Source organism: Mesoplodon bidens (genome assembly GCF_964165515.1).
Source record: "Mesoplodon bidens genome assembly, chromosome: 5".
NCBI lineage: Eukaryota > Metazoa > Chordata > Mammalia > Artiodactyla > Ziphiidae > Mesoplodon > Mesoplodon bidens.
This window is the reverse complement of record NC_138161.1, coordinates 8912506-9415021: the sequence shown is the minus strand read 5'-3', so window position 1 is coordinate 9415021 and position 502516 is coordinate 8912506. Positions and strand designations below refer to the sequence as shown.

The 502516-nt window shown below is 46.1% G+C and overlaps 3 protein-coding genes and 2 long non-coding RNA genes across 6 annotated transcripts; 2 read left to right on the top strand and 3 right to left on the bottom strand.

The window, feature by feature from the left end:
• Window positions 1-150695: 150695 nt before the first annotated feature.
• On the bottom strand, window positions 150696-169412 carry LOC308617779. The gene is made up of 3 exons (XR_014015932.1): window positions 169268-169412; window positions 152161-152264; window positions 150696-151126 (listed from the first exon to the last, which is right to left on the bottom strand). It is a non-coding gene; the product is annotated as an uncharacterized lncRNA (long non-coding RNA).
• Window positions 169413-169496: 84 nt separating this feature from the next.
• SIM2 (SIM bHLH transcription factor 2) lies at window positions 169497-215370 on the top strand (the record flags this gene model as incomplete). The annotated part of the gene is made up of 11 exons (XM_081235160.1): window positions 169497-170275; window positions 178586-178668; window positions 181918-182007; window positions 189424-189532; window positions 192640-192725; window positions 194518-194717; window positions 199223-199329; window positions 209861-210008; window positions 211562-211730; window positions 212291-212699; window positions 214727-215370. Exons 1-11 carry the CDS (start codon window positions 170101-170103, stop codon window positions 215368-215370), a joined length of 2220 nt encoding a protein of 739 aa, XP_081091286.1. The 5' UTR covers window positions 169497-170100.
• A 6176-nt stretch (window positions 215371-221546) lies between these two features.
• On the bottom strand, window positions 221547-412962 carry HLCS (holocarboxylase synthetase). Of its 2 annotated transcripts, XM_081234649.1 has the most exons (11): window positions 412706-412962; window positions 407938-408075; window positions 393047-393209; window positions 390530-391458; window positions 385675-385857; window positions 356461-356732; window positions 233904-233971; window positions 232262-232422; window positions 226851-226965; window positions 224243-224456; window positions 221547-221911 (listed from the first exon to the last, which is right to left on the bottom strand). In XM_081234649.1, the coding sequence occupies exons 1-11, from the start codon at window positions 412898-412900 to the stop codon at window positions 221740-221742; spliced, it is 2610 nt and encodes an 869-aa protein (XP_081090775.1). In that variant the 5' UTR covers window positions 412901-412962; the 3' UTR covers window positions 221547-221739. The 2 variants fall into 2 exon arrangements, with proteins under 2 accessions (XP_081090775.1, XP_081090776.1); XM_081234650.1 differs by lacking the exon at window positions 407938-408075.
• Window positions 412963-460774: 47812 nt separating this feature from the next.
• LOC308617777 lies at window positions 460775-461664 on the bottom strand. Its single transcript, XR_014015931.1, has 2 exons — window positions 461534-461664; window positions 460775-461161 (listed from the first exon to the last, which is right to left on the bottom strand). It is a non-coding gene; the product is annotated as an uncharacterized lncRNA (long non-coding RNA).
• Window positions 461665-462256: 592 nt separating this feature from the next.
• Window positions 462257-471836, top strand: RIPPLY3 (ripply transcriptional repressor 3). Its single transcript, XM_081234859.1, has 4 exons — window positions 462257-462397; window positions 463227-463293; window positions 467669-467736; window positions 470977-471836. Exons 1-4 carry the CDS (start codon window positions 462294-462296, stop codon window positions 471284-471286), a joined length of 549 nt encoding a protein of 182 aa, XP_081090985.1. The 5' UTR covers window positions 462257-462293; the 3' UTR covers window positions 471287-471836.
• The last annotated feature ends 30680 nt before the right edge of the window (window positions 471837-502516 follow it).

The window sequence follows — 502516 nt, the reverse complement described above, 5'->3', positions numbered from 1 at the left end:
AGACAGAGACAGAGACAGACAGAGACAGAGACTCTTGGCTTATCGTGCTTGCCTGGGGGAGCGAAGGGGAGAGCGAGAGACAGAGACAGACAGACAGAGGAAGAGACAGAGACAGACAGACAGAGACAGAGACTGATAGAGACTGTAACTTATCGTGGTTGCCTGGGGGAGCGAGGGGGAGAGCGAGAGACAGAGACACAGACAGACAGAGACAGATAGAGAGAGACTGTGACTTATCATGATTGCCTGTGGGAGCGAAGGGGACAGCGAGAGACAGAGACAGACAAACAGGAAGAGACAGAGATAGAGACAGAGAGAGATAGAGACTCTGATTTATCGTGGTTGCCTAGGGGAGCGAGGGGGAGAGCGAGAAACAGAGACAGAGACAGAGACAGACAGAGACAGAGAAAGAGAGACTCTGAGTTATCGCAGTTGCCTGCGGGAGGGAGGAGGGGAATGAGAGACTGAGACAGAGAGAGACAGAGACAGAGACAGACAGACAGAGACAAACAGAGACAGAGACAGACAGACAGAGACAGCGACAGATAGAGACTCTGACTTATCGTGGTTGCCTAGTGCAGCGAGGGGGAGAGCGAGAGACAGAGACAGAGACAGACAGAGACAGACAGACAGAGACAGAGAGAGAGAGACTGTGAATTATCGTGGTTGCCTGGGGGAGTTGGGGTGGGAGCGGAAACAGAGACAGACAGACACAGAGACAGAGACAGAGACTGACAGAGAGAGACAGAGACAGAGACAGATAAAGAGAGACTCTGACTTATCGTTGTTTCCTGGGGGAGCAAGGGGGGAGTGAGAGACAGAGACAGACAGAGACTGAGAGAGACAGAGACAAACAGAGACAGACAGAGACAGAGACAGAGACTCTGACTTATCGTGGTTGCCTAGTGCAGCGAGGGGGAGAGCGAGAGACAGAGACAGAGAGACAGAGACAGAGACAGACAGAGACAGACAGACAGAGACAGGGACAGATAGAGACTGTGAATTATCGTGGTTGCCTGGGGGAGTTGGGGTGGGAGCGGAAACAGAGACAGACAGACACAGAGACAGAGACAGAGACTGACAGAGACAGACAGACAGAGACAGGGACAGATAGAGACTGTGAATTATCGTGGTTGCCTGGGGGAGTTGGGGTGGGAGCGGAAACAGAGACAGACAGACACAGAGACAGAGACAGAGACTGACAGAGACAGACAGAGACAGAAACAGAGACAGAGACAGATAAAGAGAGATTCTGACTTATCGTGGCTGCCTGGGGGAGCGAGGGGGAGAGCGAGAGACAGAGACAGAGACAGACTGACTTATCGTGGTTTCCCGGGAGAGCGAGGGGGAGAGCGAGAGACAGAGACAGACAGAGACAGAGACAGACAGACAGAGACAGAGACTGACAGAGACAGAGACAGAGACAGATAAAGACAGACTGTGACTTATCGTGGTTGCCTCGGGGAGCGACGGGGAGAAAGAGAGACAGAGACAGACAGACACAGACAGAGACCGAGACAGACAGAGACAGAGACAGATAAATAGAGACTGTGACTTATGGTGGTTGCCTGGGGGAGCGAGAGGGAGAGCGAGAGACAGACCGAGACAGACAGAGACAGATATAGAGAGACTGTGACGTATCATGATTGCCTGGGAGAGCGAGGGGGAGAGCGAGAGACAGAGACAGACAGAGACTGAGACAGACAGACAGAGACAGACAGAGACAGTCAGACAGAGACAGAGACAGATAAAGACAGACTCTGACTTATCGTGGTTGCCTCGGGGAGCGACGGGGAGAAAGAGAGACAGAGACAGACAGAGACAAGACAGACAAACAGAGATAGAGACAGATAGAGACTCTGATTTATCGTGGTTGCCTGGGGGAGGGGGGGAGTGAGAGACAGAGACAGAGACAGAGATAGACAGAGACTGACAGAGACACAGACTGACAGAGACAGACAGAGACAGAGAGACAGACAGAAAGAGACAGAGACAGAGACAGAGACAGACACAAACAGACAGAGACAGAGACAGATAGAGAGAGACTCTGACTTATCATGGTTGCCTGGGGGAGCGAAGGGGAGAGGGAGAGACACAGACAGAGAGACAGAGGAAGAGACAGAGATAGACAGACAGAGACAGAGACAGATAGAGACTCTGACTTATCGTGGTTGCCTAGGGGAGTGAGGGGGAGAGTGAGAGATAGAGACAGAGAGACAGAGACAGAGACAGTCAGACAGAGACAGAGACAGACAAAGACAGACAGAGACAGATATAGAGAGACTGTGACTTATCATGATTGCCTGGGAGAGCGAGGGGGAGAGTGAGAGACAGAGACAGACAGAGACAGAGACAGACAGAGACAGTCAGACAGAGACAGAGACAGATAAAGACAGACTCTGACTTATTGTGGTTGCCTCGGGGAGCGACGGGGAGAAAGAGAGACAGAGACAGACAGAGACAAGACAGACAAACAGAGACAGAGACAGATAGAGACTCTGACTTATCGTGGTTGCCTGGTGGAGAGAGGGGGGGAGTGAGAGACAGAGACAGACACAGACACAGACACAGACAGAGACTGACAGAGACATAGACTGACAGAGACAGAGACAGAGAGACAGACAGAAAGAGACAGAGACAGAGACAAACAGAGACAGAGACAGATAGAGAGAGACTCTGACTTATCATGGTTGCCTGGGGGAGCGAAGGGGAGAGCGAGAGACACAGACAGAGAGACAGAGGAAGAGACAGAGATAGACAGAGACAGAGACAGATAGAGACTCTGACTTATCGTGGTTGCCTAGGGGAGTGAGGGGGAGAGTGAGAGACAGAGACAGAGACAGACAGAGACAGAGACAGTCAGACAGAGACAGAGACAAAGACAGAGACACAGACAGATATAGAGAGACTGTGACTTATGATTGCCTGGGAGAGCGAGGGGGAGAGACAGAGACAGAGACAGAGACAGAGACCGACAGACAGAGACAGAGACTGACAGAGACAGAGACAGAGACCGACAGAGACAGAGACTGACAGAGACAGACAGAGACAGAAACAGAGACAGAGACAGATAAAGAGAGATTCTGACTTATCGTGGCTGCCTGGGGGAGTGAGGGGGAGAGCGAGAGACAGAGACAGACAGAGACAGAGACTGACAGAGACAGAGACAGAGACAGATATAGAGGGACTGTGACTTATCATGATTGCCTGGGAGAGTGAGGGGGAGAGCGAGAGACAGAGACAGAGACAGAGACAGACAGACACAGTCAGAGACTGACAGAGACAGAGACAGAGACCGACAGAGACAGAGACTGAGACAGAGAAAGAGAGACTGAGTTGTCGCGGTTGCCTGCGGGAGCGAGGAGGGAAGCGAGGGACAGAGACACACAGACAGAGACAGAGACAGACAGAGACAGAAACAGATAGAGACACTCACTTATTGTGGTTGCCTGGGGGAGTGAGGGGTAGAGCGAGAGACAGAGACAGAGACAGAAAGACAGAGACAGAGACAGAAAGACAGAGACAGAGACAGAGACTGTGACTTATCGTGGTTGCCTGGGGGAGTAAGGGGAAGAGCGAGAGACAGAGACAGAGACGGAGACAGAGACAGAGACTGATAGAGAGACTGTGACTTATCATGATTGCCTGTGGGAGCGAAGGGGAGAGCGAGAGACAGAGACAGACAAACAGGAAGAGACAGAGACAGAGACAGAGACAGATAGAGACTCTGATTTATCGTGGTTGCCTAGGGGAGCGAGGGGGAGAGCGAGAAACAGAGTCAGATACAGAGACAGAGACAGACAGAGACAGAGACAGAGAAAGAGAGACTCTGAGTTATCGCAGTTGCCTGCGGGAGGGAGGGGGGGAATGAGAGACTGAGACAGAGACAGAGACAGACAGAGACAAACAGAGACAGACACAGACAGACACAGACAGACACAGAGACAGATAGAGACTCTGACTTATCGTGGTTGCCTAGTGCAGCGAGGGGGAGAGCGAGAGACAGAGACAGACAGACAGAGACAGAGACAGACAGAGAGAGAGACAGATAGAGAGAGACTGTGAATTATCGTGGTTGCCTGGGGGAGTTGGGGTGGGAGCGGAAAGAGAGACAGACACAGAGACAGAGACAGAGACTGACAGAGAGACACAGAGACAGACACAGATAAAGAGAGACTCTGACTTATCGTTGTTTCCTGGGGGAGCGAGGGGTGAGTGAGAGACAGAGACAGACAGAGACTGAGAGAGACAGAGACAAACAGAGACAGAGACAGACAGAGACAGAGACAGATAGAGACTCTGACTTATCGTGGTTGCCTAGTGCAGCGAGGGGGAGAGCGAGAGACAGAGACAGACAGAGACAGACAGAGACAGACAGAGACAGGGACAGATAGAGAGAGACTGTGTCTTATCATGATTGCCTGTGGGAGCGAAGGGGAGAGCGAGAGACAGAGACAAACAGGAAGAGACAGAGACAGAGACAGAGACCGATAGAGACTCTGATTTATCGTGGTTGCCTAGGGGAGCGAGGGGGTGAGCGAGAAACAGAGACAGAGACAGAGACAGAGAAAGAGAGACTCTGAGTTATCGCAGTTGCCTGCGGGAGGGAGGAGGGGAATGAGAGACTGAGACAGAGAGAGACAGAGACAGACAGAGACAAACAGAGACAGAGACAGACAGACACAGAGACAGATAGAGACTCTGACTTATCGTGGTTGCCTAGTGCAGCGAGGGGGAGAGCGAGAGACAGAGACAGACAGAGACAGAGACAGAGACAGACAGAGAGAGAGACAGAGAGAGACTGTGAATTATCGTGGTTGCCTGGGGGAGTTGGGGTGGGAGCGGAAACAGAGACAGACACAGAGACAGAGACAGAGACTGACAGAGACAGACAGAGACAGAAACAGAGACAGAGACAGATAAAGAGAGATTCTGACTTATCGTGGCTGCCTGGGGGAGCGAGGGGGAGAGCGAGAGACAGAGACAGAGACAGACTGACTTATCGTGGTTTCCCGGGAGAGCGAGGGGGAGAGCGAGAGACAGAGACAGACAGAGACAGAGACAGACAGACAGAGACAGAGACTGACAGAGACAGAGACAGAGACAGATAAAGACAGACTGTGACTTATCGTGGTTGCCTCGGGGAGCGACGGGGAGAAAGAGAGACAGAGACAGACAGACACAGACAGAGACCGAGACAGACAGAGACAGAGACAGATAAATAGAGACTGTGACTTATGGTGGTTGCCTGGGGGAGCGAGAGGGAGAGCGAGAGACAGACCGAGACAGACAGAGACAGATATAGAGAGACTGTGACGTATCATGATTGCCTGGGAGAGCGAGGGGGAGAGCGAGAGACAGAGACAGACAGAGACTGAGACAGACAGACAGAGACAGACAGAGACAGTCAGACAGAGACAGAGACAGATAAAGACAGACTCTGACTTATCGTGGTTGCCTCGGGGAGCGACGGGGAGAAAGAGAGACAGAGACAGACAGAGACAAGACAGACAAACAGAGATAGAGACAGATAGAGACTCTGATTTATCGTGGTTGCCTGGGGGAGGGGGGGAGTGAGAGACAGAGACAGAGACAGAGATAGACAGAGACTGACAGAGACACAGACTGACAGAGACAGACAGAGACAGAGAGACAGACAGAAAGAGACAGAGACAGAGACAGAGACAGACACAAACAGACAGAGACAGAGACAGAGAGAGACTCTGACTTATCATGGTTGCCTGGGGGAGCGAAGGGGAGAGGGAGAGACACAGACAGAGAGACAGAGGAAGAGACAGAGATAGACAGACAGAGACAGAGACAGATAGAGACTCTGACTTATCGTGGTTGCCTAGGGGAGTGAGGGGGAGAGTGAGAGATAGAGACAGAGAGACAGAGACAGAGACAGTCAGACAGAGACAGAGACAGACAAAGACAGACAGAGACAGATATAGAGAGACTGTGACTTATCATGATTGCCTGGGAGAGCGAGGGGGAGAGTGAGAGACAGAGACAGACAGAGACAGAGACAGACAGAGACAGTCAGACAGAGACAGAGACAGATAAAGACAGACTCTGACTTATTGTGGTTGCCTCGGGGAGCGACGGGGAGAAAGAGAGACAGAGACAGACAGAGACAAGACAGACAAACAGAGACAGAGACAGATAGAGACTCTGACTTATCGTGGTTGCCTGGTGGAGAGAGGGGGGGAGTGAGAGACAGAGACAGACACAGACACAGACACAGACAGAGACTGACAGAGACATAGACTGACAGAGACAGAGACAGAGAGACAGACAGAAAGAGACAGAGACAGAGACAAACAGAGACAGAGACAGATAGAGAGAGACTCTGACTTATCATGGTTGCCTGGGGGAGCGAAGGGGAGAGCGAGAGACACAGACAGAGAGACAGAGGAAGAGACAGAGATAGACAGAGACAGAGACAGATAGAGACTCTGACTTATCGTGGTTGCCTAGGGGAGTGAGGGGGAGAGTGAGAGACAGAGACAGAGACAGACAGAGACAGAGACAGTCAGACAGAGACAGAGACAAAGACAGAGACACAGACAGATATAGAGAGACTGTGACTTATGATTGCCTGGGAGAGCGAGGGGGAGAGACAGAGACAGAGACAGAGACAGAGACCGACAGACAGAGACAGAGACTGACAGAGACAGAGACAGAGACCGACAGAGACAGAGACTGACAGAGACAGACAGAGACAGAAACAGAGACAGAGACAGATAAAGAGAGATTCTGACTTATCGTGGCTGCCTGGGGGAGTGAGGGGGAGAGCGAGAGACAGAGACAGACAGAGACAGAGACTGACAGAGACAGAGACAGAGACAGATATAGAGGGACTGTGACTTATCATGATTGCCTGGGAGAGTGAGGGGGAGAGCGAGAGACAGAGACAGAGACAGAGACAGACAGACACAGTCAGAGACTGACAGAGACAGAGACAGAGACCGACAGAGACAGAGACTGACAGAGACAGAGACAGACAGAGACTGAGACAGAGAAAGAGAGACTGAGTTGTCGCGGTTGCCTGCGGGAGCGAGGAGGGAAGCGAGGGACAGAGACACACAGACAGAGACAGAGACAGACAGAGACAGAAACAGATAGAGACACTCACTTATTGTGGTTGCCTGGGGGAGTGAGGGGTAGAGCGAGAGACAGAGACAGAGACAGAAAGACAGAGACAGAGACAGAAAGACAGAGACAGAGACAGAGACTGTGACTTATCGTGGTTGCCTGGGGGAGTAAGGGGAAGAGCGAGAGACAGAGACAGAGACGGAGACAGAGACAGAGACTGATAGAGAGACTGTGACTTATCATGATTGCCTGTGGGAGCGAAGGGGAGAGCGAGAGACAGAGACAGACAAACAGGAAGAGACAGAGACAGAGACAGAGACAGATAGAGACTCTGATTTATCGTGGTTGCCTAGGGGAGCGAGGGGGAGAGCGAGAAACAGAGTCAGATACAGAGACAGAGACAGACAGAGACAGAGACAGAGAAAGAGAGACTCTGAGTTATCGCAGTTGCCTGCGGGAGGGAGGGGGGGAATGAGAGACTGAGACAGAGACAGAGACAGACAGAGACAAACAGAGACAGACACAGACAGACACAGACAGACACAGAGACAGATAGAGACTCTGACTTATCGTGGTTGCCTAGTGCAGCGAGGGGGAGAGCGAGAGACAGAGACAGACAGACAGAGACAGAGACAGACAGAGAGAGAGACAGATAGAGAGAGACTGTGAATTATCGTGGTTGCCTGGGGGAGTTGGGGTGGGAGCGGAAAGAGAGACAGACACAGAGACAGAGACAGAGACTGACAGAGAGACACAGAGACAGACACAGATAAAGAGAGACTCTGACTTATCGTTGTTTCCTGGGGGAGCGAGGGGTGAGTGAGAGACAGAGACAGACAGAGACTGAGAGAGACAGAGACAAACAGAGACAGAGACAGACAGAGACAGAGACAGATAGAGACTCTGACTTATCGTGGTTGCCTAGTGCAGCGAGGGGGAGAGCGAGAGACAGAGACAGACAGAGACAGACAGAGACAGACAGAGACAGGGACAGATAGAGAGAGACTGTGTCTTATCATGATTGCCTGTGGGAGCGAAGGGGAGAGCGAGAGACAGAGACAAACAGGAAGAGACAGAGACAGAGACAGAGACCGATAGAGACTCTGATTTATCGTGGTTGCCTAGGGGAGCGAGGGGGTGAGCGAGAAACAGAGACAGAGACAGAGACAGAGAAAGAGAGACTCTGAGTTATCGCAGTTGCCTGCGGGAGGGAGGAGGGGAATGAGAGACTGAGACAGAGAGAGACAGAGACAGACAGAGACAAACAGAGACAGAGACAGACAGACACAGAGACAGATAGAGACTCTGACTTATCGTGGTTGCCTAGTGCAGCGAGGGGGAGAGCGAGAGACAGAGACAGACAGAGACAGAGACAGACAGAGAGAGAGACAGAGAGAGACTGTGAATTATCGTGGTTGCCTGGGGGAGTTGGGGTGGGAGCGGAAACAGAGACAGACACAGAGACAGAGACAGAGACTGACAGAGACAGACAGAGACAGAAACAGAGACAGAGACAGATAAAGAGAGATTCTGACTTATCGTGGCTGCCTGGGGGAGTGAGGGGGAGAGCGAGAGACAGAGACAGACAGAGACAGAGACTGACAGAGACAGAGACAGAGACAGATATAGAGAGACTGTGACTTATCATGATTGCCTGGGAGAGCGAGGGGGAGAGCGAGAGACAGAGACAGAGACAGACAGACACAGTCAGAGACTGACAGAGACAGAGACAGAGACCGACAGAGACAGAGACTGACAGAGACAGAGACAGAGACTGAGACAGAGAAAGAGAGACTGAGTTGTCGCGGTTGCCTGCGGGAGCGAGGAGGGATGCGAGGGACAGAGACACACAGACAGAGACAGAGACAGACAGAGACAGAAACAGATAGAGACACTTATTGTGGTTGCCTGGGGGAGTGAGGGGTAGAGCGAGAGACAGAGACAGAGACAGAAAGACAGAGACAGAGACAGAAAGACAGAGACAGAGACAGAGACTGTGACTTATCGTGGTTGCCTGGGGGAGTAAGGGGAAGAGCGAGAGACAGAGACAGAGACGGAGACAGAGACAGAGACTGATAGAGAGACTGTGACTTATCATGATTGCCTGTGGGAGCGAAGGGGAGAGCGAGAGACAGAGACAGACAAACAGGAAGAGACAGAGACAGAGACAGAGACAGATAGAGGCTCTGATTTATCGTGGTTGCCTAGGGGAGCGAGGGGGAGAGCGAGAAACAGAGTCAGAGACAGAGACAGAGACAGACAGAGACAGAGACAGAGAAAGAGAGACTCTGAGTTATCGCAGTTGCCTGCGGGAGGGAGGGGGGGAATGAGAGACTGAGACAGAGAGAGACAGAGACAGAGACAGACAGACAGAGACAAACAGAGACAGAGACAGACAGACACAGACAGAGACAGAGACAGATAGAGACTCTGACTTATCGTGGTTGCCTAGTGCAGCGAGGGAGAGAGCGAGAGACAGAGACAGACAGACAGAGACAGAGACAGACAGAGAGAGAGACAGATAGAGAGAGACTGAATTATCGTGGTTGCCTGGGGGAGTTGGGGTGGGAGCGGAAAGAGAGACAGACACAGAGACAGAGACAGAGACTGACAGAGAGACACAGAGACAGAGACAGATAAAGAGAGACCCTGACTTATCGTTGTTTCCTGGGGGAGCGAGGGGGGAGTGAGAGACAGAGACAGACAGAGACTGAGAGAGACAGAGACAAACAGAGACAGAGACAAACAGAGACAGAGACAGATAGAGACTCTGACTTATCGTGGTTGCCTAGTGCAGCGAGGGGGAGAGCGAGAGACAGAGACAGACAGAGACAGACAGACAGAGACAGACAGAGACAGACAGAGACAGACAGACAGAGACAGGGACAGATAGAGAGAGACTGTGAATTATCATGGTTGCCTGGGGGAGTTGGGGTGGGAGCGGAAACAGAGACTGACAGACACAGAGACAGAGACAGAGACTGACAGAGACAGACAGAGACAGAAACAGAGACAGAGACAGATAAAGAGAGATTCTGACTTATCGTGGCTGCCTGGGGGAGCGAGGGGGAGATCGAGAGACAGAGACAGACAGACAGAGACAGAGACAGACAGACAGAGACAGAGACTGACAGAGACAGAGACAGAGACAGATAAAGACAGACTCTGACTTATCGTGGTTGCCTCGGGGAGAGACGGGGAGAAAGAGAGACAGAGACAGACAGACACAGACAGACAGAGACCGAGACAGACAGAGACAGAGACAGATAAATAGAGACTGTGACTTATGGTGGTTGCCTGTGGGAGCGAGAGGGAGAACGAGTGACAGAGACAGACAGAGACAGAGACAGATATAGAGAGACTGTGACGTATCATGATTGCCTGGGAGAGCGAGGGGGAGAGCGAGAGACAGAGACAGACAGAGACTGAGACAGACAGACAGACAGAGACAGACAGAGACAGTCAGACAGAGACAGAGACAGATAAAGACAGACTCTGACTTATCGTGGTTGCCTCGGGGAGCGACGGGGAGAAAGAGAGACAGAGACAGACAGAGACAAGACAGACAAACAGAGATAGAGACAGATAGAGACTCTGACTTATCGGGGTTGCCTGGGGGAGAGAGGGGGGGAGTGAGAGACAGAGACAGAGACAGAGACAGACAAAGACACAGACTGACAGAGACACAGACTGACAGAGACAGACAGAGACAGAGAGACAGACAGAAAGAGACAGACAGAGACAGAGACAGAGACAGATAGAGAGAGACTCTGACTTATCATGGTTGCCTGGGGGAGCGAAGGGGAGAGCGAGAGACACAGACAGAGAGACAGAGGAAGAGACAGAGATAGACAGAGACAGAGACAGATAGAGACTCTGACTTATCGTGGTTGCCTAGGGGAGTGAGGGGGAGAGTGAGAGACAGAGACAGAGACAGACAGAGACAGAGACAGACAGAGACAGAGACAGACAAAGACAGAGACAGAGACAGATATAGAGAGACTGTGACTTATGATTGCCTGGGAGAGCGAGGCGGAGAGAGAGAGACAGAGACAGAGACAGAGACAGACAGACAGAGACAGAGACTGACAGAGACAGAGACAGAGACCGACAGAGACAGAGACTGACAGAGACAGAGACAGACAGAGACTGAGACAGAGAAAGAGAGACTGAGTTGTCACGGTTGCCTGCGGGAGCGAGGAGGGAAGTGAGGGACAGAGACACACAGACAGAGACAGAGACAGACAGAGACAGAAACAGATAAATAGAGACACTCACTTATTGTGGTTGCCTGGGGGAGTGAGGGGAAGAGCGAGAGACAGAGACAGACAGAGATGGAGACAGAGACAGAGACTGATAGAGACTGTGACTTATCGTGGTTGCCTGGGGGAGCGAGGGGGAGAGCGAGAGACAGAGACAGAGACACAGACAGACAGAGACAGAGACAGAGAGAGACTGTGACTTATCATGATTGCCTGTGGGAGCGAAGGGGAGAGCGAGAGACAGAGACAGACAAACAGGAAGAGACAGAGACAGAGACAGAGACAGATAGAGACTCTGATTTATCGTGGTTGCCTAGGGGAGCGAGGGGGAGAGCGAGAAACAGAGACAGAGACAGAGAAAGAGAGACTGAGTTATCGCAGTTGCCTGTGGGAGGGAGGAGGGGAATGAGAGACTGAGACAGAGGGAAACAAAGACAGACAGACAGAGGCAAACAGAGACAGACAGACACAGAGACAGAGTCAGAGACTCTGACTTATCGTGGTTGCCTAGTGCAGCGAGGGGAAAGCGAGAGACAGAGACAGACAGAGTCAGAGACAGAGACAGACAGAGAGAGAGACAGATAGAGAGAGACTGTGAATTATCGTGGTTGCCTGGGGGAGTTGGGGTGGGAGCGGAAACAGAGACAGACACAGAGACAGAGACAGAGACTGACAGAGACAGACAGAGACAGAGACAGAGACAGATAAAGAGAGATTCTGACTTATCGTGGCTGCCTGGGGGAGCGAGGGGGAGAGCGAGAGACAGAGACAGACAGAGACAGAGACAGACAGACAGAGACAGAGACTGACAGAGACAGAGACAGAGACAGAGACAGATAAAGACAGACTCTGACTTATCGTGGTTGCCTCGGGGAGCGACGGGGAGAAAGAGAGACAGAGACAGACAGACACAGAGACCGAGACAGACAGAGACAGAGACAGATAAATAGAGACTGTGACTTATGGTGGTTGCCTGTGGGAGCGAGAGGGAGAACGAGAGACAGACCGAGACAGACAGAGACAGAGACAGATATAGAGAGACTGTGACGTATCATGATTGCCTGGGAGAGCGAGGGGGAGAGCGAGAGACAGAGACAGACAGAGACAAGACAGACAAAAAGAGACACAGACAGATAGAGACTGTGACTTATCGTGGTTGCCTGGGGGAGAGAGGGGGGGAGTGAGAGACAGAGACAGAGACAGAGATAGACAGACAGAGACTGACAGAGACACAGACTGACAGAGACAGACAGAGACAGAGAGACAGACAGAAAGAGACTGACAGAGACAGAGACAGAGACAGACAGAGACAGAGACAGATAGAGAGAGACTCTGACTTATCATGGTTGCCTGGGGGAGCGAAGGGGAGAGCGAGAGACACAGACAGAGAGACAGAGGAAGAGACAGAGATAGAGAGAGACAGAGACAGATAGAGACTCTGACTTATCGTGGTTGCCTAGGTGAGTGAGGGGGAGAGTGAGAGACAGAGACAGAGACAGAGACAGACAGACAGAGACAGAGACTGACAGAGACAGAGACAGACACAGAGACAGTCAGACAGAGACAGAGACAAAGACAGAGAGAGACAGAGACAGATATAGAGAGACTGTGACTTATCATGATTGCCTGGGAGAGCGAGGGGGAGAGCGAGAGACAGAGACAGAGACAGAGACAGACAGACAGAGACAGAGACTGACAGAGACAGAGACAGACAGAGACTGAGACAGAGAAAGAGAGACTGAGTTGTCGCGGTTGCCTGCGGGAGCGAGGAGGGAAGCGAGGGACAGAGACACACAGACAGAGACAGAGACAGACAGAGACAGAAACAGATAAATAGAGACACTCACTTATCGTGGTTGCCTGGGGGAGTGAGGGGTATAGCGAGAGACAGAGACAGACAGAGACAGAAAGACAGAGACAGAGACAGAAAGACAGAGACAGAGACAGAGACTGTGAGTTATCGTGGTTGCCTGGGGGAGTAAGGGGAAGAGCGAGAGACAGAGACAGACAGACAGAGACAGAGACAGAGAGAAACTGTGACTTATCATGATTGCCTGTGGGAGCGAAGGGGAGAGCTAGAGACAGAGACAGACAAACAGGAAGAGACAGAGACAGAGACAGAGACAGATAAATACAGACTGAGTTATCGTTGTTGCCTGGGGGAGCGAGAGGGAGAACGACAGACAGAGACAGACCGAGACAGACAAAGACAGAGACCGACAGAGACAGAGACAGATATAGAGAGACTGTGACTTATCATGATTGCCTGGGAGAGCGAGGGGGAGAGCGAGAGACAGACAGAGACAGAGACAGACAGACAGAGACAGACAGACAGAGATAGAGACACAGAGACAGACAGACAGAGACAGACAGAGACAGATAGAGACTGTGACTTATTGTGTTTGCCTGGGGGAGTGAGGGGGGAGCGACACATAGAGAGAGACTCTGACTATTCGTGGTTGCTTGGGGGAGCGAGGGGGAGAGCGAGAGACAGAGAGAGACAGACAAACAGAGGCAGAGACAGATAAAGAGAGACTCTGACTTATCGTGGTTGCCTGGGGGAGCGAGAGACAGAGTCAGACAGAGACAGAGACAGATAAAGAGAGACAGAGACTGACAGAAACAGAGGCAGATACAAAGAGAGAGACCCGGGGAGATAGAGGGAGAAGGACCGAGTGGTTTCTCATTTAACCTGATGCCAAAGCGGTGGGTGGCTGCTCTCCACATGGGCTCTGAACACCATCCCTCACATGCAGATATCTGTTTTCTTTCCCAGTCTCACCTCCAGCTTGAAATCAATCATCCCACTCACTTCTTAGAGTGAAGCCAAGCAGGCTTACTCTTAAATCACAAACTCTGAGAGGGGGTAAAAATAACAAACCAGCACTAGGTTTTGAACTAATCTGTAGAACTTTAAAGTGACATGAAAGTGCTTTAGCGGCTGCAAACACACAACTCAAATCTCATTTAAAAACTTTCCTGATTCACACGGGAAACAAGACAAAATCAAAAAAGAGGAAACAAATAGGGATGTGGAGAAACTGGAACCCTTGGACATTGCCGGTGGCAATATAAAATGGTACAGCTTCTGTGGAGAACAGTATGAAGATTCCTCCCAAAAATTAAACAGAAGATTTAGCAATTCCACCCCTAGATATATATCGCAAAGAATTGAAAGCAAGGACTCAAATAGGTACAAACAATCATGCTCATAGCAGCATTATTCACAAAAGCCAAAAGGTGAAAACAACCCAAGTGTCCATTGATAGACGAATGGATAAACAAAGTGTGTTCTATCCATACAATGGAATATTTTTCAGGCTTAAAAAGGAATAAAGCTCTGATACATACAACAACACGGATGAACCTTGAAACCATTATGCTAAGTGAAGTAAGCCAGTCACAAAATGACAAATACTGTATGATTCCACATGTATGTGGTAGCTAGAATCTCCGAATTCTTAGAGACAGAAAGTAGGGTCGTGGTTGCCAGGGGCTGGGGGAGGGAGGAATATGCCAGTGCTTCATGCCTACAAAGTTTCTGTTTGGGATGGTGAAAAGTCTGGAAAATGGATAGTGGTGATGGTTACACCATATGAATGTACTTCATGTCACTGAATTCCACATTTAAAAATGATTAAAATGATACGTTTTATGTTACATATATTTTACCACAATTTAAAAAATATTAACAAAATTCTAATTACTAAAAAACTGTCATAAAAACATCATAAACTTTCAGATATTCAAATACACCTGAATGGTTCAGACATGGGAGACCCCCTGTGTGTTAAATTGGGCTTCCTTTTGCTTTCTCTTTTTGCCCTCCTGGGAATCAAGCTTCTGCCAGCATTTCTCTGAGGGATCTGCATTTATTGCTAATGTGCCAGGGGCCCGAAGTTTCTATCTCCTGCATTGATCTTTTAAACGTTCAGACTTGCCTTTATCCAGTTATGTAAAATTGTGGGAGCGGAGCTAAAACCTTCTCACAGTCATAGGAGCCCATTGCGTAAAAACACCTTGTGACATGCCCAACCACGAGATTGCATTTGTCACCTATTCAAAGTTTATTTATTTATTTATTTATTTATTTATTTTGCGGTACGCGGGCCTCTCACCGCTGCGGCCTCTCCCGCCGCGGAGCACAGGCTCCGGACGCACAGGCTCAGCGGCCATGGCCCACGGGCCCAACCGCTCTGCGGCATGTGGGATCCTCCTGGACCGGGGCACAAACCCGCGTCCCCCGCATCGGCAGACAGACCCCCAACCACTGCGCCACCAGGGAAGCCCTATTCAAAGTTTTTGGTGCTTCTTGTCTGAATTCTATATGTATGAGTAAGAATATAAACCACCATTAGATATCGTCGGTGGCTCTGCTTTGGAAGAGAAACTTCCCTCTCTCTCTTTTTTCAATCATCTGGACAGTTTAATCAAAGAGCAGCTTGACACAGCCATCTAGAGCTTCCCCTTGATTTTTTTATTTTTTTATTTTTGGTTGTGTTGGGTCTTCGTTGCTGCGTGGGCTTTCTCTAGTTATGGTGAGCGGGGGCTACTCTTCCTTGTGGTGCATGGGCTTCTCACTGAGGTGGCTTCTCTTGTTGAGGAGCACGGGCTCTAGGCGTGCGGGCTTCAGTAGCTGTGGCACACGGGCTCAGGAGTTGTGGTGAGTGGGCTTAGTTGCTCCACGGCATGTGGGATCTTCCCGAACCAGGACTTGAACCCGTGTCCCCTGCATTGGCAAGCGGATTCTTAACCACTGTGCCACCAGGAAAGTTCTCCCCTTGATTTTTTTTTTTTTTTTTTTTTTTTGCAGTATGCGGGCCTCTCATTGTTGTGGCCTCTCCCCTTGCGGAGCACAGGCTCCGGACGCACAGGCCCAGCGGCCATGGCTCACGGGCCAGCCGCTCCGCGGCATGTGGGATCTTCCCAGACCGGGGTACGAACCGGTGTTCCCTGCATCAGCAGGCGGATTCTTAACCACTGCACCACCAGGGAAGCCCTCCCCTTGATTTTTGTATCCATCAAAATATACAAATGTTATCCATTTGAACTCATAAAATAAAACTTTACTAATGAAATACTGTGTTTGTTTCAAACATTGCGGTTTCTCTAAGATTCAAATTCCAACTTTCTGCTGATAAAAATAAAGTTTGAAAAGCACTGTATTTGATCAATTCCCATTTCATTCAATTCAATGAACATTTATTGAAGCCTTCATTCAATTATTAACTGAACACACAGTTCATGGGGCATAAAAGTAAAAGTTAAATTCAGATTGCCTGCAAGCTAAGAATGGTTCTCACATTTTAAGTGGTTGGGGAAAAGTCAAGAATAATATTTCATGGCACATGAAAAATTATATTCCAATTTCAGTGTCTGTAAATAAAGTTTTATTGGAACACAGCCACATTCATTCATTTATATATGTTGTCCATGGCTGGTTTTGCCGTACCAGTGCAGAGTTGAGTAGTTCTGATGAAGACCATGTAGTCCCAAAGCCTAGAATATTTGCTATCTGGCCCTTCACAGAAAAAGTTTGGATTAGACAACGGCTGTATCCATGTGAAGTGTGAACATCAAGACCTGAGAAACCTACCATTCATCTTGATGTTGCTAACATTTCTGCAATGTTACCACTTAGTCCACCTCAATCAGTGGTCCTCCGGCCTGGGCAGGAGATGCCCTGAGGGGACGTTCAGAAATGTGCAGGCACAACTTTTATTGTTACAATCATGGGGACATCATGGGTGTTGAGTGGACAGGGACTAAAGATGTTAAACATCCCACAATGGATGGGACATCCCTGCACAGTGGAGAGTTGTTCTGCCTCAAACATCAATGGCACATCCATTGAGAAACAGTAACTAGACAATTACTGTGATGATTAATTTTATGTATTGACTTGATTGGGCCATGGAGCCCAGATATTTGGTCAAATGTTATTCTGGATGTGTCTGTGCAGGTGTGTGTTGGATGAGATTAACATTTAAATCAGTGGACTTTGAGTAAAGCAGATTGCTCTGCATCATGGGGGTGGGCCTCACCCAATCAGTTGAAGGCCTTAATAGTACAAAGACTGACCTCCCTGAGCAAGAAGGACTTTTGCCAGCAGACGGCCTTTGGACTTGAACTGCAACTCCTCCCTGAGCCTCCAGCCTGATGGCCTATCCTGGAGATTTGGGACTTGCCAAGCCTCTGCAGTCATGTGAGCCAATCAATTCCTTAAAATAAATATCTCTGTGTGTGTGTGTGTGTGTGTGTGTGTGTGTATACACACATCCTGTGGGTTCTGTTTCTGACTAATACAGTTACCCCAATTTTTCCATTTCTGGTCTGAAAGTGGTTTTCAGTCTACTTAGTCCTGTGCTTTGCAAATTTCACCTCTTTTTCGAAATTCAAAATTTCAAAAAATGATATGACATTGCAAATTTCATCGTATCAAATGATAAAAAAATCTCTCATACGCCTGCTCCCAGGACTTTAATTCAACAGTGAAGGGTTTAATTGAATACCAGTGCCACATTTGGTAGATGCATTTAGGGAGTAAGGCAAAGATAAAATATAGTCTCTGTCCACATTTACCCAAAATTTGGGGAAGACTGACAGGCACACAGTTAATACCAGACCAGCACCGAGAAGCCTCTTCACAGGGGTACAAATTGGGGCTTGAGGAAGTGCTTCTCGTAGGAAAAGATCATAACTCCAACCAATGCAACTTTGACATTGACAAAACCGATTTTTATTTTTTATTTTCCTTTTCCCTTCTGGGCTATTTCTCTCCCAGTCATTATAAGGAAAAGCCACGAGCTTCTCTGGTTTCCCACCAAGTCCAGTAAGAGACAAGCCCTGGGTCCAAATTCTGACCTTTGAACTCTACCAGCTTTATACCACGAGGATCTCTCCCCAATTCAACTGCTGGAAAGGAAGATACTAACCACACTGGTTACACATCCCATTTTTACCCGGGTGTGGCAGCTTCTCCCTTACTTCCAACCACTCGGTTCAGTACTTATACCAGAGTTCACTGGGTACAGGGTCGTAGGAGGAGGTGATTCAGCTGTAAGAACCACAGACATCAGAGATGGTGTTGCAGTCTCCTAGGGCTGCCGTCACCAATGACCACAAACTGGGGGGCTTAAAACAACCGTTTACAGTAAATCCCCTACATACGAACGAGTTCCATTCTGAGAGCACGTTTGTAAGTCCAATTTGTTCGTAAGTCCAACAAAGTTCTCCTAGGTACCCAACTAACACAATAGGCTACGTAGTACTGCACTGTAATAGGTTTATAATATTTTCCACATAAAAAACAAACATAAAAAATAAAACATTTTTAACCTTACAGTATAGTACCTTGAAAAGTACAGTAGTACCGTACAACAGCTGGCATCCAGGGGCTGGCATCGAGTGAACAGGCAAGAAGAGTTACTGACTGGAGGAGGGAGAGGAGGTGGGAGATGGTAGAGCTGAAGGGTCATCAGCAACAGGAGACGGAGGGCAAGCTGCAATGTCACTCTCGCCTGACGTTGATGGAACGCGTGTCCGCATCTTTGAAAGTTTGCAACTTGAAGGTTGGTTCGTATGTAGGGGACTTACTGTATTTGCTCACAGTTCTGGAGGCTGGAAGTCTGCGGTCAAGGTGGCAGCATGGCCACACTCCTCTGAAGCCTCTAGGGGAGGATTCTTCCTCGCCTCCTCCAGCTTCCGGGGGTCATCTGTCATCCTTGGCACGCCTTGGCTGGTGGACACATCACTCCAATGTCTGCTTCCGTCTTCATGAGGCCGTCTTCCCTCCGTGTGTCTGTGAGTCCAAATTTCCCTCTTCTTTTAAGGACACCAGTCAATGGATTAGGACCCACCTGACTCCAGCATGACCTCCTCTTAATTATATCTGCAAAGACCCTGTTACCAAACAAGGTCGCAATCCCAGGTTGTGACTGGGAAGACACCAGTCAACTCACAGGAGCTGCAGACCCCACACATCCTAACAATCCACCAGAAGCCACGATGACCCCAAGTATAACATCTCTTTCCAAGGCCTGTTCAGCCCACATGGTGCCATCACAGGAGCCTCCCGTGGCACTCGGGCAGGGAATGGAAAACAAGTTGTGCTATTTTTTTTTTTTTTTTTGCGGTACGCGGGCCTCTCACTGTTGTGGCCTCTCCCGTTGCGGAGCACAGGCTCCGGACGCGCAGGCTCAGCGGCCATGGCTCACAGGCCCAGCCGCTTTGCGGCATGTGGGATCCTCCCGGACCGGGGCACGAACCCGTGTCCCCTGCATCGGCAGGCGGACTCTCAACCACTGCGCCACCAGGGAAGCCCCAAGTTGTGCATTCTTCTTAGACGTTTGGCGCCACCAGGGAAGCCCCAAGTTGTGCATTTTTCTTAGATGTTTGGCCGGAGGGAGCTGGTACGTCTCTTTCAACACTACCCTCTTCTCCGTTCTCCCCATGGATGAGCTATGCAGAGCGACTCTCGCGGGATCGTGGAAGGCCAGACGCTGTGGTCTGAGCAGCAGTTCCCTTCAGTTTTCGAGCTGCGCACAGCAGAAGGCCCAGCGTGGCAGTGGCCAGACTTGGGGGAAGGCCAGACTTTCTTGAAAAGCTGCCATTTCAGAAGGGAAGAGAAAAGTCCACCTTTTGCGGGAATAGGCACTGAATAGCAAAGATTTAAAAACTTGGCTATGACCACAAAATGTCTGAAAGCAGAGGCTGTTTTGTAAAGACCAGCTTCTTCTTAAACCACCAGGCCATGCTACAGGCTCTTGGCAGCATCTGAGCTGCGCCGTGGAAGTGGCTGGCGGCTGGCTCTGGGAGCTGCAGGGGGTATCACATGGCCCCTTCTGGTACCCGCTTGGAGAAGGATGGAGAGGTAGTGGGTGGGTGGGACCCTTTTCTAAAGGTGGTTTCCCTCCTTTCGCAGCCCACTGACACACAGGAGAGGAGAGCTCGGTGGCCTGCCGAGGATCTATTTAGGACAGACATACCATGCTGTAACCAGAGCCACACAGACCTCCACTTCTGAATGTTCTCATGGCCAAGACACAGATTTTCACAACATTCCAAGAAAATCCTGAAATCGAGTCCTGTAAATGGGTTGGAATTTTTTTGGCCAAGGAAATCATCTTCCACGCATCAGAGGTGCATCTGTGTGGGCAGATGTCTTGGGAGCAACGCAGTGAGGCCCAAAGCTGGTGGTCACTGTTGGGGGTGGCAGTGGGGGGCTGGAATGCTGACTGGAGAGAACTGTTCAGCCCTGATGCCGAGACAGTGCTGGGCTGGGGCCCCAGGCTGGCTGATGGGGGAGCATCAGGGTAAGGACTCAGGAATGCATCTGTCATCCCAGTTCCCCGTCCCTTACTTCTCAAGGGAACTGGCAACATTGTCGTGATTTCCCAACTAAAAAATCATGTTGGAGAATATTTAGTGTTTTATTAAAGCTCTTAGGCTTCAGAATGTTCTATCAATGGTGAAATGTCAGCTAAAAAATCCCTATCAAGTTATTATAGGAAATTTATTCGTGCCTTAAACTTTAAAAATAAAGGCCTGAACCTCCCAGCAAAATCTCTGCATTCCTCCTGTGGATAAATTATCTTAGAGTCCCAAACTAAGATAATGACGGGCTCACTGGCACCTACGCTTATTAGAGAATTCATCTTCTTTTCACGTCCAATATAATCAAGCCAGCCACACCCCACACTCAGCCAGCCTGGCCTTTCTTTCCCAATTCCAGACCCCACTCTACACGAGAACATGTGTAATTACCCTGGTGGGCTCAGAGCCTGTCTTGAAATAAAGCGCATCAGGACCACAGGGGAGTGACTCAAACCCGAACTGTGCATCCTGGCTTGGCACACGTGCGTCCTTCCTGTCCTCACTTATTAACTCTGGGAGACACTGAGAGCTCCCCAGGATGGGGTGAGGGCCTTGCAAACATTCCTGCCCCAAGGCCAGCAAAGGCAAAGGCGGGAGAAGCCGGGCCCTGCACTCCCCCTTCCCCAGCCCAGCCCCTTGGGAGACAGAATTGCAGCCCTGACCATTCCGGCTGCCCTGGATTTCACCAACTCCATGCGATGGCATCTGGAGGACGCTGTGATATATGGTCCCTTCCAGAGAACAGGATACAGATGCGCGGGGGAAGGTAACCCGAGAACAGTGCAAGAAGATGCCCTGTCCCCCGGAGTTCCACACATAAATTACAAACCACAATTTCCAATTTGAAGGGAAGTATTGTCATTTCTCTCTTTTGCAAACTTTGGCCTTTTGGACTCAAGGTAAGTTTGAGAGGAGTGTAGCTTTTACCCTGAGATAACTTTTTCCCATTCCATTTCAATCATCTGCTGGGTCCCCGACAAACAGGGAGTATGTCGGTCTCAGTGACTAGGTCATGGGCAGCGAGGACCTTGCCTCTAGCGTCCCAGCACCGCCAGCCACATATCCCTGGTGTCCGTGTGTGATCTTCCTGGGAGAAGAGGCGTTTGCTAAGGAAAAGGGGAAGATGAGATGGTACGCACGTACGAGATGGTGTGGGCAGACACCATGTCATTGCAGAGACCAAGCCTGAGACCAACCAGGGCACTCGGCGTGGACCGTCCCCCTGCCCACCCTGTTCCGTCAAGTGTCACTCACTGTCCTGAATGTACCCTCTCCCTACTCGATGCTTCCACCCTCCCAGCTCCAGGGAGCAAGGCACGAGCCTGAGCACACCCAGTATACCCCACACGTGAGGGCAAAGTCTCTATCACCCTCTGTGTGTATTTCTTTTCATTGCCTTTGTACAGAGCAAACAGATGGCTTCAAATACTAGGTTGGTTTCCTGCACATCTTGCAGGAAATCAAGTTTTGGAAAGCACAGATCCATCTCTTGAAACTTCATCTGGACACAGATAAATGGTGTGTGTGTGCGCGTTTGTGTGTGTGTGTGTGTGTGTGCCAAAAGGAACGTTCTTAAGCTAAATTGTTTAGATATCTGTGTTCACCCAAACTTTTGCAAATGAGGGACTGAACTCAGGACTTAAACTTTAATGATTTAGAAAATAATCTAGGAAGTTTCCCAGTTTAGGTGGAAAATGGGTTAGGCGCCCTCCCAAATGACAAATGGGAAGGGACGTCCCCATCACTCGATTGCCTGCTCTGAGATGCTCCAATCCTGCTGCCCCTGGAGCATTACGTCCAGGACAGTAGAGCGGTAACATGACAGAATGGGGAGGCACGTGACCTCAACACCGGGGCCTGACTGCCCTCCACGAGCACAAGAAATCCTCCTGTAGCTCCATCCCACACCCCACTTCCTCAGCAGTGCAAGCTGCTGGCAGTATTCATCTGCCTTGAATTTTACCCTGCACGACGGAAATAGGAGAGCCAGTTACAGTGAGAACTAGGCTCGCCTCCCTTCAGGTGAGGCTTCACATGACCGTGGTGGAGGCGCAGCAGCCAGGGGAATGGTCTACCTGATGCCATGCAATAGCCAGGATCATATACCCAGAACCTGCTGGACCTGGGCCCACTAGGACGAATGCAGCCACTTGGCGTTCAAATGTCACATTCAGGTGCAGCCACTGGCCACTTTCAGGCGGGACCAGTAGGCACTTGGTAGGACGGGAAACAGGACCCGTGTGGAGACGTCCTGTCCCAGGTCGTCTGCACCAGGCTGTGACACACAGCGGGACTGGACCTGGGACCCGGTGTGAGTGAGGGTCCAGGACGCCCATCTTTTCTCAGGTCATTCTGGTGCGCGCTGGGGACGCAAGGCACAGATGCAAGGTGCCCTCGCTTTGGCCCTCCCTGGGCTGCTGGGCCACCTTGACTCACACCCTTGGAGTTCTGGGCCCTTTGAGAGCCTTCTTCATCTCCTGCTGCCCTCGGAAGCTGCTCTGTGGACCTTATACAGCTGAGCAGAACCCTCCACCTACACGCAGGAGCTCTGTGAAATATGCTCGTCAGTTACCTCCCTCCCAAGGAGAGTAAACGCCAGGCCCTCCTTGGCAGGGCTGCCCAGACCACTCGAGAATCAATTAAGCGCTGACTCCTAGTCAAGGCCCGATCCTGTGACCTCAAGAGAAATATGAGACAGAGACCCCGATGTCAAGGGCATGTGGTTGTGCACAGAGACGGAACTGAAGTGCACAGAATGAGTAGCTGCTGGTCTGTTGAAATATGCTAGGGGAGTTGGGGGGACAGGAGAGACTGGTGGGCTTCCTGGAGGAGGTGAACACTGAGCTGAGCCTTGAGGGATGAAGACATTGAACCTAAGGGTGGGGAGAAAGAGGAGGATTTGGGGCTGGAGGGGCAGCACAGTGGTCAGGGGGTTGCTGCAGGCCGTCAGAGGATGGAGAGGAGCCCCCAGGCCAAGGCAGGGAAGGCAGGGAAGAGCAGGGAAGCTGGCATGAGACCAGACTGAGGGGGAAACTTGGCAGAAGCTTTGAACGGTGACTTCCTGAGCAGACCAGTGACAGGCTGGGGAGGGTCGGGCCAGGTCTGGCAGCCACACGTGGGGTGCCCAGAGCAAAGCAGACAAGAGCAGATGCCCTCAGGGTGGAATCAGGCCCTGCTGAGGAGGGGCCACCCACAAGATCCCCAGTATGACTCCCAGCTGCACACTGTCCTGCACATGGAGGGTCAGGCCCTTGGAAGGTGTGGGGAGCCCCTGGCATCATCAATTTCCTTATTGGGAATTGTCTGCTGCTAAAGGGTTGTCGTATCTTGAAAATGTGAGCTGGGGCCGCTCTCTGTGCCCCGCCCCACTTCCACTGTGGGCCCCCAAAGCATGGCCTGTGGGCCAGAGGGAAGCAACATCACGAGCGAAAAGCAATGTTTATTTTGGCCCATGCGGCCTCCGCTTCTGACCTTTCCTCTCCTCAGTGCTCTCCCTTCCACTCAGGTACCCAAAGGCCTCCTATTCTGTCCTTCTCAGAATCACAGATTTCAGGGCTGGAAGGAACCTCTGTGGGAATCACCTGGCCCAGGGGCCAGCAAACTCTTACTGTAACGGGCCAGACAGTACATATGTTAGGCTTTGCTGGCCACACAGTCTCTGTTACAACTGCTTAACTCTGCCCTTATAGTGTGAAAGCAGCCATGATGACACAGAAGCAAAGGGCATAGCTGTGTTCCAATAAAACTTTATTTACAAAAACAGGTGGAGGGCTGGGTCTGGCCCACCGTCCTAGCCTGCCGCCCCTGATCTAGCGTTCACTCTCATTTTACAGGTGATGAAGCTGAGCCCTAGAGGAATGGACTGACTTGGCCAAAGACTCAGAGATCTGAAAATCCAGAGGGACCCGTTGGGATGTTTATGTTTTCACTGAGGTAGAAAAAATAAAAACAGATGAAGGACTTTATTACTATTTTTTAGGTGTGTTCATTCAAATCAACTTTAAGTTGATGAACACACCACACTCATGAGGCTGGCCTGAGCAGTCATACCTGAGACAGACTTCACTCCAGTTTGATTTTAACTAATCTCTTCTCTGGGTCTGATCATCACCTACTGAGTAGTACACAGGCTCCTTCTGTGCAGGACGGGGCCAATCCGCTGACCTCCGGAGACATGGGACATTGATGGACAGAACCTTGGCTCCGAGGACCACCAGAGAGGCACTGGGGTTTCCCCATGCTCCAAGTAAGAGCTCCTTATTATTGTCCCTGTCACCTACAGGGACCGTGCACCCCAAATAAGAGGAAGGCAAACACTTTAAAAGGGAAAACTTGGGGATCCGTATTCAACAGGCAATGCATAGATGGTCCAACACACAAAGCTGAGCTGTCCTTCCTTTTGGATGTGATAATTTCATCTATTCGGACCACCCTGTCAGCATGTCAGACATAAAATATTACACGTGGAATAATGAAAAATTGCCAACATCTCACCACCATCTTTTGATTAATGGGTAGCTCCTCAGAGATTGATCAGTTTGTTTGATTTTGTTACTTGGACTGACTGATGGCTATTTTAAAAAATACTTAGCTTTAGAGTTACCCAGCATGAGATAATTTTCATAGGCCTTGTGTAGCCCCATCCAGAATAATTGGACTTTATTGCCTTCCCTCCATGCATGAACTGAAGTTCCCTGGAGAAGCAAAACAGATTCGGACTTTGTTGCTTTAATATTTCCATGTAGATCAGCTGCCGTATTCATAGAGAGGCTTTGACCAGATGGCCAGCCAGCCTTGTAGTGACATTTCCCATTTCCCGTCTATTACTCACCGATGGAAAATAATGTGACGTGAATTCCCCATTTTGGGTAATATGTGGTTATATCCTGTTGTACCTGCACTGAAGATAAATGACTTATCATGCAATAATTTCTTCACTCTCTAGGGAGAAAATAGGAGAAAAAGCAGCTCACCATGCTTGGCAGGAAAAAGTAATCGTCACTGCTCAGGCATTTACCAAGACATCTCAATTTAATTTCCTAATTTCTTTTCTTTCCCTCATTGCTTATTTTTCTGTTACTTGGAGGGGGGCACTTATTTTTGCTGCTTAAAACATTTAAGCTCAGGTTTTAGAAGGGATCCTCAGAAACACCTGGTTTTTGTCGCATTGCTGGGACATCTCTTTTCCAGACACTGGTCTGACGCAGAGCTGAGATAGCAAAAATCAGTGGGAAAAAGTCCAATTTTACCATTGAAACTGACTCGAACGGGCCAGTAAACATTTTTGCTTTTTAAAATATTAGTTATAGGGGCCTCCCTGGTGGCGCAGTGGTTGAGAGTCCGCCTGCCGATGCAGGGGATACGGGTTCGTGCCCCGGTCTGGGAGGATCCCATATGCCGCGGAGCGGCTGGGCCCGTGAGCCATGGCCGCTGGGCCTGCGCATCCGGAGCCTGTGCTCCGCAACGGGAGAGGCCACAACAGTGAGAGGCCCGCATACCGCAAAAAGAAAAAAAAAAAAATATTAGTTATTACTCTTCACTGTTTGACACAATGTTGTCAATAGCGTAAGATCAGCCTTGTTTTCAACTTCTCTAGCCTCAACCTCAGGAGGTAAATTTTTTTAGTTATCACTCCCTTTAACTATTGCTAAAGATGAGTAACTAATAATGATAAACTTACTCATAAAGAATATATAATTAAAACTAACAACATTCCTTCCATCTTTAACATGTGCCAGGCAATGTGGTAAGAGTATTCCACACTTTAGTCATGTAATTGTCACCACTGTCCTTTGGGGCAAGTACTATTGATATTATTTACCATCCTTTTCCAGGTAAGGCAAGGGAAGCTGGAGAGGAACCTAACTGCCCAGGTCCCACAGCTTGAGTGGGATTTGAACCCACAAATCTGATTTCAAGCTTTTAACCTCTGTGCACTGGGAAGCCAAGTGCTAGGCAGCTCTTCTTCCTGGAACATGTTAACCTTTCCCAACTCAGAAAGAAGGCAACTTAGTTACTTCCTGGTTTCTGCTCTTCCCACTGGGCTGCAGGTCTCCTCCTGGCTGCTTCTCGCTGGAGAGCTGAGCTGGGATTCCTTCCCCATCAGCTGATCCTGAAGACTGTGGGGCCCCCGAGCTGTCCATCCCTGTCCTGTCCTGGAGATGAGTGATTCACCCTGGGACCCAGGTTGGCTGCTGGCAAATCGATTTTGCTCAGTGAAATAACCTGCATGTTGGAGACGGCAGAAGGTTCTGGAAGCAGTGGAAGGTTCTGGAAACGGCTTCCGCTCTCCTTCTCTCCCCCATCTCTGCCACAGGCAGAATGTGCTCCAGAGTGAGCCTCAGCATTGCCATGGCCCTCCATCCATCTAGCCCAAAGAGAACGCAAGCCAGGCTGTGGCTGAGAGCAGCCTTCAACCACAGAACTCAAACAAAGAAGGTCACCTGCCGGAGTTTACCCCGTTAGTAACACAAGCCTTTTACAAACTCATTTGTATTCATCCAGACGGCTGTTTTGGCTAGAAAGAAATGCTTCCTCCTCACTAGAATTACAAATAATTTGAGTAGAAAGCTCCAGGCAAGACATATTAATCATGTTTGAAAGGATGTATCATCTTTTCATACAAAGGGTTTTCTTAAATAGAAAAGAACTCCCTGATATGTATTTATGTCTAATAGTGGTTGCTAACTCAGAATGCACAGCCTGCTTTGTTTCCTCATCTCATTCCCACCTCCCCTGCAGGCGAAAAATTCAAATCCTTATCCCGTATATGCACGCCTGTAATCACAGTCTTCCTTGGTAACTTGCGCGAGGTTCTGAGGAATCAACAACTACGGAGATTTTTCCATAATATTTCCCCTTATCTCTTTTTTAAATAAATTTTTATTGGAGTATAGTTGATTTACAATGTTGTGCTAGTTTCAGGTGTACAACAAAGTGAAGCAGTTATACGTATACATATATCCACTTTTTTTTTTTTTAGATTCTTTTCCCATATAGGCCATAACAGAGTATTGAGTAAAGTTCCCTGTGCTATACAGCAGGTTCGTATTAGCTATCTATTTTATATATAGTAGTGTGTATATGTCAATCCCAATCTCCCAGTTTATCCCTTCTCCCTTATCCCCTGGTGACCATTAGTTTTGTTTTCTACATTCGTGACCCTACTTCTGTTTTGTAAATAAGTTCATTTGTACCCTTCTTTTAAGATTCTACATGTAAGTGATATCGTATGATATTTGTCTTTCTGTGTCTGACTTACTTTAATATTTCCCCATCTCTTATTTGTATTTGTTAATCTAAAAAATTAGCATCACCTGATATGTGAAATATGAGATCTAGAAATTTTCCCATAATATTTTTCTTATTTATATTTGTTACCCTAAAAAATTAGCATTGCCTGACATCTGAAATAAATATAAAGACATGCTCTATGCAGAGCAAAATACTGCTGTACAGTTTCGATATTATGTTAGTGTCTGAGCAATGCCAGCTAACTGTTCCCTTCCCGTGGACCCAGCATAATAAGTACCTGAATGGGCGACTCCCAGGGAGGTGGGTTTCGATAGGAAGATTTAAAAGGTTAGCACTGCCTTTATTAGTTTATGCTGCACCCTGCATTTCAGTTAAAGATTAAGTCTTTGCATCGGGCTTTTGCTCAAAGGCCTGTATGGGAGGGATGTGGAATTTTTTTTTTTTTTTAAACAAACCCTCCTAGATAGAGTCGGGTTTATTTTTAACAGGAGCAGAAGCACCGTGGGAACTGGTTTGCAGATTCCATTTCAGCCACAGACTGTTCTGCAAATGAAGAAGCAGCCTTCAATCTCCCTAATGAAAAAGTGTATCGGGGGCTCAGAGGGGACTATCCCCCCTGCATGGTGATCCTGGCCACGGGAGGGTCTGTGGCAACCCTGCCTTCTCCCTCCCTCACCTGATGGGGCAGTTGCCTCCCACATGCCCCGCCTCGGGCAGGCCAGCCCACCTTTACGAGCACCTACTGTGTGCCAGACCTTGCACATGGCTGCAGGGATCAATAAACGTAAACTGTCATACAGAGTGAAGTAAGTCCGAAAGAGAAAGACAAATACCGTATGCTAACACATATATATGGAATATAAGAAGAAAAAAAAAGGTCATGAAGAACCTAGGGGTAAGACGGGAATAAAGACACAGACCTACTAGAGAATGGACTTGAGGATATGGGGAGGGGGAAGGGTAAGCTGGGACAAAGCGAAAGAGAGGCATGGACATATATACACTACCAAACGTAAGGTAGATAGCTAGTGGGAAGCAGCCGCATAGCACAGGGAGATCAGCTGGGGGCTTTGTGACCGCCTGGAGGGGTGGGATAGGGAGGGTGGGAGGGAGACGCAAGAGGGAGGGTATATGGGAACATATGTATATGTATAACTGATTCATTTTGTTATAAACCAGAAACGAACACACCATTGTTAAGCAATTATACTCCAATAAAGATGTTAAAAAAAAACAAAAAACTTTTAACCGAGCTTCTGTTGGCAGAATGCTCCGAACCAGTTTTGGTTTGTTACCACCCAATTGGAATTGACGTTTACTCAAATAAACTCTTAAAAATTAAAAAAAAACCAAAAAACCCCCAAAAAACGTAAACGTCCTCTTAGTCTTCACAGAGGTAATTTGGTGAGGAGACAGTATAGAAACAAATATTGATTAGGTTAGGGTTAGGGTTAGGTTAATTACAATTAAGGGAAGTCCATGTGACAATACAAACATAAGTAAAATCCAGGTGATACCACATACAAATGTAGGTGACAGAGTGTGAGGGAATGAGGAATTCTGAGAGGTGGAGGGGCAGGGCGAGCCCCCAGCGCCGCTGGTGGCTGACAGAGCTTTGAAGGGGGCGCTCTTTCAAACAGTGGGAGGAGATTATGTTTTAGATGCACCTGGTGAAGTCAAGGAAGACAGCCTGGGTGAGGGGAGATGGGAGACCAGAGCAAACCTTCCAACAGCCCAACTAAAGAAATAAGGGCTAAATCTATACACATGAACATGGAAAGATCTCCAAGACAGACTGTTGACTGAAAAGTCAAGATGTGAAACAATTTACATTAAAAAAAACACAAAACACTAAAAACAATACTGTATGTATTTTAGGGGTATATATGAGAGCCCCTGGCTGTAAATGCATTTTTAAAAGGTCTCTATTATGTATGTATCCCAAACCAATAACAGTCTCTAGGAGAAGCAGGAGGGAATTAGGGTTGGGGGGTGGCGTGTCTGAGTGGACGGTAGTTTTTCCCTGTAATGTTTGTTTTTCTTTGCAATTAAGGAGAATATATTCTGTAATACCTACACAATTAGAATATACTTTTAAAAAATTAAATCAATAATCTGTTTACTTTTCATTATAACACATGGCACTTACGGATATTACATTATGTCCATCTACGTCTAGGTTTGGTATTCCTAAGTCAAATGGATTCTGGAAAAACAGAATTACTGATCATTAAAACCTAGAGTTCACAGAGTCTAATTCCCTTCTTTTACAAATGAGGAAACGTGGGTTTCTTGGGGTCTTTTTATTTATAAGCCTAGGAAGAAGTAGGTAAAATAATTCATGGAAAAGTCATTGTTGCCTTTAAGTCCTCCAGGCAGCCATGAAAACTACATTAAAATGCTTTTTTTCCACCACAATTCATTTGCCCAGCCACAAAAGCCATTTTCTCTGAAAAGCATTGCTCGAGTACAAGGCTTGAGTGTTAACATACTAGCAATTGGGTTAGGAGTCAACAGGTTAAGTTCTGCCCAGAAGCCACCATGTGACCTTGACATAAGCCAACCTCAGTGTCTCCATCCCAGCCCCGGGGATTTTCTGAGCCCTCCGGGGATACTATTACTCCATTCACAGCAAGGATGGGTGGGGAGGACTTTTATCTGTGAGGATAAAACGCCAGCCTTAAAAAAAATGTGCTTCAGACTTATTTCAAAAGTGAGCTTCTAATCTAACCTTGCATGTGGTGGAGCTAAAAAACACAAGGGCTTCTCTGGAGAATTTGGTGAGAAAGAGAAATCAGTATTTTGACTAAAGAAAATATTTAAGTTATGATCAGAACTATATTTGCCTAGAAATAAAAAAGGGTTTTCCCCCCTTAAATAGTCACAGCTGGCTCTCTGACCATATAAAGTTACCATGCTGCCCGATGACTCAACCCCCCACATCTGTATTGGTGATTGACATAATGTATTCAGGGCTATCGAACTGTCTGAGTCACAACACCCCTGTTTGATTAAGGTTTATTTTACTAGCACCGAGAGACTCACACGTTTAACATCTGTGGTGCTGCTCCTGAAATTCCGAGCCATAAAACAAGTAAATTCAGCATGGTCTGAAATTCCAGAGCATAGCAACCAACTGTCCAGAAAACGCATTCGGAGAGGCTGGTCGGTAATGGAGCGGGGCTTATCTCAGGCGGGACCGCACATCTGGCTGCACCTTCCCCAAGCAAGTGTGGGAAGAAGGAAGCTGGGGCGCCGGAGTCCAGCTGGGCACAGAGGGACGGGGAGGGCTCTGCTCTTTGCCCTGCAGTGGGGTGCTCCCAGTCACCTCTCAGGTACTGGAGTATTGAGATGGGGCACGACCACTCATACGCCGTGTACTGAGGCTGTGTTCGAAGATGCTCACAGCTTACAGTCGTGGACTCAGCTCTGTGTCCAGCACGGGGGAGAGTTCAGTGAGGCCCACCTGTCTCTGGAGTATCACGGAGTCTTTAGAAATGATGGTTCCATAGACACTGAGCCATCGTGGGAAAATACTGACGGTCAGACTAAGCCAGACAAAGAGCAGAAGAAATCAGGGCAGCAGCAATACTATGGTAATAAATTGATAAAACCTGACATGCACATGTAACCCAGGGCCAGAGGTGAACACGGAAAAAGAGTAGTAGCTCAACTTACTAGGGTGAGTGTTTCTTTCAAAAAATTTTTTCATTCTATTAATGGAAATGCATACTTTTATATTATATTATTGGAAGTTATACTGATGAAAATTAATCCTCTAAAGACACAATCCCTGCTTTTTAGCAATCCCAAAGTCCTGGGGGAGGCGTGGGAGTGACGTAGGAATACAACACCAGGTCAACCGTGAAAAAGGTTATGATAGAAACACAGGACAACCCCCCGGGGGGAGCTAGAGCAAGATCATGAACTTCAAAGCGCTTTGACAAACACAGGATGATATAAACATATGGCTTCCCAGCAACTCACAGGACCACATCTTCCAGTGCGGCTGACACCCGGAGGTCCCTCTTCTAACTGAATATACATTGTGCGTTAGGTGCAAATGCATTAGAGAGAGACCGATCATGAGAGCGCTATCCCACCAAGACAACCCACAGACTCCTTCCCGGCCAAGTGCAGGTATGGCCATGCCCGCCCAACGTCCTACACCAGGAACGAGCAGCCTCTAATTTATCTGCCATCGTCAGCCCCAGTGTCCCGTCTTCATGATGCCACCCAGCTCTGGGTTCCTTCATGCTACGGCCCGTGTCCTCGTCCCTCTCCCAACACTTATATTTCAATAACATGATACAACTTTCCATGTGCTGGCTGCACCTCAGCCAGTCACAGCAAGAGGAAATGCCATCACTTTCCCCCGCCGATGACGGCAGAATCGAACCATCCCAAGCCAGGAAGTGTAGCAGGAAGCCATGCTCTTATTGTATACATAATTATAGCCATAGAAGTGTGATTTATGTAGGATGAGAAGGAGGGGGCGAAACGATAGACTGTCCAAAAATAAGGCAGCAGTTAATTAAATGGCAGTACATCCATTCAATGGAAAATCACTTATCTATTTTTTAATAATGACTTTGTAAAGACGATGCAGTCATAGAAAAAAAGCACATGATACAAAATTAAGTGAGAAAAGATACCGTACAAAATTATATACAAATTATGATAATAAATTTAAAAAATATCTTTAAAGGCTGGAGAGGAATACAAATATAAATGTGTTTACACATATACATCTGAGTAGAAATACATGTATAATCACAAGTTGTATTGTAGAAGGGAATTAACGCATGCACTGACAGAGAATGGACCGTCTCCCTGAGCAAGTGCCTTAGTTGATTTTCAGAAGTGGTGTGATGATGGGAGATTTTTTTTCTCTACTGCCAAAAATTTATATGATGTCATATATAATATATAATTGCAAAATTATCACGTGAGAGAGCATGCACTTTGTTTTCTGGCAGACACTTTCCAAAGTTCCAATGGACAAACTAAACCGCACAGGTTTTGAGGGTCACATTTGGCAGCTAACTCACCCTGGTGGCCTGGTGGGAGGTGGAGGCAGGATGGCCTCAAGGGGGTCAGACTGAGGCCCTCCCTCCTCACGAAGACTGGAGAACGGGAACCCAGCCTCACTGTTACAGCTTCTCTAAACATCTTCCCGGGGAGGGAGGAAAGCAGCGTGGCTGTGCTGTTCACAGCTCTGGTTGGGCGCTCAAGCAGAAGGAAAAACATTTATCAGAAAATCTTGGCGGAGCTTGTAAATTAAGCTGTGGCTACCTCTGCGCACAGGTTGTCAGATGCTGGGGGGCTGTCCATCTTGGGGAACCCACAGCTAGGCCTTCAGCTTCATCCCAGAGGGCCAGCCTTACACTTGCTATGTTTCTGCCCCCAGAGTCCAGCTGGGATGGAGGGTCCAGCTGAGACCCGTCTGCTACTGAGGACCTGTCGCGGGTTGGCCAGCAGAGACAGTAGGGGACTGAGAACAAGAGCCAGGGCTGGGCAGCTCACCCATCCTCAGGGCGTGCCAGCTCTCTCCTTGTATTAGGTTAGATGCAGACATTAATGTACCTAGACGGGACTCACTTTTAAAAATGACTACAGGGCTTCCCTGGTGGCGCGGTGGTTGAGAGTCCGCCTGCCGATGCAGGGGACACGGGTTCGTGCCCCGGTCCAGGAAGATCCCACATGCTGCGGAGCCTCCGGCTGGGCCCGTGAGCCATGGCCGCTGAGCCTGCGCGTCCGGAGCCTGTGCTCCGCAACGGGAGAGGCCACAACAGAGAGAGGCCCGCGTACCGCCAAAAAAAAAAAAAAAAAAAAAAAAATCACTACAGGGAGTTACATTTTAATGCTGTGTCCCCGGCCTTGACTGTCTGTATTACAGAAGCAGCTCAATGAAGAATATTCCTGAATCGTTTTATGGAGCTATTAAAGGAGCTGCTCATTACTTTGATGTCATTTGTCTAAGGATCTATGGGACAAATTATTTTTATAAATCTAGGGTGAGTAAAGCTCATATTTCCTGAAGATGATTTTTTTAACTTTTTTTTTTTCATTTGTGCTTTGGCAGCCAGAAACTCAGAGTTAAATCTCACGTCTCGTCACACTAACAACACTAATATATGTTTATGGCATATCGGCCCCCTCTTTCCCCTCCACCATCCTTCTACATACTAAAAACATTTTCTTTTATTCAACAGACTTTCTATTTCACTGTAAATGGCCTTCAATTCTTTCTAGGAGGAGACAGTTTATAAATAAACCTGCATAGCACCATATGTTGAGGAAATTGACCATTGGCAGAGACCCAGCTATGTACATTAAACAAGGTTGTTAACCTTGTTTAACCAAAACAAATCCACAGCCAGGACAAATCCAGAATGTGGCTTTCTATACAACAACTGGACCAGGCAGTTCAAAAGTCAAAGCCATAATAAAAAAAGACTGAGAGACTGTGCTAGATTGAGAGAGACACAACAACCAACAGGCTGACCTTTGATTGGATCCTGGTTCAAGGAAAAAAAAAGAAAACAGCTATAAAAGATATTTTTGATGAAATTGGGAAATTTTGAATACGAACTGGATAGTAGATGATGTTAAAGTGAATTTTAATAGGTGTGTTAATGGTATTGTGGATAGATAGGAAAACGTTTTTCGGAGAGTGAACTATTTATTGTGAAGTGCCATGATTGTTTACAATATACTTTTAAATGGATAAGAAAAATGAAACAAAACATGTGTGTGTGTGTGTGAGTGTGTATTATGCAGAGAGAGAACAAATATGGCAAAATGTAAACAACTGCTAGCTACAGGCAGACGGTTCATTGTACTAATTCTTTGATCTTTGCTGTGTGTTGGAAAATTTTCACAGTACGTTGGGCAGAGATATACAAAACTCCAACACTTATAGATCAACCAAAGATGTTTTCAACCTGGTGGCAAATCCTTTTCTGGAATCCCAGCTGTCCCAAACTTAAACAATTGGGGCAAACATTAAGGGGGGTTCAAGGAACACTCATAAATTTAGCAAGAAAAAGGGAAAATAACCACCACCACAGTTTCACCATTGTCACAGTGTGGAGGACAGGTCGTGGGTCTCTCGGGTGGTCCAATAAGACACATGCATCAGAATCAGGATGCTACAGTTCCAAAGAAGCTAGTTCTATTAAGACCTATTTATTTCCATAGTCTGCATGGACAGGTTTATTTCACATGTGCAACCCAGCCAGAACCAAGACATTCATGGATCGAGAACTGTGGCCATCACCCAAACCCAAATATGGGCAGAAATAGAAGCAGGAGGAAGCCCCTGGCACCTGACCACCAGCACCACTTTAAAGGCTGCAAAAGTCCCAGTTGTGTCCCTCCCAGTTCCACCCCACACACGGAGGGTGGCTGACCTGTGAAACTCTCCGACCTGAGCTTTTAACCATGGATTTGGAGCCAGACATCTTAACGTTGATCTCACTGCAAACTGATATGAGTCTCTGTTGCTACTCATATGAATCTAAGGGATGCCGAGAATGAGCTTTGAATCATTTATTCATCTGTTCAAGAACATCTGTTGAGGGGACTTCCCTGGTGGCACTGGGGTTAAGAATCCGCCTGCCAATGCAGGGGAAAAGGGTTCGATCCCTTGTCCGGGAAGATCCCACATGCCGCGGAGCAACCAAGCCCGTGCGCCACAACTACTGAGCCCGTGTGCCACAGCTACTGAAGCCCGCGCTCCTAGAGCCCATGCTCCGCAACAAGAGAAGCCACTGCCATGAGAAGCCCGCTTGCTGCAATGAAGAGTAGCCCCCGCTCGCTGCAACTAGAAGAAGCCCATGCACAGCAATGAAGACCCAACGCAGCCAAAAATAAACTACAAATAAAATAAATTAATTTTTAAAAAAAGAACATCTGCTGAGCACCTACTATGTGCCAGGCACTGTGGCAGATAAGAACACACACTGTGAATAAATCAGATAAGGTTCTTGTACTCATGGTGTCTAAGGTCTAGTGGGAAATATAAGTAATGAAATAAGCAAACAAATGTGTGTGTTTATATGTATTTTATCAATATATCTAGATACAATTGATCTGTTCTCAAAAGAAAATACATGGGGTCCAGTTGAATGATGGCCTTTATCTCTCCCACTGATGTTGGACATTGGGTAGCACCACCCCTTGAAATCCCATCCCTTTCGCATGAACGAGAGCAGGGTGGGCAGCGAGGTTCAAGAGGGTGTCTCTGTGGAAGGGACTTGAGGTCGAGTCCTAGAGGAGGGGAAGGAGGGAGTCAGCGCAGGTGAGAGCTGGGGGAGGAGGGGGCCAGGTGCAGAAGCCACGTGAGGTGGGCCAGGTTGGGTGGAGGAGAATGACCCAAAATGCACCTGGAGAGATGACATCAGGTCAGACTTTGTAGGTGGCACTAAGCAGCTTTGCATTTATTCTAAGTGGATGGAGGGCCACTGAATCATTTTAAGCAGTGGCTGGACATGACGTGACTTAGGTTTTATTTATTTTTAAAATTTTATTTATCTTTACCTACTTATTTTTGGTTGAATTGGGTCTTAGTTGCTGCGCACGGCCTTTCTCTAGCTGTGGCTACTCTTTGTTGCGGTGCGCAGGCTTCTCATTGCGGTGGCTTCTCTTGTTGCTGAGCATGGGCTCTAGGCTTCAGTAGTTGTGGCATGCAGCCTTAGTAGTTGTGTCTCGCGGGCTCTAGAGCGTAGGTTCAGTAGTTGTGGTGCAGGGGTTAGTTGCTCCGCGGCATGTGGAATCTTCCCGGACAAGGGTTCGAACCCGTGTCCCCTGCACTGGCAGGTGGATTCTTAACCACTGTGCCACCAAGGAAGCCTGTGACACGTTTTAAAACACTCTCCTGCGGCAAGTTGATTACAAGTGGGCAAGAGGGTAAGCTGTTGCTGTAGTTCTGGTGAGACATATATTCCTTTAACGAGGATGGTGGGGTAAGAGAGAAGTGGATAGAATTGTCAAGCTTTGCTAATGGGTCAGGAAGGGAAACGGGGTGGCTTCTAGATTTTTGGCTTAAGCAAATGCTGGTACCAGTTAGGGAGAGAGGGACAACTAGAAGTGAAGAGACTGGTGTAGAGAATATTGAAGTGAACAGTTTAGACAGAGCTTTTCATCTTCTAAAGAATACCTCCTCCCTTGTGGTCAATTAATCAGGCTGGTACTTGTTGAGGGTTCACCATGCACTGAGCTCTTCACGTTTACCTTGACCTTATATTTTTCCAAAGATTATTTGAAAGGACTTGCATTAAAAGTCACAAGTACAGGGGCTTCCCTTGTGGCGCAGTGGTTGAGAGTCCGCCGGCCGATGCAGGGGACACGAGTTCATGCCCCGGTCTGGGAAGATCCCACGTGCCGCGGAGCAGCTGGGCCCGTGAGCCATGGCCGCTGAGCCTGCGCGTCCGGAGCCTGTGCTCCGCAATGGGAGAGGCCACAACAGTGAGAAGCCCACGTACCGCAAAAAAAAAAAAAAAAAAGTCACAAGTACAAAAAAACTATTGAAAAGGTATGTGTGTGTGTGAAAGTACAAGAGCCAAGTAACAAAAGGATGGAAATAATCATATCTGAGCCTTAATTCTAAAAGAATCTGCTTTGATTGCAAACACAAAACTTAGCTCTCAGCTTCCCAGCAGCCAAAGAAAAAAGGGAAATGTGAATTTTGTAGAGGTCATTGTCTAATAACAGGAAGCTTTCTGGCTTATGTGGAGATATAAAACTATGTTTATTCTCTAAAGCGTTTTTATCACTACATAGCTTCTCTAAGGGCCAATGATCAATATGGCAAAAAGTTTTGTCAATAACAATTTTTTTTTTTTGGCTGTGCCACACAGCATGCAGGATATTAGTTCTCCGACCAGGGATCGAACCTGTGCCCCTGCAGTGGCAGTGCAGAGTCTTACCCATTGGACCACCAGGAAAGTCCTCAAAAACAAATTAACACAAAATACAAAGACTTTCTATATAAAAGCTAAAAGACAGCCCAAATGCCCAGTAGAATGTGCCACAGGGGGCATTGGCCAAGGACACAGGTCCTTTGGTCTTGTTTTTGATGGTGTCACTGTGATGGTTATTTTGGTATCCTCTGATTTAAGTAGTTTCTTTTGTCTTAGGATGTACATCTTTCGTGAGTCTCTCTCTCTGAAGATGTGTGTGTGTGTGTGTGTGTGTACCTTTTGAGAGTTAGTTGCAGACTTTCTAAGACGTTTTAATAAACCTCACACACTCCCCCTCCTCTCCCCCATCAGGAAAATTCCAACATCACTTGCTTTGGGAGAGCAAGCCTCACACAAGTTTCCAGACCTTTTCCGTATCGTAAGGGAAATAAAGACGCATGAACTCCTTGTTTCTGTCCTTTGCTCAATTGACCGCCCTGTGACAGCCAGGGAGCCCCCTCTTACATCACAGCCTACTTCCTGGGGCACCCCGGGGACTGTGAGCTCCTTGGGGCCAGCCTGAACCAGATTCCATTCTAAATGACCCGAGGCTGGGAGAGAGAAAAGCCCCCCCCCCCGGCTGAGTTGGATGCACACAGGAGGTGCCTGGGATGGCCAAGCCCCTGGCACCCGAACTCACCCCTCCTGGGCGGCTTCACCCCGGGTCATGGCCGTTCATGGGTCTGCAGCGGGGTACAGTGGCGCCCCGTTCCCTCCTCTTCCCTGCTCGGAAGCGGTCGTGAGCCCCGGGGCAGTCCCGGAGCGCTGGGGCCTCAATGGCCCGCAGGTGGCCCTGAAGGCGCACAGCGCGGGATGAATAATTGACTAATTGAGGCGGCGGAGTGGAATTACCGCTGCGGTTGGGTCCCGCGCAGGCCACACCTGTCCTGCGGCTGCCGCGGCCGCCACCCTGGAGAACTCTCTTCCGAAAACGCCCTTGACCGCCCGGCAAAGGGCACTGTCTTCTGGCTGGGAACACATTTGCATACTGCATTTCAGGTTCACAGGTGTGCGCATAACAGAGAGGATTAATGAGCGCAGCCTGGCGGGAGGGGTGTGAAAACGCCCCCACCCACCCCAAGGGAGGGCCGAGGGACCCATCTGCTGGGGCTGGAGTTGCCCTCTGGGGTGGAGGGAGGCGCCTTCCAAACTGAGGCGCTCAGAGAGCGACTGGCTGCTCCTCTATTCTCTGCCTTTTTTCCTTCGTTTAAAAAAGGTTTTTTAGGTGTGGACCATTTTCAAAGTCTTTATTGAATATGTTACAATACTGCTTCTGTTTTATGTGTTGGTTTTTTGGCCCTGAGCCATGTGGGATCTTAGCTCCCCCAGGGGTAGAACCCTCACCCCCTGCATTGGAAGGGGAAGTCTCAACCACTGGACCGCCAGGGAAGTACATTTCATTCATTTTTTTCCCCCAACAGGTATTCATTGAGCATCTACTATGCACCAGGGCTGTGTTGGTAGTGGGGGAGGATACAGCCGAGAACAAAACAAGTCCCTGCTTTCATGGAGCCTCCATGTGGTGGGGAGGGGAGACAGACAATAAAGAAATAACATAGTGGGGGTGGGATGATAAGAGCAATTACCCAGAAAGGGCAAGGAGAGTGATGGGAAGTTAGTCAAGATGCTGAAGAGATGCTCCTCTCAAGCTCTTCTTAGGTTCTTACTGTCATTTAATAACTATGTTATTATTTGCTGATAAGACTTATCAAGCATGATGATAAGTGCTTTAATATATATATTTAATATATATAATATATATTAACATATATAATATATATTAATATATACTTTAATATATATTTAATATATATATATATTTACACTCCTTTCCAAATATGTGATGAGGCCAAAAATAACCTAATAAAAGCGCTTTGAAAAGTAAAGGAACACCCCCATTACACGGTGTGACTCCTTGTTCTTGTCTAAATTTCTAGTTGATTCCTAAGGAGGGCAAGAAAATGCATGATCATTGGGACCGTTTACTAGGTGAGAAAACTAAATCACCCAAGGGTCCCCAAGCTGCCAGCAGACAGGTGGCCTGTGTCACCAATCCCGCCTGCTATGCTGAGCTGCACCTGCTCTGGCTGTGATGCTAGTGGCCAGGGGACCCAGTGGGTGACACTCGAGAAGACAATGGTCACACCAGCTCCTGACTCCTGCCAACCAGGTTTCCATTACAGGGGTGCTGCCTACCAGCCGGGTGGGCAGTGGGTGCCCTCCAGGAACCAGTGGGAGACGGGCAGGATCCCACTATGCCCTGGCCAGGTCTTGCAGTGGGTCCCCCTCTGCTTCCATCCACGTCTGTTCATGAGACGGGCAGCGATAGGGACAATGGCCTTTTCTCAGAGTCAGGGGAGCCCGGGAATCAAGCCCCTTAGCGCAGAACCAGGGATCAGCCAAGACTCCTGAGCACCTCGACCCCAACCACAGGGCAGGTAAGGCTGGATTCTGGGCGTCCTAGAAATCTTAGCGCCCCCGACATGAGAACAAAGTTCTCCCAGGACCCAGGAAGTCATCCCTGCCCCACCACCTGACTGTTTCCACAGGAGGATTAAAGGGGTTGGAGTTGGGATTTGGAAAAAGCAGCACATTTGAAGCTTGGGAGCATTTGAACTTTCCCGTGCATAACCACAGGCAGCCATTCCCTCCCCCTGGAGCGCACTCTCAGACGCCCCATAAGCCGAAACAAAATTTCTCCGTGTTTTACCCAAATATGCCGTGGACTTTGGAATGAACTCTTACTCCTTCCTGCTGACCTGACTGCAAATTAGCTTTTGATGGGGTTGGACAGTTTGGGGAGATGGGCAGTGATCATGCTGAAATATGATGACAGGGGCACGACTGTAAGGACATGCTCGAGGTTAAGACATGTGCATGGAGCGGCCATGTGAAAACAATTAGGACAATAAATTTACTAATTGCCAAAAGTAACTTAATAACAAAACCACAGTGCTCTCCGCTATTAATCCTGGCTACCGAGGCGGGTGCCAACTGCATTTTGCTTGCTGGAGGGATTGTAAATATCAGGCCAGTGCGGCAGTGTTTGCAGATATCAAGCGAAAAAGCTTGCCTGGCTTTTGGTAATTGAAAAGTAAATGACTCTCCGACCTGAAGCCAATTCAGGGGGCCTTAGGGGTTTGAGGTATTTCTTAAACCTATGCAGAGAGAGAAAGGAAGGAGGCGGGGCCCTCTCGCCTGCTATAACTCTTCCTATTCAGCTTCTTTTACACTTTCTCCATTTAAACTAGAGTGATGGGAGTTGCTTAGGTTTTGGAGGCTTGGGAATTGATTTTTAACAAGTGGAGATTCAAATGCCATGTTTTAAAGGGGCTATTGGAGTCAAGTTTGAATGGGTAGGGATGAGGTAACAGGTAGATTCAGGGATCCATTCTTGACTTGGGTAAAGAGTCTTTGGTCTCTGGGTGCCCAAGTCTTCTGGGTGCTGCTTGGACCGATGATTCCTCATCAGACATTAGGTACTGTGCCCTGGTACCAGGAGTAAATGCAGTATGTTTGGAGAAGAACCTTTATCCCCACAGAAGATCAAAGACAACTATCAAATATATCACCTTCAATAACTCACCAAAACACAAAGGACTGCAAGTTCCCTAAGTAGATGGGCTCTTTGAGCCTACACTTCTCTTAAGGTTGCCCAGGTCTTCAAGGATTTTGGATCATTCAAGCTTCATTTTTGTTCTCTCTGAAATGTTCAGAAAAGAGAGGCCAGAGTAATTTTTTTCTTTTTTCTTTTTTGGCGGTACGCGGGCCTCTCACTGTTGTGGCCTCTCCCATTGCGGAGCACAGGATCCAGATGCACAGGCTCAGTGGCCATGGCTCACGGGCCCAGCCGCTCTGCGGCATGTGGGATCTTCCCGGACCGGGGCAAGAACCCACGTCCCCTGCCTTGCCAGGTGGACTCCCAACCACTGCACCACCAGGGAAGCCCGTAATTCTTTTTAAAATGTGTTTGTATCTACCTCCACTCTGACCATATCTCAAGGGGAAGCTGCATTTACAAAGTTGGGAATTCTGTTGGTACTTTATTGTGATGTTTTTAGCATTGCAATGAGCAGGTTAACTATTTTTTCCAATTAAAATGATAATAGCCTGAAATTTCAGAGTTTTAAAGACCAGGTATGCTTTTGCTGGACCATCCCCAAAGATGTCTGGATAGCTGATGGGAGGCTGAGTGGAGGAGGGGTGAGTGGGAGCACCTTGAACTCTTCTTACAGTCCCACCTCACTGACGATGGTCAATTCTTCCAAAAGGCCTTAAGCCCTGCCTCCAGCTGCTAGAGGGAGGGCCAGTGGGGCCGGCCTAAACGGGATCCCCTGAACAGCTGCCTTCCAGGAAAGTTAGAGGTTATAACCTTGGACTTACTAAAAGTTTGGAGAAAAATATTGTTTCTGAGGCCATCCAACCTCTAGCTCCTCTGAAGTGTGCTCTTGGTTTAATTCAGATCTTCAGAGACCTGCTGATGGGAGTGCCTTGTTTTAATTCCTTGTAGAATTATTTTTACTAAATCCCACATTAGTCTTATCTCATTGGCCCACTTCTAAAGAAGTAAGAAAACAAATTCTCAGGTCCCATCCTATGGTCCGATGGAGCATTTCCAGGGGAGCTCGAGAAAAGCTGTGTCTCTGCTGATTCTTTGAGTCAGTGCCATTGTCCTGTTACATTTCCTTCAGGTTTCATTGTTAGGAAGAGCTGTGCTTATTCTGAGCAACCGGTTTATTTTTGATCACTAGACTCTGGTGCTTCTAACTGATCATGTTATATCTTTGGGTCGACTGCAAGAATTCCAGATTCAAATGGAGAAGATCTTACTTAGCACCTGTGCTTTACGTTCATCTTCTCTTTTCTGCCTTTGTCTCCCCTCTGTCACACTTTCCTTAAAATATGCACTTACGGGCTTCCCTGGTGGCGCAGTGGTTGAGAGTCCGCCTGCCGATGCAGGGGACGCGGGTTCGTGCCCTGGTCCGGGAGGATCCCACATGCCGCGGAGCGGCTGGGCCCGTGAGCCATGGTCGCTGAGCCTGCGCATCTGGAGCCTGTGCTCCGCAACGGGAGAGGCCACGGCACTGAGAGGCCCGCGTACCGCAAAAAAAAAAAAAAAATGCACTTACCTTTTTTATTATGAAAAATTTCAAACATACACAAGAATAGCCAGTGTACTGTAATGAACCCTCATATAGCCATCACCAGGCTTCAATAATTTTCAACTTAGAGTCAATCTTTAATGTTTGTTTTGTTTTGTTTTGTTTTTTGCGGTACGCGGGCCTTTCACTGCTGTGGCCTCTCCCGTTGCGGAGCACAGGCTCCGGACGCGCAGGCTCAGCGGCCATGGCCCACGGGCCCAGCTGCTCCGCAGCATGTGGGACCTTCCCGGACCGGGGCACGAACCCACGTCCCCTGCATCGGTAGGCGGACTCTCAACCACTGCGCCACCAGGGAAGCCCAATATTTGTTTTTACTCTTATTGGAGTTTTGAATCTTTGTAAGTCCCTCAAATCTTTATTCTAATGAGATGGAAACTACATTCTAAATCACCACAGTAAGTCAATTGGTCTCGCATGGAGGTGATTTTGTGCCTTCCCTTCCACTTCAGGTCCCCCTTCGAGGACCTTGGAAATATCAGGGCATTTTTGGTTGTCACAGCTGGGTGGAAGGCGGTGCTGCATTGACATCTAGCATGTAGAGTTGGGGATGATCAGGACGGCCCCCTCGGCAGAGTGATCCGGCCCCAAACGCCAGTCGTACCGAGGTGGAGAAATTTTGTGCTAAATGAAAAGTATTTTTCAAGCTAGAATAGTCCTAGGAAGTTGAGTTTGAGTAAAGCAAAAACTGCGTTTTCAAGTTGAAAACTGTTTGAAATACCATAGGTTTGATGGTTTATCACCCATTCCTGCTACATATGCTAGAACACCAGTGAGAAACTGGTTCGCGGTGGTTGTGTCCGGGGAGGGGAGATGGGTGGCTGGAGGATGGGGCAGGATAAAGACTTGCTTTTTATTTCACTTTACTAATAGATCTGTAAGGTTTTCTAAAAATTGAAGTATAGTTGATACACAATGTCTCAGGCGTACAACAAAGTGATTCAGTTATATATACGTAATATATTCTTTATATATATAATATATATATTCTTTTTCAGATTCTTTTCCATTATAGGTTATTACAAGATACTGAATATAGTTCCCTGTGCTATACAGTAGGTCCTTGTTGTTTATCTATGTTATTTATAGTAGTGTGTATCTGTTGATCCCAACTTCCCAATTTATCTGTCCCCCCTCCCCCCTTTCCCCTTTGGTGACCGTAAGGTTATTTTCTGTAAGATTTGCTTTTTACTATGTATTTGTTCACGTCTTTTCTATTTTGTAATGTATATGTGTCTTACCTATTTGAAGTAGTACATTTGCATAATATGGACTACATGACTGTTTTCAAAGGATCAGAAAACACAAAATTCTTATTTAAAAAAAACTTTTTAAATGGTCGTATAAGGAGACTAGAAAGAACCTTCCGAAAGGGCTTTCCAGAGTACCTTGAGCCTGTCAGACACCGAGGGCCGCTCAGCAGAGCCCAGGGCCATTAAGTGAATCAGAAACACGTGGAGGGGCGGCCATCTGGTCCCCGCATGATGGATCAATTTTGGGAGAACGAAGTTAAACGAGATGGTCCCCATGCCAAGCCTCTGACACTAATGAGCCCTCAGCTCAGGGAGTGGGTCTCTGGGCAGGCGGGGAGGGGTGGGGACGCCCAGTAGCCTTGCCCGCCAGCAGTATAGGCAGGGAATGGCCTCAAGCCCGGAGGCTGAGCCCTGCTCCTGCTGGCTTGTGGCCACATGCCCCAGGGGAGTCACTCTCCCTCGGCCTGATCTTCTGGAGGACATGACTGTGATGAGTTCTAAGTGGTGATGGAAGTGAGGTGAACTCCTGGCTTCTTTCAAAGAGAGAAGGTCTCCAGCAGTTCCAGCAAAGAGCTGTCCTCTGGATGGGTTTGCAGACCCTCCCACCTCTCCATTCTCCTCTTCCTCCAGGCTCCCCTGCCCTCTCAGCTCCAGCTCCCAAGGCTTTGTGTGAATCCCTCGTATTCACCAAGCTCCCCTCTACCACAGGGTCTTTGCACATGCTGTTCCTTCTACCAGGCACACTATTCCTTCTCCTCTCTCCTGGTTAATGTCTACTCATGCTCCACCCCTTGACTCCCGTCGTAGGTCAGATCCCCTTCTTATAGGATGTCCAGTCTGGGAGCTCTCTCTCCCAGCCCTTGGAGAGATACGTCTTCAGACTCTGTAATTATGTGACGAATGTCTGTCTCCTCTCTGGTCTCTGACCTCCGTGGAGGCAGAGTCTGAGTCTAGACCCTGGCACAGGGCCTGGTACATACTTGGGACTCAAGTGCCTGTTGACCAAGTGACCCAATGAGTAATAGAAATGACGTTGTCCCAGGTGTGTGACTGCCAAGAACTTGTCACGCCTTTCCTGGAAGAGCAGGAGAGCTGGGAGGAATGGAGGAGCCTCCAAGCTGTGGGAGAAGGGGACACTCACATCCTGGAATCTTCTATGACTTCGCCAGGGGTGAGGGCCTGGGTGTGGCCAGGTCAGGTCTCTAAATTGTTACCTCGAACACAACTCAGCATCTTCTGTTTCTCTTCTTTCCCACCTGCTGTCGATGGAGTGAGGCAGAACTCACTGACGCTCAAATGATGAATTAGTGACCCTCTGAGTTTGGTCAGTAGATGTAGGAGCCCAGTACTGGAAGAGCTAAGAGGTTCTCCAGGATGACCTGGGGAAAATGAGGAACCCCCTTTCAGCTGACCTCGGAGAGGAGTGAGGGATTCTCACCTTCCTGGCTACGGTGACCCCAGACTGTGTTGGATGCCCGTCTCTGGGCTCCCATGATGTCCTGGGCATATTCCAGTTGCTTAGTGATGGTGATGGTCACCTTGTTTATGTCTGGTGCCCAACGAGGTGTGAGCCCTCAAGAGCCAGACTGCAGGGTTTTTTCCCTCCTTCCTTTTAATTCCCAAACCATGTGCAATGCCTCAGTGATCAAGGTACTGAGTAAATGTCTACAGAATGGGCTTCCCACTTTATCACGTGTCATCATGCCTAGAGGGTTAATTTCTGGTGATTTAAAAAATAAAAATAAAAAACTTGTTCATCTTGCCACAGTTTCTGTCAGCACGAGAAGTGGAGACTGAAAGAAAGGGGTTTGCTTCAAGCAAGACTTTTCTGTTCCTTCAGGTGTTCATTAAACACACACACACACACACACACACACCCCTCTCTCAGCTACCAAGAATTCTTGTTGAAGCCAACAGTGGTAGAAGTATAAGAAAATGCTGTAAAGTGAGAAAGATGTATTTGGTGTTGAAAAGTGAATTGATGAGGAGAGGTAACGTGTGGGCTCCTGGGTAAGATGAGCTGCCCAGGAGACACGGCCGGAGTGAAGACCCACTGACAGGTGTGCAGGCCTCCCCTGGAGACCCCTGCAGAGGCCGTGGAGGACATTCTTCCTTCACTCACTTCCTACAGAGACCAAACCTCCTCTAGACCGCTTCCCAGAGGAAGGGCAGGCCGGGTGGGAATCCCTTCTGGGGGTTGCACCATCCACGCGCTGAGTGGGGAATACAGAGGCTGCTCTCAGGAACTCCGGTCAACCACGCAGTTGCTTTTCAGTGCGGGCTCTAGGCTCTTGTGGCAGCTAGAGGAAGTCACCTGTGCCAGGTAAGGATGCTGAAGCCAAGGATGAACTCGAGTCAGAGAGCTTCCTCTCCTCCTTCAGGTCATCACTCAAGTGTCACCTTCTTGGGGAACCCTCCAATGGCCGGCTCCGCACAGCTTCCCAAAGCCTTGCCACGCACACAGTCCCTCCCCGCTGTATTTAATTGTTCCCCTGAACACAGATGACCCCCAACGTCCCTCCTGAACTGTAAGCTATAATGAGACCCTCACCTGCGCTGCCCGTGTCTCTGTCCCCAGCATCCAGAATAATGCCAGGCAGGTGTGAACTAGGTATCTATTGAATGGCTGAGAGAATGAATGAAGGCTGCCTTTTGGTATGATGACGATCCTGTATTCTGATTCATTTAAAAATACTGCCTTCCTAAATGCCCCAAAGCACTAGGTGGTCCCACCTATATTTAAATTTCATGAATTAAAAGTACTTTTCTGGGCTTCCCTCATGGCGTAGTGGTTAAGAATTTGCCTGCCAATGCAGGGGACACAGCTTCAGTCCCTGGTCTGGGAAGATCCCACATGCCACAGAGCAACTAAGCCCGTGCACCATAACTACTGAGCCCGTGCTCTAGAGCCCGCGAGCCACAACTACTGAGCCCACATGCCACAACTACTGAAGCCCACATACCTAGAGCCTGTGCTCCGCAACAAGAGAAGTCACCGCAATGAGAAGCCTGTGCACTACAACCAAGAGTAGCCCCCGCTCACCAAAAAAAAAAAAAAAAAAAAGCCTGTGTGCAGCAACGGAGACCCAATGCCACCAAAAATAAACAAATAAATTAAATTTTAAAATTAAATAAAAGTACTTTCCTTCTGAGAATATACTGTTTTACAAGTGACCCTGAGAGAGGATTCGGGAGACTTGGCCATTGTTACAGCAACGACTACAGCTTAACGCCTGTTACTGGGACCCAAAAGCTTGAATAAACACTTCCTCTTCATTGGTGTGGAAGTAGATATTCTATAAACTTCATTTTCTAGCTAGACAACACCCAAGCACCTCAGGGCAGAGTTTTGGTAATTACACGTGGAGGGAGAATTTGAGATGCCCTAAAGTAAGTCGTTTGCTGAGAGTCATCCTGTCAAGAGAGATCTAGGGGGGTGACCAGACCGCCCCCTTTGCTGGGGTTTCTCATGTGGTATCTGGGAAGTTGGGTCCATGGCATCTGAGTGCCCAGAGCTCATCCATTTCTGCCCTTTACACACAGCTGGCCCCATTTCCCATCTCATCTCCAAAGGGGGCCTTGGGCCACGTGCTCTCACTTGCCTCGTCCTTCCCGGCTCCATCCTGCAGGCCTTGGTCCTCACCACTGGCCTCCTCCAGTCCTTGTGACCTATCTACTCTCTCTCTGCTTCTTCCTTAAGCCAGCGATGGCCCCCGTGCTAAGTGAGATGCACGTGCCCTCAGCCACGTGCCCTATGGAGACCATGGTGGGCTGGGCAGTGAGCTCTGTGATGGGCATTCCCTGGGCATCTCACAGAGTGACAGCCCTGCTCACACCGCGTCTGGACATTTAGATCAGGACCTGAGGTTAGAATTCTCACCCCAAGTTCCCTCCCGCTTTGTTTTTCCCGGGGAACCTTTTAAAATAACCACTTAGGGTTGAGCCTGAGAAAAGTGGGTGACCTCTGTCCCAACCACCTTAAAAGTCATAGGTGCCTTGCGTCCTGCTCGCCGTGACCTGGGAAGCACGATGGCCCTTCCTGGGGCTCACTGTGCCTCTCCTCTGTTGGGATCTGTAAGTAATAAATCTTGTAACGTTACTTCCTTTGTGTGAATGTACTGAAAGGCACCTGGAATCTAAATGACCCGGGGTTTTCACTCCCCCAAAGTGGGAGCTCGGATGCTGAGAGAGGGACCTGCCAACCCATGTGGGTGGCTTGTGCATCCTCGGTCAGCATGGTCTGGCTGATCTCCCTTGGGCCTCCCCATTGGGAGGAGGGTGTGGACCCCACGGAGACGTCCAGGCAGATATGCTGTTTACCCAGAGACAGGCTTTATACCCTGAGCCTCATCCTCGCGTGAGCTGACGAGTAGAACTCTGTCTGCAGCCCACCATGCACTTAGTGTTCTTTCTAAGTGTCCGGTTTTCTCATCTGATTTCTCCCTTCAGCCCACAGACTGGCTCCCAGCTTTGGGCAGGGTGCCTGGCTCAGAGTGGAGCACCGCAAATCGCTTTTGGACCGTAGCCACACGTTATAGGGGGAGGAGGTGGGTCATAGCCATCAGGGAAGCTATTGATACTTTTCTGATCTGGGTCTGAGACACAACCTAGGTGCGGGGGCACCTCTGAACCAGCTCTGTCATAACGGCCCCTCCTGGAGACCCCCGATGTGCCAGACTCGATCCCTCACGGGACCACACACTAGGGGGACACAGTTTTACATGAAAAGAGAAAATTCCCCCTTGCTGTTGGAGGACACTGAAAGCCACAGCAGCTCCGTTCAACCAGTTCTGTCCTGTTGGCCCAGATGAGAGTTCGGCCTGACCCTGTCAGTCCTGCCTTCTCGGCCGCAGACAAGCCATCCTTCTCGGCTGCTGTTTTCATCATTTTTAAAGGACGGTTGGGGGTGGGAGATGGGGGAGTAGGGAAGGAGGTTGTCTCGTGTGAGATTTCTACAGTTTGCTAAGAGTAAAAAATGGGAGAAGTGATAAAGTTACTACATTCATCAGTCATCCACCCCGAAACATTTGCAACCCATTATGTTCCTCAGAGCTGGCACTGAGTCATGAGGTATTCTGGGAAGCAGCCTGCTGGCATGAACCAAATGCAGGAAAAGGAGAAGGTACCTCGGAAAGACATTCAGAAAAAAAATTCTCCCAAGTAATAAAAAAGATCTGGAGACTGGTAGTTGCTTTTCTCAGCAGCAAAACATCCAGTGTTGCTTTAAAAAATAATAATAATAAAATTGAAATGGTCTTGGCAACTGTAAGGATGCATGTGTTTTTGCTTCCTCAAATGCACTTTCTGAACCCCTGTCACCGTTAACAGATGTCCCTTGGGGAGAAGGGAGCTGAAAGTTGTGTCGACCAGGTGGACTTGTGGGCATGTGGGGCTCTGGGTTACGCTCATGGCCAAGCCCAGTTGACCTGCTGCAGAATTCATTCCCCTAAAAGGGTCACTAAGGACATCTGCTGGAAATCAATGCCCCAGATGCTCTCGCTCTGGCCTTCTAGAAATGGCCATGATGCAACTGGATGAAGACTCGTGCCTGAGCCAAAAAAATCAACCCTACTTTGGCCAAATTAGTTTTTATCGACTTAGGAAGTACACTCAATTCGAATCCCTATCACAGAATGAGACAGAAACAAAGCACCCTACTGAACCGGAAAGGACCTGTGCATTTCCTGACACGCCTGTATTGGGATGCCTGGCATCCTCAGAAGAGTCCCTCCTTTGCAGCCTTGGTCTCCCCGCTGGAAGGAAGCCATGTTCCCCCCGCCTCCCTGCTCTGAGCGGGACCGCCTGCTGCTGTGGACGTTCTGACTGATTCTGGGACTGATGCTGTTCCCTGGGTGTGTCCTTGTACCTGCCTGGGCTTTGGGGTGCAGAGACCTCCCCATCCTGTCCCTAAGCAGAATAACTCAGCTGTCCTGCTGCCCTAGGGCCGGCCGAGATGAGACACGCCAAGCCCCGGGCCAGGGCCTGTAGCACAGTGGTTAGCACAACGGGAGCTATTCCAGCACGGGCTGGACGTGCACCCTCTCTGCTGCGCTGAGACCGAGGTATTGCATCATCACAAGGTTACTGTGACAGAGGACCCCATCGGTGGGAGGACCCCCTTCCAGCTGACCTGGGGGGACTGGCAGAGCCTGCTGTGGTCTTCCTTCTTCCTTCTATGGCCTCCTGCTTTCCTGAAGTAAAAGACGCAGGGGCGAGAGGAAGGTGAGCGTAAAAATGCCAATGGGGGCGGGTTTCCACCCAGTGGAGGCTGGCAGCTCCCGCAAGACAGCAGCCCCTCCAGTGGGACAGATGCCCAGGGGTCACCGGCCCAGCTGCCGCTCCTGGGCACATGCAGGATGCACCTTCCAGCACTCTTCTGCTTGGTGCCCCCTCCTGGGCCAATACTCGGGGGAACCCTGACAGCCCAGCCCAGCACCCCAGAGCCTCTTCTCCCCACTTCCTGCCCCACCTTCCCCAGCGCCCTGGCGATGTGTCTTTTTTTTTTTTTTAAATAAATTTATTTATTTATTTTTGGCAGCACTGGGTCTTCGTTGCTGCGCGCGGGCTTTCTCTAGTTGCAGTGAGCGGGGGCTACTCTTCATTGCGGTGCGCGGGCTTCTCATTGTGGGTGGCTTCTCTTGTCGCTGAGCACGGGCTCTAGGCGCGTGGGCGTCAGTAGTTGTGGCTCATGGGTTCAGTAGTTGTGGCACGTGGGCTCAGTAGTTGTGGCGCATGGGCTTAGTTGCTCCGTAGCATGTGGGATCTTCCCGGACCAGGGCTCGAACCTGTGTCTCCTACATTGCCAGGTGGATTCTTAACCACTGTGCTACCAGGCAAGCCCCCTGGTGATGTTTTAGGAAGGGCCAGGCTTGGGACACCTGTGAGTGGGGACATCCCTCCCCTTGTGGTCAGTCAACCTCCCCCCACCATGGGCAGGACGCTGGTCTCACTGGTCAGCCCCTGGAGGGACCCTGCTATAGCCATTAGCACCTGGAGGAAGGTATTCTCACTCCCCTCCTGGTTAAGGCTATTGTGTCCAGAGGAGTGAGGAAACATGGCCAGACACACCTTTCCATGCAAAGCCCTCCTGGCTGCGAAGTCAAGACCACCTGTCACGTCATGTCCTGCAGTACTGACCATCCTCCCTTCCAGGAACATGGCTTCTGGGGCAGGCCTGGTCCCTGCACCCCTGCCACACAGACCCTGCCTCCAAACGTGGACGTGTGCGCATAGAACTGCAGGTCAGGGTTAGAGGTGCCCCTGGGTCGGAGAGGGGAGTGGGTAAATGGCCAGGGTGATCATGTAAGTGGCTGCATATAGGAAGTGCTTGGTGTGAAGCGGGCCTGCCTTGTTCTGAGCGTTCCATTCACTTATTCCTGACAACATTCATGGAAGAGAGATGCTATCCTTATTGTCATTTCACAAATGGGGAAAGTGAGGCACAGAGAAGTTAAGAAACTTGCCCAAAGTCACACAGCTGAGACCTGAAATGAGGACTGGTATTCCGGGGTTTTACCCACTACGTTCCAGTATTTCCAGCAGGACAGGCCTACGATGTCAGACCTCCCCAACTACAGTTTAAGATCCTGGAGGACAGGGGAGCCATATTTTTCCCGCACAGGACGTGTTATCATCGAGGAAGCACTTCATAAATCCTGACTAGGCTCTACCCCTATCTCCTCAGGACTGAGGGGCCTGAGGCAGCCTGGGAAGGATATGCCACATCTGACGTGGCCCCCGTAACCTTCTCTGACGCCTCCCCCAAATCACAGACACAAATGCCTTTTGCCCAACTCCTCGATGTTTATACAATCGTTTCCTCATTTGCTGGGCATCCCAGCTCACCGTGGGCCCCTTGAGAGCAAATGTCAGCCTCTCTTATATCCCCCTGGGGTCCACTGGGCCAGCCAGAGGCCAGGCAGGCCATTAGCCGTCGGCGATGTTTGTCAAATGAATGAATGAACCCATGTAGCTCTGCCCGACTCTGAGGTCCTAACAGGGCTGCTTTTCTTGAATGCCTATAACAACTCTGCCTAATGGAGAGAGGGCTGCTTTCCTAGTATTTGGAATAAATTGCCAAGATACAACAGGCTAAGACCGCCGTGGCTTTGCCAGAAATCACTGGAGAATACGAGCCAGAGGAGGGGGCTGCAGGTGATGACCCTCACGCGCACTGATGAGCGCAGGACTCCGTCGAAGAGAGAAGGATTTGTCTCGCTGCGCCCTGCCCAGGGGTGCACTCTTAGGCTTCAGAACAGAACGTATCAACGATTTAGCCTCATTAAGTTGTAAGAAAACAGGCAACGTGTTCCAAGGTGGTAAGTTTTCTCCAACGTTCAAATGTTTCCAGTGTTTTGTAAAACCGGAGAGGGGCAGGAGCCCACTGGGCCTTGCTGGGGTGATGGATATTTGTGGAGTCCGTGAGGAAGTTTTCCTGCCGTCTTCAAAGCCCGCTCATTACTGCTCCACGGGCTCCAGTCAGTTTCTCTTAGTCCCGAGCAAAGGCTGTGCAGCTATAGCTGGTGTGAGTGACAACCTCCAAAGATCTCTAGGGCCCACCTGGCATTTTCAGCCTTAACAGAAGCTTCCAAGACTGCAGATGTGGACACACGCAGCCAGGCTTCACTTGCTTTTCTGTAGGTCGGGGTGTGTGTGTGTGTGTGTGTGTGTGTGCGCGCGCGCGTGCATACATACACACTCACAGGTCACTTTGCGCAGCAGATCTGATGTTGGTGGCCCTGCCCTAGGACAAGGAATTTGAAGAAATTTCACTGTGATCATTTCCCATGCCTCATCTCCAGTGTTATCCCCAGAAGAGTCACTCTGCAAACATCAGCCTCAAATCGCAGTGTTCCTCCCGGGGCACTTTGCAGGGGACCGAGCTGTCTGGTCAATGGTGAGTAATTTCGTTAGTTCACTTCCTGATGCTGAGGGTGGCTGCCTTGTTTCTCAGTTGGCAGATGAGGGCGGCAGTCGCAGCTCACCTCCGGGGACCCTTTCATCTTCCACTTTGCAGTTCTCAGAGCAAAAGGACCTGGTGTTTGCTTCTCTGGAGTCCTCAATGGATGAGGTGTGTTCTCCAGTATTTTTTAGTCAAAACAGCCTACATTCCAGGTAGGAAAATCTTCCCTTTGGATCAGACTCCCCTCCTAGGTCATCGGAGGCAAAGTCTACACAGCAACAGAGAAGCAGCGAGGGTGCTGCCCGCGGCGGCTGCGGACCCTGCAGTCTACTCAACCCGATCCCTTTGCTTGAGGTCTCACAGTCATCAGACTGTGGGGTGATCAGAAGCCCGAAGCTTTTGAGTCCAACAGCCTGGGTTGGAAGTTAAGCTCTGCCCCTCCTGTGTGTGTGATCTTTGGCAAATTCCCCACTTCAGCTCTCTGGGGGCTCCTCCCTCTGTGGAGAGAGATGTTGGCCCAGCTGATGGCTGTTACCATGAAACCAGATGACCAATAGAAAAGCACTTAGAATCGCATCGCACGAATGAGAGGTGCCAGTTACTAAGAATTCTCTTTATCCACAGCTGTCCTCCTGAAAAAACATTTGCAGTAAATGAAATTGCATTCCCATTAGCTTATGCAGATTTTTGCCAAATATCTTGTTTCCAGTTGAGTTGCAGTCGAAGAGGCTCTTCCTCTGTGTTTATGTGCAATCTTTTCCTCACCTCTGGGAGAATTAAGTTAATTATCCCCAACACACCACTTGTATGTGTTTGCGTAGGTCACACTTTAAGGGAAACTGAGGTCAGTAGATCTATCTGAAAAGTGAAGCATCCTCAGAATATTCCTCCGGGACGGAGAGGTCTGGTAAAGTGTGGATTTTCCTTCATGGGCTCTACGTGCAGACATTTGTCTTTAAAATGATCCCAATGACAAGGCCAAGATCATGACCATGGTGCTCTGGAATGTAAGCTTCCTGAACCCAGAACTTGGTCCTTCTTTTTTTTTTTTTTGCGGTACGCAGGCCCTTCACTGCCGTGGCCTCTCCCGTTTTGGAGCACAGGCTCCGGACGTGCAGGCTCAGTGGCCATGGCTCACGGGCCCAGCCGCTCCGCGGCATGTGGGATCTTACCGGACCAGGGCACAAACCCGTGTCCCCTGCATCTGCAGGCGGACTCTCAACCACTGCGCCACCAGGGAAGCCCAAGGCTAGTCCTTCTTGACCAGTCAGGACCAAGTAGCCAGTCCCACGGCTTGGAAGAGGGCAGGGAACCCTCTGGGATTCTGCCATGGCCTCCGTCTGCCTCTGGACACCCTACGATGCAGGTCACTTGGCTCCCACCACAGTGGGCCACGTGGGACACCCTCTGCCTGGTGCCACTAGACTCTGCTAGATGAGGCCCTTCCATCCTCTTGGTTCCTCAAGGGCCCTCTGTGTTTGTGAGGAACCACCCAGCAGAGTGACGTCCCCCAAGTAAAGAGCATAGCACAAACCCCTCCTCTGCCTTCTGTGTTCCCTTCGACTCAGCAAATGCATTTCCCTCTCTGGGTCTCTGCCAGGAGAGGCGGGTTGGGACCCACACATCTCACCACTAACTCTTCCTTCTGCTGGCAGCCTGCGTCCCACACTCGTCCAGGGCTGGAAGGAGCAGACACCACTCTCTCCTTCCTCCTGAATATAAAACTCTATGGTTTAGTCTTCCATGCCTGGCTTTTGGTATGCCAGTGGATAAAAGAGAATCAAGGAGATCCTTTCTCTCAAAAATGCCTGACTTTCAAGTTTACGGTTTTGCTGCAAAATCCTGTTTTGAATGGCAGAAGCTAAATATTATTTTTTCATTTTCTTTGCGATCCTTCCATGATACTCTCAAATCTCCTGATGAATGAAAATGCAGTGAAGAATGACATTATGTCATCATCATGTATGAGAGGTGACATACCATCTAGCTAATGTATTCATAAGGATCATTTCTCTGATTAATCTACCTCCATCCATTTTCCTGTAGGGAAACAAAGTCTGAAGGAGTAGGACTAGGATGGATAATATTTGACAGTGGTGGGGATGTACATCTGAGACAATGGCCTGCATCTTGGGGCCTTTTTAACCCACATGAATCACCAGGAGGACCCCAAGGACAGGAATAGGCTACAGCAAGGAGGGGGGACCCCAGGGGAAATGGGAAAAGCACAGAGATACACTTCACCCACTTCATAATGATCCTCTGGTTCATCCTTCAGCTAAATTCTAAACTTATTCCCACTTCCCGGTTCTGAAAACATAAAACGTCTTCTGAAGCATTCCTGTGGAAAAGGGCCCATTTTCCTCCCTATCATAAACCCCACCAATTGTCCATAGTGGACAGCTTCCAACCCACGTGTCACCTTGTGTTTATAATTTATTCATCAGTTTTGCTTTAAAAAAAGTAACTTTCAGTAACCTCTAAAGAAATGCTTTCTCTCTTATCTCTAAAATATTCAAATGACCACTGCCCATTCCTTCTGCATGAACAAATTACACCTGGCTTCTTTCCTGCCTGGTGAGTAAACAGGGATCACGTAGGATGGAGACTTAGCTTGCCCTCCCCACGATGTCTATCTGTCAAGCAGTGTAGTTTTGTGGTGAGCCCACTGGCCTGGGAATGCTAATAACCCTGGCTTCATGGGTAATTTGGGATAAGTTATTCATCCTGTTCTTCATTTAGCTGCTCTGCAAAATGGGACAAATAATAACACAGAGTGATTTAGAAGCCATAACAAGATGATGGGAATGAAAGTGGTCACCTTCATCTAACCATGAACTTGGGGGCTGCACAAATGCAGAATGAAATGTTATCATTCTTCAGGGGAGTTGGATTTCATGAAGAGCTCTGTGTTTTACTCACTTTAAAAAAAATAGAAAAAAGAAGTAAAGAAAAAAATAAACGATTGCAGCCTGGGATACATGGGTTACATTCCCTGTCGCTTGTTAGAGGGAACAAAGTGCCACACTGCTTTGAAAAGTTAATCACGGGGCACGTTTGGTTTCATCAGGCCCGGTTGCAGGTACAATAGGAAAAATATTGTGTATCTCCAGGCATAATTTGGATTTTAACTTTTTAATTAATTTTTAAAATTTATTTTTAGGGCTTCCCTGGTGGTGCAGTGGTTGAGAGTCTGCCTGCCAATGCAGGGGACGCGGGTTCGTGCCCCGGTCCAGAAGGATCCCACGTGCTGTGGAGCAGCTGGGCCTGTGAGCCATGGCCACTGGGCCTGCGCGTCCGGAGCCTGTGCCCCGCAGCGGGAGAGGCCACAACAGTGAGAGGCCCGCGTACTGCAAAAAAAAAAAAAAAAAAAAAAAAATTTATTTTTAAACTGAAGTTGATTTACAATGTTTCAGGTGTACAGCAAAGTTTATATATAAATATATATTTTTTCAGATTCTTTTCCATTATAGGTTATTATAAGATATTGAATATAGTTCCCTGTGCTATACAGTAGGTCCTTGTTGTTTATCTACTTAATAAATAGTAGTGTATATCTGTTAATCCCAAATTCCTAATTTATCCCTCCCCCCACCTTTCCCCTTTGGTAACCATAAGTTTGTTTTCTATGTCTGTGTGGATTTTAAATTCTAAATCACCACATAAAATATATGGTCTCATTTAGGCTCCCCAGCCAGACATCTTGGCCTGGTTTCCTTGCTCTAGAGCCCTGTCCTAATAAGCAAACAGAAAAAAAAAGCCGGGATTTTTTCAAAGTTGCAAGTCAATGTGCTGTAAACATGGGTCTGAGGTTAGAATATTGAATTCCATGAATATCAACAATCTGTCTTACCCCATTAATCAGAGGTTTACAATGTCTACAGTCTCAGGAGCCATGGGGCCGTCACTGATAATTCTCTGTCAAAGAGAAATCTAATCATCTAGACATGTGCCTGAAGAGGAATTTTTCCCCTTGTTGATTTTATGTAGGAAATGATTATTAGAAAATGCTGGCTCACAGGGTGGCTTGGGGGTTTGGGGAGGAGGCCTCATCGTGGGTGACAGGGCTCTGCAAACCCAAATAGGTTCAGCAATTTGTTGGGCTGGGTCTCCTTGGGGACCTATCCCGGAGCAGTGACACTAATCATCCTGAAATCCACGCCCTCTCCTCGGTGCTAATACACAGCCCTTGAATTATGTAATTGAGAGACAGGCGTTGGCTCAATTCCGATTCTCCAGACTCCAAGGAAATATTCCTCTTCCCTGGCGAGAGAGCACTTTTTTTTTTAATCTTTTGTCCAGGCCACACGCGGCCCGTGGAATCTTAGCTCCCTGACCAGGGGATCAAACCCGCGACCCCTACAGTGGAAGCGCAGAGTCTTAAGTACTGGACCGCCAGGCAAGTCCTGGGAAAGCACATCTGATGAACTGAAAGCTGTGTTTCTTAAGTCTGACGTCCCTCCTCTCCAGCCAGCGCCACCCTGTTTTGGGGGTCCTTGGAAATGCCAAAGACGATGCAAGTTGGAAACTGCCTCCTTGAGAAGGAAGTCTGACTCCAAAGGAGGAGTCCAGGTCCACCTCCAAGTCCCCCGAGGTCAGCACAGTTCTTTCCTGCATTCATATATGAACCTTCCGTTACACAGTCCGTGTTATGTGTCAGGAAGAATGCCTGATTCTCCAAGTTAGGTATACTTGCTCTGTGTGGGGCTTTAACACATGACCAAGGGTGGCAGGTGTCCGAGAACTTCCAGCTGTACCCAAGCCAAGAAGAGCTAGGAACTAAGGGCACAATTTAAAGGAGTTTGGATACAATAATCATTTGGGGAAGGAGAACACCAGCACCTCTGATTTTGGTCCTTCAGACTACAGAACTAACAGAAAAATCTATTCCCAGTATCTAGTACAGATGTGGTTTCACCCTGCATTTCCTTGGTCATCACTGAGGAGAGAGGCTGGGTTGTAGTGACTTTGGTTACGTCCTCCCCAAAAAAAGATAGATGTAATTCTAGAGTCATTTCCAGCCTGTTTCACTGAAGACTTTGGTGGCATGTGTTGCTATGACAGGCAAGATAATTTCCCACCAAAGATGTCCACGTCCTAACCTCCAGACCCTGTGAATATGTCATGTCACGTGGCAAGTGTTAGTTAAGGTTGCTAACAAGCTGACCTTATAATATAACAAGACTAGTGTGGATTGCCTTGTACACACTGCCATATTTTAAATGGATAACCAACAGGGACCTACTGTACAGCACAGGGAACTCTGTTCAATATTATGTCACAACCTAATTGGGAAAAGATTTGGAAAAAGAAAAGATACATGTGTATGTATAACTGAATCACTTTGCTGTACACCTGAAACTAACACAACATTGTTAATCAACTATACTCCAGTATAAAATAAAAAGTTAAAAAAATAGTAAAATACACTTTTCCTAATTAAAAAAAAAAGATTAGTGTGGATTATCTGGGTGGGCGCAATGTAATCACAAGGGTCCTTAAATGTAGAAGACAGAGGCAGATGGTCAGTGTCAGGGGGACGTGATGTGACCGACTTTACTGTCCATTGCCAGTGTGGGTGATAAAAGAAGGGACCATGAGCTAAGGATGCAGGCGGAAAGAAAGCTAGAGGCTGGAAAAGGGAAAGAAATGGATTCCACCCTATAGCCTCCAAAAAGGAATGCAACCCTGCCAGCACCTGGATTTTAGCCCAACCTGACCCATCTCTGACCTCCAGAACTGTAAAATAATAAATTGGTCTTCTTTTAAGGCAGTTTCTGGTAATTTATTACCGCAGCAATAGGAAAGGAACACAGTTGCCTCAATATTTTCCTCTAATTGAAACAAGTTACAAAAGAGCTTATTTTGCTTTTCTCAGCATCATGGCAAGTCAAGTGGGAACAGAGGTTTAGAGCAGCAGCTGCTGATGCCCAGCATCTGCATAAAAGCGGGCAAGGATGGCTTTGAGGTAGCAGGTGGGTAAGCGGTTTGTCTCTCTATCTGCCTCTCCCTGCAGCTTGTGGGGACAGGCACAAGGTCACCAGATTCTCTGCCTGGTTCTTTGGAAGGGTGGCCGTTTGGAACACCAGGATCCATTGGTTCTTCAGAAGCAACCCTGCAATCTTCTTAGAGTACCATGGTTTCCATTTTTCCCAGGGCCTCTTTCTTTAAAAAAAAGTCTTTTCATATGTAACCCTGCTTTGTTGGAAGGATCCATAAGTTTCAGACCTCCTTCCCCAGTGCTGTGCTGGTCAGCCAGTTCTGGGAGTGGCAAAGCAGCTCTGCTATAGCGTTTGCCAATTTCCATGGTGTAAATGTTTCCACCAGGGCTGATGTCAAGCTACCAGCTTAAAGTCCCTGAATGCAGAGGAGGGAAGAGATGTTCACAGACTGGACTGGGCAGGTTCCAGTGTACCCCAAAGCATGTCCAAACCACACCGCTCCCCTGCCCAGGGGGCTATTGAAGTGCAGGGGCCCTGAGTTTTCAGAAAGCACAGCACACTTAACAACAGTTTGACCCTTCCTGTAAACAGCACTGTGGACTCTTTCAAAGCAGTTGTTCTTTGTTTTACAGCTGATCCTGTAACTAAATGCCCTCATCTCCCTGCTGCAGCTGCTCAGGACCAAGGGGAATTCTGAAGAGCCAAAGAGCAGAGTCACAAGCAGCCGGGAGCTGATTAAAGACCCTGGTCACCATGGTCAATCCCAGTTTCAACTCTGGAGTGGGCTTTCTAGGATTCTTTTTTCCTTTTTACAGTTATTCTTCAGTCTAGTCTGATTTTATAAGGTATTTGAAAACCACTGAAACCTGAAACCGTCAGTCTCAGGGAAATTATTAGGAGACCTTTGATCAAATTAGTATGTCTCATTTTATAGCCATCATACCTGAGAGGACTAGTCAGTCTCCTTTCTATCACTGACTGTACCAGGTCTATTAGTTAGTACTTTGGTACGAAATACTTAAACCAGTTTGTCGGAGGAATTTTAACACACATACAGGAGATACCATATGTACTTAATAATATGACCATTACTTTCAATCAGGTATACAAGAAAGGGAATAAGAGGACCTACCTCACCAGATTGTTAGAAAGAAGATGCCAGTTAATATTTGTTAAGCACTTAGACTCACAGTGGGTGCTTTCGAAGTATTTGCTCTTTGTTAAGCAAATAAACATGACTTTAAAAACTTGAGAACTTAGACTTCCCTGGTGGTCCAGTGGTTAAGACTCCCGCGCTTCCACCGCAGGGGGCACGGATTCAATCCCTGGTCAGGGAGCTAATATCCCACATGCTGTGCAGCGTGGCCAAAATAAATAAATAAATAAATAGAAATTGAGAACTTGAGGTCTTTGACTTGGAACTTAGTTAAATATCATTCAACGCTATAAACACAAATCATGGCATAACCAAACAATTTCTCCTTTGCAGCTTTTTACTGAAGCTTTTTTTTTCCCATTTCATTGAAACTGGACATTCGCAGTGACTCTGCCCTCCGAGTTGGGCTCCTGGGGCCGCAAGGTCCCAGCAGCACATATGCATAAGCTCTGGCGGTTACAGTTTATGAGACACCCCGTGCAGCTGCTCTCTGCATGATTTAGATGGCCTTGGTGCCTTCCCTTCCAAATGTGGGCACCAGCAGGCTGCCACATGCCCAAGCACTTTCTTATTTGCACAACCACACAGCACAGACTTAAATGAGGTAGCCCCTTCCCTACAGGCTCCGCGTTCCTCTCCACATTCATTCCAAAGACCAGGTGATGGTCTGGCCTCAGCAGGCCCTGTTCGCTTGGTTCAGGATTATAAATCAGGGCGCTCCCGTTGAAGGGCGGAGGCCGGAAGACATCTGTCTGCCAGTGGGGAGAAGGAGGTGCTTGCAACCACCCGGCTGACTACAAACTCTAAAGCTCCCAGGAGTGGGAAGGTTGGGATGAAAGGAAAGGCGGACATTAAAGATGCTGGAGCTACATTTTCCAGAGCACATCTTCATCCCATTGTGAATTGATCTGCAGCCCTGGATTTCATCAACTGCACAATACCTCAAAGTCAGCCTGGAGAGACAGCCTGACATCTTGTATTCACCAACAATTAGGAGACCTGATCGGAGAGGCCTGCCCTGCCTTAAGTTGGAACTTGGAGGGCGTGCGCGTCCATACAGACACACGCAGAAAAACTTCTTGCCTAGAAATTGAATCCAGTTCTTTCTTCCTGTGTTTGTTTTGCAATCCACCCTTGGAAGGGAAAGTTGGTGTAGGAAGGCAATAATTCTCCAAGGCACACCGCTTCAATTAAGAGATAGAGAAGCCCAGAGGGGCCCAGGGGTTTCAAGAGGAGCCAGCCGCAGATTAATGGATGTTGAAGAATGTTGCATTCGAAGCCGGGAACTGCTGATTTATGTCTATTCGCGTATTCCGAAGCATTTAACTCATAGGCATTTCTTAATCATAGCAGGATCACATGAGCACTCTCATTTGGGGGGGGTGGAGGTGAGAGGGTCTGTTTATTTGTCTGAGCTTTAATAACTTAGCTCTTTATTACAATGCTCTTGGTGAAAGCATTTTTGTTAACTGAGAACAGTTTCCAGCCAGTCCCCTCTGGGTCTCCCTTCTCTAGTTCCACAACCTTGGCTATTCTTTTTTTTTTTTTGGCCTCACCGTGTGGCATGCAGGATCTTAGTTCCCCAACCAGGGACTGAACCTGTGCCCCCTGCAATGGAAGTGCAGAGTCTTAACCACTGGACCACCCAGGAAGTCCCTTCTTGGCTCTTCTTAGTACGCAAGCTATTTTCTTCCTCTGAGCCTGAAATTGCCCAGGCCTCATGCACCCCAATCCCAGGTGTATTGTACTCAGGATGGTTTGAGCAAAATCCACTCAGCCATTTCATTTATGGAGGAGGGAGGAGGGAAATCAGTGCACTCCCTAGGATAAGCCTAAGTCACTCATTTTTGTTTTCCATTCATTTGTTTCACTCAGGGGACATTTACTTAGCACCTACGATGTGGCAGGTCCATGCTAGGCAGGAGGGATTCGGAAAGAAATAAGATTTCCCGCTTTTCACATGAGCTCACAGTCCAGTAGGGGAGGCAAGTGAGAAAACCTGTAATTACGGTAGAGCGAGAGGCCTTGGCTTAAGGCAACTAGGAAATGCTTCTAGGACTAGAGGACCCTGGAGCTCTAATGAGGGGCAATAGAATATCGAATATTGAGGGGCAGGTGGGAGTTGGCCAGGTGGAGAGGTGAGCCCACTTGGACCCAAGAGGGAACTCGGCCACTCCAAGGAACCGCAGGCAGCCTGGGCTGGATGGAGCACGGGATGGTGGGAACAGGGCTGGTGAGATAGATGAAGGGGCCTCTGTGCGTGTGTGTGACATGGGATGCGCTGCTCTGAACCCCTGCAAGAAAGACCTCACTGCCCGGCCTTGCAAGCCGAGGTCACACTGTTCTTGGTGTTCGTCCAGCCAATGGCTGATAAGAAGGAGGCACAAAGTCTCAGGCCTTGCCACCCACCGTGGGACTCCTCTAATGGGCGGTCTGTGCTCTGGACTCCCTTTGGGGCTCCCCTGGGTCCCCTGGCATGGGTGGGGGGATTTGAACACAGTGGCCACGCAGATGCTTTTGACTGATGACAACGCAAAAACTTCAAAATCCCAATACATGAAACTATGGGCGAGAATCCATCTTTCTACACCCCTTTCCTCTTCTCACAAACATCCTCCCCTATTATTCCTTTAGGGACACTGAGACTATGTCACTATGATGCTACCGGACGAGCCATTTTATGGAACTCACTGCCATTTGAATCCAGTAACCAATCAACTTATTCAATTAATCCATTTGACTTTTTTTTATTGCTGAATTAAGTGATTTCGAATTTACCAGCGCTCTGTTGTCATGTAGACCTGAAATTAAAGACTTGAAATTATATCAACATGCTGAAGTCATTTATGTCAGTAAACTACAAAATAACATGGCATTTACAATATAAGGACCATGAAATATTTTATTTCAAAATTTCCGGATATTAAGCTGACTTATTCTAAAAATTGGTAACTAAAGGGAAAGTGTTGGGCCCTACATCAGGGTTATAAAATAGCCCTAATTTTGAGGAAGACTCTTCATTATGACATGATGCTAGCTAATAAATATCAAATAAGTGATCAAATTAGAAAACCACCATTTTATAACCTTGAATGAAATAATTGATTCAGTCAAGGGTCGTTGATGGATGATAGAAGTATTCAGGGAAGAGTTGACAGGGAAACTAATACTCCACAGATGACTTATTAGTCGCAAGAGTGAACAGATAACTTTATAATGGAGAGAGAGATCCGTGGGCACCCTCTTAACCCAGGAATCGAACTCCACATCACTAAGAGTGGGGTGACCTAGCCTGATGTGATACCATATGAAGTACACAGCACCAACAGTGAAGGTTTCTTGGCAAAAAATGTTTAACCTAAAATTAACCAATCCTTAAGCTCTGACAGCCAGTGTACAGGAAGTAACAGGGGCTAACGGTCTGCCAGGGAAGACAGCAAATGCAATACAGGCCATGGTGGGATATATTCTTATTTTGTAGAGGTGTTCACTAACATACATAGGAATGTAGTGTCATTACTGTTATTGTAGTAATGTCTGTAATTTCTTTTGAATTACAAAAACAACACAACAGATTGCCACACCGTGGTATAATATTAACAACTGTTAAATCTGGATGGTGAATACATGGTCGTTCATTACACTACATTCTCTTCTTTTTCTGTATGTTTGAAATATTTAACAATATAAAGTAGAAAAGGGAGATGCTGAAAGACAAAACGTTTAAGATGAAAGCTTCTAGAGAATACACCTGCTGTTCACCATGGTTTTTTTTTTTTTTTTTTGCGGTACGCGGGCCTCTCACTGTTGGGGCCTCTCCCGTTGCGGAGCACAGGCTCCGGACGCGCAGGCCCAGAGGCCATGGCTCACGGGCCCAGCCGCTCCGCGGCATGTGGGATCTTCCCGGACCAGGGCACGAACCCGTGTTCCCTGCATCGGCAGGCGGACTCTCAACCACTGCGCCACCAGGGAAGCCCCACCATGTATTTTAATGGCTCTGTGTAGAAAGCTGCATATTCTCAAGGGTTTTGTGAAAACGATGATATTACTGACCCAGTTCAGAAACAATTCAAGTTGGAAAAATAAGCCATTCAGAGAACAGAAATGCACAGCATAGTCGCTATAGCTCCCGTACTGCCGTATATTAAAGAAAGTAATTATGTCAAGTGTGGTTAATATTATGCAAGGTAGTATAATTAAAGTGCTTTTAAAACCTCCTCCCATATCTCTTATCATGGAGGGCTTATTCAGTGTAATATGAAGGTTTGCTAACTGTTGTTTCTGTTCTGTTCTTTGTCCACAACATGCTCACTGGTGTTCAGAGTGGCATAAAAGATCCCAAGAGCATGGTGCATCAGTGTTGGGTTTTTTTTAACATCTTTATTGGAGTATAACTGCTTTACAATGGTGTGTTAGTTTCTGCTGTGTAACAAAGTGAATCGGCTATACATATACACATATCCCCATATCCCCTCCCTCTTGCGTCTCCCTCCCTCCCTCCCTATCCCACCCCTCTAGGTGGTCACAAAGCACCGAGCTGATCTCCCTGTGCTATGCGCCGACTACCCACTAGTGATATCACCTCACTCCACTTTGAAGGTTATGGACCCCAGGGTTCAGAGCAAGCCTTTGGGTTGGAAGGCTTCCAACCGTGAAGGAGTGAACTTCAAGCCCGACCACAGACTGAAAAGCTGGAGATTCTTGGAATGGAACGTCTTTTGGAGCTGAAGAACATACCATTACGTCCAGGTGCCCTGACTGATGTGGAAGGACCCTGCCAAATTCCATTCTGCAGATTGGAAATTCCAGGATAGTGCTGGTACTGGCGAGTGACACTTTCTTGGAATGTCACCAGGAGTTATAAAGTACTCTCCCCACCTCTACGTGTCTAAGGTCTGAAGGGTAAAGGTCATCATATAGGACATTTAAATAATCATAAAAACATCGCGATGGATTGCAATGGGAAGAATGTGCAGGGCATGGATGGAGTCCGACTGAATCATCTCAAGCATTTCTCAAGGACTCCCTCCTCCCTCCGTGAAATCAGATACAGCAGCAGGATTGCCAAGTTGAGTCTGCGCTGAAGCACAACAGTCTTTGTTTTACAAGCACCTCTTTATGATTCTGTAATCAGCTGCGTACAGGGGAACCCTGTGCCGTCCTGGAGCCATGCTCTCTGGGATTGTTGCCTCAGGCTTTTACTGCCTGTGGTTGGGTTTCTTTTGTTTTGTTTTGTTTGGGGGTCACTATGTAATTCCAGCCGTGGCGTCATCTGTGTCTGTGTAGGGGGCTTGTGTAGTTTGTGTGCTTGTGAACTGGATGTGCTCCCCAAATAGCAGGGAGCACCTCAGGGGTGCACCACGCAGCCTTCTAACTCAGCTTGTGGCCCATGTCATAGGGCACCGTGGGCAACCTGCCCTCTGCAGAGGCTGGGCTCGTGTTTTTGCACCAGCCATGGCGCTCCACACCCCTCACACAGCTCCCCATGGTGACCAGGGATCGAAGAGGCGATATTGTGAAAAAAGAATATATGTATGTATAACTGAATCACTTTGCTGTACAGCAGAAATTAACACAAACTTGTAAATCAACTACACTTCAACAAAATACATTTTTAAAAAAATCAGTACCATTTATAATGTCATTCCAAAGTTCAAATACCAAGACATAAATCTACTGAAAGATGTAAAAAACCTATATGTAAAAACTACAAAGCATTCCTAAGAAAAATGAAAGAGACCTAACTAAATGAAATATTTTCATGTTCACTGACTGGAAGACTCAATATTGTTAAGATGTCTGTTTTCCCTAAAATTATGTATTTGTTCAACACAATCACTGTAAAAATTTCCAGGAGGCTTTTTTTGAAGAAATAAATGAGCTGATTCCAAAAGGATCTAGAATATCCAAAATGATTTGGAAAAAGAAATACAAACTCGGGGGACTTACACTATGTGATTTCAAGGTATATTATAAACCTACAGAGTCAAGGCAGTAGAGTATTGACATGAAGATATACATATAAATCAATTGAATGAAACAGAGAGTTGATTGGTAGACTGACACATAGACAGTCCACTGATTTTCCGCAAAGATGCCAAAGTAAATCAATGAAGAAAGAAAAGTTTTTCTAATAAATATTGCTAGAACTAAATATGTCACATTTATACAATGAAATACTATTCAACAATAAAAAAGAATGAACTATTGATATACGCAACAACATGGATGATTCCCAAATACAATATGTCAAACAAAAGAAGCTAAAATCAAGGGAGTACATACACTTTGACTCCGTTCACAGGAAATCCAAGTAAAGATAAAACTAATCCCTATATGTAATCTATAAAAAGGTCAGAACTGGAGAAAGCTTGAGGGAAGTTCCTGGTATGATTAAAAATGTTCTATACCTTGTTTTGAGTGGTGATTACCAAAGTGTATACAATTCTCAAATCTTGTTGACTCAAACACCTAATATCTGTACATTTAATTTACATGAATTATACCTAAATAAAAAGTTCTAAAGAAATGAAAAATTATTAGGGCAGGAAATGTTTTCATATCTGTTCCACATTTCTCTACGTGCTATTGCAAAAAAACACATGTATATGATGGTATGGATCATATGATATGACTTCTTAGATTGTAGCCCTATTTGAATTTTTAGAATTCTTTTCACATGAAGCTGTTTCAAGTAATGAAAACACAATAGAATACTTTATATTGTTTGTGGTGCAATAGTTTCTAACCCAAAGAAACTCACTTTTCTACTTAAGTTAAATGACAAGGCTTTGATTCAATTTTGTTTACATTCCCGTTAAACTTCCAGAGGACACAGGGAATGAAAGTCTCTAAAGCCAGTTCCCAATGCTTTGCTTCCTTCCCCTCTATCCCTGGCCCCACCATCTTTATTTACTGGTAGAGACAGTTTTAAGAAATAAAATCAAATTTAGCAAGAAAAATCAAACTGGAAAACAGACATCCCTGTCTCTCCCTAAGAATAAAACTGGGTAGAACATGTCATCATATTATCTTCTTATAGCATTCTCTATACCATATTCTCTTTCTATAGAATTGAAGTTATTTATTTATTTGGTTGCGCCAGGTCTTAAGTCGCAGCAGGCAGGCTCCTTAGCTGTGGCGCCAGTGCTCCTTAGTTGCAGCTCACCAGCTCCTTTGTTGTGGCATGTGGGGCCCTTAGTTGTGGCACGAGGGCTCCTTAGTTGTGGTATGCAAACTTTTAGTTGCGGCATGCATGTGGGATCCAGTTCCCTGACCAGGGATCGAACCTGAACTCCCTGCCCTGGGAGCGTGGAGTCTTATCCACTGTGCCAGCAGGGAAGTCACAGAATTGAAGTTTCTATTTTTGCAAAGAAATTGAGATTACTAATGCCGGCCGTGCTGTTTCGTTGTTGTCTCATTCGCCATCAGGCAATGTGCAGGGTCCGCCTTGGGTTTACTCCCGGCTGCTCTCTTGGGTCAATCAGCTTTAACTGACCCTGACACTTAGTGATGTCAAACTGTGATAATCAGCCAAGAATAACTTATCCATGAATTGAGCCCTTACTAAATGCCAGGCACTGACATATTAATATTTGTCTCCACATACTGTCCTGAGGTAGGACTATCATGAATCCCCATTTTACAGATGAGGAGCCTGAGGCACAGAAAGGTTACATAACTTACATCTAGTAAGTACATGAGCTGGGGTCTGAATCCAGGTGGTTTGCCCCAGAATCCATATTCTTAGCCACCATCTCATGCAACCTCACTAATGCTTTAGCAAAAGGGGACAAATAAAACCAGAAGCAGGTGATACTGCTGTGCGTGGTGTTTGATAATGGAGACAGTCTTGGGAGTGGGCATCTTATTCCCAAGAAGCACAAACAAGATTTATTGGCATAGATGGACGTTCCCAAACACAATTCTCATGATTTCAAAGATGTTAATGGTCTTGAATCTTATCATTTTGCAGCTGTTGATGAAGTGCCTCTGGATTTATACCTGGTTTCACTTACTCCCTAGAAGGAGCCATCTTGCTTTTAGAGCATAAAGAACATCACCACCTCTCTGGTGAAATGAGCTCGTAGACCCTGAGAACAAGCCTCTCTAGAATTCCGTAATGGAGAATGCAATGACATTTCTGCAGTCGCTCTCCTGGAGACCCCTACACGGTCCAGAAATGCACTGGAGTTTCTTTCCTTTGGAAACTGATCTTGCTATTAATCAACATGAACACAAAATCTGTGTATCCCAAAATTTCTATCCCATTTGCATGTACTCAGTGATTAAAGGCAAACAAACCAAACCATCCCTTCTTACCAAAGGAAGGTAAAAACAGGACTATGTTTTTCTGACATCCTCAGAGTCCAGATATATATATATATCTAGAATCTAGACAGATATATAGAATACAGAATCTGTCTAGATTATATATATATATATCTGTCTAGATTCCATGAAGTCAGAGCCACTTAATAAAACAAGCTACTGAATTACTCACCAATCGTCTAATCTACTCATTAAGAAAGAGAGATTTCTCATTCTTGTCTTCCTTCCATCTTTCTTTCCTTTTTTAACCTCCTTGCCCGTCCTACTCCCAGATCTCCTGTCTGCTCTTATTATTTTAACCTTCCATGGCTGGCAGAGACTCCAACCTCAAGATAAAATTAGGCAGAGATGTAATTGACAAACCATAGTGCAACTCACCGCGTTGGCGTGTTCCCAGCCTGGTCCGGCTCTACATCTGAATGCTCTTCCAGGTTCCTCTGAAACATCTTACTCAGCCTCTTTCCCAGGTGCCCCTCGACTCCGGACTTTCATCTGGCCAGGTCGCTGCTCTCGGTAGCTTCCCCCAGCTTGACCTCACCACCAACCAGATCCACCTGGCCTCCGGTCGGGCCGCACTTTGCTTGTCCTTCCTAGGGCCGCTGAACTCTCAGCTGGTGCCTGGCCCACTCCTGCATGGATGTCTCTCAGACCTCCCGGTAATCCGCGCCTGTGGCACACCCAGTTTCAGCTCTCAACGCTGCCCTTTGGGTGCCTGCCATTCCAACTCTGTCCACTCTAAAAAGGGACCAGTGTCTCTAGGGCCCAGCTTAAATTTAGAGTCACTATTCTCTTAACAAAAGGCCAATCAAGTACTAAAGTGGTTTCACTGACGTCTCTCCCGGCTCAAATGACCTGTTTTCTTAGGCCTCATTGTTGCCGGTCACCGCTGATGCCTCTTGGTGTTCAAATTCAGAAGAAAGCCCAGGCTGAGAGTGGCACTAGGAAACAGGAAGAGATCTGGAGGAAAAGCGAGGGGGTGAAGAGGGGCCATGGAAGAAATACTGCAGAAAGGCAGCACGGAGGCCCAGAGAGGAGGGAAGAAGTAGCCAGTGGGTGAAGTCCACCCAGAGAGGAGGAGAAATACATGTGGAAAGTGATTCCCTAAGGAAAGGGAAGGCCAGGAAAGAACAAAAAGACCATTTATAAATAAAAAAAAGAAAAGAAAAGAAAGAAAGAGTGGAACTTAAAGATCAGGGTTCAAGCTGTTTTGTTGTCTGGGAAAGAAAGGGAAAGGAACTTCCCTCCAGTGTGTTTTTCTGGCCAGGTAACTTTCCAAAGCCTGTCTACTTCCATTTTCCCATAAGGACCTCATCCTAATGACAAAGTCAGTCAGGCATTGCTGCTTCCCACAGCTTGATGGGTGGAGCTGAAATTTCCAACCCTCTAATCACTAGGTATTTCTGGTGACCAGCCCCCTCCTGGGGCCCCACCCTAAGTCATCACTAGCACAAGTTCAAGAGAAACTTCTCATGAATGACAAAGCCATCTCGTATGACTCAAGAGTTCCAAGGGTATGAGGAGCTCTGTGACAGGAACTGGGACAAAGACCAAATACATTTCTTATTACACTTACCACCCCCTTGCCACATGACATAGCATATCTTCCCATCAGAACTCAGAGTTGATTTCTCCATCCTTTGATCGGGGCTTTGTGAAGTGACTTGCTTTGGCCAATGGGACATTAGAAAATGTGACACCATCAGAGATCTGAAGGGTGGGTGTACTGGGGCTTGCCTTCTCCTGCTGCTGGGAATCCATTAGCCACCACATAACAAGGGCAGACTGGCATCCTGGGGGATGACAGACCATGTGGGGAGAGACCCCAGCCATCTCAGCCTTCCACCTGAAAAACCAGACATGGAAAAAAGGCCAAACCAGACCATTCAGCCATAACTGAGCTGGCTCAGACCAGAAGAACAGCTCACTCAACCCACAGAATCATGAGATACAATAAGTGTTTGCTATTTTAAGCCATTAAATTTGGGAGTTGTTTGTTACATAGCAAAAGCTAACAGCAGCTCGTACCTGACAATAATAGCCAGTATTTTTTAAGATCTTATTAACAACAGTCACACTGCTAGGTGCATCCCAGTCTGCCATTATGGATCTCCCTGGTACCCAGGACAGAGTCTTAAACACCAGAGATGGCCAGTAGGTATCATTTGAATAATTTTTAAAAGTTATTTTTACTGTACCTGCATCCAGAAAGCTTAAAAGGAAACTAAAACACAATCAAACAGCATTAGTTAAAAATAGGTAAAAGGAGAAAATACAAGTGTGGGAGACATAAAATGAAACTAACGGACAGATCATCCAAAATGAAAATAAATAAGGAAACACAAGCTTTAAATGATACATTAAATAAGATGAACTTAATTGATATTTTTAGGACATTCCATCCAAAAACAACAGAGTACACTTTCTTCTCAAGGGCTCATGGCACATTCTCCAGGATAGATCATATCTTGGGTCACAAATCAAGCCTTGGTAAATTTAAGAAAATTGAAATTGTATCAAGTATCTTTTCTGACCACAATGCTATGAGACTAGATATCAATTACAGGAAAAAATCTGTAAAAAATACAAACACATGGAGGCTAAACAATACACTACTTAATAACCAAGAGATCACTGAAGAAATCAAACAGGAAATCAAACAATACCTAAAACAAATGACAATGAAAACATGACGACCAAAAACCTATGGGATGCAGAAAAAGCAGTTCTAAGAGGGAAGTTTATAGCAATACAATCCTACCTCAAGAAACAAGAAAAATCTCAAATAAACAACCTAACCTTACACCTAAAGCAATTAGAGAGAGAAGAACGAAAAAACCTCAAAGTTAGCAGAAGGAAAGAAATCATAAAGATCAGACCAGAAATAAATGAAAAAGAAATGAAGGAAACTATAACAAAGATCAATAAAACTAAAACCTGGTTCTTTGAGAAGATAAACAAAATTGATAAACCATTAGCCAGACTCAGCAAGAAAAAAAGGGAGATGACTCAAATCAATAGAATTAGAAATGAAAAAGGAGAAGTAACAACTGACCCTGCAGAAATACAAAGGATCATGAGAGATTACTACAAGCAACTATATGCCAAAAAAATGGACAACCTAGAAGAAATGGACAAATTCTTAGAAATGCACAACCTTTTGAGACTGAACCAGGAAGAAATAGAAAATATGAACAGAACAATCACAAGCACTGAAATTGAAACTGTGATAAAAAATCTTCCAACAAACAAAAGCCCAGGACCAAATGGCTTCACAGGCGAATTCTATCAAACATTTGAAGAAGAACTAACACCTATCCTTCTCAAACTCTTCCAAAATATAGCAAAGAGAGGAACACTCGCAAACTCATTCTACGAGGCCACCATCATCCTAATGCCAAAACCAGACAAAGATGTCACAAACAAAGAAAACTATAGGCCAATATCACTGATGAACATAGATGCAAAAATCCTCAACAAAATACTAGCAAACAGAATCCAACAGCACATTAAAAAGATCATACACCATGATCAAGTGGGGTTTATCCCAGGAATGCAAGGATTCTTCAATATATGCAAATCAATCAATGTGATACACCATATTAACAAATTGAAGACTAAAATCCATATGATCATCTCAATAGATGCAGAAAAAGCTTTCAACAAAATTCAACACCGGGCTTCCCTGGTGGCGCAGTGGTTGAGAGTCTGCCTGCTAATGCAGGGGACACGGGTTCGAGCCCTGGTCTGGGAGGATCCCACATGCCGCAGAGCAACTGGGCCCGTGAGCCACAACTACTGAGCCTGCGTGTCTGGAGCCTGTGCTCCGCAACGGGAGAGGCCACGATAGTGAGAGGCCCGCGCACCGCGATGAAGAGTGGCCCCTGCTTGCCGCAACTGGAGAAAGCCCTCGCACAGAAATGAAGACCCAACACGGCAAAAATAAATAAATTAATTAAACTCCTACCCCCAACATTAAAATAAATAAATGAATAAATAAATATAAAATAAAATAAAATGCAAGTACCCAGCGGGGGGATAACACTTCAAAAAAAAAAAAAATTCAACACCTATTTATGATAAAAACTCTCCAGAAAGTAGGCATAGAGGGAACTTACCGCAACATAATTTTAAAAAAGGCCATGTATGACAAACCCACAACCAACATCGTTCTCAGTGGTGAAAAACTGAAACCATTTCCACTAAGATCAGGAACAAAACAAGGTTGCCCACTCTCACCACTCTTATTCAACATAGTTTTGGAAGTTTTAGCCACAGCAATCAGAGAAGAAAAAAAAATAAAAGGAATCCAAATCAGAAAAAAAGTAAAGCTGTCACTGTTTGCAGATGACATGATACTATACATAGAGAATACCAAAGATGCTACCAGAAAACTACTAGAGCTAATGAATGAATTTGGTAAAGTAGCAGGATACAAAATTAATGCACAGAAATCTCTTGCATTCCTATACACTAATGATGAAAAATCTGAAAGAGAAATTAAGAAAACACTCCCACTTACCCCTGCAACAAAAAGAATAAAATATCTAGGAATAAACCTACCTAAGGAGACAAAAGACCTGTATGCAGAAAATTATAAGACACTGATGAAAGAAATTAAAGATGATACAAATAGATGGAGAGATATATCATGTTCTTGGATTGGAAGAATCAACATTGTGAAAATGACTCTACTACCCAAAGCAATCTACAGATTCAATGCAATCCCTATCAAACTACCACTTTTCACATTTTTCACAGAACTAGAAAAAAAAATCTCACAGTTTGTATGGAAACACAAAAGACTCTGGAAAGCCAAAGCAATCTTGAGAAAGAAAAATGGAGCTGGAGGAATCAGGCTCCCTGACTTCAGACTATACCACAAAGCTACAGTAATCAAGACAGTATGGTACTGGCACAAAAACAGAAATATAGATAAATGGAACAGGATAGAAAGCCCAGAGATAAACCCACGCACATATGGTCACCGTATCTTTGATAAAGGAGGCAAGAATATACAGTGGAGAAAAGACAGCCTCTTCAATAAGTCATGCTGGGAAAACTGGACAGCTACGTGTAAAAGGATCAAATTAGAACACTCCCTAACACCATACACAAAAATAAACTCAAAATGGATTAAAGACCTAAATGTAAGGCCAGACACTATTAAACTCTTAGAGGAAAACATAGACAGAACATTCCATGACATAAATCACAGCAAGATCTTTTTTGACCCACCTCCTAGAGAAATGGAAATAAAAACAAAAATAAACACATGGGACCTAATGAAACTTCAAAGCTTTTGCACAGCAAAGGAAACCATAAACAAGACCAAAAGACAACTCTCAGCATGGGAGAAAATATTGGCAAATGAAGCAACTGACAAAGGATTAATCTCCAAAATTTACAAGCAGCCAGAAAAACAAACAACCCAATCCAAAAATGGGCAGAAGACCTACATAGACATTTTTCCAAAGAAGATATAGAGACTGCCAACAAACACATGAAAGAATGCTCAACATCATTAATCATTAGAGAAATGCAAATCAAAACTACAATGAGATATATCATCTCACACCGGTCAGAATGGCCATCATCAAAATATCTACAAACAATAAGTGCTGGAGAGGGTGTGGAGAAAAGCGAACCCTGTTGCACTGTTGGTGGGAATGTAAATTGATACAGCCACTATGGAGAACAGTATGGACGTTCCTCAAAAAATTAAAAATAGAACTACCATACGACCCAGGAATCCCACTACTGGGCATATACCCTGAGAAAACCATCATTCAAAAAGAGTCATGTACCACAATGTTCATTGCAGCTCTATTTACAATACCAGGAGATGGAAGCAATCTAAGTGTCCATCAACAGATGAATGGATAAAGAAGATGTGGAACATATATACAATGGAATGTTACTCAGCCATAAAAAGAAACAAAATTGAGTTATTTGTAGTGAGGTGGATGGACCTAGAGTCTGTCATACAGAGTGAAGTAAGTCAGAAAGAGAAAAACAAATACCGTATGCTAACACAAATATATATGGAATCTAAAAAGAAAAAATGGTTCGGAAGAACCTAGGGGCAGGACAGGAATAAAGACACAGATGTAGAGAATAGTCTTGAGGACGGGGGAGGCGGAAGGGTAAGCTGGGACAAAGTGAGAGAGAGGCATTTACATATATACACTACCAAATGTAAAGTAGCTAGTGGGAAGCAGCTGCATAGCACAAGGAGATCAGCTCGGTGCATTGTGACCACCTAGAGGGGTGGGATAGGGAGGGTGGGAGGGAGGGAGATGCAAGAGGGAAGAGATAAGGGGATATATGTATAACTGATTCACTTTGTTATAAAGCAGAAACTCACACACCATTGTAAAGCAATTATACTCCAATAAAGATGCAAAAAAAAAAAAGAAAGAAAGAAAGAAAGAAAAGAAACTAAGCGCAGAGCGAAAAAACCAAAAGCAAACATAAATATCTGAACGATGATTTTGGGTAGGTATATTAGTCTGCAAGGGTTGTCATAACGAAGTACACTGACTGGGTGGTTTAAACAACAGAAATTTATTTTCTGACAGTCCTAGAGGCTAGAAGTACAAGATCAATGTGTTGACAGTGTTGGTTCCATCTAAGGCCTCTTTCCTTAGCTTCTAGATGTCTATCTTCTCCTCGTATCTTGTACCTTTACATGGTCTTTCCTCTGTGCATCCATATCCAAATTTTCTCTTATTATAAGGACACCAGTCGTATGGGATTAGGACCCAACCTAATGACCTCATTTTAGCTTCATTACCTTTCTAAAGACTTTGTCTCCAAATACAGTCACATTCTGAGGTCCTGGGAGTTAGGGATTCAACACGTGAATTTGACGGGACAATGGGGGCAGGGGGCACCACAGTTCAGCCCGTGGTATGTGTGATTGCTACAGTCAATCACAAGTTGAAAGTAGGATCATTGTTATGCTTTTTCCTGAATAAAATTGCACTTTGACTAATAGAAAAAAACCCCAAAGTTAGAAATGATTAAGCATAGTGAAGAAGGCATGTCAAAAGCTGAGATGGGCCAATAGCTAGACCTCTTATATCAGCTAGCCAAGTTGTGATGGCAAAGGAAAAGTTCTTGAAGGAAATTGAAAGTGCTGCTCCAGTGAACACACAAATGATAAAAAAAAAAGCAGAGCAGCCTTATTGCTGATCTGGAGAAAGTTTTAGTGATCTGGTTAGAAGATCAAACCAGCCACAGCATTCCCTTAAGCCAAAGCCTAATCCAGAGCAAGACCCTAACTCTCTTCAATTCTGTGAAGACTGAGAGAGGTGAGGAAGCTGCAGGAGGAAAGTTTGAAGCCAGCAGAAGTTGGTTCATGAGGTATGAGGTATAAGGTATAAGCTGTCTCCATAGCACAAAAACACAAGGCAAAGCAACGAGCGCTGATGTTGAAGCTGCAGCAAATTACCCAGAAGATCTAGCTAAGATCATTAATGAAGGTGGCTACACCAAGCAACAGATTTTCAGTATAGATGAAGCAGCCTTATATTGGAAGAAGATGCCACCTAAGACTTTCATAGCTAGAGAGGAGAAGTCAACACCTGGCTTCAAAGCTTCAAAGGATAGGCTGACTCTCTTGCTGGCAGCTAGTGCAGCTGGTGCCTTTAAGTTGAAGCCAATGCTCATTTATCATTCCCCAAATCCTAAGGCCCTTAAGAATTATGCTCCATCTACTCTGCCTGTGCTCTCTAAATGGAACAACAAAGCCTGGATGACAGCACATCTATTTACAACATGGCTTCCTGAATGTCTTAAACCCACTGTTGAGACCTACTGCTCAGAAAAAAAAATATTACTACTCATTGACAGTGCACCTGGTCACCCAAGAGCTCTGATGGAGATGGACAAGGAGGTTAATGGTGTTTTCATGCCTGCTAACACGGCCTCCAACCTGCAGTCCACGGATCAAGGAGTCATTTTGAATTTCAAGTTTTATTATTCAAGAAATACACTTTGTAAGGCTATAGCTGCCATACACAGTGATTCCTCTGATGGATCTAGGCCAAGTCAGTTGGAAACCTCTGGAAGGGATTCACCATTCTAGAAGCCATTAAACACATTTGTGGCTCATGGGAAGAGGTTAACAGGGGTGTGGAAGAAGCTGATTCCAACCCTCATGGGTGACTTTGATGGGTTTAAGACTTCAGCAGAGGAAGTAACTGCAGGTGTGGTGGAAACTAGAAGTGGAGCCTGAAGATGTGGCTGCATTGTTATAATCTCATGATAAAACTTTAACAAATGGGGAGTTGCTTCTTATAGATGAGCAAAGAAAGCAGTTTCCTGAGACGGAAACTACTCATGGTGAAGGTGCTGTGGAGACTGTGAAGGATTTAGAAGGATCACATAAATTTAGTTGATAAAGCAGCATCAGGGTTTGAGAGGATTGACTCCAATTTTGAAAGAAGTCCTACTGTAGGTAAAATACTATCAAACAGCATTACATGCTACAGAGAAATCATTCTTGAAAGGAAGAGTTAATTAATGCGGCAAACTTCATGGTTGTCTTATTTCAAGAAACTGCCATACCCAGCCCAGCTCTCAGCAAACACCACCCTGATCAGTCAGCAGCCATCAACATCAAGGCAAGGGACTTCCCTGGTGGCACAGCAGTTAAGAATCTGCCTGCCAATGCAGAGGACACGGGTTTGAGACCTGGTCCGGGAAGATCCCACATGCCGCGGAGCAGCTAAGCCCATGTGCCGCAACTACTGAGCCTGCACTCTAGAGCCCGCGAGCCACAACTACTGAAGCCCGTGCACCACAACTCCTGAGCCTGTGCTCCAGAGCCCACGAGCCACAACTACGGAGCCCACGTGCTGCAACTACTGAAGCCCATGCACCTAGAGCCCGTGCTCCGCAACAAAAGAAGCCACCGCAATGAGAAGCCCGTGCACCGCAACAAAGAGTAGCCCCTGCTCCGCAACAAAGAGTAGCCCCTGCTCTCTGCAACTGGAGAAAAGCCCACGCTCAACAACGAAGACCCAACACCGCCAAAAATAAATAAATATATAAATTTAAAATAAAATAAAAACCCACATAACATAAAATTAAAAAAAAACAACATCGAGGTAAGACCTTCCATCAGCAAAAGTATTATGATTTGCTGAAGACTCATGATGGTTAGCATTTATTAGCAATAAAGTATTTTTTAATTAGGTACGTACGTTGTTTTTTTTTGACATAATGCTACTGCACACTTAATATAGTAGAGTGTAAACATACCTTTTATATGCACCAGGAAACCAAACAATAAACGTGATGCTTTATTGCTATATTAGCTTTATTTCATTGGCCTGGAAGTGAACAGGCAGTATGTCCAATATATTCCTGTCTATGAACATATAGAAAGAGCTTTTTTTTTTTTTTTTTTTTTTGTGGTACGCAGGCCTGTCACTGTTGTGGCCTCTCCCGTTGCGGAGCACAGGCTCCGGATGTGCAGGCTCAGTGGCCATGGCTCATGGGCCTAGCCACTCCGTGGCATGTGGGATCTTCCCAGACTGGGGCACAAACCCATGTCCCCTGCATCGGCAGGCGGACTCTCAACCACTGTGCCACCAGGGAAGCCCTAGAAAGAGCTTTATTATAGGAATTGACTCATGAGATTATGAAGGCTAAATCCCATGACCTGCTATCTGCAATCTGGAGGCCCAAGTGGTGTAATTCCAGTCCAAGTCCAAAGGCCTGAGAACCAGGAGTGCTGTTGTTGAAGGCCAGGAGAAGATGGGTGTCCCAGCTCAAGCAGAGAGCCAATCTGTCCTTCCTCTGCATGTTTGTTCTGTTTGGATGCTCAGTGGATTGGGTGATGCCCACCTGCTCTGGTGATTACAGTCTGCTTTACTCAGTCTACCAATTCAAATGCTGATCTCTTCCAGAAACCCCCTTACAGACACACCCAGAATAATGTTTCACCAGCTAGTCTGGGCATCCACTCGTCCAGTCAAGTGTGACACATAAAATTAACTATCACCATATATAAATACACATCCTATTGGTTCTGCTTCTCTGGAGAACACTGACTGATACACTCTGGACCAGTGTCCACAGAACAGTTGGGGAACATCAATGCAACATCTGTTGTCTCAGCCTGATGAAGGATCCTGTCACTGATGCAGTGCTAGCCTCCAAAAGCCCCTCTAGGCAGGCTGTCATGGAACAGAAAGGCTCACAGACCAAGTCAAGATGCTCCAACCACACAGTTTATTAAATCAACTCAAAACACGCAGCAAAAAACAAAGGGAGAGGTATGGGGCTGGTTGACTGACTCAGGATCAGATGCTGGTGGGGTGGAAAGACCACACACCTGAATCCTAGACTATGCAGCGTTCACACAACCTCTCTATCTACCACATCAGCCTTCCCTGCTGATGGTGTGGTTATGGGACCAGCCTCTAGTTGAACCAGGGGGCTCAGCAGATGGCAGGTGACCTCGTTCTTTGAAGAATCACAGGAGCAAGTTCACTGGGCCAATAGCTGCAGCTCATCAATTAGCCTGTTGAACGGCTGCAGGATTTACCTGCATTTCTGGGGGGCAAAGCACACGTAGAACCAGAAAAGTTGTCCCTAATGGGTGGCTGAGTTAAGACCTCTTGAATACTGAGTTCCTCATGTATATTTGCTTTCATCCCTTCTAACTCCATTCTCCGCACAAATGCTTTACCTTACCTATGGCTAACAGGTATCACAAGCTACTTGCTTCTACGCACGGTTTCATCTATCCTCCTTATTTACTTCTCTTATTTTCTCTAGCAAAATAGAAGAGTCTTAAACACAAGAACAAACACACATTGCAGATTCAATAAGAGAAATGATGGCGAAACTGCTGATTTTCCTAGTACTTTTAAAAAAGGCTCTAGCAAAGATCATTCATATTTTATATATCTGTTGTTTCAAGTATAAATGCCCTTGATTAGAGATGAAGGAAAAGAAGGTGGTTTTGATTTCAGGACGGTTAGAATCTGCTTTGTTTTCAAAACGTACCAGAAGTAGTGAATTTTTTTTAAAAAATGAACATCATTTCTGAGTAGAGGGAAGACCTTTTAGAAGGTGACATTTTGGGAATTCCCTGGTTGTCCAGCAGTTAGGCCTCCACGTTTTCACTGCTGGGGGTGTGGGTTCGATCCCTGGTTAGGGAACTAAGATCCTGTAACCTGCAAGGTGTGGCCAAAAAAACAAACCAAAACAAACCTCATATGTCAATAGAAGGTGATGTTTTAACTAGAAAAATGGAATGCGCTGGGCAAAGGAAGGGAAACGGCAGCAGAGTGTGCGCTGCGTGCATGGGCTCCACCAAGGATTCCTAATGGGCACACAGGATTGGTTGCAGAGGCGTGATGGGAAGGAGAATGATGCAATGCAATAAATTTAAAGAAAGGGACAGGCGCATACGTAAGTTATAAATCTCAAAAAAGATAAATAAAAGATTAGGAGTGAGAAATGCGAAGCCTGAGAGGTGTTATCTGAATGAACACATTGTATGCAGAAAAATTTTCACAGCAGGATTAGGTAGAAAAATGCATCTTTCCCCCCTTTAACCAAGAGGCAAGCACTCTCCGAGGAAATATATTCCGCTTGAGAATGGCCATGGTAATTTTTTAGCAATAGAATCAGACCATTTGCGGGGGAAAACCTAATAAATGTCCTCTCTCTCAGTGGTCAGAATTTAGTATGGAAAACAGACTCCAAAGGCAGGCATTGATTCCCCAGAGGAGAAAGGATAAAGCTGAGATGAGAATCAGGCCAGCGCTGAGGGCTGAGAATTTGAATGTCCAAGGTCAAATTCAGTCTCCGAATCCCTGCCTCGCCTCCACAGAGGGACTGGTTCCAAGAGGCAGCTCGTCAGCCCGCCAGCGTGGACCAGTTTTTGTCTCCACCCATTGTTGAGGAACACACTCCGCTTGGCCTCAGACCAGGAATTCGACACATGTTCTACCTACAACAAACAAGCTGTAAGGAAAGGGTTTTAGGTCTCTAGCAATGGAAGCTTCTCTTTGTAGTACCTTCCATGATCTTGAAAATTAAACTTGGTAATGACATAGCAAGATCTGTAGCTCAGGTCCCCTGTCCCCAGCCCCCCATGATGTCAAGGGTGACAGCCCAGCACCTGGCCAAGGCCTTGGGTGAGCAGTCAGCTCCTCCGTAGCATCTGGAAGGGTATGAGGGCATCCTTTAATGACTGTTCAGTGATCCCCAAACCAGCTTGGTCCATAAAGGGCAGTCCCTCACAGTCCCTTCCCAGCCCTCCAATGGTTTTGGGGGTTAATGAATTGGGAGATTAGGTTTGACATAAATACACTACCATGTGTAAACTAGATAGCTAGTGGGAACCTGCTGTATAGCACAGGGAGCTTAGCTCGGTGCTCTGTGATGACCTAGATGGGTGGGATGGGGGATGGGAGGGAGGTCCAAGAAGGAGGGGATGTGTGGACACGTCTGGCTGATTCACTTCGCTGTGCAGCAGAAACGAACACAACATTGGAAAGCAATTATACTCCAATTAAAAAAACAAAAACAAAAAAACCGCCGAACAGAAAGTTACAAAAACAAAAACAAAAGTCTCAGCCAGGTTCCCCCTCCTGCCAAGGCTAAGCTTGGGAAGAGAGTCAGGATGCTGGGCTGGAGGGAAGATGGAAGGAAACCCCTCCTATTACGTGTGACACGCAGGGAAAGCGCCCTCAAGGGTCCTGAGCAGCCTTTGGAGGCCTGTGTGGCCACTCTTCACAGCAACCCAGGAGGAAGCTAGGTATTTCCACAGACAAATCCCTCCCATCAGGGATGTGATTGACAGACTGGGGAGGGCTGCAAGTATCTAGGCGATGCAGGGCTTCACTAGACGTGAAGCCGTAGGGCATCCCACCCCCTGCCATCACCTTGTACGGGTCCAGTGACACCTGATTCTTGCCATTCCTTCATCTTCTCTCCACGAAAGGAAACCTACCTCCTGCTGCTTCGAGGACCTCCATGCTGGCCTTGCCATTCTGAAAGCTCCAGGGAACGATCCTTGCTGGCTTCCTCTAGCTCAGCCGTTCGCAGGCATCCTTGGTGCTGTTTGGCTTGTGGTAGCGTAACTCCAGTCTCTGCCTTCGTCATCACGTGGCCGTCTCCCTGTGTCTGTGTCTCTGTGTCCACATTTCCCTCTTCTAAGGACACTGGTCATCTTGGCTTTAGGGCCCACCTTAATGCAGGATGTTCTTACCTTATCTTGATCACATCTGCAAAGACACTATTTCCAAATCAGGCCACATTCTGAGGCTCCTTTTGAGACAGGAGTTTTGAGAGGATGCTACTCAACCCAGTCAAAGAAGCCAGAACGTTTAACTTTGTAGGTATAGCCCACTTTTAGTACAGTATCCCCTTTGCCTCCCAAAGCACTCTGAAATGACCAGGGGTCTCCCCTTTCCATTCGGTAAATCTGGTCTCGCACAGGCAGAGCAGAGCTTTCACGTAAAGGAGTTTTCCAGAGTGACTACAAGGCAAGGATGTGTGTCAGCTGTAGTTGCTGGCCAGGCCAGGCTGGGGGTGCCTGTGGGAAGCCCCTCAGGCTTCCTTCCAGGTGAGGGGGCGCGTTGGCCTAACTCCCGGCTCTCTCTGCCCGTCGCTCACTTTCCTTCCCGGTTGGTGCGTTTAGAAGGAGAAACTGGTCATGAGCAGTGAGAGATCCCCTCTTTGGAGTAAGCTGTACCTCCGTGGGGTGCCCAGATCCACCACACACATCCTTGCTCAATTTGGTCTTCATATTAGGGAACTTATTTGCCCACAGATACAAGCCATATCTTCAACCTGGCCTTTATCAGCTATAAAGGTGGTCTTTGGAACCCCTTACCCCTTCATTTCATCTCTCAATTGGTTCAGAATCAGGGCAGGGAAGAGTGGGCCGTTTGGGGGGCACCCCAGACAGGGCTCACTTTGAACACCAAGTAACTTAGCACTTTACACACAATCCACTCACATCAGCCCTTAATGTGCCAAAAAATATACCTGAGGCTGAAAAGCAGCGGGCCCAACCCCAGGCAAGGTTGAACTCTCCATAGAAGGCCAAGGAGGGAATTGATTTCTCCTCCGGTATTATTACTCCACAATGGCTGGTATGCATTCCAAATAAGGCAACAAAGGAGCCAGGCCAAGTTGGGGAAAGGAGTTTCAGTGAAAATCTTCCAAACACTAAAATCTCAAAGGAGAGGAAGTAGCTGACCACCCCCTCGGCTACAGTTCATCATAACAGGGCCCATTTCTATACACCAGGCTTCCACGATTATCTCTTTGCTGAAATGTACAAACACAGCCAGCATACTCTGTGCCCTTGGAAAGACCTGGATCGATATGAGTAACAGAAGAATGAAGGAAAGAGAAAAGAAAAGATTTTATCAAGCCTATTTGCTTTAAAGATGCCTTAAAGACCTGCACAAACACACCTGCTTCTTCAGCGCCCGACAAGAGCCGAGCAAACATCTGTCTCTAAAAGAAAAGTGCAGAGAAAGAGACACTGCAGCCTCGGAGCCAGTCTCCCCCAGAGGCACTCCCATCTCAGCAAGAGAAAACGAGAAACCTAATCTTCAGGTCAAGAGTTTTAAAAAATGAGCCAGTGATCACTGTAAAAACCCTGATTATTAACAGTGTTCTGAATTAACCCTGCATCACACTGGGGACGGTGGGGTGCTGGGGAGTGTTTAACAACTGGATTGCCAAGGGGGAGAAGAACCCTGATCTGTAGCATCTGCCAATTTCTGTGGTGTAAAAACTCCCACAGTAGCTGATTTCAAGCCACCAGTGTGGCTCACGGAAGGGGGAGTTGGAGCTGCTGCCAGTGCCGCGTGCAGACGCAACAGACACAAATGACGTCTCAGCACAGGGAATAGTAAAATGTACTAAAATAGGTAGGAAATTGTGAGTTGTGAGGATTTATGACCTTTTTTTTTTAAAAGATTTTTTTTGATGTGGACCATTTTTAAAGTCTCTATTGAATTTGTTACAATAATCCTTCTGTGTTATATTTTGGCTTTTTGGCCCCAAGGCACGTGGGATCTTAGCTCCCAGACCAGGGATTGCACCCGCACCCACTGCATTGAAAGGTGAAGTCTCAACCACTGGACTGCCAGAGAAGTCCCGCGACCTTTGTTTTAAATGTCATTTATTTAGTTGTAAGCTTATATATTTTAATTTTTGGAAATACCAAGACCCCCTCTCTCTCCTACTCCACAATTGCCCAAAGCCCACCCACTGAGCCAGAATCCCCCGAGTAGGGACTGCACATGCGTATATTTTTTGTTTTTGTTTTTGTTTTTTGCGGGGTACACAGGCCTCTCACTGTTGTGGCCTCTCCGGCTGCAGAGCACAGGCTCCGGACGCGTAGGCCCAGCGGCCACGGCTCACGGGCCCAGCCGCTCCGCGGCACGCGGGATCCTCCCGGGCCGGGGCACGAACCCGCGCCCCCTGCATCGGCAGGCGGCCCCCAACCACCGCGCCACCAGGGAAGCCCCGCATGCGTATTTTTAAAAGCTCACCAGTGTGGTTCTGATGGGCATCCTCCACTGGGCGATTCTGATGTATCTCTACAGAAAAGGAAACTGAGGTTTAAATGTCCTGGCTGGTGGTTAATGCTTGACCAAGCTGGAGAATGACCATGAGTGAGGTTTCATTGCTTCCCCCAGGCCTCCCATCCCGGTTATGTGCAATTTTTAAAAATTATTTATTTATTTTGGAAGTGTAAGTTGATTTACAATGTTGTGTTAGTTTCTGCTGTACAGCCAAGTGATTCAGTTATGTATATATATACATATATCTGTATATATATATTCTTTTTCAGATTCTTTTCCACTGTAGGTTATTACAAGGTATTGAGTATAGCTCCCTGTGCTCTACAGCAGGTCCTTGCTGTTTACCTATTTTATATATATAACAGTGAGAATCTGTTAATCCCAAACTCCTAATTATCCCTTCCCCCTCCTTTCCCCTTAGGTAACCACAGATTTGTTTCCCATGTCTGTCGGTCTATTTCTGTTTTGTAAATAAGTTCATTTGTATCACTTTTTTAGATTCCACATGTAGGTGATATCATATGATATTTGTCTTTCTCTGACTTATTTCGCTTAGTATGATAATCTCTAGGTCCATGCTGTAAATGGCATTATTTCATTCTTTTTTATGGCTGAGTAGATCAATTTTTTATCTATTTTTGAAATATGGAGCCTCACGTTAGGAGCCATATAGCAAAACTTCATTGCTCTTTAATTATTTTAACAAGAGCTGCACTAAAGTTTACCTTTAGAACACCTATGAAAAAAAAAGGGCTTAAGAAAATTCATAGGTAAGGAGACTAAAAGGAGATATCAATGTCTTCAAGAATCTTTTAAAACCAGCTTTGTATCTATTTTTATACAAACCATTTGTTGATAACAAATGATTGTCATCTATCACCCACAGGGAGCTGACTGAGGTGGCAATGTTTTGTTAGCAGTTAGCTTAAGTTCTTCTTTTTACTTAGAAAATGAACATACTCTGGGGGACTTACCTGGTGGCACAGTCGTTAAGAACCCGCCTGCCAATGCAAGGGACAGGGGTTCGAGCCCTGGTCCAAGAATACTGAAGCCCATGCTCCGCAACAAGAGAAGCCACCGCAATGAGAAGCCCGCGCACCACAACGAAGAGTAGCCCCCGCTCACCGCAACTAGAAAAAGCCCGTGCACAGCAACGAAAACCCAGAGCAGCCAAAAACAAATAAATAAATAAATTTATTTTTTTAAAAAAGAAGAAAATGAACTTACTCTGTCTAGCAAGATTACAGGTGATTTTTATTTACTGTGATTTACATTACTATATTTTTCCTAAATTTTCTTCAGCAAGCAGAATGTTGTAATGCCGGCATTTCTAGAAGGCTTTTATAATTGGGGGAAAGTTGACATTATTTTTTCATAAAGAAACAAAATCTATTCTAGTTCTTTCTGCACTCAGACTTTTCACCAATCCAGTCTGGTTTTTCCCCAGAATATCCTGAAGAGAGAAATGAGAGGCTTTAACTGAGCCTGCAGCTCCTTTAAACTTTGCCCTGCTCTTCCTGGGGAGTCGAGGATATCCTCCACTGAATTCCCGCCCCGCTCTGGGGCTGCTGGGTCCCCACGGGACAGGACACGGTTACTCGCAACAGGTCCCAGGCCAGTTTCTCCCTCTCCTGCTGTTAGTTGAGAGAACATGGCACTAACTGTGAACTCATCCCCCAAAGATACGAAATCTGAGTTTCATTGGAAGCCAGTCCAGTTAAGCCTGCTAAGCACGAAGGCTGCTGATTCCAGCATCTTCCCTGTCCATCTCGAGGGGACATCCTTGCCTCGTCCTGCCTCTGCAGAGGAAGGGGCTGCTAAGTGGGGGTGACAGGGCCGGGGAGCTGAGTGTGCAGGGCGCTGGGTGCTGCATTGTGCTGTAGGCACCTGCGCTTTTTCCTGAGAACAAGTACACACCTTTTATCCTTCCTCTTCCAGGTGGGCCAGACTCCTTGAAAGCAACTGACTTCTCACACCCCAGGCAGCTCAGGTCTCTATAGCCACGCAAGACCGTCACCCCCTTCTAAGCCACACTCGCTAAACCCCAATTCTAAGCCAGGATCTCTGACACTGGATCTCCCTGTGGACACCACGTCCAGCAGCAAGTTTCTCTGACACACCTCACCCAACCCTGGGGTGCAAGGGCTCCCGCAAATGGTTGTGGGGAGAGTCGCATCAGCGACCCATCTCCTGCCCCTACTGGATGTGTGTCTGGAGGAAGTCACGTGACCTCTTAGCACCTCAGTGGCCTCACTGGCCAGCTGGGGATAATGATGTCCACCCACAGATCAATGTGAGCATCCGAGGAGCTACCACGTATGGCGAACTGTGCAAATGGCAGAGGCCACGACAATGCCTGAAACGGTCGCCAAGTCTCCTTCCCTGCAGACCCCTCCTCTGGGTCCCCTCGGTCCTTAAGCAGGCACCACCTATCATGTCCCCCTGATCTTGATATTATCAGTAGGGTTGCCAGGTAAAAAAACAGGACATCCAGTTAACTTTGAATTTCAAATAAACAACAAATAGTTTTTAGCATAAGTGTATCCCATGCAATATTTTTCTTTGCTCAATCTGGCACCCCTAACTTAAGGAGAGTACCTGCTTCATGGGGTAGGACACCAAGGCTCATTCATTTATGCTCCCAGCCCTCCTCCCCCTCCCCTCCCCTCCCCCTCCCCAGCCTGGCACACACACAGAGTAGATACGTGATAGATAGTCCAATAGGTACCTGATCGCAACAGGGGCGGTACTGCCCCCTAGGGGCTGTTTTGGAGATTGGAGGAGGCATTTTTGATTGACACCTTCAGGGAGGGGGGAGGGAGGAGGAGGGAGGGGAGGTGGAGGGGGAAGGGGGAGGGGGAAGGGGCCTTCCAAGCAACTAGGGGACCCGCCAGGCACAGAAGACTAGCTCTCAACAAAAAGTTGTCCCCTGTCCCACACGCCATCATGTAAATGGAAACCTGCTTGCGAGTCGGCCTAGAAATTATCTCCATATGAACGTAAAGTGAATCTTGTTCTGTGTTTTCCAGGAATGTGAGCACCGTGTAAATCGAGGGAAGACTGTCTTTCATTTTGTTCAGAACCAAGAGATCATCATCATGTCAGGAATCATCACATCTGTGGGCTTGAGAGTGTCACAGCGTCTACAGTTGGGGTCTCAGGGCTTCATTCGTGAAAAGTACAACTTTCCCCTTCACTCCCTTCCCGGCTCTGTGTTTCTTCCTCTCCTTCCTCTTCATTCTCTCCTTTACTTCTCACCTTCCAGTTCTCCCCCTCCGTGTCTTTTTTTTTTTTTTTTTTTGGTTGATTGATTGACTGATTTTTGGCTGCATTGGGTCTCCGTTGCTATGAGCGGGCTTTCTCTAGTTGTAGCGAGCAGGGGCTACACTTCGTTGCGGTGCGCGGGCTTCTCATTGAGGTGGCTTCTCTTGTTGCGGAGCACAGGGTCTAGGAGCACGGGCTTCAGTAGTTGTGGCACGCAGGCTCAGTAGTTGTGGCTCACGGGCTCAGTAGTTGTGGCTCGCAGGCTCTAGAGTGCAGGCTCAGTAGTTGTGGCGCACGGGCTTAGTTGCTCCATGGCATGTGGGATCTTCTGGGACCAGGGCTCAAACCTGTGTTCCCTACATTGGCAGGTGGATTCTTAACCACTGTGCCACCAGGGAAGTCCTGCCGTGTCTTCTTTTGCCTCCCTCTTCCTCCTGCGTCCCTCGGCAGCACCAATGCCATCTCTTCACCCTGATGGGTAGGAGGTTAATTTAGATATTTTTGGGTTAAACACTCAGAACAGTTCATGACACATAGTAATACCGGTATGTATAGACATAATTAAATAAATATGTAGTTAAGTTTTTAGAAGACAAAGAAATAAAAGAGGGTCTGTACTTACCCAAACGGGAGAAGCATGAGATGGAGGTGTGAGGCCAGCACGCGATGCTCTTCACGTGGAGGGATCCAGCCCTGGAGGGTCACCAGCTCAGCAGTGGGTCCCCCCCTCCCAAGGAGAGCTGAGCTGTCCTGCAATCCTCTCTTGGCCTAAGGGGTCGCCTCCTCCTTACTCAGGCAGAGGGTAAAACCCTCAGAGACCCCGGTCAGCTGTGGGTGGGGGCCGTCCCCTTGGCCACGGAAGCTCCTGGAAGAATGGGGAAGAGTGTGTTTGAGGGATGGTCTATGGCTGAACTTGCCTGAGACACTGGCAACCAGAGCCCATCTTCTGAGGACCCCCAGGTGGCTGGGGTTAAAGCACTGCACGTCTGTCGTCTCCCCTGGAGACATGACAGCTCTGAGGGGTCTCTGGTGCCAGGTGCCCCTGAGGCAGCCCTGGTGACCCTCTTGCAATTCCCAGCTCCACCCGCATGTCCAGGCCAAGTCCATGGCCACAGGCTGGCCTCTCTGGGCTGGGGCCTCCTTCAAACAGTCCAGCTGTGGAGCCTGTGGGGCTCTGTTCTTGGCTTCTTCCGTCTCTATTTCTCTGGGAAACAACCTGCCATATTTCTTTCTGTCCGCGCTCCTCAGGTAACCTTGCAGCCCAGGAAAATGCCTCACAGCTTTCCTTACAGGCAAGGCCCCTCTTTACTGCCTACAACAAGTAGCAAATTTTCTGTAAAGAGCCTGACAGTGACTATTTGGGGTTTTGTAGGCTATACAGGGGTCTCTGTCACAATTGTGGATGGGTGTGGCTGTGTTCCAATAAAACTTTATTGATAAAAACATGTAGTGGGCCAGATTTGACCTATAGGTCATAGTTTGCCAGCTGCTGGCCTTTTTTTTTTTTTTTTTTTAATTAAGGGCTTTATCGACTCTATTATTTCTTTTTTTTCTCTCTTTTTTTTTTTAGAAGATGTTGGGGGTAGGAGTTTATTAATTAATTTATTTATTTTTGCTGTGTTGGGTCTTCCTTTCTGTGCCAGGGCTTTCTCTAGTTGTGGCAAGTGGGGGCCACTCTTCATCGCGGTGTGCGGGCCTCTCACCATCACGGCCTCTCTTGCTGCGGAGCACAAGCTCCAGACGCACAGGCTCAGTAGTTGTAGCTCACGGGCCTAGCCTCTCCGCGGCATGTGGGATCCTCCCAGACCAGGGCTCGAACCCGTGTCCCCTGCATTAACAGGCAGATTTTCAACCACTGCGCCACCAGGGAAGCCCCAGCTCCTGGCCTTTGAGGTTAAGGAATCTAAAAAGGCAGACGCTTTTCTGTTGGAATCGCTGAAGGACCACACAGGCTCCCTTTCCATTTTCCCAGCCGAGTCACTTGGGCTCTTCTTAATTTCTACACCCCAAGGAAGGCAGCTGGGCCTCATCCTGCTCTGCCGGTCACATTGGCCTCCAAGTCTTAAATGCTGGCAAGACAGTTCCTCTTTCCCTGCAAACTCCTCAGAGCTCACTGCTGCTTGTTAAAAATCCAGAACCTCCCTTAGCGAGTGTGCTCCTTTCTGTGTCTTTTATGAACTCTCAGGAACTGGCCCCATTTTGAAAATGTTTTATTACTACCACTTGCTGAGCAAATGCCAAGCCTGTCAAGATGCAGAGAGAGGAGATTTGGTTCCTTTTGTTTCATAGAAAAGAATAATCTCCTGCACTCATGGGCATTCTGGTGCCTTCTTCAGTAGCCCAATGGGACCAGCTCCAGTGGCTAACACCAATGACAAAAGGACAGAGACGGGCCATCTGGAGATCTTGTTATTACAGAGGCAATTCCAAACACAAAGGATTCCTCGGGCTTTATGAATCTATTTTCTGACTGTTAGACAAAACAGCAGTGTTTTGAAGCCAAAGAAACAGGGGGTGTCTTCCTAGGTGATAGATTACATTTCCAAGGAGACTTTAGGTCTTGATTTAATTTATCCGATGAACAAAGGTTTGAGCCTAATGCTTTTCCCTCAGCAAAGATTCTTCAGACCAGGATTTTAAAACTCCTTCAAATGGCTTAGAGAGAGATTTTTCTCTGATTTGAAGAGTGTATTTGACATGTACTCAACATGCTGGGTTTCCTGAGTAGGTGATGTACAGCCTAGAAGGCGAATGAGAAAAGTCTGGAAATGATGCTTTCTAAAGGAACTCTGGAAAGGTACAGAAGAAAAGGAGGGGCGGGAGGGGGAAGGGGGGAGGACGGTTTTCACTTCCTATTTTCTGTGTTCTTTTGGTTTTTCAACCATGTAGCTCTGGTACCCAGACCCGCCACCCCCACAAAAAAAGTTAATTTAAAAATAGAATAAGAAGGATGCTGTTTATTGCATCTCCAGTCCAGTTGGGTTCCTTGGCCACCTCCTCTACCCTGGCCATGGGGCCACTGTTCCCGCAGGCCTTGCCAGGTGTGGTGGTAAAGAGCAGCGCCCCCTGGCTCGTAAGGTGTGTCCTAGCTCTGGTTTTAAGACACTGCCTGGGACCCATCACAGTTCCCGTAAAAAGGGTATTGTAAAAATTTTGGAAACATTTGAGTTTACCGCTGTATTGCTAAATGAGTTACATAGCCCATCTAGAAGAGCAGCCAATAGTTTCAGCAGGGATGTGTAGGTGTCAAGGGGATCTCAGAGCCATGAGGACTGAGGGAAGGAACTTGGAGACTCCAGGCCTGGGCTCCATCATAAAATGAGGCAGGATCTCTGGCCTCGTGGAATTGTGAAGAGTCACCAGGCAGTGCATTAAAGCCCCTTAGTAAATCGGCTTGTTCTCAGTAAAAGAAGCTAACACCAGCACGTCCTGGGAGGGAAGACCCCAGGGGAAGAGCCAGCCCATGCCTCTGCCTCCACCCCACCACTATCTATCTCCTGCCTCCTTGGTACCCGGGCTCTCCTGCTGGCGTGGCCAACGGGCTGCACACTCTTCACGTCCCGTCACTCCCCAGGCCTGGGGGACAAACGCCCCGCCCCTCTGTTCCCCCCTAACCAACACTCCACCCTCCACCCGCACCCCTTGCCAATAGCACCCAAGATTGTTTCTCTTGGGGAATCACCCTCACCTTTGCAGTGACCCTGGCTGCTGACCAACGTGCCCTCCCTAGACCGAGAGCTGGGCACGGGATGGGTGGGAGCCGGCCCGTGGGAGTCTCTCTCTGGAAATCTGAACTGTGAGCAGCGGGGCTCCAAGGTGGAAATGGTTCCCTTCCTCTGGCCCTCCCCTTCCACCCCACAAGCTTCCGGGCCCTTTCCTACCTACGCGCATCCGACCTTTCCTCCGACGATGCCCCCTTCCTAGTGAGGAAGGCTCCCGTAGCTGTCCTGATGTAGCCGGCAGGTTGCCTTCTTGGGGGGCCCGCTCTGACTCTGCAGGTGGATGCACCGCTGCCCGCGAAGCCCTCGCCAACCTGCACTGCATCCTGTTCGAGTGCACGTCTGCTTCCCACCTGGTTCCCTGCGCTGGGAGGCCTGAGGCTGCGTTTCAGTGACCTTCACACCCAGCCTCTAGGACATCGTCTGGCCTGTGGGCCCTAAAAACTGCTTTGAATGTGGAGCATTTACTGAGGTGGCCCATCCTCTCTGCTCAATATTTTGTAACAACCTAATTGGGAAAAGAATTTGAAAAAGAATAGATACACATATATGCATAATTGAATCACTTTGTCGTACACCGGAAACTAACACAACAATGTTAATCAACTCCACTCCAATATAAAATAGAAAGTGAAAAGAAATTTAAAAGAAGAAAAAGAAAAGAAGCAATAATGAAGTGGTGTATCCGCCCACAGGAGGGTTACAGAGAAACCCCACCAAGACCCCAAAGCCGGGCAAGCGTGGCGTCCACAGCCAGGAGGAAACCCTCTCTGTGTGGTTAGGACAGAGTCAGCTGACCCCAGGGAGTGGACACCCTGCTCTGGCTGCATCTGGAAGCTGGTTGGGATGAGCCCTAGGGACCCAACATCTTCCCTGGAAAGCATCATCTCCTGGGGGTATGCAGGGACCAGCTGCTCGCAGCACAGAGCCAGGCATTAGAGGAAGCGGTGATCCTGGGTGTCTGTCCCACAGACGTGTGCCATCACCCTAGCACCATGGGGTCCAGGGACTCGGAGGCAGGACAGAGGAGGCACTTTGCAAACACACCCCCAGGACTTGACCCCTAGACGCAGAGCTGCCTCCCAGCCCACTGCCCTGCAGAATGCCTGGCTTTGGGGTCCCACCTTGGCCTCCCCAGAGGTGGGAGGAGCCGCAGGGGTCTGTGTGGGCTGCCAGGCCCTCCCACACCCCACATCCAGGGGCCTGCAGAGCCCAGGCCGATCTCCAGATGATTTCGGCAGAAACAGCCACAGCCAAGTGGTGCTTAAGAAACAGAGGGGCTTTTTACCGAATTATTCCCGACCCCTCGTCTCTGCATCGGTCACATTGTCCTGATAAATGCCCGACTCCCCACTTCTCTCATGGGATAAATGTGGAGGACGGGCGGCCCTAACTTTCCACACACTGGGCCTTTGTGGAGGAGTGTTTTGTTCACGGCCATTAAAGTGAAAAGAACACAAGCAGGAGGTACGAGGGCGGCCGGTGAACAGCAGGAGGCTCCTGGCGGGGGTGGGAGCCAGCGGGTGTAAGCTGAGCGCGCCTGGCCCCCTGCGGGACCCCTGCCGTCTGGCCCAAACCCCACTCGCTTGGTCACTGGTGTTTGCAAACCTTGATGCTGTGCAGAAGCCCTTCGGAGATCCCCTGCCTGATACCACATCAGGACCCCAGCCTCCTCCACGCTCCCTCCCCCTACCTCTCCATTTCGTCTCCCACCAGCCCCCCAAATGGACGGGGTGCCCCGTCCCAGCTCAGTCACTATTTCTGGAAAGGACACTGAACTACCACCTCAGCCTCTCTGCCTAGGCCAGTGTGTCCCCATCCCCGCCCTGCCCCCTCTTGTCCTAGGGTCCTCACACGCCCTCGCCAGCTCCGTGCGGGCCCCTCTGGGGATGCTTGCCCGGCCCCCTCCAGACCCCCATAGCATCACCTCCAGGCCACTGGGCTGCCCTTGTGCTGCCCTCTTTTCTGTCTCCTGGCCCCAGCCAGCCTGGGAGCCCCAGGACTTCCCAGTCCCAGCACCCAGAGAGCTCATAATTGGGCAACAGACAACTTCCCATGCTGTTTACCCCACTGATGGGCTCCCTTTAAAGTGCAGGCCCAGGCCTTCCACACTCCCCTCTCTAAGCTGCGATACTGCTGAGCCTCTGATGTGTGCGGGGCTCCCAAAGCCAGCCTAGCAGAGGCTTCAGCCGTGAACTTGAGCCTCAGCCTGACCATGTCTGATTCCTCTGTGCCCACAATCCCATGGACGCTTACCTCAGAAGATCGTTCCAAAAATCAAACGCAAACAAAATGGGTTGGGACTTACGGGGAAGTTTTTCATCAAACATGATGGAGGACTTGCAAAATGACCTCTCCTTTTCCCCCCAGTCACCCAAAACTGAGCTGATTGGGCATCCTGACCAATCACTTACCTTAACCTCTCCCAAATGTGCATCCCCAGCCCTAGTATGGGAGTAGTGAGCTTCGATGAACCTTGTAACTTCTGGGTTATAACATCTATGTTCCGCTAAATCTGTGGTTCTCAACCAAGCATGGGTGATCTCTCCCATCAGGGGACCATATCTGGAAATATTTGTGGTTTTGTCACAATCCGGGGAGAGGAACGCTACTGGCTTTTAGTGGGTGGAGGCCAGGGGTGCTGCTAAGCATCCTACAGTGCACAGGACGGCCTCCCACTAAGAATGATCCAGGCCCAAATGTCAATAGCGCCGAGGGTGGACGCCCCGCATGGGCTCCGTAACACATGTAGGCGTGGATCACGGCGTGCATCTTCGAGCTGATCCATCTGTTTGATTTGAACTCCAGGGTGACATCTTCTGCTGTTCCTCTTTGTCCAGGGAAGCTGCCAAGATCATCCGAGGCATGAGGCGTGGAGAACGGGAGGAAAGTTCTAACTTGGAGAGGAGACGAAAGGTGCGCAACACCATAATTGCAAACGAATTGGGATGCAGGAGGCCCAGAGCGTCTCTGGGCGCCTCCCTTTGAAATTCAGAGCACTCATTCAATCCAGCTCATGGGAAGGCTCTGGATGAGAGGTCGATGAGAGAGATGTAAAGAGAACACTTTTGTTTCGAAGCTTACAGGGAAGGGTGGGGAATGTTTTTAACGGAGCCAAACCACACACACCTCCACTGGGCCGTGAAAATGTGCACATCAACAAGACAAAATAATGCACGTGATTCCGGTTTTCATGTGCACGGCACACATGGCTTACCAAACGGAACGTGAAGGCTTATTTGTTTAGTGGAAATTCTCAAAGAATGGCTCTGCCTGTTGCAGCAAGTAAAACGCAAAGTTTAATTGTGCTGGAGTTTTTCAACACAGGATTTCTCTGTTTGACAATATTTGAACAGAGGGCATGTAGGGCGGCACCTATGACAGCAAGAGGCCTGAGCGGTTTCCAGCCTGAGAGCCGGATCCCAAGGTCTCCCACTGTTGGCCGATGCGTTTGTACGACTTGGAGAACTCAGAGGTCCTTCCTGCCTTCTGCATCACTGAGACTCCACTGGCCTTATTTTTGCTGATACTTTCCCCTGCACGTCACTGATTGTATCAGTTAGGATTGTTTTAGCTGCAAGTAATGGCCAACCCACCCAAGAGTAGCCCAAGCAACAAAGACAATTGATTATGTCACATCGCAAGAAGTGAGAAGTAGAAAATGCCACGATTGTTCTCATGTGGCTCAGGCATGTCATTGAGGACTCTTTCTGCTTAGTTGTTCTCAGTAAGTTAGTTTTTCATCCTTAAATGCAACACCTCATGGTTCTAAGATGCCTCTGCAGCTGCAGACACAACACTTCAAACAGGGAAGAAAAGGTGGTCGACTGCCGGGCTGACCAGCCATCCCCCTTTGCCCAGGACTAAAGGGGAGTTTCTCTGGTAGTTCTCAAGCAGACTGGGACAAGTTGGTCACCACCTGGACCTCTTTCATCAGGGAAGGACATCTCCTCCAGAAGCCCCAACACACTGCCCTTGTGTCTTAGGTCACACACTCACCACTAAGTCAATGACTGGAAAGAGGCCTGGGATCCCTGTCATGATTCACCCCCTTCCTCTGGGCTTGGCCATCACTTGGACAGAGTTGGTATTCTGTTGGCCAGGAAGAAAGCAAGGACCAAACATCTGCCAGAGTGCTCCTGAAAAAAATGAAAATTTCTAATTAACTGTATCTTACCATCTGAGCAAATTCTGACAGACTACTTATTCATTCATTGATTCATTCATTGAACAAGTGTGGGTTGGACCCTAGGACCTGCAAGCCCAAGCTGGGGTGGGGTCGGGTGGGGAGGAGGGGGCCTACATCTATCTGATAGGATTGTTGTTTGCTTTTTTTAAAATAAATTTATTTATTTTATTTATTTATTTTTGGCTGTGTTGGGTCTTCGTTGCTGCCTGCAGGCTTTCTTTAGTTGTGGCGAGCGGGGGCTACTCTTCGTTGTGGTGCACGGGCTTCTCATTGCGGTGGCTTTTCTTGTTGCAGAGCATGGGCTCTAGGCAGGTGAGCTTCAATAGCTTTGGCACACGGGCTCAGTAGTTGTGGCTAGCAGGCTTAGTTGCTCCACAGCATGTGGGATCTTCCCGGACCAGGGATCGAACTCGTGTCCCCTGCATTGGCAGGCGGATTCTTAACCACTGAGCCACCAGGGAAGCCCCAGGATTGTTGTCAGGATTAAATTACTTAACACAAATAAAGTTCATAGAGATTGGTTGGCACATAAGAAGTACTCAATAAATGTTAGCTATTACTGCTTGCGGTAGTTGTAAAACAGGGCTGCAAAATTTTTTCACTCCTCCCTTTGCAGGGGCAGGGCGGGCAGAGGAGAGAAAGTCCGCATCCCCCGTGCCCGAATCTGGGCAGACTCTCTGACTGCCTTGACCACTAGGAGACAGGAAAAGTGTGACTTCCAAGGCTGAGTCATGAAAGGCCATGCCCGTTCCTTGGTCACCGGGAACACTCACTCTTGGAACCCTGAGCCACCATATAAAATGGACCACCCTGAGACAGGCCTTGTGGAGGCATGCTGGTCCACAGTGCAGCTGAGTCCAGCCTTCCAGTTCTCCCTGCCAAGGTGCCAGATATCACAGTCCCTCCAGACCAGCCCATCTGCCAGCTGAGTGCCACTAAGCACCTCCCTCCCTCAACACCACGTGCAACAGAAGAATCGCCCAGCCAAGCCCTGCCTGAATTCATGACTAACAAAATTGGGCACTAAAATACAACAGTGATCTTTTTTTTTTTTTTTTTTTTTGCGGTACGCGGGCCTCTCACTGTTGCGGCCTCTCCCGTTGTGGAGCATAGGCTCCAGATGCGCAGGCTCAGCAGCCACAGCTCACGGGCCCAGCCGCTCCGTGGCATGTGGGATCTTCCTGGACCGGGGCACGAACCCACGTCCCCTGCATCAGCAGGCGGACTCTCAACCACTGCGCCACCAGGGAAAACCAACAGTGATCATTTTAAGCCTCCTGGGGTTGGGGTAGTTTGTTACACAGCAGTAGACACTGGAATGTGACTAGAATAATTACTTCTATTATTAGTTACTATTGCTACTGTTATCAGTGTCAATATTAAAAGACTGATAAGGCAGGTACAACTGTGCTTTCCTAACAGAGCAGGAAATTAAAGGACAGAGAGTTAAGAGGGTTTGACCAGGTGAGCTGTGAACACAACTAGTCTTCTGGGTTGGTCATCCCTCCCAGTGTCCGGCCTGGGACTCTCTGACGAGCCTTACACTAACTGTTTCCGGCTGGTAAACTGCCCTGTAGGAAGCTACAGAAACATTCCTATTACCTGGTTCTTCAGGACTCAACCCCCAGGAAAATTACTCATCCTGTGTGATCTGACCCCGAAGAATTAATTAAACTCTGTACTGAATACACCCATGGTCATCATCAAATGACCATTTGCTTTTGCTGCAAAATGCAAGACAAACGAATGAGCACAAGTCCCCCCCACACACTTTTTGAATGAAAATACTATAAAATCTAAACTCCTATTTCCCCTGAGTATAGCAGAGGAGCCTTGGTGAATCCAACGTCTGTAGTATACCAGCCAAGGAGGAAAATCTCTCTGATGACCTGATAAGTCTTTCTATCTGTCAAAGTGAAGGAAATGACGCAGAGCTTTTAATCAATATTTATGTAACACTCACCAAAAGCTGTACTTGCTGAAGTAAAATATAACCTTTCTCTCTTTAAACACCTTTTACTTGTTATTTGACTAGGAAGTTATTCTTTCAGAATTAGCTACATCTGTCAACCCAGCATTCCTGGCTGCCACATATAAAGTCCTTGCCATATTCCACCTTCTCAATAACTTTCTCTTTAGCTAAGATTTTATTTATTTTTGACAACTCCCTGGGGTTTCCTGACAGGAGAAATCTTTAAGACTGGAGGAATATGGTTTTTACATTCAGAGCTACATTATTTTTTTATTAATGTTTTCAAGTCAGAATAAGAGAGTGGGACAAATCCACCCCAAATGCAGTGAGTTTTTTATTAATGGTCCCATCGACCAACATTTCTTTTAAACCTTAATGTTTCAACTTTCTTGTCTTCTTTGTCAGTTTAAGAGGTGCCCGGCATGTTCTCAAATGTGTTTTTGTTCGATCGGCATAGGTTACAGCTCTTTGGCAGAAAAGCTGGGTTAAGTAGATGAAAATTCATCAGAGTCTGTCTGTGCATAGCTCCGTGCCCTTACCTCCACTGTTTCGTTATGTTGCCGTCAACTGACCAGAATGAACTGTCCTCTTCCTGCTACTGATCATGGTTTATAATCCCTTATCAAAGATGGGTTTTTGACCTTTAGTCCTTGGCTGAAAAACACAAAGATTATTTCCTTCTGCCTTTTGTCTTGTGTCTAATCCAGTCCCTGTGGCTCTCCCATCTGCCACGGATGCCCCTGCCTGTTATATATATATATATATATGTATATATATGTATATATATATATATATATATATATACATATATATGTATATATGTATATATATATATATATATACACATATATATGTATATATGTATATATATATATATATATATATTTTTTTTTTTTTTTACGGTACGCGGGCCTCTCACTATTGCGGCCTCTCCCATTGCGGAGCACAGGCTCCGGATGCGCAGGCTCAGCAGCTATGGCTCACGGGCCCAGCCACAGGCTCAGCAGCTATGGCTCACGGGCCCAGCCGCTCCGCAGCACGTGGGATCTTCCCAGACCGGGGCGTGAACCCGTGTCCCCTGCATCGGCAGGCGGATTCCCAACCACTGCGCCCCCAGGAAAGCCCCCTGCCTGTTATATATTAACCCCATCATTCAAGTGACACAGAATTAGTTAGGTTAGCCTTGGAGACTCTCCAACATAGTTTTTCCCCCAAAGCAATGGCAGGGTCGACATTTTCCTTCCTCTGCTGGGGCAAACCTTACAGAGAGGGTCACAGTCTTTCTCTGGGGGAAGGTGGTCCTAAAAGAGGAGAATGCTTTGTTTACAAGAGAAAGGGTTTACCAAATCTGGCCTCCGAAGCTCTGATGTCTACATACGTCTGGCATTCCCTTTGGGGTTTTCTGAATGTCAGCTGATCTAAGTGGAAACCAGAGAGGCAGAAGCAGAGCTCTTGAAAGACTGAAAACAAATGGATTGGGTGAGGTCTTAAACCTGCTTTATTATTATTTTTTTTGGCTGCACTGTGCCACATGCAGGATCTTAGTTCCCCAACCAGGATCGAACCCATGCCCCCTGCATTGGGAGCGCTGAGTCTTAACCACTGGACCACCAGGGAAGTCCCTGCTTTTTCTTTAAAAAAAAAAACAAAAAACTGCAAACCACTCTTTGCCTGACAAAAGCTGCAACCATTTCTAGGTCCTCGGTTGAACACCTATGGCAGCCCAGGTCCTAACTAGCAGGCTCACTGTGATATATTCCAGACTTAACTTTAAAATATATATTATTTATTGTACCCTGCCTTGTTCCAGAAAGGGTTTAAGGCAGCTAACTGAAATATATAATCATGAAAAGCTGATTCAACTTCTTATTTGGCTAAAGACATTCTGATGTAAACGGAAAAAAGTTTTGAAATCCTCTTTTTCATTTTAAAGAGTTATTCAAGATGATTACCTTATTTTACAACAAACAGACATTTCTAGTAATTGAATACAGTTAAGTATCTGTCCAAAAATTTCCTTTGGACCTTGTAAATTACAGCTAATATATAGTGTTTTCATTTCTTGTGAACCACCAGGAAATCCGATGTCACCGTATAGATTATGCAGAAGAAATGTTTTGCACAGGCAAAGCTGGACAATCACCAAATTTGGATCACCTCTGAGGTCAGTGCCTTTGCCTGTAGCATGGAGGGCCTTCTGCTCTGACCCCTCCCAGGGTCCTTCCACTTGTTATTGAAATAGGAGGGAAGGGGGCAGGGCACAACCTCTGAAAGAATGACACAGCCCGAGGACATGACATAAACTGATTAAAACCAAATGGGTCCAAGATGGTGGACAAGTCGACTTCCCCTAGACCTTGAGCCTCAGTATATGCTCACTATAACACATCAGTGAGCTAAATGACACACCCACAGTCACCACGACAGTTCCAAGGATCCATAAGGATCAAAAAGTGGGCGGTGGCCCAATTCCTGGAAATCCCCACCCCTTCAGGAAATAGCTGGAATACTCCTCCCCTCATTAGCCTATGAAATTACCCACTCCTATAAAAACTGACAACCCCCAAAACGCTGGTGCCTACCTCACTTTCTGCGATGGCCTACACTCTGTGGAGTGTGTTTCTCTCTAAATAAATCCACTTCTTACCTATCACTTTGTCTCTCACTGAATTCTTTCTGCGATGAGATATCAAGAACCTGAGCTTCATTAAGTCCTGAGACCAGCTGTGTGATCTCAGTTGGAAGACTGTGGGTTTTGGCCGGGTTCGAGTCCCAGCCTTGTGCGTTCAAGTCCCAATCTGGGTTTTGGCTGGGTTCGAGTTCTGGCAGTTGGGGTCAAGTCCCAATCTGAGGTGCCCGGTTTCATTATTTCACTTCCTTCAACATTGAGGCACATCGCTTTCAATTTTTTTCCCTCCACAAGCCATTTAAAAATGATGTTCCTGTGATTTACTAAATATTCAAGTGTCATTCTTTTATATCAGTTTTATAACTAAACTCTTGCCTGTATCCATAGGACAGAGCTGAGTTTGCATATTCTCTGGACAGGCTTTGGTGGGGCTCCATGGCAATCTGTGGCCATGAGGTCAATTCCCCTCTCCTGGCCATTGCCGCCATTTCCTGAATGGATGGACAGATTCTGGAGAAAGAAGGAGAGGAGAAATGCTATGGCATCGGGGTGGAAACAGGCACCTGCATGGCCCCTCCATCCTGCCTGTGTTCAGGTGTGGGCGGGGACAACATCTGGATTACATGGTCCCCTTTAGCTGCCTCATGGTTGAGAAGATACACTGCCCACCAGCCCTCTGGCTGACTAATTCCTGAACTGGCAACACCAGGTAGACCAGGTTTAGGGAAGTGGCGACTCGGGGGAGAGGAAGCTCATTCCCTGGGCGGGTGTCAGGCCCATTGGTGCTAAGGGTGGAAGGGGGCCTTAGAAATTAGTTTCCACTGGGAGATGAGGGGTGGAGCTGAGGCTGAGGAGGAGGTGGGTGTGTCCACATGAAACTACACCTGGGCCACCCCGATGCTGCTGGAGCCTGGACTCTGGCGCCTATAGCATCTGAGGTTGAGGGGCTTTTATTATTATTTTTGTTTGTTTAATAACAGGGACTTCCCTGGCGGTCGAGTGGTTAAGACTCTGCGCTTCCACTGCAGGGGGCACAGGTTCAATCCCTGGTCAGGAAACTAAGGTCCCACACGTTGCACGGTGTGGCCAAAAAATTAAAAAAAAAAAAAAAAAAGACATAACAGTAAAACAAGGAACCAAACAGAAAGAGGGAATGAAATCACAGGGGGCACCTTCTTTTTAAAAGTCCCTCCCCGTGTTTTGAGCTCTGTGGGGCAGGGCAGGTGCTGAGGGACTTTCACACACAGGATCTCCCTGCGGAGGGGACTCTGTCACCCACGGTTTACAGATGAGGAAGTCGAGACCCAGAGAAGCCGGGATGTTCCAAAGATGTGTTTGTTTTAATCAGGTGACACGAAAACGCAGAAATGATTATCCCAGAGGAAGGAGTTTATATTCACAGCTTCCGAGAAACAGGAGGCACGGAATGCCTTGCAGGGTCACCCGGGGAAGCAGCGGGGCCGGTCAGGGGCAGAGGGTAGGGGAAGGAGAGCTTGGTCCACAGCCTTTACTGGTGTTTTCGTGCGGAGGAAAGGCAGGCCAGAGGAAACAGTTTAGGACGGTAAGTTTGAATAACTACTGCAGGCTCTGGGCCGTAGGGTTGTCTGGTTGTCTGTCCCTGGTTGTCTGGCTCCTGGCCCTGGGGTGATTTAGGGCAGGGAGAATATTGACGTGACACGTGACAGTTAAACATAGTAGATTGCTGAGATGTGGGCTCTGGATTGGTTGGTTCGTATATCAAAGGCACTCTTGCAGGGGAGCTTTGCTATCTGTAAGAATTAGCTAGCCCTGGGAAGGGCAATCTCTCCAGGTTCAAGAGCCCAAATGCCAGAGCATCAAGAAGACAGAAAATAAGAAAATATAGTCAATATACAGGATTTAAGTTAAAACACAGGTGCAGCTAATTAGGGACAGAGGCAGGGTTCAGACCCAGGCTGCCCAAGTCCAAGTCCAAGTCCTTCATACGATGCAACCCTGTGAGATGTTTCTCACCTCCTCCCACACTCAGCCCATCAATGGGAGTCATTTAATGCACATGTCCTGCTCTTAGGAGCTTGTTTTTGTTAGGGAGTCGAAGACAGAGAGAAAACTCAAATATAAGATTAGATAACCTCCCCCCTTCCCCGGCCCCCCTGTGCCGGAAAAGTCACCACAGCGGATCAAATGGTATTTTAAATGCTTTAGGACATTTACGTTTTTAAGGAGGCTTATGATTCTTTTTTTTCTATAAATTAACACTTTTCCTGCTTTCCTTCCTTCTTGAGACCCTCTTTCTTCATGCATCTTTGGGCTGCGGAGTCAAGTTTACTAAGAAGAACATGTCTATGTAGCCAATATTTATGTGCGTACCTGGGAAGTTTCTGCGGCAGGAGTGGCTGTCGGAGCTTGAGTTTCCAGAGGGTTCTCCTGCTCATTGGAAAACCACCACTCTGGGTGTCCTCTGTGCCACTGTCCACGTGCAGGCCCACTGTCCCCACGACTGACACACAGGTGCACAGAGGTCTGTGGAACAAGCAGGGAACAAATGAGAGGTGAATTGAGAGAAAAAAAATTAATGTGGTAGATTTAGAACAGCCCCGCCCAATAAAAGTGTCAGTCACACCACAGATGTAATTTAAAATTTTCCAGGAGCCACATTAAAAAGATAAAAGGAAACAGGTGGAAAAATTTTAGAAATCTGTTCTATTTAAACCTGATATATCTGAAGCATTATCATTTCAACTTGTAATCATATTCATATTATACAAAAATTATTGAGATATTTGACATTACTCTTTTTCTTTTTAAGTCTCTAGATCGGTGTGTATTTTATACTTAGAGCATCTCTCAGTTCACACTAGCCACATTTCACATGCTAAGATTTCACATCTCATGTGGCTGATGGCTGCTACCCTGGACATAGAACAACAAATACCAGGACATTTGGTCTCTTGGTTACTATGAGCAGGAAAGGGAAGGGTTGTCATCCATCTGGATACAAAGAACTTATGGGAGAAAGTTGGCCTGAGTCTGAGTGGTTGAACAAAAATGAGACACAGGAGCAAAATGTCTCAAAAAGGAAAAAAGAACAGGATGAGAAGCACAGAAGAAGACATAAGATGCAGAAGCACTTCGATCATTACATTTGTCCGCTGCGTGAGCACATGCCAAGCTCCTAGGATGATCACACATGAAGTTCTCACAGCCACGTTGGGGGAACTGTGACGGTCTCTTTGTCATCCAAGGAAACTGAGGCCCACAGCCCAGGTACTGCTCACAGCCTGGAAGTTGTGATCCCAGAAATCAAACCCATATTTTTGTGACTGCGATACTGTCCCCAAAGTTTCAGTAACATGCCCTGGGGATCCATTCTGTTTGCACCAAGGTGGAAAATTTTCTACTGAAAAGATTTATGAGTAAGTTACCATGGATCCAAAAGTAACCCCCCCTGTAGGGTTTTCACCCCAATATCGACTGGAAAAATGAGGCAGGATAACCTCATAGTAACAAGAGGCCAGGAAGCCAAGATGTCACTCCTAGGTAACTGTGGCCAATTCTTTAGGAAAAACGCTTTTTTTTTTTTTTTCAGAATGGAAGGATCCTTATTGTTTTATTTTTAAGGAAGTGCATGTTCATTATAAAATGACCAAAGAGCCTCAATAAATCTTCTCCCTGCTCTGCAAGAATCACTGTAGGTAGTTGTGCACCGCTGGAACCGAGAATCCACACAACGTGCACTGTTGTGTACCTGCCCTTTCACTTGGCTTTGGCCCTCAGGTGTCTTTCCATGGCGACACCTTCCCAGGTAGCTCATCCTTTTTTAGGGCTGTAGCGTGCTCCATCAACACATGGATCCTGATTCAACACTTCCTTCGACAAGTTTGCAGGTTGTTTCCAATGTCGTGATATGCAAACAACCCCGAGTTTGGGAAATGTTCATATATCTTCCCGTGTCTTGAAGTATTTCCTCAGGATGGATTTACAGGGCAGGTTTTAAAAGAAGGGTGTTGGGCTTCCCTGGTGGCGCAGTGGTTGAGAGTCTGCCTGCCGATGCAAGGGACACGGGTTCGTGCCCCGGTCCGGGAAGATCCCACATGCCGTGGAGCGGCTGGGCCCGTGAGCCATGGCCTCTGAGCCTGCGCGTCTGGAGCCTGTGCTCCGCAAGAGGAGAGGCCACAACAGTGAGAGGCCCATGTACCGCAAAAAAAAGAAAAAAAAGAAGGCTCTCGTTACGCATGTTATTCTGGGCCACGCCTTTTGCAGGTAAAACGTCCACATCACAGTAACAATACAACCTGCATTCTTGGCTTGTCCAGGCCCACCATGTGGGACCTCCAAACCTCCTTGAAGTGTCCCCCCCTAAATTCTAAGGAGCAGGACATGGGCCTCTAGGCCACCCTACAGCTTTCTTCTGCCCACTTTCCCTGCACCCACATCTCACATCTTGTGAGATGTCAGCAACCCAGTTCTCCATGCTGAGGGCCCGACTCCCACCTCTGGGGCTGCAGGTCTCCAAGCTGATGGGGGAAGGGCAAAGTCCTTGCCCAGTTCTGCCACCTACAGGCCAAGCTCGGCACTGCCTTGGCTCCTGCTGGTCTCTGTCCACAGACCCCAGAGCTAGGCAGGCCTGGAAGATTCCAGAACCCACATGCAGGGACAGTATTAGTATGCTCAGCCAGACTGAGAAGATCTGCTGGCTCTTACCTGTGGATGGGTTCTTTCCAAGGGAGCGCTCAGGCCTCCAGACCACTAGACTCCTGACTCCAGCACCCACAGTCTTCAGAAATGCCCAAACCCAGCAACATCCTAGAGTGAGCAGGCTCGGGTTCTTGCTGCGTCCCCAACCACAGACTGTTGACCCTCTGTCTCTTGGGAGTGACCAAGGGCCACATGGAGATTTTGTGGGGAGGAGTAACATGGGCATCTCCATGTGTCCGAGGCTGACAAGGATGGGGAGACTTGAGAGGACAACTCAGGGCTGGGGTCAGATGCATTTAAGAACGTTGGAGTGTCAGGGCTGGAGGGGACCTGAGCTGGTGTATCGGTCAGCATTACTGCAGTAACAAACATCTCTAAATTCTCTGTGGCTACAACAGCAAAGATGTCTTTCTCACTACATTACCGGGTCCACTGCTGTGGCCCTGCTCTGCCCGTCTTCTCATCCCAGGATACAGGCTCAAGAAACAGCCTCTTTTGGCTCTCAAGGCAGAGGAAGAGAGAAGGAGAGTGGGCAGACCCTCCCACAGTGCCTCCGAGAAAGAGGGTGTGCTCACACGTGGCTTAAGTCCATGGATTCATGTCCCATTGGCCAAAAGATAAGCCCAAAGTCAACGGGGCAGGGATGTCTAATCCCTTAACAGGGGAGGGGAGAGTGATTCACTGTGAACGCCAACTCCAAGTATGGCAGACAGCACATGCCTGACTCTGTTACACACCTGAGGAAACTGAGGCACAGGGAGGGAAAGTGGCTTGCCCAAGTCCACACACCAGGTAGCAGCAGAACCAGAGCTAGCACTGAATCTCTGGCAATCACCCAATGCTCTTAATCCTACCCTCAGAGTTTCCCAAAATATGTTCCAAGAGATATTAACGAGGGTCTTTATTGTAAGACATCTCAGAGCCTTTAATATGCCCTTGAGATTTATGACTCTGCCAGTTAGGGAAGTGGATTCTAGCTTTTTCTGACTTTTTTGACCCCAGAACCCACAGAACCAGCTGAGGAGCAGTTTGGAGAGGTGGCCCTACTGGGAACACATTGCGAAACACAGCAGCACCACGCCAGCTAATCAAATGGACTCTAAGTCACCATCAGGACCTTGAAACTTAAAGTTTTGCATTGCTATAAGGAATGTTTTAAAAACACATAACCTTCCTATAAATTCTTCACAGCTTAGAAACAGACACAGCTTTCACTTTTAGAAAGTTCACATAACTTTGTGAGGCCATCATTAATTTTGATTATTTTTTTCCACTTTCCTTCTTTTTTCAGTTGTAGCCAAAAATGTAATAAATGTAATGAAACTGATCTTCATAAAGTCTTTGGTGGATGAATCATAGGTCTCTGGAAAATGTGTTTGTCTATCTACTACAAGTCTTCTTTATTTTTTCTTTGATAAAGACAACAAATGTTGCGTATCATTTCTCAACCATAAAAATATGTTTTAACAAAATGAAAACGTGTGCTTTGGTGTGATAATGGCAACACATGTCATTCTCAAGACATCCCAAGTGGTCATAAAGGGCCTCCAGTTGGGACCATGGAACTATTCTGAAAAAGGCACAGGAATTAGATCATCTCAAATCATTAGGGTATTTTTTTTCCGTGATGAATCTTTTGATCAGCAACATATGTGAAATTAAAATCAGCTTCATACGGTTTTGTCAAAGGCTTCACAAAGTAAAATCCTATTCAAATAGCTCAAAAATAAAATTGTGAAATACACTGCAGTCACCCTTTAAAAGAATTCTCTGACATACTCGAATAGATGGTAACCCAGGCCGGGAGGGTCAGCTCCTTTTTCCAAGGCTCTCAGGCAGGCAGCCCCACAGATCACAAACTCCTGGGTTCGAAGAGCCCTGAAAGCCACCAACCAGCTCACCCAGGGCCTGGGTCCTCTCTGATACGTCCCTCCAGGTCACAGCACAGGACCCAGGACAGGCTCCTTCCTTGGGATAGGTTGGGAGGTATAGAACTGTTCTTTATGTGCAGCCAAGATACACTTCCCTACAATTTCCATCCCTTGGGGAAGAAGAAAATGAGTCTCATTCCTCTGTTCCATGACCATCCCTTCAAATATGTCAAGACGATCATCTTCCTCTCAATCTTCTCTTCTCCATATCAAAAACCTGCAGTTCCCTGGCTGCTGCTGGTGCAAATATCTCTAAGGGCCTTCAGCTGCTGGAGACAGACATTGGCCTAAAGGAGCCCCATGCATCCAGGACACCAGACAGGGCAGAGACAACCTGGGCTGCTATACCCCAGGAAGTGGGGATAAGGGGGGACAGGTGGCATCAGAGCCACGTGGGACTGGAGGGCCGCGTGGGACTGGAGGACCTCGTTGTCTTCATCTCACTGTGTCACTGTGACTGTGACCCCACACTGCCACGATGTGGCCTTTCTACCCAGGACCAAACATTGACTATGTAGGGATGTTTGTTCCTGCAGCAACACTGACTAATACACCCCAGCATATGTATGGATGTATGTGTGTGTGTATATCTATATATACACACACATACACATATATACCACTTAGATGACATTCATAAATTTGCAGAATATTTCTATTACCATTCCAGGATGAAGTCATTTGTCATTTTTATTAGTGGCCTGCACCAAATCTAAGATTTCAGGTTGTTTTCCGATAGTACCGAAAATATATTTTAAATAAGCTAAATCTGTTAGGTGTGGTTTCAAAAGAAAAGTCCAGCCAAATTTTTGTTTTATCAGATCACAGTCTTCTTCAAATAATACAGGGGTTTCTTTTCTCCTCAGTGCTCCCTTCACGTCCCAGACCACCTGCTTCTATGACAGTTATGAGAAGGAGTAAAAATCGGTTGGAGAAGAGAGTTCGGTCAGGTCTCCGTCTCTGTCTGGGCCTGCTTGGGGAACCTGTGGGTTTCATTCTGTGAGCCCAGAGGCCTGGCATCCCCATGTCCACACCTGAGTGAGCTGGAGGCCTCCGCTAACTGCTGGGGTCCATCCACCTTCTGGCCTCGCTGCAGACAGTGAGCCATTGTTTTTCTGAAGGAGAAAATGACATTTAATGAGGGCACACAGCCCCTCAGCCTTCTGTGCCAGCAGTCCCATCCTGGAGAACACAGGGCGACAAAATGCAGTTGTGCCAGGCAGGCTCCTGGAGCCCACACACCTCAGGCCACAGCTCCCCCACTGTCCCCACTCCTGCAGACGTCACCTCGGGTCCCTGAGTGCACTGTCCTCCTGAAACTGGACTCCACGGGACAGGACTGCAGGGTGTATTGCAGCAACAAGTGTAAGCCACTTGCTTTTCCTCCCTGCTGGAGGGGAAGCAGCCAGAATCAATTAGCTACTTAACTGACATGCTGGAAGTCACAAAACGCTGAAATGCCTTATGGATGATTATCAGGGTCTCAGCATCTGCTTTGCCAGGAGAACCCTGAACTCGCCAAGGTGATGCCCAGGGTGCCATCCTCACCGCCCCTGCTCAGCACATCCATTACACAGTAAGTGTAATAAGGAAAAACCCTTTGTATTCTATTACAAGTTAATCACGATGGGAATGTTGCCTATAAGCTTAAATTATACATCATGGCCCGTCTCTGGGAACCCTGCCTCCCAGGTAATGAGCATTAAGCTAAAATACCTTTGTTTAGCTCACAGGAAACACCCTGACCAGGCCCACCTGTGAATGACTGCAGGGAGGAAGAAATGAACACCTCCCCTCCGGAGGCTGATGGGAACCAGGAAGTATTTGACTTTACTCCCCCACTTTTAGTATAAAAGGAGCCTGAATTCTAACTCAGGCAAGAGGGTTCTTTGGGGCATGAGTCCACCATCTTCTCGGTTTGCTGGCTTTCCCAATAGAGTCACTATGCCTTGCCCCAGCAAGTCATCTCTCGATTATTGGCCTGTTGTGCGGTGAGCAGAAGCTTAGACTCAGTAACACAAGGGGTGTGTAAACCACCAACCTGGGCTCAGTGCTGACCTTTCTGAAGGGCAGTAAGAGAATACTTGCTACCTGAGATCTTTCTGCAGGTCAGTGAAGGCAGCAGTTTCGCATGTGGGTTGCATCATCCTCGGAGGTGAGCCTGGCTTTCTGACACAGGCGTATGCAGAAGGGTGAGTTTCATCACAACTACAACTCTCACCGGTGCTTATAGGCAATGAAGGCTCAGCACCTCCAGCGCATAAGAACAGGCTAGTTGCTGTGTTCCTATGTCCCTAAGTGAAGGTTGCCCCAAAGACAACGCGGGGAGGTGATCACCCTGCCAGCATCCACTTGGACCAGCCGTGAGGAAGCCTTTGAAGCATCAACACACTTGTGTGTGGGGACGTGCTGAAGCTGTGCCCCCCAGGAACGCTTTTTGCAACTCAGGACTTCTGCCATCTGCTAGGCCTTACCCGGCGATGGGCTCCAGTCCTAAATGGACTTACATCCCATCCCTTCATGACAGTTGCATATGAGGAAAGCGCCTATCTGGACTCCATAACTTTGGCCCTTGACGAATTGCTTCAGTATGTTCGCGTTTATGGTTATGCCCTGAGATTTCATTGAGGTCATTACAATAAGCAGCTGGATGAGAATTGCTTCTGCATTGGGGCTGAAATCATTGTCGAGGGTGGGGCTCATTTTGTCACCCAGTGAACCCAATAGAAGGTCCATGGAAAGATTAAAAAATTTTTAGAATATAATGCCATAGGGGAAAAACCTCTTAAAAGATTGCTGACTCCCCTTTTTCTAAAATGAATATTATGCAACCTAGTGGCTACTAGGAAGTTCAGAGCCAAATTCAAGGATAAGTCTCAGAATTACCTGGGCTCTGCCTACTGTATCTGCTTCCTTCTCCTTTGCAAGGTCTTGGGTTTGTTGTTGTTACATTAACATTGCCATATATATTATTTGGCTCTGTGTATAGCAGCTTCCAAGGTTTTTGGAAGGAGATAGAGTATAAATAAATAATGCCCGTAATTAAACTCAAAAGCTTTTGCACAGCAAAGGAAACCATAAACAAAATGAAAAGACAAGCCATAGATTGGGAGAAAATATTTGCAGATGATGCAATCGACAAGGGCTTAATTTCCAAAATATACAAACAGCTCATGTGGCTCAATATCCAAAAAACAAACAATCCAATAAAAAAAATGGGCAGAAGACCTAAATAGACATTTTTCCAAAGAAGACATACAGATGGCCAAGAGCCACATGAAAAGATGCTCAACATTGTTGAGAGTCCGCCTGCCGATGCGGGGGACATGGGTTCGTGCCCCGGTCCGGGAAGATCCCACATGCTGCGGAGCAGCTGGGGCCGTGAGCCATGGCTGCTGAGCCTGTGCGTCTGGAGCCTGTGCTCCGCAAGAGGAGAGGCCACAACAGTGAGAGGCTCACATACCACCAAAAAAAAAAAAAAAACAAGGTGATTAAAACATTATGGTTTTCCCTATTTTCCATGACATCACCTAATAACTAACCTATCGTTAATCACACACAGGATCTGGGGAGGAGCTTTACCCCACCCCTAACTGAGCATTTTTCCGCTTAAAGACACGAAGAGGCAGAAATGACCCAGCTCTGCATGGTGTTAAATTATCCTTGGTGTCCTGTTAGATAACCAAGGGTTCTAAGCTGCTCTGCCTTTTCTTTTTCTTTTTTTTTTCTTTTTTCTTTTTGAGACTGGAACAGCACAAGCTTTCTTCAGTGGTTAAAGAATGGAGAAGTCTGCTCTGCCTTTAATGGCTCTAAGACAGTGGAAATGTCACCTTTCTTCTTGGCCTCCATTTTCTCATCTTTGAAACCAGACACATGTCTTGCACAATCTTAATATCTTCTCCTACTCTGAGCCTTTCTTTTTTTTGACTGCGCCAGGCAGCATGTGGGATCTTTGTTCCCCAACCAGGGAGCGAACCCGTGGCCCCTGCAGTGGAAGCGCGGAGACCTAACCACTGGACCACCAGGGAAGCGACCTAGGGGAACCAACCATTCCTCCAACTGCCAGCACGTGCCTTTCTAAGGGGAGTATTCAAAATGTCCACCAGGGGGCGCCTGATTCACTGCAAACAGTGGCCCCGGGGTCAGGACAAACCGTGGGCAGGTGGGGTGACCCCAGTTTTCCCATCCAGTCCTGGAAGGATTCCTGGCATCCAAGGATGGGAGGTCCTCCTAGGGGTTAGGATAGAATGGCACCATCTCCTCTACCAACCTGTTTTGCAATTTATCCCCACCTCTGAGCAGCTGGTCTGGACAATGCTGTGTTTCTGAAATTTCTGGCATTTGGTAGTTTGGGGCCAGCTGCCTATGTGGGAAACTTTTCAGTTCATTCACTTATGATCCACCAGAAGCCAAGAATCTGGAAGCTGGTTGAAGTTGAAAAAAAGGTCTGTCTCTTGCCCTCAACCCCCGGATGCTGAGAACTGGGCTCAAGGCCAGCCTGACAGCTGTGATTTAGAGGCAGTGGTCAAGGAGGGTCCTGGGTGATGGGGAAGGGGGCGGGGGGCAGAGGAGGGGGGAGAGGTGTGCCCATGCTGTTCTTCCAAGATGCCCTGAATGCATCTCCTCTCGTGGAGGCTATAGTCAACCATGGAAAAAATATGTTGTTTCAGCCACTCTATTTGTGGCTGGAATCTCACACCACATGGGAATTCTCTGGGTATAATTACACTCAGACACCAGATTCCACGTGCTTCCAGTGAAGTTTCTTGGATTCTTGGGGGTGCTATTTCTAAGGCTTTTGAAGAACTTACCCAGCTCTGTAGAATATGTTTGGTATGGATTGTTTTTCTCTCAAAAAGATATGTTGAAATTTTAACCATCAGTACCCGTGAATGTGAAGTTGTTTGGAACTAGAGTCATTGCAGATGTAATTGGTTATGTTAAGAGGAGGTCATTAGGGTGGGCCCTTAATCCAATACGACTAGTGTCCTCATAAGAAGAGGATATTAGGACGTAGACACAGACACAGAGAGAAGGCCACGTGACGACAGAGGCAGAGATTGGAGTGATGCCCTACAAGCCAAGGAACACTCAGGAGTGCCAGCAACACCAGCAGCTGGAAGAGGCAGGAAGGATTCTCCTCTACAGGTTTCAGGTGCTGACACCGTGATTGTCAACTTCTGGCCTCCAAACTGTAAGGGAATAAGTTCTGTTGTTTAAGTCCCCCAGTGGGTGGCACTTTGTTACAGCAACCCCGGGGAAACGAATCCAATATTGCAAGTGAAATGAGGGTGGAAGTGTTTGCGTACAACATGATGGAACACCCGAGGTCACCACAATTTTGGAAAACAATTCAGTCAATGTTTTGTTTTCTTTTCTCAGCCAGTGTGGCTTTGCTCTTCCTAACACTGAACATAAGGCAGCCTTGCCAATTATCTCCAAATTTGCTCCATGGGATAACTGTTTCTCAGTCACCTCCTGCCCTTCTAACATCTCCAACCTTTTTTCTCCTCTCTTTCTCTGGTACTTCCAAACAAAGACTGAAACGGATCGTTAACTTTATATATTTTTTTCTCTTCTTTCACTCTCAAAAATGTCAGTCTATGGTCAGTGTGGGTTGAGTGGTGGCCCTACCAAAATTCACATCCACTTGGAACCTCAGACGGTGACCTTATTTAGAATAAGGGTCTTGGCAGATGTCATTAAGGTAAAGATCTCAAGATGAAATCATCCTGGATGATGGTGAGCCCTAAATCCAATGACAGGTGTCCCTGGAAGAGTCAGAAAGGGAAAAGACACAAGGAGAGACACAGAGATGGCCACGTGTAGATGGAGGTGAAATTTGGAGTGACGCTGCCACAAGCCAAGGAGTGCCAGGGGCCACCAAGAGCTGGAAGAGACAAGGAAGTATTCTCCCCTGGAGGCTTTAGAAGGAGTGTGGCTTGCCGACAGCTTAATTTCAGACTTCTGGTCTCCACAACTGTGAGGGAATACATTTCTGTTGTTTTAAGGCACGCAGTTTGTGGCCAACTGTGCAGCTGCCCCAGGAAACTGATACGATATAAAATGTCTACATGTGCAGCTCCAAGGTTGACCACTGTCCTTTCCTAAAATACTCTTCAAACTTGGTTGCTGAGGCTCTATCCCAACTTTTTTCCTTCACTCACTAAACAAGTATTTACTAAGCACCTACTATGTGCTGGGGACACTGCTAGGCCCAGGGCTTTGGCTGCAGTGACAGACAGTCCCTGCCCCAGGGAGCTTATGATCCTCCACCAGCTTGTCTCTCCTCCTTCCTTCCTCGTCCCACTAAACAACTGTGGGGTCTCCCACGGCTTCCTCTGCCCCTTGAAGCTTCTGTCACAGGAACAACCCCCAAGTCTACAACTCCATCCTTTTCCTGTGTCTCCTCGCTTTCAGACCTGCCTTCTTTGGTTGCTCCATGATTCCTCCTGGGGCCTCCTGCCGAGGCAAAGGCCTTCCTCCCTCCAAGCACCTCTATTCCCATCAATATAACCCTGCTCTCCCATAGAGCACCCCCCATGTGGCACACAGGTGCCTTGATGGCTCCCTCTGACTGGGCCATGCCCAGGCCCAGCCCCAGGCCTCTTCCACCTTCCTCCCTCTCCTTTCTGGCTACCCCAGCCCACCTCTCGTCACCCAGATCTGTGTCACTCATGCAGACTAGTGGTCTGAAAACCTCACTTTCACAGGCACACCTCACGTCAAAAACCCCTGATGGCACTGGGCTGACTCCAGAATAATGTCTGGCTCCTGGGCAGGGCAGCTCTCCTTATGGGGAGCCCAGCACACGTGCCCCTGCAGGCATCCTCTGCTTCTGCCCGCCTGGACCACTCACATCCCTCAACACACCCAGCCCTGTCCTCCTTCCCTCCTCCCCCAGGGCCCTCAAGCTTCCCTAATCCAACCCTTCCAACCACTGGCCCAGCGTCAAGCTCACCTCCACGGAGAACGTGTTCTCTCCTTCTCTGGAATGCTGACGGGGTCCTGGAGCAGGCTATGACCTGTCATCTGTGCAGCATCCTGTCTCCCGCCTCCCTGTTCTTGGAACCTGAACCTGGCGGGAGCCACCCTAGGGCACCATGGCAGCACCACTGCCCACCCCTCCCAGCCGCCACTACAGGAGTGGGCCCAGCAACCAGCCTCACAGTGGACCAGAGTCCCACCAAGAACATGGAAGTAAGATGGTAGATTTCAGCTCTTGGGACACATTGTATCCTCCTTCAAGTGAAACATGAATCTCTTTAAGAAATATTGAACAGATGGAAATAAGGTGACAAGCTCACTGTGATGATGAGTACTGTCCCCAGAACACACATGCCCCCCCCATCACCTCTGCTGTCGAAGACCCCAAGGTCCCCTGCTATGGGTTGAATTTCATATGTTGAAGTCTTAACCCCCTGGACCTCAGAATGTGATCATAGTTGGCCAACAGAGTCATTGACTCTATCGGTCAATGAGTCATGTGACTCATTGACCAATAGCATCATTGCAGATGTAATTAATTAAGAGGAGGTCAGACTGGAGTAGGGTGGCCCCTAATCCAAAATGACGGGTGTCTTTATAAAAAGGGGAAATTGGACACAGACATGCAGACAGGGAAGATGATATGAAGACATAGGGAGAGGACCACCATCTACAAGCCAGGGAGAAAGGCCTCAGAAGACACGCACCCTGCCGACACCTTGACTTCAGACTTCTAGTCTCCAGAACTGCAAGACATTTCTGTTATTGAAGCCACCCAGTTTATGACACTGTGTAACGGAGGGGCACTTACCAAATGCCCTCAGACATCTCCCAATCCTCTGTCCTAAAGAACTGCATTTGCGGGCTTCCCTGGTGGCGCAGTGGTTGAGAGTCCGCCTGCCGATGCAGGGGACACGGGTTCGTGCCCTGGTCCAGGAAGATCCCACATGCCGCGGAGCGGCTGGGCCTATGAGCCATGGCTGCTGAGCCTGCGCGTCCGGAGCCTGTGCTCCACAACGGGAGAGGCCACAACAGTGAGAGGCCCGTGTACCGCAAAAAAAAAAAAAAAAAAAAAAAAGAACTGCATTTGCCCCCAGTACCCTCAACTAGAGACATGCTTAATTCCTAAAGGGTGGTTACACAGCTCCACTGGTGGCTAATTACTCTGCTTTTCATGGTGGGTTGGGGGAGGCGGGTGTGGAAAAGCCCTGTACCCTCTTCCTTCCCCTCCCCCTTTTCTCCTTGGATCCCTTGGGGGTTTCTCCATTCACCCAACACTAAGGGAAGGCCTGCCATACGCAGCCGCGGTGCTGGCAACTGGACCACATGTCACGCCCTGATGTGAAAAGGACGTCAGGGCACCTTCTGAAGCTCACTCTGGCGTCTACACATCTGCTGGCCAGTGAGCGAGTGCCCTCTGGACCCTGAGTTCAGCCCTGGAGTAGCAGTTGCCCGTGAGAACATGGATCTTCTTGGATGCACAGCATTCTGTACAAATATTCTAATTTTATTCTGTTCTTCAAAGGAAAAGAGGAGACCCCTTCTCTTGGGAAATTCTAGCCCACTGAGGCAAAAAATGAGAACCATTTTCCCCAAAGGGCTGGTGGGAGGCTCCTGGGCCCCAGCAGCGGTGAGCAGCTCTGGCTGTGGGTCTTGGCACGTGAGACCAAGCAGGGCATGCAGCTGGGCAGGGCAGGCTGGGACGGCTGAGCCCTGTGCCCCGGGAAGGGCAGGGGGTGAGGCGCAGGCGAGCCCCAGGGCAGGAGAGAGTGCCAGCCTGGCAGCAGAGCCAGGAGGGAGGGAGTGCAGACCAGCAGGGAGAGGCCAGCCCACCACTGTGCAGGACTGGGGAGGCTGGCAGGGACCCAGGAGGGGAATAGGGTCCGGGATCTAGAGAGGCAGGCAGGTGGGCTGGGAGACAGCCATGGCTGGTCACAGGCCAACAGTTCAGGAAGGAAACGTCAGGCCCAGGCAGAGGGGGCGTGATGGTGAGCAAGGCCAGGTCTCCCAAGGATAGACTGGGAAGCTTACCAGCATAGGGGCAGCTGCCCTGAGAGCAAGACCTCAACTAGCATCCTGGCCCAGATGGTAGAAAGGAATTGTGACTCTGAAGAAAAAGGAAAACTCAAGTTTTCAGAAGTGGATGGGCGGAGGAGCAATTTGAGAAGCCAGGCTCCTGCATGTAGGGCAAGTGCTCCCGCCTGAGGTCAGGACCCAAAAAGGATGGGGGGGGCGGCGGGGGATTGGGGATAGGGGAGGGGAGGTACACAGAGCAGGGAGAAAGGAGGGCTGGGGATGACGCCAGTCCAGGAGCCACACTTTTGGAAACCAAGCATCCTGATGGTCTTAGCATTGTCCCCAAAGCCACGGACCTGCCCCAGACACTTCCATGACTCAACACCAGCTCTCAGACTGCCTTTTCCACCTAGACAATAATCTTTTGAGAGCCACTGGGTTTAGAAAACACTCTTACTGTCTACAGATCTCAGGCTGGAGTGCTGGTCAGCAGTCAACCCCCAGCCAGTACAGGGCCAGCCTGGAGGGTAGGCAGCCCAGATCAGGAAAAAGTCTTATTTGGTCTGCATCATTTGGTCTGGGAGAGATGAAAAGGCCTGGTGGTTGAGCAGGTGACATTGCAAGTTGACCTGCGTTGATGTTTGAGTTGTGAAAACCCATTAACCCGAAGACTAATGTTTAGCTTTCTGCTGCTGTTGATAAGAGCAGGGTGCTTAGGAAAGTTGTACCTTTTACCATTTCCTGACTTGGAATAAAAATAGCTTCTTGGGCTTCCCTGGTGGTGCAGTGGTTGAGAGTCCGCCTGCCAATGCAGGGGACACGGGTGCGTGCCCCGGTCCGGGAGTATCCCACATGCCGCGGAGTGGCTGGGCCCGTGAGCCATGGCCGCTGAGCCTGTGTGTCCAGAGCCTGTGCTCCACAGCGGGAGAGGCCACAACAGTGAGAGTCCCACGTACCACCACCAAAAAAAAAAGTAGCTTCTTTTTTCCCTCAATAGATAGAAAAATTTGGGGTTTTATCCTTTAGTGAGTTTGATCAACCTACAAAGAGTTCATCTTTCCCTGTAATTCTGAAGAAAAAAAATAAAAGAAAAAAAAGCCATGTTGTGACATTTAAAAGGAAAAGGCATTGGCAGGAATCATCTGCTGTTTTGCAACGTCTCCCTTCTCTTTCTCCTCCCCACCACCCACTATTCCATTTTGGAGAAGCGCTGGCAGGGGTGACGTCTCTGGATTAGAAATTCCGCGGCTCCGTAGTCTCAAAAGACAGAGCTAACGTGGGTGAGTACGAATGACCGATTCTTAGTGAGTCTGAGAACCAGAAACTTACGAGAGAAATGACCTCTTCTCCTGGAGCTGATCGTCTGAGGAATTGAGCAGCCAGGCCGACAGCAGTCATGCTGCACCTTTCCCCGCGACGTGAAGGCTGGCCCTCCACGATGACAAACACGCAGAGAATCCAAGACACCTGGACGCGCCCCTCGTCTGCCAGCTTACCCAAGATAAGGGGCCCACATTGGTGCAGTCACCTGGTCCTGCAGGCAAGGCTTTGCGTGAGACAGACAAAGGCAATGAGAGCGTTCTGGTAGGAATTATCTGAATAGGAATGGCATGGGTGCTCGGGGTGGAGGTTGCTGTTTTCTCCCCAAGAAGGGCTGAAGCTGATGCGTGGGGGAGAAGATCCAGGGACCTGAAATCTTTGCCCCAGAAGCTAACCCCGGCCTGAGCCTGTGGGAGAAGCACTGCATCGTAATCTTGGCTCTTCATCTCTGGGACCCCTGAACCCCACCTGTGTGGATGGAAGGGGCTGACTTCCTTACCCAGTTTAGGGGACTGACCCAGACATTTCCAGGTGGCATCCGGGAAGGAGCAAGCCAGGCTGCTGGGCCTGAGTGGTTGCCGGTCTCATCAGGGGTGCCTGATGGCCGTGAGTGCTGTGTGACCCTACCCTGCACCTGCTGGAACACAGCCTGCGGGGAGGTGGGCATGGGAAGGAGGGAAGGGGACGCAGGTCTTCCTGGTGCCACTCCTGGACCTGGTAGAGATGTCAGCCACGTGGCCTCTGAGTGCCGGGGCGCCAGCCCGCCGCGAGCACCCCCTCAAGAGAACTCGGTCCCCACCAGCCGTTGGCTCATCGACCCGCACCCCAAGCCTCCGTGGAGCCGCAGGTGGCCCGTCTTGCCCCACCTTACACCTCACATCCCACCTGCCCTCCCTGGCCCGGGCTGGCCCAGCGGGGAGTCAAGGAACCGGTGTTGGACACATAGCGGCCCACAGGCTACTTCCTGGGAAGGAGGCCTGGGACAGGTGGCTGAATCTCTCCAACTTCACCTTCTCCTGCGCAACAAAGAATACCAGAGCCACTTCCGTGATCGTAAAGATCAAATAACTGAAGCTTGTGACAGTCCTTCTTAGAGCAGGGAACAAATAGAAGGCTTCCCTCTTCGAAGGCAGAAGGGGTGTCTTGGCTTCACTGCTTCTCAAATCTGAGTCCTCCAGGCTTGCCCTCGGAATGGGAAAGAGGGCAGTGATTAAGGAATTAGGAACGTCCGCTGTAAGGTCAATTCCCCTTTTATCGTTGTAGCTTCTGTAACGAATCCAAGAATCCCCACTGGCAGGTGGATATTTTGGGCAGGCCAGAACAAAGGTAACCGACAGGGTTTGTTACCAATTAAAACCGAGTCAAATCAATTTTAATGTAATTTTAAATTAAAATTTTAAAATTTAAAATAAGTTTCAAATGTTAAAACTCACCAGCCCAAGACTACGTGGGGCATACTTGTAGTCACAGTTAGGTGTATTATCTTGGGAAGGAGAACAGTGGGGAAACCGCAGAGCATCTCAAATAGGGGTGATCAGGAACTAACGCAGACCCTTCCATAGGCTCATCGTAGGGTGATTTGTAATCAAGGCAAGTGGCCGGAACAACGTCTTATCTTTAGAACAGGTGAAGAACACATGAGTCCGAGCAGAGTTACCTGAGATCAGCTTGTCTGTAGTCTTGTTGAGAACATAGGTCTGAACAAGCTCGGTTTGTCTCCCATGTCATGGTTTCATAGGTTTGTTGTTTGGGGATGTAGCGCAGTTTTGTAAGCAGTGGCTTCTGTTTCAATTCTGTTTTCTCTCACAGCCTAACTACCAGTAGGTTCATGTTTCACTCTGTCATACATAATTTTCAGAATGCTGCTACATCAAAATTATAGTGCTTTATTTTGATTTACCAACTTTAGACAAAAATCTTATAACTTACTTAGAGCTATGAGAGATGAGTGATGTAGCTTACTATACTAATCCCCAACACCACCTTCTCCGCATTTTTGTTGATTTTATTTTACTCTTAGTTCTTCTACTGGTTATATTTATAACTCTCAACCAGTAGTTCTCACCAGGGGCAATCCCCTTGGGTGTGTGTTGGGGGGTGCGTGCATTTGGCGATGCCTGGAAACAGTGTTAGGTTGTTAGAACTTGGGGGTGAGGTTGACATCTACGTAGAGGCTAACAATGCTGCTAAACATCTTACAATGCACAGGACAAACCCCAAAACAGAGATTTCTCCAGCCCAAACCGTAACAGTGCGAAGGTTGAGAAACCCTGCTTTAAACAATACATTCAAACCTCTTGGTCCATCGACCTTAGACACTACTGGACTTTGCTTCATCCTCTGTGATGAAGAAATGTGGCCTGTCTCCTCCATTCCATCTCTTCCCTCTCTTTCAGCCATGCCGAGGTTTGATCATCCACATTCTACTTAGAGTGAAAACTGAGAATTTGGTCCAAAGGTTGGTTCTTAAATACAAAACCCAATAAACAGTGTTTACAACACCATGACTATGTAAATATTGATCTCTGAACCATGTGATGTGATTCAACCCGTGAAGCAGGAAATACCATGCTTTGCCACCAGCTTGGGCCCCTCCAAGGAGAAAGAGCCAGGTGTCAGGGTCAACTGGATTCTTTCTTCTTACACCTCATCACCAGCTCCAATCATGCCCCACTTTAGTTTCCTTCATGTTTGAACCATGACATCCTTGTGCAGTTTCTTGGGTTTGATGGAGTTTAAACATTTGTTCACAAAAGAAGCATATTCCTTCAGCCCATCATAAGATCACTCAGCTTTCTTACTCACACTCTTTGTTCAGAGAAGCTAGTTCCACCTTAAAGCTGTGCTCCCTGAAGTCTGTTCTTCTCATCCTAATTTGGAATGCTTGCTTCCTACATCCACTGAGTGGCTCGCATCCTGACACCTATTTTCTGTTTTCTCCTGGGTTAGGTTCACTTGTGCCTGCAGGCTTCCCTTCCCTTCGCTGGATTCTTTCTAGCTCCAAGAGGTGGTACATTCTGTTGGTGAAGTGCTGGACTCTCGGTGCACTTGATAATTGCTGGCTATTATTGTCATTATTTTACTAGAGTATATCCTTAAGTAATTTTTCCAGACAGATTACAAGGAAGGTAAAACTTTCTGAGTCTTTTCATGTATGAAATGTCTTTATTTTGCCTTCTCAGTTGATTGACAAGTTGCTAGATATAAAGTTCTATGTTTGAAATCACTTTCCTTCAGAACTTTGAAGGCATTGTCTTACTGTTTTCTAATATTCAGTGTTGTTGATGAGAAATTCAATGAAAATGTGATTCTTGTCCCTTTGTATATAACCTTTCTTTACATCTGTGAGTTTTTAAGGTCTTCTCTTTATGTTTGGTGTTTAGAAATTTCATAAGGACCTGTCTAGGTATGAAATTTGACCTATTCAACTTGCCCAGTGTTTGTTGAACACTTTAGTTGAGACTGCGTTTCTCTTCAGCTTTGATAGGTTTATTTTAAGCTCTGGTAAGTTCCTTCTATTATTTTTTCTGAATATTTCCTCCTTTCAGTTTTCTTCTTCTGTATTTTTGGAACTGCTGTCTGATAAAATACTGGACTTACTGAATTGATCCTTTATGTCATCTACATTTTCTTTCTTTCTTTTATTAGTTTCTGCTTTATAACAAAGTGAATCAGTCATACATATACTACATTTTCTTTCTTATTTCCATCTTTTTATTCTGGAAGATTGCCTTTACTCTTTCTTCTAAGTCTTTTATTACAGGTTTTATTTTGATAATAATATTTTTAATTTTCAAGAACTCTTCTTTATTCTCTAAGTGCTCCTTTTTCAGAGCCACTATTCTCATTTTATAAATGCAATATCTTCTAAAATTTCTCTAAGATTCTTATTGAAAGTTGGATAGAAATTTTGTTTGGAGTTCTTATCTGTTGACTAGCTTATTGATTCCTTCTCTGGCATCAGTTATTTTGTTTATCATTTTGGTCCTCCTGCTTGGCGTTATTTTTCCTTTTAATGCTCCTTGGTTGCCATTCATATTTATACATCAAAAGACAGAGTTGGTTAGTACAGGTATCTATTTTCTGTTATTGTGTAGGCAGGACCAACTGCCTTGATGGGCTAGCTGGGGATTGTGGAGAATTTGTTCTCAATCCTCTCAGATCCATCACCTCTCCCCTTCTCCCCACATAGACCACTCACTCTTTCTCTCTACTGGATTCTTTTCTCCCTGGCCCCCAACCCCCAGCCACCAGTCCATTCAACAACTGCAACAAGTCAACACCTACAGTGTGAGCCAACCTAAAAGAGCTCTGCAAAGGCTTTAGCAGCACTGGATCACTTCCCAAGGATACCGCCTTAGTGCCAGCTTATCTCATTTCCCAGGTGCCCAGTAGATACATGTTGCTCATCCAAAGTTAGTACAAGCATTTTGTGGACAGGGTGTTAGAAACCCTGAAGTTAATGGACCCAAGCAGCTCAAAGTAGCCTGTACAGTCTGCTGGTGTCTGCACATCCCATATCTAGATGTGGCACAACCTAACTGTCCAGTATAACGAGTCCATTTGGTACAGTGGTCCCTGGAGAACCTTTAGGGCACTGCCAGACTGCCCACAGAGATTGAAGTGGATCCTGGGTATTGAGATTTAAGGCATTAGTGTGGAAGACTCAGAGTCCTAGATTCATGCCTGAAGCAGAAATGCTAGTTTCATTTCTTTCTGCCTTTGTATATAACAGGATCAAAACAAACTGAGGGCTGGAGATAGACAGAACTATTCCTAGGAACCAGAAAGCTATTTCCAGCAGCCAACACATTCCTGTGATTAACATGAAAGATAGTTGGATACATTTTCCACTCTGAGGGGGCTGCAGTGGGGACAGAGTACAGGTCAGTTACTATCAATGAACTAATTTACTGTCAACTTTACTGTAGAATTATATTTAAGCTGAACTATGAGAAGCAAAAGAAAGAATGCTGTTCAAGAAGGATTTTCCAAAGAAAGAGTAAAAAAAAAAAAAAATCCATTGGTGTCAATGGCAGTGGTAAAACAAGAACGTTTTGAACTCTGTGCAACCAAGGAATTCAAAGTTGATCTGCATGCCTTGTTCCGGTTGACTAGTTCTCCAGCTAAACTAGAAAACACCAGAGACTGAATCAAGAGTAAGAGCCGTATCTGTGCCTTCCTTACTCCTTTGCTTTGAGTAAAAATACAAATACCTGTATTCAACTCCCAACCCCCTTTATTGACTGATTATGGGATCCAGTTGACCACCACTGGTAAGTTTTCCCATTCATTTTTAAAAAAATAGGTTCAATTTAATTATTCTGGATTAAATATGTTTGGCTCTCAGTCTCTCCTAGAAATTCAAAGTTGAAGAATCCTTTTGCTTCTCTTAATGAGCTACTATAACAATAATAATAAACTAACACTGCCGTATTACTTTCCTAGGGCTTCCATAACAAAGTACCACAAACAGGGTGGCTTAAAACCACAGAAATTCATTCTCTCCCAGTTCTATGGGCCAGAAATCCAAAATTAAGGTGTAGGCGGGATTGGCTCTTTCTTGGGGGCTCAGAGAGAAAACATCTGCTCCATGCCTCTGTCCTAATTTGCGGTGGTTGCTGGCAATCCTTGGAGTTCCTTGGCTTGTAGCTGCATAATTCTCACCTCGGCCTCAGTTGTCACATGACTGTCTTCCCTCCATATGTCTGTGCCTTCACATGGTGGTGTCTGCTGTATGTATCTCTGTGTTCATTCTTCTATTCTTATAACTTACATCTTAATTACATCTGCAAAGACCCTATTGTCTTTTCTTTTTTAAAAAATATTTATTTACTTATTATTTATTTATTTGTTTATTTTTGGCTGTGCTGCGTCTTAGTTGCGGTACATGGGATCTTCGTTACAGCATGCGGGATCTTTTTAGTTGCGGCATGTGTCATCTTTAGCTGTGGCACGTGGACTCTTAGTTGCTGCATGCGTGTGGAATCTAGTTCCCGACCAGGGATCAAACCCGGGCACCCTGCACTGGGAGCACAGGGTCTTACCACTGGACCACCAGGGAAGTCCCAAGACCCTATTTTCAAATAAGGTCACATTCCCAGGTACCAGGGAGTCAGGACTTGAAGATATCTTTTGGAGGGGACCCAACCCACAACAACTGCCTACCTAGTCCCACAAACATTGGTCCGGTTACCTCACAGAAGGTGGGGATCCAGGGCTATCAGTCAAAACATCCTAGATCCTGATCCCAAGTTCTCAGCCTGTAACTATGCATACTGTTTCTAACAATGACATTAAAGGATCCTAAAGGGTGGTTATGTTGAAATCTGCCTAAGACCTCTAACCTTGAGACCTAGAAAGCCCCAAGAATCTAAACTCTTAGTCCTGGTCCCAAAATCAGCCCATCTTCTGGGTCACTAGGGTGTGTGGAGACTGCCCTGATGGTCTCCTGGCCACAGATCCAACCCGTGCAACCTTCCTCTGCAGCCTACAGAGCCGTCGGTGGCATATCACACTGCTCTAAGCATCTAACAGACGGCAGGATGTGGCTATGCATGGTAGTTTGAAATGATCAAGAAAAGATATATTTACCAAAATATGAGCTGAACTAGGATGTCCAGATGCTGAGTGTCAATGTACCGTGGATCAGTGTTTAACAGCTGGGACCATCGGTTTCACAGGGCTGATTCAAATAATGTTTCCAACTGTACAGGCCATGCAGGAGAAAGTGGCACACGGATTGGCTTATAGGAAAACATATAAATGGAGGGAGAAAGAAAAAAACAACCCCAGGGGGGAAAAAAAGAAAAAGGCTAAAAGGAAAAATAAATGTACAAGTGTACCTCTTAGGTCTCACAAATCAGCAGGTATTCGTAACTCAGGAAAACCCTAAAGTGAAACACAAATTAAAAAGTGACCAAGAGGGCTTCCCTGGTGGCGCAGTGGTTGAGGGTCCGCCTGCCGATGCGGGGGACACGGGTTCGTGCCCCGGTCCGGGAGGATCCCACATGCCGCGGAGCAGCTGGGCCGGGGGGCATGGCCGCTGAGCCCGTGTGTCCGGAGCCTGTGCTCTGCAACGGGAGAGGCCACAACAGTGAGAGGCCCGCATACCGCAAAAAAAAAAAAAAAAAAAAAAAAAAGTGACCAAGAGCCATAATCCACATTTCTAAATAAGTTGTCTTTTCCAGTAATGAAAAAAGAATAAGACTGTAAATATACAATATCTCTCTCTATCATTATAGCTTCTTTCATTTCTTCCTTAAAATATTACAAAGCAAACAAATCTTGCATTCTAATCCATTATAAACCAGTTCCATATCTAATTAACTTGAAGCCAAAGCCATATGGACTGTGCAAACATAAAAAAAAAAGAAAAAAAGTAATTCTAAGATAAGCAAAACAGGAAATTGGAGGTTGATGATGATGAAACTGATATCCAAATGGTAATCTGAGAGCTCAAGTCACTAAACACTTCCTGCACCATAAACAGAGTTTCTCGGGGTGTGTTTCACTTTCTTTCCCTTGAGATTTGGTGGTAGGTTACACCGGTTAGTGCAAATCATCATCTTTCTCTTTATTACCCCCGTCTCGGCAGAAAGGGCCGGGGCTGCAGGATTCGAGTGCACCACGCGTTTCCATCTGCTCTGCCGAATGCTGTGTGGTCCACCCTTCAGCCAAAGAAAGTGCAGACGGATCCACCATGGTTTCCCAGTGTCTACGAAAGCCAGTCTGCCTGTCTACACCAGGCTTCTCAACCTCAGCGCTTGTCACACTTTGAGCCCAATTCTTTGTCATGGGCGGACTGTCCTGGGCCTTGTCTGGCCTCTACCCACTAGATGCCAGTAGCAACCCCTTCAGCTGTGATGATCAAAAATATCTCCATATAGGGCCTCCCTGGTGGCGCAGTGGTTGAGAGTCCGCCTGCCGATGCAGGGGACACGGGTTCGTGTCCCGGTCCGGGAAGGTCTCACATGCCGCAGAGCGGCTCGGCCCGTGAGCCATGGCCACTGAGCCTGCGCGTCCGGAGCCTGTGCTCCGCAACAGGAGAGGCCACAACAGTGAGAGGCCTGCGTACCGCAAAAAAAAAAAAAAAAAACTTCCATCGCTGATTTCCCCAACAATCATCCCAAACACTTCATCAGGGAGAGAGAACAACTCCTTTTCCTCTTGAGAGTCGGTACAGTATTGTTTTTCAATGTTTCAAACCCATCAAAAAAAACCCTCCATTTATAAAATCCCATTTCACTCAAGAATCATCTATCTTCACCTCAAACGCACACTTATGCTTCTTGGTCAAAAAAAAGAGAAAACACTAAAGAGACTTTGGTGGCCATTCCATCAAATCCAAGAGGATAGAGAAGCCTCAACTTTCATAATTTATCTGATTGGAAGGGGTCCAGGCGTGGGTATTATCTGCGGGCGTTTACAGAGCACAGGAGTGAGGGCGCCTGGGAGGAGGAGGGTCCTGCAGGAAATTCTGAGCAGGACCCTGAAAAGTTGAGGGAAATCCTGCACTGTCACAGAGAGATGGGTTTAAGAACAGCCTTACAAGTAGCCCAAAGTGAGGGGCCTTCCTTTCCAATGAGAGAGACTCCATTTTTAAAAAATTTTTATTTTATATTGGAGTAGAGTTGATTAACAGTGTTGTGTTATGGAAGCAACCTAAGTGTCCATCGACAGATGAGTGAAGATGTGGCACATCTATACAATGGAACATTAGCCATAAAAAGAAATGAAATTGAGTTATTGGTAGTGAGGTGGATGGACCTAGAGACTGTCATACAGAGTGAAGTAAGTCAGAAAGAGAAAAGCAAATACCGTATGCTAACACATATATATGGAATCTAAGAAAAAAAATGGTTCTGAAGAACCTAGGGGCAGGACAGGAATAAAGAGGCAGATGTAGAGAATGGACTTGAGGACATGGAGAGGGGGAAGGGTAAGCTGGGACGAAGTGAGAGAGAGGCATGGACTTATAAATACTACCAAGTGTAAAATAGATAGCTACTGGGGAGCAGCTGCGTAGCACAGGGAGATCAGCTCAGTGCTTTGTGACCACCTAGAGGGGTGGGATAGGGAGGGAGGGAGGGAGATGCAAGAGGGAGGAGGTATGGGTATATATGTATATGTATAGCTGATTAACTTTGTGGTACAGCAGAAACTAACACACCATTGTAAAGCAGTTATACTCCAATAAAGACGTTTAAAAAAAAAAAGAAAGAAAAGGACACTGATACTTTCAGAAATTAAAAAAATGAAACAGAACAAGAAAACAATGTTGTATTAGTTTCAGGTGTACAGCCAAGTGATTCAGTTATACATATACATGTATCTATTCTTTTTCAAATTCTTTTCCCATTTAGATTATAAGAGAATATTGAGCAGTTCCCTGTGCTATACAGTATTTCCTTGTTGGTTATCTATTTTAAATATAGCAATGTGTACATGTCAATCCCAAACTCCCAATCTATCCCTCCCCATCATCCTTCCCCACTGGTAACCATAATTTCATTCTCTAAGTCTGTGGGTCTGTTTCTATTTTGTAAATAATTTCATTTGTATCATTGCTTTTAGATTCTGCATATAAGAGACATCATATGGTATTGGTCTTTCTCTTTCTGACTTACTTCACTTAGTATGATAATCTCCAGGTCCATCCACATTGGTGCAAATGGCATCATTTCATTCTTTTTAATGGCTAAGTAATATTCCATTGTACATATGAGAGACTCCATTTATGTAATGTCACACCAGCGAGAGAGTTCCCCAAATCATTTTGTTTAGGACCCCACCCCAAGAACACTAACTGAATTACCTTTTCCCTAACCTGCCAAGACCCCAGCCTCAAATTTATTTCTCTGCTTACTATCTGCTTAACTTTGAGGGGTCAAACTCCATTTCCAGCAGTGGATGCAGGTTCCAAACACCTCCAGCCCAAGCCTCACCTGAGCACAGTTTTTCGCGTGTTCCTGACACGCCCTTCGTGTGTCGCTGCAGACGTTTCTTGGCGATCTTCCTCTGCCCTGTTGCGGTTCTAGGGAGGAGGTGGAAGGGAATTTCACAGTGCCATTGCATCACTTCTCTGCCAGGGAGCCACCTTTTGCCGTGTGCATAAAATCGGGCTTAAGCCAGTGCCAACAAGACTTACCTGGGGCTTCCCTGGTGGCGCAGTGGTTGAGAGTCCACCGGCCGATGCAGGGGACGCGGGTTTGTGCCCCGGTCAGGGAAGATCCCACATGCCGCGGAGCGGCAGGGCCCGTGAGCCATGGCCGCTGAGCCTGCGCGTCCGGAGCCTGTGCTCCGCAACGCGAGAGGCCACAGCAGTGAGAGGCCCGCGTACCGCATTAAAAAAAAACAAAAAAACAAAAAACTTACCTGGTCACAGATAACCAAGGGAAAAGACTTAAAGTGAGTTCTTAAAAAAGAACCCCCACATGCTCAGTGAACATACAGTGGAATATTACCCAGCCATGGAAAGGAATGGTGCACGCTGGTACCCGCTGCCGTGCCCATAACCTTGAAGATATTATGCTGAGTCAAAGAAGCCAGATGCAAAAGACCACATATGGTATGATGGCATTTATGTGAAATATCCAGAACAGGCAAATCTATAGAGACAGAAAAGGGATTGGGGGAGTTGGGGAGAGAGCAGAAATGGGATGCAACTGCTTAATCAGTTTCCTTTTGGGGTAAGGAAACTGTTTTGGAACTAGATACGGGCGTGGTTGCACAACATTGTGAATGTGCTAAATGCCACTGAGTTTTTCATTTTAAAATGGTTAATTTTATGCTATGTGCATTTTCCTCAATAAACGTACATACACTCATTACTGGCAGCCTGAAAAGAGGCTGTGATTTTAAACTTTTGATGTTACCTGGATGTCTTCTGTAAGTTGTACGTGTGTCTTAATAATGAAACTCCTTCCATTATATACACAAGACACATTCTTGGGTTTTGATAATATTTTTTTAAAAAAGAGGAGTAATGTCTGGTGTAGGGACTGAGATCTGGTGTATCTGCAATGGGGTCATACACTGACAAGCCTTGATAAGAATAATTTGCTCGAGGGGAAAAAGGAGCACAATTCCAGAACATGTGGATCTCTCCTCTCTAGGAGAAACATCAACTCAGAAATGGGGGTTTTTAGGGAAGCACATATATTTTGAGGAGTTCCCGGCCAGCCTGTGGTCCCAGTGCACTGATGTCTCTTTAGTAGCATGTGGTCGTAATGACAGACCCTGCCGATTGCTTTCCACATCTGCGTTAGGGGTTGGGTGACCTGAGTTTCTTGTTTTGGTGCTTGACGAGTGACATGGGGTGTCAGATGTCACAAAGCATTAAATAAAACCTCAAAGAGATGGATATTGGTACCATGTTTATTTGGAAGTGCCAGTGGCTGCTTAATTGCAGTTTTGTAGAAACAAACTATTGGCTGAGAGTTATTTTTATCAGTCAGGGTTTTTGTTTTTGCCATTTCCAGGGTGAGCCTCAAGTACCAAGGCCAGTCCTCTGAGGCTGGAGTCATTTCCCATGCAGGCTGGGGGCTGATGGCGTTTGAGGAGCTAATCACAGGTCCTGCCTGGGGACCTTGCCTTGTCTCACTGCTGTCCCAGGGCTCCTGCCCTAACTCATGCCAGAGAAGCTCATGGCTCACACCCCTGTGTCCAATGAGGGACCATCACCCTCATGAACCGTCAATTATTCCAAAGCTGACTTACCCAGTTTGGGACTAATTCTGGGCTCTTTTTTTTTTTTTTTTTTTTTTTTTGCGGTACGCGGGCCTCTCACTGTTGTGGCCTCTCCCGTTGCGGAGCACAGGCTCCTCCAGACGCGCAGGCTCAGCAGCCATGGCTCATGGGCCCAGCTGCTCTGTGGCATCTTCCTGGACCGGGGCACGAACCCGTGTCCCCTGCATCGGCAGGCGGCCTCTCAACCACTGCGCCACCAGGGAAGCCCTAATTCTGGATTCCCTCCCCTCCCCTTCCTCTACTCCTGTCTGGCTGATAGCACCTCTGCCAGAGGGCTCAGGCAAGTCAGCCAAAGGGAGAGAAAATCAAAAGCCCTTTCTGCTGCTTTCCCTCCAGGAACAGGAGAACATTTGAATGGGGAGGGAGGCTACATAATTTACAGGGCCCAGTGCAAAATGAAAATGCAGGGACCCTTATTAAAAAATTGTTAAGGGACTTCCCTGGTGGTCCAGTGGTTAAGAATCCACCTTCCACTGCAGGGGATGCGGGTTTGATCCCTGGTCAGGGAACTAAGATCCCACATGCCGCGGGGCAACTAAGCCCGTGCGCTCTAGAGTCCATGTGCCACAACTAGAGAGAAGTCTGTGAACCGCAACTAAGACCCAACGCAGCCAAATAAATCAATAAAATTTAAAAATAAATATTTTTTAAAAAATCGTTGAGAATTTCAAGATGGCGCTAGAAGAGCTTTAAAGCAAGCACAGGCCCTTCTAAGCACGGGGGTCCTTGGGATTGCACAGGTCTAGGCCTCTGATGCTGGTGAGGCAGTGTGGGTGGTAGGAAGGTTGATATACAAGAAACTCTAGATATCCAATCTTCGTCCTGAGTTAAGGGGTCCCAAGTTCTAGGAACAGTACCTAAAACTGGGTGGATTCATCTTCTGTGTTCCAAGCCCAGACTTCCGTCCCCCCAAATGGTGAGAGAAGGCAGGTTTGAGGAGGGGCTGGTGAGCTGAGATTGGAATAAGCTGAGCATGAGAGGACGGTGGGACATCCCAGTGGAGAAGTCAGCTGTGGGAAACAGAACAGGCCCTAACCTGGAGTCACCCAGCAGCCCCACTGCCCATCCTCCTGGCACAGCAAGTCCAACAGAGATCATCTCCCCCATTCTCTGCTGAATAAAGTTCCCGAGGGACACCAATGGACCCAGCTTCTGGCACATGCCCATCCCTGAACCAATCACTGTGGCCAGGGGACCGGGTACTCTGATTGGTCAGGTCTGGGTCATGTGCTCCACCCATGTGGCCAGGAGAGGGTGAGGCAGCTTGATTGACAGCTCCATCAGAAACTGCAGGGAATAGGGGATGGTTCCCAAAGGCAAAGTATATGCTGCAACCAGAAGGGCAGTGGAAAAGTGTGTTGCTTGCACAAAAATCAAATCAAACAAAGTGTTCTGCAGCAACTCAAGCTAAGTCATACAAAAAAGGAAACATAACTGCATGAAAAACTGGGAATCCTAGACTAGAGCTAGGTTCAGAGAGTCCAGAAACCCACATGTATCACCAGATCTCCCATCTATCTATTTGGTTAACTACTGATCCATCCAGCCAGCCAGCCAGCCATCCACCCACCCGTACATCTGTCTTTCTCACAGTCCTGTTTCTATCTATGCATTTTTAAGGCACAAGTCTCTAAAACCAGACTATTGAGGTTCAAGTCCAGATTTCATAACCTATAGTTATGTGGCCTTGGGGCAATTTACTTAAATTCTCTGTGCCTCGGTTTCTCCATCTGCAAAATGGGGATAATAAACTATCTCATAAAACTGATGTGACGATTAATTGAGTTATTCTTGTAAAACACTCAGAACAGCACCTGGCACATAGTAATTGTTCCATAAATGTCAGTTCTCACTATTATCACTGTAGATGGGCTCTTTGCATGTGGCTGAGGTGGGTGGGGTGGGAGAGGGGTGGGGAACAGCCATAGGCAGCTCCAGCCCTATTGCACCTGAGCAAACCTAAAGGACAGAGAGTCACTCTTCCCAGCATTCACGCATAAAACCTCAGGAAAGGACACTCAGATGCCTTGGCCTGAGTCACATGCCCATGTCTGGCTTACTGACTGGGGCCAGGGGTGGGATACTAGGATTGACCAGGCAGGCATCCTGTGTCCACAGTTGTGCCTAGGAGGAGGGTATGTGATTGGCAGTCTACCCAGAACCCAGACAAGGGGCCGGCTTTTACCAGGAGGCAGGGGGAAAGAATGCTGGGTAGACTAAAGCCACAGATGTTCTCGACACTGGTAAACTTTCTGGGGGGACTTCAGCACCTCTTATAACGTTTGTATCTTGAAAGAGTTATATATGACTATCATCTTTTCTGGTCAGAAAGAAAATTCAGAAATATCTACAGAGTGGACTGTGATGGGCCATTATTTCAGGTCCCCCCTCCAGGTTCCAGAGCCTTCTGTGTACCCTGTACAGCTTGCATGATCCCCAGCTCCTGGTACAACACTTGGCATACGATGGGCCCTTCTTGCTGACTCTGCTGCCAGCCCACGCTCACGATGGTTCTTCTCGTGTCCCAGAGTTCTTATGAGCTTGTCTTCATCTGGGATTTCTTCTGAGGGGATTCTTTGTTGCCTGGTTTGTGGAACCAATTTTAGGTAAGTTCTCAGATTAAGAATCACTCGCCAGGGACTTCCCTGGCAGTCCAGTGGTTAAGACTCCTCCCTTCCACTGCAGGGGGCGTGGGTTCGATCCCTGGTCGGGAAACTAAGATCCCGCATGCTGCATGGTGCAGCCAAAAAAAGAATAACTTTTTTCCCCCACTTAGAACCTTGGATGTGAAAAAAAAAAAACCTCTTGGCTTCTGGGTCCTCCATTCACAGAGGGTGTTGCTGCCTTTGGAGGGTCTTAATGCAGGGAGTCTGAGACGCAGGTCCCCTGCCCTTAAGTGGGTGTTAAAACCAAGTGCTGGGCTTCCCTGGTGGCGCAGTGGTTGAGAGTCTGCCTGCCGATGCAGGGGACACAGGTTCGTGCCCCGGTCCAGGAGGATCCCACATGCCGCAGAGCAGCTGGGCCCGTGAGCCATGGCCGCTGAGCCTGCGTGTCCGGAGCCTGTGCTCCACCACGGGAGAGGCCACAGCAGTGAGAGGCCCGCGTACAACAACAACAACAACAACAAAACAAAAAAACAAGTGCTAAGACCTAATTGTGGTGAGACTCCACCCTGGAAGCTCCAGTTGCATGACAGATGGCTCCATTTCCTCTGGCTTCTAGTTTCCTCTGTGTTTCTAGCACTGGGATGTCCCCTTTCTTTCACCTATGACTTTTTTTTTTTCTTTTTTTTTTTTTTTTTTTTTTTTTTGTGGTACGCGGGCCTCTCACTGTTGTGGCCTCTCCCGTTGCGGAGCACAGGCTCCGGACACGCAGGCTCAGCGGCCATGGCTCACGGGCCCAGCTGCTCCGCGGCATGTGGGATCTTCCCGGACCGGGGCACGAACCTGTGTCCCCTGCATCGGCAGGCGGACTCTCAACCACTGCGCCACCAGGGAAGCCCCACCTATGACTTTTTAATTGATTTAGTTATCCAGCTTTTACGGCATTTGTACCCAGATCTGTTCCATATCAGCTTGGTCCACCATGTTGCCAAAACCAGAAGTGTATCGTAGACACTCAGTAGGACAATTGTCCAAATTCTGAATAATAGAGAAATTCACCAACGACCTGTCATCTCAGAGGAAGTGAAGAGCCATGGTTAGCTTGCCTACTGGCCCTATTGCTCTCCAACTATTTGAAAGATCATATGGAAAACATTCCAGGTGCCACCCATCTTTTCCTTTCCTATTTGGCTTAGGAGTTGGCCCTCATCAACGAAGAGATAAGAACAGCCCAATATCACTGTCATTAGCAACAATACAGATTGCCATCCTAGATAACACTTATTCACCATGCACCAGACTGTAGTAAGTGCTTATACACATTATCTCATTGGATGTTCATTATAATTCTGTAAGGTAGCAACAGTATTATCGGTCACGCTTGACAAATGCTGAACCTGTGTGATCCGGAGAAGTAAATTCACAGCTAATGAACAGGCGTGCTGGGATTGAACTCAGGTCATTCACACTTCAAAGTCTGCCTGTTTTCCGTAAAGAGAAATTAAAGCAAAATGGCAAAGTGGATAGAAAATGCTGGATCTCTTCTGATTTAAATTTCCTTGGTGTTCACAGGCGCCATGTTGTGAGAACACAGAGCTCTGGTTAACTTACTTCAGTCCTTCCCCATCATACCTCCTCCTTCTAGGAGGACACATAAAAAAATCAGGTTGACAAAGAACAAGGATGACTTAAAGTCTTTAAAGTTTTTGGATGCTTTTCCTGGCTTACCCTCATCCCTCCCTTACCCCCACTTACCAACTTCTTTTCCCTGCTCTAGATTCAAGTTGCTGAAGCTCACAACTTCCCTTGCTCTGGTTCAGGAGTCACATGGCTCATCTCTGGAAAGATCACAGGGTGATGAATATCAGAAATGCCCTCTCATTTCTTCTAGTCTCCCACCCCTCCCCCAAGCCCAAGTCTAGCACAAGAGCAAACCCTGGGGTCTGTGTCTGTACCAGAAGGTAACCTGTGTCTTGTGGTATGCCTTCACCCCAAGTTCACACACGAGGGGGCCTCTTCCTCTTAGCACCAACACAGAACTATCAATACGTTTGCCTTCCTGAGACCACAGTCCCAGGGAGAGGCCAGTGTCAGAATCGGATTCCACTACCCACCAGCAGTAGTATAACGCCAGCAGTCTAGAGCCCAATCAGATCAAGGGAGACCTCAAGAGTACCTGTCCAAGAAATTGTAGGGAATTGGATGAATGAGGGGAGAGGGTACTCAAAAGAGTCTTCATACCAAAGCATTCAGCACACCAGACTGGAACCATCTGCGCACACATCCTCCTGCTGGCCTCTGTCATCCCCTCCTCCCTCCTCAGAGCTGCCCAGGCTTCTCTTTTCCAATAACTTTCCCCTTTCCTAGGTTTGTTTTCCCCTCCAAAGCTTTATCCCTCTCTTATTTGATGTCCCAGATCTGAATCTAAAAGAAAGATGTGCAGACATTTCTTCTCTACCTTACCCTCAGCATCACCATTCCACAGTGCACCTCCCCTCCGCCCCCGCCAACACACATACACCTGACAGTTGACAAAGGCAGACATCTTTGTGTGTCATCTAGTGGAGACCAATGGCATTTGAAAAGGTTATTGCTCTTACAGTAAACTGTGTAACCCTGGGACAGTCACCTTGTGAGCTTCTTTATTCATGAGTCCTCACACTTCTTCCCAGGATTGATGGGTGACACTTCCTCATTCTGAACCTTTCTTGTATATATTTACAGTAGTTTCTGAAGTACATCCTTAATCAAAGGGGCCATGACTTGTTGACACATCTTTGGAATATTACTGAGTAACTCATTAAAATGTTAATAGCTTCTGTCCAGATGTATTGATCGTGATGTCAACTATTCTTGGAATAATAAATAAAGTTGAGTCTTTAAACTTTATCCTTCAACCATGCTGAGCAATAAGTGAGCCAAGGAGTACCTGAGGGGAAATCAGTCACCTTGCAGGCCTCCAGGTGAACCGGGGTCAAATAAAGAGGGATCTTCAATAGCTAGTGGGAAGCAGCCGCATAGCACAGGGAGATCAGCTTGGAGCTTTGTGACCACCTAGAGGGGTGGGATATGCAGATATAAGTATACGTATAGCTGATTCACTTTGTTATACGGCAGAAACTAACACAACAATATAAAGCAATTATACTCCAATAAAGATGTTTAAAAAAAATTAAAAAGAGGGATCTTCAAGCTCTGTGATGAAAAATGTCATGGCAGACGGAGTCAAGCTCAAACCCAAGTACAGAGTAGGGGAAAATACCCAAAATCTGCGGACCATGGTATTTTCCCCAGGATGTTTCTAAATAAACCAATCAACAAGGACAATTTTGGATCAACAACCTGACAAATACCTCCTGGCTTCCCCAAGTGTTCTTAGCGATGGAGGCGTGAGCAACTACAGATTCAGAGGAGCCCAAGAGCCATTTTCAGTTTCCCAAGACGGAAGTCCAGGGTGGGCATCCTCTGGTGCTCTGGCCAACTGCCCACTGCTCTCTGGCTTTTGCCTCACTAACCTTTCTACATTTTTGATCCTTGGACACGCCATATTCATACCGCATCGGCCTTCTGCGCTTGCTGTTCCTTCTGCCTGGGAAGGCTCTTCTGGCCTCAGATGTTCATGAGTCTGTGGGAAGCTGGATCCTTCCTGCCAGTCAGCTCTCAACCCACCCAACTGAAACCCTCCTGAACGTGACCCTGCTTGATTTTAAATGCCACATCCCTCTCTGAAGTCATCCTTGTTCTTTGTCAACTTGATGTTTTCTTGTCTCCTCCCAGGAGGATGGGTAGGGACCATGTCTCTCTTATCCCTCACTGCAGCCCCAGCGTTTGGTCCAGGCTGGGCACACAGTAAGCACTCAGTAAATATTGACTGAATAAATGAAGAGACCGCTAAAACACGGAAGGGATCCTGGGATGCCCAGAGGGCATTAAGCTGAAAGGGGCTCAACTAAAAAAAGCAGGAGAGAGGCTGGAAAGGGACCGACATGGAAAAATCCGCAGGAAATGCTCTACTCAGAGCATGGGGAGGAGGAAGGGATTTGGTTGGGATGCACATCAAAAGCTCGAATGACTACTTGGAACTCAATTCAAGAGGGAAAATCCTTCACATGTTTCCATGACTCAAGGCCTGAGGGCCATGGTTTAAGGACCTGCTTGAGCCTTAAGCTCAATGTTTCCAGAACAAACACCCACAACCAGAAGTGGCCAGGACCGCTGACACATCACACCACTCTCTCGGGCTGTGGCCAGTTCTGTTAGGGACATTATTATCATACCTGACGATCCGCCATCCCAGCCCTGGCCTCTCTGATACCCCATCAATGGGCCCATTCAGATGGAGCCCCGTTTTGCATATTATTCTTAATAAACATTCATAGTGCAAGCTATAATGGCCCTTTCAAGGCTGCTGCTTTGAATGCGTGTTAGCAACAGAGTGCCTTTGTGTACTTACATGTAAAAATACACTGGCCACCCTGTTGATATGCGGCATATATATTTATAAATATTTATCAGCGAGTCATGGCTGACATTTTCAAAATGCTGCATTTGAACTAGATCTCGTTTTTTTTTCTGTCTCCCAAGCTGAGAGGCCAGACGAGGTTAATTAATCCAATTTTGCCGAATAATGTGCGTCGTAATGATCTCCATGCCCTGGTTTTATTTGTCAAGGGGGAGTGGGCTCCAAGGAAGGGGCTCTGTGATTCTGAAAGGAGGGGTGTCCCGACTCCAGGCTTGATCTCGAGCCAGTCTGGGGCGATGGGGACGTGCCCAGAGCACCTTCTGGGGAAGCGAGAAAGAGAAGAAGCAAGTCTCAGATAAAATCCAGGGCTCTGGAAGTGGGTTATCCTCAGGGCAAGGGATAAAGTGGCGTCCTGAGTTTCTCTCCCCATTCTATCCCCCTCTCCTGCCCAAGTCCCTGGGAAATTCCAATGATTCAGAAACGACATTCCAAATACACCCAGATGGACTGGAGTTCCTTGCTCTTTGTAATATGGCTGATATGAATACACTTGCGCCCCTGTCTAGGACAAAACAAGTATTGGATCTGATAAGGGTTGACCAAGAGAAATGCCTGTTTTCAAGAAGGGAGGGTGGGGGATGGAGTGCATGCTGCGAACGCTTTGACCTCCTGCCCTGGGTTGGTTCACAAAGCACCATGCACTGAAGACCCCTCTGCAAACCTGATGTCTCTCCATTAGCCCCCGAAGGGCCTCCTGTTCTGTGCATTGTGATCCCTCTTCAGATTTGTCTTCTAGCTCTTGAAGCTGGGTGGCACCTAGGGCAGGACGATATTTCGAAAAGAGGTCTTCAAAGCATATCTAAACTCCCTGAACCCCTGCTCACCTCTACTGCACTCCAGTTTGGGGCTCAGCTTTGCCTGGGCCTTACGGGTGCCTCTCTCTTCCCTGCAATGACTCTTGGTGTCTTAGGAAACCCTGTTTGTCTGCTCCTGCTCTCCATCCCCGTGTGGCCTCCCAGGTCGCAGAACAGACCTCACAGACGACAGCTCCAAGTTCATCCTGTGCCATCAGCTCTGGTTTGTCCCTATCCAGCTCTGTTCCGCCAGCAGGCTAACACCACACCACACCAGCCTTCACCCCATACTCACCTCCATCAAGCAACCCTGGGCTACCAAATCTCAACACGACAGTCCCATTTAATGCTGATTAAACAAAACCTAAGAACGGTGATCTACTTTAAAAAAACAAAATGTCAAGCACAGGCCAGCACCAATTTAGATTTTGAACCATCTGTTCTTTGGATCACCTGTGTGCCACAGAGGCTCACTGCTCATGGTGCTTGAGTCCCAGACGCCTTACTCAACACACCCTCGCAAATGGCTTGACTGTCCACTGGGCATTTACGGCACCCATGTTCTTTTCCTTATACCACACAGCCAGCAAAACAGCAGTGGACTTGAAGTCAGAAACCTGGAAAAAATTCCCAGCTTTGCTACCTGAAAGCTGTGTTACCATGACCTTGGGCATGTTACCTAACTTGTGTGAAATAGCGGTTATAAGCTTATTCCACAGGACCATGGTGAATTCAGAATAAGGCAATTCAAGAAAGCACCCAGGGGCTTCCCTGGTGGCGCAGTGGTTGAGAGTCCGCCTGCCGATGCAGGGGACGCGGGTTCGTGCCCCGGTCCGGGAAGATCCCACATGCCGCAGAGCGGCTGGGCCCGTGAGCCATGGCCGCGGAGCCTGCGCGTCCGGAGCCTGTGCTCCGCAACGGGAGAGGCCACAACAGTGAGAGGCCCGCGTACCGCAAAAAAGAAAAAAAAAGAAAGCACCCAGCATGTGGCCACGCCATAGTAAGTTCTATGTAACTTCAACAGTAAATCTCTGTTGAATCAGTGACAGAGGAAGCAACATCTAGAAATGCCTTTATTTCTGTTACTTAAAATCAGGTTCAATAACACCTTGAGAGCTCTAGCCGCTAAACCTTCAAACTCATAAAGCTCATAAGCATTTGTAAACCTGTGCATGTCACCCATATTTTTTAAACAAAGGTCCCCCCTCCCCTGGATACCATGAATCTTTATTTGTGGCCTTAGGTGTATATCTTATGCCAGGGTGAAATCCCCCTGATGGCGTGTGTAATTATGTCCCTGGTGTGATTCGTCCTCGTGGGCCCTGAGCCGAGGAGGCATTAATAACTATTTATTAATCAACATGTGGATGGGCATGTGTATTAGACACACCTAATGTACCCCTCGGGCTCTCTCAGCTCACCATTCTCTTCCTCTCCCACACCTCCCATAGCCTACCAGCCCAGCCCCTCACCCCGGCTGCTTGCTCGGCCTCAGAGGCAGACCAGCTTCCTTGGGCCCTCGAGGTTCTACTGCCTGAGGCCAACCAGCTCCACGCCCCCCGGAGTCTCTGGCTCCTCCGGATGCTTATGGACTCATCAAAAAAGGATGAAATGCACACCACAGGGCCTGGGCTCTGACTTCTGTCTGGCTGGGAAGGAGCTGGATGTGCCAATTGATCGTACAGGGGAGTTAACTCCCCAGAGGAGTTAACATGGACCAAGCGGAAGCAGGAATTGGAAGACGCCAGATCGATGATAGATGTCTTCTCTCTCTCTCTCTCCCTGCAGTGGACGACTCTTAGACACAGTGACAACCCACAGAGCTGAAAAGCACATCTGCTGACCAGCTAGTTCTGTCTTCGTGGTTCGATGCCTTGCTTCCCACCCTCCTTGCCTTGGATCCCCCTTCCCCCACTCCCTGCCCTGAGATTGTACCTCCCAAGTAAAGCATTAGTACTGAATCTCTGCTTTAGGCTGGGTTTTCTAGGGAACCTGGACAAAGACTGGTTATTTTAAAGATGCACAAGTTGAAGAACAGGGGAAAAGTCTCCTGAATTGAGACTGTGAAAGAGAGGCCAAGATTATTCGTTAGTCCATTCAGCTGATTTCATTAAACTGCCTGGTTAACATGGTGCTATGGACTGAATGTCTGTTTCCACCCCCACCCCCTGCCCCAGATTCGTATGCTGAAAGTCTAACCCGCAACGTGATGGCATTTGGAAGTAGGACTTCGGGGAGGTAATCAGGTCATGCGGGTGGAACTGTCCTGAATAGGATTAGTGTCTTTTTTTTGGAGGGGGGGCGCGGCATTGGGTCTTTTTTGCTGCGCGCAGGCTTTCTCTAGTTGCGGCGAGCGGGGTCTACTCTTCATTGTGCTACGCGGGCTTCTCATTGCAGTGGCTTCTCCTGTTGCGGAGCCAGGGTTCTAGGTGCACAGGCTTCCGTAGTTGTGGCGCACGGGCTTAAGTTGCTCCGCGGCATGTGGGATCTTCCCGGACCAGGGCTCGAACCCGTGTCCCCTGCATTGGCAGGCGGATTCTTAACCACTGCGCCACCAGGGAAGTCCTATAATGCTATTAGTTTTTATTCGGTTGTTTTTTAAAGTCTGGCAGTGCTTCTTCAGCACTGTCTCCTGCTGGATCCCTCCTGCAGTGCAGATACTAAGTGAGGCCAGTGTCAGAGCAAGATTTTGGAGAAGTACCTGATTTTTTTAGTGCCCTTTTAAGAAGAGTCACAGGAGAGCCTGCTTTCTCTCTCTTTCTGCCTCATGAGGACACAGCAAGGAGGGAGCATTCTACAGTCCAGGAAATGGGCTCTCTTGAGAGTCCACCTGCCGATGCAGGGGACACAGGTTCGTGCCCCGGTCTGGGAAGATCTCACATGCCACGGAGCTGCTGGACCCGTGAGCCATGGCCGCTGAGCCTGCACGTCCGGAGCCTGTGCTCCGCAACGGGAGAGGCCACAACAGTGAGAGGCCCGCGTACCACACACACACACACACACACACACACACACACACACACACAAAAAGGTTGAATATCAGTTTCATACAGTTCAATGTATTTGACAGCCAATATCCAAATTCTGGAAGAGAAAGCAACAGAAGTAAGCAAGAGGCCTTGAGAAGGTAAGTGCTAGAAGAAGAGATGCAGGAACAGAGCAAAAGGAAGAGAAATGGGCATTAAGTTAAATGGTACCAACAATGACCTCTTTTCTTAGTAATAAGAGTTCAGTGTGGTTTTGAGGTTTGAAATTTGATCTGTATTCCTTCAACCAAAGAATCTTATTCCTACAATTAACACATTTAAAAGTAGGTATTTAACAAGTACTTGATGACTGATGAATGGACACAAAGGTCAACATAGGGAAGAGGGCTACCAGCACCCCAAAATGAAAGGACTGCGAGTAAAAACATGGATTGTTTGTCTAAGCAATCGTGGAGCTTAAGCAATCGTGGTTTCTAATGTGGAATAATTTGTCAGGTGACCTTGAATGAGACTGTTAACCCTCTTTTTGTTGCAATGAGAAAGGGGGATAATACTTATTCCATACAGGGCAGTGCTGAAGGGGGTAAACATGATTGATCACTGCGAGTTTGGGGAAGGAAGACGGTGTAATAAATACTAATTATGATAACCATTCCTGGCTTCTAAGAAAAATGCCTTTTACAAAAAGGAAGGAAGGAAAGAAAAATTCCACCCAAAGAGGGTCTCATGGGGCAGTCATAGGGTGTCATGGCCTTATGCTCTTCTGAATAAATCCAAAGGGGAAAAGGCTTGGTTACAGGTCACAACAGCCAGAGCAGGCAGAAAATATTCTTTAAAAAAAAATTCTTCTTACGTAAATTAATTTCGTGTTTTGATTGTCAACTTAGCACAGTTTTAGATTAATATATCGGAGCCAAAACTTGCTCGTAAGCACACGTCTTCATTTTCGTAAATGCTAAATAAAAACATTTAAAATGTAAAGGTCATAAATCAGCCTCCTAGAGTAACTCAGCTTTACATAGTGGTGGCTATTTCATCAGCATCCCTGGGCCCCTCATAGACGGCTGTATTCTGGAGTGAATTTCTCCATGGAGCCATGGCTTCCGATCCTATGTCCTACAACATCCCATAGTGCACGCTCGAAACAAATGGGAACAATGCCTGTATTTTCAAGATGAATTTTGCAGCCCTTTAGTCTTTCCCCTCTCAGTTCTCTGTTTCCTCCCTGTTTCTCCCCAACACGCACACGGTTTACAGTGCTTCCAGCCCAAACAACACGCTCCACAGGGAAGGGGGCTGATTGGTTTAGTTTGCGGGCAGCCCCGTAAGGGGTGGTAATTGACACTTTAACGTATGACATGTTGCATTCCTTCATCTCGAAGCCGTAATTGAATACACATGAACCACCCCCCCCGCACTGGTGACCCCGGAGTGTGCCACACACCTGGAAGTAGTGAGGTTCAATTAATGTGTCACCGTCACTAATAGCGGCTACCAGTGAGAACCACCAGCAGCCGGGGAACAAAGCCGGGAGCAGCGCGGGGTAACCCCCAGGGGCGCGGCTCCCCAGCAGAGCTGCCCTGGACCAGCTCTTAAAATCTAGTTTTCTCAGGAAAACGATTTGCTTTTAATTACTCCAATTAATTTTACCTAATGGCTTTGCTCATCGCTCACTCAAAGAGTTATTTTTGTGCCAAAATACCCAAACAGTCAACTGAAAGGAAATGACAATGGCCCAAGTAAATTTCCATGATAGCACTTTTAAATAAAGAAACAGATGAGAAATTGAATATGATCTGAAAGGCCGGACTCAAGCTGCGGAAATGCAGAATTAGTCTGACGAATTCCACCCCCTCATTCTTTGGTTCATTCTCTGAGTATTCGCGCAGCGCTTACGGTGGCCCACGGACCCTGCAGGGACTAGTGCAAAGGGGTCCCTGCCTTCCCGGAGCCTATGGACTCGGGGGGAGTCAGAACGGTTATGTGGACCAGGGCCAGCAGGCAGAGGAGGGACGATTCCGGGCGAGCCTAGCCTTAGCGGTGACCGCCCCGCACCCCGCCTGGCTTCCCCGGCTGCAGACTCGGGAGCTGCCTCTGAGCTCCAGGAGGAGCCCGAGTTCACCGGGGAGGGGGGAAGGGAGAGAAGAGTTTTTCGGGCAGAGACCCGCGTGCGCAGACGCGGGGAGGCCAGAGAGAAAGTGAAAGGACCCGGGGTGGGTGAGAAAGAAGGGGGCCAAGCTGGGGGCGGGGGTGGAGGGCTTTGGAGGAAGAAGATGAAAGGGAGAACCCAGCAGAGAACAGCCACCTCCCAGTCTTCCGGAGGACGGGAGTTTGGGCTTCGGTGTCAGTCTAGTTACTTTTTCCAGAGCCAATAGCCTTTCTCTTCCTTAGATAAACACACACACACACACACACACACACACACGCAGAGGGGGGGAAGCACTAGCATATTAGAATAAAAAAAAGGGGCAAGACTACAATTTTGGTATATTGTTGGAGGAAAGAAAGGAAAAGTATATTGCATTTTATATTTGAGAAATTTCATTTAATTTACATTAATTAATTTAATTTAATTAATTGTTAATTAATTGCAGCGATGTCTAAAAGAGTGGAAGTAACACCAAAGCTGGAGGGGAGCCCTGTTCCACAGAAGGCGCTGCCCTGTTCTCCCTGACCACGCCCAGTCCTCGTGGGCCCTGGCCACGCCCCCGCCTCATTCTTTCCCACCAAGTAGGCAGCTCTGTCACTTTGCCGACTGGCTGTGGGCTGCAGAGATTGCTTTGGTTCTCTGGGCCCCTGCGAAGCTACAGGGGTGTGACCTAGGCAAGTGTGCACCTTAGCACTTTGCTTGGCCTCCAGGGAGAACAGGCCTCCAGGACCCCCACTGCTCCCTCCCTGACCCACTCCTGGCCCTTAAGCCCCTTAGGAAGAAAGCCTCCTCCATCTAGGAGCCAGCCTGGGTTTTCCTAGACATGGAGGTATTGTAGATGGGCTACTGGGTGAACCTCAGGGCTGGAACGCACACGTGATTATCTCTGCACTCTCCTCACATCCCACTAAAATGGCAGAAAAGGCAGGAAAACTAAGGAATGTCTCCCAAGGACAAAAAGGTCAGGAGAAGAAGCATCAGAGAAGAAGAAGAGTTTTGTGAGGTGCAAAGTGAACGGGCAAAGGGTATCTGACTTAGCAGCAGGGAGAAAGATGCACCCTACCTGCTGGAGGGAGGTGGTGGGCGGGCCCTCATAAGAAACAAAACGATTCCTGCAGAGCCATGGACAGGCTCCAGGATCGGGAGCGGCCGTTATTTCTGAAGGCGAGGGTAACACATCATGCTGAAAACCGGAGGACCGGTTGGAAGACCGCTCAGGAGTGGGGGGATCCGCGAGTCCCTTCCTCCAGTGCATGTTTGGGGTTCTGCAGCTGAATTGCATGCTATGCACCCTGTCTCAGAATCTCTGCTCCCTGCCCACCCCTTCAGGAGACTAGAAGTTTCCTCTCTGACCCATCAAACCAGAGAGACTCAGAGCACTGGACCCAGCTGAGGGCTAGTGGGAAACACGCTCCCTGAACGGGGTGGGGTAGGGGTTACCCCACTCCACCTAATGGCATTTGCAAAGTGTGGTGTAGCCTTAGAGGGGAAGGCATTCCTAAACCCGCAGTGTGGAATTCATAGTTTGGTCCCTTTCGAAACTGGCGAGCACAGGTTTTCTCACCCGGATCCCCATGTGTTAACATGCACCAGCACTTTCTAGCCTCTGGGGGCAGGAGGAGTTTTGTGTAGGGGCTTTTGCAGGAGAGACGCACAGGAGAGGGGTGAGGAGAGTGGAGGGCCCAGCAGAGAACTACCTCTCCCAGTCTTCCGAGCTGGTTTGCGTCCCAGTGGAGAGGCGTGTGGAGACTGGGAGATTCTGAGCCTGGGTTGTGTGCCTTCAAGGCCCCATTGTGTTATTAGCTGAGGTATTTGCTGCCCTCGCAGGGGAAGGCTTACAACCCCTCACCCCATTGCCACTGGGCGTGACCAGTGAAATGTGAGTGACGGGTGACGCTTCTGAGCTGCAGCTTTAAGAGCCCTCGCTGTGAGGCCACTTGCTTCTCCTCTTCTGCCACAGAACCAGCTGGTCCTGGAGGAAGCTGGGCCCTGGATCTTCAGCTTGGGTCCCAGGATGAGGACATGGGGCAGGGTGAAAAGAGTGTGCAAAAGCAGTAAGCCTTTATTGTTGGAAGCATCTACCGTTTTAGGGGTTGTCTGTTACCACAACGTACCAGTAGCAAAAGCTGACGGCTACAGCCCCAGTGACACTGCAGCCAGGCTTAGCAGAGGAGGTCTTTTCTGTCACCTGCAGGAAATGAGCACCCTCGCTGGTTCCTTGGAGACAGCGGTGGGGGCCACGCAAAGAGGGCACCCTTGGCCCAGACACGCACCTTCACAGAAGGCACCAGCAGGGGCGACGTGAAGAAGCACCTCCCTCTAGTGGACTGTGGGCTGCAGATGGCACGAGGAGGCCGGGCTGCGGGGGACACAGAATGGCACCTCCTTCGGGGAAACCCAGCCATAGCCCAGGACTCTGCATGGCCTGGAGGTCCTGTGTAGGGACGTGGGCGCCATGAATGACCCGGTAGAAATTGGGTCTCTGTGCCAGTTATTAAGCTTTTCCTCTCAGCTCTACACCTCCCTTTACGCTGTGCTTTTTGGTGCTGGGACGGAGCTCTGTGGATTCCGTTTCTTCTTCACTGTGGGGCTCTATCCGGCTCTGCCAATGGGCGACCGCAAGGCTCCTAGAAGGACTGGGGACCCGTGCCTTCCTGCTGGCGGTTCCTGATGGCGCTGCGTCAGCACACGCCCTTCAGTCCTGCTGCAGCAGTTGGTTCCTGCCTCTTCCACGCTCCCAGGACCAGGCTTGTTGTACACACTCCCCGGGGGCAGCACCAGCAAACATGGACCCTCCTCAGGGCTCTGAGCCCTTAATCCATGGTCCTTCCTCCCAGCTTCTACTCTGATAACCCTCCCCGTCCTGTTTTTCTGACTGGATTCTGCCTGGTACGGTAATGCTGACCCCACCTGTGGCATCACTGGGGGAGGCAACAGATACCTGGGAAGCAAGGATAACCGACCTGGGGCTTCCCTGGTGGTGCTAGTAGTTGGGAATCCGCCTGCCAATGCGGGGGACACGGGTTCAAGCCCTGGTCTGGGAGGATCCCACATGCCACGGAGCAACTGGGTCTGTGCGCTACAACTACTGAGCCTGCGCTCTAGAGCCTGTGCTCCGCAACGGGAGAGGCCACCGCAATGAGAAGCCAGTGCACCGCAGCAAAGAGTAGCCCCCACTCGCCTCAACTAGGGAAAAGCCCGGGTGCAGCAACGAAGACCCAGTGCAGCCAAAAATAAAATAAATTTTAAAAAAACCCATTCACTTTATAGCAGTACACCATATATACTCAATAAATATTTGTTAATCAATAAATATTATTTAAGAAAAAAAAGGATAACCGACCTGAAGGAGAGTCTTTGGTCTCTATGAGCCAGAAGACTGACCCAATGTGTCCTGGCTGGACACCTACTAAGTGCCCTAGTTGTACTGGGTGCTGTGCAAGACACAGGCTGTCTAAACTATGGCCCTGCCACCAAAGTGTATAGCTGGGAAAAAGGGCTCTCTAAGGCCACACACAGATCCAGAGAAGGGACAGGTTCTGAAGGCCAGAATAGTCAAAAGGTCACCAAGGCTTCTAATCAGCAACTTCTCATCAGCAACTCCTACTTAAACCAGCAACTCCAGGGGCTTCCCTGGTGGCGCAGTGGTTGAGAATCCGGCTGCCAATGCAGGAGACATGGGTTCGATCCCTGGTCCGGGAAGGTCCCACATACTGCAGAGCAACTAAGCCCGTGCGCCACAACTACTGAGCCCGCGTGCCACAGCTACTGAAGCCCACGTGCCTAGAGCCCGTGCTCTGCAACAAGAGAAGCCACTGCAGTGAGAGGCCTGCGCACTGCAGCGAGGAGTGGGTCCCGCTCACCACATCTAGAGAGGGCCCACATGCAGCAGCAAAGACCCAACGCAGCCAAAAATAAAAACAAAAAAACGCCCAGCAACTCCAGGCATCTTTGGGGTAGACAGAGGTGCCAAGTGTAATCTACTCAATTTCCTGATGGAGAGACAGAGTTTCCAGGGAGTTCAGCCCTTTTCCAAGATCACAGAGCAAATTACAGATGGCCGGGGATTGTGTCATATCTCCAGGAATGGCCAAATGTTTTTGCACAGAGCTACCACCATGGCTAAAATTTAAAGGACAGTATCAAGTGTTGCCAAAGACTGGAGCAGCTATAGGCCTCTCACATCACTAGTGGGAAACGTAAATTGTTACAACCGTGTTAGAAAATGTGTGGCAGCATGTACCCAAGCTAAACCTGCATGGTCTGTGTCCCGGCAATTCCCCTTCTGGACATACACCCAGAGGAAGCAAGTGCTTGGGTGAACCAACATACGTGCACAAGAAGGTTCACAGCAGCTTTATTCACAATAGCCTGAGGCAGAAAACAACCCAAATGTCCAAGAGTTGAAATGAATTTTTTAATTATCTGATATTCATACAATGGAATATAACAGTAGTGAAAAACAGCAAACTATTTCTACAGGCAGAAAGATTTCACAGACATAATGTTGGACAAAAGAAGCCATACCCCAAAAAGTACGTACTATGGGATTCCATTCATATGAAGTTCAAAAACAGGCAAAGCGGATCTACAGCAAGAAGAGTAGTCACTTTTCAGGTTGCTATTGATAGTGGGGTGGGTGGGCGAGCCTGCTGGGGAGTTAGAAATGCTCTGTAGTTTGATCTGAGTGGTATTTACAGAGGGATATACAAATAGAGATAGTTGTCGAGTTGTTTGCTTAATATTTGCCTACTTGACTGTATGTAATTTAAACCTCAGTAAAAACGGGTGGGGGGAGATTTGCTCAGATATCTCCTGTCTGGTTTGGGTTCTTCTGAGGCAGATCCTGAGACCAGGTTTGGAGGCACATGGTTTATTATTTGGGAGGTAAAAGAGCACTTGTGAGATAATGGAAAATATGCATACGGGTCTCTGACCCTTATTCCCGGCTCAGAGCTCCTGAAACCCTTGTAATTTCCTGGGTGATAGGAGTGTCTTTTGTTCTAACGGGTGATTTCGGGGGGGGGCTCCTGGATGGGGGCTGGTCACAGAAAGAACAAACCATGGTTAGACGCTTGGGATTTTCAGCCCCTCCCCCCAGTCTCTTGAGAAGGGAGAAGGGCTGTAAATGGAGTTAGTGATTAATCATGCCCATGTGATGAAGCCTCCATAAAAATCCCCAAATCCCAAAAGCACAGGCTGCGGAGAGCTTCCGGGTTGGTGAACACGTGCAGGTCCTCGCAGAGCGCATGGAAACCCTCCACCCTTCCCACTTACCCTCCTCCCTTCATCTGGCTGTTCATCTGTATCCTTTATCACACTCTTTAACAAACTGGTAAATATAAGTAAGTGTTTCCCTGAGTTCTGTGAGCCACTCTAGCAAATTAATCAAACATGAGGAGGGCGGTTGTGGGAACCTCTGATCTGTAGCCAAATCAGACAGAAGTTGTAGGTAACCTGGGGACCTACCCCTGGCAACTGGCCTCTGAAGTAACATGGGAGCAGTCTTGTGGGACTGAGCCCTCAGCCTGTGGAATGTGATGTTATCTCTGGGCAGATAGTGTTAGAATTAAGTTGTAGACACCCAGCTGGTGCAGCAGAGAATTGCTTGGTGGTGTGGAAACTACCCCTCCACACACACACACACACACACACACACACACACACACTTTGTAATTGGGTCTTAAAATCATTTTAGCACTGGTAGGAAGTGAAAGAGTTACAAGGAAAGATAAAAGGTGAACTGTGGAACCAGCTCTCATGGTTGGTAACTGGGCTTAATTCCTCAAGGAAACTTGCAGAACACACACCTCAGAATTATCCCACCTAAGGGGTGAGGGAGCTGGGGTATTTATACATCTACTCTGGAGAGTCAGAAGATGTGGGCAACCAGGAACAGGTGCAAATGTCCTGGCACTTCTGACCTGAAGGCTGGTGGGGCCGGTGAGCCCTCAGGCAACTGAAAGTCAGCCAGAGCACACAGAGGGACACAGAGGGGGTACTGCCAGCGTCTGTCACACACTCATAGGATACAAGTCACGGTGATAGTGCCCATTGGTTAAGAGACTTTACCATGACAAATAAAATGATCTGTGAATTCCCGAAAGGTCTTGAAACAAATGTGTATTTAATTCCATCATCTGCACACATCTGAAAGCCAGAGGTACTAATGTGTTTGTGAGAAACATCATTCGTGTCGATTCTCGGTGTCTCGTGGAGGGTCTCTGGCCTCCGGAAGTCAGTGTATCAACCACTAGTGCTCTTTCTGTTGTGAAATGAGCCAGCTGCCCCCCAGGCCAGAGCTGTTAGGGCCGGGGTCGGGGGACATTTTGATGGCTTGATCACCTGAAGATAAAGTCACATTTTGGTATTATCATAGTTTGAATTAAATGGGTACCCAATACAATTAATGATAGATTGAGGAGGAGGAAAAGGGCCCGTTATACATTCACTGTCATCCTCTTTGGTACAGAACTGCCGACCACAGGTCCCGACAGAGCCATCTCTGCAAAGACCATGGCCATCAACCTTGCCCACAGAGGCCATCATGCAGGGCTTTTTGTGTGGCCACATAGATTACCCCATGCTCCCTGCCACTGTGCTATCTCTAAGGCACTGTGAAAACCCGAGTCTTCAGCCTGCGGGACTTCCTCTGGCCTCCCTGGTCCTCAGACCCAGCCAACAACCTGCCTGCAGTCGGGACAGAGCTGCTCCGAGGGGCTGTGGAGCAGGTTTGTGCGGTGAGTATAGATCCGCACTGACACTGGCTGGGTTTGTGTTTGCAGGTGGAGGGCAGGGCACAGATTTTCCTTTTACTGTAACTTCACTTAGCTCTCAAGCCCTCAATTCTGTGGGTGGCAGGATATATTAATCTTGCCAAGTCAAGGTAAAGTCCAGGTAGTCGCCATTTAAAATGAAGTCACTTTGAAGTACCTCTTCAGATAATTCAGGTTCTCAGGTCAATTCCACACTTAAGTCTTAGGTGATTCCAGGAGCTTCTGCTCCCTGGCTGTCCACTCTGGTCATTCCTTTTCCTGGTGTTGATGACCCAGCAACCATTCCACCCCTGTCTGTCTGGGTCTGGTTTCCAATCCATCCAATCTGGTTTCCAATCCTGTGGCCTCTGTCTACAAGGCCCCCTCCCCTCAGGGACCTGGTGCCCGGCATTGTGCAAACCTCCTTCCCAGGCACCGAAATACTCACTCCTCACCCATTCCCCATTGGGCTGCAGAGGGGATGTCCAGGGCTCTGTTCAGGGCTGGGAACATGGTCACCTTCTCTCTTGCCCACCTCCACATCCTAGAGGCTTCAGTGTTTTGTCTTCACAAAGAGGCCATTCCTCATGTCTGGTTTTGTGGACCAAACGTGAGGCCCCAGGAGGGGTCCCACAGCTTGACTGTATGCACGAGGGTTACCTACATGCATGACCTCGATCCATCCCTCATCCAACAAAATTCAGTTTGACAACTGCCTAAGGTCTCTTCTCCCTAATGAGTCTTTTCTTCCACTTGTCGTGTCTAAAGAGAACAGTGTCCCTGGTGCCTGTTTTGTCTGTTAAAGAATCTTTTTCTCCTTCCCAACTCTGTATCCATGTGCTGTAAACCTAAAGGGAAGTTCTCTTTACGATGTCTAATCAAATGCAGAAATAGGAGAGATATCTTTTTTTTTTTTTTTTTTTTTTTTTTTTAGCGGTACGCGGGCCTCTCACTGTTGTGGCCTCTCCCGTTGGGGAGCACAGGCTCTGGACGTACAGGCTCAGCGGCCATGGCTCACAGGCCCAGCCGCTCCGCGGCATGTGGGATCTTCCTGGACCGGGACACGAACCCGTGTCCCCTGCATCGGCAGGCGGACTCTCAACCACTGCACCACCAGGGAAGTCCAGGAGAGATATCTTGAACCCCCGGGGAGAGCAGGGTTGGGTACGCATTTAGACAGGATGGGAGAGGCTATCTATGCAGACAAAGGGATGAGAGGAAAACAGAAAAGGCCAAGCAGTCACGGGTGACAAGCAGGGGAGCAGAAGAAAAAATGAAAAGAGTGGGAGATTGATGGCAAGCAGAATCACAGGCACTGGGGACCTAGGCAGGGTGTGTGTAAGCCTTTAGGTCCCCCCCGTTTCTGGAAGTCCATAAAGCAAGAGGACACGGATGCTGGCCACCAGCCCAGAGCCTCCGTGATACCTGACTCAGTTTACATGGTCCCCTGATCGACCCATCCCTGCCAGCCTCCTGACTGCAGTCCCAGCTGGAATGGTTCCAGAGTGGTCTCGTGCCATTCCCACCATCACCAAGCTCCTCTTAGCCTCCCCAAGGGGTGAGACCCTATCACAGCCTCCATTGTGCCTCCCAAGGTAGGAATTGCCATAGCTCCGGCACCCAGGTCTGGCCTGACCCAACCCACGAAGGTTCTAGCAATTGCTAGGAGCTACAATCTAGAAGGATAGGGCAATTTTTGCCAGGAGACAACAGCAGATAATTGCTTGCCCTTCCTGGCCCCTCCCACCCCCCCACCCAGCCTGTTCCAAGTAGAGTGGTTACATACAGCCTCTCCTGAGATGTCTCACAGGGCCACGCAGCCGTATCCCCTAAGAAACTGTGGCCATTTGCCTGTGATTCCTTCCCTCCCTTTCTGCCTCACTCCCCTTTCTCCCTCATTCTGGCTTCCTTGGGATTGCACTACTACGCCCCACCCCAAAAAAGTATTAGCACACAAGCTTTGCTGCAGGCTCCATTTTCTAGGGCTCCCAGACAGGCCTTGCCCCAGCAGACGGGCATCCTGCAGCAGAGTGGTGAGGGGCTGCACACTGGGATGTAAACTACAATCTTATCCATTTCCTGGAATGGGTGTTTGAGGCATAGTCAGTTATATTCGTTTCCTAGGACTGCTGTAACAAATTACCACAAACTGGATGGCTTAAAATAACCAAAATTTATTCTCTCACAGTTCTGGAGGCCAGAAGTCTGAGATCAAGGTACTGGCAGGGCTGTACTCCCTCCCCAGGCTCTGGGGGGGAAGCCTTCCTTTCCTCTTCTAGCTTCTGGTAGCTGTTGGCACTTCTGCGCGCTCCTTGGCTTGTGGCTGCATCCCTCCATCTTTGCATCACGTCTCCTCTGTGCATCTGCCTAGTCTCCATCTGCATACCTCCTGTAAGGACACCTGTGATGGTGTTTAGGGCCTGCCTGGATGATCCAGGACGATCGCCTCATCTCAGGATCCCCAACTTAATCACATCTGCAAAGTCCTTTTTCCAAACAAGGTCTCATTCACAGGTTCCAGGGATTAGGCTGTCGACATATCTTGAGGGCGGCGGGCACTTTCCAATTGACCGTACCATCCTCACTCTCCTGGTTGGAATATGCAGTAGAGAGAAAGAAAAAAAAAATCAAGTGAAACGCTAACTTTACCACCAAACAGTCCTAGGGAGAGAGAAGCATGAGCAGGAAAAAAGCGCTAATGTTTCCATTTCTGGTACTGACTGGGGCACAGGAGAGACCCCACTTTCAATCTTCATGTCAACATGTGTTATTTCTTCCTCGAGAGAAACAAAACTGAATAATCCAGCATCGCCGAGTGGAACAGCTCACAAGTGGAAGAGCCGGGGTTGGCTGCAAGCCCCTGGCCCGTGGCAATGAGACGTACCCACCCAGCCCCTCTCTGGCCTCCCGCCAGCTCTTTTTGGCTCCTTTGGGCCAAAAAAGCCCGCAGCCCAGCCATAGCTGGAGTGGAACTCCAGTCAGTGGCCCCATTTAAAACCCATCTGTGAAAGGCTCATAAATCACACCCTCGGAAAACTCACTCCTCATTGTAACTCAGCAGAGAACAGCTCTGTTCAGAGATTTAAATAAATGTGAATGTGTAGTCAGTTGGTTGTTTTTTCAGCGGGGGCTTCTACGTAGGAGGATTTTGCATCATAATCTTTCAGCTGTTCATGTTAATAAGGCCAGGGATAATTACAGGCCTTTCTCCAAATGTAGCAGTCTCTATTGTCAGATTAAGCAAGTGGCCGATGAACACTTTTAGTGTGATTTCAGGGGAGCCAGCAAGGCTTAGAACCCCAATACCTCTCCCCTCTGGCCTTGAAAAACAACTAGGTCAATGTCCCAAATTCTACAATTAGAGCTTCCTTCCTTTGGACCTGCCCAGGGTCAAAGCGCTAAGATCGCTGGAAGGGGCCACACTTTTAAGCAGGGTTCACGTATACATTTATCCTAGCATTTTCTCAGAGCAAGGGTTATGGTGGGAATGCAGGATAATCCACTGGATGGGACAGGGAGACACAATTAAGGGGAAGGTGAATGATCACATGCAGGGTTGAATCCTGGAGAAGGTCCCTTGTGCTTCTCATTTTACAGTTGAACTAAATGTATTAAGTGCGTACCTTGTGTCCAGGGATACGATCTTCCTTATAGGTGATCTCATTTAATCCTCACATCCACCTGTGGGGTAGGCACCAAAGCTCCTCCATTTATAAGTCTGTTTGTTCTCACCTAAAGTGACACCAAACAAGTTACCAAAGTGTATATGTCTGTGTCAAGTTAAGTTTCACAAAAGAACTGTCTCCAGACCCTGAGAAACTAGTGCTTTGGGGCTGGCTTGCTTCACAACAAGATCTCAGACACGACATATTTCTGGAGATGGAAGAGATCTCCAGAGCTGCCACAAAATAGACAGACAGACATGCAGACAAAGGAAAGCTGAGTCTGAGAGGGGGCAGGGAAGAAAGGAGGGAGGTGGGGTTCTCCAGGTTTCTGTGACCAGAAGCTGAGCAGGCATCGCCAAGAACTAGGACAGGAGTGGTCAGGAGCTGGCTGAGAGGCCAGGAGGGAGATAGGGCTGCAGTAACCAGGTATCTGCATGGCGGGAACTGGCCTGAACCTATGGCAACAGGGAGGCGGTGGAGCTGTCCTGAGGCAGAATCCCGCAGGGGGACCGAAATCTGAGCTTCTTACTCTACGAAAAAATCTTTGAAGGATTCTGGGGTGAACTGTATGGAAAAGAGGGGGCTTTAGCATCTACGGGTAAAAGGAGATGTAGACCCTCTTTGGAGGAAAGGCTTCTCAAGTTAGTGTGCAGGAATCCCACAAATTAAAATCAAGCACAACCTCACGAACAAAAATCAACAAATACTTGGGAAGGCAAGTCACTGTGAACAAAAGCTAACAGAAACAAGAAACAGCAGCTGTAGGTCCCCAAGGACTACAGATGTTTCTATTGTAGCAACAGCATGCAGAACTGGGAAGTATAAAACATCTGAAGAATGGATACACGTATAATGTATGAATAAACAACAGGAAAACATTAGGCATCAATGGGTAGAATCAGGGAGAAAAACAAATCGAACTTTTAAAAATTAATAACAAAACTGTTGGAGAAAAGCGCAATGGATATAAATACTGAAGAAGTCACCCTTTTATGTATTATTCACCAGTGGAGGGAGTTCTCATTTAAATTTGCATCTAGTACTTTGGCAGTCACTTTTTTATATTCTTTGCAAAATTCACACAGATGATTGATTATTTTTAATACAACAAATGTTTCTGTACCAATGGAAGAAAACCCTCAATGGATAAGTTAAACAGTAGATTACACTGTTAAAGAGAGAATTCATGAACTGGAAAATATAGCTGAATAACTTATCCAGAATACAGCACAGAGAAAGAGAGAAAGATATGAAAAAGTATAAAAGATATGGAAAAAGAACAAGAAGATCTAGCAAAGAGCTTGGCAAACTATGGCCTGTGTGTCAAATTCATCCAGCCACCTGTTTTTGTAAATAAAGTTTTATTGGAACCACCACACTCATTTGATTGTGTATTGCCTATGGCTTTTTTTACAATACGATAGAGCTGAGTAGTTGTGACAGAGACCATATGGCCTCCAAAGCCTAAAATATTTACTCACTGGTTTTTTACAGAAAAAAAAAATTGCCCCTGGACTAGTACATACATGACTGGGAACCCAGGAGGAAAATTTGGAGAGAAAGGAAGAAAGGTAATATTTTAAAAGAGGATGACTAAATTTTCCAGAACTATTTAAAACATGTAGCCACATCGCCAGAGAGTACAACATATTCCAAGCAGGATAAATAAAAAGAGTCATGCTTGCATTACCGGTTGAATTTTGTCCCTCAAAAAGATACATCCAAGTCCTCATCCTCAGTACCTGTGAATATGACGTTATTTGGAAATAGGGTCTTTGCAAATGTAATCAAGTTAAGAATTTTTTCTTAAGGCCATGCCACACAGCATGTGGGATCTTCATTTCCCCGACAGGGATTGAAACTTCGCTCCCTGCATAGAAAACGTGGAGTCTTAACCACTGAGTGCCAGGGAAGTCCCAAGATAAGGATCTTGAGTGAGATCATCCTGAATTTGAGATGGGCCCTAAATTCAATTGTTAGTGTCTTACAAAGAAAAAGGAGAAAGAGTTATCAAATAACTTTGATAATTTTGTGGATTTTTTTTCCTTTAGATACCTGTTGTATTTTTATTTGATGATCTAGTCCTTCTAGCCCCTGGAGACTCTTTACAGATCTTTTAAAAGTACGCTTCTTTTCGAAATGCTTTTGTCTCCAAATCTTCCATTTATAGAGGCCCTGGACTCAGAGACAACAGGCAGAGTAGAAGGTGGGAGCAGGACCCTGGATGGAAAGGAGAATTAAGTGAACATCTATATGCTGAGCAGCCAAGTTCTCCCACTCAGTTCCCAGAACACTGGAATGAGGTGTTTTTTCCCCAGGAAAGAAATGGGAGGATTTGACCAAAAAGAAACTAAATGGCCCCAGTTAAAACACTTACAGATACTCATAGTTGGGGACCCCAGTGAAAAAACCAGATAGCCTCTCAATCACCCCACAGGGAAGCCCAGATGCCCACATGTCCTTCCAAACTGCTTAGAGCTTCCAATCAGACCCATTCTCTGACCTGTGGACAGGCCAAGATCTTTCCCTTGTCTTTGTTTGTTTGCTTGTTTGCTTTGCTTTCTGTTCTTGTTCTATGATCTGTTGCATGTTAGACACCATCCTCTAACATCATGTTACAGACTTTTTTTCCCTAGCATTCTAACATGACCTGGCCTCTAACGTGATAGGTAGAAAACAAACAAACTGAAAAAAAAGACATATGTGGGCAGTAGAATCAGAGCAGCAAATAGTGTAGCCCCAAATTCCGAGAACTTCAGCAAGTGACCTTATTTGGATATGTAATTAGTTGTTATCTTGAGATAAGATTATCCTGATTCAGGGTGGGCCCTAAATTCAATGACTGGCATCCTTTTTTTTTTTTTTTTGCTGTACGCGGGCCTCTCACCGTTGCGGCCTCTCCCATTGCGGAGCACAGGCTCCGGACACGCAGGCTCAGCGGCCATGGCTTACGGGCCCAGCCGCTCCGCAGCATGTGGGATCTTCCCGGACTGGGGCATGAACCCGTGTCCCCTGCATCGGCAGGCAGACTCTCAACCACTGCGCCACCAGGGAAGCCCAATGACTGGTATCCTTATAGGAAGAGACAAGGACACAGAGACACACAGGAAGACCATATGACAACAGAGCCAGAGATTGGAGTGATGCAACCACAAATCCAGGAATGCTTTGGGTCACCAGAAGATAGAAGAAGCATGGAAGGATTCTTCCCTAGAGCCTTCAGAGGGAGCATGGCCCTGATGACACCTTGATTCCTGACCTCCAGAACTATGGGAGAATAAATTTCTGTTGTTTTTAAGCCACCAAGTTTGTGGTGATTTGTTATGGCAGTGCTAGGAAACTAATACAAGCCATGCTGCTAGAGATGCAAAGGTTAGAATCCAAGGCCTGCCAGAGAGGAGGAGCCTTGAGGCTTTAAAAGCATTTGACTGGGATCTCAGGACTATACCCTGAGAGAAAGGGAAATCAGATTTAGTCTGAACACCAGACTAAATCTCAAGGGTGAACAATGCAGAAACATGCATATGAACCATGTGGAACTTAGTGTAAAAATCTAACATAGGTATAACTGGAATGCAGACAAGATGATGGAGGGGACAAAAAGAAGTGATAATTGAAGATTTACTAGCTGACAATTTTCCAAAATGACAAAAGACATTAAACCACAGAGTCAAGCAGGATAAATAAAAAGAAAATTGTTTCTAGGCAAATCAGTAAAACTAATGGAAACCAAAGACAAAAAAAAATCTTAAAAGCAGCTAGAGAAAAGAAAAAATACATGACATTCCAAGGAGCAACAATGAGACCAACAACTGACTTTTCAACAGGAACAATAGAAGCCAGAAGACAATGAAATAGGAAGGAAACTGCTCAATCTGCAGGAAAAGGGGTATCTATTAAAAACCTGCAGCAAACATGATATTTAATGCTGAAGTCAAGCTTTCCTCGTGAGACCAGAAATGAGGAAAGGATGTCTGTTCTAACGACTTCTCCTCCAAATTGCATTGGAGGTCTAGTCAGCACCATAAGGCAATAAACAAATAAAATAAAAGATATGGTGATTGTGAAGCAAGAAATAAAATTGTGATTATTTGCAGACAACATGGCATGTTCTTCGGACAACTTGGTAGAAAAGCCCTCTCATCTATCCCTGTTGCAGGTATAGAGTGTGTCCTGGAGCAGAGATTATAATTCTTTGGGGCTGCCCACAGGCTGTGGGAAGGAGATATGCCTGGCTTGACTTAGCTGCCTCTGGCCAGGTCAGACTGTATCAGTGTCGGGGCAGGCAGGAGGGGGAAACAGCAGCTTGTGGGCTGCATGCAGGCGCACTAAGCCCCACAGCGGGGCCCTTGGACACCTGTGAAGGTCTGTACTCACCTTGAAAGCATCCTCACAAGTGGGGTGCGGGGAGTGACATTAAACAGCGACACAAAAACATGATGACCAGTTGAGAGAGAGACCACAGAAAAAAGAAAAGTTTTATATGTTAATACCTTCAATGTCACTTTTTTTTCTGTTTTTGAAGAAACCTCACATTTTCATTTTACCTTGGGCCCTGCAAATTATGTAGATGGCCCTGCTTCCCTTTATACCTCAAGGCACAGCTTAGACCAGCTAAAATCTCAGTGATAACAGAAGGGGAGGGGAAAGGAGACGCTGAGGGAAACACATGTGAGACTGTCCTCTTGAGTAGGTCAGAAGATCACAGAACTGGCTGAGTCCCCTTTGTAGCTCCTGGCTTTCATGTATAATGCACTCCTGAGACCATGCACTGGGGTCAAACCTGAGAGGTTGGAATAGCAGATGTACCGTTGGAGAAAAATTCTTATAAGATCCTAACTTACACTTTCTCCTTTAGATATATTTTTAAATTTGTAAATAGTTTGGTATTGGGGTGGGATGAACTGGGAAATTGGGGCTGACATACATACACTACTATGTATAAAATAGATAACTAACGAGAACCTACTGTATAGCACAGGGAACTCTACTCAGTGCTCTGACCTAAAAGGGAAGAAAATCCAAAAAAGAGGGGATGTATGTATAAGTATGGCTGATTCACTTTGCTGTATAGCAGAAACTAACACAACAGTGTAAAGCGACTATACTCTAATTAAAAAATATTTTAATAATTAAATAAATAAAAATAGTTTGGTATTTGTAAATAATTTGGTCTCTTTCTAAAAGATAAGAAGCTTTTTTTTAAAAAAAGGTTAACTACAATATCATTATCATACCCTAAAAAAGGAACACAACCTTCTGAAGCTGTACTATGGGCCAGCAGGGACCACCACTAGGCAACAGTTCAGAAAGGTCCTTCATCAGCTAATGCACCTGAGGCCCAGTGTGATGGGTTATGTACAGTACGTGAGCAGACAATACACAAAATCAAATGCATGCATCTGTGCTCAGCTAGAGAGTCCTTCTGTCTGCAGTGACCTCAGGGCACCTGCAAATGGCAGCTGAGATATTATCCCTCTGGAAGCACAGGCATCTCCTCTCTACATAGAACGTCCCAATTTCCTACCAACACTCAAGGAGGAAAATTGGGTAGACATGGAGACCCCTGCGGATATTCACTTCCTTAGTCCAAGTAATTGACATTCAACCTATGTATCTTTCAACTCAGAATATCTAGGGACATGCAAGTATTTCGTTTGTTTTATGGTCATTGCTATAGCCTTTTGGCATTTGACATTGTGAGTTGAACTCATGTTTAATGCATGAACTCGGGGAAAGTTTGATAGATAGGATAGATTGCTAATATGTTTAAGGAATCGCTTACAATTACTAGGCTAGACTCAAAACAGCAGAAACTCTCTCCAAATAAATGTGCAAGTAGCAAGTCTTCTACAAACTGTAGCAAGTCTTCTACAAACTGAATAACTCAGCAAGCACTCGACCTGAAAGGAAAGCTCTCGGAGCAAGTAATCTTGGCTTTGGCTCATGTTCCTTCTGACCCATTAAGTTATACAAGGGCATCAGTCACTGAAAGCTAAAATTAACACTTACGGGTCTTGCCAGAGAGCTCTGATACCTCCAGTGGGAACTTTCCATGTGCTTGTGACAGACCAACATCCACTGGCGTTGCCATGGGGAAAAAATAAGAATTGAATTTCCTGCCTTGGTTTTTCCAGCAACTGACAAGTGGGTAGTCTGCTTGGCCTTTGGTGATAACTCTGCTTTGGTAACACTGACTCAACAAATACTTATTGGCCACCCACTACATGCCCAGTATGATGCTGGGTGCTGGGGGTAAAGAGGTACACAGGACAGACAAAGCATGCACCCCAGATCCAGAAGATCTGGGCCCCTAGACCAGCCTCAGTACTCATTGGCCATGTGGTTTGGGGCCAAGTCTCAAAAATCAAGTAGATTCTAGGCCCTGGAAGAGTTCCTAGTGAAAGTAACACTCCACACCAAGTGCGTAAGAGCTGGATTAAATCCCAGCTCTGTCCATTACCAGCTGTGTGGCATGAGCCTGTGGTCATTTAGAAATGGCCAGAAAGGAAGAAGCAGCAGTTGGGAGTGGGTGAGTGAAAGGAAGATCTGAGGGAAACTGCTTGGTTATAATTTCTTCTTTTCTTTAATCAGAGTGTAACTTTCACATAGTTAAATATTATAACTTACACAAGTCTTAAGTATGGGGCTTGATGAATTTTTCACATGAATCTCATGTAACCACAACCCAGATCAAGATACAGAACATTTCCAACACCCAGCAGGTATAATTTTTAAAGTGAAAATACCAAAACCCAAATCTCAGGACCTCTGATAGGTTACCACAATCAGTGCTACCAGCCACAGAGCTGATTTCTGACTAGTGGAGATGAGCTTATAGTCTCATTCTTCTGGTGACCAAGAGCACTACTTATAAACTAGTCTGCTGGACGTGGGCATACAGATGAAGCCCATAAATATGACTTAGAACAGAGTTTTAACGTGTACTAAGCTAACTGGCCGACCCAAGGATGAAATCTACACTCTTGCCCGCTCCTTACCGCCAAACTCAAATGTACTAGTTACCCAGGTCAGGTTTTCCTTGTTATAAAATTTATTAAATATTTATCATAAACTTGTTGCAAGGCAAAAATAAAAGTTAGAGGCATGTTATTCATTACAGCCAAAAGGTGGAAACAACTCAAATGACCATCAACAAATGAATGGATAAAGAAAATGCGGTATATCCATACAATGGAATATTATTTGGCCGTAAAAAGGAATGAAGTCCCAATACATCCCACAACCTGGATGAGCTGTGAAAACATCATGCTAAGTGAAAGAAGCCGGACACATAAGACCACATACCATAGGATTCTATTCATATGAAAGCCCAGAATAGGGAAATCCAGAGACAAAGTAGATTAGTGGCTGCTTGGGACTGGTGATAGGAGTTGGAGGATAGGGAGTGAACAGCTAATGGGGTTCCTTTTTGAGGTGATGAAAATGTTCTAAAACTGACTGTGAGGATGATTGCACGTATCTCTGGACACACTAAAAACCACTGAATTGTACACTTCAAATGGGTGAATTGTATGGTACATGACTTCAGTTAAAATTCACAGCCTCCTTAGGAGGTAGCTTCTATCCCCAATGTACAGATCACAGAACTCAGGGTTAAAGAGAAGCCAAACTAGATTTGACACCAAATCTTGCCCTCTTAACCACTGTGCAAATACTCATTTAAAAAAGGCATTTTTCACATTAGAAATGATTTCCATAGGACATCGTTTCTTATCTCTTAGTTGATGAGAAATAGAATTACTAGCTCAAAAGCTGTGAACATTTCTAAGAACCTTGATACACATTAGAAGGCCAGATTCTCAGTCAAAGTCATCATCAGGATGGAGAATGCCTCCAGGGCAGGGACTCACTTTTATCATGCGAATGCCTGGCTCTGCGCCTGGCGCACTGTGGCCACCCAGGGATATCTCCTGAATGAGTAACAGCATGTGTGCAAGCAGGAGAGCGGGAGGACTCCCCAGTGCAAAGAACTGCACTCCTTTTGTACATAATGTACAAGCTCCTAAGTGAGGCCAGCTCTAGACTACACATGAATAATGAGCGCCTGGAACATTCAGCCCTCCATCTGTCTGCTTTGGCCACCTTCACACGCCAGGTGACTCACCACACGGTCCCCTGATTTAGTTGACTGCGAAGAGGTCGAAAATAACTTAATAAGTTACACCAAGGTGCATCTGGGTGACCACACACGGGGTTGGAAATTACATCTATTCTTTTAGGTAGTAGTTCAATGGGAACATTTTTCAGCAAGTGCAACTGTTTCTGTTTGGATTATTTAATAACTTCCCTAGTAAATGCTGATTCTCCATATAAATATTAGCAACTGACATACATAGTCACAGTCCACCAATGCCCCAAGTAAGTTAGACTATAAACCCAATGCCTTTGGAAGCTGCATTAACCAGTGCAGGCCACTAAATTGCCTTGACAAGCCCGGCCCTACTTCTCCACCAGGAAACAGCTGTACCTATATCACAACCAGCTAAAGAGGTTTGCACTGAAAAAACCTTGGGATCTCAATGAACTGCTTTTTCCTGCAGAGCAGTTTGGTGGCAAGAGGGTCTGTTGAGAATTTCACCACTCAGGTGCCAAACCACCTCATCTGACCTGTAATCAGGTGGGTCTATGTTCCAATGGGTTCATTCTTTCAGACTCTATCACATGGGGTTTTCCCCAGTCTGTACTGCCCCTTAAAAAAACCCCAAACTCTTCGGTTATTAAAGATACTCCTTTTAGTGTTACCTTACCCACATCTTGTACTATACTATTCAGGGGTCTTTAGAGGGATGGAATTATAACTTGTATTATCAATATAGGAAATACGTGGAGAAAATGCAGATGCCCCTTGGCTCATATTCCACAGGCTGCTCTCCTGTCTATGAAACTATATCAGGTCCTCCTGGCACAGTCAGAGGAAGGCTGAGAGGCAGTCTTACCCAACCAGACCTTAATGATTTTATTTATTGCACATGGCCTAAAAACATGTTTCAACATAACTTGCCATAATTTTTCTGGTGATTTCTATGAATCACTTTTTAATTATGAATTATGTTTTTTAGAGACACTCCTGAGAAATTTTACCCAAGGTTCCCTTGACAACCATCTCATAAAGTATCTAAAGTGAAGCTGCTTCCACAACCAATGCAGAAAATGAACTTTAAAGCATACATTCCTAAAAGATCCATTAGTCATCTTTGCTGAGAATGAATCTCAGATTCACACACGCAAAGGGTCGCTGAGAAATTCAGATCCACCCACATAACTAGCAAAATACATTTACTGTCAAATAAGGTTCAAAGGATTTTTGTACAAATATAAATTTTCTAACTTCACTTGGAGCATTTTTTTCTTTTCTTCTAGCAAGGGATTTTCTCTGTGTGTCTAAATTATTGCCTTTCCACCCTCGGCTGAAAGTTTTCAGCTTTTACAGGATCTGCTATGTCCACCGCAGGAAGGATCTTTGCCTGCTGGATCAATCCAGGCCACTTAGAAATTAAAGTGTTTGTGCACGATAATGGGCACAAATTTCCATTTTGGGATTTACTTAGGAAAATCCAACTGCTGGATCTCAAACAATCAGGTAAGGTCCAAATACTCTTAAAGGACAGTTGGGCGGGGGTTAGCCTGGAAATTCTAGCACTTTCTACAGGTGCAGTTTCCCCGGCTTCCACTTTCCTTCCTTTGGCAGAGTTGACAGCTTCTGCAAAAATAACGATGTAGACATCAAGCTAAACAGAAATATAAATAGGTCAATTAGCTTTCAATGGAGCACCCTTTATGTTGCTTAAACAGGGAGGTATTTTCTGGTCAATTACTTTAAGTAGACATCAATAAACACTAAAATTATTTGTGCATGGGGAGCCATGGCGCTGGGCTTTTCCCTCCCTGGCCCCCAAAGGTCCAGGGAGCAAAGCAGACTCACACAGGCGCTTCCCAGGGCTCACTACCATGTTTAAAGTGTTCAACAAGTGTTTGAGGCTATCGCTTTCGGTCCAGACCGTGCTGAGAGCCCCAAAAGACGTGGCACCTGGCGCCTGTTGCTTCGCCAGGTCACCGGGCCACTCTCCTCCGACGGCGTTCACCACCGCCCATTTCTTTCCCCACGCCGTCTTGTATTTATTCAAAAGTTAGATTTCGCAATAAACTCTTCCAAGTATCCACCTTCCCCCGCCCCCCACGCCCTGCTCAGGGCCCGGCAATTGGTAGTAACGCTTCAAAATGAAATGCAAGATTGAAAGGAAGTCTCACGCCACCATAATAAAGCGGTTTAATGAGCTTCGATCTTGGGAACGGCGTAGCATTTGCACAACTCCATGAAGCCACGCGCACACTCACACCCTGACCACCCCTCCCGTAAAAGGGAAAGCGAAGACAAAGTGCATGCCCCTGAACGTGAAAATCTGCCTGGCCCCCGAAGGCTCACCCTGCCTGGTTCAAAAGCTTCTGGGAGAGAAGCACAGAGAATTCCGTAGTCAGATTAAATAATGTCTTTGTCTACACCCGCTGGGCGAAAAGAACCTTGGTGCTATAACCAAGATTATTTCGTTTCCGCTCTCTAAAAAATGAAGACGGTGCTGGAGTTGGGGCCAAAAATATTCATAAGCCACACAGTTTGAATCCACCCTGTAGTTTATCAGCTAACCGATACTTTTGCCAGGGAAAATATTCTTGAATTGAGGAAAAGTGTTAAATTTAAAATTCTCCTTTTATACGAAAACGTGCGCTACCCCGTGCCTCCTCCTCCAGGGTATTTGCTCTGGCACCTAAAAGGAATTCTGTCGTGGGGCAGTTAAGAGGAGGAGAAGAACGGCGGAGGGGAGCTGGACCTTCTTCCTCGATCTGGGAACCACGCCGGATCTCCCTCCAAGAAAGCTGAGCCACCAGCGTGAGAACTCGACTCCAGATTTGGTCTAAGAGCGCGCGAGCTGGGGACGGCTCAGGGATCTTTGGCGAAGCCAAGATGAAAGTACGGGCCCCTTAATTTCCACCAGACTTCCCTTCATCCACATACACCGGCTCTCACCCACTCCCCAGACCTCACGCGGACCCCGGGTCCCTCTGGTCCCTACTTCCCACGTGGAAAGAATCTGGGGGGAGGAGCGGAGCCGAGGCCGAGCGAGTACAGGGAGCTCGGGAGACGGGCTAGCACCAGACGAGGTCCGCACGGCCCCACTCACGCAAGTGAGCGTGCCGCACACCTCCCAGCGCTCACAGCCGCGTCCGCTCCAGCTCCCCGCCCGCCTGGCTACGTGCGGACCGAGGCCCTCCGCAAGGTACCCTGCGCCCCAGCCGTGAACGGTGCGCGCACGCGTGCTCTCGAGCTCCCTACTCCCTCGTGCACTGCGCCGGCTCCGTGCGCACCGAGGCCCCTGACCCCTCCGTGTTTACTGAGCCTCTCCAGTGGCCGTGCGCGTTGCGCCCCCTTCCGCCAACCTGCCCAGGCCGCGTTTCTAACCACGCGGGCGATCCCGAGACTCTGAGAGCGCAAAAGGCGGGAACCACACCGCAAAGTCTGTCCGAAACAATCTCCTTCTGGGCCCTCACCCAGCGCGGGGAGTAGGAGTCCCGAGTCTCTTCTGCGGAATTGAGAAGACCTCTGGAGACGGGGAAGCCTAAGCTCGTCCCGTGTCTCCGAGTGGGACCCGCAGGTTTCAAAGCCGGATTTCGTCCCAGGACAGGGAGACCCGGCGAGGGGTCCCCGCCACCGCCTGCGTGCCATGCCGGATGGGGTGCGGCCCCCCTACCGGCGTGGCCCCCCGCCGCTCTGAAGTCTGGCTTTGGCGCGCCCAAAACCTCTGACGCGGGATGGCCCTCTGCTGTGTGCGTCTCCTCCTTCTCCACGGATGGAAGAGTGTGTTCCTCTCAGGAAACCCGCCTTCCATGCCAGCCCTTAAAACTAAAGAAAAAAATAACAATCTGCGCGAAGCAGGAAGATGCTCACGCCCCGGGTTGGGACGGCTGCGCGCGCTCAGGCCAGGCTGGAGGGAGCCGATCCAGCCGCCCCGCCTGCCCGCTGGCCTTTCTTTAACTTTCTCTACTAAACCGCGAATGAATTAGCGTACCTCTTCCTACAGATTTGTTTAGATTAGGGAGGTTTCCCTCAATGTTCGCTTTACTTTGCGAACATTATATTAATAATTATATTAATTAAATAAAACGAGTTTGTGTCTTTAAAGCACTGTAACAGCCCTATATTATAGTCAGCCTTACATTAAGGGTTGGCTGCTACTATTATTACCTGCTAGAAAAAGAAAATTAAGTCTATCATGTTTGTGCTTTCTTTGATGTGCAGAAATATGTGTCTCTGGTGGGTAGATTTTTTTTTTTTAAGGACAAGTTTTGGTTGATGTTTTTGAAAGGCGGTTTCAGCGCCGTCGTTAATGAACTGATTGGTTTTCGGATTTCAAGGCGGCATGTCATTGATACAACCACTGAGGAATTTCAGCGCGCACCAGACTGCAGAGACTCCTCCAGCTCAAGGGTTTGCAGACACGGTCGCGGGCTCGCTGGAGGCGAAAAGCGAGGTTTTGCCGGGGAGCGGATGGGCTGCCTCTCCCCGAACCAGGACTTTGAGGCGATGTTTCTGTTAAGCCGGAGCGAGAGCACTCTGGGAGCGGGCTGCGGAGGCTTCGTGCCGCCGGCTCGTAGAAGGGTCGCAGGAGGTCGGCGCAGGACACTCGGCTCCCCTCTCCTTCGGCCCGGATTCCTGGCCGGTCCCTGAGCGCCGCTCCTGGGCGCCGGGCGCTGCGTGCGCTCCAACAGAATCCTCGCTCTCTCCGGAGGACGCTGGATGTGTGTGCACGGGGAGGGGTGCCAAAGTCCCGGGCAGCTTCTCAGAGACGGGGGTGAAAGCGGAACTGGGGCTGGGAGACAGCGAAGGAGTGCAGAGGAAAGGGCTGCCCTCTCACCACCGCCCCCCCCGCCCCCTAGGTAAAATTAGAAGAAACGTGTGGCCGTTTCCCCAAACCTGGCGCGGCTTCAGTGGCTCCCTCTGTGGCCCTCGCTGGGGACTGTGCTAATCACTATCATTAATTACCAGTGACACTGATTTGGATCCCTAAATGCATCGCCTTGAGTGAGGGAGAGAAGTAGGCAGGAGGCACTGCCCCGGAGGGCCCCCTCAAGCCCGCAATCCCAGAACCCGAAGTCGTCCCGGACAACCAAGTCCGAGAAGGACTGCGCTCTTTTCGGAATCCCAGGAGCAGAGTCAGCCTCGAGGAGGCCGGGATAGGCGATTGGGAGGTGGGAATGATCCCCCACTGGGTGGCGCCTCCTTCCTTCCCCTCCCCGCCCCACCCCCCCCCGCAGAGCCACTTGGGGCACCCTGCCGAGGACCGAACACACAAGCACCAAGGGACCCCAGGACCCTGTGCAGGAGGGCGGATCTGCACTAATTACTGTGATGTAATCAATCAGAGAGAAGCCGACCAACCTAAAAGCAAACACTTTCTCCTAAGGGGTAACTTCCAGTGAAATAACTTATTAAAAGCGAAACAAAACAAAAGAAAAAGAAATAAACGTCTCTCCCTCTACTAGTTAGGAACGTACTGTCTCGACCTCTCAAGGAACGAATCATTATGAAATTGCTCTGGATATCTGTAATTACTTTTATACAATGGGTAGTAATATTGTAATTGTTGTCCGAGCCTTTCTGGGAGTAGCAATGACCCCAGAAAAAGTTGATGATATCTCCACTGGTCTTACACAAGGAAAGGAGTGAAAAATCGAAGTACCTTTTCAGATAGCTCAGACCAAACGCGCCTCCCAGCCTTGAAATACTCATATTTGTGATGCTGAACCCAAGCGGGATTTTCTGAAGTAAGCACATCATGCTAATTGCCTGTGTAGACAAGAGTTTAGAAATCGAATAGGTGCACATCTCCGTAGTCCTGGGTTTTCTGTTGTCTCGGCTTGTTTGGGCGGTTGAAGTTCTCCTAAACACCACTTCAGAGGTTCCAACCCCTTCCCCCAAATCTAGTGCTAGGCCTGGGAGGAGTTCTCCCCTCCCCACCTCCTTAGGGACAAAGTCTCTGATCCCTTTCTGCCACCGCAGCAGCCCATCCCTAGTGGAACATCTGCGCGTTTTCCCCTTGATCTCACGCGAAAGTCGGTTTCCGCGGAGGATGGGCCTCAGGTAGGCGCCGGGTGCGGGCCCCGGGGAAAAACAGTTGCGGAGCATCTGACGCGGAAAATCCAAGCAGATGTGGGGCGACCGGGCCCCGCCCCTTTCCTCTTAGGGCTTCAATTTCTTCCAGATCAGTTTCCTAATGGAAAATTTCTAAGAGGTGGGGGGTATGCGGAGGCTTGCTCGTGCGCCTCGGGGTGCGCCTAGGCGCTGGGAAGCAGGACAGACTGGTGCTGGTGGCGTCCCGCAAGCGCAGCAAAAGCTTTCTGGACTCAAGGTGTCTGACCCCTCTTTCCACCTGCCCCCAGCCTCTCGTCATTCTAGATTCTGCCAACTCCTTCCGGGCCAGTAGGAGAACCGCCGTTTCTGGGTGATGCCCGGGACTGAGAGGTCTTCCGTTGCCCTATGCTTCTCCCCTGCGGGCCCGTCTCCGTGCTCTGCGCGACGTGCTCGACTTTCGACTCAAAGTGTAGACTAGGAGGTACTCCCTGCACCAGGAGCCCTGGAGCAAGGAATACGCAGTAGGTGTCCCAACCGGCGGCCACCGGCTTCTGATCCCTCCAATTAGCACGCGTTTAGTGCTTTTTCCAATTTACACAGAGCTTCTATCCTGTGGGTGTCCTAAGGGCCTCAGGCTTTCCCTTCGGCAGGGAGAGCCCTGGGACGACCCTATCCAAGCGCAGGGGTTCTTCCTTCGCCATTCCACGCAGACATCACTATTCTTCCCGCCTGGGGAAACCTCTAAGTTCGCGCCGAAGTACTTTGTGTTCTTTCGGTGGTGCTGTGCGGGAACCCAGGCCCATCTCCGCGCGCTGGATGTGTGTGTTGAATGGATGTGTTGGGGGGAGGGTGATAAAAGGCCCACTTGGGCGCTTGCTGGGGCACACTGTGGGCCCTAAAGTGCCCCACAGCCAAACATCTGCGAATCTTCAAACGCTCCGTTATGCTACGTCTCACACCACGCGATTCGAACCTGTCTCGCAGATGCAACAGCAGCTGCCACTGCTGAAGACCGGGTATCGAGATCTCAAGTACAATTTCCCGTGAAATCCGGGAACTTTGGTTTAAGGAACGTTTCTGTTCCTGTTACTTGTCGAGTTTCTCCCACTTCCACTTAACCATGTTTCTGCGATCTGGGTAATCCCTTTCAAGCCCAGGAGGAATTCTCCCGGGTCCATAATTGAGGATCGGAAATCGTGGGGGTGAGGGAAGCCTTAAATCCTCCCGAAGGCAGGAAGGTGCCGGAGCGCACACGGGGGCGGCCTGAGCAAGCGGCGGCGGGGCCCAGCCGGCAATCCATTCCCCGCCTGGAGCTCCTTCTCCCGGAAGCCGGGAGACCACCGCTGTCCCCGCAGCGAGGTGAGGGACTCCGGGCGGGGAAGCGGGCCGGGAGCCTTGCGTTTGGCCACTGCGTACCCGAGCCGCTCGCGCGCCCCACCCCCGACCCTCTGCGCGCACGGCTGGAAAAAGGACAGCGCTCCTGGATCCGAAACCCCAAGGAAAAGTGCTGGTTCCTACATGCGCCCGGCATTTGGTGGGGAGGCACCAACTCCGAAGCTCGCGCGGCTCGGTGGTTTCGAGCAAGGCCACGGCTGTGGGTTCCGCAGGGTGCCGGGGCACGTGAGGCCGAGCCCGGGTCTGCGCACGCTGTCCTGCCCACCGAGGGAACTACGACGCCTCCAACGCCATCGAACTTCTGACCTTCAAAGAGGTCCCTGGAAAGGGTCAGGAGCGCCTGCTGCCGACGAGGTCGCCGTAGGCCCTGCCCTCCAGACGCGGGGGAGGGAGGCGAGTACCAAGTCATTGTAATGGCAGCGAGCGCGCGGAGCCGCAGGCTCCTCCCGGGCCGGGGGAGAGAGAAGGCACCTAGAACGGAGATCCTAGCGCTGGGCCCCAAGGCTCCGGCGTCTCCCCTCCCGAGCTGACCTCCAGATCAGGCCCCCACAGCCTACAGCCTCGGCACACGTTCGAGGGACCCCAGGACCCCTCGCCCTGCGTCCACTGCGGCTGCCCTCTGACCCCGCGCGCCAGGAAGCTGGAGTCCTCCCACTGCATGCGTCCACACCGCGTCCGGAGGGTTCGGGCTTCTAGAAGGGAAGGGATGGGGGGCTACCTCGTGGCCGGGGTAGCTAGGAGGATCCTCCGGGGTTGCAGGCACCGACGGTGAGGTGGGGTATACAAGAGGACTCGAGGTCCAGGGTGGCCCTGAGGGAAGGCGCCGGGACGCCCTACGGCCGGCCGCAGTCTCCGACTGCGCCTCCCTAGCCAACTGCCTCCTGCCCCCATCACCCTGGCCACCACGAACGCTTGTCCGATGACCCTCGCTCGGTGTTCCTCGCCCTGAAGCACCCGCCCCAGCCGGCTTCCCTGAAATTCCTGCCGCACTGGATCGGGCTTCAGGGGCGGGTATATTGGGCCCAGTTCCCGCCGCTGCCCAGGGCAAGGCCTCACCGGTAGGTTCGGCTCCCCCGCCCCTCTCTCCGTCCGATCCGCGCGTCCCCGCGGCCTCCAACCCCTCTGGGGAACGCGCCGATCTCCTTTCGCTCTCCCGTTTACAGGAGAGAAAGGGCGTAAGGGTCACTTCCGAGCCCTACTCGCGCCGCTTCCTGGGGAGGGGGGTGGTCCTTCCCCTCTGGCCTCCCCCCCACCACCACCGCCACTTTCTGCTCTCGGACCTGCAAACTGGGGAGAGCGAGGGCTCGGGGCCCGCGCGGGCTCGGAGGACTCAGTCCTCCTCCGCAGGGCACTCAGGCAGCGCCCGCCCAGTACCTGAGCCGGAGCCACAGACGAGGTCTCCGCACCGCTTCCTCCCTCCCTTCCCTCCCTTCCTCCTCCGCCCCTCCCCGCCGCTCCTCTGAGCGCCCAGGTCCCGCGACCCGCTCGCCAGAGCCGGTCCCCGCCGCGCGCCCTGCGCACTCACCGCGATCTCCTCCAGGCCGGGAGCGCGCGGGTCTGTCCCGGGAGAGTCCCTGGAGGCAGCGACGTGGAGGCGCGCCTGTGACTCCGGGGCCGCGGTGGGGTCGGTAGGCGAGATTGGCCGCCCCCGCCTCCGCCGCGGTCCCTCCCCCCCTTTCTGCCCCCCCTCCCCCCCGGGCCACGGCGGCCGAGTGCTCCGCCCGAAGGCGGGTCCGCCATAAACAAACGCGGCTCGGTTGCACGTGGACCGCTGAGCTTGTGCGCCTCGCGACAGATCGCGGGCTCCGGGCGCCGCATCTCCAGGCCCAGGGAACCGCCAGGGAGGGCAGGAGAGCTCACCCGGGCCGGGCCCCAGCCGCGTCCGCTCCCCTCCCGCTCCATGGCTCCGCAGCCGCAGCCGCCCGTGCCGTCCTCCAGCCCGGAGGGGCCTCGCGGCAGCGGGTACGAACACCCGGTCAAGGACTAAACAGCACCGCCGCCTCCTCGCCGGCCACTCTCCACCCCTAAGGAAAGCCGAGGCAGGGGAGAGAAGAGGGAGAAAGGAAGAGCGAGCCGAAGCGAGCGGGAAGCCAGGGCTCGGGTCGCCGCGGGACAGTCCGGCCCGGAGGAGGCTGCGCGCGGGGCGGCGCCCCCGGTTTGCGCCGAGCTCCCGGCCCACGGCTGCAAACAGGCGTCTTGGTGCCCCTGGTCGGCCCCACGCACCTGCCCGCGGCCGGCGCCCCACGCTCACCTGGTCTGCGGGGCCCCCTTCCCCATCGCCGCCGCTGCAGCCAGAGCGGAGCTCCGCGGGCCTGGAGCACGGCCGGGTCTAATATGCCCGGAGCCGAGGCGCGATGAAGGAGAAGTCCAAGAATGCGGCCAAGACCAGGAGGGAGAAGGAAAATGGCGAGTTTTATGAGCTGGCCAAGCTGCTGCCGCTGCCGTCGGCCATCACCTCGCAGCTGGACAAGGCGTCCATCATCCGACTCACCACGAGCTACCTGAAGATGCGCGCTGTCTTTCCCGAAGGTGAGGCCGCAGGTGGGCGGCCGGGAGCGCTAGGGGGCCCAAGCGGGGAGCCAGAGCTGGCCCAGAGGGGCTGCCTGAGCCTTCCGGCCGGTGCCAAAACATCCTGGGGAGGTCGCTCCAGGAACTTCGGCTCCCCCTGGAGAGAGGGGCCAGGGTCCTGGTGCCAGAGACACAGGCCATCTTCGGGCCCAGGGCTGGGGGGTAGCGGGGGGGCGAACCAGGGATCGTTCCATGAGCGTACTAGTCCAATCTGGCCTTTCTTCTTCCTTCCTTCCTTTCATTTCTTTAACTCCCCCTTTTATTTTTTCCTTCCTACTTTCTTTCCGTGGGGGGAAAGCACAGTGCACCCGGGCCGGAGGTGAAGGGTGCTTGCTGTTCCCTGGGAGAGAGTGGAGTACACCGGGAGGCCCAGGCCCTGCAGGCCCCAGCTCCCAGCAGAGCACTTGCAGGGACTTGGGCCTCAGACTCGGGCCTCTCAGGTGGTCTCTTCTCTGCTCGCCGTTCTTGGGGCTGGGGCTCTGGAGGTCCGGGTGGGAGAGACTCACCTCAAACAGGTGAGCCGAGATGGGGCAGGAGAGAAAGGGAGGCGGTTAATTCGGAAATGGCAGGCGGGCCTGAGCATAGTCTTTTCTAGATTGGATTATAAGCCCGGAGGGGCAGGTGCCATGGTGGGCAAGGGTCGCCAGGACCCACGGGCCCAGCAGGCTCTCAGTGGTCAGAAGTGGTGGCGCACCGGGTGGGCATTCCCTGCCAGCACACGGCCTGTCGGTGACGGTAGCTGCCGGGCGGGCACCTCTGAGCTGCAGGGCTGGAGGAGGCCTGATCACCACGGCATCCCTTTTGGTGTCCCGGTGGTTCTGAACCGATCACCTTCCAACGTCTCTGTCCCCAGCCATGTTGGCTGCGGCCTGGCAGAAGGGATTAGGGCGCTTGTCTGAGACGTTCTGCTCCAGCACCCGATGGGTACCCCCCAGCCTGAAGGCCGAGGAGCCACTAGAGCTGTGGCAGCCTCTGGAGCATCAGAAGCCGGTGCACGACTAGGGAGACAACTTTAGCCACAGGGCACGGGGAGGGTCGCTGCAGAGCCGCGACAGGTGTCTCTCCAGCGCAGGGCGCCTCCATTAAGGCAGTTCCAGGCCAGGCAATCGACCTAAAGTCAGTAAACTCGACCTCTTTACGGTGGGCGCCCCTAAGCCTGTTATTTGTAATCGCCTCTGGGTCATAAACTGCCCTTTACACCACCTCCTGGGTGGAGCTCCTAGGGCCTGGCCCCCAGCGTGACCTCCAGCTCTGCAGCGTGCTGGCTGGGGAGCTGAGCGCCACTGGACAGGGAGCCGAGGGGGCCAGAAGCGGTGGCCTGTCCTCGCCAGAGCCTTCCAGCTGTGCTGTGTGGCCAGGCGGGCACTTTCCTCCCTGGAGCAGGAACCTGTGACCTGGCTGCCACAGCCCAGAGCTCTTAGAAGGGAAAGTTCTTTTCCTTTCCAACCCCGATCAACCGAGGGGCCCCCCTCTCTGCTCCCGCCCGTCCTGCTGGGAGCCGCGGCCCAGTGGACGCTATTTGTCGGCCCTCCAGCGACGTAGAGATGATTCCTCCCCTGCTGAAGTTTTCAGTGAAAATTAAAGGAGAATTGGGTTTTATAAGAGCCGAGTCTCCTTCCAACCCTGGGAGGAAGAATGGTAACTGGTTTGCTCGGGTGAACCGTTTCTTAATCCCCATGCTGCAAAGCAGGTGTGGAGCCCAGACAGGACATAAGCCTTCTCTCCTGTCCCCCTCCCACCCCACTGGAAATACAAATTACAAAGACATGATCAGAAGACTAAATGATTTCAAGTAAGCCAGAAATTGAGGCCTGGAGAAAGGGGCTAATTGCTAGCCACTTGTTGTTTGGGGCTTTCCAGGAAAGCGGCTAAAAACTGGGAAGTGGTGTGTATATGCTCCTGCAAATTAAACTGGGTCTGTAGGTTCCAGCGCTGCGAAGCGAGGCTTCAGGCCTTGGGACCCCGAACTGCTTGGCCCTGAGCAGGTTGCAGGGGAGCGCTGGCTGTGGTCTGGCCCCTGAACACCAGGCCCTTGTGCTTTGTTCCTAGTGCTCTAGTTGAGGGGCGGCCTGGGCGTCTCCTGGGGGTGACCATCGAGACTGGAACTCCAGGAGGGGTCGGGGAGAGTTATGTGGCCCTAGAGTTTTGGAAATAGTCCTGAACCTAAAGGGTCCCAATTCCTCCAAAATGGGGAGCAGGCGGTGATCTAGACCGCAGCGGCTCCTGCAGCGCTGAAGCTGGGAGCAGGGGCGCTCGCCTGCACGGTGGGCCAGCAGCCTCCGGACGCCTCCCTGCGCTCCGAGGCCTGGGGCCCGCACACCTTCCCCCTCCAGTCAGTCTGCGACTGGAGACTAGAGGAGCTGGGTGCCTGGGGCAGAGGAAAAGAAGCGTTTAGAAAGACCTCAATTACGCAAAATGACTCTTTCGCCCCTCCCGGGGCTCTGAAGGACAAAGGGTGGGAGCGCGGAAGCAGCACCCGAAACTGATTTAACCTGTTCTCGGGAGGCTGCGCCGGGGAGGCGGTGCGGGAGGCGGACGGGGCCTGGCGGAGCTGCGAGGGTCCGGACGCGGGCGTCAGGGAGGCTTTAGCGGCCAGCCTGGTCCTGCGCCGCGGCGGGAACTCCTGGACCTGCTCCGGCTCTCGGCAGCGAACGGAAAGATACCGAGCGGACCCGATGTGCCCAGCGCGGCCTCGCTGAGTGATAGCCAAGCCGGATCCCTGGGTGAAGAAGCATCTAGAAGCCAAGTTAGGACTTTGGGAGTTAGAAAATGAAGAGCACAGTCCGAAGGAACCACAGGAATCGCCAGACTAACCCTCAGTATTTGAGGAAATTGAGGCCTGAGAGGGGCGGGCCTTTCCCAAGGTCCCCCGCGAGGGCAGGGCAGGCGGGAAGGCCACTGCGTCGCCTGTGTTTCTGTGCGCAGGAGAGGCTGCTGGCCTCGGCTCCTTTCATCCTGAGACCCCCAGGCAGGAGGAGAGAAAGAGGAGCTCGGAGAAGCCCCAGGGCAGGAGCAGAGAGGCGACTGGAGCCAGGTGGACACTCCGCAAAGAGGCCAGTCCGCAAGCTTGGGGGTGCTGGCAAGCCAGACTGCCGATTCAAGGCTCAGCTCTGTCAAGCTGCCCTGCTGGGCCTCTGTCTCCTTGTCTGTAAAATGGGCCCATTAGCAACTCCATCGCTGCGCAGGGTTCCCGGGATCGGGTATGAGGAAGCAGGCGGGCGCAGGTGGAAATCTACCGTGTTCTTACTCCAGTCAGTCCTTCCTGTGAGCTCACTGCCTTCCTCGGGCCAGATGCGACCTTAACGGTGGCGCGCCCCACTTGGTGGACCTCCGGGACTCACTGCCTGGAGTTGGAAGATGAGCTGTTTTCTGGGTTCCCACCGTTTTCTCCCCTTTAACTGCGAACTGAGAAGTGGAAGGTAGGAGGGCAGGGAAGAGGGCAGGAGAGCAAGGCTGGCTCTGGCAGTGGACTCGGAATTGAAAGCTTAGTGAGTTAATGTGGTTGGGAAGGCCTGTTACTCACAGGGCTCAGGGAAACGCTGGGGCCCAGGGGCTCCCTGCCCTCTTTGCAGCGTGGCCTTCACTTCTGGAGACGGGGCACTGTGGGAACACAGAAGCACCCGGGGTGGGAGAAGCCTGCTGCTCTCTGGCCATAGCTGCGTGGTGACCACGCTGGGCAGGATGCAGGGCAAGTTCCCCCATCTGGTGATCCACGCTGGGCTCCAGGAGGTACAAGTCAGGGCTGCAGGAGCTCCCCGGCCAATCACCAGGGTTAGGCCTCTTCCTAGGAGCTGGGGTTCCTGTGCCCAGCTGTGGGGCTGAGGGTGGCCTCCCCTCCAGGCACTTGTACTCAAAGGGCTCGAGGAGGGACTGGCTGCAGGTCCCAGCTCAGGAGTGGAGCTGGAAGCTGAGGCCGATCGTGGGAAGAGAACAGAGCCCCTCTTCCCGCTTCCCACCAAGATCCCAGACAGGTGTGGGCGAGAGAGAGGCAGGGACTGCAACACTCACCACAACTTTTTACTCTGAAGAAGTGAACATGTCACACGCACAGTAAATGGGGTTGGAGGCCTGAATTATTCCAGTGGCTGCATTTGTCTGGGTTTACATTCAGGCAGAGTCCTTCCCACTCAGTGCACGCGCGCACACACACACACACACACACACACCCCTGAGTGCCAAGGGAAGGTGCGGGGGTTGGGGCGGTCCTAGAAATTGTTGTCGGGAATGGAAACGCTTTGATTTAGAGGGTTTGCTGAGGAGAAACTCGCCCTAGCCCGACATGGAGTCACAGATCCGAGGCCTTTCCCTGCCGCAGCCCGAAATAATGTAGTTTTTTTTTTTTAAGTAGACTTATTTTTTAGAATAAAGTGGGTTTTTACAACCCTCTCCCCGTCTCTACTTGGAAGCCTGCCAGGCTGTGCGCCGGGTCCGGGAGGGAAAGTTCACAGAGGCGGGGCGGGAAGCTCGGCAGTGGCGACGGGAACTCCAGAGCTGCGGGGGGCCCTGGAGGTGGGAGGGAGGTCGTGGAGCGCGGGCGCCGCAGATTCAGCACCCGGAGGCCAGCGCCCAAGACCGGCTCGGGGAGCTCCGGGGCGCGGACTGGAAGCCTGGCCAGCGCGGCGCTGGCCACGCGCGCTCCTGAGCGCGGGCTCGGCCGAGGCACCCTCCCATCCTGCAAGGTCTAAGCATCAGGCGACCGGGTCTCCGGGCGCTTGCGTCGTCCGTGGTCTGTGCCCGTGGCCAGGCAGGCCGGGCTGGAATCCCCTCCCTTCCCCCACCCAGAGCCAAACCCTGTTGGGGCGTCTCTACCTACCACCCCCTTCACACCCCCTCTGGGCCGCTGTGCTGCTGTGGGTTTCTAAAAGGCGGCAAGGGCCGGGCTTTTCAGGGACCCAGTGACCGCGAACCATTCCAAGGCCGGAAGAGAACTGAATTGCCACCATTTTAGATACCCAAGGTTGCCCTCAGGGAAGTGTGAGAACCACCATCCATCCTGGAAGTTTTTATCCAAGTCTAGACCCTTCTCTGGGGCAGGACCCATTGGTCACTGGCCACAGTGAGTCCTGCTCACGGGTCCAGAGGAAGGAGCAAACCTAACTGCCTCCTTCAGGTCTCAACTCGTGTGTCCCCCTCATCTGAGAGGGTGACTCTATCTCACAGTGAGGGAACCCCTGCACAATGTCGCCTTTACTGGGAGATCAGATCGTTGGTGTGATTTGATGTTTATGGTCTGTGACCTGCACCTGGCTGAGGACCTGGTACAGCAGGCACCCAAGAGCTGTTTGTTGACTGACTGACTGAGCACCCAGAGAGGAGGGACCGTATTTAGGTAGCTTCTGTGGTGGGCAGGGCCTGACAGGGTTTAAACCAAACAGCCCGCTCGCTGAGTGTGGGTCCACGTGCAAGTACCCACAAACCCTTGGAGGCAGAGGGGAAAAGGGGACACTTGGTTCCCTTTCCCTCCGACCTAGTGGCTGACCCCCCTCCCCAGTGACCTGGCCATCTGGATTCCCAGTAGCAGGGAGTGCCCATCTGATTCCCCTATTGACACATGTAGGGCAAGCAGGACCCCAAACCCTGGCCGGAAACTACAGGCCAGGTTTGGAACCTCCCCTGCCTTGCTCCCCTGCAGTCATTGGGATGGGGTGGGGTGTGGATTTCCCAGAATCAGGCAAAACAGACCACCAATGGCTGATGACCTTGGAGGAGCTTAGCGCGGTCTTTTCTTACACTCCTGCCCTCATTTTTCTAACAAATAAAGCCCTTTGTTAGGTCTAGATAAGGGCCACAGGGCTAGTGCCTCACGTTTTCAGGAGCATGTATGGCTTTACAGTAACAAGATGATTTTTTTTTGTTACAAACCTTACCTTATTTAGTCTCTGCATCCAGCCCAAAGGAGATTTTGGTGGGCCCAGGGGAAAAGTGTCGCCCATAGAGGTTTCTAACGGAAGAGTTGACTACAGCATTATCACCCTGTGAGTTGGCAGGGGGTAGGGATGCTTAAGGAGAGCCTCCCCACCATCGGCCCCACCTCGTGCCAGGCCCAACTCCCCGCTGGCGAAGCGGAGGCATCAAGAAATGATACGCAAAATTATAATGATGTAAGAGAACAGGCTTTGAATTATACGGAAAAATTGTCCTGTGCAGCCAATGCACTTTTTACATGTGAGGCCAGAGCTTTCGACAAGGCTTTTGGGAGACCCAGGCAGGGGAGTTCGGTTTGGGGGTCATTCCCGAAGAAGGTGCAGATATCCCCAGGTCACTCAGCCCCAGGCCCTGTCAGGAGCCAAGGCTGGAGGTGGAGCTCACTGTCCACAGAGAGCCGGGCAAAGGTGGCTTGGCCCAAACCAGGGGACGGGCCCAGGAGCAGGTAAAGGACAGTTACAGGGGCGCCTTTGTCCATTTTCGGACATCAGAATTCCTGGGCCCTTGTTATGTTTTTCTTCATTCAGGGCCCGGAGGCTTCTACATTTTGGGTCTTTCCATTTCTGGTTAAATGGAGTCAACGCCACCACCAGTAGGCCGGCCTCTTGGGTGCTGGGAGGAAGGACCTACCGTGAGAGCCAGTGGCCCTAAAATATGGTCACTGTGGTCATCCTTGGGAGTGAGAGTGGGGTGGGCAGTGATTTTTCTGGGGTTAAAGAGACACCTCCGTTCACGTGCTGGAATCTGGGGGGTGCGGGGCTGTGGTCATATTTGGGAGGTCGGAATATGTGGAGATTAGCCACAGGGAGACCAGGATAAACCTCTAATTCCAGAGCCCAGGAGGAGAATTACAGACCATCCCTTTCTTAGTTGCGTAATAGAAGTTGCCGAAAGAAGGGTCTCCAAAGTCTCTGCGGGGGCCCTGGGCCTGGAGGTGCATTTTCCGCCTGCTAGGATCGAGGGTTCCAGAAGCCGCGATGCCCCGGGCGCCCCAAGGACAGTGGGGAGACCCAGGGTGCCTGCGCGACCCTCTCTGGAAACCCACTCGCCGCCGCCTGCTTGGAGGGGCTTTTCGGTCTTGGGAATGGGCCTCGGATTCGCTCTGGCCCCTGGTCGCACACTCCCGGAGCAGCGGGCAGGGGGCCGGTCAGACCTGCAATTCTGGTGGGAGGGGAGACGGACGCGCCCGCGCGACCCACAGCTCACCCGCAGGGTCGCAGCCCTGGGGGGAGGCGCGCGAGGGGCCTAGAGCCTGGGGGGCGTTCTTCGCGGGGGATGGGGGGCTGTTGCTAGCACAGCGGTCCCGGGTCTTTGCGGCCTCGCGCCCGGGCCGCGGCGCTCGCTGGAGGGTTTCGGGCCAGGCCGCCAGCAGGACGCCTGGGAGCGGCTGGGGTTCTCCCAGCTGGCGCTTAGAGCCGCAATCTCACCCGGCTTTCCTGCTTCCTCCCGGGCGTGCAGGCAAAGCCTGGGATCTCCGGGGTCACGGCAGCTGAGCCGGGGGGGGGGGGGGCGCAGGAGAGAGATGTTCTCTCGAGCTGGGCTGCCTTGGCCCTGGTGCGCCTTCTGCAACACTGGTGGCCTTCGGGGAGGTGGTGGGGAGCAACGGAGGCCTTGGAGGGACAGTTAAGAAGCGGAGGGGCTGGGAGACCCCAGTTATGTGCCAACAAACACCTCCCAGTTACCGTCTAGTATACACACGGCTCTCCCCGCCTTCGGCCCGTACCCCGCCCGCCGCTGGCGACTTAGGAGTTCGCCTTCTGGAAGCCCCCAGGTAACCCCTTCCCAGGCTGTAGCTCTTGGATTGGAAGAGGGTGGGCGCTCCTGGGGCCCCTGTGAGGGCTGGAGAGTCCTGGGCGGGGGAGGGGAGAGATGACAGGGGGTTGAAAAAGTTTTGGGGTTTTTGGTTTATTTGTTTGTTTGTTTTGTCGTTTTAATGCCGAAAAGCTGCCTCCAGGACGGCGAGGGCTTTACGTTCGGGCCTCTCTGTCTTTGGGAAAGTGCATGGCTGCCGGCGGCGCAGGGAAGGGAGAGAGGAAGGACCCTTGGGGGAATATTTACTGGTCAAATCGATATCGCCGTTTGGCTACGAGGATGGCCGATTTCAAAGCAGATTAGATTACTTTGTGGCATTTCCAATAAAACAGCAATTTCAGAGCCGTGAGCACGCGGGCGACCCACGGGAGCTGTGGGCCTGGCCGGCTTGGACACCAAGGCCTCGGCGGGAATTTCTCCTCTGGCCTTTTCCTTTTTAATCGAAGGCAAAGGGGCGACGGCCGGCGGGGCGCCGGGTGCCGAGGCCTCTGGCTGCGCGCTGCTGTTTACCGGTTTGCTTTATTCCCCGTCCAGGTTTAGGAGACGCGTGGGGACAGCCGAGCCGCGCGGGGCCCCTGGACAGCGTCGCCAAGGAGCTGGGATCGCACCTGCTGCAGGTAGTACGGCCGCCGCGGGGTGAAAAGCGCCGCCGCCGCCAACGGCCCAGGCCCGCCCGGGTAGGGGCTCCCTTCCGACCCCACCGCCCCAGTCTCCAGGGGTCCCTCGTCAAGGAGCCCCGGGCGGATCCACAGGCCGCCCCCAGACTGCAGAGGTCTCCCGAGGCAGCGATCGGACTTCGGGCCAATTCCCCCCAGCTCCCCTCGGAGGGCCGGGACTGCGTGTGGATTCCGCTCAACCGGGGCAGCCTCAGGCCAGCCCCCCATCAACCCCACACCTGGCACCCTCTCCCCCGCCCCAACCCCAGGACTCTCTAGCCCACGAGACCTAGGCCGAAGGGCGCCCCTGGGTGTGGTTAAGTCCTCTCCAACCTTACTTCCTTCGGCAAACTTTTATGGAGCTCTTGCTCTGTGCCAGACGCTGTGCCAGGCGCCGGAGCCAGAGAAGGAGTGATCCGGCTGCTCTGAGCCAGAGGGAGGCAGCCTAAAGCGTCTGACAATTGTGTGTGTCTGGAGAGATTGCAATAGGGGAGAGACGGCATCAATAATTGAGTATTACGGCCTTCCCTGGTGGCGCAGTGGTTGAGAGTCCGCCTGCCGATGCAGCGGATACGGGTTCGTGCCCCGGTCCGGGAGGATCCCACATGCCGCGGAGCGGCTGGGCCCGTGAGCCATGGCCGCTGAGCCTGCGCGTCCGGAGCCTGTGCTCCGCAACGGGAGAGGCCACAACAGTGAGAGGCCCGCGTAACGCAAAAAAAAAAATAATAATAATTGAGTATTAGCAGTTGGCATTTACTGAGAGTTTGCTACCGGCCAGAAGCCTTTCTGAATCTTACTATATCATCTCTCTTCACCAGCCACCTAGAGTGCGTTCTATTTTTAACTGCAGTTTTTTCAGAGCAGGAAGTTGAGGCACAGAAAGGTTAAGCAACATGCCTGAGGTTCCACAGCAAGTGGTGGAGCCTTGTTCAACTCAAGTGGTCCAGCTCTTGAGCGGTCCAGCTCACGACATGGTGCGACCTCCGGGGTCACCTGGCTCACGGAGGAAGTCCTTGCTTGGTTTGTGTCAGCCGCTTAGCGCCCCAGCCCGGAGCCATTCAGTCCGCGGTTACTAAACCGCCCCTGACCTCGGATTTCCTTCGCGGTGTCTGGGGCTCGGGTGGGGTAACCGTGCGCACGACCGGCCACTTCCAAATCCGCGGCTGGCGCTAGGTGGGCACAGAAACGCCTCGTGTCTCGGAATCTTTCAAATGCCCTTTACAGAGCCTCATCAACGACCCGATTCATTCCCCCTCCCGTCATTTGTCTCTGCCACCGAAAAATGCCTACCGAGAGCTATTTTGCATTTCCTCCTTCTATTTTGTGTTTTCTTTATAAGGGGGAAAAAAACTCTGTGTCTTGGGTCAGCGAGTCGGCTCCGCGCTTCGAAAAAGCAGATCTTTTCAAAACTCTTTTGCCCCAAATGCCCTAGTGTGATTTATTTTTTTAAATGCATGCGCTGGGGAAGAGAAGATCCCGGGATGTATTTGAAACCCTAGGCTTTTACAGCGTAAAGCTAGTGGTGTGGGAGCCGGCCGGGAAATGGTGCTCTTGGAGCCCTTCCCGCGCGCCCTTTGCTCTTCCCGCAAGCTCGGGTCCAGCTCCGTGCGCGGTATTTTAAGTGTTTGATGCTCCTACATATTATAAGTGACACTAATATCAGAGACAACTAAGTGCCAGGGAGCTCCAGTGAAAACCTGGCAGCAAAGTCAACGCCCCCAAGTTTCTCCACTGTACATTTATTTAATTCTGGAGTGTGTCTGTGGATGGGCGGCTTTGCAGTTAATATACTCGCAAGCGCATTAGGTCGTTTGCAGCTATGAAAGCATAACCAACATTTTCCATTAAGAGTATTATTTTTTAAGCTGCCGCTGGCAACCTTCAGAATTTAATTTTGATAACTTTTTCTCTTTTACTCATATGGCTGGCTGTCCGATACTATTTCATTAAATGTATCTCTTTAATGATTTTGGAGTTAAGCAAGAATGCAAAATGCACCAAAACGTGGATAACTTCAGAAATTGCTGAATAGTTTATATCTTTGAAAAGGAGTTTAGTTGGGGAAATACTTTGTAGCTGAGTTAGAAACATGAAAATCGGGCTTATAATCAAAATGTTGATTTCAACCTCAGCACAGGGAAAGCTAATGATAGCTTAGTTGGCAAAGAAGTTTTTGCAGCAAAACTGTATTTGAGATAGCAGAATGTAAGGATATCTTTCAGGTTTCACTTCTACATTCTTTTTAGGCCCCCCTCCAAAGAGGGGGTGGATTTAGAAAAACCAAAGGTAATCTGGTTTCAATTACATGCTGTAAAAGTAGAATTTGTGGCCAGAAATTAATTTGGAATATTTTTATGGGGGCAATGTTGTGGGTTGTATGGGTCTTTCACCAACTTTATTGCTTTTCTTTGGTTCTGGATCTAAAATATGAATGAGTAAATGAAATGCAGTTCACTTTTTTCAAAAATAATTTAGTCTTTTTATCCTTGCCACACATAAATATAATCATTACCCTTTATTTGACTTAATTACCTCTTATAATTTTACTTTATTTTTTTGAGGGCTAGCCAAGTTAGGCAAAATCAGAATATCATGTAGGTAGCTTTAATTTTTCAGAAATTGATACTTTTTCTCCTTGAATTTTGCAAAGGTTGTTTGATCTCTTGCAGATTCTAAATAATTAATTTTGTAGACATAGTCTGTTAAAAATAACCAGGTATTTTATTTTCTGGGGAGTGGTAGTGTTCGGAATTTATTATTCAAATGGTACTTAGGGATAACTAGAAAATTGTGGCAAATAAAGCATATGTTCTAGTGGTATAAACAGCTGCCAATTATGACATGAAATGGTCTATACAGCGGTAGATTTTCCCCTAAGTACCATAGAACTCCGGATTTGTGCTAAGTGCTAAAATAACCCCAACAATAAAGCTATTACGTTTAAACTGAGCATGATAGGAATTCTCAAATGCTTTGCATGATTTTTGTGATGTAGATGTAAGACTGTTTTTAAAGTCCTTTAAAAGCATCTGAGAGCCTGGCTGGGGAACTAAACCTATAGTCCTTCTCATGGCCCCGGGGCGCCGTTTCTGCATTTAGCAATATACGTTGATTTAATACTTTATACATTTCTCCATCCAGTGCCAGTACAATGATCAGATTTAACTCTACTGTCTATTATCTCTTACCCTGATGCTTTTTCTTTTACAGACTTTGGATGGATTTGTTTTTGTGGTAGCATCTGACGGCAAAATCATGTATATTTCGGAAACAGCTTCTGTGCATTTAGGCTTGTCCCAGGTGGGTATTGACTAATTTTACGTACAACCAAAATAATAAGTTAAGCGTTGGCGGATCTTGACAGCCTTACCCAACTTGAAAATGAGTCTGTCCTAGTGTCTACTTTTGTGCCTGAACCATAATCCAAAATTACAAAATCGTCTTTTTCGGCCGGCCCGCGGGGCTTTTCTTCTCCCTGGTATGTTTCACTTTTCTACTTTCTTTTTCCTTTGGGGCTAATGCCTCGTAATGTCTTTGCAACAGTCAGCCTTGTCCAATAGCCTGGACTCTGCTTATACAGTAAAGTTCTCTGCCGCTAACAAGAGCTTCACAAAGGGAGATTTTTCAGTCCACGCTTGATGGTCTGCACGTGGTATTGTGAGTTGCTATGAAAGAGAGGCAAGCTGATGTAGAACATGGATTTTATGCAGAATGTGCTTTGGGGAGAGAGAAAAGGGGGGGTAGATTTATGAGTGTTCACATGGAATTCAGGGTAATTTTTCCTGAGTTTTTCCAGTTCAGTGGTCGTTTCAGTAAAGCATTTTATATGCTTGTGATAGAAACTCATAAAACTCAGTTTACTACTGTTTTGCACAGCAAGGTCCTGGTTTCTTTAGAACATTTAAATATTACCGATTTTTCTGAAACTGTTTTCTAAAAGGGGTTCATTCCCTGGAGGAGAGAGGTGCACTGTTTTCTCTATCCCGTCAAGCCAAGCGTTTGGTAGAGGATTTGGCTGCTTGTCTGGGCTGTGGCCATTCTGGATGGTGGGAGAGTCTACTGGTTGTTGCCATTCACATTTCTGATTTAACAAGCATGGATCATGATTCTAAGAGTCACATTGTGTTATACATATAGGGGCTAAATATTTCTTTACATTGTGAATTATCGGAGTGCTTTTTTTTTCATTACAACTGAAGACACACTAGAATTAATTAGATCCAGGAAATGGGCTCCCAGGAGGCACATGAATAATCTGTACTGCACCAACCTCCTCCTGTAGTTAAGCCAAAATAAAACATGCCAATTAAAGTGGCTTGGGCTTTCTCATTGAAAAACAAAATTACCAATTTGGAAACCTGCATCTGGTGTATTCCTCTTCTTTTTCTGCCAAGATGTTTTTTAAACTTTCCATTTGTTTACAACCTTCTTTTCCAGTGGATGTATATCCTTATCCATGTCCAAGTGGGTTTCTGCGCCTGTGTGTTTTCTTCTGCAAAGTCTTCTAAAGCGAATCACATATTAAAATTGTTTGGCGTTTTCTGTTCTCTTCCTCTTCTCTTCTTTTATGACACCAGTTCTCCCAGATGAGATTTATTAAGGCTTGTCTCTTTCACCTATGTGACTCATGGGATTAGTGTACTTGTGGAATGGGAAATACTATTGGAAATATGAAATTTTCTCTTTTTATATTTTCCAAAGTTATTATTCTCTGAATTTCCACCTCATTGTTCTCTGAATATTTAGAATTATTTAAGGCCCTTTAGTTAGACCCAGACTGGTTTCTACTCCTGACTTGATCTGTGGCTGAGTGCCTTTGATCAGATTCCTTAACTTTTTAAATTGTAACTTATAAAACCTTTGATGTCTTATAATAATGTCACAAACAAGACAAAACATTTCACATACTTTAAAAATGGCTGGTCAAAAAATAAAATGACTGGTCAAACATACTTTAAAACCGATAGAGTCACCTTTACTGAATATTAAATTTAGATCTGAGCTCCCTAGCAGTCAAAGCAAAAAGGGAAATGCATTTTGTTGTATGGTTTTCATTGTCTGATAAGGGCAGGCAGTTGACCTCTCTGAACCATAACTTAAATAAGAAAATAGTGCCTGCTCTACTACTCTTTCAGGATCATGGTGAGAAACATACCAAGGGCCCATGTGATTTATAAACTATAAGGAGCTCCACAAAAGCTAGGCATTGTAAGTTTCATTAGAACTGTACTTCAAATAGCAGAAAAGTCGCTTCAAATAGCATACTTTGGTGGGCACATGTTAGGGATAATTAGTCATGGGGAATGTTCTGGCACATCATAAGGCACTGTGCACATATCAGGACCTTCCAGTTCATTCTGTCAGGCTGCTCAGTCTGGCATTTTACATCTCTCTTTCGCTCTCTGTCATTTTTCTCTTTTCACGTGGGAAACAAAAATGATTGTTTTTGAACACAGTAATTAAGAATGACCAAAACATTGGATAGGTAACAAATATACTTCCTGTTCATGATAAACGCCACGAAAGGAAATTTTTTTTCTTTGGATTTTTGAATTTTATTTAATTTATTTTTTTATACAGCAGGTTCTTATTAGTTACATATTTTATACATATTAGTGTATACATGTCAATCCCAATCTCCCAGCTCATCCCACCATCCCCCCACAGCTTTCCCCCCTTGGTGTCCATATGTTTGTTCTCTACATCTGTGTCTCACTTTCTGCCCTGCAAACCGGTTCATCTGTACCATTTTTCTAGGTTCCGCATATATGCATTATTATACGATACTTGTTTTTCTCTTTCTGACTTACTTCACTCTGTGTGACAGTCTCTAGATCCATCCACGTCTCTACAAATGACCAAGAAAGGAAATTTAAGCAGAATTGGAATTTAAATTATATTTCCTTTTGGTCCTAATGCAGACGTAAAACTTTGTATATCATAATTTTGAATTTTCGAAAAAAATTGTAAAGATGCCTTTTGTCTGTATGTTGCCAGGAGAAGTGTCCATTTAAAATAAGTCAAACTGCCTGTCCGTGTAGGACGGCTAATTTTTTTCTGATCTCCTGGCGGGACTATCTCAGTATCAGTCTCCAGCTACAAAAACACTTTCACGCTGATGTCTGGGGAGTGTTTCACGGTGAACTGTTTAAATAAGCAACAACAAACTTTGCCCTCAAATCTGCCTCCTCTTCCCAATTAACTCTGCAGAAGGAAATCTAGGCAGAATCACAATGTGTATTTTTTTCTGTCTTCTTAAATAGTAAAATAAGGTATTGAAAAGAATGTCAAATACCCAACTTCTGTTTAAAAAAATTTTTTTGCACCTTTTAGATTATTTTTACTAGCAGTAGTATAAGTCAGACAAACATATCAAACATGAAAACTTTAATTAAAATAGGCTTCAAGATATTTTTTCATCACCAGAGATAAAAGTGTGAATAAAATTTTACCCACTAGTCAGAGTAACCTTTTAAACAGGTTTTCTGATGAATACGGGCAGTAATAGCTTATATTTACGTAACGCCCTTCTGTGTTCCAAGAACTTCCAATTATTCTCTATAACAGTATCTCTAAGTAACGACATCTTTCACATTAATTCGGGGTTAAACTCTATGTTAGCAGCTCCTAAGGAACATAAGCTCCTAGGTTTGCCATAATTGTGTGATAATTCATAGCAAACTGGTGGGGTTTTTTTTTAATCTGCACTATCTAAATAACTTTCTGAACTATTTGAGAATATAAAAACGATTCTTTATGTGTTATAAGCCCATCCCAATTCAGAGCCTTTTATTGAACTTTTTTTTTTTTTTTTTGCGGTACGCGGGCCTCTCACTGTTGTGGCCTCTCCCTTTGCGGAGCACAGGCTCCGGACGCGCAGGCTCAGCAGCCATGGCTCACGGGCCCAGCCGCTCTGCGGCATGTGGGATCTTCCCGGACCGGGGCACAAACCCGTGTCCCCTGCATCGGCAGGCGGACTCTCAACCACTGCGCCACCAGGGACGCCCTATTGAACTTTTTAAAAAGCATGTATTGGAATAAGAAGTCTACTTCATGTGGCAGAGTTTATTAATTTATTCTTGCTTTTAAATTAGTAAATGCAGCAATCCTGGCTGTCAGACTTTGGTACCAAAAAAATGATAGGGAGAACCACAAAATGCTAATTGTCTCCTCAGCCCATAGTGCAAGTTGGGAAACGAGTTAGCCTTCTGCTTGAAAATTCTATTTGGTGTATGCGCATATTCATACTACAAAATAAACCATATAGACACACATCTACTTGGAAGATGTAGAGTTGGGGAAGCACTTTTTATCCACCAAGTTTATTAAATGATTTAGTTTCATGGTTTTTTGGTTAACGTAATGAACTTATATTTGAAGAAGGAAAAAAGTCCTGCATACCTGCTGTGTATTTCTTCAAACATTTTAAAGTATCCTTGTGGTTTAAATCTCCTTACTGAAGTTGCATATGGTATATAACATCTAGGTAACTAGTATACATTCTCACATAATATAGATATGTATGAAATAGCTGTTCATGAGATACATAAAGGAAAATGTAATATTTGAGAGCGTGGCCGGAAGCACAACTGTAAAAATAACCATGGTGTTGTTTGGGGCCATAAGACCTAATCCTTTCACTTTTGAAATAAAGAGAAAGAACAGCGTTTAATGTTTGTTGACATAACTTGAACCCTGAAACCCAAACCATCTTTTTTTTAAATAGTTAATTTACCATAGTCAGCAAAACACCCAAAGCAGAGTAATGTGTGTTTCCAGAGTACTGGGTGAGTTTCCCCTTCTGACCCAGAATATATCCATTTAGTGCTGTATTTATCATATGTAGTTTTCTTGGCAGGAAGAAAAGCTATTCAGCAAAACATAAAAAAGCTCTTAGTAGGAAAGCAATTCATTTTGTAGTTAGCTGGGTTTTACAGATACTAAAATATCACATTGAAGGTCTGTTTTAATAAGGTTGTTGTATGAGACCTGGGGAGTTTTATAGCAACAACCATAATTTTTTTTTTTTTTTTTGGTGAGGTAGTCACATTTCTTTCAACATTCAAAAGCACGAATAGATATGTCAATACAGGAAACACCATGTCAACCTTAATTTTAAGTCAAGGTCAGTGCTGTTTTATCATTCTAAAATTTGTCTTTCAAAACATTTCCGTTATTTGAAGACTACTTTACTTGCTAGACAGCCTTAGAGGTTTATCACTAACCCGAGTATTGAGAAAATCAAACCTCTTAATTCATGGACCTTCACTCTTCTCACTCTCCAAAGGCATGTGATGAGAATGGGATCTTTGGAAACAGATGAAGCTACATTGGGATTAAAACGCAAATCGGATCTCTATGAGCCCAGATTCAAGTCTTTTTGCAAATGTACGAAGGTGTTTCTCTAAAAAGACATCAGTTACTTTTTTCTCAAAGAGAACTTGGAGCAAACCAGAATTGTCATTTTTCTCTAAAAACCTGGGTAAGGGAGAAAGGATAGGCCAACACACACACAAATTCTATTTTTTAGTTTTTCGTTTTTAAAATAAACCATTGAAATTGTGAATCAATTTAAACAATAGCTCCCTTATTTATGAGCCTCTATCACTGTCCACCGGACAGCATCTCTAGGGCTGCCCTCAGGAAAAAGGAGATTGTCCTGTCCCAAATGGCTGACTTGAGTGTTGCTGATTTATTTAAACTTTTTAAGGATTAACAGGACTGACTTAAAAGGAGGATATTTCATTTTTATTTTTTTTATTTTTAATGAAATCCTGTAGTAACTTTTTACATAGACAAATATCCATTTGGGTCATTAGCAAAGTGCCAGGCTGGGGAGGTGGAGAGGGAACATTTCTGTAGGAGGATTCTCTCCGTTGCTCTGTATAATATTGGGAAAAACATTCCATGAATAATGCAGAAAATAGAACTGGGAAACCTGTTTTAGGGACAAGATTACGTAGCAGGCCAGAAACATAACTTGTTCTGAATTAAAAGGCAACTCACACATCTTAACACATTGGGAGAAGTGGCTGGGTGGAGTGGGACTGACTTCACCTCTCTGCAGCCCCCTGGTCCCGAGTAAAGAGATTATGGCCTTGACGCTGATTTGGAACGGTGGCTCCTGGGAGAGCCTCTCCATTAAACGGCCTGGCTGGGGCTGCCCTGCTGTGTGAGGTGAAACGGTCAGGGCTGCCCCTTTACCGAGGATTGAGTCTCTGCTCCGATTGAGGGCAGCCAGAAAAACGGGCGACAAGACACACTTAAAAATAACGAGGGGGGGCTTCCCTGGTGGCGCAGTGGTTGAGAGTCCGCCTGCCGATGCAGGGGACACGGGTTCGTGCCCCGGTCCGGGAAGATCCCACATGCCGCGGAGCAGCTGGGCCCGTGAGCCATGGCCGCTGAGCCTGCGCGTCCGGAGCCTGTGCTCCGCAACGGGAGAGGCCACAACAGTGAGAGGCCCGCGTACCGCAAAAATAAATAAATAAATAAAAATAACGAGGGGGTGATTGGGACCAGCCTGGCTTTGCTCTCTGATCTCGCCCTGTCCCCTGGGGGCGGGGCTGAGAAAGTCCCCGGAGCCACCCAAGGCTCTGTGCCACGCCAAGGCAGTTCCTCACTCTCTCAGCATCTTCCTGAACTGGGCTGTGGGGCTCCCACTGGCTGCAGTAGGAGTACCATCACTGCCCCCCCACAGTACTCTAGGTGCGCTGACGCTGACTCACTGTCCTTGTCTGCACTGTTGATCTCTGCAAGAGGATCCACCACCACCCCACCACTGCTCAGAAGGCTGCACCGTTGGTGGTGGTTTCTGGAACATTCTATGCCACTGCCCATCTTCCGATGGATGAGGGGCCCAGGTCCTGAGAATCTCTGTCCCCTATCATGACACTTGTGTTTGGGAGAACAATCAAAAATTCTCAAGGTTAGGACCTGTGTCTCCGGGCACCTCTGTGGAAAGATCGTAACTATGGTGCTGGCCTGGAAATGCCCGTGCCTGCAAAGCAGGGTCCAGTCCAACAGGGACTAAGCGCTGTCCTCTGTGGGGTGTGTCTGGAAGTAGGTGGTGTTCCGAATGTCGGGGGAGCAGCCCCAAGGTCATGTGGCTCTCTGGAGTGACCCACAGCTGCCCAGCCGCACCCAAGGGCGGGAGCCGTGGGGTTAGCACGGGCACCCTGGACCAGGAAGGCCACAGACAGGTTTCTGCCCGCATGAAAGGCCCAGCAGGGTCCGAAGGAAAAGACCTTGCTGGGGGTGAGTCTTCCTCGAGCACAGGGTGCCCCCGAGGCTCCCGTGCTCAGCCTCCGTGTGCACGAGCTGTCGCAGGGACCCTGCTCTGGACGTGGCCACTGGCCTCCTGGCCACCAGTCCCCACAGGCAGCAGGTGAAGGATGGGGCTGGCTCTGGTCTGATTTAAGCCGCCTCCCGTGTGAAGGATGCTCCCCAGGCCAGGAGGGTCTCCCGGTCCATAGTGCACCTTTTCCATCCTGCACTCCTGCTCAGGACGCCCCCCTGGCCTTGTTGGGAGACAGCTTGGCGCTGACTGAGAAAAGGCAGACATTTCTGTGTGAGGGTAAGGTGTGGGCTGTGCACAGAGATCAAGGTCCTGTCTCTCCCCGGCAGGTGCGTACCTATAATACACCTTACACCTTCACCTCTCCACCTCCCCGAAGTCCTAGAGAAGATTCCTGACCGCTTCCTTCCTTTCCGCGGCAGGTGGAGCTCACGGGCAACAGCATTTACGAGTACATCCATCCTTCCGACCATGATGAGATGACGGCTGTCCTGGCAGCCCACCAGCCTCTTCACCATCACCTGCTCCAAGGTATTTCCTCCAGACGAAAAGAAACCAGAATGAATGCTGGACGATGCTCTTTGCTGTGACCCTAGGGCTTAGTTTCCCATGATGCCCAGCCGGGCGTCTCCAGCAAACATGCAGGGTCCACCAAGTGGGGATTTATTTTTATGCTTCTGTCCTTTAAAGCAAGTACTGATCCCCTTTCACGTGCCAGAGACTGTGAGAGGTGCACAGTAGGAGACAGAGAAAAGTGGTCCAAGGCTTCCACCCCAAGGTGCTCTTGGTCTAGAATGCCAGCGACACAGGTCTAGACCTGGGCTTCTTAACCAGAGCGTCCGAGGATAAAACTCGGGGTGGGGGGCGCCGTGAAACTGCATGGGGAAAATTACATCTTTATTCTCTCTAGGTGAAATCTAGTACCTCCTTTGCTTGTACATTGTAGACAGTAAAGCCATCTTACTATCACAAGTACCTGTGGCTTTGCCTACAGCAAGATTCACAGATATTTTCATTTCACCTTATGGTTGTTTCAGGTATTTAAACGTATCGGCTATGCTCACCACTACTTTGAAATGTCAGGAGCTGTGAGTCTGCCACAGGATCTTGTTATTTAATGTGTTAATAAAGTAGCACATTTAAAACCACAGATGTTTTCCAATACAGCTGATCCCCTTTGTAATCTCATATATTTTATGCTCTCAGAAACGTTTTTCTGGGTGGAGATCTGTAGGTTTTGTGCCACAGCACGCGTCAGTTAAGAAGCCTTGGTCTAGACGGATGAGGCATGTCCGTCTTGCTGACCTGGCTCCATGTGGCGGACAGTCCCAATATTTAGCACGTATTAACATGGTCCCCACTGTTTCAAGCACCCTGTTAGAACAGTTGTGGCCTGGCTGTTCAGTGAGGGTGTGGAACATGTCTTCACACAAATGACTCCTTAATTTACAATTGCCGTGTGTGCTAGGAAGACACAGAAGAACTTATTCCAGGGGCCCTGGCCTTGTAACTCCCTCTGATGGCCCAATGAGACCAACCAGTATGCTGACCAAAGGGTCTCTTGTCTGCTTTGGACTATGGTATCCCAGTTGGGCCAGAATCCCCTAGTGAGACAAAATGCCAAAGAAAAGTGTCAAAAGTGATGAGAATGGGGTAGCCAGGCACAGAAAAAAAAATGGGTTCCATTCTTATTGCTTCCTCCTGGGATGGGTCATTCTGAGGCTAGGAGGAGAAAACACAGAATAGCACACTCAGTTTTAAAACCCCTTGCAGATCCAGCTCTGTGGCCCCCATGTTCTAGCCCCAGAAATAGTCACCATGTGTCCACCAAGGAGGGAGACTGGTATGTTCGTTTCTGAAATGAGATGGGGGCTTAGTTGTAGCTATGGCCTGTGGTGCTTAAGTCCTTGGAAATGGTCCGGCGGCATAAATGAACAGGAATACGACTCTGAAGAAATAATTTCCAACAAAATAAGGGCTAGGAGAGCACATTGCTTCCGAATCTAATGCTTTCACTGTGGGGTTGTTTAAAGTCAGACAAAGACAGCTGGAATCTTAGAGAATTCCTCAGAACATTGTGTTGTGTGTGTGTGTGTGTGTTTTTTTTTTAATTGAAGTACAGTTGATTCTGTTTTATATATATCCTTTGTCAGATTCTTTTCCACTATAGGCTTTTACAAGATATTGAATGTGTTGTTGTTTTAAAAAGTTATGGTGTGTTAATTGCACGGGAGTGGGCTTTCTGCCAGTAGCTCAGGGTTCATTTTACCCTTCCATGTCACAGCCTTTTAAAAAGTGTTTAGAAAATGACAGCAACTGGGAGTATCGGGAGACCCGTTCAGTTTCCTGCAGGGTCCACGTCTAAGGTGGGCCAACAGTACAGGAGGAGAAGGTCTGGGAGACGTGGGGTCTCCCACTGACTCATTTCCACAGCCAACCGAGTGTTCAGGCTCTGAGGTTCACAGCATCTGGTTTTCACCTCAGCTGCAGAGTTGGTTTCCTGTGTCTGAACTGGCCTCCTTGTTTTATGGTAGTTGTATAAGAAGCAGGCTCTCCCCAGAACTGGATAGTTAATTACTGGGTGATGGTTTTTACACCTGAGCGTGCTCTTCTGGAAATGGGGTAGACAGGCCGCCATGTTAGAGGGAAGCCTTCTGCCTCCAGACCCCAGCTGTGCAGAGAAATTGTGGGTAGATATGGCAGCCCCTCCAACTAGGGGAGGGGGGCCTCTGAGGTGATGCCCTTATCCCCTCAGGGAGGGGCGGAAGACCTTGCTTCCATAACTAGCGGTAACCTTTCTTTAAAAATTAATTTATTAACCACAACCAAAGAGCTGTTTATTTAGAGTGGAATGACCTCGCTCTCACCCTGGGGCGAGGACAGTCTGCCATCCGTGCCCAGAGAGCTGGTGTCCGCTCACTAAAGCAGAGGGTGTTTCCTTGGGGGACGTTTGCGTTTGCAGTAGTGAGGTCGGAGATTCGTGTGTGAGGCCTGCGACAGGAATGAAGGAAAGGCTTTGGGCCAGAGAAAGGGGTGGGGGGGGGTGGGCGTCCATCCAGGGCTGTAACTGAGGGTGAAAGCTTTGATCTGGCCCAGTGGGTCTGCTGGGTCCCGTGCCCCATCCCACGACGCAGGGCAGGCTCGGTGCCCATGGCCGTGGGCGCACTGGCACGAGCACGGCCCTGGGGCCGGCTCCCTCTGCCAGGGAAAGGCCTGCACTTCTGACTCTCAGTCAGTCAGAGGGGGGATGCCAGATGCTTCTGGGCTTCCCGGCAGGCTCGGCACCCGCCCAGGGCTGGCCAAGGCGATGCTCCTGGCACCAGGCCTCTCTGTGGCCACCATCAGGGGACCACGGCAGGTTGAGCTGGGCTGGGTCGCTGCGCATGGATCCTCACCTTGGCCCCAGGTTGGCTTTTAGCAAGGTCTTGCTGTGGCCACGTTTCAGGCTACCCCTTTCTGGAGCACGTGGAAGCTGCGCCGGGTCCTGGCCACCACCTCTCTGGGTGGGGTTCTGGGTGGACTGGGCCAAGGCCTCTGGCTGCCTGATCTGGTCCAGAGGGTTTATTGGGAGTGTTGGGATAAAGTCAGGGGAAGCATCATGGGACAGTTTGCCAGTCTAACCTCACGCCTGCTTTCAGAGTATGAGATCGAGAGGTCGTTCTTTCTTCGAATGAAGTGTGTCTTGGCGAAAAGAAACGCCGGCCTGACCTGTAGCGGATACAAGGTACCGGGATCCAAGGGCTTGCGGGCGGGAAGAGGGCAGCGGTGGGTCGGTGGGTCTTCGCTGTGCTTTGTGCTTTGCTTCACGTTCAGGAACGTCTGCAGACAGGAAGGCACCACTGCCTAATGTAGAACTTTCTAGGGACGCTACTCAGGGCCAGTGTGAGAGCTGGAATCTTACAGGGATATTCCAGGCAGCCTGGATTTCGTTGTCTGAGGCCAGGAATCAATGGGGCTAAGGGTAGAATTTGACCTTGGCACCTTCAGGTTCTACTCTGCACGCAGGGCAGTACCGCTGGAGCAGCCACGCCTCGACTTCCTCCTGCCTCAGAGGAGAGAGGGTCATCAGCCCACTGCTCTGGAGCTAGAGGCAGATGGGAGCCTTTTTGCGGGAGAGTTTGTATAAAAGGAGGGAGGGGTGGGGTGAAGAGAGAGGGGGGAGTCCTGTGCCTTTGCCCTTTGTCCTGTCTTTCTGGAATGCCCCTCCCCCTCCTCCCCATCCCAGGGTCCGCCTTCCCTCAGCCTCTCCTCAGCCCCGCTCCTTTGAGCCTCAATGCTAGCTCTTCCTTTTGACCATTACCTCACTCTGTTTCATAGATTGGGAGATACTTTTCTTATTTGCTGTCCCAGACCCTAAACCTCAGAGGTGGAAGCCTCCAGCACCACCCTGCACCCTGTAGATATTCTTCTGGAGACTTGGGTCCTGAGATGTTTCTGACACTTACTAACCATCCAACTGTCTGATCTTAAGTAAAACCCATCACCTACCTGGTCCTCAGTTTCCTCATCAGTAAAATGGGAGAATAGACCCCAAGGATTCTAAGATTTGTTCCAGCCCTAAAGACTGTGAGTGTATTCAGGAATCCTGGAGGAAAGGTTTTGAAAAGAGGATTTAAAATTTTAGCTGTTCATCACTGCTGTTTTGATGACCATGATCCTTTCAAAGATTTTACTGACTGTAACTTGTGTAAATGCTTCAACATTGAAGCTTAGGGCTGTACAAATGTTTCTGTTTGATATTTGGAACACTATAGATTTTCTCCTATATGGTTCTTGGCTATAACAATTAAAAGTGTTTCTATATAGCCACGCTGGATTTTTGTTCATTACAAGTGGATAAAATCTTGAATTAAAAATGAGGACTTTTTTTTTTAAGGGAATTCCCTGGCGGTCCAGTGGTTAGGACTCCACACTCCCACTGCAGGGGGCACGGGTTCGATCCCTGGTCTGGGAACTAAGATCCCGCATGCCTCACAGCCGGAAAAAAAAAAAAAAAAAAAATGAGGACTTTTTTGATGGTACTGAAAGAACTCTTCATTTACTGGAGTGATATAGCTTGTCAAATTATTTAAATGTCAAGTTAGCAATTGCGAAATTCAGTCTCATTGGGAGATGATGAGCTTTAGAGTTACTGAAGTGAACATTATGGAACAAATGGTCAGCTCCCCAAAATGCCATTGTTGTGTCATCTAATTGCAATGGCCATGAGTTAATTATGCATAAATCCATTATATAGTAGAGAGTCTTCACTTGTGGAGTTACTTGAGCATAGTCAATTGAATAAGATAACTCTTATATTTTATGATGATATTGTTTCCTAAGAAAGAAGCATAGTTCATTTCTTACAAGCAGTGAATCAGATGTCTGTCAGCATGTTCGCTGCACGGCTCAGTAGAGGCTGCGCTGGGGGAATATTCCAACCTGTTCTGGAAAAGAAACAGGCCCAGAGCCAGGAGCAGTGGGTACCAGTCTGAACTCTGGGTCGCCACCAGCTGACCCTGCCTGTGCTTTCCCAGGTCATACACTGCAGCGGCTACTTGAAGATCAGGCAGTATATGCTGGACATGTCCCTGTACGACTCATGCCACCAGATCGTGGGGCTGGTGGCCGTGGGCCAGTCACTGCCGCCCAGCGCCATCACTGAGATCAAGCTGCACAGCAACATGTTCATGTTCAGGGCCAGCCTCGACCTGAAGCTGATATTCCTGGATTCCAGGTGAGTTTGGCACCTGCTGCTGGAGAGTTCCGGAAGATTCTGATGGTGGAAACTGGCCCCTGAAAGCTACACTATTAAACCAAAATGTAGCAAGCAATAAGCTGTACTAAGAATATGAATTAGAAAGAGATTTAGTGAAAGAATTAGTATCGACCTTCATAGTCCAGGGGTGGCCGGCCTCTCCAGCTTATAGGTACTTGTTTTATTTGTTTATATTTTCATCCTCTCACTGGAGTTTGAACTGGAAATATGTGTTGTGGGCATAAGTTAGCCTTTTGAAGACCCATGAGGTCAGGATTCTGCCTTGTGTCTCCGTCAAGTTGGTAGGACTTTAAAACAAACAGAAAGTCTCCACTCTGAGCCGTGTGTGTTACTGCGAGGGCTTCCAGCTCCAGCTGGCGGGAAGCCGAGCTCTGCGGTCCCTGCAGGGCTGAGGCGGCGAGCAGAGAGGGGGCCTTTGCTGGGGGGAAGGCTGGACCCACAGGTGCCCGTCGGCGTCTGGACTGGGAGGGCACCTCTGGCTGACGGGGAGGGCAAGGCTGCAGCGTGCCCAGAACTGTCTCCCACTTGGCGAGGCCCAGCAATTTGAGAATCTCCTCTCAGAGAGAGGAGGGAGGGTGGACGAGGCAGAGGCACCGACCTGTTGTGTCACTGGGCTTGGGGAAGCGTCTGTGCGTCCCCCGAGGCAGGCTGCAGGCCTGCGGGGCTCCCTGGGCTTCCATTTTCTTTGCCCATTTGGCTACTCACGAGGAGGTTAGCAAAGATGAAGCTACATAGTAGATGGGAAACATCTGTAAAAGTGAAAAGCCTGATATACCTGCAAGGTGAGCCGTTTTGCCTCTTGGCCTTTAAGATTCCTCAACTGTACAGACAGAAATGAGTGTTCAGAGACCCAACTCCTGACTTTTGGTGTGTGTAGCTGAGCTTTCTGGGAGAAAAGTTTGACGCACACACACACACACATTTTCCTGTATGTCCTGAAGCTAGGATTTATTGACTTTTTTTCACTTTTTAAAAATTGTGGGGCTCCCCTGGTGGCGCAGTGGTTGAGAGTCCGCCTGCCGATGCAGGGGACACGGGTTCGTGCCCCGGTCCGGGAAGATCCCACGTGCCGCAGAGCGGCTGGGCCCGTGAGCCATAGCCGCTGAGCCTGCGCGTCCGGAGCCTGTGCTCTGCAATGGGAGAGGCCACAACAGTGAGAGGCCCGCGTACCGCAAAAAAAAAAAAAAAAAAAAGTGGACTGCAAGAAAATCTGACTGTCCATGTTCATTATTTTAGAAATTTGGGAGGATACGACGGGTTTCTCCCTTGTTTTGTCTTTGAGTGTTTCTTTGACCATCCTGGGAAAAGCCTCTGAGGCTTGGGGAATCCTCTAGAAGAGGAAAGAGGGGTGTCTCCCCAGAGGAGAGCTTTCAGGTCTTCTCGAGTTGTTGAATCCACACAGCTTTGAAACGTGAGGGACAAACCAGGGAGCTTTATGGAAGAGGTTATGTGAGTTTAGCTCAGAGGCCAGCTTGCTCCTGAAGGGAGCCTCTACTTCTGGGTGTAAGGGCTGTACCCCCGAGGTGAGTAGTAAAGCAAGGTGGCCCTCTCGAGGAGGACTTCCTGCCTCTACAGAAGCCCGTGAAGTTCTTCCTAATAAGTACCAGGAGGCTTTTAGCAAAGCCTTGAGGTCTTTTCTGAACCCCAGTCGTCTAGGAGGTCCTGAAGAATTCTTCACACTCTGGTCTTCAGTCGGTTGCAGCTCGATGGTCTTTGAAAGGCTACTGGGCTGGGCGACAGAGGAGCTGGCCCAGGGCCAGAGGTCAGTAGAATGGCCTGGCAGGGTGATGTCAACTCCTACATCCAAACCCCAGAAGCCACGGCAAGGGGTCGGCCTGAAGCCCAGCAGCCCCAAAGTCACAGGGGCCAGGGTGGGAGTCCTGGCAGGAGGGCCCAGCTGGTGCCCCCCCGCCAGCATAATCCCAGACAAAACTGAACTCGGCGTAACCTGAAATCTGGTTCATAGGGGTTTTGTGGTATTTCACTTTGAAACTGTAGCTGGTGCTTTTGCTAAGGATGGGTGAACCCGGCGATGTTTGGGGTTTGGCAAATCCCTCTGACAGGTCTTCAGACACTAGAGGGTTGGAAAAAAACAAGAGGGCAGCCTGCCAAACCCTTCCCTTCCCCTTTAATTTTTAAAGCCAGTGTGTACTTTGATGAGAAACTTAATACATGTGTTTCTGATTCATTTACACATTCGGGGCCGTTGTTCTGAAACTTTACGTCCAAAGGGTCTGGGAAGCCTCTTTCATCCCCACACCGTAGAGATGCCTGGTTTTCTTTTTGGGGGGAAGCCAGACGTCTCAATTTTCCTGCCACACGGAGTTAGACTCCAGTGGGGCCTGAAGTTCTAGGTGGCCCTTGGACAGGTCCCCCGAGCCCTGAGAGGCTCTGGCCTGTGCAAATTCCCTTTCTACCCACCTCCAGCCCCAGCTCCTTCCTGCCCTGGAGGAACACCGTGGAAATGTGCACACCAAATAGTGAGTGATTCCATAGAAATATGAGGCTCACAGAGATTTACGACCCAAAGCCTGTGCAGAGTTCCACAGAAAGGGGAGCGGGTTAGGGAATGAAAGTGAGGTCAAGTTTCCCCATTTAATTTACAGCTAACATTTCAGATCTGGGCCAGCAGGGCCCCTAGGCCCTGTCACCTGCAGTCCCCACTGACTTCTCACCATGGCCTCACCTCCTTTGGAATCCCCTCTGTCTCCACTTTCATCTGTTCTTGAATATCTGTCACCAAGATGTTAGGGCCACCTCCTCCGAGGGCGTGGCTCCCAGCACCATTATCCACGGCCTGGGAATCCATACCACGGCCACATGCAATTTTCACCTACGGGTGGAGTGATCCAAATGCTAGCGATGATGCCGTCTTGGATGCTGAGAGCCACTCTTCTTCAAAGAACTGAAGTAGGGAATGAATATGCCTGGGGCTCGATAAGAATAAAAACTGGGCAATGGCGAATAAGGACAGGGAGAATGCTTCCATTTCCACAGTGAGCTTAATAAGCCTTACCTTCAGTCACAACAGTTTCGGGTGTTATTATACTATTTTCTGGGGGAAAACAGTCCTCCACCGATAGGAGTCTTCTTTTTTTAAAATTTTTTTTTACAAAGTAGTTACTTTGCCCTATTGCCTCTTCTGCTTTTTTTTTTTTTAAGGAATTCCTTAATTTTTTAAATTATTTATTTATTTATTTATTTTTGGGGCTGTGTTGGGTCTTCGTTTCTGTGTGAGGGCTTTCTCTAGTTGTGGCAAGCGGGGGCCACTCTTCATCGCGGTGCGCGGGCCTCTCACTATCACAGCCTCTCTTGTTGTGGAGCACAGGCTCCAGACACGCAGGCTCAGTAGTTGCGGCTCATGGGCCTAGTTGCTCTGCAGCATGTAGGATCTTCCCAGACCAGGGCTTGAACCCGTGTCCCCTGCATTAGCAGGCAGATTCTCAATCACTGCACCACCAGGGAAGCCCCAGAGAGGAGTCTTAAACGTCTCCAGTTACTCCCTAAATCCCATCTGCAGGAATCACCCAATCAACATAGCATCATCCTGAGATCAACTGTGCCAGGTAACAGTGTCCAGTGTGGAATGGAGGGTTACAGGTTCGCACACACAATAGGCAGGATGTGGAACCAACCCAAGTGTCCATCATCAGGTGAAAGGATGAAAAAAAATGCGGTACCTACACAAAACAGAATATTATGCAGCCATAAAAAAGGAACGACATTCTGATAGATGCTACAACGTGGATGAACCTTGAAAACATGTTAAGTGAAAGAAGCCACACAAGAGGAAGACACAAAAGGTCAAATATTGCATCCCTCCACTCAGAGGAAATATCTAGAGGAGACAAATTGCTAGAGATAGAATGTAGAAGAGAGGTTGCCAGGGATTTGGGGAGGGGGAAGTGGGGGGTTATTGTTTGATGGGTGCAGAGTTTCTGTTCGGGATGATGAAAATGTTCTGGAAATGGAAGTGGAGATGGTCACACAACATTGTGAATTGTACACTTTAAAATGGTTAAAATGGTAAATTTTATGTCGTGCATATTTTACCAGAGTAATTTTTAAAACTTTCACACAGGACTTTCCCCCCAAAAAACCCCAGCGAGTGGGCTCCGTCTCACCTTGGTAGCTCCTCCCAGTATCAGTATCAAGTCCACTCTTAAGCATCCTCTGATAGGCTTCACCTTGAAAAGGTATTGACCGTTTTGAGCCATCCCAAACCTTCCAGCCAGTGGCTTCAGAAGGACATTCCTTCTCATGAAGAGTGCTGCGAGGTGCACTGGGCTGGAGCTCATAGACTTTCTGGTAAAAAAAAGATCATTCTCAGTTTCCAAAATCAACACTCTCTCCACCCACCCCCAAGCCTTTTAGCACTTGATTAGTTGGAAAAACCAATGTTAGTTTAAATGAAACGCAATCTGCAGGGCATTGTAATTCACGGAGCCACTGTCCTCCCCCAGGGTGACCGAGCTGACTGGGTACGAGCCACAGGACCTGATCGAGAAGACCCTGTACCATCACGTGCACGGCTGCGACGTCTTCCACCTGCGATACGCGCACCACCTCTGTGAGTACCGCGCTTCCCCTGGCCAGGAGCCCTGGCAGCCAGGGAGGGAGCACCGAGGGCAGAGTGGGGCGTCCCTTGTTTGATGCAATAACTCCCCATCGTGCACCCACGAACCTTAAACATCAAGCCTGTCTCCAGGTAGCCCTTGCTTTCAGCACAGGCACTCATTGTCACTTCTCAGCTACCCAGTGAAACCCTGGCAGGTGTGGGGTGATGTGGAAGTTGCTGGATTCTATTCAGTAGATTATGGATTTGGAACCTAAATTTCTCTATGACATCTGGATAGCAGTTGTGGATGACGACAACAGCAGTAGAAGAACTGATACTTACAGGGCCCTTACTAATGTCCGGCACTTGTTTGTTTAAGTGATTAAATACATTACCAACCAAGTGAGGGAGGTTCTTATGTTCACGATCCTCCCTTTGCTGTAGAGGATGCTGAGGTTCAGAGAGGTTAAGCCACTTGCCTGTGGTCACACAGCAAGGAGGCGACGTAGCTGGGAGCTGAATCCAGTGAATTTGGCCTCCAACCACTGTCCGTTATCGGTTAGGAAGCTCAGGGAGACCACAGGTTTCTAGGATAGGAGAAGTCCACGTAGAAAGAGAAAACCAGCAGTATTCCATTTGTCAACAGAGGAAGTTTGGGGAACATCTGGATGCGAGGGTGTAGGCGCTCGTCACTGAAATGGTTAAAGACGTAACACTTTTCTTGTGGAACCAAATCAAGGCAGCAAATAACTGGGATGTAGGTTACCTCATCTTCCCGCCGTCCAGCCCCACCGTGCTAATGGCCGGTCCAGGGGTGCTTGTTAACGGGGTACGGAGGGCTGGGGGAGACAGATCTTCTGCAACGTGGCCCAGGTGGCACGTCCTCCTTCTTGCTGTGTGTTGACTAAGAGGCATCAGAGGACAAGATGCTGGTGTCGGTTGCAGCTGGGCGACGGGTCCCAGGGCTGCTCGATCCTCGGCCACGCCATCTGCCTGGTCGTTTGGTGACAACTGGGACTCAGTTAGCCCGGCCGTTACTAGGGTATCGCTCTCTTCCCGAGTCACTAAGGGCAGAAGCCTGTGACAACCGGGAGGTTGGCTGGGCGGACGCCGTCAGCTTTTTCCTGCTGCTTGTAATTCACAGCATGAAAAAGCCCCCGTGCATGGAAATACATGGAGTTGTGAGCAGCTTTTTATGTCTTTTTTTAAAAAAATGGCCAAATCGTGATCTCATATAAACGTCCCTGACCTTCTCGAAGCCCAGCTTGGTAGGAAGCAGCTGCCTAGTGTTTAGAAGGGCTCCGCAGGTCAGGTCACTGATACGGGAGCTAGAAATCTTCCTTTTGTAAACAGGGTAGGAAGTGTCGATTACAGAATTAGGTCTTCGGGAGACCTGAAAGGCAGGGCGGGCGGTAGAGGGGAGCCGCTGGGAACGTGTGCTCTGGAGTCAGGGGGGTGGAAGAGGCACCTGCTGGAGGCTGTGCACCACCGAACAGTCTAGAGGGAAGGACAGGTGTGTGGGGGGGTGCGCAGGCAGGGGAGCAAATGGAAGGGTTCACAGCTCCACAGCTCCCTGCCACTGTCCGGGTGTCCGAGGAAAAGCCCCAGCCCTGGGGGTCCCAGCCCCGTCCCCTGAGGCAGGAGCACGGTGAGCCTCTCTCTCCAGCACAGGAGTTGAAAGCAAACCCTTGAATTACACGAAGGGAGAGTTATTTTTCAAAGCAGGGCTGCAGTGTGGGGAAGTAGCCTGTAAGCGCAGAGAAAGGAAGCTCACGGAACTGGTCTTCATTTCAAACACCATTTTTCATCTCTCGCATTGCGTGGCTAACAGAGGAGCACAGGGTTTTTCAGGGGGAACAAATTCAACTTGTGTTTTGGAAATGTAATGACGGCCATGGCGGTGGCCAGTGGGAGGCTCCCGTGTCCCCGACACGGACCAGATGCTTTTTGCACAGGAACCAGAGGGGAGCTGGGCCAGGTGGGCCAGGGGAGGCTGGGAGGTGGAGAGGCCTGTCTGTGGGTGGGACAGGCCACTGGGTGCTCATGCCTTCAGTGGTCCTGACCACACGATGGGTCTTCAACTTGTCCACCAGGGGCCCCCGTCTTCCTGAGCTCATCTGACTTCCTAAACCTACCGGGGCGGGGGGTTTATTCGAGAGGTCTCCTGCGATGTACGCGATGAATTCGCCTCACTTCATTTGGAATTGGGATTTCCAGACTTTGCGATTATCGAAAGGTCCCTGAGAGGGAAGGTGCACACGGGCTTCCAAGGGACACGCAGAAAAGGCGGAGGGTTTACACACCAGAGGGAGCACGGCTTTGCCAAATGAGCTAGAATTGGTGAATCAAAGAAAACAGAAAATAGCAGTCTTGGCAGTGCTTGCTGCTGGGCTGTGACCCTGACCTTCACTGTGGCCGAGAAACCGCCGCGGGGGCGGGAGGTGCAGAACACAGGGCAGCGAGGCCAGGGGACGGCGGCCGTGGCCTTGGATCCCACCCGTCTCCCCTCCACCAGCTTCCCTGCCCGCCCCGCCCCATGTCAACGAAAGCCGAGTGACAGCCGGAAACAGCCGAGGCCTCTACCCACGCATCGGGTGGGAGTGGGTCTCCCGGAGCTCAGCCTCGGCTCCAGCCTAGGAACCGTCTCCAGACGTCCCTCAGGGCAGCCGACACACTTCCCAGAACGTTACTTCCCCTCCAGAGCTGGACGAGGAAAGGGAAGACAGTCTGCGACCAGGGCAGGTGTTCGGAGGCGGGTCTTCAGGGCGTGCTGTTCGGGAGATTTTGAAACCTCTCTGTCCGGTGGTCCCTGCGGCCTTTCCCTCCTTCCCGGGCTTCCCGTTCCCGCCTCTCCACCCCCAGGGCTGCTTGGCATCTGTTTAATTTCCTTAAAAGACAGGAGCTGAGTCTGAGGTTCACGGGCAGTAGTTTATTTGGACAGTGGCTGGAGCAGGGGCAGCGAATGGGAAGTGAGGTGCGGAAGGGAGGGACCCATCGAAGGGGCGCATCCGGCGGCAGCTGCCACAGGCCACCGGCGCTCAATCCCCCGGGGACCCGAGGAGGCCAGGCAGGACACCTGCCTTAGCTGTGGCACCGAGGAGAGAGGGAGTGGGGGGATTTACACACTCCAGGCACTGGCTGAGGCTGCCCTTGGGGTGTCGTGCCCCTCACCTGCCAGGGGCTCGGCCAAAGAACAGCCTCGGGGGGAAGTGGGACCTCAGGGTGGAGATGGGGCCTCAGTGTGGAGATGGGGCCTCAGGGTGGAGATGGGGACTCAAGGTGGAGATGGGGACTCAGGGTGGAGATGGAGCTTCAGGGTGGAGATGGGGACTCAGGGTGGACATGGGGCCTCAGGGTGGAGATGGAGCCTCAGGGTGGAGATGGGGCCTCAGGGTGGAGATGGGGCTTCAGGGTGGAGATGGGGCCTCACGGTGGAGATGGGGCCTCAGGGTGGAGCTGGGGCCTCACGGTGGAGATGGGGACTCAGGGTGGAGATGCAGCTTCAGGGTGGAGATGGGGACTCAGGGTGGAGAGGGGGCTTCAGGGTGGAGATGGGGCCTCACGGTGGAGATGGGGCCTCAGGGTGGAGATGGGGCCTCAGGGTGGAGATGGGGACTCAGGGTGGAGATGGGGCCTCAGGGTGGAGATGGAGCCTCAGGGTGGAGATGGGGCCTCAGGGTGGAGATGGGGCCTCACGGTGGAGATGGGGACTCAGGGTGGAGATGAGGACTCACGGTGGAGATGGGGACTCAGGGTGGAGATGGGGCCTCAGGGTGGAGATGGGGACTCAGGGTGGAGGTGGAGACTCAGGGTGGAGGTGGGGCCTCATGGTGGAGATGGGGCCTCAGGGTGGAGATGGGGCCTTAGGGTGGAGATGGGGACTCAGGGTGGAGATGGAGCCTCACGGTGGAGATGGAGCCTCAGGGTGGATATGGGGCTTCAGGGTGGAGATGGGGCCTCAGGGGCGAGGGGGGCCTGAGGCCAGGTGGGGGGAGCCTGGGCGGGAGGTGGGGCCTCCGGAAGTTTCTGGGGCGTCCGTGGTGGGGGGAGGGGTGTGAGGCGGCCAGTCCCGAGTGAGGGTCCACCTCTTCACTGCGTGTCCTCACCTTCGTCCCCCCCCGGCTCCGTGCGGCACTGTCCCTCCACAGGCTGCCCGTCGCCTGTCCTTGCGCGCGTGGCTCTCCCCTCTCTGGGGGCCTCTTGCCCCCACTGTGCAGGGCCCCTGCTGGGCGGCCGGAGCGTCCTCCACACTGAAGCTCCGCCCCGTGAGGGCTGAGGCGAGCCCCCCACTCTGTCGGGTTCTGTTTCCACCCCCGGCTCGGTGCCCACGTGGGGCCTGGCCTCTTGCTTCTGGGCAGCGCTGTCCCTCATCCTGCTCACGCGCTGTGCGTCCTGCCAATCAGCGCAGGCTGCCGGAACGAAACGCTACAGACTGGGCTTCAGCAGCAGCAGTGTGTTTTCTCATTGTCCTGGAGGCCAGAAGTCAAGGTCAAGAAGTCGGCAGGGCTGGTTTCTTTGCTCTCCATGCTGTGTAGACACCCGGCCGTCTCCACCCTGTGTCCTCACGTGCCTTCCCTTCCGTGTGTGTCTGGGTCGCCTTCTCCTCTTCTGCTAAGGACACAGTCATACTGGGTCAGGGCCCACCCACGTGGCTTCATTTCACCTGACACCTCTTTGAAGGCCCTGTCTCCAGACACAGCCGTGTCCTGAGGTCCTGGCGTTGGGATGTGAACATGTGAATTTGACGAGAGGACACAATTCAGCCTATAAAAGGGGCTTCCCTTTATTACCTGTGTGTCCTCGCCTGAGTGGTGGGCACAGTCCCATCCCCACAGCTTAGCTGGACATCCCGGCTTGGGGAGGGCAGGTGAGGAGACCGAGAAGGTGGGACGCGTCCCTTCACAAGGTGACTTTTCGGTCCTGCCTGTCGCCGGCTGCTCTGGTGGCTCAGGGGCCCGGCTGAGCCTCCCACCCTGCAGGCTCTCCACGGGTCCCCGCAGTGGCCCCTGGCAACTGGACCTCGAGTCCTTCAATCCGACCACAGCCGGAGCTGGCCTGGGGGCTGCTCCCAGGGCCTGGGCACCCACGTGGCTTTGACTGCTTCCTCTCCATGCACCACAGCTGAAGGTGGCCACAGTGACCCACCCGCTGGGCCCCTCAGGTCTCCAAGGCCCCCAGGGAGCCTCCTGGTCCTGTGAAACGTACAGACCAACTGTCTTGGCAGTTGATCAGGTAACTCGGCTCAGGAAGAAAACTAACAGTTGCCGACACCCAGGGCCGAAGGGAGCTCACTGTCCGGTTTGCCCGGGCCACGCTTTCTCCACACCGGTGTCCGAAACCCAGGAGCCAGGCGAAGGGCTCTGCTAGAGGCCTCACTGGACGTAACAAGTGGTGGTCCTGCAGGACCGTGGTCAGCCGTATGGTTTCCACACATTCTTCAAAACATTATCTTAACCGGCAGCAGGCGTCCACGGGGTCCGAAGAAAGCTCAGCCCTGCAAGACAGGGAATCAACGCCTTCCAGAAAGTCAGCCTTGTGAGCAGGAGCAGGGCTGGCCCTTGCGGTCTGGGGTAGCACAGGCTTCCAGAGGCCAGCTAGATGGGGGCTGGGATGGCCCCGGCACCTCAGCCTCTGGTCAGTGTGGTCCTGGGCATTCCCAGCTGAGCCCTCCAAGTGAGTCTGTGCCAGGGCTTTCCCCAGAACCTTCTGTAAGGAGATCCTCTAGGGGACCCTCTAGGGAACGTCTTGGACCCTCCCAGCTCGTTCCTGGCTCACTGCCTTCTGGTGGCTGAGGGGAGGCCCTGGCAGCCCTGTCCCGTGGCCTTGGGAAGGTCCTCCCAGCTGGGGCCTGCCTCCCTGCCTCCCTGCTCCCTTTGCACAGCATTTGGGAGACTCTTGTATATGGGGGGCTTGACCTGCAGGTCCTCGGGGTGGGCAGGGGGCAGCCGGGTGCACAGGCGGGGCGGAGATCAATATCCGTAAACTTGAAGATGTGTGTCAGGGACACCAGGCAGGTTTCTTGTGGACACAGTGTTTTAGAAGAACCATGATGTCTGCATGGCTGTTCATCTGAAGTAGTTATGAATTTCACCTAGTTCTCTAGGTAGGACCCTGTCCAGAGTGGGCCAAGCCCAAATGCCAAAGAGAACACAGGCTGTGTCCAACTATCAAAACATTTCAGTGTCACAGAAAGGCTTTGGAGCCTGAATATGTGGTCCACATATTTCAAGCAATAACTGTTATAACAAAATTATAGGCGGCTGGTGTAGACCCATGGAAAACACACTTTAAATGACGTACAGGGGCCACAAACTCAAATGTTTATGGGGCCAGACATGTAACATGAATGTATGAGTGGGTGCAGATAGGGCAACATGGAGTGGTGGAGCTTGTGGCTAACTGGAGAACACATGACCCATCCAAAGGCATTCTGGTAGCAGCAACACTATGCCACCAACAAAGCACATCTGTGGACACATGCAGTCCATGGGATGTCAGCTTGCAACCACTGTGTAGCACAGCTGTGGAACAGGGACAAAGGTCTTCAAATAGAAAATACACTTGAAAGAAGTTTCCAATCTACCGTGAGGAGTTTTGATTGACAACACAGGGAGGCTGGCTTCTGCCGCTGGCCTCTCTTGCCTCTGGACTGGAAATGGATGATGGAGTTTAATTCATATGCAGGTCCTTTCTAGACGCTCCCCTCTAAAAGAGTCTGGAGGTAGAAGCAGCTTTGTCTTCCTGACGAAGGTGCAGGGAGCCTGTGCATTAAGGGGGAGCCATGAGCAATGAGACGGGAAATAATCGATACTGGAAAGCACAGTGCGATCTACACGCTGTCCTGCTCCCTGGGAGCAGTTTGGACATTTATAGGTGTGGCTTGGTGGGTCTGGCTGAGTCCATCTTCTGTGGTCAGTGTCACTTTGCAGATGTTGCACACTGCAGCCCCCTGGAAGTTCTTCCCCCCCGGGTTTTCCAGGTCTCAGCGACCAAACTCCCTCCAGCCCCAGGTGTAGAGCAGGGGCGTGGGGGGTCAAGGACACCGAGACCCGCTCCCCAAAGGACCACGTGGCTTGTCTCCACTCTCGCTGACTGTGCTCTCCCTGAGGCTCTGCTGGCAGAGACGAGAGCCAGGAAGAGCACGGGGATTGCACTTCCATCTTCCCCACAGGGGTGGTTAGCTTCCTGTGGCGGCTGTAACCAAATACCACAAGCTGAGTGGCGTGAAACAGCAGCAATATACCGTCTCACAGTCCTGGAGGTCAAGGTGTCGGCAGGGTCATGCTTCCTATGGAGCTTCTAGGAGACGAGCCTTCCTGATTCCTCCAGCTTCTGGTGGCTGCCAGTGGTCCTTGGCTTGTGGCCACAAACCCCAGCCTCTGCCTCCGTCTCCCTCTGTGTGTCTGTGTCTTCTCCTTTTCTGTCTCTGTTATTAGAATGATAGCACCTTGAGATCCTTAATGACATCTACAAAGACCGTTTTCCCAAATACGGTCGCATTTGCAGTTCTAGGGGTTAGAATCTAGAACATGTCTTTTGGGGGGACACTGTTCAACCCACGACAGGCATTTTTGGTGTCCTTTTCAGCTCTTAAAATTCAAACCAGAAATGGATATTATGCTTGAGGCCAAAGTTTACTTTCCTTCCAGAGGCCAGCTCGTTGACATGGCTATGCCTCCAGGAAAAATTCTGCAACCAGGAGGAATTCTGGAGGAACCAGGAAGGCCATCTATTTTTCTGGATAGTGTTATTTGTGGAAGTAGAAGTTCCATTCCAGAGTGGCCTCAGAAAACGGTGACCACTGGCTCTCATCTGGGCGTGGATCCCCTGGATGTCAGAGATGCTGCAGCCCAGAGGAAGGTGCAAGGGCAGGGCCTCTGCCCGCAGGAGCTGACGGCTTAGGGGACATCTCCTCCCTGCCCCCATGCACCACTGCCGTAGTAAGCAGGGCCTTGCTTCTTAGCACTCTGGCCTGGGATCCTTCAGACAGATTATTAAATTCAACAGATTGGATGAGGAGCTAGAGCAAACCAAAGAATGTTGTGACTAAGTGTCTAGGATTTCACCTTGGATTGATATGTTGATTATTGCCATGGGTCACAGAGAAGCCAAAAAAAAAAAAAAAAAAACCCCAAAATTAAAAAAAAACTACATCTATGTTTGTTTGGTCTCTGTATCTAAAACTTCATCGTAGAAGACTCAGGGAGGGTCAGCACTAATAAAATCTCCGCAAATTCTGCCATTTGAATCCTAATATAAAATATTTGGGATAAATATTCCAATAGTCACTGCATTTAGCTTAAGATGATTATGGAGAGATTTTAGGAATATTGTAAGAAATAAGGGGAAGTATAAAGTATAAGAAAAAGGAAAAGTATAATGTCATAGTCCCAGGGGCTTTACAAACACTGCAAGGAATAGATTTCAAAGCCAAAGAGATTAACAGGTGTTTCTGTTGAAGGAAGAATGACATCTCGGGAAATCCACAGATGGGACCTCAGTTTGATCATGTTGCCTCTCTTTGGGGGCCATAAGCAAACTGGTTGACTGAGTCTCCCCTAAGCTTTGGCCCACACCCACCCCCATAAGTAGCTGCACAGAACGTTCAAGAGGCCGCTGCCCCCTCCTCACACAATGGCCCCTGAGAAATGGGAGTCAGAGGACGTGGCTTGGGCCCCAGCCATGTCCTCAAGCTCTGTTTTCCTGGTGATGCCCACCTGCCACGGGTGTGTGTAGGGGGGTAAATGAGAGTGTATGAGCAGGAAATAGGAACCTTGTATTTTGTTGTTAAAAAAGCAATCCTCAAAAGGAGAAGCAGCACTGTAAAGGCTCTTCCCCGCTACCACGGGCTACACTCTTCAGCATGATCATACTTCTGCCAACTGAGTCCAGTGACATGCCGATGTTAAGCCTGGGAAGAAAAGAGCTGGTCCTGCGCTGATCCAGAGCCCGGCCTCAGCGTCTGGGCTGGACGGTGGTTACACGTTTGACCCTGGCTTGATCCCTAGGGGGTGCGGGGCCTCATAGACGTTGTATTTCCACTTCCCACCCCCAGACAGACTGCTTACCCATGTGACAATTAACTAAAATTTCATTCTGATTATAAACCGAACACTCCCTCCTTGTTGGAAATTCAGAAAACCAGGAAAAGAAAATGAAAACTACCTGTAATTTTCTCAGTCTGATAAATGAGCGCCAGTAGGTCGAGTCCTTTGCGCACGTCGGCCACTGTTCTAAAGCTTCACACGAATGCTCTAACCCTCACAGCAACCGATGGTGTAGGGGCTGTGATTATCTTCCTGTTATAGTTGGGGAAACCGAGGCACAGGGAGTTAGTAACTTGTCCAAGATCACATAGTTGGGCGTGTATACGTGTGTGTATATGTGTGTGTGTGTGCACGCACACACTTTTTCATAATTAGGAGTATACGTTACGCAGTTGAGTCTTGTCTTTCCTTCATTTAACGTTGTGTCGTATGTATTCCCCGTCATGTTACAAATTCTTATCAATCACCATGTCAGTGACTGCTTGGTACCCCATCACTTATATACCCTCTTCCCTTTTATTAGACAGTTAAGTCTCCCCTCCCTTTTCTCCTGAATTATAAGCAGGACTTCAAGGAATCTCTTTGCCCTTAGTCTTTCTTTGCACTACTCATAACTCCCATAGGAGAAACTCCTAGATATGAAATCGGTGTGTCAGTGGGTATGAGCTGTGGATCCAGAAGGACCTCACCAATTCACCTTCCTCCCCACAGCACGCCCCCTGCTCTCCCGAAGGCCCTGAGGGGAATCCGTGCAGTTTAAGTGCCCTGGAGGCTTTGGAAGTGGGCTGCCCAGAGGTCCAGAGTTTGTAGCCCTGCACAGAAGATAGGCCTGCAGGCCCAGCTTTCAGAAATGACATAGCCATGTAGAGGTCTTTCCTACGTGAGCATCATCGGAAGTTCGTGGGCCCAGGGAAAACTAGGGTTAATGGGAAGAAGTATAAATGGCAATAGAGTAACAAACGGTTTCACTGTGAGTACACACGTTCTGGGGAACAGCAAAACTCAGCAACAATGTGACACTTCGTTGAATGCACTTAACTTACTATTGGGTTTAAATAACTACATCCCCCCCCACTTCCTTCCACCTATTATGAGTTTGGGGGATTAGAACGTAATTATGGCATTTTGGAAACTAAAAAACAAACCCAATATTATCACTCTTCCAGGTGCCAATGTTGTCTGGGGACTGATTGCTTCTCCCAGTGAAAGCAGTGACAATTAAATTCGAGTTCTTCACAGGGGAGGGGAGAAGTTGCTCCATGGACCCCGTGAAATCGTAGGCAAAAATCTTGCGTGTGCGCACGTGCGTGTGAGCGCGCACACGCACGCGTGCATCTTCCTGTGGAGAAAGCCCATTCCCTTAGTCAAGTTCTCAGAGGTGTCCTTGACCCCAGAAAGGTCCAGAACCTGGGCTGTAGGTCAGCCGCGGGGGCAGCCTCCTCCAAGGCGGGTCCTGCTGACCATTCCCCAGGACTCATGTCACCTTGTGCTTGCAGTGCTGGTGAAGGGCCAGGTGACCACCAAGTACTACCGGCTGCTGTCCAAGCTTGGCGGCTGGGTGTGGGTGCAGAGCTGCGCCACCGTCGTGCACAACAGCCGCTCGTCCCGGCCCCACTGCATCGTGAGTGTCAATTATGTCCTCACGTAAGTCAGACGCATTTGTTTCTCTCCTTGCTCTCTCCTCCTCCCCCGGCCCTCATCAGCTCGCTCCCGGAAGCACCATCTCTCTCTCCCTCTGTCTTTCTGGAACTGTTCATCTGTCTCCTGTTTTGTTTTAGTGAACAATCTGGTTGTCTGGGAAGGGCTGAACGATTCCTGTATCAGCACTGAGGGCCGGGTGTGCCCCGAGGCTGAGGATGGGATGGGACAGCCCGGGTGAGGGGGGTGACTGGGCTGAGGGCGGGCGGGCGATGCGCCCCATCTTGACCAGGATGGAAAGGGATGCACATCCCGGACCAAGAATACAAACTTATACTCTCTGGGCCCACAGACATTTAGGTCATCCTGCTGCTTCTGCCATTTGAGACGGGCTATCTCCCATGTTTTCCTTGCCTTTCTACGTAGCCTGTTGTAAATGATAGTGAATATTTAGCACCTTTAAAACTCCAGAAGGGGCTTCCCTGGTGGCGCAGTGGTTGAGAGTCCGCCTGCCGATGCAGGGGACACGGGTTTGTGCCCCGGTCCGGGAGGATCCCACATGCCGCGGAGCGGCTGGGCCCGTGAGCCATGGCCGCTGAGCCTGCGCGTCCGGAGCCTGTGCTCCGCAATGGGAGAGGCCACAGCAGTGAGAGGCCCGCGTACCGCAAAAAAAAAACAAAAAAAAAAAAACTCCAGAAGGTTAAGTTCAGTCGCAGTTAAGACCATTAGAAGCAACAGGACCTAAGTCTACCTGGGACCATACGTTCCTCTCCGCCCACCGTGGCTATTATGTGTTAGATCACTTTGCACCCAGCCCCACCCTGAACAGGGTCCTCTCTGATGCAGGGAGGTTTCAGGCTCTCCCTTCTTTCACAGAGTGAGTGCCAGGTTCCTGGGGGTTTGGGGCGGGGTGAGAGGTAGGTGGTGTTTTTTTTAGAGGTAGAGTGATTTTAGCAAAACTGTACGGGAGAAAGCATTTTAGTCCCTTCATGATTCTACCTGAGCAAACAGGCCCATGGGGGCTGGGGCTGGGGCTCTGGGCACCTTCCCCTCCTGAGAATCTGACGGTGCTGAGTTGGCTCTTTAGGGCAGGAATGGGCCCCTGGTGCGGAAGTGGACAAGGCTGGAAGCCAGGCTCCTGGACCGCCAAGGGTCCCCGCTCACACCTCCCTGGTGCTAAACAGGGAAGCAGCTGGGCCGCAGACACGTACACTGATCAGTGGCATTTCTGTCCTTTCCTTTGTGCCCTGACACCCTGCCTAGTGGCGAATGGTGTCCGCAGGAAACGTGCGTGGGGCTCACGCGGTGGGAGAGAGCTGTACTGCGCCCCTCTATTCCTGACGAAAAACACTGATGTCACCCGGCATCTCCCAGGGGGCTCTGAGCTCGAGGCTGCGGGGTGGCTTTTATAACGAGGGTGGGCCGTCCCTCGAACCCCAGCTCCATCTGGAAACGACACAGTGGAGCTTCTTGAGTCAACTTGCCCTGGGGATGGTCCCGGGAGCCCGCCCTCCCTCACAACCCGTGGACATGACCTGTCCCGCTCTTTCGTTCCTCAGGGACATCGAATACAAGGAACTGCAGTTGTCCCTGGACCAGGTGTCCACGTCCAAGTCCCAGGACTCCTGGAGGACCGCCTTGTCTACCTCACAAGAAACTAGGAAATTAGCTAAACCCAAAAACACGAAGATGAAGACAAAGCTGAGAACAAACCCTTACCCCCCACAGGTAACACACACCACCTGCAGGGGCTCAGGGCACCTGGGCACCTCAAGGAATGAGGAACCTCTGATGGCACTCAGGGGTCTCTCAGCCTGGGAGTCTCTCTGGGATGTCCCACCTACAGGGTGGAGACGCGGCCTGGGGAAGGCAGGCAGAGCGGACATCCAGGGGGATGAGTCAGGTCTAGGAAACAGAAGACTACACTGGGGAGGCTCATCAGCTGCTAGAATCCATGTAAACGTGGCTCAGAACGCGGGTGCCTCGTGTTTCCATAGCATTTGATTTTAATGGAAACCTTCCCTCCCTCTTTAAAGTCTTTTGCAAGCTCTCAGAAGGCGCAAGTGGTTGCATGTATCTGGTGTGTTGTCACTTGGGGTGAGGACATTTCTTTCCACCCAGAGGGTGGGTCCCTGGGGTGCCGTCTCCTGGGCACCTGTCCCCGGTGGGACCTCATGCCGGTGGCCGGGGTGGGCCCAGCCCTGGGATGGGGCGGGCACTATAGGATCGGAAGGCAGTTGGCCGCCGGCCCCTGGGTGAGCCCTTCATCTGTCTTCTTTGCTCGGCAGCAGTACAGCTCGTTCCAAATGGACAAACTGGAATGCGGCCAGCTCGGAAGCTGGAGAGCCAGCCCCCCCGTCCACACCCCGGTTCCCCCAGAACAGCAGCTCCATTCAGAAGGCAGCGACCTTCTGTACGCGCCGTCCTACAGCCTGCCCTTCTCCTACCATTACGGACACTTCCCTCTGGACTCTCACGTCTTCAGCAGCAAAAAGCCAATGTTGCCGGCCAAGTTCGGGCAGCCCCAAGGGTCCCCGTGCGAGGTGGCACGCTTTCTGCTGAGCGCGCTGCCAGCCAGCGGCGAGTGCCAGTGGCAGTATGCCAGCCCCCTAGTGCCGGGCAGCCCGTCTCCAGCTAAAAGCCTTTCCGAGCCGCCGGTGAACCCTGCTCGGCACAGCCTCGTGCCAAGCTACGAAGGTGGGTCATGTTTGCACGAGGGGAGGGGGCAGGGCTGTGCACAGCGCTGTCGGTGGGTGGCAGATGGAAAAAGAACCCTCACACTGTGGGCAAACGTTCCCTTTTTTCTGCTTCTAAGTGGGAATGGCTGTGCTTTCCTGCCCTCCCTGAGAGCGCTTCACGAGGGTGCCGAAAGCTGGGCAACTGAGCCGGTGTGCCTCGTGGGCACCAGGGACAGTGTAAAGGGCAGAGGAAACTGGGTGTTCGGCCACCCTCCATAAAAATCCTGGCCCTGTTTCCTCCCCAAAAGGGAGGCAAATGATTTTCCTATGTACTGAGAACCCCCAGCTCTATTTATTTTATACGATGACTTTCTACTCCACCCAGAAATGAACATGGAACACTATTGGTTTTCTTCCCGTGCCAGTTTTCGAAGTGTGGGAAGCGGTGGTGGAAAATCACAGGCTCAGGGACGGAAACGCCACTCACCTCCCCAGGGCAAAATAGCACAAACCCTCCAGGACTCAGTTTCTTCATCTGTAAGACAGGAACGTAGGCCATGTCAATTGCCTACCGCAGGGCTTGGCACACACACAGGAATGGCCTTCCAGCCAGCTCCTCCTGGCGGCAGGCAAGCAGAGGTCCTCTGTGGAGGTGCCACCAGCTGCCCCAGGCCCAGCAGACTCCTGCCTGCTCCTTGGGACAGTCCCAGGCAGAGGGTAGAAGGTGGGGATTGAGGGTTAGCTCAGCGGGGTGTGTTCCTGTTTCGCCCAGACCTAACTACTGCTCAGACTGTAGACGAGGTTTGTGCAAATGTCCTCCGGTGACCACTAAATCCCAGAGAAGAGTCACCTGCTTACGCGTAAGGAGAGCTCCCTGGAGCCCCCCTCGCACCTTTCTCCCTTCGCAGGCAGTGGGGCTCTCTGCTGCTCCTAGGGCTGCTTCGTGAACCTCTTGCTCTGTGCTGTGACCCAGTCTTTACAATCCTGTGAGATAAATTTGGTCTCCGTAGACGAGAAGAGGGCTAGATCCCAGGAGAAATCGAACCTTCTTGGGGATTAACAGGACATGTTTCTCAAAAGTAGCCAGTTTAAAAAAGAACATACCAGCAGCCAGGGCAGTGCAGCTCTGCCTTTTGGCCACAGGCAGTCCAGAGATTTGAATCCCCAGCACCCATCAGGGCATAGGATCCCTCAAATAATCAAGGAAGGGCCAAGGGAAAAAAACAAAGGGTCTTCATAAGAGCTGAAAATACTATCCACTGGAGACTGAGTTGAAAAGATTATTTGTGTGTGTGTGCGGGAGTTGACCAATGAATGAGATAACACAGTATTTGATTTTTTAAATTGCTATTTTGAAAGCGAAAGAGGTTAATGACCACTTCATTTGTCAGTCACTTGGTAAAAAACAGACCAAAGGTGCGAACTGGGGGCAGTTTGTGATCGACTTCCTAGACTTTTTGATATTAAAAGAAGAGGAAGGATGTCTTAAGGTTTAAAAAAAAAAAGACTTCCCTGGTGGTCCAGAGGTTCAGACTCCACGCTCCCAATGCAGGGGACCTGGGTTCGATCCGAGGTCAGGGAACTAGATCCTGCATGCCACAACTAAGACCCCGTGCAGCCAAATAAGTAAATAAATATTTTTTTTAAAAAAGCGGGGGGGAGCCAATTGATTGCAGATATCTAATTAGTGACGGTGGTCATTACTTTAATTATGACTAAAGGGAGCAGGGTGATGACCGCTCCACCCTCCCCACTGAGGTGAAAGCAAGAAAGCGCAGGGCAGCCTGGGGTCACCTAACACTAGGGCCGAGGAAGCCTCTGGACCAACGCTGTCCAATATGGTGGCCACCAGCCCCTACCAGCCAGTGCAATGCGTTGCGCTCGGAGTGTCTGCACTGCATTTCAAAGACAGAAACAATACAATTTCTCCCCGATCTTTATATTGATTACACACTGAAGTAATAGTCTAGCTATGCTGCATTAAATTAAGTATCTTACTAACACTAACTCCGTCTGTCTCTCTCCGCTTTTTCCTGTGGCTGCTAGAACACTGCAACTGGCATCCTGTGATCGGACCTCGCGGGCCCGGGACGCACGCGGGAAGGGGCGAGGGCGGCTCCGGGGCTCGAGCGCGCGGACGGCAGGGGTGGCCCAGGGGTGGTGGCGGCCCCAGGGCCCTCCGGCTTGGCGTCGCTCTGGGCATGTCCCCTTCCTCCCCCGCGCGGGCGTCTAACGTGTCGCCTGTCCCCGCAGCGCCCGCCGCCGCCGCGCGCAGGTTCGGCGAGGACACCGCGCCGCCGCTGCCGAGCTTCCCGAGCTGCGGGCACGACCGCGACGAGCCGGCGCTGGGCCCGGCCAAGGCCGCCCGCCAGGCCGCCCGCGACGGGGCGCGGCTGGCGCTGGCCCGCGCGGCCCCCGAGTGCTGCGCGCCGCCGGCCCCCGAGCCGCCGGGCGCGCCGGCGCAGCTGCCCTTCGTGCTGCTCAACTACCACCGCGTGCTGGCCCGCCGCGGGCCGCTGGGGGGCGCTGCGCCCGCCGCCCCCGCCCTCGCCGGCGGCCCCGGCGCCCCCGACGCGGCGGCCGGCGCGCTGCGACCCCGGGCCCCCGACCCCGCCGCCGCCGCCTCGCCGCCCGGCGCGCCCCTGCCGCACTACCTGGGCGCCTCGGTCATCATTACCAACGGCAGGTGACCCGCCCGGGCCGGACCGCGGAGTCCTGGGGCCGCCCCGCCTCGCGCAGGGCTGCCCGCGGGGAGAAGCCATAGGCCAGCCTCTTTGGCTCCCATTTTACCAAGTCCAGCCGAATCAAGAGGGACGAGCTGTATATGCACGATTTAAATTAATTTATACAGAGACAACTATTTTACTAGAACTCCACCGCCGACTTTTAGATTTTTACCGTAGATGCCATAATCGTCCGTGTAGAAGACAGAGACACGGCGACGTGGGGGAGACGTGACCGCCCGACCTTTCTTCCCCAAGAGCCGGGTTTGCTGAAAGGGCGTAGCTGAGCGTCCCCGACCGCCCACGTGTGGCCTCAACTACTCCGTCTGTGGGGGGACTTGGTTTCCTCACCTTGAAATCAGGCCGTGCGCGCCTTGCGTGTCCCCGATGCTCAGTAACAGTCCCTCTGGGGGCTTGGAGGAGGCTCCGCTCCTCACATACCCTCCACTTTGCGGAGGAAACCCCACCCTGATACAGTCAGGGGTGCCGGTGGGTGGCCGACCTGGAAGCTTCCTGTATCCAGAGCCCTTTTAGATTAAGTCAAGGCAGAATGTGATGATTTAAGTCCCATGAACGGACAACTCCGTTGTCTTTAAAAGTCATTCATGAGTCTAATTAAAAGCTGTTGTTTCCATTTAACCCTTTCCTTAATACAAACATCAACAAGCCCAGACAAGGGGGTGAACGTGGGTGCGCTTCACGAGTGCGTTCACAAGCTCTTATTCCCTCCTACCCCGTGAACTCTTGAGAATAGCACCTTCAGAAACATATGGAATAGGCATTAAATGCAAATATATATATATAGCCAGATATTTTATGAGAATGACATGTGGATGATTTCGGTGCCCAGTGGATTGGCTACCCGTCAAGTCTGATGACAAGGCAAAATCCCTCTGGCCCACACAGACCTGTAATTCCCTAGGCTCGTGTTTGCTACAAGTAGTGCTAATAAAGTTAGTTACATTGCATGTGCAATATGGAAGATTGTCAATGGACTGCGCCTTGTGGAAGAAAACATGCTAAAGGGATGTAATGAAAATGATGTACATGTTGTCTTCAGCGTTTTCTGCATTTTATACAGAGCAAGAAAACTCCATATGAACATGTCATGTGTATAACAGTAAACAGAAAACTTTTTATAAAGAACCAGCAGGGACTTCCCTGGTGGCGCAGTGGCTAAGACTCCATGCTCCCAATGCAGGGGGCCCGGGGTTCAATCCCTGGACAGGGAACTAGATCCCACATGCATGCTGCAACTAAGAGTTCACATGCCACAACTAAGGAGCCCACATGCAGCAACTAAGACCTGGCACAACCCAATAAAATAAATAAATGTTTTTAAAAAAAAGCACCAGCAGTGTTTTTAAAATAAACTTCCATTAATTTTTGTTTTATTTTTATACTTTTGCTTCAAGACTTCACCATTAAAAACCCTACCATGGCTCTGCAGTGGATCAGCGCATTGAACCACCTTTTTCCAATCTGCTCCACACGATAAACGCTCCCTCATTTTGCTTTTTCAAAAATGGTTTACTTTTAGGAAACTATGTCCGCCTTTCTGAGTGGAAAGGTTGTTCACAAATGTCTTTAACTCACTGTTGCAGAATCAAAGTGCACCTACGTCAACTGTTCTTAAAATGTGAAAGGACCTGTTGCCCAGTGTCACTATGAGGACCAGCCTCATTCCGTAGGTGTCAGTTGCCTTATGGTACAATTTGCAAATTTAGGAACATGTGTCTTGCAGTGAAGAGACAGGGTCAGAAGAATTATAGTCATACACCCCTGCACAGCATTTAGCCATACCTCACGAGCAGCTTGTTGTGAGTGTGTGCACACATAAAATAAGCCCGGGGTATTATTTTTGTGCTGTCGAGACCCGTAATTAAACCATGATTCCAGGAAGGTGCAGGTTTGATGAGCAGGAGATCCACCTGACATTTTTCAATAAAGTACTGCAAAATGCGCTTGCGTCTACCTTGTCATTAACCATCGGGGGCTGTATAAATAAATACAAACCACGAAGGCTTCCGGAGCAGTTTAAGATCAAAGGTTACTGCTAGGAAAGAAGACCGTTAGAGATTTATAAATGAGAATAAATAGGCTTAATGATGAGTGTATATGTGCTTGAAAAATAACATGTGTACTAGGAAAAACTTCCTTGCCTAAACAAACATCACAGTTTTCATGGCCTAGAACATGAAGGAAGATTCCCCTGCAAGCCGGCTTCCAGGCGGCCAGCAGCTCGGAGAAAAGTTAACAGAGCAGTTGCTATGGCAACCTGATATGATTACCTCCATCTTTTAGTCTGCACATTTAAGCTGGGGATATCGTTTCTTGACTTCCGTGAGGCTCTGGAAGAGGAAGAGGAAGCATTTTAATAAATATGCATCTCTTTCACAAAAACAGAAGAAAAAAATTGTAGTGGGTCCTAACATGTTGACAAAAATGCCAGATCAAATGGATTTGAGAAATCAGCCCAGTTCAAGACTGACTCGGCACCCCCTCCACTGGGCCTCCCAGAGAAAGGAATTCCTTTATGTTCATTGAAGCCCTTTCTAGAAAAGCCATTCCACTCATACCTTTGTAGAGAAGTGAACAGGGTGTGAAGGGCTGCTCGGAGGAAATCTGCAAGAGCCTGTGTTTTCTGCTCCCTCACCCCCGACCCCTTTTGTCATTTTAAAGTCCGACGGGGCCATGCCTTCCTCCTTTGGATCCTAAGGGTGGGGGAGGTGTAATCCTTCAACGAATCCTATTTCGAGTCTACTGTAATTTATTGTAACTGTGAGACAGTTGAGGTAGACTTTGGGGGCTGGTACAGATGAAAGAACACTTTAAAAAATTCCATAAAATTACAGTAGCTTAAAATCTTAGTGAATAGTAGCCCTTGGGTTATCTAAGGTGCGTTACTCAAGCTATTCCTAAACTTAAGTGTGATAAATACGGTTAAAATCTTGGCGAAAAACTGTCGAGACAAAAGTCAAGCAGTTTCCACAAAAGAGAACAATTCGACAACAGAATCTGTTCTTATATTAAATTTGTTGTTATACTCAATTAATTTTCAAATTAAAAACTGACATTAGTCAATTTGTTTCTCACCTCTTTTTTTTTAACTTTTTGGTTTGCTAACTTTCATTCTTTGGAGTAATATGATCTCTCTTTTGTATGATACATAATACATTTCTCAAAAATATTTAAAAAGCCACCAGCTTCTTAATACTTAGAAATACATACATATTCCTTACTATGTTAAACTATTTATTTAAAAAAATGTTTAAATATGAATAAAAACACTGTAACGAAAAGTAGTTGTTTATTTTTACAAATGAAATGTGGTAAAAATAACAATGAGCCCGAACTATATAGAAAGTCTTAAAGTTTATTTTGATAGACTTGCTTTTTATAGGAATTGGTTTAAATTAATTCCTTTTCAGAGATGATTCTTTGAAAAGCTAAAAATGCAGAGGTTTCACACTTTCTTTTATTTCAAATACGCATAGTAGTTACCCAGGAATACCGACTCTCCATTCTTTGTTACGAGCAAACAGATCTATGGACTGTAAGCCTAAAATGTCTCCTTTATGCACTCTGAAACAGTTGGGTGAGGCTGGCTTCCCTCCTGGCTCCCAGACTCTCGGGTGAGAGGCGGCCATGCAGCCCCCCTGTGTGTGGATGGGGTAGGGGTGCGGTTGCATGCTACGCGGGTCTGGGCCTGCGCACTCACCCACAGCAGTCAGGGGGCTGCAGCAGCGAACCCCACACCGGACACAAATCCTTTCGGCTTTGCCTCCACGCTGTAAACGCTGCCAGGATGAACCGTGCCGAGGGGCACTGCTGAGGGGTGTGTGTGTGCGTGTGTGCGTGTGTGCATGCGCACGTGCGTGCCCGGGAAGCCCAGGTATTGCTGTGTCCTATTTTAGGGGGCACGTCCTCAAGAGTTCTTCTGAAATTTGCTACCAGCCCAGAAGGGATGACATCTTGCCCTTTACATAACCTGGAAGATGTTCAATGCGCAGCCTCTAAACTGGGGCACAATTCAAATATCCTAAGAGCACACGCCAATCCTGAGTTTAGGTGCTGTGTTTTAAAGATTAAGAAGAAAATGCAAAGTTCCTGTTAAGACTTTAAAGCTCCTTGAGGTCATCGATTGCCGGGTGCATGAACGCCCCAAATGGATGAGTGCAGTACAGCAAGTTTCCCTAATGCTAACAGCTGTAAGGAAAATGCCTTTATTCAGCTGTTCTATATGAAACAGAATTTCAAAAGTCTTTGGTTCCTCTGAGGCAAAATCAGGTTTATGAAAAACGCAGCATCTGCTCCAAAGTCTATGTTGTCTCCCTCAAGACAACTGGGTGTCGGCACAAGTTAAGAACAGTCTTAAAAGCACAGAGGCAAAGTGATATGCCCGGAACATCTCCATCTGCTTTGACATGGCCACACTTCATTAGTTTTAATTTACCAAAAGGAAATTAAATGATAACATTTTTTTCCCCAAAGCAGACTGTCTAGAATAGGACTTCAGCTTAAAACAAATCGTAGCATGTTTCTCATTAAATAACCCCCCAAAGAAATTCAAAAAGTAATGATGGCGGCTCTGAGAGATGACTTGCCTTATATTACAAAGTTTGAGAAATGAAACTTGCAACATTAGCCTGAGATCTTTCTTCTTGATGATATTTTGCAGATGCCCTCTCAAGGGTGAGACCATTTTGTAATTTTGGGGTGCAGTGGACTTTAAACTTTTATTTAGACTTGGGCATTTAGGAGAGAGTGTTTTTTTTTTTTTGTTTTTGTTTTTGTTTGAAGAATAATTCTAATTGAAGCCTTATTTGCAAAAATTACTTCTGAAGTTCTTTTCAAGTTACATTTCCAAAACACACATGTTGGGTGAGTGGACTTAACTAAACGTGTTATTTGTTTCCTTCCTATGTGGCTGCCTGTGCCTGGCTACAGGTAGACAGATTTTATACTGAAAACCACAAGTGTCTGCAGTTAGCCTCACTGGGGAAAGCTGGATGAAGAGGGTGCTGGTGCACAGTAAGGGGATTTTGTTCAAAGCTGAGAGCCTCATCAAGTTTTCTCGCCACTAATTTCAGTTGGGATTGGCAGGAAGAGAGAAAAGTGGACAAAAATTGGCCTTTTCAGGCTGAAAAGTAATGTGTATGATTCTCAAGTTCAACAGAGATAGGAGTTACATGGAAAAAGCATGGAATACATCTGGAAATAGCAAATGTTTATCAAAAGGCTTCCTTTCTTTTGTTCTTCCATGCAGACTCTTAGGGCATCATATTTGGAACATCTTCTTTTAAAGTTCCTCTCTCTCTCACACACACACACCCATCCTCTTAAGTGACGGCATTCAGTAGCAATAACATTTTCTTTTTTGGCAATATGAAAAGGGGGCCAAAAAATGTGGCTCACAAATAAAATGCCATCGCAGGATTTCGAAGCGAGTCTGAGGCTGGCTTACAAGCGCCGCATCCTCCTTTGCGTGTGGAATGAGAGACTTCATCCCCAGCTGTTAGGCCCAAATCATCCACCTCGCATCCACGCAACTGCCTGATCCACGCTTTCAGGACCCTGAACTTCATGCCATCACTTCAGAATATGCAGTAAATTTAAACTTATGAAAGGAGAGCTCATGCATTAATGTCGAAGGAATTAACTGATTTCCTCTACAAGGTCATTGCAACCATACCAGCCTCTGTTCCATTTAGACATTGTTGTTGGACCACAAACCACAGGATGAGAGTAACACTAGAAATCTACCTTCTCTTTTCTTCACTAACAAAAAAATAAAATGATAACTAAGTGCCAATATATGTTCCTGTAGGAAAACACCTCCCTGGATGCTTGTAAACAGTGTTACCATACCTCTAACTCACCAATGGTCTGGGCCCGAAAACTTTTCTAAAATCTGTTTTTAATAGTCTAGGGGTAAAGACCTCCACTACTGGGAAAACATTTGAATTATGTCATTGCTGTTTCCATGTAAAAACTACCTCCCTCCCCAATTAAGATGCATCCAATTCCAAAAGGGGAGAAGAATTTCACACCTATGGCAGGGCTTATACCTGAATTAAATCTTCCACTTGTCAACCCTCCACCCCCAGCATCTTCAAACACCAAATAAAATGACAACAGAACAAAATTAAAGAATTTACAGCTTAAGCGGAGGGAGAAAAAATTTGCCTACAACTCCGAATTAGTTTCCCAGACCCATGGGCTAGGACAGGCGGCGGAAATCGACGTGCAACGCTCCTGCCGTGGTCCTGCCCTTCCGTCTGTCCCAGCTCAGCCCAGCTGTGGCCCGGGGCCCAGCAGACGCTCCAGACAGGACTACGGCTGTTTGGGAATTATGAGGTTTCTCAGCATGTCGAAGGAGTTGCCGTCTGGATGCACAGTCACTACTTCGCCGTTTTCCTGGTGAACCAGAAGGAACCCGGAATCATCTAGGCCGACTATCCACACCCTTGGTCCCTCAGCACTTCCCAGGCAGACTTGCTGAGCACTGAAAATGAAGAACAGCCCCCAGTCACCAGGGAAATGTAATGACGCTGCTTGAGACAATTAGTTAAGTAATTATCCATTATGCGAAAGGATTCGGGGGTGGGCTGGGATGGATATAGTTAAAATGAATCTGAGCCTGAGCTCTGACTTCCACTGGTCTCCCCTGAATTGTCCTGAAAACTACCCGAATAACCAGGGCGATGGAAAGTCCACTAGGGAGTTAGGAATTGCTTCCCTTATAAAGGGAGGCACTCCTCATTCTGATCACGTGGAACGATTATTTGCACCACTTCCTCACCCTCCAGCTACTTTAATTTTTATTTATTTATTTATTTATTGCTGCATTGGGTCTTTGTTGCGCACGCAGGCTTTCTCTGGTTGCGGCGCGCGGGCTTCTCATTGCGGTGGTTTCTCTTGTTGCGGAGCACGGGCTCTAGGCGCGCAGGCTTCAGTAGTCGTGGCACACGGGCTCAGCAGTTGTGGCTCGTGGGCTCTAGAGTGCAGGCTCAGTAGTTGTGGCACACGGGCTTAGTTGCTCTGCGGCATGTGGGATCTTCTTGGACCAGGGCTCGAACCCGTGTCCCCTGCATTGGCAGGCGGATTCTTAACCACTGTGCCACCAGGGGAAGTCCCTCTAGCTACTTTAAAGAAGCACTGTTCAACCCTCTAGGTTTTTTGGCTGAGATTGGCCGCTTTCTGGCTGTGTTCGAGAAAACTCTTAGCAAGTTGGGTAGCATCAATTATAAGTTAAACTCATTCTAATTTTACTTCTTTCGAACAGTTTCCAAATGCAACTGTTGAGTTATATCCTTGTTAACAGTTTTAAAAGTATAGACTCTGTACCTCCCCAATTTTTATTTTGAAGAATTTCAAACCTACAGAAAAGGTGAAAAATAGTACAATGAACCTCATATTCCCCCTTCACTTATATTCACACCAACTGATGACATTTCCCATGTTTGCTCTCTTTACACACACACACACACATACACACACACCTACAGTTTTGTGGGGGTGGTTTTTGCTGATATTTAAAAATAAGTTGCAGGCATCGTGACACTTTACACTTAAATACTTCAGCATGTATCTCCAAAGAATAAGAAGTATCTCCTACAAAACCAGAATATCATTATCATGCTCAAGAAACTTGATCTTGGTACAATAACATTATTTAACATACACTCCCTGTTCAAATGTCCCCATCGTCTCATTAATATTCTTTGTGGCTATTTCCTCCCTTCCAGGATCTGATTATGAATCACATATTGCATTTAACTGTCATGCCTCCTTAGTCTTCTTTAATCACAAAACTCCCACCTTCTCTTTGTTTTTACGACACTGCCATTGTTGAAGGGTAGAGGTCTATTGGTATACATCAGTGCTTCTCAAATTGAAGTGCTTGAGAATCCCCTGGAGCCTTTGTTAAAACAGGAATGCTGGGCCCCAGCCTCAGAGTTTCTGATTAAGGAAGTCCAGGGTGGAAGTCAAGAATCTGCCGTTTCTAACAGGTTCCCAGGTAAGACTGCCACTGCTGCTGGGAGATCTCACTTTGAAGACGACTGTTATCAAGAATGTTCCACATTTTAGATTTGCCTGTTTCCTCACAATTAGGTTCAACTTAAACATGCTGGGCAGGAAAATCTCCAGTGATGTTGTGTCTTTCCCAGGGCATCCCACCAGGAGGCACAGGATGCCCGTTTGTCCCACAAAGACTGGAGATGCTAACTTGCTCAAGGTGGTATCCACCAGGTTTATCCATCAGTAAAGTAAAAGATAATGATCTAGACCAGTGTTTAGTTTCTCGTCTTAAGATACTAAACTACTGATTTAATAAAGGAATTTTTTTTTTTTTTTTTTGCGGTATGTGGGCCTCACTGTTGTGGCTTCTCCCGTTGCGGAGCACAGGCTCCGGACTTGCAGGCTCAGCGGCCATGGCCCACGGGCCCAGCCGCTCCGCGGCACATAGGACCCTCCCGGACGGGGGCATGAACCCGCGTCCCCCGCATCGGCAGGCGGACCCTCAACCACTGCGCCACCAGGGAAGCCCTTTTTTTTTTGTCAGGAATTTTATTTTTTTTTTTTATTTTTTATTTTTTTTGCTGTACGCGGGCCTCTCACTGCTGTGGCCTCTCCCGTTGCGGAGCACAGGCTCCGGACACACAGGCTCCGCGGCCATGGCTCGCAGGCCCAGCCGCTCCGCGGCATGTGGGATCTTCCGGGATAGGGGCACGAACCCGTGTCCCCTGCATCGGCAGGCGGACTCTCAACCACTGCGCCACCAGGGAAGCCCTTGTCAGGAATTTTAAAAGAATGAAGACAAGCCAGCACTGACCTGTGTAGCCAATATTTATAATAGAGAGGAAGGACGCCATTGGGCCCTTCGTCCTGAAATGTGTCGATCAGCTTCTCCAGCACAGTCACACTTCTGGCGATGAGATAATCAGCTCTTAAGGGCTTTAGTTCGGCCCCGAGTTGCTTATTGTATTCTGTGATGAGATCGTTGATGCATATGGTAGGGTTGCTGTTAGTCACGTTAAATCCGCAGCCTGGACAAAAACAAACAATTGAAAACACGAGTAGCTCAGCCTACTGACGACATCACACATTTCTCTCAACCACCTGGAAAAAGTTACAGTTTTTACTGTCAACTTCCTGCTTCCTTGTCCTCATTGTGAGTTTACTGTCTCTGGCCACTTAAAGAAAGACTTACGTCTTTGAGCCCATCTTCCTTCCTCATCCTTCCCTCACTATCCCCATCAAACCAGAACCATTCCAAATTTATTACAAATTAGTTGGGGAAAAAAACCCAGCCAGATTTGATTCAATTAAGCAGAAGCTATGAATGGGACAAAACAGAGTTGCTTCTGAAACGACCACCTCCTGTGGTCGAGCCAAGAATTGGAGCTCCGCACGGAGGCCGATGTAAAATAAAATCTCTTGTTTCTTTCTCTATTTAAATAATGGAACACATGCTTAAAAATAAAGAATTTTATTCAGGTCTTAAGAAGTAAACTCTGGATTCAGAGATTTCCAACCTTGGTCATGACTTAACCCTAAAACACATCTTTTAATGCTTTATCCTTGGAAGTCTTTGGTGCTAGGGTTACACTGTTGGCAAAAGGCCAACCCCATGTTTAGTGGCTCTTTCACAAGCCCCTAAACCAAGGCTTCACGACAGTGAGTTTCTGGCTTATCTCTGCTGTTACTTAACACCACTGTTCTCTGCAGGAGAGGGGAGACTTTAGAAAAGCCGAACCTTAGTTTTCAGCAGGGCCCTGAATCAACCTCAAAGAGGTCTTCAATAAGAAATAAAATACTGCAAGAACTAGGCAGTAAGACTATTGTTTTTCTCAGGGCCTCTGAGAAAAAAATTCCCAAAATACTTGCCTCAGATAGAACAACGATATGTACAGTAACTACTTTTTGGTGACTGTTCTGTGCCATTTTCAGTGTTAAGGGAAGGACTGATCGGCCTCAGATTATTATTTTTTTAAAATATACTGGCTATTAAAATACAAAGCAATGTAAAAAAACAAGTAACTACAGCAGCAGGGGCAGAATCTGCAGTTGTTCATTTGTTCTTTCATTGGACAACATACACAATAGCTGAAGCACCTGTGGCATATAAAGCATTCAATTAAGTGTATATAGCGCTGAAAGAGCTCCCCTGTATTCAGAAATCCAAAGTCCTGGGAAAATAGCTACAGGAACTACTGTCAGCTTAGGCTGCGTCTTTCTAAGGACCAGCAAGCACCCCTGACGGTGACCTTGAATCTTCCCCAAAGATGCCCCCTGTCCCCCTCCCCCGCCTCCCAACGCCTTAAGAAAGCTATGGATTCTCCCCGCAGGAAAATGTTTCATTCCCCCCACACTGACAAAATTCCCTAGCTCCCCGAAGGAAACCCAGCACTGGGCCTCCTCAATATCTGTGGGCCCTATTAGGAATCTCTGCGCCTAGCCCCAGTTACTCATTTACAGATGGGAAACGGAGCTTGGAGGGTATGAAGAAGCTTGCCTAGAATAATATTGCCAGTTGGTAGTAGAGCTGGAAGCGTACACCTTGTATTCTTTGGCTGGCGTTTCTAACACATGATCACATGTTTTCTCTCCATTACTGAGTTTTGAACACCAATCAAGCTCTCCTGGGCATTAGGGAGAAGCTGATGCTTGGATGACCAGGGGCCGAGGAACTTCTGAAGCCACTTCAGATCCATCTCCTTGCCTGATACGGAGGTGCTGATGTGAAACAGGGATTCTTTACCCCACCTTGACCAGCCTGGAGCTTCTTCTGACATCAAAAAGAAGGCAACTTTTCCAGGGACTGGGAAGGTCAGATTAAGAATACAAGAAAGGGTCTTCCCTGGTGGCGCAGTGGTTGAGAGTCCGCCTGCCGATGCAGGAGACACGGGTTCGTGCCCCGGTCCGGGAAGATCCCACATGCCGCGGAGCGGCTGGGTCCGTAAGCCATGGCCTCTGGGCCTGCGCGTCCGGAGCCTGTGCTCCGCAACGGGAGAGGCCACAACAGTGAGAGGCCCGCGTACCGCAAAAAAAAAAAAAAAAAAAAAAAAGAATACAAGAAAGACTGCCAGGACACCCATCCTTGAAATTAGCTTTTTTTTCTTGTTACCAAATAATACAGTAAATGTTTACTTTCACTGTTTCTAATTCACTGAGAAGCAGGAGTGGGGAGAGGTATACGAAAACGCCTGTTTGGTGAGATGCCAATTCAGTGGTTTCCATGGCCATAGATAGGAACACTAAACCCTTTGAAGGGCTTTCTACCAATCTGGCCTGTTGTGCATGCATATTGTGTTCTATAACTCAAGACTCAAAGAGAAAGTAATCCCATATGATAATCCACTCCCCGCAATACAGCCATGTGTGAACCACTTTTATTTTTATTAATCTAAAAATTCTGGGGGAAGGCTTTAAAAACTTACCAATAAGTATATAAAATGTTTCTCCCATAAGTGTTGAGTTAACCAGAACTCCACCAAGCTTCATGAGGTCACTGTAATAAATATCGTTGGGCCACTTCACTCGTAAGTTGATATCCTAAAGGAAAATCTGCATATTAATCAAGCAGTCAGAAGACACAAAGGGACCAGAAGTTGTCCAGCTAAAATTAAACAAAAGAAAAAAGAAGAACAGAATACTCTTGAAACAAATGGAACAGGGAGTCTCATCCTCTCTTCTTTTTGAGACAGCTAATCACCGCTTTGGAACAACCCGGTATTAAAGTACCTGGTGGGGCTAGAGGGAAGGAGACCTAGAGAACACATTCAACAGGAATCCCAGCACTCTCCCCACCCCCATCACTGTTCATCATCAAAAACACTCTCTGAAGACGCCTACCTTGGGAATTAAGTTCATTATCCCAATATCAACGACCACACCACAGAGTACCATTGTGTGCTGGGGACAGGGGGCAGGCAGAGAATAATACTCTCAGGGCTCTTTTCCCTGAAGGAGCTTCTGCTCAAGAGAGAGACGAATGGCCCTGAATTAACCAGCGTCCTAAAAGCCAGGGAGAAATGCGTCAGCAGAATGCCATGGAGATTCAGAGGAGAACCTCGTTTCACTGAGTTATTAGACAAGGACTCCATGAACTGCCACCAGCCAACTCGGAAGAGAGGAAGAGACGTGTCCAGCAGCCTGCGGCCTCTGCATCCTGAAGGATGTGGCCTGGGCAACCCTGCCTGTGCCTGGTCTCAGTGGAACGGGCCAAGGGTGGACACTGCCTTGAACTGGGCCACCCAGACCCCCACCTCCTGCCATGACTGTGAAGTTGGGGCACACAGACTGGGTGAGACCCAGTGGGCGCCAGAACTGCCAGGGCTCCTGGGTCTGGGACTGGCAGGCAGGTGTGGGTGGAAGGAAGCCCATCTGGACACACGAGGCTGGAAGAGAGACACTCAGCAAAACAAAACCAAGAGACCAGAGAGCAGATCATGGGCTCAGTCCCACAGGGCTGGCTCGCTCTTCACTGGGGGCAGGCACGGCACCAAACCCCATCTCGGTGCCACCCTGCACGTCACGTATACCAAGCCCATGTGTTGGTACTAGTATCATCTCTATTTTACAAAGGGAGGACTGAAGCTTAGAGACACTGCCTGGCTTGCCTGAGGCTGTACCACCTGCAAGCGGCAGAGCTGGGATACAAACCCAGGGCTTTCCGACACCAGCCCCTGGGAGCTTAACCCTATGCTATGCAGCCTGCCGCTTCCAAGCAATCCTCTTCCCTCCCTCCAGCAGGACTGCTTTTCACCCTGGCCAGTTAGAACATGTTTCTGTCCTTTACAAGCTCATCTGCCCTATGACAGGGAAACCTCATATTACTTTTCTGACTAAAATAAGGTTCGGGGGGATGGGTGGAGGTGGGGTGGGAAGTCTGTCCCCCAGGGGAATCTGGCAATGTTGGGAGGCATTGCTGCTTGTCACAGCTTGAAGGAATCCTACTTGCATCTAGTGGGGAAAGGCCACTGATGCTGCTCCACCGCCTGTAATGCCCAGGATGGTCCCACAACCGAGACGGAGGGGCCCAAACGTCAACAGTGCTGAGAGTGAGAAATGCTGGTCTAGAAACTCTGCACCTTGGAGACCATGGTCCTGGTCACTCTCCCAATTCCCCTCTTTCTCCTCTCTTGCCTACCCACGTCCCACTGTGGCCGGCACAGTGCCGGCCGGAGCTCAGAAACAGCTCCTGCACCACAGGGGCCGCTGCTTACTTCTGTGCTGCCCCTGCTCTCGGGCTCCTGTTTCACTTCACATTTTCAGGTCTAGTTACTTAATGATGCAACCTGTGAAGTTCTGGGTTCTCACCCAGGTGAACAGGACATCTATTCCAAGATGAAGAGAAAGTCCAGGTGTTTATTTTTCATTGTCTCAACCTTTTATTCAGACAGCGACTACAGGCCTTCCATGTAGAAAGCACTACGCTAGGCTCTATGAGGACCAAAATAAAACCAATCCTGTGTTCAAAGAGCTGGTTGCTTTGTAGGAGTTAGAACCAGAGCACAAATAACCCTGCTTCAAGCAATCCATGGGAGGTGCCCTAAAAGTGGCCCAGACATTTTTTTTTTTTTTTTTTGCAGTACACGGGCCTCTCACTGCTGTGGCCTCTCCTGTTGTGGAGCACAGGCTCTGGACGCGCAGGCTCAGCAGCCATGGCCCACGGGCCCAGCCGCTCTGCGGCATGTGGAATCCTCCCGGACCGGGGCACGAACCCGTGTCCCCTGCATCGGCAGGCGGACTCTCAACCACCGCGCCACCAGGGAAGCCCTGGCCCAGATATTTAAAGCGCTTGCATGGCATTGGAGGAGGGAGAGTTTGTAGCTAGCAGTTTCCGGGAATGGCATTTGAGCCAGGACTCTCAGGGCAAATAGGACCTGGAGGTACAGAGAAGAGAATAGGAGCAGGATACACGGATGGGAGGAGGCTGCAGAAGCCCAGCAGGACCTCGAGGACAGAAAAGCAACAGGAGCAAGAGCGGGCAGCCCAGCGCGGGTTCCGGAAGGGACGGCACGCAGGCCACCACACTGCCCCTGGTCCGACCAGGCTGGGTATGGTTCGTGTGCAGATGGTGACATCTGGCCGGGGACAAGAAGGGCAGGGTGTAAGAGAGGCCAACCCAGCACAAAGGGGGGCCTATTTCAACCACCCTGTAGCTGTAATGTGTAAGCTAATTAAACTCAGTGAAAAATGAATATTCAGGACCTCCCTGGTGGCACAGTGGTTCAGAATCTGCCTGCCGATGCAGGGGACATGGGTTCGAGCCCTGGTCCGGGAAGATCCCACATGCTGCGGAGCAACTAAGCCCGTGCGCCATGGCCACTGAGCCTGCACTCTAGAGCCCACGAGCCACAACTGCTGAGCCCACGTGCCACAACTACTGAAGCCCATCTGCCTAGAGCCCATGCTCTGCAACGAGAAGCCACCGCATTGAGAAGCCTACGCACCGCAACGAAGAGTAGCCCCCACTCGCTGCAACTAGAGAAAGCCCGCACGCAGCAACGAGGACCTAACGCAGCCAAAAATAAATAAATACATAAAGTTATATAAATAAATAAAGAAATATTCGGTTGGCCAAAAAGTTCATTCGGGTTTTTCTGTCTGCTGTTACTAAAACTTTTTGGCCAACCCAATACTAAGAGAGTGGATCCTAAAAGTTCTCATCACAGGGGAAAAAAATTTTTTAAATAACTATATGAGCTGATATATGTTAATAAAACCTCCTGTGGAGATCATCTTACACTATACGCATATCAAGTCATTATGCTGCACACCTTCAACTTATACACTGCAGTATGTCATTTACATCTCAATAAGACTGAAAATAGAATAAGAATGAAGCCAATCCAAAACCATACAGATAAGAAGATAAGGCTAAGCTGGACAGCTGCAGAAATGGGATAGGAACTTTGGGGGGAGCTTCTAAAGGAGAATGGGGACACACACCCTTGGGTCCATTGTTGAGGGCAAGCTTTCCACCTCCCCACCCGCTACCCCAGCACCTGGCAGAGCCTTCGCGCACAGCAGGCACTCAGAAAGTGCTTGCTAAGTTAACAAGTGAGGCTACAAGGTCAAAGTTAAAGCCATGAAAAAGTTAAACAGACTAATTTAAATTTTTACTTTATTTTCCTAAGACTAATTAACCTGTTGCTAGGGTTAAAGATATTTTCCCCACAACAGAATTTTATCTTCTCAACTGCTTAGTGCAAGGTGAAGTGTTCAGTTCAGGGGCTGCACACTGGGCCTGTGAAGGTTGGTGACAGTCTGATGAGCCCAAGCCCATGAGACACAGCAAGGATGCTGAGCGCCCGGTATCAAATCTCTCGCTTCGGCATACGTGCCAATGACTTGACGTAATACGGGAAACATGTACCCTGGTCCCACATACCATGACTATGAGGACATGGCCACATCGGAGGAGCTTAAGGGGCAGTGGAGAGGACTGCTTCTCCAATGAAACACTCATGACAGACCCCCTTTCAAAGTCATGATCTTAGCATCTTGCTTCACAAATTAATACAATAATTGTTTTTGGCCTGACGTTAAGAGCTGTAGGTGGGGAGGGAGGCTGGGAAGGAACCCCCTTATTTTTATTTTACATGTTAAAATTTTTTTAGATGAATGAATTTTTTTAAATTTTTATTTATTTATTTTTGGCTGCATTGGGTCTTCATTGCTGCACGCAGGCTTTCTCTAGTTGCTGCGAGCGGGGGCTACTCTTCCTTGCGGTGTGCAGGCTTCTCATTGTTGTGGCTTCTCTTGTTGCGGAGCACAGGCTTCAGCAGTTGTGGCTCGTGGGCTCTAGAGCGCAGGCTTAGTAGTTGTGGCGCACGAGTTTAGTTGCTCCACGGCATGTGGTATCTTCCCCGACCAGAGCTCGAACCTGTGTCCCCTGCATTGGCAGGCGGATTCTTAACCACTGCGCCACCAGGGAAGTCCCAAGAACCCCCTTTTTATAACCATATGAAATTCTTCCAGGAAAAGGAGGAGGGGGATACAGCACGTGGAGCCTGGGGAATGGGAGGAAGGCTTCATGACTGTGTTAAGTGCTCTCTTTTCCTTGTCTTCTTAATAACTGACACCAAAGCATTCAAGAGTACTGATGTAGCAGGCACATCTGTCCCTACAGCTGGGTGCAGATGGCCCTAAACGAACATGCACATTGAACTCAGGCAGCCACAGACAAGGGATAGCTTTGCTGAGCACAGACTGTGGTAAATGAAGGTGGGAAATGAGAAGGTTTGTTTAGGCCTATAAAATAATCCTTTTCACCAGAAAGCATCACAGATAAATAGACCCATCCAGTCCAATGTGCTTCAATAAGAAAGAAAAGAAAGAAAGAAAGAAAGAAAGAAAGAAAGAAAGAAAGAAAGAAAGAAAGAAAGAAAGAAAGAAAGAAAGAAAGAAAGAAAGGAAGGAAGGAAGAAAGAAAGGAAGAAAGAAAGAAAGGAAGAAAGGAAGAAAGGAAGAAAGGAAGAAAGGAAGAAAGGAAGAAAGAGAAGGAAAGAAAGAAGAAAGAAAGAGAGAAAGAAAGGAAGAAAGGGAGAGAGGGAGGGAGGGAGGCAGGCAGAAAGGAAAAAGAGGCTTGCCCTTACTAGGACATTTGACAAATCTGACAAAAGGACAGAAAGGGAATTCTGGAAGATAATCACATTGCAGCAAGCCTGAAGCAGCTATAAACCTGACGGTGCTTCTAAACCTCCAAGAGCACTCTGCTGCCAGCTTTGCAAAAGCAGGCTGAGGCTCCACATGAAGGAATCATTCAGACACGTACTACAAACACACCTGAGCTGAGATGTGCATGCATGGTGGGGATGTGACCGTGATGAACTGCACGTACCTGGTACCCAGGAATGGACCTTACCGCCTCCACGACAGCCAGAGACATCAGATGCTGGACAAACGGAATCCTCCGTCCCAGCTGGGATCTCAGTGGGATGGAGACAAGCAGGGTAGAAAGAGCGCACCCCACGGGGCTCAGCCAAGCATTCCTTCCCCGCCCTGGAACACAAAGCGCCATCAGGAAACCGGCCATTCTGCACCGTGAACAGACTCAGATGTACATAATGCCAGAAAAAGTGCTGAGGCCTCAGAGCCACACACTAAAGCCTTGTCCCACCTGAATGACTGATGAACGTGCTTGGTTATTCTGGGGTTAACTCAACAACAGAGAAGCTTTTTAAAATCTGAAGCTCTGTTGCTGAACAAGTTTCCAATAATTAGCATAATGTCCTCCCTCTGTGAGCATATCATTTAGACTTTGATGATAAAGTCTTACACAGTGTCTGAACATCACTCTCAGTTTAATTCTCAACATACGGCAATGCAGGTGAAAACAGAGACAGTGGGGAAACCGGATCGAATCTATGCTGGTCCAGGAGAGGTCCTGGAAGCCATTTGCTAGAAGTGAGCCCTTACTGTGATGGTCCCATAACGCTGTGAATACATTAAAAACCACAGAATAGTACACTTTAAATTGGGGGACCGTATGGTATGTGAATTATATCTTGTTTTTTTTTTTTTTTAAAGGAAGCTGAATTTGAAAAATGACCCCTGATATTAACTCTCTGAGTTATTTTTCTTAAAAAAATAGAAGTTGAGAAAATAACATAATCAAAACGAGAGGTATAATCAAACTTGTTCCACGTCTTTTTTTAAACCACCTTACTGAGCACCCCAGCCTTGAATAAAATAAATTTTTTTCTCTCTTTTGAGTTATGTTCAAAAGACATGCTCAAGAGAAAGAAGCGAAAACAGTGGATTTCTTATTTCATTGCTTCTTCTGAGGAAGGCATAAGAGCCTCTGAGAGTTCAAAGGACGTTTGGGTCTGCCTGCTGCCAGCTGCGGGTGGGGAGAGACAGGGGCCAGTCGCTCCCGGTATGACCACTGAGCACGAATCTGCTTGCGGCTGGACCCCAGATGGATTCTGGGAGGATATGGGCTCTTGCCTCCGAGAGTCAGCAGGTGTTGGAAGCTCTGGGCAGCCCTTGGCTTCTTTGTGGTCATTCTGTGAATACGCATTGATCGTGGATCGAGTGCCCACTCCGTGCAAATTCCAGTGCCAGCTGGCAGATGAAAGACCCCTCCATGTGACACTCGGTATAGACACAGAAGGCACCTCACAGAGAACCTTCAGGAAAATAAACGTCTCTATAACATAGCTATTATTCACACACTGCAATGCCTAGAATGTGTCAGAAAGAAGAATTTACAAGACGTAGGTAAATGAACATTAAAACCATCACAAGCGGATGTCAATTAATTAATAAACATCTCAGTTTAAGAGAATGCTTTAATTCTTCTAAGGTTCAATCTTCTAATTGATTTTCCTCCCTCTTCTCCATTTTAGGGGTGTGTGAAAACAACTTCTGACTCGAGTCATGTCGATGATCAGCACATGCAATCAATTGGCTCTCTGGCCAGGAGAGTCACAGATTTTAGAAAACAAAAACCACAGAAACAGTAACAAAAGATGACTGACCTTTGCCCTGCGTTTGGTGGACTGCGATGGCGATTAAACCCATTTCCTGTGGCATCTCAAACATCAACCTGCAAATGGTGGGAAAGACCAGTCAGCCAGAACAGGGACACGACATGAGAACCGGGAGCTGAAAGTGGGGGACACTGTTTGCACTCATTTGTGAATGTGTTAGTAAGGAAGGGCCATCTTACGGGTTTCAAGGGATGCTGACCCCATTCCCAGCCTCTGTAGTGAGAATGGTGGAAAAGGGACAAAGAAAACGCCATTTAATATCAAAAAAAATGGTTGGGGGGGCAGTGTGCGTGCACGTGTACCTGCCCAAGCTGTCATTAGGTTTATCCGAGACATTGTTAGATGACATTTCTTTAGAATATCCTATCAAGTTCTCTCTTCCCCCGCTGATGTGGTGTCCCTTCTCCGAGTGACAACTAGCAATTTCTGACATTTGTTTCTACTTAGAGTGCGTTTCTGTCTGAACACACTAGAACATAATGATAACAGAAGTTTCTGATTATTCAGAAAACTAATATGGTGGCAATAAAGCCGTTTAAAACACACACTATCCCCTGAGAACTAATTATGTTTTAACTATAGTAAATAAATCAACACCTTCTGAGAACTCAGGAGAACCTTGGATCCTTTTAGGCTTGAGTTCTGCTTTTAAAATGGTTTTATTTAAAAGAATACAAACTTCCCTTTGGGGGATAGGTAGAAAAGTGCACAATATCTCCACCAAATGAGTTGACATTAACTTTTTTTTCTTTCCTCTCTTTTTTTCCCCCAGAAAAGGAAAGGGAAAAAAATCCCTCACACTGAGAATTTCCTCCCAGTTCCATTCTACACATTTAACTCCACGTTAGGAAGGTTTTCCTGTGCCTTCCGAGGAGTTGCTGACCAGGTACTGAGCAGGCATAGTTCACCGTCGGATTTATCAGACAAAGCAAAACATCAGGTTTGTCCACGGTTGGTGCTGTGGCAGAGGCCTCTTTGAAATACTTTTCTGGGGGAGGGAAGTGGCAAGGGCAGCAATGACAGGGAGGTGGTGTTTTGTATAAACCAAGTTTCCACGAGCGATTCCAGGGTTTCCACAGCACCCCCGTGCTGAGGAGAGAGACCACGCTCTGATAACCCTTCATCCTCACCTCCCGGCTCGGGGAACGGGGTGGAACTTCACACATGGTAAGAGACAGAAAATACTTAAAGGCCAAAACAACCAGGGGGTCTCTGCGCACGCACGCGGGCTGGCAGAGCCTCGCAGGGCGCAGGCAGGCCCGGTGGGGGGGAGCCAGAAGACCCCTTGACTTGCTAAGAAGAGCCTGGCCACATCAGGCAGGGGCCGGGCTGGTCCGACAGCCACGGGGCATTCCCAGCGAGCAGCCAGCCCCGCTGTCTGGGTGCCAAGCCCACTTCCATCTCACATGAAATACAGCTCCAGAAGTATTTCTCTTGGACACCATGAATAACCCATTGAGATCGACTCTGCCTATACACTGTTGGGCTCCAAGAATAAAGCGTCCTTTTCTTGCGTTGGAGCGGCAGAAAACCCTAAGAAGGAATCTTTATCCGCGCAGGGAGGTAACACTGTCTCCTAGGAGCCTCCTGCTTACCAGAGAGACCCAGCAGCCCTCCACCTGGGCTCCTAAGGCACGAGCTCTGGGGCGGGGACGCCTAACACATTTTTCTGTGGGAAGGGGTGCAGGGGATGATTTTGCACGTGTGAGCAGATTGCGAAGGTTCTCTCCATGGCAGAAATCTAGGATGTTCTGTAAATGAACATGTAGACGGTAGAAGTTCACGTCTATAGGAAGCGGTGGTGATGGTGGAATTAGGCGAGGGGAGGCGGGGAGGTTCAGAAACCAAACACAGCCTTTTCTAGAACAAAGAGAAATGATGAAGGGAACATATGCACTAAACTGCTGGAGCTTTGGCAGCAGTTTAACAGGGCATATGGATGAGAAGACTGAGCTTGTGCTGCTGAAGGCCAAGAGGAAATTCTGCGAGGAGGGAGAAAATGGGGCGGCGGGGGACTGGGGGTGGTGTAATGCTTAGTTTGAGGCCAGTGGAGGCCGCCAGATTTATTTGTGCTATCTAAGATAACTCTGGGGGCCAAACCACACGGCTCACGGTCAACAAAGAAGCATTTATGAACGTTTGCAAAATCTCAATTTTGCATCTCTGAAGATGAAGTCTCTAGGTTACTTTAGCAGAAAGGAGACACCATAAATGTATTTCCATCCCGAGTTGACGTCATTCTCACAAAAGGAAATAGAAAAAGGAGGGAAAAAAGAAGAAAAAAAAAAGGAGGGGGTTACATAATGACTACCTCCCTGCCTCTGTGCTTTTTTTCCTCATTGGCAAAGGCTGCTTAATAAATGGTTTCTGTGAGTGGCAGCAGAGAGCACGCACTGTATACCAACAGGGCACGCGAGGAAAGTGCTCTGTGGTTGTACACTTCCCTTGGGTCCGAAACATCCAGAGCTCCCAAGGCTCACTTGGCAAACAGGACAGCGTCCTGACCACTCTGTTACTAAGGACATCACAGTTCCCACTGGGTTCCCTGCCAACCGGAACGTCCTGAATTTCACGTTGTTGTTGGAATTAAGTTTCAATAATTAAAACTAACCAAGGGACTTCCCTGGAGGGGCAGTGGTCAAGAATCTGCCTGCCAATGCAGGGCACACAGGTTCGAGCCCTGGTCTGGGTAGATCCCACATGCCGCGGAGCAACTAAGCCTGTGCGCCACAACCACTGAACCTGCGCTCTAGAGCCCGCGAGCCACAACTACTGAGCCCACGTGCCACAATTACTGAAGCCCGTGCGCCTAGAGCCCGTGCTCTGCAACAAGAGAAGCCACCGCAATGAGAAGCCCGCGCACCGCAACAAAGAGTAGCCCCCGCTCGCCGCATCTAGAGAAAGCCCACACACAGCAACAAAGACCCAATGCAGCCAATAAATAAATAAATAAATAAATAAATAAATAAACTTATTTTAAAAAAAAACTAACCAATAAGACAGGCCACTATGAGTTAGTGAAAATTCTGAATGAACAAAAGTTTAAATCCAGACCCAGTTAATCCACTTTGAGGATTCAAACCTAAGGAAATAGTCCACATTCACCACTGTGTTATAAAAGTAAAAAACTGGAAATTACATAAGAGTTCAGTAGGGAAATGGTTACATAAATTATGTTACATGACGTCAGTGGAATAATTTGTAACCATTAAAAATGATAGTTATGAAGACTATGTAGTAACACGGAAGAAATGCTTTCAATAGAATGTTCAATTTAAAAAGCAGGATATGAAACCTACATATACTTTTATCCCAAATGTGTAAAATTCACAGAAAAAGGGAGGAAGGAGATTTGACAAAACAATAACTGTGGCTACATTAGGATGATTTTTTCTTTATTTTTTTAAACTTTCTTTAAGATGACTGCTTACCTTTAATTTTAAAATACTTTTGAAAAATTTGGGGGAAAGCAGCATGGTTTTTATGTTTAAATATAATATTTGTAAATGTTTCAAATAGGACTGAAAATCTGCTTTAAAAATAAGATAATAACAGTTACCTTCAGCACACATTTTATTATAACCAATGAGCAAGACCTTATTTGATAAGTAATTAATGAGCAGAAACTCTTAATTTTAATTTTTTTTTAATTTTTGTGGTATGTGGGCCTCTCACCGTTGTGGCCTCTCCCGTTGCAGAGCACGGGCTCTGGACGCACAGGCTCAGCGGCCATGGCTCACGGGCCCAGCTGCTCCGCGGCATGTGGGATCCTCCCGGACCGGGGCACGAACCCGTGTCCCCTGCATCGGCAGGCGGACTAATGAGCAGAAACTCTTAAAGCCAGTCTGTTCATATGCAACGGGAGCCTTACACGTTTTACACCTGCTGACTCAGCGACTGTACTCCTAAGATTGAATTCTAAGCAGTATTCAGACAGGGAAACAAAATAATTCAGGGACACAACTATTCATCACAGCATTACACAGTGAAAAAAAATCATAAATAATACAAACTGTCCATGACAGAGGAAAGAAACAAAATCATAATATCCCCACATGAAAAAACATCATATAGCCATCAGTGATACAGGCAAATGTCCACTGAATACCACTAGATGACTTAAAGAGGGTAGAGAATCCTATATATAGCATGATTCCAATGATGCTTTAAAATATACTTTTAAAAATTGTTAGGAAATATACCAAAATATTAGCTGTGGTTACTTTAAGGAGTGTAATTATTGGAAAAATACAGCAAAGTACAAAGCAGAAAAGTCATCCAAAGAAGTCCTTCTTCTCATTAGAAATGTATGTTCTTCTATACTTTTTCCCCTTAAAAAATACTACACACACACACACGATATATTTTACAAAAAAAGTTCCTGATGACTGGAAAAACTGCTTATTTTGGAACTCTTAAAATAATGTAGATATTTAGTTATGGACACATTTTTATTATGTTGATAATAAAAAAGGCTTAAAAATAGCATCATGGTATGATCCCATCTATGTAAGCTATGTATTCCTATGTGCATATATAGAAGAACACAGGACACCTATTAACAGTGGTTATCTCCAGAAAGTGGAAGCAGAATTATATGATGATTTAAATTTCTTCATTATGCTTCATTAATCTCTGGGTGGTAAGATTTCAAGTGTTTATTTTCTTTATACTTTTCTGAATTTTCCACTATTTCTATACTTGGAGTGCATTCATTTTAAAATCAGGAAAAACGCTATTAAAGAAAAGATTGAAACCCAACTTTTCTTTAACCCACAGCTCACTAGCTGCTGAACAACCTCCTCCTTTCTGAGAGATCGCAGATCTGCAACGCCAGAGCAGCCCACTGTCCGAGCTTTACCAGGCTCACTGTACGCATCCTCCTGTAACGCACAAATGGCGATGCCTGTCCCTCACACTCATTCCCTGGCGGAGCATGTGGCTTGTGCGAGGTGGCAGGCTGAGTCCAGTTACTGTCCATGCACAGGCTCCCTCAGAGCTGGGCAGATGGCATGCAGAAGGCTGCCAGCACCCTTGGGGGTCTCCACCCTGGGAGCCCTGAGGAGCTTCATCAACTCACGCTGGTGCCCGTGCTGTGCCCTGTCTACTCCCCCCAGTCTTCTCAGTTCAGACTCTCCCTCTCCCAAGGCTTCAGGAAGACATTCTCAGAGAATCCCCCCCCTCCATGTTTTCTATGTGAAAAAAAGACCCAATACGGGGGGGTAGGGATGAGGTGGAAGGAGAACGGGACCCAGGCAGTCACACACTGATGGCTAACAACTTACTTCTGATTTTGAAAACCTTTACTGGAAGATGAACTCTCACTGTTCATAACTGTATTTACTTCTGTGTAGTTCAAAGGAAACTGTGTTAAACTTCATTTCAAAAACTATTTCTTTCAAATGTATTAGATTGTGAACACCAACTCTTATATTTGGGCATCAGTTTTTAAAAAGTTAACAAGCTAAAATATAAAGATATTTTATTTTTTGAGAGTCTTACTCTAACAGTAAAATCAATTTTTTAAACAGTCTTACTCTAACAGTACAATCAATTTTTTAAACAGTTGCCTTCTATGCAAGAATGCACAGGATTGTTTTTTGAAAGAAAATGAGTAGTGTTTTCTGCTCCCAAGAACATGCAGACTGGAGCAAGGAGGGTGGGAGGGCTCTGCCATGCATGGGGCTGTGGTCTGGGGTGGAAGGTGCTGGACCCCAACCAGTGACTTCTGAACGGAGAGCTAGCCATGTGGGGGGCAAAGCTGAGATTGCTCCTGGCAGGAAAGGAAAGGTTCCTGAGGAACTTTAGAAACATTGCGGTGGAGACAACTCGGACAGGAAATGGGACAGATCTGGATTCAAACCCCCTTGTTGGTATGAGCTAACACTGAGTAAGGGGCATGTCTCCCCCGCTCTTCAGTCACCTAGGAAATGGTCTCGCTCTCCGTAAGACTGGAGCCTGAAGGAATACACAAGATGCTGTGACATAGGGTAGGGGCTTAATTGTATCACTTGCTCTTCATTGTGTAGATCCCAGAAGGCCTTCAACTTCCTCTTCTTGGAGATAAAAAGGATGGTCAGAGAGAAGATGGGGAGGAGAACAGTGGTGCAAAGTGTATGTTTCGGGACCCTTCACAAATTCTAGAGGTAATGCCTCTTTCTCTGTACCTCTCGCCCACTTCCCCCATCTCTCTTACCTACACACACACTAATGTGATCTGAACCTGTACTAAAAAGCTTTTAGATGAACACAACTGGGTTGCAGAATCCTCACTTCCAGTTCTAGGGTCTTTGAACCCACTTAACAAAGCTATAAACCATTGGTTGAACTAGCTATCTGGCTTTTTTAAAATAACACATCATCTAGGTTATTGCTTACAAATACTTTTGGTCACTTATACACAGCGGCACAACAGTTTTACTAATATATTCTTCCATTATCTTCTGGATTGGACACTTAAAATTACAATGACCTGTCATCAGTCCACCTTTTTGGAATGCTGTCAAATAAGTAAGCTTTAGATCATATTCCTTTGTGGTTCCTGTATAAGAGGATGCGCATCTCAGTGAGAGGCAAAGTGGGAATTCAGACTGCTCAAGAGGAGAACCATCACCACCTCCCCCCTGGGTGTTCCCCAGAAGCAGAGGCCCCACCTGTATTTCTGTTGAAGGATGTCTGTGGGTCAGATGCTCTGTTAGATTTCCATATCTCCTAGCATACCAATCATTCATAGATTTTCATCTAATTCTTCCCCATTTCCAACATCATACAGAACAGCATCTACACTACTGCTAAATGATTTAACTGCTCACAGGGAGGGAGTCCTGTGGGTTCAGCTTCCAGAATGAGGCACCTTTCTAGTACATCAAGCATTTGTTGATGTTGGTCTGTATTATTCAAGATGAACACAAACCATTGCTTCTTACCCCTGACACTGCACCATAAATACTGGATGTCTGAGCATCACCTCCTACCTTAGACCAATGCTGTTAAAGAATTCACAAATGGACAGCTACACTTGTGTAGACTGAACTATGGCACCCACAGCTACCTCTGAGGCCAAGCCTACAAGACAGTCCTGATCCTAGATCCTCGGCATAGTTAAACTTGCCACCAAAAATGGGAACTCAGATCATGTCTAACCCCTCCACTAGGAGTCCCCAGATCACAGGATCTTCTCAACCCACTTCTCAGGCTGATCAGAGTCCATCATCTTCAACTGGGTGTGGAGGGGGCTCCACCATGGAGCCATCACCATGGCTCATTTACCCCAACAGAGGGCCTTCTGTTTTGAAATGCAGCTGCCATTTCAGAAGATGGACACTACACTGACTCATCTTGACCATGTCTGTCTCCAAGCAGACATCTGGGAATCATTTTCCTGAAGGCACTGTCGCTGTTTCAACTCGGTCACCTGGAATCAATGCCGATTTTCTGCACTTAACATGCATTATCTCATCTAAGCTTTACAAGTCAGATGAGGACACAGGCTTGGAAAGGCAAAACCACTTCTGTAAATAGGCCACTGAGTCAGCAAATCAGGAATTCAAGTCAAGGTCTGGTTGGTTCTAAGACCGATGATATTTTGTTTTTCATTTTGTTTTTAACCTTTTACTTTGACATAATATCAGACTTACAGAAAACTTGCAAGGATACAGTATAAAGAATTCCTACATGCCCTTCCCCCAGCACCCAGATTTCCCAACTGTTAACTTTTTACCAAATAGGCTGCTCCGTATCTGTCTGCCTGTCCATAATTCTTTTTTCTGAACTATGTGAGAGTAAGTTGAAGCCATAACGTCTCTTTATCCCTATATACTTCAGTGTATCTTTCCTAAAAATTAAGGGTATTGTTTTACATAATCAGAGTACAATTATCAAAATCAGGAACTTACCATGGATACAACACAGTTATCTAATCCGGGGGTCAGCAAACTTTTTCCGTAAAGGCCAGATAGTAAATATTTTAGTCTTTTGTGAGCCCTATGGCTTCTGTTGCAACTATTCAACCCTGCTGTCTGAGCAAAAAAGCAACTGTAGACAATATGTAAATAAATAAATCTGGCTGCATTTCAACAAAACTTTATAGACACAGAAATTTGAATTTCATATAATGCTCATGTGTCACAATACAGAATTTATTTTAATTAATAGACTTTCTTTTTTGAGTGGCTTTAGGTTTATAGAAAAACTGAGCAGGGAATTCCCTGGCGGTACAGTGGTTAGGACTCCATGCTTCCACTGCAGGGGGCCATGGTTCAAGTCCTGTCGGGGAACTAAGATCGCGCATTGCGCATGCCGTGCAGCGTGGCCAAAACAAACGAACCCCCCCAAAAAAAACCAGAAAAGGAAAACCCGAGCAGAATGTACAGGGTTCCCATCCCTCAACGCCCACCCCATCCCAGTTCCCCTATACTTAACATCTTATGTTAGTGTGGTACATTTGTTATAATTGATATAATATAATTGTATATTAATACATTGTTATTAACTAAAGCCCATAGTTTAATAGTAGGATTCACTCTTTGTACTGTACAGTTTCATGGGGTTTTTTTTGACAAATGTATAATGACATCTATCCACCACTACAGTATCATACAAAATAGTTTCACTGCCGTAAAAAATCCCCTGTGCTCCATCTATTCATCCTTCTTTTCCTCCCCTCACCCCTGGCAGCCACTGATCTTTTTACTGTCTCTATAGTTTTGACTTTCCCAAGATGTCATATAGGTTTTACTTAAAAAAAAATTTTTCCAACCATTTAAAAATGTAAAAAAAAAAATTCTGCGTGCTTAGGTGGTACAAAAACTGGCAGCAGGTCATAGTTTGCCAACCCATGATCTCATCTATGGAATTTGGTCAAGTTTCATCCATTGTCCCAACAAGGCCCTTCACAGTAACACACAATCTGCCTTCCGGTTGAGGATCTAATCCAGGATCATGTGTTGCATTTAGTTGCCATGTCTCCTTAGTCTCTTTGATCTGGTTCTGTTCTTCATTTTGTCTTTCATGACCTAGACATTTATTGAAGAGTGGAGGCAGTTATTTTATGAAATGTCCTTCAACTTATTTATGTATTTATTTATTGTTTAATATTCATGTATTTATTTATTTTGGCTGTGCCAGGTCTTAGTTGCGGCACGTGGGATCTTTTTTTTTAGTTGCAGCATGCGGACTTCTCAGTTGTGGCATGGGGGATCTAGTTCCCCAACCAGGGATTGAACCCGCACCCACTGCATTGGGAGCAGGAGTCTTAGCTACTGGACCACCAGGGAAGTCCCTGCCCTTCAATTTAGATGATCTGAAATCTCACGATTAGACTCAAATTAGCATTTTGGCAGAAACACACATTAGTGAGAGTGTCTCCTTCTCAGTGCATGGTATCAGGAAGCACACAGTGTTCCCTCGTCCCAGTACTGGTGAGTTAACTTTGAGCCACTTGGGTAGGGTGGGGTGTGCTAGCTTTTCCACTGTAAAGTTATTGTTTTTCCACTGTAGTTAATTAAGTACTTCTGGGGAGATAAAATATATATCATGTTCCTCATGAAATTTAACCTACGAGTGTTAGCATCTTACTTGAATCAATTATTTATCTGATGGCTGCCAAAGAGTGGTTTTTCTGATTCCATCATTTCTTCCATGTGTACTTGTTGGGATGCTACTATAACGAAGAGCTTTTTCTTCTCCCCGCACTTACTTTTCTTTCTTCCTTTCTTTACAGCAGAATGGACTTGTGGAGCCTTATTTATCCAACAGAATATTTAATTTCCTATCATTATTTATCCTGATGCTCATATTATGCCAGATTGGGCAAGGAGAAGCTCCTTCAAGCGGGTGTCTGTCTCCTACTGACAAGTGGCTGTCAGCTTTCAGCACTTCCTTACTTTTTTGGCATAAGAAGAGGTTCCACAACCATCCTGAACTTTCTCAGAACCAGCCCCTGGAATTGGCCCTTTCTCCAAGGAGCTCTGGTTCCTTTTACTGGAGAATGGTACTTAAGAAACAAATCTGGGTGTTAGGAAAGAACACTAAAGTATGTGTGTTTCCTTCCATCCATCCATCTTAAAAACCATGAATTCACTGAAAACTCCCAGTTCCAATCCAACAGCACTAGGTCCACTTTATTCTCCCCCTTTTTATATTTGTAACTTCCTTCTCCAGTAATGAGGTCTGGCTCCCACGATCTCAAATATATTAACTTATTTGCTCAATACTCTAACATGCAAAAAGTGTTTTCAGAATTGCTGACCCATGCTACTGTGAGAAACAAACTTACTAACTAGGGTTCAATATTTATCTATAGTTTTTTTTTTTTGTCTTTGGCCTAAGGCTATATAGTCAAATATTGTGTTTTAAAGTTTTTAGGGTTTGTTCTTTTTCTCTCTTACCTGAGTGTGGTTATGTTAGTCTTCTGAAATAAGGTGAGGTTTAACTGTACTTCTGTATTCCATTACAGGGTCGTGCTCCCCTCCCTCCTTGTTTCTTTATTCTTTAACTTGGTTCCAAGAGTCAGAACTGTACAGAGGGACTTCCCAATGGCAGAGTGGTTAAGAATCCGCCTGCTGGGATTTCCCTGGCAGTCCAGTGGTTAACTCTTTGCCTTCCAATGCAGGCGGTGCGGGTTCAATCCCTGGTCGGGTAGCTAAGATCCCACATGCCTCACGGCCAAAAAAAACAAAACACAAAACAGAAGCAAGATTGTAACAAATTCAATGAAGACTTTGAAAATGGTCCACATCAAAAATCTTTAAAAGAGAAAGAATCTGCCTGCCAATGCAGGGGACACGGGTTCAATCCATGGTCTGCAAAGATCTCACATGCCGTGGAACAACTAAGCCTGTTTACCATAACTACTGAGCCTACGCTCTAGAGCCCTCGAGCCACAGCTACTGAGCCCGCACGCCACAGCTACTGAAGCCCGTGTGCCTAGAGCCAGGGCTCCACAACAAGAGAAGCCAACACAATGAGATGACCACGCACCACAACAAAAAGTATCCCCTGCTCGCCGCAACTAGAGAAAAGCCCGCATGCAGCAAGGAAGACCCAACGCAGCCAAAAATAAATTAAATAAATTTATTAAAAACAAAACTGTACAGAAAAGTAAACTCTGAGAAGTGTCACATTTCCCCCCACTTATCCCTTCTATCTAAGTCTCCCCATCTAACTCTTTTCTATAATTAACAATTCAACTAATCTCACTACTTTCTGGTTTATTCTTCCTGTGTTTCTTTCTGAACAAATGCATAGATACTTGCATATTTTCCCATTCCTCTTTCTTCTTTACAGAAAGTTACCATTTTGTATTCTACTGTCTTTTGGGGTTTTTTCACTTAATATAACCTGAAAACACTGTTTAGGTGTTCATAGAGCTATTCCTTGTTCTCTTCTAAAGCTGCTGTGTAGTGTCACGTCGTGTGGGTGGAGCATAGTTTATTCAACCACTCTCCTATGTGCATTGAGGTAGTTTCCAAAAATGACAGTATGTATAATGTATACCCTTGTTCACACGTATTTTTGTACTGTTGGCAATGTATCTTCATGGTAAATTCCTAGAAGTGCGATTCTGGGTCAGAGGATAAGTAACTGCATATTTAACTTCATGAGATACTACCATAGAGTGTGATATCACACATTTTAGTTTTTGCCAATCTGATATGTAAGAGTGATATTTCACTGTAGTTGTAATCTGCATTTCTCTCATATGTGCAGTTTTCATTATACACACATACACACACACATATAGTGAATTACCTGTTCATGTCTTTTGCCTATTTTTAAGAGTTCCTAATATATTAGGAAATATTAATGCTTTATCTGTGTTATCTTGCCAATATTTTCTCCAAGTTAACTGTCTTTTGATTTTATTGATGGTGGTTTTTATCATACCACAATTTACTTTTTCTTTTTAAATAGTCAAATGTATCGATTTTTTTCTTTTACTGCCTCTTGTTTTTGTGTCTTCAGAGCCTTTCCCTATACCCAAGTTATGCAGGAACTCATCCACTTATTTCTAGTACTTAAAGGGCTTCACTTTTTAAATTTAGAACTCTGATCTGTTTGGAGCTTATTTTTGTATATGGTGAAAAGTATGGAACTGATATTATCTTTTTTTCCCAAATGTCTCTCAAACTGTCCCAGGACCATTTGTTAAAAATCGTACCTTTGCTCTAGGAACTTGAGATGCCACCTTTATTACATACTAAATATCTGTATGTACTTGGGTCTATTTCTGTACTTCCTATTCCTTTCTGCTGCTCTCTCCATTTATTCATGTGCCAGTAAAGCCCCATTTTAATTACAGAGGCTTTGTAGTGTGTTTTAAAATCTATCAAGCCTAGGGCCCCCTCATGGCTTTTCTTTTTCATTGTTTCCTGGATATTTTTTTTTCATTGTTTTCTTGCATATATATATTTTTTCCAAATGAATTTTAGCATCTACTTGTCTGCCTGCATTTAAAAGAAACAAACCAAAAAAACCCAAAAAACAAAAAAGTATTTTTAGTAAAAGTGCATAATTTATAAATTATCTTGGAGAGAACTGACATCTTTGTGGTGCTGAGTTGTCCTATCTATGAGCAAGGAGTGTCTTACATTTGTTCAAGTATACTTTTTTCTGAAGTTATGAAAATTTATACTCAGAGTAAGACGAAATGGGGTCCTTACTTTTGTAAGAATGGAAATAGAGTTGACCAAAACTTTAAAAAATTAAATACCACCACACTTGTCCCAAAGTTTATTACCTCTGCCTTGCAAGTCTGAAGAGGTATTTTCCCTGCTCTGTACACATTCAGCTTCAAATATGCTGGTCGTTCCTAACCAATTTTACATAAAATATCAATACTATAATAAGCAGTTTCCCTACCTACAGAGCCAAGTGGCTGCTGAAACATCTGGGCAGACAAAGCATTGTGAAGGTAATGAATTTCTTCCTCTAGAAAGGGAAGCGCCACCCTGCCACTTACTGGGCCCTGTTTTTCCACCCCAATACCACTGCCATTTCAAGGGTAATTATGAGGAGAAATTCCCTACCCCTACCAGCTGGCCCCCAAACCACTGCTTCTTTCACCACCTTGCTGCCCTAGGTATCAGCCTTCCTCTTTCCCTCTCAGGCTCAGACCTCTCTCCAGTGGCTTCCCTGCGCCCCGCCCGGCAGAGATCAAGCAACATGCCAGAGCTTGCTCTACCAGGAAGCTTAGCATCAGCTGAAATCTTCACGCAGTGGGACAAGGGGCCTCTTTCTTTAACGCGGGGCTTTGCTCCATGACATGCTGGGTTTACGGCCCTCATGAACTAAACCTGTTCAGAATCCAATTCTAGAACAGATTTTCGTTCAGCTGGTTATTTTCCAATCCTCCCTCCCCAATCCCATTTTCTGCCCAACTCTGTTGACCCCTTGAGGCCGGCTTCTGGTTGGGCTCCCTGCTAGCAGAACATTTTATACCCAGCTCCCTTACTCAATTCCACTATTGTTTCAGTTAGTTTTATCTTTGATTCTCTAAGATTTCCCAGATGTGCCATCATATCAACTGCAAATAGAGTTTTACTTCTTTTTCAATTTGTATGCCTCTAACTGACTTTTCTTATAGTTCTAGGATGATGTTAAATAGAAGTTGAGTACCCTGCCCTTGCTCCCAGCCTTTGGGAAATGCTCTTAGGATTTCCCCATTAAGTAGGACACTAGCTTTGGGTCTCAGAGAACCACTCGCTCTTTCCCAACACTGGGCCTTGTTTTCTGCTCTCACAGATGCTCCAGGGGGCTCTGGGAAATACTATTTCCTCCCTTGCCCCTTCAGACCCAGGGGTGGCAAAGGATTCCCTCTGTGGCCAGTCTCTGGAGACACCCCACATGTAGGGTCTGTCGCCCTGCCCTCGCCTCCATAAGCTTTCCCTTCACCTCAGTTGGATGACCTCAGGTACCTACCATGTGCCCAGTGCAGTGGAAGTACAGTATTCTCAACCCTATTTCAACAGGACCCTTGTACTCAGTGGAGAGGAGAATGAGCACTGATGAAAAGGCCGCTTTTCCTGGGGTTTCCTGAAACATTTCTCTCCTCGTAGCTTTGTCTTCATCCTGCCTCTTTAAAAAGAAAGTGCTTCCCATTTGTTAATTTTTGAGAGGTTTTACTGCCCTTTTATTTCGCTGGATGTTTTAGAATCAATCTTCTTTATATGTTTATATATTCTTTTCTATTTAAACTTTTTTTTTTTAATCTAAAAAACATAGGACCATACCGCTGAAGGTGTCAGGAAACATGCTCAAGTAAGGACGGGCTGCAAAGCCTGCTCTGCCAACAAAATGCCAGTAAAATCTGAAACCCAGGCTCAGACCTACTGGTAATGTTCCAAAATTTAAAACTTAAAGAACTTCTTTATTCCAGTAAATGAGCTTCCCTGTGAATACCATCAAAATCCTGTGCTTTAATGAGTGAGGGAATATCAGAGGAAGGGGTGGAGAAGGAAAGAATTTGGACGAGTATGAAATTTAATTTAAAAACTATTATGCGAAGTTTAATTTCCCCCTCCCCCAAGTAAACACATAAATCTTTCCCATGCATTTTGTTTCATTTTCCTTCAAAAAAACCCAAATGTTTTAAGGTATCCTGAACCATCTGAAACAAGGACTGAGTCAGTCCAGTGGGGTGGAGTTTTTCATAATAAATATATATTTACTGTAATATACATACACATTTCCTATTAATTAAAATGCCATGTTAGATATATGGGAGATATATGCAAAGAAATCTTAAGTAAAGGTGCATTCTCACTGAAGGTTTAATCAAGCCAGGGGAAAGGACAGTAAGGATAACCAGCAATACAAGGCCATGAGTGCCACCTGAGTCATAAGGACAGTAAGAGGTGTCAGGGTTAAGGGGGAAGCAGCTCACTTCATGCAGAGAAGAGTGGCGGGGGAGGGGGAGAGGTCAAGGCAGAGCAAACCCCCAATTGCATTTAAAGATGTGAACATGTGTGGAAAATAAGCTCGCCTTGGTTTGCCTAGGGCATCGTCACTTCCACTCCAAGTCCTGGTGTAACTCAGCTTTGGATGCTCTTCTAAGAGCATCCCCCAGGGCCAGGTGGGATGAGGCACCACTTTAATCTTAACAGGAAATTGGCAACTAAGTGTGTATCTTTGGGAGAGCACTGAGCCATTCCAACTCCAGCACAACCACCATTCAGCGGGCACTTGGTCTGACCAGACTGAGGGACTGCCGGAGCAGGGATCCTCTGCCACAGCAGGGGGTCAGAGAAAACCCAATGGAGATGCTTTGCTGGGAGCATCTCTGGGGGTCACCTACCTATGCCAAGCCCGCATCTCTTCATAGATGAAACTGCACTCTACCCCTTAACCTCACAGGGCCTTGTGAGGAAGAAACAGGTCGCCCTGCATGGGCACCCTGAGCAGAGTGCCTGGCACACTGCGGGCGTCTAGTTAACTGACCCGGTGGAAGGGATGGATGGCTCCCGGGCGGTATCTCCTCTAGGACAGGAGGCAACTCCGGCACTCCAGATTAACACAGGGCATACTGCACCCTAGCTGGAGATGCTCTATCACAAGGACATTCTGGAAAAAGAGGAATCATCTTGTGTCTGTCTCCATTCTACCTCCCATGACGGTAAGGAAGATTAAAAGACCTGTGAAAACACCTGATAAAGCTATCAAGTGCTGAGTAATGCTGGTGGTAGTTATTGTCTCCTGGCTGATAAAGATCCAGACCACCTGTGCTGATGACCTGGCCAGAAGACGCCTCTGCTGTTGGCCCATCAACCAAATGGTCGTCAGGGCTCCTGATGCAATGTAGCGGCCTCGTGCTTATTTCTTTTACTTGTTATTTCTCGGGTTGGCTGGAGTTTGGTCACAGGTTTATTTTCTGTTTCCATTCTGCTGGATTCACTCAACTCCCTCTAGTAAATGTTTGGTGACCATTCCCCATAAAACCATGGCATATCCTAGAGATAGTAGTTTGTGTTCCAGAAGCTGTACTGTGAACGCATCCCCTTTGCACCCATACTAAATGCCCCATGGAGTGCCCAGCAGAATGCCTCTGAGGAACACACGCAGCCAGCAAATCTGAGGGGCACAGCTGATTACCTACCATACCCCGTGTGCTGGGTCCACGATGCAGCTGGGCCGGGCATGCGTGTGCGCAGAGCAAAGCAGAGCAGTACAGGGGACCAGAGTGAATTCTCCTGCGGACGTGGGTACTGACACACCTTTCGACCCACTGCTCACGATGTCGCAGTGAATGACCCTCAGCAAGCCAAGAACAGTGAACAGAACTTAATATTCTAATGAAATCGCGATTGCTGGCTGTGCTTTCACATAGTGAAACTACCTGGAACTTCTCTTACCGCTTTTTACGATAAGCATTAAAATGCAAATGTAAAGAGGAAGATGAAAGTTCCTCCTGCAGACCCCGTCTGTAATGAGGCAGAGGAAGACTTGAGGGCGGGGTCTGGAAGAGAGGTTTGTGCGCTGCGTTACAGCCGGAGATCGTTATAGAAAATGAGTGTGTTATTAAAGGTATACTGAAGTTATAAAAACTCAGAGGATTTTTAGTGAGGATGAATAAGTTCTTTCGTAAAGATGAAGAATTCACAATACTCTGGAGCACGGGGGAGCTCCGAATGCAGTCACCCCATTTCCTATAACTGGGGTGCAGTCATACGCAGGCGTTCTTTAATTGCTAGTAGTTGGATTTTGTTGTTTCCGTAGGGCACTGTGTGTGTGTGTGTATGTGTGTGTTAGACGAGGAATATATTCTTCGATTAAGAAAGTTCTAGTGGGTATGAGAAAGTCCCTCCAGTTAGCAAATGAGTGCACTGATTATCCTATTAGAAAAAGGCAAAAAACTATACCATCTCCTACAGCCACACAAGCCACCTGGCATAATTGTTTATGCTTCTTAAACAGTATACACCACCTCTCAACTACTTGTCACAAAGAGAATGAAATCTTTGAGTCTGACAACTGTAGTCTGGTGTGGTGGGAAGAAGTTCTCTAATGTAGTTCTACTTTTGTCAAATGCATTCAATTAATTAAAGTATGCTAAAGAATGACTTTGGGCTTGAACTACTAAAGTAATTTAAATATTTTGCCTATAATTTTGCTTGTGCCCATCAACAAAGGAAATTCCAATTTTATCTCTGTCCAGATCATCATAAATTCTAAATTCGAGGAGGTTAAATTATTTTCCTTTACCACGGTTAGAAGTATGTAGGATATTTAATTTAGGAAAGTAATAATCATACTATATAGGTAGTTTGAAAACCAGAAATGAAAGCTTTAATCATTAATCCTAACAACTATTATCATTTTTCCATATTTTCTACTCACTTCTCAGATGTAGGTTTTGTTTGTTTTTTTGTGGTACGCGGGCCTCTCACTGTTGTGGCCTCTCCTGCCACCGGAGCACAGGCTCCGGACACGCAGGCTCAGCGGCCATGGCTCACGGACCCAGCCGCTCCGCGGCATGTGGGATCTTCCCAGACTGGGGCACGAACCCGCGGTCCCCCGCATTGGCAGGCAGACTCTCAACCACTGCGCCACCAGGGAAGCCCTAGATGTATGTTTTAAAAGGTTTTAATCTACTAACTATAATTTATTTTAACCTGCTTTTTTAATTGATCTGGCCATTTCTCTATATTATTAGTCTTTCTGTTGATGGATAGTATTCCAAGTGATTGTATACAACGTATTTAATTATAAATCTTCCAGAGTATAGATTTTCCCATATATCTGATTATTTCTGATTGTTGGGTCAAAGGATATGAACTTATGATTCCTGATAACTACTTCCAAATTGCTTTTCAAAAGGGTTTTCCAGTTTACACTCCCACCAAGATTTAAACAAGGTGTAGGAGTATCTGTACCTGTTTTATTATATCCTTCCCATCTTGGAGGTCATTTAAAAACATGTTTTTGGGGGCTTCCCTGGTGGCACAGTGGTTAAAGATTCTGCCTGCCAATGCTGGGGTCACGGGTTCGAGCCCTGGTCCGGGAAGACCCCACATGCCTCGGAGCAACTAAGCCCGTGCACCACAACTACTGAGCCTGCACTCTAGAAGAGCCCGTGAGCCACAACTACTGAAGCCCGCACGCCTAGAGCTCGTGCTGCGCACAAGAGAAGCCACCACAATGAGAAGCCCATGTACCGCAAAAAAGAGTGGCCCCTGCTCGCCACAACTAGAGAAAGCCTGTGCGCAGCAACAAAGACCCAGTGCAGCCATAAACAAATAAATAAATAAAATAAAATGCAATTAAAATAACATGTTTTTGTTTGGTTTTTGGCTAATTTAGTGGGTGAACATGATGCTCAATGAATTGTGAATTCATTCATCATTGTCCTATGATGTCCTCTCGGCTCTTATATTCTGAATAAAGACAAAAATAATCACAAAGACGTATTCTGTGTTTGGCTGCTTTTCTCAGAGTCTTATGCTTCTGTTCATCCATGGAGAAAGATCCAGAAGGCAGCAGGAATGCTCCAATCTGGTCTGTCAAGACTCAGACAAGCAAGGGGGGCTGTCTGCCCTGGAAGGAGGGTCAGGCGACGCTATATAACCCTTCTGGCAAACCATCAATTCAGTCTGCCTGCAGCGCCCTTGAGTTTCCAGAAGCACGAGATGGCAAATTCTGGGTGTTCTCTCCATTAAAAAAAAAAAAATCATGGAGTCAGCAGAATTTTAAGTCATTCCGTTTATCACCACTGCCTATCTGTGTTGATTTGGCACTGGTGTGGCTTCTGATTTTTTAAAGGAAAGAATTCAGGTGTTGGACAATGTGCTTTGTAAACAGAATAAAATGAAGTAATAAATTAAGGTGTGCCTTAGTTTGAGCTTGCTTATATTTACAGTGGGTTAAATATAGCTTATCGAAAATCTTCTGGAACATGAATCATAATAGAAAAGATTTCATATTGGGAAAAAAGCAAGGTATGGGCTTGTCCAAAACAAAATCCATACACACATTGCTGTGCCTTGGGTAACCCTAGAAAACACTTTTGATTATAAAAACTTCCAAACATCCTTACAGCCGGCGAGGATGGTGTAAGGAGCCCGCGCTCCGTGCTATCAGCGTCAACAGTGGATGAAGCCCTTTAATTTTTACCAACTGGAAGGCCACTCCCACTGCTCACCCAGCTCTCTTTGCCAGGAGTCCAGTCTTCCCAGCAGCCAGTGACTCTCAGCAAGGCAGCTTTTAGCCTCTGCAAGAAGCAGCACGTTCAACTGCCAAATTCCTGCTGGGTCGGCCAAGAGGTAGGAACCAAAAATGAAAAAACATGAAGGATTTGTTTTCTAAAAGCAATACATCAAACATAAAAAGAGCTCCTTTGTACGAAGTTTCAGTGCGAGAGCCACAGAGGAGAAAATCATTCTCCCTCACGGGAGGAAGCAGCTTGACCTCACCTGTGACTTTGCTCTTACAGTGTGGATTTTTCTCACCCCATTAAATGTAACCTATTCTACGTGGGTTTGTACCATATGAAACAAATAGAGAGTGACGGGGAAACCGCCAACGGGCAGGCTGGGGCTGAGCCCGGCACCAGCGCCCTGGAAGGCAGGGCCCTCACTGTGCCACGTAGGCAGGGGGCCACAGGGCCATGTGGAATGTGTCTGTTTCAGAGGGACCTGTTTGCTAGAAGCACAAGGATTATGTTTCCGTGGCTTTAGAAACCTTGTGGGGAGGCCCCCCAAAAGAACAATCTTTGCAAAGGGAAGAGGAAAAGGGAAAGAAAAGAGGGGGAAAGATAAGAAAAAAGAAAACCCAGGTTAGAATGCAGTGTCCTCTCACCACTTACAAAGGGCCGGTTAGGATGGATGGAGGAACAGGATATCTATGTACCCTCGAAGTATGTTCCCACAAATTCCCTATTGATTAATAGAGGGAGGACTTCCCTGGTGGCGCAGTGGTTAAGAATCCGCCTGCCAATGCAGGGGACACGGGTTTGAGCCCTGGTCCAGGAAGATCCCACATGCCGCAGAGCAACTAAGCCCGTGCGCCACAACGGCTGAGCCTGCGCTCTACAGCCCGCGTGCCATGACTACTGAGCCCGTGGGCCGAACTACTGAAGCCCACGCACCTAGAGCCCGTGCTCCACAACAAAAGAAGCCACTGCATTGAGAAGCCCGCGCACCGCAATGAAGAGTAGCCCCTGCTGGCTGCAACTAGAGAAAAGCCTGCATGCGGCAATGAAGACCCAACACAGCCAAAAAAAAAAAAAAAAAATGCATCCCTCTAGTTATCTTAAAAAAAAAAAGAAAGAAAGGGCCGGTTAGGATGGATGGAGCATGTTTCTGCTGTGACCACCAGAGGAAAAGCAGCAAGATAACACCAGTGTCCAGTAAGGCATGGCCAGCCATGGAAAGGAGCGCGCGCCTTAAAACCCAGGGGGCAGAGGTGCTGCCTGTCGTCAAGGCACTCAGGACACTGCTGCACAGAACGGGAAAAGACAATCTCAGTACCAGGTCCCTAAATCCCTAACCCATTAACCAGGTGCCAGTAGTGAAACCTATAAAAGGATCCCGGTTAAATCACCTGGCAGCCACTCTGCAGGCTCCCAGTGCTAATCCCTGGGGCCAGGCAGCCTTTTCTTCTGTCACGCAGCAGGAGAACGAGCTCACTTTGGGACCAGCTGCCACCTGCTCACAAACTGCTCATTGTAGTAGGGTCTGAGCAGAAGTACCAGGTGGCACCACAGGAAGTCGCAGACATTCCACTGTTTTAGACCTGCAAAAATGGCACTTTCCTGTGATTCCAACTAAGGAGGAGGAGAATCATCACCAGCTGATTTCATCAGGTCAGCCCAGGGGAGCTCCTGCTCTTGATTTTACTCAAGCCTCAGGACAGTGCTCCAAGTTGGAGAATAGTACAACCCCGCTTGCAGATGAGGCAACTGAAGGTACTCATCCAGAGTCACACAGCTGGTCAGAAGCATGTCTGGTACCCACAGCAAACAACGGCTCCCAAATAATGAAACCAACAGCCAGTGTCTCATCTCAGAACCACAGAGCTATTAAGACCTGGGGTGCCTCCTGGAACTGCAGCCAAGGGCAGGAAAAGGAAGATGGCTGAAGTGCTCTGGGAAGAGAAGCCTTCTCACAATGGCTCAGACTGAAAATCCTATCTACACCCTAACTCTAATGGTTACCCTTTTATTTCCTGTGAAGTCACATGCTGAACGACCTTGTAGTAACTGCATCTAAGATTATCCAGAACCCGCGTCTGCTTACCAATACTGGAAGTGGGGGGAAATGTGAAGCAATTCCTCTTCATTCCATCATTATTGAACTCTGCACTCACGTATCTTTGTAGAAATATTCATAGTCGAACTTGAATCCCTAATATATTTTTATCTCTAATTAAATGACCTGTTCACAGGCTCAGTTGGTTTCTACAAAGAGGAGAAGCCCTGACTTTATTTGGATAAATAAAAAGTTAAAACTGTTGAGATCTTTAGTTTAAATTGCCCTTTTCACCTAATTAAAAACTACTGCACAGCAAAGGAAAACTATCAGCAAAAGAAAAAGACAACCTACTGAATGGGAGAAAATATTTGCAAGTGGTATGATGGATAAGGGGGTAATATCCAAAATATATAAACAGCTCATATAACTCAACATCAAGGATACCTCAATTAAAAAAAATTTTTTTTTCAAATTATCCTTTCTAATGTTCCATTCACTTCTGGACATTACCTTAGGAACAATTACTTTCTCTACAGCCCCTGCTTCTCACAAGCTGTAAGAACACCCAGAGGCTTATGCCCATCAGAGGGCTCACAAAAACACAGAATAACAGGGTGCATCCTAACTACCACAATAGTTTTACTCTAAGAAGCAAAAACGCTGAATAAGCAAATAGATAGGTTATTATTTCTCTACTGAAACAAATACACACCAGAATTATGGAGTAGAAATCATGGAAAATTTGCAAAAATGTTAAAGATAAATAGGACTCCAAAGAAATATGCCTGTACTGACAAAAGATACTGCTTGAACAAGATGGTCAGTTTCTCTCATGTCCAACATTTCCAGCCAAGAACCTTGGGCAATTACTTAACTTCACTGAGCCTCAGGTACTTCGGCTATCAAATGGGGCTAATTGCTGCCTCATGCAGAGGGTAGCTATGAGCGTCCACTAAGTTAGGATCTACATGGACAGCTGCCTAGAAGCCCGTGACACGCTGGTATAAAAAGCAGCATGCTTCTCCACAGAATGTATTTTCAGACTCACCCTGGAGTCTGAGCTTCTGGTAAGGACGAGCTGGGGATGCAAACTCCGCCACACACCCCGGACTCCCTGGAGCAAGTTTCCCCAAGGGGTGATCTCCTTAAGCTCCCTGGATCGCATCATCCAGGATACATATAATTCAGTGAACACATGCCATGTGCCAGGCCCTCATCTAGGCTCTAGGGTTGTTACAGGGAAAATGCTCTGTCTTTGCTCCCAGGGAGCATTCTGGGGTGGGGCAGCAAGGCGCGGGGGGCAAATCAACAGGTAAGTACAGAAATTGGCAATGTGGCAAAAACAAAATGCAACAGAGTAACGGGGAAAGGAAGGGACAAGGGTGGGGTGTTGGTTTTGTGCTGAATGGCCAAGGAAGACCCCTCTGGGCAGACGTTTGATCAGAGAGCGGAAGGAAGTAAGAGAGTGTGCCATGAAGGTATCTAAGAGAGGAGTGTTCCGGGGGGGACAGAAAGGCCAAAGGTGCAGAGTGGGTTTGAGGAAAAACAGTGACCAAGGTGGCTAGGTACATTGTGGGGAGGGGGGGTTGGGGGAGGAGGGTGAACAGGAATGTGAGCTGGAGGCAGATTTAGGGCTTTGTAGGTCTGGATTCTGGATTTTATACTGAATAAAAGAAGCAATTCTGAGGCATCCTAAGCAGAGGGATGATACGACCTGACTTCGCTTTTTTTTGTTTGTTTGTTTTTTTCAGTATGCGGGCCTCTCACTGTTGTGGCCTCTCCCGCCGCAGAGCACAGGCTCCGGACGCACAGGCTCAGCGGCCATGGCTCACGGGGCCCAGCTGCTCTGCGGCACGTGGGATCTTCCCGGACCGGGGCACGAACCCGTGTCCCCTGCATCGGCAGGCAGACTCTCAACCACTGCGCCACCGGGGAAAGCCCTGACTTCGCATTTTTAAAGGTGGTTCACATGGTGTTTATGGAAAACAGCCTGGGGGCAGTGGTCTGGTGAAACCAGCTAGGAGGCCCTGCAATGATGCAGATGAGACTCCATGGTGCAGGCACTGCGGGGGCGGGGTGGGGGGCAGTGTCAGAGCTGGAGGAGTGGATGCAGTCTAGATATTCTGAAAGTGGAACCAACAGGCTTCAATGATGGATTGGGTTCCTGAAAGAAAGACAGGGGTCAAGGATGAGAAGTAAGATTTCTGGCCTGCACAACTAGAAAAAGAGAAATGTGCCATTTGCTGAAAGGAGGAAGCCAGGATCTGAACCGGTGGAGGGATGAATCAGGTGCTGGGTTTGGATGTGGCCAGTGTGAGCTGCCTACCGGACAGCCCAGTGAATCGAAACAGTAGTCTGGAGTTGAAGAGGAAGGTCTGGGCAAGGTCCTCATTTGGAAACCATTATCACGGAGATGGTACTTAGAGCCATGGAAGGTCAGCTGGGGAATGAGTCAGTCTAGGGAAGGGAAGAAAGACATCCAATTAAACTGACTTTGCTTCTCTGGCAAAGGCATCAGGTTAAGGATTTAGAGACCCCTGATTTCTTTTTGACAAACACAAAGCATGGTGACCATGGCATGTCATCACGCCTGAGCTGCAAACAGGGGAAAAAAGATAGAATGCATCTCCTCCTATGCTAAGAGGCATGGATGGTGCTCAATGACAAACATCTGTATGCCCATGAGCAGAGTGGGGGTGAAGGGACAAGGGAACACAGGGGTCCCCTCCTGAGCAGCTGATACCTTCAAACACACTTTTTTTTTTTTTTTTTTTTGTGGTAGGCGGGCCTCTCACTGTTGTGGCCTCTCCCGTTGCGGAGCACAGGCTCCGGACGTGCAGGCTCAGCGGCCATGGCTCACGGGCCCAGCCGCCCCGTGGCATGTGGGATCTTCCCGGACCGGGGCACGAACCCGCATCCCCTGCATCGGCAGGCGGACTCTCAACCACTGCGCCACCAGGGAAGCCCCAAACACACTTTTAACATATTCAAAATGGGAGTAAATGATGATAATATGCATCTTCTAAAGTACTGACAACCTCTGACACAAACTACTGAAGTCAGTTTCAGTTTCTATACCACACACATTCCCAAGCATACTGCAGGTACTTTCTAAACATCTGATGAATGAATGATATGTATGTTTCTGACTGAAACTAGAAAATTTGGGACCATGACTCCTTTACAGCTCAATAAATATGCAAAATTACTATTTCATGAGACACAGATATCCCAAGTGGTTCAACCCCCTCCTTTCACAGAATGAGATGTGCTGCCTGGGGTAGTAATAACTTGTGAGTGAGCTCTGGTTCCCTTCTGGAAGAAATGAGGGCATGGCCCTTGCCATTCATTTCTCCCCCAGTGCCTGGGATAATGCCCTGTGGAGAGCAAATACCTAAGAAATCTAAATGAATGTCGAATGAATGAGTGAAATAAATATTCATTAAAAATTAACTGGACAGTTAATTCAGGTCACTCACTGGAAAAAAGAAAAACAGTGAAACTAGAAAAGTGTCTTTTTAATTTAAAAGGTTAATTAAGGACAAGGTTTTAACAAATATTTTGGTGGCTTAAGTAAACCAAGCACAACTGGGGTTCAAAACAGCTGCAGTTTGTAACTCTGAAAACATTCCATTATGTTCCACAAATTAGAAGAAGAGGAAAAGCTGCCTGATTCGTTTCATGATTCTAGTATAATCTCAATTCTAAGTAAGTAAGAAAACAAAATAATAGGCCCTCTTCATTTATAAACATAGATGTGAAAATCCTAAATGAAATGCTGGCTAACTGAATTCAATGGTGCATCTCATGGATAATGCATTATAATCAAGTAGTGTTCATCCCAGAAATGCAAGGATGGTTTAACGTCAGAAAAAATGTGTCAATGGGATGCATCACAAGTGGGCAAATGAGTAAAATCATGTGACTGTCTCAATAGATACAGAAGGGATAGATAATAAATGTCAGTAGATCTAGGTCAGTTCTCCAAATGACCTATTAGTCAGACGATCAATTTCCTGAATTTATAAAATTTTCTGATTCGCAAAAGCATGTTTCTTTTTACTATTTAAGATATTACCACAGCAATTTGATCACAATCTCTCTTAACATATCCCTACATAATTTATGGCTGTGCCACTCAAAGGCAGTATTTTGTGCTATGTCTAAAATCTAATCTGGCATTAAAACAAACTAACAAACAAATCTTCTGCAACAGAATGGAGTGATAATGCCAATAAACAGTATTGGTTCTATATACACAGTTCTTTTAATAGCATTTAAGTCCATTTTATAAATATTAGTAGAATTATTTTCTCCTAGTTTTGCCTTACATTTTTATTTGTATAAACAGGGCAGGGGCATGAGGAAGACTAACTAATAATCAGTATGCTATACATTATTTAAGTAGTTTCTTGTGTAAAAAGCTCTATCTTAATACCTTTGCAAAAATGTAAGGATTTCCCATTTTAACACATTAAATGAGGTCTTTAATGCACCTGCACTCATTCCTGGTGTGCATTTCATCAGTTTTTCAAACCTGAACAGAGCCAGGGCCTGTCCAGCACATGGATGAATGAAAAAGCAAAGGGAAAGCTGCTAACACAATGCAGTGGCATATATCTTTGACAGGGCACACAAAGTCTGAAGTCTCCTCCTATCCTTGTGCCTGCATTCTGAATTGTGTACATTCACATTGTTTACTTAGCAATCCTTTATTGAGAATTTATAAATGTAACACTAGTTTCTAGGGACCAAGAAATACAACAGTAAATACAACAGGCTTAATTCTGGAAGGAGGCAGATACTAAACAAATATGCAAATAAATACATTATATATTAGGTAAGGGGGTTAGAGAAGGAGCAGTGGATGGTGTTTTATATTTTATAAAGGATGGCTAGGGAAGGCGTCTCTCAAAAGTTCATATGTGGGGCTTCCCTGGTGGCGCAGTGGTTGAGAGTCTGCCTGCCGATGCAGGGGACACGGGTTCGTGCCCCAGTCCGGGAGGATCCCCCATGCCGCGGAGCGGCTGGGCCCGTGAGCCACGGCTGCTGAGCCTGCGCGTCCGGAGCCTGTGCTTCGCAACGGGAGAGGCCACAACAGTGAGAGGCCCGTGTACCGCCAAAAAAAAAAAAAAAAAAAGTTCATATGTGAGCAGAGACCTGAAGGAAGTGCGAGCAGGAAAGATATCTGGGAGAGGAACTGTCTAGACAGGGGAGGACCTGAAGAAGGGAATGTGCTTGCCATTTTGGAGGCTTGACACCCACATGTGCATGTATGTGTGGAAGAAAGGGGCAGAGGGGACACACAATCATGCAGGACTTCCAGGCAGGTAAGAACCATGACTTTTCATTTAGCGTAATATTTCTGAGGGCCGCTCATGTTGTTGCATGTACTAAAATTCTGCACCTTTAACTTGCTGAGCAGTACTCCAGCCATTTGTTTATCAATTGACAAATTCATTAATATTTGGGTTGTTTCCCGTTTGGAGCTATTAGGAATAAAGCTGCTATGAACATCTGGATACAAGTCTTTGTGGGGACATATGTTTTCATTTGTCTGGGACAAATCCCCAGGAGTAATGTTGGCTGGGTCGTATAGTGAGTGTATATTTAATTTCATAAGATACTGCCAGAATGTTTTCAGAAGTGGCTATATCCTTCTGCATTCCCGCCAGCAATATATGAGAGTTCCAGTTTCTCTGCAACCCTGCCAACACGTGGTATCATGCGTTGCTAGGTTAGCCCTACTAATGGATGCATAATGGTATATATATTTCATTGTAATTTAACTTGAATTTTCCTGAAGACTACTGATATTGAGCATCTTCTCATGTGCTTCCTGGCATTCATGTATTTTCTTTGGTGAAGTGGCTTTTCAGATCTTCTGCCTTTAAAAAAGAAAAATTGGGTTGTCTTCTTAATACTGAGTTGTAAGGTTCTTTACGTATTCTGGCTGCAAGTCCTTTGTCAGATATATGTTTTGTAAATATTTTCTCCCCGTCTGTGGCTTGCCTGTTTTCTCAACTGTGTCTTATAAAGAACAAACGTTTTTTTGATGAAACTAAGTCCATTTTAATCATATTTTTTCTTTTACAATTCATGCTTTTTATGTCTTATTTAAGAAATCTTTCCCTACTCCAAAGTCATAAACTTTTTCTCCTATGGTTTCTTCTACAAGTTTAAGAGTTTTAGCTCTCATATTTAGGTCTATGATCCATTTTGAGTTAATTCTTCTGTATGGTATCAGGTAAAAGTTGATATTTGTTTCTTTTTTCCATACAGATATCCAGTTGTCCAAGCATCACTTATTAAAATGATTATCTTTTCCCCACTGAATGACCTTGGCACCTTTATTAAAAATCAATTGGCCAGGGCTTCCCTGGTGGTGCAGAGGTTGAGAGTCCGCCTGCCGATGCAGGGGACGTGGGTTCGTGCCCCGGTCCGGGAGGATCCCACATGCCGCGGAGCGGCTGGGCCCGTGAGCCATGGCCGCTGAGCCTGTGCGTCCGGAGCCTGTGCTCCGCAGCAGGAGAGGCCACAGCGGTGAGAGGCCCGCGTACCGCAAAGGAAAAAAAAAATCAATTGGCCATATAAATGTGAGTCTATTTCTGGATTCTACTCTGTTCCATTAATCTATACCTCTACCCTTATACCACCAGACACTATCTCGATTACTGGGGCAAAGCAATTTTAATATGTCTCTTGGAAATGTAAAAATTAGATATCTAAGTCTAATTATAGTTGATTCATATATCCAGTCAGCAAATAAATGTGAGAATCTGAAGATCATGGGAGGGATTGGAGATACAGATTTGGAAGCCACCGGTTTAGAGATGATATTTAAAGCAGGGGACTGGGGGACATTCCCCACTGTTTGTCCCCATTATCACACTTTGGTCAGCTGTGCTAATAAAGTACAGTCTCCCCAACCTCTCTGATCTGTAAGCAGTTAGGTTCCTATCCCTAGCAGGGCCAACAGGGTCCAATACAACTCTAATTTGGATCTGCCAGATTTCCAAGGACCAAAAACCAGAACCCTATGAATTAGAGCCCCAGATTCAGCCCAGAGGCTCAGGAAGTCACTCTAGTTTCCAAAGTCTCAGCTCTCAAATTTGGAAACGTGGCAGTACAGTAATTAGCCCAAATCACAGGGTTGCTTGTGAACAACTAATTACAATAAAGTGTAAACATTTAGAAATAGCCTCATGAGGAAAGTACAGCCATCTTTCCTCCTACTGAAGGGTGTCTGAGTTTCATACAATTCATTTCCATACTTACGGACTGTGCTTAGTATCAGCTGCAGAGAACACATGCTAACAATTTCTGGACAGGTCATCTTGAGCCCAAATGACCCCACAGACTCCGAGGCCAGACTGACCCCATGACTACATCAACTGAGGATCACGGCGAGTGCCTAAAGGGTGAGCAAGACTCCATGCTGACATGACAGAGGTCACCACAGCAGAGGATTTCCTACTGGAAACAGATAATACAGACATGGAAATACTTGGAACACACTCCTGGCACACACAGCAGGTATATACATACCTAGCAGAGAGCAGGTACTGCATAAATACTTGGTGAACAAACAGACACACACAAAACAATAGATATTTGTATAATAAGCCGAGAAAATAGAGAATCTGTACCAAGTTTTTGGATAAAGTGAAAATTGACACTGCATATGGAACAGATGCAGTCGTAGAAAAAGGATCACATGAGCGGCAGAATGCTCACTCCCTGCACGTACCATTCTCAGCGTTTCACAGAAATGACTCATCAATCGTAGGAGGTAGTACGATTATTAATATCATTTTTACTGGACAGCAAAGAGGCAGAAAGGCACTAAAATTATTTCCACTTTACAGGTACAGAAACAAAGATCCACGTTAAGTGGCAGGGCTGGGACCTGAACCCAAGGGATCTGGCTGTGGGGTTCCCAGCCACAGTGTCTGTCTTCAGAAAGCTTCCTTCACCTCAAGTATGAGACAGTAATCTGAAATTTCCTTTTCCATCGTTTGTCATCTTAATACCACAACACACACCAATTCAGAACACAAGCCCAGTTATAATGGAATCCACCAAGAATGTTAAGTTCAGCGTTGGCTGCAGTTTCTTTACTTTGGGGTGTGAATTCTGTCCATTACTTTTGGGAGTAGAGAATGGTGCTGAAGGAAAGAGTTAAGACTCAAAACTTGAAGTCAATTCATCATAAAGCATTTGTAGCTGCTGTGGCCATATCATCACGGGCAGCACTTGCCTCGGTGGAAATTTATATTATGGCTATTGTGCTTGGATGCTTAATTCAGATGGATGAAACAGGCAGGAAACGATATTTGGCTGGACATATTTACACAAGAAAATTAAAGAACAGACTGGTAAGTCACTGCTAAACCATGAATGGCCCCTGAATATTTATTCTTGTTATGCACACCAGCCAAAACACACCCAGTACACAACAGAGATACATGTAATTTTTCAACCTGCAACAATCTACTAGAAACTGATTTTAGTAGTGGCCTGCCCTATGACATCTTAGAAAACAGATCTCATATGTAATTAGCTCCCAGCTCAATTCATCGAGCCACATTCTATTATAACAATGGGGAAGGGGGTATGACAATCTCGAAAAGGAAAAAACAAGCTTTAGTCTCATAATTCAATCTTAACAGGTATGAAAATAATTTGAAAAAAAAAGTCTCATTTCAAGGCACATTTCTATCATGTCTGCAAAGTTCTTAGCATAATATGCCTGCCATATAGTAAGTGCTTAATCAATGGCAGTTAATATTATTTTATTATCATTAATGTTTCTAGCAGGAATTCACCTCTCACTGAGTCTATTAACTTCCCTTGTTGGTCAAGATATGTACAAAAATTGGACTTCCCTGGTGGCGCGGTGGTTAAGAATCTGCCTGCCAATATAGGGGACAAGGGTTTGAGTGCTGGTCCAGGAAGATCCCACAGGCCACGGAGCAACTAAGCCCGTGCACTACCACTACTGAGCCTATAGTTTAGAGCCTGAGAGCCGCAACTACTGAGCCCATGTGCCACAACTACCGAAGCCTGTGCGCCTAGAGCCTGTGCTCTGCAAGAATAGAAGCCACTGCAATGAGAAACCCGCGCACTGCAATGAAGAGGAGCCCCCGCTCGCTGCAATGAGAGAGAGCCTGCGTGCAGAGACGAAGACCCAATGCACTGAAAATAAATAAATAAATTTATATTAAAAAAAAAGATACATACAAAAATTTAGTTAAAACTTAAGATATGGACTTGCTTCATTGTAAGCAATTATGTCCTATATTAAAAATAGCAGGACTTCCCTGGTGGCGCAGTGGTTGAGAGTCCGCCTGCCAACGCAGGGGACACGGGTTCGTGCCCCGGTCCGGGAATATCACATGTGCCGCGGAGCGGCTAGGCCCATGAGCCATGGCCGCTGGGCCTGGGCATCCGGAGCCTGTGCTCCGCAATGGGAGAGGCCAAAACAGTGAGAGGCCCGCGTACCGCAAAAAAAAAAAAAAAAGCAAATAGGTTGATTTTCATTTGTACTTTTCATACTAATATCATATATAATATGATATAAATAGCCTTAAACAACAGAATGTTATATTTATAATATGTATAACACAAGGTACATAAAAATACAATTATACATTAATGGTAGCAAATAATATTCTCTTCCAAAATTGTGATTAATCCAGGTAGGCTAATATTAGCTTAAACAACTCCAAGTGCAAGGGCACAAGTCCAAGTGCAATGGCACTAGTCAGACGGCTCTCCTCCAAGTGGGGACTCAGGGACAGGCCTCTTCCAACTTCTGACACCACCATTTTCCCACATGATGTCCAAAATCACAGTAGAAAGGGAGAGTGGGAGATTATTCTGGGCCAGGCCTGAGGGAACATGCATACTTCATGTCCATCCCATCCACTGGCCACCCACACAACACCAACCAAGCTGAAAGAAGGTCTGTGTGCCCAGGAAGAAAATGAAACAGGGTTAGGAATCATGTAATATTTTCTCTGCCACAAATATTCTCTACATATGCAATTAACTTTTGCCTTGTATTTTACTAATGTTTACATTACACTTTTGATGATGTCTTATTTACTCTTCACTAGAAAAAGTTGAAAAGTTGCCATTGTTTTTGCCATTTTACAGATGAAGAAACGGAGGCTTGCAGAAGTCACTTAGTCTCCAAGCAGGTGAGAGATGCAGCTAACACACACATTCCTGCCCTGTGGATGCAAATGCACAAGTGCAAATCAAGCCCTTGCCACTATTCCTTGCATCGTACTAAACTTTAAGAAAAATGGAATAGTGGTGGCCTCGAAGAATGAGTTTGGGAGTGTTCCTTTCATGCAAAAGAATGAAATTAGAACACTCCCTAACACCATACACAAAAACAAACCCCAAATGGATTAAAGACCTAAATGTATAAAACTATACACTATAAAACTCTTTGGGGCCTCCCTGGTGGCGCAGTGGTTGAGAGTCCGCCTGCCGATGCAGGGGATACGGGTTCGTGCCCCGGTCTGGGAGGATCCCATATGCCGCGGAGCGGCTGGGCCCGTGAGCCATGGCCGCTGGGCCTGCGCATCCGGAGCCTGTGCTCCGCAACGGGAGAGGCCACAAGAGTGAGAGGCCCGCATACCGCAAAAAGAAAAAAAAAAAAAAAAAAAAAAAAAACTCTTAGAGGAAAACATAGGAAGAACACTCTGACATAAATCACAGCAAGATCTTTTTTGACCTACCTCCTAGCGTAATGGAAATAAAAACAAACATAAACAAATGGGACCTAATGAAACTTAAAAGCTTTTGCACAGCAAAGGAAACTATAAACAAGACGAAAAGACAACCCTCAGAATGGGAGAAAATATTTGCAAATGAATCAATGGACAAAGGATTAATCTCCAAAATATATAAACAGCTCATGTAGCTCAATATTTAAAATACAAACACCCCAATCAAAAAATGGGCAGAAGACCTAAATAGACATCTCTCCAAAGAAGACATATAGATGGCCAAGAGGCACATGAAAAGCTGTTCAGCATCACTAATTATCAGAGAAATGCAAATCAAAACTACAGTGAGGTATCACCTCACACCGGTTAGAATGGGCATCATCAGAAAATCTACAAACAACAAATGCTGGAGAGGGTGTGGAGAAAAAGGGAACCCTTTTGCACTGTTGGTGGGAATGTAAATTGATACAGCCACTATGGAGAACAGTACGGAGGTTCCTTAAAAAACTAAAAATAGAACTACCATATGACCCAGCAATCCCATTACTGGGCACATACCCAGAGAAGACCATAATTCAAAAAGATACATGCACCCCAATTTTCACTGCAGCACTATTTACAATAGCCAGGTCATGGAAGCAACCTAAGTGTCCATCAACAGATGAATGGATAAAGAAGATGTGGTATATATATACAATGGAATATTAGCCATAAAAAGGAACAAAATTGGGTCATTTGTAGAGATGTGGATGGACCTAGAGTCTGTCATACAGAGTGCAGTAAGTCAGAAAGAGAAAAACAAATATCGTATATTAACGCATATATGTGTAATGTAGAAAAATGGTACAGATGAACCGGTTTGCAAGGCAGAAACAGAGACACAGATGTAGAAAACAAACGTTTGGACACCAAGGGGGGAAAGCAGGGGTAGGGGTGGTGGTGTTGGGATGAATTGCGGGATTGGGATTGACGTGTATACACTAATATGTATAAAATAGATAACTAATGAGAACCTGCTATATAAAAAATAAAATAAAATTCAAAAAAACAAAAACAAAACAAGGGAGTAACCGTGATAGAACAGATTTACAATAGAACTCGGTTACCTTTTCATTTTCACCTCACTGTAATTCAATATAATATAATCTCACGAAAGAGGTACCATCACTATACAATTCTTAAAGGTGGAATCAGTAGAACAGTTTGAGCAGCAAACCACATTTGACTAGTAAGCAGTCGTGTATTAGTTATTTCAGGGAGTGTTTGAAAAGTAAAATGGGAATTAACATGGCAAAGAACCCAAAACGTGACCTCTAATTCTTATTTTGGAGATCCAGACACAGGTACAGATATGCGTAAGTATGATTAAATTGAAAATGAATGATGTGGAAAAAGAACAGAGTCGAGTTCCTAACACTATACCTTTAACTAAAAGTGAATCCCGCACCTAACACTGGTTGCCATGGCGACAGCGAGCTGGATGGCACTTGAAGACAGGTCAGAACACACTGCTAGGCACTCAGCCCAAGGCACCCAGAGCTTGCCATAGGGGTAGTATTTAGCACACCATCTTCCAACAACAAGATGGCCTTCTTGATGTAAGAGTTCAAAGCACAGCCTTAGAGAACTAGATTCATACTTGTTGGCCAGAAGCCAGGCAGATGAACTGCCCACAGTTTCCTTCTCCATCTTCTGGGTCTAGGATCAATATTTCCATGTTCAGGATGGAACAGATTTTCCCAGCATTTAAAGTAATGCCTTCTCCTTTCAAAACAAGGAAGAATGTGCAGTATTAAATCTGGATTCCAGAAACCCTGGCAAAGGGTGACCTTGTGTCTAGAAATTTATTGCCAAGGTTCCAGTTTATGCCCACCAGGCCCAGAGCAAGGTTCCAGATGCTGCAGCAGCTTTCAGCTCCAATGGGTTTTGGCTGCAGTAACTATCTGGTGACTGATTTACTCCACAATTTCTTTTCTCTTCATCAAAATAATTCTACACAAATCATTTCCATGTTTCCAAAGCAAAAGTAGGGGAAAAAACAAAACAAAAACCCACAAGTTAAAAAAAAAAAAATCCGAGGTTAAAAATAAAGCCCACAAACAGGGAAGGATTTGCTATCCAACATTCATTTCAGGAAAACATCAGGTGGAATTAGGCAATGTAATGGGCAATTTGGTCTCGACTTCCCCATCAGGAACAACGCCTGCACACACACATATACGCACATCCACTCCCAGGCGATCCCCCGCACCAGACCATGGGCTTCTAGTGAGACTGAATTCCTGTCAGGAGGGCAGTTTCATTTTCGCTATACCAACATAATGCTTCATTACACCAAGACATAGCACTCTCCAATCTGCCAGGTAAATAAAGAACACAGCTTAAAATGTACAGTAACATTTAAAATGAGAAGCATTTCCACCTTAAATGAATGTGTGTTCTACCAACCCCTTCCGGTGGCTGAGGCTCCACTGGCCTTCCACGAGGCCCATCAGTTCCTCCTGGGCGGTCCCCCAGCTCAGTGCAATGCTCCCAGCAGGTGCTGTAACTGCCACTCATTTAAACACCCCGCAATACACTCTGCATCGCCAACAAGGGCATGGGGAGCTTCCTCTGCTTTTTTGTTGTTGTTGTTGTTGTTTTTGTGGGTTTTTTTTGGCCGCACCATGCGGCATGCGGGATCTTAGTTCCCCAACCAGGGATTGAACCCGTGCCCCCTGCAGTGGAAGCACGGAGTCCTAACCACTGGACCGCCAGGGAAGTCCCTCCACTTTTGTTTTGTGGGCTATTTTATTTGATCACCAGAAAGAATTTCAAGCCACTTGAGGTAAGTAAATCCAGTTACTCATTTGAGTCAGCAAAGACGCTAGGCTTGTCATAAGCCAACAGAAGCAAGGCTCGCTCACCCAGAAGTAATCAAGGGATCTACTCGAGGACTCGGTGGACCATCCCAAAATTACTGGCCATGAGCCACTGAAGTGAAATGAAACAGCCCACCTTCAGTTTCTTAAACCGTGTCTGGAGGGTCTCATGACTAAATGAGACGTCACACTGAGCTAAGAAATCCTCCCCTGCTATACCTCCTCCCACACTGATCCCCTCTGTCTGAAATGGTGCTTAATGTGCATTAGAGTCTCTTGGCCAGAATTTTAAAAAGTACTCATATTTATTTGCTACCAATTAAATGTGGCAATATTAAATAGAATTTCTAGGAAAATATAAGGCATCTACCAACACCCCCAGGTTCTGGTATTCTCTATGTGACCATTAAAATAAATACCTACCTTGGCTATAATGAAAGAGTCAACTAAAAGCAACCCAACCCTGACATTCAATAATATCACCTAAGATTTGAATGATATTTGACAGTTTACAAACTGTTTCTATATTTGATCTTACTAAAAGCTTGGCCTGGGAGGTGGGTAGCGCCACCTCTATTTTGCAGCTGACCAAACTGCAATGAGGAGAGATGAAAACAGGCCTCAGAGCTAGTGAGGTATTCTGACTTTAACCACACCGATATATCGCAACATCCACTGTGAGCCCTCAGCCATGCCAGAAACAAGGCCGCAAGAGGCTGCTTTTAATACCAAAGAAAGTCAGCATGATGTCCAGCTTGGGAAATATGAAGTAGGGAAAGACAAAAAGATGCTTCCAAATTTTAAAGGGAAAAAAATCTCTCGGTTAACCTTCACTACTCCATCATAAATAAAAGCAATGTTTGGGTATCCCCCGGACCTGTGTCAGGCCCGGGTCTGGGCTGTCTTCCTCATCTCAGGCCACACAGACATCTGAGCCCGGCTGTGGGTTCTACGTTTATGGGAGGCCGCATGAAGGACATGACCACCTAAGCCCCGTGGCAGGTTAAGCAGCCTGATTGAACGTTGCTGCTAATTAAGGGCCCCTGGCGTCTGGCAGGACCACCGGGGTACCTTCTTCACTTGTTCATGACCACAGCACCTCACTCAGAAATTAACTCTTGATGAGTGCAGACAGGGGCCCAGCTGGTCCTCCCGAGTCCTCCCAAGTAGATAAATGAAGTGTAATAACAATGCTGCTGACTGCCAAGGGAAGAGGGGCTCTCCGTGACCTCTTGGTAAAATCCAGAGTATACTTTTACCGTGACTTAATTCTCTGCACTAGAGATATTTAGTGCAGCCAGGAACGGTGTGAATAAGCCGATGGCCACAGGGAGAGCACTGAGAAGTTCATCACCGAACATCCCCTTTATTAAGTACGAGCTAAAACAACAGAGGCAACATTTGAGAAACTAATTTTCAATTGGCAAGTATTTTCCTGAGGTGAGAGGTGTTATTTTCCCCATAACTCTTCACAGGCCTAGGGACAATGGAGGCTTCTGTTATGGTGTGCAAACTGTACAATCATGCCGCTCAGGTTTAAAATATTAAACACTCATTTTCTAGCACTTATAGAGGAAATCTTTCCCCAAAGCTCTGTTTAAAAAGAGGAAAGTAATGGTTATTATTGTCTGGACTTTCCAGACATAGAAACTAGATAGATATGTTCTGGTTCACACAGCAAAGCTGCAGCTCAGGTGGGACCAGAATCCAGGAGTCTCGCTCCTCAGTTTTGCACATTCTGGTCAGAGAATTCTCCACCATTTTATCTCAGGAGGTCAACTTGCAGCAGGTGGTGATGGGGAGAGCTTGGGGCCAGGAGACTGGAGAGAGGGCTTGGTCACAGCCTCACTGCACTGGCCCACAGAGAACTCTAAGTGTGGCTCCTGAAGGTGACAAACTCCTTGAGAAGTGTCAAAGGGACAAAGAAAGCAGGCTGCAGACTGTGACTCTGGAGCCTACGTCACAATGAAGCCACATCTCTCTATGACTTTTGAAAGGCACAGGGGAGGTCTCCAAAGAAAAGGATTAAATGACAGCAATAGTCAGTTTATCATCTTTCGCTAACACATCAAAAAAGTGGTGACGGGGGGCCTCCCTGGTGGCGCAGTGGTTGAGAGTCCGCCTGCCGATGCAGGGGATACGGGTTCATGCCCCGGTCCAGGAAGATCCCACATGCCGCGGAGCAGCTGGGCCCGTGAGCCATGGCCGCTGAGCCTGCGCATCCGGAGCCTGTGCTCCGCAACGGGAGAGGCCACAGCAGTGAGAGGTCTGTGTACTGCAAAAAAAAAAAAAAAAGTGGTGACTGGGCTGGAAGCACAGGGAAAGTTGAAGAAATAGGCAGGAAAGGCATTTGATGCCCTGATGAAAAATTTAAAAAATAAAAGGGTGCTCGGAACTTCCCTGGTGGTCCAGTGGTAAAGAATTCACCTTCCAATGTGGGGGACATACGTTCGACCCCTGGTCGGGGAGCTAAGGTCCCACATGTTGCAGGGCAACAAAGCCTGCACGCCACAACTACTGAGCTTGTACGCCTCAACGAGAGAGCCCACGTGACACAAACTATAGAGCCCAGGCGCTCTGGACCCCACGTGCCACAGCTAGAGAAGAGAATATCCGCGAGAAACCTGAGCAGACTGTGCGCCATAACGAGAAGATCCCACATGCCTCAACAAAGATCCCGTGTGCCACAACCAAGACCCGACGCGGCCAAAAAAATAAATAAATAAGGGAAATAAATAAAATAAATAAATATTTTTTAAAAAAATAAAAGGGTGCTGTGGAGAAACTATAATAATTTCCCCAAGAACCAAAGGTGGAAGGAGGTGTGAAGTGGGAGGAGTCAGGAAAGATACTTAATTCCTTGAAAGAGTGTATTAGGTACCTATGGTTGCACAGCAAATAACCCCAAACTGAGCAGCTTAAGACAACACACACTTATTGCCTCCTAGTTTCTGAGGGTCAGGAGTCTGGGAGTGGCTCAGCTGACTGCTTTTAGCTCAATATCTCCCACAGGTTGCAAGCAAGGTGTCAGCTGGGGCTATGGTCATTTCAAGGCTTGACTGGGAGACGGTCCACTTCCAAGTTCACTCACATGGGTGACAAGAGGCCTCAGCTTCCCATGGAAACGAACAATAGTTTCTAGCCATGTGAGCACATATACATGCATGAAGTATAAATGCACATATACATGCATGAAGTATAAACCGCACACCCATGTCTACACAACAGTAGCCCTGGCCTTTCCCAATTCCTCACCCTGGTCTTATCACCTTCCAATTACAGACCTGAAACCAGATCAAACTGTTAACATCTGAATGTGTGCCCCTAAATTACATGTGACTCAAATATCACAATGACTCCCAGCTAGAAATTGATATTCTTGTGATTCTGAGAAGGCTACTTACTACCAGGGAACTTTGGTTGATTCCAGAAATCAAGATGGAGAACGATATCCTAAAGAATTATTATTATTACAATCATCAAGAGAAGTCAAAAAGCCTAAAAGATCTTACTCCTGAAGATGGTAAGTACTCTATTTTTGTGACTTCCCTTAATCGTATCTAAGAGCTCCATCAACTCATTCTGTCATTTAAAATGTTTAAAGGCTTTGTTGCATATTAAGGATGGCCAGAGATTCCTAAACACTCCTTCCAAGGAGAGGTGGGGGGTCTATGTCACCTCCCCATGAACCTGGGGGGACTCTGTAAATATTCTGACCAGCAGAATACAGTGGAACAATTTCCCGGCCCAAGCCTTTAGAGACTGGGGGCCCTCGCTGCCTGTTTCTTGGGGCACTTTCTCTGGGAGTTTTGAGTTGCCATGTAAGAAGTCTGAGAGCCTTGAGACCGCCATTCTGGAGAGGCCAATAGCTCCACCTGAGCACAGCCCTCCCCACCAAGGTGACAGACACATGTGAGTAAAGTCATTTTAGCCTCTTCAGACCAGCCCATCCACCAGGGAGTATCACCATGTGACCTCAGCGAATACCGCACAGAGCAGAATAACCCAGTGGAGACTTGACCAAATTTCTAACCCAGAAAATTAAAGAATATAATAAAAATGCTGCTGTTATAAGCCATTAAGGTTTGGGGTGGTTTTGAATTGCAGCAATAGATAACTGGAACAAATTTTAATTTTGAAACCAAAAAATTTGGTTAAATGTATACAAAAAACATAAACGTAATCACATTTGGACTGTGAACTGAATATTCTTTTCACAGCTGACCCAGGTAGCGATGGGGGGGCACAGATTGCTCCCATTTAAGACAGTTTGTGATAGACTCTAAAATAGTACACGTCATAGAGTATGTAATGTAACTGTCTTACAACTTAACAAATTATCTCTTAAATGCCATTCATAATGTTTTCTGGTTTTCACACTTCCAACTGCCAAACATCTAGTCCCTGACTTATGGGATTCTATCCAGGGAGAGCACACTTTCACCCCTTTAATGATATAACTACCAAGCCCTTTAAATTTTTGTTATTCTAGTCAATCGCCGTTCAAGCTAGTAGTGACCTGCTTATCTTGCAGGACAATGAACAGTATGCATCTCCTCATTTTTAGAAATTGATCTTCAAAAACTAACCCACTGCAGGTCGGGTGAGGCCAGAGAGGCAGAAACCTCTGCACTCAGTAGGCTGAAACAGTGCCTCAAGGGCTAAGGAGCAAGGAAGGCCCAAACACAGTATTGTTACTAAGCCAGCATACCATTCCCACTGCCTCTATAATGAACATATCATCTAGAATATTAGGAGAACCAGAGTCTCAGCTTTACAGTCTGGAAATTGGGAGATAACATGGTTTGACTGATAAAACTAAGTATGAAAATATTATTAATTTTGTAGTGGTCTTAGAGAAATGTAGTTCAAAAGTCAAATAATTTACAGAGACCTCTTTCCCACTTATGACACCAATGAATCAAAATAGTAATAATTAATCTCTAAACTTTCAAAATGCTTGCTTTCAGTGTTCCCACATGCTCCTGAACATGATGCCTGAAGAAGCCCAGCAGCATGAGATGGTTTGAGATAGCAGAAAAGGCATAAGACAAGGATTTGGGAGCCATGCAGCTAGTGTGGATTGGCTATTAACCAGGTGAGTAGAGAGAGAGAGATGACTACACACCACTGAGTCTTGGTTTCTTAACCTGTAAAACCAAAGGGCTGAGGAACAGCTTGTTAAGGCCCCTTCTCTCTCTGACACTCTGTGATTCTTTACTATTCTAGAAATGGCTGGGCCACCTAGAACGTTGGACAGCTCCTTCCACCCTACTATGATCATTATGCATAAGTAGAAAATTGCAAGGGACACAAACTAGCCTCATGAACACAAGGACAGATGTCCTTCTACAAAGGACAAGGTGTTTGCATAGTCAGGTCAAGGTGAAAACTACTGAGTGCTTTTACAATCAACTCTGTATCTAAGATCTACTTAATAGGTGTCTCCTGCCTCTAACCTTCTTAAAGTCTGCTCAAATTGGGAGGTAATGGGTTCTTAATGTATTTCATAGAGAGGGAAGAAAATATCTACCTTCTATGGTATTATTTACAATTTTTATAACACACAGAGTATGTTAACTAACAACATTTTAAAGTTCTATATCCTTTATATCATTCATGCTATACTTTATACTTTGACATTTGATCAACTATTAGTTGCAGAATAAGGCTGCCTAATACTGAAATCTACCAAGTTATATCTTACAATTTTAAATTTTAAAATAAGTTTTAAAATTGTGATGTGAGGCTTCATAAGCTCCCAAATGTAGCTCTCATTATTTTGACTCCAAATATTTGTTTAAATTAAGAAATTTATTTCCTCAACAAACACTATTTGTCAAATAAGTGAGTTTAAAATAAGAAATTATATATAAAAGAGCAAGTGAAAGACCGTACAGAAAAGATGGAGAAAGAAAATCATTAAAATTTTCATTTGACTTTTCTTTCTCTCAAAAATAAAAACAAATCAAAACCAAAAAATAAAGGGCTTCCCTGGTGGCGCAGTGGTTGAGAATCTGCCTGCCAATGCAGGGGACACAGGTTTGAGCCCTGGTCTGGGAGGATCCCACATGCCGCGGAGCAACTAGGCCCGTGAGCCACAACTACTGAGCCTGCGCATCTGGAGCTTGTGCTCCGCAACAAGAGAGGCCACGATAGTGAGGGGCCCGCGCACCGCGATGAAGAGTGGCCCAGCTTGCGGCAACTGGAGAAAGCCCTCGCACAGAAACGAAGACTCAACACAGCCAAAAATAAATAAATAAGTTAATTAATTTAAAAAAAATCGGATATACAAGGAGTCTTTAATTTCCGTTTTCCAGCAAAATTATAATACATATATTTGCAAATACATAAACCTCATGGATAATTTTGTTGCAGCTAGGAATATTCTTTTACCAGATTATAAATTTCATCAGCATTCCTCTGTACAACCTACTTTATGATACTAAGCAATGCAAACACACTGCCAAACAACCAATGTTTCATTATTCTAACTTCCATTTCTTCCATGACATAATTTCCTGTAATAATCTCATTCATGCCTGAGTACCAAAGACATTTTTGTTTATGATTTTCAGGTCAGTAGGCCAATAGCAGGAAGACCCATTCTGGAAAGGCTGAACTTACAGAATGAGTCCTGAAAGAATTCTACCACCACTGCTTATTTCCCAAGTAGGGATAATGTAAAAAAAGCAAATTTTAAAGACAATGGTTCTCATGCCATTTTTAGTTAAAAGCACTGGGAGATTTACAAAGATCAACTAATATGCCAATTTCTTTCAAATACTGCCAACATTTGATGCCAACACAATTACAAGTTGGAAAAATGGGTAATGAATGAGGCAGCTCATAATTTCCCTTAGAATGTGTATGTACAACTTATTAAGTGGCATAAAAAGCAAACTGAAACCTTAAATCTATGATTCACTGCTTTAGGGCATTCGAGTCAAACTCCATCATCTGGAAGTACCTAACAATAAGAATACATGCATTAGGTCACAAGCTGTTTTAGTAACACCTGCAATACCTTCACCTAACGAGGAGAATAAACAAGAACTTCACGTTCCTCATTGAATAGGAAAACTTAACAGTTTTAATAATATAATAATATATTTAATAATAAGCCCAAATTCAAACCCTGTATAAATGAAAATACTCACATGGAGGGCATTTTCTCTTCCACATTTTACTGTTCAACTCTGCCACCTCCCTCACCTAAAGCCACCCTGTGGAAAAATGTGCCCCCAATTCTAGGCTGGTGTGGGTTTTTCCAGAGTAGGACTTATTTTGATAGTCTTAGGAGGCTCAGAAAGAATACGGTATTGTTTTCTTTGATGTCCCCTGTCCTCGTCCCCCCCAGCCCCCAACACACTTCACACCCACAACCTAGGTCAGGAGAAGGATGCCGCTGAATTCTCACTCAAAATCTCAAATCCCATCCCTTTGAAAGTATTAGCCAGGTCAAAGGTAGGAAGGTGAATGGGTGACTCTCCAAGGCTCTCCCTCTAAAATCACTTGTTTAACTTGTATACTATCACTTTCCTCCCAAAAGGGTTATACTTTCATTTTCTTCCAACTAGGGTTGCCAGATTTTGCAAATAAAAATACAGAATGCCCAGCTAAATGTGAATTTCTGATAAACAACAGATAATTTATTAGTAAAGTATGTCCCGAATTTCACAGTAATACTTATACGAAAAATTTCTCTTATTTATCTGAAACTCAAATTTAACTACGTCCCCAGAAGCTAATACTGGTGTAAGGGATGGCCTGGCATTCGAGCGAGGCACCAGGACCTTAGCTGACCCCAGATGAGGGTCGGAACATGACTACATTCTCACGTATCACAATGACGTTGCCAAAGGCAGGAAGTCCACAGCCGCCAGTAGTAATCTAAGCGCTCCCCACTTAACGCTTTTTGTTTTATATCCACACATGTGAGAGAAATAGGTGGTAATATTTGCTTTTCCATGATTAGCAACCTTTTTCGAAAACTCTATGACAATTATACTAATTACCGAAGCAAAGGATCAGAGAAGTCAGCTGTTGCCACTGCTCAGATCCCAGTAAGACTTCCATTAGCAAAAATTAAAGCTGGCTTTCCTCTTTCCTGGCAATCATTCAGAGCAAACTTGTTTGTCTGTAGTACACCATGGCTGTTGTAGGAACTTTCCAGAGCAAAGAGTAAGCATCTGATACAGATAAAGATTAGATTAAAATGAAAGATTAAGCATTGGATAAAAGGATGCAACACATACCATATTATTTTCAAAATGAAAAGACTACTAACATGGAATCCTTTGATATGAAGGTAGATTATAAACATTGAACTTTCCCTTTTTACTAGCATTTGAAATTACTCTGCTCTTATTAGTGTTTGTGTCTTTGCTCAGTCTGAACTTAACGGGTTTCTCTGCCCTTCCCGATAAAAGTGAATCTTTTCTCCAAATGACCCTACATTTGCCTTAATTTGATTTTCTGGGTTTATAGTATTTTCATCTTCTAGAAACCATTGCTTGTACCATAATTGTTATCAGTTCTCCAATATTTGACTATGGCTCAAGATTTTTAAATTTTAAAAAAGTAGAAGAATTTAGACCTCTTAATTCACAAACACTCACCTATTCTGCACCCACGGGGTATTTCTCTCCCTCACCCCACTCCACCTCCTTCCCCACCCGCTACACTGGGGCTTCTTGCATTTGACATCATACAATTCCCTGAATAAAGGAGACTGGAGTTTTGTTACCAATGAAACGAACTTTACATTAGAGACCTCCAAATTGTGGATTTGGTATAAGCTTCTTTGAAAAAGTACTACTCCATTATTGGGAATGTTTATGCCCAAAAAGAAGATTCTGTGTTCTATTGTGTCAGAAGCTTTCAAAGTGCAATTGTTCAATTTGCAAACTGCAATTGGTTAACCAAGCTAAACTTAATTAGTCCAACGATCCTACAGCCCACATCAAACCCAACTGTTTGATGTATTCTGCGAGGTGTCCAAGGCGCCTACAGCTGTCTAAGTGGCACAATGAAAAGGCAGCTAGGCTTACGTCTGGGAACTGAAATGAGCTGTTCTAAGTGGAGCTTTTCTTCCATTTTCTGAGGCTGCACTGCTCTGACCTTCTCCAAATCAATCCTTTGCGGATTAACATGTAAAGCAGTGTCGAATTAATTTCAGAAAGGGAATATGAGATCAGCCTAGGATCATACAAAACATCTAACTCCTAAATACACTAATGCTTCTAGCCATTCAATGAGAAGCTGTCAATAAAGGGAAAAAAGTCGGGGATGGGGGTGGCCAGAAGGATTTGAAGGTTGGAGTAATCTATCAGACTAGTTAGCACATTGCCTACTTCTGTGGCATGGCTAATGCATTCCTCTAGAAGTTAATCCTATTTCTAAAGACCCTCCCGCTAGGAGCACATAGGCCGTGATGAATGAGAACTAAAATGCATTAAAATTCTCAACAACTTCACCAAAAGGCACACTATTAGATTCTGAGTGTCTACAATAAGATGGTTCATTAAAAGCGCTGGTCTCAAAGAACCTGCTTTTGTCCCTACACATTAGGAAGAAAGGGTCCAGTGTGTCACTTGTGACACCTGCAGCCAAAATATTTTTACATTAGGTTGTCCAAGTAATCACATGAGAAACACATGAAATGGAAAGGGAAGGCCTTTTCCACGGGCTAGCTTAAATACCGTTATTATGCACCTACACTCAGGGGAGGATATGTGCTTCCACGGCATTAGCCACACAACAGCATCATTAAACCCACTTTTTAAAAATCAGACGTGAAAGAGCACTTATTCAATTTCCCTTGAAGAAGCTGCAGTGTTTGAACACTCCTCTTTTTCTCCCATTGTATTTTGCTTGTACTCAATTAAGAGATAATTTAGCCATTTATCACGACGTAGTTGAGGCTGAGCATTTATATAGGCATTTAGTACAGCTTTTCTAACAGGCAGAAATCTGTAACTATAAGATAGTTACTAGCGGTGGGCCTAATACTGAGTAGAAATTACATCTTGATGACTTAGTTTTTAGTCCCTGTCAACATACATAGGAAAAGACTGGACTATCCTCAAGAATGACTACAACAAATTACAAAAGAGTATCAGTTCTAACAACAGAAATGCCAAGAATTACACACTTGAGACAGCACAGAACTGAAAGGAAGCAGCAGGTGAGGGGGCTCTGAAAGACAAAACCACAGAGGAGGGAAGCACACCTAGAAATGGGAGGGGCTCCCTGAGAATTATTTGTTGAATGAATTAATCAAAGAATGGAGTTGAACTTGGCTGTTGGGCTTAGGACATTTATGGCAACTCAATCGGCTCATGTTTTGCAAAAGTTCATCCTTGACGTGACACATGAGGTTCGGTGGGCCGGGCGTGTGTGTGTGTGTGTGTGTGTGTGTGTGTGTGTGTGTGTGTGTGTGTGTGTGTGTGTGTGTGTGTGTGTGTGTGTGTGTGTGTGTGTGTGTGTGTGTGTGTGTGTGTGTGTGTGTGTGTGTGTAGGAGGGTGGGAAAAGCACAGATGGAGGTGTGATCACGTCCACTTTGTTTCTGTGCTTCACAACTTACATATGTGCTGCATCTATTCTATTGTGTGAATTAAAAATTACACTGAAAAATTTGAAAGTCATTTCCTCTGACCTTTCATTTTCACATAAGCATCTATTACTTCTTTCTGATTTAATCAAACCTACTATAAACCATCTATCTGTCTAAACTATGGTGCATCTGAACATAATAATCATGTTATGATACTAATAGTGCCATTTATGGAGAGCTTCAAATAAGCACCTGTTTTACATAAATTATCTCTAATCCTCACAATCCTTCAGGTAGGTGGCATCCTTGTTTTACAGATGGAAACCTGAAACTCAGAAAGGGCAAGTTCACTGTTAAAGGTCACACAACTAGCAGGCACCAGCGAGGGAAGTGAACCGAGGTCTGTCAGACACGAAAATCCAAGCTCTTTCCAATTCTCTACAAAGAAAAGAGCTGTCTATTGTAGAAAAACAAAATATGGGTAACAGAATCTTTAAAAATCACTAGTACTTCTACCACCTCACACGAGGATTTGAGAGAAGCTAGACTGAATCCCTTACACCCCAAAATATCTGGCATCCGTCATGTACATTCCACTCTGGGAGGCACAATCCCCACGCAATAAAGGGTGAAACAAACCAAACGGTCACCTTACAGCATAAAGGACCATGATGCAGGGTAGAGCCCACCAGGTGTTGGTAGTTTTATTGCACAATGCTCTTACATCACCTTAGGAAGGCTGGCATTGTGAGGGGCGGGCTGGACACTGCATCCTGTATAATGTGTCCTTCTGCAGATTGGCCTTTATTTCCATCTGCCTTTTTGTGCATAGTAAGAGCTCGTGAGCATGAGGGAGAACAGAGAAAACAACCGTATTTCTTTTTTTTTTTTTTTTTTTTTTTTTTTTTTTTTGCGGTAGGCGGGCCTCTCACTGTTGTGGCCTCTCCCCTTGCAGAGCACAGGCTCCGGACGCGCAGGCTCAGCAGCCATGGCTCACGGGCCCAGCCGCTCCGCGGCATGTGGGATCCTCCCAGACCGGGGCACGAACCCGTGTCCCCTGCATCGGCAGGCGGACTCTCAACCACTGCGCCACCAGGGAAGCCCACAACCGTATTTCAATGGTTTTGTTGAATCACTGCCAAGAAGACTTATAAATGTGAGTTGACTTAAATTGGTAGACACTCAGGCATTCATTCATTCATTCATTCATTCATCCAGTTAACTGGCATCCCCAGCTAAGATGATCACTGTCACACTCACCAAAAAATAATGACAGAAAGAACTGGCTTGTGCCAGCTCTGCGGAACCCTCCTCCCCAAATCTCATGTTCAGCATTTTTCTCTAGTGTGACCTTGCTGTCATGATTTTAAAACAAGGTTTCAGTACTTCTCTAGCCTGAGTGTTCACAGTGTCGCCTCCTCAGCACCTCATTAATGTCCTACATGATATTTAAACATTTGTTTAAAGGGGGAAACAAAAAAACTTCAAGTATTTAATCTGAAGATTTAAGGCTTGTTGCTGAGTTTTCAGTACAAAAATAGTGATTATCCTAAAACTGATAGAAGTTTTAAGATACAAAGTCTAGAATTGTGGCCAAAATGAAAAAGGAAAGAGAAAGGAGGAGAGAGGAAGAAGAGGAAGGGGAGAGGAGAGGTGGAGGGAGAAGATGGAGAAGGGAAACTGGCAGCTGGGTGCAGGGTCCCACGAGAAGCACAAGAATCATCGAGGGGCCTCCCTGATGAGGACCAAGAGCTGAAGCCAGCTGTCCTCACCTACCCATGTCCACCAATGAGCAATGTCAAGCCACGTGCAAGTAATGTAAAGTACTGCTGATATTATCTTTCTTTTAAGTATCATGGGGTGATCAAGGTTCAACCCTCATCTAATGGATGAAGCAACAGAGTGCACAAAGCATATCTGAATGATGGGGGTTTTTTAATCAACTTTTAATTTTGGAACATTTTACATTTACATTGTTTTTTAACATATGGCAACCACAGTGGTTTTCTTTGTGATGGGCTTAGTGCAAGCGATGGCCACCAGCACTTCTACACATGGCCTCTCCAATCAAGCAATCAACAACTCGTTTGGGGATATATAGATAAAGACTTGGATGTAGATACACTATCTAGGTACTACTATGAATTTTATCTCTTGTGGTATTACAAAAATATGGTTACATAAGGCAATTATCCATGCCCAGAAAACGCGCAGAAAATAGAACAATAACAGGACAAGATCTAATGGTTTATGTTTAGTCATAGCAGGGTAATGATTTCTTTTAAAAAGATAACTTTTTTTTTTTAACTGCCGATAGAAATAGCACTTAATCCAGAGTAAGGTTAAAAGAAATGAAAACACCCAAGTAAAAGTTAACATATCACTTACTAGACTTACCTGTTCTATAGGTCAGGACATAACCACGCAGGTTTTCTTGACCTGTGTGTGAGCCTGGATTGCTCTGCCCTTTTTTTTTTTTTTTAAAGCACTTCAAGTACAATAATGACTAATAGCTCTTTAATCTAATCTGAGATTCCACCGATCGTAGTACACATGCCAATTTCAGAAGTGTTAAAATGTGTGTTTTAGAACTGATGAAACAGTAATCAAGTTAAGCCCAAGCCAAGCAAAACTACGTTTCCTATTTATTTGGATAATGATGCACCATGCCAGGCAGAGAGTGAGAACTAGGTAAATATTTACTGGATCAATGGATGGTCTGGGAGGTAACACTCATCTGTTAACAAGAAATTACTTGCAGTTTGCTGACAAACCATCTTCTCTCCCCTCTGCACTTGTCCATACCTGGGACACCCCTCTCCCTCTCCTTTGTTGTAAAGAAAAATCAGTTCAGTCATTTGGATACCTCTTCACTATGCATGATAACTTCCATGTAAACTAGAAATACTAATTTAACTTCCTTCAAGGATTCAAGAAGACATATCGAATCCTTTCATGTACTGTGGACTTGACAATACGTGTATGTGTGAACTTCGTCTAGCATAAGACTAACAATAGTTCATTTACCAGCTTCAGATGTACAGGATGTGTATGTGCTCTTTCTCTGCATAGGGCAGGGAGATGGTACGTGCGCAAGTATGCACAAATGTGCTTCAGGGCAAGACACATGCTATGTAATTTACTTTATAGGTCCCCTACTACCAGATTTACAGAGTCAGTATAAATTAGACCCAACTGGGTTTTTGTGTTTGCATTATCTAGATAAACACTTCTCTGCATTTGAACTATAAAGACCAGGCCTATTTAGCTACTCTCCCCTCCCATCCATAGGGGACAAAACTCAATTTGTTGTCTTCAGAAATTCTCTGTGAATCTAACACTATGACATCAAGAGAAACAAAAGAGCACTGACACCATGCTTGCTGGAACATCAACAAGGAGGATGGAGGACAATGAATAGAGTTGGTACTAACGTATCCTCAATTCTCAACAGAAACAACAGGGACAACGTCAGGTTGTCAGAAATCCATAAACAGGCCACTAAACCTGCAGGCTCCCTGGTAACACAGGTGGAGAGAGAAATCTTCTTGTAAGTTATTGATGAAAGCCCACTGACAGGCTGTCAAAGAGGCACCTCAGCCAACAGCCCATGGACTGCTGACCCTCTGCCCTCCTCACCAGGCTTCCCTGCCATGCTATAGGATGCCATACAGTATGGTTAAAGCCGCCTCTGTTATCTCATCCAGAATTTCTCCTTCTTCTAGGCTTTCTTGCACCATGCTATGTGGAGACTTCCTCCACAGGGGACACAGAACCAAAGGCAAAACCTAGGTAAATGGTACAAACACAGCAAAGAGAATGAAGACACATGCACAACCCTCTTAGCCATGAAAGAAACAAATTAAAATAAAGGGTGACATATTTTCCTCCTATTCAAGGGGTCAGATTTAAATCACTGAAGACACGGTGGTTGAATGGTTACACACACACACACACACACAAACACACACACACACACACACGTCGGTGGTGCTTTAAGTTAACACAACCTTTTAGGGAAGCGACTCAGCAGTGATGAACGGCCAGTCGTGAACAAGTTTATGGTCTTTAACCTGGTGGCCTTGCTCTTAGAGTTTGTCCTAAAACTTCTTTTTGAAAGAAAGAAATGATTTCACATAAAAATATTCAACGTAGCTTCAGAACCACAGCAATTTGAAACGAACTAAATATCCAATAGCACAGAGACCACTAGAGAAATCACACTTGGCAACGCGGCCAGCTATCTTAGCCACAGCTCTTCCAAGAAAGGAGCCTGAGGCGAGAGCTTCAGTGCAGATGGCTTATTTTAGAAAGTGAAGGTGAGTGGGACCTAGGGAGACTTCAGAGGAGCGGTCTAGAACATGCCTCAGACTGTGCGCCCAAGGGAGCGTTTACCCGCTAGCTCCCATCCCTACTGGTCAAAGTGTGGCCAGTGGGAACTCTCTTCCCAGGCGTGCCTGTATGAACGGCAGGTGGGCGCCAGCAGGCTCCCACGTTGCATGAGGTGGGGCAACAGCAGGCACAAAGCAAGCTGTGGGAGATGTAGTCAGACTGTAGCTGCATGAAGCTGGCCACGGCAGCAAGGGCCTGGGGAGAAGGTGGGCACTAGAGGAGTCCAATACATCTTTGCTGTAATTTTTTAACTATAAAGGCAACATGCCAACACTGAAACACACTTCTAGTATAAAATCTGGTGGAAAAAAACCACCCAAAGTTCTCTCCACACTGAAATGAGAACACCATAAACTGAGTTTTGCTTATGGACGTGGCCTATAAACTTCTGGAAAAATGAAAATAACTGATATATTAACTTCATGTGATAATGGAATTTTGGTCTTTTATGTTATTTTCATTACAATACAGTTTGTACAATAAGTATGAAATTTTAAAAATTTTAATCAGCCAGGATCTCTAAAGACAGGTCTAGCTCAATGATTCTGAAATTTTACTGATCCTGGAAAGCTTCCAAGATGACTATTTCTGATAATCACCCTATTGTTTTAAGGCTAAAAAAAAAATCATAATCATAAGTAATCAACCATGATAAAACTCTGAACATTATACTGCCTAGATTTCAAATTCCTTTAGTTTTGTATTAAAAGTAACGATAAAAAAAAAAGTAACGATAGCCTTTGTGTCAACCAATTCTTGAGATTGGTTTAGTTTTCATGCACATGTGGCAGGTCTGTGTGTATGTGTACAAACATTTGCATATATACAGTACTAAGTGACTTTTAAGGAGATGAGCTTCATTCATTTTCCAAATCATTTTGACTTCTTGATTCAATTAAAATGCAGGTGGTGGTTCCGGTTCTACCAGTGTTGGTCTAGATCCTGTGGAGTCCGCAGGGCCCTCCCAGCCCCAGGATTCCATCACTCTACAAGCACAACTAGTGTGACTGAGAGCGCTATCGGCAACCCTGACCGTCATCCACAGATGGCATGTGTAACCTCTATGATGCCACAGCACAGCCCTGGGGAAGGAACTACCAGGGAACAAGTGGCAAGGTGGAATCAGCACTATTTCAAGGATAATAGATGCCAGCTGATGGGATGTGGCTTTAAACAATGAAGAGAGAACTAGAAATCTGGCAGGCCGCCAGCCCACACCTCGGAGGGGACAGGGAACAAAAGGCAGAGATGGTGAGGGCCATCTTCTCTAAACAATTGAGGACTGGAAATACCTGGAAGGGGGAGGATGTGTTCCCACCTGGCACAAGGAGTTAGAATAGAGTGATATAAAAATATTAGGAAAAATGAAAGAATCCCACCAACTTCCATTCTGTGAGCTATGATTTTAACATAAGAGTGACGATGGGACATCGATCAAAAACTATGACTTTGCATTATACTACACACTTTATGAAATAATTCTTGACAAGCTTACAAAAATTTCAGTTGTTTTAATCCAATATTTAAAATACAGAATTACCTTTACTACTAATGATTTAAGTATTTTTTCCAATGAGTGAGCCTTTTTTTTTAAATTATTATTTTGGCCGCGCAGACTGCCAGGGAAGTCCCTGATGAACCTTTTAATCTCCCTGCCCCATTCTTTTGTTATGTTCTAGTTGATATTTCCAATAAGAGAGGCTGGGCACATGACAGGAAGAGCTTCTCTGATTATCACATAAGTGAATTTTTCCTTCTTGATCTTTAACATTTGGTGTCTGTTTTTCTTCTTAATTCCTCTACTTTCCATTCTACTACGTTGCTGATGGGATGTTTTGTCCAAAAAGCAATACATCAAAGGCATATGCCAAACACCAATTTTAACTTTTTAAGTGACCAACAAGTGGATCCCCATGCAAGTTTGTTTATAATTTGGCAGGAAAATATTTACTAAAATATAACTAAAAAAATATAAAATGGAATGTAGTCCTTACTGACTGTGATACAAAGAGAACACCAGTGCTCATATGGGAAATCTTCCCCTAGGAGGGGGTCTCAGGAGCTGCAAAGGCTGTTTGGTGGGCTGATGAGGAAAGACCATTCCAGGAACGTGATGACGCTGTTTCCAGGAGGACACAAAGGCAACAGCAAGCAGGCACATGAAAGAGCCATTAAGTGGTTGAGCCTGAGATGAAAGGAAGAGCGGAGCTAAGTCTGCGAAGGAAAAAACACAGGAAGTGATCGATCTCCGGTGCCTACATGAAGAGTCTTTAAAAATAAAAAGTGGAGGGCTTCCCTGGTGGCGCAGTGGTTGAGAGTCCGCCTGCCGATGCAGGGGACACGGGTTCGTGCCCCGGTCTGGGAAGATCCCACATGCCGCGGAGCGGCTGGGCCCGTGAGCCATGGCTGCTGAGCCTGCGCATCCGGAGCCTGTGCTCTGCAAGGGGAGAGGCCACAACAGTGAGAGGCCCGCCTACCGCAAAAAAAAAAAAATAAATAAAATAAAAAATAAAAAAAAATAAAAAAAAATAAAAAGTGGAGCTTGGATTTGGTCCAGAGTTGGCTGGAAGATCTCGGTGACACTTCACAGAGGAACTACCTCAGAAGAAGGGTGGAGGATGAAAATTAGGGTTCTAGAGGCAACAGACCAACAGGAGGGGGCGAAGATGAACTCTGGGGCTAGAAGCGAGAAGCTGGAAGAGGAAGGAGGAGCTGATCATGACAAGTAGAGAAACAGCATTCCCAGACTCCCTAAAGGTAAGGCTTTGGAGGAAACTGACATGAGTGGGCCAGTTAGATGCACTCACAAATTTGGAAGAAGGAAGAGAGGCAGAGGCCCCCTCCCTCCTGCTGCCGGGGCCACTGTGTGTCCAGGACCCAGCCTGGTGGGAACAGGCAGGTCGAGTATCCCAAGGCCCATGATTCCTGGGTGTTGCGAGTAGGTGCAAAGGCAGTGGGGGCCTGAGCTCTGGTCTCAGCCACTCCTAAGGTCAGCAGCTCCAGTGGCTCCACTGACTCTTGCGCTTCCTTATCGGCGGGGCACTTCAAGGGCTTTCCTAGGTCATTCTTGGAGTCAGCCCAGAGTCAGCGTCTCCAGCCCTCTCACTGATCGCCCAAGTACCCAATTACCTACAGTCATCCCTTTCTGCTCAGAAGACCTGGAATCAAACCCTATCATGCCTACAGTGTGTCCTCCATCTCCAACTCATACTGAGTAAACCAGTAATGTTCTGTTTTGTGACATCTTCCTGGACGGCTACATCAAGTTGTACGCCATGCCACACACTGTTGGTGAAGTTCCACAACACCACAAATGAAATACGTATCATTACTCCCATTTTACAATGAGGAGGCTTGTCCACGTTTACACAGTTACCAATAGAACTGGGAATCCATTCTGCTATACTGCCTCCCAGTAAAAGTTTTCAGCGTGAATACAGGACAAATATTCAAATGAGAGAAAGGTAGGAAATGGAGACAACAGAGGGACCAGTGTTGGCTTAATAAGTACAACTATGATTTGGGTATGTTTACAGGCAGAAGGAATAAAGAAGAGCAGAAAAAGGAGAGTCACGTGTGTGGATAAAGAGTTCTAACAGTAGATCCAGTGGTGTAGACAAGTAGTAGGGAGGGCTGTGGGCAGAACGGATGGTGCGTTAAGGACACCTACGAGGGGAGAATACAGATGGCCGGTGGCAGGTTGGGAATGGAGGTGCCTCGCAGAATCCATGAGGAGCATATACTTGAAGTCTGTTTTGAGCATAAAAAAGGATGAGAGGCATAAACTTAAGCAAAGTGCTAAAGGTCACCAAGAATTCTTCAATGAGTGTATTCAACTGGGAAATGCAAAATACTGTGTTGCTAGAAGGGAGAAGCGCATCATTCCGAAGGCAGAAAGAAACTCAGTGATGAGTATTCTGTTTACAGGTTTTCCATGTTCTGAGAATTGGAGAAAGGATTAAATTTTGTTGTATGTTCCTTCAGTAGGTTCAGAAGGAACTGAATAAAACCAGGAATCAGGATAGAACATATCAGCAAGGGGGTGGAACATGACGAGCAAGACTGAATTTCTTGAAAGAATGTTCCTACTTGTATCTCCTAAGAGCTCAGCACTTGGTAGATGGGACTCAGAAGTCTGTGGAATGAATGAACGGCTTATGCTTCGCTACAGTAGGCAGGGTCAACACCCAGGAAATATCAGAGAATGTGCAGGACAAAACTCACTCAAGGGGAGGACTTTTCTTTCCTTCATTCTTCCTTTTTTTACAAAGGGGTAATGGCTTATTCAGCATTTTTTTTTCCTTTTTTCTAATTATAACATATAACATAATACCATATTTTCACTAACAGCAAAAACAATTCACATTAGTAGGGCTTCTTCCATCCACCAGAGTTAATTTTTTAAGTGGATAAGCAATTAACCATGCCAAGTAGATTAAAATTGATCCCTAGCATAAAAGTTGTGATCAATAAAAAACAATCTGTAAATTTGATTGCATAAATCCTTTTTACTTAGGTCCACCATAAGCATAATTTTCAGGACCACTCCTTTACTCTCAACTACTGGAAAAGAAAATGTAATAACATTATTGCTCTGGAACTTAGTTTCCAGACAACGACAATACGCCTATTTTAAAATTTTGAAACATTCATGGAAGACAAACGTGAGATTATCAGACCATACTGCTAATCACAGAAAATGTGTGATTAAAAAGCCCCTTGGGTGTAGCCAAGCTCCGCAACGACTACAAAAAAATGCTCTCAAAAGTGCAGCATGCCTTATTTAACTGGTTCCAACAGCCCCTGACTGGTTTTTATGGTTTGGCAACTTTATACATTCTGCTTTGGCATCCTGCTATGAGGATCTAACTAACTCCCCCATCATCCATTTCGTAGTTATGCCTCTTTTGCCAGTTCTACTGAACGCCTGTGAAACTTCAGATAACACACCAACAACCCCACTGACGGTTTTATCTTCCGGAAAGTATGTCATGCTGCTCGGTTTGTGAGAGAAGCGCATCAGTACTCAACCCTTCAGTCCATTTCTCCTCTGCCACCAATGACATTATCCAATCTAAGGACACTTCTACTCAGTTCAGCAGCAACTGTTGTATCTTCTGTTGTCTATAGATTCATTCTAAACGTTGACACCTACCAACTTTTACTTAATGACACACGAATTACATTACTAACTGTATAGATATTATTTATTACAGAGCCAAACAGTATGCTGGGATTACACTGCCTTCTCAGTGGGTTCACTGTGTCATTCAATGGAGAATATTACGAGTATTAAAATAAAGAAGATACTCTTTTTTTTTTTTCCTGCTCTAACAGATACAGTTATATAGTAGGTTGAATGGCAGCCTGTCCAAAAGACATGCCCATGTCCTAATCCCTGGAATCCTGCCTTCTTTGGAAAAGGTTCTTTGTAGGTTTAATTAAGGATCTTAAGATGAGATCATCCAGGATTACCCAGGTGGGCCCTAGGTCCAAAGACAAGTGCCCTTAGAAGAGAAGCAAGAAGAAAAGACACACACAGAGGAAGATAAAGGCAGAGACTGGAGTGATGAGGCCACAAGCCAAGGAAGTTGGCCACCACCAGAAGCTGAAAGACACTGTGTTCTCCCCCTGGAGGCTCCAGAAGGAACACTGCCTTGATGACACTTTGAGTTCAGACTTCTGGCCTCAAAAACTATAAAAGCCATAGGAAACGAGTATCTACGTCCAGGTTTTACTAAGCTCTTGCTCACAGTACACACACTAGCAATTTCCTTTCTCTTCCGGAGATTCTCCTCCTGGAGGGTTCTGTCTCATTCCACTTGCAATGGGTTAATCTAGGCTCTTCCTTTCTAATTGTCTTCTCAGGACCTCCTTAGCTGTTTCGATAAATTGGACCCACTGTTTCCTGGATCTCATGTTTTCATCTTTCTTGGTTTCCTTTCTTATTTGGCCAAAGTGTACCCTCAAGTAACTTCCTAAGAAAAGACACTCATAAAGCTATCTTTCTGAGACTTTCAGTGTAATGTCCCCAAATCACTGATTATTTGGTGGAAACGACTGTAGACTTAAAATCATCCTCCCTCAGAAATACAGCACACTGCTCGTTTTCTTTCCCTCGCAGATATCTGTATTCATCCCTCTCTTAAAGGTTTTAGAATACTCCCTTTATCCTTGGTTCCAAGAGAATTTCACAAGGATATGTCTAGATATATCTACCTAAAATCCACTCTGCTTGGCTGTATGTAAGACCTTTCAACATCAAGAGCCATGGTATGGGCTTCCCTGGTGGCACAGTGGTAGAGAGTCCGCCTGCCGATGCAGGGGATGCGGGTTCGTGCCCCGGTCCGGGAAGATCCCACATGCCACGGAGCGGCTGGACCCATGAGCCATGGCCGCTGAGCTTGCACGTCCGGAGCCTGTGCTCCGCAACGGGAGAGGCCACAGCAGTGAGAGGCCCGTGTACTGCAAAAAATAAAAATAAAAAAGGAACCAGCCCTGCCCACACCTTGATCTCAGACTTCCAGGCTGCGAAACTGTGAGAAAATAAATTTCTGTTGTTTAAGCCACCTAGCCAGTGATACCTTGTTATGGTAGCCCTGGCAAACCAATACACAGGGTAACATCAGCCTCCTACTGCATCGTCCCATGGGAAGTGAGCACTATTGAAGCTCTGCAAGTAACACAAGGTCTGTTCTCTGATTCAGAAATTTCGTGTTTCTTGTCAAAATATGTCTATATCTATATATAGACATATGCTTCTTTGAGGTACCAGTACCACACTAACTGTGCTAGTTATCACCCAAAGTCACTCAATTGCTTTAAAGATAATTTTTTTTTTTTTTTTTTTTGCAGTACGCGGGCCTCTCACCGTTGTGGCCTCTCCCGTTGCGGAGCACAGGCTCCGGACGCGCAGGCTCAGCGGCCATGGTTCACGGGCCCAGCCGCTCCGCGGCATGTGGGATCTTCCCAGATCGGGGCACGAACCCACGTCCCCTGCATCGGCAGGCGGACTCTCAACCACTGCGCCACCAGGGAAGCCCAAAGATAAATATTTTACTTGGGTAAAACTACCTGAGCATGTAACCGGGCCCTGTTTTCAGCCCTCCACGACAGATACAGCCTAAGTTCAGAGCCTGTAAGGATTCTGCTGAGTGTCCCTCCATAACTTCACAGCTCCATGTGTACCCTAGGCTGCACCAGCCATGATTCCTCCATCTGTTTTCCATCTTCCAGAAAATGGCTTAACTATCATCTGCTGATAACCATCTCTTACTTTCTTTGATGTTGTAGATATTTAACTTTTACTCTCATACAGTCATTTTAATGGGGGCTCAAGAAGGGAAAAGATGAACACGTGTGCAGATTGCCATCTTAAACTAGAGGTGCCAATAGTTTTTCTTGAATATTGTTTCCTGATACCAAATAAGAGACCCAGAGTTAACTACAATTAACATTCTCAAGTAGCTAAATGAACCCATGACAAGTTCTACAAAACTTCCTTTTCAAAACTTTTTACAAGCTCTACTGAAAATTTTTAAGGAAAATTGAAGAAATAGAAATCTTTGAGGACAGCCTAAGGGTAGGAAAGAAGTCAAAACTTTCAGCATATAGGGCTTCCCTGGTGGCGCGGTGGTTGGGAGTCCGCCTGCCGATGTGGGGGACGCGGGTTCGTGCCCTGGTCTAGGGGGATCCCACGTGCCACGGAGCGGCTGGGCCCGTGAGCCATGGCCACTGAGCCTGCGTGTCCGGAGCCTGTGCTCTGCAACGGGAGAGGCCACAGCAGTGAGAGGCCCGTGTACCACAAAAAAAAAAAAAAAACTTTCAGCATATAGAAATAAAGTTCTGAGGTGGATGGACCTAGACTCTGTCATACAGAGCGAAGTAAGTCAGAAAGAGAAAAACAAATACCGTATGCTAACACATATATATGGAATCCAAAAAAAAGTGGTCATGAAGAACCTAGGGGCAGAATGGGAATAAAGACACAGACCTACTAAAGAATGGACTTGAGGACACGGGGAGGGGGAAGGGTGAGCTGGGACAAAATGAGAGAGTGGCGTGGACGTATATACACTACCAAATGTAAAATAGATAGCTAGTGGGAAGCAGCCGCATAGCACAGGGAGATCAGCTCGGTGGTTTGTGACCACCTAGAGGGGTGGGGTAGGGAGGGTGGGAGGGAGGGAGACGCAAGAGGGAAGAGATATGGGAACATATGTATACGTATAACTGATTCACTTTGTTATACAGCAGAAACTAACACACCATGGTAAAGCAATTATACTCCAATAAAGATGTTAAAAAAAAAGAAGAAGAAGAAATAAAGTTCTTTTATCAAAAGAACTACTTTGTCCAGAAACTGAAAAATGTTATATTTAGGTGTTGAATTTTTTGGATTTAGATGTTCTTAGTAGGTAGAAGGAATATATTTTAAACTTTTGTAAGATACAGTTTCTTACATTCTGTTCCAGAACTGGTCTCTGAATCATCGACTCTCAGGAATCTCACTAGGAATGCTCCCCCAATGACTTGCCCTCGTCTAACAGCATCAAGATAATTGATTAGACACAAGACAAGCAGCCCAAGATACAGGATGCAGCCATGCTCTTACAGCTCAGATTTTCTGCCTTTCTACCACCACAGTGGAAGGGGGAAAAAATCCTCGCAGTTCCCTAAGAGATGTGTTCTTGCACATAAATTGGCATTTAGGCTCAGTTAGATACCGAAGACCTGGTCCTTTAAAGCCAAGCAAGGAATTCCCAGGCAGACAGGTTACTGCTGCTACATATGCGTCGGCCCCTCTCATCTATGTCCAATCTACTGCTTGGCAAGCGGCCGTCTGGCTTTTTTGCGCTCAGAGCTATAACCTAAGGAAAGGGCAAAAGGTGAAAGAAATACCTGATGAGGAGGAAGAGGAAGGAAAGAAAAGAACACAAGGATTTACCTTACTGTCAACTTGACTGGACTCCCAGCAGGCAGACTATCATACTAGAGAATCCCAATGAAGGATCTAGCATAGAGCACACAACTGCGAAGCTCTTCTCCTTAACAGCGGACTCAGTTAATGTATGAAGAGAGTTGGTTAAACACGAAATAGCAAAGTCAGTGATGGCTAGAGCTCCCCAACCACCCTTGCAGCCCAGACAAGGATTCCTGTGGCCACAGATAGATTAGTGCATGCCAGGCATAGTTCCGAGCACTTTACAGCCATTGCTCATTTCATACTCATAATATATTATCTTTGCTTTGCAGACAAGGAGAATGAGGCACAGAGAGGTTAAGTAACTTGCCCAAACTCACACAGCCAGTAAGTAACAGAGCCTCAAACCTAACACTGACAGTGGTTCCCTAACTCCTTGTTCATTGTTTCCCAAAACATTACCTTTAAATTGCTTTCTCTCATTTAAGAAATGAAGATTATGCTAACTCAACAGTCAACAAAATGTGTCCTCAAAGGTAGGTAGGAAAAAAAACATGTTCCCTCAAAAGATAGCCCTCATGGAAGCATGAACCTTGAAAGGACTGTGAAGCATTACCAGATTTACAGCCACCTTCTTAGCACCCAATTTTTGGTTTCAATAGTTGGATGACTAAAGTAAGCACAGGAGTTTGCTCTTTATTTTCCAGTTTCTGGAAGAGCAAAAAAAAGTGAACTTTCTCCCCTTGGAGGATACCATGAGACACAGAGGGTGCATAGAACCCTCCCAAAATAGGAAGCCTTTTGACAAGCCTTTTGAAAGAAATTTATCTTAAAATATTTGACTTGGACACTGATTCTATATGGAGATTTTAATACTCAGAAAAGGCAGGACACGATATGGAAATATCTACAGTAAAAAGAAGAGGATGGGGCGTTAGCCAAGCCAGAAGGATAAACCAGATAAAATAAAGGGAAAGATTCCAAAACAAGAAAGAAAGTGGTATAGGTGCCAAAGACTCCCACACCAAAATTACTGCAGCTTTATGTAACTGAAGTAATTGCATCTTGATAGTATTTGTAGTGATCAAAATTAGCCCACAAACTGTGGACCTAAGTTTTGAGAAGAGTCTCCTTCACGGATCTGTCCAGAATGAAGAGAATTTGCTGGTATCTAGTATTTATCTTTGGACACACTGTGGCTCTTCATTAATACTTAGTAGTCACATAGTTTCTTCACATTGAGGTTACCTGATTCCAAATACAGAAGTGAATTTTCTTCTCTAGTTGGGAGTGGGTGTATATGAGAGGAAAAAGACAGCAACTGAGCATGCGTGTGCCCAAGTATGGGAGGCACCAAGAGTCAGAGAGTGACCCATTGCGGAAGTGACCGAGTGTGAGAACAACTAAGTGCGAGCACGACCCAGCACAAAACAGACTGAGCGTGAGTGACTAATTGTGAGAATACGCAAGGGCGAGCGTGACCTATCGTGAGAACATCGTGAGCGAGGCTAAGCACAAGCATGGCCCAGTATGTCCTAGGGCTTTGGGTGGTCCAGCACACGGTGGCTATGTATAAAGAGACTCTTCCCGCAAATACTTCTAAGTTCTGAGTTCAACGATAAATTTTCAGGTTGAGAAACAAGAACAGGTTCTTTGAAAAAGAGTAGTCACCCATCAGGAGTTGCCTGGGACCAAGGACCAGTGAAGCACCACCTTGTCCAGTGCAAGCCTTCCCAAGGAGACCGCTATCCTCAATACCTGGATGAAGCTCTTCAGCCTCGTCTCACCCATCCTCAGTGCCCTGGCCTTATGGAACCCCACAGGGAACCCAAGGGCCGGGGAGGAGCCATTTCCAACAGAGCAGGCAATTGCTTCCAAGATTTAAAGCCAGGGGATTTCAAGACGTCTGACTCACATTATCAGTAAAGCAACTTACAGTTTTGTCTTTCCTAAAAATTGTGACAAAGACTTTAATTTCATATTATGTCAAGAGTTTTATGGCGCCAAGAAGCTTTCCAGTACTGAATACTCCTATATGAATCCCACAGAAATCAGACAGCAAAAGCAGCAATCATAGCTATCACCTTTTGGGTCAAAATTTTGATTAAAACCAACTGACAACGAAAACATATTTTATTAGCAGTAAGATCAAATCCAGAGCATATGTCAAAGCTGTAAAGTCATAATTTCTCTAGATTACAGCTGGAAGCAGTAATTTTATAACTCGGCCCCTCCCTCGCCCATAAATCCAAATATAGTTCAGACAGTCTCTCTGAACTACAGGGTGATATCCCACTCAATGCGGGTGCTGTCCTGCTCAGTGCAAGACCCTGGGGAGGTGCTCCTTTCTCTGGGGTCCCACTCCCCCAGCAGGGCTATGCCAGGGCTCCCTGCTCCCGCCTGTTTATGGACCTGGGCGTGTCTCCCAATCCAGGGCCGGGATCAGGTGTCACAGGAGTACTGTGTTCCTGCATGCCCTGCATCAGCTGTTAAATGGCAGACATGCCCCTGGAGTGGTCTAATTAGCCACTATAAGGATGTCATATTTTGCCAGCAATAATCAGTACCAAGTCCTTTTTAGACATGAAAGTATCCCTTCAGAGGTGGCGCCCTCTTTCTGTGTGCCGCTCGTGCTTCAGTCACTGCCACAAAGAGCTGATTCCCATTTTTTTTTAATCCAACCAGAAGTCACCTGGCTTGTATTCATCTGCTAGCTGACCATGCCCACATCTAACTAGTCTTCTTACTCAGTAATGCCATGCAAATATGCCCATGACCTCTTCCTGACTCCTAATCCCAATGCCACTGTCTGAATTCTCATGGTTTGCTTGGATTAGTGACACAGTCTCCAAAAAACCCCCAAGTCAATCCACCACTCCTCCTAGCCACTATCACAAGATTTTTCTGGAACACAGTCCTGCTCCAAGCTCAGAGGGGCTGACAGTTCTCCACAGGCAAGCCTTCTATCCAGGCAAATTAATCTGCTTCTCCCATTGCAAAACAGGATCAAGAACTATGCTCACCCTGAGGCTAAGATTACTATTTTGCTTACTAGTTCAGTGAAAATCCAGGTGCTAAAAAAAAAAGGCATTAAGTGTTAAGGAATGAGCTAAGCATTTTTTTTCTCAAGTAGTAGGAACTATACCAAAAATGTTTGTGGAATGGTGATAAACGTACACAAACTGGATGGACCTTGAAGTTCTTAGCACTGGGATTTGCTATGCTTATTGTTCAGAAAGCTATTTATAAAGGTTTTGAGGGCTTCCCTGGTGGCGCAGTGGTTAAGAATCTGCCCGCCAATGCAGGGGACACGGGTTCAAGCCCTGGTCCGGGAAGACCCCACATGCTGCGGAGCAACTAAGCCTGTGCGCCACAACTACTGAGCCTGCACTCTAGAGCTCGCAAGCCACAACTACTGAGCCCACGTGCGACAACTACTGAAGCCCGCACGCCTAGAGCCCGTGCTCCGCAACAAGAGAAGCCACAACAAAGAGAAGCCCGCACACTGCAAGGAAGAGTAGCCCCCGCTCGCCCCAACTAGAGAAAGCCCACGCGCAGCAATGAAGACCCAACACAGCCATAATAAATAAATAAATAAATAATATAAAATAAAAATAAAAGAATAAAGGTTTTGTGAAGACCTAAAGCATTACAAAAACTGTGCACTATGTTACACAAATTTTTATAATCTGAGGCTCTTTTGTAAATAGAAACCTCTGGTACATAACTCAAAATCCACCCAAATACAAATTGTAACAAACTTTAGACATTTAAAAATACAACACAAAAGACAGCATCTTGGCCATGTCCACGTCAGGAAAAGTCCAAACGGAATGAAAGAGGCTGAGGCTGAATTATAAATCCCAGCAAAAAAAAAAAACTGTATTAATCAAGAGGGCATTAATGTTTAACTTATCTAGTGGGTGCTAGTACCAGAACTCCTTACTCTCAAACACACAAAATTATCAGCAGAAATGGGATGATACTTGTTTTTCTTTAAAAAAAAATGCTTTCCCAGTAATGTTACTCCATAGAAGAGCAAACATTAGTAAGATCCACAGCGGTCAAATGGCAAGAAATGAGTGGTAATTTTTACACACTGGAAGAGTTGGTTTTTCATAAAAGTATAATTTAAGAGAAATGTGTGAGTCAGCTGCGATCAGGAACCTTGTGTCAAGCTCGATAATGAAAAAGCCCCTTTTGTCTTCATGGGCTCAGTACAGCCCAGCCCCTGTTAAAACCCTGACATGCTGTGCAGCTAACCAATCTCTTACACTGGGGGGTGTGGGGTCGGGGTGAGGGAACAGCAACAAAATATAAATTGAAAACAAAATGGATATGGTTCCTGAAACAAAGCCAAAATCTGAATAATCCTTAGGTAATGACCATTTATGCAGCTGACAGTTTTCCAAGTTTTTCTTTCCACCCTTTTCAAGTAACATGGGAATCTGGTCCAATTTTAAAGCCAGAGATTACTCAGAACTATTTTTAGGTCATTTCATCCCATTTTTAGTTGACTTGTGTAACCTAGGCAGTAGTTTCATTTCAAAGCTGCAGTGGAAGACATGCCTGAGTTCTCCGCGCACCAGTGCCAGGATGCAAGCCTCGCCCTCCCAGGAAACTGGCCAGTGATACTCCATCTCCCTTTCTGCTGTCAGCTTCTTGGTAATGCAAGTGTTCCTTCCTTTAGTAGTGGGTTAATCATGGTCCTCCCTCCCCGCAAATATATGTCCATGTCCTGATAGCCAGACCTTGGGAATGTTTTCTTACTTGGAAAAAGGGTCTTTGGAGATGTAATTAAAGATCTTGAGGTATGATTCCCAGGGCGGGCTCTAAATCCAATGATATATGTCCTTTTGAGACAGACAGAAGAAGATACAGACACAGAGGAGAAGGTCACATGAAGACAAAGGCAGAGACTGGAATGATAACTCTACAAGCCATAGAATGCCACGAACTACCAGAGGCTGGAAGATGCAAAGATCCTCCCCCAGAACCTCCAGAGGAAGCGGGGCCCTGCCGACACCCTGATGACAGACTTCTGGCCTCCAGAACTGTGAGAGAATAATTTTCTATTGTTTTCAGCCCCCCACTTTGTGGTCATTGGTTTCAGCAGCCACAAGAAACTAATACATTCCAGATACACAGATAAACTATTCTCATTTCTAACATTACTTAAACAGGAATGGGGACCAACTTCACATCTTTAGAGCAATCTAAGCATTTGGTCTCTATAGTTATATTAAATAAGACTGAACATAGGCATTGCTTCACATATTCAATACTGTGTAAATACCCATAGTTGAAAAGACACAAGAGGTTGATGGACAGAATTAGCATGTTCACTTCAAGAAAAAGAAAAAAAAAAGAAAGACATTTTTCAGTATTGCTTTAGTAAATATGGATTAAAAGGGAGAAAGCTTGTTTCAGTCACAGGCAGATGGCTCTTTCAGAAATAAATCTGAAATTGTTGACCATCTTCCTTAGATTCACATGTTAGGAAGCAGGTGGGGAAGATGCCCGACTCTAAAATCTCTCTCACACACATTTTAATGACTCATTATTTTGTGAGAATTTGCTTTTCTTCCTATATAGAAATACAACCACACTTCAGCTTTATTATAGAGTGCAATTCTCAAAAGGACGTAAAAGAAAAACCAGACTCACAGATATAGAAAACAAACTAGTGGTTACCAAAGGGGAGAGGGGAAAATTAGGGGTATGGGATTAAGAGATACAAACTACTACGTATAAAAAAGATAAGCAACAAAGATATATTGTATAGCACAGGAAACTGTAGCCATTATCTTGTAATAACTTTTAATGGAGTATAATCCGTAAAAACATTGAATCACTATGCTCCAACCTGAAACTAACATTATAAATCAACTATATTTCAATTTTTTAAAAAGGGGGTAGAAGAGATAGGTAGCTGCTCAGGGAAGAAAGAACTGTAAGAGAAGAGATGGCAGCGGGGGACCACTGAACGCCTAAGAGGACAAGACATGCATGACAAGATAGAAGATCTTCAAAGACAATGCTCAAAATGTGGGCAAAGGAAACTAATAGACACATCGCGGAAAAGACCTAAGTCAAAAGTTCACAGGAAGATGGTACAGTTCATTATTAATATCTCACATGCATGTTTTTCAAATTTTCACAATGTTTTAAGATACAAGGAAGCTCCTCATACCCAAATACTGACCTGTAAGGATGTTTTGCAACATAAGTGTGTCTTCCAACCTAACTACATTAACACAAGTAAAACTCAAAACGCTTATTAACTTGAATGATAAATTGTAAAGGTAACATTTATTTTACTGAATGCCAAGACTACTGAAGACCAAAAGTGTTATTTAGCTTATAAATGGTCCACTTGTAATTTGCTAGCACAACTTTAGAAGTGCTTTCAAGCGGGGGAAAAAACACTCAAAATATAAACAAACTCTCATCTTCAATAAGACTCCATTACTGTAAAAGGTTAAGGATGGATCTTAAATAGCTCATAAACAGAGAAAGTATGCCTGGATTGATTTAAGAAACCTGTAAAATCTTATAGATTTACTCACCCTAGTATAAATTTCATCACTAACCTTTACAGAATCATAGAACTGAGGTAGGCACATTGTCCAACACTTAAATTTGGTTTAAGGTAAAAATTACTAGTCCCAAATATAAAAATTACCTATCTCTAGAACAAGTGGGTAGATATTAAAAATAAATTCAGTCTACCTTTACTGTTGAATCAGTATTGCTTCCATAACTATTGATGAAAACTTGAAAAATACCCTCCATGGAACAATATTCTAATATCAAAAATTTTTTTCATCTGAATCTTAGCATATTAAGATATAATTGATTAATATGGATAAGTTCCTTTAAAGTATTTTTAGATTGCATATAGTGAAATTATGATATGCAGAAATGATAAATGTCTCATATATTTTAAAATTAAAACTAAGTAGTGGGACTTCCCTAGTGGTCCAGTGGTTAAGAATCTGCCTTCCAATGCTGGGGACACAGGTTCCATCCCTGGTCGGGGAACTAAGATCCCACATGCTGCAGGGCAACTAAGCCCGCTCGCTGCAACTACTGAGCCTGTGCACCACAACTAGAGAGCCCACGTGCCACAATTACTGAGCCTGCGCACCACAACGAAAGATCCCACATGCCTCAACTAAGACCCGACGCAGCCGTAAATAAATAAATAAATTTAAAAAGTAGTGACTTGTCATCATGGTAAAGATAGGAGGAGATTATAAAATAACTCTCCTAAATGATGAGAAAGAAATATAGGCTAAATTACAATATTGCTTTTAGATTAAATTTGTAATTTCATTTTTAAAAATCCATTAAGATTTTCATTTTCAGAGAGGGATGGGGAAGCAACAGAAAGATAAAACTGTTTAAGGAGGGTTAATTTTATAGTATGTGAATTACATCTCAGTAAGAAAGACATGGCCACACACCACAAAAAAAGTCTGGGAGGCATTTATTTATATTCCATCATACTGACATAAATTAAAGGTGTTTCTTACTTTGCCGAAAATATTTACATTCAGTTGGCTTATACTTAAATTTTAATGGATTGAATGCATCAACAAAGTGTATGCTGTTGGCTTTTGCTGTTACTGTTCCATCTACCAACAAAACAAACAAAAAAATAAGCCATTGTCCAAATATTAGGAACAATTTATCATGTGTGTAAAGATCTAGAGTTCATTAAAGTTTGATAATAAATAGTCCCAAACCATCAGTACATTATTTACTATTAGGATTATTTACAGTAACAGTAAAATGTTATGGAGGAGGATAAAGTTAATGGGCTCCATCGCGTTATCTAGAAGTCACAGAATGCAGCTGCTTTGGAAATCAAGAGGATTTAGTGCCTAAAAACAAAGGCAAGGGCTATACAATGTGGCAGCTAAGAACACAGGCTTCTGGTTTGGGGCCTGTCTTTAGTAGACCCAAATCTACTATTGCCTTTAAGACCTTGTGCAAATTACATCGTCTTAGCTGCAGTCTTCTCATCTGTAAAGTGGGGATAATACAATTTATGGTTCTTGTGCGCTAACCCACGTGAAAGCAATAGACACAATGGCTGGCCCAGGGTGGGCAATTACAAATGTCAGTTGTGCCCCTCAGCTGCCCGGGCTCTGTTCCATAGCTACAGGTTAGGCTAGTCACCCTAGAAGTGCTTGTTGCTGATAACACTGGGTCATCAAGTAAGAATGTGAGTGCCGTTCTTGAAAGTCTGCTGACCCCGAACTCTCATACACGGCTGGCTGGAAGTCAGTTTGTCAGGCTGAGTAAAAAACTACTCGGGTTGACATATGCGTACCTTACAACACAGCAAGTCGGCTCCTAGGAATATACTCTACAGAAATGATTACATATGTTCACCAAAAGAACCAGACTGTTGATAACAGCACTATTCATAAAAGCCCCGAACCAGAGACAACCTGAATGCTTGTCAATACTAGAGCAGACAAGAAAATTGTGGAGTATTCATCAGATAGAGTAGTAAGGATGAACAAACTAACCCATGCAGTGATGCGGATGGACACAAAAGAGTCCATCGTGTATGTTTCCATCTCTATCAAGTACAATAACAGGCAAAACTGAGATGGTGCTAGAAGTCAGGACAGTGCCTCTCAGAGGAGGACAGTGACCAGAAGGGACCATAATAGGTGCCTCTGGGGCACAAGATGGCTGTATTTCTTGATCTGCTTACATGCACTAGTTTAATCTGTAAAAATTCAAATGCTGCACCCTTAGGAAATATACACTTTCCTGTATACATATTACACTTCACTAAAACTTAAAAAAAAAATCTACCTCTACCGCTGACAAAAACAAGAAGTCTGTGCCCTGCCCAAGGCTATGTACCCAGGACAGCCCAACCACTCTAATCCCTGGCCCTGAAGGGCACAGACCTATATCGGCCTAGCCACTTGTCAAGAGGGTACATGGGTCAGATGCAACTCCCTCTCCCACCCATGATTTCTTCACTCAGTGCTAAGGCTGGCATTTCTCTGTCGCTTTTCACATGTTTGAAACTGGGTGCTTTTCCCTGGCGTAGTTCTTCTCTTCTAGACTTTGGCTATCATCTATACGGGAGGAATCTTCAGGTAAAACACACACCTCAGGAAAGAGAGCTGAAATGAAGTTATTGACATCCAACTCTTTGCATTAAACATATCTTACCTCACGCAAGTCATTTAAAATAAGTGTCCACATTAAAGATACAATTTTAAAGAAATTAATCCTTAAAAGGATCATTTATTTGTAAGCAACTGAAATGAATGTTAGCAATTTATAGGATTTTCTAATTATTAGGTGTACATCATACCATATCAACCTTAGGAAAATTTATAAGCTATCTGAAATATTATTTTAAAAATAAAGCACATAAAAAAATTGTTCTCTGAAATTTTGTACATTCCATTTTAAGACATCAAAATGACTATTTCTCTGGACCATTATATATGAGAAATAATTTCTTTTTAAAGTAAACATATCATCATAAAAGAATATTTCAGTCAGTGATACTCCCTCCCATCAGTGGAACACAGGGGATTTTTTTAAGGCAATGAAACTATTCTGTAAGATACTGTAAGATGGTAGATACACGTCATGAGAGATTTGTCCAAACCCACAGAATGTACAACACAAAGGGTGAACCCTAATGTAAATGATGCACTTGTAACTACAATAATGTATCAATCGATACAGGTTCATCAGCTGTAACAAACGCAGCACACCACGATGTGAAACACAGGAGAACTAGGACACAGGGAGGAGAGGGAGAAGGAATTTTATGGGAACTCTGTATCTTCTACTCAATGTTTCTATAAACCTAAAGCTGCTCTAAGGATTGAAGGCTATTAATTAAAAAATAAAATAAAATAAATAATGCTCCTTCCCAGCTTTTAAGATTGCCACATTTCACTTTGCTGGTTTTGCAGGAAACACCCATTGGAGAACACAAAAGCAGCAGGAAAGGACCAAAGCTTTCATACATTTTCAAGGGTTTACAATTATACGCTCAAACATTTTCCACCCATTACTAGTAACTATATAGACACAATTTTAAAAATTCATTATGGAGAATAACTAGTTCTTAGTTTTGTTTTTTTGTTTTTTGTTTTAACGGGGCTGGCATACTGCTCTTCTGTGTAAGAAAATATAATACAAAGTGTATTCAAATAAAAGCAAGAATAAGGGTTGACTTTAATACCTCAGGGAGAAATCCGATCGATTGGGTCCATAAGGAAAGATGTATGCATTAGGTGCTCCCTAATTACGACTGCTTTGGTGGGCAGCAGCGTTGGCGAAACAGATGTTGCAGACCTATTAAAGAAGGGGTTTCCAACATCTGCTTACAATTTTAAGGCAATTGTAAATACAGCAGAGAAGGTCAATTGGGCCAATTAAGGCCAATGTGAAAATCCACCACTGCAGGTTTCTTTTCAAGCTTACATGGACTTGATTTTTTATGCTTCTATTTTCTTCAACCACGATTTTTTTTTAAACACAGGAAATGGGTTTAATAACAACTTTTGCCCATTTTGATTGTGATGTTTTTTTAAAACTTGCAACAAACTTTCTGTTCAAGGCACTAACTGCACACCTCTTCTTTCATGATGACCTATTGGGTGTCCCCCACCTCCCCCTCCACCCTCACCGCCTGCTGCTCGGCTCCCTGCAAAGGGGGTCCACACTGCTGCAGGTTCCCAGGGAGGCAACCAATAACCAGAATGAACAAGGGCGAGCATCACCTCCAGAAGGGTCAGTACTATGATCTGTGATTTAACAGTGGTCTGAGCGTCGCTGACATTGCGACCAGGAGAATTTGCTATTTCTACTGTAGGCATCTTCACCACCCTTAATTGTCCCTCGGGAAGAAAAGCTCACACCAGTCAGAGCTAATATGAGGAAGGCCCTCCCAGGAAATTCTAGGCAGTGCTTCAAACACCAAGGCTCGTTTCCTGCTCAAAGGCTGGCACGGGGTGGAGTGAGACTCAGAGGAAGGTGCAAGGTCAGCGAACAGGCAGGGTTTCCACCCCAAACATTAATAGGTGATTTTTTTTTTAAGCTGAAAGTTTAATAGCTTGATTTTTAGGGTCACTAAGTAGATATAAATGTCCAAGAAGCCCCAAATGGCCTGCTTTGATGGGAATAAGAAAAAAACCTGACCTACCTTCTATCCCATGAGCTCAGAGAGATGGCAAATTTTTTGGTGGCCCACACCACTGTTTTATTCTCTTTATATATAGAGAGAGAGACAGACCAAAAAAAGCAAGCTTAGGCAGACCTAGGTTCAAATTCAAATTCTGTACTTTCTAGCTGAGGGACCTCAAGGTTTGTTTCCTCATCTATAAAATGGGAATACTGCCACCTTCCAAAGCGTTAAATGTTGACACATAGCAGGCAGTCAGTAAATGCTGAGTTTCTGACCTTCCACTGAGACCTGCAGGCTCTCCACCAAGACACTCCTAGGGGCTTTGAGCTGTGTTCCTAAGGAGGGGGTCCGGGGAGACACAGTTCTCTTGAGTTTCTATTTGTTTGTTTATTTGGGGGAAGGTCTATTCAGTTTTTGAGCTGTTGATGTTGTCCTTGCTTTGTTTTTTAGTAAAACAAAAAAGAGAGTGGATAATGAAAGTATGCACTTAAGTTCTAAGAAAAGAAATCCTTTTGGGAGCAGGATGGAAGAAATAATACAAAGAACGAAGAAAATTCTGAAGGAAAGTCAATATAACACCCAGAAATCTAAGTTGAGAAAGAACTCTTTCTTAGGTTCCCTTTTTACTTTTCAACCTTGAGGCTCAGCTCACTCAGGTCTGAGCAAGAATAAAGAGTTCTGCTTGTCTAAACAACGGCTAAATCTGAAAGCAAACAGCTCAACTCATGTGGTTCTTCAGCAACATTCCTGTCAATAAACCCGTCTTTGCTCGACTGGTCCAACAATGCCAGATCTAGATCTGTCCGCTCATCCCTCGTCCAGCACGCAAGGGGATTTTCAAAAGGCCATTATAAGAACAGCTCTCGCAATCTTTGCAGCCTTTTCAAAAACACAAAAATCTAATTCATTTGGCTCACTGTTTCAACTAGCCAGCTTAAACTAATTTTAAAATCTCCCTTTTGTAAATAGTGAGGTTGGGAACACCACCACTGCCACAGTATAAAATGATTGTATCTTTCTCATTTGCAACAAATGACCATCGTTTTATGACTGAAAAACTTCAGGCAGAAACCTTAAGAAAAACTACCTGGGGCTCATAATATACAAACAGCACCAGATGCTGAAGATCTTTTTAATATCAAAATAAAAGTTTGGAGGGCAAAATTTCCTTTTTCTAAAAACTCAAGGGTTTAGCATAGGACACAGTATAAAAAGTGACCAATAAAGAAATAAGAGCTGGTATCATCGCAGCACACTGAAATCAAGATCTAGTACAAACTCATTTCTATGAATCATTTAAAAGGAATTTCATCGTGCTAACAACATCAGCACAGAAAGTTACAGTAAGCATTAACAGTAAACACCAATATCATTTTATATATATATATTTATTTATACTTTCTTATGGTAAGTATAAACAGCATCTTATTCACTATCCTACTAATGGGTCTCAATTTGCTAGAATCGCATATTAAGCTAAGTAATTGATAACCAAAGTACCTCAATTTTTTAATGTCTCAAAAGTAATTTTTTTTTTTTTTTTTTTTTTGCTGTACGCGGGCCTCTCACTGCTGTGGCCTCTCCCGTTACGGAGCACAGGCTCCGGACACACAGGCTCCGCGGCCATGGCTCGCGGGCCCAGCCGCTCCGCGGCATGTGGGATCCTCCGGGATAGGGGCACGAACCCGTGTCCCCTGCATCGGCAGGCGGACTCCCAACCACTGCGCCACCAGGGAAGCCCCTCAAAAGTAATTTTTATTTAAAATATTGCACATGGTAAATTGTAAAACCAAAATAACCTTTGGCTTGAAACTCCAAAGAATTGGAACGTCACTGAGCTAGAAAGAAAAAACCAGCATAAAGAGAATCCTCTTCCTAATATTCCATATGCCTAAAACATTGACACTCTAGTTCTTTCAGTAGGATTTGTTTCTTCATCCTGTTGACAGCAGCGATACATATTCACAGAAGAAATTTTTAAAATTCAGAAAAATCACAAGGTGGGGCTGGGGTGGGGTGGGAGTCCTCCTGTAATTCCATTCCCCACAGAGCACTGCCTTGAATATATTCTGGTAAACTTTTCTCGCCTTCTTTCAACATACGCACAAAGCTGATTTCTTTACTTTTTTAAAACAAAAATTGGGTCATACTCGGGGTATTGTTTTTTCATCTGTTTTTATGGGGTTTATTGTTTTTCATAGATATACAAATAGTTCTAACAACTGTACAGTTAATCAAATGGATATAAAATTTAACTTTCTATTATTAGGCACTGAAACAGTCTCTGTTTTTCTGTATTTTACACAGTGGAGCAGTGAACATGCAGATATACATATCTTTGTGCCCACTGTGTCTTCTTGGTTCAAATTCCTACAAACTGAATGATCATATCAAAATAGATGCACATTTTAAAGCATGTGTCACACAGTTCACGCCAGAAAGGTTGTATTAATTCTGCGCCAGCAGTGTGAGAATACCCTTTAACCCACACCTTTGCTCACAATTTAGGGTGCAAAAAATTATATATATTCCCACTTTTATTAATAATGATATTCAGATGTTTTCCCACACTTTTACTGGTCACCTGACTGCTTTGGGAATGGACTGCTCACTTCCTTTACCCATTTTTCAACGTAAAACTTTTTGTGTATTGAAAATATTAACCCTTTGATTCCTATTTATTGTTCCAAATATTTTTTCTCCATTGGTCACCTGACTATTTCAGTGTTTCTTGACATACTGAAATTTATTACTCTACAGAAACCTATCTTTTTCTTTGAGCATTTTTCCTTGGATTTTTAGGCTAGCAAGGCCTTTCCGAGGCCAAAAGCAAATAAACAATAGGTTTTACATATTGAACTAATATTGGGAGAGCACTGATTTTGATTGCAATGATTGAGAGGGCAAAACACAGTTAAGGAAAGAAAGAAGAAATCCCGAGGGAGTGAGAAAGAAGTGAGAAGGCTTCTAAAAATAACATTTGGCAGACATCGGCTAAATGCAAGTCTAATTTGCTTCTTAGTTAATGAAGGAGAAAATGGAGATGGTGAAGGAATAAAAGGTCCATTCTAGAATGGTAATAATAAAATCCCTCTGAAGACAATAACAACATTCTTGTTATACGCGGAAATTTAATCCTAAAATAATAAAGCATATATTGATATAGCAGCAGTGTGAATAAATTCCATTTAAGCGATGTTATTCTAACAATGACCCAGAAAATGTTGGAACTATAAAGCAGTTTGTTATGTGCCCAGCTTGGGGAGGATAACACCCACTTAGAGAACCACAGGCTCTCAGTAACATACCTGGAAAAGACCTTTTTGTCTGAGACCAATTAATCAATAATTATGTGCCAATAGGCTGACGTGTACATTGTTTATAAAGAGATCATACAGGAACATATGTGCGTGTTCACATAAGTTTTACTTATTTCAAAAAATTTTAAAACTCTGTTAAATTTGGTTCATTTTTCTACTCATTAAACATAATCGGAATCTCATCATCTCATCTTTTCTTCCAACAGAAAAGAATGAGTTTGGCAGCTTTTGGCCAAGTCTCTGCACCTCCTTCCAGTGGGTGCAGATGGAACCCCTGGGGGCACCTGGGTGGGAGGAGGCCAGAGACTTGCCCAGACCAACAGGCTAGAACCCCGCGCCCACGGGGAGTGGGGGGTGGAGGGTGCCCAGCAGCGTCTCCCCAGACTCTACCTGAGACTCCACCTGGCTCTGCCTGCCTTCACTCTCTAACTAGCTTTCCCAGCTCCATCCTCCGACCTTCTCCTTAATTCTCTGAGTTACCCAACATCAGCCTCCAACACATTTCTTCTCTGCTCAAGTCACCTAAGTCTTGACATGTAAAAAACTCAGTAGTTTCTGACACAGAGTAAAAATTAAAACTCAGGGAGAGATGGCTTTGATGCAAAATGTCCGCAGCCCTGAAGTTTGCTTTCCCTGTGAAAAAGCTACCTTGTTTCAGCTCTTTCTTTCCCAGTACATGTCACACGGTTTTACACCTAAATTCTGTTCCTTTCACTTTCTTCTCTTCATGCTCAACACCCATCCCTAAAATGGGTCTAGTGGGAGAGATGAGGTGGGGAGACCAGAGATGGGAAGAAAATGGGGAAGTTGGTCAAGTTCCCACTACTTTTCAGAAAATATTTATATGGCAGCAGCAGCTCTCCTGTAGCATCACTGTTAGAGGCTTAACTTGTTTCTTCCTATAAATATATTAAAACGTGAGTCAAATGTGGATTGGACCTTAACATTCCCGTGTACATTTCAATACCTATGTATTCTCTCTCAGGGCAATGAAGGGACTTGGAGAAAAGAGTGGGCAAAAGGATGATGCAGTGGAGACCCAGGTCAGCTCACCCCTCCGTGGGACCTTCCCTTTAGCAGTTAGCAGACTGTAGCACAGGTGGAGGCTCTGTGCTGCAGAAACCCTGCCCTAGCCGAGGAGTTGGGGAAAATAGAGGAGACTGCCCTCCATCCTGAACCTCAGCACTCCTGACCCTCCCCAGGCTTGCAGGGGCGACCCAGGAAGCCCCCTCCCAGAGACTGAGCATGAACTCGGGAAGGTCCACGCTGCACAAGAGAGGGGACACGTGCGCATGCCTCTCCTCAGCACCCTGAGCCTTTAGGTCCCGGGTCCTCCCAGCTCCCTTCCTCATGGAAGGGCACAGAAAAGGGACAGATGCCCTTGGGGTGGGTTGTGTCTGTAGCCACCTCTGGAGATTTGGGGACTGGGGAACAGCAGGGCGCCATTGGTCAACAACTATGAAAGTCGTGGTTGAATGCTCGCCCTCCAATGTTCTTACTGTGTTTTCTATATCCCTTCACCCCCAACTCCAATGAGGAGTCCCCCACCGTGGGGTGGTCAGATTCCCCAGGCTGGCCAGGAATCAGGGCAATGGGCAGAAGGTGACTTCTCAGGACACCCCTCCCAGCACATCCGGGGGTCGGCAGGTCCCCCACTGCTCTTTTCCCAGAGGGGATGTGCGGGGACGGAGGGGTACAGTCCTATGGCCAGGGGGTGATGGGTGGGCTGGGAACCAGGTGCCCCGAAACTGGCTGTATTTTCTCTTAGCAGAAGCCTTTTTGTACCACACCTCACCCCCACCCTCCATAAAAGAAAACCTGCTACAGAGTAAAGCAAGATATTTCAACAATTAGATTAAGAGCCTTCTACATTTCAGGAACATGTATGTGAAAAATTAAAAAGTAGAAAAGGTAAAACTAGATTCACCACATTTTTTGGCATTGATTCCTAGGTGAATTTCGAAGAGTTTCTGAAGCTAACAGTATATATTATACTACAGCGCCAGCCCAGGAAACTTGTCGGCACTCCTAAGTGAAGATGCTCTTGGGGCTGCTGTTCACCCTCACACAGCATTCTTTTATGAAGATCAGAAGAATAATTCTATTTTCTCTAAGTGTTTCCATTTTTCATCTGCAACTAGTTCAACAGACCAGATTTTACCCTTTGCTGTTAGTTTTTTTTTTTTTTTTTTTTTCAGTACACGGGCCTCTCACTGTTGTGGCCTCTCCCGTTGTGGAGCACAGGCTCCGGACGCGCAGGCTCAGCGGCCATGGCTCACGGGCCCAGCCGCTCCACGGCATGTGGGATCTTCCCGGCCGGGGCACGAACCCCTGTCCCTTGCATCGGCAGGCGGACTCTCAACCACTGCGCCACCAGGGAAGCCCGCTGTTAGTCATTTTAAGAAAAAACTTTATAACTGTGACAAATAGGGTTATCAGAAAATTACCCATGAGTTCCTTTGGATTATCTGGGCTACAAGTCATATGGGACGGGGGGGTTCATCCCTTCTCTCAGCTTCCTCTGAAACCAGAGGACTCCTCTCCTGGTAAAAGGGCCACCCCCAGCCTCCTGTGTGCCTGAGACAACATCTGTAAATAGCCATAACCCCGGTCCTGCTGCTCGGTGCCAGGCTATCTGCTGTCCCACTGACAAGAGCTTTCACTTGTCTTTATGCAGTAAGCAAGAGGGAAACAGAGTCCTTCCCCAGGACATATACCCACTTCCTTCCAACACAGTGCTAGGGACACCTCTCTAACAAGTACCAGACGGATGGGGGACCTGAACTTCAGCTGGTTAAGTTTCCCTCTACAACCTGTTTCTTAAGTCATCCCCTGTGGCCTTGAGACCCCATCCAAGTCCTGGTACACAACAAGTGCCTTCTACAAAGGGGCCAACCTCAGTTACAGACATCTAAGTCTTTATTTTGTGCATCATTCTTATTCATTCCTACCACTGCTTTCAATATTTTTCCCCAACCACTCTATCTCTACCATTGCTTCTCCTTTTGTCCCTCCCAATTTTAATTCAGAATCTGATAGATTCTATTGCATACACTGATAGCATACTTATAAACTGCCTTAAATAACTTCTGGGACAGAAAAAGGCAGAAGAAAGGGAGGGAAAGAAAGGAAGAGAGGAAAAGCACGAATTCTCTAACTTTCAAACACAAGCACAACTTTCTTAAACATTCTCTGGCTCTCTAGGACACAGTGCACACCATCGCTGCACGATTCTCATGGTTAATGAGAATTGAAAATGTCCTAAAATACAGCCATCTTCTAACTAGGGCAAAAGATCTTTCCAAGAGGGCATGTAAGCACGAACAGTTCTAAGAGAAAAAAATCCCCAGAGCTTCAACTTTCCATATGCGTTCTTTCCTAAGACACGTCTATTTCACAATGGGCTTGGAGGTCTGGGCACACACAAGCTCTACATTTAAACCTCCCCTGAAATGCCTGCCTCCCTCCCACATGACAAAAAAAGGAATATCTCTTACCCTCCTTGGGTCTAACTGTAGCACAGCCCAGGATGTAAAAACCTTCCATAGGGGTAACAAAGGGTAATGTCAAACACTGATGACAGTAAAAAAAAAACAGCCTCAGAGGTCTGCAGAAGCAGTGACGTCTTGGGATCGCTCGGACAATGCAACATCTCAGAACAGAAGCGGAACTTAAGCAGGATCTTGGGGCGTAGGGGATTGCAGGGTCGGGGTGGGCGCAGAGAATCAGACCAAGAGTAGCCCTTTCTCCCCATGCATGAAGAAGGTACCAGCTTCCTTCCTGTCTATGAGAATACGGCCAATAATTTGAACAGTTCCAGGAGGGAAAAGAAAGCTTCGTAAGAGATATTGCATCGATGAAGCCAATGTCACAAGGTAGACCCCAGAGAAGAGGTCATCTATGGGTGCAGGACTGCCCGCAGGGGACATCTCAGAACTTTTTTTTTTTTTTTTTTGCTTGTCACGATGACTAGAATTTAGCTCTCAGAGGGCTCCTCATGCTGTCCTACAATGAGCAACCACTCTCCCACCCACTGAAACAAATTTTTAATGTCCCTCTGGTCACTCATGTAGATGTGAAACCTGTTCATAATTATCGGACATGAGAACCTAATTTTATTTTTACATAAAAACAAAAAGCACTTTCTGTACAGTTTTATTATTCCAAGGAGGTTACTGCCATGTAAATCAATGGAGGATGGGTAAAGTACAAACAAAGTACATAGCTGTTTCCCATTATCAAAAATCGTGTCATCCAAGGCAACAGCACTCATGCTGTCTGAATTATCCAATGCAACACATCTTTATTAGTCTACCCAGCAGCCATCATATTCACGTACAGGTACAAACATCTAAATACTTCATATGGGGACTTCCCTGGCGGCCCCGTGGTTAAGACTTCGCCTTCCAATGCAGGGGGCGGAGGTTCGATCCCTGGTCGGGGAGCTAAGATCCCACATGCCTCGCGGCCAAAAAACCAAAACATTAAACAGAAGCAATATTGTAACAAATTCAATGAAGACTTTAAAAATGGTCCACATCAAAACAAAACAAAAAAAATCTTAAAAAAAGAATTTGTAATGTAAATAAATAAATACTTCATGTTTTCCTGAACAGTCAGATATGAACACATATTAAGATGCATAATATTTTGCTTTACTTTCTTTTTATTTCTCCTTTTTATTATGCTTGGAATATTATATCGATTTCTTTAAACTACATCTGAAGCTTGCTTATATAGTCTATGAATTTAACTTCAAGAGGTTAAAGATGGCATTACAGGGCTTCCCTGGTGGCGCAGTGGTTGAGAGTCCGCCTGACGATGCAGGGGACATGGGTTCTTGCCCTGGTCCGGGAGGATCCCACATGCCGCGGAGCGGCTGGGCCCGTGAGCCATGGCCGCTGAGCCTGCACGTCCGGAGCCTGTGCTCCACAACAGGAGAGGCCGCAGCGGTGAGAGGCCCGCGTACCGCAAAAAAAAAAGAAAAGATGGCATTACAAAATATTTGTTATAAAAAGAGGTATGGACATGGCACAACATGAAGGAACCTTTCACTTATACTAAGTGAGAGAAACCAGACAAAAAAAGGCCACATTATATGATTCCATTTATGTGAAATGTCCAGATTAGGCAAATCTAAAGAGGTAAAAAAGTAGATAGTGGTTGCTTAGGGCTAGAATAGGGGTTGGGGGGAGGGGGCAGGGGACACGGGGTGTCGGGGGGGGAAGGAGTGACTGCTAATGGGTGCAGGGTTTCTCTCCGGGGTGATGAAAATGCTGTACATTTGACTGTAGTGATGGTTGCACAAGTGTGAATATACGAAAACCCACTGAATTAATTGTACACTTCAAGTGTTGAATTGTATAGGATGTAAATTGTATCTCAAAAAAAAAGCTGTTTAAGGAAAAAAAGAGAAGTATGGGTTAATCTGGTTGGAAACCACTATTCTATTCTGAGTTACTCACATGGAGGAAAAGGCAGGCCAGAACATCCTGGTGGGACTCCTGCAGTGTTAGACGGTGCTGTGAAGTGACAAAGCACTTCTGGCATCTAGGTTGTGGATGGCTTTAGTTTTAAAAGATGTACAAATGGCAATAATCTTAGGTGAGACTTTCTAAAATAGAATCTGTCTCAGAATACAAGAAAATACCATGGCTTCTATGGGTCGGAAAGACATAAATAACATATACTATACCAATAGTAGTCCTTTGAAACACTCCAGACCCAATTAACACACTGAAAAAGCATTAAAACATAACCTGCTCTAGGAAGTATATCATCAGGCACCGTAATACAGTCTCCAGGGCAACAAAAACAAAAACAGAAGGAAAAAAATACATGAATGCCCAAATAGCACCCACCACCAATAATCACCTAGTTAAGAGAAAACCACATCTAGGGATCATGTTGCCTCACCTCTAGTTATGAGGTGGGTATGAGCCAGAGCATGAAATGGCTAATGTATTTTGAAATCAGAAAACCAGTGCAAAGGAGCTCAGATTTACTAGGACGTGAAACCACACACACACACACACGCACGCACGCAGACACACATACACACGCACGCATGCAGACACACCCCATGCACTTTTTCCTGGTGGTATCATACTTTGATTACCTTAAATTTATTAATTTATTAATATAGGCCATTTCCACTTTGCATGGTACCATGTTAACTGAAATTCATCCATGTGGGAACTGCGTCCTCACAAACCATGCCAAGCGAGGTCACTTGGCCATTTTATACATATTGGTGTATACACGTCAATCCCAATCTCCCAATCCATCACACCACCACCACCCCTGCCACCACTTTCCCCCCTTGGTGTCCATACGTTTGTTCTCTACATCTGTGTCTCTATTTCTGCCCTGCAAACCGGTTCATCTGTACCATTTTTCTAGGTTCCACATATATGCGTTAATATACGATATTTGTTTTTCTCTTTCTGACTTACTTCCCTCTGTATGACAGTCTCTCGATCAATCCACGTCTCTACAAATGACCCAAGCGATGTTTTAAAAAGTCTTCACACTAATATGGGACTTCACTTAAAGCCTCATCCAGGATGGTTTACCTCTTGTTCCAAACTGCCATTTCATACCCCAGGCACAGGAGGTATTCCAGTTCCAAACTGGTGCTTCAGCGGTACTCCAGAATGGGACAATGAACAATCCTCGAGATATTTTCTCCTTCCCTTTCTTTAACTTTTCTTCCTGTCCCACCCTATCCCAAAGCTGGAGACTGGAAGACAGAAGGCAGAGGTGAGGTGGGAGAAATACAGAGAACCGCCATCTCCTTACTATGCCCTCTCATCACACTAGCCCTGTTCCGCAGAAGCCTGCAATGATTCACGTTGTTTGTACTTTTATCTGTGTGTACTTGAGGGAGGCCAGCCAGCCTGGGTGAGGCCTTGGAAAAACAATGAGCCGTAGCGCCAAAGCCCCAGCATCAACCCTCCTTTGCTCGCCCACCCAGAACTTCCTGGGGCGTCCTGGCTTCTCAGAGCTCCCACCCCACACTGGCATCTCAGGGGCCCCCCTTCTGGTTGCTTCATACAAGTTCAAGTTCCCCTGGTCAAAGTAGAGTGGGCCTGTTTGTTTTTTTAATTTAATTTTTTATTGAACTATAGTTGATTTACAATGTTGTGCCAGTCTCTGCTGTACAGCAAAGTGACTCAGCTATACACATACATTTTTTTTAATATTCTTTTCCATTATGGTTTATCACAGGATATTGAATATAGTTCCCTATATATACTGCTATACAGTAGGACCTTGTTTATCCGTTCTATATATAATACTTTGCATCTGCTAATCCCAAACTCTCATTCCTTCCCTCCCCCAGTCCCCTCTCCCTTGGCAACCACAAGTCTGTTCTCTATGTCTGTGAGTCTGTTTCTGTTTCCTAGATAGGTTCATTTGTGCCATATTTTAGACTCCACATATAAGTGATATCATATGGTATTTGTCTTTTTCTTTCTGACTTACTTCACTTAATATGATAATCTCTAGTTGCATCCATGTTGTTGCAAATTGTATTATTCCATTCTTTTTTATGGCTGAGTAGTATTCCATTGTATATCAGGGTGTTTTTTTTTTTTTTTTCTGGAAATCCCAGTTCTTAGCTGGTTGTCATTTATTTTGGGGGCCTGGGTTTTTCTTAATTTATTAATTATTTTAAATATTTTCATTAAATATCTAAAGTCTTTAAAAGTTTACATAAAAATCTCACTCATTGCCCTTAAACTTATGAATTCTTATCTCATCAAAAGCATGGCTAATGGGCTTCCCTGGTGGCGCAGTGGTTGAGAGTCCGCCTGCCGATGCAGGGGACATGGGTTCGTGCCCCGGTCTGGGAGGATCCCACATGCCGCGAAGCGGCTGGGCCCGTGAGCCATGGCCGCTGAGCCTGCGCGTCCGGAGCCTGTGCTCCGCAACGGGAGAGGCCACAACAGTGAGAGGCCCACGTACCACCCAAAAAAAAAAAAAAAAAAGAAAGAAAAGAAAAGCATGGCTAAATCTCCACTTCCTGTCTTCTCCTTTTTCATGTTTTTATATTTAATTCTTTAATCCATCTGGAATTTTTGATACATCTCCAATAGACCAAAAGTAACTACTGGCTAAGCTTTACTTGAAATATAAAGTTGGAACTCTTTCCCTAACCACCAAGCCTCGTCTCTAAGTGGAACCACAACTGGCGAAAGTGAGGTTGGAAAGAACAGCCTCTAATAAAAAACAGAGGATTGAGGGGAAACAATCAAAACAGCCTTAAGTGTGTCTTCTCCATGCATCCACTCTTTCAACAAACATTTATTTACTAAGCCCCTGCCTCGCCCAGGCTCAAGGGACACAGCAGTAAACAAGTTGCTGACTTTGTTAAGTTTGAGTTTCCGTAAACAAAATCCGGAGGCCAGGAAGAGGTGTGTGTGGACAGAGGGTGTGTCACAATGGTAGGAGCCGACCCTGCCATGGGGACGTCCGCCATGGGGACATCCAAGCAGGGGTGCCAAGGAAGACCATGCACATGTGCAGGGCAGGGCCTTCCAGTGAAGGGACAACGTACAGAGCACACAGCAAAGGTCTATAAAACACCCACCTCCCGAGTGAGCCTGATCAAGATCCCTCCTCTCCGATGACCTGTACCTGGCTCAGAATGCCTGCAGCAGGCTGTGATCTGCTCGAGTTGAGTTCCCATGCGGTTTGTGGCTTGAACTTTATTGCCACTGTATGGCAGGTTCCAGGTCAGAAGGAGCAGGACAAGAATGCATGAGTATCCTTGCTTTCACGCACACATGTGCCTTGTATGTAATACCTGTAGGGGGAGGGGTCTTCATTGAGCACCTGCTCTCTTCCTGGTATTGAATTTAGTTTTTGGATTTCATCTTATTCTGAGTAGGCATCATTATTCCTGATTTTTCAGATGAGGAAACTAAACAGAGAGAAGTCATATAACTTCCTCAAGGTCACTCAGGTGGTAACTGGTGAAGTAGGACTCAAGCCAGGTTCATCAGACTCCAAAGCCACGCCCTCCTGGAAGCCATGCTCCTTCCCCAAACTGGCCACCTAAGACAAAGTTGGAATCGATGAAGTGGGAAGGACGAGTCAGACCAATGTGCAGGGAAAGCTGCTGATGTCTCACTGTTAATTAGACCCCAAGTTCAAGTTTTATTTGGAGATATTCAAAGTTTAATTGTAAGCTGTTTTTAATTGAGAAAAATACACAAAAATTAACATAAGCATTATCATGTAAGTCAAATACACTAAGTCAAATTACAACTTCAGCTTTATTTGACAAGGAAAAGAGGCTGAAGAAACAGGCAATAAATAAAAAGGAAAAATTATTTCTCTTGGAAATTCACCTGATACAGGGATTACTGCATTTTTCAAACCACGTCTAGTTTAGACGTGGCACATCTGGAATGATAGATGCCGTGTGTGAATGGAAGCAAGTGTAGAGTAATAAATGTTTCCCAGTGTTAAATAAACACCTCGGCGGTTCAGACTCTGCCCGTTTCTCCACAGTAGGAGGCACTTATCTACTTTAACACTCTGCTACTTAGAGATTAGCACTCAATCAATTACCATCCACATGAGTTTATTTTTACAGAGAGCTTCAATAAAACGAGTGTGAAAATAAGTTAAACACATTCTATTCATTTTCTCAATTTTTCACCTCTCCCAATGGTGGATATGTTGACAGAAAAATTACTTCGTTTTATTCCAACTGACGTTTGTGGAATGCTAACCAGGTTCTGTGCTAAGGGCTCAGGGACAGGATATGACAAAGAGGAATGAAATGTGGTCTCCTGTCATTAAAAAGCACATATAACCTACCTTACAACACGGGCTATGTCCCTATAGTCCAAATGAAGGCAAATATAGGGAAATTCTCGACCCACCAATCTCAACAACTCCCTCTTTCTGCCCCCAACTCAAAACCCTCTGCACTTTGCCCACATAATTTACCTGTGTTTGGTTAGAGCTGCTATTCTATGTGGTTTGTCGAGCTACTCTCAGCTGCTTCCAGATGTGGAAATACCTTTTCATCAAGAGATGTTTATTACATTTTATTTTTAAACACTACCTACCTACTTCTGACATACATTTCTAAATTTCTGTACCACCTATCTTCTTTAACAATAGCTTTATTGACTTATGATCCAAATACCATAAGTTCACCCTTTTAAACTGTAAGATTCAGTCGTCTTAGTGTATTCACAGTTATACAACCATCATCACTATCTAATTCCAGAACATCTTCATCACCCCAAAAAGAAGCCACTTACCCATTAGTAATCCCTCCCCAATTCCCCACCCCATTCCAGGCAACCACTAATTTACTCTGTATCTCTATGGATTTGTCTGTTCTGGGCATTTCATATAAATGAAGCCATACAATATGTGGTCTTTGGGGTGTGGCTTCTTCCACTTAGCATAACGTTTTCATGGTTCATCCATGTTGTACCACATATCAGTACTTCACTCCTTTTTATGGCTTAATAATATTCCATTGTACAAACAGACCACATTTTTATTTAGCCATTCATCCACTGATGCACATTTGGGTTGTTTGGCTACTGTGAATATTGATGTGTGTGCACAAGTTTTTGTGTGGACATATGTTCCATTTCTCTTGGGTAGACATCTGGGAGTAGGCTTGCTGAAGAGCATGGTAACTCCACGTCTAACCTTTTGAAGCTAACAGATTGTTTCCAAAGTGGCGGCACCATTTTACATTCCCACCATCAAGGTATGAGGGTTCTAATTTCTCCACATCCTCACCAACCCTTCCCATCACCCAGCTCTTTTGTTTTAGCTGTTCTAGTGGGGCTGACGTGGCTCTCCCTGTGGGTACCACTCATCTTTAAGGCAGTCAGTATCATCATGTCCTGCTGCAGCGGAGAAAGGAAGGAAGGTCTGTGCTGCTGGAGGGTGCAAGGGCTCCCTCCAAGCTCCAAAAGCTCATGCCCAGCCTCCTGACTCAATTACTTCCCCACCAAAGCAATACTGTCTCTGCTTGTACGAAGGAATAAAGACGTACATTTGTACAGTTAGGTACTTAAAATGATTTGAAATATTGGTTGTGATCTTCCTATGAAGTAAGGAACACACTTTTTCTCCATGGCGCCTTCTGTGTAATACTTAAGCTGAGAATGGACAGTTTGCCTGGTATTGTCCTGGAGCTTCACATAGCTCATTTAACCTATACAACAACTGTAAATTAGGTATTCTTTGTCTAATCTACAATCAAGAAAACTGAAGCTCAGTGAAGTCAGATACTCCTGCACTCTGCCTAGGGAGTGAAGTCAGTCTGTGACAGCTGAGCAGCCAAACTCCAAGGAATGAATGAGCCACTGACACCTACTGCTAATTCTAGGGACCAGATTCAACTTTGCTGTTAAAGAGATGGAAACAGGGACATCCAGGAGTGAAAATGCAAGACGCACAGAGAGGGGTAACTCTCCAATCCTTTCTCAGCATCCAAAAAGCTCATCTTGTTTGGGATTTCCTTCAAAAAACTAGAGAATGGAGGTTGGAAAGGGAGTGAGACTGTAAATGAAATAAGATTAGCCAAAATCTGGTAATTGTTGATGGTAACCGATAAATACCTGAGCATCCCCTGTAATATTCTGTCGACTTCTATATATATATTTGAGATTTTCTATACTAAAAAGTAAATTACAGGCTCAAACTATCTCCCTCAAAATAGTTACTAATTACAAAAAGGGAAATACTAAGGTTACAGTGGAGAATCCTGGCAGACACTACCCTAGCCTAGGATTAACATCATATACCCCCCACCTCCGGAGTCAAGGTTAATATCATGTACCCCCAAGATGGTGCAACAAGAAGAGCCGATCACCTCTGTGGTATTCATCCCCAAAACGCACAAGCTCAATGTAATCATGAGAAAACATCAGACAGACCCAAAGTATGGGACATTCTACAAAACACCTGACCAGTACTCTTCAAAAGTGTCAAGGTCATAAAAGACAAGGATAGACAGAGGAATTGTCACAGCCTGGAAGGAAACATGACAAATAATTGCAAGGTGATATCCTGGACTGGATCTCAAACAGAAAAATGACATCTGTGAAAAGACTAGTAAAACCAAATAAGTTCTGCAAATTTGGTTAATAGTTGTGCAGGAAAGAGGTAACACAGTGGCCCTCGTGCTTATCCTTAGAAAGACCTGCTGCAAGGTGTTCCTTGACTGGCTTCTGGGAACTGGGTACTAGGAATATTCTCATCACTTCCTAACTGATAAGGGTGGCATACTGTGCCTACACTGTCTGTTCAAATAATATGGTATGTGCTGAACAGCACTTTCCTTTTGGCAGTCTAAAATTCTGGCATGGGCTAGGCAGTGGGTGCCTACATGATCAGCCCCCAATAAAAACCCTGGGCACTGTGTCCTGAGTGAGCTTCCCTGGTAGACAGCACTTTGTATCTGTTGCCGCTGCTCATTGCTGGGGGAATTAAGTGTGTCCTGTGTGAACACATGGGGAGAAGTCTCAGAAGCGTGCACCTGATTTCCTCCAGGCTTCACCCTGTGCCTTTTCCCTTTGCTGATTTTGCTCTGTATCCTTCTGTTGTAATAAGTCACAGCCATGAGTATGACTACATGTCCTGTGGGTCGCCCTAAGAAATCAGTGAATCTGAGGGTGGTCTTGGAAACCCCCAATACAATAATTGTACCACAGTTAATTTCTTGCTTTTGATAAATGTACTGTGACTGTGTCAGATTTAACATAAGGGGAAGCTGGGTGGAAATTTTACAGAAATTCTATTTTTGCACAACCTGTAACTATCTAAAAAAAATTGGTTTAAAAGGTTAATTACTTTTTCTTACTCCACAAGTAATTCACGTGGAAAATTTGGTACCAAATTTGGAAAAAACAGAGAAGCATAAAGAATAAAAATAAAATTCCTAAGAATTCTCCCTTCCCAAGAAAAACAATCAGTTATAAAAATAACAACTCGGGCTTCCCTGGTGGCGCAGTGGTTGAGAGTCCGCCTGCCGATGCAGGGGACACGGGTTCGTGCCCCTGTCCGGGAAGATCCCACATGCCGCGGAGCTGCTAGGCCCATGAGCCATGGCCGCTGAGCCTGCGCGTCCGGAGCCTGTGCTCTGCAATGGGAGAGGCCACAACAGTGAGAGGCCCGCGTACCGCAAAAAAAAAAAAAAAAAAAAATAACAACTCTTCTTTCCCCCTCACAGGTTTCTCACCCATCAGTCGCCTTCCCCAGAAGGCCATGGAGAAATAGTTTGGGGTAATACCACAGTAATGACTGTGGGGGAAGCGGGTTTTCGAAAAGTTATGTCAACTTAATGGGTCTCACAAGCTTCAGTGGTCACACTTCAGCTGTGGATAATAACGCTGCCCCTTTACCAATAAAACTTTCTGTCTGAAATTAATGATGGAAAAATGAAGTATAAACCAACAGAGCTCATAAAGATGCTACATCGGGCTTCCCTGATGGCGCAGTGGTTGAGAGTCCGCCTGCCGATGCAGGGGATACGGGTTCGTGCCCCGGTCCGAGAAGATCCCACATGCCGCGGAGCGGCTGGGCCCGTGAGCCATGGCCGCTGAGCCTGCGTGTCCGGAGACTGTGCTCCGCAACGGGAGAGGCCACAACAGTGAGGGGCCCGCGTATCGCAAAAAAAAAAAAAGATGCTACATCATACTGCGATAGGCAGTAACATAAAACAAGACAACATATTTATAAACAAGAGTTGATTCTTGTTGTGCCAGAAAATGAGCAATGGTTCAAGAAATGCTGTGGCCTGTCAAAAGGAGATGGGAATTACCCTGCAGGGGCTGCCACTGGGAAAATCTGGGATACTTTGAGCACAAAAATAAATAATGACATCTAGTATCAATACATTATAAACCACTGAATAAAACAAAAATCCACACATTTGTACTGACATAAATAAAGAATGAGAAAGGAAAGCTATTTCTTACACAGAATGTCAACAAATAAATGTTAAAGAAATGAGTTAGAAGCTCACTATTTTGCCACCTGATTCATGCAAGAGTCATAATAAAACTAGTGGGTGAAAGTTTGAAACTAGCCTCAAAGTATCTCCCCATAGATTACTTATTTGGTACAAAAGGAAAATGGTGATCTCTGTACCCCACCTTCACCAAGTGATAAATGTTAACCTTGCAGGTACAGGACAACTGGCATCCTGAGCCTCCTGATGCACTGCTCTGAGGACACAACGTCCCACGTGCTAAGTTCCTGCCCCAAACTGCCTGAATCAAATCCAGTATTGCTCAAAATGGCAATGCCATCTATGGCGAAGGCAGGCTGGGGTAATGCTCCAGGTTAAAGGAGATTCCGGGGACATGACAAGTAAATGCAATTGGGCGATCTTGTAATAGGGGGAAATGACCACAGCGGACGTGATCAGGACAACTGGCAACATGTAAATATCCATTGTTAGGTAATGGCATTATGCCAATGTTAAACTGGCTAAATTTTATAACTGTGCTGTAGTTACATAAGAGAAGGTCTTATTCTTAGCGCTGAGGGCCATGGAGGCATGATGGCTGCAACTGAGTCGAATGGCTCAAAATATATACATACACACAACATGTGTGTATGTGTATATTAATTTCTTTACTGAGTGAGAGAGAAAAACTAAATGTGGCAAATTGTTAGCAACTGGTCAGTCTTTATATTCACCTTTATTTCAAAATAAAAGTTTAAAGGATTGCTACAACTACTGCAAAATGGAAACGGAAAATGGGAAGCAATGAAGTCCTCAAGAAGATTAGCCTGCTGCCCATGACAGCCTAACTGTAGAGTCATACTAACAGCAGTCCCCTGCACAGCAGCAAAAGCAAGACAGAGCATTGGGGAACGGACAGCTTGCCCAAGACCAGATGGAGCTGGGGTAGTATGTGAGAACACAGACCCATGCAATGAAGAATTAAAGAATTAAAAAGTGTCCAAGACAAAAGGGAGTAGGAGACATGAGGTTGCTGCCATGCAAACCCACACCAGATGGTAGAGAAGGCCCTGGTGGCCATCCAGGAGAAGGCATGACCCACCCGCAGACCCTGACAGAGAAGGAGATGGGGCTGGGCAGGGATGCTGTTTCGCCAGGTCAGTGCAGAGGGCCCATATCCATCCAGAGATGAACTCTGTGCCCTATGGTAGGAGGGTAGAAACTGGGGAGGCGTAATAATTAATTGTAAGAAATGAAGCTTCTCTGGATTCATTTTCTTCACTTGCACGAGAAGGGGGAGAGAGGAGGTGTGGGAAAGGCCCTTGGTACAAAGTGCTCAATAGATACCTTTTAACTGGCTAACTCCTGCAAAACTAGGGAGTAAGCCAAAAAGGAGGATGCCAAGGCATCCGTGAAGAGGGAACACAACAAAAGAGACAGTATTGTCCCAGGATGGTGGCTAAGGGGACATTCCAAATGACAGTGGTGCTCCAGGCCTAGAAGATGGTTGCTGGAAAGGAAAACTAGAACCAATTAATGCATTCAAGCATTTGGAAAATAACACGGATAAGTTGTTATGTGTGTACACACACTAGTTAGTAGGCTTTAGTATATTCTCAAAGTTGAACATTTTTTATCAGCTCCTCCCAAAATAACCCCCTATCCATTATCAATCAATCCCCATCGCCCCCAACTGCCAACCCCTGGCAACTACCAATCCTACTTTGTGTCTCTATAGATTAGCCTATTCTGGGCATTTCGTATAAACGGAATCATATAATACACAGTCTTTTGTGACAGGCTTCTTTCACTTAGCATAATGTTTTCAAGGTTCACCGATGCTGGATCACATATGAGTACCTCATTTCTTTCTATGGCTGAATACTATTCCATTGTATGGACAGACCACATTTTGTTTATCCATTCATCTATTGGGCTGCTTTCTCCTTTTGGCTATTATGAATAATGCTGCTACAAATATCCACGTACAAGTTTTTATGTGGACGCATGTTTCATTTCTCTTGGGTTGATACCTAGAAGTAGAAATGATGGGTCATATAGTAACTCCATGTTTAACCTTTTGAGAAAACTCCAGTCTTCCAAAGCTGTTGCACCATGTTACACTGCCATCAGCAGTATAAGAGGGTTCCAATTTCTCCGTATCTTCAACAACAATTATTACTGTGTCTTTTCCTTCACAGCCATCTTAATGTGTAGGAGGTAGTGGTTTTGATTCGCATTTCCCTGATGGCTGATGATGCTGGGCATCTTTTCATGTGCTTTATGAGCACATCTGTTTTCCCTCACAAAGTGTTCTTTCAAATTTCACATTTTGCCCTTCCAGTTCAGAAACGCTTGGCGTCTGCTCCTCTCACCCCCTTGTTCCCTGTGGTGTGCCTGCCTGGGTGACCGCCCCATTCACCGATGGCTGACTAGCCCTACAGAGCCTATAACTCAGCTCCCAGGCCTGGAAGGGGATGAAAGAACCTCTAATCAAGTACTTATAAGTTTGACAGACCAGAGAAGGAAGCACAGGAAAGGCCCGGTGGCTTGCCAAAGTGAAAGCAATTCAGTGATGGCTGCAATGGAGCCCCAAGGTCTCTGGACTATTCTTTCCACTAAGCCATGCCATGCCCCTAATTCAACACTTGCCATTTCTTAACTGCCACAAATTCCCCGAATCCCACATGAGCCAACAATGTACGTGCAATCATAAATATGAGGGCTCACCATTCTCCCATACCCAGCATGGCACGGCACAAACAGAACAATAATCCTGCAGGCCTCTGGGTGTGCACGGCACAAACAGAACAATAATCCTGCAGGCCTCTGGGTGTGCACAGTCAGTGGGGAGACAGGGCACACACAAGCGCCAGAGTGATGCCGGGAGAGAGCTACTGACTCTACCTGGAGACATGAATGAGGCGTCCAGAGGACAGAACTCGCCAAGACTGCCCAGTGGGAATGAATCAGATGGAAAATGGTGGGGAAAATACTCAGGCAGTGGGAGCAGCGCATTCAAAGTTCCACTTCATAGAAGGTGTGCGGTGAAACTGAAACAAAAAGGATCAGGGTCACAGGCAGACCCAAGGCTGGAAAAAAAATGGTTAGAGCCAAGTGGTTGTCTTCTCTGGCATGCTAAGGGCTGGGACTCTCTAGATTAGGAAATGTAAAACCTGTGAGCTTTTGAGATAAAAAGGGACATGATCAGATTTGCACTTAAAGAGCTCACTCAAGTGACAGTGTCCCTGAACACCATACAGATCGATTTTTTTCCAGCAAGTTATGAAAATTGAAAACTACTATAAAACAACACTGAAACTTGCTCAAGATTCTCATTGTACTATTTCTTCTGAGAGAAGTTTTGCTGCTCAAGACCCAAGAGCCCATCTGAATCCCCTATGATGGGGTTAAAAAATGTTACCGTATCATGTGGAACTCTGCTGTGTGCCCCAAAGCAGTGGTCTTCAAACCTAGGTCTTGCATGCCGCCTAAATGAACTGCAAAAAAACTATGAAAGCCTTGCATATTTTTAAGTTGACATATAAATTTGGATAGTTGCAAAGGATGGAATTTCTGGCTTGGGGTAGACATTGATATTTTAAATAAAACTATTACATTGCTCGGGCTTGCCTGGTGGCACAGTGGTTAAGAATCCACCTGCCAATGCAGGGGACACGGGTTCGAGCCCTGGTCCCGGAAGATCCCACATGCCGCAGAGCAACGAAGCCCGTGCGCCACAACCGGTGAAGCCTGCGTGCCTAGAGCCCGTGCTCCACAACAAGAGAAGCCACTGCGATGAGAAGCCCGCACACGGCAACAAAGAGTAGCCCCTGCTCGCCGCAACTAGAGAAAGCCCACGCGCAGCAACGAAGACCCAACGCAGCCAAAAATAAATAAATAAAATAAATTTTAAAAAACCTATCATATTGCTCTTTCAAAAAATGTATTCAAAGGAACTGAAGTACCATATAAATGTGTTACCCACCATCATTAATTTTAAAAGTACCTGAATAACTTCTTTAGTCAAAAAATTTCATTCCTTTTCCCCTTCAACAAAATGTCACTTCATCCCCAAAATTTCACCCTAACAATCATTTTGTTTGAAAGTCTTAACCTCCCTGATTTACTTGTTTACAAATTTTAAAAGTATGTAAAAATTGACATTTTTAATCGTTTTATTTCCTATGACCATAAAGCTCTAAGTACTAAAATGTTTTTCTTGTGAATTGATTTATAGTTAGAATTATCACTAGTAAAGAACTGACCAAAATACAACTGTTTCAAATTTTAATAAAAATATTACACATATGAACTTGAAATCCATTGGAAATATAGCTCTTAAAGAGATGAATAGGTCCTTTTGTTAAAATGGTATTCATAAATGAATATTACTTATTGTTAGAATGAGACAGGGGCCAGTATCAGTTCTATTCCTACTTTCCATTTTTTAGATGTAAACACTAGGAAACCTCATTCACATACATAACTACAAGGCAACAGCAGGAGTTTTATTACAGCACTGTCACTCAATTCTTTAAATTCCTTCCAACATATTTGTCAAAAATCACACCCTTATCTATCAACAAAAGGAATTTTTAACAATCCTTCAGCTGACAGATGTTAGGCCTTTCTTCAACTCAGTCTAAAGAATTGGAAACCACCTGACATGCAAAAGGAATTCCTACCCAGTGTCATTTGCTTTCTCACAACAATATTTCACACCATCCTTTTGTTTGCCACCCCAGAGGTTGCTCCATCTCAGACAAGGCTCCATCCATAATAAGATTATGGACGGATGAACGGGGCAATGATACAGGGCATGGTGGAGGGTGGGAGAATAAAACAGGCCTGATACCCTACCACAGGCATTTCCTCAGGCAAACAATTTCAGGAAAGTGCCCCTATACAAGCTGAGGGTCTGAAAACTAAACCGTCCCACACATGTACCCCAAAATGCAACTCCCAGTTTAAAGACCAGTGCTCCAAGGCACATATCTGCAGATTCCTGGGTCTTCCACTCTGCTTAAACCTTGAACTGGAAGCTCTGTCCCTATCAAAACCAAGGAAGGATAGGAAAGCAAGAATGCAGCAAAGGTGAGAAAGGATGGAAAATGTTAGAAAAAGAAAAAAGTTAATAGAGAAAAGGTCTGCAAATTAGAACCCTGCAACGTGCCACACCAAGTCCATCAAATTAAGTTTATTTTTTCAACTAGCTTCTTCCCAGCTCCTGCTTCTCCCTAGAAGCATCCACAGAATCTCTTCTGTTTTTGCACTTGTTTTTTGCTGTTGCTGTTTTCAAAGCAAAGGGCTATCATTCCAACCCAAGCTTTTCCAAACAAACAGTAAAATGTGTTAGAAATTTTGAAACATTCCACCACCACTGATCCTTACTATTCCGATATGGTCTAATAACTCAAAATTATTCCCTATCATATGCACTTTATATGACATCAGCTACCACACAAGTTTTTAATACACAGTAAGCAGGTGGCCCCAGCAATCTCTCCTATATCTCACATCTGGTATTGTACTCCATATAAGGTGCTGAGTCCGATTTTTTAATAAAAACATGGCCTAAGCTTGTAAACGTTCAAGTAAAATATACCTCTAAAACTGCTGTATTTAATTTCCAGTCATGAAAGTCTAAAATTATTGTAAAATAATACTCAAACTTTTTCATAGATCCGTTCAGTGAAGCTTAAAACGACTTTCCTTTCAGAAAGGAAAAGCGCTTCATAACTAACAGCTTCTTGAATTCACATGTGCTGTCTTATTTTGTGAGCCTGAATTGTATAAATTTTATAACCTTTCAATCTGGACAAAATTAGTTTGCTTAGTAGTGCAAAGTAATAGTACATTGAAGTTTCTGGATAATGGCTGGGGGAAGGGAATGGTAAAGGGAAGGTCAGAAATGCTTAAAATTAAATCAATAACCCATGATTTGGATAAATTCATCTCTTTTCAAGAATGAAACTTATGATTTAAAAGGAGATACACTCAGAAATATACTAACAAACACACAGATGATTAAAAACATTGTCTTATAATTAAAGAAATAACCATTTCAACCACGTTATTACACTTTATATGACATTGGTGTAAAAGTGTGTCCACCAAAATGGCACAGATTTTTGCAAGTTCAAACTTGTAATCGTGTATCTGACTGAATATAAGTTGTTGCATTAGCACTAGGTCTCCCCTTCTAGTCAATGGAAGGTGGTGGAGTCCCTGTAATTTAGATGACTGTTTTCATGATTTGAGCAAATCCATAGCAGAAACACGGGGATCACATTCCTTCCATCATAAATTCCTCAAAAGCAATCTTGCACTAAGGCAGCTGGTTCTAAATCACAAGGTAACTTTCATTTCCTATAAATAATTTCATTTCATCTTTAACCATCATCTTCAACCACAGATTTTTAAATTGTTACTCAATTGGGTAACTAAGGAGAAATAAAGTAGTATTAGATGCTGGCTATAAAACAAAGCCAAGAACTTGAGCAGTTTTTTTTTTTTTAAGTGTCCTGCTCTAATGAATGTACTCAGTAATACACATTTCTCCAAAGAACTTACATTATAGTGTTTCATTTTTCGTTTCTCTTTTTTTTTTTTTGGTGGGGGGGATGGTGGTGGTGGTTACTCTCCCTTACTGTCAAATTAAGATGCAAGAATCAGCCCCCCAGCCATTGTAGGGAAACAGGTTCTCTCAAACCCCAAGTGAAGTTGGGTATATCCGCTAGGTTGGCAGGTAGTTTAGCAAAGGCTATCCAAACTAAAGACACATCCGTGATGACCCATTTCCCATAGAAGAGAAACACCACGCATGTCTGCAGCAAGCAGTGTGCCACATAGGCACTGACAACACTGATTCTAGGAGCAAAGGGTAGAAACCAGTTAGCTATCCATTAAGAAGGAAATTGCTGGGCTTCCCTGGTGGCGCAGTGGTTGAGAGTCCACCTGCCGATGCAGGGGACACGGGTTCGTGCCCCGGTCTGGGAAGATCCCACATGCCGCGGAGCGGCTGGGCCCATGAGCCATGGCCGCTGAGCCTGCGCGTCCGGAGCCTGTGCTCCACAACGGGAGAGGCCACAACAGTGAGAGACCCGCGTACCGCAAAAAAAAAAAAAAAAGAGAAGGAAATTGCTAAATAGAGTGGTATGCTCCTGCTGTAGGATATTATGCAGTTGTTAAAAGGAACGAACTATATCAATTTGCAGTAACAGGAAGTCTCCGAGATGCACAGCTGAATGACAGAAAAATGCAGTAGTAAAGACAGACAGCAGTCCACCCAGATCTGCTGTCCCCTTCTTGGCTATGTCATGCATCTCCTTGCCCTCCTCCTCTCAGGTGGGCTGGCTGGGCGCAGGCTTCTGACAACGTAAGGTGAGAGTGCACCACTGCACCCGCACCTGTTTAGGAGAAAATCTCTGGCCCACTCTTTCCACCCTGTTGTCCTCCTTGCTGGCTGGAATAGCAATGACCAGACTGACCTAGGAAGCAACATGTTAAAGATGCCAAGCAACTGTCAGCAGGGGACCTCAAATGACCTCATGGAACACTGCAGCCCAAAGACCTAGACTACTTACCCTGGACTGTCACGTGAGGTAGAACTGAATACTTTTCTCTTAAAGCCAAATTATTATTTGGTCTCTTGCTATTTAGCAACTTAATCTTTTATCCCAATGTAGAAAAAAAGGTACAGTAAGGTATCTTTAAATAATACTATATTTAGAAGCCCTAGAAAAAAACAAATCAACCTCCCAACAGTGATTACAGAGGTGGGAATGAGGAATGGGAGGGTGGAGGTAAAGGAGACAAACAGAACTGGGGTGAATGTTAATATTAGTTGTAATTTTTAAGTTTATGAAAGCGAAAAATATTCACGTGTTACTTGTATAACTGATAACAACCTATAGATGGTCCCCGACTTAGGATGGTTCGTTCAACTTACAACTGTTTTGACTTTACAATGCTGCAAAAGCAATATGCACTCAGTAGAAGCCATACTTCAGATTTTGAACTTTTACCCTTTCCCAGGCCAGCAATATGCAGTTCAATATTCTCTTGTGATACTGGGAAGCAGCAATAAACCACAGCTCCCTGTCACCCACACGATCATGAGGGTAAACAGCCAAGACACGTAGAACCATTCTGTACCCAGACAACCATTCATTTCTACACTATCAGTATTCAATAAATTACATGAGAAATTCAACACTTTATTATAAAATAGGCTCTGCGTTAGATGATTTTTCCCCATGGTATGCTAATGTAAGTGTTCTGAGCACAGTGAAGGTAGGCTAGGCTAAGCTAGGATGTTTGGTAGGTTAGGTGTATTAACTGCATTTTCGATTTAACGACATTTTCAGCTTACAGTGGGTTTATCAGGATGTATAACCCCATCATAAGTCGAGGTAGATCTGTATAGGATTTTATTATTTTAAGTACCAATTCCAGTTTTCTTCTAAATTTTGCATTGAGCTCGTATTTTGATTCTAATTTAATTCCAGGAAATACATCCTTCCACAATGTAGAAAGAAATGATGACCAAAGTAAAAATTATAATGGAGAAAAAGCATCAAGAAAACATTGTTTGGGACTTCCCTGGTGGCGCAGTGGATAAGACTGCACACTCCCAATGCAGGGGACCCGGGTTCGATCCCTGGTCAGGGAACTAGATCCCACATGCATGCCGCAACTAGGAGTTCGCGTGCCGCAACTAAGAGTTCGCATCCCTCAAATAAGGAGCCAGCGAGCTGCAACTAAGACCCCACATAACCAAATAAATAAATAAAAAACATTGTTTGCCTGCCACCCACACCTTCACAGGGATACAAAACAACTGGCTGGTGCACCCAGAGAACTTTGTCTTGAAGGAGTGTGTCCTGTACATGTGTTCTTCCCCCAGGCTACCACGTGAGCCTTGACAGTGTACCTCCACTTCAGGACCTCCACAACCCAGGGGCAGCCCACCCCACAGGCCAGGAGAGCACTAGACTAGGCAGCAGTTGGGGTGAAGAGCCAAGGGTGCCCCCTTCTGCCTCCTGAGAGTGGTGAGGTGTGGAGTAGTCCTTCCTCTCTCTGAGCTGCAGCTTCTTCCCACGGAAAATCGAGAGACTGTATAGGTTGTACCTGAGCTCTAACTCCTTGGATTCGAGCGTCAGCTGGAATGTTCTAAGGGGAAAATTACAACTTTTTTTTTTTTTAATGATCTGAGTCAATTTATTAAGGGAAAAATAATGAATTTTACATGAGTTTCTTTCAGCCATCTCATTATGTGCCAGAAAAGAAATTTTCATTTTCAAATCTTATTTCTTTCCTAAGGATTACCCACGCTAACTGCATTTTGTATTTCCAAAATGTCCTTTGATTAAAAAAAAAGCAATATGAGAACGTAAGACATGCTTAAGAAGTTTCATAAAACTCAGAGGAAACAAAATTCTACCTTCAATAATTCTCATATTTACCAGATTCACTTAGTCCTATGGAATTATCCAGCCGATGAGAATGTTGCTCTCTGCTACACCATATCCTCATTTTGTGAATCCTTCACTTTAAACTTGCTGACAGGGCTTCCCTGGTGGCGCAGTGGTTGAGAGTCCGCCTGCCGATGCAGGGGACGTGGGTTCGTGCCCCGGTCCGGGAGGATCCCACATGCCGCAGAGCTGCTAGGCCCGTGAGCCATGGCCGCTGAGCCTGCGTGTCCGGAGCCTGTGCTCCGCAACGGGAGAGGCCGCAACAGTGAGAGGCCCGCGTACCGCAAAAAAAAAACAAACAAAAACACACAAAAAAACACTTGCTGACATCCTTAATCTTGTGTTTATATCACCCGAGTAAAAACCACAGCTCTCAGAACTTCAGCAGTACCCCAGGGATCAAATCCAGTGCCTTTATTTTTTGAAAAAGGAGGTAGGTCATCCCAGCTAGGATCATTTTATGAACAATAAGGGAACTTAACTTCTGGGTTATCCTAGACTGCTGTTTTGGAATCTTTTGGGAGTGCAACAAGAATAAGGACAGCGGACAACCACCTTTAAATAAAACCTGTGAACCCTATTCATGACATGCTCAAATGGCACAGAATCTGAAGAATAAAAGTTGTTTGCCACAATTTTAAAAGTAATTCCACAGTGAAGCATGTGTGTTTTTCATTTAAGAGACGCCAGAAATTGATACTGAAGGACTGGATCAGTGGCCAGATCTGGCAGCTTGTTTTCCTCGCCAGTACTGCGGTAAGGCGCTCAGCCTCCGGCCACCACGGGCCGGGCCGGCACTCAAAACCCGTGCCCGCCAGGAGCCAGCACCTGCATCGCCGAGTCTCCCTGGATGCACATCAGGGTCCTTGTTACCACAGAGGGGCACGGGGGAGGGGAAAAGCTAATATACAGAAAGTTCTTATCACTGGGCACCATACACAGACTTAGCAAATGCAATAGTTACTCTCCAATGGTTAGCAGCTATTAACTCACTATTTTTATTAGTTATCATTAGCAGTGATTTTCACCTATGAGCAAGCTTTCCCTTCCCATTTCTTAAAGTATCTACCCAGATAATAATTAACTATTAATTTAAAAACTAGATTATCAGTAAAGTAGAAAGAAACTGCATTCCTACCTATGTTACCATTCCATCAGTTATTGGTAAATGTGGAGATATGAGGGTTGTTACCTCAGTTACCATACGAGAGGTCACTGTTAAGGAATCATAGCTGAAAGTATCCCTAAAAATAAGCGGAAAATCTTAAAGAAGGGCTTAGGACAAAACATCACGTTGGGGAAAATATCTTAATGACTGGATAACAAGAAGACTTTTCAATAAAATTATGAGCTAGAGATAAAGAAGACTAAAATCCAAACACTAAGAGAAGAAAGCTAACTCCTCATGGGTTCACTACGACGGTTTTAAACGAGCCGGGCCGAATGGTCTGGAAAATAGCATCTTAGGGAGAGAAACTGGCACCGACCCCGCCCACCCCACCCCTGCCTAGAGCCTTGGAGAGTATCTTTTGAGCAATTATGGAGTAAACTTACATCAGAATATACATTAATGAGAATATTTTAAATAATGAGAACACAGCTAATTATATCTTCCCTGTTTAACAGGAAGTCAAACACTTGACGGCAAGCCTGAGCCTCGCAGCGTGCTCAGCAGGGAGCTGCCTATTCCGCACACACTTGGAACGACCACGACAGCAGGCTGGGTGATAGGAGGTGTGAGAAATGAAACTTTATGTGCAGACAAATTTAGATTTTTAAAATATTTTCACTAGGGGCATAAATCGAAAGAAATCAGACCACTGGGATTTCAGAAAATGAGAATACAGACTGTGATTTTTGTTTTACATTTTAGTACTGAGAATACCCAATACCAAAGGAGTAAATAATCCAGCTAGTCACAAAAAGTAACACTTCAATTTTAATTGCATACATTTCATATACCTTAAGCTATTTTGTTCAAGGGGGGAAATTTTGTGGATTTAAGTAGAAGAAAGAAGACAAGAAAGAAAAATGTATGAATGTAGGAAAACGTATTTCCTTTTATGAGGCGGGCTTGACATACAATTGGGGATACCAAGAGGTTACATAAACCCAGTTTTTATGAATTTAAATTCATTTTAAATATACTGTCATGGATGTTTTTAAAACTCTTCCACAGTAATTTACTTATTATAAAAATACTGATAACAGCTCATGCAGCTGAATATCAAAAAAACAACCCAATCAAAACATGGGCAAAAGGGACTGCACTGGTGGTGCAGTGGTTAAGAATCTGCCTGCCAGTGCAGCGGACACGGGTTCGAGCCCTGGTCCAGGAAGATCCCACATGCCGGGGAGCAAGTAAGCCCGAGCACCACAACTACTGAGCCTGTGCTCTAGAGTCCGCTAGCCACACTACTGAGCCAGCGTGCCAAAACTACTTAAGCTGTGTGCCTAGAGCCTATGCTCTGCAACAAAGAGAAGCCACCACAATGAGAAGCCTGAGCACTGCAACGAAGAATAGCCCCCGCTCAGCAACGAAGCCCCAACCCAGCCAAAAATAAATAAGTAAATACATTTATTTTTTTTAAAAAAGGGCAGAAGATCTAAACAGACATTTCTCCAAAGAAGACATACAGATGGCCAAGAGGCACATGAAAAGATGTTCAACAACACTATTAGAGAAATACACATCAAAACTACAGTGATGACCGCCTGGAGGGGTGGGATGGGAAGGGTGGGAGGGAGGGAGATGCATGAGGGAAGGGATGTGGGAACAGATGTATATGTATGACTGATTCACTTTGTTATAAAGCAGAAACTAATTAAAAAAAAAAAAAAAAAAAAAAAAACTACAGTGAGTTCCCAACACATCTCCTATAGCCCAATAAAAAATTTAAAAAAAAAAACGACAATGAGGTATCACCTCACACCAATCACAATAGCCATCATCAAAAACCTAAACGTCCAACCACAGATGAATGGATAAAGAAGATGTGGTACATACATATATACAATGGAATATTACTCAGCCATAAAAAGGAACAAAATTGGGTCATTTGTAGAGATGTGGATGCACCTAAAGTCTGTCATGCGGAGTGAAGTAAGCCAGAAAGAGTAAAACAAATATCGTATATTAACGCATATATGTGGAATCTAGAAAAATGGTACAGATGAACCTACTTCCAGGGGAGGAATAGAGACGCAGACATAGAGAACAGATATGTGGACACGGGAGGGAAGGGGAGGGTGGGACGAACTGGGAGATCAGGATTGACATATATACACTACCATGTGTAAAACAGATAGCTAGTGGAAACATGCTATAAAGCACAGGAAGCTCAGCTTGGTGCTCTGTGATGACCTATATGGGTGGGATGGGGGCAGGTGGGGGGAGGTCCAAGAGGGAGGGGATATAGGTATCCTGATTTACTTATCACATATAGCTGATTCACTTCATTGTATAACAGAAAATAACACAATATTGTAAAGCAATTATACTCCAATTAAAAAAAAATCTACCCTGGAGAGGGTGTGGAGAAAAGGGAACCCTCCTACACTGTTGGTGGGAATGTAAATTGGTACAGCAGCTATGGAGAACAGTATGGAAGTTCCTTAAAAAACTAAAAGTAGAGCTACCATATGATCCAGCAATCCCACTCCTGGACATATATCCGGAGAAAACCATAATTTGGAAGGATACATGTACCCCAATGTTCACTGAAGCACTATTTACAATAGCCAGGACATGGAAGCAACCTAAATGTCCATTGACGGAGGAATGGATAAAGAAGATGTGGTACATATATACAATGGAATATTACCCAGCCATTAAAAAGAATGAATAATGCCATTTGAAGTAACATGGATGGACCTAGAAATTGTCATACTGAGTGAGGTAAGTCAGACAAAGAAGGAGAAATATTGTATGATGTCACTTATATGCAGAATCTTTTTTAAAAAATGATACAAATGAACTTATTTACAAAACAGACTCACAGATTTAGACGAGGAATTTACGGTTACCAGGGGGATGGGTAGAGGGGAGGGATAGTTAGGGAGTTTGGGATAGACATGTACACACTGTTATATTTAAAACGGATAACCAACCAGGACCTACTGTACAGCACAGGGAACGCTGCTCAATATTATGTAAAAACCTCAATGGGAAAATAATTTGAAAAAGAATGGAGGCATGTATAACTGAAATCACTTTGCTGTACACCTGAAACTAACACAACATTGTTAATCAACTATAGTCCAATATAAAATAAAAAGTTAAAAAAAAAGTCGTACATATATACCGTGGAATATTAATAATGCCATTTGCAGCAACATGGATGGACCTAGAGACTGTCATACTGAGTGAAGAAAGACAGAGAAAGACAAATATCATATGATATCACTTATATGTGGAATCTAAAAAAAATGGTACAAGTGAACCTATTTACAAAACAGAGTGGCTTCCCTGGTGGCGCAGTGATTGAGAGTCCGCCTGCCAATGCAGGGGACACGGGTTCGTGCCCTGGTCCGGGAAGATCCCACATGCCACAGAGCGGCTGGGCCTGTGAGCCATGGCCGCTGAGCCTGCGCGTCCAGAGCCTGTGCTCCTCAACGGGAGAGGCCACAGCAGTGAGAGGTCCGCGTACCACAAAAAAAAAAAACAAACAGAAATTGAGTCACAGATGTAGAAAACAAACTTATGGTTACCAAGGGGGAAGGGGGGGGATGATAAATTGGGAGATTGGATTGACACATACATGCTACTGTATATAAAAGATAACTACTAAGAACCTACTGTATAGCACAGGGAACTCTATTCTGTGCTCTGTAATGACCTATATGGGAATGGAATTTAGAAGAGAGTGGATATATGTATATGTATGGCTGATTCCCTTTGCTGTAGAGCAGAAACTAACATGACATTGTAAATCGACTACACTGAAATTAAAAATTTGAAAAATACTGATACATTATAGCAAGGATGAAATTTTAGAGTCAACGCTCATATACACATCAGCTAGATTCTACCATGAATATTCTATCCACCCACTTATTACTTTATGCATTTCAACATGAACTGCAGATATTCCCTGTTGATACTTAAGCCAGCATTTAACTAGAGCTGTATATTTTAGTTTTTATATAAAATTTACCTTGAGTGTTGTTTATTATAAGATCTGCTGGGGTTTGACAAATGTCTACACCTGTTTTACCCGTTGTAAAATAAGAAACACTACCATCACTCACGGGGCTGCCCAGGGCTTTTCCCAGTTGATTTCCACCCCTACCCCGCCAGAGACAATCACTCTCCTGATTTCCTCCCACCAGCTATTAAACTTGATTGTTCTAGAACTTCATAACACACAGACATACAGCAGGTACTGTTTTGTGGAAGGGTTCCTTTACTGCGCATAAAACTTCTGAAATTCGTGCAAGTTGATGCACGTATCAGTAGTCTGTTCTTTTTTGTTGCGTAGTGGTATTCAATTGTATGAATCTGCTACAGTGTATCCTATCCATTCATCTGTTGATGGACTTTTGGGTTGTTTCCAGATTTTAGCTATTACAAATAAAGCTGCTATGAATAATGATGTACAAGTCTTAGTGTAGACACATATTTTCATTTAAGCAAATAACTAGGACTAAGACTGTTGGGTCAGAAGGAAAAGTACATGTTTGCTTTTAGAAAACAAACTGGCATACCGTTTCGTCAAAGTGGTCATACCATTTTACATTTTCACCAGTGATGTGATGTTTGGGGATTCTGAGTTATTCCACAGCCTTGCCATTATCTGGTGTGGTCAATCTTTTTATTTTTAGCTACTCTGGTGGGTATGCATATCTCGTGGTTTTAATTTGCATTTTTCTGAAGACAGAAAATGCTGAGGATCTTTTCATGTGCTTATATGGCTGCTGGCATTCTTATTTTGTGAAGTGTTGTTGAAATATTTTAATTGGGCTGTTTGTCATTTTATTATTGAGTTCTAGAAGTTCTTTATATATTACATATACCAGTTTTTGTAAGATATATGCTTTGAAAATATTATCTCCCAGTGTGACTTGTCTATTCATTTTTAATCAGTATCTTCTGATGAGCAGAATATTTTCATTTTTGCGATTTGTCAAGTTTTTGTCAATTTTTTTTCTTTTATGGTGACTTCATTCTCCAAACAGCGTTTGAAACCTCTGACCACTCTCAGGTCATGAAGATTTCTATTTTCCTTTACAAGCTTTATAATTTTTGCTTTGTATTAAGGTCTATGATCCATCTCAAGGCAATTTTAACGTATGATGTAAGGCAGGGATCAAGACTCACTTATTTTCCTATATGAGCTTATATCTAATTATGCCAGCACTGTTTCTTGAAAAGACTTTCCATTCTCCATTGGACTGCTTTGACATCTGTGTCAAAAATCAAATGGCCAGTTAAGAGCAGGTCTATTCCTGGGGTATTCTGTTCTACTGATCTATTCTTTTCATTAATGCCAATACCACACAGCTCTGCTTATCACAGATTTACAGTAAATTTTAAAAGTCAGATAATGTGACTTCAACTTTGTTTTTTTTAAAAATTTTTTGGCTGTGTTGGGTCTTCATTGCTTCTTGTGGACTTTCTCTAGTTGCAGCAAGCGGGGGCTACTCTTTGTTGCTGTGCATGGGCTTCTCACTGCAGTGACTTCTCTTGTTGCGGAGCACGGGCTCTAGGCGCACAAACTTCAGTAGTTGTGGCACGTGGGTTCAGTAGTTGTAGCTCATGGGCTCTAGAGCGCAGGCTCAGTAGTTGTGGCACACAGGCTTAGTTGTCCCACGGCATGTGGGATCTTCTCAGACCAGGGATTGAACCTATGTCCCCTGCATTGACAGGCAGATTCTTAACCACTACACCACCAGGGAAGTCCTTCAACTTTGTTCTTGTTCAAAGTTATTTTCAATTGTAGAACTCTTATACGTAAATTTTATAAGGAGTTCATACATTTCTACTGATACTCCTGCTGTGATTTTTATTAAATTTGAACTGAATTCATAAATCAATTTAAAGCAAACTGGAACCTTAATAACTTCTGATACAGGACCATGGTATCTTTATTTATTAAGATCTTCCTTAATCTCAAAATACTTTCTAATTTCTCTTGTGATTTCTTCCTTGACCCATAGATTATTTAGATGTGTGTTCTTTAATTTTGAAATATTTGTGATCTTCCTAGATACATTTTTTGTTACTAATTTCTAATTTAATTCTGTTGTGGATAGAGAGTATACTCTATGTGATTTCACTTTATTTTTATGGAGGCTTGTTTTAGGTCCCAGCATACAGTCTCCCTAGGTGAATATGAACCTGAAAAGAACATGCATTCAACTAGGTGTAGTGTTCTATAAATCAGTTAGGTGCAAAGAGTGGATAGTATTATCAGATCCTTTTTGTCTTTCATGATTTTTGCTTAGCTGTTCCATCACCTGTTAAAAGTGGTGTTAAGTTTCTCAGCTATGACTGTGGACTTGTCTATTTTTCTCTTTTAGCTCTGTCAATTTTTGCTTCATGTATTTTGAATCTTTCATTAGGTAAACACACACTGTTATGCCTAGTCAATGACTTGACCATTTTATCATTATGAAATATCCCTCTTGATAGTGCATGGTGAGAAAACTATAAGACACTGATGAAAGAGTCAAAGATGAACCAAACAGATGGAGAGATACACCATGTTCTTGGTTTGGAAGAATCATTATTGTGAAAATGACTATACTACCCAAAGCAATCTACAGATTCAATGCAATCCCTATCAAACTACCAATGGCAATTTTTACAGAACTAGAACAAAAAAATCTTAAAATTTGTATGGAGACACAAAAGACCCCGAATAGCCAAAGCCATCTTGAGGGGAAAAAAAAAAATGGAGCTGCAGGAATCAGACTCCCTGACTTCAGACTATACTACAAAGCTACAGTAATCAAGACAATATGGTACTGGCACAAAAACAGGTATATAGATCGATGGAACAGGATAGAAAGCCCAGAGATAAACCCATGACTTTTGCTCACCTCATCTATGACAAGGAAGTGAGGATATGCAATGGAGAAAAGACAGCCTCTTTCAATAAGTGGCGCTGGGAAAACTGGACAGCTAATGTAAAAGAATGAAATTAGAACACTCCCAAACTCCATACACAAAAATAAACTCAAAATGGATTAAAGACCTAAATATAAGACCGGACACTATAAAACTCTTAGAGGAAAACATAGGAAGAATACTCTTTGACATAAATCACAGCAAGATCTTTTTTGACCCACCTCCTAGAGTAATGGAAATAAAAACAAAAATAAACAAATGGGATCTAATGAAACTTAAAAGCTTTTGCACAGCAAAGGAAACTATAAACAAGACGAAAAGACAACCCTCAGAATGGGAGAAAATATTTGCAAACGAATCAAAGGACAAAGGATTAATCTCCAAAATATATAAACAGCTCAGGCAGCTCAATATTTAAAAAACAAACACCCCTTGGGAGGGCTTCCCTGGTGGCGCAGTGGTTGAGAGTCCGCCTGCCGATGCAGGGGACACGGGTTCGTGCCCCGGTCCGGGAAGATCCCACATGCTGCGGAGCAGCTGGGCCCGTGAGCCATGGCCGCTGAGCCTGCGCGTCTGGAGCCTGTGCTCCGCAACGGGAGAGGCCACAACAGTGAGAGGCCCCCGTAACGCAAAAAAAAAAAAAAAAAAAAAAAAAAAAAAAACAAACACCCCAATCAAAAAATGGGCAGAAGATCTAAATAGACATTTCTCCAAAGAAGACATACAGATGGCCAAGAGGCATATGAAAAGCTGCTCAACGTCACTAATTATCAGAGAAATGCAAATCAAAACTACAATGAGGTATCATCTCACACGGGTTAGAATAGGCATCATCAGAAAATCTACAAACAATAAATGCTGGAGAGAGTGTGGAGAAAAGGGAACCCTCTTGCACTGTTGATGGGAATGTAATTTGATACAGCCTCTATGGAGAACAGTATTGAGGTTCCTTAAAAAACTAAAAATAGAATTACCATATGACCCAGCAATCCCACGCCTGGGCATATACCCAGCGAAAACCATAATTCAAAAAGACACATGTACCCCAATGTTTATTGCAGCAGCACTATTTACAATAGCCAGGTCATGGAAGTAACCTAAATGCCCATCGACAGACAAATGGATAAAGAAGATGTGGTAGGTATATATGATGGAATATTACTCAGCCATAAAAAGGAACGAAATTCAGTCATTTGTAGAGACATGGATGGACCTAGACTGTCATACAGAGTGAAGTAAGCCAGAAAGAGAAAAACAAAGATCATATATTAACGCATATATGTGTAATCTAGAAAAATGGTACAGATGAACCGGTTTGCAAGGCAGAAAGAGAGGCACAGATGTAGAGAATAAACATAAGGACACCAAGGGGGGAAAGCCGTGGGGGGAAGAGATGAATTGGGAGATTGGGACTGACATACATACACTAATATGTATAAAACAGATAACTAAAAAGAACCTGCTGTATAAAAAATTAAATTTAATTTAAAAAAAAGAAATATCCCTCTTTAGCTTTCCTAATTCTTTGCCTTGAAGTCTGTTTTATTGGAAATTAATGAAGTCACTCCAGCCTTCATAACCTTAGTGTTGGCATGCTATATCTTTTCCTATCTTTTTACTTTTAACCTGTCTTTATAATTAAAGTGTTTCTTAAAGAGAACATATACTCAGGTCTTGCTTTTTCCTTTAAAATCCATTCTAACTTAGTCCATTATCATTTAATAATGGTCTACCATTTTGTACATTTTTGGTTTTTCCCTTCTATTTTTTTGTTTCTCTATTCCTTTTTCTTTCTTCTTTTTTGCTGCCTTCTTTTAGATTATCTGGATATTTTAATTTATCTATTGGCTTCTTAGATATAACTCTTTGCCATGTTTTTAGTGGTTATTCTAAAGATTACAATATGCATGCTTAATTTATGTATCTGCCAAGTATGTATTATGCCAGTGGTCCCCAACCTTTTTGGCACCAGGGACTGGTTTTGTGGAAGACAATTTTTGCATGGATGGGGGGTGGGGGTGGGGGATGGTTCAGGCGGTGAGGTGAGTGATGGGGAGCAGCAGATGAAGCTTCGCTCGCTCGCCTGCTGCTCACCTCCTCCTGTGCAGCCCAGTTCCTAAGACGGGTTGGGGACCCCTGTATTATACTATTTCATGTTAGATGCAGTAATGTTGCAATTACCTAGGTCCATTTACCACCTCTCCCTGTCCTTTATGCTAGACTTGTCATATTATGACGTCAACATAACACAAGATTATGCAGGGTGATGTTATAATTTCTACTTTAAACAGTCATATATATTTTAAATAAATTAAGTATAAAAAAGTATTTTTAATTTATTCAGATATTTGCCACTTCATTCCTTCCTGAAGGTACAACATTCCATTTGCTGTATTTCCCTTCACCGTCTGGAACGCCCGCCCTTTGGCATTTCTTTCCAGCAGATCTTCACTATTACAAATTGTATTAGCATTCTTTTATCTGAAAATGTATTTTGTCTTCATTGTTGAAGCATATTTTTGCTGGGTACAGAACTCTGGGTTGACAGGGTTTTTTTCATTTGTGCCCTTTAAAAACATTGTTCCACTCTCTTCTGGTATCCATAATTTCTAAAGAGAAATCCATGAGCATTCAAATTATTGTTCCTCTGAATGTAAAGTGTTGTTTTCCTCAGATTGCTTTCAGTATATTCCCTTTATCTTTGGCCTTTAGTGGTTTGTCTAATGATGTACATAGGTCTATTTTCATCATATTTATCCTCCTTGGGGTTTGCTGAACTTCTCAAACCTGTCAATTTATAATGTCTTTCAACAAATTGGGGGATCATTTAGCCATTATTTCCTCAAATATTTTTTTCTGCCCTATTCTGTCATTTTTCTCCTTCTGGAAGTCCAATTACACATATACTAGACATTTTGATCTCATCCCACAGGTTCCTGAGGCTCAGCTTATTTTTTTTCAATCTTTTAATCTCTTCTTCAAATTGGATAATTATTACTGTTCTATTTTCAAGTTCAGAGAACCTGAGAACATGGGGAATATATAATTAAATTTATTATGGCAATCTTTGAAGGGTTATTGCTAACTAGACAAAACCTAAAAGAGACATGCCAGTCTAATTTTCAAAGGAAACTGTACTAATGAGAGATGACCTATACCAGATGAAATTCAAGGAAATACGGAAATTACTATTGTTGAGCACATATTACTACTATTGACACCAGTATAGTACAGGAACTATACTGGCATTTTCATATATACCATTTAATTTAATCCAGACCATGACCCATTCATACAGGTATTATTGTCCATATTTTACTGATAATAGTACAGAGGAACAACCAAGTTAAGTAAGTGGTCTCACTAGTAAGCTCAAGAACTTGAACTTAGGACTCCTATTACAGCACTTTACACCACACATCTCATTTACAATTTTCCTTAGAAAATCACTAAGAATTAGACATGTACCAGTCTGATTTCTTTTTTAACACCATTAGTATATACGTAGATGTTAGAAGGATGGGGGATCTAGTATATTAGGATTTCAGAAGCATCTGTTGGAGGTACAGTATTTGGGGTTAAGACTTAAGGCTCTTGAGACAAATCTTTTAAATGCTGCTTCTGCCATTTAACACTTTTTGTGGCTCTGGTCAAGCCATTTAAATTCTCTAAGCAATAGCTCCCTCATCTCTTAAAATGGAAACTATAACGTATGTATCTCATAGGGTTTTGGTAAGGACTGAATAGGAAAAATGCACAGTACCTGCCATGTAGTAAATGCCATATTAATGTTAGGTATTATTATAACATCTCTGTGGACAAAGATGAAATAAATGTAAAATAATTACATAACATAATGAAATACTATAAATAACAAGAAATATTATTAGCCTCATCCTGTTCAATTTTCCAATTTTTTCCAATTTTCTTCTAGAAAAGAAATATTGTAATGGAATCACTAAAGATTTATACAGAACTGTTGGCTCAAAAAGAAATACGCTTATTATTTATAATATGAAAACACTGGAAATAACAGGAATGCATTCATAGGAGATTGCTTAAACAAATTACAGTCAAACTATATACACCCAGTGAAAGACATGTTTTCAGCAGACCATTTGATTGAATGAGAAATGCTTATTTCATATACAATATAATCACGATTTTACATATGTGTGTAGGAGGATAAAAGACTAGTATGAAATACAGCAAAAGATTAATATGATCTCTTTTTTTAATGAGTTCATTTATTTATTTTTGGCTACATTGGGTCTTCATTGTTGCGCATGGGCTTTCTCTAGTTGCAGCGAGCGGGGGCTACTCTTCATTGCAGTGCGCGGGCTTCTCATTGCAATGGCTTCTCCTGTTGCGGAGCATAGGCTCTAGGCACGTGGGCTTCAGTAGTTGTGGCACGTGAGCTCAGTAGTTGTGGCTCGCAGGCTCTAGAGAGCAGGCTCAGTAGTTGTGGCGCACGGGCTTAGTTGCTCCGCGGCATGTGGGATCTTCCCGGACCAGGGATTGAACCCATGTCCCCTGCATTGGCAGGCGGATTCTTAACCACTGTGCCACCAAGGAAGTCCTAATATGATCTCTTATAGGTGGTGAGGTTATAGATAATTTTCATCTCCTTATTATAAATTATTATATTTCTAAGTTTTCTATAATGAACAAGAATTCTTTTACAGTTGAAAAATATTTTGAGAAAAATAAATTTGAGTAGTTTTATGCATCGTGACTGGCTTTCTATCAAGGTTTCTGGTCCTTCAAACCTAAAGTTTTGATCTCCAACATGGAGATATAAAGAAATGTTTATTACTGAAGATGCTTAGAAAAAAGATGGCATGGAAATAAGGAAGGCCATAATAGCTATCTATAAATACCTTAAACTATCTTAACTCATTAACAAATATCTTAACTATCATTTGGGAGAAATGCAAGTTTTCTCTATTTGGATCCATGGCCAGATTTCCTTTTTGTTTGTAATAAGATGGGTTTAAAAGGACCCTTCCTGGGAGACAGCACTATCCTATGATGACTGGAATGAGCTGCCTCAAGTTATAAGAGACCAATACATATTCATTAACTGAAATGAATGGCAGCAATCTGCTCACCACCAGGGTGCTCAGACATACCCGAAGAGGGCCTTTGGCCAGGAAGGAGAGACCGGCCTTTCAGGCACCTCCCAGATCTAAGAGTTCTGTGATACACTCTTGGTCTGATTTCGGGCTTAGTTGGTCTCAAATCTTCATTCTATCCCAATTATGACGATATCGTGCTGGAAAATGTTTTTCTGTTTCGTGGCAGTTTTCCAGGTGCCACAGTAAAAAAGTGAAATTGCCTATAATCTTAGAAGGACCTGGAGGGAGTGCTCCAAGAAGATCTCTAAGGACCTTAAACACTTGGGAGGTACTTATGCTTTGCATCAAAAAGAAGAGAAGAGAAGACAAGGCAAGGGAACAGAAAGGAACAAAACCTCGAACTAAGAACTACAGGGGGCATTTTAATTGAGCTTCTAAACAAAAACAAAAACCAATTTCCTGTAAGACAAGCTCTACATACTACATTCACAAGCCTGGTTGGCAACATCCAGGTTTCTTGTATTACCTCCACAAATAACACAGAATGTCAAAGATCAAATTACATTTCATTTTGTTTAAATTCTAAAAAGAGAAGGTGCCATAACATATTTTCAGAAGTAGGATGGACACTAAAGATTACAAATTTAAAACTCCAGGAAAGCAGGGAGAAAGCCACAGCTTGTATAAATCCTCCACCTCAGACCCCCGACTGTCGTTCAAGCAAAGGTGGCCCATACTTCCCTTCCAGGGCAGATTCTACACTCTCTCTATGAATGAGCCAAGCAAGCTTTCATGAAACTTCAAAATCTAAAATGTTGGCCAAGAACTCATCCGAGACAACTACATACCTGCCCAACTCCTCCTCTGCCACGCCCACCACTGCCGCTCCACCCACTGTACCTGCCCAAGCACACCTAAGGCTTTGGTGAACAGAGGGTCATTCATCACAGCTGAGTTCTTCACTCCACAGTATCATCTGGCTCTTAGATTCTAGGTGTTTGAAATGGAAGCAATCCCCGCAGAGATTTTTCCTCTCAAATATTGCTCATCTCTAATTGGAGACATTTGAATAACCACCTGGATGATCACCACCCTGCCAAGACAAAAGCTGCTTAGTTTAACAAGCGTATGGAACCCACCCAGGTTTCTCTGGGTTCCAGAAGGGAACCACAGTTACTCAGTCACCACAATTATTAATCTGGAGAACTCCTGAAATTCTGAATGATGCTGAGTTTTATGGATAATACACATATACTTTGACGTGACACCTAACAACCAAAGAAACATGGTGTAATCCATTTGACTGCACGGTACTCCTACAGAAAGTAGAAAGAACTTATCTCATGAGAGATAAACTTAAGTCCCCACTGCCTTAAATCCTTTGGGAATGAGACAGGGTATAAGAAGACCAACCAGTCGGCCTGCCATTAAGATATAACTCTCCAGACATAGAGAACAAACGAATGGATACCGGGGGAAGGGGGGCAGGGGGCTGAATTGGGAGATTGGGATTGACATATATACACTAGTGATACTATGTATAAAATAGATTAACTAATGAGAAACTACTGTATCACACGAGGAACTCTACTCAATGCACTGTGGTGACCTAAATGGGAAGGAAATCCAAAAAAGAGGGGATATATGTATACGTATAGCTGACTCACTTTGTTGTACAGGAGGAACTAACTCAACATTGTAAAGCAACGATACTCCAATAAGAATTAAAGAAATAAAAAATAAAGCATATGCCTATTAAGAAAAATAAAAGATATAACTCTCCCCAGTCAGCTGGGCCTGAGTGTTCGTTCTAAGGACTTTGGCCAGTGGTCTGGACACCCATGCCCTAAGGAACCTAGGCTCCCCAACCCCATTTGCACAGCAGGGGATTTCATTTGAAAGGGGCTTTATTGCTTTAAAAAGAAAATTAAGCCATGGATCTAGTACAACCTTCCCATTTTACAGAGGCCCAGAGAGGTTGAGTACTTCACCCAATGTCACAAAGCTGGTATGTCAAAATGACAGAGATAAAGTTACAGCCTAAGTTTCCAGGGTTGTTGACACTGCCACCCTACTGTGTAGTTTCTTTTTTTCTTTTTTTTTTTTTTTTGCGGTACGCGGGCCTCTCACTGTTGTGGCCTCTCCCGTTGTGGAGCACAGGCTCCAGACGCGCAGGCTCAGCGGCCATGGCTCACGGGCCCAGCCACTCCGCGGCATGTGGGATCTTCCCGGACCGGGGCACGAACCCGTGTCGCCTGCATCGGCAGGCGGACTCTCAACCACTGCGCCACCAGGGAAGCCCTGTAGTTTCATTTTTAAGTAAATTCTATACACTCATATTATCCAATTTTAAACTGTGAAAACTACAATAGCATCCAGGTGACCTCTGGAAAAAGGTAGGTGCAGACCTCACCATAATCCCTTCCCCTTCTCTTGTCTCCCCTACCCTTCCCACATCTCAAGGAAATACTTCCCTGCCAGGCGATGACTTCATCACTTTCCTTCTCACTAATTTGAATACTCTTGTGGCAGAGCCAAACAAAAAATGAAAATGATGAATGACTCCTTGTGCAATGCAGAAAAAATGTGGTGCTTGGGATCTCAACGTGATGGAATACCCCTCATGCAGAAACAGAACATGCTTCTACCCAAAACAAAAAAAGCAGAAATAAGGGTATTTCAGAGCTGCACGTATGTCTGGCCAAATGGTAGGTGTGCAAAAGATTTTAAAGGAGCAGATGAAAGCAAATCAACCCTCACCTCAAAAACAGGTAAGTGTTTTATTTGAAAGAAAACCAGAAGTTTTTCTAAGTAAATCACAAAGCAAAGTCAGGGGAGAAATGGTAATAGGGGAGAGGGATGATGAATAGGGGCAAAGAGAAATATCTGCTTGATTGTCTAACACATTTACAGATTTTTACCAAGATACATTTTTTAACCCAGAGCTCAGCCTCCATCTTCTCACCACATGTATACCAGTGAGCAGGCAGACTTGAATTATCTTGAACACTAAATTCTAATAATATTTAAAAATTTTTCCACATATAAATTAATATTAATTCATAAACTGAGTTTTTGGGTTTTTTCTGTGTTGAGCAAAGTGTTTAATTTTTAATTGATATATATTTGAGACATAACACTGTGTAAAATCAAGGTGTACATGTTAATTTGACACATTTATATATTGTAGTATCACTGCCATTGTAGCAATTATTAGCACCTCTATCATGTTACCTAATTATCATTTCTTTTTAGCGGTTGGAATAATTAGGTTCTGGTCTCTTGCAAGTTTGATGATTATAATACAATATTGTTGTCTACATCCACGATACTGTGCGTTAGACCTCTGCTCGGTGCAAGTCTATAGCCTTAAGAAACATCCACTCTATAGCCCCCCACCCTCCAGCTCCTGGTAACCACCACCTTACTCTCTGTTCTTATGAGTTCGGCTTTTTTAGATTCTACATATAAGTGATATCATACAGTACCTGTCTTCCTCTGTCTGACTGACCTCACTTAGCATAATGTCCTCAAGGTCTAGCCATACTGTCATCTAACCAAGTTTTTAAAATGCTGTTTTCTTGTCGTACATTTCTTGCTGCGTTAGAACCTTGGAACATATTCTCAGTCTTCATTTTTGCTACTTCCAAACAGGTGGCCATCAGCAGTCTCCATATGGGAAAAGTGCCCATCTTAGTTGGTAGGCAAAGGGGAGGTTAAACCAGTACTTGCTGACCACCCACCCAGTCCATGTCAGAAGCTGTTTGACAGGCTTTACACTTCACTATGCCCTTTGACCCCCGCAACAGGAGTGGCACCCCTGAATGGGCATCACTACAGCTTATACATTTTAAGATGAGAAGTCATGAAATTCGTCCCAGGCCAGTAGCCAAAGCCTGCTGCTGTCAGCAACCCATGCTGGCCCGCCCAGTGTAAGGCATATTTCTAAGAAGCTCACTCTGGGTACCCCAACGTCATTTAAATGGCCCTGTGGCTAAGAAATAACTCCTTTGCACTCTACAACTGCAGCAGAAAACACCCCACCCATCAAAAGACTCAACTCCCTTCTAAACCATAGTTAATAGTCTTGGTTTTCTCCCTAAGATAAATCTAGACTGAGGAAAAGAAACTTGCCTGTCACCATCTTTAGTGACTGCCTTTTCTAGCCACAGACCTTGCTTTACCTTGCATTACCTTTTGTGGTCTTTTATTACTGTTTAACTATAACGGAGACATTTATACTATATCAAATATAAGATCAAGCACTCCTGCAGAGTAATAAATATCAGAGATGTTTAAGGAAATTCAAGAGAATGAAACAATATCAAATCCATGCATTCTGACTGACACAAAAGGTTTAGGGCTCTCGAGGAAGATATGAGTAACGCACAAGGCATACCCATGGGACTGATAATTACATTCAAACTGTTGATGTTTTGGCTCTTTTGAGCTGACACTTGTTACCTATGAAAATGATAAAGTATTAAGATCTAAATAAAGAGAAAGTTTGGTTAAAAAAAGAGAGAGAGAGAGAGAACTGGCTGCACATATTTTAAGGGAAACACAGAGACAGTCAACTATGTTTTCTCATCTTTCAAGAGAAGCTGGACTCAAACAAAACATTTTTCCCAAAACAATAACCAGTGATGAGCCATTGTGCTTCTAGTATGATGTGAAAAAACTGTCAAAATCTTCAACAGAAACTCGACCCCAAGAAAACGCACATCAAGCTCTTGAGCCAAGTTGACACCGATTTGTTTCACGGGTGCTCACAGCACCACCACCGGAGAATGCATTGGTCAACAAAGGTCAAAAAGAAAAACAGAATCATATCTAAAGCTTAAATAATAAAGAGAGATCAATAAATATGAGCTACGCACTAAGAGCTTTACAGATATATTTCAGTACAGCCTCACCCTATCCTGGAGTGGAATGCAGGCTTCTGGAGGGAAGGTCCCACATCTACTGTATCCTCACTGGGTCCCAGGGCCTAGTGCAGAGTCCTGCACATAGCTGGTGCTGAAGAGAAATGGGCAGAGTGACTGAACTTGGAAAGAAAAGAAAATTAAAAAGCTGAGACTATTACCAGCTACTTCATACAGATAAGGAAATGGAAGCTTGAAAGGTTACTGATTTGCCCAAGGTTATTCATGCAGTGAAAGGTAGAACTGGGATTCCAACCCAGGGCAGCAATACTCCATCCTAAGCTCTAAGCCCCTAGGTCAAACCAAGATACTTCATCCTCAGTCATGTGAAATGAGTGAATGTGGGGAACTACGCAGTTTCTACACATACCTCCCACAATGGATACCCTACCATAGGATCTACTTTTTACCTAAAAGTCTGGTATACCCTTGAAAGATTAAGACAGTCACCCACCATTGAGAACATGCAAAAGACTGTGCTGGGAGGTTGGAGAAGGGTTCCTAGGGGAAGGGCTTCCACTGTGCTCCAGAGCACAGGAGAACCAGAACGATGGCTGGGCGGCTTGTCCAAGTGCCCCTGAAGGGTTTCATCACTCGTACGGCATCAGCTTGATGGTCACATTCAGTCTCACTCTTACGTACCGTAAAACTTGGGACCTTTCAGGTTGTTAAACGTTGTTCAACATTGAGAGAGAGACAGAAAGAAGGTGCAATTCTAATGAAGATGCTATCTTAATAGAACACACTGTTAACCACCACAAAACGGCAAGCATTAGAATGTTTGCCTTACTTTAAAAAAAATTAGTTACAAAAATGTAAAAATCAACATCCTAGAAGACTAAAAATTAATATGGAGACATTTCAGGAAAATAATAGGCCATTTTATAATTCAATTCCAGGAGCTTGGCATGTGAAAGGTTAACTTATTCAGGTGTTGAATTGAGACCCAAAAAAGCATTTGATAGAGAACTGGCCAGAATAACTCTTTAGTCATGACCACTAGAGTCAAAGGCTGGAGTTATATTCTAAACCTTAATTTAGAAGTAAACATTAAAATGAAGGCTTCTTTAAAATTCTCGAATAATTTTCACTTTAAAAGTACCAAATTGGCCTATAAAAAGCTCACACTAATTATTCCAAAGCAATCAACTTCTTAAAAACCCTTTATTTCACAATTAGCCTAACATCCCATTAATTTGGGACACTTACCAATGTATTTATTCTTTGCTCATTACCTACGTGCACATTAAGAGTGCACCAATAACACAATACAGGTATTAATATGTAAAACATCAACAAAAGCCATCTGGAAAGCTAATGAATAATCAAGGGATTTCAAATTAAACTACAGAATTTTCCCTTAGAATCTTTAGGACAACACTGTCAAGTTCAATCTATTCACTTCGCCTCCAGAATCAATTTTTCAAACCTTATGACAGGTCTAATCGCTTCCACCTGTGTCTCTAGCTTGACTCTTGACTGGCATGCTACCAGCCAGGGTGGAAATGTAGACAAAGACCCCTATTAGGATCCGGCTGTTTCTCTACTGTGAGGTCACTCAGCCATTAAATTAGTTCCAGTCCAATTTCTGTCCTCTCAGGCCTCAACTTCTGGGGAGGAGGGTGCGCAGTGGAGCGAGTTAGGGGAGCAGAATCCGAAGGGAAGAAAGGCAGGAAGACATGTTCGGGACTGACTAGACACGTATGCATAGAGGTGAAAACCTGGGACTGGCCCCAAATTGTGAAGCAAAAATACCGCCTTTCTTAAATGATGCTGGCTATTCTCCCCAGTGCAATTTCCCCCAAATATATTTTTAATGACTTTATGGGATTGCTTTCCATTTCTTTCCCTTTGCTTGTAGAAAGTCAACTGTCTCCAATGCAAGTTTTCCTCAACTGACATGAAGCTGGTTCACAAAACCATTTCAGCCCTCTAAAGGCACTGGAGGTTACTGAGAGCCAGAAAGGTTTGGTGGGGTATAGGATTCTGACTCCAGGATCACTTGATCAAAGGACCTGGGGTGCGTCTAGTGCCCAGATCTCACAGGTAAGGAAAGCAAGGCCCAGGAGGGTGAGACTGTCAAGGGTACACAGATAGTTGGTGATAAAGTCTTAAGTTCCAGCATTTCGCTACCAGACTGTGAGCTTTAGGCGTTAGGGACAATGCCTGACACAGTAACTGCTCCAAAAACTTCACTGATCAGTCTGCTTCTCTCCCAGCATCGTGTTGTCTGCTGCGCCTACTTCTCTCTTTCTGCCTGAACTACCAGGCTCAGACCAAGGGTGCACAGATCTGTATGAACTCACTGTGCACTGGGATGTGCATCTTTCCACACACTGTGAGGCAAGGACAGTACACTCCCCATCATTCTCTCTCCAGCGCCTAACACAGTGCCTGGCATACGTCAGGCACTCCGTAAATGCTTATTCCACGTATGATGAAGGCAAACTTAAGCCTGAAAAATCAGAGGACTTAAAACAACGGCTAGAAGATAAACTTACGTAATAAAGGAATCTAAGTTACTCTTTACAAATAAAACATAGCCCATCCGTGGCCAGTTTAGTCGGGATGTACAAGTATGCAAAGGGAATCAGTATAAACAAGTTTGTGTTCATCTGGCTCACCACACACTGTGGCTTCACACATAAGTCGTTTCGATACCCGACAGAGGCTTGGTGCAAGTCATCAAAAAAGATACTATCGGGCTTTGCTGGTGGCGCAGTGGTTGAGAGTCCGCCTGCCGATGCGGGGGACGTGGGTTCGTGCCCCGGTCTGGGAAGATCCCACATGCCGCGGAGCAGCTGGGCCCGTGAGCCATGGCCGCTGAGCCTGCGTGTCCGGAGCCTGTGCTCCTCAACGAGAGAGGCCACGGCAGTGAGAGGCCCGCGTGCGGCAAAAAAAAAAAAAAAGATACTATCAGTCAAATAAAAGACGATTCCACAGCTGTCACAATGACTCAGTTACCCTAAACCCAGTGCTCCAAGGTCTAGCCTTCCCCCTTCCCGCCTTCCCCACAGCTGAGGGTCAATCATCGCTTATCAGGAGATTCAACAAGATGCGCGGCACTGCTGACCAAACCAGGACAGAGTGGGCACCTGGAGGTGCTTGTCCAGGAGTGACGAGGGATGAGCGGTGGCCCATCCACACCCCCTTGTCTGGAAGGCCCCACCAACAACAGCTCACACTTTCAAATGGCTTCCTGGGTCTGTAGCTATAAGACTGACCATGGTACACAGTAAATTTCACTGGTCCAGACAGAGTACTAAACCCATACACCTGGGTCTCTCTACCCAACCAGCTGAGCTAACTGGTCAGTGGGAAACCTACCAGGAAATAGCACAGGAGGAAAAAAAAGAAAGACCGCCTAAGTCAATCAAAACTAGCATTTTATCCAAAAGGTGTTACCCTGACAATAGAGTACAAAATGCATTTCATGGTCAGAAATGTGTGTCAGAAAAAAGGACTGGGATGCGGGATACAGGGTAAAATTACCTCTTCCAACCAGACTTGGTTGGGTGGCACAGCCAAGTCAGACTATCGAGGAAAGATCACTCATTCACATGGGTTTTTTTTTGTTTTTTTTTTTTTTTGCGGTATGCGGGCCTCTCACTTTTGTGGCCTCTCCCGTTGCGGAGCACAGGCTCCGGATGCGCAGGCTTAGCGGCCATGGCTCACGGGCCCAGACACTCCGCGGCATGTGGGATCTTCCCGGACCGGGGCACGAACCTGTGTCCCCTGCATCAGCAGGCGGACTCTCAACCACTGCGCCACCAGGGAAGCCCATTCACATGGTTTTTGCTCTTCATTTTTGGGGGGAGAGTCCACAGTACCTTGACGTAATCGGCAAGCAACTCCCGTACTTCTCTCTGCCACTCCTCCCCCCGCCACCCGGCCCAGAGCTCTTTCTCCTCCACAGAACCACTAACATAGCTTTAAAATTCACAGGGTGGGGCAGGAGGTGATGGTAGTGGTGGTTCTTGGCTTCAAGACCAGCGCGCTCCCTTATCCAGAGATCAAATGAAAGCGTTCAATGCCACCTCAGTGCCACAGTAGTTTAAGCTGGGTTTGTGGTCAAAGAAGAAAATATATCCTCCAATAACTTGTTAAAAGAAAAATGTCCAAATCCTCCTGGATTTATAATAACACAAGAAAAATACCTGTAATGGCACTGAACAAGCAGTGAAATAAAACCAGAGTTACCTGTCAAATAATTATTTCCACCTATGGTTTTAAGTTTTGCAAGCATTGGGGCCATCATAATGTATATGCTACCTAAAGGCCTCCTGCTATTTTTTTAGGCGTCCAACACACAGAAAGTACATGCTTGTTTCAAAGACTTCTAAGTGTCCTCTACTACCTACCTCCTCTCCTCCCTGGTAACAGAACCTTAATATTCATTGGATTCATGGGTGCCAAGTATAAAGACCACAGTTATTTCTTAGCCTTCTTTGTAGGTTAATATGGTCATGTGACTAGGTTCTAGCCCTGGGATATAAACAAAAATATCATGAGCAACCTGTGAAAGAGTCCATAAAGAATGGGGGTGGGTTTCCCTGGTGGCAAAGTGGTTTCGAATCCGCCTGCCAATGCAGGGAACACGGGTTCGAGCCCTGGTCCGGGAAGATCCCACATGCCGCAGAGCAACTAAGCCCGTGCACCAAAACTACTGAGCCTGCGCTCTAGAGCCCACGAGCCACAACTACTGAGCATGTGTGCCACAACTACTGAAGTCCGTGCCTAGAGCCTGTGCTCCACAACAAGAGAAGCCACCGCAGTGAGAAGCCAGCGCTCCACAATGAAGAGTAGCCCGCGCTGGCCGCAACTAGAGAAAGCCCGTGTGCAGCAACGAAGACCCAATGCGGCCAAAAATAAATTAAAAATAAATAAATATTTTTAAAATATTAAAAAAAAAGAATGGGGGCACATGGTGCTGTCCCCTCTCCTTCTGCTTACCGGCTAAAATGAGAGGGAATATAAATGAGTGGGTCGCCTCGTGGACCACTTGCTGCGGGCGACAGAGCCACTCAACTGGGTCCTGGACACCGTGAGCCACACTCGGCCCCAGGCTGTCCATCTCAGTCCATCTCATGTACAGTAAAAAACGTCAATCCTATTTAAGCCACTTTAATTTGGGGGATCACTGTCTCACACAGTGGAACCTAACCCCAGCTGACCTAGAAATGGGTACGTGAATGGGATGTGTTAACGCTTAGACCTTGTGCTCGTCACAAGAAACGGGCCTAAAAATGCAGAGGGGCTCTGGGCGGGGGCAGTTGGCAAGGACATGGGTCTCACAGGCTCACCGCTAATGAACACTGTCATGCAGCAGCAAAGCATTCAATCGAGGCCTGGCCTTTGGTAGCTTGGGAGGTAGACTGCATGTCTGTTAGAAGCTGTATCATTACAGGGAAAAGCTCTGAAAACTGAAAATGTCAGTGTTTATCAGAAATAGGAACAATTCCACATACAATAAATTCTGTTACCTAGCATTCTACACACCGGTGTGATGTATGAAATTAGTGGATTCATATAAAGTACACAAAAGCAGTGTATGGAAGATAAAAGCTTTCAATGCCTATTAGCTACTATTATTGTTGTTATAACCACAACAATATACTGTTTCCGTAAGAGTGGCTCATTTGTAGGATCAAATATAATGTCAGCTGTAGAAATGTCTTCACTCTTCCTCTTAGAAAATAATAATCAATATGTTTCATTTACCTATCTCATGACCCCTTTGTGGACAATTTTGGGAGCTTTTGACACCAAGGTGACCTCTTCAAGTTCCTTCTAAAAGAGGTTACAGCCGCCCAGGAACCTCTCACCAGCCTCGCTGACTCAGTAGGCTGCAGTGAGTACTTTTCTCTTAGTGCTAGGAAGGAACCCACGTGTGCAGTGGAAGAGGACATCTATGATAAGTCATGGTGAAAGACAACTGCTTATTCAATATCTGCTCTGTGCTTCATCAGTCATCATCAAAGCCATTTTACCATCCACGCTCTGGAGACTAGACAAGAAAAGAAACAAAGATTCCTAAATGCTTCTAGAAAAGCTGAAATGTTTCTCTTCTGTAAAAATAACAACCTTTAACCCTACAGAAGTTTCCCGACTCCCGAGCTCATGCACACTTTTACAGACTCAAATGGCTTAAGGTGGAATTTTCATTTTTCAAAAAAAGTTCAATATCAAAAATGAACTTACAGATATTCAAGCGTAGTAAAACTGCTATTTACACGGCATTTATTTTCCATCCTAAAACACAGCCTCACCAGGGTATAAGGAAACCCAACCACATGGTTACACAGGAGCGTCGGTCTACGCACCCTAGCAAGGCACTCACAGCCCTCTTGGTAATACACTGCCCAGACTCAACAGCGATAATCTCAAAGTTTCAAGATCTCCCCAACACAAAATATTCTTCACTGTTGTCCACAAAAACAGCCAAAAGGGTCTGGAAGTGCCAACGTTTTCCCACCTGAATGTCACCTCCCAAAATCTTTTGTTAAATGTTGTGTCTGATTTTTTATTTGGAAAATATGATTATAATGGGTCACCTTTTCGATATAATATAGTTCACTGCAGTGACAAAAGATTATCACAGAGTTTGTACAAGCAAGTAATAAATGCTCCATACAAATACAGGTGTTTTCTTCTCTACAGGGATTCAAGGGATTGGCAGGGGGAGGGGAGTAAAGGCAGGAGAGGATGGGAACACTGGGAAAAAAAAAAAAAAGTACCTATGACAACACAAAACAACTCGGGCAACAAGAACTGTTCATGACCACTGCTCATATTCCCCTTCTTACTTCACCTCCTCACTCTGCTAATTCCTCCATAATATTAATGCTTTTTCTACATCCTATACGTACACTAAAATTGCCATTTCCGTGACTTTGAGTATGACAGCCATGAAATCCTAAAATGATCTCATCAGTTTATATCAACATACTAGCAAATCCAGAAATTATTGTTAAGAAGAAAAGCCAAAATATTTCCACACGGTCCATATGTTGAATTATGTATCTGTCTAACTGTGCAGTCCCACAGGTGGAAGTGTCTAGAAACTGAATGGGGGGCTTGGGGGGGTGGAGTCTTACATTCCTTAAATATTAATCCCATGTTGAAGGAAGATGCTTTTCTTATTCACTCCCTCTAATAACCCTACTTTTTAAACTATCTATCTCAACATAAGAGTATTACCTAATACTGACTAATCTGGAGTTTAAAAATTCCTTTCATCTGTTTTCCATTTTTAAACCTTTAATCAAAGTCCATGAAACAGAAGGAATAAAAAGGAAAAGTTGCAATAAGAGTAAATTTTGAACATCCAAATGGGATTACAGAGTGCTTTAAAAATGCATTGGATAGGAACACACCAAAACAGGTTTTCAAAGTACAAAGCTCTAATTTATTTAATTTAACACAGCTTACATGTCGTTCAAATTTGCTATCCTAATGCTCCTGCAAAACATCTTAAACCGGTTATAACATCTTAACACTGATTATAACAGCACAAATGTAAAGCAGTAACATCAACACCCGTGCCACCTGCTAAACATCTTTTTTCCTAATGTTCTTTTTTTCCAAAGACATTCTGAAAGGCCAGATTAAAGGAAGAGAGTCACAAGGCACAAACATCCCCCATTCTTTAAAACACAAATCCTTGACCAAAGAACTTTCATTTCTTTTCCTACATTTTACCTCCTCTAGGACAGGGTACTACTCCCATCTTGCTAGTGCTTTATCAAGAGTTATCGTTCTAAATCTCTATCCCTCTCACCCAGTGCTGGTTAGAGAGAACGATCAACATAACTGGATTCCTCCAAGCAGGTAGAGAAGCCAGCCTGGCCAGAACTTACCCGTCCAGAAGATTCATTGTGGTGGGTGTCACTTCAGCAAACAGAATTACTTTTCCAAGTTTCTTTGTCTGCAAATTTTGTTGGTAGATCTCAAAGTTAAAGTTTTCTGATGAGAAGGTCTCCATGTCAGTCACCACAGGTATAGCAGATGGGGTGATTTCTATTTCAGATGTGTAGGATGAAACGAATTTAAGGGACAGCTTGCTAGATTTTATTACTCCTTCAGCATCCACATGTTTCCCCAGCCACTGCATAAGAGGATCCCGCATTTCCTGTGTCATAAAGAAAGAAATGGAAAGGTCATAATTTGGCATTATGTTAGATGATGGTAGCTTTTCCTTAAAATGTCATTTTGGTAATATAAGAACATCCTAATTCATGACCAATAAAAGCTAGATTAACATAGTCTGAACGTATAAACTATTATACAATAGACAATAAGTAACTAAGTATACCCATATTATAAAAATAAACTATTCAGAAACCAAGATCCAGGGAAATAAGTATATTTCTATCCTACACTAACTATATCCTAAATTCTCAAAAGTCCTCTCCAGTTCTAGAGTTCATTAGTGATTCTCTATTTCTCTATGAATTTTACAGAAAATTTATAACTTTATACTTCCACCCTCAAGGAAGTTCATTATCTCATCTGGGGAAATAAAAACCTAGGTGAAAAGTCACAGAAGACCAAGTACTAAGGTACTAGAGAATTCGCTCTCAGCCTCTGCAGGACCTCCACCTCCTCTCATAGACAAGTTGACCATCACCAGCCACTGCCGGGTTACCAACCCAAAGAGGCTTTTCTCGTTGCCTCCCCAAGGAGCGGGGGCAGAACTACAGGAGATATTATCTGACCTAGAACAGAGCTCCCTACCCACCCTCCCAAGAGGCTGCAACTTCCTCTGCGACCCTGAAAGCCCCAGGGGCCTCCTCCTGGGGTGGAGCATCAGGGGGTTGGGGGCAGTCAGCATCCTGAGAGGCCAGCGTAAAACATATTAAAATCTGTCAGTCACAGTAAATGCTGATCTGGATTCCTGGGCCACCTTCATGCAAAGGCCAGGCACTTCCAAAGAGGAGATGAGTCCTTCTGTTAATATCAGGGGTCTGTCCCAAAGCTCCACGTGCCTAAGAGAAGCAGCTTCAAAGATGAAATGTCATTTAACTAAATTCTATTAATGAAAATTTAAAACTCACTTCCAATTTGCAGAAAATACAGAGGTTAGAGGAACAAGTTAAATGGCTTCAAAGGAAGTGATCAGAAGAAACCCAGAGGGTAAGACATATTACAGCACAAGAATCTTCAAGTGTGTGTGTGTGCGTGTGTGTGTGTGTGTGTGTGCGCGCGCACACACGCACGCACGTGCTGGCGCAGAGTGTCCTGGCAGTCCTGGGAGTCCACTTCTGCAGGCAGCAAGAAGGCAGAAGAGGATGACAGGGCAGTAAAAAGAGGACTGAGAAGTAACCAACAGCCTGTCTGGGGAAGGAGAGAAACTGTAGACCCCGAGGACAAAACACTGCCAAGGAATTTCCTCTAAAGAAAAAGAAGAATGGGACAGTGGCTACAGGGAGGAATGAAGTCAAAACAGGTTTTGTTTGGTTATTAAATGAGAGAAATAACAGCATGATTTTTTTTTATGACAATGTGAGTGGTCCTATGGAGAAAAGGAAACAGGTAAACAGGTAAGGGGTGGGTCCTAATGATCAAGCTGAGAGGTCGGCCTTGAAAGCAGAGCCCTTTATCCATTGGGATGGGCAGGACTCACATCACCTCTGGGGACACCAGCCCAGCTTCCCCACTGGATTGCAGCCCTCCCTCATCCCTTTCTGGCTACACAGCCAGCCCTGGGAATTGACCTACACTGCCACCACCCTGCTCCAAAGCCACCCACAGTTGGGAGTCCTGGCGCTGGGTGCTGGTGATATCATCTTCTGATTCCTCCTATCTTCTCTATAAATAGGAAGGAAGAGGCTCAGCCAAGAGTGAAAAGGAGGAAGGAGGTGCTGCAGGTTTGAGAAAGGAGACAGAAAATGAAGGAAGCAAGGAAAATCATATGCGCAACCAGAAGCATTCAAGGTTCATCTAAGGTTAGTGCTTCTGAATTCAGAGTCAGCAGTCGGCATGATTTTCTGCTTTTATGCAGCCACGCACAGCTACATGCTATATGAGAGGCACAGGGGTGATCCTGCTTGAACGAGCAACAGAAAAGTCATTGGAAGAGGTCAAGCTGAAGTGAGCCACCAGGAATTACAGCACTAACTTTCCATCCTTGCACAAAGAACCAAGAAAAATTTTAAATGGAATATTCCCTGTTCACCATTAATTCTTTAATATACACTCTACTGGAGTAAGAATAAAAATGAATAAATTATAAAAGTAACCCCCTATTATGTGCTGAATGTTTGTATCCCCCAAAAATTCATATGTTGAAATTCTAATTAATCCCCAAGGTGATGGTATTTGGAGGTGGGGCCTTTGGGTGTGATTAGGTCATGAGGGTGGAGCCCTCATGAAAGGGAAAAATACCTTTAAAAAGGCAATCCCAGGGCTTCCCTCGTGCCGCAGTGGTTAAGAATCCGCCTGCCAATGCAGGGGACACACATTCGAGCCCCGGTCCAAGAAGATCCCACATGCCGCGGAGCAACTAAACCCGTGCGCCACAACTACTGAGCCTGCGCTCTGGAGCCCGTGAGACACAACTACTGAAGCCCGTGCATCTAGAGTCTGTGCTCCACAACAAGAGAAGCCACCGCAATGAGAAGCCCACACGCCGCAACGAAGAGTAGCCCCCACTCACCGAAACTAGAGAAAGCCCGCGTGCAGCAACGAAGACGCAACACAGCCATAAATAAATAAATAATTAAATAAATAAATAAATAAATTTTTTTAAATAAAGGCAATCCCAGAGACATCCTTCACCCTCTCTCCACCAAGTGAGGACACAGCAAAAAGATGTTTGTCTGCAACCTGGGAGAGGGCCCTCACCAGAACAACCATGCTGGCACACTGATCTCAGACCTCCAGCCACCAAATGTATGAAAAATAAGTGTCTGTTGTTTACAAGCTGCCCAGTCTATGCTATCCTGTTTTAGCAGCCTGTATTGACTACGACACCCCCAAACCTCAAACCTGGCCATTAGTTATAACCAACTCTGTTCCTTAAACTTTAGTCAATGCCCTTAAAGTATAAAGCGATCAAACCCGAATTTCCTTCATCACATTCCCCAGAACAGCTGGACTTCACAAGGGCACTGCACAGGCTAAAGATACACCAGTGAATAGGTTAAATCATACAAAAAGAGAGGGAAATAATCTGAACAATAAACACTTCTTAACTAACTTCAGTTTTCATTAACTCAAGCAGAGAGTTAAACAGTTATTCAGCAGGCGTAGGCAATGTGAATCCCCCATTCAAAGTCTATGAAAATCAAGATAAAACCAAAAAGAAACAGCTAGCACCAGGTAGACCTTTCAGACAGGAATAAAGCAGGGAATTTCCTACGGAGCAAATTATCCAACTGGCCATCTATATATCATTCATCTAATAAATTGTTTGTTTTTGAAAGCAACACTTAGAGATGCACAAATATGCAAAATAAATTAAAATTGATGTAAGCAAGGTATATGAGGGTTTTTTTTTTTAAATACTTCTTTCATATAATCTTTCAGGACTTAATCAGAGCCAAGTAAGTTATTCAGAAAAAAGAGAATCTAAAAAGATATAAAACAAGGCATGGAACTTATTAAGAAATATAACTGTATACCACCTATAATTCTCCTAAATATTTATATTCACTATAGTCAAATCCAACTGTAAGCAGTCAAGTAAAAGCAAGTATACATGGGTCGCCCATCCCCATTATCCCTAGACAGGAGAATAAAACTCTGGTCACAAGAAGTATCAAAATTACTACCTGTTTGATGCAAATCTGCCTGGTATGTCCTCTCAAATGGACTTGTTACAATGATGACTTCAGAGCTACAGAATTAGCTGCTATCATAAAAGGAAAAGGAATTAATTCATGATTCTTGGTTTAACTCTACCAATGACCACAAAGGCGGTACAGAAATGCTATTGAAGAAAAAAGGTTGGAGCATATATATCAAGGTAAATGGGTTGGCATAAGTAGTATTACCAACCCCCTACTCCCAAGTCTACCTAACTCTATAAACACAACTATCGGAGCATGCAAAAATGTCACTGCTTTAAGGAAGATTTCTCCAACCCACAGCCTGTCCCAGTCTAAGTTAGGACTCTCTTTCATAAACTTAGTGACTTTATAGCACTTTTCAAATTGTAATTCCATAGTTTGTATAATCATTTACTCAATGTCCCACTGTCTTGCTAGAATGTAAGCTCCATAAAGACAGCAAATGCATGTTTCTGTCTGGCTCACACTGTATCCATGGCACCCGGTACCACGTCTGGCAAATGCTGCATGCTTAATAAGCATTCATCATATAAATGCATATTAAATTCCTTACCAAAAACATCCCACAAGTAAGAAACATAAATAGGTGTATCAAGAGGGAAAACCCAGAAAAGGCAATGCTAAGAGAGAGCCTTGAAATGGATACATAGCATCAAAAAGAAAGATGAAATCGTTAAAGTCAAATCAGTCCTGTTGAAAATAAAACAACTGCTATCAAATTCCACTCCAATGAAATTCATTAAAACCTTCTAATTAATGTTATTTTTTTAACATTTGAACTTCAAGAATTTAGTATTGACCTTTCTCTAAGATTTCAGGCTAATTAAATACAATTTAGGTGGAACCAAAAACAACATTTTATAGTCACATAAATGTTGGCCCCTTTGAACCAGCCACAGCACTAGTGAAACACTAGCTATTCTCAAGGAAAGTGAATGTGCCTTTGTTTCCTATTGGACATGTTGCACACAACATGAAAACCCCAAGGAGTCCACCAAAAAAGTACTAGAACTAGTACTTTTAGCAAGGTTGCAAAATACAAGGTCAATATACAAAAACTGGGTTTATTTCTAGCCATGAATATCTGGAGTCTGAATTTTCAGTGGCATCAATAGATCTGAAACATTTAGGAATAAATTAAAGAAAGTATGTGCCAGAACTGTACACTGAAAACTACAAACACTACTGAATTTAAAATTAAAGAAGTCCTAAATAACTGAAGAGATATACCATGTTCATGGATCAGAACACTGAATATTATTGACGTCAATTCTTCTCCAAATTGATCTATGGAATCAATGCAATTCCAATCAAAATTTTAGCAAGCTACTTCTAAAACTTACATAGATATACATAGAATAGGCCTAGAATGACCAAAACAATTTTGGGAAGAAAAAAGTTGGAAGATTTACCTTATCTGACTTCAAGATTTATTATAAAGCTGCAGGAATCAAGACAGTATGGTATTTCCTTACAGACAGACATATATTTCTAAAAACAGAATAGAGTCCAGAAATAGTGCCACACATATATGTTCAGCTGATTTTCAACAAGGTAATTCACCTGAAAAAAATCATCTTTTCAATACATGGTGCTGAAACAATGGGACACACATATGCAAAAAAAACAAACAAAAAAAACCCCCAAAACACCTTGACCCTTACATGTATACCAAAAGTAACTTGAAATGAATCACAGACCTAAATGTAAAAATATAAAACTTCTAAAATAAAATACAGGAGAAAAACTTTCTGATCTTAGGATAGGTAAATCTTTTCTCAGATACAACAAAAGAAGCATAAACCATCAAATTAAAAAAAATGATAGGGCTTCCCTGGTGGCACAGTGGTTGAGAATCTGCCTGCCAATGCAGGGGACGTGGGTTTGAGCCCTAGTCTGGGAAGATCCCACATGCCACAGAGCAACTGGGCCCACGAGCCACAACTACTGAGCCTGCGCATTTGGAGCCCACGCTCTGCAACGAGAGGCCGCGACAGTGAGAGGCCTGCACCCCGCGATGAAGAGTGGCCCCCGCTAGCCACAACTAGAGAAAGCCCTCGCACAGAAACGAAGACCCAACACAGCCAAAAATAAATAAATAAATTTATTTTTTTTTAAATGATAAGCTGGACATTATAAAAATTAAGAACTCTAAGAACTGCTGCTCTTCAAGGGTTAATGTTAAGGAAAATGAAAAGACAACAAACTGAGAGAAACTATTCTTAGTACACACATCCGACAAAGGACTTGTATCCAGAATGAAGAAAAAAAAAAAAAACCTCTTAAAACATAATTATAAGAAAACAATTCAACTTAGAACATCAGCAAGAAGGTTTGGCCAAAAGAAAATATCAGATGGCCAATAAGCACATGAAAAATGCTAACATCATTGGTCACCAGGGAAATACAAATTAAAACCACAATGAGATACTGCTACACACCCGTTAGAATGGTTAAGTTTTTTAATTCTTTTTTAAAATTAAATTTATTTATTTTTTTATACAGTACATTCTTATCAGTTATCTATTTTATACATATTAGTGTATATATGTCAATCCCAACCTCCCAATTCATCCCATCACCATCACCACCACCCTCCCCGCTTTCCCCCCATACGTCTATGCGTTTGTTCTCTACATCTGTGTCTCCATTTCTGCCTTGCAAACGGGTTCCTCTGTACCATGTTTCTAGATTCCACATATATGCGTTAATATATGATATTAGTTTTTCTCTTTCTGGCTTACTTCACTCTGTATGAGTCTGTCATACAGAGTGAAGTAAGCCAGAAAGAGAAGAACAAATTTCTAAATTCTGACAATACCTAGTGTTGGCAAAGATGTGAAGTAACTGGAGCTCTCATACATCACTGGTGGGAACGTAAAATGGTACAACAATTCTGGAAAACAGGTTGGCAGTTTCTTATCAAATTAAACATACACGTGCCACATGACCCAGAAATTCTATTCCTAGGTATTTAACCAAGAGGAATGAAAACACACATCCAAACAAAGACTTATACATGAATGGTTGTAGAAACTTTACTCATAATATCCAAAAAATGCAAACAACCCAATGCCCACTAACAGGAGAATAGGTAAGTTATGGCACAGCTATATAATGGAACACTACTTGGCTATAAAAAAGGAATTAACTACCCATATAGGCAACAAAATGAATGAATCTCAAAAACATAAGGCTGATTAAAATTAAAAATTTTTTAATTTAATAAATAAAATAAAATTTAAAAAGACAGAAGAGTATGTACTGTATGATTCAATTTAGATGAAGTTCCAGAAAAGACCAATCTAATCTATAAGGATAGAAAGCAGATCAGTGATTGCCCAAGGATGAGCACGGGGGTGGGAGAGTGGATGAGGACTGAATGAGAAACAGAGTAAGAGAATTTTGTGGGATTCTGCAAATGGTCTCTATCTTGATAGCAATGACGGTTACTCCAGCGTATATGTTTATCAAACCCTACACATAAATAAGTGTATTTTCTTGACTACGTCATCCCAAAGTTGATTTTTTAAAGCAAACAGCAACAATCTTGTGCAACACTAAACAATGACTGAAGTCCAGGAGACTCTATATTCACTAATGTCCAAAAAGAACACCAGTGTCCCTACTTCTGAAGAAATGAATGCTTAAATTTATATTTAGTGCAAATACACACAAGTGGCTACTCCATGGTTAGTTAACACGTCATACGGGGAGTGTAGCAGATGTACAGAGATGTACAGTATGCTATGTCCAGTCACATTAGAGCCATTCCACCCCATCACTTGTCTTATCTGCTAAATTTTATCCATCTAAACAAGATTCAATGGGTGAAACATAGCCATACCTCTGATTCAGCACTGGATTCAAAATATTTATTACCAACTCTGTTTGTGTTTTGGTGCTCCTTTTCCCAAGAAACACCAAATAATTGATCATAACTTTTAAAGGTTTTCTATCTCAGAGACACATTTGCCTCATTGTAAATAATCAGATTAGTTGTGCTTCAGTCATAACATTATAAGCTGCTAGGCAACATTATAAATTTACAAGTGGGTAAATCAGAAAATGAATCTACCAAGACATAGAATACAAGCTCTTTTTATGGGTGTTTTCATTCTCAGTTAAATATGAGAGGAAACGGGAGTAGAAGAATTTATATGAAAATTTATACAAAAAAAAATTCTTACTACTGGTATTTTACAAACAAAATATTCACAGCCAATTTCACATTCACTCAGTGTCTTCACAGAAGTGATGAAGGCACATAGCATAGCAGATCTTTACAATCAAAAGATGACACTCCTGAAAGAGCAGGACTGTTTTTGGTCCTGACCTCATTTACGGCAGGGATTGTTCATGTGGCAACCTTCAGGGTGAACTTTTATTCTGAGCACCAGAACCAAGCAGAGCAAAGCCTCAGGCAGGCTCTGAGATGAGCGTGTTCTGATTGGTTCCCCATGCAGACACTTCTGTCTCAGTTCCAATGGACCCACTGCAGTCTGATCAACACTTGCCTAACTTGTCCAGATTCCTCCTTGGACAGTACTGCACCCCAGCTTGGATTCCCAAGGCCCCTGCCTTCCTGCTTCCCCAAATATGCTCAGCCACTGATCCCAAGCACTCTCACCCCAGAATGAATGGACCTAGAGGGGCTTCTAGCTTCAGTGACGACACACTGCTGAAAGTAGTCCATGCCCACAAATATCCAGGTCAATTGTCACCAACAGATACCCAAGGGCCAAAATGAACCCAGAGAAATGTTTTACTTGGCCCATCCATTTTGAACTAGTTGCTAACACTTAAAAATCAGGATATTTCACATCCTGCTTCTTTTGTTTTTTTGGGTTTTTTTGCGGTATGCGAGCCTCTCACCGCTGCGGCCTCTCCCGTTGCAGAGCACAGGCTCCGGACGCGCAGGCTCAGCAGCCATGGCTCACGGGCCCAGCCGCTCCGCGGCATGTGGGATCCTCCCGGACCGGGGCACGAACCCGTGTCCCCTGCATCGGCAGGCGGACTCTCAACCACTGCACCACCAGGGAAGCCCTCATCCTGCTTCTTTTGAAGAAACAGGAACTCTTTCCCACATGGCAATAACTGGCTGGGCCAAGAAGCACTACCCTCATTATACGGGGACAGACTCTCCAGCTGGACTCTTGTGTACCACCTCTTCTGCTCTTAGGCATCTGGGATTGAGACCACCCATGCTGGCGCCGGTATCAAGTCTGGCACCAAGCCAGCAAGATCTCCATGGGGCCCTTGATGATGCTTCTTTCCAGTTAGGTCCATATTAATTCATCAGAGTGAGTCTGTTGACGCTGACTCTCAAAAATACAAGGGGTTCACGCTTCCCTGGTGGCGCAATGGTTGAGAGTCTGCCTGCCGATGCAGGGGACACGGGTTCGTGCCCCAGTCCGGGAGGATCCCACATGCCGCGGAGCGGCTGGGCCCGTGAGCCATGGCTGCTGAGCCTGCGCGTCCGGAGCCTGTGCTCTGCAACGGGAGAGGCCGCAGCGGTGAGAGGCTCGCGTACCGAAAAAAAAAAAAAAAAAGACTTCAATGGAAGGGCTACTTAAGGAACTGTGAGCAGAGTTAAGAGAATTAAAGGGCAGGGATGGGGAAGCACCTGGACCAGCAACAAGCCTGGAGGAGCAAGAGGACAGAGCTCCCCACAGGGGCTGTAAGCAGAGCGGGCGGCGAGGAAATGCGTCCACCTCTCTCACCTCCTGCCAGCCTAACCAGAGCCTGGGAGGGGCAGAGAACAAGGGCACAGGGTAAAGTGGACAGTGCCCGACACAACTGCTCAGAGAGGACACAAGGGGAAGGGGGGGTCCCGCTCTGATGTGACTGCCTCTCACATCTCTGCCCTGGGGCACAACCTGTGCCCAGCAACAAGATGAACTTCCACACATCCTGATCTTTCATAGTCATCAGACCAAACTTGGAATGGTAACTCCGCAACTCCAAAGGATTTATGACAAAGGGCATCCGATATCTAAACCCCAGGAATGGGAGGTTCCCCGCCCCCCCCACCCCAGCTGAACTTGTCAGTCATTTCCAGTCCCCAATGCCTGGGACACAGTAGGCACTCAATAAATGTCTGTTAAACTGTATTCCTTTTATTATGTAAAGGTTTCCCTCAGGCTCCGGCTTTGAAAAGCCACGATTTACTGCATTTTTTGTTACCTGCCAACTAGCGAAGACCACAAAAGGCTGGGGTGGACCCGTAAAACAGAGGTAATGAATAAGGGTGGACCCGTAAAACAGAGGTAATGAATAAGTCATTTCTAACAAGTATGGTTTTATAGGCATCACACCTCCGCTGGGCCAAATGGGCTCATTTTAGAGATGAAATCTATTCTGCAAGGGCGGAGACCAAAAGTAGAGCCGTGGCCGGCTCTAAAAGAAAGGGAGGCATTCCGGGTCGGAGCTCAACCACCGCTCCTACTCGAGAGGCGCTAACTTACACGGACGGGGCCTGTGGGTTTATGTTCAACATCCGTAGAAGTCTCCAGGGCCTTCATTAAGCCGGCCCGTGTAAAACGCCCGCCATTTGTCGGAGGCCAACACAAACAGGCTCCTGCCGGAGCGAGGAGCGTAGTCTACAAAGCCAAGAAAGCTCCGGGTGGTGGGCCCAGCGCTCCAGTGGGAACGCTTGCGGGGGAGCTCGGTGCGCCTCGCCCTGAGGGGGCACGTCCTGGCTGGCGCACACTCACGCAGGCACGCAAGCACGCAAGCACGCATGCGCACGCACAGATGTGAGCGTCCGCCATGCTGAGCGAGCAGCAGGCTTGGAGCGCTGAGCTTTTTGTTTTCGGAAGGCCCCACCCATCCTAAACTGAGTGCCTCTGTCACTGCAGCCTGGCCTTGGCCTCTCTGGAGCGTGGGGGCAGGAGACACCAGCACAGAATCTGGTCAACAGCTCTGCTCCCGACTAGCTGGGAGGTCCTGCCTGTTCCTCATTTTTAAAAAGGAGAAAACTGGAACTTCCCTGGTGGCGCAGTGGTTAAGAATCCGCCTGCCAATACAGGGTACAAGGGTTCAAGCCCGGGTCCAGGAAGCTCCCCCATGCCGCGGAACAGCTAAGCCCGGGCACCACAACTACAGAGCCTGCGCTCTAGAACCCACGAGCCACAACTAATGAGCTCGTGTGCCACAACTACTGAAGCCCGTGCTCCTGCAGCCTGTGCTCCACAATAAGAGAAGCCATTGCAATGAGAAGCCCGTGCACTGCAACGAAGAGTAGCCCCCGCTCGCCACAACTAGAGAAAGCCCGTGCAAAGCAACAGACCCAACGCAGGCAAAAATAAATAAATTAAATAATAATAATAATTTTTTTAAGAAAACGAGAAAACTGCAAATCCCCCTTTCAGCTTTAACATTCAAGATTCGGTGCTTCATCCCAAATGCTAAAATGCTCAGTTAAAACTGTAACATCCTCTCTAGGATTCCAAAATTAAGATACACATGTTACCTGCAAAGAGAGAGGTGGCCAGTACGAGGAGGATTCAGGGAAAGCAGAAAGATTTCCAATAGTCTAGAGAAGCGAAGGTGTCCCCTTAACCTGTCCTACAAGGAGAGGGCAGCTCTGCAAAACTATTCCAACTTTTTTCTGAAGCTCCATCTTGTCACTTTTCCTCGGGTACATCAACAGCTGATTCTTTTAAAATGTTTAACATGATGTTTACGAAACCCCCGTTATAAAGGGTGACAGCTAGATAAAGGGTGACTGCTAGATAAAGGGTGACAGCTAGATTGGACTGGGCAGTCAGTCGAAGCCCCGTGGGCTGTTTACTACTGGCCTATCCCCTGAGGCCCCTCGGGTTTCCCAGACAGAGGAGTGGAGGAAGCGTTTCACAATACTTTAGTGGGAAACGCCAACATGTTTTTAAGTTTTTGAACAAAACACACTAAACGCCTACTATAGGCAAAATGCTGGAAAAGGGATACAAGGATTAACAACATATGTTCCTTGCCTTCAGATGATCTTGTATTACAGTTTAATGGGGTAGGCAGATATTCACATAATACAACAGCATTTGTACACTATTTTACCAAAAAAACCAATTTTTTAACCTTCATATAAAAGTAATCAATCAGATCTAAGGTTCCAAGTCACAATACTTGGGTTGGAAAACTGAAAGAAAAATTGTAAATCCTATATACATAACATGGTCATCAGTGGAATGTTCCTAGATTAGGGTTGGTAGAATTCCTTTGTTGGGCATAAAAGATCAACTAGTTGTCCTCATAGCACGTGGCTCTAAGATGTTTTATGTTCTAAAATTTAGGACTTTCAATATATATTCTAAGAATTTTATACATGCTGGCCCATGTGAAGATGGGATGTGCCCTCAGCCCAGTAGGGTGACAACCAGCTCTCCAGAACCATTACAAACCAGTAGGCTACTGGTTTTACTTCAAATAAAGAAAACGAGCCCAGGGCCAAGTGGAAACTAGTGCCACTCTCTTGCCAACTCCTAGAAACAAAAATGTGGAAGACTCATACTCTCATAAATAACTTACAATAAGTTCTGTGCTTTGTGTTTTACTTGAAGACAGTAGCATACACATCTTTTGAAAAAAACAAACCCTCTTTATCAAATTGTGGTAAAACGTTAACCAGTGGTGAATCCAGGTGATGGCTACATGGGGGTTGCGTGCTATTCTTTCACCCTTTCTTAGGTTTTAATTTTTTTTAAATAAAAAGTTGATGAGAAACGAAGGGATTTGCTCCAGAAGCTCTCTAAGGCCTCTGCCAGCTCCAACATTCACTGGATATTTTTGTTCTGCTGTTAATCCTGGAATCATCAAAGATGCAGCCTTTGTTTAAAAAAAAAGAAAAGAAAAACCAAATGACTACTACCAAGAATACTTTCTAGCATTCACATCTTAGTTGAATCAGCACAACCCTTCATGCTGCCCGCACTAGGGTAGCGAAGGTCACTTCAGGCAAGAGTACCACCCTCAAAAACCCGATTTTAATTGTCCAGGCCATGCCTCCAGAGGCCCCGATCTTGAACAGTCGGAACGCAGTACATTCTTTCCTGAGCACAAACCCCAGTGCGTTTCATGGAGTTTTTCAGTATACGTGGAATCAGTGTATTAATAACAGCTTATTGGCACTAAATGAAAAACACACAAATCTTAATCTTAGGTCTTGAATCGGGTCCAGGTTCTACGTAATAGCTGGCTGGAAGGGATACAGCCATAAGCATGCTTGGTAACTGGAGGCTGTGTAGTGAGACCTGAGTTTTGAAACCAGGATTGGTAGCTTAACAAAATTTACTGGTTGTAGAAAAAAAGTAAACTTGCCTCTAGGGAGGTGAGCTCAGCCTCACCATTCTGACAGCAGCCCCTGGTGGCCAGTTGAATAAAAAGTGTTGGCTCTGATGCGGGAAAAGTTCCGACCTTGCCTTAATGAAGGTTGCTGCAAGCAGACAGGCCATTCTAGGTAACAACCGGGCGGTGATTAGGGAAGCAGCAAAAATCCAAACTAAGGTGCACCTTTGAGTCACATAAATTGCCAAATCCTTAGGGTACTGGTCACTTGCATTAAGAATAACAACAACAGGGCTTCCCTGGTGGCGCAGTGGTTGAGAGTCTGCCTGTTAGTGCAGGGGACACGGGTTCGAGCCCCGGTCTGGGAAGATCCCACATGCCGCGGAGCAACTAGGCCCGTGAGCCACAACTACTGAGCCTGCGCGTCTGGAGCCTGTGCTCCGCAACAAGAGCGGCCGCGATGGTGAGAGGCCCGCGCAACGTGATGAAGAGTGGCCCCCGCTTGCCACAACTAGAGAAAGCCCTCGCACAGAAACGAAGACCCAACACCGCCAAAAATAAATAAATAGATTAGTAAACTTACCCCCAACATCTTAAAAAAACAACAACAACAACAAAAAGGAGTAGTCTTTTGAAAGTAGGATAAATATGAAAATTTATTTTAAAAGGGCAAGATAATAACATGAGGCAGATACTCCTTACCTTGGTTTGAAAGTTACCTCATTCCTTAATTATGTAGAAAATCTTTAAATATTCAAGGAGCATGGATTCCTGCACAACATAAAGCACGTTCTGTCTACTTCCCTACCCAGCACCACCCAGTACAGTCATTTCCACATACCCAACGCTGGGAATTCCTACTGTAATATCAGGAATTGCTCACATGGCAGAAACTTCTAGAAGAGGCTGCTATATTCATTCAGGGAATAAAATAGTCAAGATAGTAAGTGAAGCCTGATTTCCAGTGCCACAGATTCACACCACTTCACTGGCTATAAATAGAAGAATGTTCAGAGGCTGACAGTTGGCTTCAAAGGCAGACAGCCATAGGAAGTAGAAGCCGCAAGCTTCAAGCCGACTTTTTCGTAAGGTGCACTCCGTCCTCAGCCAGGAGAGAACAATCTGGAAACAATCTGCTGGGCAGCTGCTCTCATCAACAAACTGTTTATTGTAAGAAAGTGGCTGGGTCAAAGGCTAAACATCAACCCGAACCGAAAGCATATGAGCAAAAATCAATACCGTCCCTACCCGGGACTTCACAGAAAAGACAGGGCAAGAAACCCAGGTTTAGTCCTGAAAGGGCAGCAAACTCTTGTATCTCATAAGGGCTGTTTTGCATGTGATTACAAACGGTTACTTGCCGCTATTTTCGGAACAGGAGCTAAAATATGGCCTTCAAAACGTACAGAAGTCAACTTCCAGACCACTTCCCCCCAAAAGTTACAACAGTTTATATCTAGTTGCTTCCTTCTTGCATTTGTTTTGTAAAAGAACCAACAGGCTTATACACAATGCATTGGATAATATGACACATCTTTAAATGTCTATTTAGTAACTGGAACACTGACTAAGAGATTATATGAAGGAAACTGTTTTATTTTAGGTGTGACAGTGAAATCCCACACTTATATTTTTAAACAGAGTTCTTATCTCAGAGACGCATACTGAAATATCTACAGGTGAGAGATCTGATCTGGGATTTGCTTCAAAATAATACAGGAGGAGGCGTGGGTAGGAACAGATAAAATGAGATTGACCAGAATGGAAAACTGTGAAGCAGACTGATGAATACATATAGGGTTCATTACATTATTTTGTTTACTTTTGTATATTTGAAATTTTCTACAAAATATCTTCTTTTACTTGTATGCACGGTTCAACAGTTGCTATGAAAGAAAAAATGTTTTCTTAAATATAAGGAAAGTATTAACCTACCAGCACAAATTCATTAATTCTCCATAAGGATATATATACACCATGGTATTACTAGGTCTCCAGCATGGCTGTTTTCGAGCAATGCCTGAAATAAGGCTGTTAAATTCTGAGTTGACACTGGAGAAATAGAAAGAGATGTTTAGTGTGTCCCCACTGAGTTCATGACCCACCAAGCCAGAATCTGACCAAAAGGGTACCACTAGATGGCATTCCACAGTTTAACTGCAATATGGAGTATAAGGACATATATGAACTAGTTAGAAAACCCAACTGACATAAGTAACGGGGACCATGTTGTGAAAACAGCCAATTTAGCACACAGACTTTGAAAACACAACTTGTTTGTAAATTTGAGGCTCCTATATATTGCATTGTTAATTCTTAAACTAGCAGGAAAATTAATTTGAGAGTCTCAAATACATAAAGTAAAGCAGAAGGCAAAATATTCTTTCACTATGCTTAAATTAACTATGCAAAAGTATCTATCAATGACTTAAAATTGTTCCAATATAAAGATGAAATGGTAATAATCACAATAATCACACAATTCTTACAAAAGAATGCATTCAAAGGAACTGCTTTAAAAGTTTAAAAAAAACAATTTTTTTTTCACATCCAATTGCTTCGCTGGGACCAGCATAAATACTACAGAGCCCTAGAAAGGATGTGAAAGGTCATTTCATCTAACCTCCCCAGACAGAATAGAAGGGGTTTGGTAATGAGAATTCAGTGTCCTTTAAAAAGCCATCTTCTGTGACAAACTCACTTGGCCAGTCTGAGACACCAGACCTAATCCCATCACCACGAAGGGAAAATACAAAGAGGAGACGCTTCAAAAGTACGGACCTTTGACATTTAAAGCATTTTACGGGCTGAAAAGCCACAGAAAAACTTAAATCATCGCATATCTCAAAGTTGTCTCTGGAAGGCAACAATCTAGAGTAATAATCTAGGCAATTCTGGGCAGAGAGAGCCTGGACGTTCCCCACTCACCGCCCCCACCACCTCCACAAAAACGAACCATCATTTTTAAATGTATGAAACCACAATTTGATGTTTTCTTTTAAAAGATGTATTTCCTTATTTACTGAGATTAAAAACAGGAGGGAGCACGAGTAGTGCCATCATACAGTTACTCCCTAGTAACTGCCGTATGTAGGATTCATTTTTCCTCAAAGACCAGAAAACAAATGGTCAAATACTTCCCTGTGGCAAAGAAAAGCAAACCTTTACAAGGATTCTTAGAAGAAAATTCACTTTTAATTTTAATTTTTCAAACTTTTACTTTGCCTGCAGAAGTCAAGTAGATTTAAACTAACCGTTTTTACAGTTCAGGGCTCAGGAACGACTCGTGGTAAGTGATACTGACAAATGGCTTGGCAACGTGTCCATTCAGAACCGGGCAATCCTGCTGACTGGTGGTGGTGGATGGCACGCCTCCTTTGAAAGAGATTCTATTGGGAGTCCGAATTTAAATCTTGGAGGTGTAGGAGCTGACTAACACAATCCTTCTCTTTGCCCGTAACCCCTACCTCTCCACACTTGGACATACACACAGGAGACACAACAAAATGATGTTGTAGATCTCCATGTGTCAATGGGAAAGAACATTTCATTTTTAGCAGAATTGTCTATGTATTATAACCTAAGTCTTCTCTCATCCTCGGCGGTAAATGGGGAAAACACCTCTCCGTCAAGGAAGGTCCTAATTCAGAAATCTTAGAGCGTTTTCTCTTAACGTTTCAGTGAAAGTAATTCACTATGCTTAAAATTGTAAAGACTTGAATGCCACTAGAAAATCAGTTAAAACAAATATTCTAATGACTAAATTATTTTCATTTAAAGCCATGTTCCTCAATTGACCTAATGGGGTTTGATCTCTAGAATTCTCTATGAGGGATAGTATCTCCAACAATTAATAAAAACAAAATTATAGTCTACATGCCAGTATTTCTTCCAATGATTGTATTATTAAATATATTATTAATAAAACAAAGCCTGAAAACACTTTAGGAAAGAAAAATACTGACAAAGCGAGCAGAGGGATCATGCAGAACTGAAAGTCTTAGAAACATACAAGACCTAGAAAGTTGTGGGTGACCCAGCAGTGCCTGGAAACATGCACCTACTCACAGGCAGCCACTGAGGGGCCGAAACAAGACCACAACCAAGTAAGTGATCAGCATTCCCTCCTTATCTCCAAGAGAAAGTGACTGATGGACAGACAAACCTTGGCCGAGCTTTCCTGTTGCCAACTTGGCCAAAGAAAGGTCTCCCTGTACTGACCCAGCCTCCCTGCTGAGATCCGACACAGGAACGCCGCGACGCTGAACCCTTCCCGCTCAGGCAGGGGAAATGGAGGATTAAACACCATTTGGGTCCACAAACTGCAGGTCAGTTTTAAAATCCTGAAATACTATAAACATTTTCTCAAGACTGCACAACGCTCGGAGCAACATTCTCAGATTATTAGCATGAACGGAAACAAAACGAGTTCCCCGGCTATAATTCACATCCCAGAAAACTGAACTAGAACATTTATCAAACAGGACTCAGGCCTCAGAACCCCCCATTCCTGCACTGACTGCCAGCTCAGCAGCCGGGAGAGCCACGAACCGATGGCTCTGCTGTGACCACGGGCCTCCTGGCCACCGTGCCCATTTCATCCTGGCCTTGGCTCGGAACCTGATCACAAGGGGCCTCTGATTATGCCCCCAAACCCGGTACCAGTGTGGGCTTATTCCCTGGGATGTATTTTTTAGACCTGGGAGACCAAAATCTGTTCTAAAGAATGTTGCAAGCCTTCCTAGAGACAGCTTCAATCGACTTCCCCAGGAGGTAACGCCATAATCCATACCCCCTCACACATGGCAGCTATTAGGGAGCTGGTACAGAAGACAAAAAGCATTTGGTCTGGGAGGATTTTTTATTCCAAAAGAGCCTGTTTCCCATCCACAAACCTGTGACTGCATAAGCAGTGGATATAAATAGTCTGAGGAAATAAAACCACCCTCTCTCAACAGGGAACTTCCTATCCCCAGAAGGAAACTGCAGAGAAGATGCTCCCTCCAAGGTGCTACCTCTTCCCCAGGTCAGCCAGCAAGAGCTGCAGCACAGAGAAAACCCAAACCGTGACAACACCAATTAAAAGCAGAGAGCAACCAAAGTTGTATCTGTCTGCATTTCCCCCAGTGCATTATCAGTCTCTGCCTTGATTGTAGCCAGAAGCATTCACCCCAGAGCCACTTGGAAACTTTCTTGTGCAACCAAGATTCAAGTAAAGGGCTTCCCTGGTGGTGCAGTGGTTGAGAGTCCGCCTGCCGATGCGGGGGACGTGGTTTCATGCCCCGGTCCGGGAGGATCCCACATGCTGCAGAGCGGCTGGGCCCGTGAGCCATGGCTGCTGAGCCTGCGCGTCCGGAGCCTGTGCTCCGCAACGGGAGAGGCCACAGCAGTGAGAGGCCCGCGTACCGGAAAAAAAAAAAAAAAAAAAAAGATTCAAGTAAAAATACAGCACGTACAGTAGCTGAAAAGCCTCTCCCCACCCACAAAAAAAAAAAAACAGAATAAAATGAAGGCAGCAAAGGAAAACATCCCAAGTATTATTTCTTTTGCATTTCAACATCAAACTCATCATGTCACCTTTGCCATAGGTATTATGTTTGATAACAGGAAGTCGGTTAAAATGAAGCAAAAATTTCTAGTTTGGGTGAAGGGCAAAGGAAGAAAGAAAGGAGAGAAAGAGGTATATGAAAGACCCTTAAAAGCCTTCATAGCTATAAAAGCTTTTAAATGTTTGCTTTAATCTGCCATCTGCTCTTTAGCTGGTGCCGTATTGTAAAACAGCTGCCCCCGACACTGCGTCAGCCACAAGTCAAAAGCTATTCAGGATTGAAGAAACCATTTTCTCCCAACAAGAATTGCTCAGACAGTCTATTAGAGAGACAGATCAGTAAACATCTGGTCTGATGATCCGTAATGCTCTATTAGAATGAACAAAATTTGATAGGCTCATAAAGAGGGCAGTGATTGGGTTTATGAGAAACAATACATGGAAAGCCTCACAAAGTACATTCAAGCCGGTGTTGAAGCATGAGGGAAAAAGGAGGTACACCCTTAACTCAGGAACACCCTGGTTTTTGTTAAGAAAGAATTTATGGCTTAATGGAATCCTTTAGAAAACTACAGTCATCCCTCGGTTTCCATGGGGGATCAGTTCCAGGACCCCCCAGGATACTAAAATCTATGTATACTCAAGTCCCTTATATAAAATGGTGTAGTCCAGTAGCTGTACCTGCACGTTCTGAATCCATCCATGGTTGGTTGAATCCACAGATCAGTAACTCGTGGATACTGAGGCTGATGCTATTAGAAGAACAATGAGGTCTGTGGAGAATAGCCATGTCATGCCAACGGCTAAAGCAAGGCTAAGTCCAAAGTCTCTCTATTTTTCTAACATCTTTATTGGAGTATAATTGCTTTACAATGGTGTGTTAGTTTCTGCTTTATAACAAAGTGAATCAGTTATACATATACATATGTTCCCATATCTCTTCCCTCTTGCGTCTCCCTCCCTCCCACTCTCCCTATCCCACCCTCTAGGTGGTCACAAAGCACCGAGCTGATCTCCCTGTGCTATGCGGCTGCTTCCCACTAGCTAACTATTTTATGTTTGGTAGTGTATATATGTCCATGCCACTCTCTCAGCCCTTACCATAGTGCTTATCCTATTCTACAAATATTTGTTGAACAGTGTGGAGGTATAGGAAGAGATACTCATTTCTATAGAGACACAGTCTGTTAACCTCTATTTTCTTTTCTCTTTCAATTCTTTTATTGACTTTTTTTTTTAGCTCTACAGGGGTATAATTGACATACAAAAAATTGTACACATTTAATGTATAGGCGTACCTTGGAGATAGTGTGGGTTTTGTTCTAGACCACTGAAATAAAGTAAATACTGCCATAAAAAAAAACTGGATTGCTTTTACTTAATTAACTTTGATTTTTCTGTCTCATCTTTTGGTGTCTACAGAAGAAAACAATAACAAATCATTTAATAATGCCCCAGCCCTTTCTACTGGGAAATACAACCAGACAGACTTTCTCATAAATTGTTTAGAATAATGTGAATCCCCAGTGATTTTTTTTCTCTGAATAGTGTGTTTAAAAGAAGAAAATAACAAACAATGACCTTTGAAAGATGATTTTATTGAGTGGTGGGTGGGAATTGCCAAGAGGAGAAAGGGCATACGTTTGGAAAATCTGTATATTTTAATAAATAATGATGTAAGTTACTTCTTCATATTCTTGCTAAAGAAAAAGACTGTTACTTGAAAAATAAAAACTGGATCAGAGCCTAGACCCCACAGACAAAAATACTGATGGCTGTATGTAAGTAAGAAAGAAAGTAAATAAATATTCCCTCTTCCTGGGCAAAAAAAAAAAAAGCTATTCAGGGCACACCTGGAATTCTGGGTTTCTCTCTAATTTGGATCTCTAAAAACTATTTTTTAAGCTGTATTCTAGAGGAACACTAGAAGTTTCCACCTCGCTGTACATTCAAGATTCAGAACGAGGATTAAAGGTGGAGGGAGGGAAGATTCCGCGCCAAATAACTGTGCTAAAACAAAGGAAAGCAAAGATTTTTTTTCTTAATTGGAGAAGTCTAATTAACTCAGAAAAATACATGAGACCCTTCACTGCTCCACAATCCAGTTTGCTCCTCTGAGGGGCAAGGACCCCCTCCCTACCCTCCCCCCACTGGCAGGACCACTTGAGACTCAGATGAGATCCTGACACCTGGGAAGGCCCTTGGTTAACTATAGAGTGTGTGAGCAAGATGAGAAATCATCTCTTGTTTTCCAGAAACTTCCACAGCAAGGTCTCACACTTAGCAGGCGCTCGGATGTTTGCTAAATGAAGTGGTCGGCTAGAGAAGGAGGGGTAAGTATCATGTGGTATGACTTCGTCTAAGTTTCTTCATAAAGCAACCAACATCGAAAAAGTAATTCCCTAGGGGGAAGGGACAATACATTTGCAAATATCAAAACTATCCTTATCGGGGCTTCCCTGATGGCGCAGTGGTTGAGAGTCCGCCTGCCGATTCAGGGGACACGGGTTCGTGCCCCGGTCCGGGAAGATCCCACATGCCGCGGAGCGGCTGGGCCCGTGAGCCATGGCCGCTGAGCCTGCGCGTCCGGAGCCTGTGCTCCGCAACGGGAGAGGCCACAACAGTGGGGAGGCCCGTGTACTGCAAAAGAAAAAAAAAAAAAAGACAAAGAAAAAAAACTATCTTTATCAACAATACCTGTTTGGTTAGTTATCTATTTTATACATATCAGTCCCAATCTCCCAGTTCATCCCACCACCACCACCAACCCCCGCTTTCTAATAAGAACCTGCTATATAAAATTAAATTAAATTAAATTTTAAAAAAATCCTCCCTGGAAACAAACAAACAAACAAAAAACCTGTTTGGGCAGGGAGGGAAAAGTTTCACAACAAATAATTTGGGGTTGACTCAAAATGAAATGTTGCACCAGGTTTTGTTTTGAAGCATACATGATCCGCCCCACAGTCCCACACCACCAAAATCACACACACGCACAACGTAGTGATTTCTGACCAGTTTCTTTAATAACAAACCCAGTTGTCACTTCTTACTATGGTTCCATTTGACCCCGAGGCAAAGGAACCACACACCCTCTGGCAGGATTCCTGCCTATGTCCTGCTGGCTTCGGATGCTCAGGTCGCCTCCATGCCACTAGCTACGAGCTGTGAGGAACGCCCGAAAGAATCCCAGCTTTACTGCTTCAGAAAGAAGCCCGTGTCCCCCAGACCCAAGCGGCGATACCCCAGGATAAGAGGGCAGGCCCAGTCCTCCCCGCTGCGGACCTCAGCGGAGGGCTGTGCACAGCGGCCCCTCCTCCTGCCCCAAGGGGGTGGAAAGGGACCCGCTGGCAGTGGGTGGGGCGGAGGGGGGCCTCGACTCTGTCCTAGTCTGTCCAAATCCACCAGCTGCCCCTCTCGGCACAAACCCCTGTGACTCCACTGCCCAGCCTCCTTCTTTCTGTCATTTCCCTGGCTGAGATAAAAATAGCAACAGAGCCCAGAGAAACGGAAACAAGAGGGTGACTTTCTGGACCGACTGGACTTTAGGTTCTGCCAGGGAAAGAACTGTGGCTTTTCTATAAAATCAGCGTCGCTCACAAACACGCCGGTGTGCCCCGCAGGAAAGGTGTATCCTTCCTAACTTACGGTCACCACCGATGGGGGGAGGGAGTAGTGGCCGCCCAGCAATCCCGCTCCACAGACCCTGGGGCCCCTGAGTGGCTCTTGAGTCTCTGGCTCTAGCCACACCTCCGGAAAGGAAGTTATCTGTTTGAAAGCGCTCACCCCGGAGATGTCAGCATACATACATGGTCTCCTTTGACAAATGGTTCAAAATAGTTCGATAGTCAAGAAAGTGCTACATCCAAGCAGGGGTGGGGACGCTAGAATTAGGAACAACCACCAGTAGCCACCTTCCAGCCATGGGAGCTAATGGACGGTTGAGGCCCTGAGACGCACACATGCCGACCTGAGGGCTCAAAAGTAAACCTAATAGTCGTAGCCAGAGTAAAGCCATTTACTAACAAAGCCAACGCTCTTAAAATAATTAATATAGGTGTCAAATATTAAATAAAATATCAATATCTACACGAGGGTCCTTGCCTTTTAACATTCAAATTTTGACCATTTATGGGATGCCTTCAAAGTCCAATGACATACAGTAATTTGTTTTTTAAGTTTTAATAACTGGTTTTGCTCATTATAAAATTAATACATGTTCATAACAGAGTATTTGGAAAATACAAAGAAATTTTTAAAATTTAATAAAATCACCATTAAGTCTACAAGATTTAATGCTGATTTTATTAAAATCACCATTAATGTAGACTTAAAATCACCATTAAGTCTACAAGATTTAATGCTATTTTGTTGCTACAAAATAGCAACAAGATTTTATGGTTAGGTGAATCAACAAAGGTTACATACACTTCCTTGTGTAAGTTATGCACTTAGAATCCAACTTTTTTTTTTTTTTTTTTTTTTGCGGTATGCGGGCCTCTCCCTGCTGTGGCCTCTCCCGTTGCGGAGCACAGGCTCCGGAAGCGCAGGCTCAGCGGCCATGGCTCACGGGCCCAGCCACTCCACGGCATGTGGGATCTTCCCGGACCGGGGCACGAACCCGCGTCCCCTGCGTCGGCAGGCGGACTCTCAACCACTGCGCCACCAGGGAAGCCCAGCATCCAACTTTTGACGAGACAGATGGACCTGTCCATGGCATCAGAAGGTTTAAAGTGATGCCTCCTGACATCAAACGGGACTCCTGTGAGAGTGACTGCAGTTTGCTCCAAAACGAATACACTTAGAAGAAAACTGCAGGGATGAGGTACATTTCTCAGAGAGCTCATTTCATTAAAAAAAAAAAAAAAAAAAAACATAAAACATGAACTTGTAAAAGAGCTTAGAATAAAAATACTCTCACTGTTTTAGTATCTCCTTTTCGTAAATGAGGCTGATGTGTCACCAAAGACTGCTGACATTTTGCTAAAACTTGAGCCTGAATCTCACCAAAGGAAACCCACACCACAGTGGAATAGATAGGAAATCAGATATTCAGAGCTTGTTGAAATATACCCCCCATATATACCGTATTTCCTTCCAGTCTTTTTTCTATGGACATATGCGTGTGGTGTATGTGTGCTCATGCATTTTATGGTTTACAACGTATCGTAATTTTGTGGAGGTCTGAATTTCAGTCCTGCCCCTGGGAGATTCGATTAAATGGGGAGACCTCGGTCAGAGAAGTCCAGCTGGGCCACCCAGCATCTGCACCTCAGCGGGGCCTTGTTTCCCCATGGTGTCATGCATGGTGACACTCATGAAGTCACACGTGACTGGATTTTATAGTGAAATCACATGCTACTGTGGTGCCTGGGTGTCAACGAAGGTCTCAGAAACACACCTCCAGCAAATGCCAAGGGCTGACTGTACTTTGGGTGAATGTTTTTTTTTCTACTTGGATCACATGCTATCTTTTTTCCATTTATGTCACTGTAATATGGAAGCACATAGATGCCTCATAAATCTTCTGTGCGCTTTGGTATAAAGAGCGAGTCTCCAGGCACCAACCTGTATAAACACAGCTGGTATGCAGTAAAACTATTTAGATAACTAGTGTGTTTGTTTTGTTCTTCCACAGTCCATCCTATAATAGTACCTAGTACACAGTAAATGTTTAATGAAAGATGAATATTATTAACTGTGACTATGAAATAATTTCTACAGGCCCAGAAAAAGTGCCACCGATATAATGGAAAATTACTAAATTATACTATGCAAAACTGATGTAGAGAGAGAAAAAAAGCAAATCTCTGAAGAGCTACTTCATAGTTCTAGGATATAATTCTGCCTGCTCACTAGGCAGCCTGGCTCAGCAGCGACACCGTGTGGTGAGAGATCTCTGATCCTCAATAGCACAGAGTATTTTACAGGAAGCAAGAAGCAGAGAGCCAGGGAGGTGGATGGACCTAGAATCTGTCACACAGAGTGAAGTAAGTCAGAAAGAGAAAAACAAATACCATATGCTAACACATATATATGGAATAAAAAAAAATGATTCTGGAGAACCTAGGGGCAGGACAGGAATAAAGACGCAGACGTAGAGAATGGACTTGAGGACACGGGGTGGGGGCGGGGGGAGGGAGGGTAAGCTGGGATGAAATGAGAGTGGCATGGACATATATACACTACCAAACATAAAATAGATAGCTAGTGGGAAGCAGCTGCATAGGACAGGGAGATCAGCTCGGTGCTTTGTGACCACCTAGAGGGGTGGGATAGGGAGGCTGGGAGGGAGACCCAAGAGGGAGGGGATATGGGGATATATGTATATGTATAGCTGACTCACTTTGTTATACAGCAGAAACTAACACAACATTGTAATTATACTCCAATAAAGATGTGAGAAAAAAAAAAAAGAAAGAAAGAAAACAAACAGCCAGCACAGGCATCTAATCCAAAAGGTAGGTGAGAAACCTAAAGATGGGCCGTATGTAACAGGTGACGGGATGCCAGGATCCTCGCCGTGGAACTTAATTCCATGGGAAGCAAGAAGATCTGTTAAGAAGGCTCAGAATAGAGAGTACGATCCAATTCCATTCCCAATCTGTCATCCGTATCTATAATACTCAGCCACCAGCACAATGACGAGAAGGTATTCCGAAATGTCTCGGCATCAGAAAGACGAGGAGGACTCGCCCAGCTGCCTCCAGAAAGACCAGCACAGTTGGTAAGTAGCCACCTTTACACCTGCACAGTAATCCTTCAGAGCATTTGTATTCCAGGAAAACACACTTCTGAAACCCTGGATTCTTTTTTTTTTTTTTTTTTTTTTTTGCAGTACGTCGGCCTCTCACTGTTGTGGCCTCTCCTGTTGCGGAGCACAGGCTCCGGACGCACAGGCTCAGCGGCCATGGCTCACGGGCCCAGCCGCTCCACGGCATGTGGGATCTTCCCGGACCGGGGCACGAACCTGTGTCCCCTGCATCGGCCGGCGGACTCTCAACCACTGCGCCACCAGGGAAGCCCGAAACCCTGAATTCTTGCACTTCCTTCTACAGCAGATTCAGGGTCTTCTAAGAGGAGTTAATTAACATTAAAAAATAAGGATACACATATGTAACAATCATACCTTCATTCACGCACTCAGTTCCTTGGGCTCCCAAAGTAAAGCAGAATTCAAAGAGAAGCAGTTGGGATGGAAAGTAGTCCACAGGACAGATACCTAAGATCAACCAGACCAAGTGAAGGGCCCGAAATGAGAAGTGAACATCGCTCAAAATTACTCTTTTCCCAAGTTTTTATACAATAAAGGGCTTCGTCGGCTTGGGGTCTGTGTGGAGTGTTTGTGTATGTGTATATAGAATAAATATTTGCTTTAATATTGTTCAAGCTTTGCATTCCCATGGTTTGTGAATGGGGGTTACCAATGAATAGGAGAAAATGTATCCTCCCACCCCCAGGCAGTTTAAAGAGCCAGAGGACAAAAATAGGAAGCATCTACTGTATATAGTAATATACACAGACACACAATACAAAGCCTTAGGTATTTCAGGTTATGCCCATTCTAAAGAAGATGGAAAAACCTAGAATTCCAAACCTCTGCTCACGGGACAGTCACAAGAGAGCAGGTCGCTCTTTCCTCTCCACTGCGACGGCCAAGAGTCAGGAGGCCCAAGTCCCAAGACCAGCATGATCACAAGAGCTCACGGGAAAGGTCAGGGAGCACTGCCAGGGTCAAGCCTGGGTCTAGCTCGCTCCCTGACCTCGGAGCAGGCAGGCACCCCGCACAAGTCCAGCCTCAGCCCTCCACGCTCAGGAAAGGAGGGAGAGAGAAGGTCTAGGAGAGGGACAGCCACCTCCCCTAGGGACCAGAAACCCTCACCCCAAAGGCTATGCCCCATCCCTCCAAGGTGGGGGGGGAGTCTATAAATGGGTCCTCTTTAAGTGTTGAAGCTCTGAGGACTGGCTTTATTTTGATACTTTTTAATAAATCACAGAACAGAGCTGTTGCTTCTCCTTCTATTAACACATAAAACAGAGATAAATGATGTGGAGCTTTGGGGCCTGAGATGAAGGTGCAAACAAAAGTCATACCATTAATCCCCAAGAACACCCATTAAGAAGAGGGCAGGGCTTCCCTGGTGGCACAGTGGTTGAGAATCCGTCTGCCAGTGCAGCGGACACAGGTTCGAGCCCTAGTCCGGGAAGATCCCACATGCCACGAAGCAACTAAGCCCATGTGCCACAACTACTGAGCCTGAGCTCTAGAGCCCGCAAGCCACAACTACTGAAGCCCATGTGCCTAGAACCTGTGCTCCGCAACAAGAGAAGCCACTGCAATGAGAAGCCTGTGCACCGCAACGAAGAGTAGCCCCCGCTCGCTGCAACTAGAGAAAGCCCGCTTGCAGCAACAAAGACCCAACGCAGCCAAAAATAAATAAATAAATAAATAAAATAAAATTTTAAAAAAAGAAGAAAAAGAGGGCAGACTGGCTCAAAAAACTGTGTAATGAAAATGCAATGACTATGAAAAAAATCATCCATTGCTATACTTTTAATTTTTTTTAATTAAAAACATTACTTAGGGATTACCTGGTGGCGCAGTGGTTAAGAGTCCGCCTGCCAATGCAGGGGACACGGGTTTGAGCCCTGGGCCGGGAAGATCCCACACGCCGCAGAGCAACTAAGCCCGTGTGCCACAACTACTGAGCCTGTGCTCTAGAGCCCATGTGCCACAACTACTGAAGCCCGTGCGCCTAGAGCCCGTGCTCCGCAACAAGAGAAGCCACCGCAATGAGAAGCCTGCGCACAGCAACGAAGAGTAGCCCCCGCTCACCGCAACCAGAGAAAAGCCCACGTGCAGCAATGAAGACCCAACATAGCCAAAGATAAAATAAGTAAAATAAAATAAATAAATTTACAAAAAAAAAATTACCTAGTCTTTTTAGACCAGGCACCAGGCACTTATTAGGCACATTATACACTTTTAACTTATTCAATCTCCCAGCAACACCAGTAACATAATAATAATAATTGCACTAAGGTGTTTAATGGTTTTTTTTGTTTGTTTGTTTGTTTGTGGCTGTGTTGGGTCTTTGTTGCCGTGCACTGGCTTTCTCTAGTTGCGGCGAGCGAGGGCTACTCTTCGTTGCGGTGTGCGGTCTTCTCATTGCAGTGGCTTCTCCTGTTGCAGAGCACGGGCTCTAGGTGCACGGGCTTCAGTAGTTGTGGCATGTGGGCTCAGTAGTTGTGGCTCACAGGCTCCAGAGCGCAGGCTCAGTAGTTGTGGCGCACGGGGCTTAGTTGCTTCGTGGCATGTGGGATATTCCCGGACCAGGGATTGAACCCGTGTCCCCTGCATTGGCAGGCAGATTCTTAGCCACTGTGCCACCAGGGAAGTCCCTGCACTAAGGTTTAAATGATACAATTTACACAGAACTTCTATATATACGATTTCATCTAGTCCTCAAATAATTCTGTAAGGTATCCAAATCCTAAATGCTCTCAGATTCTATATCTGTCTTCCCCAAGTGAGCACATCCCACCCAGAGAACTCATAGCTCTAGTCTCTTCTGAAAAGTAAGTTTGCCAAGGGACAGAGAATAACCCAAAAGAGAATTCCTCCTCTTTTAAAACGGTTCAGATAGAGGGTATAATTTGTTCTTTTCCAGCAAAGCAGGGAAGTTTGGTGTTTATAGTCACCTGGACTATTAGGTATTTGCTGAAACTATATAGTTACGTCACTAAACTCACAAATTTCCCCATTTAGGGGAGACAAACAGAGATAGTCCCACAAAATAATTTGCCACAATCAACAAGAAATTGACAGCTTGGCAAAGCAAAAAGATTATTGAGAAGACACACCTGGAGAATGTGGCAACCTGCCCAACCAGGTAGCAGCCACAGGCATCAAATGCAGACAAAAGGCCAGGAAAATTCCTGAATACATTCCCAACTCCATGACATTTTCCCTTTAGACAAAGGTAAAAGGTAGCAACTGAAATCCAGAGCCCCTTTTGCCACAAGATGGCAGACTTCAGCACAAAAGAAACAAAAGTTGTGATTTCCCCATCCAAAGATTCACTGAGGAAGGCCCAAATCAAAGCGAAGGCTTTTAATCCCAACTGAATAAAATGCGGTTTCCAAATACACTCTTGACACATAAAAGAGTGACCTTTTCCCCCCTCAAGTGGAAAGGGCCACAGAACTTTAAGACATAACTCCCTCTGAACTCCTATGTTCTTCCCTCCCTCCCTTATATAAAACACCAAAGAAATTAGTTATACTTGGACAACTTTAAGGCGGTTTCAAAACCTGAAGTCAAAATAGAAATGGACAATCACAACAGAAAACAAAATTGAAACCCACTGCAAGGCAACGACTGAGGGAAGGGTCACCGTTCTGACGAAGGGCACCTGAGGAGGTCCCTTCCCAGCCGAGCACACACTCACCTCAGCCGCAGACAGCAGGTAAAGAGGCGTTAAGGCAGGAACGTGTTTTGCATCACAGCTTAGGCCAAGCGTCGTCAGGATCTCCTTAAGGACTTCATATCTTTTAAAATTGCTTGATTTGAGCAGGTTAAAATCCTCTGGTGTTTGCACTACTGGTGAGCTGGGAGGTAGTTCCAGGTGCACCTGAGGGAAAAAGACACCGTGATGTAAATCAGGGGCACTTAGCGACATAAAGAAAAGCAGTGGCTTTACTACTTTTTCTGAAAACTTGAACATGAATCCTTCTAATCATCAACAGTATATAAACCTGGAACCTGAATATTTGGTAAGGAACAACAAGCAATAAAAAGATTTGAGGGAGCCCATTAAAATCGTGGCTGAAAAGATCTGGTGGAAATGACCCCGGATAGTAACTTTCCAGGTCCCGAATTTTATCGCTAAACAGTCACGGGACCTTGGGCAAGTCAATTAACTCGGTTATACGACAAACGTTTAGGAACATGGTTGTGCTGAGGACCCAAGTACAGTTGCTGCTGAACTGGGGGAGGCACAGTGAGTCAGGCTCGAAGCTTCTATTCCACCTACTGGTCATAACTCCTGGGGACGGGAGTGGCCTCAGTCACCGCTTTAAGGGTGTTTGCAGGAATACAAATAGAGGAGTAGGGTTTGGCGGACTCCAGAAAGGGCTGTCCCACCTCCCTCCTTCACCTGATAAGACTTGGAATTTCATGTATTTAGTTCAGGCTTTGTTGTACAGGTAAAATGAAAGTAGTTCTGGGACTTCCCTGGCAGTCCAGTGGTTAAGACTCCACACTTCCCCTGCAGGGGGCGTGGGTTCAATCCCTGGTCAGGGAACTAAGATCCCAACATACCGGAACTTCTAGCTGACTCAAACTAGAACCTTCCTATCAATGGTCTGTGTTTTGGTATGAAGGAATGTCCTAGAACTTCTGGCTCTGTTGAGATGAGATTTTAACTGGGCATTAGAGCCTGGAGGATGCCAGAATACTCAGTACTCAGAAGGGCAATCTGACCATGCTTTATTTTATTTTGCTTTTGCCAGGGGTCAGCTGTGGGATTCTACTGCCTGCGGAGCACCCGGCTGAAGTTATAAGAACATTATAATAAAATGAAAAGTATAGTGCTAGGGGCTTCCCTGGTGGTGCAGTGGTTAAGAATCCGTCTGCCAATGCAGCGGACAGGGGTTTGAGCCCTGGTCCGGGAAGATCCCACATGCCGTGGAGCAACTAAGCCCGTGCACAACTACTGAGCCTGCGCCCTACAGCCTGTGAGCCACAACTACTGAAGTCTGCACACCTAGAGCCCGTGCTCCACAACAAGAGAAGCCACCGCAATGAGAAGCCCACGCACCGCAACGAAGAGTAGCCCCCGCTCGACACAACTAAAGAAAAGCCCGCGTGCAACACCAAAGACCTAATGCAGCCAAAAATTAATTAATTAATTAATTAATTAATTTTAAAAAGTATAGTGCCAGCCTTCAGGCAACTTAAAAATCTCTCAATTCCCACTCAAGCCATAACCAAAACAAAAACACTGCCCAAATATACTGTCTAAAACAATCCACTTGTTGAAAGTTGGAGCCAATCTAAAAAGTTTGCGGAGGACTGTCCAGCAGAGCCCCCACATTCCAGCGGGCCAGCTGAGGGCTGCCTGCTTCACCCACCGCCGAGCCTCTTGCCCACGAGCAGCAGGGGAGTCTGTCCTCTAAACAGCCCTAGAAAAGGAAGGAGGCAGAAAAGCGAACTCCTTTAAGGTATATGAATCCTACTGTGTCTCCTTCTACCGCGCATTCTTACCCAAAACGTGTGCCTCTCATCTCCAGGGGTCAAAGCCAGTGCTGGGACGGACGGTCGGCATGGCAACGGGTCACGTTTAATTCACCTGAGCATGTGACTGTCCGGAGATTACCTCTTACAGGTGGCAGAAATCAAACGAGCCAAGTTCTGTCCCCAGCTGGGCCCAAGGAGGGGCGCAAGTGTGGTTAATGGCAATGTACTCCCTGGGCTGAGCAAGTACACTCAGGGTGGGGTGCTATGGAAGTCCCTGTCACAAGTGCGAGATGCCAAGGACGAAAAGGAGAGCTCCCCCTCCGAGCGGGGCTCCGGATTCCAGGAGGTGAGAGAAAGCACAGCTGTCGACATTGTGGGCAAAGCGCGATTGTCAGTTTCAAGGTTAGGTGCTTCTACAACAGCAGCGAGAAGAGAGGCCGTCTGGCTCTGCATCTCAAAACAGCCACCAGTGCGTGTGCGTGCCGCACCCACCCTCCTGGTCCTCTGGCTGTGATGCTGTTGCCATAGTGATGGGCCCATTTCTGTTAACTTGGCTTCATCTAAAGTTAAGGCATTTAGACAAGCCCCAAAGCCCAAACTAAAAACGTCTCCAGTCACAGACGGGACGGTGGGTGCTACTGGCATCTAGCAGGCAGTGCTGCTAATGACCCCACAACAAAGAAGGAACCGGTCCGAAATCTCAACAGTGCCATGGTTGAGAAACTCTGCTATAAAAGCAGAACCGCGTCTGCTATGTGCTAAGCTAAATAAGAACACAAAATATTTCAAATCCATTTCACCGGCTCTATTTGCACAACTTCATGCCAAACTCCTGGTCCATGTGATAAATCGAATGTCAGCATTAACCCACAGCCTTAAACTTTCCCTGCAAATCTGATCAGCAGAACAGTCCATCCAAATTTCCTTTTTCTAGGGCTTCCCTGGTGGCGCAGTGGTTGAGAGTCCACCTGCCGATGCAGGGGACACGGGTTTGTGCCCCGGTCCGGGAAGATCCCACATCCCGCGGAGCGGCTAGGCCCGTGAGCCGTGGACGCTGGGCCTGCGTGTCCAGAGCCTGTGCTCCGCAACGGGAGAGGCCCCAACAGTGAGAGGCCCACGTACCGCAAAAAAAAACAAAAAAAAACAAAAAATTTCCTTTTTCTGTACAACAATGAATGCCTTGCCTAAGGTCTCAGTGTCAGCCCCCTGGCTGTGAGACCACCACCTATTGAGCAGCTGTGGTTTGTCCTTGAAGTCCTCCTCTTACTGGGTTACATCATTGCCCCGTTTATTATAAAAATGAAGACTATGAAATTGAACAGGGAAAGAGGAAACTAACCAGCCTGTGCTAATATTTATTGGTTGCTCTCGGCAGCAAGGTATGGTAGTGACACAGCCCTGAGGAGAAAACAGTGACCCTGTCACACAGAGACTGGAAGTCATTTAAAATCAAAAATGACATTCTAATCCCCTGCATCTGATTTCTGAGGCTACATCATGTTGCCTTTTATCCTAGGGCAATGCACGCGTATCAGATTTTATGACAGTAACGGGGTCAATTTAAATGGTACAGCAAGCAGATTTGCTATGTAACTCGGAGAAATGGATCGCCAACAGTGCCGAATCAATTTTCTAGTACAAGTCTGTGCACAGGGGTGGTAAAATTCACTGCTGAAAGCTGAAATGCAGCTCTAGGAAGTCAGGTTTTTAAGTGGATTTTCTGAGTTACTATAGTTACCATATTTGCAGACAAAAAGATAAGAGGAACTTTATTAGGCCTCCAAAAAATAATCCATGTAGTTTGCAGCCCACATGAAACCTGCTTGCGTTGTATGCGTTCATCTGCGAACATGTTCATGCCCCCTTAAAGAATATTTGGTCAGAAAACCCAAGAGACAATTTCTAGGAGGGCTGGAGAGATGCACAGCATATGAAATGAAACCATACCAAAAAAAAAAAAAAAGGAAACAATTCCCTAACTCAATAAAAAAAATCCCTATAACAAAACAAAATCTGTTACGCTCATCCTGGGAACCATTCTGGGCAAGATATCCACATCTACTTAGTCTTCTCATCAGATCATATTGGACTTCCCTGGTGGTCCAGTGGTTAAGACTCCGCACTCCCAATTCAGGGGGCCCAGGTTCAATCCCTGATCAGGGAACTATATCCCGCATGCCACAACTAAAAGATCCTGCATGCCACAACTAAGACCCAGAGCAGCTAAATAAGTAAATATTCAAAAAGGAAAAAAAAACTTTGGCCCAAAGGCATTAAAAGATTTGCAGTAAATGATCAGGAATTCTGAAGTAGTCTATCCTGCTACCATTTGCTTAAACAAACAACAAGCTCAAAACAAAAAGAATGCAGGGGGTGGGGGCGCAAGAAACAGCAGATGAACCAAAGGAGCCCCCTTAGCACGGGAAGGGAAGTAAAGTTTTCCTTTTATCTCTGTTTCCATTTTTTCTTACCTATGCATTAATTTGCTATAAATCTAAATCATTTCAATATTCTCTTATTTGAAACTGTTCTCAGCACTTAGATTTTAAGACTGACAAATCATAAAGGAATTGAGGTGTTTTCAACACTCACTGTCCCAGCAGTTGGTGAGCATTCACACAAACCCCTGACAATATTTTAATATGATAGTTACTACTGTTTGGAATTACCACCCCAAGGCACTCAATTCCTTTCATTAAATAACAGTTCGATTACATTAACTAAAGTGTGTGCTTTGAGGCAAGAGAGTGGGGACTGATGGATGTTAGAAAGAGTATCACCAGTGTATAGATCAAGACAAGAAACAAGTTTTGGCTAATTCTTGGTTAACCAGCAATCTTTAATTAGCCATAATATCTTCTGCCTCGTTCCTCCATCACAAGTATTTCGGTGAAACAGGATATCCACAGGAAAGCCTGCTACTCACCATCAGCAAAAATTCCCAGCCGAAAGTCAGAAGCACCCCCCCCAGCACACAGACTCTCCAACCTTTCAAAGTACATTCTTCGAGAGCGTATGCAATCAAAGAGACCCAAAGATCCTGACACGGATGCCGGCCTGCGTACCTGGCAAAGAACAGCTTCTCCTCCACATGTTCCGAAAGGCACTTGCACAATCAGCCTGTCCTCGTCCTCGTTGTCCAGGTGGCCCTGGAGCTTGCCCAGGCTGAGCGGCTCCCCAGGGCCCCCCTCGAAAACGCAGCCGCTGCTCAGGACGCTGAGCCTCACCTGGCTCCTGTCCGCCTTGCAGAAAACCAAGCTCTGGACTGTGTCCTGCAGTGGGGCCTTCCTGGTCACCTGGAAGCCAGCAAGCGTGAAGGGTGATGACAGGCCCAGTACCTTCCCTCCCTGAGAAAGATAGGCCATGAACCTCCGGGACAGGTCCTCAGGGACGGGCTCCCTCGTGGCAATGACCAGCAACAGGCAGTTGTCTGGCCACGGGTCCCTGAGAGCACTTTCCAGTGACAGGTGGTACAGAGTGTAGCAGTTGGTGTCCACGCAGTCGGCCAGAGCTGACCGGACCTGCTGGAGCCGGCCCAGCGCGTCCTGGGAGTCGGACCCCACGTAGAGAAGGATGTTGGGTGCCTTTCCCATGAGGTTGACCCTCCTCTGTTCTCTCTTGGGGCAGAGGTCATACGCGATGCCCTCCAAACCACTGCTGTAGTCGTAGGGAAGATCTGGAATGTTCTCTGCAGAGGCAAACTTGACGGATTCGATGGTGCTGTTCTCAAGCTCCAAACACTCGTGGCAGCTAGAAAGATGGAGGTGACAACCCTCGACGGAGCCCACGCCTCTGTCGCTCTCCCCGGCACCGCCTTGCCCCTGCGTGGGTGCGGAACCCAGAACCTGGCGGTCCTCTCTGCCAACGTGCTCCATAGCCTCCAGCTCAGGCTTGCTCTCAACAGAAGATGCAGGCTGGGGCTCTAGGAGCTGGGCTGGCGTGTCTGAGGCTTGATCCTTAAGTTCCTTCAGAGCGGAGTCGTGCAAGTGGACGGCTAAAGAGAACGGAAAAGACAATCCATCAACCCTCTGGTTTGTCACGCAGCTCAGCTCAGAACCTCAGGGCACTCTCTGCGCTGCACGACCCACATTCCAGGGCAGCCCTCATCCCCCCCGCCGAACTCTGAGGCCTCCTTGAGAACCATGTAACTGCTCCCGCCTGCTAGGAGGGTGCCCCTGACAATCCCGAGTAAAATCGCACGTTTCCACACCTTTCCCATACAGATCGGAAAACCTCAGACCCCCTTATTGTCTGGTGAAGAAAGTGAGATTCGGAGAGATGATTTTGTCCACTTGCTTATAGATTCAATTTTGTGGCTATCCATCTCCTATATGATAACGAAACTCAAAAACAAGGCACATAGCTAGAGTCTATCCACGCACGCCCCAGGAAAAAGCCACTCTCAGGACACTTCATTGGATCAGCCGGGGAGAAGGATCTTGCCAGTATCTTGACCCACGTCTGGAATATAAGTTTACAATCACCAATTCAAAAGACATCAACTGAGCACTTGCTAAACATCTGGCATGGTATTAGGCACATGCACACGGCCGATGGGGAAATGAAGTGATTTTCACAAATTTCCAGAGCTGGTGACACTCACTGGCTCAAGATACAAATGAAGACGTTCTTGTAAGTCAATTTTACTTCAATAAAATAAAATTTTAAAAGTATATGTGTACATCGGCTTCCCTGGGGGCGCAGTGGTTGGGAGTCCGCCTGTCAGTACAGGAGACACGGGTTCGAGCCCTGGCCCGGGAGGATCCCACACGCCACGGAGCAACTAAGCCCGTGAGCCACAACTACTGAGCCTGCGCTCTAGAGCCTGCGAGCCACAACTACTGAGCCTGCGTGCCACAACCACTGGGGCCCATGTGCCTGAACCCCGTGCTCCGCAATGGTGGGGTGACCACCACAGTGAGGGGCCCGCGCACCGCAGTGGGGAGTGGCCCCCGCTCTCCGCAACTGGAGAAAGCCCGTGCGCAGCAACGAAGACCCAATGCCGCCAGGAGTGAAATTAATTGATTAATTAATTAATTAATTAAAAATTATATATGTGTATACATATACATAAAAAAGACTAACATGGACACGGAAAGCCTACTTTTAAGCCTAATTAAGGAAGAACATTTTGCGTGTTTCCTGAAAAAAGATGTGTCCCAAAATGATGTAGTATATATGTTTTAAGTAAAAAAAACTGTTAGATTTAGAACTTCATAGTAACACTGGCTATGCCTTCCATTCAGTTGAACTATGGTCCAGAAACCAGTTATACTGTATGAGAGTGTGTGAAATAAATATTATATGGGTTCTAACTTTTCAGGCCATTTCATGAACAACGCAATTATGGGAAATCCTTCTTTAAGAATTTGAAAAGCACTAATGATATAGTCAGGGATAAGCACCTCAAAAAAAAAAAAACTGACACATGTATGAATGTTATACGATTATGGTTCTATCCAAACTGCTGGCTGAATTAAGCTGCAAATACGCATTGCCCTTAAGTCACACCAAACAACAGTCCTTAAGCTCATAACTAATGGCATGCTGCTATGATGAAAACATCTCCCAAGATGACTTACAAACGATCTTTTGGGGTATCAGTCCATTAGCCACCTGGAGTCTATCCTCAAGGAATGCCACTCCCAGCTTGCTGAAGTCATCCACACTTGCTTTGGCGATTAACTGATAAGGATCCCCAGGTCTGCAAGCTAACGGCAAGCAACAATCCGACCACTTCACAACCTGAGAAGAAGTGGGTGAGGGAGGAGGAAGAAAGACAGGATGAGATTTTTCTTCTCTAAAATAACCAGATACTTTACTTTTCCCTTCAGCTCCCACCACTATATTACAGTCAAACAATGAATTACTGGATAGTACACTTTTTTTTTTTTTTTTTTGCGGTACGCGGGCCTCTCACTGTTGTGGCCTCTCCCGTTGCGGAGCACAGGCTCCGGACGCGCAGGCTCAGCGGCCATGGCTCACGGGACCAGCCGCTCTGCGGCATGTGGGATCTTCCTGGACCGGGGCACGAACCCGCGTCCCCTGCATCGGCAGGCGGACTCTCAACTACTGAACCACCATGGAAGCCCCTGGATAGTACATTTTAACATCAAAGATGTCCTGGTTCAAACATTCTCATTTCTACTCAACAGGGCTTACAAAGCACTAGATGTACTCTCTCATTTAAAAGTAATTCAAGTCTTAACTGCTTTTCAAGAGACTAAAAGGGGAAAAGGCCATTCCCTACATACTGGAAAGACATAAACTTGCCCTTCACTAACAGGAAATAGGAGAGAACAAGCCCGCAATATCCAATGATTCATGGATATTCATTCACCCTTAGATCAGCTTTTCTCAAAGTGGGGTCCAAGACCCACTACAACAGAACTCCCCGGGAGCAGATGAAAACTTCATGCTTCTGGGCACTACTCTCTGTCTGGTGCTTCAGACTCTCTGGAGTTGCAGCCCAGGAATCAGAAGTTTAAACATGCTTCCCATTGATTCCTGAAATGTGAGAGCAACCTTCTCCAGAGAGCTCCGGCCTGTCGCAGTTCACATTTCCACCACAAGGGGGACAGGGAAAATGAGAGTAGACAAAGCTCAGTCCTTGAAGCCAGTGGTCCCCAAACTTTTTGGCACCAGGGACCAGTTTCGTGGAAGACAGTTTTTCCACGAACCGGGGTAGGGGGGATGGTTTTGGGATGACTGAAGCACATTACATTTGTTGTGCACTTTATTTCTATTATTATTACACTGTAATATATAAGGAGATAATTATACAACTCACCATAATGCTGACAGGAGGCGGAGCTCAGGCAGTAATGCGAGCGGCGGGGAGCAGATATAAATGGCTATAAATACAGATGAAGCTTCACTCGCCCATCCACCGCTCGCTCACCTCCTGCTGTGTGGCCTGGTTCCTAACAGGCAATGGACCAGTACCAGTCCGTGGCCCAGGGGTTGGGGGCCCCTGCTTTAAGCCTTCCAGTGTTTATGGAAAAAATCTGAGACTGGGACAAGAAGGGGAGCCCCTTGGGGTTGGGAGCCTGGCTCTGGAGCCCTAGATCTGGGTCTGGGTCAAACTCTGCTAATCGTCTCAGAACGTCTCAAGTCTCAGCTTCTTCATTTCATAAAACAGGAATAATGATAGTACCCATCATTGTATAGGTTTGTTATGTTTATGAAATTAAAGAGTTTATGTAATGGCCCCAGTAGAAAGCTTGGGACAGAAAAAGAGTTCAGTTAATGGAAGCTGCTATTATTAGAATCTGGCTTTAAAAGCAATATTGAATATAGTGGTCCTTTTGCAAGATGCCATGAATAATTTCCCTACTTCCCAAAATCTTCTCAGGGATGTCCTGCCCCAAATTGCATGATCAGAGATATATACTTTTTTTTTTTTTTTTGCGGTATGCGGGCCTCTCACTGTTGTGGCCTCTCCCATTGCAGAGCACAGGCTCCGGACGCACAGGCTCAGCGGCCATGGCTCACGGGTCCAGCCGCTCCGCGGCATGTGGGATCTTCCTGGACCGGGGCACGAACCTGTGTCCCCTGCATCGGCAGGCGGACTCTCAACCACTGCGCTACCAGGGAAGCCCTAGAGATATATACTTTTGAATTCCATTTTTTAAATTGTTAGGGTAGGCTTTCAGAACTAACTCTTGCTGAAAACAATTTTAAAATGCTGGATATGGACTTCTTTGGTGGTCCAGTGGTTAAGAATCCGCCTTCCAATGCAGGGGACGCAGATTCAATCCCTGGCCAGGGAACTAAGATCTCACATGTCACAGGGCAACTAAGCCCTCGTGCTTCAACTACTGAGTCCGTGCCACAACTACAGAGCCCAAGTGCCACAACTAAGACCCGACTAAGCAATAAACAAATAAATAATTAAATGCTGGATAAATAAAGAAAACATCATTTTTTCCCTTCGGTACGCGGGCCTCTCACTGTTGTGGCCTCTCCCGTTGCGGAGCACAGGCTCCGGACGCTCAGGCTCAGCGGCCATGGCTCACGGGCCCAGCCGCTCCGTGGCACGTGGGATCCTCCCGGACCGGGGCACGAACCCGTGTCCCCTGCATCGGCAGGCGGACTCTCAACCACTGCGCCACCAGGGAAGCCCCAGAAAACATCATTTTTAAAGCACTGGAGAATTGACTAGATAATGAAGAACTTCCAGGCCAAATGCCAGGGTAAATCCTGAACCTACAGAGGTAAGGGGAATTCCCACAAGCCAAGGAACTTTGGCCCTGAGGTTACTTGCTTATCCAGGAAACCTGGGATTTAAAAGTCAGGGCCCATAAATAAATAAATAAAAGTCAGGGTACAACTGGCATCAAGATAAACATGTAGATCAATGGAATAGAACTGAGTATAGAAATAAACATATACATTTGTAGACGATTGATTTTGGACAAGGTTCCCAAGACAACTCAAAGGGAAAGAATCATCTTTTCAACAACTATGCTGGTACAACCAGATATCCACATGCAGAAGAATGAAGATGTATCCCTATCTCATACCATGTATTACCAGGTACAAAATTAACTGAAAATGGATCAAATCCTCAATATAAGAGCTAAAACTACAAAACTCTTCGAAGAAAACATAGATGTAAATCATCATGACCTTGGATCAGGCACTGGTTTCTCAGATAAGACACCAAAAGTACAATCAACAAAAGAAAAAAATAAATAAATTGGACTTCACCAAAATTTTTGAGTGGGACTTCCCTGGTGGCGCAGTGGTTAAGAATCCTTCTGCCAATGCAGGGGACACGGGTTAGAGCCCTGGTCCGGGAAGATCCCACATGCCACAGAGCAACTAAGCCCGTGTGCCACAACTACTGAGCCTGCGCTCTAGAGCCCAAAAGCCACAACTACTGAAGCCCATGTGCCTAGAGCCTGTGCTCCGCAGTAAGAGAAGCCACCACAATGAGAAGACTGTGCACCGCTACGAAGAGTAGCCCCCGCTCGCCACAACTAGACAAAGCCCGCGCACAGCAACAAAGACCCAACACAGCCAAAAATAAATAAATTAAATAAATAAATTTATTTTAAAAAATTTTGTGCTTCAAAGAGCACTTTCAAGAAAGTGAAAAGACAACCCACAAAATGTGAGAAAATATTTGCAAATCATGTATCTGATAAGAGATTTGTATCCACAATATATAAAGAATTCCCACAACTCAACAATAAAAAGACAAATACCCAATTTAAAAATGGGCAAAGGATCTGACTAGACATTTCCCCAAAGAAAATATACAAGTGGCAATAGCACTTGAAAAGATGCTCAACACCATTCGTCATTAGAGAAATGCAAATCAAAACTACAATGAGATGGACTCCCCTGGTGCCGCAATGGTTAAGAATCCGCCTGCCAATGCAGGGGACACGGGTTCGAGGCCTGGTCTGGGAAGATCCCACATGCTGTAGAGCAATTAAGCCCGTGTGCCACAACTACTGAGCCTGCGCCCTAGAGCCTGCGAGCCACAACTGCTGAGCCCGTGTGCCACAACTACTGAAGCCCGCGTGCCTAGAGCCCGAGCTCCACAAGAGAAGCCACCGCAATGAGAAGCCCACGTACTGCAACGAAGAGTAGCCCCTGCTCCTCACAACTAGAGAAAGCCCGTGTGCAGCAACAAAGACCTGATGCAGCCAAAAATAAATTAAAAAAAAAAAACACTACAATGAGATACTTCATCCTCTACTAGGATGGTTAAAATCAAAAAGATGGACAATAGGGAATTCCCTGGTGGTCCAGTGGTTAGGACTCCACGCTTTCACTGCCAATTGGGTTCAGTCCCTGTCAGGGAACTAATATCTCACATGCCATGAAGCGTGGCCAAAAAAAAAAAAAAAAAGATGGACAATAATAAATATTGAGGATGTTGAGAAATCAGAACCCTAATACACTGCTGGTAGAAATGTAAAAGGGTGCACCCTCCTTGGAAGAGTTCATCAGTTCCTCAAAAAGTTAAACAGAGTTTCCAAATGACCCAGAAATTCCACTCCTAGGTATATACCTAAGAGAATTAAAAATATACATCTACACACAAAACATGTACACAAGTGTTCATAGCAGCATTATTCATAATAGCCAAAGAGTAGAAATACCCCACATGTCCATCAACAGATAAATGGATAAATAAAATGTATATATCCATACAATGGGATATTATTCAGCCATGAAAGGGAATGAAGTACTGATACATGTTACAATGTAGATGAATCTTGAATACATTATGCTAAGTCTAGGAAGCCAATAACTAAAGGTCACATATTATATGGTTCTATTTATATGAAATATTCAAATCAGACAAATCTATAGAGTTGGAAAGTAGATTAGTGGCTCCCAGGGACAGGACCACTGGAGAGTGACTGCAAATAGGTACACATTTTTTGGGGGGGGTGATAAAAATGTTCCAGAATTAGATGGTGGTGATGACTGCACAACTACTGAATTGTAATTATACACTTTAAAAGGATGAAATTCATGGTATGTGAATTGTATCTCAATTTTTAAAAGAAAAAGAAAAGAGTCTGGAGTCCTCCAAGGTTCAATACTACCCCACAGAATCATTATGCCTTAGTATTTCATTTCTCTCCTTAAGGAGATTTCAAACTGAATTTAACTTTTCTCCTTAGGCAAACAATAATTTTTAAAGTTGAGAAACAGTGTCTTCGAGGGAAAAATAATAAATGCAAGCCCTTATGGTCAAAAGGTCGAAACGCACTAATCAGTCTAGCCTATTTGGAGAAAGAGAAACCTCAGAGTTTTTAGCTCTACGTGCAGCTTTCCCTCCCTTTTACCACCTACTTCTCCCACCTGCTCCCAGACATCCAGCCAGAGTGAGCAGGATTCACCTGGAGGGGCCAGCCTGACCAACGCTTCCGTAGGACTCTGCATTTCAAATAGGACACCTTTGATCCAGGGTGAAGAGTTGAAGTCTACAATTCAGACAAATATTTAGTTGATTCCCAGCTTTGAGAATGCAGGAAGGATGTCAGCTCAGGAGGATGAGAAGATAAAGTATTGCCTTGGCAAGAGCTGACTTTTCAGATGAGGGTGAATGGGAAACATGAAAAGGAGCAATGCAACCTCCTGCAGGAGGCTAAAAGCATCTTTGTTCTCAGCGCTATGACTGGCAGAGAATAAGGACAAATACTCGGCCGGTGGAGATACAGCCCAGAATTTAGTTGTTCAGACGTTGATGTAGCACCCTGCTGCAGCGGGCACTGGCGCGGAGCTGTGCCTCAAAGTAAGCACTTCCTGTAAAAGGAGCCAACAATGAAATCCTCACACCCAGGAGAGACGCAGGAGATAAAGCAAGGGGGGAAGGACAGGAAGCAGCCAGAGAACAATATATACACACGTCCCTGATCAAGTTTCTCAACTAGGCCGGCTGTTTCCTCACCTCAGTGCATTTCCTTTTTCTAGGAACGTGGCCCGTGAGCCACAGACCATGCAAACTCCTCCAAGCAGCGCTGCGGCCCCGATCAAAGCAAAGCCGCAGTGTCACCGGGACTCATCCAGGGTGTCTGCCATCCGCCCGGTGGCTAAAAGCAAACAGGCCACTTCCCATATGCACTTCCAGCTGGAGACAAAGGGACAAAGGAAGAAAGGGGAAGTCAAGCAAAAGGCTTACTCCCCAAGATCAAAGGCAAAGGAGCCCTGGTCAGCCCTAAACAAGGGGATGTCCTCCTCTCCTGTGCAGCCTGCAGAAAGCCCTTCCATAACCCGAGCCTGGGACTTGAGGCTGCAGTGACTACATTGGTGTGTCCACTCCACTCCACTCAACACACACGTGCACCAGGAAGGGGATCCAGGGACCAACGGAATGGGGTTAAACTCGCTACAACAACTTGCCCTTCCCAAGGCTGCCTGCAGCAGGTGCGGAGCTGAAGTTCTGCAGCTAATTGGGCAACGGGAATCTCAAAAGCCAGTTAGGTGATGGTTAATCTATGTGCCAACTCAGCTAGGCCACGGTACCTGGATATTTGGCCAAACATCAGTCCAGAGGTGACTGTGAAGATATTTTTTAGATGTGGTTCACATTTAAAATGAGTCCGCTTTGAGTAGATTATCCTCTGTAATGTGGATGAGCCTCGTCTAATCAGTTGAAGGCCTTACAAGAAAAAGACTGAGGTTCCCAGGGGAAGAGGGAATTCTGCCTCTAGACTGCCTTCAGACTCAAGCTGCAACATCCATCTCCCCTGAGTTTCCAGCCTCCGGCCTGCCCTGCAGATTTGACACCACAATCACGTGAGCCAATTACTTAAAATAATCTCTTTCTTTCTGTTTCTCTCCTCCGCCACTTCCTCCCTCTCTCTCCCTATATATGTACACATATATGTATATGGATGTATGTATAATGCACACACGTGTGCGCGCGCACACACACACACACACACACACCCTATTCTGTTTCTGAAGAGAACCCAGATAAATACAAGTTACAACCAGTTACACCCTGAATAAGATCAATGTCACAGCATCGACACTGCTAATTTTCTGGCTCTTGTTTCTCCTCTTACAAATCAGTGTAATTACATGCTAGGTTTTTAAACATCTAGTAATGAACTGAATGCAGGAGGGCTAGACACACAGAGATGTGAAGAATCTGAAACCAGGGGAGTAAGGGGAAGAGGTTATTTCTTACTTTCAGTTATGCTCAATGCCTTTTGGGTTTGAAAACAGAAAGGATACAGGAGTACTATAAAATTCATTTTCACTCTATTATTTAAAAAGATACTATGCCCCATGGTGCTCTTAAGAGAAGGGTGTTGGAAAATCAAGTGACAGTGTAAGGGATATAACAAGTCCACAGCAAGCAAGAGCTGAAATAATAAAGTGACCCAGGTGAGACTTAAGGTGGTCCTGCAAAACCGTAACTGACCAGAAACTCAAGAAAAAGGGTGGTCTAGGTGTTCTAATTTTCTGAATAAATGAGAGCTAATCAGAAAAGAATAGAAATACCCTTGTTGTCATAACCTTCTTCTATTATGTGTGTTCTTCTTTTTTTTTTTTTAACTTTTTTCTTTTTGGCCACGCAGCTCACAGGGTCTTAATTCCCAGACCAGGGATGGAACCCATGCCCCCTGCAATGGAAGCACAGAGTCTTAACCATTGGACTGCCAGGGAAGTCCCTATCATGTGTGTTCTTTAGATGCTCCATAACCACCTGAAACCCAGTGTCTACAGTGTACTGCACTAGCATCCCCAACTGTTCACTTTATATCCCTGCCCCACTGATGTTGGTAACCCGAGGAAGAGGAGAAGTTTTAACAGACATCCCAAGTGTTCTGGTTATACACTGCTGGTAACAAACCACCCCAAAATTTAGTGGCTTACACTCATCATTTATTTTGCTCGCAAATCTCAATTTGGGCAGAGCTTAACAAGGACGGCTCAACTCTGCGCCACATGGCATCAGCTAGGATGGTTCAACTGGGCCTGGACGATCCACTTCCAAGGTGGCTTCCTCATACAGCTGGCAAGCTGGAGCCGCCTGCCAGCTGGGAACTCAACTAGGACTGTCCACTGAGGGCCTCAGTTCTTCTTCATGGGAACGTTGCCACAGGGCAGCTTGAGCTTCCTCACAGCATGGGAGCTGGGTTCCAAGAACCCAGGTGGAAGCTGCAAGGTTTCTTATGATCTAGCCTTGGAGGCCCCAGAATGTCTCTTCTACCACATCCTATTAGATAAACAAATCACTAAGGTCAGCCTAGATTCAAGAGAGGGGTATAAGACTCCACCTCTCAACAAGAGAAAGGAATTTGCAGCCATCTTAAACCTACTACACTGAGTTTCAGCCAGCTCTCTCACTCCTCCACTCTGTGTGAGATGGACGTGCTCTTTTGGTCTGGTCCCTGCAGGGGAAAGATGTGTGGAGCACAGCCTAGAGAAGTCGCAGCTTGAAACAGCAGCAGCAGGCTTCCCTGGTGGCGCAGTGGTTGCAGTCCACCCGGCGATGCGGGGGACACAGGTTCGTGCCCCGGTCCAGGAGGATCCCACATGCTGCAGAGCAGCTGGGCCCGTAAGCCATGGCCGCTGAGCCTGCACGTCCGGAGCCTGTGCTCCGCGACGGGAGAGGCCACAACAGTGAGAGGCCCGCGTACCGCAAAAACAAACAAACAAACAAAAAAAAACAGCAGCAGCAAACCTGCTCAGCCTATGTGTGACATGAGCAAAAACAAAGATTTGCTGTTAGAAGCCACTGAAATTCTGAGGTCATCTGTTATTTCAGCAAAGCTGACTAAAACAATGTGCAAAACTGCATTCTTTACAGGGGTCCCTCCACCAGCCCCTCCTGCCATATTCCCTGTCTCCAGGAATGACCCACCATCCGCCCCACAATCCCTCATCATCTCATAAAAAGCTCTACATCTGTCCCCGTCTCCCCTTCCCATTACCAATACTCTGCGAGGCTCGTCTCTGTTCCCACATGGAGTACAATCTGTTCCAGGTTTGCCTCCCTCCGATCCAGTCTCCAATCTGCCTGAACTGTGATCTTTCTAACGTACAAATCTGCTAATTCTGCTAAAACAAAAAAAAAATTTTTTTAAGGGAAAAGAAAACCAAAAAAGAATAATAATTTTTTTAAAAAAGAAAAGAAAAAAGCTTTAGCCTACTGTCCATAGGATAAAGTCCAAATTCCTAATTAGTGCAAAGAAAACTTTTACAATCCGTGTATCCTGTGTATTTGCCATACTATTAAAGAACATTCAGTTTTGCTACATAAAAAACAAGAACAACAAACAGCATGAAGATCATAGATATATTGTCAGTAACTTTTAAGACATGCTAAAGATAGGGGAGACAAAAGGAACGTATGGGGGCTTCTCTGGTGGCGCGGTGGTTGAGAGTCCGCCTGCCGATGCAGGGGACACGGGTTCGTGCCCCGGTCTGGGAAGATCCCACATGCCACGGAGTGGCTGGGACCGTGAGCCATGGCCGCTGAGCCTGCGCTCCGCAACGGGAGAGGCCACAGCAGTAAGAAGCCTGCAAACCGCAAAAAAAAAAACCTCAGATATTACTTCCTGCCCCTAGAACATCCTTCCTGATGCCACCGCATCTGGAGAGATTCACCATCACCCCCATACTTGCTTCCCAGAGCACTTTTCACAATGAACTTTAATTGTTCCTTTCGGTAGCTGTCTTCTCCCTGACACCGTGAGCTCCTTAAGATGACCGTGACTGTCGTCTCTAAAGGCATCTTTCATCTCCATATGACATACCTCCAGCCCTAGCACACAACCTGGCACATAATAGGGACTCAGTAAACCTTGGATGGAGGAAAGAATGAAGGCCTTGATAGAATAATAGGAACATGAGTGAATTTGCTGCAATAAGAGACCTGTGGAAGTTCTTTGGGTCAGAGATTCTTACGGAACAGGACTGCTAATATAAGCACAGAAGACACTGAAAATTGAGCTGAATCTGCCACGACCCGTTGGTATCCACTATGGCACCTAACAAAATAATTAGAACACAGTCTACTGTGCAATAAATATCTGTTAGTGAAAGAATGACTCAGTGAAAATGTGAATAGGTGAATGCTACATTTTTTAATTCCTGCGATTCATTTATTTGCTGTTGGGGGTCTGTAGAAAAACCACAGATGCAAGCCATCTGAGATATCCAAAGTTTCAAAAGATGTCATTTTCTGACATCTGTAAGAACGATGTCGCATCTGTAAGCATGGTATTGCACAATCCTAAAAATGGGAAAGAATGTCAGGTCTCAACAAGTTCAAAAGTCTTTTCTCCATAATGTATTTGCTGTTAAATATCTTAGGATCCTGTCAAATTCAAATGACTTTAGAGTTAGGTGAAAAATACATAGAGTCCTAAGAGCCCCCAAGCTGCAAAATCCCATCAAACAATCGACCTGAATGGTAACAGCAGACTGAGAAGACAGAGACCTGTGAAATCCACTCCTTTTTAAGATCTGAAGCCCAGGGACTTCCCTGGTGGCGCAGTGGTTAAGAATCTGCCTGCCAATGCAGGGAACACGGGTTCGAGCCCTGGTCCGGGAAGATCCCACATGCCGCGGAGCAACTAAGCCCGTGTGCCACAACTACTGAGCCTGTGCTCTAGAGCTCACGAGTCATAACTACTGAGCCCACGTGCCACAGTTACTGAAGCCCGCGGACCTAGAGCCCGTGCTCCGCAACAGGAGAAGCCACCGCAATGAGAAGCCCGCGCACTGCAATGAAGAGTAGGTCCCGCTCACCGCAAGTAGAGAAAGCCCTCGCGCAGCAACGAAGACCCAACGCAGCCAAAAATAAATAAATAAAAATAAATTTATTTTTAAAAAAATATCTGAAGCCCAGTTTACAAAATGGAGCTCTGTGTAATAGCCAGAGTGGTCCAACATATGGCTCTAGACATCTCCAGCTCCTGGCTGCAAGACCCAGCAAAGCTTCTGATCACAAATAAGATGAGTTAACTGGATAGTACCCTTGGTGGGTAGGCATCCTTTTACCCCCAGAAAACTAAGAATTAAGTAACCGCCATTAAGCAAGATCTTAATTAAATTACCCTTAGAAGGTAAATTAAATAACTGTGACAGAAATGCTAATTATCTGCCAATATCTAGCCTTTTTTTCTCCCTTGTAATAACAGAACTCCACGTTTCTACCAAATCCATGGCTGTCCAGCTATGGACTGCATTTCTCAGCCTCCCCTGCAGCTAAGTGATGGGAGCAGAAGTGACAAGTGAAAGTTCTAGATCACAGTTTTAAAGAGGAACCCAGTTGGTCCCTACCGTCCTTTTCATCCCCCATTCTGAGGGCTGGGATGTGGATGAGGTTGGCAGTGGGGGGGGCGGGGGGGTAGCAGGAGCCAGCCTCCACCAAGAGAGAGAAGAAGGATGGCAGAGGGGAGATAACGGAGCAACAAGACAGAAGGGAGCTGGGTCCCTGGATGCCCTTCCAGAGCAAGACCACTCCTTCAGAGACGAGTAAACTTCTTCTCTGAACCACTGTGGTCTGGGTACCATTTGTTACAACAGCTTAGCCTGTACGTTACATAATACAGTAACTGGGCTGCTTAAGATGCTATGTGTGGGCTTCCCTGGCAGTCTGGTGGTTAAGACTCTGTGCTTCCACTGAAGGATTCGATCCCGGGTTGGGGAACTAAGATCCCACATGCCACAAAGTGTGGCCAAATAAATAAATAAATAAATAAAACTTTTAAAATGCTATGTGTATAAAGATATACACTAAGTAACAACAATTTAGGAAATTAAGAGCACAACAGTCATATTTTTGTGTTAAAAAGGAATCTGTGCATATTTGATATTTTATGTAATTGCAATATTTTAGAAGTTCTGGCCCTCATTTTAAATTGAAATCTTACTAAATATATATAGCATTAGAATATATAAGAAAACCTCAAGAGCCTCCCTGGTGGCACAGTGGTTGAGAATCCGCCTGCCAATGCAGGGGACACGGGTTCGAGCCCTGGTCCAGAAAGATCCCACATGCCACGGAGCAACTAAGCCCCTGCACCACAACTACTGAGCCCGTGCGCCTAGGGCCCATGCTCCACAAGAGAAGCCACCACAATGAGAAACCCACGCACAGCAACGAAGAGTAGCCCCCGCTCACCAAAACTAGAGGAAGCCCACACACAGCAACAAAGACCCAACGCAGCCAAAAATAAATAAATAAATAATTTTTTTAAAAAAAAAGAAAACTTCAACCTTTAATCTGATAACTTCAGTTTTCTTATCTTTAAAAATGACAATAATGGGGTTTCCCTGGTGGCGCAGTGGTTGAGAGTCCGCCTGCCGATGCAGGGGACACGGGTTCGTGCCCCAGTCCAGGAGGATCCCACGTGCCACGGAGCGGCTGGGCCCGTGAGCCATGGCCGCCGAACCTGTGCATCCGGAGCTTGTGCTCCGCAATGGGAGAGGCCACAACAGTGAGAGGCCCGCGTACCGCAAAAAAAAAAAAAAAAAAAAAAAAGACAATAATGGACTTTCCTGGCAGTCCAGTGGTTAAGACTCCACGATTCCACTGAAGGGGGCACGGGTTCGATCCCTGGCTGGGGAACTAAGATCCCACATGCTACACACCACAGCCAAAAAAAAAAAAAAAAAAAAAAAAATTACAATAATATCTTGTAGAATTGTAAGCATTACAGGTAATACATATAAATGCCAAGCAGGGGCTCAATAAATTTTATCATTATTATCATAAGTATATATAAGGCTAAATAAAACAGTAGGAACCTGCAGGAGAAAACATAATGTCATAGCATACTAGGCTACTCGCAGGCCACCTGCCAAATCCTATGCCCCGTCCCGAGCCCCAAACAAAGGAGAGTTTCCTGCTCTCCTTTACTTCACCTGTCTCCTAACTCTCATTTCTATCCACCTTGAGTTGTAGTCAATTATTTCCAGTCTTATTCCTCTCTTTCTTTTTGTTCATCCAAATCCAATGTCTTTTTTTTTAAATATTTATTTAATTTATTTTTGGCTGCATCGGGTCTTAGTTGTGGTACTCAGGATCTTCACTGAGGCGCACAGGCTTCTCCAGTTGTGGCGAGCGGGTTTTCTATTTCTAGTTGTGTCGCACAGGCTCCAGGACGCGGGGACTCTGTAGCTGTGGTGCCTGGGCACCAGCTGAGGCGGGCGAGCTCCGTAGTTATGGCACACGAGCTCAGTAGTTGTGGCTCGGGCTCAGTTTCCCTGCGGCATGCAGGATCTCAGTTCCCTGACCAGGGGTGGAACCCTCATCCCCTGCACTGTAAGGCAGATTCTTTACCAATGGACTACCAGGGAAGTCCCCAATACAATGTCTTAAAGACAGTGTTTGTGAGATGGAGGTCCAGGGACTATGGCTTTCTGTCATCAGCAAAACCCCTCCTGGACTATCCACGTGGCAGGCGGGGAACATACGGTGGGTGAGTGAAGGCAGAAAGGACTCATCACAGACACCCAAGCAGAAGCAGCACACAAGGGGGGGTTAGGGTCAGATTTCCATGAACCTGAGACGTGCTGGCTTTGGTCAGAAGGCATCCATGAGAGCTTACGCCAGAGTACAACCCCACTGGATGTGTGTCTAGAAAGATAACTGGCCATCCAGAGGAAACTGCACTGAAGGCACCCAAGATGGGATGACATCTTCACAGTTTCAACAAAAAGATAATGAAGAAGAGAATAGAATGAGGAGGGATGGAAGTGAAGGAGTAAAGCAGAGACACCTGGGGAGAGGAGTTAGTAGAACACGTAACCGAATAGCAGGAAGGATGAGGGAGGGGGTGAAAGGAGCACAGTTTGCGACGTTCACCCGAGATTTTCTTCTTTTCCAGCAGAGGAATATAAACAACCAGTGTGGGACACATTACTGAGTTTGAAGTGCTTTCAGAATACTTGGGGTGAAATCTCCAGGAAGTATGTGGCAATATAAATCATCTGATTTTGGAAGCAATAAGCTGTGGAGCGGGACCCTATGACCTGGGGAGAGACTTGAGCAGCGCTGCACAATAACAGACCTCAAGCCACAAAACAACTTAAAACACAGGTAGCTTTTTTCTTTTTTTTTGGCTGAACCGCCTTGCATGCAGGATCTTAGTTCACCTACCAGGGATCAAACCCGTGCCCCCTGCGGTGTAGAGTGGAAGCACAGGGTCTTAACCACTGGACTGCCAGGGAAGTCCCAAAACACAGGTAGGTTTAAATCTAGCAGCCACATTAAAACGATAAAAAGAGGGCTCCCCTGGTGGCACGGTGGTTGAGAGTCCGCCTGCTGATGCAGGGGACACGGGTTCATGCCCCAGTCCGGGAAGATCCCACATCCCGTGGAGCGGCTAGGCCCGTGAGCCATGGCCGCTGAGCCTGCGAGTCCGGAGCCTGTGCTCCGACGGGAGAGGCCGCAGCAGTGAGAGGCCCGCGTACCGCAAAAAAAAAAAAAAAGATAAAAAGAAACAGGTGAAAGTAATTTTACATATATATATATATATATATATATATTTTTTTTTTTTTTTTCTTTCTTCCCGGCCATGCTACACAGCCTGCAGAATCTTAGTTCCCTGACCAGGGAGTAAACTTGGGCCCAGCAGTGAGAGAGTGAGAGTGCCGAATCCTAACCACTGGGAGTTCCCTACTAATATATTTTTATTTAAACCAAAATATCAGAAAAGAAAGGGAATCAATCACAAAGGCCAGGAAAGAACACTCATTAAAAAACCCAATTAGGGCTTCCCTGGTGGCGCAGTGGTTGAGAGTCCGCCTGCCGATGCAGGGGACACTGGTTCGTGCCCCGGTCCGGGAGGATCCCACATGCCGCAGAGCGGCTGGGCCCGTGGTCCATGGCCGCTGATCCTGCGCGTCCGGAGCCTGTGCTCCGCAACGGGAGAGGCCACAACAGTGAGAGGCCTGCATACCGCAAAAAAAAAAAAAAAAAAAAAAAACCAATTAGTTTTGATTACGGTGCACAGATGAAAACCACGGTACTCACAGTTTCCGAAGAGGACGATGGTCTCTGTAAAGTGTCACCTTGCACCCAAATGCTCTCTGTCACAAATGCTATGTGTTCTGCTTCAAGTACAAAAGGAGAAACCAGAAACAGGGCCCATTTGTTCAAGTCATCAATGGACTGGATAGATGGAAAGAAACACAAAAAGGAAGGATTCAATATGACTTCAAACCACAACTGCCATGTATATCAACATCCAGGACAACCCCGCCTCTGCAATTCCAGGTGGCATCTAAATAAATAAGGTCACTGGATGCTCTCCTATAGACCACATTAACCCTGCCTTTTTTTTGTTGAACTGTGACTGTCTAAACAGCTGCAACATCCCTCAATGTCTTATGACAGTTTTAACATCTCTAGATATTTCTTATCAAGCAATTAATTCTCAAACTTATTCCCACCATTCCTTACTGCTGAGAGCATGTAGGAACCTTCCAAATTACAACTTGGAAGCACATTTAAAGATGAGGCAGCTCAGGGACTTCCCTGGCGGTCCAGTGGTTAAGACTGTGCTTCCACTGCAGGGGGCACGGGTTTGATCCCTGGTCAGGGAACTAAGATCCCACATGCTGCTCAGCGTGGCCAAAAAGAAAGAAAAAGATGAGGTGGCTCAGAAGTGCAAGATGGTCAGCAGAAGCCTGTTACTGACAGATGCCCGAAGAGCTGTTCCTCCTTTTCCTCCAGCCATTACAGCATCAAGATTGGTTAGCAGGGACTTCCCTGGTGGCGCAGTGGTTAAGAATCCGCCTGCCAATGCAGGAGACACGGGTTCGAGCCCTGGTCCTGAAGATCCCACATGCCGCGGGGCAACTACGCCCGTGCGCCACAACTACTGAGCCTGCGTTTTAGAGCCCACGAGCCACAACTACTGAGCCCGCGTGCCACAACTACTGAAGCCCACGTACCTACAACCCATGCTCCACAACAAGAGAAGCCACCACAATGAGAAGCCCGGGCACAGCAACTGAGAGTAGCTCCCGCTCACCACAACTAGAGAAAGCCCTCACACAGCAACAAAGACCCAACGCAACCAAAAATAAATTAATTAAAAAAAAATTTTTTTTTAAAGATTGGTTAGCAGATTGGATGTGTCCATTAGTCTCTGCTCTTCTCCTGAAATTTCTCTAAAAGCACTGCACATTAATCTACACTAAAAACAAGGCACATCCTTAGCAGAAAAAGCTGAAATTAAGGCTGCCCGACGCAGAGCGGGGGGCGGGGGGGGGGCGGGCCTTATCATCACCCTGCCCCCGCAAAAAAAAAAAAGGCATTTGGGTCAAGCTCCATAGTTGCTTATCAGTTCAAATCTGCCCTTGCTGGGAAGATCAGAAAGTATTTTCACCAGGCCTAACAACCTGGCACAAAGCAGAAGCTTAATAAATATCTGTTGAACCAATTAATGAATGAAAATGAGGGAGAAAAAAACTCCTCCTATGGGTAAACATAATTATCAGTATAATAGTTAAAAACAAAAAACAGACTGTCCACTTTACTCATAGAAAATGTGTATATTAAACAAAAAGCTTAAAACTTCCGGTTTGTATAAACTCTCTTTGGTGATACTTACCAGTTCTTGGGGGACCTTCAATTATATAAACATACACTTTCAGTACTCATGCATATGATTTTAAGTATATAAGGTATGGAGACAGCAAAGGCATAAGATTCAGTTCTGTAAAGTTACTTCAGCCCAGGTAGACCGACAATAGGTATGTACTGAACCAAATCACCAGCCCCACGATATCTGCGATCTTAAGTAACAGTAACTAGTCACAAATAGTCAAACTTTCCGATGGTAGGCCTCGAACATCAGAGCTTAAACTCAACAACCACTACTTCATTTGTTGAAATACTGAGTAACTATTACAGGTCAAGCTGCTTAGCTAAACAGACCCAGTTCCTAGGGAGAAAAGGATAAAAACCGGACATAATGGAAAAGAATATAAAAAAGAATGTATGTGTGTATGTGTATTTATTTATTTATTTATTTATTTATTTATTTATTTATTTATTAATTATTTGTACAGCAGAAATTAGCACAACATTGTAAATCAACTATACTTCAATTTAAAAAATGAAAAAAAAATAATGTCACAATAAAAAAAAAACTGGAAATACGAAGTGCAATTTAAAGTCTATGAGGATACAGAGCTGGCTGGTCACATCTAGTCTGGAAACTCAGGGACATCTCTGTGAGACAGTGATTTCTGGGCAAAGCTCTAAGGAGGACAGCAACCCCGAAAACCCAAAGCCGGTTTGGCCCAGGTGTCCCTACCCCTGCTGGAGCAGTCAGCAAGGGCTGAAGAGCATTAGTTACAGTTATCAAAGTTAACCGAAGCCCAGTAAAGTCATGGAGATGTGCAAAAGTAAAACTGTCTCCCAAGAGAATTAAAGACATTTGCATCTCATTGTTTTTTGGATGTTCATTATTTCTACTCTAATCTAAACCTCTTAGAGGCGTTTTTTTTTAAAAATAAATTGATTGATTGATTGGCTGCGTTGCGTCTTTGTTGCGCGAGTGGGCTTTCTCTGGTTGCAGCCAGCAGGGGGCTACTCTTCCTTGAGCTGTGCGGGCTTCTCGTCAGGGTGGCCTCTCCTGTTGTGGAGCACGAGCTCTAGGCGTGGGGACTTCGGTAGTTGTGGCTCGCGGGCTCTAAAGCGCAGGCTCAGTAGTTGTGGCGTATGGGCTTAGTTGCTCCGTGGCATGTGGGATCTTCCCTGATCAGGGATTGAACCCGTGTTCCCTGCATTAGCAGGCAGATTCTTAACCACTGAGCCACCAGGAAAGTCCCTAGAGGTTATTTTTTAAGTAAATGAATCCAGTTTGGAAACCACTACTATAGAAAAATCCACCCCTCAATTTTTCCTCATTTTATTATCTTTCTCAGTCAGGGTTCCTTACAAGAATTAAGCCCTCCTTCCCTCAGGAGTCCATTGTATGTAATGAATGAACACCTAGGCGATATTACATATGCACTCTCTTAGAACTTACTCATATTCTGTGTTATACAGTATACCAACAAGGATGGGTATTTTTTAAATAAATAAATAAATTTATTTATTTATTTATTTTTGGCTGCGTTGGGTCTTCGTTGCTGCCCGCGGGCTTTTGCGGGCTTTTTCTAGTTGTGGCGAGCAGGGGCTACACTTCGTCGCCGTGCGCGGGCTTCTCATTGCGGTGGCTTCTCTTGTTGCGGAGCACGGGCTCTAGGCGCGCAGGCTTCAGTAGTTGTGGCGCACGGGCTTAGTTGCTCCTCAGCATGTGGGATCTTCCCGGACTGGGGCTCGAACCTGTGTCCCCTGCATTGTCAGGCAGATTCTTAACCACTGCGTCACCAGGGAGGTCCCAGAATGGGTATTTTTTATTTGTAGCAGCAAAGTATAATCCCATGTCTAGGCCATAACTGTAGCAGGGTAACTGAGGACATGGGAAAAGACATGACCCAAGAGTCGGCTCACCTAACAAGCTGGGTGCATGAGAATGTTTCAGGACTGCAAGCAGTACTGATTGCTCTGGGCACTGATCCACGCATGTCCTTGGTATAATTGGGAACATAAGAAAGTAAGGAGGTGCATTGCTTAGATGTTCAAGGATGACACAGCCTACGAAAGAACCTTTTTTGTTTTGGATAAAACTTAAATAAATACGCCATAGTGGACTGAGGGCTTTGCTGTTTTGCCTGAGCGAGCTGCAACCCTCTACCTCTGTGCTTTAACGCATACATCTCATGTGTTGGACTCATTTTCGTCCCTGACTGAACAACTACAACAATAACCTCAACAAAATATTCAAACCTGAGATAAGATTTTAATTCCCACATGGTGTATGGTTTTACACACAAAGAAAATCTCATTTTAAGGCTACGAGTGATCCAACTTTCCAGAAGGAGGAGGAAAGGACAAGAAACCCATCAAAAGCAAAACACTTTTAAATGTTAATGACAAAGTGGGTGAAGTCAATGGAAATTTGCACAGAACTGCACCGTGAAGCCCATTTCCGATAGCTGAGTGGGAAGAACTATTGTTCCCATTCACAGAAAGAGAGCTGAGGTTTTGCAGAGATCAAACGGCAGCCCCAGGTCACACTGTGGGTGACAGAGCCGGCTGAACTTACAGCCTTATAGCCACCAGGCTAAGTATTGGGCCAAAAGACAAGACTGTGTGCAAACCGAAACCAAACAATTCAGAGATAATCAGTAGGTGCCCGACTGGTAAATGACGCAGCTGACAGGAGCGGGGGACAGAGCAGTTTTTGTCACCTCGGGAACACCTGACAGAAAGCTGAGGATTTGTTGTCTTTCTCTGAAATCAGGTTCAACCAAACTCCAGCCCACAGGGTAGGCGGGAGAGGATGTCAGGAAAGAGGCACTGCTCAGGTGCTAATCGACTCAGCACAGGCACACAGGCACAAGCCTAGTTTGCACCGCCAAGAGCCAGGCGACCATACTCTCGCGCCGGCACCCCGTGGAGAGGAGACCAGATCGCCTGTCACAGTTTCGGTCTCTGGTCCCAGTATCCGGGCTCCCATGGGCATCGCGTGCAGTGGAGCCCCAGAGCCTGCCGCTCCCCAGACCCCACGCTCGCGACCTCCCGGCGGCGCAGAGGGTTCCCCCGGGCTGCACAGCCCAGGGCGGAGCGCGGGGGCTCCGGGCAGACCCCGAGGCCGCGCCCCCGCGCAGCCCCGCCCCCGCCCCCCGTCCCGCTCGGCCCCGCCTTCCGCGCCCCCCGGCGCCCGCGCTCGCCCGCCCACCTGGCTCTCGCCGACGCAGAAGACGCGGCCGCCGCGGCTCAGGCACACGCGGGCGCCCCGGGGCTGCGCGGCCGCGCGGCAGAAGGTGAAGGAGCAGCGCGAGGCCCGCAGCTGCTGCACCGTGGTGCGCACTAGCGCGGCCGGCCCGCGCCCCCAGCGCGCCCACAGGTACAGGTAGCACAGCGTGATGAGCATGGCCGGCCGGCCGGCGGCGGAGCGCGAGCCCGGGACGCTCGCACCACCGGCCGGCCCGCCCGAGCGCTCGGCCCCGCCCTCCCGCCGGCCGGAAGAGGCCGCGCCGCCGGGGAGAGGCCGCGCCGGCTGGAGAAGGCCGCGGGGTGGCGGGGGAGGGGGACGTTTTTATGGAGGGAGATGGGAGGCCTGGACTGGAGGGAGGGGTGTGGGGAAGGGAGGTGATGGAGGGAGAAGAGAGGCCGTGCCCGGGGAGGTGAGTGGGAGGGGACCAGGGGAGGCCGCTCAGGGTGAAGGGTAGAGGTAACGTTATAGAGGGAAAAGGCGGGCGGCGAGGTAGGTTGGGGACCTGGGGGGTAAGCCCGGTAGCCCGCTTAAGCCAGAGTCTGGCCTCCTTTGCTGGAGGGGTGGGAGGCGGAATGAGGAAGGGGCTGTGTATATGTTTATAACGTCAGCGGCCGACATGAACCAGCCAGCACCGTACCTGGAGCCAAAGTGTGCTGATACACACAACTGCTGCCCAGTCCAAGTGGGAAGATGAGGTGAGGCTGTTTTTACTAGGTTATACTAGGCCTTCATGCAAAAAGGACTTTAAGATAAATGACATAAATTCAAGCAGTGCAATAATAAGTGTATTTCTGGCTCTTAAAGTAAGGACAGGAAACACGTTGAAGACACAGGAGCACTAAAAAGGCGGCCCAGTGCTCTTGAATACACGCGTCACCAGTTTCACTGTGAGTATCCTAAGATCAGTAGAGAAGGGGAAACAGGATTCAGTGTTCTCGTCCCCTAAGAGAAGCATAATGATTCCTCAGGCTGACAGAGGTTTCTCCCCGGAACCTCTTTTTTTTTTTAAAAGGCAGTAGGTAAAGAACAGGGTCCTCAACAACTCTGAAGCAAAGCAGAGGTTTTCCCTAGGTTGCTTCCTGTTGTGGCATTTGATGTAAGTGGATGGCATATTGCAGTAATAGCAATCAGGGAGGCCACTCCCAAGTCTTCCTTAATCCCAGGGCTGATTTTTAAGTACACTGATCATTTATTCATCTGCTTTAAAACAGCAGTACAGGAAGCCCACTTTCAGACCCTCAGGCTTCCTCTCAGATGACATAGAAAATTCTTCTCGTTGCATATAGCAACAATACATTTAAAAAGAGAGAGAAACCAAAAGGAAATAACTGGACTCAAAAACAAGGTAAGGGGGCCTCCCTGGTGGCGCAGTGGTTGAGAGTCCGCCTGCCGATGCAGGGGATACGGGTTCGTGCCCCGGTCTGGGAGGATCCCATATGCCGCGGAGCGGCTGGGCCCGTGAGCCATGGCCGCTGGGCCTGCGCGTCCGGAGCCTGTGCTCCGCAACGGGAGAGGCCACAAGAGTGAGAGGCCCGCATACCGCAAAAAGAAAAAAAGAAAAAAAAAAAAAAAAACAAGGTAAGGGGCTTCCCTGGTGGCGCAGTGGTTGAAAGCCCCCCTGCCGATGCAGGGGATACGGGTTCGGAGGGTTCGTGCCCCGGTCCGGGAAGATCCCACATGCCGCGGAGCGGCTGGGCCCATGAGCTATGGCCACTGAGCCTGCGCGTCCGGAGCCTGTGCTCCGCAACAGGAGAGGCCGCAACAGTGAGAGGCCCTCGTACCGCAAAAAAAAAAACAAAAAAAAAAACAAGGTAAGCATCAAGTGGACCAAAAATGGAAAAAAGACAGGAAGTGATGAGCAGGGCTGAAGCCACAGCCTACATGTCCCTACAGGGCAGCAGCAGTTGGGAAGTAGATTCTGGCGCAGTAACAAGACCTAAAATTGTGTCACTGGAGGAACAAATGAGCAAAAGTCTCATCTAAGGAGGGACTCCTCCCATCCACGATAACACAGGGCTAAGAAGTCAGGAATTTAGAAAATGAAAAGGCTTAACAGAGTGATTAACCCTAATGTTCTACCAGAAGAGCACTTCACCTAGCCTTCTTGGAATTTGCTAAATTATGGCTCTAAGGACCAGCCTCTCCCCCCACCAACCCCAGCTAGGAATGGAGAGGTCATCTCTTCTACCTGAAGGAGACAAGCATCCCCAGTTTTTCCCAGTTCCTTAAGAGCTTTGCACCCTCTACTTCCCACAGACACCATAACTCCATCTGGCCAGATGGGAACTTCCAGGTTTGCCCTTAGGTGCTTCAAGATGTCATGGTCTCAGAAAACATCATGGGAAAAACGTGAGGATCAGCCAGTTCTCCGTTACAAAGGATGGGGACCATAGTGGGTCAGTATGAACGGAGAAGGGGGTAAGGTCCCTTCCGGACCCTTGGATTGAGGAACACTGATACCATTTACGCCCAGGAAGGAATACAGTAAGGCTGGTAGAAGGGGAGGAATAAGAGAAGTCACACACGGCTTCCCTGGTGGCGCAGTGGTTGAGAGTCCGCCTGCCGATGCAGGGGACACGGGTTCGTGTCCAGGTCCGGGAGGATCCCACATGCCGCGGAGCAGCTGGGCCCGTGAGCCATGGCCGCTGAGCCTGCGCATCCGGAGCCTGTGTGCTCCACAATGGGAGAGGCCACAACAGTAAGAAGCCCGCGTAATGCAAAAAAAAAAGAGAAGTCACACAGTAGGCCCTGTTTATGATCCCACATAAAATGATGTGAAAAGGCTCAGGGATGGAGCTTAGGTTCATCATCCCCAGATAGCAAAGGGGAAAGATGTAAAAATAAGACATCAGGGGATCTTACTGTCCTGATTCACATCCTGTAGTCCCTCACTACTCAAAATTTGGTCCTTGGATGTATTGGGATCACCTGGGGACTTGCTAGAAATGCAGGATCCCATGCCCCACCCCAGAACCACCAAATCAGTATCTGCACTTTAACAAAATCCCCAGGTGATTCACGAAGTTCAAGAAGCAGTGCTAAAGTCACTTCTGTCATTCCCTGCATCTGGGTTGCTCTAGCCTTGTAACAAGCCTCTTCCAAATTGTGGAGAAAAAGACCACAGAGTAGGAATTTAAAAGCAAGACTGTGATTCATAAGAACATCACTACAGGAAGGAAGGCGTTGCTCGACAGCCAGTGACTGAAGACCACCTCAGTAGTAAGCCATCAAAATGATTGGCTCTAAGAACAGCCTTCCCCGGGACTTAACTGGTGGTCCAGTGGTTAGGACTCCACATTTCTACTGCAGGGGGCGCGGGTTCGATCCCAGGTCAGGGAACTAGATCAGGCATGTTGTGCAGCACCACCAAAAAAAAAGATGAACAGCTTTCCCATAATCGGTCTCTAGTCTCCAGCCCTTAGGAGACCTGCCCTGGAAATGATGGTCTGGGGACAGGGCACAGTGTAGGCCAAAAGAATGTCACTCCTCTAGGGAAAGCTGTCCTGCCCCCATTAAATAGATGACTGTTCCTCCCCGGGGGAAGCCTATTATACTGACATCAGCTCTGTCTGAACTTGGAAAGCATTCAGAACGCTAATAAGTCAAATGACCAGAGCTGGGAAGGATAGTTTGTTTTTGAAATAACCCGAGTCTAGTAGGAAACTTGAGTAGACACTGAAATTTAAATAGCCGAACTGTAGGGACTTCCCTGGTGGTCCAGTGGGTAAGACTCCTTGATCCCAATGCAGGGGGGCCCAGGTTTGATCCCAGCTCACGGAACTAGATCCGGCACGCATGCCACAACCATGAGCCCACGTGCCGCAACTAAAGATCCCAAGTGCCACAACTAAGACCTGGTGCAGCCAAAATAAATAAGTAGCTGAACTGTAAACAGTTCACTTTTAGCAGTTAAAAGTACATAGTCTCTATTTTGTAGATAAAAGAAAACTGTTCCCTCCACAACAGTGTTTGACTGCTAAAAACAAATGATATTCAGAGATCCCCAGAGTCTCAAGAATGGCCATCTATTTGAAAAGTTGGCCTCCAAAAAAATAAATAGATAATTAACTTTTTTCCCCCGCCATGCCCCGGGACTTGCAGGATATTAGTTCCCCGACGAAGGATTGAACCTGAGCCCTCAGCAGTGAAAAAACAGAGTCTTAACCACTGGACCACCAGGGAATTACCCAGATATTTAATTTAAATCATGAGGTTTTGTTGGTAAAAAGTATAAAATGTGAAGAGCTTTTCTTTGAATATTTGACTGTCTGGAAAATGTCAGTATGATTATCTGCATACACATATGCAGTTAAAAATCAAGTGAATTAAACTTTTTAAACCAATAGTCCTTTTTATTATTGGTTTACACTCAAAAGGGAAAATGCAGTTTGGGACTGATAGAAACAAGCTACTAGGCAAAGAATAGATCAGAGGCTTGGGCCACGATCAGGGCCTCAAAGGAAAACAATTGTTATTTAAATCTTGCTGATTAGCAAATGCCCAAGCCCTATAAAGATAGGGATCAAACCAACCACCACCACCCACTACCCTTGGTCAAAAATTAATTTTGTACCAAATAATCCAGCATGCCACAACTACTGAAGCTCACGCGCCTAGAGCCCAAGCTCTCCAACAAGAGAAGCCACCGCAATGAGGAGCCCGCGCACCGCAACAAAGAGTAGCCCCTGCTCACCACAACTACAGAAAGCCTGCGCACAGCAGCGAAGGCCCAATGCAGCCAAAAATAAATAAGTAAATAAATAAATTTATTTAAAAAAAAACATTTGGCGATAAACATGAAAAGGTGCTCAATCTCAAAAGCATCTGCAAATTAAAACCTTAACGGGAATTGGTATATGCCCAACAGATTGGCAGAGATTCCCTTCTTAATCCCTAAAACCGTGGCTTCTCCCTTCATTGCTCAAAGATCTAACCATTCTCAGTTTTCATCCCTCCCATTTTTCTGCACCATTTGCCTCCCTGGCTAATGGTGTCTGTCTCTACCAGTCAGGGAAATAGAAACCACTGATGGAGGATTTAATACTGAGAGTTGGCTACAGACACTCTGAAGGTGCTGACACACCAAACACGGGACAGGGAGGCGACGGAGAGAACAGAAACAGCAGAAAGCTGCTACCCGCCTGCAGGAAGGTGGGGTGACCTCAGCCCAGGAGCCAGGGGTGCCTGGGGGAAGCCAGGTGGAGCCACAGGGAAAAAACAGCTGCTGCCGAGGACGCTGCCGGAGCTGGAGAGAAGGGGAAGTTCCCCCGGCTTCTCTGTTCCTCTGGCTTCTGCTGTCCCGTGGCTGAACCTCTCTGGAAGCCACACAGCAAGGAGCATCAAAGAACCTCCTTCCTTGGGAATCACTGGAGAGAGGGGACTCCTTGCAGAGGGTGGGAGGGGATCTGAGAGAAAGCAGGAAAGTAGCCAGCCCCCATCCTTTCTGAAACCCTTTCCTGGAGCTCTTTCAAAATTCACTTGGTGGGGATGGGGGAGTGGGGAGGGACCACTCATTTTCTGTTTGTTACTATGTTATGTATGGGCTGATTTGTAGGGAGCCCCGTTCCCGGACGACAAAAATTCTTACATTGAGGTCATGAACCTTAGTACCTCAGAATGTGACTCTTTTTGGAGATAAGGCCTTTAAAGTGATGATTCAAGTAAGATGAGGTCATATGGGTGGGCCCTGGTCCAGTATGACTGGAATCCTTTAAGAGATTAGGACACAGAGGGAAGACCATGTGAAGAAACAGTGAGAAGAAGGCCATCCACAGGCCAAGGAGGGAGTCCTCAGAAGAAACCAACTCTGTGAACACCTTGACCTTGGACTTCTGGCCTCCAGACTGTGAGGAAATCAATTTCTGTTGTTTAAACCAGTCTGTGGTACTTTGTTACAGCAGCCAGAGCTGACTCATACATCGTAGTTCTCAGTAACTCTTCCGTCTCTCTTACCCTTCTTTGAACCATCGGGCACAAGTGAGTCTTTGCCCCCAACTTCTGGCCTCACCTACGTTCTCTTCCTGGGTGGTCCCATTTGCCCTCTTGGTTTCAGTGGCCACCGCTCTGGCCACAATGCTCAGATCCTCTGGCCTCTCCCAGGCTCCAGTGCCACAATTATTGCTTCTGCATACCTCTATTTGGATGGTCTGTTGGTATCTCAGGAGCAACAGGAATAAAACCAGATGCATTTTTCTCCCACAGATTCCCTCTTCATCTTGATTTCTCTACCTCTGTTAACGACATCACATTCTCCTTTTCACCTGGACCTAGAACTTAGTCATCTTGGAGTCCCTACTCCTCTCCATTCCTGCCTCCTGTTTATTTCTGTTTCAGTTGATGGTACCACCACACACTGTCTCAGGAGTCTCCAGTCCAGGCCTCCATTCTGCTCCACGGGAACTAACATGATAGCCTCCTCGCTAATTCCCTGCAGGTCTCTTGTTTCCCACTGCCCTGCTTACACCAGCACTCCTCCATTTGACTTTCTCAAGTGCAGCCCCAGTCCCATCACTCCCCTTCTCAAACACTTCAGTGCCCGCCCCTCGCCACCAGCAAGTGCAGGGGCTCCTGCCTGGTATTCAGGACCCCCCTTGGTGCCATCCATTCCCTTCACATCTACTGCGCACCGAGCACTGCTTGTCACTGTGCACATCCCTCCGTTTAACCCTCTCTGTATGGGCGCTGCTGTCCCCATCTTGCAGAGGAGGAAATTGAATTTTAGAGCAATTAAGTGACTTGCTTAAGGTCTCACAACTACTGGATATTCGGGAAGCTGGGGGCTGAATTTATGACTTTCTGGCTCCAAAGTCTTACTTGATAAACTGAGCAGACTGGGAGCAAAGAATGCCATATGCACAACGATCAATAAACAGAAATGAGACTCAAGATCCAGGAGGGAAGGTGGCAGAAGAGTCAGGGTGTGCCACGGCGAGCCCTGAAGACAGCCATTTGTACCCAGATCAGATAGGCTGGAACTGTCCGGAGTTTAGACACACCCACAGAGCTGCTGTGGGATTTCATCAAGAGCACCAGGGCAAACAGCTGGCTCTGGGAACGCACAAAGCATACTCCAATCGACAAAGGGGGCTTCTGATACAGTTTCTGTACAACCGCTGAATGTCACTAATTCATTACTGGTTTAAGTGTAGGAAAATCCAAAGTTAAAAACTCGAGTCTAAATGCAATGTGGTAAGTAAGTAAATAAATAAATGCAATGTGGTATCCTGAATTGGATCCTGGAAGAGCAAAAGGACTGTAGTGGAAAAACTGGTGAAATCTGAAGTCTGTAGTTTAGTTAATAGTATTGTACTAATGTTGTGAGGTTTTTGTTTTGTTTTTTGGTGTCTTTTTTTATATTGAACTATAGTTGATTTACAGTGTTGTGCCAGTCTCCGCCGTACAGCAAAGTGACTCAGTTACACACATATATACATTCTTTTTTATATTCTTCTCCATTATGGTTTATCCCAGGAGATTGAGCATGGTTCCCTGTAGGAACAGTAGCACCTTGTTGTTTATCCTGTGTGAGTTTTGATAAATCCGTGGTTGTATAAGATGTCAACACTGGAGGAAGCTAGGTAAATGAACTCTGTACTATTTTTGCAACCTGTTTGTAAATCCAAAAGTATTTCAAAATAAGTTATGAAAATTAAACGATGACCTTCCACAGAATTTCAGTAGCATTTTTTCCCCTGTCCCTAACTGGTTATGTGGTCTTTTTTTTTTTTTTTTTTTTAATATTTATTTGGCTGCCCTGGGTCTTAGCTGAGGCATGTGGGATTTAGTTCCCTGACCTGGGATCCAACCAGGGTTCCCTGCATTGGGAGTGTGGAGTCTTAACCACTGGACCACCAGGGAAGTCCCTAGCCATGTGGTCTTAATTAAGCACATCATTTCATCTCTCTGGACCCCAGTTTTTCAACTGTTTTAAAAAGTAGGAGGGACACAAACCAGACCATCTCTAACTTCCCCTTCAAGCTCTGAAATTCTCAGATCCTAATACATTTACACCATGATTCAGTTTGCAAGGATTTGATTCGCAGTGACCTCATTCACCTCCATATTCCCAGTATTTAGCACTGCGGTAGCACAGTAGGTGCTGCATAAAAGTTTCTTGAAACTAAACTGGCTCATACCTCTAGTATTTGTAACGTGAAGTAGAACTGTTAACCTCTTTTACCCAGTTGGCCACTACAGAGCGAAGTAAGTACTCACAAAATTTTCTCCGCAGAAAGCAAATTTGTCTTCATCCAGCAGAGGGGAGTGGTCCTCTACATCCTAGGCACATAAAGGTTTTCCTCGCTGGAGAGGGGAGTCACCATCTGTGAGCAGTTACCTCCCCATCAGATAGGACCTGCAGTTAGGGTGATTAGTACCTTAAATTTCCAGAAGACCAGAACACGCCACACACACATTCACAAGCAAACAGAAGTCTAAACCACCTCAGCAGATGGGAGAACGAACAGCAAACAGGTGAGCCCCCGTCCTTAGAGGAGAATCTGTCTTCCTAGCAACCTGTCCCATTTTCTGAACAAAGATCTCTCTTGTAAAGGGCCAGTTGGGGGATGACCTGACGGTCCAGTGGTTAGCACTCCGCGCTTTCACTGTGGAGAGTGCAGGTTCAGTCCCTGGTGGGGGAACTACAATCCTATAAGCCTTGAGGCGCAGCCAAAAAATTTTTTTTAATAAATAAAATAAAGGGCCAGTTACTGAGGTCAAAGGAATGAATGGGGAAGATGACTAAAACGTTTACAATTAAAATGAAAAAGATCATTAGCAGCGCATCCCCACAGCAGCCTAGGGCTGAGCCTGTGTGAGCATCCCAGACAGGGCACATCTGAGCCCTGAGAAGGGGTCAAGGAAGAACAAAGGGACAAGCAGAGGGACATCATGGGAGAACTGGGGAAGTAAAGGAACTGAAGGATCAAAAACTAAAAGGGTCCTAAACCAGAGTGCCCTGCGAGTGTGCGTGTTACCCAGCGAAGCACAGATGAAAAAGACTATCAAAAAGCAGACTCAGCCTGAAATGGCGGATACTGCAGTAACACCAAGGACAGATACGTCCTCTCCTTGTGGCTGAAAGCTCCACAAAAAGGGACCGATGAGTCACATAATAATTTTCTCAGCCAACCTGAACATCTTCCCCTAGGAGCTGAAACTTCAGTGATTAGAGAAAACCAAACAGTGAAAAAAAAGTCATACCTATTAAAAACCTTTGCCTACTGGAAATTTCATGGGTCTGGAAAGGGAAGTTCCATGGAAAGAATCAATGGGACACTGGGAGCATTCATACAACCCCTTACATTCCCAGCCTGGGCTTTGCTTCCTTGTTTTCACTGAATTTATGTTTCCATAGAAGCACCCCTATCCAGTCTCCATAGAGGCGAAGCTGCAGTGCCCCTTGTTGATGTCCCTTGCTTTGCAGTCAACCTTTGATTTTTAAAAGGCCTTTATGCAGACGCTGCTTCTTAGCCCCCAAAGCCAAAAGTTTATAATAAAATAACAGTAAAGCTGGTGGAATAAAAAGAGAAATTCAGACTGTAGAAAAGGAAGAAGCATCTCAGTAACCACAGGGCTGGTATGTTCTGTGTTTATAAAATGCTTGTAAAGCCCTGAACAGAGAAAGAGCCGTTTCCTGGAGAAGCCAAGAGCAGATGATGCAGCCGAATTGGAACGGCTTTATGCAGCCCGCTGTGAACAAGATTCCAGCTCTGGAAAGCTGACTGCATCCAGCCCCCATCAGGCATCTTGAAAATGAAAAGAGCAAAAACAGAAGAGCAAGCCGTGATTAAACCACTCCTTTCTATAAATAACTCCCTCTAAGGGGATAAACAGCATGCTCAAAGACAGGAAACCCGAGCCCCTTCTTGGGGAACCCCCCCACCAGCGTGCCCCTCGGCCCCGGCGCCCCAACCCTTTACCTGGCAGGAGGGAGCCCAGGGAGCACGTGCCTGTGGGCCGAGCCCGGGACCCCGCGGCTGCTCTCCAGGCCTCCGGGCCCCAGCACCTGCGCCCCGCGGTGCAGCGCGGCCGACGGAGTGGGAGGCCGCCGCCGAAATGCACCCGAGGAGGGCAGAGGCTTCAACACACCAAAGGACAGAGCAGGTGGCAGCGGGGGCGTGGGAAGCAGACGGTGGGAAAGGCCGGGTCGGGATACCCCTCGGTGGGGCCCCGCTGCCGCGGCACAACCCCAAACGCTGACGGCTCCCCAGCCCGCTCCGGCCACCGCTGGCCACCCTGGCGGGGGCTTCTGTCTGCTCCAGGGCACCCTTCCCGCTGCCCTCCTCCACTGGGCGGCCTGGAACACTGCGCCTCGCCTTCCCCAACATCCTCCACCTGAACAACTGAAACATTAGGTCTTGCCTTAAATGTCAAAATGTCACCTCCTGGGGGTGGCGGAAGGCCCCCTTCCACACTGCCCTGTAACAACGCTCACCCACCTTGCACTGCTGGTACAAAGGGTCTGCCTTGCCCTGGAGACTGGAAACCCTGGGGGGCAGGGACCGGATCTGGCTGGATTCCCAGCTCTTAGTGAAGGTGGCTGAAGGTTTGCTTAATGAGTGAGAGAAAGAAGTAGCCAAATTGGACTACTTTCGATAGGATGTTTGGTGAAGAAGGAGTGAAGATAGGGGTGTTTGGGGCTTAAATTGTTGACTCAGTGGATTTCTCTTCCCGGTGTTACTCCTTCCTTCATTACAAGAGTGATTGAGAGCTGGATTTAACTCTTCCTTTTCCTTTACTAAGTAACAGCAGCACCGGATTTCCACTGCTGCCCTAGGGATGAGGGACTCTGCCATTTGAACCCTGAATCCTTCACTTCCAACGCAGCAATTTCAAGCAAGGACTTAAGGTTTCCTCTGCTGGGGAATAGGGAATTCATGATTCTGTGGTGCAGCGCAGACTGACTCATGGTATCAATTAGAATACTCCCCCAAAAGGGAAAAGAATCGTGTCTGACCTCCAGGAAGTGCTTATGGATGGAATAACTCCAGGTCAGAGAAAAACCTCAATTTAAAATCTCCATCACTGCTGATAAATAAGAGGGGCTGAAATTCAGGGGTAATCAGAATCAACATCTTCAATGACATGATTTTTGACAGCTACAAAATATTCCACGTTTGGGTGACCATGACTTGTGTAGCCATTCTTATGTTGTTGGGACTGTTTTAGAACAGTCCTGTACAAAACTTGAAAGCCACCTCTCTGGTAACTGTTTAGGATATATTCCTGTGATCCTATAAGTAACATTATTGGGTCAGAGGATATGAACCTTTCTAAGACTATTGAAATATAAAGCCAAACTTCTTACCTCAAATGGTGTATAATTTTATCTTCTAATAAAAGACTGAGGGCTTATTTTAGTGCACCCTTTGTCAATATCAAGTGCTCTAATACAAGTTTTTTTTAAATCTTTGCTATTTTGATTAATGAAAAATTGTATCTCTTTAAAAGATTAGTTTTTCTTTCCTTTTGAATTACTAGAAAAACCTTTTTTTTTTTTTTTTTTTTTGCGGTACACGGGCCTCTCACTGCTGTGGCCTCTCCCGTTGCGGAGCACAGGCTCCGGACGCGCAGGCTCAGCGGCCATGGCTCACGGGCCCAGCCGCTCCGCGGCATGTGGGATCCTCCCGGACCGGGCACTAACCCGTGTCCCCTGCATCGGCAGGCGGACTCTCAACCACTGCGCCACCAGGGAAGCCCGAAAAACCTTTTTATGTTAGTTTTGTTTGAAGTATAGTTGACTTACGAAATATTTGTTTCAGGTGTACAACATAGCGATTCAATATTTTTAATAGATTATACTCCACCTAAAGTTATTACAAAATGATGGCTATATTTTGCTGTGCTGTATAACACATCCTTCTTGCTTATTTATTTTATAGTTTGTATCTCCTACGCCTATCCTGCCCCCCCTTTCCTCTCCCCACTAGTAAACCACTAGTTTATTCTCTATGAGTCTGTTTCTGTTTTGTTATATACACTTGTTTATTTTATTAGAAAAACTTGTTTTTTCCATTGTTTTACTGGTCATTGGATTTCTTTTTTTTTTAACATCTTTATTGGAGTATAATTGCTTTACAATGGTGTGTTAGTTTCTGCTTTATAACAATGTGAATCAGCTATACGTATACGTATATCCCCATATCACCTCCCTCTTGCTTCTCCCTCCCTCCCACCCTCCCTATCCCTCCCCTCTAGGTGGTCACAAAGCACCGAGCTGATCTCCCTGTGCTAAGCGGCTGCTTCCCCCTAGCTATCTATTTTACATTTGGTAGTGTATATATGTCCATGCCACTCTCTCACTTCGTCCCAACTTACCCTTCCCCCTCCCGGTGCCCTCAAGTCCATTCTCTACATCTGCATCTTTATTCCTGTCCTGCCCCTAGGTTCTTCATAACCATTGTTTTTTAGATTCCATATATATGTGTTAGCATACGGTACTTGTTTTTCTCTGGTCATTGGATTTCTTTATGAATTATCTGTTCATATCCATTCCCATTTTTTCTTTTGTTTTGTTATTGAAATATACTTGACATACAATATTATGTTAGCTTCAGGTGTACTACGTATGATTTGATATTTGCATACATTATGAAATGATCCCAGTATAAGTCTAGTAACCATCTGTCCTCATAGAAAGTTATTGCAAAATTACTGACCATATTTCTTAGCATAAGAAATATATATTACATATATATTATATATATTACATCCCATTGGCTTACTTATTTCATAACTGGAGGTTTGTACCTCTTAATCCCCTTTACCTATTTTGCCCCACCCCCCCCATTTGTTCTCTGTATCCATGAGTTTTTTCTCATTTTGTTTTGTTTTTTAGATTCCACATATATGAAATCATTCGGTATTTGTCTTTCTCTGTCTGACTTACTTCACTTAGTGTAATACCCTCTGGCTCCATCCATGTTGTGCCAAATGGCAAGATTTCTCTTTTTAATGCCTGTAATATTCCATTGTGTGTGTGTGTGTGTGTATATATATATTATATTATATACCATATCTTCTTTATCCATTCAGCTAATGATGGACACTTAGGTTGCTTCCATATATTGGCTGTTGTAAATAGTGCTGCAATGAACATTGGCATGCATATATCTTTTCAAATTAGTGTATTTGTTTCCCTCAGGTAAATACTCCAGTGGAATCGCTGGATCATACAGTAGTTCTATTTTTAGTTGTTTGAGACACCTCCATGCTGTTTTCCATAGTAGCTGCACCAATTTTCATCCCCACCAACAGTGTACAGCAAGAGTTCCCTTTTCTCCACATCTCCACTAATGCTTACTTATTGTCTTTTTTATGATAGCCTTTCTGACAGGTATGAGGTGATATTTCACTGTGGTTTTGATTTATAATTCCCTGGTGATTAGTGATGTAGGACATCTTTTCATATGTCTGTTGGCCATCTGTATGTCTTCTTTGGAAAAAAGTCTATTCAAGTCCTCTGCCCATTTTTGAATCAGGTTGTTTGTTTTTGTTTTGGCTGAGCGGCATGTGGGAACTTAGTTCCCTGACTGTGCCCCCTGCATTGGGAGCACAGAGTCTTAACCACTGGACTGCCAGGGAAGTCCTTGGTTGTTCGTTTTTTTGATGTTGAGTTCCATGAGCTGTGTACATATGTTGGATATTAACTCCTAATCAGACATATTGCTTGCAAATATCTTCTCCCATTCTATAGGCTACTTTCTTGTTTTGTTGATAAGTTTCCTTCATTGTGCTAAAGTCCATTGACATTTTTCAATTTGGGTGTGTTTCTTGTTGATTTTATGGGTTCTTTATATATTAAGGACATTAACTCTAGGTTGGCAAATACTTGTGGCATTTTTTTTTTAATTTTTTTGCTGTGTTGGTTCTCTTTTTTTGGCTGTGTTGGGTCTTTTTCTTGGCTGTGCGTGGGTTTTCTCTCTAGTTGCAGCAAGCGGGGGCTACTCTTCATTGTGGTGCGCAGACTTCTCATTGCGGTGGCTTCTCTTGTTGTGGAGCACAGGCTCTAGGCATGTGGGCTTCAGTAGTTGTGGCACATGGGCTCAGTAGTTGTGGCTCACGGGCTCTAGAGTGCAGGCTCAGTAGTTGTGGCACACGGGCTTAGTTGCTCCACGGCATGTGGGATCTTCCTGGACCAGGGCTTGAACCCGTGTCCTCTGCATTAGCAGGCAGATTCTTAACCACTGCACCACCAAGGAAGTCCCACTTGTGGCATATTTTTAACCCAGTTTGTCATTTGCCTTTTAATTTTGTTTAAGATGATTTTTAATGTACCATTTTTACATTTTAATTAAATAAAACCTTAATTTTTTTATGACTTTTTCCATTGTTTTTATGTTTAGAGAGTCGTCCCCAATTTCCCAACCTATAAATATTCCCTAGCACTTATAATTTTTAAATGGTTACATTTCAGATTAGACTATCATCTTGAAGGCCTCTTCCAATTATAAAATTATATTTCCTGATTTTATCTACATTGCTATTTTCAAATTCGACATACAAAAACAGTAGAGGGCTTCTCTGGTGGCGCAGTGGTTGAGAGTCTGCCTGCCGATGCAGGGGACACGGGTTCGTGCCCTGGTCCAGGAAGATCCCACATGCCGCGGAGCGGCTGGGCCCGTGAGCCATGGTCGCCGAGCCAGCGCGTCTGGAGCCTGTGCTCCGCAATGGGAGAGGCCACAACAGTGAGAGGCCCACGTACCGCAAAACAAACAAAGAAACAAAAAAATAAAACAGTAGATACCAGTGATGTTTTAAATTTTAACCTGTTATTCAACACATTCAATAGAATTTCTGTAACATATGTAAGGTACAGAGTCTAGTAATAAAATGAACATTGTGTACATACCCCTCAACGTAAGAACTAGAATGTTGCCAAATGTGCTTGATAGCTTATTGAACTTGCATTCATATAAAATCCTAAAAACTTTCTTTTTTCTAAAACTCACGAATCCTAATTCTATCTATATTTTTGCTGCTGATATTTAAAACCAGTGTCAACATGTTTATTCCTGTTAACGTGTATCCTGTTGGCTGCACCCCTTTGATCCAGCCAGCTGGGATCTGCCATCCTAACTATTAAGCTACCCTCCTAGATTTACATCACCCATGAAAGGCAGCATCTCCCCTGGAGAAGCTTGGAAATCAAATCAAATCAAGTGATAAACTGTTTGGTAAATACTCCATCCTGGATATCCCTCTTGAACACTTTACAGTGCACATTTAAAAAGGAAAAGAAAGGAAGCGAGAAAGGGAGAAAGGAAAAAACTAGAATAATGCCAATAACTCTGTACTTCTTGTCTACCCCAACCCCCTGCCTCCCTTTCCTCAATTTTACATTTTTAATTCCCATGCTTTAAAAAATAAATCTTACTACAGGGACTTCCCTGGGGGTCCAGTGGTTAAGACTCCATGCTTCCACTGCAGGGGGTGTTGGTTCGATCCCTGGTCGGGGAACTAAGATCCCAAATGCCACGTGAAGCAGCCAAAAAATAAAAATAAAAATGTCTTAATACAAATGAATATATCCCTACAACTACACTGTGGGTTTTTTAGCTTTATATAAATAATATTATTCAAAAAGTAAACTTCTGAGCCTTGCATTTTTTCCGATCATTGTTTCTAAGATTCACACATATAATTGTGTGTAGCTACATTTTATTCATTTTCACTTGGATATAATATCCTGCTATATGACTATAACATCATTTGGTTAGCCATTGTCCTATTGATGGACATTGGGTTATTTCCAGCTTGTTCACTCTGACAAACAATGCTGCTCTGAGCATCCCCTTACTTGTCTGCAGGGCCCATGGGCAAGCGTTTCTCAGGGAACAGACCTAGGAAAGGAATTACTGGATCGAGTTAATGTTCAGTGTTAAAAGATAATACTAAACTGTTTTCCAAAGTAGTTATAGCAATTTACATTCCCATTACCAGTGGTTTTTGTTTCAACTCAGTATCATTTAGGCCAAATGATCTTTCTTTTTATTTTAGATTTATACTGATTTTCACAACTGTCTTGGAGAATCATGAGGTTCTTGAACCCAAAACATTGCATTAGGCTTCCCTGGTGGCGCAGTGGTTGAGAGTCCACCTGCCGATGTAGGGGACAAGGGTTCGTACCCCGGTCCGGGCAGATCCCACATGCCACGGAGCGGCTGGGCCCGTGAGCCATGGCCGCTGAGTCTGCGCATCCGGAGCCTGTGCTCTGCAACGGGAGAGGCCACAACAGTGAGAGGCCCGTGTACCACAAAAAAAAAAAAAAAAAAAAAATCACATTGTGGTTCTTGATCAGCAGAATTCTCCAGAAACAATTGAGTCAGCTAATCACAAATCCCTTATTGTCCAGTGTCTAAATTTAGGCCATGGTGGCTTGGATTAGACCCATGGGTCCCAGGACAACGGCAGGGATGTTACTAACTAAAAAGTCTGCTGTAAGCATGGTGTGAGGAGTTTTCCAGGAATGGGAGAGAGTCCTTTGCATGAGCAGCTGCTTTCAGAATCTCCTGCTATTTGTAGCTCTGTGTTCTATCCTCCCATTTTACATACAACCTTCTATTTAAATCAGCCACTCTTAGAATCTTAAATTACTACTCTCTACTTAAAGGCCATCCAGACATTTACACTCTTTGATTTGGTATTCATAATTCTGGGCATTTATCCTAAAAATGGTAACAAAGGAAGAAGGAGGGCTTCCCTGGTGGTGCGGTGGTTAAGAGCCTGCCTGCCAACGCAGGGGACATGGGTTCGAGCCCTGGTCCGGGAAGGTCCCACATGCCGTGGAGCAACTAAGCCTGTGTGCCACAACTACTGAGCCTGCACTCTAGAGCCCGCGAGCCACAACTACTGAGCCCACGTGACACAACCACTGAAGCCCGCGCGCCTAGAGCCTGTGCTCTGCAACAAAAGAAGCCACCACAATGAGAAGCCCGCGCACCACAACAAAGAGTAGCCCCGCTTGCTGCAACTAGAGAAAGCCCACGTGCAGCAACGAAGACCCAATGCAGCCAAAAATAAATAAATAAAAATAAAATTTTTTAAAAAAGAAGAAAGGGGCTTCCCTGGTGGCGCAGTGGTTGAGAGTCCGCCTGCTGATGCAGGGGACACGGGTTCGTGCCCCGGTCCGGGAAGATCCCACATGCCGCGGAGTGGCTGGGCCCGTGAGCCATGGCCGCTGGGCCTGTGCGTCCGGAAGCTGTGCTCCGCAACAGGAGAGGCCACAGCAGTGAGAGGCCCGTGTACCGCAAAAAAAAAAAAAAAAAAGAAAGAAATTGTATTTGTAAAGATGTTAATAGCAACATTGTAAGAGTGATTTTTTAAATTGGAAAACTGTTAATGATCAACAATAGGGAACATATAGTGCAAATTGTGGAATATCTAGTCAGTGGTACAAAGCATAAGAGACTTTTTTTCATCCCTGAACCGTTTGAGATTAAGTTGCAGAAATCATGACTCTTCACCCCTAAGTACTTCAAGGATTATTTCCTAAGAACGGGAAGGCTCTCTTAGGTAACCACACTGCAGTGATCGAATTCAGAAAATTTAACATTGATCCAATGCTAATATCTACAACTGAGTCCATATTCACATTAGGCCAATTGTCCCAATAACATCCTTTATGCAGTATTATTTTTCCCAATTCAAAGTCACACCTTTCATGTAGTTGTCATGTCTCTTTATTCATCTTTAATCTGGAACAGTCCCTTAGTCTTTGTCTTTCGTGACTTCGACATTTTTTAAGTCAGGACCATAATTTTGTAGCCTGTCTCTCAATTTAAGTTTGTTGGATGTAATGCACTGTTGGCACATGATGTCATTCTGCATCATGCTGATTTTGATCATGTGGTTAAGGTGGTATCCACCAGATTTTCCCACTATAAAGCTTCCTTTTTTACCTTTATAATTAATGAATAATCTATGGAGTGATCCTTTGAGACTGTGTAATATCTTATTCCCCAACAAGCTTTCACCAGTGGTTTTAGTATCCTGCCTGGATCAGCTACTGTTATAATAGTTGCAATGAAGTGACTTTTTTAACTTTGTTTCTTCAGCATTTATTAGTTGACATATGACGGTAAAGAACTGTCTCTTTTACCTCTATTTGTTTATACGTTTATTTGCTTTTTAGTATCCCTCCGGATTCATGGTTTCTTTTTGTTCTAATTTTATTTTTTATTAATTTTTATTGACGTATAGTTGCTTTACAATGTTGTGTTAGTTTCTGCTATACAGCAAAGTGAATCAGCTATACATATACATATATCCCCTTTTTTGGATTTCCTTCCCATTTAGGTCACCATAGAACATTGAGTAGAGTTCCCTGTGCTATACAGGAGGTTATCATTAGTTATCTATTTTATACATAGTAGTGTATATATGTCAATCCTATCTCCCAATTCATCCCCCCCTTCCCCTCTGGTATCCCCTTTGTTCTCTATGTCTGTGTCTCTATATCTGCTTTGCAAAAAAAATCATCTATACCACTTTTCTAGATTCCACATATATGTGTTAATATACATGGATTCTTTTTTTTTTTTTTGCTGTACGCGGGTCTCTCACTGTTGTGGCCTCTCCCGTTGCGGAGCACAGGCTCCAGATGCGCAGGCTCAGCGGCCATGGCTCACGGGCCCAGCCGCCCTGCAGCATGTGGGATCATCCTGGACCGGGGCACGAACCTGTGTCCCCTGCATCAGCAGGCGGACTCTCAACCACTGCACCACCAGGGAAGCCCGGATTCTTTTTTTTTAATGTGAGAATTCATTATTGTAATTACTCATTTTGATGCTCAAATTGTTACAAATTTGGCCACTGGAAGCGCTGTCGAGCTGGCCCCTGGGTCCTCATCATTGTTTGATGTCCCCATCATTCTTTGAGCACCTCCTTGCTTTCAGTGGGCACAACAAGCTATTCCTGGCTCATCTTTCACTTGCCCTGCCCCTCCTGAGTGAGCTATTTCTCCAAGCAACTCTTGAGAATGGGATTTAGAAACCAAAATATGAACACTGGGAATGTTCAGGGCTACTGGGGTGGCCCTCCCAAGGCTCTTTCAGCAGACAGATCTAGGAAATAGAGTCCAATCCACAGAGCTCTTCCTTGCATTCCCTCCCTCCAGATTTGTATCACCCTTCTCCCACAGTGAGAATCTTCACTCCCAACAATACCATGATAGTCACTAACTTGCTTAATCCCACAGTACACAGAAAGTAGTTTCAGAATTGCCAGGACAGACTAGTACCAACTAAGTGAAGTTCGAAATTTCTTTGTAGTTTGTTTGCTAGTTTACACACAGAAAGCACATAGTCAAGAGTTCTGTTCAACATAGACATAGAAAACAAACTTATGGTTACCAAAGGGGAAAGTGGGGGGAGGGATAAACTGGGAGTTTAGGATTAACATATACACACTATATATAAAACAGATAAACAACAAGAACCTACTGTATAGCACACGGAACTATATTCACTATCTTGTAATAACCTCTAATGGAAAAGAATCTGAAAAACAAGGGACTTCCCTGGTGGTCCAGTGGGTAAGACTCCATGCTTACAATGCATGGGGACCTGGTCGGGGAACTAGATCCCACATGCATGCTGCAACTAAAGATCCTGCATACTGCAACTATGCAACTAAAGGTCCCGCATGCTGCAACGAAGATCCTGGGTGCCACAACTAAGACCCAGTACAGCCTAAATAAATAAATAAATAAATAAATAAATATTAAAAAAAAATAAAACAACGGGCTTCCCTGGTGGCACAGTGGTTGAGAGTCCACCTGCCGATGCAGGGGAACGGGTTCATTCCCCGGTCCGGGAAGATCCCACATGCCGCGGAGCGGCTGGGCCCGTGAGCCATGGCCGCTGAGCTTGCACGTCCAGAGCCTGTGCTCCGCAATGGGAGAGGCCACAGCGGTGAGAGGCCCGCACCACAAAAAAAAAGAAAGAAAGAAAGAAAAGAAAAGAGCTCTGTTCAAAAGTAATTTGGGTTTACTTTTCTTCCCTGTGGTTAATTTACTATGCAGTTTAGTTCATTTGTTTACTTCTTTTTATATTCAATTTTAGGTTTCTTTTCCCCCTCATCTTTGTTGAATTAAATTTTATTTTTTTAATATTAAAACATTCATGTCTCTAAAAGTCAAAACTACCAAAAAAGAAAAAAAAAAGTATGCTTGAATAATTGTCATTTCTCCTAGCCTTTCACGCCATTCCTACCCATTCACTGTAAGTAACCAATTTATTAGTTTCTAGTTTACTCTTCCCCATGGGTTTGTTTGGAGTTTTTTTTCTTTGCAAAAATAGGAAAATATGTCAGTATTTTACTATTTCCCCTTGTTTTACACAAAAAAAGGCATAATATTTGCATCCTCTTGTATTTACCTTTTTCACTTTTCAATATATCCTAGAATCACTCCATATCCGTTCATAGAAGATCTTCCTTGCTCTTTTTTACAGCTGCATAGTACTCCATTGTGCCAATGTACCAGGGTTTATTCAACAAATTGCTGATGTATTGTCACTGAGGCTGTTTCCAAAATTTTGTCATTGCACACAGTGCTGCGATACGTAGCCTTGTACATATATATACTTTAATGTGGGTGTAGGTGTTTCTTCAGCTAAGTTCCTACCTGTGAAATTGCTAGGTCAAGGGTAAATGCACTCTAAATTCCCCTTTATCGGAGTTGAACCATCTTGCATTCTCACCAGCAATATAGCAGAATGCCTGTTTTCCCAGTCTGTCCTGTTGCTTTGGCTGTTTGCAAGTTGGGCAGGTTAGAAGTGATATCTCAGAGTAATGAGCATTTCCCTCATTAGGAGAGGAATTAAGCATCTTTTCATTTGTTTAAGGCATATTTTTTTATGGCCTCGCAAATATTTTTTGCAGAATGCCCATTCCTGTCTCTTGCCTTTTTAAAAATTGGATTTTGGTCTTTGGTTCCCTCAATCTTTGAGTTATTTACATATTTGGGATATTAACCCTTTACCTGTAACATATGTTGCCAGGCTTTTACTTTATATATGGTATGAGTCTGTTGGTTGGTTTTGATATGGATAGAGTAGAATAATTAAATAGTTTAGAAATCCCACTAGGGGATTAAAGACAAAAAGGGAATTTTAAGGCAGTTTGGGAGACTGCTGTAAGCTAATGACCACAAGAAAAGAATCCAGTAACCTAGCAACAATCTAGACTACCCTGAAGGAAGACCAGGCACATTCAAGTGCCAGGCACACTCAAGCCACAAGTCTTGTGCTAGTTAAAACACAGGACAGTAGATATGGGGTCCAAATCCTGCTACATGAAGTCAGGGAGTTTATGGTCCTTGAAGAATAGCATTTATACATGTAGCCAAGACAGGAGTATCAGTGAAAGGGCAAAGAAATTAGGTGAAAGTGGACATTATACAAAACCTGAGATGAATTACCATATTTTAGTATATGTCACCACCCTTCTGCTAACATACATATGATTTAAGTAGTGCCGTGAGAGTCCCAGTTATACCATATAGGGGTCAAGGGAGGAACTAATGATGTAAGCCTTGACATCTACCCCAAAATGAGGAAAAAGATGGTCTTGTCTCCTCCCCACTTTTTCTTTGATTATAAAAATGTAGCCCTCTGGACTTCCCTGGTGGTCCAGTGCCTGACTCCCCACTCCCAATGCAGGGGGCCCGAGTTCGAGCCCTGGTCGGGGAACTAGATCCCACATGCGTGCCGCAGCTAAGAGTTCGCATGATGCAACTAAGACCTGGCAAAGCCAAATACATAAAATAAATATATGTATATATATATTTTAATGTAGCCCTCTTTGTTCTCAGGGCTGCGACCCATTGCCGGCCCGCCTGTATCTCTCACAAGCTCCTATGCTAATAAACTCACTCTTTGCCCATCGCTTTGCCTCAAGCTTAATTCTTTCTGCAACGAGACAAAAGAACATGAGCTTTAGTAAGTCCTGACACCAGGTGAGTGGTTTCCATTAAAGACAGTGGGTTCTAGTCCGTCCTAAGCCAGGGATTGTGGGTTGGAGTCCCAGCCTGAGTTTTGGCTAGGTTAGAGGGCCCGTCTGAGGAGTGTGGTTTCAGCTTGGCTACACGGTTTTTGTTCTTCAATGTACTCTAACGTAGCAATGTCTGTTTTTTTTCTTCCTTGCATCTGGATACTGGGTCATTAGAAAGCCACTGCCCACACCCAGGTTACATAAGAATTCGCCCACGTTTTCTGGCTGCTAGTGGGTCTGTCCTAACACTCGCATTTGGGATACTGCGCCTGGGACAGGGCCAGGAGCCCGGCGGGGCCGGGGGCGGGGCTAGGAGCCCGGCGGGGCCGGGGGCGGGGGCTGGAATGAAGGCACGCAGGCGGCCTCCGGCCGCGCATGCGCACTGACTGGGGGGGCCGAGCCCGCCGGGGTCCAGAGGGGAGGTGCGTGAGTGCGTCGGCGCTGTCGGTCCTCGTAGTACCCCCTTCCCGGCCTTTCCGGAAACCCCACCCCCTCTCGCTGGCTGGAGCCGCTCGGCCGGCCTTCTGCGGTGCAAAGCCGCGGCCGTGACCAACGACACGGCCATCCGCGGTTTGGCGCCCAGCCTGTCCCATCCGACCCCGACCCCCGCCCTGACTCACGCGGCGGCCCGAATACTTGAGGGGAGGCCGGCCGGCTCCTCTGCCCGGGGGTCGTCCTCGTGTCCCCGCCGCGCGCTGCGCCCCCTCGTGGCCGCCCGACCACAGCGCGGGCTGGGGCCACAAGGGAAGGCTTGCAAACGCCCGTATTTCGGCGGCGCCCGGAGCCTGCTCTAGCGTTAGACGCTGGGACCACACTCAGGGGAGACAGAAAGCTCACCGAGGCTTCTCTTCCATGAGTCTTCTCTCCCCACCACGTGCCCCTTGTGGACGTTTTATCTTTCTAACCCTCCTTCCTGCAGCCCTCCAGTCTCTCACCCCCTTATTCCAGCCTTATAAATCCTTATCTCACGATGCTCAGCAAAAATAGAGGCCCTCCGCTTGCCTTCTCTAGTCTCACCCCGTACACACACCAAGTACATGGTGTCCTTTCCAACACCAACAACCAGTTCTCCAATTCTCTCCCTCCACTTCAGACGCCAGCCACGAATGGTACGGTTCCCAGGCTACCCGCATTTCTAAAGCCCGGCCGACTACAAACGCAAGGTTTCCCACCATCCAACCCCTCAAGTTCGATAATTCCCTAGAACACAGAGAACTCAGCAAAGCGCTGTACTTACTATTTCCGGTCTTCGATGCACAGAAGGAGGTGGGGGACGCAGAGGTTCCGCGCACTCCCCCGGGGGCCACCCTGGCAGCACTGCCCTCTGAACCCCTTTGTTTCAGGGTTTTTTGGGAGGTTTCCTTACGCGGGTCAGGGGAAAGGGCCAAACCTCTTCACTCGCTCGGCTCCTCTGGCTACCAGCCCCCATCCTAAGCCACTTAGGGGCTCACCAATTATCACCTCATTAGCATAAACTCATACCATTGAAAGGGGGTCATTATGAATAACAAAGACGCTCTTATTACTCAGGGAATTCCCAGGATTTTAGATCAGTACCAGGAATTGGGGTCAAAGACCAAATATATTTTTTATTGTACCGCATTCCCGCAAACCCTTAACCCCTGTTAATCATGAGGAAAACGTTAGCCAAATTCTAATCGTCGAGGTCATCCATAAGAAGCAGAATCTGAGAACTTCACAGCCAAGAGGACGGAAATGGTTCAATTTAATGTATCTAGATGGAATCCTGGGATAGAGAAAGGACATTAGGGAAAACAGGAAATCTAAATACAGTATGGACTATAGCTTTAAAAAATGTATCAATATGGTTTTACTAATTGCAACAAACATACCATACTTATGTAAGATATTAGTAATGAGATACTGGTGTATACAAATAATGCATCATTATGTAATACACCTAAAACTAATATAACATTAAACATCAATTATACCTCAATAGAAAATAATAATGGGAAACTGGTTTAAGAAACACTCTGCACTATCTTGCAAATTTCCTGTAAATCTAAAACTATTCTAAAAATATAGTTTATTTTCAAAAATAAACTTTAGAGAAAAAGGCCCTTTGGGACTTTCCTGGCTGTCCAATGGTTAAGAGTCCATGCTTCCAATGCAAGGGGTACGGGTTCGATCCCTGATCGGGGAAGTAAGAACCCGTGTGCCACTCGGTGTGGCCTAAAGAAATAAATATATAAATAAAAATAAGAAAGAAAAATAGGCCCTTCAATTTTTAAGACCTACCTGTTTAAAAGGCATAGAGAGAGAGAACTTTTAAGTAACCACTTTGTTGTTACATATCAATACATAGTCACCTGTATGCTGACAGTTGAAGAAAGACTCTGATATTGAGGTGCTGTAGTGATACACATGTATCAGACACAAAGGGAGTGTGAGAAAAAACCCCACCTGCCACAGCTGCAAAGGAAGTGATGTGACCTGGTCCCCCAGCACCTCAACCAGAGCAAGCAAATACAAGAGGGTCAGAGTGAGGAGAGAAGGATTGGGGTGAGATTTCTGTGCGGAGAACCCTGGCCTCGCTGTGAGGTTTCATCTCCATCCCCCAGGAGAAGCCCAGAAAGCTTGCTAATGCGTGTCCCTTCAGTTGGGGAACCCAGTGGATGGACATCTGACATCGTCTGGGAAATCCAGAGAAGAGACCGACTGCTTTGGTGGCAAAGCTAGGAGCTCGTTGCTGCCTCCCTGTAGGGTACTTTGAATCAGTTGGGGGCAACGGGGGAGGGAAGGAGGACCTGGCCTTGGATCACTGAGGGTCCTGTCCAAAACGGCCACCTGGGACAGAGGGAGGAATGCTGGATTTCTGGGGCTGAAGAAGTGGCAAGTAAACTCCCCAAATCGAGTTGCATTGGCCAGAATCAGGAGATTTGCAGCCAAGATGTCTCCAAGATGGAAATCTCCAAAGTAACCCTAAAAATGTCCTTGAGAAGGAAAGTAGAGCAATAGCAGGCCCTGAGAGCACAGAGCTGGTCAGACCTCTCCCATCCTCCTGCAGCTCCCACGCTGGCTGGAGAGTGAGCCCACGGCAGGGGGTGGGGATGAATGGGCAAGGGGGGCAGCAGAGAGCAGACCCCCTCCTGCAGGCAGGCAGCTGCCAACTCTGAGGGTAGCTGGCCTTGGCATGGAGCTTGAAGGACTGATTATGAACCCAGAACTGGACATACAAGTTTCTGAATTGAGAGTGAGCTTGTGACTTAAAGTGACCCTAACATTGTCTCCCCAAAACAGAAAAGTTTTGGGCCCATGTTATGGGTTGAATTGTGTGTCCCCTTCCACCCCCCTGCAAAGAAAGCTATGAAGTCCTAACCCCCAGTACCTTAGAATGTGACCTTATTTGGAACTGGGGTCTTTGGAGATGCAATTAGTTAAGATGTGGTCAGACTGGAGGACGGTGGGCCTCTAATCCAATATGACTGTGGTCTCTATACGAAGGCCATGTGAAGACAGAGACACACAGGGAAACACCATGTGATGATGAAGGCAGAGGTTGGAGTGATGCAGCAAACCAGCAAAGCTGGGAAGAGGCAAGGAAGGATTCCCCTACAGGTTTCAGAGGGAACATGGCACTGCCCATACCTTGATTTTGGACATCTAACCTCCAGAATTGTGAGATAGGAAAATCCAGTTTGTGGTACTTTGTTACAGAAGCCCTGGGATATGAATACGCCAACTGAAACCGAGTGCGGCCCTGTGGGGCTACTAGGCACTGAAACCCAGTGGGGCCCGGGCCCGGAGACCTCCTTTCGTCCACCATTTCTTACAGGCAAGACTCCAGCCTCCATGACCTTCCCTGAGTTCCAAAGGGCGCATTCGAACAGTTGCTGATCAAAGGAGGGGCAGCCAAGGAGCAGCAGCCACCTAGGCAAGATTGAAGGGACCAGAGCAGCTCATCAAGATGAGGAGACCACCTGAGGCCCTGCTCACACCCTCATCTTGTCAGCAGCCCCACCTTTGAACCCTTATTATAGAACCCTTCATCCAGTCCTCTGGGGTTGGGACACATAGTTTTTCAAGGCAGAAGGCCCGTGTGTCCCCCTTTGCCTGGCAAAGCAATAAAGCTCTCCTTTCCTACTTCACCAAAACCCTGTCTCCGGGATTTACCAGTGTACAGACAGGCCGAACTTTCGGTTATCATCTGGAGCAGGTGAATATAATTTTCACAGGATGCATTTTAGAGAGATGGGAGAAGAGAAAGGTTCATAATGCCCCATGAATCATGCATACAATATGCCAGTTATTCCAACTGTCCTGTGGAGTAAATCTCTCCAAGGAACCAAGCGAGTGTGACAAGCCCTGGCATAGAGGCCTGGGTGGTACCAAAGGAAAGGGGATCTAGCATAATGGTGAAAAACTCAGGCACCTCTTCTAGGAGTTTACCCTGCAGATATAGTCATATATGTGCAAAATGGCGAATGGTATATGTATGTATAAGGTTATTCATTGAGGTACTGTTTGTAATAACAGAAGGTTGGAAACCACCTAATTGTCAGGGTAGAGACGGTTACATAAATGTGGGTACTCCACACACTGGAACACTGCACATCTCCTTAAAAAAAAACAAAAAAACCCAAGGATATAGAAGCTCTCTGTGCATTGATATAGAAATAGAAACATCTGGAATATAGTAATCTACGTTTTGTGTAAAAGGCAGGCATCTGATAAAATATAACTGTACTTGTTTGTATTTGCACAAAGAACCCAAAGCCTGCAACAGAGCTTTATAAAGAGTGGGGACAGGGGGACTTCCCTGGTGGTTCAGTGGTTAAGGCTCCACACTCCCATTGCAGGGGGCCTGGGTTCAATCCCTGGTCAGGCAACTAGATCCCACATGCATGACGCAAATAAGAGTTTGCATGCCACAACTAAGGAGCCGGTGAGCCGCAACTAAGGAGCCCACCTGCCACAACTGACCCAGTACAATCAAATAAAAACAAACAGGGTGGGGACAGAGATGGAGTGGATGGGAACCAGGGTAGGAAAGGGACTTTTCACTCTGTTACTTCTTATGCTGGGTTATTTTTGAGCCATGTGAACACAAAATCCACTAATAAAATGAAAATTTAAATGAATAAGAACATCCAGACAACAGGCTTCCCAGAGTGAGGAGTAAACTAGATGTACTGAATAGCCAGCGACTATCAAAATCCTAGAACGCTCAGCTAGGAGGTTAGGAATTGATCAGAGAATCATCAGAAGTTCTGAACCAGAACATAACATCAGGAAAAATCTTCTCAAGGTAATGTATAGAAACCAGCAGAGGGAGGAGAGGCCCACATGGGGAAGGGGTGGCACCTCCAGGTACAAAATGATGAGGGCTGGGACCACGAGTGGCAATGGGACTGGAGATAGAGGTTTTCAAGAAAGATCTAAAGTGAAAAATTCCAGCTGATCTTGTCATATACCAAGTACTGCTAGAAATAAATGGGTCATAGTCGCAACAGTTTTTTTTTTTTTTCATGGCTGCACCATGTGGCATGTGGGATCTTAGTTTCCTGGACCAGGGATCGAACCTGCACGGTAGTTATTTTTGCCATAAGAATATACTTACTCTAATTGTTTTTGACATATATTTCAGCCTCCTAAAGTATATGCCAGCTAGTTTGCGGTTCTTTACTCTATGTCCATATGTTTAGGTTTACCTTTTTTTTTTTGCAGTGCGCGGGCCTCTCACTGCTGTGGCCTCTCCCATTGCGGAGCATAGGCTCCGGACGTGCAGGCTCAGCAGCCACGGCTCACGGGCCCAGCTGCTCCGCGGTATGTGGGATCTTCCTGGACTGGGGCACGAACCCGTGTCCCCTGCATCGGCAGGCGGACTCTCAACCACTGCGCCACCAGGGAAGCCCTAGGTTTACCTTTTTTGAGATGTTTCCTCAAGGTATAAAATCTAACAATATTTTCTGTTGTGTTCTGTGAAAATCTTTGGCTCTATGTATAGTAAATATTCCAACTTACATTAATAAAAACGTACATGTTCAGATGGTTTTATTTTTTTAGACTGCACTGCAAGGCAGATGGGATCTTAGTTCCACAACCAGGGACCGAACCCGTGCCCCTGCACTGGAAGCATGGGGTCCAAACCACTGGACTGCCAGGGAATTCCTCAGGTATATTTTTCAAATATTTATTTATTTTATTTGGTTGTGCCGGGTCTTAGTTTCAGCAGGCGGCCTCCTTAGTTGAGGCTCCCCTGGCTCCTTAGTTGCAGCATGTGGGCTCCTTAGTTGCAGCATAGCATGCCTGTGGGATCTAGTTCCCTGACCAGGGATCGAACCTGGGTCCCCTGCATTGGGAGCGTGGAGTCTTATTCACTGAGCAACCAGGGAAGTCCCCCTCAGGTGTATTTTCAATACACCTCATTGCCTCTTGGATTATTATTCCATTCATACATTCTTTTCTTTTTTTTAGCACCTTCGGTTTTATTTTCTTCAACCCAGATTAATCAAATTTTGCTTGAATTATCAGCTTTTCCTTAAGGGTAACCATGCTTAATCACTATGAAACCTGCTGTGAAACTGCAGCATTCACATAGACAAACCATGAGTCGGAGAACTCATTTTGTTGCTATTAACTTCAAATAAGTCAAAACCAAATCCTATTGTATCAGGCCTGCAACAAAAGTCGCTGGGTTAAACCCCCTGCTTATCATCATACTATGAAAAAAAGAAGAGTTGACATTTAACAGTCACCCCATCCCTTTAGCTTTGAGAACAGTACTGGAGGGATTTCCTGCTGTCTAAATTCAAGCTGGGATTTCAGAGTTAGCTTATTAGCACATTGGGGAAAATCACCCGTTAAGATGGTGGGAAGAACAAACCTATCTATTGTTTCTATCCACTGTTTTCTATCAATGGATAGAAAACACAGCTAGTGATGTTTTTTTTGTTTGTTTGTTTCTTTGTTGTTGTTGTTTTTTGCGGTACGCAGGCCTCTCACTGCTGTGGCCTCTCCCGTTGTGGAGCACAGGCTCCGGACGCACAGGCTCAGCGGCCATGGCTCACGGGCCCAGCCGCTCCGCGGCACGTAGGATCCTCCCGGACCGGGGCACGAACCCGCGTCCCCTGCATCGGCAGGGGGACTCCCAACCACTGCGCCACCAGGGAAGCCCGCTGGTGATGTTTTAAATGAGAATCTTTGCGGTTTCTCATATTCCTAACTTGTGTTACGTTCTTGCTCCAAAAAGGGCCCCTGTTCCTTCCATCTGTCTTACCAGATTTGGGGTTTGGCTGCGCTGGCTGTGGACTCCCTGGCAATACCGACTCTGCTGACCGCTTTGGGCGCCCTACTCGGCCTCAACTCCAGTCGGCCTCAATCATCGCAAATAGTTGGCTGAGGCTTTGCTTAACGTCAGGCTCACTGGGGGCACGACAGGACTTCGTGTGCACTCTGATGTGTTCGGCGAGTTTCGACTTATAAATGAAGCCCTTGCTGCAGTCTGCACAGACGAACGGCCTGTCGGGCCTGTGGATGCGTTGGTGCCGAAGCATGTGGCCCCTTTCCCGGAAGTTTTTATTGCATTCGGGGCAGCGGAAAGGCCTCTCACCGGTGTGCAGGCCCTGGTGGCTGAGCAGCTGCGCCTTCAAGCGGAAGCTCTTTTCGCACTGGGGACACTGAAAGGGCTTCTCGCCCGTGTGAGTCCTGATGTGCTCCACGAGCTTGGACTGCTTGGCGAAGCCTTTGCCACACTCGCAGGAGAAGAGCATCCGGCCGCCGTGCAGCAGCCGGTGCGCCTTCATGTCGGCCTTCACGCGGTAGCTCTTGCAGCAGTCGGGGCACGGGAAGGGCGTCTCGCCCGTGTGCAGGCGCTGGTGGCTCTGCAGCTGCCCCTCGAGACGGAAGCGGCGGCCGCAGTCGCCCAGCCGAAGGGCCGCTCGCCGCTGTGCACGCGGAAGTGCTCGGCCAGCTTGGACGGCCGCGTGAAGCCCTTGCCGCACTCCGCGCACTGGAAGGGTCGCTCGCCGCTGTGCGTGCGCTCGTGCGCCTTCAGGATGCCCTTCAGGCGGAAGCTCTTGCCGCACTCAGGGCAGCCGAAAGGCCGCTCTCCGCTGTGCACCCGAAGGTGCTCGCGTAGCTTGCACGGGTGGGCGAAGACGCGGCCGCACTCGCCGCAGGAGAGCGGCCTCTCGTCGCCGTGCCTCCTCAGCCGGAAGCCCAGGCTGCACTCCGCGCACGCGAAAGGCTGCTCGTCTGAGTGCAGCCGCCGGTGGAGCCGCAGCCGTCCGTGCTGGCAGGAGGCCCGGCCGCACTCGGCGCACCGGAAGGGCCGCTCTGCGCTGTGCACGTGGGTGTGGTCTGGAAGCCCGCACTGCGGGGAGGAGCGCCGGCCGCACGGGCCGCTGGTGGCCTGCCTCTCCGCGCCGGGGCCGGGCTCGAGAGCCTCCGGGCGCTCCTCGCCAGCCGGGCTCAGGCCCGGCTTCTCTCCCGAGCGCGGGAGCTCAGCCTGCTCGCAGGCGGCCCCGGCACCCTCTCTCCGGGAGCCTGGCCTCTCTCGTCGCAGCCGGGGCACTGGGAAGGCCTCGGCCCCGCGCGCAGGTGGTGGACGTACAGTTCACACTCGCTGCGCGGCAGCTGGCTGTCCTCGGGGTGGATTGCCAGGGGTCTAAGCAAACACGACTTCCGGCGGAAGCCCCGCCCACATTCTGGACAGCGGAGGTGCTTCTGTCCGCGAGGGATGCTCAGCGTCTGTTGTGCCTCGGTTTGTTTGCGGAATTGATTCCAGGCCCTGTGTGGCGGGTCCTTCGAGTGGCTCCCCTGGTGCTGCTCTGAGAGGTTCTTCCAAAAGCCTTCCCCACAGATGGGGCAAGGGTGCTGGAGGCCCTCCCCGGAGGTTTCCTGGAAGCCTGGGAGACCGAGGGTCCTGGGACTTAGGATTCTGTCTCTTTGGGTGGGTTCCCTGGAGCTGTGGACTACTGGAATTAGAGCCCGAGTCGCATGTCTTTGTGGATTCAGGACGGTGACGACTTGGTCAGGCCTGAAGGAACCATCTTCACTTTTTCCTAATAAGGGTTCAGAGGAACGCTGGCTCTGAAGAGGATCTACTTGGAAATGGCAGTGGGCTTCTGGTTTCACAGCTTGCTGGCTTCCCCCAAATGGTTGTCGCTCAATAACTGGATCCAAATGCAAATCAGCAGAGGAGCAAATTATGTTTCCTGATTTCTGTAATTCTCTCCAGTTCCTGAAGAGTTCTCTCCCCTGTTCAAGCCAGGATATTAGTTCTGGTTTGGGAAGTCCATCATCTAGAGAAACAAGAATCTCATAATTGGTTCTCATTACTTGCTTGTAAAGCTCCTTCTGCCATGCCTCTAGATCCTGCCATTCTTGCTCGGAGAAATAAACGGCCACATCCTCAAAAGTCAAAGGTAACGGAGCTGGCTCGGCCATGGGCCCTCGCGGTCCCACCTGGCCCCGGACCGGGTTACGGCCAAGCCGGGCATCCCGGCTGCCCGCGGCATCTTCCCTGCGGCAGCGGCGGTGGCCTCCAACCCCGCCGCTCCCCGCCGACCTGCAGGCCCCTATTCATACATTCTTTATTGAGAATAATTTCATTAATTCAGCAAATATTTATTGAGCATCTGTTGTGAGACATGGTATGGCAAAGATCTCTAGTTGTCTCTTAGCATCCATTCTCTTCTTCATCCATAATAGCAGAATTTTTAGTGGGATGCACGGTCGTCCAGAATAACGACTGTACATCCCAGCCACCCTTACAGTTAAGTGTGGCCATGTGACCAAATTCACAATAGGATGTGAGCAGAAGCAATGTGTGCAACATTTGGGTCTTATCCTAAAAGGTAGGGTGAGTGCCTCTCCCCTCCCTCTCTCCATCCTGCTACTTGAAACTCAGGCATAGAGAGGGGACACCTGAGATCATGAAGATGGTGGCAACATCTGGGGAAGGTGGAGTAACAATTCAGACAGAGCCTGAACCCTGCACCAGCTCGTTGAGCTGGGCTGCCTACCAGCTCCAGACTATCTCCCTCCACACTGTTATATGCAAAATAAACTCCTATCTTGTGTAAGTAACTAATATTTGGAGTCTCTCAAGCGCAGTCAAATTTATATCCATCCCAATACACAAATTGTTCTGGGTTCTGGAAATACAAAGTAAAGGATAAAGTTCCACTCTGTTGGAAAGATAAATGCTTTAAAAATGAACACTATTTGTTCACTTAAAAAGCATGTATTGGGGGCTTCCCTGGTGGCACAGTGGTTGAGAGTCCGCCTGCCGATGCGGGGGACACGGATTCGTGCCCCGGTCTGGGAAGATCCCACATGCCGTGGAGCGGCTAGGCCCGTGAGCCATGGCCGCTGAGCCTGCGCATCCGGAGCCTGTGTTCCGCAACGGGAGAGGCCACAACAGTGAGAGGCCCGCGTACCGCAAAAAAAAAAAAAGCATTTATTGGGACTTCCCTGGTGGCGCGGTGGTTACGAATCCGCCTGCCAGTGCAGGAGACACGGGTCTGAGCCCTGGTCCGGGAAGATCCCACATGTGGCAGAGCAACTAAGCCCATGTGGCACAACTACTGGGCCTTTGCTCTAGAGCCCGCGAGCCACAACTACTGAGCCTGCATGCCACAACTACTGAAGCCCGCTCACCTAGAGCCCGTGCTCCACAACAAGAGAAGCCACCACAATGAGAAGCCCGCGCACCGCAATGAAGAGTAACCCCTGCGCACCACAACTAGAGAAAACCCGTGCGCAGCAACGAAGACCAAACACAGCCAAAAATAAATAAATAAAAAAAATAAATTTATTTAAAAAAAACAAAAAAATAAAAGCATTTATTGGATGGACCTAGAGATTCTCATACTGAATGAAGTATGTCAGACAGAGAAAAACAAATACCATATGATATCGCTTATATGTGGAATCTAAAAAAATGGTCCTAATGAACTTATTTACAAAATAGAAATAAAGTCACAGATGTAGAAAACAAACTTATGGTTACCAGGGAGGAGGGGGGGTGAAGGATAAACTGGGAGATTGGGATTGACATGTACACACTACTAAGTATAAAACAAATCAGTGAATAAGGACCTACTGTATAGCACAGGGAACTCTTCTCAATACTGTGTAATGACCTATATAGAATTTTTAAAAGAGTGGAAATATGTATAAGTATAACTGATTCACCTTGCTGTACAGCAGAAACTAACATAACATTTTAAATCAACTATACTCCAATAAAAATTTCAAAAATAAAGTCATTTATTGAGTGTCAGTTATGTACCAGGCACTTGATCTAGAAGCAAGGGTGAAATAAGGCCACGGGCAGGAAATGAGCAAAGTCATTTATGAGGAACATAGGGGAGAGGCAGATGCACGATGGTTCAGGACAAATGGCCCCAGAGGAGCCTGGGACAAGGAGAGACACAAAAGCTGTGTATTTCTTTGCTAGGTCTGCCATAAAAATACAACACAGACTAAATGACTTCAACAACAGGAATTTATTTCCTCCGGTTCTGGAGGCCACAGTTTCAAGATCAAGATATCAGCAGGACTGGTTTCTTCTGAGGGCCTCTTCCCTTGGCTTGTAGATGCCTGACCATTTTCTCCCTGTGTCCTCACATGGTCTTCCTTCTGTGTGGGTCTGTGTCCTAATCCCTTCCTTTTTTTCTTTTTTTTTTAATATCTTCATTGGAATATAATTGCTTTACAATGGTGTGTTAGTTTCTGCTTTATAACAATGTGAATCAGCTATACATGTACTAATCCCTTATAAGGACATCAGTCATATCAGATAAAGGCCCACCCATCTGACCTCATTTGACCTTAATTACTTCCTTAAAAACCCTATCACCAATTACGGTTATGTTCTGAGGTACTGGAAGTTACAACTTCAGCATATGAATTTGGAGGGGGTACAATTCAGCCTAGAAAAACCCCCCTTTTATGGGGTGCTGGTTGCACAGCATAGGGCCATGCCCACCATCCCATGCAGATGGGACAAAAAATGGCCATCACCGTGGGCTCAGGCGAACTCTGGAGGCTCTCAGGCATCGTGTGTGAAGTCCCCATCCTGGAGAGCCAGCCCAGGTCCAGCCGGCATGTAGCTAGTTTCACTGGAATCCTGGTGGCTACAGACAGGTCAGGTAAGCAGGAGACTCAGCCCAGGGGTGAAGGTATCAAATGATCCTAGTTACAGTACCTATGTGTGTGGGTTTTCCCCACGCCACCAAGCAATTCTCAGACACCAGCTGGATGTCCTACAATCCAACTCAATTCTGACACCATCTACCTGGAGACAGCGTCAGGTCCCACAAGTTAAGGGCTCAGTCCTGCAAGGCTGTCCCATGCCCCCAACCCAACTTCAGCAGCCAGTCCCAAGCCTAGGCTGTCACTTGTGCTTCCGACTGACCAGCCATATATCAGAGATTCCAACACCCTCCTCCTTGGATTCTATTAATTTGTTAAAGCAGATCACAGAACTTAGAGAAAAATTTTCTTACTAGATCACCGATTTATTATAAAAGAATATAACTCAGGAACAGCCAGATGGAAGAGATGCCTAGGGAAAGGTCTGGGGCAAGGGGCCAGAGGTTCTGTCCCCAATCCCTACGTGTTCACCAACCTGGAAGCTCTCTGAACCCCGCCCTCTTGGGAGACATCATTATATTTATTTTTTAAATAAATTTATTTATTTATTTATATTATTTTTTGCTGCATTGGGTCTTTGGTGTTGTGCACAGGCTTTCTCTAGTTGCGGCGAGCCGGGGCTACTCTTTTTTGCGGTGCGCGGGCTTCTCATTGTCCTGGCTTCTCTTGTTGCAGAGCACGGGCTCTAGGTGCACAGGCTTCAGTAGTTGTGGCACGTGGACTCAGTAGTTGTGGCTTGCGGGCTTTGTTGTTCCGCGGCATGTGGGATCTTCCCCAACCAAGGCTCGAACCTGTGTCCCTTGCATTGTCAGGCAGATTCTTAACCATTGCGCCACCAGGGAAGCCCCAGAGACTTCATTATATTTAAATCATGCTTGAATAAATCACTGGCCACTGGAGATTGATCCAACCTCCAGGCTGTCTCCCCTCCCCCAGAGATTAACCCTGTCACCAACCACATGATTGGTTCCCCTGGCAACGAGCCCCCATCCTTAGGTGCTTTCCAAAACTTACTTCATTAACATAAAATCAGGTGTGGTTGAAAGGGGTTTTTTGTTATGAATATTAAGACACTTTTTCCGCTCTTATCACGAAGGAAATTCCAAGGGTTTTAGGAGCTCTGTGCCAGAAACGGGCAAAGAGCAGATACGTATTTGATCACAATATCACAAAGTATAATAGTGTCCATGGGAAAGAGGGAAAGAGTGAAGCAGAGGTGCCAAGTTAGTCAGTTCACGGGACCAGGGCTGGAAGTCCAGGGCAGGGGCAGGGCCAGAACTGGCAGTGGGGATGAAACTGTGCCCCTCTGGTTGGGACTTGAACCTGGCCAGAACCCACACTGGGACTTGAACCCACTGTCTTTTGTTTTATTTTATTTATTTATTTTTTTGACCACATCACACACCACACGGGATCTTAGTTCCCCGGCCGGGGGTCTAACCCATACCCCCTGCAGTGGAAGCATGGCGTCTTAACCACTGGATCACCAGGGAAGCCCCCCCACTGTCTTTTAATTGAGAACACTCACCTGGTCTCAGGACTTAATGAAGCTCAGGTTCTTTATGTCTCCTTGCAGAAAGAATTCAGTGAGAGACAAAGTGATAGGTAAGAAGTGGGTTTATTAAAAAAAAGGTGGGGGGAATTCCCTGGTGGTCCAGTGGTTAGGACTCTGCGCTTTCACTGCAGGGGCCTGGGTTCGATCCCTGGTTGGGGGAACTGAGATCCTGCAAGCGGAGTGGTCAAAAAAAAAAAAAAAAAAGAAGTGGATTTATTTAGAGAGATACACATTCCATAGACAGGATGCAATCTGTCTCAGAAGGCGAGAGTGGCCCCAGGGCATGGGGTTGTCACAGAAAGTGAGAGTGGCCAAGGGAGAAACACACTCCACAGAGTGAGTACCATCTCAGAAGACGAGAGGCCCTGAAACAGGGGGTGGTTAGTTTTTATGGGCTGGGTATTTTCATAGGCTAATGAGTGGGAGGATTATGCCAACTATTTTGGAGAAGGGGTGGGGATTTCCAGGAACTGGGCCACCACCCACTTTTTAGCACATCCTAATGTATTATTACAATGAGCATAGAATGAGGCCCAAGGTCCACTGAAGTCGAATCTTCCGTCATCTTCGGCCTAATTGGTTCTAACCAGTTTATGTCGTATTCAATGGTCATGTCATTCTTTTAAAGGTGTGCCCTGTCCCCTTTCCTCCTGTTTTAAGGACATCAGAAAGGACTGGGGCAGGGATGAGCGTATTCCTCCAGGCTGCATCCATGCCAATGGAAATATCAGCTTTCAGGTAGAATCAGCGCATATCGTGGAATTGTATGATAATCTCAGGGTCCTGTCCTGCAGGACAGAGCCCCGTCTTCATGTGCCCCTATGGGCAGGCCGCACCAGTCCTTAGGGAGATCCTCTCCCTGATCATGTGCCCAATCTTTTGCTGAGCTGGGACGTAGTGGACTGGTGCCTGTGTTAGGCGTGAGCCTGACACACCTACGTGAATTGACCAGCGGGGACTACTCAGAAGGTTGCAAACCCTTAGTTTAAAAGGCTACACCCAATCTCATGGATGCTTCCTGCTCTTCATCAGAAGGAATGGGCAGTGAGATGAGCAAGTTTACTCATCTTTATTTCAAAGGTTTGAAAAAACTGCCTTTCCAGGGACTTCCCTCAGGGCGCAGTGGATAAGGCTCCACACTCCCAATGCAGGGGCCGCAGGTTCAATCCCTGGTCAGGGAACTCGATCCCACATGCATGCCACAACTAAGGAGCCGGCAAGCTGCAACTAAGGAGCCAGGCTGCCACGACTAAGACCCAGTGCAACCCAATAAATAAATAAAAATATTAAAAAAACAAAACAAAACTGCATTTCCAGGAGCCATAGATGCCAAGGGTTGTCCTGCTTTCTCCTCCTCATACTTTCTGTTTTCTCCTCTCTTAGCCCCATTAAAATATGTGTACATCAAAAAGTGTTTTCGGGCTTCCCTGGTGTTGTGGTGGTTGAGAGTCCGCCTGCCGGTGCAGGGGACACGGGTTTGTGCCCAGGTCCGGGAAGATCCCACATGCCCGGAGCGGCTGAGCCCGTGAGCCATGGCTGCTGAGCCTGCGCGTCCGGAGCCTGTGCTCCACAACGGGAGAGGCCACAACAGTAAGAGGCCCGCGTACCGCAAAAGAAAAAAAAAAAAAAAGTGTTTTCACTCTCAACACCCTAAAAACCCAGAGGGCCAGAGGAAACAAGGAGGGTCTGAATTGAACTTCTCAGAGTAGAAGCAGAACTTCCGCGCGACCCAGAGCCTGGACGGTCGCTTTTGAGGATGATCAGAATGAACTATGGGTCTTGCTGCCACCATTCAGTCACCTCCCCAACACACTTTATCCTTCCTGTGGACAGGCCCCTGGACTGCCAAGTGAGATCAGTTCTAACAGGTGACAGCGGGAGCCCCGTCTTCTGTGTGGCGTGTTGCTAAGCCCCTGTTAAAAAAAAGAAAACCACAGGACCAAAATGGTGTCACTCTCACTGGTGCTGAAAGCCCATGATACCAATCCCAGATTTAATACCTGGCCTAATTGCAGTTCTGACCTTTCCCAGAAATTTGATCTTAACCAACCAGTTTGGAATTTTCTGGTCAACACCAAGTCATTTGGGCCCTCTCTCTTCCCCAGAGGAAGAAGAAGTGATCTGCATGATAAAACCCTTGCTTTGGGACTTCTTGGAGGTCCAGTGGTTAAGACTCCAGGCTTCCACTGCAGGGGACGCAGATTCGATCCCTGGTGCGAGAACTAAGAAGTCTCGGGGTGTGACCAAAAAAAAAACGTTGCCTTTCCCTCTCCCCAAAACGAATGTCCTGGACAGAAAAGAATCCTGTCTTTTCTTTTGCTAATAGCTCCCCTGCCCCGCCCTTCTAGCTGCCAGTCAGGATTACTGCCTAATAAGTGAAACACCTAGTAAAGCCAATTAGATCTTCAGATTGACTTGTTTGGATGTTTCTGTTTTTTGTTTTTTGCTTTTTTGCGGTATGTGGGCCCCTCACTGTTGTGGCCTATCCCGTTGCGGAGCACAGGCTCCGGACACGCAGGCTCAGCAGCCATGGCTCACGGGCCCGGCTGCTCCGCGACATGTGCGATCTTCCCGGACCAGGGCACGAACCCGTGTCCCCTGCATCGGCAGGAGAACTCTCAACCACTGCACCACCAGGGAGGCCCAGTTGGATGTTTGTAACACTCCAGACTCTGGAGAGAGCCCTCCTGGGTTCACGTCTAAGCCCTGATTTTCTGGGTTACCTTGAAGAAATGATTTCAAATTGTATTGTTCACTAAATTTCTTTTCAAATTTGAATATAAACTTCCTAATGTAGGCACAGAACTTGTCTATCTCGTTGGCTGCTGAAACCCCAGCACTAGAGTGTTCCACACATAGTAAGTGTTACAAAGGTATTGAAGAAGTCAGTAGAGGCGGTAATAGAGATATGAAAAGACATGGACGTGAATGTTAAACTTTGTTCTTCTGAAAAAAGAAAACTGATTTAACTTCTCTGTGATTTGGTTTCGTCCCCTGTAAGATATGGATACTGCTACTCTCTCCCTTCTACATCTGAGTGAATTAACATCCGTAAACCACAGCGCCAGGCACATAATTAATGCCCAGTCATTGTTAGCTGAAGTTACGATCGTTATTAGCTACTGTTAGGGCAGTAGGCGCACCACTTCCTGAGCTTCTGCCATCTCGCTGCTGAAACGGAGAGGGACTAGGAATTGACACCGCAGGTCACTTCTAGCTCAGCATCTGGGGTCTGCCTTCCTTGGTATTGCTTGCCATAACTGTATCTGTATCTATATCTGTTTCTGTATCATCTATATCTGTATCTTTTTTTTTCCACACAGCACTGCAAAGGAGCAGGCAATATGTAACTGTGCGTTTCTTTGTCCCCCTATAGACACAATGAAAAGAGTGAATCTTAGATACAACAATGGAGGATGTATTTGGGAATTCCCTGGCGGTCCAGTGGTTACAGGCTCCGGATGCACAGGCTCAGCGGCCATGGCTCACAGGCCCAGGCGCTCTGCGGCATGTGGGATCCTCCCGGACCGGGGCACGAACCCGTGTCCCCTGCATCAGCAGGCGGACTCCCAACCACTGCGCCACAAGGGAAGCCCAGGACTCAGCCGTTTCACTGCAGGGGGCACAGGTTCAATCCCTCATCCTCAGGGGAACTAAGATCCGGCAAGCAAGCAAGCTGTGCAGCACGGCAAAAAAAAAATATTTAAAAAAGATAGATGGAGGATGTATTCATTTCCTGGGGCTGCCATAACAAATTACCACAAACTGGGTGGCCTAAAATAATAGAAGTGTTATTTTAACAGAAATAACAGAAATGTATTCTCTCAGAGTGCTGGAAGGCAGAAGTCTGAAATCAAGGCGTCTGCATGTTTCTTCCTCCTCGAGGCTCTCAGGAAGAATCCCTTGAATGCCTCTCTCCCAGCTTCGGATGGCTGCCGCAATCCTCAGCGTTCTTTGCCTTGTAGATGTATAATCCCAGCCTCTGCCTCTGTCTTCACATCTTCTCTCTGTGTCTCTACTTCATATCTCCTTCTGCCTTCCTCTTGTTTTTAAAGCTTCTTTTTTTTTTTTTTTTTGATGTGGACAATTTTTAAAGTCTTTATTGAATTTGTTACAATATTGCTTCTGATTTATGTTTTTGGGTTTTTTGTGGCTGCGAGGCCTGTGGGATCTTAGCTCCCTGACCAGGGATTGAACCCACATCCCCTGCTTTGGAAGGCGAGGTCTTAACCACTGGACTGCCAGGGAAGTCCCTCCCTCTGCCTTTCTCTTACAAGGACACCTGTCCTTGGATTTACGGTTTGCTCTAAACCTAATTTCATCTGCAAAGTTCCTTTTTCTAAGTAAGGTCACACTCACAGGTTCTGGGGGTAAGGACTTGGACATAACTTTTGGGGCCACTCTTCAATCCTCTTTAGGCAGAATATCACCCTGTTTCCTTTGGGGACAGCCTGAAGTAAGATCCTATTACTTATCATCGGCCACATGTGGATAAAACATTGCTTTCTATGTTCTCTCATTTTGGGCGTTAGGTCAACATACATAATTAAATTGGGCCACTGCTATGTACTTCTTCATTTTCTTCTGAAGCTAACCATAGTTACAGCTACACGCTCTCCAACACCTACTATGTGTCAGATGTCTTTGTAGACACCAGGATACAGTAGTGAACAAAAACAGACAGAAGCCTTGCCTTCATGGAGCTGAACTCCTACTGGGAGAGGCAGAAAATAAATAAAATAAATAGATTTTTTAAGTTGTATGTTAATATCGAAAAAAAACCCAAAACACTAATTCTAGAGGATACATACACCCTAATGTTCGTAGCAGCATAATTTACAATTGCCAAGGTATGGAAGCAACCTGTGTCCATCAACAGATGAATGGATAAAGAAGATGTGGTATATATATACAATGAAATACTACTCAGCCATAAAAAAGAACAAAATTTTGCCAATTGCAGCAACATGGATGGACTTGGAGGGCATTATGCTAAGTGAAATAAGTGAGACAGAGAAAGACAAATACTGTGTGATATCATTTATATGTGGAATCTAAAAAATACAACAAACTAGTGAATAAAACAAAAAAGCAGCAGACTCACAGATATAGAAAAAAACAAATGGTTACCAGTGGGGAGAGGAAATGGGGGAGGGGCAATATACGGGTAGAGGAGAAAAAAGGGTTATTATGGGATTATATGAAATCATGTGTGTGAAACTTTTGAAAATTGTAAAGCATTGTAGAATTTTTTTAAAAAAGAAGCTAGGGACTTCCCTATTGTTGCAATGGTTAAGAATCTGCCTGCCAAAGTAGGGGACACGGGTTCGAGTCCTAGTCTTGGAAGATCCCACATGCCACAGAGCAACTAAGCCCACAAGCCACAACTACTGAGCCCAGTGCCACAACTACTGAAGCCCACACGCCTAGAGCCCATGCTCCACAACAAGAGGAGCCACCACAAAGAAGAGTAGCCCTCCTCACCGCAACTAGAGAAAGCCCGTGTGCAGCAACGAAGACCCAATGCAGCCAAAAATAAAAAGATTAATTAATTTATTTATTTATTTATAAAAGAAGCTAAAAATAGCATGTTAAATGTGGTAGGTACTACGGATAAAAATAAAGCAGGAGGGCCTCCCTGGTGGCGCAGTGGTTGAGAGTCCGCCTGCCGATGCAGGGGATACGGGTTCGTGCCCCGGTCTGGGAGGATCCCATATGCCGCGGAGCGGCTGGGCCCGTGAGCCATGGCCTCTGGGCCTGCGCGTCCGGAGCCTGTGCTCCGCAACGGGAGAGGCCACAACAGTGAGAGGCCCGCATACCGCAAAAAGAAAAAAAAAAATAAAAATAAAAAAATAAAGCAGGAAAGGAAGGAGGCTAGGCAATGCTGAGGGATGTATGTGTGTGTGAGAGAGAAGGGGAGAGAGAGAGAGAGGTACTTTAAACAAGTGTCCAGGGAAAGCATCATCCTCACGGGACACTTGAGTAAAGACTTGAAGAAGGTGAGAGGCAGGTTCACCCGAAAGGTGAGTGTTTCTGGGATGTTCCTGGTGCATTAACAGTCCAGAGGCCAGGGGCTTTAGGGGGAAGGATGGAGGAGAGAGCAGTAGATGAGATCTGAGAAGTAAAGGGTGTCAGGGGAGATCCGGCAGGATCTCGTAGCCATTGCTATGGTCTGGCTTTAACACAGGTAGTATCTGGAGGTGATTCCAGTGTCCAAATGTCAGTTATCACATGGTAGAGCTAGGGACATCCACAGTCATAGGGGGAAGCTTGGTTACAGAACGTTTCCCCCGTTCACACTTTGAACACAAGATTCATGTTAAATTTTTTTTTCAAGAGCAAACTCAAGCCTTAAAATAAGAATTCAAAACCAAGTATATTTCATCTAGCAATCTCACTTCTGAGTATATACCCAAAAGAATTGAAGCAGGGATTCATGAATGTTGTTCATAGCAGTATTATTCACAATAGCCAAAAGACAGAAACAACCGAAGTATTTACTGACAGATGAATGGGTAAACAAAAGTGATGCATCCATACAATAGAATATTATCCAGCCTTGAAAAGGAAGGATATTCTGACACTTGCTACAACATAGATGAACCTTGAAGACTGTTAAAAAACAAAATTCAACTGAGTAAATTTTAAAGATCATATTGGTTTTATTCAGGGCTTTATGAATCAGGCAGCATCCACTCCAGCAGATAAAAAGGAGCTCTGAGGAGCTGTACAAATTGAAAGACTTTTTTTTTTTTCCAAATGAAAGACTTTTACCAGCAGAAGGGAGCAGGAACAAGGAAGTTAATGGGGCAAAAAGCAGATTGGTTTTGGCAAGGTCACTTCCCTTTAGGGGATGGCAGGATCTATCAGGCATATTATCTCACTAGTGCTGAGCAGGTGACTCCTGATTGACTAGTTTAAGATTCCATTTCTGAAGGAGGCCAAACTGTAATTCAGTCTTGATTTTGGGGTGGGGAAGAGGGGTTGATAAATTGGGATTGACATATACACACTACTATATAGAAAATAGATAACTAATAAGGACTTGCTGTTTAGCACAGGGAACTCTGCTCAACACTCTGTAATAACCTATAAGGGAAAAGACTCTAAGAAAGAGTGCATATATGTTTATGTATAATCAATTCGTTTTGCTGTACAGCAGAAACTAACACAACATTGTAAATCAACTGTACTCCAATAAAAAAATTTTTTAAAAATAAAAATAACCCCCCCCCAAAAAAAGTCTTGATTTGGCAACACGGGGCTTAGCATAACTGACTCCATTTGGGGTCTGTTATCTTGTGTTTTTTTTTTTTTAATAATAATTACTATTTCCTGAGGTTACTATATACCAAACACCTTTTTTTTTTTTTTTAGATGTTGGGGGTAGGAGTTTATTAATTAATTAATTTATTTTTGCTGTATTCGGTCTTTGCCTCTGTGCAAGGGCTTTCTCCAGTTGTGGCAAGTGGGGGCCACTCTTCATCGCGGTGCGCGGGCCTCTCACCATCGCGGCCTCTCTTGTTGCGGAGCACAGGCTCCAGACGCACAGGCTCTGTAGTTGTGGCTCACGGGCCCAGTTGCTCTGTGGCATGTGGGATCTTCCCAGACCAGGGTTCGAACCCGTGTCCCCTGCATTAGTAGGCAGATTCTCAACCACTGCGCCACCAGGGAAGCCCTGTTATCTTGTTTTTAACAGGATTTTATGCTAAGTGAAATAAGGCAGTCACAAAAGAACAAATATTGCATGATTCCACTTATATGAGGTACCTAAAATAATCAACTCATAGAACAGAAAGTAGAATAGAAGTTACCAGGGACGAGGGAGGGGGGAATGGAGTTATTATTTAATAGGTAGAGTTTGTCTGGGATGATGAAGAGGTTCTGGAGACAGATGATAGTGATGACTGCACAGCAATGTCAATGTACGTGATGTCACTGAACCGTATGCTTAAAAATGGTTAAAATGGTAAATTTTAGTTATTTGTATCTTGCCACAATTTCAAAAAATAAAAATTAATTAATTAATTTAACCCCCCCTCAAAATACCAAATATATTACTTATTCCCATGCAACAAATACATGTATTTTAGTCTCCAAAAATCTTTCAGAAAACAACAACAGCCACAGCAATAACTACATCTTGTAACTTCTAAATCAGCTTTCAGAGGTACAGAGTGCTTTGTGGAGTGGATAACAGGAAATAGGTTCTGCCTAAACAGAAGGAAAGGAAATGGTCATTTCCCCGCCTGTCTTCAGCACTGTTTATGTAAAAATATTCTGCCCTCTTAGATGTTTTGACTTTTGGTATCCTCCTCCTAGGCAAGCCGGAAACCCTGAGGGTTAATATCTTTACTCTTTGCTTTTAAGCAACAGCTGAAAGTCAGCATGTGAAAAAGAATTTTTAATTAAAGAGAACAGAGCAAGAAACAGCACCTCAATTTTATTTATTTCCCACACCACCTCTCAGGCAGGAATTTACATACTTGAAGTTATACAATTTTTCCCAGTTTCTAAACCATGGTCCTAATTAAGTTTAAGATTTCTATACCCTTCACCAAACACTTCGTCTATCGTAAAAATCTTCCTTGGATCCAAAAAAGTTTAAGAAATTGTTATAGGGGACCTCCCTGGTGGTGCTGTGGTTAAGACTCCGCCTACCAATGCAGGGGACACGGGTTCGAGCCCTGGTCCGGGAAAATCCCACATGTCGCAGAGCAACTAAGCCCGTACACCACAACTACTGAGCCTGCACTCTAGAGCCCATGAGTCACAACTACTGAGCCCACGTGCCATAACTACTGAAGCCCGTGTACCTAGAGCCCGTGCTCCGCAACAAAAGAAGCCACCGCAATGAGCAGCCCGCGCACCGCAACGAACAGCTCGCCACAACTAGAGAAAGCCTCCGTGCAGCAACGAAGACCTGACGCAGCCAAAAATAAATAAATTTATTTTTAAAAAAAGAAATTGTGATGACATACTTGGTGGCACAAAGCCTTTTGAATTCCCAACTACCTCAACAGCACTTTATTTCTTTTCCTGTATTTTAATTTCTTTACCTGCAGAAAAAAGAAATTAAAAAAATCCCCAAACCTTTATTCTATATTACCAATGAATTTATTTTTCATTACATATATTTTCATAAAAAACATACATAGAGCTTCCCTGGTGGTGCAGTGGTTGAGAGTCCGCCCGCCGATGCTGGGGATGCGGGTTCATGCCCTGGTCCGGAAAGATCCCACATGCCGCGGAGTGGCTGGGCCCGTGAGCCATGGCCGCTGAGCCTGAGCGTCTGGAGCCTGTGCTCCGCAACGGGAGAGGCCACAACAGTGAGAGGCCTGCGTACCGCAAAAAAACAAACAAACAAGCAAACAAAATGCATAATTTAAAAACTATGGTTTATAGAGTTACACTCCATTTCCTCGAGGATTGAATATCTACATAAACTTTTCTATTTTATTTTTTTATTTAAGTATAGTTGATTTGCAATGTTATTTTAGTTTCAGGTGTACAGCAAAGTGATTCAGTTTTATATAAGTATTCTTTTTCAGATTCTTTTCCCTTATATGTTATTACAAAATACTGAGTATATTTCCCTGTGCTATATAGTAAGTCCTTGTTGGTTATCTATTTTATATATGTGTGTGTGTATGTTAATCCCAAACTCGTAATTTATCCCTCCCCTTCCCCCTTTCTCCCTTGGTAGCCATAAGTTTGCTTTCTATGTCTTTGGGTCTATTTCTGTTTTGTATATAAGTTCATTTGTATCTTTTTTTAGACTCTGCATATAAGCATTATCATATGATACTTGTCTTTCTCTGTCTGGTTTACCTCACTTACTATGATAATGTCTAGGTCCATCCATGTTGCTGCAAACGGCATTATTTCATTCTTTTTTATGGCTGAATAATATTCCACTGTATATATGTAACTACATCTTTTCCATTCATCTGTCAATGGACATTGAGTTTACTTCCATGTCTTGGCTGCTGTAAATAGAGCTGCAATGAATATTGGATGCATGTATTTTTTCGAATTATGGTTTTCTCAGGTTTACATAAAATTTTTTTAATAAGTTTATTAATTTATTATTTTTGTCTGCATTGGATCTACGATGCTGCACGTGAGGGCTTCTATGTTGCAGTGAAGCTACTGCAGCTCATGTGCCTAGAGCCCGTGCACTGCAACAAGAGAAGCCACTGCAATGAGAGGCCCACGCGCCACAAAGAAGAGTAGCCCCCGCTTGCTGCAGCTAGAGAAAGCCTGCGGGCAACAACAAAGAGCCAGTGCAGCCAAAAATTTAAAAATAAATAAATAAATAATTTTTAAGAATACTTGCCTATTCTTCCCATTTATTCATTTATTCAATATTTATTTATATCAGTATGAACTCAATAATATTTATTGTATACTTTGGGTTATAACCTAATACTGCTTTCTTTTGCTGTTCAGACTGTTCCAGCTGTGGCCATTGTGGTCTTACATGTGTTTGGCAGAAAGAAAACCAAAACAAAGCAAAAAGACAAAACTGAGTGGGGGTGGGGATAAATTAGTAGTTTGAGATTAAAAGATACACACTACTGTATATAAAATAGATAAACAGCAAGGACCTACTGTATAGCAGAGGGAACTATATTCCATATCTTGTAATAACTTATGATGGAAAAGAATCTGAAAAAGAATATATGTATGTATAACTGAATCACTTTTCTGTATACCTGAGACTAACACAACATTGTAAATCAACTATACTTCAATAAAAAAAAATTATAATAACTGAGTACCTACTGTGTGCAGATGCTGTCCTGAGTCCTTTTTGACCTTTAAATGTATTTTTTTTGGCATTTGGTTTCCAAAGCCCATGTACCCAGCAGGACCAAGAGTACTGGCTCTCTAACCAGATGGTGACTTTGCACTAGTTATCTAATCTCTCTCAACCCCCTGTTTCTTAATCTGTAAAATGGGAATAATGCCTGTTTGCAGGGTTGGGGTGAAGATTAAATGTATAACTTATAAAATTAATACATGATCCACAAAAGGACAAATGATTCCTATTATACAAGCCTGGAATAGTCAAAGCCATAGAGACAGAAAATAGAATGGTGGTTACCAGGGGCTGGCAAAGGGAGGAATGGGAAGTTAGTGTTTAATGGGTACAGAGTTTCAGTTCAGGATGATGAAAAAGTTCTGGAGATGGATGGTGGTGATGGTTGCACAACAATGTGAGTCTACCTAGTGCCAGTGAATTATATTTGAAAATGCTTAAAATGGTAAATTTTATGTTATGTGTATTTTACCACTCACAAAAAAAAATAATATAGGCTCATTGTTGAAAATTTTAGAAAACATTTTTAAAATGTTTAACGAGTACCCAGTGGGCACATCTGTTTTGTCATTTGTATCCTTTGTATACTGTTTGGTCCTACTCATACAATTTTGTTTTTTTCTTTTTTGTTTTTTTTTGCGCTACGCGGGCCTCTCACTGTTGTGGCCTCTCCCGTTGCAGAGCACAGGCTCCGGACGCACAGGCTCAGCGGCCATGGCTCACAGGCCCAGCCACTCCGCGGCATGTGGGATCTTCCCGGACTGGGGCACGAACCTGTGTCCCGTGCATCGGCAGGCAGACTCTCAACCACTGCGCCACCAGGGAAGCCCCAATCTTGTTTTTTTAACATCACAAGTATTTCCCCATGCTGTTCAAGTCAGAAAATGTTTTTATTAGCTGCATGATATTCCACTATCATCTATTTAATCATTGTTATATTTTGAGACTTACTTTTCAACATCATAAAAAACCACTATAATGAACACCTTTCTGTGATTAAATACGTCTTCCTCCCCATCTTGAATACATCTTTAATATAGACACAGAAGTAGAGTTACTGGGCCCAACAGGTGAATATTTTTAAGGCACGTGATGTAAGTTGTCATACTTTTCTGAAAGTACCCCGGTTGCATTGCCACAGGCTACCTGAAGACTCTCGTTTGAAGGCACCCACACTGGTTGCCCATCGTCCCTTTATAAAATCCTTTCTCTGTTGGTAGATTAAATATGGTATCTTATTGTTGCAATGTTGTCTGTTAATGTTCTTTGCCTCCCCTCTCCCATGCCCTTATACTCAGTGTCTTTTAAAATCATTGTGTGAAATTTTAGTTTTAAAATTAATTCCTCTCTTCGCCTTTAATAAGGTTTCATTATTGTCATAACCTGTTGCTCTTTTTTTTAGCATCTTTATTGGAGTCTAATTGCTTTACAATGGTGTGTTAGTTTCTGCTTTATAACAAAGTGAATCAGCTATACATATACATATATACCCATATCTCTTCCCTCTTGCGTCTCCCTCCCACACTCCTTTTTTTTTTTAACACAACTTAAATATTTTATTTTATTTTATTTATTTATTTTCGGTGCATTGGGCCTTCGTTGCGGTGTGCGGGCTTTCTCTAGTTGCGACGAACGGGGGCTCCTCTGCACTGCAGTGCACAGGCTTCTCATTGCGGTGGCTTCTCTTGTTGCGGAGCTCGGGTTCTAGGCTCACAGGTTTCGGTAATTGTGGCGCACGGGCTTCAGTAGCTGTGGCCCGCGGGCTCTACAGCGCAGGCTCAGTAGTTGTTGCGCTCGGGCTTAGTTGCTCCGCGGCATGTGGGATCTTCTCGGGCCAGGGCTTGAACCCGTGTCCCCTGCATTGGCAGGCGGATTCTTAACCACTGAGCCACCAGGGAAGCCATAACCTGTTGCTCTTAAAGGGGAAAAAATGTGGAAACATTTTAATGTCTGAAGTTCTTTAATTTTTAAAAAAAAATTCCATTACCGTAAGTCACATAAAGTAAGCTCGCTTTCTTAGACGCGGCGTCAGTGGGGCACTGAGCAGCAGATCGTACTTAAGCGAGGGGCCCGAGTCCAGGCCGGCCGCCTTCAGGGTTCTGCCGCCGGACTCTACTAATGAAACAGCGCTCCTCCCACCCTGCCCGAGCTCTGGGGACCACGACAGCTGCGCCCCCGCGAGCCCTGCAGCCCGGCCAGGTATTCCCAGGGCACGCGCGCCATCCCGGCTCATCCAAGGCGCTTTCTGTGCCGGGCCCGGGGCTAACCAGAGGAAAATCGCACCCACCCTCGGAGAAAGCCACATCCTTCTCCAAGGCCTCCGTCGCTGGGAAGGGTGCTCTCATCTGGAGAGCTCTCTCCGCCACCTTCCACCGCCTGGATGCGTTGCTGCAGCCCCACCGCCGCTTTGAGCATCGCGGTCGGGGCTTCCGGGCGCCCACGGTTCAGCACCGCAGGCAGGGCGGGTCCACAGGCTTCAGTAACCGCCCCCCAGACCCCGCGGCCGCTTTAAAAGTCGTGGACGTGAGATTTCCCGCAAATCTGGAGACCTAGATGCAGGAATAAGAAACCCGAGGGACGCGGAGACCCCAGAGGGGCGGGAAGAAGCCAGGGATCCCTCCTCTCCAGCACCGGGCGCGGGAGGCCCCTGGGCGAGGGAGCGCGCCCGACGCCACCGCCCAAGACCCCTGCCCCCTGTGCCCCCCTCTCCAAGGCTTTCTGTGTCACTTCCCGCCGTCCCCTCCCCGAGCTTCCTCGCCCCCGCCCCTGGCGATTATGGCTGGATTTCCTTTGTTCCCTCCACACCCTTGACCAGGGCTTCCCAATTCCCCTTCTTGACCTCGTCCCCTCCCCCCCGCGGCGCTCCCTCCCGGAGCTTCTCCGGTGCCCTCCCTACCCTCTCCCGGGTTTCCCGTGTCCCCTCCCCGCCCCGCCCCCGTTTTTAAACCTGGCGCCGAGAGCGCGGGTAGGTGAGCGCCCTCGCCCGAGCGGTTAAAGGCGCGGCCGGTCGCGGGCGCCGCTGGAGGGGCGCGGGCTCCGAGGGCACCATGAGACCCGAGGCAGCGGCCGGAGCCCGGGAGGCGCGGGGACGCGTCTGTCACTGCCCCGAGGACGGTCCACGGGGACCACCACCGCCGCGCGGGCCCGAGAGGTGAGGGTGTCCCCACGGCGCGTCGGTGCGGGGAGCGCAGGCAGGATGCTCCGGCCGCGCTGAGCCCCCGAAGCCGGGCGGAGCCCTGGAGCCCGACGCGATGCAGAGAAAGTTCCTTAGCCAGAGTCGGGGACGCAGAATCTTCCCGGCTCCAGAGCATAGTTCTGAAGTGCGGAGGCCCAGGAGGTGTCCGGCAATGGGCCAAAGCTTCGGTTTCTAGATCTGAAACCCACCGGACTGGGAGCGGTGAAGTCTTCGGGGGCCCCTCAGCGAACCCTGCAGGGGGTCGCGTCACGTTGACTGTCACACTCTTGGTGACATTCTTTGTTTGCCCTGTGCGTGGGGCTCAGCTTTCGCTGTCCCCGGGCACCAACCTTTTTTAAGGTAGTAAAGTTAAAATCAAATTAGCAGGGGAGTTGTGGAAGGGGCTGGGTGGCCAGGCAGCCAGAGAGGAGAAACACATTCCCACTTTTTGCATCGTAAAACTCTGTAGACTCATCTCTGTGCAGTTAGAAATTAATGAGCAACAAAGTGGCCAGCTACCGAGGGGAGTCTGAATGGAAGAATCCTGCCAGGCTGGGAAGAGAAATTCCTCAAATAATGATGTGTATCATATTTGGGATTTCTCAAAAAGCCCAGTGAAGGCAGAGAACTGAGAATGTGGCGGGAGAAAAAAACGCAAATGGCACAGACTGAGAACTTGAGAGAACACTCTGGTGTGTCCAGTGACTCTTAGGCAGACATTAGAAATTATAAGAATGTTAACTCTTATGATCTAACTTTAAAAGCAGAAAATGCTGGGGTTCACTCTTGGTCCGTGTCCTTCCAGCCAAACACCATGGAGACCTTGGATCCTGACCCCCCAGGATGCTGACCCCACCAGAACTGGAAGCCAGGTAAGGTTAAGTGTGGTCATTGTAGGTATCAACCAGTTCAGCCAGGAAGTGGCACCATCCCTAAAATAAAGGGACCATGAAAGGCCTCCTCGGCCAGTCCCTCCCTTGGTCATCTAATGCAGAGGTGCCTTGGGGTCTGGGGGTAGGAGCTTGGCCAGTTGGGTGTTGATCATATCTGAGTCATATACAGATTGGCTCTTGCTTGCTTCACCTTTCTTGAAAAGCAAAGTCACTATGGCAGAACTGTTTCAAGGGCATTATAAGAGATTTCTTCCATGTTGGGTTTTTTCTTCTTCTTTTATTTATTTGTTTTTATTTATTGGCCGCACCTCGGGGCTTGAGGGATCTTAGTTCCCTGACCAGGGATTGAACCCCTCCTGGGCCACGGTAGTGAAAGTGGCGAGTCTTAACCACTGGGCCACCAGTGGAATTCCCCCATGTTGGGTTTCTTCCTGCTAACTGGCAGGTAGAAGAGAGGAGAAGTCTGTCTCGGTCCCCCTCACCTTAGAGAAAAGCTGAGTGTGCCATTAGCCCTGGGCTGGTGCCACAGAGCAAATACGGGCAGAGCCCTGTCTCGGGTGCCCAGAAGGTGTGGTTAAAAGTCCCCACCTGCCGCCTGGCCCTTTCTGAAGCTCTCTGGGCCCTGTCTGCAAGCACTCCTGGGGTAAATCATGTTGTCTGAGCAAACACACTCCAGCTGAGGGCTTTGTGGGTGAAGATTAATCACCACCACTATTCTTTTGTCGCCTGCATTGGTAACTAAATTGTTTTATACTTACTGGAGTAATGACTTACTTTCATAGAATTTGCATGTCCTTTGTTATATTTTGAAATATAAATTGATGACTTTTAAAATGTTGGAGTTAATTGGGCTGGGAAGGACCATTAGGTTACACCTGCGGCATTGTGCAGTTATTTTTAGTATGATAAGAAACTCAGGTTCAGACCTTTCATGCATTGTGAAATTTAGACTCTTTTATTAAATTAGTCTGAATAACGAGAGTTTTAATTCGGTTACTATTATTTAAAGAGTGAAGCAAATCAAATTATATTAAATTAACAAGGAATATGATTTTTTTAGCGCAAATTATTCTTACATACAATATCTAAATAATGGGAAGTAATTCCTTCTTTTGCATTCAAACTGAAGTTCTTAAACATAAGGTTTAAAAGGTTTTTGGGAGAAAAAATTATCCAATTTTCTTTTAAATGAAGTGTATGTATAGCCTCTCCGTTTGCAAGAGTGAAAATACAGCACACTTTCTAATGTAAGGTAGTCTTTCCCCCCCCCATTATTATGAGAAGGCCACTTGTGAGAAAAATGAAGATTACTCGCAGCAAAATGTTAAGCTATGGCAACTTTCTGTTGATCATCAGCGAGGCACAACGGATCAAGCAGTTGCGTTCATGGATTTGTTGGGGGGCCGGGGTGGAGAGTGGGTGTTCATGGGGGCTGTAGAGCTCGCTGCCCGGCCCCCACCCCTGGCCAGCTCTTTTCAGACCCTGATATGCCGGGCAGAGCGGTCAGCAGCGGACGACTGCAGACCCGAAGTATCCGCTCGGTTTCCCGGAGCCCCAGCCTGGGGAGGGCAGCCCGACGCGGGGAGGGACGGCTTCTTGCTCAGCAGCGCCCTCTGCCGACAAAGCAGGAGAACTCCTCGGCTCCTGAGCTCTGTTGTGTATTTCTTGAGAAATGTCTTTGGTCGGGAATGGTGTGGGTGAGGGGTGAGGAATTACTGCCTAGCGACCTGTACCACGATTGCAGGCGAGCACATCACAGTTAGAATACAATCTAAATTCGTGGGAAAGTCTCAAGACTCTGTGTCCTGAGCAGTGGGGTCACCCTCGCTTATTTGGTTCCCCTGGCACCACCGCTTGGGAGCTGTCTCCCTCCCGTGACTGGGAAAAAATGAATGACGGCCCAAGCCTGCAAGGGAGACGATTTCTAGGGCATGTCAGGGACTGTGTTCTCCTGCGCATCCTTCCATCTTCCAGGCTTCCTGCATCGTAGCTTTTTTTTTTTAATTTAATTTAATTTTTTTATACAGCAGGTTCTTACTAGTCATGCATTTTATACACATCAGTGTATACATGTCATTCCCAATCTCCCAATTCATCCCACCACAACCCCCCGCCCCCCCCCCCGCCGCATCGTAGCTTTACCAGAGTCAGAGGCATGCATGGAGAGGACACAGAGAGATCCTCACAAAAGTCTCTCTTGTATCTCTTCTTTCGCACAAACCCCCCCTCGCCCCCCCCTTTTTCTTTCTTGGTAGAGACCCTCGGAAACATGTATTCTGAGAGAATCAGAAGGTTTTGGTACAAATGCCATAAGAATGTGATGTGATACACACATCACGTGTGAGCTCCGCTGTGGCTAAACAATCACCCCCCTACCTCCCCCCCCGCCCCCCAATGCTCGGCGGCTGCTCACTGTCCCGGGGACCCTGTCAGGAGCTTCTGTGGAGCTCATGCATTGTTGGACGCGGTGTTCTTGTTTAACGTCCTTCAGCTAAAGCCCAGTTACGTGCTTCAACAGCTCCCTGTCAGTGTGTCCTCCCCCTCCCCCTCCCCCAAGGAAAGATGTCACCTCTCTGGGTGCAAAGGGAAGGTGCTGTCTGTGGCATGTTGGTTTCGTAGCTGTTCAGCCCTGTCGCACACCCCTTTAACACAGTGTGTACCTTGTATACATTGCTGTTACCCTGAATTATCAGAGTGTGAATATTTAGACGTTTAAGTCATCAGAAAAGGACGTTTAAGAGGAGGATATTTGAGGTGCGAAGTTTTAAAATCTGTGTATGTTTGTGGGGTAAAGTTTATAGAGTTTATAAAAGTGTGCTATGTGTTTCCCAGAGTCTGGTTAGAATTAATCACTTAAAGGAAGCTATTTCTCCATACTACCCGCCACTGCCTTTAGGCGTCCGCCAAGGCTTGCATTGTCTATTATATTCTCTCCCATCACAGGGTGTAAAATTGCCACTGACAGCCCAGGATTGCTTATGGTGGTAGAGTGAGTCTGAGCAGTTAGAGATACTTTATAATTATGAACGGAGCTTAATACAGACGTGATTTCTTGGAGACCCCAAAGAGTGAACTTCATTATGGAAAAGATTTTGTTCCAAAGACCCTCATTCTTTCCCTTAGCTTACCATAGCATATTATAAAAATAAGCCTGGTAAAATGTCAAGGAGCCTTATGGTTTGAGGTCTTACATTCAGATTTTAAATCCAGTCTATATTTTGTGTATGGTGTAAGATAGGGGCCCAGTTTCATTCTTTTGCATGTGGCTGTTCAGTTTTCTTAAGACCATTTTTTGAAGAGACTGTCCTTTCCCCATTGTATATTTTTGTCTCCCTTGTCATAAATTAATTGAAGATATATATGCATGAATTTATTTCTGGCTTCACTATTCTGTTCCATTGATCTATGTGCCTGTATTTAGGCCAATACCATACTGTTTTGATTCCTATAGCTTTGTAATATAGTTTGAAATCAAGACGTGCAATGCCTCAAGCTTCTCCTTCTTTCTCAAGATTGCCTTGGCTATTCAGGGCCCCCAGCAAGTGGTCTCTGCCCTTTTGGATGCTGCTGAATGTCCTTGGAATCTTTCCTTTCCCTTCTGGTTGATGTTACTTGAGCTCAGATCACCTCTTGTCAGGTGCCTCCAAGCCCTTACCTCACCAGTCTATGCTATGCACTGCTCCCAGCAGCCACCATGATCCTTAAAATACAGATCTGATTGTTAAATTCCCAGCTCAAAGTCAGTAATGGTCTTGAATCCTGTCTCCAGAATGAAACTTAGACTCAGTAGTGGGTATTCAAGTTGTTCAGTGTCTGGACTTAGCTTCCTGTTGAGCCCTTTTACCAATGCAGTCTCTCATTCATTCCACGCTGGGCTCCACCTTTCCATGCTATGCTCTCTACTTTCCCGCCCCTCGGAATTTGATGCTTTGCTCCACTAGGAATGGGCCCAGAACTGCATACCCAAGTGCCACTGATGTCTCTGCCAAGGCCCCCATGAACCCTTTCCTGATCCTCTTCCTTGTTTAGAATAGTTAGCATCTTACTGTATGGTGCTTTGTAATGTAGTTATTTGCCTCTATGTGTGTCTTTCCACATTAGATTTAAAATGCATGAACTGGGGGACTGTGTCCGACTCATCTTTCCACCTTGGGATCCCTCACAGTGCCCGGGATATCGTGACAACAGTAAGAGGAAGAGGAGCTTATCAAATACTGTTAAGGTGTTTAAACTATCTCTAAAATTGGAACTGATACAAGTGCAGGCTACTTAGATTTTATTTTTAAAAACTTCAGGATGCTGCTTTCAGCGGCTTCTTGACTGTGTCTGTGTTTGTATGTGTCTGTCTTTACAGCTTGAGCCTGGGTGTGACCAACAAACCTTTGGATCGAAGGGGGCCTTTGGGTTTCAGCATCCTGTAAGGTAATATCTGACTTCACTGTAAGAAATGTATTATTTCCTTTTTTAAAATTATTATTTTTATTTTTAATGTCACATTTCTAAAGGTTTACAAGATATGATTTTAAAATGGGTGTATTTTATGGGTTTTATATTAATGGATACAAACATAGCAAAATACCTATGTGTATAAATTATTTGGCCAGTATCCGCTCACTTCATACCTTTAAGAAAGAGAATATAAGCTCATTTGCAATCATAATAATTAACTAGTTAATAACTTAAAGCAAGCTAAAATAATTTTTAAAGAATGTTGACCTGAAAAAGTGTAATGATTCTCAGTGTAGGCATTCCTATGTGGGACAAATTAATGTGTGAATTACAATACAGTTTAAAAGTACACATGCATATAATTATCCTCTAAAGATAATTTATAATTTTTGAAGATAAATCTATGACATTTCAGAATAATGTTTTTCAGTCCATAATAATCTTGAAAAAACGATTAAGGCTGCCTTCCACATAAGGTGCCCTCTGCCGGACTATATTATTTCCTTTAAATATAAGCATTAATACACTTCAGTGTCTTCAAGTGTATACATTTTCAAAAAATGGAAAATAATTCAGTATATTCTCCAACATTATTTAGTTATGATTATCCCAAGGAACTTCAAGGATATTTTGTTGGATTTCTAGAATCTATTCATTTATTCATTCATTCAGTGTTTCATTTGCAAGTTGGAATTGGCCTCTTTTGTTTATACTTGTTTATACCTCTTTTTTATACCATATTTTGCCTTGTGTTAAATTTAATTGCATATGAATTGTATATGCATATCGGCTTATTTACTTAGATATTTAGGTATATTTCTATTTTTCTCCCAGGATATAAGTTAATGTACTGCCTAGTGCAAAGTAGACCCCCTAAATGTAGATGTGAAGTAAATGAGGGACTGGATGGATACTGTACCACGGTTGGATCCTCTGGCCTCTGAGTGGTTCTTTCATGGTCCTGGTCTTGGCGGTGATCAGGACCCTCACTGCTGTATACCTCTTTTTTGTTTGTTTGTTTCTTGGCCACGCCGCTTGGTTCCCTGACCAGGGATCGAAATTGTGTCCCCTGCACTGGAAGTGTGGAATCCTAACCACTGGACCACCAGGGAATTCCCTATATCCCTCTTACATTTCGTTCATTTTGGGCAAGTGGTTCATGCACTGGACTTCTATCCGTTTCTCTATGTCTGTTTCTCTTCTATCTCTCTCAGCCTGTCTCTTTCCAGCTGTCATTTCCTTCACCAAAATAAACCTAGCCTACGCTGTCACCTTAAATCAGAGTATTTTCTCCCTGGTTGTCCTGGAAGACTAGAAGCTTTAATAAAACTCAAGGATACTAATTGCCAGAGATGAAAATTAGAGCCCCTCAAACTGATCAAAGAGTGACTTTTGGAAAAAGGAAGTTTTCCTAGTGTTTCACATCAGTGGTCTTCAATCTTCATGAAGTCACTGGGGAAACTTTACAAATACAGGCGGGAGGTGGGGCAGGGCGATTCCCCTGGGGGTGCTGGGGAAAAGCGCAGGTATCTGTATTTTTACAGGCTTCCCAGGTGACCCCAATGTGGGCTGGGGTTGGGAGCCACCCCCTCCTTCATGCCCCATGAGGCTTCATCTTCGCACCTGCCCCCACGCCTGCCTCACAGACTCTGCTGTGGCCCGACTTTTGATTCATTGAAAATGCAGTGACTGGTGATGTGTGATCTGCATCTGTGTAGCTGTGCATTGAGGGCTGAATACACAACTTTATCTTTATTACAAAATTTTATCTTTTTATGCACAAAAATGGGGAGAATGGTATAGTGAACCCCCATGTGCATCACCAGCCTCAATAATTATCAGTGTTCTCAGGATCTGATCATGTTTATCATCTCTCCCAAAGATTTGTTGTTGTTGTTAGAATAGTTTAATGCAAAGCCCAGACATCCTACACACCCGCTTGTAAATACTTCAGCATGACACCTAATTTTTAACATGGCCAACCATTAAACTATGCTGTCCTAGATTTACATAGATGTGCGTTCTCTCTGTTGCAGAGTTTCTCAGTCTCGGCACTACTGACGCTTTGGATTGGCTAATTTTTAAAAATTGAAATATAGTTGACTGGAGTGGATAATTCTTTGTTGTGGGCTGTCCTGGGCATTGTGGGGTGTTTAGCAGCATCCCTGGCTTCTACACACTAAATGACAGTAGCTGCTCTTCAGCTGGGGTAACTAAAGTTGACTGCAAACATTGCTGAATGTCCCCTGGGGGTTGAGAACCATCATCTATTGGCAATCTTAGAAAGTTAAAGATTGCCCTACATTATTTATAGTAAGGTGTTTTCTCTCTCCCTTTTCTCCTCCGTCCAAAAAGGGGGGAATTGAAATCAGCTTTGCAAACAAGCAATGATCGATTGATAATCCCTCTCAGTTCCTTTATAAGACCACAGGGGAAAATGCAAACAATTAGTAAGTCAAAGCTACAAGAAGAGATTATGGGGACAGTGGGACATTTAAAATACTTTCCATGTATAACTGGAATCCTAAATTCACAAAACCTGGATTTAGAGGTTCCAAATTCTATATATTCCTTTTCTTCCTTCTTTCCTTCCCTTCCCTCCCCCCGCCCCCCTTCTCTCTTTCTCCCTCTCCCTCTCTGTCTTCTAGAAAAATTGCCAGGGTTGCCGTTTTCTATTCTGCCAAAGTGAGGGATGCACCCCTACGGGCGACATTTACCATGGCAACATTCAGAAAGATTAGCCACTTCTCTAGACCAGGGTTTCAGGGTCAAGTTTCCTCCAAAGTCATGACATTACCTCTGCTTGGGGGGAGGGTCAGGGGGGAGTGAGGCATCCCCTGAATAGGACATGTATTATCCAGGATGAATCAGGTCCTTTGTTTGACCAGAGAGAGCCTCTTAACCTTGGAACTCAATGTTTTACTATCCTTTTACCTTTGTGGAAGCACACCCTTCTCCCTGTATTGGTCTAAGTTGATTTTCTCACCCAGGTTACAGCTCACTTCTGACCTAGTGTGGGGTTCACTACCAGGTCCCCCCATCTGCTCACAGTTTTGTGTTCTGATGACTTAAAAAAAAACCCACTGTGCACAGTGAAGGCAAAATCGGGAAGGAAGATTGGGGGTTAGCTGCTTCTAGGGAGAAGGATCCTCTAGATGCAGTTTAAGACTGTGTTCAGGTTGATTAATGGTGTATTTGTTTCTTAAATATTAGACTTTATTTACCCATTTCTAAGCGTCAAGAGTATCTGCAGAGTTCCGGGGAGAAGGTGTTGGCCAGCTTCCCTGTGCAAGCCACCATTCACTTCTACAACGATGAGTCCAATTCAGATGAAGAGCAGGACCAAGAAGTCCTGCCCTCCGACTTTCAGTGCCAGGAGGCGCAAGACGGCCCAGCAGGAAAGGGCAGAGACCAGCTGACAAACCCAGGATGGCACCCCGGAGGCTGCAGTGGCCTCGGTGGTAAGGGTCCGCTCCCCTACCCTGACTCTCTGGAGGATGCTGGGTGCCCCTCATCCAAGTAGTCTGTCTCTCCTGCACCAGACCCACCTCACACGTGCCCTGGGGACAACCTTTGGGGACAGCCACACCAGGACACTTTGCGTTTCAACTGGGTGTACGAGGACTTGACTTTCTCTGGCCAGCACCCCACTCATGGCAAGGACTCAGCTTTTACTCATCCTTTCTCCTAGTGATTCTCTGTGCCTCATTTGTACCTTTGAGAAAGGATTCTAGGTCCAAGAGGTTTGCATCCACATGGGTTGTTATCAGGTGGGGCCAACTTTCAAAGCACCTTCAGCAATGTCACTGTGCCGATCAAATGACAAATTATTCCATATCGATTAATAACCCACCCTTGCCTCTCACTTAACCTGAGACTCTTTATTTGGCTATTTCCACTTTTGTAAAAATGATTCAGATATTGTCCGAGGTTGATGTGGTTGCTTAGTGACATTCTGAAAAAAAAGGTTTATTTATAAAAAACACACAAACACGCTGAATAATTTCCATAAAAGTAACAAAAATAAAAAGATAAGGATCTGGCAGGGGGAACCATTCTGGATAAAAACATATATGATGGGGCCTCCCTGGTGGCGCAGTGGTTGAGAGTCTGCCTGCCGATGCAGGGGATATGGGTTCGTGCCCCAGTCCAGGAGGATCCCATATGCCGCGGAGCGGCTGGGCCCGTGAGCCATGGCCGCTGAGCCTGCGCATCCGGAGCCTGTGCTCCACAACGGGAGAGGCCGCAACAGTGAGAGGCCTGCGTACTGCAAAAAAAAAAAAAAAAAAAAAAAAAAAAAAAAAAAAAAACATATATGATGCTTGTCTAAGCACTGTGTGTATGAATAGAGAGATGAGCTTTAACTCGTAGCTGGGGACCACTTTGGGCTTATTACTTGAGTAGAGTAACACTGTTTTCAATCAAAGTATCAAATGTAATATTATTTTCAGCTTTTTATATTTTGATGACCAAATGAGTGTATTTGTCAAGGTTTTTTACTTAACTATTTTGCATGTTGTTGTCTTCCCAGTTTCTACTTGAAATAAATATTTTGAGAGAGAAAATCGTTTGATAATCATCTTTTTTGTTTGACATTTTAGATTCAATTAGTGCCTCCTTTAAAGTTTTAAAAAGTTTGTCAGGATTTTTCTATACTTAAATCTTTATATTTGTGTTTTTTTAAGAATGTAGAAAAAGTATAAAAATGAAAGCAAAATGACCTGTAAGCTCAATGCCCCGAAAAATCCATTAATATTAAAAAATAGGAGGAGGACTTCCCTGGTGGTCCAGGGGTTAAGAATCCGTCTCTCAATGCAGGGGGCCCAGGTTGGATCCGTGGTCAGGGAACTACAATCCCACATGCCCTGGGGCAACTAAGCCCAGGAGCCACAACTACTGAGCCCAAGCACTGCAACGAAAGATCCTGCATGCCGCAACTAAGATCTGGCACAGCCAAAAATACATAAATAAATTATTTTTTTTTTAAATAGGAGGGAATTCCCTGGCGGTCCAGTGGTTAGGAGTCAATGCTTTCACTGCCAAGGGCATGGGTTCAATCCCTGGTTGGGGAACTAAGAGTCCACAAGCTGTGCACCGTGGCCAGAAAATAAAATAAAATAAAAAATAGGAGTGGGCTTCCCTGCTGGCGCAGTGGTTGAGAGTCTGCCTGCCGATGCAGGGGACACGGGTTCGTGCCCTGGTCTGGGAAGATCCCACATGCCGCAGAGCGGCTGGGCCCGTGAGCCATGGCTGCTGAGCCTGCGCATCCAGAGCCTGTGCTCCACGACGGGAGAGGCCACAGCAGTGAGAGGCCCACGTACTGCAAAAAAAAAAAAAAAAAAATGTGTGGAGCTCGCTCAGGTTTGAGCCCTTACACAGTGGACCCACGTCACCACAGTCACCAGCAAGAACACAGGAGCCCTGCGTGCACCGTCTCCCATGTCACAAATGCCTCTCACACGACCTGTGATGCCATCACCACCATGGCTAAAAGGTCCCATTTTCCTTATTTGCATTAAGCTGGCCATATTCTAAGTAATTTAAGGAAAGTCTATCACGCAGCACATTTAAAATTCTGGTGCCATCAGCATGCAGGTAAGGTTTGGTTTCTTCATGGTAAACTGGTGATTGGGCCAGATCTTTTTTCTCATTAGAACTGATTTACTAAGAAAACAAAACAAAGCCAAATGTGATGACTTAAGTTCCATCCCAAGCATCACAGGAAGGGAGAGTAAGGGTAAGACTTCTAGCGTTTTTGTTAAAAATCCAGCAAAATAGGAGGCCATCTTAAATCCTTTCTGAAACAGGCCCAGTAAGAATTGTTTTTAAGTTTGGAAAAAGGTACTTTAAACAATAAATGAAACAATACAATTAAACAATAAAAACATTTTTTAAAGAAAAACAAAAAAATTTTTTTGCTCAAATGTGAATTTTACTCAGTTAATAATATGCAAATAAACTTATTGATCAATCCCTTTCCTTTAAGTTCACTGTAATGTGTCACATGGATGACATCTCCTACTGTCCAAGTCATGGACACCTGGATGAAGAACAAATAACTTCCCTCCTTCCTTTCTTTCTTTCTTTCTCTCTCTCTCTTTCTTTCTTTCTTTCTTTTTTAGTTGAACTACAATGATTTACAATGTGTTATTTTCAGGTGTACAGCAAATGTTTCTATATATATATATATATACACATACATACATTCTTTTTCAGATTCTTTTCCCTTATAGATTATTACAAAATATTGAGTAGAGTTCCCTGACCCATACAGTAGGTCCTTGTTGATTATCTATTTTATATATAGTAGAGTGAATATGTTAATCCCAACCTCCTAATTTATCTCTCTGCCTTTACTCATTTGGTAACCATAAGTTTGGGTTTTTTCGGGATTTTTTTGTTTTTTTTTTAATTTTTGGCTGCATTGGGTCTTCGTTGCTGCGAGCGGGCTTTCTCTAGTTGCGGCGAGCGGGGGCTACTCTTTGTTGTGGTGCAGCCGGGGCCCAGCCGCTCCGCGGCATGTGGGATCTTCCCGGACCGGGGCACGAACCTGTGTCCCCTGCATCGGCAGGCGGACTCTCAACCACTGTGCCACCAGGGAAGCCCAGCTCCACACTTTTGATCATGTATCCCTATCATTGAAAAAATATTGAGGTGGGGAGATAAATTAGGAGTTTGGGATTAACAGATACACACTACTGTATATAAAATAGGTAAACAACAAGGACCTACTGTATAGCACTATACTCAGTATCTTTTTAAAAAATATACGTATTTCTATATTTATTTACTTTTGGCTGCGTTGGGTCTTCCTTGCTGCACTGGCTTTCTCTCTAGTTGCAGCGAGCGGGGGCTACTCTTTTTTTTTGTTGTTGGAGGTAGGAGTTTATTAACTTATTTATTTATTTTTGCTGTGTTGGGTCTTCGTTTCTGTGCGAGGGCTTTCTCTAGTTGTGGCAAGCGGGGGCCACTCTTCATTGCGGTGCATGGGCTTCTCATTGTGGTGGCTTCTCTCGCTGCGGAGCACGGGCTGTAGGTGCGTGGGCTTCAGTAGTTGTGGCACATGGGTTCAGTAGTTGTGGCTTGCTGACTCTAGAGTGCAGGCTCAGTAGTTGTGGCATATGGGCTTAGTCGCTCTACAGCATGTGGGATCTTCCTGGACCAGGGCTCGAACCCGTGTCCCCTGCATTAGCAGGCGGATTCTTAACCACTGCGCCACCAGGGAAGATCCTCTACTCAGGATCTTGTAACAACCTATAATGGAAAAGAATCTGCAAAAAAATCTATATCTATATCTATATATCTATATCTGAATCACTTTGCTGTACACCTGAAACTAACACATTGTAAGTTAACTGTACTTCAATGAAAAAGTAAAAATAAATAAAATATAAGAACAAGAGCTAAAAGCAAAAAAAAAAAAAAAAAAATTGAGCCTGCACCCGAACATGTATTCACTTATAAACTCTACCTTATGTTGAGTCATTTGAAATTGCTGATGTTCCATTGTTCTGACCTACAAAAATAGCAATTTCATATGATCACATACTATCAGACTAATAGTTTTACACATTATAAGATATACACACTACATATTTTAAAGGATAATACACATATCAAATAATCATTGTAAACATAATTTTAATTAATTTTAAATATTTTTGCTCTCATGTATTTATTATATATTAAATATAATTTCTATTTAAGTTATCTCACAGAGAAGCATAGAGTCCCATGAAAGAGACACATCATGCACTTAATAAATCACAATATTTGTTTTCAGTCCCATCCGCCCATTTTGCAGAAGATTTTGTTGAAGTTTGATGAGTAAATTTCCATGATCCTTTTTGTCAATTTGTTGTTTTTTGAACCAACAGATGTTGCATTTCATATTTTTATTTGGCTATGTAATATATTTATGTTTTAGCCACTTCTGGGAAGATTTTTTAACATTTTATTTATTTATTTTTAGAAATTTATTTACTTATTTATTTGTTTTTGTCTGCGTTGGGTCTTCGTTGCTATGCGTGGGCTTTCTCTAGTTTCAGCCATTGGGAGCAACTCTTCGTTTTGTTGTGCAGGCTTCTCATTGCGGTGGCTTCCCTTGTGGAGCATGGGCTCTAGACACGCGGGCTTCAGTAGTTGCAGCACGCGGGCTCAGTAGTTGTGGCTCGCCGGCTCCAGAGCGCAGGCTCAGTAGTTGTGGCACAAGGGCTTAGTTGCTCCGTGGCATGTGGGATCTTCCTGGACTAGGGCTCGAACCCGTGTCCCCTGCATTGGCAGGTAGATTCTTAACAATTGTGCCACCAGGGAAGTCCTGAAACATTTTAAGTGTTTTTGTTTTTTTGCCTGAAGTTATACAGACTTGGTGGGGTTTTTTAAAAGTAACATCAATTTCAGCAGAAAACTCACCTAATGGTAGAAACAATTCCAAACACCTATTTTCACAAGGCTCTTCTTCACAGCATGAGTTTCTTTTGATTTAACCCTTTTTCACTCATTTTTAAGAATATCATCTGTGGGGACTTCCCTGGTGGTCCAGTGGTTAAGACTCTGCACTTCCAATGCAGGGGTTGCGGGTTCCATCCCATCCCTGGTCCAGGAACTAACATTCCACATGCTGCCTGGTGAGGCCAAAAATAATAATAATAATAATCTCTGCATCAAAGAAACAACTTTTTTCGTGTGTTTGTCTTGTTAAAATATTTGCTAACTGGCATATTTCTAACAATCAGCCTACAAAAAGGTCAGAAAAATGTAAAAATCTTTTCAGTTTGACAGTCAAGTGCTTTGCCAAAAAGATAGCTGCTAACTTCTGTTTAGTTTGAAATACTGTTGGGGTCACTCCTCATATGATGACAAAGGCTTGCAAAAGTTCCCTATTTGAAAGTTCTTATTTTTATAAAATTAGCTGCACTGTCTAACCTTTCTGGAGTCAGGAGGCTACCACTGGCTTATGTACATCTTACAGCAAAACAGAGGAGAGAGAGAGAAGATTGCTCTTCAAAAGTCTTTATTTTCCCTTCACATGGGCTTGATCAGGGAATTTCTCTTTTTTTGTTACTTTTTTTTTTGGTCACGCCCTGCAGCTTATGGGATCTTAGTTCCCTGACCAGGGACGGAACCTGGGCCACGGCAGTGAAAGTTCCAAATCCTAACCATTGGACCACCAGGGAATTCCCAGGGAATTTCCCTTTAAAAACCTGAATCTCTGGCAACACTTGCCTGAGTTCCCATGTGGAACCAATCAGCTGGTGCTGAGTCACAACTGCCCCAGTTGAACAACCTTGCCCTCTGCAATTCTCCAGTCTCCACTGTTCCGTATTGGACACACTCTCCTTTTCCATTTATTTACAAAAAGAAAAAAAAATCCCTATGATGGCTTTTTTGTTTAATTTTTGGCTTTGTTGGGTCTTCTTTGCAGCTCGTGGGCTTTCTCTAGTTGCGGCGAGCAGGGGCTACTCTTCATTGCGGTGCACAGGCTTCTCATTGCGGTGGCTTCTCTTGTTGTAGAGCAGGGGGCTCTAGCAGAGCAGGCTTCAGTAGTTGTGGCATGTGGGCTCAGTAGTTGTGGCTCAGAGGTTTTTGTTTGAGCAGTTTATTTTTATCACCTTTTTTTCCTGTGATAGGAAGAAGATATATCTAAATAAGAGAAAAAGTACCTTGTACAGAAATATCAGAGGGAGAATTTTCTACTTTCCTGCGGGGCATGAGTCATGTCTGCGTGACTCATTTTTGTAGAATTACTTGTGAAAGACCAATGCATAAATAGGTGATTTTTCATGATGATTATGAAAATGATGGATGTTTATAACAATAATTTGACTGGCTGAGAGGTTGCTGGGCAAGTCTAAAATACAGTATTATTTTAATATTCCAATGTTTACAATTTTTAAAAGACAGATAATAACAAATGTTGCCAGGGATGTGAAGAAACTGGAACCCTCATACGTCACTGGTGGGAATGTAAAATAGCTAACAGTTTGGAAAACAGTTTGGCAGTTTCATTAAAAAGTTAAACATAGGGCTTCCCTGGTGGCGCAGTGGTTGAGAGTCCGCCTGCCGATGCAGGGGACACGGGTTCGTGCCCCGGTCCGGGAAGATCCCACATGCCGCGGAGCGGCTGGGCCCGTGGGCCATGGCCGCTGAGCCTGCGCATCTGGAGCCTGTGCTCCTCAACGGGAGAGGCCGCAGCAGTGAGAGGCCCGCGAACTGCAAAAAACACAAAAAAACAAAAACAAACAAACAAAAAGTTAAACATAACTTTACCATACAACCTAGGAATTCCACTCCTAGGAATCTACCCAGGAGAAATGAAAACTTTTGTCCACTCAAAGACTTGTACATGAAGGTTCATAGCAGCTTTAGTCATAATAATTCCAAACTGGAAACAATCCAAATATCTATCAACTGGTGAATGGATAAATAAAATGTGAGATATCCATGTAATGGGATATTATTCAACAATAAAAGGAGTGCAGTGAAGTTTTAATACATGCTAAAACATGAATGGACCTTGAAAACATCATGCTAAGTGAAAGAAACAAGATACAACAGATTATACTGTATGATTCCGTTTATATAAGAAAATGCAAATCTATAGTAACAGAAAGCAGAATTGGTTGCTTAGTGTTGGCAGCTGGAACATGGATTAACTATAAATGGGCACAAGGAAACTCAGAAGTGGTAGAAATGTTCTAAAACTGTATGATGTTGATTGTTTCACATTTCTAAAAATTCACTAAAATCATTGAATTTTTCAGTGCCAATGTGTGACTCCATAGTATATAAATTACACCCCAATAAATTTGTTTAAAAAAGCTTAAACTCGTCTATTATAACAATATTTGTATCTCCTTCTTTAGCCACTGAACCACTAAAGGAATAATACAATCTTTTTGTGGCATGACAAAATTTACATTTTAAAAAGTAAAATTTAAAAAAAGTTCTGAAGAAATCCTTTGGTTTCTTCTTTGGCACTCTTCGTTTTTGATGCTTCTGGGTTTATCAAGGTTCTTGTCTTCTGCACACTTGCAGTGACCTCTGAGCCATCCATCACATAAAGGAAGAGGTCTCAGGTGTGCTTTTAGGATGATGACTTCAATTCCAAAGTAAGACATGACAGGAAGACCGGTTGCTGAGATCAGGTCATCATTAGGCTAGATATTTCTAAAAGTCTCTTAAATTACTTTAAGCTCCCAGATTATGTTATTGAACAATGTAGTCTGGCCAGTACCCAGATTTAAGTGAGGTGTAAGACTTCAGTTATCAATAATACCAAAGAATAACGGTCACCAACTGACATAATTTGGGGTCTCTCCAGGTACATCAAATAGTACACCTGCAAATTCAGAAGTTTTACATAGTTTTCTATGTAACTATGTAACTATGTCTATGTAACTAAGTTTCCAGGACTATGCTGGTCCCTAGCAATAGTTGCAGCTATCATGTGGATCATTGAAAGATTTTTTTTTTTTTTGCTATATGCGGGCCTTTCACTGCTGTGGTCTCTCCCGTTGCGGAGCACAGGCTCCGGACACGCAGGCTCAGCGGCCATGGCTCACGGGCCCAGCCGCTCCGCGGCATGTGGGATCTTCCCGGACCGGGGCACGAACCCGTATCCTGTGCATCGGCAGGCGGACTCCCAACCACTGCGCCACCAGGGAATCCTTAAAAGATTTTTTTTTTTTTTTTTTTTTTTTGCAGTATGCGGGCCTCTCACTGTTGTGGCCTCTCCTGTTGCGGAGCACAGGCTCCGGACGCGCAGGCCCAGCGGCCATGGCTCACGGGCCCAGCCGCTCCGCGGCATATGGGATCCTCCCGGACCGGGGCACGAACCCGTATCCCCTGCATCGGCAGGCGGACTCCCAACCACTGCGCCACCAGGGAAGCCCTAAAAGATATTTTAAAATGTTTATTTAAAAATACATTTCTGGGCTTTGCTGTTGGCACAGTGGTTAAGAATCCGCCTGCCAATGCAGGGGCATGGGTTCAAGCCCTGGTCCGGGAAGATCCCACATGCCACAGAGCAAGTAAGCCCGTGTGCCACAACTACTGAGCCTGCGCTCTAGAGCCAGTGAGCCACAGCTACTGAGCCCGTGTGCCAGAACTACTGAAGCCTGCACCCCTAGAGCCCATGCTCCACAACAAGAGAAGCGACTAAAATGAGAAGCCCGTGCACCACAACGAAGACCCAACACAGCCAAAAATAAATAAATAAATACACAAATAAATAAATAAATAAATAATACATTTCTTATCAACATATACTATATACAGAAAAGTGAGCAAATAATAAGTGCTTGACGAATTTTAAAAGGCAGCACACCCTTAAAACTCCAGCCAAGTTAAGAACTAGAAGATTACCACCACCCCAGCGGTCCCTGTTATGCCCCCTTCCAGCTACCATACTCACTCTCTACCCCAAAGATAACCACTATTCAGATTTCAAATACCATAGATTCATTTTGCCTACTTTTGAACTTTACATAAATGGAATCATACAGTATGTGCTCATACGTGTCTGGTTTCTTTTACTCTACCTAAGAGTCACCAGTTGTTCTACGGTATTCTATTGCATGCAGGAATATATCACTACTTATTTATCCATTCTCTTGTTGAGGGACTTTTGTATTGCTTCCAGTTTGCGGGCTATTATGAATAAGGCAGCTAGGTACATTTTTGTATATGCCTTTTGTACATGAGTGTGTACATTTCTGATGTGTAGATATTTAGGGATGGTCCCTGGGTCATAGGGTATGTGTAGAGTTAGTTTGAGTATAAATCATTTTATTTTGCTAAAATCTTGAAAGCCACTTGAAGTGATTTAAGAGTAAACATTCCTAAATGCAGAAATTTCCTAAATATAAACACACGTTCATTCTTCTTCAGAATTGACCTGAGCAAACACTCTCATAGTCAGGACAATTGAATATCAGTCACAAAGTTACTGGAGTGTGATCGCTCACAAACATAACTTCTGAAGACACTGTCTGCTGTGGGTTTTGGCCCTTGGGAAATGAGACCAATGTGAACTTCCTGGCATTCCTGCAGGCTCCCGGGTGAGATCCGGAGGAGCATGGTTTGTATCTTGTGTTAGCTTTGATCTGGAAGAAAAGCATTAAGTTTGTTCAATGTCCTCCTGTGGTCTGAAAATCAATTTATTTTTCATGGATTTAAAAAGCCCTGGGTGGGAACTCCCTGGCCGTCCAGTGGTTAGGGCTCCACGCTTCCACTGCAGGGGGCACGGGTTCGATCCCTAGTCAGGGAACTAAGATCCCACATACTGCACGGGGAGGCCAAATAAATAAATAATAAATAAAAAAAATTAAAATAATAAAAATAAATAAAAAGTCCAAGGTAACTATTAGCGCACGATGCTGGGCTGAGTCTTTCGGTTTTTAGTGGGCACTCTGCTATTTTCTGGAGCTCCGTGCCTCCGTCTCCTAGGCTCTTGCCCATTACCAGGTCTTCTGGGGTGGCTGTAAGCTCATAGGAACTGGCCCCCATCATAGCCCACCCCTGACCTCCCACCTTGATACCTGAAGTCAAGCCAGCACCTGATTCAGCCCATGGCGCTGTCAGTGGGCTGTTTCCATGGCCCCGGTAAGTCCTAGAAATCCAGAGGATCTGCCCGCAGTGAACAAAACTTCCCAGCGAATATCCACATCAGTTTCACTTCCTGGTCTCTGGACTGGGTGTCCACTGGGTTTGGAGAAAACTTTCTATAGCACCCTCTGGCTTGCCGCCTGCCCTTGACGGGTTCACCAGAATTCCCGCACCTTGAGGTTTTCTACACCCTAATGGATTGGGCTGTAGGAATGTCTCAGTTTTGTTTTCGTTCAGCCTCTTTTTTTATTTGGATTCTGTCTGTTGTTGCTTCATCTTTCTGAGTCTCTGAGGTACTTTGTTAGTACACAGAGGAGTGGCCTCTTGAATAGTGTCCATTACGTCTTTGTGTTCAGATGGTGAGTGGTGACTACATTTTTTATTTCTTTTCTACCAGACCTTAGTGTCCCAAAGAGAGTGGCTGTGGCCCTTGCTTTCAGCATTAAGGGAAGTGATCCTATGCTCTTAACTATCTGCTTTTTTTTTTGTTTTAAAAATTGCCACAGGGCTTCCCTGGTGGCGCAGTGGTTGAGAGTCTGCCTGCCGATGCAGGGGACATGGGTTCGTGCCCCGGTCCGGGAAGATCCCACATCCCACATGCCACAGAGCGGCTGGGCCCGTGAGCCATGGCCGCTGAGCCTGCGCATCCAGAGCCTGTGCTCCACAGGGGGAGAGGCCACAACAGTGAGAGGCCCGCGTACCGCAAAAAAAAAAAAAAAAAAAAAAAAAAAAATTGCCACAATTTTTGACCTTCTCATTTGCCAGAAATTGTATTCTCCAAGCTCAGATGGGCTTCCTGAATTTGGTCACACTTTTCTTTTAAAATATTTATTTATTTATTGTTTATTTTGGGCTTGTGCTGGGTCTTTAGTTGTGGCATGCAGGATTTTCATTGTGTCATGTGGGATCTTTAGTTGCGGCATGCAGGCTTCTAGTTGCAGCATGCATGCGGGATCTAGTTCTCTGACCAGGGATTGAACCTGGACCCCCCGCATTGGGAGTGCAGAGTCTTACCCACTGGACCACCAGGGAAGTCCCTCGGTCACACTTTTCATGTTTTGATAAACTGTGGCCATGTTCTAAAATTCTACCAGGACATGTTTTGTGAAAAACTGACTTGTCAAATGGCAAATTTTCAATACACAGTGATATAGGACAACTAATCACCTACTTGCTTAGGTTTATGAAATGGAAAAAAATTATTTTGGATCCCATATTTTGGGATAACTTAACATTTGAAAAGTATTATTTATTGCATAAGAGGCAATGCAATGAATACAGATTCACTCCACATTAGAAGGCTAGTTCAGCAACACAAAAAGAAAGGGTTTTATCAACCCAAGCAACCAGCCCTTCTCAGTTTTGTTTGGAATGACCTAAATGTGGATGACTCAGACAGCTTTTTTTTTTTTAAAACCAATTTTCATCAATCCATTCATTTTTTTAAAAGCAGCTTTACTGAGATAGAATTCACATACCCTAAATTCACTGATTTAAAATGTATAATTCAGTGGTTTTTAGTATATTCACAGATAAGTGCAACCAGCACCACAATTTTTTTCTCTCTTTTTAAAAATTTATTTATTTATTTATTTATTTTTGGCTGCGTTGGGTCTTCATTGCTGTGTGCACTTTCTCTAGTTGCAGAGAGCGGGGCTACTCTTCGATGTGGCACACGGGCTTCTCATTGCGGTGGCTTCTATTGTTGTGGAGCACGGGCTCTAGGCTCGCGGGGTTCAGTAGCTGTGACTCGTGCGCTCTAGAGCGCAGGCTCAATAGCTGTGGCGTCGGGCTTAGCTGCTCCGCGGCATGTGGGATTTTCCCAGACCAGGCTCGAACCCGTGTCCCCTACCTTGGCAGGTGGATTCTTAACCACTGCACCACCAGGGAAGTCCCTCTCTCACTCTCTTTTATATATATAGGCTGCTGCTGCACAGCATGTGGGATCTTAGTTCCCCTGACGAACCTGCGCCCCCTGCAGTGGAAGCACGGAGTCTTAACCACTGGACCTCTAGGGAAGTCCCACCACAGTCAATTTTAGAACATTTCATCATCTCAAAAAGAAACGCCGTACTCTTTAGCTGTCAACCCCTTATTCCCCTACCCCAGCCCTAAGCAACCACAAATCTACTTTTGGTCTCTATAGATTTCCCTATTCTATACTTGCATATGAATGGAATTGTGTAACATGTGGACTTTTGTGACTGGCTTCTTTCACTCAGCATAATGTTTTGAAGATTCATCCAAGTTGTAGCATACATCACTACTTCATCCCTTTTTGTGGCTGAATAGTATTCCATTGTATGGATAGAGCACATTTAGTTTATCCATTTGTTTGTCCATGGATATTTGGGTTGTTTCTCTAGATAGCTGTTTTTTTTAATTGACTTATAAATGTTGTGTTAGTTTCAGATGTACAGCAAAGTGATTCAGTTATACATACATATATATGTATATATATATGTATATGTATATGTTCTCTTTCAGATTCTTTTCCATTATAGGTTATTACAAAATATTGAGTATAGTTCTCTGTGCTACACAGTAGGTCCTTGATGGTTATCTATTTTATATATTGCAGAGTGTATGCTGTTAATTCCAAACCCCTAATTTATTCCTTCCCCTCCCCTTTTTCTCTTTGGTAACCCATAAGTTTGTTTTCTATGTCTGTGGGTCTATTTCTGTTTTGTAAATAAGTTCATTTTTTTTTCTTTTTTTTTAGATTCCACATATAAGTGATATCACATGATATTTGTCTTTCTCTGGCTTATTTCACTTAGTATGATCATCTCTAGGTCCATCCATGCTGCTGCAAATGGCAGTACTTCATTCTTTTTTATGGTTGAGTAATATTCCATTGTATATATGTACCACATCTTCTTTATTCATTCATCTGTTGATGGACATTTAGGTTGCTTCCATGTCTTGGCTACTGTAAGTAGTACTGCCATGTATCTAGATAGCTTCTTAAAGTTCATCCTAGCCTTGTAATCTTGTTTTCCATAAACATGAGACAGTCCTTTCCAAAAGTGGCATAGATTCTATGAGAGAACTGTAAACTGGGTGTATGATTGTATGCTTATTTGGTTTTTGCCAGAGAAAAGCATTCTAGTCCCACATTGGATGCTCCATGTGTATCGCTTTTCTAATTACTGAATCCAAATAGAAGCAGATGGCATTTGTTCCCTTATTCACATGAATTGCTAAAACCACTACACTTTTTCCCTCTTCTATTTGCTCTTCGCTAGCTCTTTTAAATAAAAATAAAATAGGAGATGCAGGGAAGATTTCCTTAATCAAGCATGACAATGAGCACAATTATTTTCTACACACAGGGGAAGGACACAAAGCTTGCCCTAAGAGTTGTTTCATGTGTCAAGTTTTTTTTTAAATAGTTGATTACTTTTCACTGTCAAATATTATTCATGATATACATGCAACATAGTTTGCTTAACCTTTCACCCACCAAAGAACATTTAGGTTATTTCTACATTTTGGCTATTACAAATAGAACTGCTATAAACTATAATGTCTAGAGTTTTGTGTGAGGATAAGTTTCATTTTTGGGGGGACAAATGTCCAGAGGTGTGATAGCTCTGTGATAGTTGTCATATGGTAAGTGTAAGTTTAATATCTTTTCCACAGTGGTGGTCCATTTACATTACTACCAACAATACATGAAATACCCAGTTTCTCTGCATTCTTGTCAGCATTTGGTGTTATCACTATTTTTAATTTTAGCTCTTTTATTTAAGTGTATGCCTGTGTCAGTTATAGTAATTCCCCAAAGTACTTTTTTTTTTTTTTTTTTGTGGTACCCAGGCCTCTCACTTTCGCGGCCTCTCCCGTTGTGGAGCACAGGCTCCGGACGCACAGGCTCAGCGGCCATGGCTCAGGGGCCCAGCCGCTCCGCAGCATGTGGGATCTTCCCAGACCGGGGCACAAACCCGTGTCCCCTGCATCGGCAGGCAGACTCTCAACCACTGCGCCACCAGGGAAGGCCCCCCAAAGTACTTTTGAGTATGGTCTGACCTTCGCCAAGCACCTCAGTAAAGCTGTCACAATGGTCTTTTTTGTCTTTATTTCACACATTCAACACAATATTTAAAATGTGACAAGAAGTTAACGTGAACTACAGTAAAAGTAACGTGAAAAGTTTCAAAATGACTTCTAAATAGTCAAGGCCCCAGGAATCAGGGCTGTGCCTTCTCTTTATCACAATCTGCCCTGGTTGTTATTTGGAGGGCAATCCCTTCATAATCCAGGTCCGAAGAAAAGAAAACATTGTTTTGATTAGTCAAAGAAGTACCTTGACTTAATTCTCTTTGTAGTGATATCCACACTCACAATAGTTTTTTGCTTTTGCAACTTCTCCAGAAAGGACCGAAGTTTAACTGCCATTTTGACATTAATGTGTGTAGAATTCCTTTTAATGCTCTCTTTCTTCCTATAACAGACACTTCTGGGGGGATAGTCCAGCTCACACTTACTTCCCTCTACTTTGGGGACCATCCCCCAGTTCACAAGAGAAGCCACCTAGGAACATGGCTGAGCCTAGAACACAAGCATTCAGGGCTGCGGGTGGACACATCTGGTGACGTGGACTGGGGGTTAGGGAAGGAGGATCTGCAGAGAGACACAAAATGAACCAGATGTGCTTGGAAGGAGAAAGATGAGCAGCTGAGTCCTGTTGCATGGCTAGTTCTTGCTTCCATTGCCTTCCTGAGAGCCAGCTGCATTCCTGTCCCAAGCGGCATGAGAAACCCTTGGGTCTTCAATAACGACGATAATACATAACTATAATTAGGTAACGCTTGTCGGACCCTGACCATGTGCCAGGCGATGTTCCAAGTGTTTTCACTCATTTCATTCTCACAAGGGCCCTGTGATGTAGCGATCATTACTATCCCCTTTTAACAGCTCCGTCAGCCGAGATGGAAGCAATTAACAACTTGTCCAACTCTCACAGGGGACGCTTGGGGGCCAGCATCCGAGTCCAGGGCTCTGCTGGTGGCGTGCAGGGGAGGTGGCCCTGCCAGGGGATGCTGAGGGACAAGCAGGACCCCGCAGCCGTGAATTAGCCGAGGGAGGTCCCTCAGGTGGAACAGAGCGTGTCCTCTCACCTCCAGGTGAACCAGTGTCTCCCCAGGTAGGGCTGTAGCATCACTGTTCCTCCACCCTCCATCCTGACATCAGTGGGGAGGAAAGGGAAGATCCAGAGCCAGAGAGGGATGCCAGGCTACAGCTGCTACCATGTCAGGCCCAGGCAAGGGCTACTGGCAGGGGGAATGGGGCCATCCCTCGGAAATCTGGCCCCTTCCCCTGGCACCCCTGGGGGCAGGCCTCAGAAGGAGCCACAGCTGAGGCTCGCGCAGGTGTCCCGTTGCCCCAGGCAGCTCTGGGTGGTGACACTGGGCATTCTCTCTCCTCTGGGCTCTGAGTGTGGTTGATTCTACCCGAGCAGGCAGCTCATCACACCGGGCGGGGGTGGTTGGATATTGAGTGTTGGGCTGCCAGGGACGTCAGGGGGAGAAAAACAACTCAGTAACCTGATTAAAACCAACACAGACTGACACTTCCTACATTACACTGCTGTGTTTACAGTCCAGCTGTAGACCACAGACAGCCCACCCCGGGGACCCGTTCTGCCAGAGAAGAACACCCCGTCCCCTGCCCCATCCTTTGCTCTTCCGCACCCGCTCTCCTGGTCACGGTCCCCTTTCCCTCTGCTCCTGAGGACGCAGCCATTTTCTCTCTTTGTTGATCCATCCCCTTTCTGGTCTCTGAGGCATCGGATCAGCTCCACAGCCAGAATTGGTTGAGAAAGAAGTCTGTCTCCTTAGCAACCCACTGCTTTCTGTCCTGGACCCAGTTACACTTGGTGGAACCGCATGAAATGGCTGGTATTTGACTTACAAAAATGGCACTTTCACATAGGCCCACCTAAATAGGCCTTTTTTATGTGAAACATCTTACTGTTAATCGCAATAGGAAAATGAGCAGAAAGAGACATACATGAAAATATTGGACACATAACAGACTCCCTAGTGATGGTACAGGAGAGTTTTCCTGGCCGGGTCTGCCTTTCCCAGGCCCCTTTGTTATAATGAGCCTTAAGGATGTCTCCCAAGGTTTCCACCCACTCTGATTGGATGTTGGACCAGACAGCTCTGCTCAGATGGTAGCCAGGGCCAGGCCCAGCCTCGGAGAATTCCCAGTGCCTTCCCAGCCTGCGTCCTCACGGCTCCGCTTCCCCGCTTCTCTCTCCTGCCTGCTGCGCTTTTACGTCGTGGTCCTGTCTCAGCCCCTCCCGCTGCACCAGGAGGAAGAGTGCTTCCTGCCTGACCTTGCCGTCACCTCCCTCTGCTGTCCTGAGGCCCCTGGGTCCGGCCCCCTCCCCTTAGCCCATTCCTCTCTGTCCTGTGTGTTTTGCCCACAACATTTCTCCTGGCTGATAAGTCCAGAAGAAGTTCCGTTGCCTTATCTGCATTGTGGGTTTATATCTGAGCCTGCTTTCTCTTGAAGTCACACATCCCTGAACAGCAGAGGCCAACCTCTGGAAGCCCACCTAAGCTGGACTCTGCTGCCCCAGACCCCTTCCTGCCCCCAGCCCTTCAGATTCTTTCTCTGTTTCAGGCCTGAGTCTCTGCTGGCCTCTCTCTGGGACCCTGTGTCTAGGCTGCATGTCGCGGAAGTACCACTCACTAGCAGAGGGCTGATGACTGCCGGCCCATCCCACCTAAGTTGGACCCTCAGAGTCTGTCTGAGTGTCCCCTCGGGGAGCTCCCCACCCCTACCCAGGTCAGTGGACCTTGAACAGAATTTCCACCCTGGATCCTCAAAAGGAATCTCGTCAGAGATCAGAGGGGCCACCAGGCAGAGAGGTGAGGGCAGGCTAAGCCGAGTTGTTTTGGGATAAACCGTGGCTGCCGCATGGGCAAAGGCTGCTGCCGGGGCCTCTCTTGACCTCCACGGGCCTGGGCAGTGAGAGTACTCCCGAGTCACCCCTGGGCCCCTGCTGGTCCCCCATGATGATTGCAGACTTCACCACCTGCACCCAGCCCCTCGGCCAACAGTGACCAGCCTGCCAAACCACCCAGTGGACCCTTCTTTGCCACACACCCTCCTTTATTTATTTATTTTTTCGAGTTTTCATCTTTTTAAAAAAATATTTATTTATTTGCCTGTGTTGAGTCTTAGTTGTGGCATGCAGGATCTTTCGCTGCAGCACTTGGGCTCTTTGTTTTAGCACGCGGGCCTTCTCTCTAGTTGTGGTGTGCAGGCTCAATAGTTGCCCCGTGGCATGTGGGATCTTAGTTCCCCGACCAGAGATCAAACCTGTGTCCCCTGCATTGGAAGGCAGATTCTCAACCACTGGACCACCAGGGAAGTCCCACACCCTCCTTTATTATTAGTGACTGGTCGTTGGTTCAACCACTCAAGTCATTCAATAAAAACGGATTGAACACCTATTTTGTACCAGGTACCATTCTACACCTTAGAGACGTGGTGAAAAGACAGATGAGGTCCTTTCCCCCCTTTGAGCTCACAGTTTAGTGGGGACAAACCAGTGATTCTCTCAGTGGGGTCTGTGGACACAAGGCTGGGCCACAACCTGCGTGTTACTAGGCTCAGACAAGGTAGCACTGAAGTTGACAGAAGTTTTTAGAAATTTCTCTAGCGCTTTGACTGAGTAATTTTGTGTTTGTTGACTCTAGTTTACAAAAAAAAAAAAAACCCAAAAAACAAAAGGAGTCTCCTTGTTTATCTTTTTTTCCATTTTGTTTTCTTAGAAAAATTCATCCTACAGTCCAGAAACTTGGAGAAGCATTGCTCTAAACTATAAATTGCAATTCATGCCATGAAGAACATGAAGGAGAATAATGGGGAAAACTTGTCTAAGGAGGGTAGTGTTTGATGGGACCTGAAGGGTGAGGAGGAACCATCCTGGCACGGAGCTGGGGAAGGACCTTTCCGGGCAAGGGAACAGTCTGTGCAAAGGCCCTGAGGTGAGCAAGAATCAGGAGGTTTGAAACAGTAGGACCTTGTTGTTTACCCATTCTATATATGAGTTTGCATCCGCTAACCCCAAATTCCCACTCCATCCCTCCCCTCCCCCCTCCCCCTTGGCAACCACAAGTCTGTTCTCTCTTCATAGAAGTTTGCTTATTTTTTTTGAAGTTTGCTTATTAAATAAGTCTAATTAAGTTCCTGTCATCTATCCAAGCCACACTTTGTAATTTCTTTGAATTTATTTCATTAATCTGAAAATGATCATGGGAGACCCATTATCACTTTATTAAATAAAGCTTAAAATGCACATTAAATAAATGAATAGGCTATCAATACATGAGGTTGACCAGTGGACAGTCACACTTTGCTGGTGGGAGTGTAAAATTGAGGCTACCTCCCCAGCTATTTGGCAATACATGGGGAATAAGAGCTTCTAAGAAACTTTATATCCCTTACCTTTTTATAAATATTTCTGAAGGATAGAATCAGAGATAAGGGCAAATATGTTTATACACAGATATTGGTTATAATAATATTTATAAAAATGAAAACTTAGAATCATCCTAAAAGTCAATAATAGGGAATTTGTAAAATAAATTATGGTGCCTCCATATGACACAATATTATGCAGTTGTTAAAAGCTCACAGTGTTATTTGAAAAATGAAGCAAAATTATATTTACAGCATGATCATCTTTTTGTTAAACACACACATACACATATCCTTAGAAGGGATTATACAGACTGTTAAGAGTAATTATTTTGGGGTGATGGATTATGGGTGATTTAATTTTTTTTGTTTTTTTCTGTAGTTTTAAAATTCTCTCCAATGCATGTGTATTGCTTTGAAAGTAAGTGATACTTATTAAAAACAACAATGAAAATATTTGACATCGGTCGTTAGACACCACTCCATATTCATTACTTACATAGATTAAAAATTCTATAATCATGAAATAACCTTAGCCAAAATCTTGAAGACTTTTAAGCAAGGGTATTTCTGACATAGTCTGTTGATCCATAGAATGTGTGGTTGATGGGCTCTTCTGTACCTTTCTATCATGTAAATTATTTGGCTCATAGCATTTTCATGATTAATCCAACATGAAAAATCTGATTTAGCCCAATGCACTAACTACCACTAATCTTATTGGTGACAAGAAACTCCTGATAAGAATGGGTCGGAGAGGTGAAAATGAGGGCAAGTTTGGGGATTTAACTTCACTGGGACCATTTTCTTTGAGGGATTGGATATCTGATCTGATTTCGGTTACTTCAGATCTTTGAACAAATCATTACACGGGGATGTTGGGGAAGGGAAGGAGTTAAGTCTGGAAGCAGTGCTTGATTTAGGATTTGTTTTGGAATCACTTAACTACTGGACTGTTGGCAACAATAAACAGTTTCTAAATACCTAGGGGAATGAAAGTGGATTGTCTTCCAGTAAGAAGGTGGCTGGCGAAACTTGGCTATTTCTCTATATTGATTGAGATGAATGTTTGAGAAAAAAAAACCCTCAAAGCAAAACAAGACATAAAAGTTACCTTTTAAGCTGGTCATGCATCTGTACCTGGTATGTGGCCCTCTCTGACTTCTAAGATGACCTATGAAAGATATTTATTTTGTAAAATAAAGTTCAAAAAGGCAAAGATATCATCGACGTAGACCAAACATTCAATAACTTCTGCAAATGGATTGTCAATAAGCATTGACATACATTCCTCATTTTGGCCAGGAAGGGGTGGAGTTATTCTCAAGGTTAAGTAAAGGTCACCCCTCTCTGCCAACTGCCACTCAGTGGTGATGGAAAAGCAAAGGCTGGAGTTGGGTGCCTGGACATTTCCCTTAAGAAACAAATGGCCCCAGTCTGTTCACTCAGGTCATTTCTGTTAGTTTTCCCATAATTGTACGAAACGACAGATTCATCACTGATAGAATCTCTGTCCTGGGCTGACAGTTCTTTAATTTGTGTACCTGCATGGTCAGAGGCCATTATTTCTAATTGCCTTTTCATCCTTTCATCTATCTTTCACACACATTAAATTTAATCTTCACATTCAAGGATGACTGGGAATTTGGTCTGAAGTAGCTACCAGACTAGGTTCATAAACTTTAGTAACTTCAGAAAAAAAAATCTTAAAAGGCTCATCAAAGTTTGAAACAATGGCTTTCTAATAATTTAAGGTTGTTACAAGATCTCCACATTGATCATTCTAAATATTTAGGTCTTAAATGACTTGACTCCTTAAAATATGAAAAGAAGTTTGCATCTCTCTCATTGCACCTTCAAAACAATTTAATATAAACACTTTTGATGATTCCAGACAGGAGCCTTTGAGCTTTTTCCTTTCATTTAATGACTCTATACTCCTCTGTGGTAGGAACTGGGGACCCAAGATGAATCAGACAAGTCCCCGAGAAGAAAAATTAACACAACAAAGTATGTGTATGGAACAGTGTGTCTAGCACAGGGGACAGACATCCAGAGAGAGATGGAAGCAGATCTGGGGTGTGGCTGGGAGCAGCAGTAAGAACTGTGGACCAGGCTCTGTGAATTCTAGGGGTTTCCCCCACTCCAGCTGATTCAACCCTCAGGATTATCCTGAGGCAGTTCTGTCCATCTAACAGGTGAGAAAACTGAGGTTAAGGAAGTGAACTCTCCAAGGCCCCCCACACCAAGTAGGAGGTGAAGCCAGGACTTGAGAACTGGTGTCCAGATGGGCTCTGATCCAAAGCTCAAATTCTGGGACTTCCCTGGTGGCATAGCGGTTAAGAATCCGCCTGCCAATGCAGGGGACATGGGTTTGAGCCCTGGTCTGGGAAGATCCCACATGCCGCGGAGCAACTAAGCCTGTGCGCCACAACTACTGAGCCTGCGCTCTAGAGCCCACGAGCCACAACTACTGAAGCCCGTGCCTAGAGCCCATGCTCCGCAAGGAGAAGCCACCGCAATGAGAAGCCGCCTGCACGGCAGTGAAGGGTAGCCCCCGCTCACCACAACGAGAGAAACCCGTGTGCAGCAACGAAGACTTAACACACCAAAAATAAATAAATGAATGAATGAATTTAAAAAAATTTAAAAAAAACCACAAAACACAAAGCTCAAATTCTTAACCACGCAGGCTCTGTTCCCAAGGAGAGGAGCAAGGTCAGAAAGGTCCCCCCATGAGTGAGGTAGTCCAGCCAAGCAGGGGCAACAGGGGAGCAGGTGAGGGCCAGGGGCGAGGGAGCAGGCCAGGAGACAGCAGAATGATTAGTTATGTGTGAGCATGTTGGTCTCTCTCTGTGTCACAATAGGGATTTATTATCAAACACAGTCTGACTATGGCATTGGGTGCCCCCAGGATTGGGGTATTCAGCGGAGGACACAACCTTGCCGTGGAGGACACAGGGTTTTCTTCTTTGTGCTGTGTCATCCTTAGCCTGTTGGCTTTCATCCTCAGGCTTGAGGAAATACTGCTTTTTTATTGGTTTTTTGAGATACATTTAAGTCATACTTCAACATGTAATGATTGGAACAGGGTGAACAGCGGCCCCCAAATATATCAGGTCCTAATCCCTAGAATCTTTAAATGTCACCCATAAGGAAAAAGAGTCTTTGAAGATGCAATTAAGTTAAGGATCATGACATGGGGAGATGATTCTTGGTTATCCAGGTGGGCCCCAAATCCAATCACAAGTGTCCTTACAAGAGACAGGCCCAGGGAGATGTGATCGATGGAGAAGGGAAGGCCAAGTGTCTTAGTCTGTTCAGGCTGCTATGACAGGGTACCATAGACTGGGTGGCTTAAACAACATACATTTATTTCTCATCGATCTGGAGGCTGGGAAGTCCAAGATCAAAGCAATGGCACAGTTGGTGTCTGTTGAGATTTCTCTTCCTGATTTATAGCAGACATCTTGCTGCTTTCCTCACATGGTAGAAGGGTGAGAAAGCTCTCTGGGGTCTCTTTTATAAGGGCACTAATCCCATTCATGAGGGCTCCACTCCCATGACCTCATCATCTCCCCAAGGCCCTATCTCCTAATACTGTCACATTGAGGGTTATTTCAACATATGAATTTTGGGGGAAACAAATATTCATTCCATAACACCATGTGACCATTGATTCATAGATTGGAGTCACAAGCCCAGGAATGCTGGCAGCCAGTAGAACTGGACAAGGCAAGATTCAGATTCTCCTGTAGAGCTTCAGGAGGGAGCTCAGTCCTGCTGACACCTTGATTTTAGCCTAAGAGAACTGACTTCAGACCTTCAGAACTGTGAGAGAATACATTTCTGTTGATTTATGACACTAAGCTTGAGGTGATTTGTTATGGCAGCCACTATACAATGATGACAAGAATTGGTGGAGATGAAGCACAAGTCAGGGCAGTGATCAACATGAGGAAAAGCAAGAGATAGAATCATGATTATTATTATAAAAGGGCCTACTGTGTGCCAAGCATTTTTTTTTTTTTTTTTTGCGGTATGCGGGCCTCTCACTGTTGTGGCCTCTCCCGTTGCAGAGCACAGGCTCCCGAAGCGCAGGCCCAGCGGCCACGGTTCACAGGCCCAGCCACTCCGCGGCATATGGGATCCTCCCAGAACAGGGCACGAACCCATGTCCCCCGCATCGGCAGGCGGACCTTCAATCACTGCGCCACCAGGGAAGCCCCCAAGCATGGTTTTAAGTACATTATATACTTCGTGTTTCCCTAGAGCCTATAAAATTGGAGTTGTTTTATAGTCGCTGAAACTGAGGCTCAGAGAGGTCAAGTAACACACCCAAGGTCACTCTGGCTGGAAATAGTAGACCTGGGATTTGAACTCAGGGCTGATTGGTGCCAAAGCACATATTTTTTTAACTTTGCTTCTTGGAAGTTGGCCATTTGAATGTATATTTAGTCCCTGTTCGTATATAATGTTGAACTTTATTAGTATTCGAATTTACAAATTAAAACTGCATATTATTCCTTTATTTTCTGTATTAACAAAAGTGGGACAAGCAGTGATTTCTGAGCCATGTTCGGGCATCTTGCTGATTTTTGCTGCTATAGAGTCACCAAAGGAAAAATACGGTGTCTTTCCTTCCTAGCCCAGGAAGAACAGACCATCACAGGTGGAAGTCTCCTTTGGTGTGGGTGGCACGCACATGTGTGTCTGGGGAAGGTAGTGTGGAGGGAAGACGGAGGTTTTTGTGCAGATAGAAGAGATTTTGTAGCCTGGAGACCATCCCTAACCAGGCTTTTCGTTTCAAAGGCCCAGCGTCTCTCCACATGTGGTCCATGGTCTATTCCCATCAGACTCTCCAAGGATGCCTGTTAAACGTGCAGATTCCAAGGACTTCCAGTCTCACTAGAGCCGGGAACTGGCATTTTAGCAGCCTCTTAAGTTTTCTTGGCCCCTTCAAAGGTGAGAATAGACATCCACGCCCATTCAGGCAATGACCAGACTACCCCAGTAGGTAAAGATGACGTCTCTGTGTCTAGACCCTGAAGGGAAATGTATGGGCAGGTTCAGGTGTGGCTCTGATTTGAACAACCCAAAATAACAGTGGCTAAAACAAGATGGAAGGAAACCTCCGCACATCCAAGTCCAGGGGTAGGCCATCCAGGGTTAGTATGGTGTCAGAGTTAGAGCTCTTTCTGCCCTTTTGTTCTGCTGCTGTGTGGCTTCTATTCCTTGGGTCACTTCGCAGTCCAAGGGGACACCTCAATTTCCAGTCATTAATTCCACACGCTGGGCAGCGGGAATGAGGAGGGATGAAGAAGAGATGCTCCTCCTTTGAAAGGCAGTTGACGGAAGTTACACACCCTCCTTCCCCTTCCATCCAGGACACTGCCCAGAAAAAACCGAGGCCACACTGCCTTGCTGTGAGGGAGAAGGAGCTTTATTCTAGGTTACCATGTGGAAACCATTACAAAGGGTTGTAGAAACTCCTGCTGCAGGGTGGGTATCCAACCCCAGTGGTGATGCCTGGGTGTGTTGAGATGGGGCGAGGTGAGCTGTCCTGCAGCACCCAGGGTAGGGGCCTTGAATGGGGTGGCCAGCTGGGGCATGTGGGCACTGAGCACAAGCCACATGAGCCTGGGGTCTCCTGTGTGCGGCTAGGGAGAGGGTGGAACAACGGCCGGGATGGCAAATACCATGGACTAAAGGCCAGTATTTTCTCCCATTTTCTTGGCATGAACACCCGAGGGAGGGTGAGAAAGGCCCCCAACAGATGATTCTGAAACTCTTGTCAATAATGGAGAGTGGGAAATCAAAACACTTGAGTCAGATTTGGAAAAATGGAACACTGTGACATTTCGTATAGTCCAAATGTGAGGAACATCTCACACCCAGCTGTCTTAGTCAGGGTTCTCCAGAGAAACAGAACCAAGAGGATGCACATAGAAACATCAGAGGGGATTTATTATGGGAATTGGCTCCAATGATTACAGAGGCTGAGATGTGCCATAATCCACCATCCGTAAACTGGAGAACCAGGAAAGCAGGTGGTATGATTTAGTCTGAGTCCAAAGGCTTGAGAGCCAGGAGCTCTGATGTCCAAGGGCAGAAGTTGGATATTCCAGTTCAAGGAGAGAGAGAGAGAATTCGCCCTTCCTCTGCCCTTTTGTTCTATATGGGCCCTCAATGGATTGGATGATGCCTGCTCACACTGGGGAGGGCAGATCTTCTCAGTCTTCTGATCAAATGCTAATCTTTTCCAGAAACACCCTCATAGACACACCCAGAAATAATGTTTTACCATTTGTCTGGGCATCCCTTAGCCTGATCAAGTTGACGCAAAAAATTAACCATCACACCAGTATAAGGGTAGTACCCAATGTTAGTGAGTTACAGGGAATGTGTACATTGATAGAATCTTTTTGGAGATCAGTCTGGAATCATATGAAGTGTCTTAAAAATGTTCAAGCATACCAAGGGGGAAAGGGTGGGGTGGGATGAATTGGGAGATTGGGATTGACATATATACACTATTTTTTTAAACCAGTTTTTCTTGTTTTACTTATTTATTTATTTGGTTTGCTGGGTCTTAGTTGTGGCAGATGGGCTCCTTAGTTGTGGCTTGTGGGCTCCTTAGTTGTGGCATGCGAACTCTTCGTTGCGGCATGCATGTGGGATCTAGTTCCCTGACCAGGGATTGAACCCCAGGCCCCCTGCTTTGGGAGCTCGGTGTCTTAACCACTGCGCCACCAGGGAAATCCTGACATATATACACTATTGATACTATGTATAAAATAGATAACTAATGAGAACCTACTATATGGTGCAGGAAACTCTACTCAAAGCTCTGTGGTGACCTAAATGGGAAGGAAATCCAAAAAAGAGGGGATATATGTATAAGTATAGCTGATTCACTTTGCTGTACAGTAGAAACTAACACAACATTGTAAAGCAACTATACTCCAATAAAATTTTTTTTTAAAAGTTCAAGCCCTTTGACCCTGTAATAATTCCAATGTAAGGAACTTAGCCCAGGGACACAATTCCACAAAGACATTTGCTGTACTGATTATTTAAAATAGGGCCAAACAGGAGACAACCTAAGTGGCCAGTGCTGGGGAACCATGGTCTTTCTCCTCATTTCTATCTCAGTGGCTGAAACACTGAGATAGTGTCCTTCCTGGGGAAGTCCTGGGGAAGAGGTTTCTGCCATTCTCTCTACCCCTTACTCCTTACCCTCACGGGACGGGTGCAATTTAGCCCATGGGTGGAAATGGGCAAAGGTGACTGCTCTCGAGCTGTCTGCCCTCTGCCCGGACCTCCCAGGTTGCAGCCCAGCACACTCCCTCGTGCACGCAGCAGGTCCCGCCCAGCCTCCAGATCAGCAGGCCCAGCCCCGCTCATATCAGCTTTCGGGAAGAAAGACTGCTTTGAACTTCAGGTTTATCACGTGAGTATATAATGTACCTTAATTCCTGTCGGGTGCTTCTCCTTCACAGAAGGGAGGTGAGGGATGATTGTTATCTCCCGCATACCACCCTAGGAGCATCACTTGAGAACAGTGAGAACAGGGGGTGCTGGAAGCCGAAATGTCAGAGGGCGGGAGGGGCCCCTTGAAGCCCCGCAGCAGCTGATGCGGGCTCACAGCTGCCTCTGACGTGCGGGGGGCCGCGTGAACAGGCTTAGTAACACGAGCTGCGTGACTGATGTGTGAGTCCCCGTGAGGCTGGCGTCATCCAGCCCTGGCCACGTGACCCTCTGTGACTGTGACCTACACAAGCAGAGCGTGGATACTCCGGATTTGCAGAAGTAGCTGGAGGCAGGTAGTGAATTATTGGAAAGGGTTTTTCCTCTGTATCACGGGAAACAGATATGATAAATCTTGACCCACAAATGCCCTTGTTCAGGAATTACAACTGCATTTTCTATAATGCCATCATTTCTGACTCCATGGCTCCTTTGGTCCCTGAGGTTTCCGTCACATCTCTGGCACACTGAGACTTTTGTGGTTATGAGGCATGGCAGGGGAGAGGACATTTAGTCCTGGTCAGGAGTCCATACAGGTGACCCGAGACACCGGCTGTCCCTTTCTACATGGTCCCATTTGGTGGCTATCTCAAAGTTCTGTTCTTTGAAACATGAAATTTTGTTGCCTTTTGACTTAGACTATCCCGATTAGAAGAGGTGGGATAAGTAAATTTCTGCCCATTCCCAGGTAGTATTAATAGGGCCACAATTAACCCAATTAGGTTTTACACTGAGGGATCTGAGCATCTTGACAACTGCCCAGCCTGACCTGTAAGCTGGGAAGACAAATCAAGAACCGCTCCTTTTCTGCTGCCCTTTCCCCATGTTCCACGCAGCTGCATTGCAGTTACTGACTAGTAGGGGCCTGTACTGTTCAATATATCAGGTTCTGGGATAACTGCTGTAGCAGTTGATTTGGTTGGGTTTTCTAAGGCACAGGGCTGATAATATGATACTGTGTGTCCTACTGACTCTTTGAAAAAGTGCGATATACAAGACATTTTTTTTTTTTTTTTTTTTTTTTGCTGTACGCGGGCCTCTCACTGTTGTGGCCTCTCCCGTTGCGGAGCACAGGCTCCGGACGCGCAGGCTCAGCGGCCATGGCTTACGGGCCCAGCCGCTCCGCGGCATGTGGGATCTTCCCGGACTGGGACACAAACCCATGTCCCCTGCATCGGCAGGCAGACTCTCAACCACTGCACCACCAGGGAAGCCCTACAAGACATTTTTGATTGAATCCATTTGCTTAAGGAGTGACACCTGTTCTGATGGACGCCTAGGGAGCAGCTTCTTGAGAAAATCCAGGCACTTGATTGAGATCCTTCTGGCTAAAAGAGGGCAGGTCAAGAAATGAGGAAATTATACTCCAATAAAGATGTTGAAAAAAAAAAGAAAAAGAAATGAGGGAGCAGACTTCCCTGGTGGTGCAGTGGTTAAGAATCTGCCTGCCAATGCACGGGGCACAGGTTCGAGCCCTGGTCCTGGAAGACCCCACATGCCGCGGAGCAACTAAGCCCGTGTGCCACAGCTACTGAGCCTGCGCTCTAGAGCCCACGAGCCACAACTACTGAAGCCCGCGTGCCTAGAGCCCGTGCTCCGCAACAACAGAAGCCACCGCAATGAGAATCCCGTGCACCGCAAGGAAGAGTAGCCCCCGCTCACCGCAACTAGAGAAAGCCCATGTGCAACAACGAAGACCCAACACAGCCAGAAATAAAATATAAATAAATAAATTTAAAAAAGAAGTGAACAGAAAAGAAAAAAACAACTAGAAAAAAAGAAATGAGGGAGGGCAGGATTTTGGATTTGAATTCTGTTGGCTTTTCATAGATAGTTTCATACTTGGACTTTTAATTCTCACTGAGAATCTAATTACTGGAGGGGGTCTTGTTAAAATTGGAAGTTTTCTATCATTGACATTTTTTACTTGGAGTACTTTATGCTATTGGTTGGGCTCACTGCAAAACAGTGTCTTTCAAGTGTTTTTCTTAAATTATGAGATGCAGCAGGGAAGTGCATCAGACATCATGGCCCTATATCCGAAGCAACATTTTTACAAGATACAAACCTGTCAGCCGGGGTTCCCCTGAATGCAGAGCCTGTGACAAAGGCTTGAGCCTGTGACAAAGGCTTGTGTAGGCAGTTTATTTGGAAAGTGACACTAGGGAGGAGTGGGAAGCAAGGAAGCAAAACAAAGACAAGGAGCCAATAATGAGTTCACCACTGCCACGGTAACCACAGCTCAAGCTCGTAAGACCTGCCTGGAGCTCAGGAAAGGCAGCTCAGAACCAGTTCTTTGGGAGCTTAACGCCTGCCCATGGTGTCCTATGGTGTCAACTCCCCCTGCTTCCAGGGTGCACTGGCAGGTGGCACCTGTGTGGACCTGGTCAAAGCAGCATCAGTGGCTGGAATAAGAGGTGGGACAGAGAGGATGTGAAGTGACCACGAAAGGTGTTCAATCAAGATATGTACCAAGTGCAATGTGCTCTGCTATAATGTATTCTACTCTAGTACACACACATACACTCTAGTTGAGGCCCACTAACCAGTGGTCCTCAAAGTGTAGTCTTTTCAGGGGGTCTCTGAGGTCAAAACCATCTTCATAATAATAATAAGGTGCTATTTGTCTTCTTCACACTCACCCTCTTGTGAGTATGCAGTGGAGTTTTCCAGAGGCTTTGTGGTATGTGGTACCAGAACAGAATGCAGACGCAGATATGAGAACCCAGCTGTCTTCCTTTAAGCCAGACGTTAAACAGATTTGCAAAAATGTTAAACAATTCTACTTGTCTCACTAAATTTGTTCTGGAAAATATAGTTATTTTTCATAAAATGTTACTTAAATATAAATGTAACAGGTTTATTATTTATAAACAAATATTTCTAAAATTTCTACTTTAATTTCTAAATATAATCCACATACACAGAAACTCTTTGGGTCTCTCATTCTTTATGAGTATAAAGCGGTCCTGAGATTTATAAAAAGGTGAGAATCACTGCACTAAATTGATCATGACCTTCAAAGGAGTTGCAGCTCCCAGTTTGGTGGGAAGAGGACAGCTCTATGAACTGCCACTTTCTCTTCCAAAGTGAATGGCCATTGCCCTGGTTGACCACAGGCTCAGTTAAGTCCAATCAATGAAGGCAGAAGTTCTGACCCTGGCTGCCTGTTGTAAGTGTCTGGGTGACATTGAAAATTACCCCGGCTTGGGCCCTGCTCCAGACCAATGAATCAAAATTTCTGGGGATGGGGCATAGTACTGTTCTTTACCTCATTATTGATGTATAACTTACATTAGGAGCACAAATCTTAGTGATAATAACTATTTTCTAAACATACGTTATTCCCAGGTAACTACCACCCAGATCAAGACGTAAGGCATTTCCAAATCACCAGCAGGTTCTCTCGTGCAGCCTCCTGGTTAATAACACTATTCTAATATATATCACCAGAGGTTTAAAAACTATTGTCCTGATTTTGAACTTCATATAAATGGCATCATACAGTATATATATATATATATGTGTATATGTGTGTATATATATATATATATATATATATATATATTCATGTCTGGCTTTTTATGCCCAACATTGTGAAATTCACTCACGTTGCTAGGTAGAGCAGTAATTTCATTCTTGTTTGCATGGCTGTGTCGTTTTCCATTGTATAAACAGGACACAATTTATTTACCATTCTACCCTTGATAGAGTTGGCTGGTCCCCTCAAACTGCTCTTCAGTGTGGTGACGTGCCCTTACCCTAGATTAATACAGGAACTGGGACTCATTAGGGAACAGAAACAGCAGATTCACGTTATCCATCTCACGCTTCCTGGGCAGGGATATGGTTATTGAAATGGAAGTCCTGGTTTTCCCAACTATTTAAAATTATTAGTTTCTTTTTTTCTTTCTTTCCTTTTTTATTTTTAAATACAGAAAATATAGTTAAATTTGCACAAATTAAAATGTGTGGCTCCAAACCTGGGTAGAGATTTAAGTTATCAAAAGATAGGTGGCATTGAGTGCTAGATGCATTTAGATTTGGTCCCCCTGACCAGCTGTGAGTATACTCTTGCTAAGTTAGGGGTGGCTTGTTTCTTTTAAACATTTCTATCTAAGCTTCTTAATCTTACACGAGACATACCCAGATATTAATACGGCAGCGTTGCTCAAACTATCCATAGTTAGTTACCAAATCCTCCAACCCCCTCAACTGCACTTCCCCAAATCTGTCTGAGTCAGCAAAAGGTGCCATCATCTACTCAGTTCAGTAATTCAAATAAACCTAGGAATGACTCTTGATCACAACTCCTCTCAGTAGCCTGCCTACCCTGTACAATCAGGTCCGTCTACCCAGTCAGCTGTGCCTCCAACAAATGCTGCAAAGCCACGCGCTCCTCCGCAGCTCCACAGCTACCACTCGGCTCTACGCGGCAAGCATTTTCTGCCTGGTCTGAAGCAATCGCCTCCTGACCGGTCTCCCTACTTCCACACTCTTCCCTGTCCCCCCTCAATTCCCCCACCCGAACCTACCCTCCACCCACCGCCCAGTGGCTTTTTTTTATTTTTTTTGGCCGCACCCAGCGGCTTGTGGGATCTTAATTCCCCAACCAGGGAGGGAACCTGCAGTGAAAGTGCAGAGTCTTAACCACTGGACTGCCAGGGAACTCCCCCCCCCGTGGCTTTTAAAAAACACAGATCAGGCCGTGACACACTTTTCCTCAAAGCCTCCTAACGGCTCAGTATGTGAAGTGCCTCAAACCCATCACACTGACAGGTGAACCCAGACTTCTTACACTGGTCCTCACAGCCCTCACACCCTCCCGCAGCAAGCGCTAGGCCCCCTGCTGGCCTCCTGGTCTTAGGACATGCCGCGCTCCCTCCCTCCTTCCCACCCAAGGTCTCTGTCCTGCCTGCTCGGTACTAGAAGCGCCCTGCTGACCCTCTAATCTTTTTTTTTTTTTTTTTTTTTTTTTTTACATCTTTATTGGAGTATAATTGCTTCACAATGGTGTGTTAGTTTCTGCTTTATAACAAAGTGAATCAGTTATACATATACATATGTTCCCATATCCCCTCCCTCTTGCGTCTCCCTCCCTCCTACCCTCCCTATCCCACCCCCCTAGGTGGTCACAAAGCACCGAGCTCATCTCCCTGTGCTATGCTTCCCA

Coding starts and splice junctions, on each gene's coding strand:
- HLCS (XM_081234649.1), bottom strand. CDS start 412,900: ATGCTCATCACGCTGTGCTACCTGTACCTGTGGGCGCGCTGGGGGCGC. Junction 233,972..356,460: donor ACAATGAATCTTCTGGACGG/GTAAGTTCTGGC, acceptor CACCATTTGCAG/GTTGATGTTTGAGATGCCAC. Junction 232,423..233,903: donor CCACCAAACGCAGGGCAAAG/GTCAGTCATCTT, acceptor TTTGTGTTCCAG/GGCGGGGAAGGAATGCTTGG.
- RIPPLY3 (XM_081234859.1), top strand. CDS start 462,294: ATGAGACCCGAGGCAGCGGCCGGAGCCCGGGAGGCGCGGGGACGCGTC. Junction 463,294..467,668: donor CCACCAGAACTGGAAGCCAG/GTAAGGTTAAGT, acceptor CTGTCTTTACAG/CTTGAGCCTGGGTGTGACCA. Junction 467,737..470,976: donor GGGTTTCAGCATCCTGTAAG/GTAATATCTGAC, acceptor CTTAAATATTAG/ACTTTATTTACCCATTTCTA.